The sequence below is a fragment of the Apodemus sylvaticus genome, chromosome 15 (assembly GCF_947179515.1).
Source record: "Apodemus sylvaticus chromosome 15, mApoSyl1.1, whole genome shotgun sequence".
Classification (NCBI taxonomy): domain Eukaryota; kingdom Metazoa; phylum Chordata; class Mammalia; order Rodentia; family Muridae; genus Apodemus; species Apodemus sylvaticus.
In genome coordinates, this window is record NC_067486.1 from 6,225,599 (window position 1) to 6,788,066 (window position 562,468).

Below are 562,468 nucleotides of genomic sequence, written 5' to 3' on the forward strand. Positions count from 1 at the left end.
ATATATATCTGAAAATATATTATAAAGCTGGGCAGTGGTGGCGCATGCCTGTAATCCCAGCACTCTGGGAGGCAGAGGTAGGCTGATTTCTGAGTTCGAGGCCAGCCTGGTCTACAGAGTGAGTTCCGGGACAGCCAGGGCTACACAGAGAAACCCTGTCTCGAAAAAAAACAAATCCAAAAAACCAAAAATATATATATTTTAAAATTTAAAAATGCAGTATATATATATATATATATATAAATATATATATATATAATAAAGTATATTTTTATATATATACTGCATTTTTAAATTCCTTATTGGTCACACCATTTTCTGCTGTGCATTAAGTTCGATCCCGTAGTAGGTTTGACCCAATATTTCTTGTATTCTAATGTTAATTTGGGTCTCCAAAACCCTGTCTCCAGTTGGTTCTGATTGGTGAATAAAGAGGCCTGCAGCCAGTGGCTGGGCAGGGCAGACAGAGGCGGAACTTTTGGGATGTCCCAGGCTTAGGACCGTGAAGGGGGAAGAAGAGAGACTCCGTGACTGAGAGGAGGGCAGGAGAGAGGCATGGCTACCACTCGAAGAACCGGAGAGCTAGGCCCAGTGGGACAGCCCCTGGGTCCAGAGCAGCCAACATAAAAAACAGAATTTAGTAAGTCATAACTCGGAATTATCAGAGGAGGTAGATTCTCTCAGCAGTGGAGGTTAGGCGGCAGCCCAGCTGTTGTACTGATTAAGGCACATCAAAATATAAAGGCTGTGTGTCTGTCTTTCTTTCGGGAACAGAAACCACTGAGGCGGGTAGCGAACCCGCTGCTGCCGGAATTTATTTGATAAATACTTAATCCAACACTAATCCTCTGGTTTGTCAGAAGAAAATGTTCATATTAACTCTTTGAACATGAAAAGGAAAGGGGTTTTGGAACACGGGGAGACGGCGAGGTTCTGCACAGAGCCCTGCGACAGGCCTCTGCACTAGCCTCGGCTCTCCTGTCCCTCCCTGTGCATCTCTCCGCAGGTGCCGCTGGAGAAGCACTTGTGCCTCCAAAGGCGTGTGACGTCACACAGAAACCTCTGGGTCTCAAACCTGTTCCACGGATTAACAGATGCCACAGGCTTAGAGGCTAATCTTTAGCTTTCATGTTCTGCCAACACAGGGGGATTGAGTTTGTGGATTTCCAGGCATGACTGAGGCCACATCTCAGTCCATGGGTGACATGCTTTCTCTCTGTCAACAACTGATTCAAACCATGCATTACCCAGTTCCAACGCTGCTTTTCCTTTTCCTACAGTCCAAACTGTTGATTTCTTTATTGTATTTTAATGAGCTAAAATATAGATAGATAGATACATAGATAGATAGATAGAAAGATAGATACATAGATACATAGGTAGATAGATAGATAGATAGATAGATAGATAGATAGACAGACAGAACCACTGAACAACCACTGTGCATTGGCACACAATATAATTCAAGTTGTCCCTTGTATTTCCTAAATCAAATTGTTATAAATAAAGCTACTCGACCATCATCTAGTTGACATAAATGAGTCCTTTGACTTATGGGACTTTCTAGATGATGAAAAATTTAAAACCCAGCTATAGATTTTCATCTTGAATCACTTAATATAATTTTTTAAAGATCTATTTATTTTATGTATATGAGCACACTATAGCTGTCCTCAAACACACCAGAAGAGGGCATCAGATCCCATTACAGATGGTTGTGAGCCACCATGTGGGTGCTGGGACTTGACTCAGGACCTCTGGAAGAGCAGTCAATGCTCTTAACCACTGAGCCATCTCTCCAGCCCAGTTAATATAATTTTTAAACTTTGATAGAACCAAAACAAGAGTAAATTCTGGGGTTTGTTTGCTTAGTGCTGAGCGTTGTAGCCAAGGCTTGACACATGCTTTCAAGTGCTCTGCCACGGAATTGCCCCACCCCTACCCTGCTACCCCCCACTCTACCCCCACTCTCTGATCCGAGAAGAAAGTCTTTTTTCTTTTTTCTTTTCTTCTTCTTTTTTTTTATTTGTCCTCCCCCCCCCCCAGACAGGGTTTCTCTGTGTAGCCCTGGCTGTCCTGGAACTCACTCTGTAGACCAGGCTGGCCTCGAACTCAGAAATCCGCCTGCCTCTGCCTCTGCCTCTGCCTCTGCCTCTGCCTCTGCCTCTGCCTCTGCCTCTGCCTCTGCCTCTGCCTCTGCCTCTGCCTCTGCCTCTGCCTCTGCCTCTGCCTCCCAGAGTGCTGGGATTATAGGTGTGCCACCACTGCCTGGCTGAGAAGAAAGTCTTAAGGCTGAGAGCTTTATCTCCAAGAAAAACAAATTTGTCTAAGTTCCTACTATGTGTCATAAAGAACCTACTCTGTGCCATGAAGAGCTCTATTGTCGTTCCCATTGTTACTGAAGAGAATATATCTCATCAATGGAGACCAGAGAGATAGCTCAGCAGTTAAGAGCTTGTCTTAGTGAATGTTCCATTTCTGTGAAGAGACATGACCATGGCAACTCTTATAAAGGGGAGTTGCTTGCTTACAGTCTCAGAGGATCAGTCTGGTATTAACATGATGGGAAACATGGGGGCATGCAGACAGACAAGGAACTAAAGAAGGAGCTGAGAATTCTACATCCAAATCAACAGGCAGCAGGAAGAGAGCACCACTGGGCCTGGCTTGGGTTTTGAAAGTCCACCCCCAGTAACACACTTCCTCCAGCTATGCCACACCTACTCCAACAAGGCCACACCTACTCCAACCAGGACACACCTACTCCAAGGACACACCTATTCCAACAAGGACACACCTACTCTAACAAGGCCATGCCTACTAGAGATCTAATACCTTGTTCTGGTTCCCTTAGGCACCAGCATTCATGTACACACCACACACACATACACATAATTAAATAAAAAACAAACCAGAATATAACAGGTTATTAGTGAGGCTCTCTGGAGGTGATATATAAATGTTCTGGAATTAGAGAATAGTAGATGTTACATAACCATAAACATCTATATTTTATGCCAACTGATCAGGCATAATAGCCCTGCCTTTAACCCAACCAGTGGGTAGGCAGAGGCAGGCAGCTCTCTGTTGAGTTTGAGGCCACCCGGGTCTATATACTGAGATTCTGTCTTAAACAAACAAACCAAAGCCAACTCAAAATTCACTTTCAGAGAGTATACAGGGGCGGGGTGGGGGGTGACTCAGTAGTAGAGCATTTAACCAGCATGCACTGCACAGAGTCTTGGCATTCCAATCCCAAGCTCTAAGCAAACAACGAAGCACATAAATCTTATGATGCATGAATCATATCTCACTAAAATAGACAAATTGAAATGATATTAACTTATCAGAACACAATTTAAAATGGCTGAACGTGTGTGTGGATGTGCAAAGGAAATATCTTTTTAAAGAAATATGTGCCACTGAGGAAAACCTGCAGCCTGCACTTCCAGCCAAGCCAGGGTTCCCCCTGACTGACCTCCACTGTCAGATTCAGGCCTCACAGCCCCTGGCTTCCCTGGTTCAACAGACACCCCAGGCCACAGACTTTGGCAGCAGCTCTAACTGCTTTGCCCCAAGGATATTTCTTGAAAACACTGCCTGGCTTTCCACAAATGTGCTCTGGAAATTCGCTCCTGGCTGTGTTTTATACATTCTGTGTGGTGTTTGCGACTTTGTGCGAGGCTGGGACCGTGAAGGGCATGGCTTCAGGAGGTTGGAGTTAAATAACAAGTTGACATCAAAAAAATGGGCTGTTGAGCAGCTGGGCCACCAGCTGCCTGGCGCTGGTCAATAGTCCACAGGCTGAGCAAACCACACAGCCAGCGCCTGCACAGCCCCTGGAGAGGCTGCGGCTGGCCTAGGACCTTGAGCATGAAAACTGTCTAAGCCTCTGTTTCCTTGTCTATACAATAGGGACGCTTGTCTTTGTAGCTAACCAAGGCATTGGGAGACTGAAATGAATAAACAGATCTGAAGTGCTGGTTCTTAGAAGGTGCTGGGAGCTTGGAGAAGGGCGGGTGCTCCCCATCCTTGGAGGTGGAGGGAGAGAGGAAGGAAGGAGGGAAGATGAGGAGGAGGAGTCCTGGAGGAAGGGGTTGCCACACTTAATTTCCATGGATACCGACTATATTTCTCTCTTCATCCTGCTCTCATGTCCCATTCTAAAACCCGGCACTGTGACTAAAGACCAGGGGTCTAGAGACATTCTGTGGAATCCTTGTTCCATCACGGAACTAGTAAGCCAAGCTGCCACAACCTGCCAGCTTTGGAAACTTCAAGCAAGGTAAACCCAAACACATGGTCCTCACTCGTTTTTCAAAGAACAGGCCAGGGGTATGCGGGAGCCCCCAGGGCACCTGTTTAAAGCAGTGAGGGGGGCGGGGATCCCAGGGATGAGGAGAGAGCACAGTGGTAATGCGCTTGCGTGGCATGGGGACCTGAGTTCAGATCCCCGGCCCTCGTGTAAAAAGCCAGGCTCAGCCCCACACACACCGTGGTCCTGATGTCACTGAAAGGCAGAGCCTAGAGGATCCCAGGGTCGCTGGCCAGCCAGTGTAGCCAACCAGACAGCTTGGGGGTCCTGTCTCAAAAGCTAATGTGGACAGTGACAGATGAAAATACCCAGCTTAACCTTTGGCCTCCACACACGTGCAGGTATAATTCTCAATGCACATGTACACATGTGTGCGTGCATACACACACACACACACACACACACACACACACACACATACACACACATACACACAATAAAACAAACCAGGGAAGCTGAGATCCCATTGGCTCCTTCCCCAGAGCCTCCAGGGCGAATCTGCATTCAGATACTTGGTGACATGCCTCTGTGAAGGCAAGAAACAAATCTCAGCTTCTGCCTCCTTTGGGGCTACTTCTGCTGTGACGAGACCCCATGACCAGAGCAACTTGCGGAGGGAAGGTTTTATTTGGCTTATGCTTCCAGATCTCCAGTCACCATTGATGGAAGTCAGGACAATCAAATGAGGCCGGAACCTAGAGATAGCAGCAGAGGCGGAGCCGTGGAGGGGCGCTGCTTACAGGCTCCTTCCTCGTGGCTTGCTCGGCCTGCGTTCTCACCACCCCCAAGGTCCTCTGTCCATCACTAATTAAGAGACCGCCCTACAGGCTTGCCTACAGCCCCACCTCATGGAGGCATTTTTTCATTGAAGTTCCCACGTCTCAGATGGCTTCAGCTCTTGTCCAGTTGACGCAAACCAGACAGTACAGCAATGAACTTGAGAAAACAGAGATTCAGAGCTCAGCTGCCTAGAACTGGCAGCTAAATAAGAGCCAGGGGTGGATGAAACAGCCACGCCCACGCACGCAGACACGCCCTCTCACGTTCCCTTTCTTGCTTGCTTCTCACAGTGTTCCTGAGGGGAACTGCTAACACCAACTGGAAAGATTCCAACACGTGAGATCCGAACTCAGGGGACACAGTGGAGCCAGGAGATATGAAACCCACGCTCCGAACTCGGGGGACACAGGGAGGCCAAGAGAAAGCTACTGTTTGAGGGCTGTCACCGTCAGCAGCTGGTGGCTTTATAAGATTTATTTAACTTTGGGGTGTGTGTGTGTGTATGTGTGTGTGTGTGTGAGAGAGAGAGGGGGGGAGAGAGAGAGAGAAAGAGAGAGAGAGTCCATCTGTCTGTCTGTCTGTCTGTCCATCCTTCTGTCTGTGGGCACTCTCCTACAGAAGTCAGAAGCGGATGCCAGATCCCCTGGAGCTAGGTGATAGCTGATCATGAGCTGCCCCGAGTGGGTGTCAGAACAAAAGAGTCTTTTTTTTTGTTTTATTTTTTTGTTTTTTTGTTTTTTCAAGACAGGGTTTCTCTGTATAGCCCTGGCTGTCCTGGAACTCACTCTGTAGACCAGGCTGGCCTCGAACTCAGAAATCCACCCTGCCTCTGCCTTCCAAGTGTTGGGATTACACGCGTGTGCTACCACCGCCCAGCAGAACAAATGATTCTTCAGCCAGAGTAGCAAATGCTCTTAACCACTTCTCCTGGCCTCTTCTGACCTACTGCGTGAGACAGATAAACACCTAATTACTTAACAGAAACATCATCGTATTACATGTTGAGTATTTTAATCCTGCTGTATTTTTGCTTAGCAATAGGTCACAGCTATTTTCTCAAAGCAAATCGGCAGGGCACTATTTCATCCTAACCCAAGATTTATCTCCTCCCTGTCCAGTTCTTAGGCCTTCAGATGAAATACTTAATTACAAATAAAGCCTATCAAGTTGGTCCTAATCTATCTGCTTGGGTGGACATCTGTAATTTTTCAGGTTCCACGGTGTATTTTCAATCAGAAGCTGGGACTGGCTGACGGCTACCATAACAGATTACTTTGAGAATATTCTTGACTAACCTTCAGGGTTAGAACATAAGTAAGAAAAACACACAGGCTTCAAGAACATCAGCAAATTGGTTCCAAGGTGAGTGTGGGTACCACAGATCATAAGAGGACGGAGGGAATGCTGGTCATCTTGTCATGGTAAGAAGTGGACACATCTGATCCAGTGCCAGTGAGACGGGACAGACTTTTCTTCTGATAAACAGCCACTTTGAGAACTCTGCAGTGATGGTCTACCAGCTGGGGTGATTTATTTTTATCTTTTTTTTCTTCCTTCATTGCTTCCTTTGGTTGCCAAGATGCTGTTGGCTTGGGACTCAGGTATTTGTAGGAAGAAGTCCTACAAATTTAAAGACATATTCAAGAAAGCTCAGAGCTTATAAAATTAGAGGATGGCTCATTTTGATGGTAGACTAGCATCTATACAGTATCTCTTCCACCACTGCCAATGTGGTATCTCTTAATGGTAGGAGGAAGGCAAGGAGTGTGTGTGTGTGTGTGTGTGTGTGTCTTGCACATGAGACATGTGTGTACACGCACATGTATATACATATAGCAGCCATGGGTCAATGTCTTTCTCTACCACTGTCTATATTTTGAGACAGGCTCTCTGACTGAATCTGGAGCTCACTCCATTTTTTCTAGTCAGTGAGCTCCAGAGGCCCACCTGTCTCTGCCGCCACAGTCCACAGACTGTATGATCGTGACAGCACGTCCTCACACGTGGGGATCGAGACTTCCGCCTTCACGCTCCCCAGTCTCCGCTTTACAAGCTCCTCCTTCATAAGAAAAGGTGATTTTCAAAACTGAAACTGGTTCAAAAGAATCTGCCGACGGTCGGTCGCTGGCCTGTTCCCTGGGAGATCTACTACGGTCTCCTAATGCACACTGAATGTTCTTCTGTGAATTCATACCAATACAAAGGAACAAAGCAATGGGCCGGGGGAGGTACCCTCTGTCCCCTTTCCAGCCATGTACAGAAGGTCTAAATTGCTGTTTCTTGTAGATCTTGGTCTCTGAAAGCTCCCCCACTAACAGACCTTTTGTTGCTTGAAATCTCAAACTAGATGATGCTTTCCCCCTGTCTGCCTTCAAATAAAAAGTCCACAAAAGCTGCTAACAGCCCTGTCTCTCCCTAGAAGATGCTGAGAGGGACGCCAAGCCAACGCTTAGTGCTTCCGGGTCACAGGGCCACAAGGTCACCCTAACTCATTCACTATAGAGACTGGGCAGGCTTTAAACCCTGGGGAAGTAAAAGGCTCCTTTAGCCCCCTTCCTCCTGCAGAGGCTGTTCCCCTGCGGTCAGCGGTGACCACTGTCTCTTCTCTGTCACTGCCCTGCATCGTGTTCCAGCCTCATTCCCCTGATGTCTCAAAAATGAGCTCTACTTTAAGGATTAAAAATGAAGAACAAAAGAATATTCTGCTGCCTGGTCTGACCAGCAATTGCTTATGTGGCACAGCCCCACCTCGGGGTCCAAAGGATCCTGTCTCTACACTGGGACTTCAGAATCAGACTTCCCTACATCGGGTCCCTCTGGGAGGCTGCCCCGTGAGTGTGAATGTGTGTGTTCCTCTTGACACCATTTTCTCTGTTTGCCACAACTAAAGGAAAACCTTGTTACTGTTTTTTTCACGCCTAACTCCTACAAGGCTCAGCAGTTCTCACGGTTGTTCCCCAGACAAACATGGTCCTTCCTCACCCCCCTTCCCTCCCCACCTCCCAATTCTTTTCCCTTGTAAATGACCTTTAAAAGTCTGTTTGTAGCTGGGTGATGGTAGTGCACACCTTTAATCCCAGCACTCCCGAGGCAGATCTCTGTGAGTTCGAGGTCAGCCTGGTCTACAGAGTGAGTTCCAGGATAGCCAGGGCCACACATAGAAACCTGTCTCCAAAACAAGGTTTGTTTGTTTGTTTGTTTATTGTGTGAGTGTATGCTTGAGTCAGTTCTCCTTCCACTGTAAGGAACCCGGGGATTGAACTCAGGCTGTCAGGGTTGGCAGCAAGCGCCTTCACCCACTGAGCGCTCATAGTGTTCTTTGACCCTTGCTTGTTTACCAACCTGTTCTGGCTGCAAGTTGGTTCAGAGCTTTACTTGGGAAGTTTCTGAAGAGGACACCTATTTCTGGCCCACGCCAGGCCTCCCACAGTCAGGCCCCTTCCCAAAGGGAAGCAGTGTTGACAGGAACTGTGCCCGGCTTTCAGAAGGTCTCACGACCAAGTTCTGAGCCACAGCCCAGAGAAGAGAGGAAAGGACACATTAATACTCGATTTAAAATGGCCCCTGTTTGTGTGCACTTCCCCTCCACACGAAAAACAACAGATAGAAAACTCCTGTGTGCAAGGAGAGAGTGACAGGCCACCCCGGGCCTTCCAGGCTGTGACATGCTACCTTCTGTTAAGAAATTTACACTCTCCACAGAAGGAACCTGAGACAGAAATCGTTTAAGACACAGAGGTGATGAGCTGGAGAGATGGCTCAGCTGGTAAGAGCACCAACTGTTCTTCTGAAGGTCCTGAGTTCAAATCCCAGCACCCACACGGTGGCTCAAAACCATCCATAAAGAGATCTGGCGCCTTCTTCTGGTGTCTGAAGACAGCTACATTGTACTTACATATAATAAATAAATAAATCTTTAAAAAAAAATAAAGACACAGAGGTGGTAAGGCAAAGGTCACGCCATCAAGAACAACCAGTAGTGACCAGACCCGGGAGCAGTTTCCTCAGGTCTCTCAAGCCATTAGAGAGGCACGGTGCAGACAAACTCACTACCCTGGCTTTCCTTTTAAGATCAATGTTGTGATTCAAACCCAGGGCCACAGAATGTTCTACTCTGTATCTTTCCTTTGCTTCTTCTGTTGCTACTGGCTTCGCTTCCAGAATAAGATTCTCCCAAAGGTATAGCGCTCCTCCTCCTGACCTAACCCCACCCCACCGCCCATCCCAACAAAGGACTATGACTTCTAAGTCAGAAACCTGCCCAGCAAAGCAAGACCTGGGTTGCTATGGGACGGCTGAGAGTCAAGTACCAGCTAAGATGGTTTCTAGGGGCGTCTACGACAGGCTTCAGCTGTGATGGCGGAGGTTGTGAGTGGAGCTATCAGAACTGTTTCTGTTTCACAATGATCTGTTTCTCACTGGCTAACGTGAACCAGACACTGCATTTTAGACCCAGAAAGCTCTAGAAAGATTGTGTGTTTGCAACATTAAGGCGATGGCACCCTCTAGTGTCAGTGTCGGCAACATCTTGCAGAAACCTGCTACAGGGCTCCTTGAGGTGACCTTGAACACTGAGTAGGCAGCAGCTTCAAGGTGAGCACAGCCTCACGCCTAGAAGTGAAAAGAACCAGCCTGAAGCACAGGGTGGTGAAACTCGAGACCTCTATTGGCCACTTCGCAGATCCCAGAGGTCTGAGTTTCAGGGAAAAAAACCCAAAAAACTCTAAACTTCTCTAATTAAAAAAGGAATTAATTAATTAAAAATTACGTGTATGCTGGTGAGGTGGGGTGTTTCGTGTCTTTAATCCCAGTATTCCGAGGCAGAAGTAGAGGCAGGTATATCTCTATGAGTCTGAGGTCAGCACCACGTGATCTGCGTAGAGAGTTCCAGCCAGACAGGGCTACACAGCTTAAAAAAAAAAAAAATCAGGCTGCGGGTGATGGCTCACGCCCCTGTGAGCATTCAGAATGCAGATCTACTTGAGATCGAGGAACCCTGTCTTGAAAACTAAAACCAGCAAAAACAAAAACCCACTTCTTTCTGTATGCAAGTATGCCTTTGTACGGATACGTCCAGGTAAGCACGCAAGTGCCAAAAGTGTCCAGAAGAGGGCGTCAGATCCCCCGGAGCTGGAGTTACAGGCTCGTAAATGCCGACCTGGTGTTGGGAACTGAATGCGGTGAGGGTGGGGCTGTCCTCTGCAAGGGCAGCACAAGGTCTTACCTGCTGAGCCGAGGCTCCACTCTCACCACCAACTCTTATTAAATGATTTACTACTGTCCCTTTCCTCTTCCAGATCTTAAGGTTAAAGAGTTTAAATTCATGTGGTGGGAATGCCTTCTCTCTCTTGTTCATTTCCCGGTCAGTTTCCAACATACAACCTCTGCGAACCGCAAGACTCGTGCAAAAGCTCCCGAGGTCATTTCTCTTTCTGAGGCTTTAGAGATAAAGAGACTATCGTGTGTGAAAGAACTGCTGTAACGCAGGCTGCCACCCTGCGGTAAGAGACTGCGGTAAGAGGCTTGTGCACAATACTTAAGCAAAACAAAGGAAACACCAGAAAGGAACGTACTCCGATGGGTATCCATAGATAATGTAAACACTCGGGAGTCTTTTCCGTGCACAAAGAGGATTTATGTAAGTGCTCTATCTGCATGTACACCTGCATGCCAGAAGAGGGCATCAGATCCCAGCATAGATGTTTTTGAGCCACCATGTGGTTGCTGGGAGTTGAACTCAGGACCTCTGGAAGAATAGACAGCGCTCTCAAATGCAGAGCCATCTTTCCGTGGAGGAAGGGGGGGAGGGGATGACGACTGCGCACACTCCTTACTCTTGTCCTAAAAGGGTAAATAGGTACCACGCTTGCAATGAAATCTACCGACAGACGCCCAGGCCAGGGGAATTTGTGTGAAAACTAGTATATAGAGGTGTAGAGGAATTATAGAAAGTGGTTCATGCACGTTTAATGTGTGTACTTAGATCTTTTTTGTGTGTCATGAGATAATGTGTGTAAACCTGATTTACTTATTTGGGATTTTTTGTTTGTTTGCTTGCTTGTTTGTTTGGCTTACCCTGTGTAGCCTGACTGGACTACAACCTTCCAGGTAGAAGAAGCTGAGCTTGACTTGCAGTCCTCTGCCTGCCTCTGTCCTCCGAGAGCTGGGGGCACAGGTGCACACGGCTGCGCCTAGTGCGAAAGCCTCATTTTAAGAGCCGTGTAATGTTCCATTCCAAATAAGCCGTTCCCGTGGGTTTGGCTATGATTTGTTTGTTTCTTTGTTTTTCTTTTTTTTTTTTTTTTTTTTTTTTTTTTTTTTTTTTTTGGTTTTTCCAAGACAGGGTTTCTCTGTGTAGCCCTTGCTGTCCTGGAACTCACTCTGTAGACCAGGCTGGCCTCGAACTCAGAAATCCGCCTGCCTCTGCCTCCCAGAGTGCTGGGATTACAGGCATGCGCCACCACCGCCCAGCTGTTTTTCTATTTCTAAGTGAGGGCACTGTGAATAGGGCATGAACCTTCCTCTGGGTCTCTGGTAATGAATGATGGGAATTGCTCCTGTAGGTCTGATCTTTTTATCTGGGCTTTCTAAATACTATAGTTTCTAAATGGTTCTTTCTGAATGAAAGAGGAAGTCACTTAATTTTAAGACATATAGCAGGGGCTGGGAGATGGCTTGGGAGGTAAAGGAGCGTGCCTTGAAAGCCTGACCACATGAGTTTGATCCCCGGGATCCACGGAAAGGCGTAGGGAGAGGACAAATACACAGCTGTCCTTTGATATTCACCATGTGGCAAGTACACCCCACGTACACACAATAATAATAAATAAGTCACATACATGTACCGCTGATGGTCTCCCGATGCCATGCTGCTGTTTCCTGTGACTGTCTCTGTGCAGAGGATAAAACAGTGATCAATAGTTGTCTTGAACAGGAAGCATAAAACGAAACAGGTAAATATCTGGGTTTCTCTCCCAGGGGAGCCCTTCCCTTGTGCAGGTCTGTCTCACTCTATTGGCCTTGACTACAACAATGTAACAAATTTTTAAACAATCTAAGTGTCTTAGTCAGGATTTCTATTCCTGCACAAACATCACAACCAAGAAGTAAGTTGGGGAGGAAAGGGTTTATTCAGCTTACACATCCACACTGCTGTTCATCACCAAAGAAAGTCAGGACTGGAACTCAAGCAGGTCAGGAAGCAGGAGCTGATGCAGAGGCCATGGAGGGATGTTTCTTACTGGCTTGCTTCCCCTGGCTTGCTCAGCTTGCTCTCTTATAGAACCCAAGAACACCAGCGCACGGATGGCACCACCCACAAGGGGCCCTCCCCCCTTGATCACCAACTGAGAAAATGCCCCACAGCTGGATCTCATGGAGGCATTTCCTCGACTGAAGCTCCTTTCTCTGTGATAACTCCAGCCCGTGTCAAGTCGACACACAAAACCAGCCAGTACACTAAGTCTGCTTCACCACCCAGAAAATACAGACGCAGTAGGCCACTTACACCTGAGGGTTGGCTGAAACTCAAACCTTAAAATCCAAGCAACCATCAAATGCCATTTAGAGCTGTGCGTGGGGCTAGAGTGGACTGAAGATACAAAGTCAGCAGAAGGCACCGAATCGCCATAGGGCAAACAATGGACTATTTTAAAATAGCAGATGGTCTAGAATCTCCCAAGTGTATTTGAGCCTGGAACTTTTAAATTTTATTACATTTATTAAAACCCAAACTGCTTGTAAGCTTCCATGTAGCTATACTTCAGGAAAATTCAATGTTATGATTTGATTTTACATAGAGTACAAGGTTTGTATTCTACTTTGGATTCTTTTGCTGTGCTAAGACGCAGACCAAGCCGGGCAGGGATGGCACACGCCTTTAACCCCACCACTTTGGAGGCAGAGGTGGGCGGATCTCTGAGTTCAATGTCAGCCTGGTCTACAGAGTGAGTTTCAGGTCAGCCAGAGCTACACACACACATACACACACCACACATCACACATGCTCGCACACATGCACACAGTGGGGGCAGTGAGAAATCAATTTGGGGGAAGGAAAGGTTTGTTTCAACTTTCATTTTCAAGTCACAGTTCATCAGTTCATCCCAGAGGGGTGTCAACAAAGAAGCGGGAGTCAGAACATGGCCGTAGGAACTGAGGCAAAGATACACTGCTTACTGGCTTGCTCAGCCTGCTTTCATATACAACCCAAGGACACCTGCCCTTGCCGCCTGCCATTGGGTGTACTGCCATCGGTGGGCTGGGGCTGAGCCCTCCTACATCAGTCATTAATCAAGAAAATGGTCCACAGACTTGCCTACAAGCTAGTCTGAGAGAGGCAGTTTCTCAGTTGAAGTTTCTGTCTAATTGACAGAGGTCTCTCTAGTTTGCATCAAGTTGACACAAACTAACCAGTACGGCCTGTGAAGGCGAGCAGGTTGATTTTTTTTTTGATACCCTGCTGAGTCTTGGGATATAAAACAGCTGTCTGCACACCAGCAGTTCCATAAGACATGCTCGGTGCCGTGTACGCTTTTTTCATTAGGTTTGTGTAAAAGCATTTTGTAGCAATGGAGCGAATCGGAAGTATCCGTACTTGACTGGCGAGAGTACAAGCTGGAGAGGAGGCCCGCTTCATGTGCCGTGTGTTCACGCTCATTTGCCAAGCTCAACTTTAAATCCTGCTTTCGAAATAATCCAAGATATGGGAAAAAATATACCCAGATACAGAGAACTGTTTAAATGAACAAAATAAGTTTAAACCTTGTAAACTGTGTTGAAAAGTCATAGAATGATTAAGTTACAGAATCAAAGTAGATTATTCTGCAACTATGGACATGTTTATAAAAGTGCCATAACTTAGAAATTTGCCTATACAAAATGTATTCCTGCGGCTGGAGAGACAGCTCAGCAGTTAAGGGCACTGGCTGCTCCCACAGAGGACCTGTGCTCAGTTTGAGCACCCCTGGCACCTCACAACTGCCTCTAGCCCAGCTCCAAGAGACTCGCCGTCCTTTTCTGAACTTTAAGGCAACAGGCACACATGGTACCCATAATTATATTCAGGAAAACACCTATACACATAAAATAATTTTTAAAAGAATTCATTTGCAACCCATATTATTCTGTATCCATCTTCCCTCATATTAAACTAAAAAGTAAGATACTAAATTATATATAGATTATGAATCTGTGTGCATAAAACCACAAACACAAAATAAAGAACTGTCCACTGTTCTATCTACTCAAAATATGTTAATGTTCCTAACACAGTATAAGGCATGTACTATAGTACTATAAATAATGATTTTATAGCTAAGAAAATTGAGGCACGGAAAAAATTGTGTGCTTAGAGGCCAAGGTCACAAAACTATTAAGATTCGAGCCTGGGCAGTCTGCAGCCTTCAAAATAGTTGGGTAAACAGTTCACCACAGTGTGTGTATATGTATATATTTAAAATGACAAATCAACTAAAAATGTATTTCTATACTAAATCTGAACCGTTTTTTCTTTTTTTCCTTTTAAATTTAGCACAGAACACCTCATTACAACAAGGAACCTTGTTGGATGTTGACTGTTTTTTGCTGTGGAAGAGAAAAGTAAGAGCATGTGTAGAAAATGGATATAGAAACACCAGCCATCAGCTGGGTGGTGGTGGTGCATGCCTTTAATCCCAGCACTTTGGAGGCAGAGGCAGGTGGATTTCTGAGTTCGAGCCCAGCCTGGTCTATAATGTGAGTTCCAGGACAGCCAGGGCTACACAGAGAAACCCTGTCTCGAAAACAAAAAACAAAAACCAACCCAAAAAAACAAAACACCGACCAGGGTTTGTGCTGGGTTTTTAACGTTCTACATCACCTTGGATTAAAACCTGATTTTAGTTCTGGCCTAGTTCTGGCCTAGCTCTGTCCTGCCCTGAAATGCGCACACAGTCAAAATCTAACAAGTCAGGGTTCTTGTAAGACTAGGAAACCTATCAGGCCAGAAAAGCCAAGTCGCGCGCCCCTGGGAGAGTCGCTTGTGGTTTTTAAGTAAAGCCTGAAGCACTGACACAGAAGCACACTTTGTCAGGTTCTAGACAGGGCAACGAAGTTGACGGTGCATGTGCAAAGAATCTAAATGTAAACCTACTTTCAGATTTAATTTTCAGATCTCGTTCAGGTTCAAGAGAACAGAGCGACCCCGGAACCTATGGACTACAACTCCCAGCATGCAAGAAGTTCTTACCCACATATCCGGGCTCCTGATGCGTACATTTCCCAGAAAGCTGAGCGATCACGCCGGCGCGCGCGTGCGCTCTGGCGCCACTAATCTCTTCCCAGTTGGGTTTGACCTACAGCCGCCCGGGAAAAGATGGCCGCCCCAGCAGCGTTCGGGCTGTCCCGACAGGTAGAAGCTAGCGGGAGGGTCCCTCGTGGGGTTGCCGGTTCCTGGCTCCCAGCGCCACGTGTGAGGACGTGGCTGAGGGGTCAGGCCGCCCTCCAGGGTCGTGGGGCCCGGCGACTGCAGGCAGCTTGGGGCGGATGCGCGTTTCGTCCCCGTGGGGAGTGGGCACGGATTGCTCTGTCTTGACCTTGACACCCAGGAGTCACGGCATAGCTGAGCAGCTGGCAAAGGCATGGGAGAGAGAACTGGGAAAAGCACACATCTAGCCTTGTTGGTGAACCTGTCAGCGCTGGCTACTGCTTAGGAGAATTGAGTGTTTGTAAAGCACATTCCAGGTGTTTATAAAGAAGGGAGAAAGGGTTATAAGCCTCTCCTTTGGTGATGCTGAGATTGCAACAGGCCAAGTCCACCAGAATCTGGAATTGGGTGGGGGAAAAACACCCGCCTGGATCATCTGCCGTGACGATTTTCATTTGCATTGTACATAATTTTTACCAAGGCTTTAGAAAGCTTTTAAACTTGTTATAGCCAGTTGTAATCGAGTACATTCTAGAGATGGAAGTATATGACAGCGAACTGTGCCCCCCCAGACCCCCGCGAAGTGCTTTTTAAACTGGATTCCAGACTTCTCCAGTGACAGACACAATGCCATCTCTTAAGACCTGAAGCCTGGTGCTATTTCAAGAGATCTTTGGTCTTAGATAGCATTTCAATTCCTAAGCAGGTAGGTTTGCTTGAATCAAGCCCGGACTCCTCTTATGTTCGTTAAAGTTTTTCTCAAAGGTGATAGAAATATAAATCCTCAACTTTCATAAAGCATTTTTCCTAAATGTGATAAAGCTCTTAAATTTTTTTTTGAAAAATTCATAATCCCAGCACCTGGGAAGCAGAGACAGGCGGATTTCTGAGTTCGAGGCCAGCCTGGTCTACAGAGTGAGTTCCAGGAGAGCCAGGGCTACACAGAGAAACCCTGTCTCCAAAAAACAACAACAACAACAAAAAAAAAAACAAAAAAAAAAAAAAAAAAAAGAAAAGAAAAAAAAGAAGAAGAAGAAAGAAAAATTCAATTTTGGGACATTAGTGTTTTCTCTCTCAACTACCCAGGGAGGAAGGTGGTGGAAAGGCAGTTTCTGAAGGGATTTGGGGTGATTCTCAACAGGGAGTGTATAGGTAATAAAAAGCAGTTCCTACCCCTATAACCTATGTGATGTATGAAGGAATTCTGCAATTAGATTATTTTAACATTGTTAAGCTAATGCAGAAACCCTGTCTGATCTGTTTTCTTTTCTAAAGGTTCGGAGCTTCAGTACGTCTGTGGTCAGACCCTTTGCCAAGCTTGTAAGGGTATGTTAGCTTTCTCTCTCTCTCTCTCTCTCTCTCTCTCTCTGTGTGTGTGTGTGTGTGTGTGTGTGTGTGTGTGTAGGGAAAGCAATGAGAGAGTGAGTTGAACAGACATACGGTGAGACATGTAATTACTAACCTTTGTCTGCAAGGGTAGCAGTCTGCAAAGGAGAGTGCCTGGTGTGCAGGGGATGCTGCTGGGCACCTGTCACAGATGGTGGTTTCCACCCTAGTCTTTAATGTTTTAAAAATTCTTTGTTTGGGCCCTGCTCAGCGGGTAAAGGCTGGTGGTGGCGAGCCTGAGAGAGTGAGTTCAATCCCTGGAACCCATAAGGGGAAGGAAAGAAAGACCTGAAAGTTGTCCTCTGTTCTCCACATGTGGTGTATACACACACACACACACAAAACACACACACCACAGAACACACACAATACACAGACACAACACACACAAATTGGAGTATGGCTGCATTTATCCTGTAGTTCTTCATAGTAATCGCTGTGCGGCGGAATCTAAAGATCTTCTGGGCTGCCGTTGCTCTCTGCACCCAGGCCAGAGATCCGCCCGCACTCACGTTCCCCTCGGGAATAGCAGCAGAACAGAATGCTCTAAGGGACATCAGGTGGAACTTACAGCCACACACGCTGCACTTATTAACAGCACCAGATTCCTTCAGCCTCTGAGTGGAGCCATTTTATTCCTCCCAAGAACATCATAAAACACCGTGCCCATGATGGGGACGCGTAAGTGTGTGCGCTTCCTACATGCTGTTCCGCTTAGCTTCACAACCGCCTGCTGTAGTACAAACCCCAGTGCTTAAGAGAGACGCCAGACGCTGTCCTGTGCCCTCCAAGGGAGACGGTCCTGGCCAGGGAGACGTCCCTCGTTCGAGAGCTCTCCTTGGTGAAGTACTGAAGTGGCTTGGCAGTGGGAGTGCGGTCTTGTGTTAGGAGTGCTCCCGACCCTCAGTCCTTCCTCGTGATCCCGTGCCTCAATCCTCCCTCCCTCTTGCTTCCAGCCCCCTGTCCAGGTCTACGGCATCGAGGGCCGCTACGCCACCGCGCTGTACTCCGCTGCGTCTAAGGAGAATAAGCTGGATCTGGTGGAGAATGAGCTCCTGCGAGTGGGGGTGAGGAGCCCCTTGTCGGGCGTGTCCCTGGTCCCGCCCCTACGTTTTGTCTTCAGTTATTATAGCTGTGTGTTCCTAATGGGGTATAACCTATAAAAAGAACCACTAGAAACTACAAAAAAAGTGTACCGCAGGTATGCTGTTAACAATAAGACAACTTTATTATTCTGAAACTTTTGTGTAATACGAGCTAGGAGATGCGTTAAGTATGTTAACGTGAACCCAAGCTTTCCAGCTAGAAAATAAAATTAACTCAAGAACACCTGCCATGTTAAAAAAGAATTTAAAGATCAAGTTTTATGTTTTTTGACTATATTTTCACTGTATTGAATTTATATTTTCTTCATGAAAGTTTCTTTAAAACTTATCCTGTTTTTTTTGTTTTGTTTTTTGTTTTTTTTTTTTTTTGAATCATTTCTTTCTTTCTTAGGAGTGGGGAGTGTCAGGCACTCACAGTGCAAGTGCAGAGGTCAGAGTCCTCCCCTTTTACACTGAGAGTCTAGGGGTCAGACTCAGGCCAGTGACCTTGGCAGCAAGGGCCTTTGAGCCCTGGCCCTCTCGCCTTTCCTGGGTTATTGTAATTACTTTGGTCCTAAGATGTGAAGGAAGAGTGGCTAGGTGCTGCAGATGCACAGGCTAACCCCTGTCCTCTGTTTATAGAGCACAGCTCAGGTGCTGCAGATGCACAGGCTAACCCCTGTCCTCTGTTTATAGAGCACAGCTCAGTGCTGCAGATGCACAGGCTAACCCCTGTCCTCTGTTTATAGAGCACAGCTCAGTGCTGCAGATGCACAGGCTAACCCCTGTCCTCTGTTTATAGAGCACAGCTCAGTGCTGCAGATGCACAGGCTAACCCCTGTCCTCTGTTTATAGAGCACAGCTCAGTGCTGCAGATGCACAGGCTAACCCCTGTCCTCTGTTTATAGACTGCAGCTTGGGTGCTGCACCTGTCAGCTTGAGCAGGTGCCCAGATTTGATAGCATAAGTTAACTCTCTCTTCCCATGTCTACAGATAATATTGAGGAGCTTGGCTGGGCCCGGCCTCCCCTGTGGGAGGCACTGATGGACAGACAGGCCCTGTGCTGGTGGGCACTGCATGTGGTGGGCAGTTCTGCTCTCTTTGAGCCAGGCTGTCCTGTTCAAAATCAAGATGGTGATTTTGGTGGTGGACATTAGACTGGGGTTAGGGGCAGGCAGGATGGCACATTGGGTAAGGATAGTTGCCACCAAGCATGACAACCTGAGTTCATTTTCTGGGACTCATGTGGTAGAAGAAGGAAGCCAACTCTAAGGCTGTAGGGCTCCCTTGTTCTTTGGCTGCACACATTCACTGTGACCCACGCAGGGGTACGCGAGCAAGCTCTCTCTCTCTCTCTCTCTCTCTCTCTCTTTCTCTCTTTTTCTCTCTCTCTCTCTCTCATTTTTAATTACTTAGACTTGGGTTTGATAAACTCCAGAAGTCAGTCATAGAGACCGTTAGCAAGGTTCCATAAGTCTGAGGGAGGGGTGGTTAATAAGAGAAGTCCCCCTGCCTGTCTCCAGCATGTTGCTAACAGGCACATGAAAGGCAGGCAGGCAGGCAGCATGGCATGTTTGCCCAGAAGGTGTCCTCAGGAAGAACCACCGTGGGTCCTGGCACTCTGGCCTGGTGCTGAGGTGGGCAGGGCTACTGAGCGTAGGGGATAAGATGGATTCCCCGCATGTTGTGGGCTTGCCCTCTCAGACCAGTCTCAGAGCTAGGTTAGTTCCAGGAGCTCTGTCGTGGGCAGGGCACAGCCAGGGTCTCCTGAGATGGAAGCTCGCCGTGTTTGGGGATGGCGTAGCGAGACAGTGGGCTGGCTGTGTCATACATGGTGAGACACGGAGACAGTGGGCTGGCCGTGTCATACATGGTGAGACACGAGACAGTGGGCTGGCCGTGTCATACATGGTGAGACATGAAGACAGTGGGCTGGCCGTGTCATACATGGTGAGACACGAGACAGTGGGCTGGCCATGTCATACATGGTGAGACATGGAGACAGTGGACTGGCCGTGTCATACATGGTGAGACACGGAGACAGTGGGCTGGCCGTGTCATACATGGTGAGACACGGAGACAGTGGGCTGGCCGTGTCATACATGTGAGACATGGAGACAGTGGGCTGGCCGTGTCATACATGGTGAGACACGAGACAGTGGGCTGGCTGTGTCATACATGGTGAGACATGGAGACAGTGGGCTGGCCGTGTCATACATGGTGAGACACGGAGACAGTGGGCTGGCTGTGTCATACATGGTGAGACACGGAGACAGTGGGCTGGCCGTGTCATACATGTGAGACATGGAGACAGTGGACTGGCCGTGTCATACATGGTGAGACATGGAGACAGTGGGCTGGCCGTGTCATACATGTGAGACACGGCTGCTGAGTTCTTAATGATCCTTCTGAAAAATGCATGTAAGGATCTTCAGAAGGTGATTTTGAAGTTCCTCAAAATGTGTTTTTAGTCGCACGTAAAGTCATGGACAGGGTAGCAGCTGGCATTGTGTGTGCTTTCAGCAACTCCTGAAGGACCCCAAGGTGTCTCTGGCTATTCTGAATCCCTACGTCAAGCGCTCCGTCAAAGTGAAGAGCCTGAGTGACATCACCAAGAAGGAAAAGTTCTCTCCGCTGACGGCCAACCTCATGAGTGCGTGCGTGCGTGCGTGATGAGCCCACTGGGCTGTCCTTAAATACCTGTTTGGGGAGTGTGGGGCACAAACCTGGTGCCCCAGGAAGTCAAAAGAGGACATCGGGTCCTCTGGAACTGAAGTTATGGGTGGTTGTGAGCCACCAGATGGGTGCTGGGACCTGAGCCTGGGTTCCCTGACGAGGCAGCAAGCAGTGCTCATGACCACTGAGCTGTCCCTCCGGACCCCATTCAGATTCTTACAGGACTCTAACCACTGGGCTGTCCCTCCGGACCCCATTCAGATTCTTACAGGACTCTGAATATGGCATTTTCAGTCTACGGGGTGACCTTGTTTTGGGTGACTCAGTTTCCTGTCACTTTCCCAGATTTACTTGCTGAAAATGGTCGCCTAGGCAACACGCAGGGCGTCATCTCTGCCTTTTCCACCATCATGAGTGTCCACCGTGGAGAAGTGCCGTGCACAGTGACCACAGCGTCTGTAAGTAGGAGGCTCTTGCTTCTGTACTGGGGACGTAGCTTGTCACTCGGGAGGGTTCTATCAGCTTCCACTCAGAAGGCCCGGTGTGCGTCCTATTAGTGATTAGTCGTGGGGATCTGAGTGTTCTACGAAGTAGTGATTTAGGTCCTGAAGTCTTAAATGCCATATTGAGTTCTAGTCTGGGTGTGTCTAACCTGTGGGTTGGGGCGCACAGGCCCTCTGACCCACTGGAATGAAGTGTTAACTAGCCACCATTTATCGGGGCTGCCGTCTGCTGGGGACCTTGTAATGTGCTACTGCTCTCAGAAGATAAATCGGATGGTGATTGTGCTTATGTTATGGTCAGGAATCTGGAGCCTAGCTCAACAGGATAGGCTCAGGGTCTGAGCACAGGCCTGTCTTCTCAGATCGGCACTCCTTACATATAGTATGCCCTGCGACAGGACAGTTCATCCTCCTCCCCGAGACATGGGCCAGCCAAACAGGAAAGTGTGATGTCGCAGTGTGCAGCCCCTGGCTGTGTCCAGATTGTGTTCAGTGTTTAGGGCACCTATGGAGCTTTGGGGGAGGGGAGTCTTGTGTGGCCAAGCCCTCTGCCTGGAACCAATGCTTAGAAGATACATGGTGGTGCAGTCACTCCTTAGCCCCACACCGCCTCAGCACACACACACATGCATGTACACACACACACATACACGCACACGCAGTCAGTGTCTTGGTTTCATGCCCACTGTGGTGTCTCCTGCTCCTTGACTGTGTGCACTGCCGTAGTGCTCTGTTTAAAGGATGCTTGCTTCTTTCCCAGCCTCTAGATGACGCTGTTCTCTCTGAGTTAAAGACGGTGCTGAAGAGCTTCCTGAGTCAAGGCCAAATACTGAAACTGGAGGTCAAGGTGGGCTTGCAGAACTGGAGGGTGAAGTGCCGAGCGAGCGGGGCTTGCACCTGGATGGGTCTGACTCCTCGCAGTCCATCTGCGGCGTGGGCTGCCTGCCTACCCCCCCCCCCCCCCAGTGTTTCCATCTGCCTGCCTGATAACACCGTGTTTAATGTGTGCCACCCCTTTCCTTTCCCAGGCTGACCCTTCCATCATGGGTGGGATGATGGTCCGGATCGGAGAGAAGTATGTTGACATGTCTACCAAGAGCAAGATCGTGAAACTCAGCAAGGCCATGCGGGAGCTGCTCTGAGAGCTGCCACCTGTGTGAGCGCTTGTCCTTGGAGCCACAATAAAGTGCTTCCTGAACAGAGGGCGTGAGGGTCCTTGTCCTTTAAGGGTTCCATGGAACCCTATGGTCCCCAAGGTTAGATGGTCCCTTGCCTAGAGGGTTCGGTCTGTATGTGGTGTTCTCAGGAGTTCATTGGTTCAATTAGCATCGTGCCTGCGTATACTGTCTAGCACTGCCTAGCAGAGTCTCGCGTCCTTGTGGGTAGCTGAGGACTGGTCCCTAACCAGTCATGAAAAAGGCCTCCCTACTGACAGGCCCTCTGTTCTGACAGAGCCCATAACTGTAGGGTGCTCTAACTTTCAAGACTCTGCACTTATGCTCCTAGCAATCTTGTGATTTGCTCAGAGTAACGTGGCTATGCAGCAGGAGGGGAGGCCTAGGGCCCGGGTTCGCCGTCTCCAGCCAGCCAGGCTACACACAAGTCCCATGTCCCTCCCTCCATGTCCCCACAGGCTCCCAGTCCGCCTAGAGCCAAGCAGCACCGACATACTCTTCCCAATGCTTGACTCAGGCTGCTTGAGAAGACAGAGCTCTCTGGCTTGTGAGGGGCCTCGTCTTTGGGACTAGGTGCAGTTAGCACACAATCAGTTCGCGCTTTGAGAGCCCAGGACGCATCCTGCAGTAAAGCCATGGGCACCTCTGCACTCAGGACATGTCTCTACTTCAGCCTCCAGCAGTGTGACGAAAGACTGTGCTAGCCCAGTGCTCACCGCAAGTCCTTTTAACCGTGCACCCTAGGCTCCAGGAGTGATCAGTATTCACCCAGCCACCAGAAGCCAGCCCCGAATTGAGAGGCATTTCTGGTGAGCTGGGTAAGATTGGACTCACAAGGTCTCCACTAACTAAAGTCATTTGTGATGCTCTTGGGGAGCAGGGTCAGAGGTGAGGTTGGAGCTGTTTCATGAGCCCTCCCCCCTGGTTCACTTGAAGCAACATCAGGGTGGTTGAGTATACAAGGACTTTGGTTATTTCCCTGGGAAGAGAGTGGAGCAGGGAAGGAGGGCCCCCTGCCTCAGCATGGCCCCCTGCCTCAGCATGCCCTCCTGCCTCAGCATGGCCCCCTGCCTCAGCATGCCCTCCTGCCTCAGCATGGCCCCCTGCCTCAGCATGCCCTCCTGCCTCAGCATGGCCCCCTGCCTCAGCATGGCCTCCAGGAAGCTCCAGGCTACCTCCTCCTCCTGCCTGAAAACCTAAGCTCGGCCTCCCTGTGCGAAATGGTGAGAGGCTGCTGCCAGCATGTGGCCTCCCTGAATGCCTCTGAATGCTCTGACCCTGCCACACACGTGACTAGAGCCCACTGTCCATGGCAACAGGTGTGATGGAAGCAGGCTGTTCGTCTCTTCAGACTGTGAGTTAACCTGTAGCGGAACATGGTCTCAGCCCAGGTCACAGCTACAGGATCTCCTCCGTTTTGTCGTGACTCCACCCATCTCATTGACCACACATCCCCCGAAAGGCAGAAAAAAAAATCCACACTTTTGAATTCCTAAGCATTCAACTTGGATTTGTTTTTTAATAAAATTTGGTTGGGTTGAACCCAAGTGATCTGATCACACATTTCTACTCCTGGGATATGTTTTTAAGTTTCTTCTATAGTTTATGCACTTACGTTAGATTCCTAAAATACTCTCATATACATACAGAAAAATAATCTCTCAATGAGAAATCACATTTTACAATAACAAGTTAAATATTCAGACTAGAGAATCTGTTAAGTTTACACAACATCGAACAGCATAGCCTCTTACATACTGTATATACATATATTCATCATTCCCAAAAACATACAGCAAAGAGTTCATGACAAACCACATACAGAACACAGTCTTTTCACATTATATAGTGGGTTTCTATCTTTTTCTTTGTTGGAAAATGCATAAAATACAGAAACCCGGGAGCCGTGGGCTGACTGTCAGACACAGGACGGTTTGCGGGGTTTTTCAGCCCTGTGTGGCTACGTACAGCTCTGTTCACCACCGGCATGCAGTGCTGCAGCGCCAAGGAGCTAAGACAGCACCACACAGGCAAGTGGTAGCCTGCACCCGTGTGTACCGAGCCGTATAGAGGGGCAAGGAGGCCGCAGGCCTCAGCTGTGGACTGCCGTGGACCAGATCTGAGGTTGACCTCTCAGCTCCAAGATATTTGGGGCCATTAAGAGCAAATGCTCAGTTAATGCATGTCTAACCATGGAGTGTTGAACTGTGATCTTCTGAGAACGTTCTGACAGCAATATTCAGCAAGTAACGCTTTAAGAAAGTTAATTGATGAAGTAAGTGATCCAAAATATCCATTCATTGAAATGGATGCTGACACAGTAGTGCTCAGATACCTCTAGGCATCAGGGCCCATGGAAACAATCTACTTTGTTTAAGGTGATTTAAAGCCATGGCAGGAGGGCCTTCTGTGGCTTTCCGTTCTTAGTTTCTGAGTTCCTAGTTTTGAAAGAGGGCCTCATGTAGTCCAGGCAGGCCTTAAACTCCTGATTCCGCTGCTTCCATCTCTGGAATCAGGAGACACGAGGAAGGTTATTGCTCTGCGTGTGAAGACATGGATCTGCATCTGCAAAAGGCAGGCTACTACTCAAAGGGCCTGGGGCATCCAGCAGAACACAGACAGCACAAGAAAGCAGCGCGCACACACACACACACACACACACACACACACACACACACACACAGCGGCCCCATAATTTCTGGCCTCCCTAGAGCTGTGGGCTTCCAGAACGCAGAGGTTACACACACAGCAGAGTCTTTCTTCTTTGCTAACACCCAAAGACACATGGGGGATCTAGCATGTGACAGCCCTGCCTCACAGGAGCAAACTCAAAGACACTTGGCCTCTAGGGCAGAGAGGCAGCTGGCTCCGCCCACTCCTCTCCAGAAAGCAGTATCAAGGAGAGACCAGTCATCAGCAGGCTCTTCTCCATTAAAGTACTTTAGAATCTCCTCTGTGACACCAGAAACAGGGAGACCAGCCCTTGAATAGGGGAAAGGTTTTATTTCAAAGCAGAAAATTCAATTTTGAAGGCCACTTGATATCCAGAGACACACCCTGGGCCGTGACCTGAGAAACCGTCAATCTAGGTTGACAATTCCCCCACCCTGCATCAGGGCGTTTTCAGTGGTGAGCCAGAGGTCAGGTGCTCTAATTATTCCAGACTGTTTGTACTTTTAAGAGATGAAAGAGTAGAGTTTTGAAGAAACACATCATCACTTTCTAAGAATGCATGAGGCCCTGGCTTTGATCCTTAGCACTGCAAGGAAAGGAAAAGAAAAAAGGGAGGAGGGAGAAGGGACGGTATGTTTCCATCCCCACTCCACACAGCCTGCCAGGGAGACCTTTCCAAAGATGGCAGACATACCCAGGCTCTGCTCCATTGACAGCCAGCTCTGGGGTGTCAGAGACCCCCAAGCAGCAGGGCCCAAACTCAGCTCAGTTCTCTGCTACCTCTGCTGAAATCCCTAGTCATTTGGAACAAGGAGGTCACCATTTTTATTTTTGCACTTGGCCCACACATTACCAGTTGGTCCTGAAAGCGGACGACTTGGGGGAAGGGTAGAGCAAAATGTTTCCTGTCTCCTTCAGTGGGACACGCAGCCAATTCCCCAGTGACCAGTACACACATAACCAGTGGCTGCATCAAACCACCAGTTGCCCCTTAAAATGTCCAAAGTTGAAGTCCTCAGGTAGACACTCTGCTGTCCTACCGAGTAAGACGACCCTCTCTCGCGGGGACAGAGGCTTCCTTCAGGCAGCCAGTCCTTTTCTGTGGAGAACTAAACTGCAAAGTTCCCCTCTGAAGTAGGCACAGAAAAGGCTGGGAAGCCGAGAAGGTTCTCCACCCAGCCCCTGCCACAGCAGGCAGGAACATCTCACTAGATGCCCAGCGCTGGGTTCACAACCTTCCTTCTTCACTCACTGCTCAGCTGAGAGAGTGCTGGAACACTACAGGCAGGTTCTAACCGCCCACTTCCCCCACCCAGGCCCCACTAGCAAGCTCACCCAAGTCACACAAGAGCAATGCTGCTGGAATACAGCAGGGGGCGCCAGCATCTTGACCCTGCCAATAGAACCATCTAGGTATGAACAGCCACGGTGGGGAAACAGAACAAACAGAAAGGCAGTTCCACCACACAAGTCACCACACTGCCTCTGACTCCTGTTTGTCTAAGGTCCCCACTCTGTTTTCACGAGAACAGGAGGAGCTAAGACAAGAGCGACAAAAGAGTATAGCCAGAGAGGCAGAACACCACAGGCGCAGCTCTGGCACATGGTACGTGTACGATGATTCTAAAAGAAGAAAGGAGGAATTTCCGCAGCATAAAAAGGAACCTTGGTCACTGGCCAGCTTTCCAGAAATCCCGGAGGGAAGCCGGGAAATTTGAAGTCTGACAGAAAAAGTCCACTTCTGAGTGCAACTCTCCTCAGTGGACTTTGAACACTAATACTCATCGCCGTGCTAATAGTGAAACTATAGGCAGATCTAGAAACCAGAACAGATCCTATTAAAATAGAGCATAGGCCCTGACACAGCGGATGAGCAATTAATTCACCCTGAAACAGGACAGCCACACACAGGGCTAGAAGAATCTTATGCCAAAACATAAATTATTGGCTCCTTTTACTAAAGGAGCTAGTTAGGTCTGTGTAGAACTGAGTTAGTTGCCAGGCAGCGATGAACACTAATGTTTCTCTGTGTGTGTGTGTGTGTGTGTGTGCTCCCACGCACACACTTGTGTAAGTTCAGGAACTCAGACTTTGTCAATACTGAGTTTTCTGTACCTTATCCTTCAAGACATCCCCAACCCCAGCCTGCATGAGTCACACCACCAAGGAACAAGCCCCAAAATCCCCCTGCTCCACGTCCCCAGCGCTGGGATTACAGGTACACATTGCTGCATCCGGTTTCTTTATAAGGATGCTGGGAATCAAACTCAGGCCCTCAGGCTTGCAGGCCAAGCACTTTGCCACTGGACAGGAATTTTATATTATTAAAATGACTTAAAATTAGAACTATAAGTTGGCTTAAAAGCCACAAAGGAGGTGACCTCTCTTCCTCCCAGCCCCCAACAGGTGGCCTGGACAGGATAGGTGCCCCTCAAGGAAAAGCACGCCATTAGCATCGCTCACCGAGTTGTCGTTCCTGACTGCAGTCTGGCCAGGGTGCTGACCCAGGAGTTTTAATGCTCTCAAGTTAGAGAACCTGAGATCATTGTCAACTTTCTCGTGAGTTGTGTTTTCCCATGCTTCTCAAGGACAGAATCTTTCCCGGCTCTTACAGAGATGAAACCATTATACACCTTGGGACCTATAAACAGGGACCTCATGCAATGGCTTGTGAGGAAATGGTCTCTGGAACTTTCTCTTCCTCTAGCTCAACTGCTTTCCAGGTATCAGGGAACAGGGAGCTGGAGAGAGGAGTCCCTGTGGCAACCAGGCTGTTTATTCCAAGTCTAACAAGCAGTCTTCGTTATTTCCTTGAGAAGCCCACCAAAGGGCAGCGTTCAGTAGTAGGGGTCATTCAGTAGAGAAGGCTGTCTATGCCCAAGGGCCTGTGGGAACTTGACGCTCAGAAAGCCATGATGGTTCTAGGAGCTGCTACACTAGAGGTCTGTCTCCGCGATAAGGCAGGCAGGGACAAGTCACATCTTCAGGATTATGAGTGCCTGGCATGTGTAGCAGGGATGGCAAGTCTCTTCTCCAAAGATGTGGTCCCCTAAACCCCTACAAGGAGCACGTGCCATGGCAGTGGGTGAGCCCGTACCCCCCAAGCGGCCCTCGCTTAACCTGCCAGGAAGCCTGTTTAAAGTTCTCTTTTGGACTGCCTACCCTGTCTCCCTCCCTCCCTCCCTCCCTCCCTGCCTCCCTCCCTCCTTCCCTCCCTGCCTCTCTCCCTTCCTTCCCTCCTTCCTTCTTTCTCTCTTCCTTTTTCCTTCCCTCCTTTTTTCTCGTGCATTGCCTTGGCCCGGTGACCCTCATATCCCTGTGTCCCGGCAGAACAGGGTTCCTCAGCAGGTAAGCAAGCAATGTAGTTAGAAAAATGTCAAGCACTGACCCCCACCTCCTTAAAGGGAGGTGCAGGGAGGAGCAGGGGAGGAGCAGGGAGGTACAGGGAAGGACCGCTTAGCATCTTGGTACCCATGTTGAGACTTCTTACTGTCAATTACTAGTCAGCAAGATCAGGCTCTTCTGAAGAAGTGCCCACCACTCATACAAGCCAGCCTCTGACCTAAGGTCTGTCCCAGCACATAGGCCTGCCCAATAAGGCAGTTCCTGAAATGTCATTTTTTTCTTTCTTTTTTTTTTCTTTTTGGTATTTTTTTTGGGGGGGGAGGTCTGAGACAGGGTTTGTCTGTATAGCCCTGGCTGTCCTGGAACTCACTCTGTAGACCAGGCTGGCCTCGAACTCAGAAATCCACCTGCCTCTACCTCCCAAGTGCTGTGATTACAGGCTTGCGCCACCACTGCCCGGCTGAAATGTCATCTTCAATGTGTCTTTGTCTTGTGCAAAGAAAAGCACAAGAATCTGAGCCCATGGAGCCGATCCAGGGAAGAGGAGGAGCTGGTGCTATCTCTAGTGGCCCTGGATTCCGACAGGGTCTGAAAGAATAAAAGAGTCCATCAGACGCTCAGCTTCTTCCTAGGAATCAAAACAGGCCCGAGGCGCTAGGACACAACCCCTCGGAGGACAGACCCTCACCGCGGTCTCAGCGGCTCAGGCCCTCCACCCGTCAAATGAAGCCAGAGAGGCCCGTCCATTTGCCCTTGATTAAGGAATGGATTCTAGGACACCCCAGACTGCATGTGGTCACCAACTCTGCTCCTGCCCAGCAGCTCCTGGGGAGGCAGCTGCTGCCCCGCCCTGGAAATCCAGCCTGCAATCACCCTTTCTAGATGCATGTGACCTCCTGACACAGATCCAGAACACGCAATGGCACCACGTCAAGGCAGCAGGCCATGATCGGCCCATTGGTCCACCTGTTATAAACATGAAGAGAGCTGAGCACAGTGGTGCACACTTGAAATTCCAGCACGCAGGAGGCCGAGGCAGGAGGATTATAAATTCAAGAACATCTTGGTCTATGGAGTCAGGTCCTGTCTGAAAACAAGGAAGACATGTTCTTTAGGGAGAGAGGTTTCTTGTTTGTTGTCCAATGATAGAGACATGTCATTACAAAATTAAACCCAGCACCCTTGCTGGGTTTCTCCAGCATTCCTGCTGACTCTTGTCTAGAAAGTTTTCTGTCCCATCGAGGGCAGATCTGGGCCTTAATGATTGACATGTGTCTCCAAACTCTTGTGGACACAGTAAATCTGGTCCCAAGAGATGAAGCTATCCATCCGCCTGCTAGGGGACAAGCATGGGCACTGCCCCAGAGACAAGGATTGACCCTTTGGGACAAGTGGCCCATGAAGGAAGCCCAGCTAGGAGCTTCTGTCCTCAGAGCTCTCGGGACAATTCTCAGGGATGTCCGAGGGTCAGAGTATAGCCACGCGGGAAAGCCCCTTCCTGAGTGCGAGGAGGTCAGAGTGTGGGAGGCAGTGTGGTCCACAGAAGAGGGATGCCTTCAGGGGGAGTTTCTGAAGGGCTAGCATCAGGATGCCAGGTGGCACAGCCTGGGCAAGCATTCACAAAGCAGACAACCGAGACTCAAAGTCCTTGTTGGCAAGGACCAGCCATTTGTAGGAAGTGTAGCCTGGTTGGTCAAAAAGGTGGACGTGGAGGAGAGGAGCAAGGTTTGAGACCGCATGTCACCCACGGATCACAGCAGGGCTCCATCTCAACAGAACTGGAAGTCACAGCTGGGTGTGAGGGTCAGCCCAGCTCATCTGGTAATACAATCAATCACAACGAATGACAGTCTTGGATGCAAGGGCGCCAATCCAGATCTGTCAACCCCTAAGACAACCTAGTCCCCTGGGGGAAAGACTCGCAGACAGCATTTCCATGCTACAGTCATGGGGTTCTATGAGTAGGTAACCCATAACCTGTGGGGTTATGTCCATGCCTCATCCTCCCTACAAGAACATCAATGTTCAACATCACGATCATGTTCAACTTGGAAGGGGCAGGGGGAACAGAAAACGGGGAAGGGGAGGGGGAGGGGGAGGGGAGGAGGTTGTGACTGTGACTCTACACTTGGCCATCTGCACATGGAATGTTTGTTTTACACAGCATAGGCACATGTCCCTCCTCGGCACACCGAACAAAGTCCCCCCACCCCACCCACCCCACCTCCGTTCTAGAACCAAGGAAGCATGGGTCACGGATCTATTTATAGGCTTCATTTAAAACAGTTTCTTAACAACAACAGAAACATGAACGTGTAGTGTTCTGATACTGTTTTCTGCTGGGAAAGTGGTAAGCCAATGCGTGCTTGAAGTTAAAGTCTACCTTATGTTCAGTTGAAAGTTGCTAACTGAAGAGTTTATTGGCTTGTTTCCAAAAAAAAAAAAAAGGTGCGTCTATTGTTTTTGATACAAAAGTCAACACTATCTTCAATAAATAAATACTAAGTGTTTCTTGGAAGTATGAAATGTAAACTATTGTCCTTTGCCACATACATATTTTGAGAAATCACTTGAAACACACACACACACACACACACACACACACACGGAGCATTCAGGTTTCTGCAGAGTGGCTATTCTGTCACCGAGTTGCTACCATTAACAAAGTACCTGTAGAAACCTAGTTCAAATCTGAGGACCAACCCTAGAAAGGAACACCACCTATGACTGGAAAGGCTGAGCCCAGGAGCCGGAGGTGTGCGGAGACCAGGTCACGGCCACAGACTGGAGATGTGAACAAAAGGAGACAAAGGACAGCCTTCACTTCTCATTAGTGAACTGAGTTCTATTACCTAGACAGCCAACCTATCGCTTATCATGTAAGGGAAAGAAAACCTGAAGAACTCAGACGAAAAGCTTGGCCTATGGTCATACACTCCTGACTCCGGCAAAAAGTGCACATGTTCCTATTATTAAGAGGTCCTTGTATATGCCCAGGAGCGACGGCCATCTGCCCACCCCGGGTGTGGGGCTCATGTGTTCCCAAGATCTTTCCTCCAACCTAGGAATGGATTTTCTTAGTGTCTCTCCACACAACCTATTCTATCTTGAATTCTTTTTTTTCTCCAAACTTCATCCATCTAAGGCGTAACTTCCTGGTGTGGTGGGGTTGGGGTGGGTGGCCACTAAGGATTGCTGTTGGTATTTTCCCACAACAGTCTTTTGAGCACAGAATGGGCTCAGTCAGGGCTGGTCTCCAGACAGAACTTCTCATGAAACATCCAGGCTCTCCAAGCCCAAAGTGGATGCTCTCACAATGACCGGCAAACAGGACCCAAGGTCATCAAGCCTTCCCAGTGACCTGCAGTGGAACCTAACTCATCAGGACAGACCCTTGCAGATAAGGAGCTTTTGGGGTACCTTTCAAGCACACCCAGAGTCAGAACGGGATCACCCTGGGGTCTAAGAGTGCATTTTCACTGATCGATGTTACTGAGGTCTAGAGGGGGATGGTACAACTCTAACCGTGCACATGAGAGTCTTCTAAGCCACAGCTCTCCAGAGAGTTAAGTAAGTCGGGGCCTGCTCCAAAGCCATCGTGCCAAGCATTCAATCTAGGGCCCCATCTCCCAAGGGAGAGCTGGGCTCTGAAGCAACAATTCCATCGTGATTGAACTAAACACACCACACACAGGATATTATAGGCCAAGTAGTCTACAAAGGGCTGGTAGTGGTGAGAAACAGGAGGCCTACACAATTCTCCAAAATACAGTCACTGCGTTTATAAATCTATTTTATAGGAACCAGACCCACACCTCCAGTCTAGGGAAGGAGCCAGGCTCCCAATGGAACCTAGTTGAAGGTTACGGATTTCAGAGACTCTAGAAGCCATGATGAGACCATGGGGCGGACAGAGGAAAAGAGAACTTGGATTCATAAAATGAGACGTGATTTGAAGGGCAGGAGTGTGGAGAACGACTCCCAGCAGCCTCGAGGGGCTTCGTCTTTGCTGTCCCCGCTGCTCCCTGGCTGACGGCCAGACAGCATGCCCACATGGGGCCTTGAGAAGGAAATCATCTATGATCCGCCCAGGGCTGCTACGACTCATCAAACAACTGCAGGTCAAGGCGGACCACGATCTCTCCCGTGGGAACCTCATGCAGCAGGAGACACTTCGTGACTGGCCCCTTGGAGCCCTGGTCTTTCTTGATGTCGGCCACTCGGATCTCTGTCCGACCCAAAAAATCTGAAAGGAGAAAAAGCAAAGGGATGCTCAGAAAGAGCTGCTGTCTCCAAGACGTGTGCTTGCTTCACTGGGCCTCTCCTGCAAACGGCGGTTCTCAAGAGCTCTCCTGAGACCGCTGACACCAAGACCAGCACCAGCGCATCCTGTTTACCTCCCCACGGGGCTGTCCGTGATATTTCGATGCTAAAACAAAACAATACAACAACAAAAACCCCAAGACCTTTTAATATTTCCCATTGATAGATATTTAATATGTTTAATATATATATTAAATATATATAGCCATGTGATGGGTATGTCAACTACCCTGATGGATTATTACACACTATATACACTTACTGAGATACCACATGGTACCCCACAAATAGAATATATTCTGTGTATATTTTAAAATATATTAATAGAGTCCTAGAGAAGGTCCAGTCAGTAAAAACGTGTGCAGTTTGATCCCCCGGGATCTACATTTAAGATAAAAACCAGGGGTGGGGCTGGAGAGATGGCTCAGTGTTTAAGACTTTGAGCTTCTCCTCTAGAGGACCTGAATTCCGTTCCCAGCATCCACGCGGTGGCTCGCAACCCACTGTAGCTCTGATTCCAGGGGATCCGACACTTTCTTCCGGTCCTGCAGGTTCCTATATGCACACGGTGCACATAAACTCACGTAGGCAAACACACACACACCTTTCTTAAGCCGGGCCAACAACATAACCCAGTTGTAGCTGCTTTGTCTACTGTGCTCAAGCCTGAGATTAGCTCCCTGCACTGTATAAACTGGCTACATGAAATCTATCTTTGAAAAGGGGGGGGGGGGCGAAGCCAAGTATAGTGTCACAGACTTGTAACCCCAACACTGAGGAGGTAGAGACAGGATGGACAGCAAGTAGAGCCAATCAGTGAACTCCAGGCCAGGGAGAGATTCTACCTCAAAACACAAGGTAGAAAATTCCTTAGTGGTGATACCTAAGATACACAAATACACACACACACACACACACACACACACTTACTGGAGAGACGGCTCAGTGGTGCCCACATGGTAGAATAGCTGACAAAAGCCTGAACCTCTGGCTCCAAGGACTCTGACGCCCTCTTCTGACTCCCCAGGTACCTACCTACACATGCATGGCATACACACACAAGACATACACATACACATGGCACACACACATGATATACACATACACATGGCATACACTCATAACATACACATGGCACACACACATGATATACACATACACATGGCACACACATGATATACACATACACATGGCATACACTCATAACATACACATACACATGGCACACATACATGATATACACATACACATGGCATACACTCATAACATACACATACACATGGCACACACACATGATATACACATACACATGGCATACACGCATGACATACACATACACATGGCATAAACACATGAAATACACATACATATGGCACACACACATGATATACACATACACATGGCACACACACATGATATACACATACACATGGCATACACACACGACATACACACATGACATACATACACATATGATATACACAAATATATGTGACATACATTCACACATACAAACCCATAATATATGTCTACTTAAATTTTAAAACATCTTATTCCAGGGCTAGAGAGATGTCTCAGTGGTTAAGAGCACTGGCTGCTCTTCCAGAGATCCTGAGTTCAATTCCCAGCACCCACATGGTGGCTCACGGATGTCTGTAACTCCAGTTACAGAGGACTGGACATACGTGCTGTGCACGGAGCATAGCAGCTGAGAACCAAGACCCTAGGGACCAAGTGTTCTGGTCACACTCTGATGTGTCAGCAGCTTCAAGGCCATCCCAGGACAAACCGACAGGGTGTAACTCATGCATATAATTTATATAGTAATCCAATTTATATGCTAAGATACAAAGGCCGCGTGGAGCTGTCTCAGCTCAGCCCAGCCCAGTACTCAGCCGTGCCTCAGCTTCTTCCTCCGATGACAACTGAGACTTGAGCATTAAACTCGCTCTCTGATGTTTACTGGCTTCCACTGGCCAAAGATCACTCAGAAGAGGGAAGAACGTGTCCAACCCAAATGAAGCTCTCTCTGCTTCCTGAGGGACAGGAAGCACCTGACTCTGAGGCACCTGTTGTGAGCCAATGTCCTTCTGGCGCCACTGGCCAGCGTTAACACGGTCGCCTTATATAGCCCTCTGGCTTCATAATTTCTGGAGCCGCCTCCTGGATGCTGGGATTACAGGTGGGAACCACCGGGTGTGGCTACCTCATTGCTTTTCAAAGCGCTTCTTTATTTTGTATATATTATGTATATGTGTGTATATGTACATATGTGCATGTGTCACGCCATGGCATGAGTGGAGGACAACTCACAGGAGTCTGTTTCCCCTTCCACCAGGTCAGTCCTAGGGGTCAAACTCAAATCATGAGGTTTGGCAGCAAGTGCCTTTACCTGCTGAGGCACCCTTGATGATAGCCAAGGACAGAAAAACCAACCGCACTGCATGGAGTTTCCCAGGCATACCCCCCTCACACGCCTGTGTGGGAAAGCAGACTGCCATGGTCTGTCTAGTTCAGAGAGCCTACGGGCCCAAGCACTTCCTGTCCACAGCCGCTCCGTTGCCTCCCGCAGCCCCTCGCACCATGCCAGCCTCTCAGGAGAGAAGCCCACGGACTGCCAGGCTCAGGTTCTCAGGTGGGGAAGCAAGCACCTTACAGGGTGACCCACGATGGGGTGGGACCAAGAGTGCCCCGGAGGGCGGCAGGGTTGGGGTGGGGTGGGGGCGGAGCTAAGGGTGCTCCGAGGGCAGAGCAGGCGGAGCCAGGGGTGCCCTGAGGGCAAAGAGTCAGGTGCCAAGATGGGTGGGGCCAAGGGTGCTCACGAGGGCAGAGCTCAGGGTTAAGGGCCCCCTGAGCCGTTTCCCACTCACCATCAGGCGAGAACTGGTCCCTCTCAAACACAGTGATGCAGAGAACCTCCTGCTCCAGGTCTCTGATGAAGAACTGGCAGTTAGAATTCCACTTGGGGTTCAGCGTGTCCTGGATTGTCTTGGTGATGTGGCACTGAGAGCCCATGGTCACCTCACAGTACGGGTTGCTCTTTCCTGGAGTGAACAAAAGCCCCTGCCAGGTGGGACGCGTTTCATTTCGATCCCCCTACACCTTCGAGACTCAGGGGAAGATCTGGTGGACCCTCCCATAGTTTGGTATCACATTCAGAAGAGGAACAAATCCTTTAGCAGGACTCAATTTCAGACCCCTTCGATCTGTGCACACATGTCATGTGCACTGTGCATATCACACGTGTTACGAATGAAGTCTCTCAGGAGACTCTCTTCATTCTTCTGAAAAGCAGGAAAATGAAAAGGATTCTACAAAAATTATATATATATATAGTTATATATACTATATATACTATTATATACTCATATGTGCATATGTGTATGTATGTGTGTATATATATATATACACATATATGATATATATATATATATATATATATATATATATATATATATATATATATCTTTGACAAGTGCTAGAAAAACCAATGCCAGCAGGAAATTTGCATAAGAAACTGCGCAACTGATGTCAAATTGGTAGAGTGGGGGGGAGGGCAGAGAACCCCGAATATTCTAGAGTGCTTGGATGGAATTCATGGGCCCTTACCATGTGACCGGCAGGGCTTCAGCTCAATGCCTTCTACCACGTTCACCATCAACCTTCCAATGCCGGTCGCCCGCTGGGAACGGACTAAACCACAAGAAAACAACATAAAAAAAGCTGCTTCCTTTCCCATTCACTTTGGTGCCCTTCTCTTCCCAGCATGCTCACAATCTGTGCAAGGCATCTGCCCGCACTGAAAGCGAGGCCCCCTCCTGTCTCTTGCCCTTGGAATCCGCCCTTCATCCATTACTCTGCGCCCCGACTTGCACCCGGCCCCATTTCTGGCACGAGTTCCAGCCGCAGAGACCCTGGGATAGACTTGATGGCTCTCCCGCCCCAGGGTCTTGGGCCCCGTGGCACATACCCAGGTATGCCTTCTCTCGCTTCTTTTTCTCCGTCTCTATGTAGAGCTCAGACGCCGCCTTGATTTTCTGCACCCAGGCAGTCCTTGGACGGGAAGAGACAGAACGTTGCCAAACAGAACGCACGGAACAGGCTCCGGGTCTGCTCAAATTCTGTTTCCAGGACTCTTTTTACTTGGTTTATTTGAATTTAACAGCAAAGCCCCCAAAAAGAAAGTCTGGTCTGTAATGCATGATGCTAAAAATTAATTATCCTTACCATCAGTAGGGAAGTTTTTGTTGGTGTTGTTGTTGGACTTTTCTTTTTTTTTTTTATTGATTTATTTATTCTATGTATGTGAGTACATTGTGGCTCTCCTCAGATACACCAGAGAAGGGCATCGGATCCTATTACCACATGGTTGCTGGGAATTGAACTCAGGACCTCTGGAAGAGCAGCCAGTGCTCTTAACCACCGAGCCATCTCTCTCTGTTAAAACAGGGGCCACTGTTGTTTTTTTGTTTATTTGTTTTGTTTTGTGTGTATGTTTTTGTTGTTGCTGTTTGCTAGTTTGTTTTTGAGACAGGGTCTCATATAGTTTAGTCCAGGCTCACTAAGTAATTGAGGATGACCTTGAATGTCTGTCCTCCCGGCCAGGCCCCACCCCCACCCCCACCTTCTGAGCACTGGGAAGACAGGCACTCACGTCTATAACTTGTTAGTGTGGTGCTGGGAATTGAACCCAGAATTCTGCGCATTTGAGGCAGGCACTCATTATCGGAGTAACAACCCTGCCTATAAGTAATGGACAGACTCAAGATCTCCTTCACGTTCCCCATGTCTGCGAAGAAAGTCTGATCCACGCCAGGCTGGAGGAGCGGCAAGCGCGTGGCTCCCTGACCTCCCTCACCGCAAAGCATCACAGACTTGGAGGACCCAGGAAGACGGAAGGGTCTTTTTTTCCAAAATCACCCAAGGGAAGAACTACTTCGCACTCCTTGGAGCACGCGCCAGGGGGTGCTTTGGCATGTGGGTTTTCTCGGGGTGCCATATGCACGGGAACTCTAGCCCGTCTTCTTGCCTGGCAGGAACGTTCTGGGGGCTGCTTGTCGGTCTCGTGCCAAGCCCACCCTTCAGAGAGCGAGCTGTTTCATTTGGCTCCACAACAGTCTAAAATAAAACTGAAGCAAAATGCCAGCAACCCAACGATTCAGACTGCTGTCCTGGGAGCGGGGTAGGAGTGGGGGAGGGGATTAGTCCCAAATCACCTTGCTGTTGGATTCTCCCACCTGGGACACTCAGGGGCAATCTGAGCAGCGCTCAATACCTCAAAGGCTGCTGAATATTCCTAAAAAAGAAAAAGCCTCGAGCAAAGCTGATTTCAGTCCATTTTTATTTTGGAAAACTCATGCCAGATGTCTAAGTTTTGAGAAGTTCTAAAAAAAAAAAAAAAGAATATATATTCTACTTCCTTCCACCCAGAGGTGATAGCACTGCAGCCGGGGAAGGCTGGGACATGCTGACCAGTGGCCCCGCCCAGTACGAGGGAGGGTCGGTGCTTACCTCTCATTTATGCTCTCTGCTCGGAGGGTGTAGACCCGGTCGATGTGGGAAATGTGGAAGATAGGTTCATCTCCAGAAGGGTCCGTGGGCAATTTTACTAGAACCTCATTTAAGAAAATAGGCTGCAAAGTCAGAATGCAAAGGCGTTACAGAACAAGGCAGGGGCTCTGTGTGTGTGTGTGTAAGGTGAGTGTTTGCCTGCCCATGAATGTCAGTAAACTACATTGAGTATGCGTGTGTGTGTGTGTGTGTGTGTGTGTGTGCAACCCAGTAATCTGGATGACAGGTGTGTGGTTGTAGCTTAGCACACATGACTATACCAGAATATAGATTTTATGTTAATACTTTTTTCTAATTGTGTAAGGGTGCTTTGCTAGCTTGTGTCCCTACAGTGTGTGCATTGTCCACAGAGGCCAGAGAAGGGGGTCAGAGAGGATAGACTTACAGATGGCGGTGGGCAGCCACGTGGGTTTGGGGAACTGAACCCAGGTTCTCTATAAGAGCAGCAAATACTCCTAACCTCTGAGCCATCTCTCCAGCCCCGTTAATACTGACTTTTATATCAAGCTATATTAGTTTTACAGGTATAATTCTTACAAGTAAGAAATAACTGTTCTGTTTCCCCGTATTACATCCTAAACAGGGAATAGGCTTCACAACCAAGAGAGTGTCTCCAGGACTTTCATACAACGGTTCTAGAAGCAATCCACATAATCAGTTGCTATCTCCAAAAATAAAGCGAGCGCCTGCTCCTACGAGAAGCCCTGCAGAAAGACACCCCTCCCCACCACGCATAGACAAAATTAGAAAATAAAATTTCCCATGGCATGGCAACCTATAAACACAAGCCTGCACACACGGGACTTAACATTCTGTTAAAAAAACAAAAACAAACTGTTGCATATTGGTGGCGGAAGGGAAGGGCATAGATGTTTCAGGCCACTGTGAGAGTTTGTCAAGGCATCTGGGGCATAGTGGAAGGAGCAGCGGTGCTTGGGTGCTTGGGTGCTTGGACTGGCCATGATACCTGAACACTTTTGTCATGTGAGAAGTGGGTGTCCCTGGAAACCAAGGTGGGACATGGACAGTCCTCTGCCTGTTTGGCTTACTCTATCTTAGCTCCTCCCCTTACTCTATCTTGGCTCCTCCTCTCGCCCTATCTTAGCTCCTCCCTTTACTCTAGTCTAGCTCCTCCCCTTAGTCTCTCAGCTCCTCCCCTTTGCTCTCTCCACCCTGTAGTACCAAACCCTTCTGAAACGGACTTCTTTTGGAGACTCCCTCTTTCCACGAGCTACAGAAACCTTACCGTTTTGTACATTTTATACTGCAGGTTAGATTTGGGGCTGAAGACTTTGTCTGAGCCGGAGGAGGAGCCTAAGGGCTTTGTGCTTTGGGTCAGCAGGAGGAAGTCGTTGAAGAGGAAGCCATACAGTTCTTTGTTGCTCTTGGCCTTGTAGAGCTTCCCGCTGTGCAGAAACTTGCGTGGTCCCAAGCAGTTGGTCACGGAATTGAACACCAGTTGCTAGAAAAGACAACCAGACAGGAAGAAGGCGAGATGTGTTTCTCTTTTGAGGCTCATCAGAGTCACAGGCTAGACCCTAGCAGGACCGAATCCCACATTCAGACCGAGAACGGCTCTAAGAATTCCCAGCAGCAGCTTCTGAAGCCAAGAAAGCAAAGGCAAGTTCTGGGGTTCCAGGTACCCAGATTAATCTTGACTAAACTCTCAAACCTTTCTTCTGGGACTTCGCTCTAATCTCAGGGCGTGGTGTGTCTCTCCCCGTCATTTATTAAGAAGTGGAGGACTGGAGAGATGGCTCAACCATTAAAGGCTAGGGCATTTACACTATACGAGAATATAAGAGAAGTGGGGCGTTAGGAAGGACAGGGCCACTAGCTCCACTCCTGGCTATCTGTTCTAATGTGGGGCGCTACACCGGAGTCGCAGTAGCAAAACCCAACTCCAACAGGAAGTCCCCACCAGACTCAAATAGTTGTCGGTGGAATGGAAATTGGCAGGACTCTTGTCCAAATGCTACTTTCCCCAGGACAAAGGGGCTGCAAAATTTGGTGACACCAAGTAAATCCTCAAAGCCCTACATCACAGTGCATGCTGAATTGCACCCCATTACTAGTTTAGAAACTGAAGGGCACGGCTTTTTCCCGCCACTCACCAACAGCAATGGCAACTGTGAATGCCGACATGTGGTTCCAATGTCTACCTGAGGGCTGTCATCTCAGGCCAACCCATCTGAGGCAGTAGACTTGGCAAAGGCCCCACTTTTAACCATAGACAGGAAGACATGGCCACAGATGTGCACAGGCACAAGAGATCAGGATCTGACCTTCATGGCCTCCAGCTGCCCACACAGCTGCCCTACCCACATTACCTTGTGTGATACTCTATCCAGCTGCCCCCAAGAGAAAATGTCTCTCCAGATCACAGTTACCCATACACTTCTCTGAGGAAAGCATTGGAAGGAGGCCATAGAACTCAATTCATGTCCTGTGGTGGTTTGAATAGGCTTGGCCCATGGGAAGTGACACTATTAGAAGGTGTCTGGAGAGATGGCTCAGCGGTTAAGAACACTGACTCCTCTTCCAAAGGTCCTGAGTTCAATTTCCAGCAACCACATTGTGGCTCACAACCATCCATAATGGGATCTGATGCCTTCTTCTAGTGTGTTTGAAGACAGCTACAGTGTACTCATATAAATAAAATAAAATAAATCTTTAAAAACAAACAAACAAACAAACAAAAAAACAAAAAAACCCAATAGCTAAAAAGACCAACTAACAAAGGACAGTAACCTGGTTACCAAGAGTTCACAAGCCACAAAAATCAAGAATTTGTTTTATTATTAGTATTTTACTGTTTGTTTTTAAAGACAAGGGTCTCACACTACAGCATAGGCTGTCCTCTGGCTCATGGCAATCCTCCTGCCTGTTGACAGGTGAAATGGGAATTTCTGGTTTCTTTGGAGACTAAGCTATGTCATGTGATGTTTTTCTGGACACTGTCTTATGAGAGGATGCTTTTCTGAGAACAGACACGTGGTGCTTTTCTGGAAGCTGCCTGGGAAAAGGGTGTGTGATGTTTTGCTAGAGCAGACCCTACCTGATGTTTAGAAAGGTAGGGAATATAAAGCAACAGACAACTGATGACACTGTGTGGTGTTGGTTCGCCTTGCCACTCTTTGCTGGTCTTCGTTGGTTCACCTTGCCTTCTTCCCTGATCATTTGTTCGTCGTGACAAACGAACGAACTTGGACCAGAATTAGGGAGAATGGACTTGAACCAGTTGGCAGAGCCTTGCATTTCTTCTGGATCAAATTGCCATTGCTGGTTTGTGAATGGTGTTTGCGAGTGGATGGAGCTACCACTGTTGAGTCATGTGAGCTGAACTGCTGATACCCTGACAACACAGACCGGATTCACTACAAAGAACTACTTCTAAATAGTCCCCATCTTCCTTTGCCCTATTAACCTTTCCTTCCCACTACCTCTGCTGAGTGGTGAATGAAAGGGAGGTTAAATCATTTAAATACTTATTTATGTAGATTTTGAAGAATAGAAGTCCACAGACAGACAGATGCAAGCTATGACACCAACTGTTCTTAACATCGTAAGATGGAGACCCAGGCCACCCCCAAGGCCTGCTGACCAAAGAGTCGGACTTTGGGGCGGCTTTCTATGGTGGGTACTATCACCCCAGCATTTCCGCTTTGCTAACTTGGAGGCTCTACAAGGCTACAGACCTTCAGAGCATGCATAGGCCTTGTCCAGTGTGGCCTCCCTCTACCCTCTGCCTTGTGGCCTATGGGCCATCCACACTCCTTACCAGAGTGCTAGTGTGGCTGGGCTCTGAGCTCATAAAACATCCCTGGTTCTGTTCTGGACACACAGAGAGATTGTCACCTTCCTGTGCCTCTCTGCACAGCCTAATTACTTCCTCCTCATGTACATGCGGGTCACCTCATGATTCTTCATGCTTAATTTCATATGTCTATTTTATCAACTTCCTCCACAATCATAATCTCTTCAAATGTAGGAGCCACATCATCCTATTATTTTATTTTGTTTTATGTGTATGACAGTTTTGCCTGTGTGTCTGTGTACCACATGCATACCCGGTATCAGTGGAAATCAAGAGAAGGTGTCGGGTCCTCTGGAACCGGAGTTACAGGTAATGGAGACCCACCATGTGGACATTCAAAACTGAACTCTGGGTCCTCTATAAGAGCAGCAAGCTGGGTGGTGGTGGCGCACGCCTGTAATCCCAGCACTTGGGAGGCAGAGGCAGGAGGATTTCTGCATTCGGGGCCAGCCTGGTCTACAGAGTGAGTTCCAGGACAGCCAGGGCTATACAGAGAAACCCTGTCTCAACAAAACCAAATCTAAAAAACAAAACAAAAACAAAAACAAGAGCAGCCAGTGCTCTCAACTGCTGAGCCATCTCTCTAGACGCTGAGGGGTGGGGGTGGGGTCACAAGCTTTCTCTGTAAAATGTACTTGGGGTTGGGAATTGAACATCAACATATGAGCAGATGATAAGTGATTCCTTGTGTGAATGAACAAATGAGCCAGTCAAGTAAAGGTTGTCCCTGGTTCTAAGTTGAGAAGCCATAGCTGTCACCATGTCTTCTGCAGGGGCTGCTCATAGCTTTGCTTGTGTACGATCCTCACTGAAGTGGGTAGGAGATGGGGCTGGGGCTGGGAGGGCACAGGTGGTCTCCATGCAGGAAGTGCCCTTGGAATTTAGAAGAGGGAGGAAGCACAGGGAAGAAAGACAAGAGAAAAACATTCTGCCTGGGCATTTTGGAAAACTCTAGCAATTGTATATAGACACACATACATGTGTGTTCACATGTGTGTCTGTACACCTGTGTACTCGGGTACAGAGAAAACACAGGCAGAAAGAATGAGAGTGGAGGTTGAGAGACAGGAAGAGTTAAAGACCAACAGAGACGCCTGTGTGGGAGAAGCCGGAGGACTCACCAACACAACGTTTAAAAAAGAGGGGCAAAATATAAAACACCTTTAAATGCAAGCTGGTATAAAAATAATAAACTAAGAAGATATGTGCAGATCCTTAAACCAGAATGAAAGTGAAGTTATTAGAAGATCAAACGCCAAAGGCGGTGTCAGCGGCAGCCCCGAGAGTGACCTTTGGACCTGGTGACACTGAGCACCCACTGTGTGGCAGAGTAAAGACAGATGAACCGCAGGCTGAGGTGCTGGTCTCAGCAGGGTGACTCTCCAGAAAGAAAAGCAAGGAGACTTTGTTGGTTTCGACTTCACCATGTGGAGGCGAATCCGCTGCCCCGACCCCGTGACCTACAGGCAGCTCTCACACGAGACCACAGCTGTAATTCACTCATGCCATGTGACCCTTAAACTTCCCCTAAATATAATTTGGGGTAGCCGGGGTAGCAATCTGCTCAGAGAAAATGCAAGTTCAAACAGCAAAGGCGCACACAGGGGGAAGCTTCAAAAAACACTCGGGGTGTAAAAAAAAAAATCATAATACAGGAGTTGAGAGTGTAGCTCAGTAAAATAGTACTTGACCAGCATGCAAGAGGTTTGGTGGCTACTGCAGCAAAAGAGCTCACTGGACATACAGAAAAATAAGGCGTGAGGGGTGTGAAAAGGCCAGCAGAGACAACAGAGAGAAGAATATGACCTGTGGCCTCAGGTACTGGGACTATCAGATGCTAAAGTACACATGAATATGTTTAAAGTGTGTTGTAGAAAAGGAGGAGGAGGAGAAGGAGGAGGAGGAGGAGGAGGAGGAGGAGGAGGAGGAGGAGGAGGAGGAGGAGGAGGAGGAGGAAAAGAGAAAGGGGAAGTATGGACATTTGAACAGACACACAAAAGAAACCAGGATATTTGAAAAAATAATTTTTTGTCACTGGAAAATAATGTAATTGAAATTAAAAAACAAAAAAACAAAAAAACGTTCATTGGTTGGATTAACGATCGGGAGAGACACCCCTGGGAGAATCCCTAGTAGCTGGAGAGGGAACTGGGAGACCCGCCTCATCCCTTCAGCACTGGCTGCCAGCACTCCCTCAGTGGTCCAGGCCCCGCCCAGTAGGTGGTACCTCAGACAGGCCTTCACATTGCACGTGGGCTTGGATCCACTCCAGCCGGTCTGAGTTCTCCTTCTCCCGAACACCTTCATTCACCTGAGAGCACAGCTCCTCTGCCTTCTCCAGGGCGTGCTTCAGGTGGCTGTGGTCCGGGTGGTTTTCAGGAGTGTTTTCCAGGATCTGTACAGAAGACAACGGCCTCGTCAGGACACTCACCTTAGCGTAGATGGACCTGGCCCCACTGGCATGGAAACCGCAGTGTTTTCCTGCATGGTGCCCACTGTAGCCATGCACAGGGTGTCATGACCACTGCTTGCTGGCATCAGTGAGCGGGCCTTGGCTTGGGTGAGGGCTACACTTGCTGCAGGAAGGCAGTGAGAGGCCCTGCCCTTGAACCTTCAGACCAACCCTGTTAGGATTCTATCTCAGCTCCACCCCACAGTTACCTGGCAAAAGCCAGGTAGGTCTGGCCCACTATAAAAGGGGCTGCTTGCCCCCACCTCTCTCTCTTACCTCTCTTACTCTGTTAGTCTCTCTCTTGCCCTCTTGGGCTCTTCCCTTCCCCTTCCCTTCTCCCCTCTCTACACGTGGTCACGGCCAGCCTCTACTTCTCCTCTCTCTCCTTCTCTCTGTCTTTCTCTGTCTCTACTACCCCTTTATTCCCCTCCCCATGCCCTGAATAAACTCCATTCTATACCCTACTGCCATCGTGCGTCTGGTCCCTCAGGGGGAAGGGGTGCCTCCGCATGGGCATCATCCCTGCTGTGGCACCCCTTCTCCCACACCGCCATAGAACTTATTCCACCCATTTCTCTGTTTATGATGACAACAAACCCCAAACCCTGAATGTCTCAGCGCAAACTCCGTAGCCTGTCCTGCAGAATGGTGGCTCCCAGCAGGGACGCTAAAGCGCACACCCAAGCGTCCCAGATCTTAGGTAGCATACAGAACAGTGCAGCAGAAGGACTCAGTTTGTTTTCAAAACCCTTCACCCTATTTCACAGAACAAGCAACTCCACCAGAGACCAGGGGCGGGGCTCTAGCCAGGCGTCCCTGCAGGCAGCCAACAGCTGCTCTTCCCTGGTTCACTTACCCGAGGGAGCCAAGGATGAAATCCTGGTGCTGGAACTGAACAGTACCCCATTAACTCAGGAGTGAAGGTTTAGAAGAAGGCCGGGCACCTTCAGGTGGAGTGGAACAGGTGCCCTTGGGAGCATGCACAGCCCCTGTGCATCCTGGACATCGATTAGGTTGGTTCCCTTAGGCAAATCTGTATGTTTTGTGTATGTGCAGGGATATTTGATGGTTTGTATATGCTTGGGCCAGGGAGTGGCACTATTCAGAGGTGTGGCTTTGTTGGAGTGGGTGTGGCCTTGAAGTAGGTGTGTCACTATGAGCTTGGGCTTTAAGACCCTCACCCTAGCTGTCTAGCAGCCTTCAGATGAAGATGTAGAACTCTCAGCTCCTCCTGCACCATGCCTGCCTGGATGCTGCCATGCTCCCATCTTGATGATACTGGACTGACCCTCTGAACCTGTGAGCCTGTCCCAGTTACTTGTTGTCCTTTATAAGACTTGCCTTGGCCATGGTGTCTGCTCACAGCAGTAAAACCTTAACTAAGGACACATGCGTATGCACACGTGTGTGTGTGTGCCCATGAGGGGAGGCCAGAGGGCACCTCAGATGTCATCTCTCAGGAGCCATCTTCTTTGTTTGAGAGACAGAATGTTTTGCTGGCACCCAGGGCTCACCAACTAGGTGAGGCTGGCTAGGTTTTCCTCCATCTCTGCCTCCCAGTGCTGGACTATACCGCCATGTCTGCTTATTACATTAATACCCACACCACATTCACTCCACCAGCCAAGACACCTCCCCAGCCCCCAAATATGTTTTTCTGTGTGTTCTGTTGTTCGTTTGTTTTTAACCCTGAGCAGACTTGTCCTATCTAGATGCCGCAGCACGGCCCTTAACAGTCTGTTTGCAGGGCTGGATATCCTTCCAGGATGGGACATGCAGCGAATTAAATCGTTCAAAATAGTTTTCGTAGTAGAAACCTACTGTGCTTATTTAATCATGTTCCTTACTGAACATGTGTCCTGGATTAAATTTTTCTTTTATATTGCTATGACTCTAGGGTTTGGGGCCAGGAAGATGGCTAGCTCACCGGGTGAACGCATGTGCCGTGCAACCATGAAAACTGAGTTCAGCCCATGGCGGAGTGAGAGAACTGACTCCTGAAGGTGAATTGTTTTCTGATTGTCACATGTGCATCATTGTTATGAGCCCTGGGTTCCCAGCACTCACATGCCGGCTCAACCATCTGGGACTCTAGTCTCAGGGCGTCCAATGCTCTCTTCTGGGCACCAGGTATGCAGGCATACAGGCAGGCAAAACTCCACCCAGCAAGTAAAAATAAATCCTTACAAAGCTTGGTTATTGTACTTTTCCCAGTCTGGTGTTCAGCTGTCAGCTCCTGGGCCTTTCCCTCAGATGCTCCGTGGAACAAGAACTGGGCTCTAATAATACTAGTTTGTGTTTTCCTTCTAAATACTTAAGCCTCTTGGCTTTTGATTTTTTTCATTTCCTTCCTGTTGGTTAAACTCACTACAAAGACTTGTTTCCAGAGTCGGCGCATAATTAAATATAGAAGTTAATAAGGGACGACACTTTGCAAATGAATGAACTCAGGGAACTGTATGGTGCTGGGTGGAGCTAGGTCGGGCTGAGGCTTATGTGGGAGGATTGGTTACACTCGCGGAGCCTGATCAAATTCGTACACTTTGTGTGCACATGTGTGCGTGCGCGTGCGTGCGTGCGTGCGTGAATGTGTGTGTGTGTGTGAGAGAGAGAGAGAGAGAGAGAGAGAGAGAGGAGGGAGAGGAAGAGAGGGAAGGAGAGAGGGAGAGAGAGGAGGGAGAGGGAGAGAGAGGAGGGAGAGGGAGAGGAGAGGGGGAGAGCAGGCACCCCCATCTCAGAGTAGCCATGTGCACATCTGCACCCATAGTTAGGTTTCTGAATACCATTCTCAGATAAAGGAGCTGATTTCTCCTTCCCAGGGCCCCCTTTTCTCCGGCTCTAAGGCTCAGAGGGCAGCTGAGCCCATTGCTCATTTCCAGGTGTGGACACTGGAAACGCTCATTCTATTTTCTCTGGAACTAGCTTTCTTGAAAGGACAGGATAAAAACAGGTATCTGGTACAGAGAGGGGCATCAGGGAGCAGTCTTCCCAAGAGTGATAGGAACCTTCTCTCTCTCTCTCTCTCTCTCTCTCTCTCTCTCTCTCTCTCTCTCTCTCTGTGTGTGTGTGTGTGTGTGTGTGTGTGTTACTCTAAATTCTGAGCACAGGCACCATGCCAGCTCTGGGAAACCACCAAGAACAAATCTCTCATTCCCTGGCTTTGAAGCCACCCGGCTGCCATCTGAAGGCTGTGTCTTATTAGTCTTTTTCACGCAAAACACTTTTTCCCCTCCCCGTTACCAAGCAGATGGCTTCAGCACCATATGTGCACACGACGTCCGCACGTCAGCCCCCAGGTGCACTGGCTGAGGTTCTGCCCCTGCCTCCCGCCTGCCTCTGCTCACGAAGGTGCAGGGAGCCATACTTACATTTTTAATGATCAGTGGGTATCTCGTGACACGCTGCATAGGTTTCAGTATGAAACTGGACAGTGGCATTCCTTTGCACCGAGGGTCCATCGCCAGTCTCTGAAAGAAGAGATTTTTTTTTTTTAATGTGCTTCAGAAATCTGCAAAATGCAAAGCCAGTGACATTATGTTTTCTCATTTAGGACTCGCTGCCTATTGCCCACCCAACTGGACAGTAGCTGAGGTGCCTACAGTTGGAAGGCCTTGTCTAGCTGTCATAATCCAGGCTGAGGTGGTATGCGGGGGAGGACGGGACCCTGGACACGACCTACCCACACCCTGCCTGCATACCTTCCGTGAGAGGACATTCTGGCTTCAAAATTTCTTCCAGATGTCTGAAAACCTTCATGATAAGCCAGGGATCCAGAAGAGTCAAAAGACTATTCAATCAATGAGAGTAAATTCCCACTGAGTGCCAGAGAAGCGGAAGGACTGATATTATATATTATATGTTATATCTCTCCTTCAGGTGTAGCCTGCACAGGCTGCAACGACTCCAGGCAGGGCTGCTGCTTCGTGGAGCTGAGCCCTGAGGGATAAAACTCCAGGCTCGGCCACTTTGTTTTTCCCAGTGGCTCTTGGGGTCTTTCCTCTTAGAATGTTTGAAGTAAGCATGTATTTGACATTTATGTGTGTGTATGAGTGTATACAAGTGTGTACGTGTAAGTGTGTTTATGTGTGGGGGTGGGTGCACATGGAGGTCAGAGGGTAACTCTGGAGAGTTTGTTCTCTCCAACTTTTCTGTTTAGGCACAGGTATCTGGAGTCCTGACACCCAAACCATCAGCCCCTGGTCCTGATGTCAACTTGTGGATGCAGCCATCCTGGAAACACAGGAGGCAAGTGAAGCAGAAGGAGGGGGAGGGACCACAAGCCCCTGTCCTGGGCTTCTGTCAGCCTGTGCGAAGTCGAAACAGGGAAGGACTCTTGCCCAAGGGGCTCTTGACTGAAGTTACAGCAGCCTGGGGTGCTGGCAGCCTGGCAGTGCCCTCCCTCTGTCTCAGCCGCGGTCACTTCTCAGCCTTCTTTCCCACCACAGATGTCTCAGCCACCTCATTCACTGGCTAGCATAGCAAAGCCCTCAACACAGCAGAGAAACACCAAAGCAGTGCAGAAAGCACCATGCTTTTGGGAGGCTCTGGCCAAGAAGATGCCACAGAGATACCTCCTCACCGTTATGATTCCCGAGATGAGGATGATCACCCCCAAGAGCCTGGGGCACAGAGGCACGCCGTTCATCCAGTGAAAGATACTTAATGGATGCGAGTTATTTTACTCTTCCCGTTTTCTCTTGTTTCTTCCGAGAGGGGTAAGTGCTGTTTTGTACCTGCTGTGACTAGCAGGGACTCACTCTGAGAACACCAAGTACCAGAGCTGCTAGCCCAGGGCAGAGAGGCCCCTCGCTGCCTTGTCACCACCTCCACAACTGTCCCCTGGTGAATGTAGCTCTCTCTACCATGGCCACCAGCCTACAGCAGGGCTGTGGCATCTCATACAGAGTCCCGTGGATTGCCCAGAGCTGGAGCCCGTGATTTTCCGTAGGGAAAGGAGTTATGATGTGTAAGCTTGGCACACCTGGGAAAAGGGAGCCTCGGCTGAGGGACTGTCTCTCAGACTGGTCTGTGGGGTGTGTTTACTTTACTAATTGAAGTAAAGGGCTGGGCACCCTCTGGGCAGCACGACCGCTGAGCCGGTCAGCCAGGACTGTGGAGGAAAGGTGGCTGAGTATGAGCCGGAGGGCCGAGCCCGTAAGGGGCATCTCCTCTAAGATCTCTGCTTCAGTCTCTCTGCCTCCAGATCCCGGCCTTGGGCTCCTGCCCCGTTCCCCACTACGGTAGACTATAACCTGTAAACCCAATAAACTCTCTCCTTCTCCAAGCTGCCTCTGGTCAGAGTGGCTTTTATCACAGTAACAAGAAGCAAGTCGAAACAGGGACCACATAGCTATAGAACCCTGGGTGTTGCCTCTGTGTAAAAGGCGGAGGCTGACAGCATTGGTGCTGCCTGAAGAGGTCGGCCCCTATGTGCGGGAGCCAAGAACAAAAAATCAGAGATTTATGCCGGGGCGGTGGTGGCACACGCCTGTAATCCCAGCACTCTGGGAGGCAGAGGCAGGAGGATTTCTGAGTTTGAGGCCAGCCTGGTCTACAGAGTGAGTTCCAGGACAGCCAGGGCTATACAGAGAAACCCTGTCTCGAAAAAAACAAATCCAAAAAAAACAAAAAAAAAAAACAAAAAAAAAAAAGAAAAGAAAAAAAAATCAGAGATTTAGACACGCCTCCCAGAAATACTGCAAACACATGGAGAGCGTATCTCTGGAGCTAATTCAAAGTTTTCAGATGGCTCTCCCGTCCAAGCACATCCCTCCAGTGAGACCCACACCTGCCAGCTCAGCACCACGGCAGACTCCATCCATCCCTGGAGGACACTAGTGGAAGGTGTTTGTGGACTTTGATGAGCCCCTCACGCCTCAGGACTACACTCTGGAGAGGGTCCCCAGGGCCACCCTGTAGCCCTGGCCTCCTTACTTTGACAAACTCCTTGAAGTCTGGAGCCTCGTCCGTCTTCTGCTGGATGAGGGCAGCCCCGTTGAGCTGGCAGCTGCAGAAGCGGATGTAAGGCTGCATGTGTGGCAGCTGGGCGCTCAGGATGTCCCCGATCATCTTCACTGGCATCTTCTCTCCAGACATCTTCTTGCGGACTCTCAGCGCTCTGCATGGAAACATGGGAGGTGAGTCGCCCACCGTCGCTGGGACACCCACTGACAATACCTCTCACACTTGCAGGTCGCAGAGAAACAGGACGGGCGTGAGAGGCACAGGTCGGAGAGCCACTAGAGCATCTACTTGGGAGACGGGACAGAGAAAAACACGAGTCTAACACTACACAAGGGGTGGCCTGGGCAGTTTTGTCCAGCATGGTGGCTGTTTGCCATGTGTGTCTCCTTTAATACCTCGGAGGGGATCCCTGTGTTGCTGTCCCACTGCATTATCTAGGGTGATAGTCCAGGTGGGTTCAATCTGAGCATTGAGCCCATTTCTGGAACCCTCATCCTCTGAGGGAAGTTATGTCAGCAATGGAAGGAGAGCCAAGCTTTCAGATCCATTGCCACAAACAATCTCATCATGTTTCCCAATATCAGACAAAAATGATCATCTGAAATATTTCTTCTGTTCACAGCATCACTGATGTGTCTAACTCAAAGCTGACTATGTAAGTGATTATGAAATAAAGCAATTCCCATTGTAGAGGCTGGAGAAAGCTGCTGAGCAGACAGGCCCTGTCTGATCCTGGGTCTACCTGCAGTGTGATCCTGGGTCTACCTGCTGTGTACAGTGTGATCCTGGGTCTACCTGCAGTGTGCAGTGTGCAGTGTGATCCTGGGTCTACCTGCAGTGTGCAGTGTGATCCTGGGTCTACCTGAAGTGTGCAGTGTGATCCTGGGTCTACCTGCAGTGTGCAGTGTGCAGTGTGATCCTGGGTCTACCTGCAGTGTGCAGTATGCAGTGTGATTCTGGGTCTACTTGCTGTGTGCAGTGTGATCCTGGGTCTACCTGCAGTGTGCAGTGTGCAGTGTGATCCTGGGTCTACCTGAAGTGTGCAGTGTGATCCTGGGTCTACCTGCTGTGTGCAGTGTGATCCTGGGTCTACCTGCTGTGTGCAGTGTGATCCTGGGTCTACCTGCTGTGTGCATTGTGATCCTGGGTCTATCTGCTGTGTGCAGTGTGATCCTGGGTCTACCAGCTGTGTGCAGTGTGCAGTGTGATCCTGGGTCTACCTGCTGTGTGCAGTGTGATCCTGGGTCTACCTGCAGTGTGCAGTATGCAGTGTGATCCTGGGTCTACCTGCTATGTGCAGTGTGATCCTGGGTCTACCTGCAGTGTGCAGTGTGATCCTGGGTCTACCTGCTGTGTGCAGTGTGATCCTGGGTCTACCTGCAGTGTGCAGTGTGCAGTGTGGTCCTGGGTCTACTGCTGTGTGCAGTGTGATCCTGGGTCTACCTGCTGTGTGCAGTGTGATCCTGGGTCTATCTGCAGTGTACAGTATGATCCTGGGTCTACCTGCAGTGTGCAGTGTAATCCTGGGTCTACCTGCTGTGTGCAGTGTGATCCTGGGTCTATCTGCAGTGTACAGTATGATCCTGGGTCTACCTGCAGTGTGCAGTGTGATCCTGGGTCTACCTGCTGTGTGCAGTGTGATCCTGGTCTACCTGCTATGTGCAGTGTGCAGTGTGATCCTGGGTCTACTTGCTGTGTGCGGTGTGCAGAGCCACGGAGGGCACCCATCCTTCCAAATCTAAGTTTACAGTCTTACCAGCACACAGCTCAGCATCTCCATGGCAAGGCTAGCAATGTCCTGCTGGTATGAGACTGCATGCAAGGCCAGGGGTTCAACTGCCCTGATCACAAGAAAGTGAATCAGTGGGCGGGCGTGTGAACGGATGGTGTATTACATGATCTCAGGACAAGGCTGGGAGGCGGCCCTATGGAGGAGTCCCTGTGGAGGAGTCCCTGTGGAGGAGTCCCTGTGGAGGAGTCCCTGTGGAGGAGTCCCTGTGGAGGAGTCCCTGTGGAGGAGTCCCTGTGGAGGAGTCCCTATGAAGGAGTTCCTGTGGAGGAGTCCCTGTGGAGGAGTCCCTGTGGAGGTGTCCCTGTGGAGGAGTCCCTGTGGAGGAGTCCCTGTGGAGGAGTCCCTGTGGAGGAGTCCCTGTGGAGGAGTCCCTATGAAGGAGTTCCTGTGCAGGAGTCCCTATGGAGGAGTCCCTGTGGAGGAGTCCCTATGGAGGAGTTCCTGTGGAGGAATCCCTGTGGAGGAGTCCCTGTGGAGGAGTCCCTGTGGAGGAGTCCCTATGGAGGAGTTCCTGTGGAGGAGTCCCTATGAAGGAGTCCCTGTGGAGGAGTCCCTATGGAGGAGTTCCTGTGGAGGAGTCCCTATGAAGGAGTCCCTGTGGAGGAGTCCCTATGGAGGAGTTCCTGTGGAGGAGTCCCTATGAAGGAGTCCCCGTGGAGGAGTCCCTGTGGAGGAGTCCCTATGAAGGAGTCCCTGTGGAGGAGTCCCTATGGAGGAGTCCCTGTGGAGGAGTCCCTATGGAGGAGTTCCTGTGGAGGAGTCCCTGTGGAGGAGTCCCTGTGGAGGAATCCCTGTGGAGGAGTCCCTGTGGAGGAGTCCCTGTGGAGGTGTCCCTGTGGAGGAGTCCCTGTGGAGGAGTCCCTGTGGAGGAGCCCCTGTGGAGGAGTCCCTGTGGAGGAGTCCCTGTGGAGGAGTCCCTGTAGAGGAGTCCCTGTGGAGGAGTCCCTGTGGAAGAGCCCCTGTGGAGGAGTCCCTGTGGAGGAGTCCCTGTGGAGGAGCCTCTGTGGAGGAGTCCCTGTGGAGGAGCCCCTGTGGAGGAGTCCCTGTGGAGGAGTCCCTGTGGAGGAGTCCCTGTAGAGGAGTCCCTGTGGAGGAGTCCCTGTGGAGGAGTCCCTGTGGAGGAATCCCTGTGGAGGAGTCCCTGTGGAGGAGCCTCTGTGGAGGAGTCCCTGTGGAGGAGCCCCTGTGGAGGAGTCCCTGTGGAGGAGCCCCTGTGGAGGAGTCCCTGTGGAGGAGCCCCTGTGGAGGAGTCCTGTGAGGAGCCCCTGTGGAGGAGTCCCTGTGGAGGAGTCCCTGTACAGGAGTCCCTGTGCAGGAGTCCCTGTGGAGGAGTCCCTGTGGAGGAGTCCCTGTGGAGGAGCCCCTGTGGAGGAGCCCCTGTGGAGGAGCCCCTGTGGAGGAGTCCCTGTGGAGGAGTCCCTGTGGAGGAGCCCCTGTGGAGGAGCCCCTGTGGAGGAGTCCCTGTGGAGGAGTCCCTGTGGAGGAGTCCCTGTGGAGGAGCCCCTGTGGAGGAGCCCCTGTGGAGGAGTCCCTGCAGTGTCCTGTGGCTACTTTCATGGTCACATTGGAGAAACCATGAGGTGCAGGTAAAGCTAAGCAATTTCGATGAGGTTCCACCGTGTAGGTCTCCAGCTTTAAAATCTTCAGGCCATTTGTTTCTCTTTCTCCCACGTTTTCTTTTCAGCTAATGAAGGGCTCCTCGTCCTGGGAAAGCTAAGGAAGAACCCTGGGAGACAGTAAGTCCCATAAACGGGCGCTGATTTCCCTTCTAGGGCAGACTCCTGAGGGGCAGGTTGGCAGTGGCTGTCTGGAACGTGAGAAAGCAGCAGCTGGTGTCCTCGGGATGGTCCGGGCGGGACCTCCCGTGGGGAGGGACGCCGTGGAACTCTGCTCCAGCATTAGCCTCTGGAAGTTTTCGAGGTTGAGAAATGATGGCCAGTGTTTCCCCCAAGGGAGCTTTTCTGGAAGGATTATACAAGGCCTTTTACTGGTTTTCTCCTCTTTAAATGGTGGGGAGCAGGGGAGAGGAGAAAAGGTGGGCCTGGGGCACAGAACTCATTATCTCGAGGGTGTTTAGTCAGTCCCTGGATTCTGATCATCTATTCTGTCACCACGATAGAATCAAGTTGTCTAACCAGGAAACCAGCTTGGAGTCATGGCCTGGCTTACCACCTCCTAGGTTCAATTGAGAATCTCTTTCTCGAACGTTCTACTGCCCAGTCAGACTCACGAAGTAGAAGGTGACCCTGTGGCAGCCACAGTGTGAGAGGACCGGGCCCTCTGATGAGCTGCCACCTCACAGAAAGATCCGCACGCACGTGAGAGGCCTTGATCACATGGAGAGCGGCCGGCTAAGAACAGTCGCAGATCGTTCACTAAGGGTTGATCTGTGGCTCCATCTGATGTCCACAGGCTGAGTGGACAATGACAGCCGGAGTCCTAGCGTCCATTGATATTCCCAGAGCACTGGGCACTTTCTCTCACAGGCCAGTCATTATTGTAGCTGGGTAAGGCTGGGTAAGGCTGTTGTAAGGGGGTTCAAGGCTGGGTAAGACTGTCAAGTACTCCTCTGCCCAACACCATCACACAGACTTTTTTAGCATGATAATATGCTAGTATCTGTGAAGCTTTTAGGTTGGTATCGCCTTGATTCCATGGTGATGTTATACGTTGTCTTCAGCAATAAGGCTCTTTCGCTGGAGAGATGGCTTAGCAGTTAAGAGCACTGACTGCTCTTCTGAAAGTCCCAAGTTCAAATTCCAGCGACTGCATGGTGGCTCACAACCATCCCTAATGAGATCTGACTCCCTCTCCTGGAGTGTCTGAAGACAGCTACAGTGCACTTACATATAATTACATACATCTATTTTTTTTTAAAGATCTTATCAAGTTCTGGACGATACCTGTGCTGGCTAGATCTATGTCTACTTGACACAGATGAAGGCCTCAGCGAGGCAGAACCTCGATTAAGAAAATGCCTCCATAAGACCAGGCGGTAGGCAAGAATGTAGGGTGTTTTCTTAATTAGTGATGCACAGTGGAGGGCCCAGCCCATGGTGGGCGGGGCCATCCCTGGGCTGTGGTCCTGGGTTCTATAAGAAAGCAGGTTGAGCAAGCCATGAGGAGCAAGCCAGTAAGCAGCATCCCTCCATGGCCTCTGCACCTGCTCCTGCCTCCAGGTTCCTGCCCTGCTTGAGTTCCTGTCCAGACGTTCTTCAGTGGTGAACAGCAACACGGAACCACAAGACAAACCCTTTCCTCCCCAAGTTGCTTTGGTCATGGCTGCTTTGGCTGCTACAACAAGACTAGGAAGGTCGGCAGCATGAGGGAGCTGCTGTGAAAAAGGTTAAAGGTGCTGGAAAACCAGGAATTGTGACTCCTCACACTTTCTGTGAGGGAAGATCTGAGTGGAAGTCCCTTCTGAGTCTGGGTGCCATGCCCAGCGGAGCCCATCATCTGTGTGACTTGAGGGAAGTCTCCCCTCCTCTCGTAGATGCTCCAGCCGTCAGTATTATCCACAGATCTCACCTCGGGGCAATGGAGCAGGTCAGAGCTAACAGGAGGAGGGCACACAGATTAACGTCCTGTTGGGTGATATCAGTCTTCTAAGGGACACTTAAGGATTACAGACACATCTCGCACCTTTCCACTCCCACTGCAACTGCCCAGTAACGTGTGTGGTTAATTCCATTTAGAGCACGCTGTTATAAAACAAGCCAGATGCTGGGTGCTATAGCATATGCCTTTACTCCCAGTACTCGGGAGGCACAATCAGAAGGATGTCTGTGAGTTCTAGGCCAACCTGACAGAGTGAGACCCTGCCTTGAGAAAACAAACCAAACCAAAAAACAAAAAACAAAAACAAAAAACCCAAGTCAGTCCCACAAATCTCTGGTTTCCTGGCTTGCCACGTGACCCCTTCCTTAATCCCTCCCCACCCGCTGTCATGGTATTATCTTCCATGAGGCCAAGGGCTAAAGAAACATTTTTTCTTTATTGATGGAAAAGGTAGCCTCAGGGGTTTTTGTTATAGCCACAGAAAAGAGTAACAGAACTGCCATTTTACAGATGAGGACACAGAGGCCCAGGGATTGGCTGTAAAGCCACCCAACCAAAAACAAAAACAAACTAACAAACCAGCCAGACAATAACAGTGAGAGGAGAGCCCAAGAGTCTGGTACCCCACCAAGGCACAGAAAGCTTCTAGAGCGTGGCCTGGGCACAGGGAGGAGAGGCCACGCCTGCTGCTGCCTGCTCTCTCCTCCTGGATCCACGCCCTTACCGATGTCTCTTACAGACCTAGGGATCCGGAGCCGCTTACAGCTGGACTTGGTTTAGAACATGGCAGCTTCCCAGTGACCCAAATACAGAGATTGGGGGTGAGTGGGAGCTTCTCGATCCTGTCCAGAATGCTGTCAGAGAAAGGGTGACTCTTACCCTCAGCTGCCGCGCTCTATGCCCTGGGGACCAGATCTTAGTCTGTTTTCTAGTGACATCACACTTCAGGCCTTGCAACAGATTTGGTGTTCTGATTGCTTTGCTTTTTAATGAATTGAGGAGATCTTTGCAGTTCATTTGTAGTCCAATTCAATCCTCTAAGGGTATACTTGGGGAAACTGAGGTTCAAAGAGGTAAGGTCTAACCTGGGTCCCTTAGCTCTGGTCCTGCACAGCCTCTGCAGACTAAACAGGTACGAGGCATAAGTGGCCTCAGGCAGCTGCAGGGACCCTCCTGAGCTAATCTGCTCATGTTGATGGAGAGCCATCCCACACTCTTACACTCTCAAGAGACAGACAGCCACTGCTGGGAACCAGGTCCCAGGCTAGGCCCTGGGGCTGGAACTGCCCGACCCTAAGGATGGAGCCAGAATCGATTCATCCCAGCTTTCCAGAAGGAAGGAGAGCACAGGAGGAGGGTGGGGATGGATGGCGGGTGGGGGTGGGGCAGAGAGAAAGAAACACAGGACAGGCGGCATGCGTGAGGGACACAGAGAGGCCACACAGAGGTGCTGGTGCACATGCCACAGAGGGGCGGCATGCGCGGTTAGAGGGGAAAAGCTTACTTTAGCAGTTTGATATTACACATAATCAGCTCCTTCCAGTTAACAAAAATCATAGCAACCTCTTTTTCTGTCAGCAGCTCAGACTCCGTCAGGGGTTTCTGAAAGATCTACAGGTGTAGAAAACGAGGCCATTCAGAAAGCAGACAGTTAGCTCAGCATAACACACACACACACACACACACACACACACACACACACACACACGGGTTTGCTTAGCACAAGGGAGAGAACTGGAGACAGCACCTTCTCCTGGAGGGACAAGTGCTTAACAAGGGGCCCCCAGGAGAATCTCGGAGGAGGGAGCTCGGGCCCAGAAGAAGCTAGGAAGCCAGTAGATCTTAGAGTGTGCGAGTGGGACCACCTCACCAGCCCACTCTGAGGAAGGGGCCCAAGAGGACATGAGAGCTAGAGAAAGCCTATGGAGACGTGTGACGCCTTCTTTACACCCAGGCGAGCCATGGGCCTGAGGGAGGAAGCCACGATGCTGGCACAGCTTGTGGCCGTGAGAGGATGATGCCTCCTTCTTCCCTCTCCCTGGGCTCTGTTGAATAAGCAGGCTTTTCCCAAGCTCTGGGTGGGTGAGCGGATAACTCAGCTAATCAGAGATCTCAGTGGGCCTCCATGGTTAGTCCCTTGCCCACAAGGTAGCCCTTGGCACTTGGAGCAAATGCTCCTCTGAAATCCTTTGGGCACAGGAACTTGGCCTGTTTTTAGGTGATCCCTGGGGCCCTTGTTCTGCCTGAGTTGACAGTCTGATGGTGAACTGGGTAATGTCTGCCCAGGATGCCCCACGGAAGCCGGTGACACTCATACCTTACACACTTTGACCATATATTTAATAGCAGGCAGATGTCTTGAGACAACACAATTGGGACACCCCTGTGGACTAGCAATTTCAGCCTGAAACTCCCATAATACCAAAGAGCCAAATGCCATCCCCCCTGGATGTACAGGTGACATCACAGTTTCATGACATTTGCTAGGGTACAAGTTCACAAAGTCCTGTCATGGACTTTTCATGTTGAAGGGGACCCTCAGGTCCAGCTCTGTAAACCCACCTCCTGACATGGTGACTCTCACTGTGTGTGGGTAAAAGGCTACCTCCCTTTTGCAGGGATCATAAACTCTGTTTCATCCTGTCCAAGACCTTCACTGGCTCCCCACGAGGGCAGCCCATCCCAGGCCAGAGACCTCATGGAGCCGTGGGGGAACATGTCCTCATGTCTAGCCCTAGTGGTGGATTTCTTTTCAGGAGCTTTTGGGAACACTAGAAGTAACTCAAGAAACTTGCAGCTTGCTACCATACTAAGGAGCCAATGCTCAGAGTCTAGAACGTCATGTGACAGGCTAGATGACACCAGTCAGTTGGTGGCTGAGCTAAAACGTCTCTGACTGGAGCCAAGAGTCCCCAGTCACAGCCGAAAGGCATCTCTCTGTTAGTCATTAGCTTGAGACACTTGTGCTCTTGGCCTTGGCTCCGTCAAGAACTGCCTCTCTGTCTCACAGGGTGGCCCTGTGGGAAAATGTGACATCTCCACTTGGGGTAAGACTCCCCTGTATTGTTTCCTATTTAGATATCCCCCATACACCAGAGACTGCCCAAGGCTCAAAGTCAGGGCATAGCCTCCTCAGCAGGGCCTCCACCTCTTCCCATCCCTGCAGGGCCACTCCCAGCCTCCCAGGTGTGCGGGTACCTCTGTGACCAGCTGCAGGTCGTTCACATAGTTCTCCTCTGTGACAATGAGTTCATGGATGTAGCCTTGTCTCTTCCTCTCAGTCGGGGTCAGCATATCTAAGAGATGTAAGTCCGAGCACCCTGGAAAACACAACCATTTAGAAGAACTTTTAGTCCAAGTCTGGGGAAGCCTACAGTTCCACAGTGAAGACACCCGAGGTCCTTGTGACTGTGGAGGTGGCATCACGGCCTCGTCAGCTTGGGATTGTGGGTTGAATTGTAGAGATTGGAGTGACATAGCCATGCACAGAGGTCACCACACATCACTGTTGACTCTAGAGTTGAAGAGAAAAGTAGCACAGACTATTCAGAAGGGGCAACGTTCTGCCCACACCTGACTTCAGACTTCCCACTCTGGAACTGTAAGGGGATAAATCCTGATTGTATTACAGCATGAAGTTTGTGGTCACGAATCCAGGTAGCACACTTATGTTCCACCAGAGCCACGAAAGGGTTAAACAACCCGCCAGCGCTTCCATGCCAGGCGTGGTGTGGGAGCTGAATGCTGACCACTGCCTTGAGTGTTTCTTAAAAGTTCCAGAATCAGCTTCATGATACAGACAAGGAAACCAGGGAGCAGAGCGGCCATCTCACCCCTGGTCCTCCTGTCCACAGTGGTAAGAAACAGAGAGTCCAGGCCTCTGTGCAGAGGCTGTGTGTGTTCTCTAAGAGCCTACTGTCCACAGCGAGCTGCAGGAGGGTGTGTGCTTAGCCTGAGACCAGCTTTGAGAGTCTGCAGCGACTGTGCTGAGGCTCTTGGTGGATATGAGGACCAGGCAGAAGCATCCGGACATGCCTGGGGAGACCCTCCAGGCAAGGACACTGTGGAGTATCTGTGGAGGCGGACTCAGGCAGATTGGGAAGCCATGTCTGCTGCGGACAGCTCCCCCAAGGGCTATGTAGAGGCCACGGCTGCGGGAAGGAAAGGCCCTTAGCTTCCCTGAGATAGGCCATCTCTCGACTCTGTTCACTTAGCTTGTTATTTGGATGGAGTTATGCTCACACAGTGGGTTATGTTCACCCTTTGTGGGTTTCTAGTGCAGCCCCCTGCCTTGGACACACAGATTCTCAGCAGTACTCCATGAGCAAGGCTGGGCGTACATTTTTTAAAAAAAAATATGAAAGTGTTCCCCCACATGCACTTCTTTTTATTAGATGGTCTTTATTTAATCACAGAACTTGAATTTGTAAAATACAAACTCAGAGGTGGGGGTGGGCGGTGCGATTCAGGCCCACACTTTCATTTCTCATCTTTCCTACTACTTCCCACAAGGGGGCGCAATATAACACAGTGACCTCTCCCCCTCCTCCACCCTCCCCCTTTTCCCCACTCCCCCACTCCAGTTGCCCTAGCAGCACCTGCAAATGCTCTGAGTCTGTAAAGGAATGACCAGAACTTTGCCAAGTAGACTCTCTGGGAGAGGGACCCAGTGCACTGCGATTTAACATGCCTTCCAGTGAGTCTTCAGTGAGAAAGCTGGGGGGACCACCAAGGTCTCCTCAGAGATGCCCCCTCCCACAAGGGGGTTGTCTGGGCTCGGAACTGAGAGAGTCGTGCACACAGATACTCAACAGGATTCGCCCGTCCAGGGAATAGTGGATCACGGACTTCTTGGTCATCTGTTCTCAGCTTCCAGACTCCTAGAGTTACAGTCATGGGTTTCACTCCCTCCCCTGGCCAGTTGCCCTTTCTGCATGCTGTGTTTTCTCTCACTGGGATGGAACAGCCCAGGGTAGCCAAGGCGGTGCCAGGAAACCAGCGGGAATAAGCTATCGTTATGGTAACACTCTCGGAGCTTTTCCATCCCCCCAAGGAGCCTGACCTCAAAGTCCATAGCCTGCACTTGTCTCTAAACTTGGGCCTCCTCCTCAGCCACCCTTGTGGCTCCCCCTGAAATGGCGCCTTCTCAAACATCTGTCTTAGCAATGCCTCCCAGAAGGAAGCCAGACCCAAAAGTCCCAGGCAGCCAGCCGGGTGAGCGGGTGAGCACAGGGTTCTGGGAAGCTGAGACTCCTCCCACTCAGTTTCCTTACCCTTTAACCTTTCTTGAGGAAGTCGCCTAGGAAACACTTGAGCTGTGGAAGGCATATCCAGTCCCTGCCCTAGTTTAATCCACTGTCCTAAGGGTGAATCCAAGAACCCAGGACTCGGGCCATTTCTTGTTCAATAGCTAAATGTGGCCCTTGCATTTGTGGCTGGGTCCCTCGTGGGCAGTCCCCAATGCTTCTAGTTCTCTTTTGCCAGCAGGGATAGGAGAATTCTTGCACAGTGGTTACATTTGCTCAGCACTGTACTGAAGTGTCTGCAGCACCAACATCAACAGTGGACCCGCAAGTCTCACAACTGTTCCTTTACATCACAGTTCCCTTGGGTCAGCTGTCGGGTCCTGTGGGCTCGTACCCAGCTATAATGCCCTGTATACCATATGAAATACCCACACACAATTTACATACAATTTTGTTGGTTTCAGAAGCTTGTTTGCAAGCTGGGAGTGGTGATGCAGCTCTTGGGAGGCAGAGGCAGAGAGACTCTCTCTGAGTCTGAGGCCAGCTTGGTTTACATAGCAAATTCCAGGACAGCCAGAGCCCCTGTAGAGAATCCCCATCTCCCACAACAATAACAACACACCAACCAACCGAACAACAACAACAAAAAATGCCTATATACTGCCTCATTTCTTCCTTTGGTGATTTTGTGATCTTCACCATGACTCCAGTGCGTGTTGTGCTGCATGCTGGAGATTTAGGATGAAAGGGAGATGATGCTGATCTTCCAGAGTCCATCTCAGACCTTGGAGATGCAATGGTTTGAAACAGGAGGTGGTGTCTCCTCTAGTGGAAGATTCCTCGGCGGAACATGCTGCCATCTCCTAGACTGAAGCCAAAGGTGACATTGCTATTTCTCTTCGCTCCCCACCCCAGATAGTGCTGGACCTTCAGGCTGAAGGTGGTGCTGCGTCCCCCCCCAAGGCTGAAGGTGGTACTTCACCCCCAGGTTGACGATGGTACTGCTCCCCTAAGCTGACGGTAGTGCGAGGTAGTGCGGTAGTGCGGCACCCCACATGTGGGCTGAAGATTCTACTGTTCCCACCCCCAAGGCTGAAGGTAGTACTGTCCCTGACAGGCTGAAAGTGGTATTGCCCCCTAAGGCTGGTGATGGTACTGTGTCCCCCCCTCCCAAGGCTGAAGGTGGAACTGTCCCCACCCCCTTCACTCCCCGCCCCAGGTGAAGGTAGTATTGTCCTTCTAGGCTGAAGGTGGTACTGTTCCCAGCCCAGGCTGAAGGTGGTTCTGTTCCCACCCCCAACCCCCAGGCTGAAGGTGGTATTACCCACCTCCCAAGGCCGAAGGTGGTACTGTCCCCTATAGGCTGAAGGTGGTACTGTCCCCTACAGGCTAAAGGTGGTACTGCCCCTCTCCAAGTTAATAGCACCCTTGTAGTACAGGTTGAGGTTACTGCATCCCACACCCACGGCTGAATGTATTCCTGTTCTAACAAGAAGGCAAAGGCTGGAATTGTCAGGCTGACCCAGGACTAACGGACTAAATACACAAGACAGAAAACCCTCACCACCTGCCAAGGGTCCCTGCTGAGAAATGCCAACTGCTTTCTACAACAAGGAAGTCATGACCAGAAGACACAAGAATGACTAAGAAACTGAACAAGGTCCTTTTGGGAGAGATGCTGGATCTCTGGCATTCTAGAAGCTCCTCTGGCTACAAGCTCTGGAGAACAGCAGAAGGCTCAGGAACACTTGGCTCAGGGCAGGCTCTGGATGCGCTCGAAGGCTGCGGCACACCTTGCCCTAGACAGAGCAGCTTTTGGATCTATACACCTACAACACCCAATCGAGAACTGAGACCTCAGGGATGCTTGTGGGTTTGAGCTGTTACCTGCAGAATCCTAACCTATGCAAGTCTGACTCAAGCCTTCCTGAAGACGTGAAATGGCCGTGCTGGCCTCTGGACCCAGAACGCAGCTAACGGCAAAGATTTTGTGTGTTTTGTCTCCATGTTACATATTGGCTTTAGATTTTGTTTTTTTAAGTCTCTAAACTGACCCTGGGATACCATGAAGGGGATTTGCAGACCCAGAGAACCATGAAAGACTTGGAAAGGACATTCTAACCCCCCAAAATATCCTTCCTTTGAAAAAAGTAGTATTTAGAAAAAACAAGAGGTTTAAAAAAATCCTCCATTATTCAAAGCAGGGTGAGTGGAAAAGCCATTTTGATTTAAACGTTTTCTTTAGGAGGGGGAAGGGTGTGACCTATCCCTTGGGTACCAGGATGAACGAAGCTTGCTGTGTCCTGGCTCAGGGAAAGTTGAGGGACAAAGTGTATCGAATGATTTTCTACAGCCACTGAGCAGGGGTGAGGGGTGTCTCAAAATTAAAATTGGCCTGCAGCTGAAATAATATTGCAAGGGCTCCAAAAAGTTTAAAAAAAAAAAAAACTCCCATTAAAAAGCCACAGGAAATTCCTGATATGGACTCCCAAGTTTATATAGTCTTCTTAAATATACTTAAGAGAGGGCTGTAATGTTCTTTTGGAAGGACCAGAGACTAAGAAAATAGCCCTAAAAGGTCATCGTATCTCCCTAAACTGTCATGCACATGACCAGCAGAACTGAAGTCCTCTCTATTACGAACAATACACGAGCCTACAGATATTATAGAATCTCAAAGAATACAGAAGTACTTAGCACACACACACACACACACACACACACACACACACACACACACAAATGGAAGACCCTTCTCTCTTAGTCTTGAAACCCAAATCAGCTCTCACGGCAGCTAAACACTGAACAAAGCAAACAAACAGGCCTGGCTCCTGTTGTGAAGGAGCCAAAAATTACAGTAAGTTGGTCAATAAATATTTATTAGGTTTCTAGGAAGTCGAAGGGACTCGGAAGTGAGCAGAGACTGTTCTTCTCCTAAGGGAAACTCACGAGTTTAGGGGACAGCTCTCAGGAAAAGCAAATTAAAAGTACGTGAACATGTGGCACGGAAGGGTGGGGCGGGGCCAGATGGTTCCCTGGGTGAAGGGTTCACCCTGCTTGAAGCTCTGTTTATTCCTTAGACCACACATTAAGATGCTAGCATGGTGTCGCGCTTGCAATCCCAGCACTGGGCGTGGGGCGCAAATGGGCAGGTTTATGTGGCTTGCTGGCTAAGCAGCCTGGCTTAGCATTTGGCAAGGACCTCCCGTGTCTCTGAGAAACAGGTCTCAAAGCTACAGTGGCTAGCTCCCAAGGAACAATACTTGAGGTTGACTCCTGAGCGTCACAAACTCTTGTCACACTCACAATCACACCTGCACACTCACACACACAAAGAATGGGCCAGCCAACCGTGCTGTAGAAACTGCTAGGTAAACACGGACACTCGTGGGAGTCACGGGGCACAGGAAAGGCTTGTTCTGGAAGTGGCAATGCCAAAACAAACGCAGACACAGTGAGGAGCACGCGGCAGAAGAGCCGTGTGGAAGCCTGGATGAAGGCTTTCCTCTCAAGGGAAGACAGCACAATGTTTCAAGGGACATTTAGCCCAGATCCCTTTGCTAAGTGACTGAGTAGACATTGACTGGATGCCTGGAGTTCCTGTCTGTGCAGGTTGTTAGAGTGGACCCACGTGTGGAAAGTAAGGGTTCTCCAGGATCTAGTCTCTCTAGCCACATGAGCTACGCCTTTCCCGCCCCAGTCAGGCTGGACTCCATCCTCCTAGGACACTGATTCTATTAGGAACCCACTCAGTGTCACAGGCAGAGTGGCATGTGTGGTGGTCTGTCCTGTGAGAAATGCAGACGATGCGGCTCATGCCATGCTCTCTGGCTTTACCTCTGAACCCCTGCTGCATGGTGAATGCTCTCTGCCTCCCAGCCAGGAAGGTATAGCTTCCTGTCAGAAGGCATCCTCTGTGCTCGGAACCACACACAGTGATGGATGAGACATCTGGGACCTTGTCTTTTGGAGACCCTGGCATCCTAGACTAGCTTCTTGACCCTTGTTGACTCACAGATGCCTCTTGAAGGGCATCAGTTCTCAGGACAGGAGAGTTTTAAATTCTCAGGATTTGATTTTGATAAGAAAGCAAGAGTCAGTGAGAGGCCCGGTGTAGGATGCTGGAGACACCACCAATGGCACCAAAGATGAGGCTGAGCCCAGGTTTCTCACTCTGGCCTGTCTTAAGGGATTCATTGTGAGCCATGTAGCTGGGTCTGTCTGGGAGTATGCATCCAACCTCTTCACTCAGTTGCAAATCCAAGAAGCTTAAAGGCAGCCATAATTCTTAATTAATATCTTTATCTTCCAAGAAGGGCCATCTGGTCTACCTGGCTTGCCATGGCAAAGTGTGAAAATGGACTTCCTCCAAAGACAGTCTACTGCTCTGCAGTGACAACGAATGCAGTGAGCGGCACATCACTCTGGATTTCTGATGGTGGACTCCTGGCACAGGTAGCACCACCCTGCCCTTTATAGTCTGAATTTTTCCTTCGTTCTTGGCTGCATTTGCGTCTCCACACATGCTTTCTTAGCCTTCTGAGCACCCACTTCTCATGTGTCCTGTCTCCCAGGATTTTAGGCTTCCTTAGTAATGGCTGTAAATAAACCCTTCAGATATGCAAGGCAGATGAAAGTGTTACAGCAGCATGGGGTGACATGTTTCTACAGAGATAGGAGGAAGGAGGCAGTGACTTTGACCAGAGAGGTCTGGGAAGATTTTGCAGAAGAGGAATTATAGACTACCTTTCCTGTTGACATGTTCCTCAGTGCTTGCATACTATCCTGCAGAGATGTGGGACTTCAGGGGGACTAGGGGTAATTATACTCATGACTAGAACAGTGCTGTTATCTGTAAGGAATGGGGTACAGATACCGACATATGACAGACACTCTGCTCTCTTGTGTGTGTTCTTTAATTTTTCCATCCATCTGAAATGGGGTGATGCATGGGGGAGCTATACCATACGCACACAGCCCCTGGATCTTGGACATCTCAGCCTCCAGAACTACCAGCAAATAAAAATTATTTATAACTTAGCTACCCATGGGGATTTTGTTACAGTCTCATGCACTAAGACATCATGGACAAAGAGGATGGTAGGAGTATGGGAAAATCAGAGTTTGGTGCTTAGAGCCAGAGGTGGTTAACAGCAAGACTGAACCAGACACTCCAGACAACTCTGTCCTCACTGACAATCCTGTGGAATAGCTACCATTACTCACAATAAGAAGGTGAGGAGTCAGAGACACGGAGAGGACAAACAACTCAACAAAGCCCTGGTTAAGAAACAACAAAGGAAGTAGGACCTTACTACCACATTCTTAGCTGTTATGTCTTTGCCTTGCTGGATGGGTGGTGTTTTTGTGTGTCCTGGTGGCTGGGACCAATCACAGACTAGGAAGCTTTAAAAGCACAAGTTTACTTTCTCACAGCTCGGGAGGGTTGCAGTCCAAGATCAAGTCAAGGTGTTCGCAGGGTCCATCTTCTTCATGTGTCCCACAAAACCTTGTACATAAACCTCTGGTGTCCATTCGCATAAGGTTTCTTCTTAAAAGGACATCTGGCACACTGCTTCATACACCTCAGAGTAGGATCCACTCTGAAGGTCCCAGGGTGACATTGAAATACATCTTTGAAGACGCTATCTCCAAGTTCAGTCACATCCTGTGGTCTTCAGGATTAGAGCTTTGACCTATAGACCCTAGGAGACCTGGTTCAGGCCACATCAGCAGGGAAGCTCCAGAGAGAGAGAAGAAGCTCAGATGCCCAGGATAGAGAGGAACAAGAGAGGACAGCTCTACAGCTGTCCAAGAGCATGGGGCATGAGGCTCTGTCTCCACGGCTGCTCAGCTGAACACAGCTCAGGGCTGGCCACTTGGGCACTCATCCAAAATGTCTTGACAGCTATGACAGCACTCTGTGCCTGAAAGGCTACCTGCACCTCAAAGCCCACGGAAGCTCTGCTGTTCTGTTCCTGGGGCCTCTGGAGGGTCACGTGAGGCCACACTTTCCCAACTGACCACACTACCCGCCACCTCATTTGATGGCTGGAGCAGCAGAGTCCAGAAAGCTTTGTTTACTTTCTCTAACAGAGATGCTTGCTGGAAACAGGACCATAAAAGAATCCTCCCATGTTCCCAGGAGGCCCGCCATCTTTTCTTCCATCACTCCCTGTAAGGTCTATTTGAGGACAATCTTGGTCTTGGAGTTCAGGCTTCCTGGAGCTGGCTGCAGTAAGTCTGAGTCAAGGCAATGAGTCTTCTCAAAATAAACTAACAAACAAACAAAAGCAACCCCCCTGGGGCTGGAGAGGTGGCTCGGCAGTTAAGTTTGGTCCCCAGCATCTCCATTTTGGTGGCTTATAACCACCTATAACTCAAGCTCCAGGGGATCCATCGCCTTCTTCTCTACAGGCACCATCTACATATACATGGCACACATACATACACACAAATAGAAATAAAATCTAAATAAGAGACTGTTGACTGACCAGTCCACAAGAGGCTGTGTGGTGGGGAAGTATACTTCTTAACTCTGAGGCAATGGCTTCAGAGGGGTCTGGCAACACCCTGGTTCTTGACATACTGACTCCAGCAGAACACAAAAGACACCTCCAACCCAAGACATCTCCTGTCCGTGTCAGCAGCTACAGGATCCACCCAGGGATGTGTCTGTGAGGCCACCACATTCATGGGGGAGACTAAATACCAAATATGCACAGGACCAAGTAGTATGAACATTAGTTAAGTGATCATAAGGATGGAGAACACTTCCTGGTTTAGGGCCTTTCCATAAAAAACGAACTTTTTTCAACTATGCCGCTGTCCCCAGTGCGGGCTTCTCTGCCACGCGCAGTGAAGAGAATGACAGGTGGTCGAAGTCACGGCCTGACTACACTGTAGAACAAGGGGAGAGAGTGAAGACAAAGGGCTGCCGCCAACACCTACGCCTCCTCTGCAGCCCCAAGAGCAAGGGCCCATGGGAAATATGCAAATGTGCTCATTGGACTGTGGCTTACAACCAATAAGAGATGGGGATCCTACCTTATGTCCTCCCTACCTATGATCCCCCCTAATACGGGGATCCTACAAGGAGGGCACCATTGCTATTGACCGTGGTTGTCCTGGTGACTCGCCCACTGTTGTGGTTCAGAGAGAGAAGCCAGCGTCTCACCTGTGTTAAGCACAAGCTCTCCCACTGAGCCACAACCCTAGCTCCTCTGCAGATACTAGTTTTATTTCATTTTCCTTTCTTCCTTCTTTCCTTCCTTCTTTCCTTTCTCCTTCCTTCCTTCCTTTCTCCCTCCCTCCCTCCCTCCTTCCTTCTCTCCCTCCCTCTTAAATAAAGCCTTATGTATCCCAGGCTGGCCTGGAATTATCTATTCTGAGGGTAAACTTGAACTTCTCATCCCTCTGCCTCTACATCCCAGATGCTGAAATTACAGATGTAGATCACCAAACCTGCTTATGTGGAGCTGAGGCTTGAACCCAGGACGCCTCCAGCTAAGCTATATTCCCAGACCAGTTTATTCACTTTTGACAGTATGTCATTATAAGCCCAGACTGACCCCAAAATCATAATCCTCCTGTCTTAGACTCCCCAGTGCCGGGACAACAGGCATATACCACACACCAGATTCTCTGTGGAGTACTTGATGGGCATGCTAGGCTATCCCTGCCTGCAAGGAACTCAGTCAGTTGGGGATGAGAATATCTTACAGTTTGCATGTCCCCTTCCATACACACACACACACACACACACACACACACACACACACACACACACCAAAGGCTCACGTGTGCTCAGTCCTGGATAGGTGGGTGGGTGAGGAGGGAACCAGATATCTCTCAACTCATGGTGGAGACACAATCTGCTAGCATTCCTCAGAGGCTCTGGAGACACAGCAGGTGGGCTTGGTTGGAGGAGGATGACTGGAGGTGTGCCTTGGCAGGTATCTGGTCCCTGACCTCTTCCCATCACTGTTTCTAAGCCTGCCTTACCACATGTCCCTGCTGCCACGGTGCTCTGTGTCACCAAAGGCCCAGAGCCACGGAGCAAGCTGAGCACACCCTATCTGAGAACGTATGGCCCAACAAGACTCTCTTCCTTGTGAGGTCCTCAGGGCCCTGTCAAGGCGACAACATGTCTGACTTACCCAGTGTCCACATGCGTACGTATTGACCTCCAGGTCTCCTTGTCATTTTGTGTGAAAGGACTTCATGACCAGGAAACATGGTAGGGAGGGTGGCAGGGAACAGGAGAGGGACCGGTTGGGGCAGGACATGTGTTCCTGGAGTGTGCCAATGGCTTAAACTTAAGGCAAAAATTCCAGGAAGTGTGTGTGGAAGAAGATATAGGGACAACGGAAGATTTGGGGCTGGGTAAGACCACACAGGCAAGGTAGAGCCAGCTGACTGAAGATTCTGTAGACACAAGTACCCACATACCACCTCCCGACTAGAAGATGGCACATGGGAGCCCAAGGAGGAAATGGTGATCAAGGTCTGAGTCTGGGATATCACCATGTCCCTCCCACCTGTCCCTTCCCCCTGATGCAGGCCCCAAACACTGCTACATGCAGCTCTGACCCTTGCCGTTGCAGGATGGAGAAGTCTACTATTAGATTAAATTGTATCAGAGTAGTGTTCCTGCATTCAGCACCTTGGGCTCATGGCTGCAGCCAGGGATGAAAATTTAGAAACCACAACTGTTTTGGAGAGGACTCCCAGGGCATCCCCTGCAAATGGCGCTGGATTTCAGTCCACCCTATCAGTTCAAAAGCAGGAATCGTACCAGCCTGTGTTCCAATGCTCACAGCCACCTGGTAGGGTCTATCATATCCTCTTCCCCCCTCTCTCTTTCTCTCTCTCTCTCTCTCTCTCTCTCTCTCTCTCTCTCTCTCTCTCTCTCTCTCTCTCTCTCTCTCTCTGTGTGTGTGTGTAAAAGGAGATGGGAAACTGGGGCAGGGCAGACTTCTGAAGCCTTTGCTGTAGCAAGAGCGACAAGGAGGGGGTATTGGCAGGTAGATTTTCTTCTGTCCTTTGAGGACAGGCTGGGGTGAAGGTTCCCATTAGACAGTGGGGCTTGGTTGGTTACTGAGGGAGAGAGAGTACAGCTATGCAGGGCTTCCCATGAGGCTATGGACTCCAAGGCAATGTCCTAGACAGTCAATATCCCTGCTTGCCTTTGTCTGCTCTGCTGGGGAAGGCAATGTCCTAGACAGCCAATATCCCTGCTTGCCTTTGTCTGCTCTGCTGGGGCCTGCCTGTGTCCCGCTCTGTTCAGCAAACAGATCAGAGGCAGCCAAGGCCTGTTCTGTGAGGGGTGTCTGGGTGCATGCAGCAGGGTGCTGGGGCAATGTGCTATTGGGAGCATAAGTGGTGTGGTGCAGCTGCTCTCGGGAGCACATGTCTCTGGTCAGGCCTGCATGCCTAGCGAGGGCAGGGAGCAAACATTCCATTCTTTGTTGGCAGGACAGGAGGCCACAGGAGGCTGTGATGAGAAACCCAGGGCCAGTGACTTAACACATCTGTGACAGGTTTATTGCCTGCAAGGGCCTGCCAACAGTCTGTCCGTGCTTGTGGTATTTAAAAGCCTTACACATTCCATTTCTCTGGTTGGGCGCCCCACTGTCAGTCAGCCCTGTGAAAGGCAGCTTGCATTGGTGGTGTGCTGGAGAGGCGCTGGGTTGAGACAGTGTCAGCACTGTCCAAGCCTGTGGGACAGATGCTCCAAAGGCTTCCATGCAGGTGAGCCCCCTGCTGCCAGAAAGGAGCAGCTAGGATTGGTTTGCAAAGTTGCAGACTCCTATGACTGCTTCAGGGAGCTCTCATCCTCTCTAAAATCTCTCCTCTGTAAAGCACCAGCTGATGAATCTTAAAATGCACCGCAAGACAGTAAGCTGGAAGGCCCAGGGTGGGCTTGCAGGATGCTTACTGAGCAGCCATAACTCATTTGTCCCCCAAGAACAGCTCATTACGTATGTACTGCCAGTGTTTGTAGCTCTCAAGTACATAGAGTTTAAATAATGTGCTCAAGACCACAAAGTAGGCAAAGGAGCAAAGCTGGGATTCGAACCCATGCTCTAAACAGTCATCCTAAAATAATACCAACGCTACCAAGGACCAAGGGTACAGCTATGCTGATTTCCCCAGAGCCCACTATTAAATCACATATAAGTAGTGTTCCTATATTTGGCACCATGGTCTTCTGGCTGCAGCTAGGAATGAAATTTTAGAAGCCATAGTTGGCCCAGAGTGAAGGTATCTGGGACACGCCTGTCTTTGGGAAACCGGGCTAAGGTTGGAGTAGGCTAGGGTGGATCCCCCCAACCCTGGTGACAGCCAGCAATAATTCTGTGCAGTCCCAGCTAGGGGTGTGGCTCTGGCAGACAGGAATGCTCTTTTCAAATGGAACTACTAGAAAGACAGTCGGCACAGCACCGGAAGGCCACCTTGAGCCTACCCTAGCTGCCCAGTGTCTTCCCTGCCAAGTGTGTCCAGGTTCTAAGAACTCAGTACTGTCAAATATTCTTCGGGGACATCTCTGTCCCTCTCCCCCACACCTGTCCTCTGCTTCCTTAGAATGTGGCCTGGCTCAGTGGGCAAGGATGGTGGAGATGAAGGGGCAGCATGGGGCATTGGGGGGGCGGTAAGGGAAGGAAGCAGGGGTCAGAAGCATACAGCTAGGATGTACACTGGTAGGTCACTAAGCCAAGTTCTTTCCCAGGAAGGGCTGGAGAACCAGGGAGAACGGAGTGTCTGGCCTTGACACACTGGGTTAGGTGAAGGGAGGGACCCAGATTTTTTTTGTGCCCTGCAGCATGATGGGTCAAGGAGATATGAAACCCGCAAAGGTCAGCTTACAGGGCAATCTTCTAGACAGTCCTATCTGCTTCCAACTGTACCGACCTCCCGGTCCACCCTAGGGTAAACACAAGCCACAGATAAATACACTCAGGTCATGTCCTCGACGCCTATGCGTGGCACACACACAGACCATGGACACCACAGAGCAGCAGGCAGCATATAGGAGGTAGTGTGCTGTGTAGACGCAACACATACTGGTTTTAAAGCCAATGGTCTTATCTAAGAAACACAGACGTTGTTTTAGTGAATTCAAACTTTAAAAAAAAAATGCCTGGCAGCTTTCAATATGAATAGAACCTTCAAGAAGCAACAGACTGGCTGAAACAAGCCATCCAGCTTTCCCAGGTTTTCATCTGAAACGGGTTCAAGGAAACAGAGGATAAGGAGAAATCTTCACACAATGGTATTGGAACCTTGGAATTTATCGCTAGTTTATAGTTTTTAATTTATTATTTCTTTTTTAAAAGTATTTTATGTGTGTGGGTGCTTTACCTGCATGTATGTCTGTTTGGGCACCACTACACTGGGACTGTGAGCTGCAGACAGCTGTGAGCTGCCATGTGGGTGCTGGGAATCGAACCTGGATCATTTGGAAGAACAGCCAGTGCTCTTAACTGCTGAGCCATCTCTCCAGCCCTACTATCCTGTCTCTTACCAGATCCAAAATTATCAGATACTTTTAATTTTCCTATGCATTTACTGTGTGTGTGTGTGACTGACTTTCAATGTAGCTTCTAGAACAGTTAGTTTCTCTTGGAATATTTGGGGTCCAAAAAGAATAAACAGATTAATTTATAATTTTCCATGTCGAGGAAGCAGGGCTGTTGGGATGTGAGTGTGAAGCACCCCAGGGACATAGCCTTAGCTTCAGCTGGGCTGACACGGGCTGGACACCAGGACTCCTGGGAAGCTTGCCCCTAAAGGGAGCGAAGTAGTGTGACTTCTTGGTTGTTCCGAAGGGTGATGTGCTGTGTCAAGAACCTGGAGTCAGGTGCACTCTGCAGTTGTTTGATCTGTTCATACCAAGGGCAGTTTGGAGTGCTTAAACCTGTCACATGTCGGGACAGGGGTAAACCATCTGAAATTGCCGTTTTGGCAGGGCATGGTGGCTACTCAGCAGAGGGATTTTTACACACACACACACACACACACACACACACACACACACACACCTCAGAGTAAATGTAAAAAACAAACAAACAAACAAACAAAATCTAAACACGCCTCTGCAAAAATCAATCCCAACTGTAGTATCTTTAAAGTCTGAGGGACACTTTCTGTTTATCCAAATTTGAAAGGAGAGAACTAGAGGATAACCAAGACAGTTTGAAAACCGAGCAGTTGCGGGAGACTCTGCACCAGACACAGGAGACAAGCTTACAGAATGAGCACATCTCCTTAGCAGTAGTTATCAGCAAGGCAGTCTCAGTAGCCGTATGTGAAGAGAGCACTTGGGCCAGGATAACTGTGTGAACTTTAGCTATAGTGGCCAGTAGGGTGAGGCCAGGCTTTCTCAGCTTAGCACTGGCTACACGGGAACGGACCACACTGTGATCTGTGCTGCGCCTTGTAGGACCCACGTGTCTACCTACAGGGTGCTGTGGACTTCTGCCTAAAAGGCACAGGGTCAGATGCATTCTCTGCAGGCCACACAAATGGAAGAGATGTGAGGGAAATCTGTGCCAGCTCCCAAACCCAGAGGGAAGACGGGAGGAACCATGAGAGGAGGCTGGAGAGTTGAAGGTGAGGCGCACCATCACCCACCTTGACAACTGCTTCCCACTGCCAACCTCAACCCAACAGAAAGAGCACTGCCTTGGGGAGTGAGGCAGTCCCAGGGAGATGAACTTGACCATTGTGCGGGATGGGAGACAGGAGGGGCCCTCCCCTCCCCCCCAGGGTCTTCACCGTTCTGACATCTAGGTCCACCTCACCTGGCTCCCTCTCGACCCCTTAGGGCTCCACTTCAGTATTTCCCCCTGCATCTCCTGTGGGGGTTTCTCTCTTCGCCCTGCAGCACCCCTCCCCCCCACTGTTGGATAGCCTGCTCAGGCTACCTACGATTCGCACCCTTCTGCTGTACAGAACCGATACACGTTCCATGTTCATATGGACGTTGTTGTCTTCCTGTCCACTCCTTAGACCCCAGCAGGTCTCTCAACACCTGGTGATTTATCACCCCCTCCCAAAAACTTTCTGCTGACTCGGTAAACTGGCAATGAAGGGTGGAAAGGCCTATCAAGTGAGGTTCTCAAGGGCGGTATCAGTCACGTGTCCTTCACGGATAACTGTGCCATCCACGCGTAGGCCAGTCTGCCTCTGTAAAGGTCACCGTGTGTGCCTAGCTGATGTGATCCCGCACAACAGGGAAATATGCAAGTCTGCCTTTATCCTTTGGTAGCTACTAGTTCCTTATTATGAAAGGATTTTTGGACAATGTTTTGTGCCCTAAGCTAAATCATACTCCTGTCGATGTGTCAACAGCGTAAACTCTAAGTCCAATAAGAGAGTTGACAGCTAGGCTGGCGGGCAGACCTCCACACACAGCATTACTAAGGACCTTCCCGCTGTTTACACGGGGGCAGGAGGTCCCACCCAGGGATTATGTCTGTATTCACACAGGCAGGCCAGTGGCTGACATCTGTCTGTGTGGTGCCCCTCAGCACTGCAGGATTCCAACAGCAAGAACACAGAGACACTTCCATCTAACTTTTATAGGAAGAATTTAATTATCTATACACATAACTAATCCAAAAGGTTGTATTACAATTGTTAAAGCTGCAAGTTTATATATTTATATATTTTACATTCATATCCATGAAAACACTGAAGCCCAAGTAGACAAGGAGGGGCTGCCCGCCCTCAGCACCACACCACGCGGCTGGCCAGCGCGGCCTCTCTGGGGAGGAGCCCCGAGGGGCGTCATGTCACACTCACTACTAGGACAGCCTGACGGTGCTTCAGGCTCCCACAGCCCATTTTCTGTGCTGTCAGCAGTGGGCACCTTTTCCTTTTCTTTTCTTTCTTTCCTTTTTTCCTTTTTATTGAGAGCTTCCAACTAATATCTAAGGACAAACACGGCTTCAGCTACAGCACAAGTTAACACGCACGCAGACCAGGAGCGCCATTTCATATTAATCTGTAGAAACTCCACAGTCTAGTTAAAAAATGTAAACACCAGAAATTAATTGCAGGGAGACTTCTATACATTCTTTCTTGTCAAGAAAATTACTTGTTCAAGATATTCCATAAAAAGCAACTGGAATAAAACTTCACGTAACAGAGGCTAGGCCGGTGGGTACTGATGACTGTAACCACCTGGGCAGTGGCATCTTACGGTTTATGGTATGAAGACACGCCAGGTTAAAAACTCAACAAAACACCGGCACAACTAGGTACATCCGAGACCAAAGGGAAGCACGGTGCTTCCTCAGGTGGCTACCGGGTCACTGTGCAAAACAAAATCAATGCAGTTGCTGAGAGCATTGCACACGGTGGAGGACTGCCATGGGACAGCTACTTCTTCAGCACAGATGTGACATGCGCGACAGGTACATGTGATGGGCACAAACAAGTGTGACACCTTCCATGTAGTCAGGCTTGGTCTACATACACATCTTCAAGACAGGTACACCCAGCTCCTCTGTGCTCTACGGCAGGGGAAGCCCCAAGCTACACAATGTGGTTGGTAACACTGGACAAACGGCAAAGATACATCAAGTCTCAGGTTTACGGACGCCCGGAACAGTGTTTAATTGTCCATGCAGCATTCCTTGATAGTGGGTCTTTTTGCAAAACCAAAATAGCAAAGAAGTAATTGATTGATTTTTATTAAAAGGCTAAAATACACATTTAAAAATAATCTTAAAACTATTGAAAGCGCCCGTGTGAAGGCGGGGCCGTCAGTCTGAGTGACCTGGAAAGCCACAAAAGGACCCACCACCCTGTGCAGTTCTGCAGTTTGCTTCTGCCTCTGCACGCAGTGACTCAGACATTTCGATCACATGCAACTAGGGTCAAATGAGGTAAACTGCTCTGCAGTGAGTTCTTCTACTCAGAAGGCATAGGTGATCATGCTGCAAGTCACATGATCAAGGCTGCATCTCCCATCATCCCTCTGGGCAGTGATATGGGATAGTGGGTCTCTTTGAGGACTTTCAAGCCTGAGGGGGGGATGGACAACATATGATTCCTAGAAAAAGGAGGAAAACAACACATAAGCAAAACAAAACAATGAGCAAAACCCAAGCTAGGAAAATGAGTCAGGCATGTACACAGCATGGTGCCAAAATGATTCAAAAAATAACAAAAACAGGAAAAGAAAAAGGAGGAGGAAGGGAGGGGAGGGGGAGGAGGGGGAGACATGCTACAGAAAGAATGAAAATTTAAAACAAAAACAAAAACCCCACGAGATAGTTTTGCATCACAGAAGGTCTTCAAAGAGACTGTTGCGAATGCAGCAGTGGTCTGCGTTAGGTTCTGCGAACCAAGCTTGGCAGAATCAGAGCAATGCTGCATGTCTCACGGAGGAAACCAGAGAGGAGAGGAGGCGGGCCGCCAGGGCACTTACATTGCTGGCTGGGGTCCGTGTCTGCGGTGAGCTTCACGTAATTGGATGGGAAGAGCCCGACCTGCCCGCTGACCTCTCCTTTCCACCAGTCCGGGTCCTCCTTGCTGAGGACGTTGATGACCTGGCCTTTGCTGAAGGCCAGCTCGTCGTCGTTCTGGGCCACGTAGTCGTACATCCCGATCACCTGGCACACTGCAAAGACATGGCTGGGTGAGCATGTGCCGACCGTGGGGCACTGCAGGAGCTGCACACTCCTGCATGGGTTTTCCCCTTCAGAACGGGGAAGAGTGAGATAGACAGGGGACCCAAAGGGGCTTCTTGTGGTGTGGGCGACAGAGGAAAAGGAAGGACTGAATTCTAAGACGACAGCAATGTTTTTACACCGTCTTACATGTTGTAACATCTCCCCATCATGGTACTTGCCAGAGGTTAGCGGGATCGGCACCCAGAGCACACCCGAAGGACAGAGTGCCGACTCTGAAGCTCTGGCCATACCACCCAGTCCCCACTGCATAGCGCAGACAGCCAGGGGCCACAACACTTGACTGTCTTTAGTTTCTTCTTGTGATGTTGAGGATTGAGCCCAGGGCCGCATGCACACGACACAAGTGCACTCTAGCGCTGAGCTTGCAGTCTGGGCCTGGCCTCTCTACGGATGGAATGAAGCTACCACCTGACCTTCTCATGCTTACGCCTCAGGGAGAAGTTAAGCCAGCGCTGAAAGAGGTGACTCTGCTGTCTTCCTGTCTCAGAGATGACTACACTCGATTTTCCTTGTCTCTTTTTCTTTCAACTGCACAACAGGTTGGCCTACCCTGACTGCCTGGCATCTTTATTAACCAACCATTCTCTAACTCTCCAGCTAGGGAATAGACTCACTTCTACAGATGGCGCGGGGCTTCCACCATCGGGAGGGGCTATGCACTGACAGGAGAGAGCTCTGCTACATCTCCCCAGGGGCAGCAGATGGACCCCACCCCACAGCCTACACAAGGCCTCAGCTCATGCAAAGAGGACCAGCTGGGGATCAGGGGTCAGACACATATATAGGTCCTGACGTTTCTTGTAGGGACAGCAAGTTTAAAGCTGGTTTCAGAAGGATGCACAACACACATCCAATCACACGGTGATGTTGGACCCAAAGTTTCATGCTCTTCGCAGGGGCCTAAAAAACTAAAACAGAAATCTGCTCCTATCCTGAACTCTGAGTAGGTCATTGACTCCCTGCTTTACATCAGAAAGCAGGCAAGCCAGGCAACTGAAGCCCTCTGCCTTTGTCCACCCTCGAGGAAAACACACAGAACATCCTGCCTGCTCAGTGAGCCCCTCTGTCCCCAGCAAATGACACAGAGAAGCTATTTCGGTCTCTTATAGTATGACCAGCAGACCCCACGGCTCCAGCTCTTGACCTACTGAGACCCCAGCAGTTTATTTTCAAGGCTCTTTCTGTTGCCTAGCCCAATGGCCCAGATCCCAGTGTAAATATCGAGAGGGAAATCAAGAGAAAAACTTGGCTTTCCTGCCATAGTGCTCCCACCTGCTCCAGCAGAGTCCAACAAGGCCTCTGTGGTGCTCAGCAAAGAAAGGCCACGGAAAGCAAGTCTGAGTGCTAATAAGCAAGCGTGAAAACAACAGGAGACTTTCCAGCACACGTCTTACCTGCTGGCTGCACTGTGGTCTTGGGTAGCTCAGTTGGGGTGATTTTGCTTGTTCCGGGGCTTAGAAGTTTGACATAATTTGCTGGGAACCACCCTATCTGGCGTTTTTTCCCTCGAGCCTAAGAAGAAAATAATAATGTTTTTATAAACATCAAAACCCATCTCTCTCTCTCTCTCTCTCTCTCTCTCTCTCTCTCTCTCTCTCTCTCTCTCTCTCTCTCTCTCTCTCTCTCTCAAGATTTATTTATTATATGTAAGGACACTGTAGCTGTCTTCAGACACTCCAGAAGAGGGAGTCAGATCCCATTACTGATGATTGTGAGCCACCATGTGGTTGCTGGGATTTGAACTCAGGACCTGCGGAAGAGCAGTCAGTGCTCTTAACCGCTGAGCCATCTCACCAGTCCCAAAGCCTATCTTTCTTAGAGTTTGCTTTATTGCAGGGCACTGTGCACTGCTTACACTGGGCTGAGAGACAAAGGATTTTAACTGTCACAGAAATCACACGCCCGGGTTCCATTCACAGTGCAGCAGCCATTGGTCCGCAGAGCCTGGGATGCTCCCCAGGGCTGGATTCTAGATCACACATTCAGAATACTCTATGGTGTGGCTGAAACAGAGAACGAAGGGCTGGAGGGGTGGCTCAGGTGCAGAGCACAGGCTCTTCCAGAGGACCTAATGTCAATCCTAGCCCCCAAAGGCAGCTTAAAACTGTCTGTAAATCCAGTTCTTCTGGCTTCCACAGCCACCAGGCCTGCAAACGTTGCATAGACATACATTCAGGCAATACCCATACAAATAAAATTAAAATTATTTTTTAAAAAAGCTAGAAAACAAAGCCGGGCGTGGTGATGCACACCTGTAACCCCAGCACTTGGGAGGCAGAGGCAGGCGGATTTCTGAGTTCGAGGCCAGCCTGGTCTACAGAGTGAGTTCTAGGACAGCCAGGACCACACAGAGAAACCCTGTCTCGAAAAACAAAACAAAACAAAACAAAACAAAACAAAAAACAAAACAAAACAAAACAAAACAAAAAAAGCTAGAAAATCAGTTAGCATTTTCCTGCTAGACTCAGGTGATGCAGACGTTCTGGTTAAATGTCTTGAGTTGGTTCAGGAAGAGCCAGGCACCTCGGGAGTCTCTGTCTTGGACAGCTCTAAAGGCAACAATCTTGCCACTCTGACTTTGAGATGGCTACACTGAACTTGAGCTCCATGTGACGCCAGACAATGCCCAGCATCTACAGAATGCAGACGCTCACCTCAATGCTGTTTCAGAGGCCACGGGGCTCACAGACGGCAGCAGGACCTTCAGTGTCTTAATGTCATAGCTCTGGCCACTTTCTACAGCCCTGTTCACTAGTTTATTTTAATCTTATTTGGCCCAAGATACTGAGCATTTGTATGATATCAGAAAAGTTATAAGACATGGGGCCTATGATGAACATAGACTATCCTTGTCTATTTATACCGCCAGGAGAAAGAACACCACGTGGATGCACACTTGCACGTGCGTGTGTGTATATGTACACACACACACACACACACACACACAAGCCTCGCTGGAAGAAAGCTCTGATAAAAGCATCCATCAAAGCCTAAGACTTAGCTTAGTGGTAAGCTTAGCTGAGCTTAGAGCCCTGGCTGCTCTTTGAGGACCTGAGTTCAGTTCCCAGCATCCCCAAGTCTAACCGTCAGCACTAACTACTGCCTACAACTCCTTGCATCACAGCTCTTTAAAAAATTTTGTTCTTATTATTTACATGTGTCATGTGTGTGTGGGTACACAAAGAGGTCAAGAGAGGTCACCGGATCCCCTGGACTGAAGTTACAGGCTGTTGTGAGCTGATGTGGGCAGTGAAGACCTATCACAGGGCTTAATTAATGAGCCATCTTTCCAGCCCCCAAATCATGGCTTTTTTTTTTTCTTTTGAGACAGGGTTTCTCTGGCTGCAAATCACGATTCTTTAACCCTACAGATTTCAATAGGACTGTATTGAACATGTGAGCCATGGTATTAAAGGTTGAACTATAGAATGACTATGTTTCAGTGCAGCTGACAATGCTTCAGTGACCTGTCACACATCCCCGCACAGAGTCAGGTGACACTCAGTGTCGTCACCATCTCTTTACCTCCTTCCTATAGATCTAACCGTGGATGCTTTGGAGGCGCCCAGTTACGCATTCCTCATTTTGCATTTACCTTATGTTTGCTCAGGATCAGACTCAGTTGGTAGGATTCTGTTGAGAGAGCGTGGATGCTGCTCTTACTAAGTAGCATGCTTGCATCTGTGTGAGCATCATCCATTTGTCTCCATGGTGACGGTCATTTTAATCACCCGAGGAGGAGGTCCCCTAGTTCTCAACCGTGTTATCTATCACTGTATCCTTGCAAGTAACAAGCATTTCTATGGAGCCACGAAATACCATACACATTTTCTTGTCCTTACATAAAGTTCCCCTTAGACATGTCCTATGACCAGTCTAACTTGCTACTACAATGATACACACTGACTCCCTTCTGCAGTATCTTTGTGTCTGGTAGTGAGAACTAAAGGAGGTGTCGGAAAGGTGAACGAGTGATGTGATTTCAGTACACACAGCAACTGAAAACAACATGACCAACACAGGCTGTATGAAAGGCACCTGCCAAGTTAGCATGCCCTAAACACCTCGGCCAAACACCACTTCTGTGTGCCAGGTCATGACGCACGAGGGTTGTCTCCGTGAAGCCCCCATTCAGAAAACTGTCTCCCAATCTGAACTTGTGGAACTACTGGATACACATTCAGCTGGTCCGCAGCGCTCAGAACTAAGCACATAAGACACAGGAGCCCCCATCGGGCTCAGAGTTCAGACAACGGGGGTTCTTTGTATTGTGCAGTGAAATGCTATTCCTTGAGACTTTGCATGTTCACACTGAGAGAATTTTAAATGAACGTAGATGCACTAACCTGCAGCTCTCCTTCCCACCATCCACCTGGGTTCTTTTTTCGGATCAGAATCAGCTGACCAGGAGCCAGGGTGAGTTGTTCGGGACCAGTAGCAGTGTAGGAAGCAATAACCTGGGCGATTTCTGAAAAACAAGATCAAATGTTGCAGTGTACTGTCAGAGTGGAGAGCTGCAATCCCTAGGACACACTATCTCTCAGGGTCAGTCACCAGTGCCGTGGAAATCAGCACACTGGCTGCCTCCCACCCTGAACTGGGGCTCTGAGCTCCCGACACCTGCTCTCGCACCGCCCTGGGAGCCACAGTGCAGATCCTCAGCTTGCCTGTCTGCCTAGCTCAGACTTGTGTGGGCTCCTCCCTGTCCTGTGACTCACCAGCACCCTGCCGAGGTCACAACCTGCCTGCCCCCATGCGTCCTGTCAAAGAACCTCCCACAGGTACGATGAACACAGAAGAAGGGCCAGGACCCTGCTCCCATCTCCATAGATCCAAGGGACGCTTCCCTCTGCCTGAACACTAACAGGAGAAGTGAGTCTCCTCAGAACCCATAGGAGCCTGGCTACAGCTCACTTACACACACAGCTTAGGACTGTCTGTCACTCCCACCAGCAGAGCCAAAGCAGCCATGCCTCCTACTCTGGGAGCGATCCATGAATTTCTGGTTTGAATCACAGAACCATGAGTTTAACTTATTTCAAGTTACAAGAGGAATGCAGAGTTTTGAGAACTTTATGCAAAAATAGTAATTCAGCATAGAAATAAAAAACGTAAATAGTTGTATGGTTTGCCTGAATCCGAAAGATCCTACGGGGAGACTCCCAGCAGGCCCACAGCCCAGAGTCTGGGGCAGCTCAGGCCACGGCTCCCTGAGCTCGTGGAAGCGATCCAGACTGCTCTCCACACTCGTCCCATCTCAGCGAACCAGAAAGGACAGAAGGAGGGAAGGAGGGCTAGAAAGAAGTAATGAAGTACAGAGAGATGGGAAGGGGGATGGGGGCCCCACACTCCAACACTGTTCGCAGTGAGAAGGGTGGAAATAAGATCCTGCCCCTTTAACCAGGCCCGTCACCCTGTCCTGAAATCTGAGGCTGGCCACCAAAGAGAAACAGCCTGCCTGGGCTTCAGAAAGGCAAACACTTAAGAGGCCAGTGCACAGCTAGTCTGTCTGTCTGAGAACCTGAGCAGGGAATCTCTCTCTCTCTCTCTCTCTCTCTCTCTCTCTCTGTGTGTGTGTGTGTGTGTGTGTGTGTGTGTTGGGGGGGGGCACTCCTCTGGTAGGCAAAGGACAAGTTCTAGATTCCAAGGTTTGGGTTGGAGGAAGTCCCGATTACTGTCCTATTTGGCATCAGCTGTCTCTGCTCCTCAAAGGACCTGGCATGCTGGCCAGCAATTTGTTCTGGGTTTTGAAAGAGCCCTGTGTCCCCAAGCTGCTTGCTAGTTTCAAGGTAAAGTGAGGCCCATCTGAGCACTGTAAGCGACTACCTGGACCCTCTGCAACGAGGCCTGTTGAAAGCACAGACAACTCCCAGCAAGAGCAGAGGCCCAGCCCTGTGCTCTGACTAAACCCCCTTTCCTGCTATGTGAGCCCACTGGAGCTGAGGACAGCCTCTCTCTCGGCAGAGCAGTGCCCATTCCAACCTATAATTTCCTAAGGACACAGGAGCCAAGCAGCACTGTCAACTTGGCTGAAGACAGGCCACACCTACGGTGGCATTCCACAGCTGCCTCCTTCCCTCTCTCCCGCCACTATTAATAGAACGTGTGATTTTGTTTAACTAAAGTTCTGGGTTCTAAAGCACGATTATCATTTGGTACCTTCACTGCTTGCCTGGGGAAGCCCCTGATTCTGAATTAATGAGACCGACCACCAGATGCCGTCACCTTACCTCTGACCTCCACTGCTAAGCCACTGGAGCTTTGTGTGCTAAGAGGAGCCACAAGGGCTTTCTAAATCCAAGGAGACGACCCTCAGTTTCCCAGCTGGCTCTGTATACATTCATTTCCCACCATCTTGCCTGGGAAAACCTATTCCCACAGCTGCAGCCACAGGCACCATTGAGAGCCCTGCACACTTAATTAGCAGGGGAGGATCTTGCCTGGCACTGTCAGGGAGATCAGGGAGATCCCTTTGCCTCTACTACAGAATTCTGGCTGTGCTAAAACAAAGACTGGGAACAACTATCAAGTCCATCCATTAACATCAAACCCAAGCATCAAGGTTTGTAACTTACCAGGCTTTTTTCCTAAACTCCCTGTTTTCCCAGCAGCTCCAGAGCCCTTAAAACAGAGCAAAAGTCTCATTGGCACGCTGAAGAGTTCATCATGTAACTTAAAACAATGATTAACAATACAAACCCACGGGAGCCCTAGAATCCCCCTTCCTTCTGGAGAGACATGGAAGCCTGTGACAAGAGGGAGCTGGTGGCTCTGTGCCAGTAGCCCTGTGCTCGCCCTGTCTGCTTGCTTCACATCCACACGGCTAGCCAGGGAATATTTCCTACACTACAGTATGGAGACACCACGCACATCCGAGTCTACCGCCCAGACATAAACATTAAATACATTGACATTTCACTATATTTGTACTAGAATTCTCTTTAAGAACTGCACCAGCATGGGGAGGCTAGGCTCCACCCCTCCCCCCACTTCTCTCTCCCCAGAGGGGGCCTGCTGTCTTGCATGGTGTTCCCTCCCTACTTCAGTCTGAGCACCACCTTTTTCCTCCACGCTGGAAGCACAAACATAGAAGCCATCCATATTTTTTCCCAACAACTAAGTGTCCCAGAAGCTCTCTGGGGCTGAATTCCTCCCAGATACCCGTGGAACTTTAATTGGGCTGAGTCAGCCAGCAGAGACCACGGGAGCCAGGACAGGGGCCAGAATGCAATCTGTGTGACAAAGTGGCTTATTGTCAATTAATGCCCCCCTTGAGTGTCTACCCTTGTAGTAAATTAAGCATTTCAATTGAAATAAGATAAAGGGTTTAATAAACCAAGCCAGAGTTACTGTAAAGATGAAACTGTGCAGTGTGTCCTCAAGGAATGCACATAGTATTACTGCTGCTATATCCTTTATATACTATACACTATATACTGTATACTCTATACTGTAAAGATGAAACTGTGCAGTGTGTCCTTGAGGAATGCACATAGTATTACTGCTGCTATATCCTATATATCCTATATACTATATACTGTAAAGATGAAACTGTGCAGTGTGTCCTCGAGGAATGCACATATTATTACTGCTGCTATATCCTATATATACTATATACTATATTCTGTAAAGATGAAAATGTGCAGTGTGTCCTCAAGGAATGCATATAGCATTACTGCTGCTATATTCTATATATACTATATACTATATACTGTATACTGTAAAGATGAAAATGTGCAGTGTGTCCTCAAGGAATGCACATATTATTATTGCTGCTATATCCTATATATCCTATATACTATATTCTGTAAAGATGAAAATGTGCAGTGTGTCCTCAAGGAATGCATATAGTATTACTGCTGCTATATTCTATATATACTATATACTCTTTACTGTATACTGTAAAAATGTGCAGTATGTCCTCAAGGAATGCACATATTATTACTGCTGCTATATCCTAGCACCGAAACCGAATGGCTATTAGAGAAGGTTTAAAGGAAGTTACTCTAATTATTTAATTTATTAAATTAATTATTAATAACTTAATCTATTAATATTCTTGCTATCTTTATAGTCTTCATATCAAATAAAGAACAGCAATGAAGGAGTGCTTGCCTCTGCTCCTGTGCATAAGCTTGTAACAATTCCCAACGCTCTGTGCACAGAAGAGACCCATGGGTGTTGTCTGGACGCAGAGGTCAAGGGGCTCCAGTGAGAGACCCCGGGCAGAGGGGACCGGGTTCTGTCCTGGCTGAGTCCCAGAGGACAGCAGGAAGGGCTGCCCTGCAGACCCATGGGTCCAGCCTGGTGTCTGGACCATGGTGCACACTGATCTCTTTTAAGTCTAGTAGGACTTTGCCCTCATATTTAACTTTGTATTTTTATTGTTATTTGAATGTATTTGATTTTAAAAAAATCTTAACGGATAGCTTATTCCACAGCCAAAAATTAAGTAACTGAAGGCCATGGTTAGCAACAGCTCACTGGTCAGTTGGCCTTTAAAGACACAATATTCCTTGTTTCTGTTTGCAGACATTGGATGCTTTTAGGCAGAAAGGTATAATTTATTAAAATGCAATGTAAGAAAAAGCTTTTGGTTTTCCGGAGTAACAGCTTATTTTTATTATGTTACTTAAATATGTATTAAGGCTACTTCTCTGTATCCATCCACCCACCCACCCATCCATCCATCCACACAGAAAACTTAGGCAAAATTTCAATGTATAAAACAAAAATAAGTTTCGATGCAAACCAGATGGCCTTGATTTGACCTGGTTCAAAGGGTTTCCGGTCTGATGGCTGGGAATGATGTTCCCTACCCCTGAGGTCAACAAGCCAGCTGCCCCATCTCCTCTCTGCCAGACCCTGCAAACACCCAGGATTCAGCAAACTGCTTCCAATACTGCAGCAAACAAAACCTTCCAAAACAAGAGTTTGGTGTTTTTGTTTTTTAATTGTTTTTAAAATCATTCCTGAAGTGAGAAGGTAAACGAAAAATGTACTAAAGTCACGGGGCTCATCCTCGCCAAAGCCACTCGGGCCACAAGGGCCTATGTGTGGCATTTAAATGACAGCGGTGCCTGGCCACTCAGGTCTACTCAATGGTGCGACCTCTGCTCTGTCAGATGTTCTCTCTCAGTGCTCAGGGGATGTGAGGGGGAAGAACAACTATGGATTTACTGCCCTTGAAAAGACTGAGGTCCACCCTGGGGGCTTGTCTCCATGTTTCTGTTGAATGGCTCTAATTATACCACAGAACTTCCCTACCTTGAACTTGGGACTATAAACCACTCTCTGACCTCAACCATTTTATTACGATTGTGCCACTTCAAGACCACATCCTATGCACTCAGAAGTCTAGGGAGCCATTTCCAACTTATAAGGATAGTGCGAATGTCCAAAGCATACCAACCTAAGGGAACTTGATATCTTTCTAAACACAGCTGAAAGTTTCTAGTGCCCACTAGGCGGGGTCAGTATCACCAGAACACCTTTATTTACATGGTCAAAGTGATGCTGTGAGCATGACCCAGAAGAACTGATTAAGCAAGTTTACTCAAAATCATAAACTGGTTACATGCAGGAATGGGATCAGCACTGAACATGGGAACAACGTGATGAGGAGCAGGCCCCCAAGTGCAGCCTCCACTTAGCCCTGGAGTTCTACACGGAGGAGGCCACAGCACTGATGTCAGGAGATGGTCAGACAGCTGCAGGTCACTTTAGTTACCACCACACTCCAGAACTAAGCAGAAGCCAACACAGGTTCCACTGTCAAAACACCGTGACTCCCCGCCAAGAGAACCACTACACAGACAGGGAGAGGAAACAGTTAATGTGGGTTTACCTCTGAGTCTTTAAGCCTCACATAGTTAGAAGGGAAGACTCCGGACTTGTCGCCCACCGTTCCTGTCCACCAGTCACCATCTTTCTTGGTAACCACAATCACATCCCCTTGCTGAAAGGTTAAATCTCCTTGCTCAGAACTCTCGTAAGTGTACATGGCAATAAACTCTGGAGAAATATTGAGATACGGAGAAAGCTTGATTGTTTAACACTCCCAGACAGCTTTGCAAAGGCAAGTTTATGATTCAGGAAGTCAGGCGGAGAGCCACTCAAGAAGTACTAGGCACGGATTAAAACCCAGGGCTGTCCCGTTCCCCTACTGCACACATAAATACAGTTCATGCTGAGAGGGCTGTTGTGAGGACCCAGCTACAGGAACTCACAGCAATGCACTGCGCATCTCCTGACAGCATCAAGAATGATCTGTGATTTAGTTACATACATCACCTCTTTAAATAAAAGACATTTCCACATTTAGCAATGAGTGTCTAGTCTGTGCTAGGATGTGTTCACATGAAGGCTTGGTGTGCACATATCTATATTTCGGCTTTGAGGAGAGCATGTTACAGTTTTAGAAGACTTTCAAATACAGTTCATCCTTTATATCAATCAAATGATATACCTCTCACCATTTAAGTGTCCCAGTGACACTGGAAACATGCAGTGCCATGAATACAAATGGGAGGGGACTACTTAAGAGCTAAACAAAACCACGGGCTTATGGTTAGACATCTGCTGCTAGCCACTCAGGCTTCCCCAGCAGGTACAGTAGATTAATGACAAGAGTAGTATCTCCCTAACCTATGCCAATCATTTTTCACAAGCTTATTGGAAAAGACTATGATTCAGTCTCCTGGGGTGGGGCTGGTGCGCCTAATGGTGTGAGCAGGATGTAACTGAAAGCAGAACTCCGCTTTGCTTTGAATGGACCCTGAGGCTCATAACAAAGTCAAGTCAAATCCTAGACACTAAGTACAAAAAGTTTACAGGAAGAGACACTGGTTCCATCCATTTTGTCAGGCCTCTGTATATTTTAAGCAACAAAATGAAGCATTTCAGAACAGACACTGTATTATTATTACATTACTAATTATAAAACACACATTACTAATGATAAAACCCTTCAATGCAGAAGGCGAGGCTGGCTAGCAGGTAGAACTTTGGTCTGCAGATCTCTGCTGGCCAATTTTACATTCACAGCATTTGCATGCGGCTCATGTGTGGAGGTCAGACGACCACTCCCAGGAGTTGGTCCTATCCCTCCACCTGCAGGTTTTGGGGACCACACTGAGGTGCCAGGCTTGACTACAAGCACTTTCCTGGCTGAGCCATCTTGCCAGCTCCTCCCCTGGCCAATGTGAAGAGCTTTGTCCTAATGAAAACAGGTACACAGAACAAAGCCCCTGAGGTCCCAGCTAAGTGGGCATCCCTAAGCACGCGGGTTTTCTTCAAAGCAGGAGACTAGCGAGGGTAGCTGGGCGGAGGCCACCCAGCACTGACTAGAGAAGAGTGCCGGCCCCACAGCTGTACGCGAAGCTCCACAGACAGAAGTGAGAGAGCGTGTCCCAAGCACCTCTGGGGAAGATCAAATCTCCAGAGGGGTCCTCTTTCCTCCGGTAACTCGAGTGCTTACTGATTTCCCAGTCCCTGAGACTTCCCACTCCCATCTAGCCATTTCTGACAGGGTGCTGGGCACTCTATACATTTCCTGGATGTAACTCTATACATTTCCAATGTGTCAATCACCTTCTTTGAATCCATTAAAAATTTTGGAGTATCCTTCAAAATAGGAATGGGACCTCTAGCTGCAAGCAGTAATGTAGTTCAAAATATAAGGAGCCTGCAGAAGGCAAGGCATGCCCTGCCCGCCCTGCGCAGGGCTGTGGAAAGCCAGACTCCGTGAGCCACTTCAGAAGGCCCCCAGCAGGCTTCCTTGCAGGAGACATTTAAGAGAGGGAGGGGCACAGGCCGGTTCCGAGCCACTACGTAGATCTATCTGAAGGGACAATCCGTTTAAATCCACTTTACAGTTTAAATTAGATGATGTTTAATGTACTATTAATAAGAGGCCCATTAATCTGTGAACAGCCTTTCTCAGAATTCCTGACGCCAGCATCCTCCCATCAGCGCCCCTCCCACGAGGCCCCAGTCTTTCCGGGTTTCCTTATGCCTAACTCATTTCAAAGCAGACAGCCACTAAGATGGGCCTCTGCCTCTGTTCTCTGCTTGACCAGGAGTAAGGGTGGTTGGCCATGGCCTATTCATGAAGCCCTCAAGGGCTGCAGTCTCTGCACATGGTTTTCTACAGGGCCGGCAGCCGAAAGCTCACTGCTCAGTGGTTCTGCCAGGAAACAAGGAGATAAGGAAAGCAGAGGAAGGCTGACAGTTCCTGGCTGCCATTCTAGAAGCTTCAAATGTTTTCTCATAATCCCACTTCACAGATGGGGAAGTTGAGGCAATTACTTTACTCTCATGTAGTTACTATGAGAGGGCCAGAATATGAATTCTCCCCCACTAATGAGACCTGATTACATATAATACGCCCACGTGTCTGCAATTGCTGTTTGGGGGAAGAGATAAAATTTGCTTTTAATTAGGCTGAAGTCATGTTATATTTAAAGAATTTTGACTTTTTTAATAGTGTGAAAATAATTAAGAAAATATGAATATGTAAAGGTGATTATCCTAAGAGTTCATATAATATATATATATTCATATAAAAATAGATAGTAATAGCTATGTGGAAAAGGTTGGAATTTTTTGTTGTTGTGATAACTATGCTTAAACAATAATTACTTTAGATCATCTTCTTGAGAATGGGACACTGTTCCTGGGAGTCCAAACTAGCTAAATCTTCATTTGTGTTGCCTCTATTGAAGTAATTGTTCCAAGAATTGTTTTCCATTGGCAGGGTCTCTAAGGAACACAACACTTCACCACAGTTGCACTGAACACACCCTGTTTGCACATGACGATTGCAGACACCCATGAGGAGGTGGCCACACACCTCCACTGACACATGGAATTAGAGCCTGCCACATGGCTGCATGGGTGCTTCACCCAGGTAGCACCTCCCACGTGACCATGCAGAAGACCAGTGAGGCCCCATCACGTCGGTTTGATTCATTTTAAAAACTCAACAATACCTCCCCTTATGGTATCTAGGATAATGAAGACCCAAGGAAAAAAGGAATTAACTATCTGTGTAATAAATACCGAAAATGAATGTTTCAGGCATAAACACTCTGGCTTGGTTAGTCACAGGGAGGATGGAGAAACAATCTGCCTCAGCTGAGGTGGACTATCACACTCATGGTCCCGAGAGTGAGCGTCACTGAACTGTGCGGTCAGTTTGAATGCAGCACAGTAATCAAGCCACGAGGGACACATGCTCAGAACCGATCCTTAGGGAATGCAGTGGGCTTCTCTCAATGCCAGATATAATCAGAGAACCCAGTTTTGGATGATCGATGATGCCTCTAGCACTATTTTGAAAGGACTTCATAAAGCAGTTTACATAACAGAGCTCAACTTCTGTTTCACCTCAGTGTTCAGGGGGCAGAAGGGAAATGAACAGTCCATTCACAGTGAAGGCCGTCATTATGAACATTTACAGTCTGCACCAAATGTCCCCCCACCTTCTAAGGACCCCTCACACCCAGCTCCTCACCTTCTCCAGGAATGGCTGGCTTGGCGGCCGGGGAAGCCACTCTCTTTAGACTAGCAGGACTTTCAGTAGGGCCGGTATCGATGCTATGAGAAGGGAGAAAGAGTATTTTAATTCTCATCTGGAAAGCCCATGGCGCTGCCTTCTCTTTGAAAGCGCTGAAGGCACAGCTGCAGCAGTCACCACAGCGGGGTTAGAGCACGTCAGGGCTGCGAGCGGCCACCAAACCCGGGCTGGGGCTTCTCCCACGAGCTCTGCTGGGCCCACGAGCTCAGTGCCAGGCTCTTCAGCACTGACTGGAAGCAGCCACGGGGCATGTCCACTGGCTGTGACCTCTTACAGCCACCAGCTGGTTCCGGACATCTTTAAATGCTAGACAACAACCTTGTGGGGTCTCTGCTACATGCAGACACTAAGGAAGAAAGCCATTCGTTCATGCTTCCAAATTCATCCCCTACTTTCCCACATGCTTTGATCTTTAGTTGTTGTGTATTTGGTACCGTACTGGGCATAAAGAATCAAAACTCCCAAACAATCAGAGACTCTTCTACAAGCCAATTGCAGAAGATGACGTGCAGCTTCCCTGTCAGGGGACCTCGGCTCACGAGAATAGGCTCCCTTTCTGCACTGCAGAAGTACACTCTAGTTTCCCAGAACACAGTCAGCCTGCAGCCCCCTCCATGAATCTTAACTAGCACAAGCAATAAGTTCTAACACTGGTTTCATCAAAGAGAAGCAGGTAAATAAAAATACCTTGTGGATTTCCTTACGGGCCCTGAAATGAGTTTCACGTAAGACTTGGGGAACCAACCCTTCTGACCTTGGACTTCGCCAAACCACCACATGTCTTGCTGTTCCAGAACGGTGATGATGTCACTTTTGTTAAAATTTAAGTGGTTGTCTTTTTTGGCTCTCCAGGGATACAGGGCCTGCGCTTGTAGCCCTTCCACCTTTTCACCCTTGTGTGGAACGACATAAAGGATCCGTGATTACACCTCGGCTTGTTACCAAGACAGCGAGCACCGGGTACACACACACACACACACACACAGACACACACACAGCCATGGAATGACATAAAGGATCCATGATTACACCTCGGCTTGTAACCAACCAAGACAGCGAGCACCGGGTACACACAGACACACACACAGCCATGGAATGACATAAAGGATCCATGATTACACCTCGGCTTATAACCAACCAAGACAGCGAGCACCGGGTACACACACACACACACACACAGCCACAGAGGACACTGCCCCAGCCTGACATGAGTGCGAGACACCCTGTGGCTTCTCAGCAATTGCTCATTTCAAAAGTGGAGACAACAACCCGTGGCCACTCCCAGAGCCCCAGCAGGCTGTACTGCCCCAGCCACACTTGCTCTAAGCCTTTTGATTTCAGTGTACTGACACAGACATTCTAGGAGCTGACTGCATCTCAGTTTGTGTGGACAAGTGCAAACAGGCCATGCGCTGGACTGCTTTTTTATTTCTCATGATTCTAGACACTGTGGGATTATAAGAATAAAGAAAACATGATTTCTGCTCTCTCCGCAGTTTGGATAAAGCATTTTATTAACCTTGAAGTGCTATAAAAATATTCTCTAGTAAGAAACTTAGTGTGCAAGGAACAGATAAAAACAGCCAAGCGTGTCATTGGGTGGAGTGAAATACACTAGACAAACGTTCTGCTTCCCTGTAGGATAGAGAGAATACAATGACTCCTGCCTCGGGGCACCGGGGACAGGGGACAGTTCCACAGTTCCGCAGGGGAAGAGGCATTTGAGCTGGGCAGAGAAGGGTTTGGAGAGCTAGGGCTGCGGAGGGCACTGCAGGCCAAAGCCACAGCACAGGCAGAGGCCTTGAGGTGGCAAGCTGAGTGCACTGCAAGTGGTCCAGGAGGAGGAGCAGGATCCGGGGCTGTGGGCAGCCTCGGCTCACGGAGGGGTGGAGCAGGAGACAAGGCTGCAAAGGCAGGCGAGGCACTCAGTATCTATTTCAGATCATTATGATGACTTAAAGAACTAACCAAAACAAGTCCCACTTCAATTACACATAAATGCATAAGGAACAAAAGTTAGTGCCCAAGGACAGTTGGTCCAGAGCTGCCTGCACTTGCCAGAGGTGATTTTTATTTGTGCATTATGATCTGAGTGGACAAACAAGAAACCATATAACTGGCCAGTAGCTCCCACGAGCGCCTTAACTCTTGCTCTGCATGGATTCTTACCCCTTAAGCCCACAGCACATTGACTCCCCACTGTAGCCCCCGCACCACTATTCTCTGTCCACCCCATCCCCACCCCCAGCGTTTATGCCTTGTCTAATCTTTTCAACTAATTCATGGACTTCCAGGCCAAATGAGAGGGAAGCAACTTGCTCAGTGCTTCTACAGACAGAGGGTGACTCCCAGCACCTGTCCCGTGTTGGGTTTTGGAAACAGTCGGAAGTCAGACAAGAACCCTGGGGTGTCCCAGGCTCTCCACTTGCTAACTCTATGACACTCAAGCAACTGAGATTTTTCCAAGCCTCATTTCCATGTCTACCAAAGAGATAACACTCTTCTGAAGACGCTGTAGTATTCAGAAAGACCTAGGCCCAGTCTTTGCTGTGACTGTACAGACAGTCAGGAGGTCACAGTCTCAGGATCCGTCGTCTCGAGTTGGGTAGTACTGCTAGAGATGCTGAGTTCAGCTTACTAGGGAATCCCTTCCAGCCCCTAAACCTCTCTACTACCAAGGCCCTGAGGGCTCACTCCTCACCTAGAGGGACTGATGGCCACTGGAGGCCGTCCTCTCTGCCTCACCCATCTGCCCTCACAGAGCAGCAGGCCTCAGAGCTCAGCTTTCTCTAACTCCACTGCAATCTGGACGACTTCACCCCTCCACCATCCCTTGAAGTCGCCAAGAGATGGTTCTTATCCATGGGGCCTCTTTGCCCTAAGCGGGTTTTGATGGCACGGCCACCTCACTGTCACCCAGGCTCTAGAACCCCCTCTCGTCCCCATGGTTCCTGTGCCTCAGGCACAGTGCCTCCTTGGTCACCGTGCTTATGTGTTCAGCGCGGGCAGAGGAGAGGCCCCGCTGCTGATTTGTCCTTCCCCACGTTCTTCCTGCACACTCTTGGGCTCCTGCTGTCTCCCGTGTGCCTCCAACCCGATGGCCAGGGCCTGCTCTGCGTCCTCCTTTCCGTGCGTGGCTTGGACACATAGGAACTCAGCAGGGTCTAGGATTCCACACTGAGCACCCCCAGGAGCACTGCTGCTCCGCAGCTCCGATCTTCCTGCCTACCACTTCCCCACGTGCCTGGGGGCTCCTCTAACCTAAGCATTTCAGAACTCCCCGTCATCCCCTGGGGCTTCCAGGACGGGCATTTGCTGTTTGTTTGACTGATCTATCAACAGTGAAGCTTTTTCTTTTTTTTTTTTTGGATTTGGTTTTTTTCGAGACAGAGTTTCTCTGTATAGCCCTGGCTGTCCTGGAACTCACTGGGTAGACCAGGCTAGCCTCGAACTCAGAAATCCGCCTGCCTCTGCCTCCCAGAATGCTGGGATTACAGGCATGCGCCATCACTGCCCGGCTTAACAGTGAAGCTTTGATGACACCTTTTCAATGAAGTTGTTCAGACACACACAGGCAGGAGAGTTTAAGCCCTCTGAACTCTGAGGTTTATAATAAGTCTCAACTTTCTGAACTAGGTTCAGCCAGCCAACCCAGCCTCATAGGAGACTGCTTGTAAATGACACTGTCAAGAAATGTCTGCTGGGACTGTTGGTGTGACATTAGGTGCAGATCACCCAGTCTTCACTAGCTGCCCCTACCTGGCCCAGGACGGGAGATGGGGAGGAGCCGGTGGCTGTGGCTGGTGTGAAGGCCGACCTCTGCCTTAGCTGGCCAGCACTGGGTACAGTCAGAGAAGGCTGAGCTGCCCACGTGTCCCAGTTGTCCGTTTCTGGTTTCTCATTTGTACTGCTGGGCCACCTAGAAGGAAGAGCACATACCTTAATCAGCAAGAACTTCCTAGTGCTCTAGCATTATAGGACACCCACACCCACACAAGGAAGGTGGTCTGGCTCACAGAAGAAACAGGACCAACCCTAATACGGTATTAGGCCTGGGGTTAACCCAGCCTATCTCCATGCACAGAGCCCCACTCTGTCCCCAGTGACGTGCATGGGAGGTGTGGCAGAGCACACCTGTAATTGTAGCTCAAGATCATGTGATGACTTCGAAGTTAGCCTGAGCTATAGAGACTTCATCTGAACAAACAAGCGCAGGACCAGCTCTGTAACCAAACTGGAGCATGTTCTGGAATGTCAAGAGCTTTTTAAGCAAAGATCAAGGCAAGTGTGGCTGGAGCTCAGGCCTGGCAGGCTGTCTCTTAGCAGGCTCCCTCCACAGGGAGGAGTCTCGGGCACCCTCAACCAGTCTGACAGAGCACGGAGGACACCTTGTGATTCCCCTCGCCCTCCTTTCCTGGCCATTTCCTCCTCCCTCCCTCCCTCCCTCCCTTCCTCCCTCCCTCCCTCCTTCTGTTTGCTCCAGCTAATCTTTCTCTGAAAATATGACTGAACTCCATGCCTTCCATGTTTGTTCAGAAAGATTATTTATTCAACTTGAAAAAAAAAATGAAATCCCTTCCCACCCAAACACCCACTGCCCACTAGTTGGACATATATTTGTTTGGACAGCTGCACATATATGTCCAGGACCTACCAGTGGAGGTCTAGGCCACTGGTGGTGAGAGACCAAATCTTCTGAAAGTTCAGACTCCATTTCAGAGAACTTGACCAAGTTTGAACTCGGATAAACTAACCTAACATTAGTTTCCAAGTTAGCCCCCAATTAAACCCGAGCTCCAGTTTCTAGACTAACCCCAACAAGACCTGCATCTCCAGGTTAATCACCCCCATCAAATCCAGTGTTTTCAGGTTATCCCCTCAACAAATCTTCACTCCTGGGTTGCAAGCCCGTCTCTGCCTTACAACCACCAATGCAGAGGGATGCAAAAGTTAAGTTTATGATTTGACTCCCAGCACCAGCAAATTATGCTAAAGGCTATAGTAGTTCTCTGACTGGGTGCTTACGAGGCTAGAAATACACACACACACACACACACACACACACACACCAGCTTCTGACTGGTCTTCACTAATACTTCCTTAGCACTACAGTGGCTTTGCCCATCAACTGAAACCTCTGCTTCCATGCTGTTTGCCGAATGCCATTTCCTGATGACCAAGGACAAACACTCAGGGCGGGGCAATGGTAGGCACACTTCTCTCCGCTACATGCCCGCTCAGCAGAAACCTCTGTAGAAGCAGCTCTCTGTCTTATTCCAAAACACATGACTGCTTGCAATTTTAGTTCCTGGCTAACAAAATAGCATCATTTCCCAGCCTGCAGGAAATTACTGAATTTTTTTGCTGACAGAAATGATTGTCAACATGGATTATTAGGAAGTGGTATTTCTCCATTTTTTCCCCTAAATGAAAAATACAGATAATGATGGAACAAACTGTAGCTGGCTTTATTTTGCACCCTGGTAAATCTCTGTTTGGCAGTGGTATTATTAAATCTAGTTGAGAGGCCAACAACCCGTTGTCAGTAGGCCAGGCAGAGGAACGATCATGGACACACACCATCTCCCTTTCAAAGACGAACAACTCAAGACTGGACAAAGTGCCAAAGACATATTAATTACCACGTACGTGGAACTGAAGTCTGCCCAGTTGTTGGGGGTTGAGGAGGGCTCAGAAGAGGCCACTGGTAAAGGAGCAGGGGTCTCACGCAGAGTCAGCTTGGGGGCAGGGGCGGATGTCAGATCGGTCACTGGTTTGGCTGGAGTGGGAACCTCATTTTCTGGAATCTTCTCTGCGTAGTTTGCAGGGAACCATCCCGTCTTCCCTTTCAGCTCTCCTCCAAGCCACCCTGGCTCTCCAGTCTGGCTTTCATCCACCTGTGGGAAGTGACAGTGTCTCATGTCAACCCTTGAAGACAGCCACAAGCCTCTGCCCCTGACTGACACACGGCTGGGACAGACAGGCCTCATCTAGTCTCAGTGCTCAGGAAGTGAAGCGGCAGCTCTGCAGTGCACACTCCTTCTCTGGCTCTCCTCTCCTGAGCTCCTCAGGTCCTCAGACACCTACCTCAAAGGCCTGCTATTCTGAACTGTGAATCCCTCTGACAGGCTTTATAGCTCAGAAAGTCATGCAATTAGGAAAGAGAATTTGACTTGGTTTTTCAAGCAAGGAGCGCAACCAACAAAAAGTTAACATTCTAAAACTTCCAGTAAGTAAGCCTTTTATTCAGCATAGAGAATAAAAACAAAACAGCAGCCATTTAAGAGCTCCACAGACATGAGGGATGAAAGCACAGCTCATTTAGAGCTCTCTCCGCTTTAATTCTCTTAGAGGCTGTAATTTTAAAATCCACGACATTCCACAAAGAATAGAGCCTTCTGATGAAAATGTTCAGAGGAGTCATCTACTATGCCAAGTGCATAGTACTTGTGTTTGATCTTAGTTCTGCCCCAAAGGATGCATTCAAAATGGCCTCAGTCATCCTTATATCCCGAGAGTTACCCCTGGCTTCTGAGCACTGGGAGATGGCTCTGGAGGACAGAGCACGCTCCATCGGAAAGCTGGCTCCAGTCCCAGGGTCCAGTGAGTCCTAGTCTTACATGTGACATGGAGCTGAGGCCATCTGACACTTCACCGACTTTTCAAACAACCATAGGAATGGAGTAGGTCTAAACACAAAACATGAAGCAGACCTGTGTCCACTGAAGGGCAGCAGGTGCTCCTACCTGCTGAGCCATCTCTCAACAAGTGACTTAAGACTGAGAACAGGAAAGGCAGGACCACAGGAAAGGGAGGCCCTCGGGCCGCATGCATGCGGTCTTTCCAAGGGGGCTGGCTTTGCTTTTCACTTGTCACCGTTACACTCACACACGGGTACAAGCACGCTCCGCAGTCAACCCCCCACTGCCTGGTTCTTCCCCTCTGCTGTTTCCAGGCAGCCCAGGAAACATGGCTGCTTCTATCTACCTAAGCACACCAGCACCCAGAGTAGGTTTGGTGGCCAGGCTCTCCGACCCCCACCTTAGGACTAAAGGAGTGTCGGGTGGGAGCAAGTTAGGAGTTTCTATCCGACACAAGGCGCTGCAGAGTATGAGGAAAAGCAAGGCTCTGCAAATAGACCGCCTCAAATTTAATGCAGGTTCCGTAGCTGTAACTGTACAAACTGGAAAGGTGGACCTTCAGGATTCTTTGTCTATAACATGCTTGTCTCAGTATGGATACATCTTTTTTGTTGTTTTGTTTTCCAGACAGGTTCTCTGTGTAGCCCTGGCTGTCCTGGAACTCTCTCTGTAGACCAGGCTAGCATGGAACTTTGAGGTCTGCCTGCCTCTGCCTCCCAAATGCTGGGATTAAAGATGTATGTTACCACTCTTGGTTTCTTTCTTTCTTTCTTTTTGGTTTTTTGAGACAGGGTTTCTCTGTGTAGCTCCGGCTGTCATGGAACTCACTCTGTAGACCAGGCTGGCCTCGAACTCAGAAATCCACCTACCTCTGCCTCCCAAGTTCTGGGATTAAAGGCATGTGCCACCACCACCCAGCTTTACTCTTGGTTTCTAATGGTAAGTTTTTGTAACTCTGCCTGGCACATGAAAAAGTTTAAAAACACAAATCTAAAAATTCTACTCTGACTAATACAGTGTTCTAATATCTTGGTTTGGTTCTTATTTTGTTTCAACCTAGTTCACTCTAAACAAGCTTTGGTTCTCTGCTCCGGAAGTCAGTCACTTGTAGTTAACCTTGCCAGGGTCATCTCCTGTAGGGACCCATTTAGTATCTGATTACTGCCTTTCTGGAAATGTTCACTGCTACAAATGCCAACTGCCTGATATCACCCTGACCTAGGATCTGTCATCCCTGGGCCTGGTTAATGAAACTTTGGGTAAACATAAAGAATCAGATCAGAAGTCCCGAGGCAACATCTGACTCCACATCTCAAGGAAAGGTCTAGCCCCAACCCTAACAGAAAAACCACACCCAGTCTGCCAGCAGCAAGGACAGAAGTCACAGTGCACTTTCGTATCCTCAAGAGCTGGAGGAGGGACCCTGAGTTCAGATCCAGCAATGGCCAGCAAGAGCTCCCATCTCCATGGCAATGGTGAGATCACCATGGGCCTCTCGGTTAGTGGAGGAAACTTACTGCCCTCAGCCACGGCCCAGACGTGGTCTTAGGAATGTGAACTTACTCTCGTGGGGTCAGCTCATTGTAACAACTATGATTAAGGTCCAGAGCAGGCAGCAGAAACTCATCCTTAACACTTAACCATTTGGAAAACAGAGGGTCGACATGAAAATGAGACATTTCTTCTTGAGTTTGGAAAACTTTGCCAAAAATGTCAATCTAATTTTGGGAAAATGTAAGGGTATGATAGACTGAGTAGGTTAAGCACATAAACTCTGTAACACGGCAAGCTACGACAGATTTCTACACAAAGCACATTCACCCGCTGTGGCTTTTAAGAGGGATTCTCATTCTTTTTAATGGAACAAGCTTAGTGTTAGTGTAATTATCTAACTAGGTCTGTCCCATCAACCCCAGTCTCTGAGAGTAATTCTGATAGAACGTCATGGAATTGAAGCTCAGACGCTAGACTCTGTTCACATCTCTCGGATTGGCTCAGGGCTAGTCTACACAACAGTACTACCCACACGCTGCTTGTCTACCTGCTGGGTCTGAAAGCCTATGTACACAGCGGTCAGTTCAGATTGGAATCAGTTTGGTTAAAGCCCGAGATCTAAGGGCTCTTACGTGCACTGACCACCACTTCACTAGGGAGCTCTGATTTTTCTTAAATTTCCACCTTGGCTTCTGGGGAGGTGCTATAACATTGGGATCTTTAATGACCTCGAGTGACATTCCTGGCCATGTGCTGCTGTCTTCTTCATCAGGGTGACATTACTGAGGGGTGAAAGAACCTTTAGGAGTTGGAGCCCAGTGAGAGAGCTTTAGGCTTGGGAGGTATGAATTGAAGGCAGACTGTGGGACTCTGGGTCCATTCCTCAACCTCACATGCCCTGGGATACATTATCCAACCATCCCTTCAAACTCTTTTTTTTTTTTTTTTAAACTTCAAACAATTTGTGTGTCTATGTGAGCACAGGCATGCATGCAGCATGTCCTTGGAGGCCAGGAGATAGAACCAGAGCAGTCACAGGTGGTAAAATCGCCTGTTACGGGTGCTTGGCGCAAAGCTAGTTTACAACTGAATTTGACTCGTCTGGAAGAATAGGGAGTGCTCTTAACTACTGAGCTATTTTTCCAAGCCCTTAACTTTCATTTCTTAAATTGGCTTATAATAACTGGTAGATTTCCATGCAACCTTCATTTGGGTAACTTCCATCATGCTGAGCCCCCTCAGAATCCCCCACTTTTCCCATCTAAAGAAAGTAGAAGGAAAAGGTTTTAGTTCTGTATGTATGTATGTATGTATGTATGTACGTACATTGGTGTTTTGCTGGCATGTATGTCTATAAGATAGTGTTAGAAGCCATGGAGCTGAAGTTACAGATAGGTGTGAGCTGCCATATGGGTGCTAGAAATTGAATCTGGGTTTTCTGGAGGAACAGCCAGTAGTCTTAACCACTGAGCCATCTCTCCAGTCCCCTTGAAAAGGGTTTTTGTGGTTGTTATTTTGTTTGTTTTCTAAGATAGGGTTTCTCTGCGTAGCCCTGGCTGTCCTGGATCTCACTTTGTAGTTTTTGTCTCCACAAATAGAAAAAGAAAGCAATCTATTGCCACAAAGGCATGAGGACCTGAGTGTGGGTCCCCAAAACCCACATAAAAGCCAGGCACACGCCTGTGACCCTGGTGCTGGGGAGGAGGAAGCAGGGTAAGGGTAGCGCTTACAGGACAGAGGGGTGCGGCTATCACCCGCTCCTGAAACTAATTCCCTAACGAAAGGGCTACAGAGAACTCTGAACTGTGTATCTGAATTGAAAATACCCTGAATGTCTATGGCCTAAGCAAGGCATAGATGAAAGAAAGGACAGACAGACAGAGCAAGTTTTATGTGTGTAAGTTTGTGGTATGTGGTGGTGGTTGGCGGTGGCGGTGGCAGGGAGCATGTACAACAGCTTTCTCCTTCCGGCTTTCTGTGGTTACAGGAATCAGACAGGGAGGGCCAGGCTTACGTGCCACGCTCCTTCCCTAAGCCATCCATCTGGCCACCAGCTCCTTTTTGAGACTCCTTAGTCATTCTCACACCTGACGCTGCTTGACACCAGCATCGGGTGTCCAGTCGCTGTGTGGTCCTCACATAAAGTTTAGCAAAAATGGCAGTGAGTGAAGTCTCTCGTTGCTCATCCAGTTGGTCAGTGCATGGCAGATGGGATGGCGACCTCTACACACGAAGAGAGGCCATTCATTGTTTATGCCCTAAGCCTCAGACATGGAGATGATCAGCCAGGCAGCCTCGGTCAGAGATACCACAACAGTTCACAAGTTTCTTTCCTTTTTAAGTTCCTAGGTTACTGGACAGTCATGAACAACTTCACCTCAGCCTGGGTTCATCCGTTTCTCGTGCCTTTCCCAAAAAGGATCTAAATATTTGAATGGCAGACACCATCTTCTATTTCTTTGTATAGTCAAACATTCAGAATATGACAACACATAAGACAGTAGATTAAATTGTTAACAATGAAAAAATAGTCTGGGAGTAAACTGGTCTAAAGGCAAAGAGACCTAAAGCAAAGTATTTGTAAGGCTCCCCACCCCTACCAAGTCCCCCAGGGGGAAGGAAGCGTGGTGACTGAAGGGCAAGCCTGAGGAGTCTCAGAAGCCGAGCCCCCTTCAGTGAGCCTGGGTTACAATGACAAGAGAGCCACGCTAAGCCTGCTGGGCTGGCGGGCTGGCAGGCAGGCGGGTGGGCGGGCTCCACTGTTCTCATGCTCACGTGTCTTAGGTGTGGAGGCTGGACAGCTAAGAGTTCAAGGCCAGCCTTGGCTACATAGTGAGCTTGAGGCTAGCCTGAGCTACATAAGTCCTGTGTCATTCAGTAAGTAGGTAGGTTTTGTAAGCCAGGAAATCATTCTAATCTCTTGTAAAAGTTTCAAATGTTTCATTTACAGTGTAACACAGCTGGAACTCCCGGGGTTAGGTGAAGCCCCGACAAACAGAGAACCTGCAGCCTGCTCTGCAGAACCAGCACACAGGAACGGCAACACAAACCCTCCCCATGTTTCCACAGCCACAACACCCAAAGACCTGCTCACTTACACAGTTAAAGTGATTCAAAGAACAAGACACAGAGTGGGAGGCAGACTTCCTGACAGGGGGCACTTACCCATTCCCCTTTAACCTCCACCAGGAAAGCAAAGGTTTGAAAGCAAGGCAAAAGATGTTTAATGAAATGTTGCACCTTAGAGGACATCTACACTCTACTCATCAAGTGAGACCAGGGGCTAGTTAGCCAGCCCCAGCGAGAGCAGCCAGTGCTACCTGGGGCTGCAGAGATGGTAGGTCCTGCACTAAAGCAATAGTTTCTCATTAAAACACAGACCACTCTTTACTACCCTAATATGAGAAACACATTGGTCTCTTAAGCCATCACTTTCAGTTACTCCAGAAACTTAAGTTGCCATTTAGTAAATAATTAGATCAACCACAGTGTTCTATTCTCTTCTTAAAATGAGTTCTTATATACTGTCACAATGTGAAGACTATATTAAATTGTTAATATACACAAAGAATATAAACTGCAACAAAGCAAGACTGAACATGTTTGTTACTTTTCTGAATAGAAATTCAGATTCCCCATGTTTTATCTATAACTTAAAAACCAAAACCAAACAGCTTCCAAACATTTTGGCTCAAAGTTATAAATGTTCTATGGGCAGCTGTGGTTGAAAGAATTCTGCATTTGTAACTATTTCTTGAAGACTCTTCATAGTATGTAGCTAGTGCTAGCCTTAGATACGATCAGTCAATTGTAAGATTAAAAATATGCTAAGGGAGCAATATGAACACTGTATTTAATAACTGTATTTAAAGCACTATTAAGATACGCCTTTGAGGGAGCTGGAGAGATTGTTCGGCGGTTAGGAGCACTGACTGCTCTTCTAGAGGTCCTGAGCTCAATTCCCAGAAACCACATGGTGGCTCACAACCATCTGTAATGGGATCCAACACCCTTCTCTGGTGTCTGTAGACAGCTACAATGTACTCATAAATAAAATAAATAAATCTTTAAAAAAAAAAGATACACCGTTGAAAGAGAACTTTCATTTTGATATGCATGCTTGTTGGAGGTTTCCTAATTGTGCCACAAAGTGCCAAGTGAGGTCAGATGGCCATCTCTGACACACACTGGCCGCCATCTTTCTTACCATGACTATATCTCCTGGCTGGATGGTGATCTCGTCATGACTTCTGGCTTCAAAGGGGTACAGCGCTCGGTAATACACCACTTTTACACTCTCCTGTGCAGAAATTGTAAGCGGGCCTTTCTCTGTTTGGGAAGAGGAGGGACACATTACAGGAAGCACTGACATATGCCAAAGCAGACAGCTGTTAGTGCTATGGTTTGCCTTATACTGGAAATATTTCCACCACTCAGGGAATTCTGAAATGGAATGCCAGACAGCCGACTCTGAGAAGCATCGAAGAGCATGTGGAGTTCATCAGTAGATCCACAAACAAGCTGCCAGGACGGAACGTGGTAGGCGAGACAGCCCAGAGAACCTTTCTCCACCTCTTGGCATGGGCTCTAGCAATGCACATCTGTAAATCATCAGCAGGCTCTGCACCCACCCAGGGCGTTGCTCATATATGACAGCAGATCTGGTCAGCCAGAAAGCATTCTTACAGGGGAAGAGGAAGAGAAACACAACCTTCCATATAAACAGGCAAATGTCGGTCTCTGGGGCACTTAACGGGATCACATAAACCTAAATGTTGACTTCAAGTAACGTCCTCATGACCCTGGTGAGCTGAGACTTCACCAGGGGAATGTAGAAGCCCAAGGGTAAAGCCTAATGAAAATAATTTAGGATTTAAATCAAAAGAAAAAATTTAAGATGCTTTCAGGCAGAGGACACTCTCAGACGCTGGCTAACAGGTAATTATAGCCCTCTGGATTGTTCTACATACAAGCTGCACGTAACTTGACACCCATCATATCTGAAGAGCAGTGAGGTAGACTGTTATCTCTGTGTAGCCTTGATCTGTGTGAGATGAAACATTTTCTACTGAGGATAAAAAGGAATCCTCAGTTCACACTGAGGGACTGAGATTAAAAGATTGATAATTCCTCTTCAGACCACAGTTGGACCTTTAGACAGTAAGCTCATCTCTATTCTGTCTAATGGAGTCCTCCCTCCTTCCGGCTACAGCACCTTAGGAAGGGATGGCCCCTGACCTACGCCTCACTCCCTCATCCCACTGTGCTCAGGGAGCAAACAAATCAGTTATGAGATGGTGTCAAGTTATTTGTTGCCTTCTGAATATCAAAGTGGTTAAAAATTTTTAAAATACATTTTAGCGTGCATCTGAGATTATCCAAGGACAGCTTTTATTAGTTATGGTCAGCCTTTTACTCACTTACTCTTTAAAAGGAGCAAGTTGTATTGAAAGTGTAAAACCCAGAATTACACTTTTCAAAAGGCACAAAGCCCAGTGCAGACAAAACCAGTTGACATGGCTCAGCAACTTCAGGGGAAAATATCAAACTAGAGAGTTAAGTAATTTTTTTCCTCCTAAAATGTCAAATTTGGCATTTGTAACATATATACAAATAGTGTTCATGTCACTTGGATCGGGCCTGCAGAGGCTCCTGGATATCAGAGGGGCTACCTGTGCACACCTGGGTAGTAAAGAGCTACAGTATCCAGACAGAGACAGATATCTCAGCCCTATTAATACAAGTAAGCTAGCTCAAGGCAGCACATGCCTTAATCCCAGCATTCAGGAGGCAGAGGCATGCCGATTTCTGAGTCTGAGGCCAGCCTGGTCTACTGAGTGAGACCCTTTCCCCAGAAACCAGGAGGCAGATGGTGATTAAGCAGACAGTGCTCAGAGACTCTGGGGGAGGTACACTGTCTGCTGTACACCCACATACATACGGAGGTGAGGGTGACAGAGCTGGCGCCTCGGCCCCTTCGGATACCTGTAGTAGACCAGGGTGCCTGGACAGCTGGCTTAGCTGGCTCTGGATGTGGATGGAAAAGCCGACTCTGCTTGTCGTGCCCTTCCGGCTTGGCTCTCTCTTCCACCTCCTTCCTCTTGACACTGTCTTCCCTTTTCAGTTTGTCCTCCTCGTGGGACTTCCGAGGGCGCGGCGGCTCCTCCTGCTGCACATGCCCCAGCCACTGCTTGTCCCGTTCCTGAACTCGTCTGCCAACAGAGATGCTTGATGCGGCGAGAAAGCAGCTCTGACCAGCAGTCTTCCCCATCACCCCTCACCAAAAAGGCCTCGCTCTAGGCAGGGCTGCTAGGGGAGTGTGGGTGGCGCTTCACAGAGAAGGAATCCACACAATGGGTTCTCCGAGCTCTGGCTGGGCAAAATGAAGCTGCATGATTTAACCCCCCCCCCAGACACACACAAAAGAAAACTGTGATATATTTCATAAAGTGGCTATAAGACTAAGATGAGGTACATCTCAGTTGATATTAATGATCGTAACTGATATAATCGATTGGGAGCCACAGAGAACAGATGAGCATACACTTTATGAATGTGAGACTAGCTGACATGCTGTGCCTGGACACTGCTCCTGTGAGGACGTGAATAGAGCATGAGTAGACATTCTCGCAGGTCCTCCCGGGCAGGACACACCACCACACCGAGACACACACAGGACGCACCACCACACCGAGACACACACAGGACGCACCAACCACACCGACACACACAGGACGCACCATACTCACATGCATACGTTTGGCTCCCAAACCTGACAGTGAAACAGATTAACTGATGTCTGGGGCTGGCGAGATGGCTCAGGGGCTAAGGGCACCTGCTGTTCTTGCAGAGCTCTTGGTTCCCAGCACCCACATGATAGCTTACAACCACCTGTGACCCCAGAGCCACAGGGTCCATTGCCCTCTCCTGGCATGAGAGCACAACATCTACAGTGCACAGAGGGGCATGCTGTCAAAAACTTGTGCACATGTCTTTTTTTTTTTTTAATTTTTATTTATTTTTATTTTATGAGCACTGACTGGTGTTTTAAAGCCTGCACGTATATCTACATGAGGGCATCAGATCCCCTGGAACTGGAGTTATAGACAGTATAGACAGTTCTGAGTTGCCAGGTGGGTGCTGGGAATAGCCCTCTGGGCTTGTCTTTAATCCCAGTACTCTGGAGGCAGAGGCAGGAGGATCTCTGCAATTTCAAGGCCTATCTGGTCTACACAGTGAGCTCCAGGTCAGTCAAGGCTATAGAGAAACTGTCTCAATACCGAATCCTAAAAAAAAAAAAAAAAAAAAAAAAAAAAGGCATCCAAGTATATTTATTAGAGGGTAAAAAATTAAGATTTCGTAAGTTTTAGGTACTATTTTCCTAAACACTTAGAATATGTATCACATATTCTATTTGTAGAGTAGTATGCTCCACATTACATTTTCAGTGTACTTACACTCTGCAGGAGTATAGTTTTATGTTGCAACATTAGTAATAAAAGCATTTCATAACCGATAATGACAACTGGGGACCAGGGAGAAGGCTCAGTTGATAAGGACACTTACATCCAAGTCTGAGAAGTTTGATCTGCAGAACCTACGTGGTAGAAGAGAACCCACTCTTGAAAGATGCTCTCCGACTTCCACAAATGCATAGTGACACAAGCCTGTGTGAACACACACACACACACACACACACCACACCCCCCTACAACAGTTAAAAAAAAAGGCTAGTTTGCTGCAGTCAACATACACAGTGTGCCCCCGTAAAGGGAAATAATAAAATAAGTACCCAGTCTAATAAACTTGTAAAAACACACAAACAAGAAACGATCTTAAAGAACCCTATGCGCCCAGCACCGAAGCAGGCTGACAGACCTGTGCAGGCCCATGACCCCCCAGTGTCCAGGATGCAGCTCTTTCAGTGTAATTTCAATACCTGTTTTTATAGTTTGTAGCACCTCCTGGGACACTGGTCATTCTAGTTCCCTGAACTCTAAATTAGTTGAATTTCAAATAGCACAAACCTATGAACTAAAAGGTAGCAAACAAACCTCTACAATGGAAAAGGTACAAAATGAGCACAAATATCCAAACAGAAACAAACAAAAGCGTGCTTGTGTTCCGGGCAGTGGCGGCCTGTCTCCACCTTTTGTACTCCAGTTTAATTTGCAGTAGCAGTAAACAGGAGGGAGGCAGGGAGGCGCATTCCTGGTGCTCTGGAGAAGCTTGTGGCAGGAGACGGCTTTGCTTTCAAACCTTGCTCTTGGACCATCTCTGTTGTTAGGAGGCTGTGAACTGGAAATCTCTTTTGGTCATTGGGATGCAAATGAACTAAGTGTCCCAATTTTCTTGTCTACTTCTATTGTCTACACAGGAGAGCACTGGGAACTAACCAAAACTTTAGGCCGTGGTGTACTTACATACGCAGAGATTTAATGTGTGGCCAGACACACATTAAGAAGGGGAGGCGACTTTCCTGGAACAGTAACCGTTTGAAGAGAGAATGGCACAGGCCCTGGGGTCACTCACCTCTGAGCTTCTTCCTTTTGCTTTTCTAACTCCAGGCTCTCCCTCTCCTGCTCTTTCTGTTTCAGCCGCTCTGCCTCGATGGACCGCTGCTTCTGGAGTTGCTGCTTACTATGTATTTCTCTTAGTTCCTAGAAGGAATCAGGACAGTTTATGGAGGATCAGAGAAGATGAGCATGAACCACTCACGAGCAGTGGCCAAGCCCTGAGTGTTTGGCAGGTGACTTTCAGTGTTCATTTAGAAATTGAATTCACTGCATCTTGACATGAGACGACCAATTACCAGTCATTGTCCCAGATTATATTCTAGCAGGTCACAACACAATATGTCATTTCCCAAGACATTTTCTTATTCCTGGGGCTGGGACCTTGCACACACTAGGCAAGTGTTCTAAGATTGAGTTATGCTCCCCGCCCCCACCCCCTTGCCTCCAGAATCTGTTTGAAAGGCCCTTGTTTGTGAGGGGTAGTGGGGGAACTATGCTGGGGAAAAACTCAACAGTACTGGAAGGCAACCAGTCTTATGGTGATTTATAAATAAAACTATAGCTACTATAATTAATCGACATCAAACCCCATAGCTTTGAAAACACACCACACCACACACACACACACACACACACACACACACACACACACACTCTACACAGCCACTGTTAAAAGCTCAGCTGTTTGAGACTTGAGTCCATAGATCTGATAGTCTCCGTGAGCTTCACCCTGCCAACACACACTGTGGGGTTATTTTTCTTCAAATCATAAGTATTGGAGAGCCTCTATTCTCAAAATCCCTGTATGAAGCTACAATCTCTCTGGATCTGATTTCCTTATTTTATAGCAAACCCAAGAAATAGCGGCGGTTTCCCTGCCAGCCTAGTGAAAACCAACAGAATTAAAATCAGGAATATAAGAACATAAAAATATGAAAAACCACGCTAGGCTGGGGTGTGGTTGGTGGCGCGGCTGTCTACCGTACATGAGACCCTTGACCGGTAACAAGAATATAAAAAGTTGAACTGGAAATTGGGTGGTGGTGAGCAGGAGGCACCAGAGGAGGAGGGAAGACATTTCAGAGGCCTGGACAGGACACGCCCAGAGAGCTGGGCTGGGTGCAGACTGGGCTATCTCCTGAAGCACAGCCCTGGGTCCGCAGCTGCTGCTGCTGGGTCGAGGAAGGATGCCTGGGTCAAGGGCTGAGCAAGGGAGGGGACAGAGGTGTCGAAGAGTGGCCACTGGGAAGTAGTGACGAGGCTCCGGGTCCCCGCTGACTGAAGAAGAGAACATCAGCTCTGGGTGGGGGAATGAATTTCATTCTTCATTGCTTTCCTAACTGGAATGCTGTGGGCTGTTACAACCAGAGCACTCCGTCGAGAGCCCAGCCATGCTGGCTTCCACGGTAATTTGCAATGAAAAATAATAATCCCTAATAACACGAATGGATAATCTGCTAACGGACTTAGAGCTGGTGTTTCACAAACAAGCAGAAGAGATCAATTAATTCACTCTTAAGTAAAGCAAAGTGTCACTGTGCAAAAGGAATAATTGTGGCAATGACACTAAATCAAGCTCTAGTGTCCCGAGGAAGGGGCCAGGATCCAGTCAGGACACAGCTAGAGGCGGGCTAATCTATCACTAGCTCAGTGAACAGACCTTATCAAAGGATGTAAGTCATGGAAAGTTTTATTCAATTAAAAAAAAATCAATTATCAACAGCACAAGCCTCCCTACTTTTGCCACGTCAACGAGGCAAGAGGAAAAACAATCAGATGTTCAGGAAACTGATTGTTTTATTTTATTTATTTGCAGTGTATGCTTGTACAGGCAGTAAGATGTATGGGTATGAACGTGTGTGAGTGTGTGTGTGAGAGAGGGTGGGGGAGAGGGTATGTGGAAGAGAGTGTCTGACCTTGGGTATTATAGAGCCTACCACATTGGTTTTTAAATAATTTTACTTTATTATGAGAGTTTTGCCTGCAAGCATGTTGGTAAACCGTGTGCACCCCTGGTACTTTTAGAGTCCAGGAGAGAGCAGTGGACACTCTGGGACTGGGGGTCTCAGAGGTCTTTGAGGTTCATGTGAGTGTCTGAATCAAACCCACATCCTTTGGAAGAGCAGTGAGTGGTCTTAACTACTGAGCCACCTCTCCAGCTCCATCTACCACCTGTGTGTATGTGTGAGTGTGTTTGTGTGTTTGTGTGCGTGTTTGTGTGTAGACTGTCTCTCACTGGAAGCTGGGCCTCACTTAGCCCCAGGAATGCGCACGTCCTTGATTACAAACATGAGCCAGACCTCACCAAGCTTTTCAGGCGTGCTGCGGTCAAACTCAGGTGCTCTGCTTTGTGTGTCTTTGTGCTTATGTGGCAAATACTTTCCTGGGTTATCTTTTCAGTCTCCCAGCTAGGAATTTAAAAAATAAAAGGCATTTTATCTAGGGGAAATTTAACATTAGGAGAACACTGGAAATGCTTAACAGCAGGTACAGTGAGAGCAGGATAGACACTGGCTATGGTGTCCCACCATACCCCCAAATTGAGACAGTTTCTCTACACTGAACTCAAGAAGTGAGGTTCTGATTGAAAGTGGTTAATGCGGAAACTGGTCCAGGCAGATGGAAACAACTAGAGATGTTCAGCAAGAGGCACAAAATGAGAAAGCAACACAAAGTGATAGAAAGAACCAACAGTCACACCAACGAAACAGCTTTAAAACAGCAGCCCAGTGCCATCACACCGTAAGCTCAGAACTGTCTTTTGAAGACAACAGCATCACGGCGAGACTGAATCTATCTTGAGCCTCAAGTGCCTCCAAGGAAACAGCTCATAGGAGCCGTAAGATAACAGATGCCACAGAACGTTAACAGGAGGCCGCGGCAGCTTCTCATCCAGATCGGAAAACAGCAGATTTTCTGTGCTTTATTTCATCAAAGTCAAACACTGCTGAGATACGCAAAAAACTTTAATGACAGAGGCAACCTGAGCAGGCGCGCTCAACTCCCCCCCCCTTGGATTTTGGAGTTTCAGAAGGTTTGAAACAATAAGAAATTAGGAATTAGAGTATTCCTAATTGTGAGACAGCAGTTCTCAACCTTCCTCATGCTGGGACCCTTTATACAGTTCTTCATCTTGTGGACCCCAGCCATGATGTTGCTACATCATAACTGTAATTTTACTACTTTTATGAATTGTAAATAACTGTGTTTTCCAATGTTCTTAGGCAAATGCTTGTGAAAGGGTCATGACCCATAGTTTTTTTTGGTGGGTGGGAAGGGGTTTGAAGCAAGGTCTTAGGTAGCCTCATATTCACTATGTCCTTAGAGGTGATCTTGAACTTCCAAATGGCTGGTTATACTGTCCAGGCTGGCCCTGAATTCCAGCCTCAAACTGATGAGTAGCTGCTAAAACAGAAATATGCAACACAAATGGCTTGAAATAACCTTTTAGTTATTGTTTGGTTTTGAAACAGGCTCTGTGTGGCCCTGGTTGGTACCAAACAAAAGAGAAAAAAAAATCAGCTTGCTTTTAATTTTCTTCCCTATGCCCAAATGAATAAGATTTTTTCTTACTTCTTTTCCCCAAATAATTAAGATTTTTGAGCCAGAAAACATCTTTGGACATCCTAGGACATGTGGTTTAAGTATTCAAAAGCACTATGTTTCTCCATTGACAGATATGGCTTGGTTTCAAGTTCACGGACGGCTGTTTCGTGGCTAGGCCAAGGGGCACTCAATCTTCTACTGTGCCGGCCTCTCCTTCACTTGGTCTTAAAGACTCAAATCGGTGTATCCCACGGAGTACTATTAATTGAAGTATGATATATTCACCTGAATAAGATGTAAAGGGTTATTTTTCCATAAAGATGGCATTGCATAAATGCCTGTAACAGAAAGTAGAGGAGGAGAAGGAGGAGGAGGGGGAAGAAGAAGAGGAGGAGGAGGAGGACAAGCCACAGAGGCTGAGACCAGCACCTTGGGAAAAGTACTCACAAATCTGAATATCTAAGTTTTATATTTATTTTACTTTTTGTTTGTGCCTTAGGCTGACCTTTGGAGATAAAGGGCAAAAACTTGGACCACTGACTGGGATTTCCAGAACTTGACACCACAAATCTAAAGAGCCTTATTACTATTTTTTTTTAAATAGTATTTGGTTTTCTTTCTTTTCTTTTTTCTTTTTTTGATTTTTCCGAGACAGGGTTTCTCTGTATAGCCCTGGCTGTCCTGGAACTCACTCTGTAGACCAGGCTGGCCTCGAACTCAGAAATCCGCCTGCCTCTGCCTCCCAAGTGCTGGGATTACAAGTGTGTGCCACCACTGCCCGGCACTTTATTACTATTAATCTCACAGGAAACCAATCTGGGCATCAAGGTAAGAAACTCCAGATGTTTGCTTTACTTGTATTTTTGTCCTTTAATTACCTGCTTGGGGGGGGGGGGCTGGGAGAGGGAGAGTGTGAATACGCGTGTGCTCTCGTGCACACACAGGCGTGCATGCATGTAGTATTTGGAGCTCAGAGGACAACTCTTGGGAGCTGGTTTCTGTTTCTGTCACTTGGGTTCCTAGGACTAAACTCTTTTATCACTGAGCCACCTTGCTGGCCCTTAATAAAACAAACAAAAGAGAAATGAGCAAGTTAATGAGCCCAGAAAACATATCTCATGGACATTTAAAAAGAATTATTTCAAGATATAAAAATGTACAAAGTCAAAGAAAATGGACATTTTCTTTAACTCCAATTATAAAGTTTATTCACGTGACATACTAAAAGTAGGAAGAGCATAAATCTGTTCAATTTGCTATCTAAATTCTAAGAAGGCTCACATTAATATTTGTAAAACATGTTCAAAACATTCTTTCAAAACAGACAGACGTCAACGTTCACTAGCGTTGCACCGCTAGTAGGAAGTAGCACCAACACTGCCTGCCTCTGGGCCGCGTCTCACCTCATCCTTTCTGTACCAGCAAGCTTAGAATACTCTGCTGTTTCCACAGAAAGAACATGGACTCTAGTGTCCCCTAAAAATCAGATTCCCCCAACTGATTCAGCATCATACACAAGGAAATATGCCAGCATACAGGAGCATGCCACCTACCACAGCGTGCCACCTACCACAGCGTGCCACCTACTACACCGTGCCACCTACCACAGCGTGCAACCTACCACAGCGTGCCACTGACTACAGCTTGCCAGCTACTTCACTGTGCCAGCTCTAAAACAGAAAGTTGTAGGGTAAATGATATAGAAGAGAAAAAACCTTCCAGGAGTCTGTCTTTGTCCTTTTCTCTGATAACCTTTTATTAAATGTTTTTCCAACCTTACACAGAAACGCCCACATTTTACCAAAACAAACAAACAAAAACCAAACAAACTCCAAACCAACCAAATGAGCCTCCTGGTGGGACATGGCATCTGGTACCACTTGCTGTCCTCTTTACACCTGGTTCATACTCAAGGATTCTAGATGAAGTTTCCACAATCACACGGAATCAGTTAAAGGATTTTATTATTCTAGGCAGAAATAAGAATAAAGTTCCAAGTTGAACAGAGCAAGGTGGCACACTTGAAGCAGACAGACAGATGTCTGTCCATCACAGAGGCACCGCTGCTGCATGTGCTTTCTCCTGCTGTCTCCGGCTCCTCTCTCTGGGTCCTGACTCCTCACTCTGCTCCGTGATCCTTCTCTGTCCTCCCCTCCTGCTAACACTCTGCCTCTCACTGCCTTGCCATGCAGGCCAGTGTCTGAAAGCAAGAGCATACACGCCTCAGTCAGGCAAGCAACCTTATCTACTGTGACCAACTGGCAGTGCCACTTCAGTGTCCACTCGGTTCCTGGCCATCACCACAGCCAGAATCTTTACTGGTCACTTAATGTAAGAAGCCAGATTTCACGATCACATTATGGACCATGATTCCTAATTCTGAATCTTCCCTAAATACTCAGATTTCACTAAGAAATAAAGTAACTGTCTACCTTTGGAATAACATACCAATCAACACTGCCCATGTGTGCTGGAAAATACAGACGTAACTAACATTTTTATACTGGCAAATTTCATGATCAATGACGGTGTTGGCTACAATGCCTTGTCCAGCTTCTGACTCAGTCATTACGCCTTCCCACACACAACTCGCTGAGAGGAAAAAGTAAGCGTCCCGATCACTAAAGAGCAATGTGTCTTGGTTCTTCTTGGTAATCTCAGGTTCATCTCAGGGCCTGGGCTCCCCTCTCAGGGAAGACTGAAACACGGAGCTGAAGACGTTCATTATTCTGAGCCCGAGAGAGACTTGAGTAGGGCATGGAGACCTTCTAGTGATGTCGCAGCCTAGGGGACTGTAAGGCACTGCCTCCTCCATTGCCACCGGAAGAAGAAATCCTCAAATCTTCCAATCTTAGGATGTGTCCAGCAGCACACAGCCAGGAAACAGGAACCGACACAGACTCAGCCTCTGAGTGAGAAGCGCAAACCTCACCCCTTTGAGTGCTGGGTTCTTTGCATTTAGCACACAGTGCAGTTTTTATAAACTATGCTTTATGTGACTATTTAACTTTTATGTTTATTTTTTTTAAAAAAAGATTTAGTTTATTTATATAAGTACATTGTAGCTCTCTTCAGACACACCAGAAGAGGGCATTGGATCCCTTTTATAGATGGTTTGTGAGCCACCATGTGGTTGCTAAGAACTGAACTCAGGACCTCTGGAGGAGTCAGTGTTCTTAACCGCTGAACCATCATCTCCACAGCCCCAACATTATTGTGAAAATATTGGAATAGTACACTGTCAGTGCCAAGAAGAACTATTTCAGAAGCTACCACCATTGCTAAGGACAAGAGAGGTCCCAGGAAGGCTTCCTCACGGTGTCATCTGACACTGCAGAACTTTTCTATCTGTCAGCACTGTAAGCTACAGAGCCCCAGGAGTTGCAGCATGCGCCATATGCCCTTTAGCCAACTCAGCTTGTCTAAAAAAGCTGAAACCTGACTTTCTATAAAATAAGATGTAACAAGAAAGCTATAGATTAAAAAGTTTAAACTGATTATTTCAAGAGCTTGAGATGTGTTGGTTGTATGTACGACATATAAACAAATTTATGATAAATATATTTGGTCACTGAATGAAGATGCTAACTAGTAGTAATTGGCTGGGCATGGTGGTGTGGGGCATGCCTTAAATCCCAGCGCTCCAAAGGCACAGGCAGGACATAGTGAGGTCTAGGACAACCAGGGCTACACAAAGAGACTTTGTCTCTAAAAACAAATAAACCAATATACAGATAAACAAGAGAGAGAGAAAGAGAGAAATGATAGTAATTTGGTAGCAATACTCACTATTAAAATTTGCTCTTGGCTAGTACAGTACTTAGCTGCTTCACCTGACCCCATCCAGAGGCTCTTTTTTTGTTTTGTTTTATTTTTTTGAGACAGGGTTTCTCTGTTTAGCCCTGGCTGTCCTGGAACTCACTATGTAGACCAGGCTGGCCTTGAACTCAGAAATCCGCCTGCCTCTGCCTCCCAGAGTGCTGGGATTACAGGCGAGCGCCACCACCACCACCCAGCCTGCCCATCAAATCTTCTGAGAATTGAATTTGAGGGCTGTCAAGTCAGGAATCTCTAGCACAGGAAGGAGCCCTGTACATCAGGGTACTGTATATCTGCCTCCCCAACTCTTCTTTATAAAATGGTAGCAAAGTCTAAGTGCTACAGTGAGATTCTTAGCTTGGGGGCAATGCATAATTAGGCACATCCTGAGACCCCTGAGGAGGCTGTGTGGGAAGGGGTGAGTCACAGCCTTGCTCACACTACACTGGCTATCGTCTCCATCTCTGGAGAGTCTTTGAATAACATACTGTAATAGCATACTGACAAGGTATGTGTGCATGGAACACAGCCTCTGTGGAATGGAACCAAGAGTCTCTCATTTCTAAGAGAGCAGAGTGAAGGGTAAAGGTTGTGTGCTAAACCCAAAGTTGCCAGCAGTGCTGTGATTCTAAGTATGCTAACTTATCATTTACTTTGCGGTGGGACTGAACCCATGGCCTTGTGCATGATAGGCAAAATGCTTTATCATTGAGCTATTGCTATGAGTTTTAATACTCCAATATGAAACCTACCATATGCCTGCCTATAGCAAGATTCTGTTCTCATTTTAGATAAAAACGTGACTTTCCATCACAGCTTATCAGATAGAGAAGATAAAAATGTAATTCTTCCTAAAATAAGAAAATGGGTAAAACCTTTAGAGGAAGAATGAATCTAGGGATAAGAATAAAATTAGATTCTGTGATTATGTGTGTATAAAAAGACAAAAAATCCTTAGTCGTTACTGTCTCAGTCAAAACAAAGTGCATTTATACCTACAAAACCAAGCCAGGTGTGAGTGCGTCGTGAGAGGCTGGGAGTGACAGAGCCTGAGCCGCGGTCCTCACCTGACCAGCCACCTCCCCCACCGTCAGTTATAACTGCTTCCCATGACTTGGGGTCCTAGGCAACTCACTTTAAAGCTTTTGTTAGTATCGAGGCACTCAACGGCTTTGCCTTCTTGCCTGTGAATGCATAACCTTTGTGAACATGAAATAAATCTACTAAACCCTAACTTACTGTCTGTGCTCCCTGTGAGAATTCAGCAGCTGCGCGCGCATGCTGCGCGCGCATGCAACAGGCTCTCCGTGTGGGTGACCAGGTGTCGGCATTGCACCTCTCTGGGAAAGGGAGAGTAAGTCTTACAGTTTTGTGCAGATGCCCCGGAAGCACTGCTGTCCGCAGAGGCACTCAAAGAAACACTAAGGGTCGGGGCGAGGCTCCTTCTGGTCTAATTCCTACAGCAAATTATGGTTGCTATTGAACATATGCTCTAAAGTCGGGGGAAAACGCCTTGTATTTTCAGTGTGGTGGACATAAAGAAAAACAGCAGGAGACCACAGAGAAACTAAGTGCTAAGTCAGCCTCTCAGTCGTCTCATTTCTGGTTTGGTTTCTACAGGTTTCTAAGGAATTCCAGAAACAACAACCTCAGACAACATAACACCTTCGCTGGACCCTGAAAGTGGACGTTAAGGGATGAACAACACAGCTCTGTTTTGCATTTGCCATATGAACTCTACCACTAGTAAGAAACCAAAATAAGAATGTAAAAGGCAGAAAGAAATGCTATAATTTCAAAAGCCTATTTGGGAAAGGGCCAGTGTGTGTGGGAAGCTAAAACTCGCCTTTGTATAAGAACCTCTGACACCACACGCAGAGCCAGTCAGTCACACACTTAGTCACAAGAGCGCCTCAACCCATCTGATGGCGTTCTCTGCAGCAATGGCAACAACCACGAGTGCCAGATCTGAGCATTAGTCAAAAGCCTTTGCCTGAGCATATTTTCCTAACATCTGAACTGAGTCTTAGGCCAAACGTGTAGAAAACTAATCATTAAGGCAAAAGCTGTACTCCTTCTGCGTTCAGAAGCTGAGGGCACTCAGTGGTTTACATTCCTAGGAACTACTTGAAAACACTGGGAAGTTGTTTTCATGTTAAATTCTTTTTGCTTAAAACAGCGATAAGTTACAATGAGAACAAATGTGAACATTTTTTATTGTACTTGGGGATAGAGAACTCACAGATGTACCTCCAATACTGATATGACACACATATGCTCACCTCCCCACCCCCCACGAACAGGAAAGTAATGTGACGAGAAACACACGTTGCCCAAATAGCATTCCCCTAAGGGCGAGCACATTCCTGGAACTGTACAATTGAGCAAGTTCATTCCCCAATGCTGAAAGAACTGCACAAATACTTTAACTTGGATGTCTAGACAATCTGGCATTGACTCTTAATCCAAAGGGGAGGGGGAGGAACCTCAAATATCCTTTCTAATTTAAAATTTTCTTTTAGTAGTAAAGGGATTTTATTTCTAAGTATCAGAAGCTAAATGGGCCACACATAGAAAATTATAAGGAATTTTAAGGTTAGAAAACTAAAGTGAATATTTTTGGAGTGCAATGTAATATCTAGTGTCTCATCTATCTATCTACCTACCTACCTATCTATCCATCCATCCACCCATCCACCTACCTATCTTTATTTATGAAAAAGGGTCTCATCATGCAGCCCTGGCTGTCCCGGAACTCATAATTTAGTCCAGGCTATCCCTGAGCTCAGAGAAAGATCCAATGGCCTCAGCCTCCCAAGTGCTGGGATTTAAGGCATGTACCACTATGCCAAGCTTCAGTTAACATTATTAAAACAATGAAGCACCACACCAGAAAGAGGCTTGTGTGAGTGTTTTAGTGTGTGTGTAAGTGTGTGTTTTTTCCCTGAAAAGTGTGTTTACTTTTTGTAGAGTGTGACAAAGCCATCCACAGCTGTGCCAGAGAGAAGAGCAATGAACCCCGTGAACTAATAAAGCGGACAGGCATTTTAAAATACATGGACATGAAACAGGTCTACACTTGAGTCTGATCTTTAAGGAGTGACAGGAAAATCTCAGTTTTAAAACAGAAATGCATCTGGGTAATTCTCAATGAACACACAAAAGAGAACACTTCAGGCCTTGCTTTTGGATGTGATGTGTTTATGAACAGGCAAAGAAAAAAGAAAAGTGTAAAACTATCCTGTGAGCAGGAGCAGGAGCAGCGCCCTAACACAGGCTAACTTACAGACCTCAGAGAAGTTAAGCGCATCATCGTTCATACAGGAGCCCTGAACCACTGCTCATAAGCTGGTGCAATGAATCACCCCGCCCAGGTAAAGGGCCACACTGCACCCAGAGTCACCTTCAGCTGGTTGTTGAAAACATCGATCTCCTGTAGCTTTGATCTGGTCTCTCTCTCCACCTCGTCCAGCTGCTCTCGAAGCTGCTGCCGGGCTAGCTCCTTTGCTTCCAAGGCTCTTTTGAGGGTAAGAAGAGAATCTCCTGTTTCAGAAGAGCACACAAGTCAGGAGAACTTTGGGTAACAGTGAGGAACATGTTCAACTTTCCTGTCACTGAAGAAATTCTTGCCGGTAAAGGGGAGGAGCACTACCCAGTCAGCCAGCACTTGAGGAAAAGTCACCTCTGCAAAGAAATCACCTTCCAGCACTTGGGAGCGTGTATCAACAGAACAAACAAAACATGCAAATAAATAAGACACCTACTATGCAAACTGTTCTGCTGGACCTGCTTTAACTGGTCACTGAGTATCTGTTTCTCTGGAATAAGTCTGCCAAGCATTTGCTGAGATTCCTGGGAAAGAAGGAGGAAAGGAAACAGCACGTGAGTGACTGCCCTGAGATCCCAGGGTCCCCGTCTCCACACTGACAAACACATCTCCCTCGGATGGGGCTAGGACAGTCTCAGAGCCACTGGCTCTGCTCATGTGGGTGTGACACACTGTATATTTGTAAGATTTAAGACATAAAAGAAACTCTCGCTCTCCTGATTGCAGAGATGCAGCACAAAGGCCATGACTTGGCTGCAGGGTTTGCACAGTTGGGCTCAGCCTCAGCTCTGCTCTGCACGGGCACTCACTAACTTGAACTGAGGCTGACTGCAGCCTGAAGTTAGACACAGAACTCAGAAGGACATTTGTTACAACCAGAGTCCTAAATGCTACCTATGTTTTTCCATCATGCAGGAATTTTAAATGTAAGAGTCCTGAACCAACCTCTTTTTCTGTCTGCCCCCCCCCCCTTTTTTAAGCTAGCATAAGAAAAAAGTTGAAACCACACTACATAAGGAAGGCTATTTGACTTTCAGTGGCTATCGTGCCAAGCACAGTCTTTGTTGAAGTTCAGTGGAAATGATCTGGTAGTCACTTTAGCAAACTGGCAGCCTTGCTGGCTTACTTGACATTTATTTTTACCTTAGTGAGGGAAAATGACTCGTGAGAAAATAAAATGCCGTACTTAGGAATCTCCTGTGGAGGCCCAGAGCCAGTCTCTCTGGCTCCCACTTGTAGACATGCATTGGCATTTGCAGAATGAACTGTGTGCTAGGCCTGCATGGTAGGAGGCTAACTCAATAGAGAGGAGTCAGAGACCCCTGGGCTAGGAGTGGCGCACAGCAGGCTTTCACAAAACCAAACACACAGCAGACCTTTGTCCTGGGAAGCAAAGCCCACTCAGTGGCTTCAAGGCCTCTTTCAAACCCCATCAGGAGGAACCTGCTCCATTTTCTACCCACTGAGATGTCCCCCATGTGATTGGCACTTTCAAGTGCATAGCCCAGGCTGGGCATGGCTCAGGGGTTAAGAGCAGGGCTATTTTCACAAAGGACCCAGGATTTAGCACTCCTCCACAGCCATGCATTCATGGACACATATCTACACCCAGACACAGACTTACAAACACATAGACACACCCAGACACAGATACAGACACACCCAGACACAGATACAGACACACACACACACACACACACACACACACACACACACACACACACACACACACGCCGAGACACACAGAGATACAGAGACACATAGACACATATCCATACACAACACATACCCAGAGACACAAATATACGCAGACACACAGAAGTAAAGTAAATCTTTAAAGAAAAACATATGCTCCAAGTCTCTCCAATACCAACAGTGCCAGGACTGACTGCAAAGCCAGAGTGCTAATGCACAGGAGGAGTGAGGGCAGCCAAAGATAAAGAGGGAAAATGTCCAGAACCAAACCAAACCAAACCAAGGGAGGAAGGGAGGGAAGGAAGGCAAGAAAGAAAACAATAAAACCAATAAGCTTTCTGATTGATCAATGCGTGGAGAAAGGCACAAACAGGGGAGCAGGAAGGAGAGCAGGGCGGCTGGGGGTGAGGCAGGAGGAGGGAGAGCAGGGAGGCTGGGGTGAGGCAGGAGGAGGGAGAGCAGGGAGGCTGGGGTGAGGCAGGAGGAGGGAGAGCAGGGAGGCTGGGGGGTGAGGCAGGAGGAGGAGCTGAACCAGTTGAAGAACGTGAGAGGCAGTGAAGACAGACACCACTACAGACATTACAGACTGACAACTCTATGAGTATATATTGATCATTTAAATTAATTGAACAAGCTAATTAAAATATACATTATTGAGAAGGCTCAAGAAGAAACTGAAAGTTTTAATAGCTTTATTATCTACTAATACAATTTTCTTACTTTTTTCTCCTTTTCTTGGTTTGCTGAGACAGGGTTTCTCTGTGTAGCCCTGGCTGCCCAGAAAGTTGCTTTGTAGAGCCAGGCTGGCCTCGAACCTGCCTCTGTCTCTCTAGCACTGGGATTAAAGGCCTGTACCACTGCCCAGCTTCAATACGGCTTTCAGTTCAAAAGTCGGCAACAAAGAAACCCCAAAGCCTTCACCACTAATTGTCACCAAAATGCTTCAACATCAACATTTCTAGAGTGTAGGAAGAAGAAAATTCAGTACCAATTTATGTTCTGACACCAGTATTAACCTGATACCAAAACTAACTAGATGAGGACATTCACAAGAAAACTACCAATCAATCAATATCCCCATGAACGTGCATGAGACCTGATCAAATAATAACAAAGAGAACCTAATAAAATGTTATAAATTATACGCTGTGACTACGTGTGCTTACTCAGGAAAGGACCCCTGTTCAAATGTTCAAAATTCAATCACTGAGTCACCCTAATGACAAAATAGAGGGAAGAACCTCGTTACCTCAATAGATGCCAAACAAAACATGGGTCCAACTAGCCACCATCTATGAAGCCCAAGATGAGTCTTCACTTCTTATATAAAAATATATACAGAAAGAACATATATACTGTATGTATGTATATAACAATATATATATACTAGAGGTCCTGTTCAATGTACTAAAATTGAAAACAAAAGAAAAAAGGAAAGCACAGAAGATACACAGGCTAGAAAGGGAAATCTTACAGATTAACACAGGCAAAACTAAAGGTCCTACTGCAATCTGCAATGACCCAAAGACAAGGCCATGGGCTTTGATATTGCTAAGATGACAAATCTTGTCAGATTAAGCTATAAATGCAATGAAATTTCAACCTAAGTGTGTGTTGTTGTTGTTTTTTTTTAATCTTAAAACAAAACCCAAGAAGCTATTCTTACATTTGGAAATGTAAAGGCTTATGAATAGACATAAGATAATATTCAATTAGCTGGGTGGTGCACGCCTATAATCCCAGCACTCTGGGAGGCAGAGGCAGGCGGATTTCTGAATTCGAGGCCAGCCTGATCTACAGAGTGAGTTGCAGGACAGCCAGGGCTACACAGAGAAACCCTGTCTTGAAAAAAGCAAAAATCCAAAAAACCAATAAATAAATAAATAAATAAATAAATTAATTAATTAATAATAAAAATAAATAAATAAATAAAAAGATAATATTCAATTAACTTTAGCAGCTATCAAGGAACTTCAAGGGGAGTTTTCAGCCAATGGTGCTGAGTATCTATCTATATGGAAAAAAAGACCAGTCTTAACCCTCGTCCTCACCTGCATGTAATATTAACTTGAAGTGGATTGAGACCTAACCACAAGAAACAGCTCAAGGACAGCACAGAGGATGTACTTATCTTATAATCTGCTAAAGGAAAAATTAGCAGACCAGGACCTTATCAAACTTAAAACATCAGCCCTTAGAAAAACATCACAAAGTGATTAAGCCAGAGGGCCTGTAGGCGCAGGCTTGTGAACCAGTACTTGGAGAGCAGGGGTCCCAGGCACTAAGCAGGCCTGGCCTACTGAGTTTCAGGGCAGTCAGGGATACAGGGCAAGATCCTGGCAAGATCCTATCTCAAACACCAACCAAACACAACACCACAAGCGAAGAGAGTAAGTGAAATCTGGGGTTGAAAATGTCATATATCAGCAAAACAAGTTATCTGAGATATGGCTTGCTGATAGGAAAAAATGTAAGGAACTAAACATTCTTCAAGCCAATAAAAATGGACCAAATATTTGTTCAAATGCTTCAACAAAACAGACATGCCAATGAGCACCCGAAACAGCGCACAACAGCTTTAGAATGCTTTACCCGCCTGAAGGGTAAAGCTCAGAGGGGAGCTGCTGGGGAGGGGGGAGGGGAGGAAGCACACTGCTCACCTAGAGAGTAAACGAACAAACACCACCCACGAACAAACACCACCCCGCAATTCACAGAGCAAAGTTTGCCCAAGGGCAACAAAACATTTCCATACAAGACCTGCACATAAGTTCTCCCAAACTGGAGTCAGCATGACAGCTCAGCTGGAAGACAGCAAGCTGACAACCTGAGCTCACATGGTAGGAGGAGGGAAAACAGCACCCTCAAGTTTACCTCCCTAATAAATAAAAATGTAGGAAAATGGTTTTAATTCTAAAACTGGGTAAATGCTGGAATGCTGCCTAGAGATAAAAAGGGAACAGACTTACTCAGCATGAATAAACCCTCTAACCAACATGCTGAAAGAGCCTGAGGCAGACAGACCACCTGGATACTGCCAGCCAGCATCCGACAGGAAGGCAGCAAGATGACGACAGAAAGAGAAGCCCAGCCCTCTGCTGTAGTACCCACCAGGTCAGCTACACCAGGACTCTCATATCCCTATGGAGACCCTTGATCCACGACTTACTGCACTTACCTAAGCAAGGCCAAGGTCCCACTGATGTTGTCACTGCATGTCCCTGGGGACCCGGCTCCAGCCTGCTTCAGCCAGTGGTCTTAGTTCTGTAACTTGCTGCCCATAGCCTGGGACACCCTCGGACAGTCATGATCGTCCCTTGCCTTGAGCTCACTCCCCAGATATCCCCAGAGCTCAGCCCATCATTACTTTCAGATCTCTGCTCAAACATCTCCTTCACAGACCTGAATTACGCTGAAACTCTTCCCATTCCACGATCCTCCTCTCCCCACACTCAGCCTCTCTGGCACTCTCCATATCCCAACCGTGCCAAGTGGAGCATTCCTGATCTGAAAACCTGCCATCTAACACTATATTCTGAAACGCTTTGAAGATTGACATGAAGCCTCAAGTGGGAAATTCAGCACCTGATCAGATAATTACTGTTATGGTTTGCGCGTGCTTGGCCCAGGGAGTGACACTATTAGAAAGTCTGTTCCTGTGGGAGTGGGCTTGGAGACCCTCCTCCTAACTGGCTAAGGATGCTTCCTTTGGATGAAGACAATAGAACTCTCAGCTCCTCCTGCACCATGCCTGCCTGGATGCTGCCATGCTCCCACCTTGATGATAATGGCCTGCCCAATCAGATGTTGTCCTTTATAAGACTTGCCTTGGTCATGGTGTCTGTTCACAACAGTAAAACCCTAACTACGACAATTACAGTGCAGATGCACTAAAAATATCACAAAATCATTTTCAGGTCATTCATGTAAGAAATAAATTTCATGTCTAGACTGGGCTCCTTCCCCTAGGACACTCATTATATGCTTATAAATATTCTAAGTAAAAAAACAAAACAAAACAACAAACACTAAACTTTGAACCATTCTGGCCCCACCCCTTCTGTACTTAGGTGGACAGCGACTGCCCCTGCAGAGAGCAGCTCCCAGAAGGCAGCCTCTAGTCTCAGCAGTTCTCCCTGCTGCCTTGGGCCCACAGGGACCTCGCCCAGAGCAGTGTTAGGAGACAGTTGTGGGTTTATTTGAAAGGCTACTTTCAGACAAGGACACAACCTAGGTACTTCCTGCTTACCCGCCCCTCCCCCTCCTCCATCCCCTCCCCCCCTCCCCCGCACCTAATGAATGCTAGATGGTGAACCTCTGTTGACTAAGCGAGCGGTTCCGCTCAGCCATGGACCCACCTGCAACTGTTGCTGTAAGTGGGTGATTTCAGCAATTCTCAGCTCTCTAGACTTGTTCGTGCTCTCGATTTCTTGCCTCTGGGTTGTCAGCCGACACCTGATATCCTGAAGTTTTCCTTCTAGCTGATGCTTTTTGTCATTCTTCAATAAAGGAGAATGACAGGTGAGTGTGAGGTCAACGCCCCAGTGCTGGACTGACCCAGAGCAAGCAGCACTCACCAGAGCTTCTAACTCAAATTCTAGCGTCTTCCTCCTCGCCTTCAGGACCACGATGCCCTCCTGCTCCTTGTTCCTCTGATTCAGGAGTTCCTGTCTCCGGTTCCTTTCCCATTCAAGTTGTCGCTGCCGTTCGAGTTCCCGTTTTGCCGCCTGTGATTACAGTTTATTAATTTCTTAATTCTGACACTGTGCAATGCTGCTTTTTAAAACATGCCTAGTAAGCCCTCTCATCTAGAGGTGAAAGGTCTTATACTGCAGGGCTCACCCCATACCAGCTCTTACACGAATGAGAACTGACAGAGCCCTTCCCACCCCAGCCCATTCCTCACACCTCCCAGGAAGCACAGGGGCTAAGGAAACGTGTCCTTGTTTGCAGACTCAGGAGGAAGGGGAATTTTTATATCTAATAAAATCAAACTAAAATCCTCAAGGACAAAACCAAGTAAACTTAATTTTCTTCTGTTGAAGGTTCCTTGTCCAGATGATGTCGGAGACCATCCCTGGGTGTGCCCATGGCCTACCTGGTTAACCACCCATATTTAACTATTTGAATGGAGTTTTGAATCTGGCACACTCTAAACATATCTGTACTGCCTGGTTTTGTGTCAACTTGACCCAAGCTAGAGTCATCTGAGAGGAAGGAGCCTCAGCTGAGAAAATGCCTAGCTGTAAGACATTTTCTCAATTCGTGATCAATAGGAGAGGGCCCAGCCCATGGTGAGTAGTGCTATCCCTGGACTGGTGGTCCTGGGTTCCATAAAAAGGTAGGCCGGGAAAGTCAGAGAGCAGCACACTTCCATGGCCTCTGATCAGCTCCTACCCTCAGGTTCCAGCCCTGACTTCCTTTGGAGTTGAACTGCGATGTGGGAATGAGGGCTGAGCAAACCCTTTTTCTCCCCAACTTGCTTTTTGGTCATGTTGTTCTGTCGCAGTGATAAAACCTTGACAGTATCTCCAGTTTTAAAAGCTTGGGATTCCCACCGTCCTAATCACGTGTTTTCTTCTTAAACTTAAGCTAGGGGTACAGTGACTGTTAGGCAGGGCACATGACACTTAGTGTGACTACCTCTCATGTAGCAAGCTCTCAGCTTTACTGAGACACCCTGGAGGAGACAGAGCCTTGGGCCATCTCTGTATCTTTAAGGACTAGTAATGTCCGCACGCACGTACTGAGTTCAATCCCCAGCACCAGATAAGTGAACATGAAACCCTGTTAGCATCTGCATATACTTGCTTGAACACAAAGCTGCTAACAGCTACATACTGTTTCTAAAGCATTAACTAGAAGGTGATTTATTTTTATTTTTATTTTATGTGCATTGGTGTTTTGCTTGCATGTATGTTTGAAGGTGCCAGATCCCCTAGAATGTGAGCTACTGACAGTTGGGAGCAGCCCATGTAGGTGCTGGGAACTGAACCCTAGTCCTCTGGAAGAGCAGCCAGAGCTCTTAACAAAACATTTTTAATAAGGAAAACCTTGTCTTTATATCTGGCTCACATGGGAGGACAGAGGTAGTACTCTTGTATCAATACACTCAGACAAGAAAGACAAGAGTCGGCTTCCACTATCCGGGTCTGGCCCCAAAGTCAGCCCTTCAGTTATCAGGTGAAGAAAGACAGTATGTAAGTTAGCACTCCCGGGCACTGGGAGGGAGAAGAGTGAATGGGGAACAGCTGGTCACTGGGTCCTGACACATCTGGAACAGATGCTGAAGGCTGAGCAACTCTGGACACACGAACCTCACAAGGCCAGGATGGTGCCTGAATCTCGGCCGCTGCAGCCGCCGCCGCCACCACTTCTACTATAACCACCACCACCACCACCACCACCACCACCACCACCACCACCACCTCTACTATAACCACCACCACCACCACCACCACAGAGCTGGCCCCGGCCGCTCACCTCGCGCCTCTCTATCTCCTTCCTTCTCTCCTCCTCCCTCTGCCTCTCCAGCTCCCGCTGCTTCTCCAGCTGCTTCTCCAGCTCCAGCTGCCTCTTGCGCTCCTGCTCCTGGCGCTCCCGCTCCTTCCTCTCTTGCTCTGCGCGCTCCAGCTGGGCAAGCCGCTCCTGCTCTTTGCGCTGCTGCTCCAGGAGTGCTTGCCTGCGTTTCTCCAGCTCCAGGTTGCCCCGCTCGAAGTTCTCTCGCTTCTTATCTTCAAATGTCACTTAAACAAAGGGGACACCAGGGGTGGAAAGTCATTGCCAAAGAAAAGCTCAGGTGCAGAATGCAGTTCAAACCCAAACCCAGAACTGCCCAGGTCCCTAGAATGCCCCTGATTGCAGGGGGGAAAAAAGCAAACCCAAACTATCCTGATCATCCCTTATCCTTCCCTGCTAAGTATCATAAATGGGTCTTTACTGCCAACAAGATGCTAAGCTTCTTGTGTTTGACAATGACACTTCATCTCCACCGTTACAAACGTGTGGCAGTCTCATGCACAGGGACGGATGCTTCTGTCCTCTCAGTGCCACTCCTCCGACTCATTCTTCCGAGACGCACATTTCCTACACTCTTTCTTCTCCAGGTTGGCCAACCAACCACAAGTAGGCTTAGCACGCACACACAAACTCTCCATGTTCTCAGGTCTCTGGAATGATTCGTTTTTCTGTGCCTTAAGTCTTAATAGAAACTACATGTGGTAACATGCACCTGCAATCGCAGCATGCACTCAGAGAGACTCAGGAAGATTGCTGTGAGATTGGCCAGTTTGAGTCACATACCAAGACCTTTATGTTGCAGAAAAGGACCAACCTAATATAATATTCTTGAAAGTATAATCATAGTAATATTTAAATTTCTCAGTATACTTAACATACAGCCAGCCTTGCTCATGGGTCATTTACAGTAAGTATCACTGAACCAAACTGAAAAACAATGTAATTATCTGGAAGAGTTGAATGTCTGAGCCAATCAATTATGTGGGGAACATGGGAAACGCAGCCAGGTGACATGGGCAAAGAAAGTAGTTTGGGCAGATAGCCTTACTAAATTTCAAGTGCTTCTGGGCAGCACTCATCTCATTAACAATTCAGAGCCTTGCCAGCACACACTAACTCAACAGCACAATGGATTTGCCATTAAAATGAGGCTGCTGCATTGGTGATACCAAGAAACCACCTTAACAGCAAAGTCTGGTGTTCTCTAATCCACAGTAAACACCTATAAAAGTTTTGTTTCACAGGAGGCAATCAGATCCCACCTCAAGGATGGAAAAAGGTGCATCACAGCATTCCCATCAGCAATTTCAAAAGCGACTGTGCCTGCATCTGGGCGGCTGCAGCAACGGCAGAAACTAAGTGCGCCCGCCTGTGCCCAGTGCCCGCCCGGCTCCAGTCCTGCCGGCCGCCCAGCATCTGTGGGCCACTCACCCGGCAGCTTCTTCTCTATGGGCTGCTCATCCTCGGACGACGGCTCCTCAGGTAGCCTCTGATCCACGGAAGAAGAGCTTATGACGGACATCCCGCTGCCAGAGCGAACTCTTCTGCAGGACGACAGGAAGAGCATCACATACAGCACACCACTGAGCAGGCTTCACAGATGCAGTGACAGAAAGCAGATTTGGTTTTTCTCTTCTTACAAGGTTTTTTAAATGGGCAAGCTTACTCAAACTGTCACCGTAGAGCTGCAGCTCAGCGGAGGCACATGCTAGGATCCTGGGTTTGATCTGATCCTCAAGCACTCTGCAAAGCATCATGCTCCCCGAAACCAATGAACAATTTAGAGCGGCCACATGAGTCAGAACAACCGTGAGGGCTATGTAACCAATCAGTGCTGAAGTAGTGCTCAGCTTCCCCAAGGAGGGCACCGGCGCAGCTAACTGGGGCCAGAGCCTTCCCTTCAGAAACACTATTTTAGTCCCTCATAAAGCACAACACATACTTATCATTCTGAAAACAAATCAACTCTTTTGTGAATAAGTGTCACACTTATCCCTTAGCCTTGTCAACCCTTAAAACCTTCCCTCAGCTGGGTGTGGTGGTTCAGACTTTAGTCCCAGCACTCAGGTCAAGGAAGGGAGAGTCCTAAGAATTCAAGGCCAGTTTGGTCCACACAGTGGGTTCTGGGAGAGCCAGGGCTACAGAGCCTGTCTCAGCGAATCTCTCATTCTTTTAAACGGCGTCCTATGTTCCCGAGGCTGGGAAGGTTTGCTGCCTGCCGCTCCCTGCCGGTGGAGGTCCACTTTCCTCCCGGTGCCACACGAGGCAAATATTGATGGTGCCATGGCTCTTCATTGAACAGAGGCTGTGCCCAAGCCTCATGTAAAATCTTGAGGACTCCTCATATAAACTCAGGTCTTAAGTTGTCTCTTACCAGGTAAATGGAACATTCTGGGATGGTGGGTTCATACACTACCATGTTGGTAGGGGTGACAGTCCTGCAGGCTTCTCCTGACTATATCGTGAGGGCGCTCTTGACATCTGATGAGTCTGTTTATTCCAGGATATTTTTAAGAATTATTTTCCTGATTATAATTTCTACACTACCAGCATTTTGTTACTTTTTGAAGGAGTGTGATTTGCAGGTGTGATGTCTGATTTCCTACATGTCTGCTCACTCAGGTTCTCCATCACTGTCGTGAGCTTTGGTAACAGGAGGGCACAAACATGAACAGCCTTGGTCTTGTCCTTGATTGCTATGCTGTAGGGAGTACTGTGGACCAGAGCTCAACAGGAAACTTAGATAAATCCTTCAATTCATGAAGAATTGATCTTCAGGCCAGCAAAGGAAACAGCCAAGTTTGTAATCCATGCAAAATTCTTTCAAGAATAAAATGTTACTTACCTAAAGGAAGGAGGGATGTATTCTGGAGGCAGGACAGGCGGCAGTGGTTGACCAGACATGGCAACATCAATTAGGTGCATAGCTAGGATAAATTCTTCTGCAGTGAGTTTTCCATCTTGATCAATGTCAGAAAGATTCCTAATTAAACAGAAAATCCATGCAATCCAGTTCACGAAAATGCACAGGTCTTACTATTCACCAGCGAGTTGCAAGTTCTATTTCCTTACTCTGATCCTGAGCCAAAAGAATCCTTCAGTGTGGCAGTTTATAGAACCAGTGTAGTTTCAGACTACTGGAAGGACAAAAAAGATCATCCATCCAGTTGGACCGTCTGCAGCATTCGACAAATGCTAACTGTAATTTTAACAATCCTCTTTCTAGATCCTTGCAAGCACATTTAAACCATATTATACTCAGGTTCTTGTAGTGTTAAAATCCTAATTGCTAGACAAAGGGCTGACAAAATAAAGGATAGCACAGCAAACTATTTCATGGTCTACAAGATACAGCAGCTCTATCATATCAAATTTAATTCGACGAGAAGCGATGGATATATAAATGAACAGGCATGTCTGTGCTTACAATAAAACATCTACAAAAATGGGAGCGGTCAGATTCCACCCAGGAGCCATTCACTTATCTAGGGGTTGATCTTTCTAGACTCCTGTCCCCTCTGGAGTTCTCCCCCCTCACTGTAGCAATCCAGTCACCATCAGGCTTAAAGATGAACTTGCCTAAGTAGCCAAGGCAGTAAACAGCTGATGTTTCAATCACAATCACGAGAAGGTCAACAACACAAGCTACACTAAGGTAAACCAGAGTAAATGGATTTAAACCCCTCATTCTTCCCTATAAATTGGCTAGGAGCCACCAGAAGTGAAGTCATTTTTTAGTGTGAAGAAGGAAAATAACATTCTAGTACTGATGACTCGAATGTCTTAAGAGGTAAATCATCAATGAAAAGTGGAACAAAGGACAGCTGCACCCTAAGGAACTTTCAATCAGCTGCACAAATGCTACATCTGAGACCTGTCTCAGGGGTCCTGGGTGCTGGTCAAACCAGACCTCAAGAGTCTGGATGTGCCACAGGTGGGGAACACTCACTCAGTAGTTGGTCTGTTCTAAGGAGAAGGCAGACTCTCTACCATACAGAAGGGAAGAGAGGGAAGCAATGAGCTCAGGGCCTTGTAGGGAGGCCCTATCTCCCTGCGCCTTGTGCCAAGGCCTGTCATGTGAGCAGTAGACACCAGGCCTATTTTCCAGGCAGCCAGCAACACACAACTAACAGAGGCATGCTTCACAAGAAATCGTTCTTATTCCTTAAAAAAAAAAGTATCTAATTTTGGTTAGCATTTCAATGTAAGGAAACTCACCTAGCTGGGCCACACTCCTCAAGGCCCACTAGAAGTTATTATGCACTTGCAGGGACTTTGTGTTCATTGCACAGGAAGTACATGTTCTACATCACTTATCCCACATAGCAAAAAGCAAAGTAAACGCTCATCAGTTCTGATCTGTGGTTTATGCCCAAGGTGATGCAGCGCCTCAAGAGGCGCTTCCTAATGTCTGGAGACATTTTGGGTTGGCTATCAGTACAGATGATCCAGCGAATGGAAGCCAGAGATTGTACAATGCACAGGGCAGCCCAAAATAAAGAATTATTGTCCCCAAGTGTCACAGTGCCAAAACTGCAAAGCCTCACTCAAGATCGAATTTTCATTTTACAGGAAACATAGAAACAACTTAAACACCACCAGAGGAATACAACAAAGTCAAGCCCTTAGGAAACTATTCAGTAAATTACCTCCTTTGTTTTGGGAAGATTGAGGGAACAAGTAGAGAACAAGAAAGGGTAATGCAGGGATTAAAGGGCATTTTTAAAATATATCAATTAATGAGCAGAAGAGGCGGCCCAGCGGTTATGAGCACTAACTGCTCTCTCAGAGGACCCAGGATTGGTTCCCAGCAGAACGGAGTGGGGCTCACAGTCACCTCTGACCGCAGATCCAGGGGATCTGCTACCCTCCTCTGTAGCTGTCTTTGCTACTTTGTGGGTTTGTATTTTTTCCAGCTTTTTCCACCTTTTTTCCTACGTTTTCAACCCCCTAACACTAGATAAGAGGGAAAAGAGAGGAAAGGGAAGAGATCCCTGAATTAAGCCAGGGGTCGGAGGATGCTGTCTTTAGACTATGTCCTGCTGATTAGGAGCAGCAAGTTTCTTGGGACAAGTTTGATCTTTGCCATCAGGATATCTAATTTCTTCTTGTTGTTTCTTCTTTCTGTATGACTACTTAACAACCTGCAAGCAATAACCCACCACCCCTTTCAGGGCCCTAGCATTTATAAACCCTCTGAAAAGTCCTCAGAATTCCAAATGTCACACAAGGGCAGAAAGTACCTGCAGCTGGCAAAACCACACCCCTGCCAGAGCATGAGGCAAATCATGGTCAGCTGCTGTGGACAATCTGAAGCAGCCCATGTCCCACACCTGGGATTAAAAGAAAAACATTGTGGTGGTTTAAATAGTGGCACTATTAGGAGATGTGGCCTTGTTGGAGAAAATGTGCCATTGTGGGTGGGGACTTTAAGACTCTCCTCATAACCACATGAGAACCAGTCTTCTAGTGGATAAAGATGTAGAACTCTTAGCTCTTCCTTTACTATGCCTGCCTGGACACTGCCATACTCATACCTTGATAATAATGGATTGGAACTTTGAAACTGTAAACCAGACCTAATTAAATGTTGTCCTTATAATAGTTGCCTTGGTCATGGTGTGTGTTCATAGCTGTAAAACCCTAACTAAGACAAACGTATTCCCATAATATTTTGGTTTTTTTAAAGGAGAAAAAATTCTCACCACACTCTTCTGATCTCCAAGGGCACTAGGTATGTACTAGGTACACAGACATATATGTAGACACACACACACACACAAACATAAAATAATCATGAAAAGAAATGTAAATATATCGATTAAATATTGTATTGGATTGTTTCACTCCTTTGAACAAATAAAACTATAAAAAGGATTTGAAGATTGGCTTACTAATTTTACATAAATGATTACTTAAATATTTAGGTGAACTCCTGACATAATGGTTATAGTTAAAGAAAAAAACTTAAGTATTTATAGGTAAAACAACATAGAAGTTTGGTCTCAAGTCATTAGGAAAAAGGAATCTGGCCTTGGGTTAAGAATTGCTAGCCAGGGGCTGGAAAGACCATCAGCAGTTACGAGCACTGACATGGCAACTCACACTGTCTGTAACTCCAAGGTCTGACATCCTCTCACAGACATACATGCAGGCAAAGCATATACAATGAAAATAAGTTAATAAAAGAAAAAACTGTCAGGCTATACTTAATTTCTTAGGGCTTGTTGTGTTATTATTCCTGTCACTGAAGAGAGATTATCACGGCTCACTAAAAACTAAGCATATTCCATCCTCTCTAAATAAGGATTTGAATTTCAAATCCCATGAGAAAATCCACCCTAAGTAAGTTCTGCTTTATACGAACCAAGGAACTTGGACTTCCTTACCATATTGAAGCCAGCTGGGCCTGGGGTAAACTTGATTGCATGAGGATAGTTCTTGCCTGGGGACCTAACCAGAAACAAGAAAGGACACAGAGGTGAGTCATCAAACATTCCCCAAGGGAGCCCAGAGGCTGCACACAGGTCCCCACAGTCTCAGCAGCCACAACACTGCATGCGCACTGTAAAAATTACCCGGGAGCTTCGGAAAGAAGCCAGCAGAAGGGAGGAAAGAAAGCATGGCACAGTCATTCAGCTGACCAGTGACCAGTGAGAAGTGAGTGCACGAGACCAGAGCTTCAGCTGGGGGTGCCGGTGCGCACCTTCAGTCCCAGCAGGTGGGATGCAGAGGCAGGAGGATCTCTGTGAGTTCCAGGACAGCCTGGTCTACAAAATGGGTTCTATGAAAACTGAGGCAGTTACAGAGAAACCCTGTCTCCAAAAACCTGACTAGAGCTTCAAACAGATTATTTCTTTTTCTGTGCCGGGCTTTTATTTATAAATGGAGACTTAATACCTATAGATTGACTATCTTCTGCCTCAGATACCACCAGTTGATTTCATCAAGGCTGTCATCACACAAATTAAGGGAAGAGTAAGAGACTCTTAGAGGAAGAGGCCTTATCAGGTCCTCCAAGGGCACCGCTATATAATACAGACCATATCATGCACATACATGTGCATTCAGATGTGAGTAGCTAAAGGTGATACAAAAGTTACTAAAATTTCAACTTTCCTTTCAGAATAATAGTTTTTTGTTGTTAAGATAATAAGCATCTTCATTCCTGGCACAGAACAGCTTTAGCTCTAAGATTAAAAACTGTAACAACAGATTCTGAGTGCTAGGCCAGTGTCAGGGAAAGGCGAACAGTCATAATGTAGCAGTGTCTCAAAGGTGTGGTCCCAGGAACACCCATGGGAAGATTCCTTTCCCACGGATACATTTCAGATGTCCATTAGTTTCCAAATGTCACCTTACTGTGAAACACAGGCAGATGTGTTCCTGCACAGCCAGGGGCAGAGGCTGCAAGGTCCCCAAGTGAAGAAAGCATACTAACCAGTGATACTAACCAGTGATGCTGCAGGCCAGGAGGCTGAGGGCCTGGGCTGGGGAGAGGGAGGACAGCGCCTCACTCACAGGCCTGCAGCAGGTGATGGCTACCATTTCTATTACTGGAAATATTTTTACCTGTTATATGCATATAACATATTGGCAGAAGTGCACATTAATGTACACATGCAACACACAATGTAAATATTTTCTTAGAACTCATTTTCTAAGTTGACCGTCAAAGAGAATTCACCTGGAATGTACCTCAGGCGTGCCCCTTCCCTTCCTAGGGAGAATCAGGCCAGGCTACCCCTGCGCAGTAAGGCACGAGGCTGTGAACAGAGCCCTCACTGCTGTACACTCATTGTGGGGCTGGACTTCAGTGACACTCAGGCAGCTTATAGATGGCCGTTCTTAGGAGTGGTAAGCAGTCTGCTATATTCGGGAGTGTTGGGGTATTTAAGCAGTAAATAATTTTTATGACTGATGCAGGGCATCTGAGGCTATTACAGATAGTGACATGAAGAAGGCTGCTGACCACCTCCTGCACGCCTCAGATCGCTTGCACCATGAAAACAACAAAGTCTGAGGGGCAGCCTTCACCTGCTACACTTCTCTCTCCACTCAGAGCTAGCGTGCACTAACTTCAGACACAGTGCACAGCCACTGTGGGGGAACTGACTCTCCCTACCCAGGTGCCAGGACACTTGCATTCCAGTCTTTGCCTGATATTAGTGAGACAAGTTAGCTTACCACTGAAATGAAAGACAATTTTAGCCGGGCGGTGGTGGCACATGCCTGTAATCCCAGCACTCAGGGAGGCAGAGGCAGGCGGATTTCTGAGTTCGAGGCCAGCCTGGTCTACAGAGTGAGTTCCAGGACAGCCAGGGCTACACAGAGAAACCCTGTCTCAAAAAAACCAAATCCAAAAAAAAAAAAAAAAAAAAAAAAGACATTTTAATCAACAACTGGCTGGCAGATGGTGGTGCACAGGTGTCAAGGTTGCTCATGCAGTTATAAAGACTGTACGGAAGCTCCTTTGTGCCCACTCATCTCAGGACGAGAACCCGCTGCATGGGTCGGGGATGCAGGGTCAGAGATGTGAGGATTGCAGTTACCGAGCAGCCAGCAATACACATCCATGCTCCTTATTTGAGGGCGTGTGACTGAGGAGCCTACAGCAAGGACCACCTTTCTCCTCAGGGAAAAGTTTGTTGCTCCCTGCCCTGGCAGATCACAACTATCTCTAAAACTGGAATCCTTGTTACAAGCATCAAAATAGATCCAACAGCTAAGATAGGATTTTAACAAACTGCAGAACTGAGCCTTGATCTGGGACAACTTCTCTGTAGCAGCACATGCGCATATGTGTGCTCTCTCTTTTGTGTGTTGCTTTTAATCAATTTATTCCTAAGTATTCTTTGTGCTATTCCAATATTGATACATCATTTGTCCTTTACTTTTCCTCCCTAATTGTTACATATGTGTGTGTGTATGTTTATCTTACGTATATATGTAATGGGCTCCTAGATAACTATAACCTGCTCAGTTCCTATAACATTGCATGTGTATGTGTTTGAGAGGCTCATCAACATGGCCGCCTAAACCTAGTCTGAACAAGAATGACACCAGTAGATGTCACATGGATGGAGAGAAGCTTGCATGACCTCAACACCAGACAAAGAGCTGCAGAGCTTGCTTTTTGAAAGCACGGGATAAACATATACATCAGATTATGTGAGAGGAAATGAGTGTGTGTCTACCCAGCTGTGTCAGCTAAGTCCCCAGGAAATGCTCGGGGAAGTGAGGGTCACTCTACAGATGGGCCAGCTGGCATCCCAACACACTCTACGAGCTGGAACTTGAAGACACCAAGACGTCTGTGAAGACAGAGCAGGACACTGATGGGATCCATTCAGAACACACGATGGGAAGCAAGCGCATTAGCCGTGGCTAATATATATATAGTCCTTTAAGTCACTGGCCTGGTGTTCAGAACACAAAACCATTACAACTGCAGGGGTAAAACTGCTGAACCAAATTAGAAGCTATAAGTATGTGTTTTCATTTTCAAACATACTAATGACTGACAGTATCTGACTTGTAGATAAAATTTATACATTAAATGCTTGCTAGAACAAATTAGAATACTTCAAATCTTATTTTTTGCCTTAGGTTTTTAAAGGATTTATATTCAAGTGTCTAGGCCATATCTACAGAATATTGGTAATACCTTTATCACTCATAAAAATACACCCCAACATGAAAGAATACTCAGCCAATTCACAATGGAACACTAATACCAACTAATTAATACCAATAATGGCTGGGCGGTGGTGGTGCACACCTGTAATCCCAGAACTCTGGGAGGCAGAGGCAGGCAGATTTCTGAGTTCAAGACCAGCCTGGTCTACAGAGTGAGTTCCAAGACAGCCAGTGCTATGCAGAGAAACCCTGTCTTGAAAAAAACAAAAAAACCAAAACCAAAACAAACAAACAAACAAACAAAAAAAAACAAAAAAAAACCGCAACAAAAACATTAAAAAAACCAAAAAAAACAAAAAACAAAAAACAAAAAAACCCAAAACCAAACAAACAAAAAACAAACAAACAAACAAACAACCCAAAGCAAAAAAATACCAATAATGTTCTCAAAAAATATTGAATGTGTATGGTGCATGGTGTCAAAATGGCATTAACAAATACTTTTTCAGTGCCTGCAAAGGCACACGCACATGCATGTGCATGTGTGTGCTTATGCTACCTAAAAACCCTGAGCGCTGCTACTTCTAGGAAAGTGTGGTATGTAGAGAACTGATTAGCACTGTCTATTTGGCCCTTTAGGTGAATGTGTTCATCTTAAGTACTCATCTCATGGAGACAGGTTTCCAGAGTAGAGCAGCCTGAAGGCTGCATCCAGTCATTTTTTAAAAACAAGTCATTTTCTCTCATCTGGAAGTAAAAATTATGTTCATAACCAATAGCAAAGCAATGTATAAAGAACCACAACTTAAAATGTTCTGTGTAACAGATGAACCCACACAGGCTACTCAAGCCATTTGTCCATGCGCTGCGCCCTCTGCCACTAGGTGCCTTTGCCACTGGGGAAAACTTAGCTGTGTAAAGATAGTAATTTCTCGCTCACACAAACCTAAACACCTTTCTGACTGGCATCATGCCAGAGTTGACCATGATCTGAATAAAATGCTAGCGGAGTAGACAGGACTCAAATCTTAGAAACTGTTCTGTGTTCTCTGCATCCTGGCTCGCCCAGTCAGATCACTTTCCTTCCCTGTCCACTTGTCGGGACTGGACGGCTCACAACAGGTCTCTATTCGCCTTCATTAAAGATTACACTTTTTTATATAACATTCAATTTGGTAGTTTTAAGTACTCACAATAAATACTCAGGAAGGTATCTTAAACACTTCTCTACTCTTTTGACAGACAAGAGTAATATGTTTTAGATATTATTAGGATATTATTTATCCTAAGAACTTTCTATCTAATTCTAAAATAATCTAATATTATTTTGATATTATAAGGTAACAGAATCAAAATGCTTTCGAAAACTGACCAGGATCCTGGAAATTAATTCTTAGGTTTTCATAGACAAATGATATCCAGAGAGATAAGCAGCACAGTCAGGACAGCAGCGTCCCTCCCTCCCACAGGTCCCTCCCTCCCACAGGTCCCTCCCTCCCACACGTCCCTCCCTCCCACACGTCCCTCCCTCCCACACCATCACCCTGCCTCTATCCAGCCTCCATGGCTGATGGAGAGAGGGAGCAGCCTCTTCAGCAGAGGCACACACAAGAGGCTCGGGATGCCCCACTCACAGCCCCTTCTCTGCTGCTGCCCCACCCGCCTGTGCAAGAGGGTTCCAGCCCTGTGTTCTAGTTTACCAACAGGTGCAAACCAGAAGCAGAGGGGATAAGGTAATATGGATAGAGTTACCAGTACTTGAAAACAAAACAGAGCAGAGACAACAAACCCTACCTAGAAATAAGGAAATAGACATCAGGAAAATACTCTTTCTTGACTCAGTATCTATTGAAGCAATGACTAACAGTATCTATTGAAGCAATGACTAAGTTTTTGTTTGTAAATACCTGTTAGGTGTCCACTCATGGTTTTGTCGTGGCTGTTGAACAACTGCCTGTATTTCAGTCTTGATGACTGAGGCACAGCCCATTCTGCTGCTGGAGGGGCGCTGTGGGGAGAGAGGAAGGAGAGGGTGGTGCACTGTGAGAAGGCTTGCTCGCCTGGGCTCAAGCCTGGCTGCTGAATCAGCAGGGTTTGCTTTTCCCTCCTGGTGGGCTTGGGGTCAACCCGGGGGCCCTGCCGAGGGCAGTCCTGCCATTCACAGTGCTTCTACAAATCAGTAAAGACTTCTTTCAAAAGAGCTAAGTTAGGGACTAGAGAGACGGTTTAGCAGTTAAGGGTGATTGCTTCCTGAGAACATAGGTTCAACTGTCAGCACCCGTGTCACACACACAGCCCACAGTTCCCTGTGACCCAGCACCTTCTCCTGACTTCTGAGAGCATCTGCACTCATAGGGCAAACACACACACACACACACACACACACACACACACACACACACACAGAGGACATCTTTAAAAAACTAGCTAAAGTTTTTTTACCCAGATATAAAGAAAAACAACAAATCAGGTGGCCATCTCCTATTCTACATATTATTATACTTCAAAGATTCCAGTTACATATGGATAATATTCCCAGAACTGAGGCATTATATACTGCCCAGGTTTTCCTAAGCATTCAAGAATTTCTCCTTTAGTTAAAAAGCAATGCTGCCAACTGTCTTTTAAAAAGTACACTTCAAAATACTTACCTTTCTCTACAATAAATTATCAAAATATACTCATTTCTTCTTTGTTTTTAGGGGAGACAGAGAGAGAGAGAGAGAGAGAGAGAGAGAGAGAGAGAGAATGTGCATATGACATGACCCATGTGTAGAGGCCAGAAGACAATCTGCAGGAGTTGGTTCTCTCTGTTTACCCCATGGGTCCTGGGAATTGAACCCAGGTCCTCAGATTTAGAGGCAAACACTTTTGCCCGCTATGCCGCCTTACTGTCCCTAATGTTTGCTGCTGGGAGGGTTAAATTCCCAGAAAACAGAAGGCTCCCAGGTAGTAGCCAGGCTGTGTCCAGGGTCCTGGCCAACCATCGGAGCAACCACGGAGCTCTGCTTTCCTGAGTGTAATCTGACGCTGATGTCCCCTTGCCAAGTGCCACAACACTGACCCGAGCGAACCCTGCTAGCAGTGAGCTCCTCTTGGCAGCCCCTTCTGCAGACGCCACAGACCACACAAGTATCAGACCGGCACAGGCAGTTTGTAAGGCTCTCATGTCTAGTCAAATAACTACAACAAAGTGGAGACAGGAAGGGGGCACTCCATGTGAAAGGCAGGTGATAAGGAAGGCTCCACATGTAATCTCCTTCCATGCTTAGAGAATCATGTCACACGCTGAATCAAGATTTAGTTATCACTGGTTAACACCTGTGGTGTCCGTGTAGTTACACGCACTATGTAAAGCCCCTGAGAGTCAACAGATTTGCCTTCCCAACTTCCTGTAAGTTCATAAGGAAAACACTTACCACGCTGGACGCGGCTGTACATACTTCTGCCACACTTCTCTCATTGTGCCTCACTGAGGCCTGGCTGATGCCAGGCCCTGCCTGTTTACTAACAGCTAACTATCTTGCCCCTGCACTGCAAAGATAAGGGCGCTGCACAGAGACCTCCTCCAGAGTGTTATCAGCAACAGCTTTCTACCTCACTTCTCAGAGCACAAGCAGACTGAAAGCTCCAGGAGCACATTACCTAAAGTCAGGCAGCTCCATCATGAAACCAGCACAACGTCATGACTGAAAGGATCAATACCCATGTAGAAAATTTGACTATCTAAAAGCCTTCACTTTCTTCACCAGGCCCTGGTGGCGCACGCTTTTAATCCCAGCACTTGGAAGGCAGAGGCAGGCCGGATTTCTGAGTTCAAGGCCAGCCTGGTCTACAGAGTGAGTTCCAGGACAGACAGCCAGGGCTACACAGAGAAACCCTGTCTTGGGAAAAAAAAAAAAAAAAAAGCCTTCACTTTCGCTAACCATCAATGTTAGTCATCCTAGCACTGTAAAACAATTTTAGGCAGAATTCAAAACATGTGAGAAAAGTTAAGAACACATGAAAGTCCAGTTTAAGATATGGATGAATTTTAACATGAATATAAGCTTAAATCCCAGCCCTGGAAAACAGTTAAGGAGTAAAAGAAACATACTTTAGGTAATATGAAACTGTGGTTAGTCGCATATGAGAAATGAGATTGTAGAGACTCTCAAACCTGAGCTACATATGTGATCAGGAACACGAATCTGAATAACCCATTTCATCAAAATCTGTTTACTACTATTTTACCCCTAGGGCAGACAGACTATGAGATTATGACAGTATTAAAAGCAAGACCAACTTTGGCTCAAATCTCATATAAAAAATTCATAAGCTTTTAAATGATTAATACAAGCTCATTAATTGGCTTTCCTAGCTCCCCAGAGGCTGTTGTAGCTAGCTACCCCGCCCACCCGCCCTCCCTTCTTCCCTCCCTTGTCTTTTTTGGTGTAGCTGCTGAACACGGCTCCTCACATGGGGCACGCTCGTTCTGCCTCAGCAGTACACCCAGCCAGGACTCAGGATTTCTGTTTGTAAAAGTATTGGGAAAATGGCATGGTCTTCATTTGTCATCTTCGCAGGATATAAATGATGAATTATAATAACTATGTAGAATTTTAAAAGGTATTATTAGCATTCTACAAAATTAAACGAGGTAAAAATAAAGGACGGGTGCTAGACAGATGGCGCAGTGGTTTAGAGCACTTGCTGCTCTTGCAGGACTCGGGTTTGATTTCCAGTGCCCACACGGTGGTTCATAACCATCTGTACATTCAGTTCCAGAGCATCCAACACCCTCTACTGACCTCCATGGGCATCAGGAAAGTGGCACGCATACATACATGTATACATGTAGGTACAAGCAGGTAAAACCTTAAAATAAATCTTTAAGAAATTAAGATAGACAAAATTCATTTAAAGGGAATCAAATAATGCTTTAAGTAACCTCATTAAAAACAAGCAGTCTTGCTGGAGAGATGGCTCAGCGGTTAAGAGCACTGACTGCTCTTACAGAGGTCCTGAGTTCAATTCCCAGCAACAACATGCTAGCTCACAACCATCTATAAAGGAATTTGATGTTATCTTCTGGTGTGTCTGAAGACAGCCACAGTGTACTCATATAAAAACATTAATACATTTAAAAACAAACAAAAAAAAACAAGCAGTCTTACCTGGCTACATCGAATGATTGTGCCTTCTGTAATTTAGTGTTTAATTGTGACCCTGGACCAGATCTGCTGAAGGAAGAACTCTTTGGCAATGTGGCTGCTATAAAAATAAAACATTGAATAATTTTAATTATAAAAGAAAATGTCCCTTATTTAAAACATCTAAACACCGAGTCATAACTCTGAAGCAGTGGCCACCTTCCTCTTAGCCCAGCAGAGTCACAGCAACTCCCCCACACTGTTTCTTGAATGGAGTCACGGTTGCTCCCCCACACTCTGTTTCTTGAATGGAGTCAAGGCTGCTCCCCCACACTCTGTTTCTTGCCAAAACACACTCCTAGGCTTATTTGCTCTGCTGAGAATTCCTGTCTGAGCATGAGGCTGACATCCGTAAATTCTTACTCTTTACCGAACATTTATCATCACATTTTGTAGGTACCGTTCCCAGTAAGATGGCATTTTCTTAGCATCACAGGAGCTAAAATATGAGTTCTAGATGTAGCAGCCAAGAAGTCACAAGTTCCCCAATCTTGGCCAGATAAGGCATGATGCTAGGGAGGGGCAGATCTGTTCTTGATTCCCATCTGACCTGAGGAGACCCTAGCCGTAGCCTCCACCCTCAACCTTGCCACAGCACAGAAGAAAACAAGACAGAGCGTGTGAGTTCGCTCACACCACTGGAACAGTTGTGAGAATTATGTTGGCTGCTATCACGTGGGGCCTTACATGAAGTCTTACACGAAGGACTTGCAACGGGCAGACAGAGGCTCCTTAGATGCCTCCTCTCACTGGACCACACTCATACCTAAGTGCAGGCTGCTCAGGTGCAGTAAGAGCACCACAAATGTAACGCTAAGACCTATGCTGCCGATACCACTGAGTTTACTCAGATATATCCTCATAGCTTTTTGAAAGGAATGCCATACTGCTATGAATTCCTTATGATTTGTTAGGCCAAGGCCATCTATATTTACAGTTGATGCTATAATTATAAGACTTTGAATAAAGTCTCAAAATGAATTAGCTAACCCAGGATCCAAAATAACTACGTCCTTTCCTTCAATTAAGCAAGCGTTTAACACTGTTTGGCCACTTGATTGCCTCTCTTTCCCACTCTGCCCTGCTCATTCTACACTGCTCGAGTTTCCTCACTGTGGGATTCTATTCACAGATGATGTGCTGGTGTATTAGCAATTCATGGACGTTAAAGATCAGAAGTAACTGATACACAGAAATACAGAGTGTTCAAACACTGCCCATCTCTGTCGAGCCTTTGGAAGGCGATTAAGCTCTTGGCTTTCACCTCTGGGTTTCTTTTTGTCCAGAGAGGAACTCAAGTTCCACAATGGCGTCTACTTTCCTTCCTTTCAGTCTTAGCATGTTCCATGTCATATGCTGAGAGGAAAGGAAAAATCAAATGGAGATTAACCACCCCTTCCTCTGTATGAATAGTAATAAATACCATCTTGCTGTAAGTAGACAGCGGCACACATCCAACACGCGCAAAGCAGGCACGCACCTGGATGAGCAAACGCAGGCAGAGGCTGGATGACGGGAGAAGCCCCATTAGCCAGGGGAGGCACTGCTGCTGGAGGGACCGAAGACACTAAGGGTGGAGACATTCCAACAACTGGGATGGAGCCCATGGGCACGGGCGCGACAGCTGTAAGCGGTGGCATGCTAGTGATCCCTCCTATACCTGGAAGACAGAAGCCCCAGCAGAACTCAGCCAGCCGCATGGTGGCATTCAGTGACATCTAACCTAGGACAGCTAGGGGAAGGAAACCTGTCTCTGATACACTATATCCCCACATAAAACGGTCAGAGGATTCAGAATACAGCTCATGTACGTGTCTGCTCGGCTATCACTCACGGATCTGGCTTTAGCACTCAACACTGAACCAAAAAAAAAAAAAAAATTTAAACACACACCCTCAGGCTAACCAGTAGGAATATAAAAAAGAATGACAGGGCCTTGAGTTCACTTACTCATGTGGCCCACTGTCAGTATGGACGTTTCCTGTATAATCCACACTATTCTTTTAGGGAACAATAACAAGAAGACTATATACTCAACTTGGAGAGAAATTAATCAGGAGGAGGATTAATAAGAAAAGCAGTGGGGTAAAAGATGTAGCTCTGTAAAGTGTTTTCCTTCTATGCAAGAAGTCCTGGGTTCAACTCCAGAAGGACACAAACCACATGTGGAGTTGCATGCTTGTAAACCCGGAAGTCCAGAGAACTATAATCCTTGATCCAGAGAATTCATGTGAAGTCAAGGTCACCCTCACTACATAGAGAGTTTGAGGCCAGCCTGGGCTACAGAAGATCGTGTTTACAATAAAACAAAACAGTAATGGCAGTAAATGCAAAGGCAACAAATATACTGTAGACTTTGGGTCTGGTTAATTTCTGCATGTTATTTTTATTTGCAAGTTCTTTTATCTTTTTCTTTTCTTTTCTTTTCTTTTTATTTTCTTTTGGTTTTTTGAGACAGGGTTTCTCTGTATAGCACTGACTGTCTTGGAACTCACTCTATAGGCCAGGCTGGCCTCAAACTCAGTAATCCACCTGCCTCTGCCTCCCAAGTGCTGGGATTAAAGGCATGCACCACCACTGCGCAGCCTATTTGCAAGTTCTTAAAACATAATAAATTTTACAAAAAAATTTTAAAAGGTTCTAAATATAAAGGGAAGTAACAAATCAGCCATTTTACCTGCCCCTTCAAAATATACTACACCAGATAGTAACCAAATACTTAATGAGAGAAATATATCTTTATGAATATGTTCTACCCAACAAATGAAGTTGGAGCTAAAACAAACGCTCTCATCTTTTTTATTTGTCTCTACTTTAAGAGCTTCATGGTTTTCCTAAGGCACAATGTTCTTGTAAAGTATAGCCAAGTGCGGTGGCGCGTGCCCATAATCCTAGCGCGTGGTTACAGAGGCAGGAGGACCAGGAGTTCAAGCCCAGCCTGAGCAGAAGAGACACTGCTTTAGAATAGCCTGACATCGTGCACATCACTGTTGACATGCCTCCTGGGGAGGACAGTTTCCCCAGGGTGGTCCGTTACTGTTCTACTGTCCCTTGACAGTTCTGAACTGTCCATTATCAAAGAACACACCTTCTAAGTCCATCACAGATGGTTCATATGTCAGAGGTCTAGAATCAGAATTTTTTTCCCCAAGAAATTCTGGTTTCCTATAGCAGGAAATGCTATTCCTAGTCCACAGTCTGAGGTGCCACTGTTGCTGGGATCAGCCACTATTTTGGATCTTTTCAGTGGACAGAGAAAAAAGATGGGCAGACAGAATAGACAGAATAGATGGGTAGGTGGACAGATAAATAGACAAGAGAAGTAACAGGTACCTCTTGGAACCTCACAAGCTGGTAAAGTTTGTGCTCCATTTGAAAATCAGTTTTTTTGGATATTAAAAATCCTTGCCTCAGTCCTTCCCTAAGAATCTTAAATATGTTACTCAATTTTCTTTTGCAACAAAACACTCTGGTCAACATCCTCTATTTTTGTTCATGAATCGCATGCTTTCCTCTTTGAGGTGCTCCGATACGGTTGGTCTTTTCAGGTTGGTCTTCTTGGGCACTCTTTCAAACCTTCCACTTCAAGACAATGGTCCTGCATTTGCTGCACAGTTGCTCTGTTCCCAGGTGGGAGATTCCTCATGAATCCCAATCCAACTCTTTTATCTCCGTATCTGCCACTTTCTCTGGCCTTTTTATACCTACTGTTCCATTTCTTCTAATTTTAAAAAAGGTTTTATTTCTCTTCAGAAAAGTATCTCTGACGTTGCTTCTAGTTTTGCCTTTGTTTTTAGAACAGCGGTTTGATGTTCATTCTTTGCTGAATCCTGCCTGCGATATTTAAGCCCCTCTGAGCCCTGGATCAGATCCACAGCATCCCACGGCTTGATTGAAATGGCATCGCGGTCCACTGGGGTGGAGTAGCCTCAGCTTACAGTGTTTTCTAATAATAACTTGGTGTGGGACGACCCTCTGTTGCTTATTTGTATTCTGGTCCTGCTCCCACTCCCCATCTCCCCCTGCCTCAGGGCCAATGCTCACTCCTACTGGCCTCTGCTCCTGCTTTCTGTACCTTGCTATGGGCTTGTGCACAGAAAGCATCTGGCTGAGCTGGGGTTTTGGTCTCTTTTCTTTCTTTTTCTTCTTTTTCTTTTCCCCTGTGGTGCTAGAGATCAAACCCAGGACCCCACACACGAGATAAGTCAGTGGGAATGGGGGGCTGTGGAAACCAGACTGCTCCAGATCTCTCAGGCCTTCTGCAGACCCATCTGCAGTACTCAGAGGCTTTCAGGCACACAGTGCCCAGACTGGCTGGATCTAGTTTCTTAGCAACACTACTTTGCTTCTCTCTTACTCAGTTACACCAGATAGACAGTGTTCTACCTTCTGCCTCCTGCACTGTGACAACACATTCACTATGTGGATTCCTGCCTACAGTTCTCCCCCATGTTCACAATGTGTGGAAGGGGTGTGTGTGTGTGTGTGTGTGTGTGTGTGTGTGTGAAGGCGACTCTGAGTGTCTTTGCAAATCACTGAGGCAGGGGGGCCTGCTGCTGCAGGAGCCTGCGAGCTTCACTCAGCTGGCCTGGGGCTCCGCCCAGCCCTCCCATGTGTGGAGCAATAGTTGCCAGGCACCTGCTCAGCTCTGAAAAGCTCCAGTGGTCCAGACTCCAGTTCTCACGGTGCTTCCCTGAACTCTGCCCCTCGCCTTGCATCTCCTTTTCCTTACAGTGACCGTGACCTCTGTACTTTTTAAATCAGGCTCTCTCCGTCCTCAAGAAGCTGAAGGCATCAGGAGTTCGATGCCATCCCACGTGGCATGGCGTGTCCCTGGACTGCCAACTAAGACCCTTTCTCAAAAAAGGCCCGATTCTTTTGGCATTTCCAATTGCTATCTGCCACCCCTGGGCTGTGGAATGAATGCAGGCCACGAGCACACTAACTGTGTTTTATTCCTGAGCTACACGCCAAGTGCAGCTCTCACTTGGACAAATGATGCTAACAATGTTTATAAGTACTCAGAGTACAACAAAGGGAAGAAATGCTCTCACTTGTTATAAGTTTATGACTTACAGACATCTAGAGGGTGGTTTACAGGTCACATCCACCATCAACACCTTACCATACATCCCACCTGAATCAGATTAATTTTATGTCGACTACTATCAATGCAAATCTGGTTAATTTGGTTCCAGATTACTTTGTGTGTGTGTGTGTGTGTGTGTGTGTGTGTGTGTGTGTGTGTGTGTGTGTTTTGGAGACAGGGTTTCTCTGTATAGCCCTGGCTGTCCTGGAACTCACTCTGTAGACCAGGCTGGCCTTGAACTCAGAAATCTGCCTGCCTCTGCCTCCCAGAGTGCTGGGATTACAGGTGTGGGCCTTCCCACCTTCCCCCGGCTACCTGTGTAGGTTTTATATTAGTAACTTACTTTCAGGCTTGTGAAAGCCAGAGTTAGTTCCTAGCTAAACCACCGCTCAGCTTGTTTCCAGATTTTTGATGGCTGTATTACACTCAATCTAAATCTTTTAAGACTTCCAAAACGTTGACAATGGCAAACTTCCAAGGCACCTCATCTCTACAAACTCTTCATCTTAATAAAGCAGCAAAGTAACCTTGAAAATGATGCTGAGAAAAACCTATAATATCTCAAAATGTTACCAAAAAAGACTACACAAAAGTAGGTTAACAGTTTTTAAAAAAAGATCACACCAACTGGCAAAAGCATCCTGTAAGTCTCCAAATGTTAAACTCTTATATTACAATTTTGCCATTTGGAAAAAAAAAAAAAAAAGCAGCTTTGAGACCGTGTCTGCAGCCCAGGTTGGACTTGAATTTGCAATCCTGTCTTCACCTCTAAACTGGCGTTATAAGCCTACGCGGCCACTCCCAGCTCATCTGTTTTAGCCTCACTGAGAGCTGAGGGAGAACACCTACCCAGGGCCACAGGGTGATCCAGGGGTTGGTCCCTCAGCACGACAAGCCAACAAAAGCAAAACATCCCAACTGCAAAGACGATGCTCCTCTCACCAAATGAGTATGTTGTTTGTCCACTGAGACTAGTTTCTCTGTGTATCTTTGAATGGCCTGGAACTCACTATATAGGCTGGGCTGACCTTGACCTTGCAGCAATCCTCCTGCCGCTGTTTCCCAAGTACTAGGACTGTTGACCACGGACTGATTTTCTGGTTAAGTATATTTACTGGAGGCTGGATCTGGATGCCATCCTATGATGCGCATCCTTAATTCTTGGAATCCTGTACCCACTGGGCTCTGCTGGAGTCTCTCAGCCTCCCGCTATGCGGCCCTGCTCTGTACAGTGCTGGAGTCTCTCAGCCCACCTTCCCATCTCGCACAGGCAAGCCCTCTTTAGCCCTCACTGATCTCAGCGACTCTCATGACCTCTCAGTCACTCACATGGACATCACTGAGATACCCACAGGTCAAGTTCAGTCACCATTTCCCTCTCCTGCTCTTGCCCGACCTCTCAGGAACAACTCAAGCAGTGGCTCGCTCACTTCTTGAAACACTTTCCTGGCGACAGGAACTCTGTTTCCATTGATAGTGCCTTCCCTGGTAGCACAGCTTCAATGTCACATGTCGTAGTCAGGGTTTCCATCTCTCTGAAGAGACACCATGACCATGCCAACTCTTTTTATTGGATTTTTGAGACAGGGTTTCTCTGTGTAGCCCTGGCTGTCCTGGAACTCACTCTGTAGACCAGGTTGGCTTCGAACTCAGAAATCTGCCTGCCTCTGCCTCCCTGTGCCCAGCTAATGCCAACTCTTATAAAGGAAAACATGTGACTGGGACTGGCTTGCAGGTTCAGAGATTTCATCCATTATCAACTAGTGTGAAGCATGTCGGACACCGTGCTAGAGAAGGAGCTAAGAGGTCTACATCTTGATCAGAAGGTAGCAGGAGACTAGATGTATTTTAGACCTTAATGCCTGCCTCATAATGACACACTTCCTCTAACAAGGCCACACCTCCTAATATGCCACTCCCTGTGCCCAAGCATTGAAACACACAAATCTATGGGGGCATTTCTACTGAAACCACCACAGCACAGCACACTGAGATGAGCCCACGTGCCTTCACCACACTACTCCCTTCCTAAAACACTGTATAGACCTCCCTGACACCAAACCCACCGCACTTATCCCGACCCAACAACAAGGCTGTTTACTCCTCTCCAAGACAAAGCATACAAGGCTAATGAGTTCACTGTAATCACCATCCAGCAGCCACTGAGAGGAGTGGACCTACAAACACCAGAAGACCTGGGTCCTCAAGTAACCTGACAGCCACCAGTACTTTCAACTTCTTTTAAGCCCCTGTGGTTTGTTTTCCCTCCTTAAATCAAGAATGTTGATCAATCAAGCTGAGAACAAGGGGAGAAGCCGCAGGAAGGAGCCTAAGGCAGAGTGATGCCGGCTGAGCGGCTCTGGCGGGCAGGGCCAGGGTTCCCTTGGTAGCAGCTCAAGAGATATAATCACCTGTAAAACACTAAGCTGTGGGTCTAGAAGTGCCTCAAAAGAACAGCAATGTCTGCAAAACTGAAAGTCACAGAGCACAAAAAGAGAAAGCAAATTCAGTGTCAAAGAAAAAAACTGCACCCATATTTAGGGGAAAAGAAATGGAACATTTTTTTTTTTAAAATGGATCATTTTTCCACTTTGCAGTTCCCTTTTGGAGGAGTCCAAAAGAAAACCAAACATGCTTTAACTCATAATTCTTGAACAATTAGCTGCAAGTACGTTCCAGGATTCAGTGCAAAGTCTACTTGCACAGGCTGGCGAGCTGCAGGCTAAGAACTGCAGCTGCAGAGGCGAGTGGCTCTGTCCTGTGCTGTCACTCTGCTTACTGTGCTCCTCCTAGACTGCGCTCATGCGAAGCTTTGTCTCTTCCCATCAACTCTTGTCCTACTCACCTAACAATCTCCACAAGCTCATGCCTTCCCCTTAGAAAACCAGCCTTGTGGCCAAAGGTCCCTAAAATAAAGACATATAGTACTATGATTTAAATTTATAATGTTCCTCACAGGCTGCTTTGAAACTTTATTAGCACTACGTTGAGGTTTTTGAACCTTCGGGTGCCAGAAGGTACCACGCAAGCTTCCAAAGGAGCAAAGTGGCCAACGGTCCTGCTTAACTATGATACTCACAAACCACAATGGTGACAGGAATTGACACAGTAACACTATATATGCACAAGTGGCACAGACCTGGGTGGGAACCGACAGCTCCCTAGCTGGATTTGAGACTCACGAAGTTGGAGGTAATCATGCCTGGTCCTGGAAACCTAGACAGTCACCCAAAGCTGACGAAGTCATGATCCCGGAGAAGAAGCGGGAGCTGCCTTGTTATTAAACTCTAAACATTCTAAACATCTGTCCTCAGCCCCTAGATTAGTAGTCCTCCCCCTCGTCAGGGCAACTCCTCTCTGCAACAGAGGGAAGACTGTTACTAACTCTGTGCACTCAGATGCAGAGTTGTGCAGCCTAGCCAAGAGACCCATCTCCTGGAGAGTTCTGTCCATTATGGAAGGCTGGCTCTGGTATCATTGTAGAGGGAGAGGTGGGAAGACTCAAGGGCCAAGGAGTTTCTATGAGACTGTTTGTCCCAGAAATGTCAGAGCTACACCTGGACAGTCCTACCAACATGACTGCCTAAACAGGAGCTGAGCAAGGACAATGACAATGACATGCTGAAGTGGGTTGGGGGCAGGAGCCCTCAATCCTAAATAACTACTAAGGCAACTACGGAATTCAGAGAGTGGGAGAAGTCATCTTCCCCAAGGAAGAGTTACCTGGTTACCCAGCGGTTAGCCCTGAAGAGTGTATGAAAATAGCATTATGCAGACTACGCAGGCTGTATTTACATACTTAGGAAGGAAGGAACTCACTCACACACACACACACACACACACACAATGAAAAAAGAGGATAGGATTTTGAAAGAGAGCAAGGAGAGGTATATGAGAGAGTTTGGAAGGAGAAGGGGGAAGGGGAAATGTTATAATCTCAAACAAAGAAAAAAAGGACTGAGTTATCACAATGCAAAGGAACTATTTATACACAAGGCAAAACAAAGACTCTGGAAAACTGGAGTACTGTGAAGAGTCAGGAGACAGAGCCGTGGTGCTGAGACACGCGTGTCCTTAAACACGGGTGGAAAGCTCTTCTTCCACCTGGTGACCTTTACTCTTGGGTTCACGGGAAACAGCGCTATCTTTCTGAAGGCTGTCAATATTTAGGTAACACTAGCTGAGAATGTCACTATTTCTGAGGACAGAAAAGGCAAAATATCCATTTTAAAACAACAAAAGAAATATAGGAACCAAGTAATTTCAGACGTACCGAATGCTGGTGCACTGGAAATAGCCACTGGCTGCTGTTTCATGACAGGGGGAAGTGCGGAGGGGAGCTGATACCCTTGTAGCTTCAGTTTGATAAGCTTCATGGCTATGGAAAACTCCACTTGATCCATCCTCCCATCGTTATTCATGTCCGCTAGCGCCCTGCAAACCAACAGCACAGACAGTCTCAAGACAACTCAGACCACAAAAGAACCTTCAGCACCACTTCACAGAACTTGAAATCACTGGCTCCTTTACCCAGTCGAGAACAAAGGAAACTGAAGCATCCTCACCTGCTTGGGGTGGGGGTGGGGGCACTAAAGCCCAGCAAGTCACGTGACCACGTGGTGTCTTGCACTCTGTTACCCATGGAGACACTGAGAAACTTTCAGTCGAATTTGAAGATTTCTTACTTTTTAAGAGATTTTATTTTAATTTAAAAGTTCTAAAATTGGATAGGAATAGTGGTGACTCAATTCCATGACAGTTCTACAAACCATTGAATTACATGTGGTAATTCCAAACAGTAAATTTGTTTCATGAATTACATTGTAATTAAATGTTATTAAACTGGGATCTGGAAACAGTGTGATTTCTAGGGATGTTCAACTAAACTCCACTTACTCCATGCTGTCCCTCATCCACGGGGGATGGCGGGGCATGATATCCTAGTCTGGACACTACTGTGCTGTGATTTTACAACCCTGCCCTGCACTTTCAACATGAAACTGTGCTTAGGAGAGTGCTTGCTGTTTTAAAATGACCTTCAAGCACCCATGGACAAGTGCCATCTGTTTTAAGTTTTCAGTGGAAAGGAGGCAGAAGGCAGAGAAACAGAGATTTGCACTGGAAACCGCTCCCCACCCAACCGTGCAAACTTACAACAACATAAAAAACATTTTACACCTCTCTTCTTTTATCCTCAAATGAAAACATGAAGCATATGTATGGCCTGCAATAAAAATTGAAGCTCTCTGAAAGTGATAAAGATTGTGGAAGTCAGTTATGTTGGAAAATAACACAGAGGAGTCATCATGACCCTCGCAGACCTGGAGCTGCCCTGTTCCTGCAGCTGAGCTGGGGCCCATTGTGACCCCCGAACACCGACACCCTCCCCCACTCACCGACACCCCCCCACTCACCGACACCCCCCCACTCACCGACACCCCCCCACTCACCGACACCCCCCCACTCACCGACACCCCCCCACTCACCGACACCCCCCCACTCACCGACACCCCCCCACTCACCGACACCCCCCCACTCACCGACACCCCCCCACTCACCGACACCCCCCCACTCACCGACACCCCCCCACTCACCGACACCCCCCACTCACCGACACCCCCCCACTCACCGACACCCCCCCACTCACCGACACCCCCCCACTCACCGACACCCCCCACTCACCGACACCCCCCCACTCACCGACACCCCCCCACTCACCGACACCCCCCACTCACCGACACCCCACACTCACCGACACCCCACACACACACAGACACCTCGGGCTTTGCTCCTGCAGCTGCACTTCACTTTCCTTACACTTCCTGCACACTTGGATTGATTGTTCTACAAACTGCTTGCTCTAAACTTTGCCAAATTTTCTGGTAGATTATATTTCTTTTTCTTGCCAGTTTAGAAGCATTCTCTATACACAGAAAAGTAACTATTTAATTGCTATTAAAAGTAACTATTTAATTAGTTGGGTTTTAAAAATTTAGTCTACTGTTTCTGTGTGGATCTTTGCTATGTAGAACGTATATACTGTATTCACAAAATATTTATTTTATCAATTTTTGGCCTTTTGTTACATTCTGATCTTTAACCTAATTTTAATTCACTGGTGTTGGGGGGGATGTCAGTCCATGATCAACCATGTTTCTTCCAGACACACAGCATTCTTTCAATCCATATTAATTATCTCATTCTCTCCATGTTGCTATGCACTAAAGTATTCTTACAACGTGAGACGTTGCCAGATTAACTTGCTGAAACAACCCCAGGTCAATGAGATTGCTCTGGTCTCAGTAGCTTAGTGGCATGTTCTGTTTTTCCTTTTTAAGGGAACTGGTTTTGGTCCTGGAGAGAGCTGAGATAGTCAAGCAAGAGCTTGCAGGATGAGCATAAGGACCTGAAACCCCAGCACCTATATAAAAAGCCAGGCAGGATGGTGGATGCTTGTGATTCTCTTCTTTCTGCAGGAAAGTGAGGCAGGCACATCTGCCCCGGGGGTGGTGGGGGGTGGCTATTTATCTTAGCCTCACTGATGGTCCCAGATCCCAGTAAAAGACCCTGTCTCAGGAGCAGAAACAATGCAGAGGCTAAAGCAGTGGCTCAGCTGCTAAGACTGTTGGCTGCTCCTGCAGAGGACCCACTTCCCAGCACCTGCTTGCAACTGTCTGTAATTCCAGTTCTTGGGGGAATCTGATACCCTCTTCTGGCCTGCTCAGGTACTGTACACATGTGATACATGATGCACTAATATACATACTAGGAAAACAGTCACACAGATAAAAATTCCAGTTCCAAGGAACCTGACACCCTATTCTGGATTCTCAAGACACAGACATACAAACACACACACAGGCCTATTCTTACACCAATGCACACATACATACACATAAAAAGAGCATAAAGAACCAAGGTAGACAGTTCCTAAGGAACAAAACCCAAAGTTTACCCTGACTCCCATACAGACACATGTCACACCCGTGCACCTATACATATACACAAATGCATGTGTGCTCATGAAATTTTATCATTTTTACCAGAATCATAAGTAGTATATTTACCTGCATATCTATTTTTAAATGTTCAAAAGACCCTGACTCAAACATATGCACAAATTTTGATTAGTCATTCATGCTACATTAAGTTGTACTACCAAACTTCTAAGCATACCACTAACTAACCACTAGGACCTAAGTAGAGAAGCAAAGGGCGCTCTCTTGCTTTTGCAATATTTTAACAATCTTCTCCAGTCTCTTCAGATATAAAGATACTACTGAGTGCACATAATTCTTAGTTTAGAGAAATGGATTGAGTACTTTACTGTTCAGAATGATTTTTAGTTGGGACATTTGCTTAGTAACATGTCTTACTCATTTCTTTACTTGCTTTTAAGACAGGGTTGCAGGTAGCCCAGGCTAGCCTGCAACTCACTATAGAGGGAATGATCATAAACTCCTGCTCCTCCTGACCTAAGTGTTAGGAGGACTACAGGCTCCAAAATGCCACACAGTGTGTTTCTTGGTTCACTGACTGGTTGTTAGCATTATTATTGCTTCTTCTATATTGTATGAGAACTCTGATGCTGAGCTAGCCATAGTCACTAGGAAGCTTAGCTGTTTTTCAAGTCTTAATCCACATCTTCTGGATTAATGACATTTTGCTTTGGCCTTTATCTACTGAAATAAATACCAATGCTGACAGAACCTCAGGATCCTGAATGAATACTGTGTCTCTGGCCTAAACTCCCACAGGTCACAGTGTTGTGAAACTCACACTGTGAAAGTCTACTTGCTAGGGTTCTGCATCTACACTCACGGCAGGACCTGGTGGCCAGAGTTGTTCTAGTTTGCAATAGCATTCAGATTTAAAAGACACAAGCGAGGTGACAATCTTTGCTTCTTCTGCAAAGTATTTCTAACACGCTCAGCTATTTCAAATGCTTTACAGGAGAGAAGAGTTCCCAGTAACAGTAACATGCATGTTTTATTTACATTTAAATACAGAAGCAGGCAGATGTCCACCCTCCACCCCCACACCTCTCCTCCTGAAAGGCATTCTGGGTAGAAACTAGAAAAATTCAATGGGTTAAGGAAGAAGAGGCCTTTAAATAAGAATTTAATTGGAATAGGTTAGCCCTGGGGATTCACACTCAGGCACCAAGCAGGTCTGATATATGGCTGAATCTCAAGTCTGCAGGTCTCAAAAAGACTTTTCCCCCCGACTTAACAAAGGAAGTTCTGGATACAGCTCCTCAAGGCTCAAGCCTCCCCTTCCCTCCCAGCACAGCAGACTCCAGCTGTTGCCCCAGAGCAGTGCCATTCCATTGCTCAAGGGTTCTGGCAAAGCAAACATGTTAGCTCTGTCAGCCTTTTCATATCCAGCTTGGGTTACTTCTCCAATGAACTTCTTCCCAAAGTAAGTCTGGATAATATTGACACCAAATTTATGTCACAAGGAAAAGTGTATGGTAAACCCGGCCAACAACTGCTGCACACGGCTCTGGAGACTGACGCTGGGATCAGGTTAGCCATGGATGAGCAGTGGTACCCAACCCGGGGCAGTTGAGACAGGAGCAAGATGCCGGACCCAGGCGGGTGCTGAAATGGGAAATGGCCCGCATGGTCTCTGGCACTGGAACACTTGGTCCAGTCGGCAGCCCTGCTTGAGGAGGCTTAGGTGTGGCCTTGCTGAAGGAAATGTGTCACTCTGGGTGGGCTTTGAGGTTTAAAAGACTCCTCTGTGTGCTCTCTGTTTCCTGCTTGTGGTTAAAGATATGAACCCTCAGCTGCTCCTGCTGCTGTGGCCCTCGCTGGCCGCCCTTTCTCCCCAGTGTGATGGTGACGGCTCTTATCCCTGTAAGACTACAAGCTCACAAAGCACCAGCCCTTCCAGAAGGACCAGAGTTTTATCACAGAAATAGAATAGTAAGTGTTACACCAATGGTATACTTGTTTGATTTAGACAAATAAAACAAATCACACACCACTCTCACATACTGTTGGTGGGAAAATGACAACTCCAAGAGGCAAGAGAGCCGTATAATCATTTACACAGAACCAGCAACTGCAGCTTATGGATTGACTCTGAAGGTACATTTAACAAAAGCACATGGCTAAGAGCTGTTCACAGCAGTGTTTTCTGTAATCACCATGTTATCAGAAATCACAGTACATGGAAACAAACTAATATGGAAACACGGGACAGTGGGCAGAAGCTTTACGGCACGTCCCATGACGGCACACCTGCCACTGTGACACCGTGACAGCACACCTGCCACCATGACGGGCTCTATGTGCTGAGAAGAAAATGAGGAACAAGTGATTAGTGGTTTCCAGGATATATTAAGTGAGAAAGGCAAAAAATTAAAGTAGTTTATAGATTACTGTTAATGTAAAGAAGAAGAAATAAGCTACACATAAACACAAAATATTATACATTCTGTGCCTGCATTTAACCACAATAATAAACAACAATAAAAATAACAAGGGGGCTGGAGAGATGACTCAGTGGTTAAGAGCACTGACTGCTCTTCTGTAGGTCCTGAGTTCAAATCCCAGCAATCACATGGTGGCTCACAACCATCTGTAATGAGATCTGATGCCCTCTTCTGGTGTGTCTGAAGACAGCTACAGTGTGCTTACATATAATACATAAATAAATATTTAATAAAAAGTAACAAGGCATGGTGATTTAGGTGAAAATAGTGAATGAAGAGCAGACTGGAGAATTCACAGTGCACCCTGAATACACTGCAGCTTTCAGAACCTTGTTTTTTTCTTTTGGATTTGGTTTTTTCAAGACAGGGTTTCTCTGTGTAGCCCTGGCTGTCCTGGAACTCACTCTGTAGACCAGGCTAGCCTCGAACTCAGAGATCCGCCTGCCTCTGCCTTCCAGAGTGCTGGGATTACAGGCGTGCACCCCCACCGCCTGGCTTTCAGAACCTTGTTAATGATGCTCCATGGACCCTCATCTGCCATGTGGTGCCCACTGACTAAAAGCAAGTCCACGCAATGAGGAAGATTAAACCGGTTTGGAAACTCATTAACAACACTCACTTACTCACTCTCTCTCTCTCTCTCTTTCTCTTACACACATTTACACACACACACACACACACACACACCCCATACCCTTTGGGTGCACCTGCTACAGTGTGAGCATTATCTAGAAATTAAGAATAGACTCGACTCTACCTTCTTGTTTAGAACAAATCAGATTAGTGTGGGTGGTGCTGGGTGACTCTGGCCAGAGTGAAGGGCAGGAGCTTTGTTTCAGTGGTCAAGCCCACTATCTGGCATTCTCTAGGCCCTGGGAGAGACCCCCTACTGAGAGGTGGGGATGACCGGGAGAGGAGCAGCTAGGTGAACTCAGGACCTATTTTGCAGGATGACAAACTGAAACCAGCAAGATAGTGAGCAGCTATGTGGGTTCTGCAACTGCAGGAAGGAGTCACCCCAAGACAGTGGTTCTGAGGCAAGGAGAGGCCTGCCCCAGAGAGCAGAGAGGCTAGCTTCTGGAGTAGATGCTGTAGACGAGAGGGCAGAGAGGAGAGCAAAGAGGAAATGAAACAGCAAAAGCAGGATCATCCTGGACTTGGGCATTTGGTGACCGCTTTGGATTTTGGTCTCAATGAGAGTCTTAATTACCTCACTATTAATGTTATGTGTATGAGTATCTGGCTGCAGGTATATATATATGTACCATGTGCATGGTTGCTGCTTTGGAGGCCAGAACAGGGCATTGCATCCTTTGCAACTGGAGTTACAGTGTGAGCCACCATTTTGGTGCTGGGAATTGAACCCAGGTCCTCTGAAAAAGCAGCAAGTGCTCTTAAACAGCAAGCCATCTCTCCATCTCCTTAATGGAGACTTTTAAATGTCTGTTTCCTGTGAGGCAGAGGTTCATTTTTGAAGCTGACCTCATGTAGTACAAGCTGGCCTTAAAACCCTGGATCTCCCTGTTTTTCTCCCTTCAAAGTGCTGTGAATATAAGCATGCACCGTCATGTCAAGTGTAGTTTAACTTTTTAAAAACAGATATATTTTATTTTCAATTGTGGGTGTGCATCTAAGCGTGCATGTAGACACCCGTGTCCTTGGAGACCAGGTGTCGGATCCCTTGGAGCTAGAATTTCAGGCAGTTGAGAACAGTTGAGACCGGTGCTAGGGACTGAAACTCAGGTCATCGTCAGTATCTCTGAAAAGCAATTTGAAATTTCACAAGCAGGCGACCTGGTGGTAAGCTCACCAGCTAGCCCTGTCACAGGTGACCATGGGGGGCAGGGACCTGAGGAGGAAGAATTCTGCGTCTGTGGCAGCCAAGTGTCCTTTCCCGCTCTCTCCAGTCTGCTCTTGGCTATAGAGCTAATTGTAACTGGGGGATGTAATATACACAGAGGAGCAGGAAACCGCATTCCAGGAAACCGACTTCTGGGCTCTTGAACTAGAACCTGTTCATGCTTAATGTCTCCCAATCAGATTTCCAGGGAAGAACATGAATGGGGAGAGCTCAGTTCCCTGAAGGAGTTGGGTCAGAGTGTGTAATGCCAGCCCATGACAAGGGCCAAGACACAGCTCCTAGAAACCCCTCTCAGTGAGGAGCGGGAAGGAAACTGGCAGGTAGCGTTTGGCAACTGAAATGCTTTCCTGGCGTGAGAGGAAGAGGACAGAGCGGACAGAGTCTGGTAATCACTGCTACCCTGGAGGCCGAGGAAGAAAGACCAAAATTCAAGGAAACTGGTAGGCAATGTAAACAGGGCTCTGCATCAAAATAAAACTTCACAAGGTGGGGGATGGGTGTGCAGGGGCACAGTGAGTGCTTGTTTGTGCAGCATGCCTCCAAGGGGCTGGGTCCAAACCCCAGTAACAGAGTTCTCTGGTATTTGTTTGTTTTCTTCCCTAAGATCAGGTCCCATGCTGTAGCTTAGACTGGCCTCTAACTCATGAGCCCTGATCTGTCTCCCACGTGCTAGCATGCTTCATAAATGAGACCTCAGTGGACCCTGAAAAGCAGGCTCTAGAAACAGCCTTACTGCAGAGAAAGAATACAACACACCAGGCGGTAGCCCAAGAGAAGCCTGCTACAGAACCATTAGGTGTCACACAAGGGCACCTCGATTTGGACACACAACTGACCTGACGCAGCCCCTGCATCTGCTTGTTGTGGATGTCCTGCTCATGGGCTTCTCCCCCACCTTCTCTCTCTCTCTCTCTCTCCCTCCCTCCCTCCCTCTCAGCAGTTAGAACTGGAATAGTGTCACAGAAGCAAGCTCACTTGAGGAAGGACTGGCTGGCAAAAGGCCTGACAGCAAGAAGGCTGGCAGACAGCCCAGTACAGCATGGGACTCTGACGTTCTTCTGAATATGTGACACAACGGGGTGTATGTGTGTTTGTGTGTGCAAGCCTGTTTGTCTATGTGTGTGCGCATGGGAGTTACATTTCCAGTGCAGGCTTTACTTTTCCAGACCATGGTTTTGAATAATGTTGGCACTTAATCTAGAATAGTGAATGCTGAGTTCTGGAGCCACAGGTGGTATGCCAGCCTTTCCCATGTCGTGGCGTGTTTATAAACACAAGCACGTTGGTCACTCAGGAGACAAATACGCAGCTGGAAAGCTTAGTTCTGTGGAAGGGCCATCTCTAATGCTAAGCCCTACCTTCCTGGGATTTGTCTGCTGCTCACTGAGTAAGTGCCAGCCCACACATTAAACCCTTCATGTATAATTTGTTTGCTAATACACTCAACTTTATTTAAAAATACACAAATGCCAATCATCAGGATTAAATACTGAGATCAAAAAGGGACAAATATATGTTCCCAGACACACAGACAGAAAGTGCTTTGGTTCCCAGTCACACACACAGGAAGTGCTTTGGCCAGGACTACACATTCCGTGCTTTTTTTTTTACAGCTAGTGATCTCCATAACACCCACTCACCCAGGAAATGGAGTTACAGTCGGGGTAGAAACCACACAGAGAAAAATGAGACTTTCTTTCAGGTCAGTAGAATTCAGCACTGCCTCCCAAAGATGGGAACCTAAAATCCAAAACTACATCTGACCGCCTGTCTTACTCACGCTCGTGGCCAAACTCCTGCTTGTGACAAGAGTTAGCACTTAGCACTGACGAAGCATCACACTGGACCGAATACATCTAGACTAATTCTCACACAGTGAAAGATAAGGAATAACCAATGAAGAGAAGAAATGGGGGACATTCAAATTAACTGTGAATGATATACACGAAGCCAAAACAAAATAGTGGGAAACTTATCAAATTCAGAAATTTCAGTTACGACTTAACTTTTGTGCAGAGCCATTCACATGCCAGCCTTTGCAAAAGTATTCTTTAGTAAGAAGTAACTGCATTCCAGGCCAGGCCTGCATGTTGTCTGTCTACATAAGAAAAGTAAGAAACTGAACTTCCAAATAAATAGAGCATAACAGTGTTTTGTTTTTACATTCTGCTTATATAAAATTCCAACTTACCATATTTGTGCTAAGACAGGCTGAGGTAACCCAGACTGGAAAAAAAAGTTCCTTGCTTGATCACCTGTAAAGTAAGTGGGAAAGGTTTTAGGAAAAACAAAACAGGAGCCAACAAAAATCCTAATACAGCAAAACCACATTTTTTAGGAGGTGATTATGCTATAAACACCAAAGACCCCGCCCCCAGGCAAGGTCAAAGGTCTGACTAAGCACTTGAAAGGGCTTGGGTCTTTGTGGGGATAACCGTTCACTTTAAGCTGTGGTTTAACAAGATGAGCTACCCATGCTAATGCAAGGGCTTGGGTGCCAAATATCCCCCTAAGGTACAGAGTTTAGAGCTCTACCCCAGGACTGGTGCTACTGAGAGGGTGGAGATTTTAAAAGGCACAGCCAAGTGTCCTGAGAGCCAAAACCCAAGCTTTCTGTTGTAATACTTGATTGTATAGGGTGGATCACTACAGTAAGAGCATAGCACAAGACACACACAGCAGATGACTCAGTTAATGACAAAGCTTTTACTCTGAATATCGATGCTGTTAGTAATGACACAGAATGGGTGAGAATGTGGAAAAGAATTCTGCCAGTCAGTCAACAGGAGATCTTTCAGGCGTGCACAAATTAAAAACACCTCCAAGGAAAGAAACCCAGATCCCCACTTTCTGCCCAGAACTGGTGAACTGTGACTAAGCAGCCAAGGTCACAGAAAAGGACACTAGGGACTTCCAGAGACAGCAATGAAATCCTTAGAAAGTGTTTGCTGTCAGCTGTTTCCTGATCCTGTTCAAGATTAGAACTCTGCTCCAAGGCACCCTTCCTACCCTAATGGAAGAGTGTGAGCCTCTGACTAAAGCCAATCCCCACCAGAAGGAAGGTCCAAACAACCGAGCCAGGAAAGGCCTGTGAAAGGTTTGAGAGGCTCTGGGTAAGGCCGGGAGCCTGATGAGCTGAGCTTCTGCTGAAAATCATGGGAGGACTGAAGGGGAGAACTGAGTGGAGAAAATCCCCCCCCCAACCCCTTCGGTTTTTTGAGACACGGTTTCTCTGTGTAGCCCCGGCTGTCCTGGAACTCACTCTGTAGACCAGGCTGGCCTCGAACTCAGAAATTCGCCTGCCTCTACCCCCCAAATGCTGGGATTACAGGCGTGCGCCACTTCTGCCCGGCACAAGAAAGTTTTAAAAAGAAGTAAACAACACAAACATACAGGTTCCCAATTGGGGCAAAATGGATTAAGTGCCCTGCTGCTCACTGTGTCCATTTCCACTCTGTATAACAGATTTCCTGCTGCTCAGTAAGAATGTATGGATGGTGATCACATACATACCAGTAATAAATCCAGATATCGGCTTCAAACTATGGAACTGCTGGTCATGCTTGGCTCTTTCCTCCACAGTTATGGCCCAGATATCCAGGCTACCTGCAGTCCAAGGACAAGACAGACAACTATTTACCAAGAAAAGTAAGGTGTTCAGGCACATGATGTCCACAGCACTTTAAAGTTCTGTTGGTGTGCTGTAAGCATGCCCTGTAACTCTACAGTTATATGAAAACATAGTAAGTCAGGAATTTATCTACACAAAGTTAAGAGACTACGGTTACTGATTCTTACTTCAGGAGCCTACAATGTCATGGGTAAAAATGACAAAAATCTAAGAGGAGCATAACAAAAAATTATGGTGGTGGTGTTGGTGCAGCACAATTAGAATCTTCTGAGATTCTATGAAAACATTCAACTATCTGGTGAGGGTTGTACAACTTTGCAAACGTACTGATCATCACCAAGTGGTGCAGTCAAAGTGTATCACCTGCATGATGTCGGAATTGTGCCTCACTAAAGTTGCATCTAAGAATGAAATTATGATAAAACTAATGACCAAAGTATGTATGTATTCATGTATGTATGTATTTATGTATGTATGTATGTATGTATGGATGGATGGATGGATGTAAGTAGTTAAACATTTTAGTCCCTGGTCTCCTAAAAAAATCCTCTAAAGCAAATAACACAAAACAACTGACGACCTGGAAAAGACTGCAGGTATGTCTGGAATCCCAGAGACTTCCATCAGTGTGCTCAGAGGATGGGACATGGGGCCTTCTCATTCTCTTTGCAACGGCTTTTCACATTTGTTTTGGGTTTAGCAATGCTGGAGACTGCCTCAGAGCCTAAATAGGGCAGTCAGGCACTCAAACCACGCCATTTGTCCACAGCTGGGCCAAGATCGCCTGTTAGCGTGGCGTACTTTGTTAAGAGTCTGGGCTGAAGGTGTAACCCAGGGCTTGCCTAGTATACATCAGCCCCTGGGCTCAGACACCAGCATTAACAAAGAAAACACAAGGCGTGCACGAAGAACATACCAGAAGAACATGTTACCAGGCTGATGTGTTTCAAACAGCAAAGATGGCATGCTTCAAATTCAGGCTTTGAAAGAGTACAACATAATCCCTTAAGACCGTGCAAGCAAGTGCAAGCAAGGAGCTGCGGCCCGCTGGCCCAGAGCAAGGGCCACCCACCTTATCTGGGTTTCAATTTGAACAAAGAATAAAAAGCTGCCTACAGCCTAAGTGGAGACAATGTAAATTTTATAGCTATAATGTATACCTAAATTTCAGAGGTTTGGTAATGGTACTACAGTTTTTATCATTTAGTAAATAAACACACTAAAATCTTCAGCAATGAGAGGTTAAGATGCCTTACAGTTACTTCAAAACAACCCAATGTGCCAAAATCGAGTCCCTAATCACCAAAGCATCTCCGGGTATAAGATGAGGGTTGACTGTAATTTTCTCTATTTAAATTGGTTTGGATTTGTGGTAATGAAGATTGAACACAGGATTTTACGCATGTTAGGCAAGTGCTCTACCCCTAAGCTACACCTTAGCCCAATTCAACTCTATTAATTTACCTAAAATTTCCATCATTGTAAAGTCTTAAAATAGGGCCACACCCTAAGAAAGAAACCTTGAAAACTTACCACCGAAAGGTGTGGGAAACTGAGCCATGGTTCTAGTACTTCACCTTGCTGAACGACGCCTGTAATTAAAATGAAACACATGAGTTTAAGAAAACTCCAGGTCTGTGTATACACACTAACACGCTGTCGTTAATCTTAACACTAACACCAGAGCTGGAGTACACACCTGCAAGTGAAATCACAATGAAAGGGCCCTTTTCTCATCCCCTGGATAGATTCTCAGGGCCAGAAACAATCTGGAAGCTGGTGGGCTGTGACAGGAAGCTTCTGCATGGCTAGCTATTTAATCTGGCGTTGACTTGGGACACATTTTAGCATATCTTAGTGACTCCATACACCACTACTTGAGGATTCTCATTCAGCACTTAATATAAGAGCCCACCAGCCAACAGTGTGAGTCTGACAACCTGAGCTCCATCCCTGCAATCTACAGAAAGAAGAAAGGAAGGAGAGAAATAACATCACCAAGCCCCTCTGACTCCCACACTCACAAACTCACGCACACTGCATGTGTGCACACAGTATTAGGGTGACTCTTCAACATACACATTGCTGGGATCCGCACCTCAGCATTTAGAGGGTGAAGGCAAGAGTTCAAGGCCGCCCCTCCCCCCCCCCCCCCCCCCCCCCCCCCCGCCAGGCACACAGTGTGTTCAAAGTCAGACTGAGCTTCGTGAAGCTCTTCTCAAAACAAAACCACAAGAGACATTTAAATACTATTCATTCAGTAATGCCTGCCCAAAATGTCAAACTCAGGTTCCAAACTTTCCCATCAGGCTTAAGTGCATCAGTTCATAAGCAGCGGACAAGAAACAAAGCCCCAAATAAAGACCTCGGACCTAACGGCTATTTTTCTTCTTGCCTGTGGTGGGTTTGAATTTGAGTGGATTTAGTCCCCAGTTGGTGATGACTGGGGAGTTAGATGTGCCCTTGCTGGCAGAAATATGTAACTTGGGACAGGACTTCAGAGTCTAAAGATTCCCCCAATTCCCACTCTGCTCCTTCTGCATGGTTTGCCAAGTGTGTCAAGATGTAAATGCTCCACTTCCTGTTCCAGCCATCATGCCTGCACTCTGCACTCATGATTCTCATCCCTCTGGAAACTTACGCCAAAATAAAGTTTTTCTTCTATAAGATGCTTTGGTGATAATGTTTATTCAAAACAATACAAAAGTAACTTATGCAGACCTAATGTAATTTTGCTACAGTACATTTCCAGTCAAAAGGGGTAAAAGGTATTCATTAATATTTTTGGATAAATTTGGTCAGATGTGGTGGCATGTGCCTCTAATTCCAGCAATGAGAAAGAGGAAGCAGATCAAGAGTTCAAGGCCAGAGAGTGGAACCAGGTAAAACGGAGACACCATCTCAATAGCTTAACAACAACAGCAAAAGAGTGTAGAGAAATTTAAAATATGATGTCCTCTTGACTTAGCACACCTAAACTCAGCGTGTGGAGTTTCTTCCAAGTATCCGTAGAAGCCGCACAAGCTCCTTCCTGTTCCCTGCTCCTACCTAGCACTCTGCCTCTTTATAGTAAATAACGGCTTCAGAAGTCTGGCTTCTTTGCATTTTACTTTTCTTGTCTTGCGCCATTGGTCCACCTGGTCCTCCCTCTATCACAGGCTGCCTGGCTGCTGTGAGTGCAACTCTTCGAGACCCCTGACTCTCCTCTACACTAACAGTGAGGCAGTAAGCTGACTGGGAGGCATGTATGTGGAGTGACAATCAGGGAGACTGACTTGTCCTTCCTCAGACACTTCCAAATGTCAGCATCCTCAACCCCACCCATCTTCAGCAGAGAAGCGGGGTAGGGCGAGAAGGATGTGACACCACCACCTTCATGCAGCCTTCCCTATACAGAACATGCAGCCACATGCAGAACATGCAATCAAAGGTGGCCCTTTGATTGTCAGATGCTGCTTCAGTCCTCTCCCCCCAGGGAAGAGACCAAAGTAGTCATCTATCTGTGGGGTGGTCGGAACGGGGAAATTGAAAGAATTCCCATTTTTGAACTGCCACCTGTGGGAACACCCGCAGTCTCCAAGCTTGTGGAAGCCTCTCACATCATTCAGACAAGACGGCTGGAGCTCCTCTTTGCTGTAAGGTCTAATCCTTACCTTCCTGCTCATTCCAGATATGGACCATGCATGCTTTATGGAATTCCTCAGACTCTTCTGTTGTTTTCTAGTGCTAGATACATTGTTTCCGATTAGGGCAGGGGGACAGAACACATCTGCCACCAAGGCACCAGATTTAAGCTGAGGTCTGCCAGTCCAGTGGAAGTGGACATGACAATTCCCTAGAGGCTGCGGCTGGCCCTCTATTCTCTCCATGTACCTACAAGAGTCATCCCAGAAGCTTTCAGCATGCGTTCTCCCACCCAACTCTCATACAAGGCTTGTGCAGGTGACAAGTGAAACAACTCTACACACACTAGAAAATATGCCAATCGTATGTGTAAGCTAGATCCTTCATCGTCCACTGCAAAGTAACAGACTATTAAGCCCTCTGTGCCCAGAGACTGCAGACTTCACCACTTTCTGGGCCATTTCATTTTGTTCGCAAACACACATCTTAGGTTTACTAGATGGGTTTCATCTGGAATAAAGATCCCTTCTCTATCCGTCACATAACCTAGGTGTACGGAGCCCCTGTGGCAGAGGTAACTGTGGCAGCACCTCTGACTGTGGGACTTTACACTTTAGCGGAGGCTTGTCATGCTTTGGACCCTATTATGTTTCTGTGGTTTCTCTTGACTACTAGTTTGCTTAAGGTTTTTATTAAGGAGTGGATGCTAGTTTTTCATAAGTTTTTTTTCTTAGCCACTAATGAAGTAATTACATGTTTTTTCCTTTTTGTTAATATTCTGGACTTTTCTTTCTCTTGGTGTTGGGAATTGAATCTGAGCCCCATATGCTAAGCAAGTAAGGATCCTACTCCACCTTTGCCAACACTGAATCACAGTGACTTGTTAGCTTCGATTAAGTTATTCTAAACTTTTTTTGTATAAACACAATCCAGACAAACATGCTAATTTTTTTCCAGCTAGGTTTGGTATAGAGTAAAGCAACAAATTTTGAGGAAAGGGATCTATCTACCTTCCTAGAAATTACAAAACTCTTAAAACAGCACAAAATAAAAATCATTGGAAATATACATATAAAAATGAAATATGATCAGGAAAATTTTAGAGATGAGTTTAAATAAATCTTCAAGAAACAAATGTTTGTTACCAAAACCACTTCAGAGAGGAAAACTGAGGTGCCCTCAATTAAGTTATAATCAGTATACTCTTAATATTAGCTATTACATGTGGGTATTAAAAAGCATACTATTCTTTTAAACAAACTTATATTTATTGTTCATATTTTCATGTACACCATTCTTACAAATATAATGTTATGCCTTACTTCAAATATTTCACAGCTCCTTGAGAGACTCAAAACTAGACAGAACTCTTATGGCCAAAGTATAATTAATATCAGTTCCTGTCTAATAACCTAAGAATAATTGCTGTTTACCACAGAAATGCATTTGCATCCTCTGGAGTTCTCTGTAAGGAGAAAGGGAAGTGGAGCGAGCTCACAGAAAGAAAGACTGAGCAATGCTAGGGGGCATCCTACCTTAGCCTTCAGAGAGCTGTTTCCACTTTCCCTGCACTGAACGTCTGTGCAGGGCAACTCAACAAGTGCTGACTTCACCCTGCATCCAACATCTGGGCTATAACGCTTTCTCTTCCACTTCTAACTACAGCTCGGAGCTCTTCGGGCCACTGATCATAAGTTGGCTATTATGGAATCTATCTAATAAAAATTAAACCACTGTTAGGAGTGAATGAAGGAGTTAAAAGCTGGTCTAAGGACGGGGCTGAACGCCTCCTGCACACCTTCGAATGCCTGGGCAATCTGTGGCTGTACTCCATGGTCCGTCTGCTGTACCACCACAGCCTCTAGCAGAGACCACAAGCAAGCACAGCACCAGGTACCATTTTATTATTAGGTCTGAAAAATAATCTAAAGCCTGCTACAGGGCCTCAGGCCCCTTACTAGGCCCGACACTGTTCGAAGCAGACAAGGCTAGCTACCCAGGGCAGGCTGTAAGGGAAATCAAGTTCCAACAATTCTGCTCGCTATGAGCCTTGCTCCAGGGTGAGCCCAGGACAGAGAGCTAGGAAGTGAGGTGAAGTGCAGAGAACAAAACTCCAACAGAAATCCAGTGTTTCTGGAGAAGAGGACAAACAGTAACGGCACCGTGGAGTGTGGGGAAGACAAGAAAGAAGAAACCAGACAAGAGCGCATGACACTGCTCTCAGGCTCATAAGACAATCGGGATGGCACACAGCCTTGAAAGCTGGAGGAAGAAGGAAGCTAAGTAACTCAGATAGGAGGAGAACACACAATCAGCACTCTCTGGAGAAGTGTGGAAACTGTGCAATCCCAGTCTAGGGTAGAATTAAAGTTATGACACATTGTGATGGATAATACTGACTGCAACGCGAAGGGATCTACAGTCAGTCGGACACAAAATTCCAGGCATGATCTGAGGAAATGTCTAGGCTAGATTAACCAAGACTTGCAGACACATCCTAGGTATGGCTCAGAGCAGCCCGTGGCTGGCACTAGGGTGAAAAGGAGGTGAGGTGAGCACAGGCGGTCTTCTCTTCACTTCCCCACTAAGGATGTCCAGTCGCTAGCTGCTCCATACTATGGTGACCACACCCAAATGTAAAAACTTTCTCTTATCAGGTATTTGGTCATAATGAGAAAAGTGTATTGTCAAATACAATAAACTCTCAAAAAAATAAAATTAGCAGGTGCCAAATCCCCCATAACAAGAGTCTTTAGAGTAAATGTCAGTCAGTCAGTCAGTCAGTCAGTGTCAGTCAGTGTCAGTCAGTGTCAGTCAGCCATTCTCCCCATGAGACAAAAGTAGACATAAGTGAAGTAAGTGGCATGGGAAGAAACATGTTCTCTAGAGAGAGAGAAACCTAACTTAAAAAGAATGGAAATTTCTGCATACCAGCAGAGCTAGAAATATGACCTAACACAACTGTAGATGACAGCATCATTAAATGAAGCAGAAAAAGAAAATAGAAAAAGAAAAGCAACATGAAACAGAAGTAGAACAAATCATAAAAATATAAACAGGAAAGACACTTTAAAAAGGAAATTTAAAATCTGGTTCCTTAAATAAAATTGCCCAGGCAATGTAAATTGTCTAGAAGTGAAGATGATGCCGACCAAGTCTACAACTGAGAGGAAAGCTAGAAATGCTGACAAGTGACAGGGAGACGACAGACTTCTTACAAGTTAATTACAGCCACTGCAGGTACACAGGAGAAACACACCATTTGAGCCCTGGTGTTTGTTACAGAAAACCTTATGAATAAGAAAAACCCAGAAAAGAGAGATGTGACCTCCACTGGTGTCACTGGTGAAGTCTATCAAACATCAAAGGAAGAAACAAGACAAAAGTCAGGCCAACTTTTTCAAATGGGAGACATTACTTGCTATTCATCCCTTGTCCCTACTACAAAATCCAGACAGCACAAAACAAATAAGAGTACAGCAGGATCCCTAGGGAGTACAGATGCAAAGCCACTTACAAAACCCAGCTTGAATCATGATAGTGTATGAAGAGGATAAAACACTTGAAAATGAATCAATATTTTATTGACAGTATAAAGCAGTAAGCCCACACCATGATTCCCATTGATTCAGAGAAAAGTTTTTCATAAACACTCAACATTTAATAATGATTTTTTAAAACCTCTCAGTGAAACAGAATTAGTAGAAAGCCCTTTCAAAAGGAGAGACGGGGTCTATGGAAAGTTCAGCAGGGCTTTGCAAGAGGCTCACTGGTAAAAGGACCTGTAACCAAACCTGAAGACCCAAGTGTGATACTCAGAACCCTACAGCATTAGCAAGTTGTTCTCTGACTTCGAGCACATGCGCGCGCGCGCACGCACACACACACACACACACACACACATGCATACACAGCAAACTCTAGAAAATCTAGAAGACAATAGTAAGCAAACTTAATAGAGTTGCAGGGTAAAAAGCAGATGTACTAAATAAAAATTAGCAGAATTCTTACATATTGGCATAGAAGTAAGTATAAAGTGGAATTAAGAGTAGCAACCCAAGGAGGAAGAGATGGATCAGCTGTTAAGAGCACGTGTTGTTCTTTCAGAGAAACCAGGTCCCAGACAAAAACTTAAACACAAAATGATTCTAAAAAGTTTTGTTTAAAGAAAAATAATTGTATTTTGAGTAGCACCACAAAATCTAACTTTACGCAGTACAAATTACATGAAAGAAATGACTCGTGGTGGACCACACCTGCACTCTTAGAACTAAGGAGGTGCAGGATGGTGTTGGATGTTACTCTAGTTTGCAATGCATAGGTGAGACCCTGAAGAAAACAAAACAAACATTAGTCCTCTACATTGAAATTAACAAAATACTGCTAAGAAAAACTGAAGAGCAAAACAATGGAAAGATACCACCATGAACTGTAAGGCTCAATTTGTTAGGACAGCAATCCTCTTCCAACATGCCTTAGTACTTCAAGAAATCTGAACCAAAATTCCAAGACTTTGAGTGGGAACTGGCAAGCTGGCATTAATAATCACACAGAAACAGAAGGACCACTGAGACTTTAAAAAGAGCACAATTGGGGTATCTGTACTGACCAATTCCAAGACTCACTGCAAGGAAACAGAGTCAAGAACCTTGGAACTGCTGCCCAGATCAGCCATACCTGTTTGCCAACTGATTTTTGGCAAAGTTGCACGGGCAACTTAAAGGGGAAACAAACCTTTTCAACACAGCAAGACCAGCCATGCAGGTACCTCTGAATAATAAACGAGACAATATTGACCCAAACCTAACAAACCCAAATCACCTAACACAAAAATTACTTTAAAATGTGCCACTGAAATAGACAGAAAATCACACAAGTTTTATACAAAAAAATGTTTTAAAAAATGTTCACACCTTGGGCTAGATAGTTTCTTATGACAGAAACAAGCATATTTAGAAAAAGAAAAAATGGTAAACTGGCCTTCATGAATGTTAAAAAAAAATATTTAAAAGACAGCAGTTTAAAACAATAAACCCTTTTGCATGTGTCCAGCATGCACAGAGGATTCTCGTAACTCAACACAACACATGAAAGGATGCTCGACAGGTCAGCCAAGTAGAAAATACACGTATGCGGCACGCTCTACTACAAGTCTAGCTGGAACACGTCTGACCATGCTGTGTTGGCAAGGATGTAGTAGAGCTAGACCCTCACAAGTGCTACTGGGAAAACAGCAAAATGTTGACAAACACGGCCATCTTAAGCTATGCAGCTGTCACCGGTCCCCAGTGTGGCAGTGTTGAGGTGGTGGGACCTTAGGGATGCATCTGGGGGAGAAAACAGTGCATTTGCACGGTGTAACATGAACAAAGTATGATGATACAAATGTATGAAATGTCTTAATAGGGCTGGAGATATGGCTCAGTGGCTAAGAGCACTGACTGCTCTTCCAAAGGTCCTGAGTTCAAATCCCAGCAACCACATGGTGGCTCACAACAATCTGTACAGCTACAGTGTACTCATATACATAAAGCAAATAAATAAATCTTTAAAAAAATGCCCAAGAACATGATGGCACACACCTATAAATCTCTGGACTCGGAAGGCAGAAGCGGGATTGCCTGCTCATTGCCAGCCTGGGCTGTGTAACGAGACCCACATCCAACAATAAAATTAAAGAACAGAATGTTTAAGAAAGAAAGATGGAAGGAAGGAAGGAAGGAAGGAAGGAAGGAAGGAAGGAAGGAAGGAAGGAAGGAAGGAAGGAAGGAAGGAAGGGTCTTAATAAAATCAGGTATCTCATAGGATAACTGAAGGATTTTCTAAGGACAACATACAAACTGGAGGTAGACAACATACAAATTGGGGGTTTTAATTGTGTGGTGTGTGTGTGTGTGTGTGTGTGTGTGTGTGTGTGTGTGTGCCTGCCTGTGTGGCAAACGTGCCTATGAAAACCTGAGCACAGCCTGCAGGGCTCTCTGCTGCTGCCTCCCTCAGCTGGGGTTGCACTGCCTGCTATGTCTGGCTTGTTCTCCTGGGCTGTGGGAGAGCAGACTCTGCCAGTCCTGCTTGCACAGCCTGGAGAAACTGTTTCAGCTTGGATTTTTATCTTTTTATTGAAACATTTTAAGATTGTTTTAAAAGCTGACTTGTAGGTCTGATCACATTCAAAGGACAACTCAAAAGTCCTCTCTGAATGGAGATAATGGTTAGTTTAGTTGAGGTTTTACTAGCATGTCCCTTCTTACTCAAGAGTTTAAATCAATAAGGGATAGTTAATAAGGAATAGTTAATAAAAAAATATGTGTGCGTGTGTAGGGACAGTTAAGCAACAACAACAACCACCACAAAAAACCTACTGAAAAATTAAAGACCATCTGATGTGTAATTAGCCAGTTCATTCTCCTACTGTGGGGCCTGTGAGTCCATCACAGTGCTATGAGGACACAGTACTGACTGATGTACAGCACAGCAAATGCCTGAAGAGGAACTCAGCGTGGTCTCCCAGCTGGTGATCTAAACCCTTCAGGAATAAGAACTTGATCAATCAGAAAGTATTGAATCTCGGAAACTAGTCAGGGTGGCTCCAGCTAAGTGTTGCCAGGGGTACTAATACAAATAATGAAGACCCCACAACAGAAGGGAGAAAAAGAGCCCCAAAGTCCGATCAAGTGTGTGTCATAGCACACCACAGAAGAGACTGAGGAAGAGGCAATGTTAGATCATTAGAATAACCAACTCAAGCCGGGCGGTGGTGGTGCACGCCTTTAATCCCAACACTTGGGAGGCAGAGGCAGATAGATTTCTGAGTTCAAGACCAGACTGGTCTACAGAGTGAGTTCTAGGACAGCCAGGGCTACACAGAGAAACCCTGTCTCGAAAAAACAAACAAACAAACAAAAGAGAATAACCGACTTATGAATCAAAAGTGCTTACTTCTTGGATGGGAGTGGGGTGTCTTGTTCAAAAACAGTTCTACTGGCCAGGTGGTGCTGGCACACACCTTGAAGTCCAGCACTTGGGAGTCGGAGGCAGGTGGATCTCTGAGTTCAAGGCCAGACTTATCTACAGAGTGAGTTCCAGGACAACCAGAGCAGAGAAAACATTTCTCAAAAAACATAAAATAAATAAACGAAAATTCTTCTGAAATATTTCTAGCTCACTAGCATGTCCACAGCATAACTGTCCATGAAGAGGGACAGGAGATACCAGCATTGAGCTCCAAGAACTGCGGAGAGGAAGGAGAGCCCCCCAATTTCACCAGCCATAGGCAAGCCCTATCAAAAGCCTGGCACACAGACCTCCTTCCTGCCTTTTCCCAAGAAAAACAAATTGTTCTCTTCTGAATGGGACACAAAATATATGCCTTGAGAAATTTCTAAAACCGTAACCATGCAGGCTTCAAACTTCTGGGCAGGGAGCATGGCTAGGGATGGAGCCCCAGGCCTTGACCATGCCAGGCCAGCAACACAGTAGTCTGCACTTAGAGATTTTGAGCGAGGCAAACACTCCTGTATCTGTGTAAACCAAAGAGAAAACAAACTAAATACTATAACTGGGTAAACAGTGCTTTTCAACATTTGGACGATGTTAAAAATTATTAAACCATTTCCAGAATATGCCTGAGAATTCTTTAATCTTCTCATTTTAGTTTGGGAAAGTAGGGCTAATTACTGAAAGTTAATCTATGAGTTCTGGTATTTACACTAAAGTCCCAAATGTTGGTAACACTACTTATAAAATAACATTTGTAATGATAAAAACATATTGAAATAAATTTTGTCACTTGATTTGCAATGTCTGGCTGTCAAAAATACAGATGAACATAAAATATTAAATAACTTTAAAATTTTAAATGTGCAATTGGGAATTTGGTTTCTAGCACATAAATTCTAAATTTGACAACTTAATGTAGGCAAATTTTAGTAATGAGGAATAAAATTTTTAGTGAAAATTACTGGCGTAATTACAATATTTTAAACTGTATTTATATCAAATAATTCTAAATAGCTTTTAAAACAAGTATGTTATTTTGATAATCTTACTGATTTGATAATCTTCCTGAAAGTTTGAAACTTTTAAGGTTTTTCTGAAAATTAGAAAAGACTTTAAAGATACAATAGAATCTGAACATACTTGAAAATCAATAATTATGTAGTTCACTTAATTGTTCACTTAAGTGTAATCACTACACTTCTAATATATTCAAAGAGGGCTAATTTTGGCTTAATGATTCAAAGACTAAAGTAGATTATGAATATATATTAAGCTTTCATTTAGTTATTGGCAGCAATTCCCTCAAAGAAATCTTATAATTACATATTCTTCATAAATATCTTTATAAAATAATCCCCTTACATGCACAGGGAAGCTGTCGTCACCACTAATGGCAGCAGAGGTCACAGATGGGGAGGTGGAGGGTGGCTGCTCAGTCTAAGGAGGTCCTGATCCACTGCTGGGCTCACACCAAGTCCACGCTCTCACTCTAAAGGACCAACCCATCCCTGGCAGAGTTCTGTGGCGCTGGGAATCCAAACCAAGGGCTTATAGGCCTTGAACAAGCTGGAAGTGCTCAACCACTAAGCTACATCTCTTGGTATTTTAAGACAGGGCTTCTCTATGTAGCTCAGGCTGTCCTCTAACCTGCAACCTTCCACCTCAGCTTCCCACAGGAACATGCCACAGGTCAGGAGTTAGGGGATCGTTTTAAACGGAATCAATTACAGGTGGACTATGTTTATATGCGTTCTCCTGATACCCGAGTTCACAGTAGCCCAGCAGCACAGACAACTAAAGGAGTGTCCCCTAAAAGAGGCTGGCTGGCTCGAAAATGAAGGGTCGGCAGGAAAAGTCAGTCATGGTATTAGGACAATGAAATTATTCATCTAATAAATAATAAGAGGCTGAGGTTATGGGTCAGTGATAAAGAGCACTTGCCTCACATGCAGGAGGTCCTGTGTAGGGATAGGCAGAGAAATGGACAGATAGAGTGACAAAGTTGTAAAAGTTACAAGTCAAAGGACCTACAAAACAGAATATAAATTTTGCATTAATGAAACATTGAGGGCAACCTGAAAAGGAACAATAATAACCTGGCAGGCAAGCTGTGCCCGATGGCGGCGTGACTATTATGGAGTAACCGTGCCCGATTGCGCCATGACTATTATGGAGTAACCAACTGTTCCCTACTAGGTTTCAAGATTGCTCTCCACACGAGTATCCACCCCTGGTACTGTTGAACCACTCCCATGACTGCAGGGGTCTTAGACCCTTGGATGGGACACACTGTCAGACATCATCGCTATCTAAGCCCACAGACAAAGGCTACTCCCAGCAGTCTTACACAGAAACGCCTCTCCCTGCCGTGAATAAGGGCAAACGCAGAGACAGAGCCCACACAAGATGCCGAGACTAAAGAATGGCTGAGGGCTCAGCCTAGATTCACACGACCCGAAAGGTTCTGAGAACACTGAGCAGAGGGAGAGAAGAGCGTAAGAGCCAGAGGGGCACCCACAGGGCAGAGGGAGCGGCTGAAGTACCGTCCTCTAGGCCGGGCATGGCCCTGGTAACCATGCAGTCACAGCAGCAGCAGCAGCAGCAGCAGCAGCAGCAGCAGCAGCAGCGCATACTGCATATCAGTCAGGCCTCCTAACAGTCAGCTGCAGAAGGGCAAGTCACTTGGGGCCCTACCACTTATTCCTGATGTATCAGCAAACAGCAGATTCTGAAACAGGGAGGCAGAGTGTCCAGGTGTATAGTGATGGTGAACTCGGGCTCCAATGGTGTTCCAAATTCAAGGTCACATAGACAGGCCTGGTTAAATTCTGTGGGTCAATAAACAAAACCTAAATAGCAAAAGGATATTTGTGGTGACAGTAGGGAAACAGAAAGGAAGGAGGGACCTGGAACACACAGTGTACCTGTATGAAACTGTAAAGAACAAATACACAAAACGTCTTGAACAAAAAGCCCTAATCTTTTGGATAAAATCTGCAATAATCAGGCACAAACAACAGAGGCAACTGTACCCTGTCCAGTAAGTGAAACATTTCACTCTGTGACAGCTATGTGAGCAGAGGGACAAAGAGCAGAAGGTCACCCATAAGATTGCACACACAGGCAGAAGGCATACAAAGCTCTTTAGAAACACAGAGAAAAGACAGACAATAGACAGACAAAGGAACTGACAACTCCAAACATATAGCATCCTGATCAATGCTGTATAGTCACATGGCTTCTACATGTGCTGCAAGGGAACACACAGAGATTACAAATTAGCTCTACAAACTGCAGAGTGGAGGCTTAATTAAATGGGGTAAGAATGAGGCGATTGGAGCCATTGTAGCTGGAGAACCAGTGAACACTCAGGTCTCCTTCTAAAGGAACAGTACCCCCACCCCCAGTGTGTGCACGTTAGGGGTGGGGAGGAGCCTGTGGGAAGGGGCGAAGAGACAGGAAGGCCCAGCGTCCAGCACCCACTGCCAGGCCCAGCTGTCGGCTGTCACTTGGCAACACCCACTGGCATCTTTCCTGCAGCTTACCTCCCACAAAGGAATGCTGGGTATCCTGCCTAGAGAACTCCAATAAGCAGATTTTAACTTCAGATCTTCTAAATTACCCTTATTCTAATATTTGAAGAAGAGACATCACCAGGGAACAGAACACAGCTGCAACAGACATATGAGAGATGAGGGAGAGGCAGGCCTGGAGTGCAGTTCGGCTGCAGAAACCGGGAGAGCAGTTACTGAACGGTTGAGTCCCAACTCAAGCTACAACACAGAAAGTGCCATGTGTGCAAGGTGATGCTATGACACTAACGCCAAGGAGGCGTTCTAGCAGATTCCTCCACTTATTTCATACAACAGTGTGCCAGCTGCACACAGACACGATGTAGATGGACAGGTTGTCAGAGCACAGCTTGAGGCATGGAAACATGAGGGCACGGCCTCTATAAACGAGCCGACTGGGTGGAGATGCCCCACAGGGAAGGGCGCACGGAGCTCTTACAGAGTACCTGAGTTCGGGTGCAGCATCTGCACCAGTGGCTCACAACTGCCTCTAAGTCCAGCTCCAAGGGATCTGGTGACCTGTGGCTTCCCTGAGCATGTGCACACAGACAAACATGAAAGACACATGCATAAAAATCTCCAGAAATGAGCCAATAAATATAAAATACTTGAGAACAGTCCCTTGAATCACACGAACCTTAGAAGTCAGTGTCACTGGGATTAGGGTGAGGACATGCAGTGAATATGTAATAGACACATAATGGAGAAGTTGCCAACGCCACACAGAGTTGACTCTTCATAGATGCGGTGCCTCCATGACAAGCAATGACAATTCAACTCCCCAGTCCAATACACCCAAGTCTTAATGCCAGTTAGACCCCATGGAAAACTCAGTGGAGATGCTTTGCAATCTGTGGTAAAAGCTTGTCTAAGCAGGGCAACGGCAAATGTGGGAGTCCACAAGGAGAGGGGGTATACTTCAGGTAACATCAGCAAAAGTCACTGTTTACCATGAATGACAGCAAAGGACAACAAAACAACTGTGCTCTGCTAACTGACATGAAGGACCCCATAAACTAGATTTACCACTTTTTAAAAAATATTTATTTTATGTATGTGATTGCACTGTTGCTCCCTTCAGACACACCAAAAGAGGGCGTCGGATCACATTACAGATGGTTGTGAGCCACCATGTGGGTGCTAGGGATTGAACTCAGGACCTCTGAAAGAACAGTCACTGCCCTTGACCAATGAGCCATCAGTCCAGCCTAATATTATCACTTCTTGAAAGGTTTAGTACTAAAAAAGGTCAAAGCATTCGCATCACCAAAATACAACAGAAAGCCAGATCGTCTTAGTGGGCAATGGATACAGATTCCAATAATTATTCTCACTTTACTTGATCAAAATGTACATCAATCAATTTGGGGTTGAGAAAACAAGAGCTGAAGCTATGCTGCCATCAATGCCACCAGGAGCTGCATTCTTTAAGAAAGCACAGAAGGAACAGCTAACCAATGATGCGAGACCCATCCCATGGGCAAGACCCAGTCCCTGGCACTATTAATGATACTCTGCAAACAAGAGCCTAACATAGCTGTCCTCTGAGAGGCTCCACCAAGCAGCTGACCAAACAGATGCAGAGGCCACAGCCAAACACTGGAGAAAGCTCAGGGAGACTTATGAGAGAGTTGGGGGTAGGCTTGAGATCTGGAAGAGACAGGAACTCTACAAGAAGGCCAACAGAGTAAACTAACCTGGACCCTTGGGGTCTTTCAGAGACGGAACCACCAAAGAGGCTGGTCCACGGGCTGGACCTAGTGCCCCGCTGGCCGCTCCCCCCATACGTGTAGCAGATGTGCAGCTTGATCTTTAGGCGGGTCCTCCAACACCTGCAGCGCGCCAACACCTGCAGCGCGCCAACACCTGCAGCGCAGTTATCCCTGACCATGTTGGCTATCTGTGGAACTTGCTCCGCTAACTGGGCTGTCTTGTCTGGCCTCAGTGGGAGAGAATGTGCCCAATCCTTCAGTGACTTGATGTACCAGGGTGGGGTGGTACCCAGGTGGGGCCTCTCTCTTCTTGAAGGAGGAGAGGGGTGAGGGAAGGTCTGTGTGTGGGGGGTGTGGGAGGAGAAAGGCAGCTGTGATCAGGATAAATACATGAATTGATGGAGAAAAGAAAGGAATTGAGAAGTTCTTTTTTTTTTAAAGCACAGAAAAGAAAATGAAAGTTTCTAATTTTTTGGTTAAAAAAACACAAAGACAATGTAACTAAAAAGAAAAAAAAAACTCGGATTTTTTTCAATTTCATACCTTTTAAGAAAAGTTCAAAATCTTCTAATAACAAACATTTTGTATGAGCTGATTTTATATTTATGTAAAACTGTTTAAATACAATATAATGTATCTGGAATTCTATTCTTAAGCAGGTTTGTTCTCCTCAGAGTTGGGTGCATAATTCCTTCTTACAAAGTTCATTCGAACTGCTAAGCTTCAAGATTCCCAGACTGAACAGATTTTGAAAAAGTAATTGTTGTTACTAAAGGGTAGAAAGACTCACTAAACATCATTCCTGTAAGTATGGACATTATAAAACTAACCCTTCCTCCCCTCTTCAGCCAAAGTTTTTCTTACAGACTGAGAGTTAAAATGATCTCAACAAGTTTTTGTCAGAGGGAAATTTTACTTAGGAATCTAACCTACTTACCTGAAGTCACTTTAACTTGAAAAACTTGCCACAAGCAACAAGTAAAGGCCAGGACATTCAGAAGGTCAATAAATAGAGATCACTGATATTAAGAAGAGCCCCCTCAATGCTGGGAGGAGGGCCAATTGGCCAGTTGCTAAGAAGAGCAATCTGACAGCTATGGAGCAGAAGTAGAAAATAATTGCCCCCAATGATTCAGCACCCATTAATCTGCCTGGAAAAAAATCCAAAGCTAAAATGATGTCAACTGACAGTCGCCATGGTGTCATTATAAACAAAAGCATTTCTTTATTATTTGTGCCTGTGCATGCACACGTGTGCACATGTGGCCTTCAGCACATGTGTGGAGGGCAGAGTGTGGCAGTCAGGTCTCTCCTTCGATCCGACAGGTCGCAAGGATTGAGTTCAGGCTATGGGGCATGGCAGCTGGCTCCTTTACCGCGGATCCACTGCCAGCACTGGAAGTCAGACACAGCGGCACACACCAGTAACTCAACACTTGGCAGATAAAGGCAGAACTGAGGGTTCAGGGGCTACTCGAGAAAACCCTGTCTCAAACACAGAAAGAGTGAAAGCAGGGGAGAATCTGGTTGTATGTTCAACATCATAGACTAGGTTATAACCGCCACATAATCAAAAAGTGCTCACCAAGAGCAAACTTGTACATGGTGCATAATTTTAGAAAACAGAAGAAACCAAAGCAAAACTAATAAAAGTTGGGTAGGCTGTAACTATCCATAAACAATCCAAAGCTTGAACAATGAGGTTCCTACCTCCTCGTGCATTACATAAACCAACAGAACCCACCCTGTGGACTCCTAAGCTGCTTAAGACTTCCCTAAGGCCTGCAGGGAAGACCATTCTCGCTAAAATAAGGAACAGCAGCAGCATGGGACTAACCTACAGCAGAGAAGGGGCTGGGAGCGCAACACTCCCAGTGACATGGGAGCTATCACTATTAGCCTGTGTGTACCCTGATTTCAATTCAGGGTATCAGTATCAATCAGGTATGGCAATCAAATCCAGATAGCCCCACGCCTTACATAAAGAACATAATAAGTGGAAGAGGGTTGAAAGAATGCAGGGTTCTTTTTATTTATTTTGGTTTTCAGAGATTAAAAGTCAGTGCCCAGCAGTAAGATTCTTCAGCAGTCAAAGGAGGCATGCAAAGGAAGCCCCACTATGGCCCCCAGCCCCGCCCCCGGCCCCTCAGCAGAGAGGGGAGATATGATCTCTCTGTGGGCTTATCCTTGAGATCCTAGCACAGCCTCCCAGGTGCAGCAAAGTAGGCACCTGCCAACAAGCCGGCTTCCAATACACTACAGAAACTCCGGAGAACCAAAGGTATAAAATCACTCCCTTTCATTACTCTCAGAAAATCGGGTGAAATCGCTTAAAAATAGTCACCAATCACCATTTAGCAAACAGCTGATTCATTGGGCTTACATGATAATTCACTCATAGTTAAACAATTTTTCATGAAAATAGACTGCTGATTAATGATTAAAATTAAGCTTTCTATTGAGAATATCTGAAATCCTATTTTTCATTTCCTTCCTATGACTACTATAAGAGGCAACACACAGAAATCTTGTGAAACAAAAGTTCTTCTGATGGCTATTTAAATAAAGGGGACAGAACTGGATGCGAACCAATGCAGATACACTTCAGTCGTGTGGCTAGCACTTAAGTTCATGCTGCAGGAGAATCCCACCGTGGGGATGGCCCTGGGGGTGGCACAGCAGGAGCTGTCCTCAGTGGCACATGCCGCTCCATTCCATGGCACGTAGGATGAACCTAGCGCACAGGCAGCAAGGGCGGGTGATGGTGGCAACTGTTTCACGTTATCAGTGACCAAGGGCTCCGGCTCCCATTCTCTAAGCTTCAGTTTTTGATCTATAAACTGCAGGTACTGAACACAAGTGGTTCTGAACCCAGGGGTTCCTAATCCAACTTTAGCCAGGCCTCTTTAAACAGTCCTTTCAACCACACCCACCACCCTCTGTGGCTTAGTAAGGTGTGCAGTCCATGCCAAAGCAGACTAGTACAGTAGATTTAGAAAGAATCCTCTTTCCTGCCCTCAGTGTCTTCTTTTAGTAATTTTCTCCCCCACTCTGCTGCACAGTTTCCACCTGTCCTTGCTGGATTTGGAGCGGAGGCCGCTTTCTCCCTCTCCTTCCAATAGTCTTTGAGAACAAAGCCTCTCCTTCCATTTTAACAAACATCTGAATAGTTCTTCTTTAGCAATGGTAATTGAGAGATTTTTGTTTGTTTGGGTCCAGGTCTCAGAAGCTCTGGAGCTCACTACATAAAGAAGCCTGGCTCCAGAAGTCACAGAGATCCACCTGCCTCTGACTCTGCCTCTCTTGCGTGCTGGGAGCAAAGGCGTGCACAAGCACACCTAGCTAATATGAGCTTTAACAGAAGGAAAGCACCCGGACCCCTACTTTACGCAGAGTAAAATACTCCAAATGTCAGCTTCTGTTGTTAAATCATCACCCTGCAACTGCAACAAAAAAACTCAAACTGACAAATCTCAGCTTTAAACGATTACTGTGTTCATCACATGAAGATTACATGATGAACATAAAGGGCCAAAGAAAGTCATGTTCAGGGCAAGAGATGGACGCTGGCCTCAGTGCTTCATGGAACAGCAAAAAGGTCAAAGCAGACAGGCATCAGGGAAGAAAGGGCACCAGCCAGGCTGCTTTCTACAGAGGGGGGGAGGAAGCACAAAGGTGCTACAGGTCATGGAGATAGGCCTCCCATGATTCTCTGGGGTGAGGAAGCCACTGGGACTGAAGAAGATCCTCAGGGGCAGATTTGCATTTACAATGCTCCTTTCAAGGGGCAGGGCCATGTGTGGCTAGCAGCGTAGTCACTGACAAGATGTCACTGGTCCACTAAGTAAGCTCCACCCACACCTGAGTGAGTGACTTACGAAACTCAGTGGCCACATACAAAAGAAGCCAGGCTCGGAGGAGAGGGACTGTTGAAGAGTTCCTCCTATAGGGTGGGAGGAGTGGGAGTCAAAATTACTAAAGTTCATTATAAATATATATGAAAGTGTCAAACAATTAAAAAGAAAATAGCTGGCTCTGGGAAGATGGCAGCTTCAAAGTTCTACAGACACACATGGTATAGTTACACAGACACAGCCCATGGGCAACGGCAGAAATTTATGGGAAAAGAAAAAAAATAAGCATAGATAGTTCATAGAAACACTCCTAAGAAAAATGTGCTCCTAATTTCTATGTCAACCTTTGACAGTCATAAACTGATGGACAAACACTGCCCGCCAGACTGCAGAGGTATCCCCAGAGGAGCTCTTCCCCCTGACGAGTCACGCCCAGGTTCGGGGCCTCCTCCGTCCTAGGTGGAGTCTAGAAGAAGCCTCTCTCCTGTGCTCTCTGTGTGGATTCCCTGTAGACTTTGCTCACTGGTTTGTTTCCTTGAGAGCAAGGATGTCTTGGGGCTCCCAGCATCTGTCAGGGGCTGGGCCACAGACGGTGGGAAGCTGTGTGGGGGATGAAGTCCTGAACAAGCCATGTGACCACCCCTTTGTCTCCAGTGGTCACTAAGTCTACACTGAGCACTAAGCAAGGGTTCTTTCCCAGTCTGATTCCTCCTATAGCAAATATCTATAAATGTTGCAGAATTAGTTTTTCCCCTTGAAGCAACGATTAAATGCTAAAGCAAAAAGAATTTTACAACATACTTTGATTATCAAATATGTTGCAAGGAACACAATAGAAATGACCTATTAGCTCCTAACTTTGTATATAAGATCATCCATGTAATTTTCACACTAAGTACCCAAGGTTCTGAGAAAAGCAAAATACAGCAGTTAGTATGATTAAAGTGATACCTTTCAAGAAAATAATAAAGTGATTGATCAAAATATTAAGCTTCACATTCTAACACACAGGAGGCAAGCCTTCTGTTTTTAAAGAAACTAGATAGCATATTCCAAAATCATACTGCTCTAGAGCCACAGTCACGAGGCATGAAAGGCTCCTTTCGATCTACATACATGATGCCACACACCTTTCTTAGGAACAGTCTTCATTTATTTGACCTGAAAAATCAAACAAATTCAGCTTAACATCAGAGGCTGCCTTGTTTGTTTTATGTTCCTAATATCAAAGGATACTATTACTGGCTTTTAAGGACCTTTGAAAAAACAAGGTATCTGCCAAAGGGTGCCTTTTTTTCAAGTTCTTTGATCAAATGAGAGCCATTTTCAAACATCCAGAAGACACTGGCAACTGTCTCAATTACAGATTCTAAAAGCTGCTTCTGTATGTCATCTCATTTGTTCTAAACGGTTACTCATTTCTAAACATCACAAACCTAAACATGAATGAGAAAAAAAAGACCTGTAAAGAGGAGTCCTTCTCCTGAAAAGCCACCAGCCCAAATGCTTACATCTTCAAACTCTACAAAACTAGAAGTGGAAAAGTCTACATATTGTCTTAGTGTGTGACAAGCTCACGGTCACATGCTTCCCAATAAAGCTGGAAAACGACTGGTATGCCTCAGCCAAACTGAGAGGCTCTGAACATCTGCAAAATCCACAAGAAGCACAGCAGGGTGTGTCAAATACGAAACCCGGTCGCCAACAGCCAGCAGAGGAGCCCAGATTAGATAAAGAGGCACCGCTATCAACATCAAACAAGAGAATCCAGGGCCAGTGGGGTCTCAGACCTGCATATATCAGTTCTGGTTCTCGACATGAACCATACAGTTCCGACTATTGGACAGCTAATCTTTCCTGGTTAAACCAACTCTCTTGAAATTTAAGATTAAAGGAATGAATAGTGGAGAGGTAGAACTAGACAAACACTGGGCACAAGATGGCCAGACAACAGGCAAACAGAATCAGACTGCCCAGTCACGGTGAAATGTGTCGCTGTAAACAGTAACTCAACCCTGAAAGTGGAGAGGCCAGAGATATTCAGGCGAGCACTTGGCACACACACTTCAATTACCTTGCTATTAACTTAGCTGTGTCCAGACTCATCTCGAGGGACTAAAAATAAGACAGAAGGGATTTTATGGGATCCCAACCAAGACTACAAATACAAAACATTTATTAGAACATACACCAAGAAACTACAGAATACAACATATATTTCTAGTTTCAAAAAGAGAAAACTGGGATGCTAACGCCTTACTTTTTATATAGCACTCGTGTGAAAAACTTAAATAGATTCTACAATTTTAAAAATCTATTTATAGTGATTCTAACAACACCCTGGGAAATAGGTAGAATGTAAACATCCTTACTTCTCTTAGCTACTGATTTATTTAATCACGTTGCTGTTCAGATTCTGGTTTAGCTCAGCCCAGTTTCCCAAGCTTCCACAGACACAAGTCTCCAGCTACCCTCAGACATGTAGTAAGTAAGACAGGGTGAGCCTCTAGGTTTCCATGCTCAAGAATGAGTAAGTAGAACAAGCTGGCTGCAGGGTTAGAAAGAAAACCATCTCAAACAGTCCCTCAAGAGGGATCTATTTTTCCTTAGGAGCAGATTGAGAAACAGTTATGATTGCCACTAAATCTGCTGACATGCAGAAATTTGTAGATTCCCACACTCAAAAACAGGAACTGACAGCTTTATCCTTCAATGGACAGAAGAATTGAGCTGAAAGTGCGAGGCTAGACTATACAGACACACTCGCTTGAGAAACCAATTGGTTTAGAAACAAAGGACCAATACTTGCAGATCTCAGATACTTTTTTTCCCCGAAAGTTTGACTCAAAAGAATTATTTTGTCACATGGATGGCTATGATAAATGATAAACTTTGAGTGTCTAATTTGTACCTTTCAAGAGTCATTGTTATGAACACCCTTTAAAAGCTGGTATACTATTACAGTGTTAAGAGGTACTTCCTAAACACACCCAATATATCTAACATGTGTGTAGTCTGTAAAGCAACTCTCAATTAAATAATTCTTTCTTCCAATACAATCAGATAAGGCACAGCCAAAGGAGTACAGGACTCCAAACCTCCCCGCCCAGGAATTTCCAAATAGGAAAGACCGTAGTAAATATAGTCCTGTTTAAGCAGCAGAAGAACCCTGACTGCACACAGTCATCTCATGAAAAGCAGAGCCCCCTGCTTCACAGGACCCCTTCCACTGTTACCCAGCATTCTGAGTTTGTAGCCACATCAGGAGGAAAGCAGCTCGCAGAGACCGCCTGCCTTTGCCTGCACACTGCCAGAATTAAAGACACACAGCCACTTACAGCTCATTTCTTAAAGTTTTCAAATCATAAGACACATGTGATGTACTGTGATTTTCCCATTGTTCACCGGTTCAGCAGGGAAGCTAATGTCTCTGTCCCGCCTCGAGTTACTACAATTAAGCTTAAAAGAAATGTTCATTTTACCCTCTTCAACCTCCAAACTAATACTCCTGAGATAATAAAAGAAATATTTTAAGATATTCTGGAGAAACCGTATCTCAACTTTGGCTTCAAATAAAGCTTAATCAATATTCAAATGTAACAGAACTACTGTGTCCCTAGATTTGAAACAATGTTAATGTAGTACCTTGGCCTCCATGTCCCCATAAATTATACCATTCCATATTTGAAAAATGTTATTCTTCATGTTTTGCTAAGACTGAAACATGAGGGAGCAATACCTTCCTTTTCAAATCTCTGATATATCAGTGGCATCAAATCAAGACCAACTGACTCCAGATAATGCAGATCCTAGAAGCAATGCGTGACTAAACAAAATCCCCAGGTTCAGTGTGGGGCATCTCCACAGGAGGCGTCAGTGGGGCCCCTTGCTCCCCAAACCATACAGGGTCTTCTTAGACAGTCTTCTTGCCTGTTCTGGCTTGAATGAGGAATGCCCGAGACTGGGCATCTGCACACTTGGTTCCGAGTGTGGCGCTGTTGGGGAGGCCTGGGTGGCACAGCCTTGATGGAGGACTTCCAACACTCAGGTTGTAAGCATGCACTCAAGTTCCTGCTTTTCCCGCCATATCTGCCCCTTGTTGACACGCCTCCTACCCAGGAAAGACTTTTTTTTTCCATGTTAGATTCCTAAGCTTCTAGAACCACAAACCAAAATAAACTTATCACAGTGATGTAGAGCTACCTAATTCTACTGTTCAGAGTTAGAGGATAAGACCCTGCTGCTTAAGAGAACACATACCTTGCTGCAAGACTTAAGAGAAAACATGCTGGAATAGAGATCTGGAAGCTTCCTCCCTGGTGCCTAGCTTTCAAAGTTCCAGAAAGCTGCTGCAGGAGAAAACACACCATTGGTCTGACCTATCTATGAACCCCACGAACCAAAAACAAACAAGCAAACCTCCTAGGCAAGACGTCCCCACCTATTACAATGGCACGAGTGAGGAGCCATTATACAAGTAGCCTCACATCTATCTGACCAGGTTCCAACGGAAAGCTCCAAACTCAGATCACACTGACAGTCCTGGTTAAACCCAGTAAATCACAAAACAAAACAGACAGACATGAACGTGGGAAAGGCATCTGGAGGGTAAGAGTGGTCCGTATACATTAGGTACCTGCGTTAAATAGCCAACTAACAAATTTAACTAATTTTTTTTTAAGGGACAATTTAGACTCCATAATGACGTGAGCCACTTAAGCAAGAATGTCTGTCCTGTGAGTTAACCTTACTAATGGACACTTTTCTCAAAGGATATTCCTGTCAGATTAGATAAGTAGTATAAAGATAACAAAGTTATTACTGAACTATATTTGTTTAAGCACCTTTAAGACAGTATCAGTTATCAGCACTAAATACCGATTCAGATGAAACACTGTAATACTGCAGAGGAAATGAAAGTAAAACCTAGAGAAAAAAACACAAATTCATGCAGTGGACTGGTCCCTAACATGCTGCAGGCGCTGCTAGCACCTCCTTCTCATCTCCCTCGCTTTGATGGGATTGATTTACTTCTTGGCATCTGCTCCACACAGCAAACACACAATAATCTGCCATCTGCACACATTCCTAACTGACCTGACAAAGTGGACATCTCTACAGCAGACAGACAATACAAAAGAAAAATACAGGAATTCTCAAAACTACAAAAACAAACAACAACAACAACAACAACAACAACAAACCTACTCATAAAGTAACCTGAGTCTATATAGGGTATTTCAAGGCATTTGGAAGGTGCACTTGAGCTATCAGGAGTTTAGTGGTTTAGTTAGCATGACATCTACAGGTTACCAGGTTTCTTTGTAAAACAGATACAGAAGGGACCTTTTAGTAACGGACTCATAAGGAATTCGCTTTATGCACTACTGGGGGTAACTGCATTTCAGATCTCAACTGAAAAAATTGTCCCATCCACCCCAGAAGAGGAATTCCCAGCACCGGAAAGGGCCATGTGACTCAAGCCACCTTTCTGAGCTTGGGGTCAAAGATGACAGATGACAAAAGACAACAAACCCAGAGGCCCTCTACAGACAAACCCAATTGGCCCGAGTGACTCACGTCAAGACTACCTACCACGCCAATCAAAAAGGATGGCCTCACGAGAAAAGAGAAGGGCTCTAATGGAGGCTGACCTGCTGACCCCTAAGCTAAGAATCGCACGGGGGCGCATTCTCCATCCCAGCTTCCACTTTGCAACACTCTGGATATTTCCATTCTAACCATGAAAAACTAACTGTATGACTTTTTAGTTAAGTGAATGGTCCATGAGGAGAAAAAGCCAAAGAAGGGGTAAATTAAAATGAATCTTATCAGCTCAGCGGTTAAGAGTACTGACTGCTCTTCCGGAGGTCCTGATTCAAATCCCAGCAACCACATGGTGGCTCACAACCATCTGTAATGAGATCAGATGCCCTCTTCTGGTGTGTCTGAAGACAGCTACAGTGTGCTTACATATAACAAATAAATCTTTTTAAAAAATTAATTTTTTTGTTTTTTTTTTTCAGAGACAAGGTTTCTCTGTATAACCCTGGCTGTCCTGGAACTCACTCTGTAGACCAGGCTGGCCTCGAACTCAGAAATCCGCCAGCCTCTGCCTCCCAAGTGCTGGGATTACAGGCGTGTGCCGCCACCACCGCCCAGCAAAAATTAATCTTATGATAGTTGTTGATAAAGGCCAGTATTGTGGGAGACAGAGATAGAACAATTTCTGTTGAGTCCTAGGTCTGGTCTACATACTAAGTCATTGCCTCAAAAAAAAAAAAAGTTAAAATAATTGACAAAAGTTCTAAATTAAATGATCACAATGACCATAAATGTGGCCAATGTTCAAACAGCATATGAAGAAAGGAACTAATGGGCAACAAATAATAAAGCCTATTATATAGATGCTCTAAGTAGCTAGAGAAAACACAGGCTTTACCATACTTATATTTCATGCATGTATATTTCCCCAATTACCTATAGTTGGTAAAATTTTAAAGAAAAAAGAAAGAGGCTAGAGACATGGCTCAGTGGTTAAGAGCACTGACTGCTCTTCCAGAGGTCCTGAGTTCAATTCCCAGCAACCACATGGTGGCTTACAGCCATCTATAATAGAATCCGCCTGTGCCTGGCAGTGGTGGCACATGCCTTTAATCCCAGCACTTGGGAGGCAGAGGCAGGCGGATTTCTGAGTTTGAGGCCAGCCTGGTCTACAGAGTGAGTTCCAGGACAGCCAGGGCTACACAGAAAAACCAAAAACAAAAAACAAAAACAAAAAAAAAAAAGAAATCCGCCTGTCTCTGCCTCCCAAGCACTGGGATTAAAGGCATGCACCACCACTGCCTGGCCATGATGAATATTTTATATATAAAACAGATACTTATCACAGGATCTATTCTATAAAACTGTCTCAAGATAAGTCACCTACTAAATATGAAAATACTCAGCTTCCTTCCTTGCTACTCTTAGTCAACAGTACTTGTTACCCAGCTACCATGCACTGAAGCCCATGTCTGCAGACACCCCGGAAGCAGTAATAAAGATGCAATTATTCAGCCGGAGAGGCGAGTACTGTTATTACCTAGGACCTGAGTTTGGTTTCTAGTCTACTCATGTTGGGTAGACTACAACCACCTGTGACCCCAGGACCAACAGACTTCAGACTGCTGTGACCTCTGGCATCTGTACTCATGTTATGCACACACAAAGGTACATGCATGCCGGGCGGTGGTGGAGCATGCCTGCAATCCCAGCACTCTGGGAGGCAGAGGCAGGCAGATTTCTGAGTTCGAGGCCAGCCTGGTCTACAGAGTGAGTTCCAGGACAGCCAGGGCTATACAGAGAAACCTTCTCTCGAAAAAAACCAAATCCAAAAAAACAACCAACCAAACAAACAAACAAAAAGAAAGTACATGCATATGCACATACACATACAAAATTTAAAAATAATAAGTAATTTTTAAAGGTATAACTAGTAAAGTTCTTCACAGTGTAGTCCAAGGGCCACAAAGCCACATCTCCTCGATTACCCCTCAGAAATCCTTCCAGCATGTCAGTGCCTCCAAACATACTAAAGCAGACAGTATTATGAAAAATATCTGCTATCAGCACATTCCTACAGACTGTCAATTCTTGTCTGTGGGCAACGTGTGCGATCATGTGACCTGCCTCTGGCTCAGGAAGTGTATGTAGAAAGGCACAGAACGCTCGGAGAGCCAACAAGAGGCCGTGGCATGGGCCTTCTCCCTTTACCCTGTGCCCCGGGGTGGTGTCCACACAAGGCCCTGGCACGAGAAATAAGCTCATTGAAAGCTGGGTGCTGCAGGACTGCTTAGCAACCGAATCCAAACAACGTACGAAAGGTAGATGCTCACACCAAAGTCCCCAAGTAATGGGTTCATACTCCAAAGCCTGTGAAGGTCTCTTTGCTGAACTCGGGGCATTTGGAACCTCAGTCAGGCCATTAGCATGAATGAAACTCAGAACAAACCCTGGAAACGCGGCACCAAGGGAAACACTGAGAACAGTGCAGAAAAGCGCTGCCCCAGAGCGCAGGTCTCATCCACCTTTCCATGGTGGTGACAAAATTCCACAAAAGCAACCCTAGGAAGGAAGGGTTTGTGCCAAATCAGGTTGGAGGTGCACAACTGAGATGACTTTCACATAAACAATAACCAAAAATTAAAATTGAAATTGACTTGGGAGTCATGCCAAGCAGCGATGGCGGCAGTCTTACAAACACTAAAGGAAGTAGCACTGACGCCAAGGTGCAAACAGCTTAATAAAGAACAAAGCAACACACACAATGTGAAAACATACACACATACAGTCAAGTGCAGCGTGTTTAGGCACACAAATAACAAACCAGTCATATATCTACATAATACAGGTACACAGATGACTTGGAATTCGGGAAGCACTTAAACATAGTAAAAATAACATGGTATAATCTCACAAGCTTCCTAATTATAGGATAAAACTCTAGACTGCAATTCAGAAGTAAAAAGCATAGTCTTGGTGTACTAGTCAGGGTTCTCTAGAGTCACAGAACTTATGGAATATCTCTATATTGGGGGAATTTATTGTGATGACTTACAGTCTGTAGTCCAATCACCCCAACAACGGTCAGCTGTGAATGGAAATCCAAGAATCTAAAAGTTGCTCAGTCCCCCAGGGCTGGTTGTTTCAGCTGATCCTCTGTAGAAGTAGATTCCAACAGATGTGCTGGCAAGTAAGTGTAAGCAAGTGAAGAGGAGTGAGCCTTCCTTCTTCCAAGGTCCTTATGTAGGCCTCCCACAGAAGGTGTGGCCCAGATTAAAGGTGGGACATGCTTTGTCCCAGGCTAGCCTTGAACTCAGAGGTCAGCCTGCGTCAGTCTCCTCGGGATTAAAGGTGTGTACTGCCTTGCCCAGGCCTCAGCTTTTCATGGTAACAAGCTTCAGTCTGGATCTTGAGACAAAAGCATGTGTCATCCCATGTCAAGATCCAGGTCATAAAACTGCGCCTGCAGCCTCAAGATCTGGATCACATGTGTGCCCTCCATTTCTGGACTATAGTTCACACCACATACAAGCAAGTTGACAACCAGTAATAGCTATCACACTTAGGCAGGAAATATTTAAAATTATTATACCATCTTCATGCTTGTCCGTTTGGGTTGAAAACTGCCACATTACCAATGGACTCATGAAACAAAGCATTGATAGCACTCAGATTAAAATGTTCTCTCTCATATCCTTTGATTAAGGCTTTGAGTGTAAGCAAATGAACTTATGAACTTCTGTCAACCAAGAAAACTTTCTGAAAGCAGACCCCACACTGATGCTCAGGATGGGGAAGCTGGGCCTGAAGATGGTCTGTAGTAGAACGCTTGCTTGGCATGGGCGATCCTGAACCTAGCATGGAGGGGCGTAAAGAAAACATTGAACTGCTGATTAAACTAAGAACAGGACCCAAAGGTAACCTGTGCTACTCTCACACAGTAAGAGAGAAGGCACTGGCGAGGTACCAGGCTGGCACCAGGCTTCACAGACTGGTGTTTACCTGAAGGAATGGTAAGCCACGTGATCATGTGAGATACAGAGAACCAATGCGAAGAACGGAACGTGAAGGACGTGGTAACAAGGTGGCTGACTAGTTATTTCCATGATCTGAAAGGCCAGGAAAAGCAAAGAAGACATTAGAAGTAGTTTCTGGGATGTTTCAGAGATGTTTCAGTCCAGGCAAAGACCCCAAGACAAAGACTCCAGGGACAAAGGCCATTAGGCTGATGCAAGCAAAGTAGACAAGGGAATGCAGAGGAGAAGCCAGACAAACACAGACTTCAGTCTTTGTCTGAAGTGTAAGGAAAACCGCTGAGATGTTTTAAGAAGGAATGCCACCCTCATCGACAGTGCAGAAGCTGCTCTATTGGCAAGAAGAGCTGGGGGAACCCCCGAGGAAACCCCGGCAGGCAGACACCACCAGGGTGCTTAGGACTTGTCTTAGAAAGACAAGCTTCAGTAGAAAGACTTAACTGCTCACAGGGTAGGGTTGACTCGGTGAGAGGCTGAGAGAAGGAGGGTCAGGGAAGACAAGAGACATACAGGGAGAAAGGACAGCCAGAGGCATGGATGGTAGCTAGCCCATGCCTGCAGTCATAGACTGCAAGAGACTGAGGCAGGAGGATCAGGAGGTCAAGACCCTCTTCAGCTGCACACTGAGCTAGAGGCCAGCCTGGCCTAGACAAGTGTCTCCAAAAAACAAAACAGACAAACAAAACAATGGCCATAATGGTGCCAGTGGGACAAGGCAGCCCACTTCCTAGGGTGAGAGGGGTATGGGGCGCGGCTTAGGAATTCACCGGTTCTGCCTGTCAATTAGCTCCTGTTAGGGCCCCAAGAGCTGCAGAGACACCTTGCTCTCTCTCCCTCCTGTTTCTCCCCCACAGCTTTCTCAGAATTCCCAGCACTCCTCAGAGCAGTGTGAGATAAACAGCATCTTTCTACCTTTACCTAAACCCGCTGCTTTACAGAACTTGATAAAAATATAAAAATAATGAAACACTTAGCCATGTAAGCTATATTTACTCCTAATAAACTTACTTGCTTATGCTAGCATAAATAGATGATTTGAAGATTTCATTAGGGAAAAAAATGAAGCTATTAGAGTGGAGTAAAAGAAAGTACAGGTTAATATCTATAAAATCTTGGACTGAGAATATTCTTGGTTTTTTTAGCACCAAGGCAAGAGTCTTAAAAATGGAAAATAATGGTGATTATTAGGTATGGGAATACAAATCCATTTACCATTGTATTTAAATAAGTAAGGGGTTTCTGTTGTTCTGGGATGGAGTCTCATTATGTGGTGTAAGCTAATCTTAAACTCTTAAAGCCCCCACATGAACTTCCTGCATTGGCCTCCCAAACAGCTCAGGAAAGAGGCACATGCCATCATGGTGATTCACAAGTTTTAAAAAATACAATTTTTAGAATAAATATTTGAAGCATGCAACATAATAATATTTTTTTAAGTGTAAGAAGCTTGTAAGTTTTTTTTATTTGTTTGTTTGGTTTTTGGTTTTTGGATTTGTTTTTTTCGAGACAGGGTTTCTCTGTATAACCCTGGCTGTCCTGGAACTCACTCTGTAGACCAGGCTGGCCTCGAACTCAGAAATCCGCCTGCCTCTGCCTCTGAGAGTGCTGGGATTACAGGCATGCACCACCACTGACTGCCCAGCACTTAGAAGTTTAAAAATAAAAAAGATTAACATGCGATAACAGTAGAAATTCCAAAAAATTATTAAAAAATGGGAGTTGGGGGCAAGTTTCAAAATTACATGATATGAAAATACATTGAACAAAAAAATGATGCTCTAATACTCAGTCAGGGCACTAGATATCAGTGGAGGTATGGGATGGCATGCTCCAGATCATGGACTTCGGGAGGGTAATGGCAAGTCCATGCGGACACCCTCACCACCTTCTTTCAAGAAGCATTGTTTGCTGAGATAGGAGCCACATCCTCTCATTTGGAACACACCCAGAGGTCCTTTCAACACTGCACATACAGTCCTTCCTTCTAATTTAAAAGAGGCACAGAACTGTGAGGTGAAACTTTCTAAACCTCTGACATCTCCACAGCCAGGACCATCACTGTCTGTTCGTGGGGTGTCACCATCAAGAGTGATTCCTTCTTTTTAGATTCCAAAGCCAATTCTTTACAGTTCTATCGCTATTGGGGGGAACAGAGACATTCTTCCCCTAAGCAATGTGGCCTCTTCATATTATTATGTCTAGTCTTCCACACTAGCCCAGGGGTTCTCAAAATCTGGGGCCCAGAGCAAAAGTAGTAATGTTAATAGAGAACTTTCCAGAAACGTAAACTCTTGGGTTCCATTATAGGTCCAGTGGATCCTGCTGACGTCTGAGAGCACCTGTTCAACTGCAGCCTTTGCTTAGGCCTTCCAAGTCCAGAAAATCCCCCAATAGGCAAATCACATTTTACAGTCTTCTCAAAATTCCAACAGTAACACATTAATTCATTCAAAGAGCCTGAGCCACAGAATGCTGAACAGCTGAAAAACTTCTGAAACAAGAATAGAAGCACAGTGAAGCAACATCATACCTTAGTGATGTCGGAGAACCAGGGTGTCCTAGAGCCATGGCTTCACGCCTTCAGCAGCTGTGGAGGCATTCAAACACAACTGGCTTCCTCAGACACTGGTTACAAACTCATGTAATTACATAGTCAAAGGCTACACAACCAAGCTTCCTGACTAATAACAAGGAAGCAGTGCAAGGCGCAGGACACTTGAGAGATATTTCGTCTTCCCTAAGGGCCCCACTAGAGGCAGGTCTGCTGAGGTTTAATGTGCTCATTCATGTACTTCTTCAGAGTAAGTTATCCTCGAACTAAAGTACAGCCATGATAAACATGACCATACCCTTGAAGGGACTATGAGACTTTGGTGTGTGTTGAGGGGATGGTCCCTCCACATCTCACACAAAACTCACTATCCTCCACCATGCTTCCCACTGTGGTGTGCTCTCTCATCAGCTACCCAAAATTCAGTCATGACCCTCCGAAACTCATTTCGCTACGCTAACATGAAGCTATTCACAAATATTGTAACTCCTTTCTGCTCATTTTTCTATTTTCTTTTGTCCATATGTTATGTGTGTGGTGTGTATGAATATTCATATATGTACATATGTACAGAGGCCAAAGAGGTTGATGTTGGATACCTTCCTCAATGACTCTCCCCTTTTTATTATCTACTGAGATGGGGTCTGTCCTTCAATTCAGAGATGGCAATTTCTGCTAGTCTAGGGAGGTTAAGAGTCTCACTTCTGCCTCCTGAACAGAAATGGGCTACAGTATGAGAAGTGGGGTACAGTCCTGGTTTGCTTTCTATTGCTATGATCAAACACTGACTAAATCAACTTGAAGGAAAGGGGTTGTTTGACAAGCACATTATAGACCATCACTGCGGGAAGCCAGAGGAAGACCATGGAGGCAGGAACTGAGGCAGACTATTCAGGAATGCTGCTTACTGTTTTGCTCCCCATCAGCCCTGGCTGATCTGCTTAGAGATATAGCAACACCCACAGTTGGCCAAGTCCTTCAATTAGCAATCAAGAAAATGCCCCACAAACACAGGCAAATTTGACCCAGGCAATTCCTCAGTTGGGATGCCCTCTTCCCAGATATGTCTAGGACAGTGTTAGGTTGATGAACACTACACAGTACAACTGGCATGCCTGCCGGAGTGCTAGAGAGCCAAACTCTTGCTGGTACACCAAAAGCCTTATCCACTGGGCTCTCGCCTGCCTGAGCCTGCCAATTTTCTTAAAAACTCACCTTTCTGAAGATTGCTTCTAGCTGGTAGGTAAAAAGATAAAACAGTGTTTTGAAACCCTCTTTTAAAAGTCTCTTTCTAGCCGGGCAGTGGTGGCGCACGCCTGTAATCCCAGCACTCTGGGAGGCAGAGGCAGGCGGATTTCTGAGTTCAAGGCCAGCCTGCTCTACAGAGTGAGTTCCAGGACAGCAAGGGCTGCTATACAGAAACCCTGTCTCAAAAACAAAAACAAACAAACAAAAAAAGTCTCTTTTTAATACTGCCTCCCCTACAATCTTTTTTTTCTGGTTGGTTGGTAGTAAAATCCTTAGAAAGGCTCAAATGGGATAAATGCCTGACTCGAATATGGATTTGGAAAAGCGCATCTCATTTCAAGGGGTCAGAAAAGGTAAGAGGTCCTCTCATAAGCCAAGCATGTAGCCACTCATCGGGGGAAAGTCCAACCAGCAAACAGGACCAGAAGCACCAGAACACGAGGTCTGATTGATGCTTAGAGCTAACTCCTCACCCTCATCTTTAACCTCACTTCTCAGCCAACCATCTCCGAGCTAGGGAACGCAAACCTTCCCCAACCTCTCAGTGCAGTACTACAATGAGGTAAGTGTAGGCTTTGCAAGTAGAAATGCCACACAGACATTGCCTGAGAGCTGCATTAGGCAATGTTTGTAAGAAAAAACACACACCCTAGTGCTATCAGGGCGGACAGACATTGTGGGTCCAAAGGCCATATGTGCCACCTACCAGCTGCAGCACTGGAGGTGAGCTACTCAACTATGTTGTGCTCTGGATATAAAATGAAAGGGACAGTATCTGTTCTGCCATGTAGGGGAGATTATCCACAGAATTACCTAGTGAAGGACTTTGAGCACCATTGGAGGACTTTCGGCAGCAGGATGAGGAAGGGGCTTAAGAAGGGGGGAGTATAGGGGGTTAGGTGAGTGTGGCTAGGCGGTGTGGGGGAAGGTGTCCAGGCGGGCCCTTGCCTGGGCACCTCTGCCCCTGAGGGCCACACACACACAGACATGGTATAGAATAGAGTTTATTCAGAATAGGGGATGGGAGTTAGTGGGAGAGAGAGAGAGAGAGAGAGAGAGAGAGAGAGAGAGAGAGAGAGAGAGAGAGAGAGAGAGGAGAGAGAGAGAGAGAGAGTGGAGGCCAGCCATGACCACGTGGAGGGGGGGGGAAGAGCCCCAGGGGCAGAGAGGTGAGAGAGTATGGGAGAGCAGAGAGCAAAAAAAAGAGAGGAGGAGCAAGTAGCCCCTTTTATAGTGGGCCAGATCTCTGGGGCGGGGCATACCTGGCTATTGCCAGGTAGGTGTGGGTGGAGCTTAGACAAAACCCCAACACCCAGGATACTGCCTAGGCATGAAAAATAGTAAGTATAAGTTGTCGTTATCATACTTAAAATATATCACGCGCTTTCAAAGTCTGGGGAGCTGACTAGTTAATGTTAACAAGTTAATGTAAAATGTGTTCAAGTTTGAAAGACATTTACCAACAACCAAGAGCCTTTGCCTAAACACGAACTATTATGTCCTGAAAAGAACAAAATTTCAAATTATAAATTTCAAATTACAAATCTAATAACTCCTGAGCAGGAACAAAGAGTCATCTGGCTTTCTGTTTTCATAGATTGGTGATCCCAAAGAGCTTACCTTAGAGAATTTGGTAAAACCAAACCAAAACACACACACACACATCAGCACTTAATCCATTAGCTACAAAGGGACAGCATTATTTTGTGGAGAGCCATGTATTTGGTGAACGAAAATGCAGCAGTAAGCACTGGTATAAAGCTAGGCCAGCATGCACCCAGGGACCAGTCTGCGTTGCTACAATGTCGCACTAAGAGCAGATGTCAAAACCTTCACAGCTTGCTTTCTGTGAACCTTGTAACCCTCCTTTTCTGGGGGTTACAAGACAAGAACTATGAAATATTTCACTGAACTGAAAATGATTTCGTAAAATGACCCAAAATAGGTTTAAGTGAGGTATTTTAGGAAAATCAGTACTACGGTAAGCTAGGAGTGAGCGTCATGTTACATTTCTGTCCTTTATTGAATCATGATGTAGTGTACATAAAACTCACCATTCTAGCTAACGTGCATAGCTCAGTGACATTTAATACGTGCACCGATGATGTGCAACAATCACTTCCAGAACCTGGAAAGGAGCCCCAACGCAGTGCTGCTGTGAACGCTCACTTTCCTGTGAACACCTGCTTTCTATTCTGCTCCCTATGTGCGTAGGAATGAATTTGCAGGGCCATATGAAAACTCCGGATTTAACTGCCAACAAGCAAGCGCTTGCTTTCCACAGCTTGCTTTCCGCAGCAGTCGAGGCTGACACTCCCACCGACAGCCCTGAGGACTCTGCTTGGCAAGCAGCCCTGCCAGCACTTGGCACCTTCCTTTTGTTATTTGAACAGTAGCCGTCCTAGTGTGTAGGGGAATCTTGTTTCCCTCATGTGGAGCAACAGTCACGTGGTTGTTGACCATTTGTTTATTTTCTGTGAAAAAATGCCTATTCGAACCTTTCCCCACTTTTTAATTGAGCTGTTTATTCTTTTAATGTTGACCTGCAGGCACTGTGGCCAGTTAGGTTCTGAGTTAATGGAACGCTTTAAGCCCCTCAAGCAGCCGGCCTTCTTCTTCTTCCAAGCTTAAAGGAAAAGGCGATTCTTCCAGATATGAACAACTGAGGAGGAATGTGAGGTCTGACAATCTATTTGCAAGTAAAAAAACCCACAATACCTTCCTTTTGTCTTAAGGCCCACACTCCAGGCATGTATTAAGGTGATGGTAAGTTTCTTATGTAGAGGCTCTGTGCTAATTGCTCAATCAGTTAGATCTCTCTCTCTCTCTCTCTCTCTCTCTCTCTCTCACACACACACACACACACACACACACACACACACACACATATGCAGGGCAGACCTCTTTTAGGTCCTACCGTGGCACACTATACCTACTGACGAATGGGTCACAACTGCACATAGTCTATATTCAGGAGCTAATGCCTTGCCCTAGCCTCTGTGGGCAATGCGTGCATCCTGCACACATATAGACAAGCAAGCACGCACACATATACATAAATAAAACCACATTTTAAAAAACTATAGAAGCTCACTACTTTGTAAAATAATTAAAAGTATAATTGGAAAAAAGATGAGTTTAGAAACAGATTTCCTACACTGGTGGACAAGAATTCCTTCAGAATATGCAGGTTATTATATGAAAATCTCAGTGCCAGTCACGGGATACCTCCCTAAGGCATACTGACCAGGAGGCCCCCACAGGCTGCTTGCCCTTGCTCTTGGCTGCCTCACAGAACTAGATGGTAACACTCTGCTGCAGACAACATAACACACTTTGGTAGAAAGACAAAGAGAAATCAAGCTGGAGCTGACTTGAAGACTTCCTCCCTGCTGACTAGCCTTTGTGGGATAGAAAAGTACTACATAGACCACTGGGGGTAGCCATCAGCATCATTCTTGCACGCTGCATACAGTATCAGCCTGCTGGGCAGGATGTGCCCTGATGCAACGGTGGCACAGCACAAGAGTTATGTATAACCTACTCCTTTTAGATCGGGCGTAAGGCCTCTCCACAGAGACGAATTCAGGCAGGGCTGGCACTGTAAGCCTAGTCCAAAGCAGCTCAGGTCATATGCCCGGAGGATGAACCTACTACTACTGCTTTGAAAAAGGACATGTTGTCAAACTTTTTATTCATCTGACAAATGGCTCAGCAGTTAAAAGCACTCACTGTTTTCCAGAGAATCTGAGTTCAATTCCCAGCACCTACACAGTGGCTCACAATTGTCTGTAATTCTAGTTCCAGAGGATCCAAACACTCTCTGCTAGCTTCCAAAGGTACCAGGCCTACATACAGTGCACAAACATTCATGCAAGCAAAACACCTATACACGTAAAGTAAACTAACTTAAAAATGTTTATGCTTTTACCCATAGATTAGTGCTGCCTTCCACACTAGCCAGAGAAGCTTCTCTCTGCAGTGACTCAGTGGACAGTCCTAAACCTAAGTGTCGGCCCTAAATGGGGCATCTAGATGAAGTCCCAGCCAGGGGGTCCAGGGAACATCACAGGAAAGGACAGAAGCATGTGAGGGCCGCAGGGTGGGGCCTTGCATACACATTCAGTACTCTCAAGGCTGAGCTTTTAGAATGCATTACACACAAGGCACACAGAACTGTGATGCTCTGAGCAAAAGCACACACCTATTTCACTTTAAACTAACTGCCTGGCTTGCCTTTTTCATTGAATATAATTTTTGTTAGTTTAAATGACAATAGAAAAGCCTGTTATTCCGGACTTATTTATTTGACTAATGGTTTCTAAAGAATAGAGTGGGCCTGACTCTTCAAGGAAAAAAAACAAAACAAAACAGGGGAGGGTGTGCTTATTTGGTAAATAACTACCGTGCCAGACCAAGCACTTGAGTTAAGTCCTTAAAATCCATTTACAATTAAAAAAAAAAAAGATACATTCTGGGGCTTCTGAGAAGGCTCAGCAATTAAGATCACTTGCTGTTCTTAGAGAGAATATAAGTTCAGCTCCCAGCACCATCACAGGAGGTTCACAACTGCTCGGAACTAGCTCCAAGGCCTCAGCAAGCAACCATACTCACACTCACACACACACACACACACACACACACACACACTCTCTCTCTCTCTCATACACTCACACACACACTCTCTCACACACACACAAACCAGAAAGATGTCTCAGACAGTAAAGCACTTGTCGCACAAGCTTGATAATCTGACCCCAGTGCTGACAACCCAAGGTGCAAGGAGAGAAATGACTCCTAAAAAGTCCTTTGGCTTCTATGCACTCTCTGTGACACATACAAAACCAAGTTCACATAAGCAAACAGAGGAATACTTTTTCTAACTTTTTTTGTTTAGACTTATTTATGTGTAGGAGGTTTTGCTCACATTCATATCTGTGCACATGCGTGCTGGTCCCCTTAAAGATCTAAAGGCACTAGATCACCTAGAATTGGAGTTACAGATAGCTGTGAACCACCCTTCAGAGAAGTGTGGCCTACAAGTTAAGGCCTCAGTCCCAAAAGACTGCTCCCACCTTATATAGCAGCGCCCCCCTCACCCCCATCACTTGTATGCCCAAGTTCCCATCCCTTCTACAACACAGAAGAGGTTCCTACTTGCCCATTGTGGGCACTAGACTAGACTCACTAGAAAGTCACAGAACTCAGACAACCACTCTATCTGCAAGCGCAGCCCACTGCAGCAGGTAAGGTATAGGTGAGGAAGAGCTCCAATCTGCCCTCTGAGAAGACAGGGAAGAGCTCCAATCCACCCTCTGAGAAGACAAGAAAGAGCTCCAATCCGCCCTCTGGGGACACAGGTGCAGCTCTCCACACAAGCAATCCTCAGAGTCCTCCAAGCCTCAGAGTGTCCACCTGGAACCTTACGATTTAACCATGACTGAGAGATCAACTTCCAACTTTCTTCTCTGAGATGCAGGTGGGGTGATGGCTTCAGCCCCACCGGCTCCTGGCTGAGAGGACAGCTCCTCTAGATAAGGCTTCAGTCTGAGGCACTAGGCAAATACTACACTACTCACTAAAGGAAGACCAGAGGTAAGAAACACAGGGAACAGGGTCAGGAAGGCACAGCGGAGCCCAGGACAAGGAAGGCGCACAAGACAGTAAGACAGGAGAAAAAAAAAAAAAAAACCCACAAGATGAGTATCACCACAGTTAAGTTTACAGAACCACAATGGAGGTGCAGACCTCCACAGTCAGGCCCTGTGCCTCCCATCAGTGATGGTGGCCTTCTTGTCAAAGATACTATGCTCCATTAAGCTGCAGAATCAACGCCTGTCAGGGGGGCTCTCCAATCTTAGGCTCTGGTGAGCATCTCTTCAGCCCCTGCAGCAGCTGGTAGTCATTTATTTCTGTGTTTGCTTGTTTATTTGCCCCACTGGAGTATAAATAGAGTAAGGACAGGGTCTCTGTCAGTACTGTCCCTAACTGCCACATCACGGCAGTCAAGCAGGGCACGGCCTGGCTATGCAGAGGGAATGGGCGTGAAGGAATGGGACAAAGCCTTGAGGAAACACGCCAGCGCAGCAGCAGCCTGAGCCCATGGGAGAGGACCAGTCGGTCGCCTCTTCTTCCCATCATCAGGCACAAGACCACTGGGGACAGAGATGCATTCTCAGAAGTTAACCGGGGAGCGAGTGGCTGATAGCCCAGCCAGCAGGCAGAGTTCCATCCTGAGGATGAAGGTGTATGGGACTTGAGAAAAAGTGCCTAGAGCTTCAGGAAGGCTTGCACACCTGACAGGCAGAGGCCTTAGGCTGTATGGCTTTCTCCAGCTGACTTTTAGAGAACAAATATAGGAAACAGAACTCAGACCATGGGATGGGTCTAGGGATGAACATTTGTTGGGCTGAAATAAAAAGCAGGGAACAGGGTGGAACTGAAAACCCAGTTTTGAGGTTCCAGATGCACATGGAAGGAAATGAAAGTATAGGAAGCTGACAGCCCACGCGGGCCTGGTGGTCGGAAACCACTACGACTGCGTGTGAGTGTGGAGTAAATGACCTTACAGACTTATAAAGTAAAAAACCAAATGCAATGTTTTCCAAGAAATCACACTCTCTTTGTGGATACTTTCATGGTCTTCTTGGAACAGGAAAAAAAATTCCAACAGGCTCATGCCCATCTGAAAAAGTGCCCCCCAGCCCACCCCCAACCCCTTAGACTGCAGGAGAGAAGCAGATCGCACTGGATGGAGTGTCTCCGCAGCCTTCTCCAGAGTGCACAAATAGTTTGCCAGCAGTTCCAGAAGGAGCTGTAAGTTTTAGGGAGCCTGTAAATAAAGGCCAAGATAATGCTCGCAATGTGCCTTTAACCTGAGGGATGGACAACACCACGGGACGGAGCTCGGGACCTCTTATGGAAGAGTTGGGGGAAGGACTGAGGGCCCTGAGGAGGATAGGAACTCCACACGAAGACCAGCAGAGTCAACTAATCAAGACCCCTGGGGGCTCTCAGAGACTGAACTACTGACCAAAGGGCACACATGGGCTGGACCTAGGCCCCCCTCCCCCACACATATGTAACAGATGTGCAGCTCGGTCTTCATGTGAGTCCCAAACAACTAGAGCAGTCGCTGTCCCTAAAGCTATTCCCTGTCTGTGGAATCCAGTCTCCTAATTGGGCTGCCTTGTCGTGCCTCAGTGGGCAAGGTTACACCTAGCCCTGCAGAGACTTGATATCCTAGGGTGGGGAGAGAGATACCCAAGGGGGGCCAGAGTCAACCCTCTCAGAGGGGATGGGGAGAGGAAATGTGTGAAGGGGGGGATGAGGAGCGGGCCAGCGATTAGGATGTAAAGTGAATGAATGATGAATGAATGAATGAATGAATGAATGGATGAATGAATAAATGAACAAAAGAAACAAACAAACAAAATTGAAGGCTGGGAGCAGCTAAGAAGACAATTATGGAAGCAGCTCTACTTGAGGCTTGGGCTATGGCTAAGGAGGTAAGAGCACTTACTCTGCAAACATAAAGACCTGAGTTCAAATCCACATAAGGAGCAGAATGGGGTGGGTGTCAGTGTGCCTGTGACCTCAGCACTGTTGGGGTCAGAACCAGGAGCTTCCCTGGGCTTGCTGGCCAGTAGTTCTAGGCTCAGCGAGACTCAGACTAAAGAGACTAATGTGGAAGAGTGATACAGAGTAGCACACACACACACATCCCACACACGCAATTTTAAATTTCTTTTAGAAAACAAAAAGGAAGAATAAAGAAAAAAGTAGTTAAAACTTGTGAACTGCAGTTCTAAATCTTTCTGTCCATGAATGTTCCTGGCCTTTATTAAAAAGGCCACCAGACCTAGACTTCTCCTCTCACATAAACTTTGACTTGCCAGTCTTACCAAAGATCAGGAGAGTTCATATTAATTCAGTGTCTCTGCGTTAATTCAGGACTGAGTGGCCCGAGGCTGCCCCACTGACAGAACAACCCTGGGCACCTACAGACAGCAGGTCTTCAGCAGCACACGGGGCACCTGCAGCAACCTTCACTGGGTTACCTACAGACAGCACAGGAAGGTGAGACTTTCTGGAGGGCTTTTTGGTTTTTTTGCCTTATTTATATTTTCAAGACATTTCTTAAATAAGCATTTATTGCTTCTGTAGTAAGAAAACCATGTTATTTTTTAAATTACCAAATCACAACTATAATATCATTTCAACTGATGGGATCAAAACAACTACAGATAATACACAATGACTGAGCTTTAAAATTAACTGAAGGAAAGGAAATGCAAGGCTACAGTTACTGCAGGGTTATCATTCCTGAGACACTTATTAACAACACTACACAATAGACAGGCAGCCACAGCGTATACAGAACAGATCATCTTCACAGACGACAGCTTCTATGAACACTCAACTCACAAAACATCTATTTTTAAGGGCCCATTTCTGTGCATTTAAAGGGTTTTTTTTTCACACAGCAAAATAAATAAAAATTTCCCTCTTAGAAACCTACATCTACAACCTCAATTAATATAATAATATTTATGGTATTAGATAATTAATGATTTTTATCTTACGATGCATTTTTGTTTAGGTTTGGTTTTCTAGGTAAATATTTGTTCATTTTAGATTTTTGTTTGTTTGTTTAACAGAGTCTCACTATATGGTCTTTACTAACCTAAAACTCACTATATAGCTTAGTCTTAGCCTCCAGAGTACTGGGATTATAGCTATATGCCACCTTTGACTGACACTTTATTTGACCAACAGTACATATGTTCCTGAAGTGAAAATGGGGTTATCTACCAATAGATTCATCATAAACTGAAAATATCCAAAGTGGTAAATGCATCCAATGCTCTGAATCGGTGCTTGGTGACACAGCACAAGGAGAGTGATTAGCTGTCCTGCCTGTGATCCAGGGCCTCAGTTAGGAGCATCTTAGACCAGACTGCCAATCACCAACCCAGGAAAAAGGCAGATCACAATTCCAAGTGCGGTTCCTACTGAACACACACTGCTCCTGCACCACACGGTCCAGGCATCCGACTGGGCTCTCCTCCTCCTCACAGAACTTCAAACAGCGTATACAACCCATTTATCTCACAACCTGAGATCCAAGAGTCAAGCTCATTATCCTCACCAGAAAGATAAAGTAAAAGGCCAAAGGTAACTAAAGCGGAGCTGATCCGGTATTTCTCTTGTTCCCCTTCAAACCACCCACCCTGCAGGATGAGCTCCAAAGAGCCTTTTACACAGAAGCAAAGCACAGGAACTGTTGGTTAGCTTCTGACCTCCTGGGGATCCAAACCTCTTGTCAGCAGCCCTCTGTCGTCCACCTCTCCCCAGCCTCAATGCTCTTGTGCAGCCATTTCATGCCACTCACTGCAAACAGCTGCCAGGAGCCTTGCGTGGTGGGTGGGCACTGGCCTAGGGCACAGAGCCAAGGGTAAGAACAGCACCCATGGTGCTCCACACCACCCATGGCATTCCTTGCTCTCCTGCAGGTGGCGTCCTAATAACACCCCCCCTCAGTATCTTCTTCCCAATTTCTCTATCACTAAATGAATAGTAAACGAACAATTACATTTGAACAGACATAAAAAATAAATACTGCTTCCCATTGGCCACTGCTAATTGCAATCTGTTCTCTTGAATTTAAAGCAAAAGTAAGTGGGTTTTTATAAAACACTGGAAGACCTTATGATAGATGATTTATAGGAATGCCTTGTAAACACATTCACTGCCCCTAACTTATCAAATGTCCCCTGGGTATAACTCAAGGCTTCATAACAGCAAACTCAAGAAATTTATGCTGTACCAAGCTTGTAGTTCTAGCACTTTTGAGGCCAGAGCAGATGATAATCACAGGCTCAAAGCAAGGATGGGCTAGCCTGTGCTACAGTAAAATCCTTTCTCAAAACAAAACAAACAAAAACAAAAAAGAATGTATAGACACAAAAAAATAGGCACATATACGTGGCTATTTCAATGGCTTTATTCTAAGTCAATGTCTTCCTTAGTATACAACATTAAAAGCCAATGACCCCATGCATAGCATCCAAGTCTTACCAATTCACACCATCAGAAAAAGAAAAAAACCTCAAGAGCAAGCAAGCCAAAAGCTCAGCAGAAGGAGATGGGAAGCGCTGTCCCGCTGGTGTAAGAAGAGGGCATTTAATTTTAGCCATGGAGGATAAAACTTGGCCGCTTGCTATGACCTTGTTACTTTCACATTCCAGTTCAGTTGAACGTAAAATCCAGCCACATCCTTGAGTTCAACACCTGATTCTACCACTCAGGGAAGGGTAAAGTGCACTCGGTACCACTTCCTCTTCCAGATAGTCTCCGGGAGCCCCGTGCTGTGCAGCTATGAGATAGGGTTTGATGGCCAGCTGAAAACTAAACCCTGGCTGTCCCACTTTGTCAGAAAGCATAGATAAACTCAGGTCAGGGGACAAAGGGCAGGATGGTTTCAGCAACATTCTGTCTGGACAATAGGTTAGTAAGACAAGTTACTTATCATTGATTCTACCGGGAAAGGGTTGAAAAAGGATGAATTCAAAAAGGTTAATTTGTTTCAAATTCAGCTTGTTAGGTGGCTACAAACTTTATTTCAGCCAACCCATCATCACATTTAGTAACACATGATTTGGGGTTCATTTTTAAAGGTTTTCTGAGTGGACCAGCAATATCTTGCACAGAGGCCTTGGTAGTGCTGAAGAGAACTTCTACAGCCGCTTCAAATTCCAGCTGCCCCCCCCTCACAGGTCGAGTCCACACAAGTAACAGTGCTGTGTTTTCAAGTCTTACCATCCTTCTCTGCTGCTTTAATTCTGTTTTTCATGCAGAGCACTTTCAGGAAACTCTCTGCAAACTAAAAGAGGGGGGATATGACTGCCAGACAGTTGCTCATCTAGAGCCAGCTTACCTGGACAGCTCAAGGGACGGCTCAAATAACGCCCAGGCCCACCTAATCCCCCCACATAAGAAATCTCTAACTGCCTAAACCACAGATATCAAGAAGGCAGGGTGGGGGGGGTGGGGGGGATGACAACTCATAAAAATGTGTCCCCGAAACAGGTCAAGAGTTCTGGGCCCTGGCTAAAAGTTTCCCGAGCTACCTATAAGCAAAACTGTGTTTCAGACTGGTTAAGTCACTCCAAAGGGAAGCATGGGGTGGGACTGCCACACTGTGATGAGTGGGACTGCCACACCGTGATGAGTGTAAACTACTCTAACCTTTCTAGCGCTTAGACCTGTACAGGACATCTGTTGCCCCCCCCCCCCTTGGAGCTCCGCAAACATTATAGGGCAGCGAGACTGTCAGAGCCAGAGGGTGGGAAGGAGCACTGGAAAAGGCTTCCTGTGGACAGGACGTGGTTGCTGCACCCATGAACTCCCAGCAATAGAAGTCGCTTGCCCAAGACTGATGCCGTCAACACCCCACAGTGGAGAGAGGAGGGGCTCCTAAGTCCCATTTCTCCCTGAGGAGCTGCAGACAAGTTAATGACTGACAGGGAGTGGGAACGCATATTCCTCTGTGGCAATGCCACAGGGTGCTCCCTGTACCCTCACCCTCACCCCCTTCCCCAACCCACCAAAAAAGGAAAGAAAAACATAAGTAAAATCTGGAAGGGGACTTGTTGGGAATAAGAGGATGAGAAGCAGGGAGACCAGGGAGGGCAATGAGGGATAATCAGACATACTACATATGTGGCTGAAACCCTGAAAGAATAGTTAAAAACAAAAAAAGAAAGAAAAATCTTTATCATAGCCTTTGACTCTGTAGTCCCACTTCGAGAAACCTAGGCTTTGTAACAAACTTGTTGTACGTACACGTGTGCACCTGTGTTGAAATACATGTGCTCGTGTGGTGTATGTGGTTGGCACTGGGAGGTCATTTCCTCAATTACTCTGTGAGGCAGGCCACTGCTGAAACTAGAGCTGTTCTAGCCAGCCGGTCCCAGGGATCTTCCAGCCTCCTGCTCCTGGGGCGAGGCTGGCCTCTAACTTGTTATGTTTCTTCCCCATGTCACCATCTCAGGTTTTATGTAGGCTCTGGGGATCCAAACTCAAGTTTCTTGTGCATGAACAAAAAACACTTTATCCACTAAGCCATCTCCCTAGAAACACATCTAAAAGGGGGGGGGGGGGGGCAGGGGAAATCTTAAGAAATGCATGGAGGGGACTAGAGAGCCCTGACCAGTCTTGCAGGCAACCAGGGGTCAATCTATGACCATGAGTAACTTCAGTTCCAGGGGTTCCAATGCCCTTTTCTGGCCTCCTTGGGCATCACCATGGTGATACACGTGGACAAAACACCTATTTACATAAAAATGTTTAAAAATTAGTAAAATTTCAAAAATAAGTTAAAAAGAAATGCTATTAGGGAGAGCCAGTCACTGCGGGGATATGTATAGCAAGGGTGGAAAATGGCATACTAAAGCCACATAAGTTGGCCAAATTCTCTTTTCTTTCTTTTTTGTTTTTTTGTTTTTGTTTTTTCAAGACAGGGTTTCTCTGTTTAACCCTGGCTGTCCTCGAACTCAGAAATCCGCCTGCCTCTGCCTCCCAAGTGCCGGGATTAAAGGTGTGTGCCACCACTGCCCGGCTGGTCAAATTCTCATAGATCCATAAAGTGATGTATTATTCAGCTACTGATATTATAGACATGGAAGGATTTTTTTTTTAGATGTTGAGAAAACAAGTTAAAAAATAAATCTGTGAGCTGGATATGGTGGTTGGAACATGCCTGAATTCCAATACCAGGTTAGCAGGGGCAAGAGGATCTCCGTGCGACTGACAATAGCCTGGTCAAAACACCTTCTCTCCCTCTCCCTGACAGAGACATAAAGAGAAGAAAAAGAAAAAAAAAGTAAACTGGAAAACTGGCTCAATGGTAGAGGCCCTATATGACCCTGATTCAAGTCCTCATGTGAGTATGTGGGGTTGGGGTCCATAATTTTTAAACTGTTCCTTTTAGGCAAAGGGTGGGAAAGAATCATTGCAAGTTAGAAGCCAGCCTGGTCAATCTAGAGTCTAGCCTTGGCTAGCCAGGATCTTGAAGAAGGAAAAAGAGGAAGATGAGGAAGAGGAGAAGGAGGGGGACAGCCATGCACAGTAAGACCCCATTTTTGTACCAAAAGCTGTACACAAACAGCCACATGTACACACAAAAAATGATCTGGTATGTATGACTCGGGTCATGGATTTATGGGTATTCCATGGTTTCCTTGTGTTTACTTTTCTGTATTTCAATTTTTGTGTGATTTTTTTTTAAATACAAAGGCGATTAGCTATTCACTCTAAAATGATTTGAGATTTATTCTAAAGTAATACAATTAAGATGAAAGTGATCATGAAATTTATTTTGTAATTATATATATGATTCTTAGTAGCTTATTAAGTAAAAGTATACATTATTTAATACCAATAAATTATCAAGAGACTTCCTTTACAAAACAATGAGTTTCTACTTGTGACCACAAAGTAAAGCAGTACAGAGATCACGAGAGTATTCGCTTTCAGCTTTTATATACTGTACACTCCAATTCTTCCCATCAGTGTGAGCCAGTACTTAATAACTGACAGTGTTTAAGTATAGGTCACGGTGGCACATGCTTGAAATCCCAGCACTTGAAGGCAGGCCTGGGCACACAGAGATATGCAAAGTCCACTACCATTCTTCCCATTTTTAGCAAAGAAAACTGAGGTATTGAGAGGTTTGGTGACTACATCTAAGCCATTTGCAATATGTGATGAAATCTCATATTCTCCAGAGTTTCACATGGCATCTAGCACTCTCCCACATAAAATCTGTAATGTATAGCGCCCTGTGGTAGACTCTGTAAAAGGTGAATAAAGGCCATATATCATGAAAGTCAAATTGGAAAGCAAACCTACTGTCCATGTTTTCTAGAAATGATTCTTACATTGGGATTATCATCATTTATAAAATGATATGTGAAATGATTAGACACTATATTAAATTTTTTGAGTCCTTAGGGCAACGTTTGCTAGATATCTTCCCAGCACACCACCCAACAAGACTGTACATTCAACACTGGTCAAGCTCAGGGGAACTGACTAGTCAGGATACAGCACTTGTGACTACTCTGTGATGTGACCAACTCAGCAGGTAAAGACAACACCAGGATCACCCATTCACTCCACAATTATCCAAAGGACACTAGTTTAGTTTCTAGGCACAAGACAGCCAACTCTGCTCTTCTGAAACATCTATCATAACATATAAAACCTCTGCCATTTGAAAAGCTTGCTAACCATTTCAGAGACAGTCTTAGGAGACACTCTGAAAGAAAAAAGCACACTACCAAGGTTCTCCAAATTTTCTGGCCTAGAGAAATTCCTGGAAACTGTACTGAAAATACTGACAACTTCCCATTGTCTGGCCGAGGTAGAGAGACAGAAACCTGTTAAGCTGAAGTAAAGATATCTGAATGCCAGACTTAGAAGGAGCCAGCAAGTGGAGCCATTCAGGAAGGAGTCACTAAGAAGAGAAGTCTGACAGAAACCAGCCCAATCTCTACATAATTAATTTTCTATAAGTCACAAGTTGAGCAAATTAATAGGATGAGAGACTAGAGACTGTGTAGCACTTGCCTAGCGCAAGGCCCCAGGTTCAAATGCCAGCATCACACACACAAAGACAATGTGAAGCTGGGGGTGTTGCTAGGTACTGGGCCACACACTTGGCATGCTCCAAGTCCGGGTTCAATCGCCAAGAGAGAAAAAGCAGGGCAGAGGAATTGACCAGGGCGTCCCTTTCAGTCTCTTTGAAGTGTTTTAAGGGTGTGGTGTCTCAATCTAGGTATTTGGGGAAAGGATAAAGAATGCCCAGAGGAAAAGGAAACGGCTAGTCAACAGCCAAATGAACGGGAGAAAAATGCTGAGCGACAAACATTTCAGGGAACTGACTTGCCACCGCTCAGTTTATGCCCTATTTCACAATGCTCAGCATCTGAGCAATCCACAGGGTTCCAAAGTACATTAAAAATGTGCTCAAGTTCCTCTCTTACTCAGGCAGAATAATAATAGTTTTGTGGCTGTACCATGATCTGCAGCAATTTCAATAACATTTTTTTTAGTAAATACCATATTTTAAACATGTACTCTAAGAGAGGTGCCTTACTGTGGCTACTTAAAAGTGTATAGAACTATCTATGCCCTGTCACCAAATCAGTGTCTTTCACTTCTTAATTTAAATCCTTTATAATCTCCTGAGTTCTTTACATATCTCCTACAGAAAGATGTTGCTTTTTAAAAAGTTCTTAAGTTATAAGGAAACACACACACACACATACAAGACATTTCAAGCAAACTACTTAAAAAAAAGGTAGCAACAATGGTAACCATAATTGGTGGTTGTTGATGCGTCTGCACTCTTCACCGTTAACAGCTCCTAAAAAATAAAAGTATCCCAACAAATAAATACAGCCCTCCAGCTACGAGCATTTAGAGAAGCACCCTGCCAGGCAGCTGGCCTGCAGGCTCCTTAGCTCCTGCCCTCACATCCTGTCCACGACATAATCCAGGAGCAAGCCTTTCTCTTCATCAATTCAGCGGGATTAGTAAAACGGCCTCCCTGGAAATAGAACTGGTATTTCCCACAGGCATTTGTTCCTATGCTTTCACTATCTGTACTATTTATCAGACTCTTTATTTTTTTCCAGGCCACCAAGTACCAAGAGAAAGATACCAACAGATAAGCACAAAAGAACCGCATCTGGCCAGAGTCTGCATTCATTTACATTTCCAGGTTGGTTCTGTTTTCCGAAAAGCAGTGATGAGGGCGACGTCGCAAACTTTCACCATGCTACCAAATACCTCTACACCCTCAAGCTGCAGCAAGAAGCCACTAATCTATTCCTTCAAAAGCAAAGCCTGTAGTCTGAATCACAACAATAGACTGCGCATAGGCAAGAGGATCAGCGAAGTTGTCCTCCGAAGCAAAGGCAAACAGAAGTGAAGGGATCCAGCCAGCTCCTCCTTGCTTTTTTTTCTTTCTTTTTTTTGTTTTTCTGGGAATCCGGATTGCATTTCCTGGTCCCCCCCCCCCCCAAGAAGGGACCGCAATTGTGCCCTGGGTCCACATCAGAAACCCGAGTCAGTGCGTGCGCCAAGGAGGGCGAAGCGGCCGACCAAGGGGACGCGCGCCCGCTGCAAGGGGAGCCGCTTTCTGTTAAATGCCATCCAGGGCCAGCCCCGGCCGCACCACTTCGGCGAGAAACGGCATTGACCGCCCTTCACTTGACAGGGTATTCCAAGCGGGCGCTAGAGAAAAAGGATGAGCCGCGGACTCGAGGCCGGGGGCACCCGCGGGCGGCGCGATGCGGCTCCCGCGAGCTCGGGATACCCGGGAGGCCGGGCCGGCCCGCCACCCTCCGGCGGCCGAGGGCAGAGGGGTCAGCGGTGGAAGGACCGCCCGCCGCGATGCCCCCTCGGGAGCGCCGGCCGGCCGTGGCTGCGGACGCCCATTCAGCCCGAGCCCGTCCCGCGGACGCCACTGCCGCGGCCCGCCCGCCCCACCGCCCCCGGGGAGGATGAGAAAGACCAGGCGGAGCGGCGACGGCGGCCGCGGGGACGCGCGCCCGGCCGCTGGACCCGACCCCGGGCGGCCATCGCCGACCCCCGCCCGCGCGCCAGGCCGCCCGCGTCAGCTCCTCAGCTCCTCACCTCATCTCCGGGCGGGTGCGCGCGGCCGCCCCTCACACAAATCAGTGCAGCCCGCACGCCGCGCGGAGGAACGCAGGGTCCGCAGCCGCGCACACCATCCCCGCCCGCCCGCCCGCCTGCCTCCCGGCCGTCCCGGAGCCCGCTCGGGATGCTCCCTTGCGAGCCGCCGTACTACGGAGCAACCAAGCTGTGCGCCCTCCCCGTGCCGCTCCACTCCTCTCGCCCTCCTTCGCTCCTTCGCTCCCTCGCTCCCGCCTATCTCCTCATCTCCCTCCGCCGCCGCCCCTCCGCCCACAGCCAGCCCTCCGTTCCACCCATAGATGGGCGGGGATAACTGCCTGCCAATCGGACGGTGGCGACCACGCCTTCTTGCTCTTTCCTGCGACTCCGCCCACTGGGTGGGAAAAAAAAAGCCAAAGGAAATAGAGGTGTACAGAATGACAACCAGATAAACCAATTAAGCGATTCAAAAAGCACTCCTTTTTTTTTCCTCCCATCCCTAGTCTCGTCCCATGAAGGCATAACTAGAGGTTTCTGGTCTATGCGTGCGGAGATCTTGTTTCGCGATTTGGCCCTTTGCCCTTTTCTATGCGCGACAATAGCTAGGATACATTCAACTAAATTGAAGGTTTTGCAGAAAGAACGTGGGGACGGAAGGCAAGAGAGACAAAGACTGAAGAAAGATGGTAGGGGGTGCGGTTGGAATGAGGAAGGGTGTGGCCTTTTACTCTAATTTGCATAAAACGGAACCCATCTTGGCAACGCCCAACTTCTCCCATTTATTGGTGGTCCCTGGGGCGGCAACTCGCCTCTCTACGGGGAGGAGCATGCTGGGAGTTGTAGTTCCGGGTTCGGTTGCTATGGCGTTCGTCACAGCCTCCCCTAGATCGGTCATCCTGCGGTAGTGACGGGCAGTCTGACCAATGGCAGTACTGTTTGGACCCAAGAAGGCGGGCTCTCTGCAGAAGGACTGGGAAGGTGGCGGCGGCGAAGGCGCTGGCGGTTGAGGTTACTCCGAGCCAGGTGAGCCAGGAAAGAACGATGTGTGTCTCGTGAAATGGGACTTTGGGCGAAAGATGGAGACACGCCTGAAGGAGCCTGGGGAGACTGGTGCTTCGCATCACACGCCGACCTCAGAGCTGCTCTGGCTCAGGCCTAGCTTGGCTGAGGCCGCTGAGGGGCGGGTAATACTAGATTTGACGGACAGTTCCTGACCCTGGATAGGTTTTGAATGTAGAATGATCTTTGCTTCATCCTCCGCGTTTGTGTAGGCAATGGTATAGAAATGCCTTTCTCCTGGGTTGAATCCTCCCCGCCCCCAGCTTCTCTCTGTCTGTTTCTGATGCTGTCTCCGTTACTACTTCCCTTGTCACCCTTCTTACCCTTCTCTTTGCATTTCCAGTAAGAGGTTTCCTAAAGCAAGCAAGGGTGGCTGTTCACAGTAATGGGGCCTGGGGTCTGGAATTGCCTGTTTCATTGAGCTGTCCATACTTGAGCCATACTAAAGAATATTTTCAGGGTCGTGAGGAAGCACAGATACTGATTTTGGATTTGGGCCTGATGGGTCTTCATTTGCTTTTTTAAAAAAGAGAATATTTTGAGTATGGGCATTTTAAAAAACTCCCAAGTATAGCCAGTCCACAGTAGCTGAGTTTTGCATTGTCTGTCCAGGACAGATGTTCAAGGCACCTAGGTGCTTTTAGATTTTTCTGGGAGCCACATTTGGAAAGTGAAGAGACCACATGAAATTAATTTTATATTTCTTTTAAACCAGTTTATCCAAATATTATTTCAACCTTTAAAAAATCAGATATTTGAGTGAGATAGTGTATTCTTTAAATACTAAACCTTACTGATCTGTTGTGCATTTTACCCTCACAGCATACCTCCATCCTAACTGCACACTGCTCCAGTGTTTAGTAGCCACCTGTGGCTATTGCTGCTATACAAATCCAGATGACATGAGGGACCATTGCAGAAACACAGCAGTGTTAGTCATGTGATCGCCAGAGACCATCCCTTTGCTGCTCTGTTACATGGGTTCAGAACTACTTTCAAGACAATGATGCTGAACTTACTAGGAAAAGTAATATTTAATTAAAAATCAACTTTCATAATGAGTGCATACCATACTCAGTCCTGGATGCATCCTGTATACTATTGCGGGATCCTGTCTCTCAGGCGTTCTAAATCTTAGGCATCAACCACGGCAATGTGTAATTATTACTGGCTTCTCTAACTAATTTCATCCACACTTCCATTTCAGCATGTAGAAGGAGTTGAGATGTTCATATTTGAGACAGTGTCCCCCATGTAAAATCAAGCTGCCCAAGACTGGGGAGCTGGCTCAGGATAGGAGCACTTGTTACTCTCTCAGAGGACCACGGCTCACAGCCACACAGACACCGTCTGCGTTACTCTGGTTCTGGGGGCTCTGAAGCCCTCTTCTGATCCAATGGCACAGGGCACACAGGTGGGATGCAGACACACCTGCAGGCTAAACACCTACACATGTACATTTTCGATAAGCTTTTGTAAATTAAGATGGGGGCATCTGGCCAGGCACGGTGGCTCACATGCCTTTGATCCTAGCTCTTGAGATGCAGGGGCAGTCAGATCTCTATGAGTTCAAGGCCACCACAGTCTACAGAGCAAGTTCCAGGACTTCATAGAGAGACTCTGTCTCAAACAAACAAAGATAAAGCTGCCTGGCATCCCTGGTAAAGTGTTTTGGTATTTTGAAATCCTCCATGCTACTCAGTTAAGAAGAGAGGTGAAAGCCGGAACGAGATTCTTGAGACTCTGGACCAGAAAGTCTTGATTCATTTGTGTGCCTGCCTCCCTCAAGGAGGAGGGCTGGCTTGAGAACTCATAAAATGAAACGGCTCACTCTGAGATCACAGTGTCTCCCCTTAGTGCTGCTGGCCTGGGATCCCACCCAGTGGATTGGCAGTTCAGGGCCAGCCTAGACAAGTTAGTGAGACTGCCTCAAAGTAGCAAGAAAGAGTGAAGGGCCACAGACACAGTGTCCCCTGTCTCAGTAGCTGGTCCAGGCCGGCTGGCCTCAGCCTCCCCAGCTCTGCTGGCTAACTGCGGAGCTTTGCAGACTAAGACAACACGGAGCTGAGAACTGTCAATAGACATGGCAGAGTATACTGCTTCCCAGAGGGATTGCCTTCCAGTTTATATACTAGACTTTACAAGGTTGTTTCCTCTTTCAATTCTCTGTCTGTCTTCCCATAAGGGAGCTCAAGGACATTTTAGTAGAGTTTTGAAGGGAAACATGGCATAGGTTAGGTAGACTCCTGGCAGCCACCAGGAGAGACACAGGAAAATTGATGCCTCCAGAGTTAGGCGTGGAATACAAACAGAGGCGGTGCTCCCAGGAAAGGAGGTGGGCTACTGAGCTGGGGGAGGAGCACCAGCTGCCACCTCTCTCACCTTCAGTGCATACTGACCCCAAAGCTGTAATGTGTGTTCCACAGCCATGTGTTTCTCCAAGACTCTGTCAAGAGCTGCCAAACATGTCGTCATCTACAGTTGCCATGACAGCAGCAGGTGGACAAGAGGGGGGAGGCCAAGAGACAGGGAGGACCTTCAGTTACCTGTCCCGGGGCTCACAGCTCTCCACGTGGAGTGCCCCGGGGCCGCGTGCCCAGGCCGCCTTGATGTAGATGACAGGTTAGGCCTCGGCTGCTCGGCCACACTGAGTAGCAGGAGTGGAGGTAATGGCCTGCCACCTTCCCAGCCAGCCACTCACACCCCCAAGACGGCGACAGGGAAACATCTGATGGAAGAAATCCCAGGCATTTTATTATTTTAGCTTGTTTAAGAGTGCACTGTCTTATTTAAATATCTGATACCTAAAATATACAAGCAAAACATTCTTACAGGGGGCCAGAGAGACAGCTCAGTGGCTGAATACACTGACTGTTCTTCTAGAACCCTGGGTTCAGTTCCTAGCGCCTGTATGACAGGTCACAGCTATATATAACTCCAGTCCTAGGGGATCCACATTTTGTGTATTTGATTTTATATTCTGGCTGTTTTGCCCTCATGTATCTAAATATTTAACATTTTTGTTGGGTGCCCTCAGATGCCAAAAGAAAGCACCAGGTTCCCTTAGAACCAGAATTATAGCCTGGGCACCATGTGGGTCCTGGGAATTGAACCTGAGTCCTCTAGAAGAGTAGTCAGTACCCTTAACCACTGAGCCACCTTTGCAGCCCTAAAGCCGTGTACACTCTAGGTGAAAACTCAACTTAATAGACTATAGTTCTCCTGAGGAGTGTGGGAGAAAGCATTACATTTTCTTTGTGATTTAAAGAACAGGTGTTTGATGGGTGCCTGCTCCCTGCTCAACAGGCACCTGTTGAAAACTTCTTGAATAGATAATGACATCTCTAAACACATACTATCTGCTTGCGTAACATACACCTTTTCTGCCTCTCTCCAGATCTTTAATTTTCAAGTTGCATACAATGAGGGAACTATGCCACAATGTATAAAATCAGTCAAGTATGACTTGATAATATTTGTAGAGCTGCGGCTTGTTAGCCTGTTGACAGCACATACCTGACCCAGCAGTTGGGAGACGGAGGCTTAAGGTACAGGAGTTCAAGGCCATTCTTGGCTGAGTAGCAAGTTTGGGACTAGCCTGGGCTACCCTTTCAAAAAAAAAAATTGTCATTGGAAGAGACTTTAAACGCCATCTGGTCCCCTGTCCCACTGACCTGGTGCTGGAATCCCTGTAATGGTATCCAGCCTATTTAAGTACTTCTAGGAATAAGGACCACATAACTTTCTAAGTTTCATATTACAGTCATAGGAAGCTCTTTGCAGATTCAAATCCAACCTGGTCAACATAGTGAATATCAGGTCATTTAGGGCTACACAGCTAGACTTTGTCTTGGAAATACTTAAATTACACAAGGGAAACATTCTTACAGGGGGCGGGTGAGACAGCTCAGTGGTTAAATGCACTGACCGCTCTTCTGAGAACCCTGGCTTTAGTTCCTAGCACCTGCAAGGCAGGTGACCACCATATGTAATTTAAGTCCTAGGGGATCCAGCGCCCTCTGTAGGCACTGTTTACACGTGGCATACTACCACACAGTCACTCATGAATGTTCATGAGTGTTCATGAATAAGAATTGCAAGAAGTAAGTCTTGCAAAATGTGGTGGTGCATGCCTATAATCCCAGCATTCTGGAAGCAGAGACAGGCAGATCTTTGTGAGTTCCAGGCCAGCCAATGCTACATAGAGAGACCCTGTCTGAAAAAAACTTTCTTTTGTTAAGTTTTATAGCAACACATTATGTGCCGGACTTTCTGTGATGTGTCCAGCATGACACCACTACCAGATCATCTCTGCCCGTCCTGTAGTGGATATCCACTATGGATCTGTCTACTTTGAAGGGTCCTTCCTCCTGAAAGTGTAGGTAAGGGCTAATGTGCAGAGGTTGGCTCACAGTCATTAGCAGATGAGCTCCGTGGGTAACCGAGTGTGGTAGGAGGTGAGCCAGGGCAGTTCTTGCTGTTACAACAGAGATGAAGCCATCTGAAATCTCTTCCCCTTGGCTCTGGAGAAGTCCCCTGGCACATCCCTCCTTTTATGACGTACTAGTACTTAGAGTTGGCTGCTTAGTGTGTGTCAAGTTGCCCCTCTGTTTGCACAGCCAAATCTTAAGTCAACATCCTTCCTAATTTTCTGCAGATTTAGAATGTTAATACATGACTTTATAAACACTTAAAATATGGCTAACACGACCCTCAGTTTTGTTTTCAGCTCTTACAGACTTGTAAAATGTCAAATCTGCATGTTTCTCAGCCTACCTACCTTTTAAATGTTTTGGGGTTTTTTTGTTTGTTTGTTTGGTTTGGTTTTGGTTTTTTGGTTTTTTGAGTCAGGGTTTCTCTGTGAATCCCTGGCTGTCCTGGAACTTACTCTGTAGACCAGGCTGGCCTCGAACTCAGAAATCCACCTGCCTCGGCCTTCCAAGTGCTGGGATTAAAGGAGTGTGCCAACATTGTCTTGTTAAATCATTATTATTATTTTATGTATCTGGGTGTTCTGCCCGAATGTAGGTTTGTGTCTTTGGAGAGCACTAGATCCCCTACGACTTGTGCCATAGACAATTGTGAGCCTCAGTGTGGATGCAGGGTCCTCTGCAAGAGCAGCCAGAGCGCTTAACCACTAAACCATCTCCAGCCCTACCCACCTGTCAAACACACTTGATGTCATTAAAAAGTTTGATAAGGATGTGGTAGGTCAGGAGTTTAAGGCTAGCTAAGGCTACAGTTCATGGATAGCCTGGGCTACATAGGGAGACTCTATTACAAAACCAAGAGCACATAAAAAGTTTTAGCTGTTGTATTAAGGTTGTTCTCAGTAGTGCCACACATACATAACTTCGATGAGGCCCTGGGTTCAATCCTCAGCACTGCAAATAAATAAAATTATGTAGCAGTTCTGTGATTTAGCAAAGTTTATATCAGGTCACATAATATTTCAAATAATATAACATTCTTAGAAATGAGAGGGCATAGTCTCATCTTTATGTCTAATTCTATCAGACTTTGGAGTTATTGTCTATGTGCAAGTATCTTTAAATAATTAAAAATTTTATTAGTGAATTCAAGTCTTTTGTTAACCCAGACCAGTGCCTAAGAAGCCACATGGGCCTTAACTACACCCATCTTATAATACTTTTAGTGCTAAAAGCTCAGAATTCCTATTTTTATGAAGGGGCAGAAAGGGTGGTAGAATTGTAAATCAAATACTATTTCCTGATCTTGATTTTTCTTATATCTGCTTTTGAAGTAAATAAATAGATAAGCGGCCCCTTTAAGGGCTGGAGAGAGAGGCCAGCACTGGAGAGGCTCCCAGAGCCTCTCCCCCAGCTCCGGAGGACCCAGCATCCTCTCTGTCCTGCGCAGCCATTCACTCACAGCATAATCTTTCAATCAGATATTTATGTGTTTCCCTACAGTGTGTAAACATGCACATGTGCTCGTGCAGGCCAGAGGCGAGGCCAGCGTCGGAGCGAGGCCAGCGTCGGAGCGTCAGGTCTCGCCTTCCACCTTGGGGATTGTAGGGCTGAACCTGGGTTGTCAGGCTCGACAGCAGATCCCTTGCCCGGTTGAGCCGTCCTTCAAGACACATAGACACACAGATTAAAATGGAAAGAAAGTATTTTTAAACACTCTTTTTTCTTTATGTTGTAGTGTGAATAGTTTTGAACCCACACATTTGTTAATTAGATTAACTAATCCTTACTCCACCCCCCCACCCCCCCCACCCCCCCCCACCCCATCCCCACCCCCAACCCCCGCCCTTTCAAGAAGATCCTAGGGAATGCAGAACTGTCTCCCAGGCCTTTGAAACAAGTACATTATTGACTCAGGCCACATGTCAAAGATTCAGTAGGCAGAGAAAACAGCGGCTTCTAGAACTACAGAGGGAACTGTCTGAACTCAGGGTGTTACTATAGAATTCTACTTGGAAAAAAGGCAACACGGGTAAGTCAAGACTAAATAGGAGCAGAGATTCGCTTATGTAATAATGGCTGTCACTCGGCATGTGCTGCACACCTGTGATCCCAGTGCATGGGAGGCAGCCAGGAGGATGAGACTTCAAGGCCAGGCAAGGCTACAAATCAAGTCCCTGCCTCAAAACCAATTAGCAGAGCACAGGGAACCGGGCGGTGGTGGCGCACGCCTGTAATCCCAGCACTCTGGGAGGCAGAGGCAGGCAGATTTCTGAGTTTGAGGCCAACCTGGTCCACAGAGTGAGTTCCAGGACAGCCAGGGCTACACAGAGAAACCCTGTCTCAAAAAAACCAAACACAAAAAAACAAAAAAAAAACAAAAACAAAAGCAAAGCACAGGGAAGGAGTTAATGTGCCTAAGCACTGGCCAGGGAAGCTTACTCCTTAGTAAGTAAACTGACCTGCGAGTGTGGGGTACACTCCTCCCACTGAGGGTGACCTGCAAGTGTGGGCAGTGGGTGTGCTCCTCCCATTGTGAGGCTGTACAGAGGATCTGGAATGTGCACACGCTGCATCAGTGGGTCCATGCAGTGCACTGTCCAGGACTGTTCTGGGCCTCTAAACACTGCGGTAGGAGTGGCGTGTGGGGCTAAATCACACTGACTTGATCAAACAGGTTTGTGCTGAGACACTGTGGGTGGAATAAGGTAGAACAGCAATCTGCAGTTAGCCTAGAAAGCTGGGCAGAACCTGAAATACGTAAGTGGGAGATGCAGGCTGAGTCTGTTTATGTTCTTCTCCCCTCGCATTCGCGCGCGCGCGCGCACACACACACACACACACACACACACACACACACACACACACACAGGCACTGTGCTGATGCTGATAAGACCTGCTGTTAGCCATGTTCCCACTGTCTTTGTGCCCTGTTGACAAGCTACCAAATCCCATGTCTTAAAGGCGTGTTTGTGGTTAGTCTCTACATTTGATTTTCTCATCCTAGAGAGCAGTAACTATTACTCAGCTACTCAATGCAACTCTTTTACAGAGGTCTTTAGGTCCACAGAGGCCCTGGCACCCGGAGCTGGTTTCCTGGGCATGAGAGCTATGCAGGCCACTGGGCCTCTTGTTCAGAGGACCTGCACACGGCTTAAGAGCTGCTATTGTGAACTCAGAAATTCTAATAATTTATAAAGAAGGTACCCCACTGATTTTGATGGGGGGCTTTGGAACCTGCAGGTCAAAACAGATCTATTGCAACTGAATAGTCAATCCCACAGGAGAAAGTATTGTAGTTCTAGGTGAGTGTATCATATCAGCAGCTCAGTAGAAACAATTAATATTGTGACAGAGGCTATAAATCAAGACCCTGACTCAAAACAAATAGGCCAAAGCACAGGGGAGGAGCTAGCGTGCCCGAGCACTGGCTCTCATTGGTAAGATGACTGTCCAGGCTCCGGCCCAGCTGGTCCGGAGCTTAGTGACTTAATCCCTATAAGATGCAGTCTCCTTGGTGTCCCGTCTCCCTGCTTGGTGGATAGAGGTGCAGGTAGCTTCCTCGTCCATTCAGTAATATAAAACAGTGTACTCAGAAATTCTCTGTGCATGACTGCTGTCAGCAGCAAACAGTAGCATTTCCCAACATGAATGCAGCAGCGAGAAAGCACAGACCCCCAGCTCTCAGCAGCATCTGGAGTGAGGCCCAAGAATGCCACATTGGAGGAAACTAAGTAAAGGTAGAGCCGTGCAATCTTATGTCTGTGTACTTCAAAGGGAGCTAGTCTGTTTGTTAAAATTCAGGCTGTTTCATGTCCTTAGGGGAAGGAAGGTCAGAGCCTGGCAGAGTTGCTTAGAGCTTCAGAAGCTGGGGAGTAGCTCCTGTTGGGACATGAGCACGTGCACTCCCCAGCAGACAAACTCCTCCCTAAGGGTCTGCATGCATCCGGCTATATTTCTGTAAAGTTTACAGTTTGGAAAATTAGACAGTCTAGGCACAGTGGGTCATACCTGTATCCTTCCACTCTGGAAGCTGAGGCAGGGGGACTCCTGGGAACTTAGGCTAGTCTGGGCTACAGTGAGTTCTGGGCCCACTAGGGATGCAGTTTAAATAACAACACAGAATTATGAGATCCTTAAAGATAATTTATGAACTTCCCAGGGTATCAACAGCTGGAAATACTTCCATTAAAAAGACTAGGGAGAGCGCTCCATGGGCAAAGACTCTGCCATCCAAGGGTGAGGACTGGAGTCCAGGGCCTAACACTCAGCTCGGTGTGTGCAGCTGTCAGCTGGAATCCAAAGCAAACTGGCTGTCCAGTCCAGACCAGTGGGAGTCAAGAGAGAGACTTGGTCTCAATATATGAGATGATAAGAGGCATTGAGGAAGATAGCCGATGCCATGCTCTGGGGGACACGCACGCGCACGTGCGCACACACACACGCGCACACACACTGCCATGCTCTGGATATACACACACATACATGCATGCGAGCACACATGCGAGCACTCATCAGTAAATCTAAAACACATTTCACTAAAACATAAAAACTAGAAAGACTTAGAGGATTTGGGCACAGCACACCCTATGAGTTTGAGGTCAGCATTCGTTCTGCAGTAGGACTTACAGACCAAGAATGCCCCAGAACACTCCCGAGCACACTCTATGGGGCGCGTCTTGGCTGCCCACTCTTACCTTACGTTCTTCTTCATCATGGGAGCATTTGGTTACATTTGAGCACCTTTGGCCTGCCTGTGTGGCTCTTCTAAGATATTTTTGTCAGCCTGGCAGTGGTGGTGCACGCCTTTAATCCCAGCACTTGGGAGGCAGAGGCAGGAGGATTTCTGAGTTTGAGGCCAGCCTGGTCTACAGAGTTCCAGGACAGCCAGGGTTACACAGAGAAACCCTGTCTTGGAAAAAAAAAATTGTCACTCTTTTTTAAATACATACAATATTTGTTACTGAATAGGAAACAGAAGTCCTCCCCTCCCCCATTTTTCTTTCATTTTTTAAGATTTATTTATTTTATGTATATGAGTGCACTGTCCCTGTCTTCAGACACACCAGAAGAGGGCATCCGATCTCATTACAGATGGTTGTGAGCCACCATGTGGGTGCTGGGAATTGAACTCAGGACCTCTGGAAGAACAGACGGTGCTCTTACCACCCTCCCCCCTTTCTTTTTAGACAAAGTCTAACTATCTAATCCAGGTTAGCTTCAAACTTGCAGTTCTCCCTCAGCTTACTGAGTGCAGAGTCTAGACTACCACCACGCCTGAAATCTGACCCTTCAGAAAGCTCCTGTGATAGCTTGGGTATTGATCCTAGTCTGTCTCGGTCTACCCTTATCTCCTCTGTCTGTCCCTTGTGAGCCCAGGTTAGCCTTCAGCTCTGGCTCACCAGCCGCTTGCTTCTCTGTGCTAGGATCCCAGGCAAGCACCAGTCCCTCTGCTGTGGACTCCTGTTTGAGTGCTATCTGAATGTGTTTGCCTGAGGGCTGCGTCTACAGTCACCTTTTCCTTCGTGTCTAGATGGAGTTTACTCCATGTCTAGTCTAGTTTACTTTCGTTTAATAAGTAGACTTCATTGTTATTATTTTTAGTTTTTAAATTTTGCTTAAAATTTTGCCTATGTGTAGGTGTGTTTTACCTGCATTTATGTCTGTGTACCGTGTGCATGCCTACTGCTCAAGTCAGAAGGAGGCCTCAGATGATCTGGAACTGGAGTTAGAGATGGTTGTAGACCACTCTGTGGGTACTAGGAATCAAACCTCGGTCCCCTGAAAGAGCAGAAAGTGCTTTTAACTAGCTATCTCCAGCCCTCAAGAAAACTTTTTTAAAAAACTTTTATCTTTTTTGGTTTGTATAGGTAACTATGAAAGGCTTGTATTTTCAACAGAGTTCTACAAATGAAGAAGTAACATTTGTATTTCAAGAAAAGGTAAGAATAATTATTAATTGAGATAAAATATTTTCTTTCCGTATGTAGTTGCCTTTGTTTGGTTTTAGTTGCCAAGAGAAAATGCTCAGGCAAAAGTAACTTGAGGGAGAAGGTTCTTTTCTCTCATTCCCAGGCTGAAATCCATGACAGGAAGTCACAGCCACTGCGGCGTGAGGCAGCGTGTCGCAGGGCAGCTTGCTTGTCACAAGGCACTCAGGGAACAAGAGATGGGTGCATGCTGCTGCCCAGCTCTCTGTCACACACAGGACCCAGCCAGGAGTGGTGCCACCTGTTGTGGGCCCGTCCTTCCATCTCACTAAACACTAGCCATTGAGACAATTCCTCACAGGCACACTCCTCTGAGTGTCCCTGTCTCCCAAGTGAATATGTTTTGTCAAGTTAACACTATTAGCTCTAACCATAACAGTAATGACCCACTAACAAAAACGTGTGTGTGTGTCTGTGTGTGTCTGTGTATATGTAAGTGTGTCTATAATTCCCCCTTTTTCATGAGATGTGGTATGTATACATGTATATGAAAGACAGAGGTGGGGGGAGAAGGAAGGAAGAAGGGAGCGGGAGGAGGAGGGAGGGAGGGAGGGAGAGAGAGAGAGAGACAGTGCACATTCCATGACACACATGTAGAGGTCAGAGGACAACTGCATGGAGTTGGCTCTCTTCTTTTGCCTTTACATTGGTGCCAGGAACCAAGCCCAGATTGCCAGGCTTGTGGGGCAAGCAAGCACCTTTACCTGCCCGGTAAAGCCAGCCACGGCCCCAGACTCACTTTTAAATGGTATTGGTTAGGAGGAACTAAATGAGCAAGAGCTGAAGCCCAGCTCCTGTATTATTCCCCTTGACTTTTTGTGACAGTGGTGGTTCATGTTGTAGTGTGACTGTGTGTGTGTGTGTGTGTGTGTGTGTGTGTGTGTGTGTGTGTGTGTGTGTGACAGGAGCTGCTGCAGGGCTGAGGGCCCAAGTTTGCATCCCAGCACCCATGTCAGGTGGCCCACAATCACCCAGAGGCTCTGGCGCCCTCTCTGGCATCCAGGGACACTGCACTCATGTGCACAAACCACAGTCACAGATACACATAATATGTGTAAATAAAGTGCTCTTTAAAAGGAGCTGCTGAATCGTGGTGCTGCGAAAGGTCCTGGGAAGGCAGAGCAGTGCTAAGCGTACGCATTACGAAAAGGCCAGGGAAACGGACGGAGCTCAGTAGCCCACTCTGCAGAGCACCCCAGCTCCCCAGCAGCAGGGAAGACTCACCGTGAGCACCATGCAGAAGCAAGTTTTCAGACTGTTGCCATGTGATAGGAAATGTCCATGGGTGGTGGTACACGCCTTTAATCCCAGCACTTGGGAGGCAGAGGCAGGCGAGAAACCAAAAAAAAAAAAAAAAAAAAAAAAAAAGGAAATGTCTGTATTATTAAACAGGAGAAAAAAAGACTTATTTTTTATACAAATTCAGGAGCTTCCTAAACTTACCTTACTTGTTAATCTTTTTTTTTTTTTGGCTTTTTTTTTTTTGAGACAGGGTTTCTCTGAATAGCCATAGCCGTCCTGGAACTCACTCTGTAGACCAGGCTGGCCTCGAACTCAGAAATCCACCTGCCTCTGCCTCCCAGAGTGCCGGGATTACAGGCGTGCGCCACCACGGCCCAACTACTCGTTAATCTTTTAATGACGTAGTGGTGACTACTAGAAAGGTTTGCATCAAGCCAGGTCATCCCCCTGTGGGATTCAAGATGAGAACAGGGGCTCTGCTTTGTCGGCTTCTCAGTGGTCACCATTTCTGTGTCAGAAACAGAGTGTTTTCTCTCTTGTCCTTCCCTGACCCTCGAGTGAGGAGATCAGGAGTCTAAGGTCTACGCTTCAGTCAGCTAACCTCCTACCACTGTCAGAAAAAGAAACTAAGGCTTGGCTGCATTCCAGTAAAACTCATCTAGGTATACTTAACAAATTCATCAATACTAATGCCTTCATCTGTATCACTAAACAGCAAATTCAAGATCTTGTACAAGGGCTCCCAGGATGCTGTGTGTGGCAGGTAAAGCCCAGTGGTTCCTACGAAGGGACAGCAGCCGTTTGCAGGGTCTGTCCTCATGTCACTTAGGGACATGCTTCAGTTCATGGTCTGGAATACAGACGCCAGGAGAAGGGCGTTATATTTAATCATTTAGTTGGATGTCTCTGAATGACTCAGTTTTGCCTTGGTTGCCTTACTGGAATTCCACATTTCAGTAAAAGCTGTTTGTTGTATGTATACTGTAAAGATCTGACAGCTTGAAGAATTTAAGTTAAAATACGGTGTCTGCTGTTCTGGTTTATGAAGCAGAGTCTATGAGTACAGCGTCTGTGCTGGTGTTTGAGTGCTTCTAAAATAAAGATCTGAATGCTTTTAAAAGTTACAACCCTCCGTTTTTCTTTTCCTTTTTGTATCATATACCATTAGATGTTTATTTGCACCTTTTAACCCTAGGATGCTCATGGGACTTGGCATCAGTCTCTGTCTTCAGTTCTATGTGGACATTTTCACAAGAGGAACAGATGTTCTCACGGGATGTGTAACACAGCCTTCTGTTATTTGGTTCTAGGAAAATGTCCCTGTTACAGAGGATAACTTTGTGAGGGTTCAAGTTAAAGCCTGTGCCCTGAGCCACATAAACACAAAGGTACCAGTGCCCAGGGGGTAAGGGTGTCACAGTGTGTGCAGTGCCCAGGGGGTAAGGGTGTCACAGTGTGTGCAGTGCCCAGGGGTAAGGGTGTCACAGTGTGTGCAGTGCCCAGGGGGTGATGATGTCACAGTGTGTGCAGTGCCCAGGGGATGAGGGTGTCACAGTGTGTGCATTGCCCAGGGGGTGATGATGTCACAGTGTGTGCAGTGCCCAGGGGGTGAGAGTGTCACAGTGTGTGCAGTGCCCAGGGGGTGATGATGTCACAGTGTGTGCAGTGCCCAGGGGGTGAGGGTGTCACAGTGTGTGCAGTGCCCAGGGGGTGATGATGTCACAGTGTGTGCAGTGCCCAGGGGGTGAGGGTGTCACAGTGTGTGCATTGCCCAGGAGGTGATGATGTCACAGTGTGTGCAGTGCCCAGGGGGTGAGGGTGTCACAGTGTGTGCATTGCCCAGGGGGTGATGATGTCACAGTGTGTGCAGTGCCCAGGGGGTGAGGGTGTCACAGTGTGTGCAGTGCCCAGGGGGTGATGGTGTCACAGTGTGTGCAGTGCCCAGGGGGTGAGGGTGTCACAGTGTGTGCATTGCCCAGGGGGTGATGATGTCACAGTGTGTGCAGTGCCCAGGGGGTGAGGGTGTCACAGTGTGTGCAGTGTCAGGGGGTGAGGATGTCACAGTGTGTGCAGTGCCCAGGGGGTGAGGGTATCACAGTGTGTGCAGTGACAGGGGGTGAGGATGTCACAGTGTGTGCAGTGCCCAGGGGGTGATGGTGTCACAGTGTGTGCAGTGCCCAGGGGATGATGGTGTCACAGTGTGTGCATTGCCCAGGGGGTGATGGTGTCACAGTATGTGCAATGCCTAAGGGGTGAGGGTGTCACAGTGTGTGCAGTGCCCAGGGGGTGAGGGTGTCACAGTGTGTGCAGTGTCCAGGCGGTGAGTATGTCACAGTGTGTGCAGTGTCCAGGGGGTGAGGGTGTCACAGTGTGGCAGTGTCAGGGGTGAGGGTGTCACAGTGTGTGCAGTGTCCAGGCGGTGAGTATGTCACAGTGTGTGCAGTGTCCAGGCGGTGAGTGTGTCACAGTGTGTACAGTGTCCAAGGGGGTGAAGGTGTCACAGTGTGTGCAGTGTCAGGGGGTGATGGTGTCACAGTGTGTGCAGTGTCCAGGGGATGATGGTGTCACAGTATGCGCAGTGTCCAGGGGGTGATGGTGTCACAGTGTGTGCAGTGTCCAGGGGGTGAAGGTGTCACAGTGTGTGCAGTATCAGGGGGTGAGGATGTCACAGTGTGTGCAGTGTCAGGAGGTGAGGTTGTCACACTGTGTGCAGTGTCAGGGGGTGAGGGGATCACAGTGTGTGCAGTGTCAGGGGTTGAGGGTATCACCGTGTGTGCAGTGTCCAGGGGGTGATGGTATCACAGTGTGTGCAGTGTCAGGGGGTGAGGGTGACACAGTGTGTGCAGTGTCAGGGGGTGAGGGTGTCACAGTGTGTGCAGTGTCAGGGGGTGAGGGGGTTACAGTGTGTGCAGTGTCAGGGGGTGATGGTGTCACAGTGTGTGCAGTGTCAGGGGGTGATGGTGTCACAGTGTGTACAGTGTCCAGGGGGTGATGGTGTCACAGTGTGTGCAGTGTCAGGGGGTGATGGTGTCACAGTGTGTGCAGTGTCAGGGGGTGATGGTGTCACCGTGTGTGCAGTGGCAGGGGGTGAGGGGGTCACAGTGTGTGCAGTGGCAGGGCGTGAGGATGTCACAGTGTGTGCAGTGTCAGGGGGTGATGGTGTCACCGTGTGTGCAGTGGCAGGGGGTGAGGGTGTCACAGTGTGTGCAGTGGCAGGGAGTGAGGATGTCACAGTGTGTGCAGTGTCAGGGGGTGATGGTGTCACAGTGTGTGCAGTGTCATGGGGTGATGGTGTCACAGTGTGTGCAGTGTCAGGGGGTGATGGTGTCACAGTGTATTCAGTGTCATGGGGTGATGGTGTCACAGTGTGTGCAGTGTCAGGGGGTGATGGTGTCACAGTGTGTGCAGTGTCAGGGGGTAAGGGTATCACCGTGTGTGCAGTGTCAGGGGTGATGGTGTCACCGTGTGTGCAGTGTCAGGGGGTGAGGGTGTCACAGTGTGTGCAGTGTCAGGGGATGAGGGAGTCACAGTGTGTGCAGTGTCAGGAGGTGAGGGTGACACAGTGTGTGCAGTGTCAGGGCGTGAGGGTGTCACAGTGTGTGCAGTGTCAGGGGGTGATGGTGTCACCGTGTGTGCAGTGGCAGGGGGTGAGGGGGTCACAGTGTGTGCAGTGTCAGGGGGTGATGGTGTCACCGTGTGTGCAGTGGCAGGGGGTGATGGTGTCAGAGTGTGTGCAGTGGCAGGGTGTGAGGGTGTCACAGTGTGTGCAGTGGCAGGGAGTGAGGATGTCACAGTGTGTGCAGTGGCAGGGGATGAGGGTGTCACAGTGTGTGCAGTGTCCAGGGGGTGAGGGGGTCACCGTGTGTGCAGTGTCCAGGGGGTGATGGTATCACAGTGTGTGCAGTGTCAGGCGGTGAGGGTGTCACAGTGTGTGCAGTGTCAGGGGGTGAGGGTGTCACCGTGTGTGCAGTGTCCAGGGGGTGATGGTGTCACAGTGTGTGCAGTGTCAGGAGGTGAGGGTGTCACAGTGTGTGCAGTGTCAGGGGGTCAGGGGGTCACAGTGTGTGCAGTGTCAGGGGGTGAGGGGGTCACAGTGTGTGCAGTGTCAGGGGGTGATGGTGTCACAGTGTGTGCAGTGTCAGGGGGTGAGGGGGTCACAGTGTGTGCAGTGTCAGGGTGTGAGGGTGTCACAGTGTGTACAGTGTCAGGAGATGAGGGTGTCACAGTGTGTGCAGTGTCAGGGAGTGAGGGGGTCACAGTGTGTGCAGTGTCAGGGAGTGAGGGTGTCACAGTGTGTGCAGTGTCAGGGGGTGATGGTGTCACAGTGTGTGCAGTGTCAGGAGGTGAGGGTGTCACAGTGTGTGCAGTGTCAGGGGGTGAGGGTGTCACAGTGTGTGCAGTGTCAGGAGGTGAGGGGATCACAGTGTGTGCAGTGTCAGGGGGTGATGGTGTCACAGTGTGTGCAGTGTCAGGGTGTGAGGGTGTCACAGTGTGTGCAGTGTCAGGGGTTCAGGGGTCACAGTATGTGCAGTGTCAGGGGGTGATGGTGTCACAGTGTGTGCAGTGTCAGGGGGTGAGGGGGTCACAGTGTGTGCAGTGTCAGGGGATGGTGGTGTCACAGTGTGTGCAGTGTCAGGGGGTGAGGGTGTCACAGTGTATGCAGTGTCAGGAGGTGACGGTGTCACAGTGTGTGCAGTGTCAGGGGGTAAGGGGGTCACAGTGTGTACAGTGTCAGGGGGTGAGGGTGTCACAGTGTGTGCAGTGTCAGGGGGTGAGGGTGTCACAGTGTGTGCAGTGTCAGGGGGTGAGGGTGTCACAGTGTATGCAGTGTCAGGGGGTGAGGGTGTCACAGTGTGTGCAGTGTCAGGGGGTGATGGTGTCACAGTGTGTGCAGTGTCAGGAGGTGAGGGTGTCACAGTGTGTGCAGTGTCAGGGGGTGAGGGGGTCACAGTGTATGCAGTGTCAGGGAGTGAGGGAGTCACAGTGTGTGCAGTGTCAGGAGGTGAGGGGGTCACAGTGTGTGCAGTGTCAGGGGGTGACGGTGTCACAGTGTGTGCAGTGTCAGGGGGTGAGGGTGTCACAGTGTGTGCAGTGTCAGGGGGTGAGGGTGTCACAGTGTGTGCAGTGTCAGGGGGTGAGGGTGTCACAGTGTGTGCAGTGTCAGGAGATGAGGGTGTCACAGTGTATGCAGTGTCAGGGGGTGAGGGTGTCACAGTGTGTGCAGTGTCAGGGGGTGATGGTGTCACAGTGTGTGCAGTGTCAGGGGGTGAGGGTGTCACAGTGTGTGCAGTGTCAGGGGGTGAGGGTGTCACAGTGTGTGCAGTGTCAGGGGGTGAGGGTGTCACAGTGTGTGCAGTGTCAGGGGATGAGGGTGTCACAGTGTGTGCAGTGTCATGGGGTGATGGTGTCACAGTGTGTGCAGTGTCAGGGGGTGATGGTGTCACAGTGTGTGCAGTGTCAGGGGGTGAGGGGTCACAGTGTGTGCAGTGTCAGGAGGTGAGGGGGTCACAGTGTGTGCAGTGTCTGATGGTAACTGATTGCTGAGTGCTGAGAAATAACTCCTTAGAGAAACTGAACTTGAAACTCCGAATATTTTTACATTGAGGTAAGTGGTATGATTTGTGTTTTATATCATTATGTGGAAATATTTTATAAAATTTATTTTGGAGGAGTCTGAAAACTTCTATTATTAAGTCCTATAGGTCAAGGAAGAGATTACTTCACAAATACAATAAAAATAGACAGTAGAAACAGTTTACTGACACTGAGTTATATGTATTTCTAGTTAACATTTGTTCACTATGATTTGTGTTCTTGTCATTTCTCTGTCCCGCACACACTTGTCTCCAGTCTCATGTCACCCACAGTCATCTTTATTATTGGCCATAAAACCTGTGTCTCTGGTACAGGCGTGGTGGCACACACCTTTAAACCCAGTACCCGGAGGCGCCAGCTTCTGAAGGTGGAGGCAGGTCTGCTCTACACAGCAAGTTCCAAGTAAAGAAGGGCCTCAGAGTGAGCTCTTGTCTTAAAAACCAAGCAAACAGCTAATGAACACAAGTAAATAAATGCTCCATAGTTAACAATGACAAACAGTTAACTGCAGTGTGATAGGTTTTCTCAGGGTTTGCTCTCAGACAAGAGCGCTGTGTAGCCCAGGATGACCCTAAACTCATGGTCGTCCTGCCTCGGCTTCCCAGGTCCTGGGATTATAGGTGTGTATAACCCCCACATCGAATTTTTCTCCTGTTTTTGTTTTGGGGGACTTGCTGTTGTTTCATTGATTGTGGGTCTTGTTTGGTCTTTTGCCTTGAACCACTGACATTCATTTTAACCCAGATTTGACGGGGAGAAGCGTGAGATCACTGTGCAGGCATGGTTGTCTCTAGTCCATCCTTCAGGGTCCTGGCTGTGTCCTTGCACCTCTCTTCTCTGTGTGATGTTCCTGGTGTCTTTCCTAGGTCCCCAGTCCTGACAGTTAGGACCCCACAGCTTCACTTATTACTTCACTAATTCGTTCAGTCCTTCTCTGTGCCAGTCACACTGGGCATGAGGGTCAGTCACTGTGGGAAGAGACAATTCAGGCTGCCGCAGCAAGGAATACAAACAAGAAAACTGACTAGACTTGCGTTTTACACGTCCATGACTACAGCTGGAGTAATATCTAATGTGTGTCTACTAAGGAGAGATGCTGTCCAGTTGCGGTTACTATTAAACTTTATAGGACCTGCACAGATTCTTGCTGTGTTGGCAACTGAACCTGGACTTTGTGAATGTTAGGCACACACTCTGCCACTAACAAAAAGCAATGACAAATAGCAGTTGAATGAACTATTACAGCCGGGCGGTGGTGGCGCACGCCTTAATCCCAGCACTTGGGAGACAAAGGCAGGTGGATTTCTGAGTTTGAGGCCAGCCTGGTCTACAGAGTGAGTTCTAGAACAGCCAGGGAAACATCTGGAAAGTCAGTATACATATGGAAGGCTTCTCTTTTGTTTGTTTGATTTTTTTAATTGAAAAATTATGGTAGGCTGGATGATGGCTTAGCAGTCAAGAATATTCACTGCCCTCGTAAAGCACCGAGGTTAGGTTCCCAGCACCCACAATGCAGCTTACAGCCATCTGTAACTTGAGTTCCAAGAGATCCAGCCTAGTCCCTGACCTCTGTAGGCACCAGGCACTCAGGCGGTGCTTTTACATACATACATACAGGCAAAACACTCATACACATAAAGTAAAAATAAATAAATCTTTAAAAAAACAATAAGCAAACAAAGCCAAAACTCTGGAATCATGTCACAACAGTTACCTCTGATCTGGAATCAATGTCACAACAGTTACCTCTGAGTGGCCAGCACCGCGCCCCCCCTTTCCCCCAGGCCTTCTAACCTCGGACTGAGGAAACCGATGGTGGCTTCTTATTTCTTAAGAATCTCATAAATCCCCAGACTGGCCTTAAGATCCTGACACCCCTGCCCCACCTCCGGGTACTAGGACTGCAGGCTTGTGCCACTCAGGCCTTGTGGGACTCAGGCAAGGCTGCCCAAGGAGACGATACTTAGAGGGTGTGAGGAGGTCAAGTCCCTGTCTAGTCTGCAGCGCTCTGTCTGCTCTCCCTTTCATGAATCCCACTCTGGAGGAGCGGATTTTGTGACTTTTTTTGTAATTTTCTATAGTTACTGTCATTCCGAAAGTGAATCATATTTGCCGCTCTGTGGCTTGAGTTTTTGTTTTCCCGCTGTCTCATGTGAGAGATGGGTTTTTATTATTTGGTTTTGTTGTTGTTGTTTTGGTTTTTGGTCCACTCTGTAGCCCATGCTGGCCATGAGAAGTCACTGTGTTGCTCATACTAGCCTCCTGCCCCTGTCCCCAGCATGCTGGTGTTAGAGCAAGTGGTGGGATTACAGTATTGTGTGATTATGTAAATCCAGACTCTATTCTTGACAACAATGTGCTAACACATGCTGTTATCGGTTAGCTTCTGGCAGAAATGAAGATGGAAAAGGATTTCTTCCCTGTTGGAAGAGAAGTTGCTGGAATTGTATTAGAGGGTAAGTATTATCTGTATTTTATATATAAAAGAAATTTAGGCCAGGCACTGGTGGCACATGCCTTTAATCCCAACATACTAGAGGTAGGAGCAGAGGCAGAGAGGCAGAGAGGCAGAGGCAGTTGGATCTCTATGAGTTCGAGGTCAGCTAAGTCTTCCAAGAGAGCTCCAGGATGGCCAAAACCATCTTAGAAAGAAAGGAAGAGGCCGGGCGGTGGTGGCTCATGCCTGTAATCCCAGCACTTGGGAAGCAGAGGCAGGTGGATTTCTGACTTCGAGGCCAGCCTGGTCTACAGAGTGAGTTCCAGGACAGCCAGGGCTACACAGAGAAACCCTGTCTCGGGAAAAAATAAATTGATTAATTAATTAAATAAAAATAAAAAGGAAGGAAGGAGTTTAATAACTGCTAATAAAGTTACCAACACATAAAATAATACATTTTATAATATAAATTTATTAAAAGGTCATTATTAAAAGTTGAATCTAGGATTGAGCTTATGATTGAAGAACTTTATGCTTCAGTAAAAAATCTAGGTTTTGGTTCATATGTAATTGTATTGAATTTTTGTGATGTGGCACTCAAATCCCAAGCCTGGCTTTCTTTTGAGTTTTTAATCATGATCTGCTTATTTGTGTGTGTGTGTGTGTGTTTATTATTGATAACTCTCAAGAGCAGGTGTTATTAAGTGGGGAATGGGTAAGCAAGTGCTTATTAAGCAACAAATGAACTTAATGATCAGCTAATTATAATTTTACCTACAATCTGACCAGATTAAAGGAAGATTTTTTTAGATAAGTAAAAATATCATCTGTATTTAACTAAGGTCACAATTACAATTCAAATACAGTCCACCGAGTAGAATTACTCAGAAGTTAACCTTGATTCGTGTGTGAACTGAGCGGATGAACACTGGATATGAATGCCTCCTAGTGAGTGATTTGGCTGTACTTAGAAACAAATTATTTCAGATACTTAGGCTTCTTGTTCTATATGTTAAAATCATTATTTACTTTAAAAATACTTTAGGGTGATTAAAACAACCTCACTGGTCATTTCTGTGAGAAACGACAATCATTCTGACTTTTGGACTCCAGGGTACACGGCTTTACTCCCGCATGCTTAATTTAAAGCAGACTGAAGACTTCACTTAATGTGGCTGCTGATGATTACATACATTTTTGTCTAAAGCTAACCATACAAGTAGCATGGACACGTTCATAAACATTATACAAAAGGATGATGTCGGGGACTGAGTGTGGCTGGGTGAAAGTGCTTGCCCAGCGGGCACAGGCCATGTGCTCAGTACTGAGAGGTGGCAGACAAAAAGGAAAAGTATTCCTCAAATATAGGCAAACAAAAGAATGTATGAACACAGACGTGTTTTCAGAAAGACACAAACAGGAGGGTAGACCAGAGCCAGCCAGAGACTAAAGTTGAAGGGCGTGGCAGGCCAGTCCCTAGGGTCAGAGACCAACACGAATCATGTCACAAAGTCCATAAGCTCAACAGTGCTGACAGAAGAGGGCCTGACAGAAGTAGTAGTAAGGAAAGGAAGTCAGAGGAGCTGCTAAGCGGTTGGCCTCGGAGGCGGGAAGAGGGATATGAGTGAGCATGTGACACAACCGGGTGAGCTCACACTTAGTGTGGCGCTCAAGGAGGGTCCTGATGATCTGTCCCGTGGAATGGCTAGTCAGCAGTTCCAAGCCGATTCTGGAGGATGAGAGCTCTCTTCCAGAGTTGTCCGCGTGTACTCTTAAAAACAAAACAAACAGTTGATGAGCTAGGGAGGCAGTAGAAACAGGGAGGATTTGGAACAGCAGCGATTGAGGGATGGTGGAATATAGAGAGTTGTGAAAGGAGCCAGGAGAAGCAAGCACGCCATCCCAGGAGACAGGAGGAGGTGTAGTGTGACGGGAGCCAGAGTGGAGGTGACAGCCCTGGACGGGTCCCCAGGGAAAGCGGGCAAGAGGGATGCCGGCTTAAACACTCACTAGCTGGTACCCATTGATGACAAATTCTGGGACCATTTTACTTCCGTTTCCTTGTCTGTAGACTAGAAGAATAATACCATATACTATAAGGCATATTGTAAAACATACTGTAAGGTGTACTATAAGGTATATTATAAGACACTATAAGGCATACTATATTATAAGGCTTATAGGAAGGTTCTAGGCCCAAAGTATTCAACAACACTGGAGTATTTTCTTCCCATTTCATCTCATAGCTCTTAGAACAAAAATATTCAAATGAGTTGACTGTTGGCAGAGGAGTGTGTGTGAGTATGTGTATGTGTGTACACTATATACATCCATGCACAGGTGCACGCACATGTGCACACACACACACATTTAGGGCTGGACAAAGAAACAGTATCATATTGCCAGAGTCCACCGTTGCAAGCACTGGGTCAGAGCCGGGAGAAGCACTGTGCTCCACACACCTGATAGCTTGGGTCCATTCCCTGGCTGTAAAGCGAGAACCATCTCACAGACGCTGTCCTCTGACCTCCTCACACTCACCACATATGATAATGAGAGCATAGTAATAACATTTTTTTTAAATCTTTATTTATAGATAAGTACACTGTAGCTGTTTTCAGACACACCAGAAGAGGGAGGGCATCAGATTTCATTATGGATGGATGTGAGCCACCATGTGGTTGCTGGGATTTGAACACAGGACCTCCAGAAGTACAGTTAGCACTCTTATCCGCTGAGCCATCTCACCAGCCCCAGTAATAACATTTAAACAGGAAAGTTCCAGAAACTTCTGGGTACCAATCAGAATTTACTTATCAAGTCAGAGTAATTTTTTTATGTTATTTTTTAGAACTTATAAAAATATGTTTTTAATATGTATATGAGTTTGTGCCTGCATGTGTGTACTGTGCACCTGTAGAGAACTGAAAAGACATCAGATTCCTGAAACTTAAGAAAAGACAGCATGACCTACCACATGGGTGCAGGGACAGCAAGTGCTCTACTGCTGAGCCATTAGATCTGCCTAACCCTGTCAAAGTCGTGTGAGTCATGGACTCACATGCCCGTGTGGCTGAAAGCCCTACCCAGACGAAGGCAGATGCGCCTGGCGCAGTGTGTGTATGTATGTGTGTGTGTGTGTGTGTGTGTGTGTGTGTGTGTGTGTGGTGGGGGGTGTTGAGAGCACTCATCAGAAGCTACACAGTGGCTTATTTCTCTCTACACCTGTCTCCTGAAAAGTTAGCCACATGGGTAATTCACAACCCTGTGAATTATTTCATTTAATTTTAGTTGGCTGTTTGTTTGGGGGACAGGATCTCATGTAGCCCAGGATGGCCTTTAATTTGATATGTAGCCAAGGATGACCCTGACCTCTTGAGCCTCATGACTCTACCTCCTAAGTGCTGGTATTCCAGATACTGCCCACTATATTTGGCTTTTTCATTTATTTAAATAGTCAAATAAAAATTAAATTTAGGGCGCTAGAGAGATGGCTCAGCAGTTGAGAGCACTGGGTGCTTTTCCAGAAGGCCAAGGTTTGACTCCTCCCTGCACCGACATGATGGCTCACAACTGTCTGTAACACCAGCATCAGGGAATCCAATGCTCTCTTTGGCTTCCATGGGAACTAAACACACACACATTATACACAGATATACCTGTGGCCAAAACAGCCATAACATAATAAAATAGATAAATAATAAATTTAGTCTCCTTGTGATGTTAATGCTTACCTGTTTTTGCTCTTTAGTTGGCAGGAAGGTCTCGTTCTTTCAGCCCAACGATGAGGTGGTGGGTAAGTGGCGGGTCCCAGGTCCTCCCCACTCTGTCCTCAGCCGTCTTTCTTCTGTATAAATAGGGACGCTCACTGTGGCCTCCCTTCAGATAAGAACACGGTCTTTGACTGGGGGTGGGGCACAGCTAGTTCGATCCCAGCATTCCAAAAATAACAATATTTTCCTGGCTTTTGAAATTTACCCTCAAATGTCGACTACTGAAAAAAACAGAGAGCTTGTCCTCAGCAGAGCACTGAGGCCATCGGCCAAGGTGTGGGCGGTCACTTGGGCGGCCACGCGTGCGGCCATGAAAGCCAGCCAGGCTGTGTCCTTTCCTCTGTGCGCTGCTTCCCCACCTGGTCCCGCCGCTTGGTCAGACTGAAATTTCTAGCAAGTGTCCCAGGCTGTGCTTGATGGATGATATTTGGTGGCACGAGCCATGTGAACCTCTGCTCTCCACCTCACAAAGCTCTCTGCTGTTCTTGTAAAACTAAAAATTGGCTTGAAGCAATTTGTTCTTCTTAAATCCATAATCACCGGAAGCTCATGCTTATGTCCCAGACAGTCATGCAGCTACATGTGAATGCCACCTTCATAACTGTCGCAGTGTTCCTCGGCCTTGTAGAAGGCGTGGTCTGAGCCTGGGAAAGGCTGCTGAAGAGCAGATGTGGTGGACAGTGTCCCCAGCTTTCACGGGGCCTCTGACCCGCATTTTCATGAAGAACTGAGGTTTATATCTGTATTTATCCAAGAAGTCAGTGAGACTCCATACTGCCCACTGTTCTTTTTGTAAGAGAGCAGACTTAACCTCCAGAAAAGTAGAGTTCTGTTCAGGGCACATCCTATGAAACCAAACTGGGGAAGGCGCCTCAGGGTCCCCGACACTCCAGGCCGGCTGCACAGCAGCGGCATCGCCACATCACCTCCACTGCACAGAGTTTATGTGAACATATCCTAGGGAGTGAGTTCATTCACACAACTTTGCCCTCAAGCTTCTTGTTTTAATTTTAGGGATTTTGCCTTTGGATTCCGAAGACCCTGGACTCTGTGAAGTTATCCGAGTGCACGAGCATTACCTGGGTATGTGGCCCCAATCGTTCAGAACTGAATAAGTCCTGTTCCACTGAGAGCTTCACTTTTCCTGAGCCACTCGAATGCTTCCGGCTTACGTTACTTATAAATTAATGCTTAGATTAAGCATTGTGTAGACCTGTGAGGCTTACGAACATTGCTCGTGGCTGTGAAATTATTCAGTTGGAATTTGTAAATGTCTTGCTCTTGGCTTATCTGTGTGTGTGTGTGTGTTGTTAGAAATAGAACTTAGGACTTCCAGCCTGCTAAGCAAGAACTATACCATTGAACTCATTGTTACTGACTCAAAAAAAAAAAAAAAGGTAGACAATTTAGACAGTATTTGTCAGGGTTAGCTGACAGGAAGCTGAGGCAGGAAAAGATTTAAAAGCTTATATTTGGTTTTTGTTGCTAACAGACTTTGATCAGTATTCAGCTTTATTTTTCATGAGAAATTACATTTTGAGCATTTTTTAAATGCATATACATGCGCCAAAAATAATGAAAAGGTCCTTCATCTCCTGTGCAACCGGAGGAGATGGGGCACATTTAGGACCCGGGGCTGACGGGCGGCCCCCACCTGCTGTAGAAACTGAAGCGTATGAGGAGAGCTGCAGCTGGAGAGGCAGCTCAGGCAGTCAAGAACTTGCTGCACAACCCTGAGGACCTGTTTTGGAACTCCAGAAGCCACAGAAAATCCAGGGGCAGTGGTGCACACCCATAGCCTCCGTGCTGAGGACAGCAGGGACAGGGGATCCCCAAGGCTTGTGGGCCAGGCACCCTAACCAACTGGGAGCTCCAAGTTTGATGAGAGATCTTATTTCAAAACGTAGGATTTTGAATGGTTGAGGCAGACACCCCACATGTAACTCTGGCTTCCACATGCGCACATGCATGGATATGTACATCCAAATACACACAGGCACATACATACAACCAAATGGCTTAAAAAACAAAAAAAGAAAGGAAACAAAACCAAGCCCCGAGAGGCAGGGGTGAGTGCTTTCAGGTGCTGGAGACGAGTCCCGAGGCCTTGTGCTTGCCAGGCTGTGTGCCATCCCCATCCCCAGTCCAGCCCTGACGAACTGCAGGTCAGAAGGAAGCGAGCACATTGGCGTCTGGAGCCTAGTTATAAAGTCTACGTTTATGATGTCTCTTTCCCGGTTTTATTGTAAGTCAGAAAGATGGATTATAGTCCAGAAGTGTCTGAAGTCAGTGGGGTAAACAATCGCCAAGAGTCTTTGAGGACGGAGCTGGGATTCGATATTTCCTTAGGGGTCCTCTAGTCCAGCTGTGGTAGAACATGGCTGTGTTCTTAGCACTTAGGCCGAAGGCAGAGGATATCAAGTTCAAGGCCTGGACTACAAAGCAAGGACCCATCTCAGAACAGTCTATGTCCTACAAGAGTGACCACCACTGGGTCTAGAAAGGTGGCTCAGTGGTGAAGAACACTTGCCTCTCGTCCTGAGTCCTGAGTTCAGTTCCCAGCACCCACACCTGGCAGCTCACAGCTCTCTGTGATGTGTGATGCAGCTTCAGGGGACCTGGCACCCTCTCTGGCTTCCATGGACAGCTAGAGACCCATTGTGTTTGCAGCTCCAGCGTCTCATGAGCAGAGGATGGTTTCAATACATTTCATGAAACTCTCTGCGCTGGGAAATCAGATTCAACTTGAGCTCTCCATACTTAGCCTGGTGACTATGCAATAAGACTCAGCATTCAGTCACTTTGAGTTCAAGTACGTTTTGTTCTGTAACCAAACCCAAGAATGAGGTTCCAAATGGCCACCCGGATGTGCGCAGTTTCACAATATCAGTAACACTCTCCAAAACTGTGGGATCCTTCCATCTAGCTCAGACTCCTTCTGAAACATTTGTCTGTCTGTCTGTCGTGTATTTGGGGTAGAGCACTGACCAGCATGCAGGTTCGTGTGTAGAGGTCAGAGGGCCACTTGTAGACGTCAGTTCTCTCCTCCGCATCTGGGTTCCAGGGATGGTGCTCAGTCATCAGGCTTGGGGACGAGTGTAAGTGATCAGTCATCAGGCTTGGGGACGAGTGTAAGTGAACACCGAGCTGCCTCCACAGCCTCGGCTGCGTTCAGTGCCGGAGGCATTCCGCCACTTCAGTCATTCAGAATTGGCCACCTATTTTCTTTCTTTCTTTTTTTTTTTTTTTTTTTTTTTTTGCATTTGGTTTTTTCGAGACAGGGTTTCTCTGTATAGCTCTGGCTGTCCTGGAACTCACTCTGTAGACCAGGCCTGCCTCTGCCTCCCAGAGTGCTGGGATTACAGGCGTGTGCCACCACTGCCCGGCATGTATTTTCATTTCTGTCCTTTTTGTTAATGACCAAAACTGAAAACAGAATAGTGCTTGATCCATATTTTATTTGCTTGTTTAGTGTTGACTATCACCAGTCGGTCAGCACCTTCGGAGTTCAGCCCTCGGGGGCACTGGCTGTTCTATCCTGAGGACTGGGCTTCAGATCCCATCCCCCACACAGCAGGCTTCAGATTCCTGTCACTCCAGCAACAAGGAACATCTTCTGGGCTCCTGTGGCACTTGAGTGCACACATATACATAAATTATAAAAATCTTAAAAAAAAAAACCTTTTAGATTCTTAAATATAGTTTTATTGCCCTTAATGTTTTTGAAGGACTACATGAATGGTGTGTATATGCACATGTGTGTGCACATGCATGTGTGATGATACATGTGCCCTATTTTTATCACTGTTCTCTCTCTTCCGAGACAAGGCTCACTGTATACCACAGCTGCTCTCAGACTTGTAATTCTTTCACAAGAGTTGGGGTTATGTCATATGAATAACATTTTGATTAAATATGGCAGCTGAAATCTTATAGTGGGAGATATTGCCTCCTGAAAAGCCACACAAGTAAAATGTTTATAGATGAACATGCGAACGGATAGGTATCCTTCAGGTCATATATTCACCTTATTACCTATGAGGCTTTAAGCAAATCAATTACTATTCTGTACATAATTAAATAATCAGCAAAATTAAAAGAATAGTATTAGATAAAAATGAAAAAAAGACAAAGTGCATTTCTTCTTTTGTGTACTCAGCATGGATCACTCCTAAGGTGACCTCAGAATGTACAGGGATTTCTCCCCACAGCAATCACTCACTTCTACACCGGACACACCAGGCATGCTCTATTCCTAAGTCTCTTTAAGTCTGCTCCTGTCTGCCTGGAGATAGCAGAGATGCTGCAGTCTGAGGGCTCGGTCCCACAAAGCTGCTTCATCTGTGGCATGGTCACTGGTGTGGGCCTTCAGGACTTTGGTAAGAGCTGAGGTTTCCACTCCAGGCTTATTTAGCTTGGGGGGGGGGGCTGCAGAGAGTTGCGCAGTGCTGAACGTGCTATGTTTTAAGAGCACTTGTCACTCTTGCAGAAGACCTAGGTCTGATTACCAGAACCCACGTGGTAGTTCACAGCTATCTGTAACTCTAGGTGCATCCAGGGAGGTCTGGTGCCCTCTTCTGACCTCCAAGAGTACCAGGCATGCATGTGGTGCATGTGCATAGATGCAGGCAAAACATTGCTACATAAAATACAAATTAATAAATGTAATTTAAATTTTCAGATAACACATTTACTGATTTATTATAAAGGAGATTAAAGGACACAAACACAGGACAATGTCAATCTGTCTCTGTCTGTCTGTCTGTCTGTCTGTCTCTCTCTCTCTCTCACTCACTCTCAATTTCTTCCTCTTGGATATAGGGCAGAACACCACCACCACCCCCCACCACCCCCACCACCCCCGCACTAAAATGGAAGTCGTTGGTACTTGCGCACACCTTTAATCCCAGTTCAGGAGGCAGAGGCAGAGGCAGGCAGATCTCTGAGTCCAAGGCTAGCCTGGTCTACAGAGCAAGTTCCAGGACAGCCAGAGGTACACAGAGAAACTCTGTCTCAGAGAGGTGGATAGATGGCTGATAGACAGACAGACAGATAGACAGACAGACAGACATAAAAATAAAAAAAAAATTAAGGTCTTCATATCCACCAGCAGGCAAAACATGTCAGAGTTTTATGGCTCCAAGACTGGAACAGCAAGATTAGAGTACAGAGCATCAAAGGGACTTTGCTCTCTGAAGCTTGCTTCTGAACTGACATACCCCAGCAATAGAAAAGACCATCTTCACTGAGCAAGCCACCAAGGACAAAAGGTCTAAATACTCTGATGAAAGATACACTTATAGTCATTTAGAAAATAAGACAGGCAGTGCAAGCCATGGCAAGGAACCAAGGATGAAAGCGTATCTATAAATCATGCTTGTCCCAGAGCGTGGTAAAGAAATAGTGTTTCATTCCCAGCGTTTTCACCAAGAACTGCTGGAATGAAAATGAAGGCTCCGCCTCCCCACTAGGTGGCGCTAGTCTGTTGTAATGTGAGCAGTTCATATGGAGTGATTCACAGAATGGCTTGCTTTCAAGTGGGAACAGCACCACAATTTATTTGAACAAGAATTGGTTTTAATGTGAAGAAACAGCTTAATGGGCAGATCATACAGAACTCTTTAAGTCTGTCATCTCATTTTGAGGGTTCTGGGGGTCAGGGATGTTCTTTGTTTAATTTTGAGACAGGGTCTCAACCATGTAGCCATGGATCACCTGGAACTCACTATGTAGACCAGGTTGGCCTCAGACTTACAGAGTCCTGCCTGCCTCCACCTTCCCCTGCACACTCCTCCCCACCAAGCGCTGGGATTAAATGTGTGTTGTGGTTTCCAGCTATATGCCGAACTTTTAAAGCTATATCGGGGGTTTGCGTTGTTTTCCCAAGTACAGTAGAACGGCACTGGTGAGATTTTAAGAAAAAAGAGATCCTAAGATGTTATTTATATGTTGTTTGGTTTTGTTTTTACGTGTAGTGCATAGGTATATACGTGCCTATGCATTCAAGCCATGACCCATGTGTGAAGACCAGAGGACAGTTCTCTTCTTCCAACATATGGCTTCTGGGGATTAAATTCAGGTCGTCAAGCTTGACAGCAAGCGCCTTTACCTGCTGAGCCATCTTGCCAGCCCCTGTTTTGTTTTTTGAACCAGGGTCCTTAACTCCCAAGTACTGTGATTCCAACAGCTCCCCACCGTGCCCAGCTAACTTTAAAATGGCACACAGCACTTCTCATCAACACCATTGAAACAGAGAGCTATCAAATTGAAATATGTTGAATAATTATAATATGAAATCCAAAAAAAACTCCAAACGCTGAAACGTGGGGCTACCAGCATTCATACCTAGCTTCACGTGACAGAGGGAGGCCAAATGAAGGCAGCATGCTAAAAATCCTGTATAAAGTCACTTCCACAGACATGGCTGCGCAGGTCCAACAGCATGGTCTGCTGCTCTGCAGGACCTGGGTTTAGTTCCCAGCACCCGTGCAGTGGTTTACAACTGGTTGTAGCTCCAGTCTCATATGTCCCAATGCCCTCTTCTAGCCCCTGTAGGCACCTCACACAGATGGGGTCCAGACATACATGAAGGGAAACTATCCGCACACACAAAGTTGAAATAAATTAGTCTTTAAGAATAAAACAGAGCCGGGCGGTGGTAGTGCACGCCTGTAATCCCAGCACTCTGGGAGGCAGAGGCAGATGAATTTCTGAGTTCAAGGTCAGCCAGCCTGGTCTACAAAGTGAGTTCCAGGACAGCCAGGGCTATACAGAGAAACCCTATCTCAAAAAAACCAAATCTAAAAAAAAAAAAAAAAAAAAAAAAAAAAAACCAAAAAAAAAAAGAATAAAACAAAATTATTTTCAAGCTATATACATATCATATATGGGAAAGAAATGAATTTTATATTTTGAATTGGGTCTTGTCTGCAAGACAGCTGACTATGTATGCAAATATTCTGAAATCCAACACGCTTCTGGTTTCAAACATTTTGTAGGATGCTCAGCTTGAAACATTTGTAACATATAAACAGAGACCTCATCTAAGATATATGAAAATTCCATAAAACAATAAACAAGAAAATGCCGAGAGTTCAACAGTCCCTTCATAGAAGCACTCCAGAGGCTGGCAACTTGAGAGGAGAGGATCCTTGATGTGTTTATTAGACAAGGAGGAGCAAATGACGGTCACCGTAAGACTGTCACATAGCCACACGATGGGCCAGGGTGGCCAGCGGCTGTTCTGGCGGCAGTGCTGTTGATCGGAGCTACTGCCTGTCTCTTAGTGTTACTTTAACGGCAAATACAGACACTTCCATGCAGCTGTGCCCTAAAATAATAAGAGTGAAAGCCCCACCGCCAAGGCCTCCTATGAGGACAGGAAAAGCTTAAAAACCCAGGTGAGGTGCTCACTTCAGCAGCACTCACACTCAGCTAACCTGGGCCGTGTGGCTTTCAGAGTCTGAACCACCAATCAATGAGCAAACGTGAGCTGGACCTCCCCACACATAGGTAGCACACAGGCTGGACCTAGTCCTCCCCGCACATATGTAGCACAAGGACTGGAACTAGGCCTCCCTGCACATATGTAGCACACGGGCTGGACCTAGCCTCCCCGCACATATGTAGCACATGTTGCTTGACCTTCATGCGGGTCCTGAACAACTGGAGCAGGGGCTGTCCAAACGCTGTTGCCTGTCTGTGGGCTATGTTCTGCTACCTGGGCTGCCTTGTCCGGCCTCAGTGGGAGAGGAAGGAAACGCCTAGCCTCACAGAGACCTGAAGTGCCAGGGTTGGGGGGATACAGAGTGGGGATCTCTGCCCACTCAGAGGAAAAGGGAAGGGGGGTGACGGGGAGGGGGGCAGTGAGTGAGAGGTAAGGTGAGTAAGTAAAAGGAAAAATTAAATTTTAAAAAACCTAAGGTGGGGCTCAGGGAGTATCCTCTGCTGTCTGTACATATGCTGTGTCTTAGGCATGTATTCACACACTTTAAATTTAAAAAACAATGTGCAATATAAAAAAGAACAAGTTCAGAATCAGGCAGAACTGGCAACTGTTGAGTGTCCGTGTGATGCACTGAAGGCAGAGGAGAAACGGGAGCAGAGAGAGCGGGATGTTCAGGAGGAAGGCCCTGTGAGCGTGTGTTCTACCTTCTACTGTCAGCCTCGCATCTGTGCTCCCTGCACGCATGCCAAAGGACCAGAGCAGGAAGAGGCAAAGGAAAGACTGCAGGCAGCAGGTGGGCGCGCGTGCGCGTGCTGCTGGGAAAGGTAAAGCACTAATGGAACTTACTAATGAGCTGTGTCTTCTTGTTCTCTGTGATAGTTCATAAACCAGAGAAGGTGTCATGGACGGAAGCCGCCGGCGTCATCCGGGATGGAGTCCGAGCCTGCACGGCTCTGTATTATCTCTCTCAGCTCTCTCCTGGGAAGTCTGTGCTGATCATGGACGGGGCAAGTGTGAGTCTCAGCTGATTTTGTTTAAAAAACAAATATAACATATGGTCCAATATACCGTAAACATTGGGCTGCAGAGAGGCTATGTGCAGATGTTCTCCTTTGTGGTTAAATCTCGAGATTTCTTTTCCACCCCCCCAGTCTGTCCTTGTAGGCAGCTCTTAGCAATAGCACGCGGAGGTCAGGCGTGGTGTGGCTGCTGTTGACTGTTTAGAACCCACCAGTAAGTCCAGAAGTGAGGCAAGTCTTTGGCGTCTCTCATTCTTTCAACAGTGGCGATCATCACCCCCAAGGCTTGCACACTAGGCAGGTGCTCGGCCTGAGGGCGTGTGCCAGCCACGCCGTTGTATTCATTACTGTTCCTCTGAGTGAGACAGTTCATGCTCCTGTAGAGTCACCCAGAAGCCTCAACAAGGTCTGAGCTGAGCCCCGCACTTGTGCTCACCTAGTGAGAGTTGTGCGTTCATCAGATGGGTCACAGCGAGGCTTGTGGGCTCCTGTGAAGTGCTTTTTATGTCACAGAAAAACCCTTAAGATGCTGCACGCATGATCCATTTTAAAACAAGGTGCAGCCAGGGGCTGGAGAGATGCATCAGCAGTTAAGAGCACTGACTGCTCTTCCAGAGGACCTGAGTTCAATTCCCAGCAACCACATAGTGGCTCACAACCATCTGTAAAGGGATCCAATGCCATCTTCTGGTGTGTTTGATGAGAGAGAGGGTGTACTCACATGCATAAAATATGTAAATCTTAAAAAAAAAAAATGATGCCACCAGGTGGTGGTCATGCACACCTCAGGAGAAAGAGGCAGGCAGGGCTCTTGAGTTTGAGGCCATCCTGGTCTACAGAGTGAGTTCCAGGACAACCAGAGACCCTGTCTTGGGAGGGGTGGGGGGAAGGTGCAAAACTTAAGGTAAAATCATGGTCTTTTTTTTTTTATTTGGATCTGTTTTTTTCGAGACAGGGTTTCTCTGTGTAGCCCTGGCTATCCTGGAACTCACTCTGTAGACCAGGCTGGCCTCGAACTCAGAAAGCCACCTGCCTCTGCCTCCTAAGTGCTGGGATTAAAGGCGTGCACCACCACCACCCAGTGGTCTTTTTTTTTTAAGGTTGATTTATTTATTTTATAAATGTGAGAACACTGTAGCTACCTTCAGACACACCAGAAAAGGGCACTGGATCCCATTACAGATAGTTGTGAGATACCAAATGGTTGCCGGAAATTGAACTCAGGACCTCTGGAAGAGCAGTCAGTGCTAAGCTGTCTCTCAAGGCCCCATAGATTTATTTTCTAACAGGTTGTTGATGAAAGCCACGTTCCATCTTTAGCATTAACTCTAGGCTGACATCTACCATCAGGAGAGTGTGTTCCTAGTTCTTGCATTCTTACCACGGCTTCAGAGAAGTGCTGTGATCACTGAAGCAGTAGATCTGGATTCCCATTCATGCTGTGTAGCTGGCTGTGACTACGGATGCTGTAATGGGCCACTGTTGTTCTCCATGGCCATGTTTCTGGGCTTGGCCTCTATCCTTGGACTGATTGTGTGTGCTTAGTCTGATCTTGCAGTTTAGGAGGGGGTCAGCCAGGTGCTTGCCCTGCGAAATTGGAGCAAATTATTTCTTTTTTACTATTATGTAGTGTTTTAAAATATGTTAAAATGTTAAATGCTAAAGAATTACATGTGTTAAATGCTCTATGAAGTAAATTAGGTGTGCCCTCTCACCTGTATCTGTTGCTACGTATTTCCACATAGGCATTTGGCACAATAGCCATCCAGTTAGCACATCACAGAGGAGCCAAGGTGATCTCAACAGCGCACAGCCTGGAGGACAAACAACATCTTGAAAGGCTGAGGCCTTCTATAGGTGAGCTACATGTTACAGTATTCAATACAGACCATTTAAAACATGAAATCTTACAGGGAAATCAAGACCTGTACTGATAGCCAGGCATGATATCTCTTGCCTGCAGTCCCAACACTCAGTAGGGAGAGGTGGGGGGGCATGGAAGGAAGGAGGGAGAGAGAGAATTTACATTGGTAAAACAAAGTGCAGAATCCCAAATAAAAATAAGCTTTAAAATGTTCTTAGCATGTGTACTAAAGTCAGAGTTACGTAGGCGGTACAGCTTGTTACTGAGGTTTCTTATTACTGGTATTTGTGCATTTGGTTTACCCAGGGCTTCGTGCATGCTAGGTTAGTGCACTATACTGAGCTACATCTTCAGCCCCTATTTAAGAGTCTAAGCCTGCCAGGCAGTGATGGCGCACGCCTGTAATCCCAGCACTCTGGGAGGCAGAGGCAGGCGGATTTCTGAGTTCGAGGCCAGCCTGGTCTACAGAGTGAGTTCCAGGACAGCCAGGGCTACACAGAGAAACCCTGTCTCGAAAAAACCAAATCCAAAAAAATCAAAAAACAAAAGAGTCTAAACCTACATTTTTTTTTTTTACGTCTTCTGTTTTTTCTTCCTTGTCCTGTTATTACCAACTTAACCAAGTTTGAACTTAGTCAACTTTGATACAGTTTAGAAACACGGGTTGTCTCTATTCAGCTGTCAATCAATACTGCTACATCACTTTGTATATTTCTCAGCCTGGAACACTGCCTGCCCTGTGCAGAATGCTGAGAGGCAGACGCACATGCGCATAAAGACAGGTCACAAACAGGTGAACTGTGCAGGCCATGGCGGAGGCTGGCAAGCTCTCGAGAAGACTGAACAGAAAAGAAGAGTATTGAGACTAGGGATAGTGAACTAAAGAACAAGGAAAGACTGGCGGAAGAAAGTAACAGAGAGAAAAACAAGCCGAGTGTGAGTGTGAGTGTGAGTGTGAGGGAAGGGCAGTCAGGTAAAGCCGTGTTAAATGTGACCTTAAGCCTGAGGCAACCAGTAGCTCTTTCAAAGAGTTGAACTAGCTTCTTCAAGAAAGAGCTGAGCAGTAGTGGTGCAGGCCTTCAGTCCCAGCACAGGGAGGCAGAGACAGGCGGATCTCTGAGTTCAAGGCCAGCTTGGTCTACAGAGTGAGTTCAAGGACAGCCAATATTGTTACACAGGGAAACCCTGTCTGGAAAAACCAAAAAGAAAAAAAGGACGGAAGGAAGAAAGGAAGAGAGAGAAAAGATTTAAATAAGACAAAGGACTAGACTAAGACTTTAATCTAGCTCAAAGTTATTTCTGTAGCTGCTTTGTGCATCTGACAAAGATAAACAGAAATAGAAGCAAAGTAATACAAGAGCTACGGGGGAGAAGCTATAGATCAAAGAAATTTGAGAATACAACTGGAGACGGAGATGGCACAGTGGCTAAAGCAGCCACCACTCAAACATGAAAACCAGAGTTCAGTCTCCAGAACCCTCCTCAGTGCCTGTCCCCAGCACTCAGGAGGTAGAAGCTGGCTAGATCAGTCAGCAGGAATGACACGTCACAGATTATTCTGTGGGATATCTGTATGTACCTCAATAAGTACAAAAGCAAATGGGCCAGCGAGATGGCCCAGTGGGTAGAGGTGCGTGCCCCAAATACCTTCCCTGGGACCCACCTGGTGGGAAGAGAAAAATGATCCCACAACTTGTGCTCTGTGCTCCTCATGTGCTGAGGTACATACATGTCGACTTGCACACATGCACACATGGACGTAGTACAAAACAGCTGGTACATACATGTCGACTTGCACACATGCACACATGGACATAGTACAAAACAGCTGGGGGGTTGTTTGTTTGTTACTGCAGAACAGTTGCGGGTCATTTCCACGGTAGACTTTGAGCCTCCATCCTCGAGTGCATACATGAGCATGCTCACCTCTAGACATTTGCAAACATTCATATACACACAAAGAGAGAGCAGAATGGAGGTATCAGTTGTGCTTCAGGAATAGACCCTACCTATCATGTATGAAGCCCCGTGTTTACTCTCCAGCATGGGAAGATGGGGGAGAGCTAAAGAGCAGAGGGCTACAATTGTATTCTTGAAAATGCTTGCCTGTTGGCTAGTGCTGCCCTTCTAGGATTGCCCAGCACCTTCATGTAAATTTTTTGTTTAAGATTTATTTTTATTTGTGTGCATGTGTGCCACATACATGCGGGTGCTGGCAGAGTCCAAAGCACGGAACCAGATCCCCTAGAGCTGGAGTTTCAGAGAATTGAGTGACAACGGTGCCAGGAACCTGGGAACTGGTCTCAGGTCCTCTAACAGCAGTATGTCCAGTGTGAGCCATCTCTGCACCTCTGCACTCTCACCCTGCAGCCCTGCAGCCCTGCTTCTGCACTCTCTCCTTGCAGCCCGCGGCCCTGCTTCTGCGCTCTCTCCCTGCAGCCCTGCGGCCCTGCTTCTGCACTCTCTCCCTGCAGCCCTGCGGCCCTGCTTCTGCACTCTCACCCTGCAGCCCTGCGGCCCTGCTTCTGCACTCTCACCCTGCACCCCTGCGGCCCTGCTTCTGCACTCTCACCCTGCACCCCTGCGGCCCTGTTTCTGCACTCTCACCCTGCACCCCTGCGGCCCTGCTTCTGCACAGTCACCCTGCACCCCTGCGGCCCTGCTTCTGCACAGTCACCCTGCACCCCTGTGGCCCTGTTTCTGCACTCTCACCCTCCAGCCCTGCGGCCCTGCTTCTGCACTCTCACCCTGCAGCCCTGCTTCTGCACTCTCACCCTGCAGCCCTGCAGCCCTGCTTCTGCACTCTCACCCTGCAGCCCTGCAGCCCTGCTTCTGCACTCTCACCCTGCACCCCTGCAGTCCTGCTTCTGCACTCTCACCCTGCACCCCTGCAGCCCTGCTTCTGCACTCTCACCCTGCACCCCATCCTTGCCCTGTCTCGAGTCACAGATTGCTGTTAGATTGTGCCTATAATCTGAACTGCTCTGACAAATATTGTCCTCACCAAGGTGCTAAAAACAAAATGAAATATAATTATATTCTCATTGGTTCCAATTTTGAGAATGTTTTTAAATTCTCAGTATAGTTCTATTGTACTATTAATATAATTCATTTTTCTATTGCTATAATTCTTTTAAGAGCAAACGACATAGCTCAGTAGTAGACTGCTTTTTTGCAACTGATAAGGTCCAGGGCTTATCCATGTCCTTCACCTAGCACCACAGACACACCAAAAACATGTGTGTGTGTGTGTGTGTGTGTACACATGCATGCGCATTTGTGAATATGTGTGTGCGCACATTTGTATGTGCATGTGCCCATATGCAATTAGTACAACCAATTCCAATTAGCTTGATTTTCCTCTCTCTCTACCAAAACCAATCCCATTCCTTTCCTGTCGTTCATTACGGGAGCTAGAGGAGTTCAAGGAGGTGAGTTCATGGCTGAGATGGGGTGAAAAGCCACAGCGTACAGACATGATGTACAGACACAGTGTACAGACACAGTGTACAGACAGACATGGTGTACAGGCACAGTGTACACACAGACATGGTGTACAAACAACACAGTGTACAGACAGACATGGTGTACAGGCACGGTGTACAGACAGACACGGTGTACAGACAGACTTGGTGTACATACAACACAGTGTACAGACACAGTGTACAGACAGACATGGTGTACAGACACGGTGTACAGACAGACTTGGTGTACATACGACACAGTGTACAGACACAGTATACAGACAGACATGGTGTACAGATGACACAGTGTACAGATTCAGTGTACAGGCAGGCATGGTGTACAGACAGACATGGTGTATCTCTCCTGCGCTCCCACACAGCTGACTGTCACAGGCCAGCCTCAGGTGAAATGTCTGTGTTTTCATCCTAGTGTATATGCCAACCCATTCCTTTAGATTGAATTCCTTAAAAAAGTTTAAGCAGAATTGACTTTTTCCTTTTAATAATTGTTGAAACTGACTAGCTTTTCTTTTCCTTTACCAGTGACTGTTTGTGTTGATCTCATAGAAAACAGTACAATTGCTTGATGTCCTGTCCTTTACAGCCCGTGTGATTGATGTGTCTAATGGGAAAGTCCACGTTGCTGAAAGCTGTTTGGAGGAAACAGGTGGCCTGGGAGTAGATATTGTCATAGATGCAGGAGGTGGGTACCTGAGAACTGAGCAGGGACAGGAGGTGGGTACCTGGGAACCGAGGAGGGGCAGGAGGTGGGTACCTGAGAACTGAGCAGGGGCAGGAGGTGGCCCTGAGAACTGAGCAGGGGCAGGAGGTGGGTAACTGGGAACTGAGCAGGGGCAGGAGGTGGGTACCTGGGAACTGAGCAGGGGCAGGAGGTGGCCCTGAGAACTGAGTAGCCTGTGTGATTTTTTTAGTTAGATAAATTGAAGAAAAGGTTCAACTAGGAACTAGTTACTGCATTCATAAAATTGGATGTTTAAGGATTTGTTTTTAATTAAAATATCGCCTATTTAAAGTCTAACTCCTCCCCTCCTTCCCATCCTCAACCCTGTCCCTCTGGAAAAGGGAGCACACCTATTAAGAGGGAGCACACCTATTAAGAGGGAGCACACCTATTAAGCCTTAGGCACTGAAGCTTAAACAGTACAGGGGAATCCCGGTGAGAAAACCTGTCATCAGGATGAGTCTCCACAGCGGGTTCCTTACACACCTGCCCAGCATTTCCAAGCCATGGGTACTGCTTGGCCGCCCTCTAGTGGCTGGCTGGCCTCTCCTTCCTGAGCTTTCACATCTGACTTGGACCTATCTCACACCTAGTTTGTGCGCGTGTGGGCAGCACCCCTACTCCTGAAGGACCAGCGTTGGGAGCCAGCACAACAAGTGTGTCTGTATTTAATTGTACTGGAGCCCTCCTGGGTGGTCCTTCCTCATCTTTGTTTTTCAGGATTTGAAACTGACATATAAGACCATCAGTGGGAGTGAATGCTGAGCTTTCCAAACGTGGGCTTCAATGCATCTGACTTGGTAGTCTAATGAGGCAGCGCTCTATCCTATTGTATTAAGCTTTGCTGGTTAGAATCATCATGAGACATCCCTCGCTTGCTTCCAAATAAAAATTTATTTTGCATTTAATTTTAATTAAGTCTAGAGTACATTTTGGTATAGCGTAAAGCCAACTAAGTTTGCCTTTTACAAAGAAAAGTGTTGCTTGCTATAAAACACACTGATAAAGTTAATTGTCAGATTTTTATAAAATATCTTTTTTTCTCTTTTTTAATTATTCCTTTGTAAGTGAGATTATATAGTAAAGATGATGAACCAGCTGTGAGATTACAGCTGCCACATAAGCATGACATCATCACACTTCTTGGTGTTGGCGGCCATTGGGTAACAACAGAAGAAAACCTTCAGGTATCGTCAGAAATAACAAAGCCTTGCTATTACACTAAGGGAAGGTCGCTAGCAAAGAACAGCACGAGTTCTAATTACACGTGTGCTTAAAAGGATGTAGCTTCTTTCCTATGTTAGGTATGCACTGGTCAAATTCTATCCGGCAGGGAAGTCATTCAGTTAGAATGAATAACAGTTGTATCTAGTTAATTGCACATAGTGACACCTGGATTTTATAAATTGTATTTCAAATTATACTTCTATCTTCGTGTACATGTATATGCAAGGGAGGCCGGAGGTAAACATCTGGTCTCTCACTCTATTCTCCACCCTATTTTTTGAGAGAGGATCTCTGACTGAGCCTGTAGCTTGCCAGTTTGGCTAGACTGGCTGGCACCAAGACCCAAGTATCCTCCTGTCTCTGTGTCTCTAGCACTGGGATGACAGCTGCGCAGTTGCTCCTAGCTTTTTCTGGGTGCTAGCATCTGACCTTGTGTCCTTGTGTCTGTGCAACAAGCACATTGATAGCTTGAGTCATCTCCCAGACCCTAAAAATTTTCTTTCCAGTAACCTCATAACTGTGATGACATATTTATAAGCAATATTATCATAATTTTATAACCCAAATTGATATTCCTATGTTTGTATAGAAGAATTACCTCTTAAGGTTATATTTTTCAACAGAATTCTAATTGAATGTTTATATCATAGCTAATATATAAGTACTATAATATACCGGTCCAGACAAAGGTACCTGATAGCAGCGGGCCTTTGGCCCACAGAGAAGCCCTCACACACATTACCCTCTACTGTGTGCCTCACCCCACCCCATCCATTCCCAGAGTCCATATTGGCCCTGCAACTACCCTGTCCTAGTATTCCATCATGGCATAGGGAAGAGAACCCAAGAGTTAGCTAAATAGCTGTGTAAGCTTGTAGCAAGTTTTTGTGCTTTCTACAATGTTTAATTTGTACTAATGGCTTTCTAGTCTCAGCATCTTTGTGCTGTTCAACTTAATAGCTATTATTGTTTCTGTCTCTTCTATCCAAGTTGGATCCTCCAGATAGCCACTGCCTTTTCCTCAAGGGCGCAGCGGTGGCTTTCCTTAATGATGAAGTTTGGAATCTGTCAAATGCACAACAGGGAAAATATCTTTATATCCTTTTTTTCTACTGACTTAAATTGCTAGCTTTGAATTGCCTTGTACTCATAAATTCTTTCAATGTAACAATAAGGAATTATAATTAGCTATGAACTTTCCTTGAGTATGTCTGACAGTGTGACATGTATCTTGCATTCATTTAAACATTAAGTCTATGAGGTCTGAGTAATGTAGTTACATTTCACAGGTTTGCAGAGCTACTACTGTGTGCCCAATGGTACAGGGAGCAAGAAAGAGACAGGATCATAATCACATCCCAGGGTCTAACTCCTTCTGAATGGGAGGTAAATAATGAGACAGGTGGAAATTTTTCTTTTGCTTTTAACCTGGCATTACATGATACCTTAATTGGTAGCATACCTAACTTTTATGATGGTGCCATTGCATAAAATATTCCAAAGTATTTACAGTTTAATTTTATAAGTCATAAATATCATAATAAATATCATAATGGGACACTTTTTTTAGAAATTTATTTATTAATTTATTTACTTATGTGTATGTGTCTGTGTATGGGTTTATGCCTACATGTTGTTTGTGAACTTAGTGTCCAAAAAGACCAAAAGAGGGCGTCAGGTCCCCCGAAACTAGAGTCCTAGACACTTATGGCTCCTGTGAGTTCTGGGAACCAAACCTCCATCCTCTTGCAAGCAGAGCAGCTCAACTTACCACTGAGCTGTCTCTCCAGACCTTCTTTAGTTCTATTTCTTCTTAATATGGATATAGTATTGATTGCTAGCAACATAGTATGTTAGTTACATTTTTGTTGCTACAACAAACATCATGACCAAAAGCATTTTTTGGCAGGGTTCAGTTTGGCCTACAATTCCAAGGCTGGGAAGCCTTGTCATCAGGATAGGAAGCTGGGATAACACACCCTATCCACACACCGGAAGGGGTGGGGAGAGACAGAGAAGGGGGGGGATCAGTAAGCAGGGATAAGGCCAGGCCATAAACCACCAAAGCCTGCCCCCCAGTGAAGCACTTCCTCCAACAGAGATGCACCTTTTGAAGTTTCCATGACTTCTCTCACACCAGCTGGGGACTAAGTCTTCAGACACAGGAACCAGCGGGGACATTTTTGCATTAAAGCTAACACAAACAGATGCATATAAACTAGGTTTTTCTCATTTTTGAAACAAAAGATTTTATGCAAACAAATTGAACCTGTTATTATCAGAATTAACTGTTGAATGTTTGCTTCCTGTGAGAACAGAAATGCTTAATACCCTGTGTGATGCTTAAATGAAAAAACCTGTGGCGCCCCACTGACCAGCCCTGGCTCTGGCTTGCTGTTCTCTCCACTGGTCTTGCAGGCCTTATGTCAAACCTCAGTTATTGCAAATCATCCCTTTGTTTTAGAAGAGACTGACAGTTCTAGTTGCTGTGGTACCACTGTGAATTTGAAAGTGCAAAGCTTTATAAGAAGGAAAAGGAGTCCTGCCCAGCATCTTGAAAGGCTTATTTAATTCCCTCTCTGCTAGCTTGAACCTTAACAATCCTCCCATTTACGCATCTTAAAAGACGTGATGGAGAAGTTATCAGCTGGTATTTTCAGGTACGCTAAAATAAACAAAAGACTAAATCACCATTTTTCAATTCTCAAAGAGATAAAGTGGGTGTTTGCATTTATTCCAGTTTTATGGCATATTTAGTACTTGTATTTTTTTATTGACTTTAGATAAATAGCTGTTCTTGTTTCTCAAAATGTATCTGGGTGTGCATCAGTAAGGATTCCCACGGATCAGGACCCTGTGACTTCTCTCCCCTCAGTTCTGATATGTGTCTCTCTCTCCTTTTTTCATCCCTCTTGCCAAAGAATTTGAAATAATTCATAGCTTGACAAGAGGGAAAAAAAGTACCCTGGTTGTTTAAATTGGGGTTTTATATCAATTATAAAGTATGGATTAGAACAAAGGTCAGAGTAGTATGTTACCCAGTGTAAACAATGTTACCCAGTGTGGTGGCACATGCCTGTATTCACAGCACTTGTAAGGCTAAGACAAAGGAGTCAGGAGTTCTAGGCCAGCCTGGACTAGCTAACAAGACAAACCCTGTTTTAAAAAAAGAAAGAAAAAGTGAAAATTACTACTTCTTTAAGCCACAGAAATATTAATGAGTGAGTTTGTAATTTTTGTTTGGATTTTTCTTTTACAATAACTATCTAATTCCAGCACTTGGGAGGCAGAGGCAGGTGGATTTCTTAATTCGAGGCCAGCCTGGTCTACAGAGTGAGTTCCAGGACAGCCAGGACTACACAGAGAAACCCTGTCTCAAAAAAACAAAACAAAACAACAACAACAACAAAAACAAAAGATAGCTATCTAGCTCAGGCTGGCTGACCAGGAACTGGCAGAGATCCCTCTGCCTCTGCCTCTCCAGTGCTGGGATTAAAGGCATGCGCCACCGCCACCAAGCTGTTGGCATTATTTAAAGAAAAATAGTCAGATGTATGGTGACTGCAGCCTGCATGCACCCCTCTGCTCCTGTGCCTGACATTTCTCACCATCTCTCTTCCTCAGACCTCTGCTTGATGAACCCATTCCACTATATGAGGCAAAAGTGTCCATGGAAGTTGTTCAGAAAAATCAAGAAAGAAAAAAGCAAGTTGTTCAATTTTAATTTTCTCTCCCAGACCTCAGTTGGATGCACCCACACCAGTATATGAAGCCAGTTTTCTTTGGAAATTGTTGAGAAAAATCAAGGAAGATAAAACAACATTTTCTATTTTTAAGCCTGTTTTCCTGCCACAATAAGTGTTTGGTTATTTGACATATTTGAAAAATACTTCCAAAATTAATGTGCAAACAATCCAAATAATTTTTTTAACATCCTAAGGGGACAATCCAAAAGCTTCTTTTTGTTATAGTATCTATACACTTTGCCTCTGTTATAAAATTCTTTCCATTAAGAAAACTGCTTTCAGCAAAAGCTACACTCGCTATTCTATCAATACATCTGTCACAAGCTTTTGCTCTTCCGTTAAAACGTAATTTGATTTTGTATCAACTTCATTCTCAACACCTTCCTTAACAAATCTTTGATGCCATTATTTTAGCATTTGTATTTTCCGATTTCAAAGTATCTAATCCATTGGCATTTAAATTTTGTTTTTAAATATTCATTCATTCTGGATTTCTCCGAGATCATACAGAATCATAGTACCTGGTCCTGTAGTGGTGGCATAGCCTTTGCATAGAGGGCTGGGGTGGTTGGGCACTGGGGACAAAGGTGGAAGAGCGGGCCTGAAGCTAGCCTGAAGCTGGTGGACGTTCCCCCTCGTGGGTACCCTGCTGAGCTCGGGTCCATCACCATCTCTCTCAGAATGATATTGCGGCTTCTTTCGAAGAGAAATAATTGCCCATCACCACAACTCAATGTGTTGTTTGCTGTGCATTCATGCTCCGTACCCGGGGCTGACACTATGCCCGCTGCCGTCTTAGTAGTGTCCATCCCTTTCCGGGCCCTACGGGGTGCTGCTCGCTGATGAAGTGTTCTCGGCGACGCCCGGCCTCGCAGCAGAAGGAGCGCCTCGGGCTGCACGCGCCTGGCCGGAAGTGGCCACCGGGAAATCTGTTGGGCGGGGCGGCACGGCCTGGCACGCATGCTCTGTCGGGGCGGGGCCGCGGCGGGGCGGGGCCTCGGGAGCCTCCAGTCCGTGAGCTGCGCGGGGTCTGGGCGGGGCCGGAGCGCGCGGGAAGCCCCGGCAGGGCTGTCCCCGTGCTGCGCAATGGCTGTCTCGGTGCCCGGCTACTCGCCTAGCTTCAAGAGGCCGCCTGAGATCGTGCGGCTCCGCCGGAAAAGGTCTCGGGACCACGGTGCCGCTATGCCCTCCGCACTGCCGGAGCCCGCGCCCCGCCGAGCCGCGCTGGCGGCTGGGCTGCCCTTGCGCCCCTTCCCGACCGCGGGCGGCAGAGGAGGCGCCGCCGCCACCACCGCACGCAGGAACCCTTTCGCCCGCCTGGACAACCGGCCGCGGGTCGCCGACGAGGCCGGCGAAGAGCCGCTCCGCGGTCCTCAGGTTGCGCCGGCCCCGGTGAGTCTCCGCTTCGGGCAGCTGGGCGTCAGGGGTGGGAATGGGCGCGAACCGCCGCCGCAGCCTGATGTCCTGAGCTGGGGCGGGGGAGGGGGTGGCTGCCCTCGAAGACCTGTAAGAAGGACAGGTAGCGCGAAAGGTCCTCAGAACTGGGATGGAAAGCCACAGAATCTGTCTTCTCACAATCCAAGACCTTTTTCTCGGGCACTTGAAATTACTGTGGACATGGAGGACTGTTGAAGATAAATTGGATCAGAATTTACAAGTGTTGGTTTTACCCATAAAGCTTTTTGGATCTTTTGGTCTAAGATTTATGTTATAAAATGCGTTATTAAAAGCGTCAAAGTCTGGCCTTTCCTCCCGTTTAGATTAAGTTCAGGCACAAATCTGAAGTGAAACAAATGTTGGTACTGTATGGATGTGAGTTCCCACTCACTCTCCTGAGAAACTGGTGTGCCAGGTGAGTCCTTACATATTTCAAATTCCCTCATCGCATAGGTTTTTAAAGTACAACTCTCTTTTAAACCTCAGCTTCTAGATTCTAATGGAGAAAATAACTTGCTGTGGGAGGAGGCATCATCTCATGAAAGAACAGTCACCGAACTGCCCCAGGTACTTCTTAAATTACATTTCCGGTTTGTGCCACTGTTGGGTATGTAGAAGTCAGTCCCTCCACAGTGTGAGTGGAAGGATTGAACTCCTGTTGTCAGTCAGGCTCAGAAGCAAGTGCCTGTACCTTCTGAGCTGTCTCAATGGCTTAGCCCAGGAAATGCCTTTCAAATGCTGAAAAGGATGTGTATTCTAATAAACATACTTCTCAAAAGCATTTCTCTGGAAAAAAATAGTTTCAGGAACGAGTTCAAAGCCTAGGACTGTACCTCAGCTGTGAAATGCTGGCCTGGTGTGCTGTACCTCACTCAGGCTGAACCTCAACTGTACCTAAGGCTGTACCTCAGCTGGTGAAATGCTGGCCTGGTGTGCTGTACCTCAGGCTGTACCTCAGCTGTACCTAAGGCTGTACCTCAACTGGTAAAATGCTGGCCTTGCGTGCTGAGACCTCAGGCTGTACCTCAGCTGTACCTAAGGCTGTACCACAGCTGGTAAAATGCTGGCCTTGTGTGCTGAGACCTCAGGCTGTACCTCAGCTGTACCTAAGGCTGTACCACAGCTGGTAAAATGCTGGCCTCGTGTGCTGAGACCTCAGGCTGTACCTCAGCTGTACCTAAGGCTGTACCTCAGCTGGTAAAATGCTGGCCTTGTGTACTGAGACCTCAGGCTGTACCTAAGGCTGTACCTCAGCTAGTGAAATGCTGGCCTTGTGTGCTGAGACCTCAGGCTGTACCTAAGGCTGTACCTCAGCTGGTAAAATGCTGGCCTCATGTGCTAAGACCTCGGGGCTGGGTCTCCAGGAATCACATGAGTCAGGACATGATGCTACACACTTAAAACTGACTCACTGGAGTGAAAGAGGGATGGTCAGACATTTGATAGCATCCTCAGACACACAGACAGTTGAGGCCATCCTGGGACATGAGAGCCTTCTCTAAGAAGAAAAGAGGAACTGGAGAGTGATTCTTTCTTTCTTTTTTTTTTTTTTTTTAAGATTTATTTATTATATGTAAGTACACTGTAGCTGTCTTCAGACACACCAGGAGAGGACACCAGATCTCATCACAGAGGGTTGTGAGCCACTATGTGGTTGCTGGGATTTGAACTCAGGTCCTTTGGAAGAACAGTCAGTGCTCTTAACCAATGAGTCATCTCTCCAGCCCCCAGACTGATTATTTCTATACAGGTGTCTCCATAATAGATGTGGGCTCTGGTGGCCAAAACCTGGTCTGTGCTCGGAATCAAACCCAGTGCTTCTCATGTGTGAAGAACCAGTGCGCCCTCCCACCCCCACAGTTAAGGTGGAACAGGCTGAGAGTTCCCAAGACCCATGCTAGTGTTTGCATAGTCTTGTGGAGGCAGCCGCCCTGAAAGGATATTTGCACCGTATTCCCTAAGGAGGTCCTTTTAGAATGGTCAATATGATATGGGCTTGAGCAGCAGGTTGACTATACTTTTTTTTCTTTCATTTTTTTTTTTTTAACTTCAGGTAATGTGTTTAAAACCCTTAAAAGTTCTACCAAGATTGCTAAACCTAAAGAAAGCTTACCCTGGTCTCAGTGGTTCTGAGCCTTACAAGATACTTTTAAAATTCTGATAACATAGCTGGGGGAGGCAGAGGCATCTTTGTGTTTGAGGCCAGCCTGGTCTACAAGAGTGAGTTCCCGGAGAGCTAGGGCCATGCAGAGAAACCCTCTCTTGGTGGTAGAGGATGGATGCTGGAAACATTTCCACTTGGTTGTCTGTAGTACTAGACAGAAATATGAAAACTCAGAAGCGAACCATGGTCTCCAGCCCCGCCCCACCCGGCTGTGCTCAGGTCCTGTGCTCAGCCCCGCCCCACCCGGCTGTGCTTACGTCCTCTCAGGTCAGTTCTCTCCCTCCGACTCAAACTATCAGGCCTAATGGCACATGCTCTTACCCAGTGAGACATCCCCAGGGTCTGAGGCCTCTCTGAATACCTTGGTTTACCTCCTTCCGGACTTTTCAAGTATAATACATTTTTAATATTAGACCATTAATAAGTTTTGACATTTAGTGATCAAGAGTAGAATAACTGAAATCTCTGTATTAAAAGAATTTCCTTAACATTCTAATTTTTGTGTTGTTTTCTAAGAGTCAACGTGTACCATTGTCTGAGTCAGACACTTGGTCTTCAGATGGCACTGGGTTACCTGTGGACTGGAGCATCAAAACCCGACTCCTTTTCACCTCTTCTCTACCCTTCTCCTGGGCAGACCATCTGAAAGCCCAGGAAGAAGCTCAAGGGCTTGTCCAGCACTGTAGGGCAACAGAAGTTACCTTACCCCAGGCTATACAGGTGAGGCTGAGTGAGGGAGCCTGAGAGGAAGGGGTGTGCGTTCCTGTGTGTGTGCCTGTGGGGTGTGGGTGTGGGTGTCTGTATGTGGTGGGTGTGGGTGGGTGTGACTGTGGGGGGGATGTATGTGTGTGCGCCTCTGTGTGTGTGTGTGTGTGTGTGTGTGTGTGTGTGTGTGTGTGTGTGTGTGTGTGTGCATATTGCAGGTATCAGGACATAGCCTGTGATCTAGTACTGTGTTCCGGTCTCTCTTCCTTGCTGCCTTGAAACAGGGATCCTATGAGCTTGAAGCTCACTTTGTTTTAAGCTAGCCTGGTGGCCAGCCCAGCAACTCTCTTGGCTCCACTCCTCAGTCTTGTGGTCACAGTCAGGCCACAGGACAATTTCAATTTGTTGTCTGGGTCCCAAGTTCCAAACTCAGGTTCCTGTAATGCCATTAATCTCCAGCCTCTGTCAACCTATGTTAGTGTTTCAAACTAAATGTAGAAGGCTCTCTTCTCATTGTAAGCTGTTCTTCTGACATGTATAGATTCTAAAAGTTGACATCATTTCTCCCAAAGGGTACTATCACTTCCTGTTTGTCAGGTTAAGAACTGCTCAATATAGGTAGAGACTGGAAATAAATCAGTAGTGTAAACAGGCAGTATCCTCTCTAAACCATCCTTTCCTTAGGCTTTTAAGAAAACATGAACAATTGAATTACAATTGCTGATGAATTTTTACTGATGCTCTTTATGTCGAACGTACTCTTTTATTTTTTGCTGCTGCTGCTGCTGCTGGTGGTGGTGGTGGTGGTGGTGGTGGTGGTGGTGGTGGTGGTGGTGGTAGTTTTGTTAAGTTTGTCTGTTTCTGAGACAGGATCTTACTGTGTTGGGTAGCCCTGGCTGTCTTGGAACTAACTCACTTTGTATACTAGACTAGCCTCGAACTCACAGAGATCTGCCTGCCTCTACCACCCCAGTGTTGGTATTAAAGGCATGCACGACTCTGCGAGGCCATATTGTGGCTCTCAATAATGTAAAGAGTAGCTGAGTTGTAGAGCGGCCTCAGTGTAGCTTAGAGCAGCTCACCGGTGCACACAGCTTGTAATGGTTTGCTTAAGACGGGACTTGAGGTACATGTCTGGATAAGTAGATCAGGACAGTGTGTATTTAGCGGGGGTTTACTACTTTTGAGGCCGTGCTCCCAGGGGGAGGGAATGCTCTTCCCAGGGAATTAGGTGCTGCCCAATGGGAAGAGCATATCCGTCCTCTTCCTACCATCCAGTAGCTCGCCATGGTTCTCAGAGAAGGCAGAGGCAGAATGTCCCATCTCCAGGGGTGTGCCCTCTCCAGTGGAGAGTCAACACACTATTTGCTGTCCAGAAAGCAAACGCAGACTACATTTTAACCTCTTAACAGTTGCTAAGGTCTCCCTATTATTACAGCATTAAAAATCCTTAGCCTGCCTGCAAAGATGGCTCAGTAACCAGTTAAGAACCCATGTTCACACTGCTCAGGACCACTGGCACCTATAATGTGCAGGCAAACAAAATATTGAAAATAAAAATCATTTTTGGGGAATGGTAGGGGTGTTTGAGGCAGAGTCTTTCCATATAACCTTGGCTTTCCTGGGACTCCTGATATAGACCAGGTTGGCCTCACAGAGATCAGCCTTCCTCCTAAGTGCTGGGATTAAAGGTGTGTACCATTCCCCCCAAGTCAAAATTACAAATCTTTGTAGAAAATTTATTAGATTAAGTGTGTGACATATTCAGTGTTTCTAGTGAAATTTTATCTTTGTGGTGAGTAAAAGTCACCCACTCTCCCCACTGAAATGCAGGACCCCAGACTGTCCACCACACTGCGCTGTGCCTTCCAGCAGACGCTGGTCTACTGGCTGCACCCCGCCTTCCCGTGGCTGCCGCTCTTCCCGCGAATTGGAGCCTATAGGAAAATGACTGCAAAGACGAGTCCATGGACAGCTGATGAGACCCTGCAGCATGATTTAATGAGTGACTGGTAAGATCGTACATTCCAGAGGTGACTGATGTTCGGACCTTACCAGAAGGGCTAATGGTGATAGCTCTGTTTCTGGACATTGTCAGAAACTTGATAACCATGAGTTACATTGCTTTTTTCCCCCAACTTGATCAGTATCAGCTGTATAGTGCACATGTGTAATGTATGTCCTGGACACACATAGCAAAGGGTCTGTCTCCATACTTCCTGTCAGCTGGTGGCTTCTTCATCACAAGTTGTTCATAGTTTGCGACCAGGTGAAAACTGTGCTTGGAAGAACATCTGCAGCCCTCAAATGCAAATCTACACAGCTGCAGAAACTCAATTGAGTGTTTGAAACATTTATGCTGGGTTTTTATCTACCTGTCCGAATAAATTAAGAAATTAATTATAAATTAAATTAATACAGAATTGAGTTTAAAATATTTTAACACCTGAAAAACCTTCCTTTCTTCCTAGGTCTGTGAGTTTCACATCTCTGTATAACCTGCTCAGGACAAAGCTTTGCCCATTTTTCTACGTGTGCTCCTATCAATTCACCGTCCTGTTTCGGGCTGCAGGACTGGCAGGAAACAGTGTTATCACCGCGCTCATCTCCCCTACAACTAGAGGCTTAAGAGAAGCTATGAGAAATGAAGGTACTAGCTGCGGTTTACAGTTGAATCCTCTTGCTTTAAGTGCTAACAAGCATGGGCTGCTCTTACAGAGAACCTGGGTTTGATTCCCAGCACCCACATGAGGGCTAAAAGCCATCTAACTACAACTCCAACGGTTTGAATGTGCCCTTTGTGAGCACCAGACACATAGGCGGTACCCTGACATAAACACCCATATGCATTAGAAAAAAAAGTGAATCTTTTACTAATTGGTCATCAATATTTTCTAATATGTAGTTCTTTTTCTTCTTCTTCTCCTGGTAAATCTTCTCTTAAATGTATCTGCAAGTTAATTATGTTCTCTTTTTTGAACTCTGAGGTAAAGCACATATTAGGTCCTATACATCACTCTTATTGAATATACTCTGCTTTTTAAAACAAGACTTTACATTTATTTTGTATGTATGTATGTGTTTCTGTGGGCACACACATACCATGGCACACATGTAGAGGTTAAAAGACAGCTTCAAAGAGTTCTTTTATTCCATAATGTGAATTCTAGGAAGTGAATTCAGATGTCATAAAACTTGAGATTCTGCCCACTAAACCCTTTCACCAATCCTAGGTTCTTTGATACTATAAGTCATCTAACCTCTCCTTTGATAATTTTCAAACCATGTTATCTGATCAATTAGTAGATCTAGAAAGGGCAGAAAGGATAGAGACAAGTCCCTTTCCATAGAAAGCCTAGTCTGTGTACCGGAATAGTAGGACACTCCTGGTTAATTGAAGAAAATTGGATTATATTTTCTGATGTAGGTATTGAATTTTCTCTACCTTTACTAGAAGAAAGTGGCCATAAGAAGAAAGTTCGAGAACCAAGCCTGGAATATGAGGAGTATGTAATTACAAAACTTTTTGCATATTCACTTTTATGAATTCACTAATCAAACTCAGGGCGGTGTGCTTGTAACAGCATCAACTCTGTGACTATGTGCTTCTAACTGTAGCAGTTTCCTAGGGAGCAGGCAGGCAGTGAGGAAGATGAAGAGGAAAGTTTATCTTGGCTGGAAGAGATAGGTGTGCAAGATCAAATTAAGAAGCCAGACGTGATCTCTATCAAGCTGTATCCTTTGTTAGGAAGTTCCACTGAGTTAGAGTTTCTAACACTGGTTTAAGACAGTCCTTGTTGCTCAGATATGAAGTCTTTGATGGTTTCTATCACAATCAGACAGTCACCATGTCATTCAAACCATGAATGAGCCTGAGCTGCCCAGGCCTCTGGAGCCCAGGCAGCTGGCTGCTCGGCTGTGGTTCCTTTTGCTCTTTCCTTGATTGTGGGTCTTCAGACGTAAAGAAAAACATGAAGTACAAATGGATCACCGACCTGAGTCTGTCGTACTGGTGAAAGGACTCGACACCTTCAAACTGCTCAATTTTTTGATCAATTGCAAGAGTTTAGTTGCTACCTCAGGTGCACAGGCGGGTCTTCCACCCACTCTCTTATCCCCAGTAGCCTTCCGAGGGGCCTCAATGCAGATGCTTAAGGTAAGTGTCTGCTTCATCTGCATACAGTCCAGTTCTTAGTGTTGATTGTGGCTTGTTTTTAAACCCAGGGTCTCTAATTCTGGCTGTCCTGGATATATAGACCACTCTGCTCCTAAGCTCACAGATGCTGTGTTAAAGGCATGTGCCATCATTCCTAGGTCAAATTCTCTATTTTTAAAAAATAATTCTAGGGACTGGGGAGATGGATCAGTATTTAAGAACACTTGCTACTCTTGCAGAATACCCAAACTCAGTTCCCAGCACCAACATGGTGACTTACAGCCATTAGTAACTTCAGTTACAAGGGTTCTGATGCCTTCTTACCCCTGCAGATAGCACGTACAACTGGATGTCCAGACGTTGGCCAGTCATTATGGCCTTACCTTTAATCCCAGCGCACGGGAGGCAGAGGCAGAGGCAGGCAGATCTCAGTGAGGAATAGCAAGGCCTTCATAGTGAGACCCTGTCTCAAAAACTGTATTTGTGTGTCTGGTGTGTATGTGTACATATATTGTATGTACATGTATTTGTGTGTGTGGTGTGTGTGTACATATATTGATAGCATATACACAATTTTTCATCTTTTTAAACTGTTCTTGCATACTTTGGGCTTTGTTGGCACTGAAATTGTATGGGGGTATGAGGCCTACTAGACCAGCAGCTTGACGCGAGTCACATTCCCAGTAGTTTTGTTTTTGCTTTCTCCATTAAAAATAAAAATGAATTGAGAGCTAGGTGAAATGAATTAAGTCAAATCCCTTTTACTCACTTCCTGTATCACATGACTTTACTTTTTTAAATTTCCTGAAGGCACGAAGCATTAATGTAAAGACTCAAGCTCTTTCTGGATACAGAGATAAGTTTAGTTTGGAGCTCACAGGCCCCATCATGCCGCACGCTTTGCATTCTATGACCATGCTACTGCGCTCTTCACAGAGAGGGTCATTCTCTGCTGGATTCTATGCACATGAGCCGACTGCTGTATTCAATGTTGGCCTGTCTCTGGATAAAGACCTGGATAGAGTAAGTAGACTCAGTCAGACCCGTGTCCTCTTGCTGGGGTAAATGTCACTTCTCATGCCAAATTTATATCAAGTTAGAAAAGTCACAAATATCCACATGTGCATAAATCTTGTGAATTCAGACAATATTAAGTATTTCCCAAACCTAAATAGTACTCACTGCACTCACAGCTGTAACTGAGTAATTACTGATTCCTTTGTATTTTATCGACACACAATCTACCCCAGCTATTTTTCCTGTTTCTCATGTATGTGTCCATAACTTGCACTTTTGCATGTCTTGAAGCACAGCAGTGAAGTAAGTTAGTTCACACTGTACCTTACGCTCTTCTATCTCAGTCATCAAGACCAGAATGCCCTAACAGTCTTGTAACTGGTCTCTGTGAGCAACCTTCAAAGACTGTAATTACAAGTGCAAACCATGTCTGCCCAACATTCATGTTCTAGATACCCCCAACTCTGGTTACAATTGTACAGCAAGTGCTTCAACACTAAACAGTCTTTTAAGCCTTATTCAGTTACTAATTTAGGACTGTCTTTTTAGACTTTTTAAAGATAATGGTTAACAGTCCTTTAACTGGCCTTGGTATCTATCAAGTCTAATAGACTGGCTAATTTAGGATTTTCATACCACAGATATTATTATTGGTGTTCCAAGCAGGAGATGGGCAGCAGTTAGGAGCACTGACTGCTCTTTCCAGAAGGCCTGAGTTCAATTCCCAGCAACCGTATGGTGGCTCACAACCATTTGTAATGGAATCTGATGCCCTCTTCTGGTGTGTGTCTAAAGACAGCTCTGGTGTACACATATCTTTTAAAAACAAAAACCAAAAACTTGGTGTTCAAGAACTAATGTATTTTATGGATGTGGACTTGTGTTTCTGCAGAAAGTTGCTGATAAGGACCTTGCTAACTGTGGGCTGCACCCTAAAACCCTGGAGCACCTCAGTCAAATGCCAGTGCTGGGGAAGTCATCCTTACGGAATGTGGAAATGAGTGACTACATTTTAAATTGGAGATCCTGAACACCAAAGTAAGCCTAAAAGGAATCTCTGAGGAAAAAGCTTCCTAGCGAGGAATTCAAGATTCGTAGGCCTCTGGCTTTTAAAGTTCATTTGGAAGAATATATTTAAAATACTGAAATGTTCATAAAATATTTTATATTAACTTATTACATGCAATAGTATTAGGTTTTAAATCAACATTTTGCTTTTATTATTTTCATACATTTTCAGAGATGAAGATGCAAGGTGCTTCTTTAATGCCTCAGATAATTCAAATAAGAATTCTATCCCTGCAACGTATTGTAACCCAAGTAGAAAAGTCAGTCTGATATTACAATTGAGATTACTTGTAGCAATTATTCCATTGAGACTAATATAGATGCTTCGAACAAAAGCATCTATATTGTATGTTAGACTAGCAGTGAGCTCTTTGAAGACGTAGGGAAATCAACATTTTTACTAATGATTTCTAGCTCCTCTGTTCTCAAATATGCTCAGTCACATGTGACAAGTCAGATGGTAGGCTATTTTGTACTTCATCTAAGTGTTGGGTGCTCAGTAATGTCAACGTACTATTTAGTGTGCTTATAGGTAATCTGTGTTTGCATGTGTGTATAAAATTCAGTATTTTTAAATAAACGTACATAGAAATCACAAGAGTCGGGTAAGAAAACCAGTGCTTAGTTATGTGTGCCATGAGAGCCAGAGTGAGACACCACACTTACTCAGAGAAGTTTGTATTTGGGCCAAGCTTTTGAAAATAAAGGCTGGAGACATAGCATATGAATACCACTGTAATACACATGAATATTCTATAAGACCCTAAAAATTAACATAAACTTAAACTTTCTCAGTCAACAAAATAGCGGCTGGTTGCCAATTTTTATTAGATAAGTTGGTTACAGCATTTTTATTATTTACGTCTATCTAGGTGTAGCTGAAATTCAAAATGCACATCAAAGTAAAACTATATCACAACTCAAGCCATACTAAATATGTACTTGGCCTCTGAAGTAAAATTCTAGTTGGACTTTCATTTGACTTCCTTCTTATGACCCAAGTGGCTTTAACAGGAATGCAGGACTTAGTACTGATCATGACACAATGTATCACTTTCTCTTCATAATCTCTACAAAAGGGGAGATGGTGGCATCAGCCCTGTGAACAGACCTTGCTTCATTAACTTAATAACACTGGCCCAGTATCTGTCCAGCAGAACCCATTGTGAGATAGTACAAGGTGCACAGCCCTTCACTGATTACAGGCAAGGGTTACAGCAGCCTAGCCGTAAGGAAGGGAGGTTACATCATAGTACAAAATACAGTATAAAAGCGTTATTTAACATTCCACACTGAATATTACTGATGCCCTCAAACAATTGTTTTGATGTTAGCCACTTAAACAAATACATCACTAAGGTAAACAATATAAACATACCAAAACCCTGTATGGTTAAATACAATTTCCATGGTACAAAAACCAAAGCCTGGAGATGTTTGTACAGATTGCTTTTTACACAATGTCTTAAATTGTGAAATATTTACAACATTAAGGGAGGAAATACATTGTGATGCAGAGTAAAATTATCTGAAATGATTAATATAAAACCTCAATCTATCTACGTGAGGCACTCCTGAAGCAAGTGGCATTAGCCATGAGGTCCTTTGGTACAAGGCCCATTGCTTGAAGAACCACAGTAGCTGCTGTGGCTTTAGCATGCTTCTTATTAGGGCTGGCAAAGCTGGGCTGGTAAGCGCTTCCATTTATCAATACCTATTCAAGAAAAACATACAATTGGGCTGGTAAGGGCTTCCATTTCTCAATACCTATTCAAGAAAAACATACAATAAGAACAGCATCAAACTTTAATATCTATTAGCTTTGTACTTTTTCACTAAATTCTAAAAATAACTTATAAATTACAAACCCCATATTATATAAATTAATCTCAGCCCAGAAGCAGTAAATGATTTAAAAGGGAAACTGCAAAATAAATGCAAGTCTCCGTTATTTTTTTTAAAAGCCCTAATAAAAGTACCCCATATTCCACTAGAAAATACATTTTGCCCATGCCCCTCCCCTTTAATTTTGTACCCTTTTTATAAAAACCCACTTTACCCCCATATTCACATCTGTGACCCACCCACAGAATATTAATACTAGTTGTATCACACTCATCCCTTAACCCTCTAACATCATGATGTAATTAGTATGTAAGTTCATATTTACCCTAAAGAGGAAATGTTTGCGATGGTCAGGGCCACTGTCATGGACCAAGAGAAATTCAGGTGGTTGCCACCTTCTCTTATTACAGATTTCCATCAAGGCAGACACGGGATGTTTGCCTGTAGAGAGAAAAAATAATTAGTTATAAAAGATTTCCACCAACTTTGCAAGGAATTATGAATTGAAGGTATGGGTAAAAGCAAAAGCAGTTCAGCAGGGCTGTTCTCACCTGATAAGTCCTTCATTGCAGCAGAGAAGTTTCCAGACCGCTTTTGTGCTCGCTCTCCTACTGCAACAAGACCTTAAAAGGAGGAGGAAAAAGGCAAATTTACTATTCAACCTAAAAATTTAATAGATGGAAAAAACATACCTCTCACTACTGAAACCTAAAAACCTATACTTATATTAAAACTGGCTTACTCTATTTTTCCTTTTAATAATCATATACCTATGAAGAGATAAAACTTAAGGGGCTTGGGAAATAGCTCAGTCAGCAACAAGGCACTTGCAGATCGAGTTCAGAAAAGCCAGCAGTGTTGACACAGACTAGTAATTCTAGCACTTGGGAGACAGGCAGGTGGGTCCCTGGGGAGCACTGGTCAGCCAGCTCTTGGTGGGCTCCAGGCCAGGAGGACCATTTCCAAAGTGAATGTGAATGATGCCTGAGGAACACCCTGACATAAGTTTGTGTGTACGGAGAAGTGTCAGGTAACCACCAGCATCTCAGAGCTAAAGCCTAAGAGGTGGTGACTACTAACTACAAGTAACTTTTTACTAATTTATCATCTTTTAAAATAGGGAGTAGTGGAGAGTGTGGTCCCCCAAAACACAAAGGAAGATAGACGAAGCCCTCTATCAGTCAGTACCTGCTGTCCTAACAAATTCCTAAGTTCTCAGATAACACCTTCCTGAAAAAGGTCACTACACAGGAATAATGTCATAAAGCCCCAACAGTGCTCTTCCCACTTTCCACAGCAAACGTTCAGCCAATCAATTGTTAAGAACATGCTAGAATATATATCTCTTTCAAACCTGTTCTAGGATACAGCCACTGTCTGAGAATCCATATCTACATTATGTTGAGGAATTTCGATGTGGATGTACCCTAGAATTAGAACACACTGACTAGATTCATGGCAAGTTTTTAAAAATCAGGCCTAAACTATATGGTGGCACATGTCTATAATCCAAAATTTGGGGAAGATTAAGGCCAACCTGGGCTATAAGATACTTTTAAAACAACAATAACAAAGATAAGATTTCTCTTTGTAGCCAAGGCTGTAGTAGAACTTCCAAAGTAGAACAAGCTCTCAACCATTAAGAGATCTTTCCTGCCTCTGCCCGGATCCAAGACATGTACTACCACTCCGGGCTCTAGTTTTAATACCTAAACCAGTGAAGTCAGCTAACAGCCTCTTGTGATTCCTCTTTGAATGTTACTAGCTGCCTGGTAACACCTTAGGAATAAAGATTAGCAAATAAAGCAACAGATGATACAGGGCCGAGACATGGCAGGAAGAGAACTGCAAGATCCAGGCCACCCAAGAAGACAACAAAAAAACGAGCTGGAGAGATGGCTCAACTGTTAGCAAACAGTGGCTGTTCTTGCAGAGGACACTAATTAGATAGATTCCATGCAACCATATGGCAGCTCACAACCATAGGGGATACAATCCCCTCTTCTGGGCTCCATGGGCACACACAGACAAAACACCTACATACACAAACCACTCTACAGACAGACAATGGATCAGGAGGATGGTTTAACTGGTGTCATGGGTGCAGGGCTTGCCATATCATTCATGCACCCATACACAATAGACAAATGGAGCGAGGGAAAACCAGCAAGTATGTGGTCTCAATGAAGAACAGAAACGAGAAAGGTTTGTTTTCTTAAAGTCATGCAGATTTTCATAGCAGTGACTAACACAAGGCAAGCTATCCTTTGAAAGCTCAAACTAGTATGTTTGTTAAACATCTGTAGAAATAAGCTGATGTGTGTGAGAAATGTGTTAAAAGGTTTCTCCAACAAAGAGCTGTTCATTATTGGTGTATCTAGTCCATGGTCGCAGGACCAAAATAAGGTTGGATTTTAAAAAAAAAAAACAAAAAATCAAAAGAGGTAATGAGACTCCAAAGTATGTAATAATTGAAAAGTAATAAACTTCAGGAAGAACTTACCTTTTCGGTCTGTTTTAAAATCAACAAGGATGGGTTCCTTATTTCCTTCTTTGTTCTTTCCTAATCCTTCTCCTTCTCTCCAGCCCATTTTCCTCATCAAAACAGCTCCCATTCCTCCAGTTACTGGGGCTGCTCTTAAGAACTGATCCTATCCAAAGAAAAACAAAAGGTAAAATGCCCCCATTTTACAGTTAGAACTGAAATATTGTATTAATGGTAACTTAAGAAAAAGAAATCTTACTTCTAGATCTGTAATAGCATTCAACTTAAGTTCTTCTATACTCAATACGTTCTGTAGCATATGTTCTAATTATAATTACCAACACTTTGAAAGTCAAATGGCAATTGTAACAGTAGCCCCTCGGTGCCCCCCTCCAAAAACAACAACAACAACAAGAGCACTCCTGTTTTCGTCCACTATTTAGGTTCACTGGTATCTCTTCTTAGCTTGCAAAATAAAAAGAAGGCAATGTTAAAACAGTCAATGTATTATCTCAGGTATACCTAGTTTATGAATAAAGCCTAGACATTGTTTTTAAGTAGTTTGGACGGTGAAGAAGCATACAGTTGTCACCCAGTTTTTTTCCCCATTCTATTATAAGGCAAGTATCAATAATTTTACTTAGAAAATCCCTATGAAACAAAATTAATTTACATGTAAATAAGTTGGTAGATAAGTACATAAAATACCCTGTAAGTATACCAAATTTGAATTCTTCTAAAACCTGGCTTGATGTTAAAAGGCTTTTAAGAAACTCCTTAAATGTTTACATACCTAGGCCTCGGTAGCAGCAGTGTTGTGAATAGTACGGCTGGCACTGACCGGGGCAAGAAGACAGCTACAAGGATTTGGCCCTGAAACAAGTTTCCATACAGAGGGGTGAAAGTTCACAGGTTATTCTGTGAACAATCATCTCTCTTGTATCCAACCCACTGAACCATAATTTCCATCAAAGCAGCAAACCACTTAATGTCCTAAGCTGCACAACTGTGTGCACTAGCACGGTAAGCAGTCAGTGGTCTCCAGTTAAGAAATGTCCAGTGCCTCTTTTTAAAGTATCAATGCACAATCTACCAATGATGAATTCTGCTGTTGAACGATGGTGTGTTTGGTTTTGTTTCTTTCTAATTGAAACATCTCTGAACCATGTTTTATTTCCAATCATTACAGCATTTCAGGTTAATGCTCTCTGCAAAATATATATCAAGTCATTACAAAAATCAGAGTCAAATGTTTTGGTAGCTCAGCAAGGAAATATGCACTATTTTTCCTTCTTTCAGTAAGTAATAGTTAACAATTATGTTTTTACAGTAGCAGTAAAATACATACTTTGTTTCCTAGCTTTATAATTAATCGTTGAGAAGAAAACATGCCAATGACATGTGACTAGACATTAAGTTCAACAAGGTGCTCTGATGGAAGGAGGCAGCTGTAGAGGTAAAAACACACCCCTGGTTCAGTTCCTTATTTGGTGCAGGCCATGCATTGTGGATGTAAAGAAAAAAGTTAGCTGATACTTGGATATCAACTGCCTTGATGCTAAACACCTAGAATTACTTTACTTACTTCCAGGTTCATCTCCCTCTTTTCCAGGAAACACTCCTAAAAAAAAGGGCAACTGTACAAACAGAGTACAATATAAATCCCCAATTAACCCCGTTTTCCAATTCTGCTTCTGTTTGCTATTATCTTCGCATCCCTCTATCCCCAGTATAAAAACCTGTCTTAATCTAATGAGATCACACAACCAACAATTATTATGAAATCAAGTCCTAAGTCATTCGAGAAAATAGAGGTCCTTTAAAACAAATTACCTTTTAAGTGATTTACAAATAAATGAGTATATTGATCAACTATTTGTCTTAATATACAGGTATTCTATAACAAACTAAACATGGAGGGTGTTAGTTGGCATTGCCTGGGATTTTAATACACAAGGACAGTGCTGGTCCAAGAAACAGCCAAATGACCTTTTCAGTATCTCCTGAACATGGTTAATGGGCATAAACAAAACTTATCAATGAAATTATTGCCTAATAACGTCTAAATGTACTGGCCTATTTTAATAACACCCCTCTGGTTTTCATTAAAGCAGATAGTCTTCAGTACATACAAATTGTTTTCCTTTTAGTGCTGATTTCTTCTGTAACGTAAAGCTTGGTTTGATGAACACATAATTTATCAAAATGATTTGCTTCTCAGATTATATTCTATGCAAAATGTAAAGCAAAATCATTTTAAAGGTTCTGGTAAACATTAACTACTTACATACTGAAAAACAGCAAAATATATTTGGGACAAAGTATTTAGGGAGCCACGTGTGAAGTAAAGACTCACCTTGGAAACTCACTCTCGCTTACCTGCTCTTTATATATAAACACATTGACAGCATACTTTACAATGAAAGCCCTTCCTGAAGCTTCTTTGTACCTAGTAATGTGCATCAAGTATTATGTGCATAAATACTGAAAAATACTTTGTGTCTAACTCCCTGTGATCCTTAACACTCAGCTTCAAGACCAGATGAAGGAAGATTGAATACTGGGCTCTGTGGTAGGAAACTTGCTCATTACTACCTAAATCGAGGTTCCAAGTTTTAAATCCAATGTCACAAAAAAAGTAAACACATAATACTTCCCTACTTTTCAACTATCACTTTCCTTTACAAAGTATTAGTATATAAAATAAATTCAATTATTATTATTCCTTTCTTTCCAAAACCAATCCCTAGGTACATATTCGTGCAACTATTTAAGGGGAAAACCAGGCAAGCACAATGAGGATATATGGTGCCTTATATTAATCTGTTAATAAAGAGAATCGCAGGTAATGCTTCTGCTGTGAAGCTGTTATGGTATTAATGTTCAAGGCAACCAAAACTTTTATCTTTGAGAAATTGAGCACACCCATGAATAGCACTTATTCCAGTTCTACAAACAGTAAGTACCCTTCACTTTGTCACTCTTTGAGGCTGTCACAAGAACCTGTCTCCGGCCCCTTGACACTTGGGAGACATAAATTCCGAGGAATTACTTGCCCATGATCATACAAGGAGTCAGGAGTACGGCAGGACAAAGAAACCTTCCCAATCCAAGAGACCACGCAGCCTCCCAGTTTCCTGAAACAAATTTCCCATCACCCGTCCAACCAAACCACAGCCCTTCAGCAGACCTTGTTTCTTCATAAAACCCTTTTATAACCACCTAAGACTCCCCCAACAATGAGGTAGCCGTAGGTGGAGTTGACAAATCTCACTGCAGGAATCTGAGACCAGGTGCACCTACATCTTCGCAGCATGAGATGTCCGTCCTCTCCCTTGATTTTAGGTCTTACATATCCTGTTTTTTCATGAAGTCAGTGGTTCTCAAATTGAGCCTGTGGATCACCAGAGGCCACCAGGACCTAAATGGTGGTCCACAGATAGTTATCTCCAGCCCAGCCCACCCTGCTACCCTCCCCTTCACAATTGCCCACCCCACATTCAAGGCACCCTCCCGCCCCAGCCTCTCAGTCCCATGACAAGGTTACCACATGCAGCACTAATTAGGGCCTCCCAACCACTTGCTGTATCTAATAGCTGACCACCATATAGGGACCTGGGGCTAGACGTCATAAGAGGCAGGAGCAAAGGCATTTATAAGCGGGTGCAGGCACTACAAGAGGACAAGGACAGAGGAATGGAATATTAGGGTGGCAAAGGGTTCTTGGGGATAGTGATCCACCAAAATTAAACCTGTAATAAAGTATCCCATGATGAAAAATGTTGAGAACCACTGCTCTGAAATGATTAGGTTAGTAGTCCAACAGGAACTGCGGAATATTCTGAACAGCACCTGCTAGTTAGCATCCAAAACAGTTAAAGAAAACCACCCCCACCAAAACCAATAGCAAAAAAATATGAAAAAGAACAACCTCCAGATATAAAGTGAGTGGCTCTTGAGCCATATTTATACATTTGGCATTGATTGTGTCAGCTCAGCCCGTCTTCAGTGTCCATCCTGGAGCACACACAGTAGATTTACTCAGGAACTTAGGTTAGTCACTTGCCCCTGCATTTCTAATGTATTATTATAAAACAAAAGCAAAAAACAACTTAGCTTTGTATTTTTTGACAGTCTGTGTACCTTTTTAATCCAGGCCTGGGCACCAGTATTAGCCAGCTGTTCCTGTGTCAGAACTTGCACTCCCGTACTTCCTGTGAACTGCCCAGGGATAGAGTTCAACTGAGCCCAGGCGTCGATCTGAGGAAAAAGAAGCCATCTTCAATGAGTAAAATTATTGATCTGATCAAATTGCCACACTGGTAACAGTTTAATTCACTGAAGAAAAAAGGATTTCGTGCCTAAAATGGCCAAATATTTAAAGTTTGAAGTTTTTCCAAGTCTTCTAAATAAATATTATAGAACTCCATGAAATTGACTAATGCAACCGAAGGTGTTCAGTGCATCTCCAACTAAAAATTATCACAAAGCACCTTCTTTAAAATATCAGATAAATGGAAAAATGCTCTTATGGCCAAAGCTATCTTTGCCATCTGACCTATCATACATAGGCATTCAAGACAGTCTGGATCTCTGATTACTCCTATAGGATAATGATCTATACCTATCTATTGGCATAATATAGACAGTCAACAGAAAACTATTTTATGAAAAGTAGACATCGCTCACCAACACCTAGTGTATAATACATCAAAGTGCCATTCAAATTGCATTTAATGCATACCAAGTATAGCAAGTTCACTTTGCTGAAATATGGAAAGTTAGTTATAGCTCATGGAGTTGTTGTGGGCACTCTATGTGCACGCACATAAGACTATAAATTCTAGCCACAATAAGTAATGAGCATTTTCTTAGTGATTAGATCAAGTCATTTTGTAAGTTACTATAACAAAGTGTGAAACAGCATATATAAACTGAGTCTCCAGTCCCAGCTATCACACCCCACAATGATTCAGCCATCTAGTTAAAAAAAAAACAACACATACCCGTTCTTGAGCTCGATTTAACATACTCATGGCTTCAAGGTCAAATGCATTTTCACTGAGTCTCTTCTGAGCAAGTGCCCGTTCACTCATTGCTGTTGAAATGTCCACAGGCTAAGAAAGAAAACAGAGATAATTATCCCAAATTACCACAGTCCCCTAATACTTTCAGGTACTTCTATATCTTTAGATGCTACATGTAAAAAAATAAACAATAGTCTATATATTAAGACTCTTGGAAAATGAGAAGACTCAAAAGGCAAAGAGGGCACTCCTGGAAAATAGAAGACATTTAAGGTAAGTTAGTTATCATGTATTCATTCAGAGGCAAAACTAAATTCTGACTGATTTCATCTGTGTATTTTCTACAATATCAAACTGTAGCTGTTGAGTTTCATTATAGACTTATAATTTGTAGTCTGTACTAACAAGCCACTTCACTTAAGATGGTAGTTTGTAACTTTACTAATTACTCATGCTCTACTTGATAATTACTGTGGTTTCCAGAGCAGTAAGCTCATTCTGTGGATAAGAAGCAGAACACAACAACCTGTTTGGTGCTTCACTTAGCAACACGCTTACACGAGCAAAGCTGGGCACGGGGCACGCTACGATCCTGAGAACCCAAGGCTTTGATATGCATCCAGTATAGAGCTATTTTGAATTTACAAGCACTTATTACGATAATATAGAAATAACGCTGGTTTTTAAGTGTTTAAGTTCTCCCCCAAAATATTATCAGTCTACCTCTTAAAACTAAGGGGAAGGCTGAGGTGTGGTTTAGTGATCTAGCATGTGTCAAGCAGGTCATCAGAATCACAATTTCTTTATAAAATGGAAACAAAGCCTTTGATCTAAGCAGATGCATTTTTAACTTTTTAAAGCCACCCTTAAAGGAAATTCTTAGTTGTCAGATTTGTTAAGGGCTGAATTAACCACAGAACAAAAGCCTTGTGAATTACTTGAGTTTTGTTTCCTTCCATTATCATTTAACATAATAGTATTTTCCAGTTATTTCACATAGTTTTTTATAAAGTACTATCTGATACAAGGATTTACTTTTCTCACATACAAAAAATCAGTAGTAGATACTGCATGCAAATTACAAATAAATCAGTAAGAAAGCTTTCTTTTTTTAAAGTAGAAGCTGATGTAATCTCACTGCATACTGTGTATAATTCCTAGAAAAATAAAATATACCAAAGGAAGCTTAGGACTAAGAATAGTATTTTATGTATAAATAAGGACTAAGTGTCCTTTTTCCAACTTCAAATTCCATTAAATATTTTTCTGTCATCTTAATTGAAATTATCCAAGACTCCATTCACTAAATCATTTTTCTACAAAGCATACTTTTCTGACAATCTGCATAAAAAACCCATAATTTGTGCTTATTAAACATTAAATTATCCGTGCTTAATATTTTTAAGGCCTACATAAAGACAGCCTATGTATAACCATACCAACACCTTGTATTGACCTTTTGCTTTTACTGTGAGTTGATTTAATTCCTGGGACTCAAATCTGCTCCATGTGATTCCTGGGTCTTTCAATGTGAATATAGTTATTTCGGATCAAAATTTGTTTCCTAGACCTACCTGAGATGTCACCTAAACTGTCAAGTGGAGTTATTCCACCAAACCACCAAATGAAACCATCTCATGGTCTTATTATTAGACTTGCTTTGGTTTAAGAGCAACTTGCAAATCTAAGTGATAGAAAAAGTAAAATCTAAGACACCGGGGAAAATGTGTCTGCTCACTCCAGGTATACCCTCCAATTTCCAACTATAAACCATAAAAAAACTTACTAAGCTCCAAAAATTAAATCTTCTCAAATTAAAAACAATAACAAAACTAAGAATCCATCCTTTATAACCATTTTTACCTATGATATTTTCCTTGTAAATGTTATTGAGAAATAACCTAAATACTCATTCTAGCCCAAAATAGACCTTATTAAGTTTCATATTAAATTTACATTTCACTTAAAAGGCATGTTTAATATAATAACCTTGATGTTTAAATTACAACTATTTCCTAATATAACTTTATTTATTCAACAGGCTTATTAGCAAATAAATCAAGGTCACATCAGAATTTTACTTAATTTCCTAATTTTGTGTAAAAATATCTTCAGAGTCGTCTTGGGTTACGAGTATGTATAGCTCAGCAATGGAGTGCATTCTCAGTATGTGCAAGTCTATGGCTACATCCCTAGCACCACAAATGATGGGAGAAAAGGTTTTAAAATCTACAAGAATTTTACCCAGCGTTTCAAGGAAATCCATATTATATGCTAAATCATAAAGAACTATGTTACATAGCCTAATGAAAACATAAAAATACAAGAGCTAGCTGGGCAGAGTGGAACACACCTTTATTCCCAGCACTTAGGGGACAGAGGCACATGGATCTGGTTTAAGGCCAGCCTGATCTACATGAAGAGTTCAGGCCAGCCAAAGCTATGTAGAGACCCTGTCTTAGAAAACAAACAAACACCAAAGCAAAAGAAAAAACAAAAAAAATCTACACAGATAACAACTTAGAATTTCAGGAAATTAATGACTGATGATTGCTACACTGAATAAAGTTTTAAAATCTTAACCAGTGTATAAAACAAATATGAAAAATGTCCAAAGATAAAAATCTGTGAGACATTTGTCAAATTATTACCACACTGATAGACGAGCAGGTCCCCTTGCTTCCCAATTTCTCAGATGTGCATCTATCATGTCACTATGTGGCAGCACTACTCTAGGTACCACAACAAAAACGCTTCCTTCCCCTCCCCTCATGTTAATAAACGAGCCCATTTTTTCCTCTAAAAACTGCCACTATTATCAAGTTAGCCAGTTTCATGTCACATAATCACACATCTGAGGCTCCCTTTTACATATTGTGTACATTAACACCTGCTCCATAACCCCAGTGATTTCTATAAACAACAACAAAAAGTGTATTGTAAGAATTTCACACACACTGGGAGGCAGAGGCAGGCAGATTTCTGAGTTCGAGGCCAGCCTGGTCTACAGAGTGAGTCCCAGGATAGCCAGGGCTACACAGAGAAACCCTCCCTGTCTCGAAAAAATCAAATCCAAAAAAAAAAAAAAAAAAAGAATTTCACGGAATGTCAAGTGATAGACAAAGGCTAAAGGTTAAGTGTAGCAGGCTAAACTAGATTATTTTCTACACAAGTGACTGCAGGTACCTCAAAGAATATAAAAGAAATCTGTAACAAACCTCTAGCATATAAAGCATTTACAATACTTTAACAAAATTTTTAAACTGAACCAGTTATACAATATGCTGTCAACTTCAAAATGAAAAGGCATGTCAAATAGAACATCCTAAGTCATTGTTTTTTTAATGAGTCATGAATATTATTATTCAAAATGTTTATTATTCAAAATTTTATAAAATAATTGAATTATTTTTCTCCTTAAGTGCTTCAGAGAAATTCAGAGCTAATAGCTTATAATAAAAATCTAGAGCAAACGCTACACATCATTCTGGAGTATCTAATTCAAGAGCCTGTACTTTAGCTGCAGTTACAGTTTTTGTCTTTGTCCAAGATGTTACCGCTGATAAACTTCATACATAAAGAGTTTCCAATTTCAAGAGAATTTTAGCTAATAGGATATAGATAGATAGATCCAGTAATACAAACCTGGCAAACTGCTCAAGACAGAAATGTTAACATCCAAGCAATAACTAGAACTGGGCAATGTATGTGTAAATTCCCAATTAGTGGTTATAAGCACAGTCAGATCACTCCACTTGCACATTTGTACTACTCTAATGTTCTAGCCAATAACCCTGTGCTAACCTTGTTAAAAAACTGCCCTTGAGGACTACTCTTAATATTTTCCAACTTTTTTGTTTATAACTCAGATTCACCCAAATCTGGTGAAAGTCCTGTAGTCACTTCCTTACTGAGGATGCTTCTGGCTGGCTTCTGGGAAGACGACGCTATGGCAGAAGGACCTGATGAGCTGTTTCCTGTAACATGGATTTATGCAGTTTCGTCCGTGTCTTATCTGCTCACAGCAGCACACTCAGGTGCAAGACAGTTGTGGGATTAGGAATTACAAGGACAACTTAGCCCTTGTGAAGATATAATTCTGTCATCTTTGCTGAAATGTCTTATGATCAAGACTGAAGAACCAAAAACTTCAATTATACTTATTAAAACAAAATAAGACTGATTTAAAAAAAAAAAAAAAACACTACCTTATCATTTAAAAAAAAAGTCAAAAAACAAAACAAACAGAAACAAAGCAATTCATTGGAAGCCCAACTAAAATCAGAAGGGTCATTGCTCTCAAAGTATGTCAACCTAAGTAGTCACTAGTTCTACAAAAATAGTACACTTAGGTGGTAACTAACAATTGAGTATTATCATCTGTCAGTTTTTCTTTGGCGCTTTTAACAGTGTTACAGAAATACAGATTTGAAAGCAAATCAATCTCATCCCTTTGTCCTTAAAAAGTTCAGGATTCTTTTTCTTAGGGCTGCAGTTAGTTTTTATACTCCAAGTCTAAATCTCTGCATGAGTAGCTCAGAGTTCGCCCTACATCCTCTTCCAAGGAAGACACCATGTTTTATTCCTGAGCAGGAGAGAGCTCTCCTTTCATTCAGTGTTGCCATCCTCTCTCAACACTGCCCCTTAATGAGAACCTAACTTCTGATGGGAAATAAAACTAAAACATCACTTAGTGTTGAGAATGAAGATGGCAGTCATAAATATAACTTTTTCTTGGTCAAAAAGTATAAGCAACACGTATTAATCATTTTCCCCATGATTCAACAGTTATAATTTTCTCAGAAAAGTCTGTAAGAATTCTACAATATTTCTAAGTCTTTGCTACATAGGAGATTGTTGCCTGGCTATCTTTTTTCCAACTGTTTAAATGCTTAATTTGTAATAAGTTACCCAAGCACATGTATCAGGACATCTAAATCTGTACAGCCCTCACCTGGTTTATATTCTGCTACTACAAGAAGATTAAGTTAGCTGTAAATGTCAGTTAGCTTTCCCTCCTGAGATGTGGCAGTAGCCTGATTTGGGTATTAGTAAATGAGCACTAAACTGGTAAAGTACTGTTCAAAGCAGCCTCTCCTCACCGGTGACGGTGGAATACGCTTCTGTTGCTGAACTCCATGTAAATAACGACCATCACCTTTAACTGTAAATAAGTCAGCTGCCCTGGCACTTAGTTGAGCATTACTACATAGAACTGTTCCCATTCAAAATGCCGCAGGTCAAAAAAACTCAGTGAAAATGTCGCCTTTGAATTTCTCTGGGGAAAAGTACTGCATGAAATAGTTTGATCTGAGCTCTGTTTACTTTGATTCATAAGGTTTATTTGTATAATTGCAAGTGTTTACACTGGAAAATGTTTATGGCCAAAGTGGGGAACCTCAAGTGAAGAGCAGAGGTCTGTGAGACCTACATATCCCAGAACTGCAGGAAAAAGGAGTCCAAAAGGACATCAGGTCTCTAAGTCCAATCCTTGGATGAACGTCAAGGCTTTGGAAACCAAGGGCAAGGTGACGGCTGCTAGTCTCTAACTCCCACCTCCCCTACTCAAGTCTCCACCCTCCCCGATCCCCAAGCGTGATTTTGCACAACAAGTTAAATAAAAGTAAACTGTTTATTAAAAGACACAGCAAAGATACAGATACAGAGATACATACAAAGATACAGATATATATATATTTACATATATATACAGTTTTGCTGTTCTCATGTGCACTGTATTTATTAGCAGCACAGTACTTAATCAGGCGGCATTTTAATGGGGTTGTTTTGACATTTGGCATTGTTACTGTGTCATTTTGACAAGATACAACTATTGCCTTGAGAAATTTCAATATATAAATTCCACTCCTCCAACTTTTAATAGTAGCAAAGAGGGGAAGGAGAAGGGAATGGAGAACCAAGGCTGAACACTAGGTTAAACACAAGAATTCAAAAGGGCTAAGGTAGCACAAGGAAGGGAACTTACTGAAAACCCAGAGAAATAGTAAGATACCATCACATAAGGGCAATGGGCTATGTACCCAAGATGTCCACATCAGCCTAAGGTAACTTTTTCAATGCAGTTCTTGTGTTGAACCTGAGGATCTGCCTTCTCTCCCCTCAATCCCTCCACCCAATAAACTTGCTACCACCAAAATCTAGAGCTATAGAGCCTTGAAGCGAAACGGGAAGCTAAATAGTTGTACCTTGGGCTACCTTCCCACAAGTGCATGGAGGGCCCAATGTTGGGTAGGGATGTGATAACACTTTTCTCTGCAATTCGATGCTTTTCACTTTGTGGCTTCGTCCCACAAAGTGAATTGCATCGAGTTACTGTCAACTGAGAAGCTGCGGGCTGTTTCATCTGTCGTTTAACCCGGCCCTGCCGTTTAACCCGGCCCTAAGAAGAGTGAAACAGAATCCAAATCAGATATAAAATAACAATAAAATGGAAGATTTAGATATTAAAACAAACATGTGGTGTTCCTCCTACTTACCTCTGAGGGCAAGCTGCTGCTGAAAACATTATCATCATCTTTGCTTTCTTCACCATTTTTCTCTACTGGAACCCACTCTCCATAAACACTATCTGCTTCCTTTTTCCGATGTTGCGAGCCAGATGACACTGGAAACTCCTTTGTTAATGTTACTTGGCTTTTTGGTGGAGTTGGCTTTGCTGCAGCAATCTGAAATATAGTATTTAATTAGAATCCATTGTTAACAGACAACATCTACAGTTTGTAAGGAATCGCAATGCAGTCTAAAAGAAAGGTTCCTTTTATTTTGTCAGTGCCAGGAGTTGAACCTACATCCTTACACATCCTAGGCACACACACTACCTGAGAACAACTCTCCCAGCCCTATGTTCAGGAGATGATGTCACTATTCACTACAATTTAACTCCACATGGGTTTTAAAACAGCCCCACGAGCCGTGCTCTTCATCAGTCCATAGCACTTACTAATACTCACATTCAAATTGAAAAAAATGGGCTTGGGTTCACTGAGTTTAAAGGGATGATGATAAAAAGGAGGTTCTTCTTCCTCTTCATCCGAAACATGAGGTTTATTCACTATTACATCATCATCTTCTTTACTCTGTGCAATCTGTTTGCATTTCTTTAAAGTAAAAACAAACAAAAGATGAATATGGTTTACAAAAACAGCATGTAATATTTTTCAAGATAATGTAAGATCAGTTTCAAGTAATCAACATTTATGATAGCTTAGAAAACCATCATTTAGATCATTAGCTATTTAAACACACACTGGCTGCTCAGTCAGTCAACAACATTTATTGAGCACCTACTATGTGCAGAGCACTGTACTGGGCACTGTCTTGGGAAAAAAATACAAAAAAAAAAAAAAAAAAAAAAAGAAAAGAAAAAAGAGAGAGAAAAGAAAAGGAAAAAAGATAAAAAAGGGAAAAGACATGGTCCCTGCTCCAAAGGAGCTTACAATCTAATACGAGACAAAAGTACATACACATGAAGTAAGAACCTTTTTACAGAGCAACACAATAACAAGTGCAAACTGATATAATACAAACGGTACATAAGTGCTAAAAGAACAAAGGTTTAAGAGAGTATTCAGGCAGGGTTTAAGGATCAAAGAATATTCCTTCAAGAGTTCTAAGCAAAATTCCCACAGTAAAGAACAAGAAATTGGAAGGAAAGGGAAGTCGTCTTGGTCAGGTGGTGGTGAGCATGTTGGGAGAGACTTGTCAGAGGGCAAGAGCGCTGAAGATGAGCAGACAACAGGGAACGCTAAGCGCTCAGTTTTAGATAAAGAGCTTGCATCTGGTAAGCAACAGAGGCTTTAGCTAGGTCTTTTTTATGTTATAATTCATACTATAATGAATCTAAGTGAAGAAACAAATTAAGAAACTTTATAATCCCAAATGTATGGTAAAAGATTTTAAACATTTGTGGCAGGGTAAATAGTAACATCTCTCTCCATTAATGTTTTTTAAAATTTATTTCAGGACTGTAACTTAAGAATGGAAAATAAGGCATGATGGAGAGGGCACAATTGATGCAGTCCAACATAGAAAGTCAATTCCTTCCTCAGAAGCAAAGGACAGATTCCATGTATAAAAAGGTTAAGAGTAAATTTTAGTACACCTGTCTATACAAGCAGAATTTATCACATCTATTATCAATTGAAAATATTACAATAGAATTAAAAAGCTCAATTAGCCAAAAACACAAGAGTGTATCAAGCATGTAACCAATGGGAACAGAATATGCTGACAGTGGCAGGCTGGCATAAGGCTAGCCAATAACAAGTTTCAGTATATGAAACAGTGTGTTATTTCTGGATCCTAGCAGCAGTATTTCAGCGTCTTCCCACACACACAAAAAAATATTAAAGTAAAACAAAGCTTCCCCCCAAAAGCCTCAATTTCAAAAGATCAAAATTTTAAAACAAAAATAAGTATATTTAAAATATGTTACTGCCAAAACCCGAACCGCAGGAAGAACTGATAATGGCCGGCCATTATCGCCAATGGCTGGTACCAAACAGCCAAAACCCGAAATGTTGATGCGAAAGAAGTTCCTTTCAGGCAATGGCCAGCTATTCTCATTAATTTCCAAGCTCCGGTGGCAAAAGATCATTTCTGAAGATTGTCTGTGTCTTTGCGTATATGCAGTACACTCTTGGCGATCAGTGAACACGTCGTGAATGGAAACGAAACTGTAGGCGAGCTTCTGCGTGTTGCTCACTCAACACCTCCTCCATTCAAACGAACCGTTCCACTCCTCAGTCAGTTTGGCTTCTAAAACTGGAAAGCAAAAGTAATGGGAAGTAACTTTTTAGCTAGCGGAGCTTAGCCATCCCGGATAATGGCCTGCTAAACAGAGCTTCTGCCGCTGCCACATCTGTATTTCGGGTTTTGGGCACTCGGTGCCAGCCATTATCAGTTCAGCCCACAATTCAGGTTTTGGCACGCTCCAGAGTCAACATCCATGGAAAAATCCATTTAAGAATGGAAACAAATTCTGTCTAGCTTACCTCAGTTAGTTCTTCTATGGTAGCTCCTCCAGACTTTTTAGCAACTTTCTCTTCTATTGTAGGTGGAGGTGCAGGCTTCAGGTTTGGTGGTAAAGGAACACCAGCCTTAGCACACATGGCAGCTGCATTAGCTTTGGCTATTTCAAGTAATTGAGCCTTATCTGAAAGAGGAAGAATACAGGAAGCAGTTTTCCTAAAAGCTGTATGTTTTTTGGCTCTGTCAAAAGCACAATGTACAGTAAATTAAAGGCATCAGTAAGTATTCTGCCCCAAGCTTGAGCCATGATTCAGGTGGATGGTCCTTGTCTACAATTAACATTGTTTCCAGTTCAAATACTACACACAATAGCTTACTGTGAATCTATAAAGTAAGGCACAAGTCTGCCAAAAACAATGTTACTTCCTAAAATTAGCATGACCTTAAACCATCCTCATTTTCATACTAGGAATGCAGTTCAATTGAAGAATGCATACCAAACATGTACAGACCCAGCCCTGGGCTCAAGCCTCAGCATTCTATAAAACTGCCTCCCTAGCACTTGGGAGGTGGAAGCAGAAGTATCAGAAGTTTAAGGTCAACCTCAACTACATAAGGGGCTATATAAGCTAGTCTCTGACTGTATAGGACAAACCTCATTATAATCTGAAAACAATTTAATCCCTTGTTAAGCCCCAAGTGTCATCTCTTTCAACAAGCCTTCACTGAGTAAGAATTAACATTCCTCTCCATTGTGCAAATGTGCCCCCTACACTATTACTAAGGCAATTACTACAGTCTACTCTTCTAAGTATTGTCCTTTGGTAAAAGGAAGGCATTCTACCAACTTCTTACACTAACTTAAAAGGCAATGAGAATTACCAACTGTTTCTCTATTCTTAGAAAAGAGACATCAGAAAACTCTTGCTAAACTAAATACAAATTCTACTATCTCCACTGTCTTTACAAACCAAGAATGTCCTACCTATTGGAAACAGGATAAATTACCCAGCAGTTTTACTAAGAAAAAACATTTATTTTTTTTTATAGACAACAGAGTATCACTTCACTGAAAAGGTTGCATCATTAATTCAGTTAACTAACTCCCCAAATACAAAATTTCTTAATCTCAATAACCTATCAAACCCATTTAATAATCCTAGATTGCCACCTTAAGATAAGTCAGGCATGGTGGCTCAGTTTGAAATCCCTGCCATCAGGAATCTGAGGAAAGAGAATAACCACTTTGGCCTGGCTACCCAGTTAAGTTCCAGGCCACCAAGAACTATAGACTAAAGGCCCTGTCTCAGGGAGGGAGGAAGGGAAAGAAGGAAGGAAGGGAGGGAGGGAGGGAGGGAGGGACAAGACAAAAGGAAAAAAAGAAAAAGAGCCTCCCCCATTAAAAATTACTAAGTGAGAATTCTGCTGATTTGCAAAGTCATGTGTTGAAATGAAACACACAATAATCTGACTTGTAACAAGGTATCCATCTATTTTTTTAATTAAGGCAAAATCCCAAGTACAGACACATCAAGGCTCTAATACATTCTCCACAGCAGGTCTTTTTAACTTTTAAGTACACGTCCCCTTTTTCTAAACATAATCTAATGATCTTCAAATCAATAACCCAAAATTATACTTTTGATTCAAGATCATCAGAAATTACATTTAAATCATACTCTATTACAACGTAAAGCATGACTCACCCAAATCTGTTAGACGTTTGGGTGATCTGCCTCTTTCAGAAGACCTGGATCTTTTCCGACGAATGGGAGATCTACTAAACCTTCTCCTCAAAGGTGTTCTTGATCGCCTTAATCTGACTGGTGATATACTGAAGCTTCGTCTTCTTACCACAGACCTTGATCTTCTCCTTCGGCTGGGGGTCCGGCTCCTTCGGCTGGGGGTCCGGCTCCTTCGGCTGGGGGTCCGGCTCCTGCGGCTGGGGGTCCGGCTCCTGCGGCTGGGGGTCCGGCTCCTGCGGCTGGGGGTTCGGCTCCTGCGGCTGGGGGAAATGCTGAAACTTCTCCTTCTACCAACAGATCTAGATCGTCTCCTCCGACTAGGAGTGTGGCTCCTACTCCGACGACTTGGAGTTCGACTCCGGGCTCGAACTGTTTTCCGGTTGTCTCGGGAGCTTGATCTTTTCCTTTTCCTTTCCCTGGACTTGGATCTGTGCTTTGGAGACCTTTTGCGTTTCTCTTTTGATACAGACCGTCTTCCTCTAGACTTAGATCTTGATCTGCTACTCCTCCTCCTGCGTCTTGACCGTGACCGTGACCGTGTTTGAGAACGGTGAGACTTGGACTTAGATGACCTCTTCCTTGCTCTAGAGCGAGACTCACTGGTACGCTTCCGTGACTTGTGCTCAGAGGACTTGGAACGCTTGCTCCGAGACCTTAATGAAGAGTCCCTTTTCTTCTCCTTCTCACCTTTGTCACGGTTTTTATTTTTCTTGCTTTTTTCATGTGTGTCCTTAACTTTTACAAAAATTTCATAATCATCCTTTTCCTCTGACGATGACTCTGAAGCTCTTTCTGGTATACTAATTACAACTGGACTGGCAGCTGACTTGTCACGTTCAACCTCACTAGCAAGTAAAGGTCCTTCAATGCCAGCTCTGAGGCTTGTAAGACGCTCCATGTCCTTAGGAAGCAATGGCCTCACTAAGTCAGCTTCATTAATGTCATCAATGCTGGCAGAGTATCCTGAATCAGGAACCACTTCTTTGTTGGGAAGAGGTACTTGTGTATCTTCGCTGCTTTCTTTAGGGCTAAGAGCCACTGCCACTGCCTGGTCACTCTCTTTTATAGGTAATGAGTCTTCCACATCCGTACAAACAACATTAGTTGATGATAAATCAAGATGAATGTCTTTAGCAGGCAAAGGTCCCTCTATGTCTGCTTCGCTGCCACCACTAGGGCTGGTGGAAATTACCATGTCATGATCAGTATCTTGAGTAGTTACAGATGCTTCAACATCATATTTACTCTCTGAAATGGGTGCAGATGCTGTGACAAATTCAAACCCCTTACTAGTTCCAACTGTATCCAGTTCCAGAGCAAGCTGTGAAGACAGACTTCTTCCTACATCAGCCTCACTAACAGCAGGACAGGTATCCAATTGTGTGATTTCCTTAGTCTCACTAATAGGCAAAATTTTCTCTTCACTTGTTTCACCAATAGGACCAATGGTAGTAGCACATACTGTATTATGCTCTGAATCTTTAGCAATTAAATGACTGTTTACAGTAAGGTCTGCATTTCTATCATACTCATTTTCATACAAGTCACTTTTCAAGTGTCCTCCATCATGTGGATCTTCACCTGGATGCAACCGAGTCTCCTGCATGCCAACCTCTGGACCAAGGCTTTCATCACCAGCAAGTAAAGTCATTCCTTTCATAATTTGTGATGACATAACACTAGAGTCCACTATTACTGGTGAAGACTCTACGGCCATCTCAGGTGATGCTATTTGAGTGTGCTCTGAGACTATGACAGCAGGTTCCGAAACTGCCACAGTGGGATCCTGGACAGGAACACATGTTTCGGAAACAATCCTAACAGGCTGAAGTACTGATACTGCTGGTTCCAAGACAGGCACAGAAGGCTCCAGGGAAGAAATACCCGACACTGCAGTGATAGCATGCTCTGGGTCAGCCAAAGCTGGAAGCTCTGAGACAGCCACAGGAGGTTCTGAGACAGACAAGGAGCAAAGTTCTGGAGTAGTCATGGCAGGAGGCTCTGGAGCAGCCACAAGAGGTTCTGGGACAGCCACAGCAGGGGGTTCTGGGACAGCCACAGTTGGGGGTTCTGGAACAGCCATAATGGGAGGTTCGAGGTCAGCCACAGCAGGAATTTCTGGGACAGCAACAGGAGATTCTGTGGTAGTCATAGTGGAAGGTGCTGGGACAGCCATGGATGGGAGCTCTAGACTGCTCTCTGCTGGCTGTGAAGCAGTTACTGCTGGCTCCAAGAGTGACATGGATACCTCTGAGATAGCATGTCCTGATGGTCTCATGGAATCATATGTTTCTGATGTCTCCGACACAACAGAAGCCTCTGATGTTAGCACTAGTGGTTCAGCTGACATGGTAGTCTCAGACACCATATAAGTCATTGGTCTCTCTGGAACAATTTCATGCTCTGCTACTACAGCAGACTCAACTGGTATTGATGTAACTGAAGACTCGGGCTCTCGTGCAGGTTCTGGAACAGTCATAACAGCCTCAGATGCTAACATTGAAGTCTCCGACTCTGACACTGAATAATTAGCAGGTACTGCCAAAGACTCTGAAATCTCACTTTGACTCACAGGAGGCTCAGACTGTGATACAGTTTCTCCAGTAGGTAATGTCACTTCTGTAGACCAAGTATTGTCAGCTGTTAGTGCTGATTGCTCTGTTGCTAACGTTGGACCCTCTGGTGGTTCCTCAGGAGGTAATGGGGGTGTCATTGGTGGTTCCTCAGGTGGCAATGGTGGCATTGTTGGGGGCTCTTCAGGAGGCAACGGTGGCACCATATATGCCTCCGTATAGGAATCAGTGTAAGAATCAGTATAAGAATCAGCTGCCATGGACATCATTGATCGATCAGTGTAAGATGACATCATTGATCGATCAGCTGCAGAGTACGATGACATCATAGACCGGTCAGCTGCAGAGTACGATGACATCATAGACCGGTCAGCACCCATGGACATCATAGATCGATCAGCCATAGGAGACATCATGGAGCGCTCATAAGCTGACATCATAGAGCGTTCATAAGCTGACATCATAGAACGCTCAGCCATTGGAGACATCATGGAGCGCTCATAAGCTGACATCATGGAGCGCTCATAGGCAGACATCATAGAGCGTTCAGCCATAGGGGACATCATAGAGCGTTCATAAGACATCATAGAGCGCTCATAAGATGACATCATGGAACGTTCTGCAGCATAGGACATCATCATAGAACGTCTAGATGCTAACATCAAGGGTCTAGGTGCTAACCTGTATGGCCTAGGTGCTATCCTATAGGACCTGGGTGCTATTCTATAGGGCCTGGGTGACACCCTATAGGGATCAGGAGTTAGTCTGTAGGGATCATGGCCTAATCGGTAGGGGTCTTGTCCTAACCTGTAAGCATCATGGCCTAACCTATAGGGGTCATGACCCAACCTATAGGGATCCTGAGCTAATCTGTAAGGATCCTGAGCTAACCTATAAGGATCAGGAGACTTTGAACCCATCATAGCAGAATCCTGGGTACTAGATGCTAACATTTGTGCATCCATGGTACCAGATGCTAACATCTGAGCATCCATAGTGCCAGAAGCTAACATTTGAGAATCCATAGCACCAGATGCTAACATCTGGGAGTCCATGGAACTGGTTGCCAACATCTGGGAGTCCATAGAGCTGGTTGCTAACATCTGGGAGTCCATACTGCTGGTTGCTAACATCTGGGAGTCCATGCTGCTGGTTGCTAACATCTGGGAGTCCATGCTGCTGGTTGCTAACATCTGGGAGTCCATGGAGCTAGTTGCTAACATCTGAGAGTCCATGGAGCTAGTTGCTAACATCTGGGAGTCCATAGAGCTAGTTGCTAACATCTGGGAGTCCATAGAGCTAGTTGCTAACATCTGGGAGTCCATAGTGCTAGAGGCTAACATCTGGGAGTCCATGGTGCTAGAGGCTAACATCTGGGAATCCATGGTATTGGATGCTAGCATCTGAGAATCCATAGTGTTGGATGCTAGCATTTGGGAGTCCATGGTGTTGGATGCTAACATATGGGTCTCCATGGTGTTAGAAGCTAACATATGGGATTCTTGGGCCATCAAGGGATCCACTCCTACTGTTACAGAAGTCTCCCCCACCAATGTAGTAGGCAGCTCCTGTGCTACCGTATTATAGGATTCCAGCGCTGTCGTCGAGGGCACCTCCAGGGACTGCGACACGGTCATCGTTGACAGCTCCGATGTTGTCACCACAGACTGAACAGAGATCTCCAGCGCCACAGTTGCCACAGGCTGCCCAGGCAACTCTGGCGCTCCAGGCTGCCCTGGTAACTCTAGCACCCCCGTTGCCAGGGGCTGCCCCAAAAGCTCCAGTGCTCCAGCTGCCCCAGACTGCCCCGAAAACTCCAGTGCCCCAGTTGCCATGAGCTGCCCAGGCAACTCTAATGCCCCAGTTGCCACAGACTGCCCTGACAACTCCAGTGCCCTAGTTGCCGAAGGCAGCCCTGACAACTCTGGCACCCCAGTCACCGAAGGCTGCCCAGACAACTCCAGCGCTGTGGTTGCCACTGGCTGTCCTGGCAACTCCAGCACCATTGCTGCCTCTGGCTGCCCCAGCAACCCTGTAGCAGTTGTCACCTCAGGATGCCCAGGATGTTCCACCGCTGTCATCGCCACAGGCTGCTCGAACTCTGTCGTCGTCACTGGTTGTTCGGTCAACTCCATTGCTACTGTTACTGCAGGTTGCCCTGTCAACTCTATTGCTGCTGACATTGCAGGCACCCCTGACAACTCCTGTGCCATCACAGGTGGCTCTGGTACCTCCTGTGGTGGCTCCAACCCAATGGATGGTGCTGGAGGCCCTGGCAATTCCTGCGACAACTGTGGCACTGGTGTCACAGAGGGCCCCGGCAACTCAGGGACCACTGTCGCAGGGGGCCCTGGCAACTCAGGCACTGGGGTAGAAAGGGGCCCTGACAACTCTGGCACCGGAGTGGCAGAGGGCCCAGGCAACTCTGGCACTGGAGTCACAAGGGGCCCCTGCAACTCCATCATGGAGGTTGCAGGTGGCCCCGGCAACTCCAGGGCTGAGGCCACCGACGACGACTCCTGTAGCTCCACCGCTGTGGTCTTAGGCAGCTCCAGTGACTCCTGAGGTCTTGTCATGGATGAATCTGCGATCTCCGATGGTGCTTCTACAGGCTGCTCTGGCAATCTTTGCAGGTCAGTTGTAGATGACTCTGGAAAATCCATTGTTGATGGGCTTGGTTCAGGGTGCACCTCAGTAGGTGTCTCTGATACTATCGTGAGGGTTTCTGATGGCTCAACCACTTTTGCTATGGGAAGCTCTACCAGCGTGGTCTTTGACATCTCTGGAGGCATAGTCTCCAAAGATTTCAGCACAGACTTCTGATACTCCACTGACATTGTTACGACGGGCTCAGGTGACTTCAGCGCTGCTGTTGACATAGGCACTGATGCTGCTGCAAAAGAATCCAGCATCTTTGTCATTGATGGTTCCAGCATAACTGGCACAGGCTGCTCAGACTGCTCTGAGATTACTGATGTAGATACAACTGACAGTTCTGCAGTTTCTGTAGCTGGCTTCAGAGTCTCTAAAGCGTGTGACTCCTGTACCTCCATTGCGACTACTGGAGGTTCCAGCAGTAAGGGGGCTCCGCTGGCCTCAGCTAAGCCAGACACTCTTACAGGACGCTCCAGTGCCACTGCTGAAGGTTCAGGATCAAACTTTAGGAAGGAATCAGATTCTAGGTCAACATTCCCATCACGATGAGACTTCAGTTTAGACTCAGATTCTTCTGGTGGTCTTTTATATTTTTTTTCTTTTTCTTTCTTCTTTTTCTTCTTTTTGTTTTTGTGCTTTTTATGCTTCTTTGACTTTTTGGTGGGAACTTCATCAGTAGGATCTGTTTGTACAGATACGCATCTACTTTTTCTGGAGGCCTCTTTCAAGTCTGAAAGTAAAAAAAAATTGTCAGTCATTCCCCAGAGTAGATTCATACAAATTGCCACTATTTCCATTCACATGTAGAAACCACAGTATAATTCACTTACTGTGAATAAAACCTTACAAAATAATGTATTGTCTATAAAGCAGTAAACCTGAAGACTTCCACTTTTCAGCTATTTATACAACTGTAGACTGCATCAAAGTAAATTCTTGGTATAACACAAAGACCCATTTAGAACTAACTTAATTATGTTTTAAGATCAGATACAGCTCAATGGCAGAGTGTTTGCTTAGCATGTGCAGAGTCCTGAGTTCAATTTTTACCCCTGGCAGATGGAAAAGAAAGTATGTTCCATTAAAATCTAACGTTATGCTTCTGTCTCTGTGAACTCATGTGTGCCTTGCTTAGCTGATTCAGAGGAGCATAGTTTCCTGGTGTCCTCCATACCGTCTATGTCTTATAATCTTTCCTCCTCTTCCACAGCATTCTTTGGCATCTGAGAAGATAGATTTGATGGAGACCTACCATTTAGGCTCTATCTCCCTATAATGTTTGACTATGGATTTCTGCATCTGCTTGCATCCACTGTCAGAGGAAACTGACAATGACTGGATGAGGCAATGCTCTATAAGTAGAGCATCACTGGGACACACTCTTCTGAATGTGCTCTTGAATTCAGCATACACGTATTTTCATAGGAAATTCTAGATCTATACTCATCAGGGATACCTGCTCATTGTTTTTGTGTCCTTATCTAATTTTGTTAGCAACTCTGGCTTCATGTAATAAACTTAATAATGTTCCTTCCCCTTCTATTTTATTGAGCATTAAAAGTGCAGCAAAATTTGGCTGTAGAAAACAAACAACCAACCTTTCCTCGGGAACAGTGAGATGCCTCAATGAATAAGTTGCTTACAGCAAAACCTGATGATCTGAGTCCAATTGTCAGGACCCATGAAGAAAACCAACTCCCATATATTACCTGACTTCCACAAATGTGGCAGTGTACGTACACACACACACACACACACACACACACACACACACACACACACGCTATCTACCCACCCACATGTGGGCACAAAAGCAATAATATTTTAAAAATTATTCTTTTCTTAGGCTGGGTATGATGGCACATGCCTTTTATCTCAGCATTCTGACGGCAGAAGCTGGCGGATCTGTTGAGTTTCAAGCCAGTCAGAAACTACAAAATGAGACCCTGTCTCAAAAAAACCATCCCCCATTCCCAAAACCTTATTCTCAAACTACAGCAAGTTATTTTTAAACTACATCAATAAATTTACTTCATATTTTGTTATTTCAATTCCTACTAAAAAAAAAAAAAAAAAAACACTCCACAGAGCTAGTAGGATTAATATCCAAAAATGCACAAAGACTATCAATAAACTCCTAGATGATAGAAAATGGTCTCCCTGAATATCTACTAATATTTTATTCATCCCGTTTATATAGGAAATGATATGGCACTCATCCTTCAACAGAATGCTTCTGTAAGCCTAAACTAATCCATCACATGCTAGATGAAGGGCCTTGTCCAAATTACTGTCCAGTCCCTGGGTTTGATCTCCAGAAGACAGAACCACAACAAAGTACACCAAGTACAAAAATGTTCTTATTACATGTACATTTTCAACAAAGTTCAAGTGAAGGCTTTTAAATAAGAATGCCTGAACAAATATGATGCATCTACAGAGTTCACTTTTTTTAACTGTCTTATTCTGATAAAACCATGTTTCCCTAAACACTGTTTTCTTGAAATACAGCCCAACCTAACATTTCATCTTGCCTATTTCAGATAAGACAGTTTACATTCTACCTTACAACCATATAGTAAAATGTACCCTATAGATTTTTAATATGATAAATCTTACGGAACTGGCTAGTCAAATATACCAGTGATTCCTACTACAGAAAAAACAATTCCAACATTAGATATCATATCAAAAGAAAATTAATCAATTTCTATTGCTTATTTCACAGCATGAAAAGGTAGTTTATACCTAACCAAACAAGATTGCCACAGACATGATCTAAGCAAGACTAGTTGTTAAACTATGTCTTTTTTTTAAACACTTTATTTTTTTTTAAGATTTATTTATTTATTTATTTATTTATTTATTATATAGAAGTATGCTGTAGTTGAAGTAGTAGTAGAAGATGGCGTCAGATCACACTAGGGACGGTTGTAAGCCACCATGTGGTTGCTGAGATTTGAACTCAGGTCCTTTGGAAGAAGTCAGTCTTCTTAACCGCTGAGCCATCTCTCCAGCTCCTTAAACTATGTCTTATGAACTATACTACACACCTAATTCCTACATTTAATAATTTATTCTTATAGTTAATCACAAATTCATTTTTAATCACCCATTATTTAATCAATTCCAAAAAAGGAAATACACAATGAATGCGCTTCAACCTGCTTTGTATAAACAAATCAACTTCTAAGCACAGGCTTTAAAGCAAAATGTAATATGGTTTAAAACCAGTAGAGATTTAGTTCACGGGGGCTGGAGAGATGGCTCAGCAGTTAAGAGCACTGACTGCTCTTCCGAAGGTCCTGAGTTCAAATCCCAGCAACCACATGGTTGCTCACATCAATCATCCTTAATGAGATCTGATGCCCTCTTCTGGAGTGTCAGAAGACAGCTACAGTATACTTACATATAATAAATAAATAAATCTTTTTTAAAAAATGAGATTTAGTTCACGATATTGCAGCTTACAAAATTGACACTTCAGAGCTACTCTTACGAAGGAGCACCCGCTTGGTGGCTCACAATCGTCCATACTCCAATTCTGGGGGATCTGATACTCTCCTCAGGCACCATCACACACATGAATACACTCAAAACATACTCAGAAATAAAAATTAAGTGGGGGGAAAAACACCAAGAACTACTTTTAAAAGAGCTGACATTTATACAATCCTTCAAAGAAAATACACAGAAAAATCCTGGCATTGAGTCACATCAAAACTGAGTTAAATAGAGAGATAAACCTTATTTTACCAGGAACACATGTAAGAAATCCAATGTTGATGTTTGAGTAGACTGTTTGCAAAGAAGTTCAACAAGACACTATGAAAAAAAAAAAACCTAAAATAGTGCAATTAGCATTCAAATTTTTCAAAAGATTTTTGAACCTGACAGTGAACTTCAACTTACCTGGCTTGTATCGCAGTTCTGTATCTAAGACCCCAGAAAGGACCTCCTCTATCTTCTGCACTATCTCTTCATTTGGGAGACTCCTTGCAGAGGCAGCTGTATCGCCTGCCTGGTTTCCTTCAATAGGTGTATTTGTTTCGCCATTCAGCTGGCCTTCACTCCTTCCACTTGACAAGGAAAAAATTTCAAAATTCATCAATACTTCCATCATTCCATAATAATTCAGTAATTCAACATTAATAATGTAATTAACATAAGCTTCATTATATTGTTACCCATAACCTCATGTTTTTCTATTTCAGATGTTTGCCATTAGTACACAAGTTTTCAGAACTGAGGCAGTTAAAAGAAATCTTAAAATCAGATGTCCAAGTGTGTTTTAAAAATAAAGCTAGAGGCGTGGTGGCGCACGCCTGTAATCCCAGCACTTGGGAGGCAGAGGCAGGTGGATTTCTGAGTTCGAGGCCAGCCTGATCTACAGAGTGAGTTCCAGGGCAGCCAGGGCTACACAGAGAAACCCTGTCTTGAAAAACCAAAAAATAAAGCTAGAAGCGGTGGCACACGCCTTTAATCCCAGCACTCAGAAGGCAGAGGCAGGAGGATCTCTGTGAAGGTGAAGACCAGTCTGGTCTAAATTGGGAGTTCCAGGACAACCAGGGCTACACAGAAAACTGACTCAAAAAAAAGAAAAGAAAATATAATTATTATGATTAAAACAACTTAAACCTTCCAGTTACCTAAGTAATAATGAGCCGATTCACAAAGAAAAACAGACAACTAAGCATTATGGTAGGAATCACTGTGCACTGATCACAAACCATCCAGGCAAACACTAAGTAAAGGGCTACCTGTAGCCTCTTCGTGTTCAGAATGTAAATGAAATGCTGTAAATTTTAAAAAGAAAACTATATCTAGTACTTTCTACCTATTTTTTATAGTCTGCTTACTAAACAATTTCTGAAATTCAAGAAATTTACACAGAACAAATGGCAATTCATTTATACTAATAGTAAAATGGCCAATAGCTTGTTTTCAGATCACAGGGCCAGAACATCACAGTAGATGATACAAGGTCATTCATGTAAACATTTTTTTTTTTTACTATTTTTGGGTAAACTTGCAAAAAGTTTAAAATGCATTCAGTTTGAATTAGAATTTTTTTTACTACCTGAATACACATAAAACTGCTAACAGTTTTATTAGAGAAACAAACACTTTAGTTAGGAATGATTGGTTTTCTAACACACAAGCCTTGTTAGGCTAATAGCATTTCTAAGTACTGACTAGTGCCACTTTCTATTGTTTTAAAGGCCTCACTACGTAGCCCTGGCTGTCTTAAACTCAAGAGATGTGCCCATCTACTGGGACTAAAGGCATGCACCACCATACCTGGCTTGCCACCTATTTTTAAAAATCATGAAATTTTAACAAGACTCTACAATCAGGACTATTATTGTTTCTATAAAATGAGGAAAAAACTATATGAAATATAGTATAAATATACAATTGTGTGTGTTAGTCTCATCACCTATACTGATGAATATATAAATAGGGAAAAAGTAGCTCACTCAAGTAGCAAATTAAAAAAAATGTTTTTAGATTGATTATGCCATAAAGCATGCTGTTTTGTTCTAATGCTCTCAAAAATTATTTTTACTTTTTTCTAAGCATTTATACTTTTTTTTTAAAGACACGATCTCTCTGCTTTGTCTGGCCTGGAACTCACTACCATAGACCAACTTAATGGGATTGATTTTCCTGCCTCTGCCTCCTGAGCACTAGGATTAAAGGTTTGTTCCAGTCATCTAGGGCTGGGCATGAGGGCAATTCAGGCAATGTGAAGCATAGGCAGAGAGGCAGAGTCAGGGAGAACTTTCTCAAAAGAGAGAGAAAGAGAGAGAGAGAGAGAAGGTCAACAATCTATAAAAAATTTTCATTAAAGCTACCAGAATGTTAATTACTATTACTAAAAAGCAGTTACAATTTTAAGTCATTTCTGCCCACCCATAAATATCCTAAAAAGTAATTCATGTAGTTATGAAAACTGCTCAAGTAAATGAGACTCTGAAGGACAAACCTGTTCCTAGTATGTTATGCAGAGGCAGGTGGATCTCTGCAAATTCAAGGCCAGCCTGGTCTACAAAGCCAGTTCCAGGACAATCAGAGCCACACAAAGAAACCCAGTCTCCAACCCCCCACCTCACAAAAAAGCAAATACAATCAGTATGAGAGGCTGCTTGTGTTTCAGAATGGTGGTAGCCTGGGCAGAGGCAGGAAAATCCCTACCAGTTCAAGGCCAGCCTAATCTACACAGTGAATTCTAGGTCAGCCAGAGACCCTGTCTCAAAAAACAAAGGTTTCCAGGAAAAATTATATTCCCTTAGTTTATGTTTCATCTCATTAAAAAAAAAAAAAAAAAAGGAGCTAATGTCCCAAAATGTTAAAGAGCAACACAGTGGGTAAATATTTACATTACTTAAAAAATTATGACGCCTCATCATTGATTGAGAGATGACAACACGTCAGTTTCAGCTACAAGGCTAGGTTCTAAGCTGTGACATTAGAGCCTGTCCACAAAAAAAAAAAAAAAAAAAAAAAAAAAAAGGAAAAAAAGAAAACAGAAAACAAATAGAACACCCTTTCTGGGAAAAAACGACAATTTCTGCAATAAAATATTATTAATAATATTAGTCTTTCCATAGTCTTAGGTAATTTGGGTATATAATTTACAACTGTTCATTAGCTGATTTTTCTAACTCACATATTGCTCTGTTCTCAACTCACACCATTTGTAAAAAAAAAAAAAAAAAACGTAAAAAATTTACCTCTGAATATTTACTTATCTTTCCTACCACGTTTTAAAGAAAGGGTCGTTTTATACAAAACAATCTATAAAAGAAATCAACACGACCCACACTATTTTCCTAAGTAAACAACTAGGGAGATCTCTTCAACATGAAATTTTGAGAAGCAAGGCTCGACTCTGAAGTCTACTGGCAGTGACAAAATCCCGTCCATTAGGTCGGAGTAGCAAGAAAAATAACACATACTCCACTTTCTACTCAGTAAAATTAAGCATCCAGTAGTGTCAAAGCCGCCTTCTTTAATCCTGTCGAATATTTTATCTAGTGGTAGTGTCTTATGTCGAACTGTGATGTTTTAGTTTACAACTGTGAAAAGAGTGCTATCCGGTCTAAAGCACAGAGCACTAACTGGGGCCCGGATCGTCTAATAGACTCCAGTGGCCAAACGATCCGAAGCGAACAATAATAAAGAAGTTTTAAGATTACCCAAGAAGCGGCCGTTAGAGACCCTTTCCGGCCATAGACACCGGCCGGCGAAATGCGCGGAGGCGGGGAGGGGGAGGGGAAAGGCGGCGGCGGAGGAGGAGCTGGGAAAGGAACTAGGCCCGTCTCTGGCGGACGCCGGGCCTCCGAGTAGCTGGAGGGTAGGGGGTGTCCAAACCAGAGAAAGGTGTTAACGTACTAACTCGAAGAAAGAAACCGCGTGTGCGACACCGCGGAAGAGGCAATCTTTCTCGAGAGGAACGAGCGGAGGACTGAGGGGGGGGGGGGGTGATGGCCCGGAAAATGGATCCCAGGCCCAGGCGGGGCCGTAGCGGGGCCTGAGCCGAGAAACGACGGCGTCTCCGTGAAAGATGCCACGGGAGGATAGACGAAGCCCTAACAGCCCGCGAGGAGCAGAAAAGTCTGGGAAGCGTTTACCTGGAAAGCTCCTGTTGTATTTCCCGGAATTTACTGACCACGAAAGACCTAAAAACCTGCTCGATGTCGGCCGCCATGGCGTCCGCTCCGTTCTCTCAACTCCTCCTCGCTAGTCCTCCAGGCTCCCAGCATGCCTCGGGAGGAGGCGCAGCGGCCAATTCCTTTTATCCCTTTCCTTATTGGCTCGTGAGGGAGCGACCGCACGGGCTCGCTCCACCCACGAGCCAATCAGCGAACACCGGCCCGCTCTCCTCCGCTGTTTCTGAGCCGCCGGGGTAGAGGTGCTGACGTTTGCGCCGCGCACGAACTAGTCCGCCATGTTAGTGTTTGACGCAGGCGCCATTACAGGAGAAGTCGCTCCCGAGACGACCGCGACACCTTCGTCTGTTGATCCCCTCAGCCCGCGGGGACTTCTAGGAGGCTTTCTGTAGCGAGTAAATGCCTGAGACTAGAGGCCATGAAAAAGGGGGACAAGGAAAGCCTCAGGTTGTGGTGGCGCGGAGCTTTAACGCTTTCGTTGCAAGCGCCAAGTTTACTTTGGTCAGGAAGACGTGCACGAGAAAGAAATCCCCATCCCGCGTCCCCCTGAGAAGTGGAAAGGCGCAATGCCCATTCTGTCTCGATATTCCCTATAGCCGGCCTCGCGTATTTTTTAGCAATGGCTGGAGGCTGCGCGAGCTGCGTTCTAAACGGGGTGCACTTGGACTCAACCGGAGTCCTGCCCTAGCCGGTCCGCTCTGGCGCTCGGTTAGCAGCCACAATTAGGCAGCCTTGGCTCTGCCCCCAGTGCAGGAAGCTCTGGGGGTAAACGGAGGAACCTTATGTGGCACCCCCCGACAAGCATCGGCTCTAATCGTGGTACCAGGGGTTCCGAGCCCGGCTAGGCGGCAGGTTCCGACCGCACCCTTGGGTGGGAGGAACCCCCACGGATCGCCTCGCGGGCGGGGGACCCTGGCGGGCCGGCCAATAAGCAGCAGAGCCCATCGGGGGCGGGGCAGAGGCCGGAGCGCGCTGGATTCCCCGGGCCAACTTCCGGCGAGTGCGAGTGGCGGGTGCGAGCGGGAGCAGCGTGGCGGGGCTTGCAGGTGCGTGAATCCCTTAGTTTTTAAGATGATGCGTAGACTGCGTGTACGCTTTGACCTGTGCGTTTAACCTCGGCGACCGGTGCTAGTATCGAAGCTGCGTGGCTGGCGCAAAGGCCATGTGCTTTGCTCGGCCTTGAGGGAGGTCGGCCAGGTAGATCTCAACCAGCTTTCTAATTCTGAGGCCGGCTCCAGGTTTCTGTGTATCTCTGCCTTTTAAAGACAGACCCCGTCACCGACGGCTCTTTATCGGCTCTGGTTTTATCACAGTAACTAACGGTTTACCTGGACCACTTTCGTATTTGGTTTCTACTTCTTAAAGACAAATATTTGGAAGTGGTTTTACCCTATCCTTTCATCCTCTCCTCACCTGGCTCTTATTCTTGATATAAATTGCCTAGTAGTTAACTGACACCCAGGAAGTTACAAAAGACTCTCCGGGTCTCCCGGGGCTAGTAAGCCCTGTAGACACCGGGGCCAGGCACCCAGCCTCTCCTGGTGAAGAGACTGGTCCTGCTGTTTCAGATTCTGAGTAGTAAATGAATATGTCTTCTTGCAGTGCCGTTCTTATTCATGTTAGATATAAAAGTCTAATGGCGTCAGCTATTTCCAAGAAAATGAAACAGAATTGAACTAAAGTCTACTTTGTGTGTAGGAGAGTTGTCTCTTACCTGTGGGTTTGTGCCCACGTGCATACAATGAACGCCCCAAAGAAGCCAGAAGAAGGCGTTCAGTCTCCGGACCCAGAGTTTGAATGTTTGTGAGCCACCTGTGGGTGCTGGGGAACTAAACCCCAGCCTTCTGCAAGACTACTAAGTGTTCTTAACTGACTGATTACTTTCCCAGTCCGCTTGGTTTTTCTTTAAATATGTAATCCCAAAATAAAGTATCAATTTAGGAGTTACAGATTGCAGTTTTCTTTTTTTTCTGTAACCATCTTCTGCATAAGTAACTACCTTGTTAATATCTTTGCTCCCCTCCTCTTTTTGGTGCAAGAATTTGAACACAAGGCTTCTATTCTAAGCAATAGGTATCAATTAGGTATATGAAGTAAAATAATATAACAATTAGCATTTCCTATTTCTGGGTCTTTTGTAGTATACAATATTTTAATGTCATCTCAGTTTTTTTAAGAATTGTTTATTTTATGTATAGGAGTACACTGTGTCTTCAGACACATCAAAAGAATGTATCAGATTCCATTACAGATGATTGTAAGCCACCATGTGGTTGCTGAGAATTGAACACAGGACCTCTGGAGGAGCAGTCAGTGCTCTTAACCACAGAGCCATCTTTCCAGCCTCCCCCCCCCCCCAAGCCTTTTTTAAAGAAGTATTTCAGTTAATTCTTAAGAACTAACCTTTTAACAAATGTTTGTATTCAAGTGAGATATGTTGGTATTTAATTTTGGTTTCTAATAGATTTCCAATCCAGAGCCTCCTATAAGATCTCAAATCATTAGCCTGTAAGCTATAGACAAAAAATAAATGATTTTGCCACTTGTTTTTGTACGGACACCAAACAAAATGGTGGGAGGAGCCAGATATGGTGACACATGCTTGTAATCTCAGCACCAGAGAGGCAGCTGCCAGAGGATCTCTCTGAAGGCCTGAGACCTGCCACAGTAAGTTCTCAGTCAACCAGAGCTACAGAGGGGAGCAAGAAGATCAGAGGAAGACTGGCTTTAGTGCATTCAGAGTTGAAGTTGCAGTGCCCAAAATATGCTTAGTTTGTTATGACCCTCCACTGTTTACTTAAATCGTTCCTCTGGGTGGTACACCAATGACCTGTCAACATTACCATACAAACTTCATAGTTTGGGCGAAGCACAGATGGCCCTCAAATATATTTATTTCCCGGCCCTTGACAGAGAAATTTCGTACCCTTAATGCCTGTTCTCTGTGCGGCCTCAAGATTTAAATTTGGGTATACTGACCCATGCCTGTTATCCCAGCTACCTGTAAGACTGAGGCAAGAATCGGCTGGCTGGCTGGCTGGCTGGCTTGCTTGGATTTTTTTTTTTTTTTTTTTTTTTTTTTTTGGCTTTGAGACAGGGTTTCTCTGCAGTTCTTGCTGTCATGGAGCTCACGCTGTAGTCACGACTGGCCCCAAACTCAGATCCTCCTGCCTGCAGGGATTAAAGGACTGTGCCGCCACACACTAGCACCAGAGACTCTCTTGAGCTCAGGAATTGAGGTCTAGGGTAAGCAAAGTCACAGGCCCCCATCTCCTGAATAAATAAGCAAATATCAAAATCCATTTTCTTGCTAAGGGTTAATGATTATCAGATCTTCCAAGAGAGAAGGAATATTGGTAGATTATTTCTCAGATAAAATGCTGTATTAGTGTACAGGTTGGTTTTTTTTTTTTTTTTTTTTTGAGACAGGGTTTCTCTGCGTAGCCCTGGCTGTCCTGGAACTCACTCTGTAGACCAGGCTGGCCTCAAACTCAGAAATCTGCCTGCCTCTGCCTCCCAGAGTGCTGGGATTACAGGCGTGCGCCACCACGCCCAGCTAGTGTACAGGTTTTTGATTGGTTGGTTGGGTGTACTGTTATAATATTACAGGCTGGGTAAGTTACAAGGAGAAGACATTTGTGTAGGCCCATGGCTGCAGAAGTGTCTGGTCTCTGTGAGTGGGCCTGCCTCCTTAGCATGTGCCCATTTTTCCTATGATGATGGCCATGTCTTGCCAATTCTAACCTCCAGGTTTTGGTGGGGAGGGTTCTGATATTATAATTTTTTGGTTTGGTTTTGGTTTTTTGATTTTTCAAGATAGGATTTCTCTTTGTACCCCTGGCTGTCCTGGAACTCTTTCTGTAGACCAGGCTGGCCTTGAACTCAGAAATCCGCCTGTCTCTGCCTCAACTGCTGGGATTAAAGGTGTGCACTAAGACGACCTGCCATAAATCCCAATTTCTTCTTCTTCTTCTTCTTCTTCTTCTTCTTCTTCTTCTTCTTCTTTTTTTTTTTTGGATTTGTTTTTTCTCGAGACACGGTTTCTCTGTGTAGCCCTGGCTGTCCTGGAACTCACTCTGTAGACCAGGCTGACCTCAAACTCAGAAATCCACCTACCTCTGCCTCCCAGAGTGCACGGATTACAGGTGTGCACCACCACTGCCCGGCTTAAATCCCAATTTCTAAATAATGAATCTCTGGATGAAAATGTCACTTGTATGAAAACAAGTGATTATATGAAAATCCTATTTGTAAGTTATGATTTGTACAGCCAGGCATGGTACTACCCGCATGTAATCCCAACACATGGATGATGGCTAAAACAGGGGTTTGCCATGAGTTCGAGACTAGCCTGAGCAACATAGCATGACTTTCTCACAACAAAAAGAATAGCCGGAGACACAGTTCAGCGGTTAAGAGCACTGACTGCTCTTCTAGGGGTCTGGCCCAGCAACCACATAGTGGCTAACAGCCATCTGTAATATGATACCAGTTCCAGGAGATCCAACAATCTCTTCAGGCCTCTATGAACACATAGCACAGCTATGATCCACAGGCATACATGCAGGCAAAACACCAACACACATAAAAATTAACAAAATAAAACACCACCAAAAAAGAGAGATTGTTTTTAAAATACATGTAATGTAAAATGTCTACTGCAGGTTTCATTTTGCTTCTGAATCCCCGCTTCAGAGACAGCAATGGCAGCCCGAGTTCTTGTGATTGGTAGTGGAGGAAGGGAACATGCCCTGGCCTGGAAACTCGCACAGTCTCCTCACGTCAAACAAGTGTTGGTCGCCCCCGGAAATGCAGGCACCGCCTGTGCTGAGAAGATCTCTAATGCTGGTAATTATGTTTCAAAATGCAGAGTGGTGGTTAATACTCATCAATAATACACCTATGCCCTTTAGTAGGGTGCATTTCTATTTGAATTTGAATGCATTCTCAGTTTACATTTTCAAGGTGGTGATGTGAATTATCTTTGTATGAGGCAAACAAAGCGTAGTGAGTATATCCTAGGCCTACTGAACCGCTGTGACTAAGGCAACAAGTGCACAATGTAGACCAAAAGTGTAGATTCATGCGTATGGAAACGTGAATGGGGCTGTCAGCTGTGGATTCTGGTCCCACTAATGACCAGTTCCTAAACGTCACTAAACAGTCTGCAGGACGCAGGCCTCACCTGCCCGGGCTCCTCACCTTCCTGTCCTGTTTCACCTCGTTTGCACAATAGCCAATGATAAGTATATTTATGCATTATATTTATGAAGGGAATTAGGGGAGAGATAGAAATAATAGGAAAATACCTCCTTCTCTTGAGGTGCTTTAACTAGAGACAAAGTATTGTGTGCTTATTGGAGAAGTGGCACATGTGCGTATGTGCAGTTAGGGTGGTAGGGACCCACCCATCAGAATCCCCCAGGACTGTCATAAATAACTGTCCTTGGCCGAGGCTAAGGGGAGGCGTGTCCTCCCCTGTTTCCTCCCCTGCTGGACTGATCTAGTTAATCCACTGGCCCAGCTATGCTGGATGGAGAGCCTGGCCTGCTCTGGACTGGGCATGGAGAAGCGTTTTCTCACATAGGATCGTTGCCTTCTTTGCTTAAACAGCTCAGAGACCCTCCCTGACTCGACCAGAGCTAACCCCCCAGTTTACCTTAGAGTAGAGTGGCTTAATTTGTCCATATTTGCTACTGCCTATGTATTTACTAATATTCATACAGTATATTGTTAATATCCCAAGATTAAGGATTCTAGTTTATTATAACATCTTAATTACAGGGCTTATCACAATACCTAATACATGGTAGATTTTCAATAAACTTCGAGCAACATTTAAAAGACAAGTTTCTGAGTGTATTGTCAGGGCTTGTCTGTTTACCCTATGACCAATATGGACAGGGACAGTGGCCTTATAATGTTGGGAGTCACTGACCTGGGGCTGAGCTTGATTGAACCTAATGCCTGATTTGGACTTTCTCATAGTAAAATTACTAACTGTTCCAACAGAAGCAAGCCAACAATTAACTTGGCTTTTAATTACCTTATTAAGGCTACTGCTTAGTTTATCTCATTAACTGGGGCTATTTTTGCACTTGTGAGTTTATATTTTCTGCTTACAGCTGTCTCCGTCAGTGATCACACCGCCCTTGCCCAGTTCTGCAAAGATGAAAAGATTGAACTCGTAGTTGTCGGACCAGAGGCACCTCTGGCTGCAGGTAAGCTTTATCTCATTGTTACAACATGCACAGTACCCACAGAAGTTTAGAGATCACTGTACCTGAATCACTTGTCCATGAGGATTTGTAATAAACTACTTTAGAAGAGGGGCTTACAACCCCTAAGGTTAATCTAATAATGATTCATATTCAGTCTAAGTTTATAGAGAGCCTGCATCACCTAGATTGCTATTTGCATCTGTAGGAATTGTTGGGGACCTGACCTCAGCAGGAGTGCGATGCTTCGGCCCCACGGCACAAGCAGCTCAATTAGAGTCCAGTAAAAAGTTTGCCAAGGAGTTTATGGACCGGCATGGAATCCCAACTGCACAGTGGAGAGCATTCACCAACCCTGAAGATGCCTGCAGCTTTATTATGAGGTGGGCAGACGTGACCTTTAAAGGGCAGGTGCTTTATAATAGAACTTACGTGTAAAGTCACTTCCGTGTTAAAAAACACAATGTTTAGGCAGTGGTGGCACACCTTTAATTCCAGCACTTGGGAGGCAGAGGCTAGTGAGTCTCTTGAATTTAAAGCTAACCTGGTCTACAGAGTGAGTTTCAGGACAGCCAGGGCTACACAGAAAAAAAATGTGTCTTGAAAAACAAACAGAATTAAAAATGTTTTACTTCTTAGGCTTTCACAGGTTTATATTGAATTAATTATGGAAATATACTCTCAATAACATACTCGTTTCCTTTTTCAACACTAAAATAAGATGGGATTCTCCAGTATTTGGGAGGTAGAAGCTGAAGGGTCAGTTCAGAGCCAGCCTGGGCTACACGGATCCAGTTTCAAACCAAAAGGAGAAGAAATAAAAGCAGCCTAGGATTCTGTGCGTACTTCTTGGGGATAATCTTGTAGACTGACCATATGCTGATGTCTTCACCACTGAGAAATCTCTAAGAGGAAATACATATTGTCCTGCAACCCAGAAACACATTGTTGGGTTACACCAACACTAATGGCAATCCTCCTGAATCAGCTTCCTAACTGCTGGGACAGTAGGTATAATCCACCATACCCATCAGAATTACTGAATTTGTAAGGTTTTTTTTTTTTGTTTTTGTATTTTTAAGATTTATTTCTTTTACGTGTATGGGTGTGCTGCCTGGGTGAATGGCCTTGTGCCCACCTAGGTGAGGTGTGGGCTTGGCTGCTCTGCATCTGGATTTCCGAGCCACACTGGGAATGGACCTGGGCTCCTTAAGGACCCTTCCCTCCCTCCTACTCGAGGACAGTGCCAAGTGTTCTCAAGGTCTGCCGCTCGCCCCCTCGCGCTTTCCCTCCAGCACGTGCGCATGCACCTGTGTGTATGACCCAACACTTTTATCAGACTATAGCTTGTAAGAGTCAGTTCTCTCTTTCTACCACAAGGGTTCCAGGAATGAGCCCAAGTTAGGCACCTCGCTGACCCTAGTTCATTCATTCTTCATCCTACAAGGCTCCTTTTTCCTGGGGTGGCAGGCAAGGGAGGACTAAGTGTGTAGTCCTAGCCGTCACTCTGTAGACCGGGCTGGCCTCGAACCCAGGGATCCACCTGCCCCTGCCTCCCAAGAGCTGGGATGAAAAGGCATGCACCACCACTGACCATTAATCTCTTAATTAGTGATCTCTTAAAACACTGACATGGTCACCTAGCACCCATTCGCCTTGGGTAAGTGACAGCTGTGTTGCTTACTTTGGCCAAGCCTCCGTCCAGATCTCCAGCCCACTCCACTGCTTTGTGTGTTCTAGAAATGGTCTGTGGGTGTCTGCCAATGTTAGCCTCCTACAGCAGTATCCCTTACGTAAGTGAGAGGCTTTGCTTTGTATCTTAAAGATCTTCTTATGTCTGTTCTACGGGTCTGCTTATTTTTCAAGTGATTCTTCCTTATGACTTCCCAATATGTGAAAAACGCAAAATTGTGCATGCTTTATGATCAGAATTACAAAGGAATGTATAAAAAAAAAATCTTGGCAAGAAGTACCTGAAATAATGATGGAGTCATATCTTTTTCTGTGTACCTTTCAATTCTGCTGAAACACACTGTTAAAAATCACAGAACACTAACTGCTCCTGTCTTCACAGTGCGAACTTTCCTGCTTTGGTCGTGAAGGCCAGTGGCCTCGCAGCAGGGAAGGGGGTGATTGTGGCAAAGAGCAAAGCAGAGGCCTGCAAAGCTGTCCAGGAGATCATGCAGGTAAGCGGATGCTTCCGGAAGGTTCTCTGTGTATGTGGATAGATGCTGCAGGTTTGCAGAGTGGGCCTCAGAATGTAACAACCACCAGAAAGTTAGGTCTCACTGCACTGTGTGTCATCCATGGTTACAAACTGGCGCGTCCTGAGCTACACCAACCTCTGCTACTCACAGGTAGAAGGTCTTTAGCCCATGGGACTTAGAGATCCTTCTCTAAGTGGTGAAGACAAAGGCATTTGTCTGGTGTTCCAAGTCTTAGAAGTGGAGCAGTGGTGGGGACAGTGTTCCTTTCATAATCTACATTGAAAAGAGATCCACCTTAGAGGAATCCATTTTCACATTCTCGGTTTGTCTAGTTTGTGTGGACAAAGCTACATGGTCATTCTCAGGAATAAGGATGAAGTGATGACCATGAAATTGCGCCAACAAACCTAGAAACGTGCCCGTCACATCTGTACAGCGTGAGCTCTGCCTGCTGTCACAGGAAAGACCAGAAGAATCCATGTTAAGTTTTGAAACAAGAAAGAATTCTTATGCTTATGTATTTCGTAACTCAAATAGACAGTTCTATGAGTCAACTTGGTAAATATTAAAAGCTTTCAAATTTACAAGGTCTTTTATTTTTACAATTAGGAAAAGTCTTTTGGAGCAGCTGGTGAAACAGTTGTTGTGGAAGAGTTTCTGGAAGGGGAAGAAGTGTCTGTGCGTATAGCCATCTCTTTGCCGTTAACACACCCCTATTCCCCCCCAAAAAATACCTTACTTACTTCTGGCAGCTTCCCGTGGGCCCAGCAGCTTCAGAGGTGGCGCCCACTTGGATCCAGATGAGACAGTGCATGCTCTGTGCTCTCTTTCAGTCGTCCCCCAGTGGTAGTTCTCAACTTCCATACACTGTGACCCTTTTATGTTGTGGTGATCCCCAAACATAAAAATTGTTCTTGCTACTTCATGACTGTGATTTTTGTTACTGTCATGAATCTCAGTGGAAATATCAGATATGCAGGATATGACAATGCGACCTCTTTCAAGGGGTCATGACCCACAGGTGAAGAACCACTGGTCTGTCCTTTGGTGGGGACACTTGGACTTAATCACATTATGGTTCTATATGTTTGTGATCTTCGTTTCACATCCACTTACTACACAGCACAGGCACCTTAAATACAGTCTGATGCTGATGGTCTCAACAGCAGGAAGGCTGACCTTTGTCTTGGGTGGAGCCTGCATTTGTCCCTGGTGTCACAAATGGCTGCTCTTTTACAAGCTGGATACCCAAGCCTTCCGGCTCTGACCGTCTGACCTAGGAATGGTGTTTTAAGCTTTCTTCAGAAATGAAACCTTGTCCTCTCAGAAGAGTCCTGTTTGACTTTCTGACATTTACTTTAACCTGGTTGGACTGACTTGTCTGCTCCCCAGTGCCTGTGCTTCAGTGATGGGAAGACAGTGGCCCCGATGCCCCCAGCACAAGACCATAAGCGACTGCTGGATGGAGATCAGGGCCCCAACACCGGGGGAATGGGAGCCTACTGCCCAGCACCTCAGGTACCGTGCACGGCGCTGACCCCACCACACTGACTTGTTCAACTGAAAAGTTCTGGTCTCTGACAACGCTTCTGAGAGCCTGAGAGGAGCTAACAGCCATCTAGTGTGGTAGCGCACACCTTAAATCCCAGCACTTGGGAGGCAGAGAGGGTGGGTCTCTGAGTACAAGGACACAGGAAGGCTCTGTCTCAAACCAGCAAAAGCAAGCAAGCATTGTTTGTGGGCTTTGGTGATGGTGATCTTGAGACAACTCTCTGTAACCCTGATTTCCTCAGTTAAGTCTACTAACTCACACCCATAGATATGCAGGCTCCAAACTTTGGGTAGAATATACTAGAGGGTTCCTCAGGAGCAGGAGAGGGGAGAAAACTTAATTTTAGCATTGTGTCTGAGGAAATTTTGAGCAAGCTACTTTTAGCCCATCTGAGGTTGAGACAGTAACTGCCGCTGGCCTCCGACTGGGCCCAGGTGGGTGGGGCCTACTTGCATTGTTATGGTTGATGGTTGGTGAAGTTTTGTGGAGAAGTGAAGGTAGACACTGACCTGCCATTGCTGAGGAAATCCTGGGTGCTTTTCTTGCCACCAGTGTAAGGATTTTGGTTGGTTGGTTGGTTGGTTGGTTGGTTGGTTGGTTGGTTGGTTGGTTGAAGATAGGTCTCTCTATAGGCCTTGCTGGCATGGAACTCTTTATGTAGACCAGGCTGGTCTCAAACTCACCATCTACCTGCCCTTGCCTACCAGCTATTAGGATTAGTGGAGTACACCGCCACACCCAACCTAAAAATAATTTTCAAAACAAAAGTTATATGTAAAGTTACATGTAAATGTTTCTGTGTGTTCCCAGGTTTCTAAGGATTTGTTAGTAAAAATTAAGAACACTATTCTTCAGAGAGCAGTGGACGGCATGCAGCAGGAGGGTACGCCGTACACAGGTGAGTGCATTGACAGACATCATCTTCCGTAACTTTCTGCTTTGGCTAGAACGTATTTCTCTTTTCTACTCTGATTACATTGAAATGGTTAGTATTAGAGTCTTGTATTCTAGGACTAGAGTTGTAGCTCAGCTGATAAAATACTTGACTGTCATGAATAAAAGCCCTGGTTCTGTCTACAACCATAAACTGAGTACGGTGGAACACTCCTGTGATCCCAACACCTGAGATGTGGAGGTAGAAGGGTCAGAAGATCAGGGCTAGCCTCAACTTCAGAATGAACCCAAGGACAACCTGAGATGCATGAGACTTTATCTTGAAATAATTCATGCCCTAGGTTTTAGAGTTATAATGCACCGTTGTTGTTACAGATTGATTTCCTTTCCTTTTTTCTTTTTTAATAAAGGAATTCTTTATGCTGGTATAATGCTGACCAAAGATGGCCCAAGAGTTTTGGAGTTTAATTGCCGTTTTGGTGATCCAGAATGCCAAGTGGGTAACAATACACAAAATATTGCCTGCTGTGGTGATGCATGTCTTTCATCCTAACACTTAGGGGGCAGAGGCAGTTGGGTCTCTGAGTTTGAGTTCAGCCTGGTCTACACAGTGAGTTCTAGAAGGCCAGGGGTACAGAGAGAGACTTGATAATGATGGTGGTAATAATAGTAATAACAACAGTAGCAGTGGTAACAGTAATAAACGACTGCTTTTTAGAAGACAGGCACTGTTTTGTCCTCACTGCTGTCCGGTCCTGAAACATTTGCTGTTGAGAAGTGTGACAGTCAGCATCCCCGTGAGTGAAATGGGAACAATGGAGATGGAGAGGCCATGGAAAACTCATGTTGTCTACTTCCTGACTGCTCATCCAGGTCATCCTCCCGCTTCTCAAAAGTGACCTCTATGAAGTGATTCAGTCCACCCTAGACGGCCTGCTGAGCACAGCTCTACCTGTTTGGCTAGAAAACCACAGCGCGGTAACTGTTGTCATGGCGAGTGAAGGGTACCCTGGAGCCTACACCAAGGGAGTGGAGATCACAGGTGAGGAGCAGTGAGCTGTCAGAGGTTAGCTACAGCGAGTGCCGATCACGTCCTTTCCCGCTCCGGGAGATGTGAGTGACCTGGCCAAGTTTACAATGCGATCCCGTTGCAGCCCAGCACCTCCACCTTCCCAGAGTGGCAGTGATGATGGACAGGGCGAGGTTCAGCACGCATGTTCTGCCTTATGCAGGTACAGTGTGCTGGGCAGTGATTTCTGTGGCAGGATCCAAAGTTTGAAAAGTCTTTCTTCCAGCCCACCCACTCCGTTTTTAACGGGCCGTGAAGTATCTGGTTAGATGGTGTTAAGTCTGTTTATAAATGAAAACAAAGTGCCAGGTAAGTTGTGCTATCCAGCTAAAACCCTCTGTGGTCCCTAACATGCTCTAGTGTAGCCTTGGTAGTACTCAAAAGGTGTGTTTGGTTCAAGAACTATATTTGTTCTCCTGCCCAGCAAAGTAAGCAAGAAGTCTGTCACCCCGTGGTCTCACACACTCAGGAATTGTGCGCATTTGGAAGGGAACGGAAAGATGAGGTTGACCCAAGAGCCTTTGTGTTGATGAAATTTCTCCTCAGGCCGGGGCTGAGAAGTGCGATAGTAAGGAAGTACTGGGTACCACCAGCAGCAGGAGTGGTCACTGCTGGGCGGCACTGCGAGCTCAGACCGCACAAAGGCCTTGGCTAGCACATTATCAGGGGGTGGGGACCACACTGGGCACTGGAGACTGAGATATGGAGATGAGGGAGGGTTATCTTTGTGACTGGCTGTTTCACAATTAAAGAAATAGTGTAGTTATCTTTGAAACCTCTTGTGAAGAAAAACTAACCATTCAGGCATTTTCCCTCCCTCACTGAAACTACTTGTGGGGTTTTTTTCACTCCCCAGAAACTAGAATTTTTAAAATTTTTAGTCAGGGTTTCTTTCTTTCACTGTTTTTTTCTTTTTTTCTTTCTTATCTTTATTCATATGAATACACTAGCCAGAAGAGGGCATCAGATCCCATTACAGATAGTTGTGAGCCACTAAGTAGTTGCTGGAAATTAAACTCAGGACCTCTGTAAGAGCAGCCAGTGCTCTTAACCGCTCTCCCTCCCTTAGTGAGGGTTTCTATTCCTGCACAAACATCATGACCAAGAAGCAAGTTGGGGAGGAAAAGGTTCATTCAGTTTACACTTCCACATTGCTGAACATCACCAAAGGAAGTCAGGACTGGAATTCAAGCAGATCAGGAAGCAGGAGCTGATGCAGAGGCCATGGAAGGATGTTACTTACTGGCTTGCTTCCTCTGGCTTGCTCAGCTTGCTTTCTTATAGAACCCAAGACTGTCAGCCCAGAGATGGCACCACCCACAGTGGGCCTCTCCCCCTTGATCACTAATTGAGAAAAAGCCCTACAGCTGGATCTCAATGGAAGCACTTCCTCAAAGGAGGCTCCTTTCTCTGTGATCACTCCAGCTTGTGTCAAGTTGACACCCAAGAGCAGCAGTACAAGGGTCACAGCACGGGATGAAATGGCATTTCAAAATCTCTGTTGTAGAGCGTGTCTTCAATCCTGGGACTTGGGGGGGCAGAGGCAGGAGGATCACTGAGTTTAGGCCAGCAGGGTCTACAGAGTGAAGACCCTACCTCAAAAAGAAGAAACAAACAAGCGTCTTTAACTCTGCTCTCTTCCAGGGTTTCCTGAGGCCCAGGCTTTAGGACTGCAGGTATTCCATGCAGGCACTGCTCTTAAAGATGGCAAGGTGGTGACCAGCGGGGGCAGAGTCCTCACAGTGACAGCCATCCAGCAAAATCTCATGTCAGCCCTTGACGAGGCCAGGAAAGGACTCCCTGCTCTGAAGTTTGAGGGAGCATTTTATAGGAAGGACATTGGCTTCCGTGCTCTGGCCTTCCTCCAGCGGCCCAGGTAAAGACTCCCTCTAAGACGTCAGGTGCAGGTTCAGAACTGGCCTCCGTGGCTGGGACAAAGCTGCGAGTTCTGTTGTAAGTCCTGTGTATTTCCTGCCTGTGGAACTGACTGGACCTTCGTTTATGTTTTGGTTGAAATCTAAACTATTTCTAGGCTAAGATAGGAAGGGCATCTCACATTTGAGGACAGTCTATAGTAAGACTTTATATATCACCCACCACATACACCCACACCCACACAAAACCTGATGAAAGCAATATTTGAATAAATAATGAAAGCTCTTCTTGGCAATTCCTTATCTTTGAAAAGTTTGTCAAGATAAAGACCGTTGCTTCTTGAGTTATTACATAGTTAGATGGTTTTGAGCTTGCATCCCAGCCCTACTCTCTCCCTTTATCTACTACCTGAGTGTTCTTAATCCCTTACTGATTCAATTATTAACATGAATAAACTGTTGGTTGCACATGAGTGTTTTGATTTTTTTTTTTTTTTTTGAGACTATCACATACCACATTGGGCAGTGGTGGCCCATGCCTTTAATCATAGTATTCGGGAGGCAGAGGCAGGGGGATCTGAGTTTCAGGCTAACCTGAGTGTTCCAGAACAGCCAAAGCTACACCCAGAGCAACTCTATCTCAAGAAAAAAGAATATCACATTGCCTTTCATTAAGTTCTTCCGTGGGTGTATGTGGGGTGTGTGGGTGTGGGTGTGTGAGCATCACGTGTGCCTCATGTCCTCAGGTCAGAAGAAGGCATTGGGTCCCATGGAGCTGTGTTTAGGGATGATTAGAAACCAACAGACAGGTGCTAGAACCAAACCCACATAGATCATCAGCAGGACTAACAAGTGCTCTGAATCACTGAACCATCTCTCAAAAACTATACCCTGAGCAAAAGATACATTTTAAAACCCTTTTACACTGAAATACTGTGCCAAAGTTTCCCCTTTTATAACTTTAAAATATTAAGAAATGGAAATTCTATGCCTTAATTAAGAGGCTGAAGTTTTTGATTTGGTGTTTTTCCTTTAGTTTGATTTGCTTTTTTCTTTTTAGACATAATGTCACTGAGACACCCTGGTTGGCCTGAAACTCACAGAGATCCAATGGCCTTTGCCCTAACAGGGGACTTAAATCCTAACTGCAGCAAATGAGACATTCCCCGAAAGGGCCACACATCCTGTGAGTGGCCCTGGACTGCAGGCAAGGAATAGTTGACTGACAGCCTTCCTAGGGCCCTTTTAATAAAACATTTCTTTGTCTTTGTCTCTGCGTCCCACAGGCCAGAGTCTCCTCTGCAAGGGAAGACGAATGAATTCAGTGCCATTCCCAAACTGGAGCTCTACATGAGTCTCAGTAGGCAATCTCTCGTGTTTCTAGTGCTCTCAGCTATGGGAAGGCTAGCAGGGCAGTACCCTGCGACAGTAAGAACACATTTTGCATTTTAAGGATATTTTTACAGAATTCTAAACAGTCCTAGTTACATTTGTTTTTAATTTTTTTTAATTTATTGTATGTATATGAGAGCTCTATCTGCATGTACACCTGTATGCCAGAAAAGGGCATCAGATCCCATTACAGATGGTTGTGAGCCACCATGTGGTTACTAGGAATTGAACTCATGACCTCTCGAAGAGCAATCAGTGTTCTTAGCCACTGCACCATCCCTCCAGTCCCCTACTTCCATTTTTTTTTCCTTTGTTTCTGGCACTTCATTTCTATTCACACTGAAATTGACCTGAGAGTAGCTGTGGTAAAATATTCTGTTTAAAAGCAGAAGGGTCAAGGTGAGGTTCTTATCTGTCATGTCAGCACTGGAGAGGCTGAGGTGGAGAACTGGGAGTGTGCTGCTGAAACTGAACAGTAGACTCGTGCCCGGCCAGCAAGCAAGGATGGATAGCAACCCTGGATGGATGGCAACCATGGGTGGATGGATGGATGGATGGATGGCAACCATGGGTGGGTGGATGGATGGATGGCAACCATGGGTGGATGGATGGATGGCAACTATAGATGGATGGATGGATGGATGGCAACCATGGGTGGATGGATGGATGGATGGCAACCATGGGTGGATGGATGGATGGATGGCAACCATGGGTGGATGGATGGATGGATGGCAACCATGGGTGGATGGATGGATGGATGGCAACCATGGGTGGATGGCAACCATGGGTGGATGGATGGATGGATGGCAACCATGGATGGATGGATGGCAACCATGGGTGGATGGATGGATGGATGGCAACCATGGGTGGATGGATGGCAACCATGGCGTGGGATTGTTCCACTCAGTTGAACAAGACTTTAAAATGGCTAGGATGCTACATTTTTATTTCCGTCATGTTTTTTTCCATGCATGCTTTATCACAATTTAGAAAAAAGTTTCATGCCAGGTATGATAATGCACACCTGTTAGCTCCAACACTTAGAAAGCGAGGGAGGGAGACTGAAAACCCAAGGTCGCCCTCAACTGCAGAGCAAATTTGAAGCCCGCCTGTCTCAAAAATCTGTTTGTTTTTAAAAATAGTATATTACCTCTGCAAGACACACGTGGTCAAATAAAAGCCATTGTCAATATAGGCAATGTAGTCAGATCAACTAAGCACATTTCATTGCCTGCTCCTGCTCTGAAGTCTGGTAGGTGCAGGCGCTGGCTTAAAACACTGTGAGCAGCCGGGTGGTGTTGGCGCATGCCTTTAATCCCGGCACTTGGGAGGCAGAGGCAGGTGGATTTCTGAGTTCGAGGCCAGCCTGGTCTACATAGTGAGTTCCAGAACAGCCAGGACAACACAGAGAAACCCTGTCTCGAAAAACAAAACAAAAAAAACCCACTGTGAGCACCTTAGTGGATGTGAAAACCAAATGTTTTCTGCTACTTTTTTCTTTATGAGTGTGTGTGTGTGTGTGTGTGTGATCTATTCTTTCACCTTATCGTTAGAGAGGGTCTCAACCTCAGTTAGCTGGTTCGGCTAGTCTGTAAGCTAGCTTGCTTTGGGAACCTCCTATCTCCACGTCACCAGGATGGAATTACAGGCAGACAGCCGTAACCATCCAGGATTCCTGGGACAAGTGCAGTGCTTTAACCACAGAGCCATTTCCCTTGCCCTTAAGGTTTTTTTTTAGATGAAAATAATTTTCCCTGGTGGTGGTGGTCCGTGCCTTTCATCCCAGCAGAGGCAAGCAGATCTCTGTGAGCTCCACCACAGCTGGTCTACATAAAGAGACCCTCTCAAATATTTTCCACTGTCATTAAGGTGATATCTTCATTTTCGTTTTCATTTCCCTAGGGGCCTGACTTACAAGGACTCTGGAGTAGACATCGCAGCTGGAAATAAGCTGGTTAAAAAAATTCAGCCTTTAGCAAAAGCCACCTCCAGACCTGGTAAATTTGACCCTATAGTCTGCTAATAGATCAATGGTATTGCAATTTGGTTTGGGCCTTACATTTAGCTGATGGAAGTTTCATCTAAGGTTTTTATTTTTTAAGATTAATTTATTTATTATATGTAAGTACATTGTCCCTGTCTTCAGACACCCCAGAAGAGGACATCAGATCTCATTACAGGGTTGTGAGCCACCATGTGGTTGCTGGGATTTGAACTCAGGACCTTCGGAAGAGCAGTCAGTGCTATTAACCACTGAGCCATCTCTCCAGCCCTCATCTAAGTTATTCTTAAGCCAAGGACGTGATCTCCTGGCTTGATTAGTTTTCCGTGTACATGAAGCTGTCTGGGAAAGGATAGTTCTTACGTTACCCGCTGTAGGGAAGAAATGGTGCCAGTATTCATGGACTTATCAGTTAAAATGCAACAAGTAATTTGTTCTCTCTCACACAGGCTGCAGTGTTGACCTTGGGGGCTTTGCTGGTCTTTTTGATTTGAAAGCAGCTGGTTTCAAAGATCCTCTCCTGGCCTCCGGAACAGATGGTGTTGGAACTAAACTGAAGGTAACCAGACACTAGTGATTAAAGGCTTTGTGAAAAAGAAATGGGAATTTGTCTTTCAAATGAATTTTATGTTTATCAAATAGACATCTTAACAGGCATGAGCCGAAAAGAGCCATGGCAACCAGCCATTACTGCAGCCCTGTCGCTCAGGCGCGCACTTTAAACACCAGTGTCCTGGGCCAGTGCTTGAAAGGATGTTTTAAAGAAGAAAGGGGCACAGTACAGCCTACAAGAATGGAGTGTTCTCTGGGCTGAGGTCTGAGCAGCCAGCCAAAGGTGGCGGCGTTGGCAAGGCTCTTAACCAACCCACAACATAAAAGGTAGAACTTATCATGTGGGTTGTTTATGTTCTGCAGATTGCCCAGCTCTGCAATAAGCACAGTTCCATCGGTCAGGACTTGGTGGCGATGTGTGTGAATGACATCCTCGCACAAGGAGCAGAGCCCCTCTTCTTCCTCGATTACTTTTCCTGCGGGAAGCTTGACCTCAGTACAACTGAAGCTGTTGTCGCTGGAATTGCTGCAGCCTGTCGACAGGCTGGCTGTGCTCTCCTGGGTATGACCGTGAGCCATGGGCCCTCTGTACGGCCTGTCAGTCATGTAGAGCTTAAATGGGCCTTATCATGACTAGAGCCTCCCTGGGCCTGCAGCAGGGGAGATGGGCTCCTGGGATTGCATATGTGTTAAACTATAGTTTCCTCAGAAGTGACATAAACAAAAAAGTATAACCATGTGGTGATGTCACTTCTTTGAATCCCAAAACTTGGGAGGCAGAGGCAGGAGGATCTCTGGGTTCAAGACCAGCCTGGTTGGTCTACAGAGCTAGCTAAAAGACAGCCAAGGTTACGCAAAGAAACCCTCTCTGGGGTTCTGGGGTGGGCATGGAGCATAACCTCGATTTTAAAGACATTGCGCTTAACCACAATATGAGGGAGTTTTGCTTTCTTTTTTTAGAAAAATTAATTTTTAGATAGATCAAAGAATGGAACTCTTTCATTTAAGAGTTGGTGTAGTGGTGTGTGCCTATAATCCTAGCAGTTGGAGGCTGAAGCAGAAAGATTGCTGAGAGTTTGAGACAGCCTTATCTACATAGTAAGACTCTTGTCTCAATGGGAAAAACATACGCAGTCAGATCTCAAGGTCCAAAGTGGCCTTTCAACTGCTTTTACACTACAGTTTCTACACTGGGGTCTGCTGTATATCTAGCACTGTAGCACTGTACTGTAGCTGAAGGCATTACATGGAAGATGGAGTGATCATAAAACCAACTAAGGGCTGGAGACCTGGCTCAGCAGTCATGAGCACCTGCTGCTCTTCCAGGGAACCTGGGTTTGGGTCCTAGAGCCCACACGCCAGCTCTCAGTACTGCAGTCCAGGGAGTCCGGTGCCTCTTCTGTTCTGTGTGGGTACTGGGCACTCAACACTTGCATAAAATGTTAAGTCTCTTAAAAAGTCAAACATGGTAGTACTTCTGGAATCACACTGCTGTGGAATGTTGTGATGTCTAACTAAGCATTCACAAGTCAAGGTAGAGATGTCTGATGGCTCCGTAGGCCTGCAACATCACCTCTTCAGTTTGTAGACATTAGCTCTCTCCCTAGAAACCAGGCAACAGACACAGCATGCGGGGATAGCAACGCACTGATAGTTTGTGTGTAATGTGGCTTCTGTCACTGCTTAGCATACTCAGAAGGCGTCGGGATGCCTTTGTCCTTGTCTTTGCAGGTGGGGAGACAGCAGAGATGCCCGACATGTACCCTCCTGGAGAGTACGATCTTGCCGGGTTTGCTGTTGGCGCTATGGAGAGACACCAGAAGCTCCCTCAGCTAGAAAGGATCGCCGAAGGGGATGCTGTGGTTGGAATAGCTTCGTCTGGTCTTCACAGCAATGGTTTTAGCCTCGTGAGGAAAATTGTGGAGAGGTCTTCACTCCAGTACTCCTCCCCAGCACCTGGTGGTTGTGGAGATCAGACCTTAGGTAAGCAGACTCTCGCTGTCCTACTTGGAGACGTCTGAGCAGCACTTGGGGGTAAACCCATATTCCCTAGAACTAGGATGGATGGGTTGCACTGACTGGATTTCCTGCCTGGACAGACATCATGACAGGACCCATCGCTCCTTTCAGAAGGGCTTCTACGTTTGGGTTTCAAGCGTGTGGGCTGAGTTTTGGGTTCTCTCTCTAATCCACAGGGGACTTACTTCTCACTCCGACCAGGATCTACAGCCATTCACTGCTGCCTGTCATACGCTCAGGACGTGTCAAAGCTTTTGCTCATATTACTGGAGGTGGATTGCTGGAAAACATCCCCAGAGTCCTCCCTCAGAAGCTGGGAGTAGACTTAGGTACGCTTATTTGCTGGGAAGCATCCCAGTCCTCCCTAGGAGTCAGAAGTGGATTTAGATAAGCTCACAGAGGAAATTTCTGATTTAAGAAAAAATAGGTTGAAAGGGAAAAACATGTACTGTGGGTGTGAGTGCATGCAGTCATACATGTACTATGAGTATATACATAGTCATAAATGTACTGTGGGTGTGAGTGCACTCACAGTCATACATGTACTGTGAGTATATACACAGTCATACATGTACTGTGGGTGTGAGTGCACGCACAGTCATTCATGGGAGATCGTTTTTTGGTTGGTTGGTTGGTTGGTTTTTTTTGAGATAGGGTTTCTCTTTGTAGCCCTGGTTGCTCTGGAATACACATTCTCTCTTTGTAGACCAGGCCGGACTTGAACTCATGGAGAAGACCGTCTTCCTCTGGAGTGTGTACACACCATATACAGCCTCATGCAATGCACCGTTTTTAGTGCGCTTTCCTGCATGTTGACTGTGAGCTATCCATGAGGTCAGGTGTGGCATCATCCACTCCAGCATCATGGTGGCATTCAAAAGGTTTCTTACTCTGAAAGCTGTTCAGCCATCTAGCCATAGTCCTGAGAGCCTTTTTCAGTTTTTCAATTATACATAGTCTCTCTCCATAGTCCAGGCTAGCCTTGAGCTGTCTGTCTCAGCTTCCTGGGTATTAGAGGCATGTCCCGCTGTGCTAAGCCTATGTCTTCCTTCTGTAAGTTCTTCAGAAAGCTTCAAAAGCTTTTTCTTTCTTTCTCTCTTTTTTTTTTTTTTTGACTGCTGATTACTGTAGTGACACTTCACAGTAGCACCACTTCTTGTAGAAGAGTGTTCTGTTTTGTACATGTGCTGCTTTCAACTTCTTGGCTTTTGACCACTGAGGTCATGGTAAGCATGTATGATGGCTGAATCTTCTGAACTCACTCAAGTTCCTAATGGAATTGGCCTAACAGGGAGCTGGAGAGACGACGGCTCAGCCGTCAAGAGCACTTGGTGATTTCCCAGCACCCACACAGCTGCTCACAACCATGCCTAACTCCAGTTCCATGGGATCTGACCCATTTTCTAAACACCAAGCCACAAGGCACATGTAGCGCACAGACACACATGCAAGTAAAATACTACTAAACCTGACTGGGGAAAAACCTGTACACAAGTTGCATTTTTTTTTAATTATTTTTAAAAAAGCAAAGACAAAAACCTTATTATCAGGCCAAGTTAGATAGCCCACACTTTTAATCCCCACACTTTTTAAACAGAATGGATCTCCATGAGTTCAAGACCAGTCTTATCTGCATAGAGAGTCCCAGTCAGCTAGGGCTATAGAATGAGACCCTGTTTCAAACAAACAAAAGCTAGTTATCATATAGATTCACTAAGTAAGTAGAAGAAACCAATAACCAACTCTGTCATTAATTAAGGCTCAGTTTTGGGCTGGAGACATGGCGAAATACGTTCTTGCAGAGGACCTAGATTCATTCCTCGCACCTCATGGCAGCTCACAACCATAACTCCAGCTCCAAGGACACCAAGCATACATGTGGTGCACATACACATGCAAAGCACTGTATACACAAAATATATACATATATACAGGCAAAGCACTCACACACACAAAATATATGTATTTAGAGAACATATCTAATACAGCATGGTCTGTATGGAATGTTGCAGATGCCTTCCTCCTCAAGAAATTTTAAATAGGGGCTGGAGAGATGGCTCAGTGGTTAAGACTGCTCTTCCAAAGGTCCTGAGTTCAATTCCCAGCAACCACATGGTGGCTCACAACCATCTGTAATGGGATCTGATGCTCTCTTCTTGTGTGTTTGAAGACAGGGACAGTGCACTCATATACATAAAATAAATCTTAAGACAGAAGGAAGAGAGAGAGAGAGAGAGAGAGAGAGAGAGAGAGAGAGAGAGAGAGAGAGAGAGAGAGAGAGAGAGAGAGAGAGAAAGAAAGAAAGAAAGAAAGAAAGAAAGAAAGAAAGAAAGAAAGAAAGAAAGAAAGAAAGAAAGAAAGAAATTTTAAATAAAAATCCACTTAGTTAGGGCTTTTCTTGCTGAGATAAAGACCATGACCAAAGACAATTTATGGAAAGGTTTATTTTATCTTACAACTCTCACATCACAGTCTTATCACTGAGGGACATCAGGGCAGGAACTCAAAGCAGAACCTGGAGGCTGTAACTGAGTCAGAGACCGTGGAGGTGCACTTCTTACTGGCTTGTGCCCTGTGGCTTGTTCAGGACCACTGGTGGTAGTGAGCTGGCTCTCCCCCATCAGTCACTAAAAAGTGCTTGCCCTTACAGTCGGTGTCCTGGAGACAGTTCCCCCTCTCAGATAACTCTAGCCTGTGTCAAGTTGACAAACTCCAACCAAGACTAAAGCTAAAAAATCAGAGTCATCCTAAATAGCTCAGTATAGAATGTGTAAATCAAATCCTATAAACCGTGTACTCCAAAAAAAAAGTCTCCATATTATTCCTTTGTTATTGAAGGACTTTGTGCCAGTGTCTGTAATAAGCCTGTACTTGGTGTGTCTGATGAGAGGGTCCAGGTACTGCTTGTGACAAAGGAGGAGCTGTAGGTCAGCTCAGAGCCTGGATTTTAAAAGTCATTCGCGGAACAAGGTATTCATCAGAAAACGTTCTGCAGCAGAACTGCCCTCTGAGAAGCTCTGCACAGTATTTAGGGCACATCTTATCACTCGGGTAAACATTCACACAAGGTGGCATGCCAGACTCTGCTGTAATCAGCTACTAACTCATCTAAGCCATTAGGGGTTTCTAAAGGTCCTGCAAGTTCACGAACATACCTCCTCCAAGTGTCAGTGCTGACAGAAATGGGGTCTGAGAGGACCATTAACAGTTCTATTCTGCACATGATAGTGGTCTGCCTGGGACTCTGTATGGTACAGTAGATTAACTGGGTGACTCTTGTTTTAAGATGCCTGCACCTGGAGGATCCCCAAGGTCTTCTCATGGCTACAGCAGGAAGGACAGCTCTCTGAAGAAGAAATGGCCAGGACATTCAACTGTGGGGTCGGAGCTGCCCTGGTGGTGTCAAAGGACCAGACAGAGCAGATCCTACATGACATTCGGCAGCAGCAGGAGGAAGCCTGGGTGATAGGCAGTGTGGTTGCCTGTCCTGAAGGTAAACCGCCCCTTCTTGGCTGAGGTTATAGTCTAGAATACAACTCAGCGGCCTGCCAGTCAAGCTCCATACCCTTTCTTCCAGCCACTGTGTGGCATCTGCCTAAACCCAGATGCATCGTGTGTTGTATACACTGGAGCCAGAACATGTTTCCACCGTGGAACTTTGGCAAATCTCTGGGTCGTATTCACATGCACAGCCACACTGCAGAGGATTATTTTCCTGGATAAAGTCACTACACAAAACACCTCATGGTTCTGCTTAGAGGTTTAGCTCAGCCCAAACATCAGTGAGTGGACAGCCTGACCAGTTCCCTGTGTTGGTCAGAACTCATCCAAATATGACAGGGTGACAGACGGAGCCATTTAGATAGCTAACAATGTCAGCACACCTTGTTTCTGTCTGTCTGTATACCCAATGCTGTGTAGGTTTTCTTTACAGGCAGGTTCTCCTAGAGCTGCATAGTAATGGCCTTCAGCTTACACTGTAGTGAGAAGCCCCCCTCTCTCAAAACAGCATCCTGTGTCAGTCTTGAACAGCCTTGTGGGGTCACATGCCTCCCACAGAGCCAGGATGTAGCACTGCAAATGGGCTCATTAGGAAGCTGACAGGTTGCGGAGAACACGGCAGGCATTGTTCTACGTAGCTGTACTTCTGTGTGCTGGTGTGTTCCACAGTAGCTCCTGGTTGAAGTAGTAATTAGTATGTTCATCCTCAGAATGTTATAAAAGTGAGAAATGGTAAATGTTATTAACCTGATATTTTAGTTCCTGTATATTTTACTTTTAGTGTAAAATACAATATTCTAAATTTTTCTTATGATGTTTTTCTATTATTCCTATTAATTCATAGTTGTTCTTATTTATCTATATAATTGAAATGAAGATTCCCCTCGTGTCAGAGTTAAGAATCTGATTGAAACCATACAAACAAATGGGACGGTAGTGGCAAATGGCTTCCTGAGAAATAATTTCCCTGTCCAACAAAAGAAGGCAAGAGTGGCTGTCTTAATATCTGGAACAGGTAACGCATGGCTTCTCCGCTCCACTGTCCACACAGGCGGGGTGGGGGACTACCCTAGCAGAACCTCGGATGGGGGATGTGGGAAAAATGGCTAAGAGAAAGTAAGATAGAAAGGACAGCCTCGTGGTGCAGCCTTCAATCCCAGCACTTGAGAGTCAGAGGCAGGCAGATTCCTGAGTTCAAGGCCAGCCTGGTCTGTTGTGAGTTCCAGGCCAAACAGGACTACACCGTGAGACCCTGTCTCCAAAAACAGCCAGGAGGTTTCTCAGCAATTGAGGACACTTGCTGCTCTTGCAGAGGACCTAGGTTTTATTTCCAGCACCCATCCCTAACTCCAGGGCATCTGACGCCCTCCTCTGAGGTCTGGGCAGCAGGCACATATGGTGCATATACGTCCATGCAGGCAAACTGCTCGCACACAGTAGAAAACGGAAGGATTCCACCTCTTTCATATCTCTATAGATGGAAAAGCTTAAAAATGTAAGTGATAATTACATGTGTTCACCTTCAGTATGTTCTCAAGTGTGAGAAATGATGAATGTTACTGACCTGCTATATGTCTTACTTTGAGAATACAATGTAATATTCTAAAATTGTCTTTTATTAAAAGTAAGACCTGGGTAGGAGAACATTTGATTCTATAAGTCACTACAGTGACTTTGCTGTTGGCTTTCAGAATCATAACCCAGGCTGGCCTGGCCACAGCCTTCCTAGAGCGGGGATTTAGTTGAGGAGCCACCACAGCCAGCTCTGTTCTTTCCTGAGTGGCTTTGCTCTGAATGGTGTGTTGTTGTCTTTAGAGGATGGCTCTGGGCTGGGGGCTGCCCTGCAGGGTGCTCTTAGGGTTTGAATAGCTTTTAGGCCGAGGAAGGAAGGAGCAAGGACGCCCTGAGGACTGAGCCCTCAGCTCACTTGCTTTCCTGCCTTTCCAGGGTCGAACCTCCAGGCGCTCATAGACAGCACCCGGGATCCCAAGAGCTCCTCACAAATTGTTCTTGTCATCTCCAACAAAGCTGCCGTGGCCGGCTTAGACCGAGCAGAGCGAGCTGGTATTCCCACCAGGGTGAGTGACTGCAGAAGAGGCCTTCCTGCAGGCATGGCCTGGTGGGCAAATGCTTGACTTGCTTAGTGCCAGATGCTCAGCCTGGAACCTCAGGTGCCCACACCTCCAGCCCCTGCGGGCTAGACTTAAACTCACTCTGCTCTCACAAGGCTACGGCTGGTTGTGTAATCGTGGAACTTCCCAATTTGGGGCGGGTGTTGGGCTTGCTTTTCTACTGCACCCTGCCCGTTCCTCAGCCACCTTCTAGTGGGTACATCTTTACTGTGAAGTGTAGTCTCTGCAAGGTTGTGTTTAAATTATTGTTACTCTTCTGAAACAGCTGTTTACCTTCTCCTGTTGCAGGTAATTAATCATAAATTATACAAAAGTCGAGTTGAGTTTGACAGCGCAGTTGACCAAGTCCTGGAAGAGTTCTCTGTCAACCTCGTCTGTCTTGCAGGGTTTATGAGGATCCTCTCCGGCCCCTTTGTCAGAAAATGGGATGGTGAGCAACAGTCCTCCCTCTCACAGGGTTTCGAGGAGCTTTGGTAGAAAGTGTCCAGACTGATTCACAGAGCAGATCACTCAGCTGCCCGACTGGCTGTCACTAGTCCCTGTGTCCGAAACTGCAAAGACACACTTGACTATCAGTAGAATCAGGAAGTCAACAAAAAGTGAGACTCAGTCCACACCCGTAACCCCAACGTCCTGAAGCTGAGGCCAGAGGCCAGTGTGGTCATATAAGACATACTCTCTCAAACTCAAGTGAAGGAACGGGAGAGAAACAAGGAGAAAGATCCCAACATGAAGGGAGAGCTGGGCAGAGATCAGCCTTGATCAGAGATCAGTTTAAAAAGGCCAAGACCCTGTCACAGAAACCAAGAGCTAGCAGCTGCAGAAACTTTGTGGTTGAGAGTTCTTGCTGCTCTTGCAGAGGACATGAGTTCAGTTCCCAGCACCACCCACATGACAGCTCACAACCATCTGTAACTCCATTTCCAGGGGACCCAACACCTTCTGGCCTCTTCAGGTACCAGGCACATTTCTGGTGCACAGGCGCACAGGTGCACATGCAAGCAAAACACTCGTAATAAAGTAACAGGGAACAGCAATAGCTGTTCTGTGGCAGAGCACTTGCTTACCTGGCATGTGTCAGGTCCTGGCACCACAGAAAGAAATGAGACCCATGCAGTCCACTATAACACTCAGAAGGTGACAAGCAAGGTGGTGTCGCTAAAATGGTGCAGTGTCTATATCTCTTGTTTCTTTTCCCTTGCACTGCATTTACTGAGTGAGCATGGGGCAGTGGGTCACCTCAGCATAGATAGGGGACACTGTAGGATTAGGTGCCTCCTTCCACTGTGTGTGTCCTGGGGATGGGACATAGATCATCAGGCATGGTGGTAGGCACCCTGTCTCCGGCAGCCATCTTGCCAGCCCTGTTCTCTTCCTTAAGCCCTCTGACTACAGCCTATTGTGGTCATTGGTCTGCACATAGTGGGCGCCTTCCCTCTGTTTATTTCTTAAGATGAATGTAGTTATCACTTGTTCCTTTAGCAGAGTAAACAGGATCTGAGATTTCTGACTACTGTTTTTTGCTTTCTAGGGAAAATGCTCAACATCCACCCATCCTTGCTCCCTTCTTTTAAGGGTTCAAATGCTCACGAGCAAGTCCTGGAAGCCGGGGTCACAATCACTGGGTGTACTGTACACTTTGTAGCTGTGAGTATGCCTATTCCTACCAAACTTTTGCCCCAGTGTCTAGATGCCGTCTACACTGGCTAGAAAGCAAGGTTGGAAACATTGACTTCCTTTTCCAGGAGGATGTAGATGCCGGACAAATCATCCTGCAGGAGGCTGTCCCTGTGCAGAGGGGTGACACTGTTGCAACGCTATCTGAACGAGTCAAACTGGCAGAACATGAGATCTTTCCTGCCGCCCTCCAGCTGGTAGCCAGCGGGGCTGTGCAGCTGGGGGAAGACGGCAAGATCCACTGGGCCAGAGAGCCGTGACCGTCCTGCTGCGGGCATCACAGCCCAAACTGAAATAAATACCTGCTAGCAGAAGGACTTTAATCCTTACCTACTGACATTTGTTAATAAATAGGTTCATTAAAAACAAAATTTACTTAGCATTTTTTTAAGACATCCAGAAGTCGCAAGGTCTAGGCCACCAACATACTGGGCGCATAGGAACCCAGATGAGATCTCCAAGCTTACTGCTTACCATGCTTTTCTGCTCCCAGAGACTCGTGAGCAAGTGATGGCCACATCCCGCCCAAAGCCAGGCAGCCTGGAACTGCTGCGCAGCCTGCACAGCTGGATTCCTCTCCTAAGGCAATCGAGAGACTGCCGAAACCTCTCTTAAGCCTTAACAGCAACAGATCCTTAAACTGTAGCCTTCAAAGAGGAGAATAAGAAGTCCAGGATGTGATAGGGCAGGCCTTTAATCCCAGCACACAGGAGGCAGGCAGATCTCTGTGAGTTTGAGGCTAGCCTGGTCTACAGATAAGAGTTCCAGGACAGCCAGGGCTACACAAAGAAACCCTATCTCAAGAAAAAAAAATAGTATAATGTCGCCAGGCAGTGGTGGCACAGTCCTGTAATCCCAGCACTCTGGGAGGCAGAGGCAGGCGGATTTCTGAGTTCGAGGCCAGCCTGGTCTACTGAGTGAGTTCCAGGACAGCCAGGGCAATACAGAGAAATCTTGTCTCAAAAAAAAAAAAAAAAAAAAATAGTATAATGTCAAGGGAAAGTAGCCCAACGCCAACAGCAGCAGAGACCTGTGTGATGTGTGTTCACCATCACAGTTTTGCCCTTTGACTGGCAGATGGATCTGCATGTCTAAAACAGTAGGCTAGCTCTGCAGAGTCATCAGCCGCTATGCTGCTGCCCTGCACGGTTGAAGGGACAGTTGGCAGATGGGAAGGATTGTCCATGGGTTAGTGAGACCCCATACATAGAAACTAGCTATTAGAAGTCAGTGTGAACCTGTAATCCAGAGGTTAGAACATCCCGTTTGGTGGGGCAGTAGTGGCACACGCCTTTAATCCCAGCACTCGGGAGGCAGGCAGAGTTCTGAGTTCGAGGCCAGCCTGGTCTACAGAGTTGAGTTCCAGGACAGCCAGGGCTGCACAGAGAAACCCTATCTCAAAAAAAAAAAAAAAAAACAACAAAAAAAAAAACCGTTCTGTTTGATCCTCAATACTTCAAGATTAACAATGGAGTACATTAACATCCTAGCTCTTTAAGCACTAGGGTTCCCATACCATAGTTGATACCATGTCTCCAGAGAAGAATCTGTGTGTCCAGAATGTCTGTCTGCCTACAGAGGTGATAATAGAAGGCAGGGGAGTCAGAAGAGCATGCTGTCCCACCCCTTCCCACTTCTCGGGGGAAGAACACAGTGTCTTCCTTCTCCTGGGACCCAAACCAGGCTGCATTCTGCCAAAGCTCACTCCTGGAAACGGTACGTGTGTCACTGGGCTTCCATACAGAGCACAGGTGAAGAGTCCCAGGGTATGGATGCTCCTCCAACCTACAGGCATCAAGGTTGTTTCTGTAACCACATAGACCGAGCCTACAGGATCGCCTTACTTGGCCTATATGCCCAAGCCCCTCCCCCAACCACTTGCAATTAAGGCAGATTTGCATACAACCCATGGGAGCAGTGGACACAGGTGAAGGTTGTGCAGTCAGCAAGCCCAAGTGATGGGCTAACCCTTTCCAGGTAACACAGCCAGACCCTCACAAAGGAGGGTACTTGGCTTCCCTAATGGTCACAACAACATACTGTTTAGACACACTGAATGTGAGCAGCTACTGGAAGATGCTACATTATGTTGGCCTTTAAACACTCCTCAAATGTGTAAGTAACTATCTTAGTCAGTATACAAACACTACTTATTCAAGATTGAGATGGCTCAACCTATAAAGACTCCTGCCTTCAAGCTTGGCACCTTGAGTTTGATGGCCGGGATGCACACGGCAGCTCCGCAAGTCTACCACTGCACACAAAACACAAAAGCACACCTCCAGGAAACAACCAGTGTAATAGGATTGCCAAAGCCAGATAGGGCACACAGCTTAATCTCAGCGCTTGCGAGGCAGAGGCAAGGGCAAGACCAGCCTGGTCTGCGGAGTTTCAGGGCAGCGAGGGCTACGGAGTAAGATCTGTCTGCCAAACTAAAGTAAGTTATTAAATACAGTGTTTCATAATGAGGCATGTGCCACCACTGCCGGGCTTTTTTCTTTTCTATTTTTCTCTTTTATTGGTCTTTCTGAGACAGCTTCACTATATACCTCTGGCTGTTGTGGAGCTCACTGTATAGATGAGACCAGACCAGAGCTCACAGAGACCCACCTACCTCTGCCTTCTACATGCTGGGATTAAAGGTGTGCTGCTAATTTTTTTAAAAACATGTATCTTTAAGATGGGGTGTGGTGGCACATGTCTTTAATCCCACCATTCAGGAGACAGAAGCAGGGCTGGAGAGATGGCTCAGCAGTTAAGAGCACTTGACTACTCTTCCAGGAGTCATCAGTTCAATTCCCAGCAACCGCATGGTGGCTTACTACCATCTATTATGAGATCTGGTGTATCTGAAGACAGCAACAGTGCACTCATATACATAAATAAATTTCAGGAGGAGGTGAAACCAGGAAAGGGGATAACATTTGAAATGTAAATAAAAAAACTATCTAATAAAAATTAAAAATAGGGCTGGTGAGATGGCTCAGGGGTTAAGAGCAATGACTGCTCTTCTGAAGGTTCTGAGTTCAAATCCCAACAACCACATGGTGGCTCACAACCATCTGTTATGGGATCTGATGGCCTCTTCTGGTGTGTCTGAAGACAGCTACAGTGTACTTACATATAATAAATAAAGGTCCTATTTATAAAAAATAAATTAAAAATAAAAATAAAAAAGAGACAGAGGCAGGGGAACCTCTTGAGTTCAAGGCCAGCCAAGTCTACATAGCAAGTTTCAGAATAGCCAGGGATACACACTGAGATCCTGTCTCCAAAAACAAGCAAACATAACTAAATAAAAATAAAAACAGGGGGCTGGAGAGATGGCTCAGCAGTTAAGAGCACTGACTGCTCTTCTGAAGGTCCTGAGTTCAAATTCCAGCAACCACATGATGGCTCACAACCATCTGTAACAAGATCTGATACCCTCTTCTGGAGTGTCTGAAGACAGCTACAGCGTACTTACATATAATAAATAAATAAATCTTTTTAAACAATAAAATAAACTTTAAGATCAGGCTACATGGTTTTCAGATGCCATGATTTTGATTTTGGTTTTGGTTTTCAGATTTGCTTGTGGGTTCATCTTACCCAACTTGACCTCAGTTCACCTGATTTTCGAAATTCAACTCCTGAGCTCCTGTCTACCTCCCAGGTGCCTGGAGTACGAGGCGAGGGCTGCTTACAAATGCATACACGTGTTAAGGTTTTCAACTGAGGCAGTATATGCACAAGGACACATTCCGCTTGTCACAAGCCAGAGCTCAGGTGACGTCACCAGTACTTTTCAAAGCCTCCCGACTCCATCCCCACCATGAGGAATCACTCCTCTGATTTTGTTCTGCCTACTTTTAATTAAAAATCTCTTAATAACTAAGGAATTGGTCCGGGGATGGGTGTACACACCTTCCATCTGAGGACTGAGACTGAAGCAGGGCTGCAGACTAAGAGCCTGTCTCAAACATATCTATGTTAATATATTTAAATATAAAAATAACCAGGTAAAAAAAAATAACCAGGTAATTTAGGGATGTCTCTTTGGAAATAAATATGAAAATAAACCATCTTCTAATTGGTTTTGCCTGATTGTAAGCTCTTAAGTGAACTGAGGTTCCCAGAAAGCCACAACTTTGTTACAGACAGATTCCTTCAACTGGGCCAAGGGACGGCTCTGAACTCCTGTGATTTTATGTGGAGATCTGGAATGGAGGTCCAGAGCCTACTTTGTTGGGCTAGCTTAGCCCCTTAAGAGCTATATGCTGCTGGGTGGTGGTGGTGCACGCCTGTAGTCCCAGCACTCTGGGAGGCAGAGACAGGCGGATTTCTGAGTTTGAGGCCAGCCTGGTCTACAGAGTGAGTTCCAAGACAGCCAGGGCTACACAGAGAAACCCTGTGGCTGGGGGGGGGGGGGGGGGGGAGGAAGAGCTATGTGCTGCTCACCTCTGGGAGTGAGTGACCTGACATCTTGGAGACGACTGGGTAAAATGCTTTTGGAATGAGCAGATTCCTAGCTTCTTTTTTTTTTTTTTTGAATTTGGTTTTTTTCGAGACAGGGTTGCTCTGTGTAGCCCTGGCTGTCCTAGAACTCACTCTGTAGACCAGGCTGGCCTCGAACTCAGAAATTCGCCTGCCTCTGCCTCCCAGAGTGCTGGGATTACAGGCATGCGCCACCACCGCCCAGCTCCTAGCTTCTAACACAGACACAATAGAGGTTTCCCAGCAGATGTTCCTGTAATGTATTTGAGAGACATCTTGACTTATAATTTTCTTTGTTCTGCTATTATAAAAACATAATGACACTTATATGACAGAACATTGAATTAGAGGTTACCTCAATCTGTTCTTGCATCATTTGCCTCTAGAATGAATATTCTCTTATTCCCATTGAAGAAGGAGGGGTGTGTGTGTGTGTATGAATAGATATGGGTGTATATTTTGTGTGTGTGTGTGTGTGTGTGTGTGTGTGTGCTTATGAATGGTTATAGATGTATATTTGCATGTGTGAGTATATGTGAGTGTGAATGTATGAGTGTGTATGTGAGTATGTATCTGTGTGCATGTGTATATGAGCACTTGAACATGCAAATTTGTTTGGGCATCAACATCTATATAAACGAAACACCACAAGATGTCTGTACTCTCTGTGTTTCGCTTTATTGGCTCACATTAATGTGAGATCCATATTGCATGTCTTTGTGAATCAATTCAATTCAGTGTGTGACCAAGCCACAGTTGTGTGACCAAGTCTGCCGAGGTCCCCTGAGCATGTCCTGTCCAGTGCTGTAACAATGACCACGGCTCACCTGACCCTTGCCTTTGCTTTTCTGCCATGCGCTGGCTTCTTTTGCCAGGATCCTGCCTTTAATCCCAGCACTCAGGAGGCAGAGGCAGGTGGATCTCTGTGAGTTTGAGGCCAGCCTGATCTACATATCCAGTCCCAGGACAGTCAGGGAAACTCCATCCCCCCCCCCCAAAAAAAAAATAAAACAAAGAACAAGGACTTACTATGTAGCCCCGACAGCCTTGGCATTTGCTGTATAGACCCGGCTGGCCTTGAACTCTGTGATGGTTTGTCTGTGCTTATACAGGGCCAGGGAGTGGCAGTATTAGGAGGTATGGCCTTGTTGGAGTAGGTGTATCACTATAAGTGTGGGCTATATACCCTCATCCTAGCTGCCTGGAAGTCAGTCTTCCACTAGCCAACTTAAGATGAAGATGTAGAACTCTCAGCTGCAGTCGGGCAGTGGTGGCGCATGCCTTTAACCCCAGCACTTGGGAGGCAGAGGCAGGAGGATTTCTTAAGCTTTAACAGCAGTGATCCTTAAACTGTAGCCTTCAAAGTCCAGGATGTGATGGGGCAGGCCTTTAATCCCAGCACACAGGAGGCAGGCAGATGTCTGTGAGTTTGAGGCCAGCCTGGTCTACAGAGTGAGTTCCAGGACAGCCAAGGCTACACAGAATAACCCTGTCTCACAAAACCAAACCAAAGAAGAAGAAAAGAAAAAGAAGAAGAAGAAGAAGAAGAAGAAGAAGAAGAAGAAGAAGAAGAAGAAGAAGAAGAAGAAGAAGAAGAAGAGGAGGAGGAGGAGGAGGAGGGGGGGGAGGAGGGAGGAGGAGGGGGAGGGAAGAGGGGGGAGGGGGAGGAGGGAGGATGAGGAGGGGGAAGGGAGAGGGGAGAGGGGGAGGAGAGGGGGAGGAGGGGGAAGGAGGAAGAGGGGGAAGGGAGAGGGGGAGGGGGAGGAGGAGGGGGGAAAAAAGGGGGAGGGGGGGAGGAGGGGGGGAGGAGGAGGAGGAGGAGGAGGAGGAGGAGGAGGAGGAGGAGGAGGAGGAGAAGAAGAAGAAGAAGAAGAAGAAGAAGAAGAAGAAGAAGAAGAAGAAGAAGAAGAAGAAGAAGAAGAAGAAGTCTCAGCTGTTCCTGCCATCATGATAATGGACTGAACCTCAGAACCTATAAGGCAGCCCCCAATTAAATGTTGTCCTTATGAGAGTTGCCTTGGTCATGGTGTCAGAACCTATAAGGCAGCCCCCAATTAAATGTTGTCCTTATGAGAGTTGCCTTGGTCATGATGTCTCTTCACAGCAATGGAAACCCTAACACAAACTCCTAGAGATCTACCCAGTGCCTCCCTCCAGAGGGTTGGGATTAAAGGAGTGCCCAGCTTTTACTAAACCCTTTTCAACTTCTGGTATGTCTAATTTGCAAGTGGAACTTGTCAGGTATGCATACATAGGGGAAATGACACAGTATATATAGGGTCTACACCATGCCTCGTTCCAGGTGTGAGCAGAAGTTCACAGAAAAAAAGCCACACCTACCTTAACAAATTCTACAAGGATGGACTGACTGGATAGAAGATGGAGGGCTGTGGAGAGTTGGAATGCTGTAGGTCCAGAGTCATTTTCCTTGGCAGTCTCAGTCCTTTAGTAGACGTCAATGGCCTCCCCATATGTTACCCAGCATCCGAGTGAAATACATGAACAGACCCTTAGCCTCCACAGACCCAAAAGCTTACAACAGAGATCTTCTTGCTTTGCTGTAAGTATCTAAGTGGTATTTTCACCAGAGTAATTGAAAGATATCTTGATTTAAGTTTCTTTGTTAAAAGGCATAGTGGCACACCCTTATAACTCCTACACTAGTGAGGCAGAGGCAGGAAGATTTCTGTGAGTTCAAGGCTAGCCTAGTCTATATAAATATCTCTGTGTATTCTGTTGTTAATTCTATACTGGCAGAGAGCTAAATGCTGGCAGGATCTTGGTATTGTATTTCTCTGGCCATTGCTGATCTCATATTTTGTAAATGTTTGTTCTTCCTTACCTGCCTAATGAAATCTAGAATTGTATCTGATTGGTTGTAATAAAGAGCTGGCAGCCAATAACTGGGCATGAAGTAGAATTTCCTACTTCTAGATTTTCTAGATAAAGAGTGGGACACTGGAAGAAGAGGAGTCACTAGCTGACTTGAAGACAGATGGATGGACCAGAGGTAGACCTGGCCACATCAGGATAGAGTAGTCAAAAGAGTGCCCAGGTAAATCCTAAGCTTTAAAACATTACTATGCCTCTGTGTCATTATTTATATCATTGTCAGGTCTGAGGAAGTCCCAATATACCCTGTCCCAAACAAAACAAAAACTTCAAGAAACTGTCACCGTGTTGGAATGTGGTGTTTGAGGCAACTAAACTGGGTTCCTGAGCCATGGTGCTCACACTTGACTCGGAACAGTCTCTTACTTCCTCTGAGGTGACAGCAGTGTTCTGTGCCCACACAGCAATCCATTCGGGGAGATGTATGTACCTCAGGGACAGAGAAAGACGCTTGTCCATTTAAGTCCAGCCTGCCGTCTACCCAGTCTCGGATGTGGGGATGTGCATGCTGTGGGGGGTTGCATATGCACTTGTGTGTGTACACATACAGAGGCAGGGCTCAGAGGACAATCTTGGGTGTCCCTCAGCTGCCACCCACCTTTGTTTATTTGGAGATAGTCACTGAACTAGAGATGGCTGGCCCCTTGACAGTGCTCTCCTGACTGTGCTGTGTCCCCACCTCTTTTTCACACCTTTCTCCCTTTTTCTCTCTCTCTTTCATTTAGTTCTTGCTATGTAGTCCTGGCTGGGCTGGCACTCACCACATAGACCAGGCTGTCCTCAAACTTATGGCAATACTTGTGTTTCCGATTCCAGAGTGCCACGGTTATAGGTGCACGCCACCTCACTTTAGAGACTGTCTCACCGTGTCACTCCTATGGAGTGGTCTGAAACTATGTGGACCAAGTTGGTGGCAAACTCTGCCTCTGCCCACCAAGTGCTCTGATCAAAGGCGCACACGTCCAGCCTGAAGCCCTGGAAGTCAATACTGCGTGTAGAACTCCCTCTCACTCAAGTGGTTTTAAAAAGGAATTGGGATGGCACCCAGAGATGAGAATACATTAACGGTGTTCCGGGCACCCTCCCTCCAGCCCATCTGACTTACAGTGATGACATCATCACTCACTGCCACACACAGTAAAGGGAATATGCAGCTGGGCACTAGAGCGCCCACATTTATTGACTGTGGCAGAGGTAGATGGATCTGTGTGAATTCAAGGCAGCTGGTCTTCATAGTGAGTGCCAGGCCAGTTAGGGGTCCACAGTGAGACCCCGTGTCAAAGATAAATAAATTCATGTCAGTGTTAACTACTTTACAATCTGCAGTTGAAAGCATTCCTTACACAGAAGGAAAACAATGATTGTTTATAACTTTATAAAGTTAAGGGCTCATTTGCCCTGTCTGCTCATTTTTGCCTCCAAAGGGAGAGATGGTGGTCTAAAAAAATCTCTTCATGTGCAAGGTTTCATACCAAACGGTGTACATGCATTGTGTAATTCTCACAAGATCGGTGTCTGAGGCAATGGGTACTTCCTCATATGTAAAGCAGAACAAAATAGCATTTATTTCATACAGATGTTATAAGGATTTAGAAACTGAAGCCCCCACCTCAGAAACATACCTATCTTGATCCTGAGATGAATGACTGACTCCAACCTCCTGATTGTGGAGTGTTAGAATGTCACAGAGCAGGCTGGAGAGATGGTTCAGCGGGTAGGAGCACTGACTGCTCTTCCAAAGGTCATGAGTTCAAATCCCAGCATCCACACAGTGGCTCACAACCATCCGTAAGGAGATCTGACTCCCTCTTCTGGCATCTAAAGATAGCTACAGTGTACTTACAGTGTACTAAATAAATATTAAAAAAAAAAAAAAAAAAAAAAAAAGAATGTCACAGAGCCAGAGCAATGCCAGATAGGGGGGTGCACACCTTTAACCCCAGCACTCAGGAAGCAGGGGCAGGCAGATCTGAGTTTGAGGCCAACTTGGTCTACAGAGTGAATTCCAGAATACCTAGGGCTACACGGAGAAACCCTATCTTGAAAAACAAAACAAGGAGAGATGGCTCAGTGGTTAAGAACACTAAATGCTCTTCCAAAGGTCCTGAGTTCAAATCCCAGCAACCACATGGTGGCTCACCATCTGTAAAGAGATCTGATGCTTCTTCTGGTATGTCTGAAGATAGCTACTGTGTATTTACATATAATGAACAAATAAATCTTAAAAGAAAAGAAAAGAAAAGCACTGGGTAGTGGTGGCACACACCTTTAATCCCAGCACTTGGGAGGCAGATGCAGGCGGATTTCTGAGTTCAAGACTAGCCTGGTCTACAGAGTGAGTTCCAGGACAGCCAGAGCTACACAGAGAAACCCTTTCTTGAAAACAAAACAAAACAAAACAAAACAAAAAAAACAAAAAACAAAAAACAAAACAACAACAACAAAAAAAAACCCCACAAAAACACAAAAAATGTCACAGAGCCAGAACAAATTTATCTTGGGCTACTTTTAGTTAGGTAGTTTTGTTTTAAAGACATTCATTTCTGACCAGTGTCTACCCTGACAAACATAAAAAGCCTTTAAGTTATATTCTGGGCAGACCACCAGCTTCCCCTCAAACCAGTTGGCATCTGAAACCTATGACCATTTTCTCAGCTTTTCCGAAACCCTCCAACCTATGGTCCCCACCCAGGTATTTGGTAAGTGCCTTGATTTGTGACATCCTGTGTTTCATAGCTAATGAAATCCCACAGACTTACTTCCACAGTGGAACATGTAATAACTGATTCAGATACTGAACAACCTGAATCAATCCGTGCTTCCCTGTCTCGCCCGTTCGTATCGCTCAGAATACACGATTTCTTTTTTCTTCTTTCCCCTACCTCTGAGACAGGGTTCTCTATAACAGCCCTGGCTGTCCTGGAACTCACTCTGAAGACCAGGCTGGCCTTGAACTCAGAGACCTGCCAGCCTCGGCCTCTCAAGTGCTGGGATTAAAAGTGTGTACCAGCGTGCCTGGCTAAACCATTCCCTATTTTTTGAGGTGAGAGCTGTTTTTTGTTGTTCTTGGCATGGCTTTTTAACATGGAGTATTTACAGTCCAGTGCTTGGCAAACAGCAAATGGTACATTTAAATAGTACATTTAAAATACACATTAACTGTTTACTTCTCAAGATTTATTTTGTTTTGCATCTCTGGGTGTTCCGCCTGCATATATTTATATGTACCAGATGTGTGCCTGGTGTCACAGAGGTCAAAGAGGGCACTGGATCCCTTGGATCAGATATGTGTTCACCACCGTGTGGGTGCTGGGAATTGAACCCAGGTCCTCTACAAGAGAAACAAGTGCTCTTAACCACTGAGCCAAGTTATAGCTCATTTGTAAAGTAAAAGCCCCACATTTACTACTTTACATTTTTTGATTTTTATCATTTCATGTGTATAGTTGTATTTTTGTGCATATATGTCTGTGCACCACATGTGTGCCCGGTGTCCACTGCGACCAGAAGAGGACATCAGGTGCTCTGGAACTGAGTTACAGACATCATGTGGGTTCTGGGAATGGAAGAGCAGCCAATGCTCTTCTGCCAAGCCACCGCTCCAGCCGCCACATCTACTATTGACCGGTATCTGACTTTACAGAGGAGTAACTCATCTAAGGCACATGGAAGGGGAGATCAATAGGGTTCACAACCCAAGTCAGAAAAGTCCCAAGTCATCGCTTTTGTCTTCAAAACAATCAAGAGGGAACTTAAGCGATAAATAAGCCAATAGAACACTGACTTCCTTCTAAGGAACCCAGGTTCAGTCCTCCGGACTCATGGCTCACAACTGCCTCTAACCCTACCTGATACAAAGGCATGCATGCAGGCAAAACACCCATACACATAAAGTACAAATAAATACAAAGGGCGGGAGAGTTGGCTCGGTGGTTAAGAACACTTGTAGAGCATTGGGTTCGATTCCCGGCACCCGCATGGCAGCTCACAACGGTCTATAACTCCAGAACAATGTCCTCTAATCCTCATGAGAACTGCACGTACCTGGTGCAAAGACATACATGCAGGCAAATCACACACACATAACATATACACAAATAAATAAAAAAAATGCTCTACAAGGTGTAGGGGGAACCATGTTTAATTCTATCAGTGATTAGACTTAAAACCAAAGACTTCAGGCTGGAGAGATGGCTCAGCAGTTAGGAGCGCTAACTGCTCTTCCAGAGGTCCTGAGTTCAATTCCCAGCAACCACATGGTGGCTTGCAACCATCTGTAATGGGATCGATGCCCTCTTCTGGTGTGTCTGAAGAGTAACAGTGTACTCATATACATAAAATAAATAAATCTTTTTATAAAATAAAACAAAACCAAAGACGTCTCATTTTTCCCCTCCCCTTCCAACGCCTGGCCTGTGCGGTGCTCAGTGGGGTGAGGTATAGTACAAATGGCAGAACCCTGAGAGAACTTGCCTTGCAAGCTTAAGCCCTTGGGTTTTATGTCCCTAACATTCCATAAACAAGTAGCAATTTTACTGTATAATCCCAGAACCTGTAAAATGAAAGCATGGAGGACGTGCAAACAGAAGTTCTCCTTCACTATATAGCGAGTGTGAGGCCAGCCTGAACTAAGGGAGACAGCATGTCAAAAAACAATAGCCGTCCAACCAACCAAAGCTTGGCTGAAAGAAAGACCATCTTTCTAGGCTTAACCAAATCTCTCTCTCTCTCTCTCTCTCTCTCTCTCTCTCTCTCTCTCTCTCTCTCTCTCTCTCTCTCTCTCTCTCTCTCTCTCTCTCACACACACACACACACACACACACACACACACACACACACACACACACACACACACACACGTTGGAATCACAAACCTATCACAAGCCGTAACTCCTCTCCAGGCCCTAATGCCTCTACTCCGCACCTGCTGAAGAACTACATGTCCCACAATCCAAATCGGCCGAACCCTGCCCTCGAAAGCGGGTAGAGGCGGGGCCTGTCGCCCCCAGCACAACAACGGTGTCCAGCGGTGTCCTCTGTTCCATGGGGGATGGTTCTATAAGAAAGAGACCACCGGTGTCCCTGGTGAGGGAGGCTGCCTGTTGTAGTAAGGTATGGTGAAGGGCTCCGCAGTGTAGCGCGGCAGAGGGTCCAGTAGCTGAGGCCGGGACGGAGCGGACCGAGCGTGCTGCGCAGAGCAGCAGCTTGGGTTTCCAGCCGCTGAGCCCCCATCAGGTCTGTGAAGGTGAGTAAGGGGTACAGCGGACTGACACTCTTCCGAGACACCCCTCACCACGGTGAGCATAACCACCGGCATCCAGACAACTCTAAAATCCATTGACCCCTATATTGTGACATCCGGGCTACTATGACTTCTAAAACGCACCTTACGTTCAAACGACTAGTAATTCTCCAGTACTTCCTTGCCTTTTGTCAGTGTTCAGTATCTTTCTCCAGAGCGCCGTGCGTTTTTAAATACAGCAAAAGCTCTCTCACCTTTTATCGCCCTTCCCTGCTCCAGCTCTTAGCAAATAGTGAGGTGCAGAGCGTAAAGTGGCTTACGTTCTTGATTCGCTATCCCATCTAGTATCACACTGAGTACCCGTCTGGAGTTCCCTGTTTGATAACCAGCAAGTAGATACTTGGAAATGGTGACAAACATTCTACACTATATGCAAAACAAATGAGCATGCTACACTTCATGCAAAACAACAACACAAATTGTTTTCAGGGAAATATGTAATTTGCTGAGTATAGCTAAGCCAAGTGTGGGTTTGGACGCCCGCCTTTAGTCCCAGCACTCAGGAGACAGAGGCAGGCTGGTCTCTGTGAGTTCAAGTCCAGCCTGGTCTACATAATGAGTTCCAGGACAGCCAGGGCTATGTTAGAGAGACCCTATCTCAAAAACAAACAAAAAGCAGTTAAACCTTACTGGACCCCAAATCGAATTATTTGTCGTACCTTGTAATTTGGTTAACCTTTAGAGTTGCTTAACCTCCTGTTTTCTTATAAAATAAGAAAATTAGATGAGTTCAAACAACATTCTAGGTCTAAAATTCTGTGCATTGGACCCAGGCAGTGGTGTGCATGCCTTTAATCCCAGAACATGGGAGGCAGGGGCAGGTGGATCTCTCTGAGTTCAAAGCCAGCCTGGTCTCCAAAGTGAGAATTCGGGTCATGTCACATTATGTAATAGCCAAACACCACTGTCCATCTTCTAGTTGCACCAGGAAAAGCCATAGATAAATATTTAGCAACATTGTTACAAAGAACTGACTTTCTTTTTTATATGCATATGGTGTTTTGCCTGTATAGCGGCTGTGCGCCATGTGTATCCAATGCCTGAGTAGACCTGAAGAAGACATCAGACCCCCTGGAACTGGAATGAGGGGCCTTTGTTAGCTGCCATGTGGGTGCTGGGAACCAAACCTCAGTCGATTGACTCTCTTGCCCCCAAGAACCAATGCTTACTAAGGACTTGTAGCCTACACCCTTACTTGGTTATTGACAAAAAGAAAAATACTGATAGTACAGTGTGTCCAACTGCTCCTTGCTGTTTTGTAGACCACGGTTAAGAAGAATTCCAGATACAATGATAAACACAGTGTGCATGAAGATGGCTCGGATCCTGAGACTACATCTAACAAACGCTTCCTTGATTCCTCCTGGGGTAAAAATGCTCTCAGTTCCTGGATCTAGGATGATATCGACCCATAAATCCAAGAAGCTCAGAGAATATTACAGGCTGCTGAATCTAGATGAAGGATGCTCTGTAGATGACGTCAGGGAGTCTTTTCATAAGCTTGCCAAGCAGTACCACCCAGACAGCGGTTCTACCGATGCTGATTCTGCAGCGTTTATAAAGATTGAAGAGGCATATAGGAATGTGCTGTCCCATGTGATAAAACAGACACATGCCAGACGGAATAAAGCAGAAGATGCAGAAGAAGAAGAAAAAGAAGAAGAAAAATTCAAATATAACACACCTCAGCACCGACATTACTTAAGCTTCGAAGGCGTTGGTTTTGGGACTCCAAGTCAGCGAGAGAAACAATACAGACAGTTTAGGGCAGACCGTGCGACGGAGCAGGTGATGGAATACCAAAGGCAGAAGCTTCAAAAGGAGTACTTTGCCAACAGCATAACTGTCAAAGACGTACGGCAGAGCAAAGAACAGAAGATAACTCAAGCCATAGAGCGCCTGGTGGAGGACCTCATTCAAGAATCCATGGCAAAAGGAGACTTTGACAATCTCAGTGGGAAAGGAAAACCTCTGAAGAAGTTTTCTGGCTGCTCATATATTGATCCCATGACACACAACCTGAACCGAATATTGATAGATAATGGATACCAACCAGAGTGGATTCTGATGCAGAAGGAAATTAAGGATACCATTGAGCAACTTCGAGAAGCACTTTTAGTGTCTAGGAAGAAGCTTGGGACCCATCTGTCACCAGGAGAGCAGAAACAATGGGCCCAGGTGTGTGAGCAGTTTCAAGAAAACATACGAAAGCTAAACAAGCGAATTAGTGATTTCAACTTGATTGTTCCCATTCTGACCAGGCAGAAAGTCCATTTTGACGCACAGAAAGAAATTATCAGAGTCCAAGAAATGTATGGGGCCTTCGTAGAAGCAAAAGAAGTCACAGAAGACAAACAAACTGATGTTAGCCAGGGAGAAGAAGAGAAAACACCCAGAGTCAAGTCAGGCTTTCTAAACTGGCTGAACCTGTCAAAATTTATTAAAACATGATTACTCTGACTTTCATGATCATTTCCTGCTCTGGTCAGTTTTGAGTTGCTCTGACATCAGACATAGAACCCAAGCTTGATTGTCGTGTCCCAGGGACTTGGGAAGTATGTGCCTTTGTAGCTTTCATAGAACTAATCACACCCTGGTGTTAGCTCGCTTGGGCGAGCTCTGCTGCAATGCTGGCGTAAGAGGCAGACCCTGCCCCTGAAGGAGCAGGCTCCGGTGCCAGGCTTCAGGTGTCAGCCTCTAGAACTGAAGCACAGGCCTGAGGGCCACATAGGGCCTTCCAGAACCTCAGAGCTCTCTGATACACTAGGAACTTATAGTCATTGTTTGACATTTCTAAGCATAAGTATTTAAGCAGCAATGAAACCAAACGGTGTAGAACTGAAGAAGTTGTAGTGAGATTTAACCAACTACATTCTCCAAATGAAATTTTAAAATCTCAAAAGAACAAAGGAAGGAAGAAAGAAAGGAGATATGAAAGGAAATGAAAAAGGAAGGGGGCTGGAGAAACTGCCCAGAGGTTAAGAGCCCTTGCTCCTCATGCTCCTGCAGAGGACCAGATTCCCAGCATCCATGTCAGGTGGCTCACAACTGCCTGTAACTCCAGCTCCAAGGATCTTGCACACACATGTAATAAATTAAAAATCTCCAGACAACAGGTTTTTTTTTTTTTTTTTGCAGGTTTCCTCTGGTATATTCCAGAGTTTATTAAAGCTCTAAACTGGGGAAAGGCTTTTAGAATACCTACTAGGTGGTGGAAAACTGAAGGTCAGGAAATAATAGCCTTCTGGGACTCCTGTATTTGCAAAGGACTTCCCTGTGGGCAGTGTACAAAGAAAAGGCCAAGCAGGTAGGCTAACTGTGACCCACGGAAGTCAGTTAAGCGAATTGATTTAAAAGTTCTAAAAATGTTAGAGTTAATTATATTTTTGTAACTTTTCGAGGGGGCAAAAATCCTTAAGAACAATACAAGGTAAAAGTTCACTTCTAGTTTCTTCTCTGGTCACAGGCTGATATGCTAGGTTTCCATAAACTCTGCTTAAGTGCCATAATGTCCTAGATCAGACTCCCCAGAGACAACTCAGCAACATTAACACCCACCTTAACCTGCTGGGGAGCCAACTTCCTGTCTTAGAGACCCTTTGACAGTTTGTCTAAGATGACATATCTGAAATATGTTCCTTGGCATCTTCAGCAAGTGACAAGAGACAGAAATTGATGAGATGGTTGTCCTGTCTCCTTTCAGAAAACCCGGGTCTCTTGGGCTTGGCTAACTGCTCAGGGCACAGAATTGGGAACCCAGAAGAAATCCAAAGTGCACAGAATGGAAGTGACTCATTTCCAGAGAGCAGTGTGGAGATGGGGCTCAGGAGAACCGCTCCTGACACAGATTTGGGGCCGAGTCATTTTGTAAAGTCTGTGGTGGTTAAAACATCAAAGAAACCTACATCCTCAAAAGGAAGTTGGGGCTTTTCTGCTTTGATGATCGAGCAATTGGTTGACATAAGTAAATTTTTTTTTAGTTGGAATGAGTTCCCTGGCTTTGAGTGACAGTGCTCTGTATATTACTAAATGAAATTGTGAACAGTATGAAATATAGCTTTGTGATAAAAGCTATGGCTCAGATCATTTTAAGAGCCTGTTCTGTGATGCTTACTTTTAAAAAAAAATGGAAGTTTGGAATAAACATGAATGAAATAATTTTTAGTATTGTACATGAGAAGGTGAGGTTATCAAAACTATTAATTATAGTACCATTCACTCTATGTTTGCAAATGTCTATATTAATAAAATTCACTTTATGTTTGCAAATATCTATATTAATAAAATTACCTCAATGATTATGCAGTGGTCCATTGATCTATAACCAAGTAATAGTAAATAACCACCACATTTTGGTCTAGTAATCAAAGTGGATTTTTACGTCTTTTTTATTCTTGTGTTATTTTTTCTTTTCATTTTAATTTTTCTATATTATGTGTGTGGGTGTTTTCCTTGTATGTATGTGCATAGCACCCATGCTTGATGCCCATGAAGCCCAGAAGTGGGAGGATCTCTTCTTGGGCCTGCAGTTATAAACATGCGAGCTGCCATGCGAATGCTGGGAATCGAGCCCAAGCCCCCCAGAAGAGCAGCAGGTACTCTTTTTTTTTTTTAATTTTTTTTATTCGATATAATTTATTTACATTTCAAATGATTTCCCCTTTTCTAGCCCCCCCACTCCTGAAAGTCCCGTAAGCCCCCTTCTCTTCCCCTGTCCTCCCTTCCACCCCTTCCCACTTCCCCGTTCTGGTTTTGCCGAATACTGTTTCACTGAGTCTTTCCAGAACCAGGGGCCACTCCTCCTTTCTTCTTGTATCTCATTTGATGTGTGGATTATGTTTTGGGTATTCCAGTTTTCTAGGTTAATATCCACTTATTAGTGAGTGCATACCATGATTCACCTTTTGAGTCTGGGTTACCTCACTTAGTATGATGTTCTCTAGCTCCATCCATTTGCCTAAGAATTTCATGAATTCATTGTTTCTAATGGCTGAATAGTACTCCATTGTGTAGATATACCACATTTTTTGCATCCACTCTTCTGTTGAGGGATACCTGGGTTCTTTCCAGCATCTGGCAATTATAAATAGGGCTGCTATGAACATAGTAGAGCATGTATCCTTATTACATGGTGGGGAATCCTCTGGGTATATGCCCAGGAGTGGTATAGCAGGATCTTCTGGAAGTGAGGTGCCCAGTTTTCGGAGGAACCGCCAGACTGCTTTCCAGAGTGGTTGTACCAATTTGCAACCCCACCAGCAGTGGAGGAGTGTTCCTCTTTCTCCGCACCCTGTCCTACAGATTCTTACAGAAGGAGTAATGAGAAGTCTTGTGGGGAATGAAAAGATGCTGCCAGTGACTAACCCAACGCAAGAGCCAGGCAGTGGTGGCGCGCGCCTGTGATGCCAGCACAGGGAGGCAGAGGCAGGTGGGTCGCTGAGTGTTGCAAGGCCAGCCTGGTCTACAGAGAGTTCCAGGACAGGCAAGGCTACACACATAGCAAGACCCTGGCTCAAGCAAACAAAGAAGCCACAGTCTGGCCAGCACTCATTTGCCCTCTGTACTGGCTGGTTTTCTGTCAACTTGACACAGGCTGGAGTTACCACAGAGAAAGGAGCTTCAGTTGGGGAAGTGCCTCCATGAGATCCAGCTGTGGGGCATTTTGTCAATTAGTGATCAAGGTTGGAGGGCCCCTTGTGAGTGGTACCACCTTTGGGCTGGTAATCTTGCGTTCTATAAGAGAGCAGGCTGAGCAGGCCAAGGAAGCAAGCCAGTAAGAAACATCCCTCCATGGCCTCTGCATCAGCTCCTGCTTCCTGACCTGCTTGAGTTCCAGTCCTGATTTCCTTTAGTGATGAACTGCAACGTGGAAGTGTAAGCTCAATAAACCCTTTCCTCCCCAACTTGCTTCTTGGTCATGATGTTGTGCAGGAATAGAAACCCTGACTAAGACACCCTCCTAAACTGATGGGAACTGCTCTGTCACACTTTCAGCTTAAAAGAAGATTTTTTGTTTGGTTGGGCTTGTTTGAAGTCATGGTTTCTCTGTGTAACATCCCTAGCTGTCCTGGGACTCCATCTGTAGACCAGGCTGGCCTGGAACTCGTAGTGATCTGCCTCCTGTGTGCTGGGATTAAAGGTGTGTGCCCAGAAAAGACGGTTTTAAAGCTTTAATAGAAAATGTTATATAATTATTCCATTCAGTCAGGTAAAGTGGCACACCAGTCAACGCAGAGCTGGGAAGCTGAGACAAAAATGGTGAGTTCGAAGCCAGCCTGGGACACTGGGTAGCATTGTGAGACTCAGTCTCAAACACATGGCTGGGAAGGAGCTTGTGGGTACAGTGCTTACTTAGCATCCGCAGAATCCTGGGCTGGACCTTCAGTACCACATGAACCAAGCAGACCTGTAATCTCCACATTGTAGAGACAGAGGCAGGCCAAGATCAGGAGTCCAAGGTCTTCCATGTAAAATAGCAGCTTTGAGGATTTATCTAGGCTTCATGACACCCTGCCTTGAAAGAAAGGGAAGAAGGGAGAGAGAAGGGGAGAGGGAGGAAGAAAGGGAGAGACAGAAGCATAGAGAAAGGAAGGAACTGCCCATTTATATGTGAAGTCCAGGGTGGGCAATCCACCGGTAGAATGTTGATTAATGAATATACGTGAGGCTGCAGGTCCTGGAAGGAAAAGAGTGATGAAACGGCTGTAAAGTGGGATGTGGTGATGTCACACAGCCATGAGAGCACAGTAACAGCTGCGGAATTATGTAATCAAATTACGGTACACAGAAAACTTAAAAGTCATATACCTGTATTCCCAGCCTTCTGGAGTCAGAAGCAGGAGGATATAGTTCAAGGCCAGCCTGGGCTACCTAGTAAAAGTCTCTCTCAAAATAAAAACAAAAGTAGCTGGAACTGGAGTTGCAAGTGTGTAACCCCATCACCCAGGGTGTGGAAACCAGAATCAGGGACTCACGGCCATCCTGTGTCGGACTGAGAAGCCACGCTGCTCCCTTCTCCTTCAACTTTGGAAGAAGGGGTCTGAGAAGTTGTGAATGGAGGCTGGTGAGATGCCCTGGAGGTTAAAGGTGCTTTTTGCTGGGCCCCAGCACGCGCATGGTAGCTTACAATTGTCTGCAACTCTGCTTCCAGGGCCTCTGATTCCCTTTTCTGACTTCTGTGAGCATTGAATACAAGTGCTGCACAGATAGATGCGCAGGCAAAACATTCCTACACATTAAAAAAAAATTCTTAAAAGTGTGACGCTGCGGTCTTCTGAAATTGTTTTTGAGTGTCAGTGACCTAGCAGAGGGGAGTGTGTCTGCTTGCACCTGGGCACCAGACTCTCACATCTGACTTCGTGGAGGAGTTTGAGGATTTTCTGCCTTATGCATCCGCCTGATCATGGCTGCACGACAGGTAAAAACTTAGACAAAGGACAGTGGACGCGTTGACTGGTCAGTGAAATATACTACACAACTCGAGGTAAGCTGATAAATCTGAGGACTTCAGAAAGGGACTTACAAATGTACTTGTATCCCTCGTCTGATGGCGGAAGCTAAGCAGGGTTGGGCTTGGTTAGTACTTGGATGGGAGACTGCCTGGGAATACCGGGTGCTGTAGGCGTTTAAAAAATAAATGAATGAACAAATAAAGTTTTCATCCATGCAGAAGAACAAATTTGAACAAACGAGGCACTCTGTCCTCCAGAGTGCCGCCATCCAGCCCTCCAGCTCCACTTCCTGGGTCTGATCACCATGTCCAGACCCTTCTGTGTCTGCGACGATTTTCCAGTGCCACTACAGTTTCTACAATGTATGCAACTTCACACACAATCGCTGTGTTACAGTCTGCAAGGCACAGACCTTAAGTCATCTTTCTGGGCTAAAATCAGGATTTTAGGGATGCCTTAGAGAAGAATTCATTCCCTTGCCTCTTCCATCTAGTAGATGCTGCCTAAACTTGATTTACAACCACCAAGTCCGCATGGGCAGGCAACCCCGCCCCTTTTCACATTACCCTGCCTTCTTTCTGCCTCTCTCTTCCGGCCTGATCACCCTTTGTAATTACACTGGATCCCACCGCGTAATAACACAGTCCACCATAATTAGCTATTTGCAGGTCAGCTGACCGGCAACCTCCACCCCATCTGAAACTTTCCCTCTTTCTCTTTGTAATTTGGTGTTGGGATGAGAACTGTCCCCAGTCGGCTCAGGTATTTGAGCACCTGGACCCCATTTGCGGAGGTGACAAAGCCCCACTGGGGGAACTTGGTCACTAGGGGTGGGCTCAGAGCATGGCCCGTCCCCACTTTCAGATTACCATCTCTGGTTTGCGTTTGCCCTCAAGGAGTCTCCAGCTTTCTGCCCGGGACACAGTGCCAGCCACTAGCTACCACCACGCCTTTCAGCCATAAGGGACTCATCCCTTTGAAAACATAAGCCCAAAGAAAACTCTCTCTTCCTTAAGTTGGTTTTGTGATGGTGTTTTATCTCAGCAACAGAAGAATAATTAATCTAGTAATATATTTACATATTTGGGGGACTAAGAAATGAGGGCGATATTATCCTGATATCACAATATCCTTTCAAAAATTTACTAATTGTGTGCAAAGTTTATGTATACCTAGTCTCTTTCTTGTCTATAAACGTGACATTCTTGTATATCTTCTTCACCTGTTTATTTATTTTATGTACGAGAGCTCTATCTGCATGTACACCAGCATGCCAGAAGAGGGCATCAGATCCCATTACAGATGGTTGTCATGCGGTTGCTGGGAAGTGAACCTCTGGAAGAACAGCCAGTGCTCTTAACGGCTGAGCCCTCTCTCAAGCACCCTTCTCTGCCTGTTTATTACTAGATCTAGTACAACATACCTCCAAATCCTTGTAATTGGCTCTATGTCATTATTGATTGCACCTGTGTAATACTGTGTGCGCACTTATGGGAATTAGAACTCATTACTAAGCAAAGAGCCAGCAGTGCAAGATTCCACAGAGAGAAGGCCTGAGGCACAGGAACACGAACGGAAGCTGAACCTTACCGTCAACCAGGAAGAGGAGGTGGCAGAATGAGGAGGCTGGGGGCAGAAGGGGAGGGACGTCGATGGGAATCAGACGTCCTTCTGGCTGTAAGAAGAGAGGCGATCCCTGGCACAGATCAGTCGTGGGCGGTGTTACCACACAGCTGTGGGCTGTTTCCCTTGCAGGCATTAATTCAACCCTTGCAACAACCATGAACCAAAGATGCTCTCCTATGGACTCTTTTTTTTTTTTTAAATCTTTTTTTAAAATTATGTATTTATTCTATGTAAGTACCTAGCTGTCTTCAGACCCACCGGAAGAGGGCATCAGATCTCGTCACAGGTGGTTGTGAGCCACCATGTGGTTGCTGGGATTTGAACTCAGGAGCCTCAGAAGAGCAGTTAGTGCCCTTACCCGCTGAGCCATCTCTCCAGCCCCTCCTATGAACTCTTTTAAAAGGTGATAATGGATCCTCTAATCCCAGCACTCAAGAGGCAGAGGCAGGAGAACAGCTACAAGTTCAAAGCCAGCCTGGTGAAGTGGTAAGTTCCAGGCCCAACAGGGCTAAAGAGTGAGATTCTGTGTCTTAGGATTTCATTGATGTAAAGAGATGCCATGACCAACTCTTTTTTTTTTTTTTTTTTTTTTTTTTTTTTTTTTTTTGGTCTTTTCGAGACAGGGTTTCTCTGTATAGCCCTGGCTGTCCTGGAACTCACTCTGTAGACCAGGCTGGCCTCGCACTCAGAAATCCGCCTGCCTCTGCCTCCCAGAGTGCTGGGATTACAGTCGTGCGCCACCACCGCCATGACCAACTCTTATAAAGGAAACATTTAATTGGGGCTGTCTTACAGTTTCAGAGATTCAGTCTATTATTATCATGGTGGGAAGCACGGCATCATGCAGGCAGACTCGCTACTGAAAATGCCAAGAGGTCTACATTTTGACCCAGAAGCAGCCAGGAAGAGACTAGACTGTCTCTCCCAGGCAGCCAGGAAGAGGGTTTCTTCCACACTGGGCGGAGCTTGAGCATAGAACCTCAAAGTCCACCCCCACAGTGATGCACTTCCTCCAACTAGGCCACACCCCCAAATAGTTCCACTTCCATTGGGCCAAACATATTTAAACCACCATAGGGAGAGAGGAGGAGAAAGAGGAGAAAATGAAGGCACAGAGAGATTTAATGACATATTGGATCACAGATGGGAAGTGGTGGAGGAAGAATTTGATCCCAGGAGCCTGAAACTGCTCTGATTCCAGAACTCTGTTCTCACACAACTCTATGGTGCTGTGGAGAATCAGGAACTCCATTCCCTAGTGTGTGACAAGCTTGACCTGGATTTCCAGGAGACCTTGACTCCCTGAGAGTCCATACATAACACCCTTGAGCACCTTAATGTGGCAGAGAACGAACTTCATAACTGGACAGGTTTCAATTCAAGCCCCGGATTTTTCATTCACTAAAGTGTATGGCTTTGGGCTTCAATCGAACCCCTCTGTCAAAGGAGGAAAATTAGAAGCTGGAGAAATAACATTCAGCAAAGTTCTGGCTGCGGAGGTACCGCGACCTGCTTCGAACGCCCAAGCCCATGTAGAAAAGCCAGGCACCATCACAGTTGTAATGTCAGTGCGGCGAGGAGGAAGCAAGAGATCTCCAGGGCTTACTAATGGCCCTTCTGCCGGCCTCAGAGTTGCCAAGCTCCAATCCCCCAGGAGAGACCAGCTCTCAAGCAAAACAGAATCCCCCAAATCAAAACAGAATAAAAACAAGTGGAGGATGTCTGAGGATAAATCCCTGGCTTTCGCACACACCAGAAAAGATAAAACTTAGGTCGCAGGATTGAGGTTTTGTTGGGACACAGGATGCAGGCTTCCAGGGAGTGTCTTGGTTAGCTAGCTAGTCAGTGGTCCTCAGCTGAAGCTGCCATTCTGCAGGGGCCTTTTGAAGAGGAATCCTCAGTTGTTACAAAGATAGGGCATTGCTACCAGCAGACCTTCTGGTTATCGGCGTTGCACCAGTATGGTCTGTTGGCTGGCAGTCCTTCTTACTGGTTTCTACGTCCATGCCATTCTGTTTGTTAGGTATTTCAGACACCATGCCGGAGCGCAGGCAGACTGCCAGATGTTTTCCAAAGCTCAGGTCGGTGAAGCACAGCCAGGAAGTTTTCCTTGCCTAGCCTGACTTGCAAATGTCCCAGTAAACAGTCACATGAATAAAAAGCGTGCTCATTATCCCAGCCTAGCATGGCATTGCATGTAAATGCGGCATATTATTTGCTTGCTGTTAATTATGCTAACATGCTCACAGTGCAACCCCTGTGGACATGGTAAGAAAACTGTGCTTCGTTTTCTTGGGAATTTTACTACGAGATATACACAAAAAGACCTTTCGAAATAAATGTGTGTTTGTGTGTGTGCGTGTACATGTGTGTATGCAGACATGTGTGTTGATGTATGTGGAGGTCAAATGTCAGTTTCTGGTGTGTTCTGCAATCAGTTTTTCCTTATTTTTCTGAGACATTGTTCCTCACTGACCCTGGAGCTTCGTGACTTGCTACTCTGGTTGGATAGTGAACCCCAAAGATCCTCCTTCTTCCCTCCCTTCATCCATGCTGGGAGAACAGGGGCACACTGCTGTGCACAGCTTTCCTTATGTGGATGCTGGGGATTTGAACTCAGGTCTCATGCTCCTGAATGAGCACTTTACCAACTGAGACATCCGCTGGGACTCTGGCATTTGAGTTTCCTATACTACACAGCTACTGGAGTTTGCATGTAAGGTGCTCTGTAAAAACACATACCAGAAGATATTGGAGATCCTTTATAATTTAGAGTAAAATATTACTAAATGAGTAAGTGTAGTAGCCAGCCTTCAAGATAATCCTCAGTGAGCCCCACCTTCTGATATTCATGGTTTTGAGCAAGACCCTTGAACATTGTATCAGACTTGATCTATGTGGCCAGTAGAATGCACTACGACATATCACTTCTGAAATTTTCTCTCTCCCTCCCTCCTTCCTTCAGAGAGAGAGTTGAGTCAGTTTGCAGGTGCGTGTGGTCCCGAGTATGGCTATGTGGAGGCCAGAGGAAGACATCAGGTGTCTTCATCGCTCTCTGATGCTTGTGGCCTTGAGACAGAGTCCACCGCTTCTGGAAGCTCACTCTCACCTCGGCTGACCAGGAAGCTCTCAGGCTCCTTCAGTCTTCACCCAGCAATGCTGGGATCACAGCATTGTGATCAGCTGGGTTTAGTTTTTATGTTTGTGCTGGGCTTGGAACTTGGGTCTTCAAGCTTACAGTATTCCTACCTACTGCGGCATCTCTTTTAAACTTAGAAAAAAAAAACTTTTAAAAACGCCCCAGTGCTTAGGCTATGTAAATGAGCCTAGACCACTACTCACTTAGTATTTCGATGTGTACAGGGACTGGCCTATGGGTAGTCTAATCGGGGTGGGGGAGGACTGTTCTCCAGGCTCCGGAGGAAGCAGTTATGTGGAGATGAGAGATGGAATGACAGCGGGACTGAGCTGAGCTGCAGCTGTAACAAAATGCCATGTGCTGAGGGTTTCAGGACAGAAATTCATTCTTCACAGACTTGGGGCCCGGAATTCTAGGATCAAGTCTGCCTGCAGACTCAATTTCTGGTGTGGGGTCCACCACCACCTCATAGGTGGAGGGAGTGAAACTAGTTTTTAAAACAATTACATTTATCTATCATCCATCTATCTATCTATCATCTATCCATTTATTTTATTGTGTACACACATACTTGCATGCAGATTATTTTACTGTGTGTGTAGAAGCCAGAGGACAATTTGAAGGCCTTGGTTCTCTCCTTCTACCTCATGAGTTCCAGTGATCACCCTAGTTCTCCGACCCTGTCAGAAAGCCCCTCTCCCCTGAGCCAGCTCCCGGGCACTGAGAGCTCAGTTTACAAGCCCTCTTTAACCCTGCTCACGAGAATGCCATCCTTGAGATCAGCCACAGGATTTCGATATATGAATTTTTTTTTATATTTATTTATTTATTATATGTAAGTACACTGTAGCTGTCTTTAGACACCCCAGAAGAGGGCATCAGATCCCATTACAGATGGTTGTGAGCCACCATGTGGTTGCTGGGAACTGAACTCAGGACCTTCGGAAGAGCAGTCAGTGCTCTTACCTGCTGAGCCATCTCTCCAGCCCCCTCGATATATGAATTTTGAGGAGACATAACTTTCAGATCATACCCTTTACCACACTTTCCCCCCCTGCCCCCGCCAGCTTTACGAGTCCCATTGATTTTATTATTTAAGCCAATGTGAGGTGATGTTTTTTGTTCCTTGTCACTAAAAGAAACAAACTAAACAACTCTGTCCACAGTCTTAGAATCCACCACAGAAAGACATGTTTCCTCTTCTGCCAGAAACAAATTCTCTCTCAGACACCAGAGGTTGGAGGGGTTCAGGTGCCATGTGTGTTGCTGTAGTAAAATACCCAGACAGAAGAGAACCTGGAGCTGGGCTGTGGTGGTGCACGCCATTAATCCCAGTGCTTAGGTGGCAGAGGCAGGTGGACTTCTGAGTTCGAGGCCAGCCTGGTCTACAGAGTGAGTTCCAGGACAGCCAGGGCTACACAGAGAAACCCTGTCTCAAAAAAAAAAAAAAAAAAAAAAAAAAAAAAAAAAACCAACCAACCAAACAAACAAACAAACAAACAAAACAAAAAAAGCAACCTGGAGAGAGGGTTCCTTTTGGCTTATAATACCAGGTTACCGTCCATCAGGGAAGTCAGGGCTGCAGGAACTTAAAGCATCCAGTCGCATCAGACCTACAGCCAAGAGCAGACAATGCACACTTGCCCCTGCTCTGCACGCATTCTCTTACACCGTCCAGGGCCCTGTCTCAGGCCCAGTCTTCCTACATCAATGAAAGCATTCACGGCAATCTCCCACGTCTCTCCCCCAGCCATGTCTGCATGTGTGCAATAAACCTTCATGACTCTTCATGAAACACACGTTAAGGAAATGGTAGCGTTGGTGTGATCGGAGGGTAAAGCTTTTCATACAACTGCTGTAAAGTGTCACCTCGTGTGCACGCCTGAGTGAAGGGGTAGGTGGTTTCGACTTCTGAAGAGTAACCTCAGCAGTTGTCACGGTGACTCACTTGCCAGAGGTGTTTCTGAAGTAAAGCTAGTGGGTGACTAATACTGCGTTGTGTCAGCAACACAGCCTCCAAAAATGAGTTCAAGCCAACTAAAAACTGGAAACTCAAAGCTGTAGAGTGTGCTTAGATTGGCTCTTGGCTTTGGTATGTTCACCAAATGGTTGGCAAGGCAGAGACATTTCAGAAGACAGCCGACATGGTAGCTGGGAGCCTGGCATTCCTTTCAATGGCAGCCTTCTGAGAAGATGACATAACAGTGGCACGAAGCTGTTCTGTTACTCGACACAGTAAAGCTACTGAGGAGGAGCTTTACCGTATTCGAGGGTGTTTACACACCACGTTGACACAGCTCGCGTCAATCTTTTAGTTCTTGTGGAGCAGTGTTTGCTTCAGACTCTCAGAAGATGGGCTGTGAATTGCCCGGTTTGTAGTACATTGCTTGGCTGGCAGTTAAGGACGAATCAGAACAACCCACCCGTCCTGAATTGCCCTCCATTCTTGGTAGGCTTCTGTCTGGACTGGAGTTCATTTGCTGTTTTGGGTGACATGGGTCTTCCTTCGGCCCTGATCCAAGGTAGAAAAGGATCCTAAAGTTACAAAATCTCCCCAGTCAGGGGAACCTGGACAGACAGGTGCACAGCAACCAGAATCTAACAACGTGGATAAGCAGCAGGGTGCGTTGGCTCGCGCCTCTAGTCCCAGTACTAGGAGGCAGAGCCAGGTGGATCTCTATGAGTTCGAGGTCAGTCTGGTCTACAGAGTGAGTTCCATTACAACCACGGCTGTGTTACACAGGAAAACCCTGTCTTGGAAACAAACAAACAATCAAAAAACCAACAAAAACCAAAACCAAACCAAACCATGTAAGTATATGATTACATGGCATGGTGGTGGAGCTCCAATTCAAGTAGTGCATGTTCAGTGGCTTGGTCTTTTTCCCTATTTCTTTTCTTATTTTAAAGATTTATTTATTTTACGAATGTGAGTACACTGTCTTCAGAACCAGAAGAGGGCATCAGATCCCATTACAGATGGTCGTGAGCCATCATGTGGTTGCTGGGAATTGAACTCAGGACCTCCGGAAGAACAGTCAGTGCTCTTAACCGCTGAGCCATCTCTCCAGCCCCTGTTTTTCTTTTTTCCAATGTTTAAAATTATGTGTATGAGTGTTTTGCCTGCATGAATGCATGTGCACCATTTACATACTTGTTGTCCAGGGAAGCCAGAAGAGGAAAGTGGATCCCCTGGACCTGGAGTTACAGGTGGCTGTGAGCCCTGCTGTGGGTCCTCTGGAAGTGCAGCTTGAGCCGTCTTCCCAGTCCCATTTTTATTTTAACTGGTGGAGAAGTGAAAGCAGGCAGCACACCCTGAACAGGCAATGCGCTCCTGAATTACATCCTAGACCCTCCGGTATTTTTGAGATAGGATCTCACCTCAGCCTGGTCTTGAATTTGCTGTGTAATCCAGTCTGACTGGAAAATAGGAATACTACTTGGGACTATGGTCATACCCTAAGCAAAACTGAGACATCTTGCATTGCGGGCATTACAGGTATGTGTCACCACACCTGTTTATATGATGCTGGGGATACAACTCAGAGCCTTATGTATTTAAGGCTAAATACTGTCCCAAATGAACTACATTCCCTAGTTCTGGAACAGATGCCTAAAAATGTTCCTTTCTGCCGCCCCTCTTGCTTGTTAGAGTGCATGCATAATCCCATACTCCAAAAAGAAACCTATTCAGTGAATAGTTACTGAGCACCTAAACCCTACACAAGAACTACAGGAGTTGCAGGATTCAGGATGTCATTTGTGACAGTTGCATGACACAAAAAGCTTTTGCTTTACTCTATCCAGGTAAAGTGTGTTTTTGCCTTCAATGTAGTAATATCTTGGACTTTACATCTTTCTTCAACTGCATTTATATTCTATAGGAAATGTGGTTTTTGAAGTTATGCTGAAAAATCCAAAGGTAGTACCTCTAAAGGAGATAAGTAAAGATTTACTCCCAAAACAAGCCTAAAATCTATTTGGATAGATGGAAAAATAATCATCAGGCTAAAATAGCTTTGCTTTGCGGGTACCCTACGGTAACAAGTACTGACTGGGCTCCTTGGACCTGTAACTTCTTAGGTCTTGGTTTCTAAACGTCTTGGAGTGCGTTCTCGACTCTGGGCAGCTGGCGAACAATGCTCAACTGCTGATATGCAAGAGGACCTTGCAGAATAGGCTGGGGGTTCCTATACCGGTGCTTTCACTGATGGCGAGGCGCTTGGGTTTTCGCTACCACAAACCGCAGCTAGGGAGGTCCGGACCTCAGCTCCAGGACGCCGGCAGAGTACCGCGTCAGCCCCGCCCTCTAGAATAAAGCCCTGCCCTCTGCCTCATCGGCCGCACTTTGATTGGTCCCTGCGGTGTCACGGTCTAGCCCTGTCCCGCCTCTGAGGTCCCCGTCCCGCCTACAGGGGTTATGCTCCACCCACGCAGGCCACTTGCTGTACTCCCATTGGCCCCTGCGGTGCGCACGGCGCCTCGGCCCCGCCCCACCGGCGCCCTGGCCTCGCGCCCGCCGCCGGCCCCCTGCTCCCGGCTGAGGTTGAGCGGGCCACAGCTTCCCGGGCCGACGCGCGCCCTCGACGTCCCTGCTCCCGTCTGGGCTCCGTGTGGACGTCGCAGGTAGCCGGGTGAGTGCGGTTGGCAAGCCTCGGGCTTCTGTGATCTGCCGATCGAGCGCGGGGCGCTGGCTCCGCAGGCCTGAGGTATGGTGGCGCCGCCCGTGTCGGTGCCAAGGAGCGCGCGGGCGATCGGCGGGCCCGGCCTGCGCCCGCGTCCTCTCGGCGACCCGTGGCCCTGACGCCGCCGTGACCCGCGCTCAGCTGAGGCAGGCCCCTCCGCCGCTCATCTCTTACTGGAGGCTGAGGAGGTCCCCAAGGCGACCGGTAGGGGGGATGAAGGTCCTGTGGGGGCGCTGCCGCAGCCGCCACCGAGGCCCCACGAGCGTCTGGGGACGAGCGACCCTCCCGTTTGCTCGGAGCCGTTGCCAGGAACTGTCCGTGTTGCCTTGACTTTCCCTTCCATCCTGCGAGCGCCGGGAGGAGAGGGACGGAAGTCTTTGGGAATTCATCCTAAGTGGCGAGTGGCCTTTTCAGAGAAGTAGCGCGGAGCGTGGTCGTTGTAGGCTAGGCCATTTTGGTTTTCAGCCAGTAAGTTGCTTTTCGAGTTCTCCACTGGAAGGTACTTGAGCCTGAGAGGTGGATAGATACTTGACCTTTCCGACCGTAGAGGCGGAGGGCTGGGCTCGCTCTTGCACCTCGCTGCTGCGGTGGGAGGAGGGGCGTGGGAATTCAAACCTCTCGCCCGAGTAGCTGTGCTCACTCTCAACAACTCCCCGCCCCGGACCCCCTGTGCATCCTTCGCTCTCCAACTCTTCACCCTGTTTGTACCACAAATCCCATTTCTAGATAATTCCAGGGGCGCTCGTTCCCACTTCTCATCCTTTCTCGCTTGTGTTTTCTGTGTACGGCTTCCAAAGAGGAGGGCCAAGCCATTTAACCCTTAACCCGAGCATAGCGTTCAAGGACTTCCTGATCCTAAAAATGAAACCCACAGGTTAATTTGCATAGCGATGCTGCAAGAAAAGCTGGTTTAGTTGGAGCATTGTGAGGATGTAGTTTTTCCTCTTCAGGAGACACACCCTTTGACCTCCCCTTTCTTCCTGTATCAGCTAGACTGCAGCCTTCGTGGCTTTGTTTGGTTTTTGTTTTCTAAATTCATTTCTGGTCCTTATTTGTCTTTTAATGTAATAAAACTAACATGATGTGTAAAACAATGTAAACATTGAAGAAGGGTATCAGGTAGAGCATTCAGACAATACAGAAACATCAAATAAAAAGTGAAATCCTGCCTGTAACCCCAGCACTTGGGAGGCAGAGGCAGGCGGATTTCTGAGTTCAAGGCCAGCCTTGTCTACAGAGTGAGTTCCAGGACAGCCAGGGCTTCACAGAGAAACCCTGTCTGGGGGGAGGGGGAGTGAAATCCTCCAACACACTGACACACCTTTAATCCCAGCACTCAGGCAGGTGAGGGCAGCCCCAGTCTACAGATCGTGTTCCAGGACAGCCAGGACTACACAGAGAAACCCTGCCTTGGAAAAAAGTGGGGGAGGGGGCTCCTCAAAATTCTCTCCTTTACTCTCCACTCTTTGTCCCCAGTTCTACTCCTAAGGAGGCCATCATCATAACATAATGTTATTTGGCAACAGATAATGAATACACATTTCCACATTGGTATATGTAGACTAATTTTTTTTTAATTAAAAAAAAAGTTGCTAAGAGGGCTGGAGAGATGGCTCAGAGGTTGAGTGCTCCCTGCTCTGACAGAGGACCCAAGTTCAGTTTCCTGAGTGAACTCACATTAGCCTCATAGCTCACCTGAACCTCACACTCCAGGGAACTCCATGACTTCAGCCTCTGTGGGCACCTGCACTCAGATGCACTCCACACAGGAACACATGCATACTGTCAATATACTGACAAGAATGTCAAAAGCCGTGTTTGTCGTTATTTGGATGTACTATAATGCCCTTTTGCTCTCTTGCTGATAGGCATTTTGTTTGTTTTGTTGGTACTTAACTCACAATAAAAAATTACATATTCTTTACTTATAGAGCAAGAAAAAAATTACAGTATCTGGAATGAATTTTCTCTAAGCTATACAAATCCTAATCATACCTTACTAATTTCTGCAGTTCAGCCTAAACCTTTGGAGGTTATACACTATATCTTCATCTTTATCAATAGGGAAGTGTTTGTTAAGTCCACTGTTAGTGCAAGGTCAAGTTTCCCAGAACCCACGTGACTATCTAAATAGCCTTACTACTGGAGAAGATAGAACTTCCTAGCTTGCGGTTGGTTTCCCTGTTTTATATCTTAAGTTCAAACTTGACTGGAAAGACAGAACAGTATGGTCACTATAGCTTCCAGGAAAAGGTGAAATGAACAGAATGGCTTGGGCTTGCCAGGCTTCTGAAGGGCCCTTTGTGAGGAAGTCAGGGGGTCGCACCATGTAGGACAGAGCCCTAAAACCCAAAGCTGGCCTTAGTCAGGGCATCTGGAGGGCTGCATACCAAGGCTGGAAGGACAGCAGCAGATACCATCATTTCTGTAGTTTTGTGTGTGTGTGTGTGTGGGGGGGGTTGTTTGTTTGTTTGGTTAGCTGGTTTTTCGAGACAGGGTTTCTCTGTGTAGCCCTGGCTGTCCTGGAACTCACCTGCCTCTGCCACCCAAGTGCTGGGATTAAAGGCATGTGCCACCACCGCCCGGCCATTTCTGCGTTTTTGTTCACGCAAAGCTGCTCTGCCTTCTCCAGGGTCCATCAAAGTCAGACCTGTCTGTGAGGCTAGGGTCCAGTGGGCCTCAGGGTTTGCAGGAGAAAGGCAGCAGCAGGCACTCAAGACAAGCCAGCCTGCCAATTGGAGAGAGGAATCTGGGCCGGGTTCCAGGGCCTTCAGCACAGGTTGAAGGCTGCCAGAGCAGCTGGGACCGAGTTCTGCTTCCATTTGGCCTGCTGTCCTCTGCCTCAGGGCACAGCTGGCTTCCTTAGCCTTCCTGCGTGGGCACTCTCCTGTAGCATGCATTAGGTTGAGAGCTTTACCCGCTCTAGTGGTGCTCAAAGGCTGTTGTTGGGTTTTGCTGAGAGGCGACCCGTTGGGAGCCCGTGGGCCCCGCTTCTGTTGAGTTCCTCAGGCTGACTGATATTTTTGGCTAATAGATTTTCTTCAGGTTCTGCAGCTTCGCAGCCCCCTGACCTGCTCCTGGGCTGCTGCTGAACGCTCCTCAGGCCTTGCCGCTCCCCAGCCGTCACAGAGAAGCCCCGCTTCTCTGTGAATTTAATGTGGCATGTGGCTCTGTTTTCATCCCCGAGGTTGGGTATTTGAATCCCTTGAACATAAACAATATGGAAGTATCGTCACTAGGAACCCTGGAAATATTTTGTTGTTATTTTCTCTGTAATCTCTCTTGTCATTTTTATGTGAACTTTTACTTCTGGTTTTCTGATTTCCTTTGTTTCCTGACATCCACCCTCCACACACATACACACATACACACAACTATAGTTTGCATGAGATGGTTTCTTATATTGTAGCCCAGGCTTGCCTCAAAGCGCTGTCTTTCTGCCTGATTCTCCCAAGTGCTGACTTTACAAGCAGGAGTACCATGCCTGACTGGTTTTTTATTTTGTTTTGTTTTGTTTTGTCTCTGTAATCCAGGTTAGCCTAAAACTTGCCCTAAAGTCCAGGCTGTACTTGGAATTACAGCTCTCCTGCTGTAGTCTTCACAATGCTAAGGATTACAGACGGGCACCTTAGTTGTCTGCTCTTACATGTATGTTATATGTTTGTGTGGTGCCTGGGAGGAGCAGAAAAGGAGTTTAGATCTCCTGGAATCGCAGTTTCAGATGGTTGTTAGTGGCACTGTGGGTGCTGGGAATCAAACCCTGGTCCTCTTAACCCCTGAGTGGTCTCCCCAGCCTCTGTCTTGCTTTCTTAACTCTTAGTTCTCAGTTTTTCTATTTGGATACTATGTAGTCTAGGCTGTCCTCAAACCTTTGCTTCTCCTGCCTTGGCCTCTGGAAGGCTGAGATTAGATCTGCCATTTGTTTGTTTGTTTGTTTCTCTAGACGGGGGTTTCTCTGTGTAGCCCTGGCTGTCCTGGAACTAGCTCTGTAGACCAGGCTGCCCTTGAACTCAGTGTTCTGCCTGCCTCAGCTTCCCGAGTGTTGGGATTAAAGGCCTGAATACTTTTGTTTTTCTTAACCACTCTGTATATCTTTCACAGTCAAAAGTTCTTGATACAAATAGTAATCTTTGATTGTGCTTAGAATAAAGCTAGGGGCTAAAAAAATGATTGCTGCCTCTGAGATGCGGTCAACACCTTTGGACTGTTTTATTGCCCCAGGCCATTATGTCAGTGGACCCCCCCATACCTATGATTTTGTACGGGCAGGTTCCCCAGGGAAGAGTTGTCTCCTTGGGAAGCACACCTGGTCACCAGTGTCCCAAGCCACACAAGGCCGAGACTTTGCACCCGCATGAAGTTTCTTATGTAGTTTTCCTTGGGATGCCTATCCCATCTATCCCGTAGGTACCATTAGTCCAGGCACAAGAGGTCAGAAACAAAGCCAGCCACCCACAGACTTCCCCGCACAGAAGTCACGGCTGCTGGCCGCATGGAGCAGAGGGGCCACATGCCTCCGTGCTTCTAATGTGCCCTGTTCTTTACCGCTGGGCCTCAGCTCTCACACCGGCTTGGCCTTGGCTTTGGCCATTCTTAAGTTTGCAAGTGGCTCCAGCTCCTGTCCTTTTGTTGTGTCTTCTCTTCTGTCCTTCCTGTTGGTGAGAGTGATTGTTAATTCACTGGTTTGTTTTTCTGAGCCAATTCTGGCCCACCTGCATCTGCCTCCCGAGTGCTCTGATTAAAGGTGTGCACCATCATGTTTAGGGGTTTGTTTGCTTGTTTGTTTGTTTATTTATGTATTTATTTACTGTGAAGCCGCAGAAGCAAGTGCAGGCCGCAGGAACGAGTGCAGTGAGGTGCTTATGTTCAGTCTTTTTTTTTTTTTTTAAGATTTATTTATTTTATGTATATGAGTATACTGTAGCTGTCTTCAGACACACCAGAAGAGGGCATCAGATCCTATTGCAGATGGTTGTGAGCCACCATGTGGTTGCTGGGATTTGAACTCAGAACCTCTGGAAGAGCAGTCAGTGCTCTTAACCGCTGAGCCATCTCTCAAGCCCAGCTTATGTTCAGTCTTACATCTTCCGTTTTTACCCAGAAACAGTCATAGTTTTTCTCAGCCTGAGAGTCCTGATGCTGAGTCAGGAGCAGCATACCTCAAAGCAGTTGTGTGTGCGCATGCATATGTGCGTGTGTTGTATGTTTGTGTTTATATGGAGGCTAGAGGGCGACACTAGGTATTCCTCTGAATTGTTCTCCACTTTATCTTTTTGCGACATGGTCTCTCATTGGATCAGAGCTTGCGGACTGGCTAGTCTGACTGTTGAGTGAGCTCAGGGACCACTTGTGTGGCGCTCTGAATGAGAATGGCCTCTGTAGACTCATGTATTCAAATGCTTTGATCTGCAGTTGGTGGAACAGTTTGGGAAGGATTAGGAGGTGTGGCCTTGTTGGAGGAGGTCTATCACTGCGGGGTGGGGGTGGGGTAGGGGTGGGCTTTGAGGTAGGTTCAGAAGCCCACACCACTCCCAGTTAGCTCTCACTGCCTCATGCTTTTGGATCAGATGTAAGCTGTCGGCTACTGCTCCATCGCCACGCCTGCCTGCCTGCTCGCTGTCATTGGAGACAGGGTTTCTCTGTGTAGTCCTGGCTGTCCTGGAACTCACTCTGTAGACCAGGCTGGCCTCAAACTCAGAAATCCGCCTGCCTCTGCCTCCCAGAGTGCTGGGATTACAGGTGTGCGCCCCCACCGCCCGGCCGATTGAACGCCTTTTGAAACAACTTGCCTTGGCCATGGTGTCTCATCACAACAATAGAAAGTAAATGAGAGAGCCTGTTCTGCTCTTCTACGAGTTACAGGCCACCACACCCGCATTTTATGTGGTCTCTGGGGATCCAAACTCCGGTCCCCATCAGGCACTTTCCCCACTGAGTCACCGGTCCAGTGTTCATTCTCACTTTCTGAGGGAAGTGTTGCCATTACCCAGTTCCTGTACAGGAAGACGGTAGCTTATGGAGCTTACAGCTGAAGCTGCTGTGGCACAGCTAGTCCCGGAACCCAGGAGCCTGTCCATGTGGCAGCTGTAGTGAGCCCAGGTCAGTGGACATGCCAGGCTCCTGCTGTCAGCCACCTGCAGCAGATACTGCTGTCTTCTTGCTTCCATGGGCACCAGCTGTACACACAGTTTACAGAGACATGCAGACAGAACACCCATACACATAAAATGCATTTTGTTACATAGACATTGAAAGAACAGTAAAATAAACACTGTTAACATTTGCCACTTCTATGTTATTATTACTTTTTTCTGAAATTAAGAGTATCATTCAGCCAGGCTGTGGTGGCGCACGCCTTTAATCCCAGCACTTGGGAGGCAGAGACAGACGGATTTCTTAGTTCAAGGCCAGCCTGGTCTACAGAATGAGTTCCAGGACAGCCAGGGCTACACAGAGAAACCCTGTCTCAAAAAACAAAAAACAAAACAAAACAAAAAGAATATTATTCTGTAGCCCAGGCTTTCCTTGAACTCTATATATGTCAGGTTGGCCACAAACTTGAAGTAATCCTTCCTCACCCTTCCAAGTGCTAGGCTTCCAGACATGAGCCACCACACCCAACTATTTTGCTCTTGGTATTACTAATAATTTTTAAAGATTTATGTTAATTTTAAATATGTGTACATGTACGTGTATGTATGGGTGTGTGAGTGTTCACTAGTGTCGCTGTGGAGTCTAGAAGAGGGAATTGGCTCTCCTGGAGCTGTTGTGAACCACAGGGTGCTGGGGACTCTCTGCAAGAGCAATACATGCTCATGTCCACTGAGCCATCTCTCCAGCCCCTGTTATTATTTTGCTTAACTCAAGTATGCTGCTAACATTGATATTTAACCTGTAAATATGTCAGTTTGTGTGTTTTAGGGCTGCTGTACCCAGGCCTGTGATGGGGTAGTAGTAGTCCTGGTAACTCTGATTTTTTTTCTTCTGTTATTGTCTTTTTTTTTTTTTTTTCCAGACAGGGTTTCTCTGAGTAGCCCTAACTATCCTGGAACTCACTCTGTAGACCAGGCTGGCCTTGAACTCACAGAGATCCAGCTGCCTTAGCCTCCCAAGTGCTGGGATTGAAGGCGTGCATCACCACTGGGCCTGTTGTCTTAAAGGCTCCATAGTCTGCACTAACCTCCTTTGTCTGCAGGCCGTGTACTCACTCAGGCCTGGGTTCTGTCCTGAACAAGCATTCTTCCCTTTCACCGTATCCTTTGGGTAATGGTTCCATGTCTTCTTGTTTGTACTAGACGCACTCAAGAGAGGCACTTGTCCAATTCCCCTAGCTCTGGGTACTTGTATCCCCGCTATTGGGGACTCCAGCAGCAGGACGGCGTGAGCCCAGGGATTCCTGGGAAGCCTGGGTAATACAGCAGACTCGGCGGGCAGGGTGGTGGGTCTACCAGACTGCTTTTATAAGGTTGCTGATGTCATTTATGAGGGCCATAGTCATGGCCTAATCTAACCATAGGCATCCATCTCTTAATCCTGTCAGGTTGGCTGAGAATTGAGGTTTTTAACGTTTGAATTTGGGGTACACAAATGTTAGCAATTTTCTCTACCGTCTCCCGTTCTCACATCAAAGGGGATGGGTGTGTGATGTCCTTTAATGCTGGACCCAGGATGCCTTAAAGCCCTGCTTTAAACTGCGCAGTAAAGCTTTCAGTAGTTAGATTGGCCTGTTAGTAATGTTAACATAGATGAGATGAAGGATGGGGTCCTGTTAGTAATGCTAACGTAGATGAGATGAAGGATGGGGTCCTGTTAGTAATGCTAACGTAGATGAGATGAAGGGTGGGGTCCTGTTAGTAATGCTATCGTAGATGAGATGAAGGATGGGGTCCTGTTAGTAATGCTAACGTAGATGAGATGAAGGATGGGGTCCTGTTAGTAATGCTATCGTAGATGAGATGAAGGATGGGGTCCTGTTAGTAATGCTAACGTAGATGAGATGAAGGATGGGGTCCTGTTAGTAATGCTAACGTAGATGAGATGAAGGATGGGGTCCTGTTAGTAATGCTATCGTAGATGAGATGAAGGATGGGGTCCTGTTAGTAATGCTAACGTAGATGAGATGAAGGATGGGGTCCTGTTAGTAATGCTAACGTAGATGAGATGAAGGATGGGGTCCTGTTAGTAATGCTAACGTAGATGAGATGAAGGATGGGGTCCTGTTAGTAATGCTAACGTAGATGAGATGAAGGATGGGGTCCTGTTAGTAATGCTAACATAGATGAGATGAAGGATGGGGTCCTGTTAGTAATGCTATCGTAGATGAGATGAAGGATGGGGTCCTGTTAGTAATGCTAACATAGATGAGATGAAGGATGGGGTCCTGTTAGTAATGCTAACGTAGATGAGATGAAGGATGGGGTCCTGTTAGTAATGCTAACGTAGATGAGATGAAGGATGGGGTCCTGTTAGTAATGCTAACGTAGATGAGATGAAGGATGGGGTCCTGTTAGTAATGCTATCGTAGATGAGATGAAGGATGGGGTCCTGTTAGTAATGCTAACGTAGATGAGATGAAGGATGGGGTCCTGTTAGTAATGCTAACGTAGATGAGATGAAGGATGGGGTCCTGTTAGTAATGCTAACGTAGATGAGATGAAGGATGGGGTCCTGTTAGTAATGCTAACGTAGATGAGATGAAGGATGGGGTCCTGTTAGTAATGCTAACGTAGATGAGATGAAGGATGGGGTCCTGTTAGTAATGCTATCGTAGATGAGATGAAGGATGGGGTCCTGTTAGTAATGCTAACGTAGATGAGATGAAGGATGGGGTCCTGTTAGTAATGCTATCGTAGATGAGATGAAGGATGGGGTCCTGTTAGTAATGCTATCGTAGATGAGATGAAGGATGGGGTCCTGTTAGTAATGCTAACGTAGATGAGATGAAGGATGGGGTCCTGTTAGTAATGCTAACGTAGATGAGATGAAGGATGGGGTCCTGTTAGTAATGCTAACGTAGATGAAATGAAGGATGGGGGTCCGTTTTTTTTTTTTTTTAAGATTTATTTATTATATGTAAGTACACTGTAGCTGTCTTCAGATACCCCAGAAGACAGTGTCAGATCTCATTAGGGATGGTTGTGAGCCACCATGTGGTTGCTGGGATTTGAACTCAGGACCTTTGGAAGAGCTCGTAACGACTGAGCCATCTCTCCTGCCTCGATGGGTCCTTTGAAGCACCTATATTACATTGCTCTTGAAGACTGTCAGCTTACTGCGGGATGTCTAGACTTGGAACCCTAGGGTGGCCTGTAGGTAATGCAGTGCGTGGAGACAAAATTTGCTCATCACGAGTTAGAGAAACTTTCTAAATTGGAGAGTTTAAAAAATAGGTTCCCCAGCACGTCTCCTCCTACGCTTCTGTGTTTAAAGGATGGGTTCCAGTGACTTCTCCTGCCAGCCTTAAATTACTCACAGTGAATTTAGACAATTACTGTTGGTTTTCTATCAGTCCACGAGGTTCTGGAGGACAACAGCTTTGGGAAGAAGGCTTACCACCTGCTGCAGTTGGGCGGTCACCTACAGGGACAAGGGGAAAATGACATGAGTGCATAAAAGCTGCTTACATCATAGCAGTGGGGACGCAGACAGCAGAGACAGGCCAGTTCCTACCCCTCCCAATAATGACCCAAACTGTCAGGGTTTCAGGGAGGGATGAGTTAGCTAATTATAATTTGTAAACTAAAAAATGGGCTGCCTTGTCTGGCCTCAGTGGGAGAGGATGCCCCAGCCGTGCCTTGTAGAGACTTGAAGTGCCAGGGCGGGGTGGGGGATATGCATAGGGGGTACTGCTCAGAGAATGGGAGGGTGGAAGGATTTGGGGAGGGGGTGACCAGGATGGGGGCAGTGCGTGGGATGTAAAATGAGTAAGTTAAAAAAAATGTGGGGCTGGAGAGGGTGCAGTCAGTGAAGTATCTGTCACAGAAGTGTTAACTCCTGCAGTCAGATGCCCAGCACTCAGGGTGACAGCCAGGGTGACAGTCTGAGTCTGTAACCCTAACACAGAGAGGAGGCAGTGGGTCCCAAGCTCCCAGTCCAGTGACAGAGCATCTCAAAACACAAGGGTGGGAAGTGATAAAGAGACACATACCACACACACACACACACACACACACACACACCACACACACACACCACATACACGCACACCACACACACACACACCACATACACGCACACCACACACACACACACACACCACATACACACACACCACACACACACACACACACACCACATACACACCAGACACACACACACACACACACCACACCATACACCACATACACACACACACACCACACACACACACACCACACACACACCACATACACACACAACATACACACCACACACACACCACATACACACACACACATATACCACATACACCACACACACACACACACACACACACACACACACACACACACACGCCACATGCACACACACACACGCCACATACACATATAACACACACACATTCTCACACACACCACATATACACACCCCACACACACACATACACACCACACACACAACACATACATATACCACACACACACAAACCACACATACATACCACACACACCACATACACATACCACACACACACACCACACCATCCACCACACACACCACACACCACACATACACACACACACATACCACATACCACATACACACAACACACATACACACCACATACGCATACCACACACACAGCACACTCTCACACACACACACACACACACACGTACATATACTACACATACACAAACCACACATACATACCACACACACCACATACACACACTCCATACACATACCACATACACACACTCCACGCACACATGCCACACATACACGTCACATACACACTACATGGAAGACCCTAGTGACAAAGACTAAGAGTTCCTGATCCTTGCCCCTCCCATACCCCATGCTCCTCCCCACAGGAGGCGTTTATTTGTCCTTACCTAATGGTTCTCAACCTGTCTGTGCCTCAGCCCTTCAATATTCCTGTTGTGCTGACCCCAACCATAAAAGGACATTTACTGTTACTTCATAGTTGTATGTTTGCTACTGTTGTGAATTATAGTATAAATATCTGTGTTTCCGATGGTCATAGTGAGCCCTGTGAGAGGGTTGTTTGACACCCATGGGGTGGAGACCTACAGCTTTAGAGGTGGGAGTTTTTGTGCTATTTAATACCATTGCATAAACACACCCACTCTGGGCTGCAGTAACCCAGGGAAGACAGGAAATAGAGGAGAACTCCAATCTGTCGTGTGACCACAATTTCTCCCAAGATGTGGCTGCATCTCCACGGAGGCTCTGCAAGGTCCATGTCTGACTCCTCTCTAGCCAGCTGGCTTCGGGTGTGTTCTGTGTGTTTCCCCTGCATGTCCTGAGGTTGTGTCACATTGACACTAACTCTGTGAGCACTCCAGTTTTGACCAGTGGTCTCTCACTGGGCGCTCAGCCAGGAAGCCTGTCGGCATTCCTACTTGTCGATGATATTTTAGACACATACATTATAAATCTGTTCCTTGGGTTGTCCAGTGCAACCTCAGAATCCGTCTCCTTCTCTTCCTGTTTAACGTGCAGATGCCTGAGTTCCTCCTCCCACCCCATGCAGCCGCTACCAGAAGTACTTCCAGGTTACAGACCCGACCCTGGCACTTGCGCACCTCTTTCGGTTTCCTGTTGCGTAGAGCAAGGATCTGTAAGCTGTAACTGTGGGCGCTGCCGCCTGTTCACCTGGGTTTCTGTTTTAAGGTTTATTTGGGGCCAGGGAAGATGGCTTAGAGGTTAAGAACACTTACTGCTCTTTCTGTCAGACCTGGGTTCAGTTCCCAGCACCCACATAGTGGCTCACAGCTACCTGTAGCCCCACATCCAGGGCAGCTGATGGTCTCTTTGTACCTCTGCGGGATCCTTCATACATGTGCACCATGCATGCACTCAGGCACATACATGTACACGTGACATAACGTTTCAACAATTGTAAAGGTTTATTTATTTTTATTTTATATATGAGTACTTTTGGGCATACTTGTACCACGTGTGTTCATGGATGGGGTCTGGGGGCAGAGCGAGTGTCAGACCCACTCTTCTAGAACGGAGTCACAGGCGGTAAATGTTGATGAAGTAGAGCTTCCTTCAGGTGAGGGTGCGGGTTCCCTACTCAGATGCTTGCTGATCTCCCGGGGCCTCGTGTCCCAGGACCTTTCTCCTGAGAGGGCTTCAGCTGGCTTCCCCGTCGCGGCCAGTGAAGCCCAGAATCTTTAGTGAGGTCCGTGCTAATCCGGGGAGCTGCCTTTCCCATCACCTGTCAGCGTCTTTGGTACCAGTGACTCTTCCTCGTTTGGATCCAGCTTCCTTTGTCTTTGCTGCACCTCTCTGCATCTTTGATGTCATCATTGCCACGTCCCTCTGTCCTCCCCCCACGCCTGGCCCATGTGATTTAAGACCAGGAGGGTCACAGATCAGCGTGTGGAAATAACTACAGTTTCTGCTTCTGGAACGACTTCCAACAGCACTATGGGAAATGCGTTTGAGGATGAGCTTTGTGGAGAAGGAAGTTCACCTTGTGTAGCCTTCAGGTCTTGTTTCACATTGCAGTGACCTTGCTGATGTGTGGCTTCTCTCTAGTTTATATTGAATCTTCCACTAACACCTGCAGGATATCTTGCTCAAAGTGCTCAAAAGCCCTCTGTTGTACCAGGTACAAGACTTTGGCTGCTTGGTCACCTTGGTTTTGAGAGACTAGGCTTGTACTTTGTTAGGTGTGCCTGGAAGCCCCGTGGGTTTACACCTCCTTTGTCTTGGTGGAACCAAGCCCCAGTATTTCCCGTGCAGTGAGCAACAGCCAGTCTCCTCTGCATTCGTTCAGCCAGCAACTGTTCTTCCTGATGGTGTTCGTGGGGCGTCAGGGGTTAGTCAGGGTATTGGAGGCAGTTTACACTGAGTTGTTTGGGATTATCCCCATGACTTACTCTTTCCCAAGATTTCCCACCTCAGTGTCCAGTGTCCTGGAATCTCATACTAGTAAACTCCATGGTTTTCTTGTGTTTCCTAAACTGGGAGTGGAGACTTTGGGGTTGGGGTGGAACTGTATTAAAAATGAATCCAGTTCACTGAGTTTTCTTGCTCGTAAGGTTGAGTCTCCTTCAGGTTCTTTGGAACCTGCTGCTTCCAAGCACTTTGGAAGTGTCTGGAGACTTTGGAGAACTGCTTTGGAGAAGCACTACCCAGTGTTTGGGGTTTTGTTTGTTTTTGAAACAGGGTTTCTCAGTAGGTTTAGCTGTCCTGGAATTCAAGGTTACAGTTGGCTGGCTAGCCTCAGATTCAGAGATCCACATTTCTTTGCCTTCTGACTGCTAGGATTTAAGGCACACACCACTTCTACCCAGCTTCAGTGTTGGTTTGTTTGTTTTTTACTTTTTATTGATTCTCTGTAAATTTCACACTGTGCACCCCAATCCTACTCATCTCCCGTCCGTTTGTACTCTCCACCCTTGCAAGCTCGCCCCCGAAGGAAAACAAGTCTCACTGTGGAGGCTGTAACATGTGACAGTGTGTCCCACAGTACACTCTTCGGTCCACACTGCTTTACTTTCAAATGTTCATTTACTTGCAATGAGTCATTGGTCTGGTTCGAGGCTCTGGCTTCTGTTACTCATCATTACTAGATCCTCATGGGATCTATTTCTCTCCTATATATATCTGGATTATCTCCTATATGGAGGTCCCGAAGCTTTGGCTCTGCAGGGCTGGCCCCTTCACATGCTCCAGCAGATCATAGATGGGTAGATGCTGGGGCGGGCCAACTCAAACCCCCATCTAGGCCTTAGTGGTAGCTGAGCTGGTCAGCCCAGCAGCTCTCCTGCACCAGGCTACCAGGGCGAGCTCTCTAGCACTGCCCCAGCTGGCTCGCCCAGTGCCGAAGCTAGCAAGGGGCACAAATCAGGGCCCGCTCACCGTGCCCACAGCAGCAGGGCGCAGGGTAGGGGCAGGGTCCACTCTCCCAAATGCTGCGGCTACTGAGGGGCAGGGCCAGCTCTCTTGTCTGTTGTAGTAGTGAGGGGGATGAGGAAGGGAGGTATCTCTCCCTCATCCACACCACCACACAGTAGACAAACGGTGGGCCAGCTCCTCACATGCACTCCCTCGGAGCTGGCTGGCTGACCCTGGCCTCCACCCTCAGGGTCGGCTCTGCTGTGCTGCCCAGGCAAGGTGCAGGCAGGGCTGGCTCTCACAAGGGTTACAGCTGGCAGTGGGTAGTGTGGACAAGTCTACACAGCCCTCAGATATCAGCGTGGCTCCAAGTGGCAGTCTAGACCAGGGATGTCCATCCGGCCTTTGTTGGTAACAGATACCCGCTGCTGCAGCGCCACAGACTCAGATGTGACTTTCCCTGGCAGCAAGGGCCAGGGCCACCGTAACCCTAGGTGGCATCGCCGGCTCCTCACATCAGGCTATTCCTCACTACCCAAGAGTCTCCAGTTTCTCCTCTCTTGATTGTTCATGCATCCTTCTATTTCTCTTTCTGTTCCATCTGTCCTCCACTTACTTGCTTATCTTGGTGTCTGGGGTTGTCTCGGGTGTGATCTGCCCGTCCAGGGCCGTGTAGAGCAGGACTGGGGGTTGTCTTAGACTCACAACTCTTATTTTATCCTGTTGGTACAGAGATCTTTCTTTTCTTGAAGTCTTGTTTAAACACAAAACAGAGGAGGTGGCCATAGTCCACCCAGCTTCCATGTTTTAAAGTAAGGGTTTTGTTTTGTTTTGTTGGTTCTCTTAGAAGTGATATGGTTCTGAATCTCCTGTTGGGGTATAGTCTTTTTGTTTTTATTTTAGCATTTATGCTGTTCTCTTTCATCTATCTATCTATTTATTTTTGTTGTTGTTTTGAAATGGTCTTACTATAGACCTCTGGCTGAACTCAGCAATCTGGCTGTTTCTGTCTCCTGAGCTCTGGGACCAAAGGCCTGTGCCCTTGTGGACAAGTATATGCACCCCCGTGGGCGAGTACGGGTGTCCCCCCACCCCGTGGGCTAGTGTATGCCTCTGTGGGCGTGTATGCTACATTTTTAACAGTTCTTCGTTCCCACTGTTTCTCTCCTTCATTTGCTATTGCTGTAGATTAACCTCAGAACCTAGAGGCTTCAAGTGCCTTTTGTTTTACTTAGTAGGTTCTGTGGGTAAAGACTTTGGCAAGGCCCAGCCAAGGCAGTGTGTCTCTGCGCCCTCCATCTGGCACCTCACTTGGGAAGGCGACGCCCGCCCATCTACAAGCATCTTTACTCTGAACCTTGAGGCTGTTGGCAGGAACTCGGCTACAACTGTGGTTTCCTCACAGCATGGTGCCTTTGGAGCTTTTCCGGCCGCTCACCCAGGACGCAGGCGCCAGTGGCTACAGAACAGGTGGAAGCTGCAGTGCTTGCTGAGACCTAATCTTAGGAGTCACACAGTGGGCCTTCCTCCATTTTGGCTGACCAATCTTTTATTTTATCAAATTCCAGAAGTGGGAAAAATTATAGTATAGGCCTGACTAGACCACTCAAATTCAAGGTTTCCTCTGGATGAAAGGCATGTCAAAGAACTTATAGATAGATAGCCTTTTTAGTTTTGTTTTCGTTTTGTGGTGCGGATGATTAAAGCAATTTCTCCTCCCTTCTTGCCTGTTTTCTACCTCTTGCCTACCACCTGCAAAGGCTAAAACCAAAATGACCGTTTAAAAAGTAGCAGCTCCCCCTGGTGTCCAAGCACAGTCCTACATACCAATAGGTGTTAGTTTGCCTTTGTGTGTGTATGTGTGTGGGGAGGGTATTTGTTTTGTGTTTCAGACAGGGTCTCAGTATGCTGTCCTGGCTGTCTTGTCAATAGGCACTTTTTGAAATGTAGTTTTTCTTAACTATAGTAGGTAAGAACTTAAGTCAATTCAGGATTAAAAGTCTTAAAGGAATAAAGTGTTTTATTACTTATTTTATTTTGAGACAGGGTCTCACTGGAGCCCTGGCTGGTCTACACCTTGCAATGTAGACCAAGCTGGCCTGGAACTCAGAGATCTGCCTGCTTCTACTTCCCAAGTGTTGGAATTAAAAGCATTTCCTAGGGCTGGGGAGGTGGCTCAGTGGTCACGAAATTATACTGCTTTTCCAAAGGACCCAAGTTTAGTTCCCAGCACCTGTGTCAGGTGGCAGACCACTCTAATTCCAGCTCTAGGGGATCATGCCTGTTCTCCTAGCATCTGTGGGCACCCCCCCACACACCCCACACATACACATACATACACATAAATAAAAGTAAATCGCTTTTAGAAAGCATTTGCTTAGGCTGATTGTTTTTTGTCTTTTGGTTTCTAGGAACCATTGTTTAATGAGAACTCCATGCGTCCAGAGTAAAGATGGCGGGCTTCCTGGATAACTTCCGCTGGCCGGAGTGTGAGTGTGTAGACTGGAGTGAGCGCAGGAACACTGTGGCCTCCGTGGTCGCAGGGATATTGGTAAGGAGATGGACATTCTGGTGGCGTCTCGACTCTGCACTCAGTGTCCATAAATGGTGAACAGCCTTCCAGAACTGTTCCACCGCGGTCAAGGATAGGTGATGTTGTACACAGCCTAGCGGGGCTCAGTCTGTTTGGGGGAGTAGGTGTGGTATGGTCCAGGTTGGCTTGTACTTGCTGACCTTCAACCTCTGCCTCTCAAGTGCTGGGATTACAGGCATTTGATGTTACATTTGGTTTTGTGCGGTGCTGGGGATTAATGTTCTCTAAGCAAGCACTTCACCAGTTGAGCTGCGATTCTAGCCCCACGGGCTGGATTTACTTGATTTTGAGAATGACTTAGATTTGAGTTCTTTGCTTCAGTTTCAGCATTTATCACAGCCTTTTCAATTTAGTGAAACAATATTTGTAAGTACTTCATGGTCCTCCCACCTCAGAATTTGATGTCGCTCAGAGGCACTGTGACTCACTGAGGACAAGGTTATGTAGACAGTGGTTGTGTAGACACCTCAGGCTTTGTTAGCACTGAAACCACAGCACTGGAGACACAGTAAAGAAGTTTGTGGAGGAAACTTTTCTGTTTCATTTTAAGACAGGGTCTTATGTAGCCCAGGCTGGCCCCAAGCTCACTGTCCTCAGTCGGCCTTGAGGACCAGGATTGCAGATGTGAACCACAGGGTGGGTTTGTTTACCCTTCTTCCTGTTTGATTTACTTAAAGTATTTTTTATTATGATAAATATTAAGACTATAAAAGAAACTAGTGCCAGGTGGTGGTGGCGCACACCTGTAATCCCAGCACTTGGGAGGCAGAGGCAGGTGGATTTCTGAGTTTGAGGCCAACCTGGTCTACAGAGTGAGTTCCAGGACAGCCAGGGCTACACAGAGAAGCCCTGTCTTGAAAAAACCAAATCCAAAAAACCAAAAAAAAAAAAAAAAAAAAAAAAAAAGAAAAGAAAAAAAGAAAAAGAAAAAAAAGAAAAAGAAAAGAAAGAAACTAATTGTACCAGCACCTCTCACTTGCAAACTGGTCATCTAGCTTCACAAATGTTTCGTTTCATTTAATTATTTTGGGCCAAGGTCTTCTGTAGCTGAGGGACCCACTTAGCTCCCAGTCCTGCCTCTGCTTCCTGTGCACTGGCTCGCAGATGGGACCCACCATAACTGACTTACGTCAGTTGGCTGCTAGTGTTGTTTTGTAAATCATGACCTGACCCGGCTTATATTCTGTGGCCATTTTGTTCTGCCTCTAAGGCAGAAAAGACCAGTTACTAGATAGCGATTTGTTGATTTATTCAGTGATCTACTCAAAGCTAGCTCGTGTTGTCCGTTTGTCAAGCATGACTTCACTGGCTACCGGGAACAGAGTGACCTGGAGCAATAGCTGAAAAATCCGATCGTTGCCCCTAACAACCTGCTGGCTGCCACATGTGCTCTGCAAAATCTCTGCTTGCTGGCCTACCTGCCCAGCTGTGGCTTTAGAGTATGAAGTGAGAACAGACTGGACCCGGGATTGTGGGCTTTCTGCAGTTGTTTTGGCTTCTGTACACCCACGACATCTCTCTTCCATCCCGATGGTGTCAGAGTGCTCATTCTAGAAAGACTCCGGCAGCACCTTTACCATAAGTTGAAAATACCTTTCATCTTTTCTATTTTCCTAATATGTAACCCCTGCCCTTGCTTTGGGAAAGGATCTTGTTGTATAGCCTAGAAGAAGGCTGCGGGGAGCCAGGGAGCGGGTTGGGGTAGGGTGGGGGCAAGGAGGCTGCTGCGCAGGTCACCGGTCATGATGGCAGAGGAAGGAACTGAGCCAGCGCAGTACTTGAGTCTTTCTCAGGTCGACAGGGCGTTCCACATCCTGACTTACACAGAAAGGGGAAACCAAGGATGCGAGGTTTCACAGGCCAGCCTGCAAACACAGGGCAGGAGCCCTCATCTTGTTTGTGTAGGGGTGGCAGGCCATTGGGGAGCGGGTACTGGGACTTTCATCCTGCCATCTTGGCTCTGCAGTTTTTTACAGGCTGGTGGATAATGATTGACGCAGCGGTGGTGTATCCTAAGCCTGAGCAGCTGAACCACGCGTTCCACACGTGTGGAGTGTTTTCCACGCTGGCCTTCTTCATGTGAGTGTGATGGGATTCTCAATTCAGCATTCCTTTTCGAAAAATAGTCCTCTTTGACCTTTAGTGGTTTTTAAACAACTTCTAAACTTTATTGATAGACTCGCCTTTACTATGATGAATTTATTTCCCTTTTTTTTGTTTGTTTGTTTGTTTGTTTGTTTTTTGGATTTGGTTTTTTCGAGACAGGGTTTCTCTGTATAGCCTTGGCTGTCCTGGAACTCACTCTGTAGACCAGGCTGGCCTCAAACTCAGAAATCTGCCTGCCTCTGCCTCCCAGAGTTCTGGGATTACAGGCGTGCACCACCACCACCCAGCTATTTTCCTTTTCTTAAAAGTCTTTTTTATAAATTTTATGTGTACAAATTTTTTTTTTCTTTTTTGGTTTTTTCAAGACAGGGTTTCTCTGTGTAGCCCTGACTGTCCTGGAACTCACTCTGTAGACCTGGCTGACCTTAAACTCAGAAATCTGCCTACCTCTGCCTCCCAAGTGCTGGGATTACAGGCGTGCGCTGCCACCACCACCCGGCGTTGTGTACAAATGTTTAAGAAGAAAAAAGAAAAAAGTTAAAAGACACCCATAAGACCTTAAAGGGATGTAATCAAGAGAAATGGAACTTCAGACTGACTTCCTCTGTGACAGTCTCACCTTCTGCGCAGCACGAGAGAAAGAGTGTTCTAGGGAAAGCCGAGCACCTGGACCTAGGTCCAGGGACCCGGGTCCTAGAGAGCAGCTGTGCCCCACGGGATTGGGTCCTAGAGAGCAGCTGTGCCCCATGGGATTGGGTCCTAGAGAGCAGCTATGCCCCACGGGATTGGGTCCTAGAGAGCAGCTGTGCCCCACGGGATTGGGTCCTAGAGAGCAGCTGTGCCCCACGGGATTGGGTCCTAGAGAGCAGCTGTGCCCCACGGGATTGGGTCCTAGAGAGCAGCTGTGCCCCACGGGATTGGGTCCTAGAGAGCAGCTATGCCCCACGGGATTGGGTCCTAGAGAGCAGCTGTGCCCCACGGGATTGGGTCCTAGAGAGCAGCTATGCCCCACGGGATTGGGTCCTAGAGAGCAGCTATGCCCCACGGGATTGGGTCCTAGAGAGCAGCTATGCCCCACGGGATTGGGTCCTAGAGAGCAGCTATGCCCCACGGGATTGTGTCCTAGAGAGCAGCTGTGCCCCACGGGATTGGGTCCTAGAGAGCAGCTGTGCCCCACGGGATTGGGTCCTAGAGAGCAGCTGTGCCCCACGGGATTGGGTCCTAGAGAGCAGCTGTGCCCCACGGGATTGGGTCCTAGAGAGCAGCTATGCCCCATGGGATTGTGTCCTAGAGAGCAGCTGTGCCCCACGGGATTGGGTCCTAGAGAGCAGCTGTACCCCTCAGGACCTGAGTCCTGCTGACTTTTGCTGTTGTCAATGCTTCCAAGAAAGAAAAAGTGTCATGGGGTGGAAGAGAGGGCACAGTGCCTCGGGACACTGACTGCTCAGGAGAATCGTACAGATTCAATTCCTAAGCACTCAAGAAGCAACTCATAACTGAAAACTCCAGTTATAGGGAATCTGATGCTCCCTTCTGCCTCCACAGGCATCAGGCACACATGCAGTGCACATATTCAGACAAAACACTCTCCCACAATAAACAAACAAACAAACAAACAAACAGGAAAGTCTACTTTTGGAACTGAAAAATATAATTCTGAAATACAAGGACAAATGGTACATGATTCTGTGACTAAAATCTATACTCATTCTTTTTTTTTTTTTTAACTTTGTTGTTGTTGTTTGTTTGTTTTTCTGAGACAGGGTTTCTCTGTGTAGCCGTGGCTGTCCTGGAACTCACTCTGTAGACCAGGCTGGCCTGGAACTCAGAAATCAGCCTGCCTCTGCCTCCCAAGTGCTGGGATTACAGGCGTGCGCCACCACTGTCGGGCACTCATTTTTAATTATATAAAAGAAAGAATGTCGAGATGGCAAGACGGTTCAGCAGGTGAAGGGGCTGCACGAGCCTGTAGCTCTGAGTCTGATCCTCAGAACCTACTTAAAGGTGGAAGAAGAGAGCCCACTCCACAAAGTTGTTTTCTTATTGCCCCATTATATACACACGTGCACACTCAGTGGTACATGTCAAAGACACAGATACATATCCACACACACACACACAAACACACACAGACATGCACGCATGCTCATGCTCACACACACAAAATTTAAAGCCCCAAACAACTTTTCATTTTTTGAGACAGTGTCTCATTATGTAGCCCTGGCTGTCCTGGAACTTGCTCTGCAGATCCAGCGTTCCTCGAACTCAGAGATCCACCTTCTCTGCCCCTCAAGGGCTGGGATTAAAGGTGTGTCCCACCACACCTGGCCTAACAGTTTTGTTTTATTTATGTGTTTATTTATTGATTCATTTATTTTGAGATGTGGTCTCTCTCTGTTGCCCTACTAGAACTTGCAATGTAAACCAGAAAGTTTATATTATGAAAGATAAGACTACTCACTATCCATTCAAACTACAAGTGAGCAAGCACCCCTTCTGTTGGCACGCCTTGCTCCCTCCCTCTTCCTCCCCTCTGCCCTCCCCTCTCCCTCCTTCTCCCTCCCTCCCCATTTCTCTCTCAGTTTAACCCACAGCCTTATGCATACTAAGAATGTGCTTTGACACTAAGCTATACCCCAATGATCATTTATTATTTTAAACAATTTTTTGAATAATTTTTATTTTCATTTAATGTGTACTTGTGTTTTGTCTACATGTATGTATTCCAAATGTGCACAGTGCCTGTAGAGGCCAGAAGAGGGCATTGAATCCTCTGGAACTGGAGTTACAGATGGTTGTGAGCTACCATGTGGGTTCTGGGATCTTTAGAAGATCAGCCAGTGCTCTTAATCATTGAGCTGTCTCCAGACCCACCTGTTTAATTATTATAATAAAAACCTTAAAATGGGATAAATAACACAGACTCATCTGTATATACACGTATAAAATATGTAAAGAAATGAGAAACTAGGTGTGGTGGCTCACTCCTCTAATCCCAGCATTTGGGAGGGAGGCAGAGCAGGTGGGTAGGTCTCTGAATTGGGAGTCTGCTTGGTCTATATAACAGGGCTGGATAGTAGTAGTAGGACCCTGTCTCAAAGAAAAAAGGGGGGATGGGAAAAAGATTAGCGCCTGTCTCGATCTCTGGTGTGTTTCTGGGTGTGCTTCAGTGGAAAACTAAAGGAATAATATTTCTGTGCACTAGACTTTTCTGTTAACTCTATTTATGAAATAGCCTATTTTTCTTTGAAATGATATGCAAACACCTGTGTATGTTGTGCTGCCATGAAGGCTCACGGGCTGACTTTGTGTCTGTAGGATAAACGCTGTGTCCAATGCCCAGGTGCGAGGTGACAGCTATGAGAGCGGCTGCCTAGGAAGAACTGGTAAGAGCAAACGTGGAGGCGATGCAGGGACCCTCAGGGAATAGGGACACGTCCCCAGGAAGGCAGAGCCTCCTCGGGAGTCTCTAGTTTATTTTATGTGTGTGAGTGTTTTGCTCGCATGTATGCAAGTTCACTTGTGTGGTGTGTGGTACCAAGGAGGCCAGGAAGATGTCGGATCTCCTGGAACTGAGGTAGGGACAGCTGTGAGCTGCCACAGGGGTGCTGGGAACTGAACCTGGGTCCTCTGAAAGAGCAGCAAGTGTTCTTAACAGAGGATCTCCAGCCCTACACCTTAATTTTTTAAAACAGAGTCTCTCGTTGTTCTGGAGTTCATTGACTTGGCTGGCAGTAGGCTCTGGGGGTCTGCCCGTTTCCACACAGCAGTGCTGGGCTCTGGGGCTCTGCCCGTTTCCACACAGCAGTGCTGGGCTCTGGGGGTCTGCCCGTTTCCACACAGCAGTGCTGGGCTCTGGGGGTCTGCCCATTTCCACACAGCAGTGCTAGGTGCAGGTGTGAACTGCTGTCCTGCTGTTCATAAATATGCGGGTGTTGGAGATCTGGCCCTGGTCCTCAGGCTTGGGCAGCCAGCTCTTTGCCAACAGCAGCGTCACCTGGACCGATTTCTCCACTTTATTTGGAACAACTCCAAGCCCATGGGGTGGTGCCATCCTGACTCAGGGTGAGGCTCCTGTCTCAGTAACCAGTCTAGAAACATCCTTACAGACATGCCCACATGCTGTTCCAGGAAGATTTTCAATCTCATCAAACTGACAGTCAAGATTATCCATCATTCCTGCTTTCTAAGAATATGTTGGTCTCCTAGGCTGGAGAGATGGCTCAGTGGTTAAGAGCACTGACTGCTCTTCTGAAGGTCCTGAGTTCAAATCCCAGCAACCACATGGTGGCTCACAACCACCCGAAAAGAGATCTGACTCCCTCCCTCTTCTGGGGTGTCTGAAGACAGCTACAGTGTACTTAGATATAATAATAAATAAATCTTTTTTATTTATTTATTTATTTATTTATTTATTTTTTAAAGATGTATTTATTTATTACATGTAAGTATACTGTAGCTGTCTTCAGACACACCAGAAGAGGGCGTCAGATCTCATTATGGATGGCTGCGAGTCACCATGTGGTTGCTGGGATTTGAACTCAGGACCTTTGGAAGAGCAGTCAGTGCTCTTAACCACTGAGCCATCTCTCCAGCCCATAATAAATAAATCTTAAAACAAAGATGTTGGCTCTCCCTGAGCATCCATATAACTGTCACTGGTTCTAGAAGGCCATGGCTCCGGCTGGAGACACTGCCCCGAACCTGGCGACAGTGTGCTCCTGTGGCCACAGAGCAGTCTGACTGCAGAGAAGCTGTGGTGTGATGCCTGGGATGTTCTCTAAGAGCTGGCCACGTAGTCCGAGGGGTGGCCATGGCCATCTGACACATCGGTTATCCGATCCTTTCAGTTACGGTGTAGGAAGCCGCTTTAGTGAGGCAGTTGTCAACGTCATTTCCTTAACTTGCTCAGGAATTAGTTTTTCTAGCAGTAAATAGCTAACTATTCTCCTTTCCAAGTTGTCTACCCATTTTTACTGTTTTTGTTTTGGTGTATGTGTGTGTGTGTGTGTGTGTGTGTGTGTGTGTGTGTGTGCATGAGTGCATGTGAGTGTGCACTTTAAATGCGTGCTTGTATTTTAAATCTTAATGCAGTTAAGTGTTATAGCAGGACTATGCAGGATCTACAATAAGTCAGTCACTTCTAATGCTGCATGATTGTAAGACATTCAGTATACTGCTGTGTGACTGTAAGACATTGTAGCTCCTTATACTGCTGTATGACTGTAAGACATTGTAGCTCCTTATACTGCTGTGTGACTGTAAGACATTGTAGCTCCTTATACTGCTGTGTGACTGTAAGACATTGTAGCTCCATATACTGCTTTGTGACTGTAAGACATTGTAGCTCTGTATACTGCTGCATGACTGTAAGACATTGTAGCGCTATATACTGTGACTGTAAGACATTGTAGCTCCGTATACTGCTGTGTGACTGTAAGACGTTGTAGCTCTGTATACTGCTGTGTGACTGTAAGACATTGTAGCTCTGTATACTGCTCTGTGACTGCAAGACATTGTAGCTCTGTTTACTGCTGTGTGACTGTAAGACTTTGTAGCTCCTTATACTGCTGTATGACTGTAAGACATTGTAGCTCCTTATACTGCTGTGTGACTGTAAGACATTGTAGCTCCTTATACTGCTGTGTGACTGTAAGACATTGTAGCTCCATATACTGCTTTGTGACTGTAAGACATTGTAGCTCTGTATACTGCTGCATGACTGTAAGACATTGTAGCGCTATATACTGTGACTGTAAGACATTGTAGCTCCGTATACTGCTGTGTGACTGTAAGACATTGTAGCTCTGTATACTGCTGTGTGACTGTAAGACATTGTAGCTCTGTATACTGCTCTGTGACTGCAAGACATTGTAGCTCTGTTTACTGCTGTGTGACTGTAAGACTTTGTAGCTCTGTATACTGCTATGTGACTATAAGACATTGTAGCGCTGTATGCTGTGTATACTGCTGTGTGACTGTAAGACATTGTAGCTCTGTATACTGTGTATACTGCTGTGTGACTGCAAGACATTGTAGCTCTGTGTACTGCTGTGTGACTGTAAGACTTTGTAGCTCTGTATACTGCTGTGTGACTGTAAGACATTGTAGCTCTGTATACTGCTCTGTGACTGTAAGACATTGTAGCTCTATATACTGTGACTGTAAGACACTGTAGCTCCATATACTGTTGTGTGACTGTAAGACACTGTAGCTCTGTATACTGCTGTGTGACTGTAAGACTTTGTAGCTCTGTATACTGCTGTGTGACTGTAAGACATTGTAGCTCTGTATACTGTGTATACTGCTGTGTGACTGCAAGACATTGTAGCTCTGTGTACTGCTGTGTGACTGTAAGACATTGTAGCTCTGTGTACTGCTGTGTGACTATAAGACATTGTAGCTCTGTATACTGCTGTGTGACTATAAGACATTGTAGCTCTGTATACTGTGTATACTGCTGTGTGACTGCAAGACATTGTAGCTCTGTGTACTGCTGTGTGACTGTAAGACATTATAGCTCCTTATACTGCTGTGTGACTGTAAGACACTGTAGCTCCATATACTGCTTTGTGACTAAGACACTGTAGCTCTGTATACTGCTGTGTGACTGTAAGACATTGTAGCTCTGTATACTGCTGTAAGACACTGTAGCTCTGTATACTGCTGTGTGACTGTAAGACATTGTAGCTCTATATACTGTGACTGTAAGACACTGTAGCTCCATATACTGTTGTGTGACTGTAAGACACTGTAGCTCTGTATACTGCTGTGTGACTGTAAGACTTTGTAGCTCTGTATACTGCTGTGTGACTGTAAGACATTGTAGCTCTGTATACTGTGTATACTGCTGTGTGACTGCAAGACATTGTAGCTCTGTGTACTGCTGTGTGACTGTAAGACATTGTAGCTCTGTGTACTGCTGTGTGACTGTAAGACATTGTAGCTCTGTATACTGCTGTGTGACTATAAGACATTGTAGCTCTGTATACTGTGTATACTGCTGTGTGACTGCAAGACATTGTAGCTCTGTGTACTGCTGTGTGACTGTAAGACATTATAGCTCCTTATACTGCTGTGTGACTGTAAGACATTGTAGCTCCATATACTGCTTTGTGACTAAGACATTGTAGCTCTGTATACTGCTGCATGACTGTAAGACATTGTAGCTCTATATACTGTGACTGTAAGACACTGTAGCTCTGTATACTGTTGTGACTGTAAGACACTGTAGCTCTGTATACTGCTATGTGACTGTAAGACACTGTAGCTCTGTATACTGCTGTGTGACTGTAAGAAGCCACTGTCCTCACAGGTGCTCGGGTCTGGCTCTTCATTGGTTTCATGCTGATGTTCGGGTCGCTCATCGCCTCCATGTGGATTCTTTTTGGTGCATATGTTACTCAAAGTAAGTGCGCACTCCCCTCTATGTTATGGGGGTGTGGCGTTTGGAGTTACTGTTAGTGTGATTACTGAATTAGGTTAAATTCTTCCTCTGGGTAAAGACACTAATTCATAGAACCTATCTTTGTGAGTGTGTTGGCTCATAGAAAATCATAGCTCCTAACCAATCCAGACCTCCAGCCATCTCTAGAGTTCCTGAATGCCTTCCCATGGGCAGCTGAGTTCTTAAACTAGAGGGCCGCCCACTGGGCGCCACCGGGAGAAAGTGAGGCACAGATAGGTCTACTGTGTTCATCCCTTGTACACAGCTCCAAGTTCTTAGACCCAGAACATGGAACAGTTAAGCTTTTTGTTCCTTGTGTACAGTGAAGCCAGATCTAAATGGACATGTGGTTCATTGTCTCTTTATTGAATTTATTCTAAATATTCAAAGTGTTTCATTGCAGGAGTGGATTTGAATTAAGTGTGTTTGGCTGTGGGCTGCTGGGCCAGAGGAAGCTAGGGTGCAGTAAAACACCAGTTAGGTTTTAGCTTGTTTCCAGACTAAGAACCAGAAAGGCAGCCTGGGTGGTGGCTCTGCTCACTTCACCCGAGAAACAGACAAACGGTTGGCATTTGCTGAGACGAGGCCAGCATTTCTGTGCAGCGTCGGGGACCTTTGTCACGGCTCTGCTTAGGCCCTGTCTTAAAAGCCAGTGCACAGCGAGAGGCTTCTCTGCTACGGCCTCACTGGATCCCAGCCGCGGTGCTCGGTCTGTGTGCTACTTAGAAAGTGGGCTTTCTTTTGTTTCAGGGCCATTTCTGACATATTTCAGATTTTATCACATAGCTTCTTAAACTATTAATACTTATAACAGCAGCTACCATTTACATATACACTGAACATCTCTAATGTGATTTGAACTCCAAATTGCTCCAAAATTGGAAATATTCTGAGTTTTGGTCTTAAAGTCAACCCCTGACCCCCTGACCTCGTGTGATGGATGTAGTCAAACAGGTGTACTAAAACCTCCTATAAAATCACTTTCAAACTGTGTGTTAAGGTACATATGCAACATAACTGAACTTCATGGGGCTGGAGAGATGACTCAGTGGTTAAGAGCACTGACTGCTCTTCCAGAGGTCCTGAGTTCAATTCCCAGTGACCACATAGTGGCTCATAACCATCCATCCATAATGAGATCCAACGCCCTCTTCTGGCGTGTCTGATGTAGTCATAAAATAAATATTAAGCTGGGCAGTAGTGTCGCACGCCTTTAATCACTTGGGAGGCAGAGGCAGGTGGATTTCAGAGTTCAAGGCTAGCCTGGCTACAGAGTGAGTTTCAGGACACCCAGGGCTACACAGAGAAAACCTGTCTCAGAAAAACAAAAAACAAAAAACAAAAAAAAACCCTGAACTTCATGGTCACACTTGGGTTCCAACCCCAGTATTGGCATATATAGATATCTCCAAATCTGAGAACTGAACTCTGCACTTGATCTTGGCCAAAAGGCCGAGAAGCGATGAGAACTGAACTCTGATCCCAAGTATTTTAGATAAGGAGTATGTGTCTGGTATCAAGTAATGGTACAGGTACAGTTGCAGCCGTTAGACAGAGTCACCCACTTAATTCCCACTCCTGTGGGGTGTCCCCTGATATAAGGCCCATTCTACAGATGAGAAAGTTAAGACCCTGAGCTTCAGTTACCTGCTCAAGGTTATGCAGTTAGTAACAGAGTTAGGATTCAACACCAAGAACTTGGCTCGGACTTGAGCTCTCCAGCCCACCTGCTGCTTGGTTTTTATGCTCTCAAAAGACTGAAATATAAACCAGTTTCTTTATGGTAGCCAGTGGTTTTACACCAGTAGTTGCAGTTTAACAAAAGTCCCAAGTTCCATCAGATAGTTAGCTGATTGCTTCGTCAGGAAGAGAGCTGGGCAGCCCCTTTGTGACTGTCACTCAGGGTTTGCATGATGTCACAGAGTCAACAGACTTAAATAATCAACAATGCAACCAACCTCCTTTTTATTTCTTTGCTGGCCTTACCAGGGAAAGGTGTTGTGCTTTCTTGGCACTGTTTGTGAGACCGTGGCCCACTGTTTCCCAGAGTGGCCTCAGTTTCCACTCTTTCCTGGGCTGAAGTGTTCCTGCTGCTGCGCGGCCTCCACATCACTGGAACTGTAGTGTCCAGTCCTGGCACCTTTGAGTTACATGAGTTAGACAGAGGTCTTTGACATTTATTTAGAGTAAAAGTAATCTTTTAGGGAATGAAATTATTGTTTCATTGTAGACATCTTAAAGATTACAGTAACTGTCCTGTGTTCTAACATACAGAGAGTGTGCAGGCTCTTGTTCTGAACAGCACCAGCTGGGCCACTCCCCTCCTCCACTGTTCCCCTCCTCTCTCACCCCCTCCCCTCCTCTCCTCTGCCCTCCTCCGTTGCTCCCTCCTCTCCTCTCCTTCCCTCCTCTGCCACCCCCTCCTCTAATTCATTTCTCTCTTTGTGCACAGATATTGATGTTTACCCTGGACTAGCTGTGTTCTTTCAAAATGCTCTTATATTTTTTAGGTAAGTTGTCTTATTTCCTTTCTTTTTAGATTTTTAAAAAGATTAAATTCATGTGTCTGCATGAGTGACTGCATGTATCCATGTGTACTGTGTGCACGCTGCTGTGGTGGCCGAGGAGGCCTGAAAAGTAGACCAGCTCCTGGAACTGCAGTTGCAGAGCTCTGAGCCACCTTGTGGTGTTGGGTTATCTACAAGAACAGCAAGTGCGCTCTACTGCTGAGCCATCTTTCCAGCTCCAAGGCACCTCATTTCTCATACCTAAAATGTTTACAGACATGTCAACAGCATCCTAAGAGTGTCATGGCCGTGGAACATTAGTGGGAACCTGTAGCCAGGGCCCTGCTATGTGCCAAGACCTCATTCATCTGGGCAGGCCCTCTCTCCCCTTTCAGTCCGTTACTACTTTAAAAGGTACCACGTGCTCGTCTGTTTGTGGGCGAGCCGCTCAGAGCTCCTGGAAAGACAAGACAGAGCACGTGAGTGCAGCAAAGCTTAGGCCCAGACCGTTGAGCCATAGCCTGTGCTTTGCTTAGCAAACCCGTGCACACTTGTAAGAAACAGAAGGGAACAGGTGACTCAGAGTTGGAGGTCAGCCTGCTCTTCATAGCTAGTTCCAAGACACCCAGGGCTACACAGTGGGACCTGCCTCCAAAAAAGAAAAGGTAATGTACACAGAACCCGCTGGAACTTGAGTTTTCTAGACAACTTAAAGGAAGTATAAAGTAACATCTCGCTAAAAGTATTTCTTAGAAGAAACTTCTTAGAGCCTCACGGGGAAAGCTGCCTGCTGTACTTGTCCAGTGACATCTGTCCGTGCAGCGTGAGAGGGTTAGCTGTGCACGCACGGGGTTATCTTTCTGTCACATCAGAGAAGCTCAACACCGAGCACTCTTGCTACTGGCCACCATCATGGCAATGTGGCAGTGCGTGGGGCTGTTTTCCTCATGTTTCTTACGCTAGGGGTTTATTGCTCTAAAAATTAGGATTTATGGATTTCATAAATTAAGGTTTTTAAGCTAATATTTTATAGTCCATTTTCTCTTTCTTAGGTTCCAGGTACATTTGTAGTAATCTTAGGTGGTGACAATGACTGCTGCTGCTTCCTCCTTCTCCCTTCCTCCCCCTCCTCCTTTTTCCTCCCCTCCTCTGCCTCTCCTCTTTTTGTGCTCCATCTTCCCTTTTCTCCCCTCCCCCCCAGCCTTCCTCTCCCCTCCTGCCTTCTACTTCCCTCACCTCCTCCTCCCTCCCTCCCTCTGTCCCTCAAGTAATGCAGGGTCTTTCTGTGTTGCCTAGCTGGCCTTAAACTCCAGTAATCCTTCCCATGATCCTCCTGCCTCAGTCTAAGCATCTGGGAGCAGAGGAGGAGCCACTGTGCCCAGCTCTTCCATGTGCTTGTCACAGTTGCCCCTGCTCTGAGGCCCCTGCCCTGTGTTTTGCTTTACCATTGTCTTCTCCTTCCCTGTGTGTGGTTCCCAGTGTTTGTCCTGCGTACCCCTGAGCTGAGCTCCCTCAGAGTCCAGCTGGATCACTCACTCCACACATTGGAATTTCAGCCCTAGAAGCTCAGCTCAGGTCTTTGGTGTTTTCTGTCTCTCCTTGGCATCTCTGACTGTTTATAGCCTTTTTGATACCTGTATCTAAGGCCTGGGCTGTATTACTTTATTGACTATTTCTATTTACTTCTCAGTTTGGGGTTATTTTTTCCATTTGCAGCTTTCTGTGCAGTTTGTTGGGGTTGTAGTTTTTGGTATTGTTTTGATAGTGTTTTTGAGCCCAAGTTTCATGTGTCCTAGGCTGGCCTCAAGCTCACTATAGCTGAGGATGACCGTGAACTGATGCTCCTTCCTTTACCTCCCAAGTGCTGGGAAGATGGGCATCAGCTCTGACAGCGCCCGCACTGCCACAGTACTAAGTATCGGGCGTAGGCCTGGAGGATTGACAGAAAACACAGACTCAGGTCATTCAGTAAGAGAATGCCAAAGCTTTACTGAGGGACCAGCGATATATACTAGAGACCAGGGAAAACAACAGGACAAAACAATCATAGCCATAGATCAGGCACCAGGGAGGTCCCTACCACACTGGGCAGGTAAACAGGAATCAAATTAAGCTACAGGATGTTCCACAGGATGTTTCCTGGGCAAACAGCTCAGCTGGGGGAGTTGAGCTAAGCTCACCAATGCCCAACAGGTCCCCTTTTTTATTTTATAAAAGGAATAGCATCTGTCTTAGGTCACCTTCTATCCAACTCCCATTACCCGTCTCTGGGAATCCCTGCCGGTCCCAGAGCCCCTGTCCTAGGTTGGTGTGGACTAGAAAGGAGTTGCCCGTCATAGACTAACTATTCTCGATACAGGCTGAGCCAAATTTGAGCAGATGCATTATCCTGTGCTAAAGACATAAGCACTTGTCTAGTTACTGCTCTGGACTAGTTTTGTTGTTTGCACATACGGTTTAGAAGGAACAATCCCAATGCAGCAGCTCCACAAGCCAAAAGCCCTAGTGCCATTGACCCAGACTTTTTTAATCAGGGGCAGTAGTAATATCAAAGTCTCTCTTATGGCGATACAAGGTAACAGGGAGTCTTCCTTCATCATTTAGAGGGATAGGCACAATTCCAGGAATTCTTACAACCACAGCTGCATCTTCATACTCTCAGCAGTTTGTCAATACACACAACCTGCTTAAAAAAAAAATTCAATTTCTTCTTGTCTTCTTCCTGTTCATTAGAGACTTTTCAAACTACAGAAAAGAATGGGGCCAAAACACATGGTTTAGTATTCAAGGAAACATTGCAAAGCACGAGACAGGAAGCAAGAAATGAAGCTCTATCTAACTAACTCCTATTACTATTTTTAATAAAACAAACTATTCTCTAATATAAAATGCATTACTCTGTTCTTCTAATTTAGCTGCAGCCTTCCCCGTAGTCCTATTACTAGAGAGCACAACTGGCCACACAGTACTACTTATCCACACTGGCATCAGGACTGGTGGATAACTCTTTTCATTTTACTAAACCCTCTGACTTCTTCGCACCTTTCCAATGTCTGTCTGCAGCAGAAAACTTATCTCTATCTATTAATAAAAAATTTAAAGAACAAAGGACAATCTAGCATGCAGAGAGGTAAACTCTCCCTTTTTTGTTTTTTCAAGATAATTTTTTTTACAGTAAGATTAGCTTTCTCCACTATAGCTTGCCCTTGAGGATTATATGGAATTACTGTTGTATGAATAATATGAAAGTCCGCACAAAATTTTTCAAAGTATCTGCTAGTATATGCTGGACCATTATCGGTTTTTAACTGATTTGGGACTCCCATGCAAGCAAAAGCTTGTAAACAATGATTTTTTTACATCTTTTACCTTTTCACCACTATGTGCAGATGCAAAAATCATACAAGAAAAGGTATCTGTAGATACATGAACAAATTGTAGTTTCCCAAATGACGGACGTGAGTCACATCCATTTGCTAAATATCATTTGCTTTAAGACCTCGGGGATTCACTCCCAAATGGGGGATGAAATGAACTGAGCACACTGAGGGCATTGAGTAACAATTTGCACAGCTTGTTCTCTGGTAATATCGCAGTGAAACTTCAACGAATTTGCCTTAAGATTAAATTTATTATGATTAAAATTATTATGCATATTCAAGGCTTTATCATAATTTGTGGCCAAATTCAATGCAACCAATGGAGATTGAGTATATAAATCTGCTTTATGATTGCCCTGCATCCTGGGTCCAGGTACTAATGAATGTCCTCGTTTATGGCCCACAAATACTGGTTGTTTGCGCTGCCACAGAAGAGCTTGTCCATAATATGGGTCCCTCCTGCCAAAAAACACCTGTGGGAGAATGTTTAGAGGCAAAACCCCAAAACAATAATTCTTTAGAATAATCTATATAATTTAGATGAGCGTCCTCAAGGGCTCTTAGTACTATTTCTAAGCATTCCCTAGCTTCCTTTGTTAATTTCCTAGGAGAGTAGGGTAAAGCATCCCCCTTTAGTATATCAAAAAGGGGCTTTAACTGCCCTGTACTAAGTCTCAATGATGGCCGTAACCAATTTATATTTCTCCTAATAACTTCTGGAAATCATTCAATGTTTTTAAGGTATCCATTCTAATTTGCAATTTTTGTGGATGAATTCCTTTTTGTAAGAGTTCATGGATATGGATATTCTTTTTGCACCTTTTCAGGTGCAATGATCAATCCAGCTTGCCTTAAATCATATTGACGATCAGCATAAGCTGCAAGAAGTACCTTCTCCTCTCTAGCTGTCAAAAGAATATCACCCATGTAATGAATTATGTACATCTCAGAATACTTTGTCCTTAAGGGTTGTAGAGCTGTTGCCACATACACTTGACACATAATGGGGCTATTAGCCATGCCTGGAGGCAACACTACCCAATGGCTCTCTAAAATTAATAGAGGGAATACTAAAAGCAAACCGCTCATAATCTTGGGATGCATGTATAAATCTATAGGAAATATAAAAGCATTCATGGAACCAAATTTTAACAACTTATCTTTTGGATAACAATTATCGATTTTGCCTAAAAGGCTTTCCAGGTAATAGGCCAAGTATCAATACTCTATCATGACCAATTTGATTGTTGATTGAAACAAGGAACAAACGTTTTATCAGGTTCTTAAGACATTCTTTTCAAAATACTTTCATGATTCTACCAACAATGCTTTATCAACACACCAACAGCTTTTGAGTAGGATGTTAAAACTTTACTTGGAAATGAAAAAGGCTGACTCTACATTAATGCTCCCTTTGCCAAGGAATGGCTGTGAACACATAACGTAAACAACTGATCACAGTAGCTGTCTCTACTATCTGTAAAGTTATTTGTCTTTTGCCAGTTAATTTGCATTTACCTTGAGAACAGAGGTTTAAGTCCTCCTGTGGTAAGCTTAGAGCAATGTCTTAGCCAATAAATGTTTTACAATTATCAGGATGCAAAGCAAAAAACAACATTCTGACTCCATAATAATTTTGTATGGAGTAGCCAGGCCAGATTTTAATGCCTTCATAACTTGTCCATAGCCTTGTTAACCCTTCATAGATCTTAAGTTTGAACTGTATTTTGAACCACACCTGGACAGATCTGTCAGTAATGCTGTTTTGGCCTGAAACTTCCTAGGTGGTGATTGCAAGACAAAAGCAGTGCCTCACAAGCCTCCACTGAGGCAGCTCTGAGCTTTGCATTTACTCAAATGTAAATTATTTTCTAATATGAGCCTATTGCCCATTGTATGAGGGTCAAGTAACAAAAGGAACCTGAAATTTGAGGGTTCCCAGAAAAATTCTACTAGCTATTTTTAGTAGTCTTATCTACAAATTTTTGAAACAATTCAGAAAGAGCCTGTTTAATACCAAGTAAATTCCCACTAAGATCTCCTTTTCAATCTTGGGCGGTTAAATTTTGCTTCTCCCACTGTATCCAATAAATCTTGTGAAAAAGTGGCAGCAGGCCTATACTGGCCACTGCTGTTTTTTTTTTTTTTTTTTTTAATTTTTATCATTCTTGAAATCATCTTAAATACAAAATATGAGTAAGTTAAGAATCATAAGCCTTTGATCAGACTGCAAACTGCAGTCAATGGTACACTGGCAGTTGTTAAGCATACTTCCTAATTTTCTCTTGCAATATTAGAGCATAGCAAAACCCAATTTTAAATGATCTATTCTCTTTAAAATCAATGGCAAATGCATTACTTTCACACTACCAGGTTTGTCTGCAAGTTCTTACGTTTGAATACATGACAGTACAACTTATAATACCTCATTAAAGACACATTGTTTTAAGCCATGCCCTTATAAGTCTAATTTCTAGGATAAGAATCACACAAAACATTATGCCTGTTTTTCCTGGGTTGAGTCATGCCATGTGTTGTTGTTTAAGATAACTCCAACCCTGAGTTACCAGTTTTAAACTAACTTTTTGTTACCAATGTAATAATTTTTAATCATGCCCAATAACTTATAAACCAATACTCTATAGTCAAGACATGCAAAACATATTTATACCTTTAAGACCAATCAGAAACAAAAATGAAGTGACTACACATATCTTATAAATTTAAACCAAACAACATTTTTTTTTCCTAGCTGTAATTTTAAGAGAAAAAGCACTTTGTACAATTGCAGAGATTTCTCTAGGAGAAACATCCATTAGCCTACTTGCTCTAGAACTCGAGAAGTTGCTGGCCCTTAAAAGCAGCTTTTCCCCAGCTGTGCTTGACTCCTAGCTAAATGCAGGGCAGCTTAAGTCAGCCTCTGCTGTGTAAACTAAGATTGGCTCAAGAGAGGGACCACCAGCAGATAAAATTTTTACCAATTTTTCTTTTCAACATGAAACAGAACAACAAACAACAAAACAAGGACAGACATAAATTGACACGTGGACAAATTGGTGCACCAAAGTCAAACAGTACATAGAGAGGGAAGAGCACTTGTAACTAGTACTAAGAGCATCTCCAGTAGGGTCCATAGAGGAAAGAGGATGTCTCCATGTTTCCCCTTGTCCGTAGGAGAGTTTTGAAATCCATTTTCCTTCTCTCTTCCTCTTTCTCTCTCATGTTTCTAAAATTCATGTTTGTTGTTGTTGTTGTTTGTTTTTTTACTTTGTTTCTTTATTTTATTTTATTCTATTCCCTATTCTTCTTGCTTGATGCAGTTCTAGACTGCTGACAGTTTGCCTAATAAAATTCCCCATCCCAATTCGCTGCCACACCCTAGCTTGTCTCAGCATCAGGCCTACACTGATTCAGTCTAGCCGGTATCCCTTTTGCACCCCTGCAACAACAGCCTTCAAAAGATGACATTTATAGCGCTAACATTAATGCTGCCTGTTGCTTACCGTGCAGGATACATAACTTTTCTCATTCCTGTGGATCTCCACCCAAGACAGCATACCTCAGTTGGTCTCTCTGTTTCCAAGCCCCAATTTCAGGCACCAACCTGTAGCTGCCGTTTTACTTTTTCCGGTATCTTATTTTCCCCAATGTGTTCCTCTCTCTTTGCCAGCCGGCCTTTCTTGGACCAATCCCGTCAGGTGCTCCTCTCTTTCCCGATCTCGGTGGGACCTCCACTTGACAGCTCCTGCGCTGCCACAGTACCAAGTATTGGGCGTAGGCCTGGGGAATTGACAGAAAACACAGACTCCGGGTCATTCTGTAAGGAGAGTGCCAAAACTTTGCTGAGAGACCAGCAACATATATATACTAGAGGCCAGGGAAGGGAACAGGAAAAAACAATTATAGCCATAGGTCAGGCACCTAGGAAGTCCCTACCTCACCAGGTGGGAAGGCAGGAATCAAACTAAGCCTGGGATGTTTTGCAGGATGTTCTGCAGGATGTTTCCTATGCAAAACAGCTCAGCTGGGGGAGGTGAGCTAAGCTCACCAATGCCCAACAAGCTCCTTCTGCTCTGTTAGGACGGACACCTCCTGCCACTCCTTCACAGCAGTGTCTATGGTTGGACTTTGACAGCCTCAGTGACCCTCGCTGACTCTGTCCCACAAGGAACTTATGTGTTCATTTAGAATCAGCCTTATCCCATCACTTAGCCGGAGGCCTGGTGCATTCCAGGATTGAGCCTACTGTCACTGCTGAAGAATAGAGAATTACATCTGGTCTGTGCTGGGATGTGTCTGTGACTATAGCACAGACAGAGGTGCTCTGAGAGCTGTAAAGTGGCCTGTGCGCGCCAACCACGCAAGGCAGCCTCTGGCTCCCACACTTTCCTAGGTGTTACGTGGGAGTCCTTCCCTTCGCCCAGCGTCTGTTACAGAGGAGCGCATTCCTCTGCAGCACCTCTGAGTTTGCGCTTGGCTTGCGTAGGAGGTGAGCTCTGTGTAGCTTGCGCGTGTCTCATGGCTTTACCATCCCTTCCAGCACTCTGATCTACAAATTTGGAAGAACAGAAGAGCTCTGGGCCTGAGATCACTGCGCACACACCGCACCTCCCTCTTGTTGTCTTCCGCCCAGCTCCTTCATCTCTAGTCTAATTTACATATCACCAAATGGAGCACCTGTGTGCTTGGGCTATGTCTTCAAAGTTTAGTGCCCTGAGTTGTGAATTGTTTTTGCAAAATGTCTGTCTTGGTTTCTCATCAACTAGATGAGTTAATGTATACATAATACATCATACATGTACACATACATAATACATGTACACATACATAATATATCATACATGTACACATACATGATGCTGAGTGCCAGGTCGTTACTCCCAAGACTAAGATGGGTGTGGATCCTGAGCCAGGGATATTGTCTTGGTGTTTAGAGGTGAATATTCTGTCCTGGTATCTCTGTTTGAAAATGTGCAGAATAGACAGCTTCGTGTCTCTAGAGGCCCTGGGCTGTTAACAAAGGCAGTTCTGCCAGGTGTAATTTATTTTGGCTTAGAAATGAGATTTTTTTTTAAAGGAAAAAATGTTTGTGTGTATTAAAGAGCTGGACTTTTTATATGAAGATTTTTTTTAAATGCCCAAAGGACTAGTTTGAAAGCCCCCCTTTTACAAAGAATTCCTCTAACTTGACTTTTGTCTGAGAAGGGATAACACAGAGATAAACTCCATTTTGTAAAAAAGACGGTAGGCAGCTGAGGCATGTGCTTCCCGTCTTACCGAGCCCTCTGTGCCTGGGTTGTCGTGGGTAGCTTGCCTCCGTCACACACAGCAAGGGGCCTGCAGCAGGCGCAGTTTAGATGCATGGTGCAAGCAGAATAACTAGCTAAAGACCTCTTCCCAACGGCGCTGTGACCTAGAGGTCAGCGGCTTTATTCACTTTGTTCCTGACCCCTTCTGTGTTGCTCTCGCGCTGCAAAGGAGAAGGATCCTGTGCAGAAAGTCCACACTCCTCGCCGGGCTCCTTCCCGGCTTTGACTCATGTATATTTCTGTGGGCCTTTCCCTTAGGTCAAGATTTTGAGTTGCACTTTTCGCCCTAGAGGATCTTTATAAGACCTTTTGCTGTAAAACAGTAGTAAGGATGGGTCGTAGTGCTGCACCTTCTGATGCGGGCCTTACTTAGCCGGCCTCTCTGAGAGGCCCCACCACGCACAGCGTGTGACTGGCTGCTGATCCTGCGCTTCATTCTGATGCTCTTGCTCCATTACTGTCCCATCGGTCCCTCCAAATGCCAGCTTGGTCTGGCTTCCAGCGAACTATAAATCTAACCACACATTTCCATTCTTAGAACTAATGCAATAAATACTCCATTACATACGCTGCACAGTTAGGTGTGCTGGGAAAGTGACCCGTACAACCCAGCTCTGCATCCTCCACTGTCCGAGAAGCTCTCACAAGCAAGGAGAAGCCACACTCCACACAGCGTGGAAACGCGGAGGTCTATGAAGGGCTGCCCTGACGACCGACTGAAGATGGCGGTGGCTTCTCTGTTCATAAATTTTGTTTTAATTGTGACCAAGTCTGTTGATTTCCTCCATTTGTTGTTTCATTAAACAAGAGAGATGAAGTTAGTATCCTCTCATGGATATAAGTTAATAGAATTCTTGGTAATCATATACATTGCACACAGTTCTCTTAATAAAGGTCTCACTGTTGCTCAAGACGTGGAATCTGAGTCTTTTGTATGTGGGCCATTGTCAGAGTGTGCTGGAGTCTGTTCTATGTGGGCCGTTGTCAGAGTGTGCTGGAGTCTGTTCTATGTGGGCTGTTGTCAGAGTGTGCTGGAGTCTGTTCTATGTGGGCCGTTGTCAGAGTGTGCTGGAGTCTGTTCTATGTGGGCTGTTGTCAGACTGTGCTGGAGTCTGTTCTATGTGAGGCATGTTGTCAGAGTGTTCTGGAGTCCATTGTATGTGGGACATGTTGTCGGAGTGTGCTGGAGCAGATCCTTACGGTTACTTTTTTTTTGGTTGTTTTGAGACGGGCTCTCACTGTGTAGCCCTGGCTACTCTGAGGCTTGAAATGTAGACCAGGCTGACTTTGAACACACAGAGATCTGTCTGCCTCTGGTTCCCAAGTGCAGGGATTAAAGACATGGGCACCACATATAACCCGTGTTACTGTGTGTGTGAGATGTGTGGGTGCACATATGTGTACAGGTGTGTGTGCGTATTTGTGGAGGCCAAAAGTTAGCCTCAGACAGTCCTCAGAACTGACTATCTTGCCTTTTGAGGCAGTTCCCCACTGGGCCCTGAGGGTTCACAAGTTAGACAGGCTGACTGTTCATCTGCAGGGACCCAGCGGTCTCTGCCTCCCTAGTGCTTCGACTGCAGGCACGTGCCATCGTGCCTGGCTTACTTGGGTTCTATAGATGAGACAGCCACAAACACTTGCCTGTCAAGCCCTGCACCAACCGAGCTGTCTCCCCGGGCCCCTCGCTCATTGACTTTCTCTCGTCGCTGATGAAGACAGGCGAAGATTTTTCCATTGTGAGATTTGTTTTTCCTTTCTCAGGAACTGGTAGGCACGAACTGAACTTTCAAGGCTGAAAGGCTGATGATAGCTAACCATGGAGCCTGGCCTCTTACGTAGGAAACTCAAGAGTGTTTGCCACGGACAGGTTGAATGTGCGCTCTGCATTCCGGTCAATTCTGGATCATGGAACATATATTTGTTATGTGTATAAATGCTTTTCTCTGCATGTATGTATATGGACCACATGTGTACCCAGTACAAGGGGAGGATAGAAGGTACTGAGATTCTCAGCAGCGGGAGTTACAGATGGTTGTGAGCTGCTGTGTGCTCTGTGAACCAAGTTCGAGTCCTCAGCAAGGGCAGCAGCGCCCTTGACTGCTGGGCCAGCTCTCCAGCACGGCAGTCTTTTTAATGAATCATTTTAGATTTTAACATTTCATAGAAAACAGTTTCTGCCAGTCTCACAGGTTTGTCCCCATTCTTCTATGTACTATGCTGATTGCTCTTGGGTACTTTTCTGATTAAAACTGTGAAGGTGTGTTGGGTGGTGGTGGTGGACACCTTTAATCCTATTACTTTCGAGGCAGGGGCAGGTGGTTCTCTATGAGTTCAAGGCTAGCCTGGTCTACAGAGCCAGTTCCAGGACAACCAGAGCTACACAGAGAAACTGTCTTGAACCCCCCTACCCCACCCCCCAAAAAGTGAAGGTTTGGGCTTCTTTTAGTATTATTTATATGTTTTGACTCTCTGAGTAGGTCAGTTCTGTCCACCGTATCTGGCCTAGGGCTCAAACACAGGACTTCAGGCCTGGGGACAAGGGCCCTTACCCACTAAACCATCTCACTGCCTCGATTTTGGACATTTTAATCTCCAATGACAGCCTGTTAAACTCTGAAGGGCATCTCTGAAGCAGACTCTAAGCAGTGAGCTATATTCCATTGCAGGGCAACGTTGAGGATAGTGTGCTCTTTCAGTGAGTGCCGGCCCTGCATCGAACGTCGGCAAAGGTTAGACACTGTCTTAATCAGGTTTCTACTGCTGCGAGGAACCACCATGACCAAAAGCAAGTTGGAGAGGGAGGGCTTTTCAGCTCACACTTCTACATTGCTGTTCATCACAGGAGGAAGTCAGGACAGGAGCTCAAAATGGGGCAGGAATCTGGAGGCAGGAGCTGACACAGAGGCCATGGAGGGCTGCTTACTGACTTGCTCAGCCTTTTTTTTTTTTTTTTTGGTTTTTTGAGACAGGGTTTCTCTGTGTAGCCCTGGCCTGGAACTAACTCTGTAGACCAGGCTGGCCTCGAATTCAGAAGTCCTCCTGCCTCTGCCTCCCAAGTGCTGGGATTACAGGCATGCTCCACCACGCCTGGCTCAGCCTACCTTTTTATAGAACCCGGAACCACCAGCCCAGGATGGTACAATCCACAACAGACTGGGCCCTTCTCCATTGATCACTAATTGAGAAAATGCCTTACAGCTGGATCTTACGGAGGCATTTCCTCAACTGAGGCTCCTTTCTCTCTGATGACTCTAGCTTGTGTCAGCTTGACATGAACATCACTGTGAAGCCACAGCCTCACCTAAAAACATAACTAATTTTAAAAGTCCCACAGTCTTTACAAATTCAAGCACATCAAATTTTCAGTCTCTTTAAAATATCCAATTTCTCTCAAAAAAAAAAAAAATCCAGTCTTTTAAATTCAAAGCTTCGCTGAGTAGTGGTGGTGCACGCCTGTAATCCCAGTACTTGGGAGGCAGAGGCAGGGGGATTTCTGAGTTTGAGGCCAGCCTGGTCTACAGAGTGAGTTTCAGGACAGCCAGGGCTATACAGAGAAACCCTGTCTCAAACAAACAAACAAAATCCAAAGCTTCTCATCTGTGGGCCCCAGTAAAATAGTTTCTTGCTTCAAGAGGGAAAAATCAGGGCCCAGTCAAAGGAAAAAAGCAAATTCCAGCCCCCCAAGACTGGATCTACTCATGACCTGGACTCCAAGGGCTCGGGCCCCTTTCCCAGCTCCCCCTTCTGTAGCACACAGACTGGCCTCTCCTCTCGGCCCTGCTGGCTCCACTCCACTGCCACTGCGGCTGCCGCTGCCGCTGCCGCTGCCGCTGCTGCTCTCTCAGCCCATAACGCGCCATTTCCAAACCCCGGGGTCTTCGCTGCAACTGCTCTCTCCATGGTGCCAAGCCTCAAATTCTTCTGCAGGGACCCCTTCAGTCTGTGAGGCTTCAGCTGTCACTGAGGCTGCACCTTCATCGGTGGCCGTCCCTGGCCTCACACAGTGCCCAGCCTCAGCTGCTCTGCATGACCCCTTCCTACCTTCAAAACCAATACCACCGGGGAGGCTCTTACACATGACCTAGTCCAGTTGCAGCAGGAGCTACAACCTTGGCTACCTCTGGAACACAGCTTCTGTGCTCTCAGAAAACACTTCCCAGAAGATTTCACCTCAGTGACGTTGGTCTCTTCTTAATCACCGCTAATTTCTTAGCTCCAGCTGACCAGGATCAATTGTTCCGGTAACACAAAGGTTTCACTTTTGCAGTTCTGGTATCTTGTTAATCACAGCTGATTCTTCAGCCCCAGCTAACCACAACTACAGAATCTTAAACCAAAATAGCAAACGTTCCTGATAGAATCTTTCATCTTCCCTCTGAAGTGTCACAAGCCAGGTCTCCGTCCTCTGCACTGCTCTCAACATTTTTATTTCCTAAGCTCCCTTAGAACATCCCACAGCGCTATAGCACCCAGAGGCTCCTCGGGCCTGACGCTCCCGAGTCCTTCCACAGTCCTCCTAAAAACGCGGTCAGGGCTGTCACAGCCATACCCTACTAACTGGGACCAGTTTGTCTTAGAGTTTTTATGTTGTAGACAAAACACCATGACCAAAAAGCAAGTTGGGGAGGGAAGGTTTTAGTCAGCTTGCAGTTCTGCATTGCTGTTCATCAGTAAAGGAAGTTAGGACAGAACTCAAGCAAGGCAGGAACCTGGAGGCAGGCGCTGATGCAGAGGTCAGGGAGGGGTGCTGCTTACTGGCTTGCTTCCCATGGCTTGCTCAGCCTGCTTATAGAACCCACGACTACCAGCCCAGGGATGGCTCCACCCACAATGGGTTGGGCCCTCCTCCATCGATCACTAATTGAGAAATGCCTTACAGCTAGACCTCATGGACGCATTTCCATACCTGAGGCTCCTTCCTTTGGTGACTGTAGCTTGCATCACACTGACATACAAAACCAACCAGGACAGTCACTAAAGCAGAAGCTCATGGAAATAGAAATTCCTATCTTGGGGTGCCCGTGCCCGAGTTGAACCTGCTCAGTACATCCTGGGTCAATGAGCTACGGCTGTGGCCGATGAATCATCCGCGCCACTCCCTGAACTGCTGTCCCTGTGAGGAGATAGCAGAGGGGTTGACTCGCAAGGCTGACAGGCCCAGCTCCTTTCCTCTGAGAGTTGCTGAGGGGAGTGGAGCAGGCTTATTCCATTGTAGAGTCACCCTCTACCGTGAGGAAATCAGGACACCATTTCTCTTACAGCCCTCTTCCCGTTTTCTTAGAAATAGCTTCCTATGACGCTTTTGTTTAAAAATGAGCTAATTTATTTGCACGGACTGTGTAATGTTTAGAGTTCACATTTCCCATTCTCATTCCCTGAATTTCACAGATGCTCACGCTTGCTTACTAGGTATGAACAAGTGATGTTATCCAGAGGGTACGAAGACAGGGTTTCTCTACGTAACCTTGGCTGTTCTAGAATTCACTATATAGACCAGGCTGTCCTGGATCTCACAGAGATCTATTTCCCTGCCTCTGCCTCCAGAGTGCTGAGATTAAAGGCTTGGGTCACCATGCCAGGCTGTAGTTTTTTAAAAAACACATTGTGAAATGATGAAATCAGGCTAAACGACATGTCGCCGTAACCATCCCCAGATATCCTCCACTTCCTTTTTTCCCCTTAGGAAACCTGGGACTCCAGACACACTTGCTTCTAGATTTTCTCCCATGGTTGGTTCTTAGTCTCAGTGGACCCTGGTTTAGAGAACACCAAACCTTTGTCCCTAGAGCAAGGCCAGGATGAGGCTCCCCGGAGCCACTCGTCACAGTGTGGTCCCATCGACCAGGACTGCTTTGTAGCCCACCTCGCTCAATAAACACTGTTGACTTCCTGCATTGGACCCGAGCCTCTCGCCGCTGAACACTAGACAGAACTTGAACTCCGCCCTCGGAGGCCACGCGAAACACCGGAAAGAGCAAGAGTGAAGTCATGTTACCACACAGGCTAGACTTTTGTTTGCGTCAGCCCCGACAGACAACTTAGAACGCCTGCAAGTATCCTTGAAGGATCGGGAAATTGCCCTAGATATTGCTTCTGGGGTCGCAAACACTTTAGCTAGTAGCCCGGTGGGGGTGCGGTGGGGGTCAGAGTGACGAGGGCGTGAAGTGGCTGAGGAGCCCCTCAGCCTTAGCCTCCCTCAGCATTCTTGTGACGACCGGTCATCGTCCTCCCTTTTATGACTGCCAGGTTAGGCACCCAGCTTCTGGGTGGCCTGAGTCATTTTTCTGCTCCACATAGATAGCTACAGCCCTGGGAACACGAGTCCTGGCCTGTCTCCTCCGAAGTTCCCTATTGGGTCCAGAGCGGTCAGGTGACTCAGACTGTCTCCAGGACCTGAAGCCCAGCGGTCCACACAGCCTGCTCTTGCAAACTGCTCCCGGAACACTCAAGACCCTTCAGAGTCCCAGGAAAAGCACACCGTCAACGATGCATGGGAAACCCCGGACTGGATTAGGGTAAACATATTTTTAGCTCTGCCCTGTGGGATTTTTCTTTTTTTAATTAGAGCTCTATAAAATGTGCATTGTGGGATAGGGTAGCTCCGTTGGCACTGTGCTTGCCGTGGAAGTACAAAGACCTGACTTCAACCTCCCATAATACTATTTAAAAAAAAAAAAAGTTTTTTGCTGTGAAATTTACATTGGGGCTATGGATACGGTAGATTCCTAGAGCTCTCTGGCTGGCTGGCCAGCATAGCCTAATTGGTGAGTTGTGGGTCAGTGAGGGACCCTCTCCTGAAAACCATGGCGAATGGTGTCTGAGGACTGACTCCTGAGGTGGGCCTCTGGGCCTATGCACACACATGCGCAAGTACTCGAACACCACCCACACGGACTCACAGTTCACATGGCACACTTTAAGGAGGGGATAGTTATATAGTGGTTTCCACGTTTTTTTTCCAATGAATATTTTAAAAAATATTTTAAAATTGTGTTTCGGGGCGCTGGAAAGATGGCTGCTCCTCCAGAAGTCCTGGGTTCACGTCCCAGCACCCACATGGTGGCTCACAATCTTCTACAACTCCTGTGCTAGGGACTCCGATCCCTTTTCTGACCTCCAGGGATACTACATGCACACGGTAAGCAGTTGAATATTCAGGCTGAACAGTCATACGCATGAAACACATAAAATAACAATAAATCTTTTAAAATTACGTTCTTGGTTAGCTTACAAAAATGTGTTTCATTGTGACTTTTTTTGTGCTTAAATATACCTGTACTCTTTAAAGTTTGTTTTATTTGTGTATGGATGTCTGTGTGTGCGTGCCTGTGTGCATGCAGGTACATCTGTACACAAGTGCATGTGTGTGGAGGCTAGATGTTGGGTGTCTGCCTCCCTGTGTGGCTCAGGCTGACCTTGAACTGGAGACCCTCCTTCCTTCCTCAGCCTCCTGCCCCTCCACACTGGGCTGTGCCCTCTGTTCTGTTCCGAGCCTGCCAGCCTCCCTCCCCCCCCCCCCCCCTTTGTAGCAGTGACAGAGGTTGAAATGTTCTCCCTGGGGCTTTCAGATGGAAGCACACAGCTCTTGAGTTGCTCTGGTGACACACAGGGGTTTTACATCTCCACAGTGAGTGTGCAGACAGGCGGTTGGTCGCTCCACTGTGGGGTGTCATGCTGGGGTAGAGATGCTATGCTGGGGCAGAGATCGTGGGAGGGGAGTGTTGATTCTTGGGTCATCAGAAACTCGAAAGCCCTTTGATGTAGGTTTACTGCCCTCCCTCCACCCCCAGCTCACAGAGGCTGTAAAGTTCCCCATGACATTTCCATGTTCCTTGAGCGGAGTTTACCTCTGGCCAGGAACACTGTGAATGTGCAGATTAACATTTTATTTCGAGTAACCAAAGTCTCACCGAGAAGTAACAACGACAACAATAAAACCCTAGTGACCTGGTTTGTGTGTGTGTGAAGCTGCTGATACCGTGTTGCAGACTGATGCCTGGAACACTCTGTTTTGTCCCTGACAATTCCAGGCACAGGAATTGTGGAATGTGTTTGCTTATTCAGGAAGAAAATCTGTTGTGCTTGGAAGTAAGGTGATTTAAAGAGAGAGGCTCCTTACAGGTTAGTGCTTGGCCCAGCTCGTCCTATCGGCTTGGGATGAGCAACCCTGCGCTCTCCACCTCTGTGCGCGCACAGCCTTCCCTTCTCTTACCGTGCTTTATGGCAGTGCACACAAGAATGCGCGTCCCGACCCTGCTTATAATTTATGACCCCAACCCCTACATCATAAACCTTGATGATAAGAGTGAATCTGTCATTAACTAGACCAGCAAGCTTGCCACAGAGGGCCAGGTGGTATAAACATCTGCCTGCAGTGCAAAGGGGACCACAGACCTCATGTGAACGGCAGAGCCACATTGGGTGTCCATAGAACTTCATGGACATTGGGATTCCAAATCATTTTCATGTGGTTTGAAGTGTTGTCTTTAAATTTTTTATTTTCATTTATTTGTGCAACGTTTGTGTCCATTTGTATGTTCGCCGTGTGTGTGTGTGTGTGTGTGTGTGTGTGTGTGTGTGTGTGTATGTGTGTGTGTGTGTGTGTGCACGCGCGCGTGTGTGTGTGTGCAGGTACCTACAAAGGTTAGAAGAGGGTGCCAGATCCCCTAGAACCGGGGTTGTAGGTGTTTGTGTGGGTACTGGAAACCAAACCCCAGGTCCTCTGGAAGAACAGCGGGCCCTCAACTGCTGAGCCATATCTTCTGCCCATTCTTTCGTTTGTTCCTCCTGCTATTTAAAGATGTAAAAATGGCTGTGGACCCACAAGCTGGAGAAGAAAAGGGGCTGAGCTTGGCTAGGATGGAGACTTAGGTTACAGCTGCTCTGTGGTAAGAGCATGCCCAGCAGGATGGCTCACAGGTGATGGGCTTCTGACTAGAAATCAAAGTCTCAAGTTAGCACAAGAATCAATCCTATTAACTAGTTGTTTATTTTACAAGGCTGACCGAGGCATTTCTTTGGGAGAAAAATATATACAGGTATTTTTCTTATTCAGAATATTCTGTTCCTTTCAATAGGCAGGTCTCTTGCCTGTTCTGCACGTACTGAGTTGGGATGGCGAAGGACCACCATCCGCCATCCCAGTTCTGATGTCGTTTATCTCCTGTTTCCTTACCCAGTCCTCAGCCCTTACCAGCCCTCCCACACACACAGTGGCACATCTGCCTTGGAGACACACTGGAGGTTTCCATGGCCTCTACCATGGTCCAGATGTATTAACCAAAATAAACTAAAATAACCAGAAAAGATATAATTCAAAAATAATTGCCAAGTTATGTCTAAAAATAATTACTATGTTCTGCAAGAAATGGCCATTTCAAGGTTATTCTGGCTGTCATATTAGGTGTACAGTCTTTGTGCTTTTTGCCTTTAAAAATTCTGTATCCTCTGCACTTGGGCTCCGAGAGACTTTTTATGGACACAGGGCCACTCAGGCCACAGTACAAAGGACTTCAGATTTTTAATTGACTTAACGTCGTTGTCAGTAATGACCCTGAGCAGGTCATTACGATGGTGAAGAGGGCTGTAAAACTGCTTTTCTGTTTCTTCTGGGCATGGTGGCACATGCCCTGTGAGGCTGAAGCCAGCCTCATCCGCACAGCAGGTCTGTTCCATACAGCTGGTTCCTGTAGCCAGGGCTACAGGGTAAGACTGTCTCAAAAACTAACTACAACAATCATGCTCATTTGTAGCAGTTTGAATTCTCAGTGGATGAGTGCGTCTAGGCTAGCCCCACACTCAGAGAATAAGCTTGGATAGCCTGCCCCACCCTGCCCCACCCCACCCCGCCCCATACTTCCAGAACGTGTTTGTTCTGAGCTTGGGCTCCATGCTCCCTCCTGAGGACTCATCAGCTTTACTAAATGTAACGTAACAAAACACAAGTTTAGATATAAATATTTTTAAGTTTGGTATTTATTATTTATCTAGAGAGACAGAATCTCTCTACATAGCCCTGGCTGTCCTAGAACTCACTATGTAGACCAGGCTGGCCTCAAATTCACAGAACTCTACTGGCCTCTGCTTTTCAAGTGCTGGGATAAAGACTTGTGTCACCGTGCCTGGATAAGACTTTTCACAAGTCAATACTTTATAGAAAACAAGCCAAAGCAAAGAAGGCAAAGTGGTAGAGGGACAGATAAAGAAGAAACACAAAGATCTTTTCTTCTTTTCTTTTTTTTTTTGAGACAGGGTTTCCCTGTGTTGTCTTGGCTGACCTGGAACTCACACTGTTGACCAGGCTGGCCTTGAACTCAGAGAACCTCCTGCCTCTGCCTCCCACATGCTGAGATTAAAGGTGTGTGCCACCACTGCCCGGCAGATAGGCTTTGAGAAAAAGTTTAATATATAATCTTTTATTTCTAGATTTTTAAAAAAAAGACTTAAATTATCAGGACATTATTTACAAGATTAATCACCTGTCTGTGTGAGGTGCTGAGGTGGGGCGTGGACATGCCAGGCAAGCACAGAGCCCATGACTGTCACATTTACGCCATCACACTGGACATGAAGGGGACACTGAAGGCCCCTCTTTGTGACAGGCAGTGATGGCTGGGACAACTCATTTTCCAGAATGAAGGCAAGGACACAGTCTTCGGGTAGACGAGGCAGCTCACTCTGAAGAAAGCATCACAGGTTTGCAGCCACGTTGCCAGGAATGAGTAATTGTCTTTTTAGTGTTTAAGAGAAACCGCTTTTGGTTTTGGTTTTTTTTCTGAGACATCTTTCTGTGGAATTGTCTTAGATACTTATAGGATCCAGAAAAACTCATAAAGAATAAACGATACACCATCTCTCCCTGCCCCGGAGGCCTCCTGGAGGCAGATGTCCCTGGGGAACGGGGGTGGAAGGGATCTCTCGCAGCTGTCCTGATCACTGTCCTGGGCAAGCAGAGATGGTGGCCTGGTTCACGGTATTTGGAGCACATCATCTCGCTCCTTTTCTGGAGAAGAAATGATTGACACAGAGTCCCAGGAATCATCCTTCGGTGAACTGTCCTTGTCCAAGGCTTCCAAGATGAATTGATCTGGGTCCTTCAAATACTAGAAAAGGGTAGAAAGCCAGTCAGTTACAGTCAGATACAAGTCTCTACTTGTACTTGGTGTAGTCATAATCAGGTACAACTTCACTTTGTCCATCAATGAAGTAATACCACCACCGCCGCCACCGCCGCTGCTACCACCATCACCGCCACCATCACCTCCACCGCCACCACCACCACTGCCACCATCACCACCACGGCCACCACCACCAATCATTATTGCTACCGTGTGATCTTGGGGGCCAAGCCCAGACCCGGCACACGATAAGGGCACACTCTTCTGCTAATACATGCTCAGTCCCGATTTCCAGCACATGCCTGCCTCTTCACCCCTTATCTCTGTGATGGCGCAGGCCTAGGTGTAGCTCAGAGCAAGAATGCTTGTCTAGAAAATACAAGGGCCCAGACTCCACCCTCTGTTCATCTGATGGAAGCTGTGAGGGGCAGAACTCAGAAAAAGTAGGAACCCCCACTGTCCTCAGTGTATATATACTTAGTGGTTTAGGAACCTTAAAATACTTAAGAAATGTAACATTGCAGCGACGGCACTTGCTGCCAAGCTTGACCACCTGAGCTTGGTTCCCTGTATGACTCACAAGAGTTGTATGACTCACAAGAGTTGTCTTCTAACCTGCACACACAACACACACACACACACACACACACACACACACACACGCACACATGCATACACACATGTACCCACACACACCCTGCCCAATAAAATAAAATAAGTCTTCAGTTTTCACTCAGCTAAGGCGGGATAAAGCAGGGAGCGTCCCTAAGTGCTTACCCCTCCTTCTACCCGCACACAACCCTGGACACATCTGGGCAGGGCTGGCATCCTCACAGTGAAGAGGGGTCTCATAGCCCCCAACTTACTTTCCCTTTTGCCCTTGGCTATAAACTCCTCAGGATTCCAAGGTTCTGTCTGCAGCTCTTAGAAATGCAATCGGCCAACGAAAGAGGAACAGAAGTCACGTGAGTGCCGTGTGAAACCCCAGACACAGAAGCGAAACCCCACTCTACTCTCATGTAATATCAGCAGCCTCCGGCAGGTCTTCACACTTTCCCAAGAAAGTACACCAAAGCCTTAGATGTCTGCCCCAGAGCAGCAACTGTGGTAACCCAGCCTCAGTTCCTCTGAGGGCTGTACCCAAGAGGCTGGATGAGCCCAGGAAAACCTCAAGAGCCCACCATGTTACTCTCTGCCAGTGTCAACCAGGGAAACCTTTAAGCCATCACCACGGGGGCCACGTGTTATACAGACTCTGACCTAACCCAACATCCATATTGCTGCTTATTTTGTGTGAATGTACATGTGTGAACAGGTGCCCACGCACGGAGGGCAGAGGACAGCACGGGGGTCCGTTCTCTCCTACCGAGTGGGTGTTGGGGGCACAGCAGGTCACTCACGTGTCTATACACTGACCTCTTTTATTTGTTCCGGGATGTTCGGCGGAGCTTGGAACCAGTATTTGACGCGGCTCTGGTATCTGAGGAACAGGATGAAGCAGGCTCCCACCAGCACCAGCAGCAATGCGAAGATGCCCACGGGGATCAGGATGGCTTGCTGCAGCCCGGTGGTGGCTAAAGAAGATGACACAGAAGTGAGCGAGCCGGGGCAGCAGTCCACGCCTCACCACCCTCTGCTGGGCCGTTTTCTTGTCCCAGGAAAACCCACAGGCCTGCCCTTGCCTTAATAGGCGCTCAAACGAATCATTTTGACCTGAAAATGTTAAAACCTGAAAATTCTACTCCAAAATCAAAAACTGCCCTGTCATAATACCACAAGTGGAAAATTCCACATCCAAATTCATTGGATGGGCCCCAGTGTACTGGGAGTGGTGAGATAGCTCAGCAGGTGAAGGTGCCTGCCTCTAAGCCTGACAGGCCTGCGTTTCAGTCCTGGAGACCCCGGTGTGACAGCAGAGGGCAGTGTGAATGTCCTCTCCCGTCACAGTACCACAGAGTGTCCTCTGACCGCCACTCAAGTGTACTCGTATGTACATGCATGCGTGACACACACACACACACACACACACACACAAAGCAAAGAAATGCAATAAAAATTTCTATACCAGTGTACTAAAAATGTTATATGAGACCTCCTTCAGGCTATGCATGTAAGGTATTTATGAAACAAGGGAATTCTGTGTTCAGATGCAGGACTTGTCCCTAAGACACCTCATATATATGCAAATACCTTAAAGTCTGAAAGAAGACGGCCACAAATCTAATATTTGTCCCAGGCGTTGTGGAGGCTGCTCAGCCTTGTCACACAGCCCTGGCTGCTGCAGACCTCAACATAATTCTCCTGTCAGGTAAGTACTTCTGTCTCTGCTGCAACCACCGGCCACGCCTCAGCATGCCCTCCTCACCTTTTTAGGGGAAGCCTTTTTGCAGCAGGTAACAGATAAATGAAGGTATGCCTTACCATATGCTGTTGTTTCGTGACAAGATACATTGCTCAAAATCCCGCTGGGTCGGATATTTTTGTTTTTCAAAATCAGCTGTGCCTCAGTTTGTAAACAATACACTCTGAATGGCTTCAAATTACCCAGCACAATGGAGTTGCTCTTGAAAGGGCCTTCAACCTGCACAGACAGCACCAGATCCACACAGGTCAGAGAGACAGACAGGGCCACGCAGCTCCTAGCTTTTCTAGTGATCCCTCAAATCCACAGTGAACACAACCAAACAGTAACAAGACCTCAGAGCTGTGAGGACCCATTGAGCCTCATGAGCTTGATTTCTAGTATAGAAATTTCTCCTGTAACACTAGTGCCCTGGGCTGGGGAGATGGTTCAGCGGACACGGCGTTTGCTGTGTGATCACGAGAAGCTGAGTTCATCCCCTCAGCACCTATATAAAGTACGACATGCTAATGTTCCATCTCTTATCTCCTTTACTGGGGATGGAGTCAGGCTTGGGAGGTGGAGTCAGGCAGATCCTGGGCGCTTACCCGCCAGCCAGTTGGGATGAATGCTGAACTCTAGGTTCAGGAGAGAGACCCTGCCTCAAAACACTAAGGTGGAGAGCGACAGAGGAGGCTACATGATGTTGCCCTCTGGCCCCCTACACACAAGCGTGGACCCGTGGCTGAGTGTGTGAGCCTACGTGCACACACGCCCCCCCCCAATAAAATAACCGTCTGTGTCTTGGGTTAGACAACAGAGAAACCGTATCCCTCAATGTCCCTTTAGTTCGCAAACAGCTTCCGATCTGAAGGGGAATGTGCTAATCCCTTTATTGTTAAAAGGACACAGGTAGTTGGGTCCTCAGGAGGTGGCTGGACTCAACTGTCTCAGCCTTATGTCGGGTCTCTGTCTAGTCGCCCACGGTTCTGAAAGCCAGTCAACCCCTTTGCATAACATTTCAGACCACTGTCACACAGTCCACAGCAGACGTGGCCCCAGGGGGCTGACATCAAAGAGGAGAGGGAGGACACCTGGGCCTTGTCCTGGCATTGCTCCAGTGGTGACAGTAAATAAAATGCCACCACAAATCTACTGCTATCTGCCAGGCCTAACTATCTAAATTGTTTGAAAAGAAACAGGTCCCTAGACCTCCCCAAGGTCCAGATACAGCCGTCGTAGGCACTGAACCAGCAAAGCCCATGAATGGAACCAGACAGCAGGAATGGACGCCACCAAAGGGGTCAGATCCTTCGGGCAGAGGAGGGCTCAGTATAGCAAGGAGGACTAAAACTATCTCAGGGTCCAAGCTCCAGGAGATGCTGGCCACCCTGGTCTCCCATCTCAGGTGTGAAATCTTTCTTCTGAGTAAGAAACTCTAGGGAAGGGAGAGATACCTAGCTCAGCGGGTAAGAGCATTGACTGCTCTTCCAGAGGTCCTGAGTTCAATTCCCAGCAACCACATGGTGGCTCACAACCATCTGTAATGGGATCCTCTTTCGGTGAGTCTGAAGATAACTATAGTGTACTCATACACATAAATCTTTAAAAAAAAAAAACTCTAAAGAGAAAAAAAATATAAACAAAGAAGAAAAGGGTCCTTGCCTGCTGGGTTCCTGTCTTTTCCCAGTAGTGAACAAGATACTGAAAAGTTGCCTCCTGAACATCAAAGGGAGGGGAGAAGTGTACGACCAGGGAGCCTTTTCCTGGGGTCACCGAGATGTTTTTTGGAGGTCCAACAGTAACTGAAATAGAATCACAAACAAAGACCTCACGTGAGTGACACACAGACACCCATATACACTGTGTATGTCTATTAAACCCGATACACATCTACATTGTGTGTACACACACGTTCATACTTACACAAGCAACGGGCAGCACTCAGATGCCCGTCTGAACATGAGGCTTACCAGGGAGCCAGCATCCAAGCGGAAGGAAAGGCCCTCGCAGAACCCACTGGGCTCTGCAGGCGCAGGATCGGCCCTGCTGAGAGGACCTCTGAGCCGGAATCTACCTGAGCTACATGGAAGTTGTTTCCCAGTCCCCATCAGGGAGGGGCGTGAAGCCCTCGAGGGTATGGCCTCATTCCAGACTGTTCTAGCTAGGATGCTGGGACCCGTTTGGCTGTGAGCAAAGCTTCCAGAATCACAGCAGGCATCAGAATCCCAGGGAAACAGGGCAGGAACGTAAGCTGGAGGTGGAGTTCTCAGTCAGGGTGGAGAAGATGTGCAAGGTCTGGAATTTGCAGGGAAGTAGGTGGATCCGGGGAGCATCAGGTTAAGTGAGGGACTGAACTCAGAAAAAGACACTGCGTGTTCCACCTCACACGAGGACAGTAGCCACCCAGGCTACTGTCTTCAAGTGTAACACTAGATATGTTACGTGTTAACAGGACTAAGCGTCGGTGAGATATAACATCTACCCTATCATTGGGTCTTCTTTCACTGTTGAGTTTTGAGACAGGGTCTCTCAATGTGTGGCTCTGTCTAGCTTGGAACTCACTCCGTAGACCAGGCTGGCTTTGAACTCACGGACATCTGCCTGCCTCTACCTCCCAAGTACTGCAACTAAAGGTGTGTGCCACCCTTAACCCTCAGCTTTAAATTGGCATTTTAATTGTTCTGGGTTATTTAGGGGATTATTTATTTATTTATTTATTTTGGCTTTTTGAGACAGGGTTTCTCTGTGTAGCCCTGGCTGTCCTGGAACTCACTCTGTAGACCAGGTGGGTCTTGAACTCAGAAATCCACCTGCCTCTGCCTCCCAAGTGCTGGGATTACAGGCGTGCGCCACCACGCCCGGCTCTTATTTATTTATTAACTTATTTAGCTTTATTTTAAATTTTCTATTACATTTTGCTGTTGTAGTAGTGGTAACAATAAAATCTGCCATGCTACCCAGGATTATACTTCTTAAAAAACAAAACAAACAAACAAACAACAAAAAACCCTAGCCAAAATAGTTACTGCTTATTACTAAAGCATGATCTACAGTGCTCACACCTGTTGTCTTATACGTGAATTTCGAGCATGTGTTTGTGTGTGTATATGGATGTGTGTATATGTGTGTGTGTCTGTATGTCTATATGTGTGTGTGTGTCTGGGTATGTATATGTGTGTATGTGTCTGTTTGTGTATGTGTGTATATATGTGTGTGTATATGTTTGTGTATGTGTGCGTATATGTGTGTATGTGTGTGTATGTGTTTGTATAGGTGTGTGTGTTTGTGTATGTGTGTGTGTATATTGTGTATGTGTGTATGTATATTTGTATATGTGTGCATGTGTATATATGTATATGTGTGTATATGTGTGTATATATATGTGTGTGTATGTGAATGTGTATTTGTGTATGTGTGCATGTATATATATGTGTGTGCATGTGTGTGTGTGTGTGTGTGTGTGTGTGTATGTGTGTGTGTGTGTGTGTATGGGGGCTCAGCAGTTTAGCACCTGCCTAGGAGGTATCAGGCCCTTGTTCCCCAGTACCACAGCAAAGAAAACAAAACAATGGCTGTTACCATCTTCCCATAAAACACTGTTTACAATAACAGGCGTGGGGTCAGATTTAGAGCCCTAGAGTCCAGCGCATCAGCCTGAGGGTCAGTAGTCTCTGACAACCCTACTGTTTGTCTCTGGCATTGTAGGATAAGGGCCAGGACCAAGGCCTAGGGTGAGTTCAGTACTGATCACTGAAGGATCACTCAAAGTCTCAGAAAGTTGTGAACTTCCCAGTATGGGTGCTGGGAACTGAACTCTGGTCCTCTGCAAGATCCAGAAGTGCTCTTAAGGGCTGAGCCTCGGCTCTAGCCCCTGTAAACCTTCTTCCCAAGTCCTCTTACCATTCTCATAGTGTTGAAACGGATCCAGCGTCACCCAGTCGGAAGTGCGGTTTCCTCCCTTGGCTCGCACCCGCAGGAAGACAGTCAGGGAGCGCGAGTTCGGTAAACCTTTCGAGTCTCCTCCGGTGAAGTCACACTTTGTCTCTGTGATGTCCGTACAGTTCGGCTCCTGCAACCTATGCCAAGTGCCGTCGACGCTGGGGAAAAAAGCAAGATCTCAACTCACGGAATTCTCTCTTCACGACCAACACTGTTCCCTAGAGACACTAACTTCTCCAAAGGAGCTGCTTCCTCACGCATCCTCTCGGCAAAGGTCAAGTACAGAAACTCTTGACTAGATTAACTCATACTCAAAGCTCTCAGGATGTGCACAAGGTTAGAAGACCACCAGTTATGACCACTTTTTAAAACACATTGTTACTTACCCCTCCCCCCCAGCCCCAGCCTGGTACCCATTGACAGTGATTCTCCATCTCTCTTCAACCTGAAGCCCCAGTCAGCCGCAGTGACTGGGTTACTGACTGTCTCAACAGGCTCCCTCAGCCTGAGCGGAACCATACCATGGACACCCATGAACCCATGGGTACACATGGGTTCACATGGTCTCTTGTGGCTGCAGTCTATGGCAGGTCCATTCAAGATATAGAATGTATTGCTTTAAGATGTTGTGTTTTATTTTTATGTGCCTGCATGTACTGGAATTAAAGGTGTGGGCCACCACCATCCGTCTCAGAACAATCTTTAAGAAAGTTTCTCGGAAGACAGACTTCTGGGGGAGCAGGGGTTTTGAGGGAAGGAATCCCTTTGTGTACAGAGGGTAAAAATAAAGTGATTTTGGCTGCATTTACATGAATGACGAAATGAACACGGCTCAAGCATACGGTTCACCGAGCTCTGCCAATCCAGTCTGTGTAAGCTTCACTAGTCAGGAGGGTCACCCTGGCTTCCAGGCTGTAGCCACAAGCTTTCCCACCTGGCCTCTTTGTTCCCAGAATAAAGACTCAAGACTTACTTATGCATTGTTCCTGGGCCACAAGCCTTCGCTCACTCCCTGTCTAGCTCGGAACTTGTTATAACCCGTTTATTCTATTCTATGAGTGCCACGTGGGTGGCTACCTTTCCTATCTCCAGCGCCTCTGACGAACTCCCAGAGTTCCACCCTTTTCTACCAGAAGTCCCACTTATTTCTTCCTGCCTTTTGCTAAAAGGCCGAGGCCGTCGGCTTTTTCTTGACAGGTGCTGCTTCCACACAGTGCAAGAGATAAGAGATTCTCTCTACACTGTGCACAGGGTCATTTTGGTTTCAGAAATTACCCAACTTTTTGTGCGAGAGCGTAGTGGGCATCCGCAATGGTGAATTTTAATGCTAACTTGACACAACCTAGACTCTGTAGATTTGGCTTTGCTGCCGTGACCTTCATTAAGGGTGAAGGGGGCTTCTTTTCCAATGGCTGTTCTGCTTGACCACAGACTAACACAGTTTTTAAGTCTTAGTCTCAAAATCAGGAAAAAAAAACAAAAACAAACAAACAAACAAACAAAAAACCCAACTCAAACAAGAAAACTGATTTTGAAGCCAAACAAAAACAGAGACCTCTTCTTCTCAAGAGAGCAGCAGAGGGGGTGGGGGACCAGCCTGCTTTAGTGTTTACCAATGCATCTTTTACTAAAACCAACCTCAACCCCCCTGATAAAAAGATACAAAATGTTTACCAAAAAGAAAAAAAGGAAGGGGGCTGGGGATGGCTGTTGTTAAACTAACAGCCTGGGTTCAGGCCCTCAGCATCCAAGCCAACCTGTAAAACCAGTGTCAAGGGCATGGGCAGGCGTGCAGGAGAGAAACAGGAAGACCCCTGGTCTGCCAATCTAGCTGAACTGGAGAGCTCTGGGTTCAGTGAGGGACTGTCTCCAAAAATAAGGCGAGTGGAACTAAGGAAGGCACTCTGCCATGCCCCCTGGCTTCCACATGCCTGTGTGCGTATGTGTGTGAGAGGCTTGCACACACATGTGTGCACCCACCCCACAAACCAACAACCCTAGAGTCAAACAAGTTAGTCTGTAACACAAAGCTCTGTGGAAGTCTTTTAAACAAAGCTCAGAGTGCAGTGACACAGACCTGGAGTCTCAGCCACTCCTGGAGGCTGAGGCAGGAGGATCTCTAGCTTCCAAGGCCATCTGAGCAAGACAGGAATGTGTGTCTCAAAAAAACAGGCTTCATTTACCATGTGCCCAGCGATTTTGATCTTCAACTAACTTACCCGACCAAAAACAAAACCGCTGAACTGAGCGGTTTCTTAGTGACTACCTCTTTGCGAGGGAGGCGGGAGGCAGCACAAAGGATACAAACACTATACTATTCAGAACAGAAAACCAGGTGAGAAACCGAGAGTTCATTGTAGTCTGCCCAATAAATTCCTCAGTAGGCTCAATTTGGACTTTGAGGTTTTAAATCCGAAAGCTACCTCTTGCCTTTCTAGGGCCAAAGTGAACCCTTGCTCTACGCAGAGCAAAGGGATCAACTTTCACCACTGAAGGAGGCCCCAGAGGCCAGCCAGCGTTGACAGCCAGGCTTAAACCCGCCTCTGATGAACAAGAGGGCATGAGATCTGTCCTTGAAGCTTTTCAGTGCCCAGGAGGTCTCACTGCAGTTGTGCCCAAAGCCCCGGTGAGGCTCTGACTCCAAGCTCCCATCCAACCTCCCCACCAGGTCCCAGCAAGGCTACCCGCAGAGCATCCACTTACTAGCTATACTCCACCTGGTAGACCACTGGTTCTATGTCGTTGTTGGCAGGCGACGGCTCCCAAGTTAGAACCTGCTCCTCATTGTACAGGTGAAGCTTTGGGTTCACAGGAGCAGCAAGCTGGGGAAAAGAGTCTTGAGAGGAACTGGAAGGGAGGAGTGGACCTGGGCGGAAGAGAAGGAGGAAATTCAGGAAACACTGAATTACAAAAATGTTTCGGTGCATGTTATCACAGCCATTTATCCAACACAGCTCCGGTAGCAGTTTGGGTCTGGGACGGGAGCAGCTGTTCTCCCTGATTCACCCCCTGGCCTGATTGTGAGGAAGGCGCTGTGGGAGACGTGGTTTAGGTCATCCTCTAGTTCGTGGTAACCACAGCCTGATTACACTGGGTTTCCACACATACCATAAGTGGCACTTGACTGTGGGCTGCCCAAGACTCCATCTTTCTACAGGAATAACCCTAACCCTAACCAATAATAGAACACCCCATAGAAAGAGCATCTACTCGGCCAAGGCAGAGCACCAAGGTGACTCTGCATATACGTGTTGGTGCAGATGCTCCAACGAGAAAGGCAACTCCCAAAGGCGCTTGGCATGTGGGCAAGAGCGGACATCATTTGCTGCTCAAAAACTCTCAGCATCCCATCGCTGAGATCTGGGTAACGTTCTGCATCCCAGGTTCGAAGCCACAGAGGAAATGTGTACCTTTGACTTGCCTCCCAGTCCCAAGAGCCACAAATCACAAAAGATTGCATTCCCAGAAGGTAGCAGATTCCGCAGTGAGACCAGTTCCGACCATTCTGTCAGGCAGATACTCTGCGTGCTGGGCTAGAGACTGAAAACACTGAAACCTTCCCTCAAAAGAGAGATCGTCCTAACACTTTTCTCTGATCGATAATGAGAAATATTCAGAAGGTGGAAAGAAAAGCAGGCTGCTCCAGAATTCAAAGCAGGAAACCCAAACCACGTGTTTTCAGAAAGCCCCGCCCCCCCCCAAGCCAGAAGAAGGGTGCGAGGAGCCTCCAGCCTCCTGCAGCAGGGCGCACGGCCACCAGGCTGCAGCCACCCGTCCATCCACAGACTGCCCAGCGCCTCCTCTGGGAGCTCAGGCCGCTCAACACTTCTGGCCATTCACACAGGCCTTGGGAACGGGGCAAAGCAGCAGGGGATGGGCGGGGGGGGGGGGGGGGGGGGCAGGCGGTGGCGCTGTCAGCTTGCTGAGGGCTTGGCGGAAGCCAGGCACCGATCAACAAATCTCAGAGGCGGCTTTTCCTACCTGGATCGGATTTCTGCCCCTGCTGTAATACATCTCCCAAACGCAAGAGCTTTTACCAGCCAAGGTGTGTCATCTCAATCATCACTACATTTATCATTTAGCATCACTCTGAGGTCAGATGTGTGAAACCAGCCTAGGATGGAGATGGCAGGGGGCCCTTGTTCCTTCTGAAGTCACCAAGAGAAAACTCCAGGGCTCCTCCCTTTTCTGTGTTCTGGAAGCTATCTGGCTTGGGCCCCCTTTTCTGTCAATGCTGGCCCAGCCAGCCAGTCTTGTGCTGCCCTCTCTCTGGTTCTCCTTCGCTGCTCCTTACTCTACCCTTCAAGGACCCTGGCAGTGACTGTGAGTCTATGTAGGTCAGAACCCAGGGTCATCTCCCCAGTCAGGATCTTCAACTCAGTCACGCCCGCAAAGACCTTTTTGTCGGGTCACACATCCCCAAAGTCCGGGGATCGGTGCCTGGACATCTTTTAAAGAACGTTATCCTGACTGACACACCTCCCCCTCCCCATCTCTCACACCTCCCGAGGAAGCAGAAGGAGTATTTTCTTCCTCTGCTGGATCCCTATCCTAACAATGGAAGAATCCATCTAAGAGAGGGACACCAAGGGACCAGGTTAGAAAGAACCTTACTCTAACCACATGTGGAAGAGGAGAGCTATCCAGTTCTCAGATACAAATGGTGGTCTGCGGCCTCCATGTCCACTCCGGACCTGTGGCTTCCCTCAGCTCCTCTCACCCGACCCCTATCCAACTCCAGCTCACTGGCTTCCGGCTTCCGGCTCCCAGCTTCTCAGTCCTAAGTAGTCCCGACATTTGGGCTCTGAGCTTTCTTGGGCTTCTGCCTTCCTCACTCTCTGTCTCCTCTCTTCATGGCCTGGTCCAGTCTGATGGCCATGTGCAGCTTCTTCATGGCCTGGTCCAGTCTGATGGCCATGTGCAGCTTCTTCATGGCCTAGTCCAGTCTGATGGCCATGTGCATCTTCTACTTTCCCTGCTCTGGGCTCCTCCGGCTGTTCTCTCCTTCAGATCTCCTTCTCTTCAACCATGGCCAGATGTCTGGGCTGGGAGCTGGGGGGCGAGGCTGGGGCGGGGGCGGGGTGTGTGTGTGAGGGTGGGGGCAGGGTGGGGCCTGAAAGTGGCATGCACTTGCCTAGTGGCTCAAAGCCCTGGGTTGAATGCCCAACACTTAAAAACAAACAACAGAAAGCTGACTTGGCAAGACAGAGTTCTCAAACTGGCTATAAGGAAAAGCTCCCACAGCACGGCTTTGTCTCCAGCGGGAGTTTCTTGGGAACCTTATCTAATCTTCTTCACTTGAAGAAAGCAAGTCTCAGAACTGTGGACTCCACAGGGAAGTGCCAGAGACCATCTGCACACCATAAAGCACTTTACCAGAGAGCCCTCTTCACATTCTGGATGGCCGTCCTGGGACCTCACCCTCTCCACTCCAGCCCCTCTCTGCCCTGGGAAACAGCACACACCGTTCCTGAGACCTTGCTCTGCTGCTCCCCCTCCTGAGAGCCTCCCCGCTATCTGTTCAGACGGAGCCTTAGCCCTGCTCTCTGATTTGACTCCAGAGTGAGGGTGGTGAGAAGCGCAGACTTTAGAGGTAGATGGTGGCTCCTCCGCTACTGTCTTTTGTGTTTGCCTCTCCATAAGGCATTTGGGTCTTGAGAGAGGGACTGGGCACAGTGCGCTCTCAATGGTCTTTCTGAGGAAGGAGTGAGGTCCTGTGCTGTGTGGGTGTGTCCCACCACTCCAGGCTCTGCTCACATTTGTTGTTGTTGTTGTTGACAGCTGCCCATCAGCTCCTCAGCGCCACAGGGACACTTTGAAAAGCTGAGGTGCTGTGGAATTCAGGGGTGCGTTCTCTCTGGGTCTGGAAAGGCTGGCTCAGAAGACGTGGAAAGCAGGCGTTGCACTGACAGACAGCTGTCAACCATGAAAAACACGGAACAGAACCCAGGCAAGGCCCAGGCGCTCTGTTTCTTGCTTGCTTTATGTATGTCCTGTGGTTTTGTCTCGTGTCACAGGCCAGGGCAGGGGTGCTGACCTTCTCTGAATGGTTCTAATGACTTTTGATGCTTTTGTGTCACTGGGACCAAACCACCTGCCAGTAGTTTGGCTCCTGCTTGCAGCGGAGCCCCGTCCTTCCTAACAGGGAGAAGCATGTGAGAAGCTGTCGTTGGCAGTTAGAGCGTACGGCTGCACACCTAACCCATTCTTAAGAATCTATCAAGTCTCAGGTGTCTAGATCGCAGGCACATCACGAGTGAAGCAGGAAGGGCAGGATGGCAGGACTGTGGCTGAGGTGCAGGGATCATGTTCATGCCAACTACACCCAGCTCATATCATTCCTGACTCAGGCCTCAGGCATGTGGAGAAAGGAGGAACTCTGCTCACTCCTCTCTGGTCTGGGAGCTTTTGCACTGTAGGAGATACAATGTCTTTAAAGCCCTGGTGTCTGGGGGGGGGGGGGAGAGGAGAGACACATGCTACTTTCCTATTGTCACTGCAGCAATGACCAAAAACTTAGTGGCTGAAAATAAACATTATCTTACAGTGCTCGGGCCAGAGAGCAGCAGGTGTTTCAAGGGCAAAGGTCGTGGTCCTAGGAGCTGCAGGTGGAAGAACCCTACCCTGGCTAGATTCTACTGGAACAATCTCCCTCGTGATTATACTGGATGTAACCCAGATATGCCAAAATAGACTGCCTGTTTTAAGATCATCTGACTAGGAACCTGCCACTTCTTATGTAACCTAACAGTCACAGGTCACAGGCATCTGGAGGAAGCAGGCATGCTAATCTGTGACAGGACAGAGCCACTGAATACTGTGCCTGCCTGCAAGCTGTCTCTGAAACCCACTCTCGTTACCTGCAAGGCAGACATGGGAACCAGGAACTAAGAAACAACCACATCTTAAATGTGACATCTTTACTTAATGTGTGTGTGTGCGCATGTGTGTGTGTGTGTGTGTGTGTGTGTGTGAGAGAGAGAGAGAGAGAGAGAGAGAGAGAACAACTTGTGCAAGTCACTTCTCTCTGGTTACCTTGCAGATCCTAGATTTTTTAAAAAGATTTATTTATTTTATTTATATGAGTACACTTTATCTGTCTTCAGACAGATCAGAAGAGGACATCAGATTCTATTACAGATGGTTTTGAGCTACGAGGCACCATGTGTTTGCTGGAAATTGAACTCAGGACCTCTGGAAGAGCAGTCAGTGCTCTTAACCACTGAGCCATCTTACCAGTCCCAGATCCTAGATTTCAGAGTTAAAGTCACTAGCCTCGGCAACAAGCATCTATTTCACCATCCAAAAATAAAAAATTAAAAAATAAAAGAGATACCTTAAACCTCCAATTAATCATATCCTTTAAAACAAAAGACAGATTATGCTGTCTGTTTTTGCCTTTTGTTTAAAAAATATTTACCCATTATTTATGTGTATGTGGGTGTGCCTGCATGTGGCTATGAGTACCACGTGCTTGCAGGTGGCACGGAGGGCAGACCCCTGAGCTGGTAGCTGTGAACGCCTGACATGGGTGCTAGGAACGGAACCCCAGACCTCTGCAGGACAGGGAGCTCTTAGCTGCTGGGTCACCTCCTCAGCTCTGCCTTGCACTTATGATCTTGGGTTTGCCTCTCACAACTCTATGGAAGGAGTTTCATTGTTTATGAGGAAACCGAGGCCCAGGTGGGGGCTTGCAGGATCCTGGGGCTCTAAGCAGGATCCCAGACGAGACCCTCTATCCATAAACATTATTCTGCTCCCATGAAGCTTTTGTCCGCACCAGCAAGAGCAAATGCTGCAGCCCTGTGTGAGTCTCGTTATGGTCAGGGCTGACATGTGCCCCGCCGGCTTACACGTTGAATACTGGGTCTCCTGCTTGCAGGGCTAGTTTAAGTTTAAGGGCTATGGAGCCTGCAAGTGCAGGGCTGCGTGGAAGACAGAGCGCAGCAGAGACGGGCTCTGAAGGTCATACCCACTCCCCAGTTTTAGCCTCTCTCTCGGCCTCTTGATCAGCCTCACATGAGTCATGCCTGATGCCAATGACCTCACCTCCAGCAATGTAAATGTGACAGGGAAATAAACAGTCTGACCCCTCTGTCAGAGCCAGGAAATTATTCTTTTTAGTAAATCCCCAACAGCAAGTGATTTTGTTTTGTTTTGTTTTTCCCCTCTAGATCATTTGTCTCTTCCTGGGAGTAAAACATGAAGATTAAAAGAGAGAAAATACATACACAGTCCTAGCATCTTGTCTCAATAGATGGGAGCTAGGATCACCTATCCAACTACACGATAGTTTCACCTGAAGAGACAACACCCAAACAGGAAACTCCCTAACACTCCCGGGTATGGACATTCCTTCAAGCACACAAACACACACACACAGGCACACATTGCACACACACAGAGACAGAGAACAGAGACACACACACAGACACACACAGAGATACATACACAGAGGCACACACATACTACATACACACAGAGACAGAAACAGAGATACATACACAGACACACACACAGACACAGAGTTACACACAGAGAGACACCACAGACACACACAGAGACACACACACACAGATTCACGACATACACAGACACACACACACATACACGCACATACATGCAAGCACATGGCTACTCCACAGTACAATGAGCAGCTACGACAATAAGCAGAAGCCTTGATCCTTCTGTGTAGGTGACTGAATAACGGAAGAATTTTTCATTTTTTGTTTTTTGTTTTGCTTTGTTTTTCTGATCTACAGCAATTGGCTGCCATGTAACAAAGTAACAAAGAACATCTACAGACTGTACAAAGTAACAAAGAGCATCTACAGACTGTACAAAGTAAGTAACAAAGAGTATCTACAGACTGTACAAAGTAATAATAGTATCTACAGACTGTTTAGGGTACAGTATTGTTATGCTATCCTTGACTCCCTGGAGGGGTTTGATATTATAAACATTCCTTTCAAAGCCTTGTTCCCAGGGGGCTGTAGAGATGGCCCAGTGGTTAAGAGCACTTGATCATCTATCAGAGTTCTAGCACCCACATGGCAGCTTACAACTATTTATAGCTCCAGTTCTGGGAGATCTAATGGCCTCTTTTGGCCTCCGAAGGCAAGTGGTACACAGACATTCATGCAGGCGAAACACCCATTACGTTGTTAAAAGCAATTTTATGATTCCTGAGGTCTGTTCATAACCTATAGAACAGAATGGGAATCTTCTCATTACTTATTGGCTGCAAGAACACTGTCGATATTTTCACTTTGCATTGTGACTAAAAAGGATTTCTCTCTCTCTCTCTCTCTCTCTCTCTCCCTCTTTCTTTCTTTTTTTCCCCAAGACAGGTTTCTCTGTATAGCCCTGGCTGTCCTGGAACTCACTCTGTAGACCAGGCTGGCCATGAACTCAGAAACCTGCCTGCCTCTGCCTCCCAAGTGCTGGGATTAAAAGCGTGCACCACCACTGCCCCTAAGGATTTCTTTGTGTGTGTGGGTGTGTGTGTGTGGGGGGGGGGGTTGGTATTTTTCGAGACAGGGTTTCTCTGTGTAGCCCTGGCTGTCCTGGAACTCACTCTGGAGACCAGGCTGGCCTCAAACTCAGAAATCCACCTGCCTCCCAGAGTGCTGGGATTACTGGCGTGCGCCACCACCGCCTGGCAAGGATTTCTTTTAAACATATCCTAGTAAGATTTTTCTTTTCATAAAAGTGTGAAAATTTCTCATTATTATTTAAGAGTGGTATGAGAAGCTGGGCGGTGGTGGCGCACGCCTTTAATCCCAGCACTTGGGAGGCAGAGGCAGGAGGATTTCTGAGTTCAAGGCCAGCCTGGTCTACAGAGTGAGTTCCAGAACAGCCAGGGCTACACAGAGAAACCCTGTCTTGAAAAAACCAAAATCAAATCAAACCAAACCAAAACAAAACAAAAAAGAGTGGTATGAGAGTCTAAGAGATTTGCAAAAAGCTACCATTTTCAAAATATCTAAGGATCTAGATCTAATTTGTTGTTAATGAGCCACAGGCCACGACTTTTGTGGAGCATAATAAAAGTTAATCATTAGAAAAATGTCTGTTGTAAAGTTTCTAAATATGTCTATCAATTTCTGAACGCACAGTTCCCAGATATCTCAATCACAGGCTCTCCTCCAAAGGAGACCTAACTCTGTGTGTGGGTGTGTCAGGCACAGATTGCTCAAGGCAAAATGGAGAACAGCAGAGTCAAGGGTTAAAGCATTTGTCTGATTGCAAGAGAAAAAGTTAACTGCGTAACTGTACATCCTCCTGTGCACCTCTGCCCATAAAGAGACAGGGAACTTAAGGGCCTTTGCCGGGATGCTGACAGAGGACCAACCCCTCAACACCACTTCCAATAGGAGGGAACTTCCCAATTCGAAGGCTTATTTAACTAATGGCTAAACTTTTAAAAAACAAAATAAACAACAACAGCAAAAACAAGACCCATTGTGAGTAGCCCAAGGAGGCCCAGCCGGAAATTTCAGGACCCTTCTTTCTCATCCTGAGTTCTATGTTTGCACAAGTGTGTACCCCGCACCTACTGTAGACTCCACAGACCCAAGCTTTGATATGATCTCTGCATGGGAAAGAACCCAGCAAAACATAATCACGTAGGAAGAATGTTCTCTGCCAGTGATGTCTTTCTGATGACTGGCTCATAAATACAGTCAGGTTGGGAAGTTGAACCCGGGTAAAGGACTGTGTGGGCGGTGTAGGGTAGAGCTGGGATTACAAGTGTGGCTCAGCTGACCTTCTGTCCCATACACTGAAGGGGACACAGGCATTTCTGCTCCCCATCTATAAGGTCCTGAGGAACTGAGTACCAGGATTTTATAGGCCGCCCAGACAAATACGGATTCTACCCTTCAACTAATCAGCATAAAGCAGCCAACGACGAACTGGGCTCTCCAGCTCCAGGCCTGGAATTCCCCGTGGTCCACGCCACACTCCCCGCAGATTCCTCAGGGTCTGTTCCCCGCCCGATCGCGGTCACCCACAGATCGGGAACGGCTGCAGACTCCCACCCTGAGCCGGGTGCAAGCTCCCGGCGGCACCCACGCGCGGACGCGACACCCGCGGAAGCCTGGGGAGTGTGTGTGTGTGGGGTCTCCTGGGCCGCGCTTACCTGGCGAGGACGTCGCGGCGCCGAGCCCACAGAGCAGCAGCGACGGCAGCCACAGTGGCGGAGGCCGCATGGCCCGCGGGGTGGACGCGGCTTAGAGTAGCACCGCAGCGGCCATGGCGAGCTAAGCTAGGCCGCCTCCCCGCCTGGCCGCAGGGCCGGGCCGCCCCGCCCCCACTGAGCCTGGCCGCGCCCACCGAGCTGGGCCACGCCCCCACCCGACCCGCGGGACTTTCCCGGGTGTTCCCGGGAACCGCGGCCCCCGCAGCCCAGCACTCTGCCGCGGTGACCCTGGCCACACCCGACCGAGTCGACCTCCAAGGCGTGGCCAGGGACCTCTCCTTCTGGAGAGATCCTCGGACACCCATTCCCACCCTATCCCACCCCACCTCCAACTCCTGCCACACACGGTTTATTTTGAATTCTGTTTTCTTTAATGGTCCGAAAGATCATGCTAAGCATTGACCGGTTTTAAGCAGAGGGTTACTTAAGGCTGTAGCAGAGAGGACCCTCTAGGCTGTGGTGTCACAGAGAACGAATAAGAAAAGCTAGAGGAACTTCTCTGGTTGCTTAATAGTCTGTGGGTTTGGCCCTCTGCGGCTATGAAGCTACAAGAAAGTGACCCCAGGGCCGGGCAGGGACAGGCTCCCAGCTTGAGCCTTCCCCAGTGGCCAGCCTGTTGGCGAGACGTTCATACCTCAGCCACAAAAAAGAGGCAACGAAAGGAATGGTTAGGGGGAGACCCAGAGTCAAAGAAAGGGGTCATCGGAACCGCAGCTCTTGCTCCTAACCGCTGAGGCCTCCTTCTCAGAGGAAGCCAGAGTTGACTTAAACTGTAGTTGAAGCTGGCCTTGAACTTCAGGTCCTCACGCCTCTACCTCTCAGGGGTTAGTCGTGTGTCCCCCCCCCCCCCGGCCCCCGATTCCTTCTCTTGTGCCTATGGTTCCAGAAGGTGGCCTATTTTAAAAATATGTGATGAAATATCTGGCAAGAATTAGAACTTTGCCTTGAGAATTTCAAGACACAAAAATATACTTACATGCCAAGTGAGAGGAGGAGCACTTGTGGGGAAACCGCAGAGGAGAGAAAAGCTAACCCCACCAGCAGTAGATTATGAACAAGCAGAGTTCCTCTCAGTGCCCCGTGCCCCGCCCCCAGCATGTTTTATTTTTATGAGGCGGGTTAAGGAAAAGGGCTCAGCTAAAGTCATGACGGGCTTGTGACCACTGAGCTTTTCAGCCTGTGGTCTTAAGTGCTACTACCCCACCCAACTCCCTACCACACCCCTCTCTAGAATCTCCCTCCCTCAGCATGGTGCTAAAGGGCATTCCTTGGACCTGCACCCACACCTTAAGCAGATGGCACCCCAACTACAAGTGTTTCTCTCCTTGACCCAAGGCAATTTTTTCAGGGCAAGGTCTGCCAAGCGCTGGCATCCACTCTGTTGCCCTTCCTGCCTAGAAGAGCCCTGATGTCACTGATAGCTGTCTCTTCTGATGAGATCTGGCAGCGGAAGATAACAGAAACTCAGTTCTGGCATTTCCTGTGAAAGGTGTACAGCACGCTTGGCTCTGCCTTTTCCTCTGAGCCCTTGTATTGACGGTGCCATGCGCCTCCATTTCTGTGTTTTCTCCCTTACTTCCACGTTGGAGGTAGGTTTTTTATGGACACAGTAATAGATTAAGCCTTAGAGCGTTTTACTTGCATCTTCCAAGACCATGAAAGCAAAAGCTGTTCCCAGCACTGCATGCACACAGTCACAATGCTTTCAAAAATATTTATTTTATGTGTATGTGTGTGTGGATTTGCACTGTGTATGTGAGAGAGCACGCGTGCGCGCATGTGTGTGTGTGTGTGTGTGTGTGTGTGCAGGACCCTATGGAGGTTATCACCTCCCCTGGAAGTAAAGTTACATGTGGCTGCGAGCTGCTATGTGGGTGCTGGAACCCTAGTCCTCTGCAAGAGCATCAAGTGCTCTTGACTGCTGAGCTGGTCTCCAGCCCCTGGCCACATGCTTTTTTTGAGATCTGCAGAGTAGGAGATTTTAGGTATTTTGATAAGACTTCCTTATCTTTCCTCTTCAAGTTTCTATCTGACACACTTCTCACATAGGGAAATGCCGGGTAGCTATGAGAGTCTTGAGAAATGCCATGTTTTAGAGCATATGTAGATCAATAGTAGTTGTGAGGTGAAAACAAACAAACTTTCTAAGCCAACAATTAATAATAATAACTAAATTTTAGAGGCCGGAGAGTTGGCTCGCTGATAAGCACACAAGCTGTTCTTGCAACAGACCCAAGCCGTTCTCGGTATCCAAATCAGGTGGCCGCACCCTCCTGCAACCTCAGCACCAGGGGTCCAGCACCCTCTTTTGGGCTCTGGGTAGCTGCACTTACATTGCACATACTCACAGACAGATACATACACTGTAAAATTATCACACACAATACACACATACATACACATACAGATACACACATGCACACATATATATGTACACACATGTAACTGCATTCACACATACAGAGGTCAGCACTTAGCACTTTACATCACGTACACATAGCTTAACTAATTGTGAAGTCAAAAGCAACTTTTCTATTTCATAATTTAGAGAGCAAATTTTGATAAATTATGTGGCTGAAGGGCCGGAAGCACCTTCCCGTTTCTAAATGATTCTACACAAGGTTGCCACAGAGGCAAGGATAACAGCGTGAAGAAGTGAGTAGCAGGACTTGCAAAGCATGGTGGGCAGTCGGGATGGTTCCTTACTTTTCTAGATTTTGCTTCCTTATTTTTTAAGCTTTCCTTATTTTTCTAGATTTTTGTGACACTAGTATATTTGGCAGACTTAAAATGGTAACTTGTTCTCATTCTAAATTAATGCTTACTGTTGTGCCTAACATATAATATTATCATCTTGTATATTATATTTTATAGTAATATTCTTTATTATGTGTTTTTTACATAAAGAGAGCTCATATACATTATATGGACGTTGGCTTTACAAAACCTGTGTCCACCCACCCCCCTTCCAGAAGTCATTGCCTTCCAGATTGTTGATCTGAAAAATTTCCCTCCTGCTAATAGCCTGCGTTTGGAAGAATGCTGGTCCCTCCCCCAAAGCAGGTGGATGAAAATGTCAGAAAGAAGCTAGTGGTGAGTCTGGGTGTGCTGGGTCCCTCAGTGCTCAAGGTCCTAAAGGTTCTGACTCCATTGCTCAGATCTGGGAGCCATCAGAGCTGGGAACTCTGCCCAGGAGTGGATTTGTATTGCATCATCTTTGCTGAGCTGCCACTCACTTCCTAGAGTTCCTGAGTCAACGGGCAGGCGGGAATGGTGTCCACACACAGGGTTCATCGGGTTGGAGGGAGTGCGGCGCAGCTGTAATGTTCATACCTGGAAATTGGGTTATAAGCAAAACCTTGTCACTGCTCACAGAGTATGGCTTACTTGTTGGCTGACATCCTGGATGGCAGGAATGAGCCCCGACCAGATCTTCCACTATAGCTGCCTCATTTCCTGGGCCAGGTGTGTTTAGTTTTGCTGTGTGGCAAATGGTGCCAGTTTTCCCTGCCGGACACCTGCATGAATATTCCATTTGGAGGCCCAGTAATGGAGAGATTATGAGGTCCGGATTCTAGCTAGTTTTGGGTGCTAGCTGGTCCCCGATTCCTTACTTCCGGTTCACCTTCTCCCCTTTTCCTGCCTGAACTCTTCATCCTCAGACAATGGAAAGACGATGCTACATAGACTGTGGTGATCAAGCCCGCTCAGTCAGTCAACAGGTTCTCCAGCGCAGGAGAGAGGATTGAAAAGAAAGAGACAATTAGATAAAACTGCAGCATGACCCCAGTCAATTCTGAGTCTGAAGGGCGGGTTTAATAATTCTCAATCCATTCTTATACCGATTTAATTACATGCAGGAATTAAGATCAATAGTAGTACAATGAGGAATAAGCAAGAAAGTAAACACAAAATTGTCAAGGCAGTAGGCAAAGTCCCACATCACATCAGTGACAGTTGTTTCCAAGGGTATGTAAGGATGGCCAAAATACCTGAGCCTGCTTCCTTGTCCAAGCCCAGAATTTTGCCTGAAGCTTGCTTCTGCTGTAACCTACTTCCTTATTATGCCCTAATGTCAGATTCCTTCTGGAGCCCTTGTCCTTGGTCAATGTCAGGCTACTGCAAGGCAGCACGGCACTGCCTTATTAGTGTTTATTAATAAACACGGCCTTTTGGCGCATGTCTCTGTCTTAGGTCGGAAAGGATTTGTGTAGAATCTTACCCGTCCTTAGCTTGCCAGCCTGTTATATAAGTGACTCTGTTTGGGGGTTCGGTCTCAGTTTCAAGCCATGTACCTTGGCTGCCAACAGATTAATATTGTTAAAGACAAGCTTTAACACAACGGGCAGGAATAGAAGTATTCCCAGGACAAGAAGGGCCAGCATGATCAAGCATAAATGACATTCTTAAAGCTTGACCAGGATGGAAATACTGACTTCAGGCTATGGATAATTTTGCCAGCAATATCGGCAGCATCAAAGCTCAGTGGGGCAGCATTCTAAATTCGCAATCTCAGCATGCAAAGCTAAAACATCTAGAGAGGGGTTGGAATTATGCCAAATATCCTGCAAGTGTTTGTGAACCCTTTCCCAATTATAGTGGCTATCATTGTAAACTTTAGAAGTAACGCAAATCCATTGGTATTTAGCATGGCACTCGAGACGACTTCTTACTTTTAAACTCTGGACCTGCTCTCCAATAATTTGAATGGTATCATAAAGAGCGTCAGTCTGTTACTCCAAACACTTAAGTCTTCTTGAATACTCAGAACATTAGTAACATTTTTTGCTAAATGATTAATAAAATTAGCCATCTTAACTTCTTGTGTTAAGGCAATTGCAGAGGCAGTGGTGCTAGCTATTAATGCAATTAAAGCTGCTATACCAGCAATAATCAAGCCCACTGCTCTCTTGCTTCTGCTTAAAGCCCGACTCACTTCCTCCAGTACCTGCAAGCTTTTATTCAGAATACCAGGGTCCTGTAATATTTACAGGTAATAAAACAAAAGCTGGTTGATAGACCACCATAACAGACATGCCAGTTTTCAACACACTAACACAATTAGAAAGTGTACAATCGATACAACTTACATTAAATACTATAGAAGAAACAAAAGTAATTTTAACATAGCCAATTAATAAAAGATTGGGAGCTTTAACACATGCGCTAACACTTGTTTGAAATCATATCCTGTCCCAATTTTATCTATTGCTAACATAACCTCATAGAGAACTGCAGCTCACTTCCAAATGTGTCTCTGAAAATGTCCAGAACCAGCCTTCCAAATGAAGACTGTCATTTCCAATATTGTATTTATTTCTATACCAGTCCATGAGTGAGTCAGACTAACTGGCCACACTAAAGGATAGAGAAGAGTCACTATAACAACTCCTCTATTTGATTAATTTTTCTAAGTCAGTCTCCAGTCTCCATGTCCTCTGTCCTACAAGGTCTAAAAGCTTGAAGCAAAGCAGCTTGTCCAGTCTGGGATACAGGCAAGCAAAGGTGGTCCAGGAACAAATGTCCAGAACAGCTTTTCTGTCACCATTGTCAGGGCACTCAGTAAGCTTACAGGTCAGCATCGTTCTTTGTCCCAGCATCAGCATGTCACACCAATCACTCTGGCAGCTAGCACGCTCCTTCAGCATCCTGAGGAAAAAACACAAACACGCCCTCTTCCCCACATTAGATACCTGATTGGGATCATGACAGACGCCAGGATGTGGATCCTTCCATTTCACCTAGGCATGAGCATGCCTAGATGTAGGGTGCCACAGACACTCAGCAGAGAGTTCCTTGGCATCCAAATTTTTAAAAAAGTTTAAAATAAAAAAGAAAATGATTTAAATAATTCTGTGATGTATATATGGAGGGTATAACTCCCCCTTTTATATTTTATGAAGATATTGTTTTAAAGTTCCATGGGCCCATTCTACAATGCCTTGTTCTTGAGGATTATAAAGAATCCCAGTAATATGGGTGATATTAAACTGTCTGCAGAAAGTCTCAAATGCTTGACTGCAATAACCAGTTCCATTATCTGTTTTAATCTGATTGGGAATACCCAATATAGAAAAACAGCATAGGCAATGATTGATTACATTTTTAGTTGCTTCTCCTGTTAAAGCAGTGGCAACTAGAAAGCCTGAAAAGGTATTAATAATCACATGTACATATTTTAATTTTCCAAAATCAGAAATGTGAGTAATGCTGGGAAGTGCTGGCGCACGCCTGTAATCCCAGCACTCTGGGAGGCAGAAGCAGGCAGATTTCTGAGTTCGAGGTCAGCCTGGTCTACAGAGTGAGTTCCAGGACAGCCAGGGCTATACAGAGAAACCCTGTCTCAATAAATCCAAATCCAAAAAACAAAACAAAGAAAAACAAAACAAAACAAAAAGAAATGTGAGTAACATCCATTTGCCATAATTGATTAGGTATAAGTCCTCTAGGATTAACACCGTTATGTGATACAGGTAGAAACTGAGGACATTCAGGGTAAGTCTTTACAATTTGACGTGCACATTCTCTAGAAATACCAAATTGCTGTCTCAAGCTATTACTATTTTTAATGATGTAAAGAATTAGATTGGGTAATTGTTCCTGTGTAAGACCCATAAACTTCCTGGTATATAAATCAGCTGTGGCATTGCCCTCACTAAGAGGTCCTGGCAATCCAGTATGAGCTCTTAAGTGACCTACAAAACAGGGAACTGTATGTTCTCTTAAATTGAGTTGTATTTGCATGAATAGTTGCAAAATTTGAGAATTAGCAATATCTAAAAAAGGAACAGTTTCGAGTAATTGCAAGTCATGAGCTATATATTGGAAATCAGTATACAAATTAAAAGCTTGGTTTTTCAGTATTACAAAAACAGCAGCTACAGCACATAGTTCGATTATTTGTGCTGAAGCAGGAGGAAACTCGAGAGAATGAACCTGTGATCCAATCACATATACAGCCTTCCCATTAGATGAGCCGTCTGTAAGTACAGTGAGTGCATTCTCTATGGGCTGCATGCATACATTCACAGGGAATACAAAATTATGCATAGAGGCAAATTGTAACAATTTGTCTTTTGGATAATGATTATCAATTTTGCCTAGAAAATTTGCACATGCAACAGGCCAAATATCAGTATTTTGCAATAACCAATTTAGTTGTTGTTTGGAATAAGGAATAAATATTTCATCAGATTCTTTCTCAAAATATTTTCTCGGTTCTATCCTACATCTCTGTATTAACACAGCAACAGCTTCGTAATAAGGTGTTAAAACTTTCTTTGGAGATGAAAAAGGATGAATCCACATTAGTGGTCCCTTCTGCCAAAGGACTGCTGTTGGCGTGTGACTTGTAGCAAGGATGCAAGCAGCCAATAATTGATCATAGTCTATATAATGTATCTGTTGTTGGTTAATAGCTTCTTCTACTTTCTACAAAGCTATTCGTCCGTCCCTCATCAGTTAATTGTCAAGGGGAATTAGGATTTGCATCTCCCTTGAGGGTATCAAACAGAGGTATAAGTTCTCCTGTAGTAAGTTTAAGATGAGGTTTTAGGCAATTAACATCTCTGAACTTCTGAAAATCACTTAAGGTAAATAAATTATCTTTTTTTATTTGAATTTTCTGTGCTACAATTTGTTTAGGATATAACTGATATCCCAAATATTGAAAAAGATATTGACCCCGATTGTATAAGGGTCCAATGTAAATCTGTCTCTGCTTTGGATAGCTGGATGGCTGTGTGGCAGACTACATTAGCATTCTCATAAGCCAACAGTGTAACAAGAGAAACCCCTGCTTGAGGGTCTCCAAAAATTCTACTCACTTTTTATTTTTGGCTATCCACACATTCCTGAAACAGTTCATCAGGAGCCTCTTTGGTATCAAAAAATTCCTATTGAGATCTCCTTTTCAATCTTGGGTTAAATTTTGCTAGATTCCCAACTACAGGTGCCGGTCTCCAAAGGTCAATTGAGACTTTTTATTTATTTTTTCTCTTTTCTCTTTTTATGAAATTAAAACTAAATCAAAGGGTGAACAACCAGCACATAAAGTTTTAACCAAGACTGGAGAGATGGCTCAGCGGTTAAGAGCACTGACTGCTCTTCCAGAGGTCCTAAGTTCAATTCCCAGCAACCATATGGTAGCTCACAACCATCTGTAATGGGATCTGATGCCCTCTTCTGGTAAAGAGAGTGATAGTGTGCTCATATGCATAACATAAATAAATAAATCTAAAAAAAGTTTAAACATTTTTTTCTTTTGAACATGAAACATGGAACAACCAATCAAACCACAAAACAAAAACACAGACTTAACATAAAACAGTCAGTTTTGACAGACATGGACATATTGGTGCCCCAAGGACATACAATAAACAGAGAGGGAAGAGAATTAGAAGTTCTGAAGGGACCCAGCTATCCTACTTAAGGCGCCCAGAATCAAACATTCCTCCAATAGGAACCAGAGGAGGCAGGATGTCTCCCGAACTTCTCCTGTCCCTAGGAGAGCTCTAAGACATCTTGTGTTCATTTTCCTTTCTCTTTTGTCAAAGCTTCTGAGACAGTTGGGAAGACTGATTTTCTCTAGCTCATTCTCTCACATCTAGGGTGTAAACTGTCTCTAGTCAGGGTCCAAAGACTAAAGGCACCTATGAGAATTACCTTTGCTTCTCTAACCTTTAGCATAACTCTAAACACATACACAAAACACACTTTACCTTCACCTTGTCCTTCTACAAGGTTTATCACCACTGGCCCACTTTTCCTCTGTGTGCTTCCTTTTCCCACGGTGTCATCACTGTACCTGCTTTCTGGAGCTCAGACGTTGAGGCGCCACCTGACCAAGCCCGCTCAGTCAGTCAACAGGTTCTCCAGCGCAGGAGTGAGGATTGAAAAGAAAGAGACAATTAGACAAAACTGCAGCATGACCCCAGTCAATTCTGAGACTGAAGGGCGGGTTTAATAATTCTCAAACCATTTTTATACCAATTTAATTACATGCAGGAATTAAGGTCAAAAGCAGTACAACGAGGAATAAGCAAGACAGTAAACACAAAATTGTCAAGGCAGTAAGCAAAGTGACATCACTTGGAAACAGTTGTTTCCAAGGGTGTGTAAGGATGACCAAAATACCTGAGCCTGCTTCCTTGTCCAAGGCCAGAATCTTGCCTGAAGCTTGCTTCTGCTGTAACCTACTTCCTTATTATTCCCTAATGTCAGATTCCTGCTTGAGCCCTTGTCCTTGGTCAATGTCAGGCTATTGCCAGGCAGCATGGCACCCCAATAAGGCTCTCTACATTGTGGTCAACTCCTGTATCAGATCAAATACTTATAATATCCTATTACATACACGCATGTGCACACTGCATGATGCTTCTGCTCCTTTGATCAAATTCTGGCTGAGCTTGTCTCAGACCACGTGATCGGTAGCTGATGCTGGGCGCTCCCCTAGTCTTGCTTGATTTCAAAGCCTACTTCAGTTCGTATCTAACTAGCTTCGGCTGGGCTGCTGCCCATTCTCCTGTAACCAGCCCTGTTCCCAGCCCAGTCGCTCTCTCCTTGTTGTTACTACCCATGAGTCACTGTATCTGCATTTCTCAGACACCATCTGTGGCCACGCCTCTGCTTCTTTTGTTGCTGTGGAATTAACACCTTGCCCCTCTTCTCCTGGACCCTTGTTCCCATGCCCATAGTCTAAATTCTAAACTCAATCTCTCCTCTGGTCTTCTGCCTCCAGAGAACTGGGGCCCTCCCTTCTTTGTGCTTAGGGTCACTTCTCAAATTACTGCTCTTTATAGGGGTAGCACCTCTATTGGGGGGGGGGAGCTCACTGACTTCTCTGTGTATCCAATTGAGAGCCCTCTGTGGGCATAAGCTGAGCCTCCTATTTGGGATAAACCCTAAGTGGGAGCCTGGCAATGCCTGAGTGAAGTTTTGGGTCGTTGCTGGGCTCTTTCAGGCGCAGGCTCAGAAGCCTTTCCATAAATGGTAGTGACTTTGGCAGTTCTCGCTTCCTTAAGGGAGCATTGATTTTGGCTCATGGTCTCAGAGAGTTTCACTCTATCCCAGCAGGGACAGTGGAACAGCAGGCGTGTCATGGAGGCTGTTCACACTGCAGAGCCCCAGAGAACAGGAACCCAGGGCACGGGTAACCTTCAAAGGCCTGCCCCTGGTGACCTAGTGACCTGCTTCTGCCAGGCTGGCCCCATCTCCTAGAAGGTTCCTCAGCCTGCTGAATTAGCACCATTAGCTGGTAACCAACATTCAAAAGTTCATGGTGAGGCAGTTTAGATTCAAGTGAAATCTGCAGGGAAGAGCGCCTTCTCTCAGGTCTGGAGGGCAGGCGGCGTCCATCCCTGGTCGCAGCTCCCCCTTCTCTGAGTCCTGCAAATGCAGCAGTGTTGATTGTCAAGGAGTTGCAGGTGGAAAGCCTTGGTGTCTCCTCCAGCACCTTCTGCTATCAGAGACCCTCTGAGGGAATACATTCCTGAGCAGGACATGCTACAGACCGAGCCTTCCTCAAACAAGGCGTGAAAGTATCCAGCCGAGAAGAGAGCATCTTCCAGCTTCCTGCTCTCTTGATGAGGGGGACTCCTGCCCCTCAGCTTGACTCCCCTTGTGTGTGATAAGTACCATCAACCCCAAGAAGACACCGCAGGCATCTGGAAGTTCCTAGTGGGAACTGGAAAGGGAAGGCCTGGGGCTTTATTTGCTTGGGCTCAGGGCAGGATGTGTGTCATGAAATCTCCTGTGTTTTGTTAATTCTGAGAATCTTTGATAAATCTTTTTTTTTTCTAGAAAGATTAAGATCAGTGTGTGTGTGTGTGTGTGTGTGTGTGTGTAAAATGTAACTTTTATTCTCTGGGATCCTGTACATTTCCAGGAAAAGCTTGGTTATTGGGCAGATCAGAGCTGTTCCAGAGGCAGGACTGAGTGCTGTGGTGGCGGCTGTAAGTCTCAGACCTGAGCTACGAGGCACCAGAGGGACATGTATAACTGGTGCTATCAGCAGACTGGGAGTTACGCCCACACCCTCCACTGACAAGTCATCCCCTTTTCTGTCTTATGATGTGTAATTACTCCACTGGGCCTCACACACACCCACGAGGGAAGGCAGTGGCCATGGGTCCTGCTTTTGGACTTCCCAGAACCTTGCTGTCTGTGGGGCCATTTTTAGCCTTATGAATACCTTGTGCCCCCTTGCATCCAGCTTGCATCTGTCTGTTTTAGTTTGTGCCAGCTTCACCCTCCACAAGAGCAGCTTTATACAGCAAGGCTCCACTGTCCCCAAAACACACCAAACCCACTCCCGGTCCCCACCTGGCATGCCCCCTAGATGTCTGATTCTTCAACATTTTAAAGAATTATTTCACTTTATGTGTACAAGTGTTTTGTCTGTATGTATTGTCTGTGTGCATGCCTGGTGCCCGCTGAGGTCAGAGAGGGCATCAGATTCATGGCCCCGAGCTGCCGTGGGTGGTAAAATCCAACCGGGTGCTTTGCAAGAGCAGCCAGCGGGTGCTGAGCCATCTCTTCAGCCTTCTCTAGCAATTCTTTCTGAACTCCAATAAACTGAAAGAATTTTACGTCATCTACTCTATTGGCTAAAACAACAACAACAACAACAACAACAACAACAAAAACGATAATCCCAGCTCTCTTTCTTTGCAAACATCCACACAGACACCCTTTCCCATGTTTCCTCACCTTGCTCTTGTGACTCCCTTTGTTTTAAGACTATATGTTTGATACTAACCTGGCCAGGGAGAGACCGTGGCCACGCTGGTTGCTTTCCAAGGCAAGCCTTATCCACTTTGTTCAAGATATATTGATCTCTGTGATTTCCCCAAGTGAGGGGAGCCTGGCTGATATTTTTATGGTAGTGGGAGATTACACTCACACTCTTCCCTAAAAAGCATGAAGAAACATAATAAGTGCCAGTGGGTGGTGGTGCGGGCCTTTACTCCGGTGTTCTCTGAGTTCAAGGCCAGTCTGGACTACAGAGGGAGTTCCAGGTCAGCCAAGGCTACACAGAAAAACCCTGCCTCAAAAACAAACAAATAGACAAACAAACAAAATCCTTTCCCTCAAAATGTATTTTTTATTTGATTACTGTCACTCTCTGTGTTTGGAAAGGATTTACCTGAAGCTCCAATAAATCTTGTTTACTGTGCTTTTGTGGGAGGAGAGTCCTTCCCCAGCGTGCATCCATGTGCACTTGTATGTGAGTGCATGTTGTGTGTGCTTATACACGTGTGTATCTGTGGTATGTGTACATGAGTATGTTTTGAACAAGACTTGAGCTTTGACCTGTGAAAGCCCACAGAGCAGGCTTATTTTTGCTGAGAAAGGACAGTGGTTTTTTTGTTTTGTTTTTTTCAGTCTCAGCCTCTGTCTCACTGCATGTAGCTTGTGTAGGAACGGGGCAGTAGCTGCTCGTGTAGCTGCAACTGAAATGCACTGGGTGAGTTGAGTCTAACTCACTTCCTGCTACAATCCCTTGGGAGCTGCCAGGTGGTGTTTCTCCGGGCAGAGTGGGTTGCCACGTCGAGGAGGTCACTTTCTGTTTAATATGCCCCAGAGGCTTTCCTAGAAAAGTCGAGCATTTTCCACAGGGCTTTTAGAACTTTTGAACCCCTATGTGGGCTTCCTTCCTCCCACCCGGGAGCCCCCAGCATGGCAGGGACCCATCCTGGGAGCCCCCAGTTCAGAAATGGATGAGCCATGTCCCTCAGCAGTGCCTTCTGTGAGGCCTGCCTGGGCTTTTGTCCTGAGGTCACCGTGGCTTCCATATTGCTGCTCTGACATGCTACCACAAACTTGGGGTTTTAAGATAAAACTAGCAGGAATCCCAAAAGGGTTGACACACCTGTGGCTTTGGGGGAGGCTCCGGGGGAAGAGAGATACATTTCTCTGCTCTTTCTAGCTTCAAGAGGTTGGTTCCTTATTCCGGTCATAGGCTCTTCTTCCTTCAGTCAGCAGCACAGGTTAGCTAACTCGGTGTCGCTTGCTTGCTTGACCTAGCTTGATCTAGCTCTCTCGCCATCTCATTCTCTGATCCCCTCCCCCTTCCACATGCAGGGAAAGTTATGCCCTACCACCACCAAGGTCCATCTGCCAAAGGTTGGTCCCAGCCTGTGGTCCTGCCGGCAGGTGGTGGGACCTTCATTTAAGATATATGGCCTGATGGGAGAAAGTGAGGTCACTGGGAACTCACTGTCAAAGGCCCAGTGAATTCCACCATTCCTCTCTGTTTTAGCCAGGAACTTCGATCATAAGTTCTGTGTCACCACAGGTCTAAAGAAACAAGGCTAAGTAAGCTACTGCGGATTGAGGTCTTGGAAACTGTGACTCAACACGAGTTTTCTCTCCTTGAAGTTGAAGAAGGCAGTGGGGAGCCTGACACCTGGGAAGAGCTGGCCTGTCTTTAGGTCTGGGTAGGGAGAAGGCTCACTGGAATAGCAGCTTTATCGAATCCTTTTAACCTCTCTAGAGATAAGGCCTGGGGACATACTCCTCAGACAAGGTGGCAAGATTGAGGCTTCCGGGGAAGTTGAAGAGAGCAACCCTAAGAACCTCCTGGATTAGCTTGGTCAACACCTCTGGGAATCAGCTGAACACTGCTTCCCAATAATAATGATAATAAAAAGGCCAACGCTGTATCCCATCCATTCCCTTATTTAGAGTTAATTGGAAAGCAGTTTAGACCAGTGGATGCAGCATAGGGCCGTTTGTGCTGTGCACATGAACAGGAGCCACGCCCTTTACTCATGATTTAATTTCTGTGTTTTCGGTTGGAAATAACAATTCCCATGTTTCCATTTGCACGATGTTCTGACTACTGGGATAAACACTGTGAGATCCATCACTGTTTTGGCCCTTTGTCTCACAGGTCCACGCTGCGTACTCTGCACATTTGTTGGTCACTTAGTTGGTAACTATTTGGGTTACCACATTGGTTGTCGCAGTATGGGTCATACAGCATTGTCAGGGAACCCCGAGGTAGTCACTGGGTTGGTTTATATATGCTTGGCCCAGAGAGTGGCACTGTTAGGGTATAGCCTTGCTGGAGTAGGTGTGTCACTGAGGGTGTTGGCCTTAATACCTTTGTCCTAGCTCCCTGGAAGTCAGTCTTCTGCTAGTTGAGGTGGAACTCTCAGCTCCTCCTGCACCATGCCTGCCTGGATGCTGCCATGCTCCCGCCTCGATATAATGGACTGAACCTCTGAACCTGTAAGCCAGCCCCAATTAAATGTTGTCCTTATAACAGTTGACTTGGTCATGGTGTCTGTTCACAACAAGCAGTAAAACCCTAGCTACAACAGTGACCTAACACACATAATCATGTGACCTAAGACACATCATCCACCTCACCTTATCTTCCCTCTTAGACACTGAGTCACGTTACGTCACCAGGAGAGTGGGCACAATTCGATAGGATATTTAGAGAGCAAAAGATGACTCTAAAAGAACAGTCTAGTATATTGTTATAATTGTAGTTTTACCAGAGTTATTGTTCTTAATCCCTCACTGTGCCTAATACTATATAAGTATGTTAAATATGTATTTTTAATCTGTGTTGTATATAAGTATTTACGTATAGGTTATGACAGTATATTACATAGCCTGTTGCTATCCAAAGCTTTAGGTATCCAACCTGGGTTTGGAAGCTGCCCTCCATAGACAAGGAAGAATGTCACTTATTTATTTTGTGAGTGTGTGCCGTTCCATGTCTGCTTTCCCCCTTCATAGTATCCAGTCCATCATGCGCAGGGCTGTTCTGCAGGAAGGGAAGCTGCATTAGCTGGGCTGGTGGGCACAGTGCAGGGCCTTGCTTGGCAGCGAGTACTCAGGTAAAGAACACACAAACCGGGAAACAGCTTTGGAGATGTTCAGTTGATTGGGGGTCGGGAAGGGGTTATTTATGCCCCTGGGGAGGTGGCTGGGGTCTCTGGGGCAAGGTTTGTGTGACCATATACAATTAACCAGAACAGGGGTGTTGGAAGACACTTCATCTGGATACTCAAAGGTTAGGGGTTTGACCCTATAAGGTCAGACAAGGAGTGAAACTAGTAAATTCTTATTAGAGTTGATGGTGGGGGGTCAATGCCTGCCGTACTCAAATGAGGTATCTAGGGTTGAAGCTCTCCTCAACCCCTCCCTCATTTATTCTGGACCTTTACAGTCCCATCTCAAGCATGTGTGCTCGTGTGGGTGCATGTTTCCGTGGGTGCACACGCATGTGATTGTATGTGCATGTGGAGGTCAGAGGTCAATTTGGGTGTTGAATTCCAGGAAGGCTGTCCACTTTGTTTTTTGAGATACTCATAAGAATTTATTTGGTTTTACATATGTGTATGAATGCCCACCCACACAGATGCATGGATACCTTATGGGCTAGGTTGGAATTGAGTGGATGGATGCGGCTTAACCAGGCTCTAGAGCAGGTGGCTTCACTGCCAGTTAGTGGCACTGGCTAGTTTCCTTTGGCCTTGTAGTGGCACTGCAGAGGTATGTGGCGTGTGAGCCACAGGACCCAGAAGAGTCCTGTCTCCTGAAAGGGAGGGGCCTCTAGAAGGGATGACGCGTGGCCCTAGAGGAGGTACTTGTCTGAGGAACATCTCAGAGCCAAGAAGGGCTTTCAGGAGGAACTTGGTCTGGTTTGTAGTGTCATTTGGAAATGATATACTCTCAAGACTGGGCAGATCTGGAATCCATTTTTGGAGAGGAGAGGTGAGCTTCCTTATAATCTAGAGGACTAGATTCTAGAACAATCCACCTCCCCCCAAAGTAGCCTGCTTCCTGGACAATCGATGAAGGTGACTAGACTGTACCCCAGGCACCCCTCTGGGGAGGGTCTGCCCTCTAGAAGCAGATCCATTAAGCTAGGGGAAAACCAGATGCAAAGGGAGGTGGAGGTTAGCTTGTGGTGGCCCGGTGTATTCCCCGGAACACAGTGTGGACCTCTGGCTCTGCCACGAGAGGTTCTGGTCAGGTTTACTTAGATTAATGGGTTCCTAGTAGGAATGAGTGTCCTATCTGTGGGCTAACGCACTCACACTCCACTCAGTTCAGGGTAAGCCTGCAGTCAGCGTGTAACAAGTACAACCCCCTTGGGAAGAAGACCCACCTGGGTCATAGCACAGTGCTGCTGTGTGGTTGATGTGAGAAGACACTTGTATCAGTGGTGAAAGTCGTGTAGACAAGGCGACCTGTGGTTAGCACGCTATAACCACACAGTATCAAAGGTTACTTAGTTAAACGTGAAAGCAACAGTGACTTCTACGAACATCAAGGAAGCTTGGTAACCCTCCCACGAAACTTTCTGATGGCGTTCCGAGCCATGTCAGAATCACACCAGGTCTAAAGTTGAAACCTTATTCTTTCTCCTGTGCCCAAAGGCTCTCTAGGCGCCAAAACCAGAGTATGTTCCAGGGTCACACAGAAAAGCAAAGAGAAGCTCTCGATTCCTTATCGAAAGGAAAAAGTCTGGGTGCTCTGTGTCGATGTCTTGTTTCGGAACAAATGCACCCACACAATTCTCTGCCGCCGGTGCTGGCTGGCAGACAGTAAGGCAGGGGTTCTTGTAACCACCCTGCCTCCAACACCTTCTAACCAAGTAAGAAACGAAGACCAGTGATGCCAGGCTGAGGCAGAGAGGATGGGGAAGGAGGGGCTGGTCAACACCTCGAAGGCAGACAAGGGGGAGGGTAGAGGAGGTTGGACCAACGTGTAGGTGGACCCTGCACACATCAGTGACTTTAAAGAAAGTGTTATTAAAGCAGCTGACAGGGGAGTCAAATTAAGGATGATCAACCACTGAGTGGGTGTGCGGAAAAGATGTGGTAATAAAGTGTGCTGAGCCAAGGAAATAGTAGAGGGATGAGAGAGACAGAGAGAGACACAGAGAGACACAGAGAGAGAGACAGAGACAGAGAGAGTATGTATGTATACACGTGTATATAAAGTTGGGGAGAGTCGAGATTCCTTGCAGCAGGAGGAAGCTGTCGTTGAAGGAGGGAAGACAGATTTTGAGCCTCTCTCCATATGTCACGCTGTGGTTGAGGTGTTAACTTAGAAGTCTCCACAAAACCCCACCACGTGTTTAGGCCTTGGCTCTGAGGCTGGCACCGTTGGGAGGTGGTTTTGTTTGGGAGACAGGTTTGGGGAGGCCTTTCGGTCTTTGGGAGTGTACTGCAATAAGAACTGTATTCTTTCCCTGGGAGTGTACTTGCAATAAGAACTGTATTCTTCCCCACCCTCCCCTCTCATCCTTTTCTTCCCCCTTTCTTCCAGGATTGAATTTTCTTTACTAGGTTTTTTTTTTTTTTTTTTTTTTTTTTTTTTTTAAAAGGTTTAATTGCTTTTTAAAGGTTACTCCAGTCTGGGCTCTGCCAAAAAAGTGGGAGGAGCCTATCCCCCCCTCCCTGCCTCTCCTCCCCTCCCTGCCTCTCCTCCTTCTCCCTGACTCTCCTCCCCTCCCTGACTCTCCTCCCTCTCCCTGACTCTCATCCTCCTCCCTGACTCTCCTCCTCCTCCTCCCTGACTCTCATCCTCCTCCCTGACTCTCCTCCTCCTCCTCCCTGACTCTCCTCCCCTCCCTGCCTCTCCTCCCCCTCCCTGCCTCTCCTCCCCCTCCCTGCCTCTCCTCCCCCCTCCCTGACTCTCATCCCCCTCCCTGACTCTCCTCCCCTCCCTGACTCTCCTCCCCTCCCTGACTCTCCTCCCCCTCCCTGCCTCTCCTCCCCCTCCCTGCCTCTCCTCCCCCCTCCCTGCCTCTCCTCCCCCTCCCTGACTCTCCTCCCCCTCCCTGCCTCTCTTCCCCCTCCCTGCCTCTCCTCCCCCTCCCTGCCTCTCCTCCCCCTCCCTGCCTCTCCTCCCCCTCCCTGCCTCTCCTCCCCCTCCCTGCCTCTCCTCCCCCCCTCCCTGACTCTCCTCCCCTCCCTGACTCTCATCCCCCTCCCTGACTCTCCTTTCCACCCTTGCCTCTCTTCTGCCCCCCCCCCCCACATCTCCTCTTCACCTGCAGTCTCTCTTCTGCCTTCTCTCCCTTCTCTTCTTCCTCTACTCCATTTCCCTGCTTTAGGCTTCACCATTGGCCCCTGGTATACTCTTGGCTGAAGAGTTGCTTTGGAGGGATGACCGAGCTAGGTCAGTCAGTCAACAGGATCTCGAGGGAGGGAGTAAAGATTGAAAAGAAAAAGCCAATTAGACAACATTATAACAGGACTCCAGCCAGTGCTGAGGCTGAAGGGGGTTTTTCTCCAGCTTGCTTTTATACCATTCTAGGTGCTTGCAGAGATTAGGGCCAGTTTTTAGATCAAAGACAAAGTAGTCACACAAGGCAATAAACAAAGAGATCAAGCAAGGCGGTAATCAAACAAGGCATTAAAGTCCCTTAGTCACTGGGTCTGGGGGCCTGTCACAATGACCAAGATAAAAGGAATGCATGTCACACATTCCTGGGCTGTGTTTACCTTGAGCTTTGTATTAGCTCAAATATAAAGGCTCTTTTTTTTTTAAAAAAGATTTATTTATTCTTATATGTAAGTACACTGTAGCTGTCTTCAGACACACGAGAAGAGGGCATCCTATTTCATTACAGATGGTTGCGAGCCACCATGTGGTTGCTGGGATTTGAACTCAGGACCTTCATAAGAGCAGTCAGTGCTCTTAACCGCTGAGCCATCTCAACAGCCCCAAATGTAAATGTTCTGAAACTACTAATTTGTCCAAACCAGATGTCAAATTCTTGCCAAATTTCCAGAAGTGGCCCCAAGAGATTTCCAGATCTCCCCCTTTTTATTTCATGATGAGACTGCATCTGTCTTAGGCAGTTCTGACAAGAATGCCTTCCTTACCCATCTTGGAATATGCATTTTCAAAAGCAATGCATTTCTGTCTTAGGTTGGTAAGGCTCTGTGCTGAATCAGTCTTTGACTGGGAGGGAGGGGGAGGAGAGGCAGGGAGGGGAGGAGAGTCTGTGACTGCCAGCCTGCTAAGTTAATGATTCTGTCTGGGGATCCATTTTTAGTTTCAAGACATGTATTTTGGCCACCAACATGTTGATGTTGTTAAAGGCAAGTCTTATCACAGTGAGCAGGAATAAAAGTATTCCCGGGACAAGGAGGGTCAATGGGGTCAGGCTATACAAGCCATTCTTGAAGCGTGACCTTAGGCCATGAATAATTATATCAACAGTATCTGAAGCATCAAAACTCAGTGAAGCAGCATTCTTTTTTGTTTGTTTGTTTGTTTGTTTGCTTGTTTGTGTTTTGGTTTTTTGGTTTTTTGGAGACAGGGTTTCTCTGTATAGCCCTGGCTGTCCTGGAATTCACTCTGTAGACCAGGCTGGCCTCGAACTCAGAAATCCACCTGCCTTGCCTACTAGAGTGCTGGAATTACAGGTGTGTGCCACCACTGCCCGGCTGAGCAGCATTCTTTAAATTCATAATCTCATTATGCAAAGTTAAAATATCCAGAGAGGTGTTAGAATTATACCAAATACCCTGTGTTAGGATTCTGTCTAAGCTCCTCCCCACAGTTACCTGGCAACAGCCTGGCCCACTATAAAAGGGGATGATCGCCCCCTTTGCATCTCTTATTCTCTCACTCTCAGCTTCTCTCTTGCCCTTTTGGGCTCTCCTCCCCTCCCCCCTCTCCATGTGGTCATGGCCGGCCTCTACTTCTCTACTCCCTCCGTCTCTCTGCCTCTACTATCCTCTTAACTCCCATCCCCAATCCCTGAATAAACTCTATTCTATGCTATACTGTTGTGTGTCTGGTCCCTCAGGGGGAAGGGACGCCTCAGCATGGCCCACTGAGGCTCCCCCTCCCCCACATCGCTGTAGAACATATTCTCACACCTCTTTCTCTCTCTCTCTTTTTTTTCTTAAAGATTTATTTATTATTATATGTAAATACACTGTAGCTGTCTTCAGACACACCAGAAGAGGGCTTCAGCTCTCATTACAGATGGTTGTGAGCCACCATGTGGTTGCTGGGATTTGAACTCAGGACCTTCGGGAGAGCAGTCAGTATTCTTAACCACTGAGCCATCTCACCAGCCCCCCTCTTTCTCTTTTTATGATCACAACATCCTGTACTCTCTGAACCTTCTCTCCAATAATTTGAATAGTGACATAAAGATCAATCCATTGTTCCAAATGCCTATCTAAATCTTCTAGAATACTCAGAGCATTAGTAAAAATTTTTGCAAAATGGTTAACAAGAGTAATTGTCTTAACTTCTGTGTCAAAGCAATTTCAGAAGCAGTGGTGCTAGCTATCAATGTAATTAAAGCTGGTATATCAGCAATAATCAAGCCCACTACCCTTTTGCTTCTGTTTAAAGCCTGGCCCACTTCTTTCAATCCCTGCAAACTTTTTTTTTTTTTCAGGATACCAAGGTCCTGTAATACAAGCAATAGAGCAAAAGCTGGTTGATAGACCACCATAACAGACATGCCAGGTTTCAACATTAACACAATTGGAAAGAGTACAATCAATACAACTTACATTAAATACTGTAGAAGAAACAAAAGTAATTTTAATATGACCTGTTAATAAATAATTGGGAGCCTTAACACACGCACTAACACTTGTTTGAAATCCAGATCCTATGCCAATTTAATCTACTGCAAACATAGCTTCATACAAGGCAGTTGTCAGTTTTCAAGTGTGTCTCTGAAAATGCCCAGAACCAGCCTTCCAAACGCCCACCATCATTTCCTTTCTTCCAGTATTGGATTGATTTCCAAACCAGTCCATGATTGAGTCACAATAACTGGTTACATTAAAGGAAAGAGAAGAGTCATTATAACGACATCTTGTTTTGATTAATTTTTTTAAAGCAGTTTCCACAGTCTCCATGTTCTCTGTCCCACAAGGTCTAAAAGCTTGAGGCAAGGCAGGAACATACGCCCAGCACAGCATCCTAGTCGTCATTGTCAGGGCACTCAGCAAGCTCAGAGAGGAGCAGCATTCATTGTCCCAGCATCAGCAGGTCTCACCAATCACTCCACAGCCTCAGAGCTCCTTCAGCATCCTGCAGAAAAACCACAAACGTGCCCTCTTCCCCATATTAAATACCTGATCACGATCATGCCATATGCCAGTAAGTGGATCCTTCCATCTCACGTGGGCATGTGTATGCCTAGTTGTAGGGTGCCATGGACACTCAGAGATTTCCTTGGCATCCCAATTAAAAAAAATTAAAAACATTTGAGATAAAAAAGCCTGATTTGAATAATTTTGTGGTGTATGGGGATGTAATTTTCCCTTTTTATCTTATAAAAATATTGTTGTAAAGTTCCATGGGCCTGTTCCACAACACCTTATCCTTGAGGATTATGAGGAATCCCAGTAATATGAGTAACATTAAATTGTGAACAAAGCATCTCACATGCTTGACTGCAATAGCCAGTTCCATTATCTGTCTTAATCTAATTTGGAACACCCAGCATAGAGAAACAATGTAGTCAATGAGTAATTACATTTTTTTTTTTTGTTGCCTTTCCTGCTAAAGCATTTGCAACAAGAAAGCCTGAGAAAATGTCAATAGTCACATGTGTATATTTTACTTTTCCAAAGTCATAAATATGAGTAACCTCCATTTGCCTTTATTGATTAGGTATGAGTCCTCAAGGATTAACACCGTTATGTGGTACAGGATGAAATTGAGGACATTGAGGACAGGTCTCTACAATTTGACTTGCACATTCTCTAGAAATACCTAATTGTCTCAAGCTATTACTATTTTGATGATGTAAAGAATGACATTGTTTGGCCAATTTCTCCTGTGTCAGCCCTATAATCTGCCTGGTATGCAAATCTGCTGTGACATTACGTCTTCTCCAACCAGTGCTGTTGTTGGTGCCACAGTGACTAGAGGCTCTGCTTTGCCAGAGAGCAAGGAGTTTCCCCAATTGAGAGAATTTCATTGCTGGTTCTGGGGAGACCTGAGTCAATCAGGATCAGCAGTTATGTGGCGGTGAGCAGAGGTCAAGGCCATGGCCTCTGATCCAGCGGCCAGTCACAGGCTATCTCCCTCTGAGGTGTCCTTCCTTTCCTGCCTGCAGAGCCAGGAATGTGCTGGATTTCCGAGTACTAGAGAAGGACACTGGATCTAAGGTCAGGGATGTTGAGATCATTCTAAAGCAATGGTTGCCAGTTCATCCTTGTGGAATAGAAACTGGATTTTCCTTATACTTCATCTTGAGGTCAAGGGTTGGCAAAATGAGAGACCCTTCAAACTACTTAGATGCGGGCAGCCACTCAAGGATCATATTGATGGCGGTGGGTATTGGGATTCTGTCTAAGCTCCACCCCATGGTTACCTGGCAACAGCCAGGTATGCCCCTCCCCACAGTTACCTGGCAACAGCCAGGTATGTCCCTCCCCACAGTTACCTGGCAACAGCCAGGTAGGTCTGGCTCACACTAAAAGGGGCTGCTTGCCCCTCTTCTCTCTCTTATCTTGTTCCTTCTTGCCCTCTTGGGCTCTTCCCTTCCCCCTTCCTGTCCCCCCTCTCTTCACGTGGTCATGGCCAGCCTCTACTTCTCTACTTTCTCCCTCTCTCTGCCTTTCTATGCCTCTACTAATATCTTAACTTTCTTTCCCATGCACTGAATAAACTATTCTACGCCATACCGTCGTGTGTGAGGTCCCTCAGAGGGAAGGGCCCTCCATGGGCCCACTGAGGCACCCCCTTCTCCCCACACACCTGTAGAACATATTCTCACTCCTATTTCTCTTTTTATGATCAAACAGTGGGTGCAGTTGGTATGTGTAATGAGGTGGCATCTGGACAGGGAGGTGGGGCTGCCAACAGTCTGGCTAATTTATAAAGATGCCAGGGTACTGAGGAAGACTGGCAGTTGCTCTAGCGTTCTGCTTTGAACTTCAAGTGACTGCAGCACATCTGATGATGTAGGACAGGGAAAGCTTAGCTAAGGCCAGTACAGAAAGGAGCAGCAGAGGCTCTAACTCCCCCTGGGGCCGGGTGTCTCCCTGCCATGACACAGAAGGAACCTGCAGAAAGGAGAGTTGATTTGGTCACAGTTTGAGGGGACAGCAGTCATTGTAGCAGGGAAAACGTGGAATGTGAAGAGGCCAGCCATACTTCTGTAGCTGGGGGGCAGACAGACGATACTGGGGCCCAGCTGGCTTCCCCCTTTGCCCCTTTCCTTCTTTCTGGTTGGCCAGCCTGTGGGGTGTGGTGGTGTCTACGTTGAGCAGGTCTCCTTTCTCAAAGCTCTCTGAGAAGGCGTCCGCACACATGCCCAGGAGTGTGTCTCCTAGGGGACTCTAAATCTGATGGAGCCGATAGTGAGGCGAGGGAGCTGTCTTGGAGTACGATTTGCTCGTGAAAGGGTCAGTCTGGTAGACTGCCAGAGGCATGGCTGACAGCATTTTATGGTGTGTATTTGGGGAAATGGCTGTCCATGATTCAAAAGTGGGCAGCTAACTACTTATGTGTATTAGTTGCAAATGGATAGCCTACGTGTTTATCCAATTATGACTGGGTAAATCAAATGTGGTATATTGTGGAAATTATTTGGCAATTTTTAAAAAGTCATCTTCATTCAGCAAGATTTTTCAGCGGGCAAAGGTGCTTCCTGCCTAGCCTGCAGGCCTGGACTTGATCCCTGGGACCCACAAGGTGACAAGAGATGACTGGCTCCCGTAAGTTGTCCTCTGACCTTCATGAAGTGCCATGTCCACACACACACACACACTCACACACACACACACACACACTCATACACTCAATAAATAAATGTAAAAAATAGAATCTTGAATAGCATTGGGGGAGGGGATTCTGGCACCTCGAGGCTATATGTTGTTCCCAGGTTTTGGCACCAAATGTTGGATTCAGCCGGGCAGTGGTGGCACACACCTGTAATCCCAGCACTCTGGGAGGCAGAGGCAGGCAGATTTCTGAGTTCAAGGCCAGCCTGGTCTACAGAGTGAATTCCAGGACAGCCAGGGCTATACAGAGAAACCAAGGCTCGGGAAAAAAAACCAAACCAAAACAAAACAAAAAACCCATAAAATGTTGGGTTTATAAAAAAAAGAAAAGTTTAGAGAATGGTGCGTGGGAAGGGGGTGCCTAGGCGGGCCTATGCCTAGCCATCCCTTCCCCTGAGGGACCAGACACACACAGACATGGTATGGAATAGAGTTTATCCAGGGCAGAGGATGGGAGTTAATGGGGTAGTGGAGGCAGAGAGAGAGAGAGAGAGAGAGAGAGAGAGAGAGAGAGAGAGAGGAGAGGGAGGGAGGGAGGAGGGGCAAACAGCCCCTTTTATAATGGGCCAGGTCTACCTGGCTGTTGCCAGGCAACTATGGGGCGGGGCATACCTGGCTGTTGCCAGGTAATTGTGTGGTGGAGCTTAGACAGAATCCTAACACTATGAGCCTCAACAAGGCCACAGGGAAGCCAGGAATGTGGCAGCCGTGGCACAGCTCCCTGACTGGAGCACACTGTGTCCAAGTGGCCGTGGTCTGAGAGCAATGTAGCTTGGCCCCTCTGTTCATTCTCTTATCGCTGTGGCCGAATACCTCCCATAAAGAGTTTAAAGGATCTGCAAACAGGGTCAGGCCTGTAATCCCAGCCGCGTGGAAAGTAAAAGCAAGACCAGGAGTTCAAGGGCAGCCTGGGTTCCGTGAGACCCTGGTTCAGGAATTTATAACGGCCCACTATGGTGAAGAGTGCTTGGCACAGTGCCACTTCACAGCATGGCGGCCAGGAAGCAGAGAATAGACAAGGAGGCATTAGGGTCGAGAATCTCCCAAGGACATAGCCCCAGTGACCTACTTCCTCTAGCTAGGTCTTGCTTCTAAGTTTTCCAGAACCTTCCAAACTAGCACCACTAGGTGGAGATGAAGCCCTCAGCAAAGGAGCCTTTTGGGAAGCCCTTCCTTGTGAAAGCAGAACAACCCTTAAGAGCAAGTGGCTACGCCACAGTTGCCCAGGGACTCTAAGGACAAAGAGGAGTTAGGAGGAATTCAAAAGAAGTTGAGACATTACCTACACCAGGAGAAAAAGATAGTTGCCCAGAAGGACTGATCCCAGTGTGAGCAATAAAACTTCCAGACAAAAGAGAAAAACAAAACAAAACAAAAAATACTGTTGCTGCTGCTGTGTAGATGGACCTGGAAAAATGGGCTGCTAAGCTAAGCAAAGAATCCAGGCACAAAAGGCCACAAACTGTGTGACTCTCTTCATGTGGCACATGTGAAAGAGGCACTTTTACAAATGTGTGGACACCAAACAGGCCCATGGGCCTTCTGCTCACCTGGAGCTGGTTTGGTGCCATGCACAGCTAGCAGAATAAAAGGAGCATTTCTTCTATGGCCACAAGTTCTTAGCCATAAAATCATTCCGGGTGTGGGTTTCATCTTGTGGAATGGGCCTTAAGCCCAATCAGAAAGTAGCTGGTAACTCCCACGTTGTTTGTGTGACTGACTATTGCGCCAGTGGGCGTGTATTTCCGGGTAGACTGTTTTATGATTGTAGCTTGCAGGGGTCATATGCCCATGTAAGGATCATGATGATTTTTCTCCTCCTGCAGTATACACAGTAACTTCCAGCACTTTGGAAGCTACATAGTAGGTGTGCTGGCAGGGTTTGTGTCAACTTGACGTCGGAGAGGAAGCAGCTTCAGTTGAGGAAATGCCTCCATGAGCTCCAGTTGTAAGGCATTTTCTAAATTAGTGTTCAGTGGAGAGGGACTCAATCCATGGTGTGCGGTGCCATCCCTGGGCTGTGGTCCTGGTTCTATAAGAAAGCAGGCTGAGTAAGGCAGGGGGAGCAAGCCAGTAGGCAGCACCCTCCACTGTCTCTGCACCAGCTCCCGCCTCCTTGTTCCCGCCCTGTGTGAGTTCCTGTCCTGTCTTCCTCCAAAGATGGACTATGATCTGGCAGTGAACATCCAATACATCCTTTCCTCCTGAACATGTTTTTCGGTCATACAAACCCTAAGACACTAGGGACGGGGAACTTCAGGCCTACACCAGCTAGATTTCTCCGTGTTCTACAAATCAAGCATGTGATGTCTCCAGCAACAGGGTTCTATCAAGTTCTGCAGAGTAGCTAATAGCAATGACAATATTCTGTAGTGTTTGGAGGTCTATGGGACTTCACTGGCTAACAACTCCAAAGGGGCGGCTTACTCCAGGCTCAGGGGCTTTCATTTCTTAGCCTGGGGTATCTATCAGCATGGGCACTATTGTTCTGTTATCTGATAATTTAACTCTTTCTTTATGCATTTTTTTTGCAGGGCAGTAGTGGTGCACGCCAGCACTTGGGAGGCAGAGGCAGGCAGATTTCTGAGTTCGAGGCCAGCCTGGTCTACAGAGTGAGTTCCAGGACAGTCAGGGCTACACAGAGAAACCCTGTCTCAAAAAAAAAAAATGTATATTTTAAGAAGCTTCCATGATAGTGGGTTTTCATATGCCTTTTTCTAAAGTGTGTGTGTGTGTGTGTGTGTGTGTGTGTGTGTGTAGAAGAGGCCAAAAGAAGTCACTGGATTCCCTGGATCTAGAGTTGCAGGAGGTTATGAGCTGCCTTGGTACTGGGAACCAAACTCAGGACTTCTGAAGACTGTTACGTGCTTTTAACTGCTGAGCCATCTCTCCAGCTCCCATGAAAATATCTTTAAATCATTGCATTTTTTTCTCCCATTAGCAATGACTTAAGTGAAATCATTTCAGCTGAGCCCGTTAACTGTGCATCTTTAGTTAAGTGTCATGTGATGGTTAATTGGATGTGCTCGTGGAGCTGCCCAGATACCTGTCAAACACTATGCTAGGTGTTTCTGTGCTGGGATTTTAAAGACCAGTCCCACTTTTCTACGGATGGCTTGAATCATTGTAGCGGCCATGGATGTGGTGATGGTGGTTGGAGCCGAGACTTTTCTGAAATGGCCCTGGCGGGATTTCCTGACAGAATGTGGAGTGTGAAAGAAAGGGGAAGTCGCAGCTAGCACATGTTCCTAAGTAAAAGAAAGGGACTGACCTGTTGTGATGGGGAGCTACTGAGAGATGAGACAGCTTGAGGCGGCTTCAGATCCAAATCCACATCCCTTTGTTGTGTTTGAGACGGAATCATCCTGCCTTAGTAGGTCTAGAGTGCTGAGATTACAGCATTATATATACTACTATGTCTGGCTAGTGTTCTTTCTTTCTTTCTTTCTTTCTTTCTTTCTTTCTTTCTTTCTTTCTTTCTTTCTTTCTTTCTTTCTTTCTTTCTTTCTTTCTTTCTTTCTTTCTTTTGAGAGAGGGTTTCTCTGTGTAGCCCTGGCTGTCCTGGAACTCACTCTGTAACCCAGCTGGCCTCCAACTCAGAAATCCATCTGCCTCTGCCTCCCAAGGGCTGGGATTAAAGGCATGCACCACCACTGGCCTGACTGTGTTCTTTATTTTGTAAAGGCTTTTTTTTTTATCCTGGGAAACTTGCTTTTAAAAGAAATCTGAAGTCTGTGCTTGTAGAATCTTCCAGACAATACAACAACCTTGAACTGTGTATTTTTATCACTGCCAATCCGTTCCTCTGCCATCACTATTGTGTGACCTCATTGGTTAACAACTCCAAAAGGCGGCTTCCTCCCGGTAAGGACTTTTCACTGGTTAGCCTGTGGTGTCTGGGAGGACTTGTCAGGTTTCAGGTGTAGAGAGGTGAAGCTTTTTTGACAAGATTACACCAGTCAGAGAAGGCAGGGCTTGAGTTGAACTAGGTTAGATCTTAGGATCCTTATTCCTTCAAGAAATCTGGGCCTAATTGCAATACTGTACACTCTGCTGCCTCAGAGAGAAAAATGCTTGGCAAGAACTTTGAGCTGTCTATTTACACACTCCAGAGTGGTTAAGGCAGTATATGTATCCTTTGGCTCATTTTTCAAGGTTTGTTCTTTAAATTTTATACATGGGGGTAAAAATAGACTTCCCTGCATTGATGAGGAAGTGCAACCAGACACTGTATGCTTAGTCAAGAGCAAACATTTCAACATGAAAAATCCCCCATGCATTTGAGGAAGTGGGTCTACAGGCCAGCAGGCCACCAAAGAATCAGAGAGCTATACACACACGCGCGCAGAATAGACTGCTTATGGCGGCAGGACTAACACTGGCACTGCACCAATATTGTAAGTGGCCTGGGTTAATGCAGGATGTGTGCAGGTGTTCAGTGTAGGCTACTCCGCCCACGACCAGGCCTGGGAGGTAAATGGAGGCTTAGTCTTTTTGTCACCTTGTGCTCCTGAGATGACTGGAGACTTTGGTTAGTATATTTATTCCTGGTGATGGTCAGCGTAGAGATGTGAAGGGCCGGGCTGCAGCTCCAGGGTACAGAGCTTGCCTAGGGTGTGGACTTCGCGGCTCCATCTGCAGCACAGCAAACCAAACCAAACAGAAGAGTACAGGACACAGGAAGCAGGTACTGCCCACAGCCTTGATGGGCAGATGCAGGGGAAGATTTGGGTAGAACCAGTTGAATTTTAGAGAAAGGCAAGGCAAAGGCTTCATTTTGTCTCCTCTGGTTTTGAAAAAGCAAGCAACAAACACAAACAAACAAACCCCACCCAAACTTAACATAACTCCTACCCCAATCTTGGCACCACCCTCCCACCAACCTGCTGGGGGGCTGTGCTCACTACCTTGGCCTACTGGGTCCATCTGGCATGGACACAGAGGCCCCCTCCCAAGGTTTCCCACTGATACACGAAGGACAGGGCTGCAGATATATTGAGTTTCCAGGGTGACAGGGACTCTAGATCCTGTGCTCATTCTCTGCCTCTCTGTCTCTATATCTCTCTGTCTCTCTATCTCTCTGTCTCTTTCCTGTAGGACAGAGATCAAGGTATTGAAGTTCTGTCTGCTCCTTGCCCCCAGAGGTCTCTAAAGTGCTGCTTGCCTCCTGGCATCACAGAGTCTTAGGCCAATCTCACTTTGATGGCAGGTGCCTATATACCCCGAAGTCGTCAGGAGGAAGATGAACTTTCTCTGGATTCCCTGGAGGGCTGGGGACTGTTCTTATTCGGTTCAGTGAAGCTTCATTTCCTCAGGGTGGGCTTCACCCCGTACACCTACCTGCTTGATGCCAACGGGACCTATCCCAAGCGTGTCAGACAAGTCTCTGGTCTTTGGGATGAAGGGCAGGCCTGCTGGCTTCTGTCTGTAGGGACCTCCGGTCTGAAGGTCAGCAGTGCTGTATAACCTCATCATAGGGCTTGAAATCCATCCTAGTCACAGTCCTGGGATTATTAAGGGCCTCTCTATGTGGAAATCTCAGGGAGCATCCTAGAATTGTCTATTGTGCTCTGCTCGAAGAATGATCCACCATGGCCAGTCTTGTCACGGGTGGGCTTCCTGGGCAAATCCCAATACTGAGCTTAGCTTGCAGGAAGTGGAGTAGGGAGTGTACTTCCTGAGGTGAATCCAGGGAGAGGCAGGGTGTCAAGACCAGAGAGAGAAAGCTTCAGGATGGCCCTTAGGGCTGTCCCTGTAGAGGCTAAGTCAGAGCTCCTCAGTGAGACACTCCAGGGGATGCTGAGGGCATCTGGGCTGTCTCCTGGCAATACCCAGTCGGGTGGGGATCAAACCCTTCACTCCCGAGCCCTGCATGGCATTACCCTTACCTGTCTGAATCCATATCCAAGCAAGTTGACAACCAAGTTTAACTGTAGCTCAAGTTTTGGTTACCCTCATAACTAACTTGCCACTCAGTAGGGCGCTGGCTGGTCAGGAGAGCTTCACAATGGGTCCACAGCTGAATAAGACCATTAATGGCAGTTGTCCCCAGGGCAGCCTGGGTAGCAGCTGATGCCTCAGAGGGACAATTCCTGGTGTGGGGAGGGGCTTCCAGCCCAGTCCCAGCTTGATTTCTTTGTAATCTGTGGCCAGGGCCTGTGGTGTTCTACCATCGAGTTCTGGTGGCAACCCAGAGCAGTGGCTGATTGGTGGTATTGTTTTGGGGTTCTCAGGACCTCCTTGACCAGAAACTCGTAGGAAGGTGGCTCCCTGGCAGTGAGATCTTCATTTAGTGACTCATGGCTCTGAGATGCCCACTCACAGGTCACCTCTGCCCAAACTCACTGGCTTTTGCTTTTGCTTTTGAGTTAGCCTGGCAAGAAGCAGGTCTGCCTACGGCTTTTCATACATCCTAGGTTTGGCTGGCCCGTCCCCATCCTCTCTTCTCGTCCATGTTCCAAAGTTAAGTTTATTTTAAAATGTTAATATTGCAACCTACTGGAAAGGACAGCCTTTCTAGCTACCTGAGGCTTTTCAGGAAATGCTTTAGATAAAGATAATTAAAATGTATTATGTAAGAATATAAGAACGCAAGAATATAAATACAAAATTCTTTTATAGGCACAATAAGCACAGTGTTTGAAGATGTAACCCTACCTGTCTTAGTCAGGTTCCTATTCCTGCACAAACATCATGACCAAGAAGCAAGTTGGGGAGGAAAGGGTTTATTCAGCTTACACTTCCACATTGGCCTCTTTCATCACCAAAGGAAGTCAGGACTGGAACTCAAGCAGGTCAGGAAGCAGGAGCTGATGCAGAGGCCATGGAGGGATGTTTCTTACTGGCTTGCTTCCCCTGGCTTGTTCAGCTTGCTCTCTTATAGAACCCAGGACTTCCAGCCCAGGGATGGCACCTCCCACAAGGGGCTGTGCCCTCCCCCTTGATCACTAATTGAGAAAATGCCCCACAGCTGGATCCCATGGAGGCACTTCCCCAACTGAAGCTCCTTTCTCTGTGATAACTCCAGCCTGTGTCAAGTTGACACACAAAACCATCCAGTCACTCCCCCTCCCTCCTTTTGAGACAGGGTCTCTGTGTCCCAGGCCACTAACTCCTGTGCTGTAGGATGACCTTGAACTGAACCTTCTCCCTGCACCTCCTGAGTTCTGGAATCACAGACACACCATGCCGCCCGGCTTCTGTGGTGCTGCAGAGTGAACCCCGGGCTTCGCATGCTCAGCAAGTACTGTGTTAGCTGAGCTCTGTCTCTGCCTCCTTTTAAAATGAGCTTAATCAACTAATTTATTATCTTGCCTTGGTTTTTAAGGCAGGTTACTGATATAGCGGACACAGGCCTTGAACTCCTGATCCTCCTGTTTCTGTCTCCCAGGTACTGGGATTAGAAGCTTTCACCGCCACTACCAGCATCAACGTACAAAACGTATGAAGCCATCCTGTACCCAATTTCCCCATCCCACCTCTCAGTGTAAATATTCATTTCCTCCACTGGCCAAGTGCAACATCTGCTTCATCTTAGCACCGAAAAAGGTCTGAGGCGCTGTTGTCTGCTCACTTCAAAAACCAATGCATGACTGGTGACCCCCCCCCCCCAAAAAAATTATCCTTGCCTGTACTCAGGGCAGATAAGAGAATAGATGGTGTAGAGACAAGAGGAAAATAATGTATGAGAACCAAAGACGACGTGACTACGGGCTGCCTACGTTTTCTTCTGTTAAAAACATGCATTTCCCTGAGCACAGAGCTGTCCTACAAGCAGGAGGAGCTGACTTCAACTCCTGAACCCACATAAAAAAGCCTTGTGTGGTGTGCACTTGTGATCCCAATACCACAGAGATGGAAACAGGCAGGTCTGGGGCTTACTGGTCAACCAGCCTGGCCTGCTTGGGGAGTGCCTGGCCAATGAGGGGCCCTATCTCAAGAACAATAAGAGAGGCTGGAGAGACAAGATGTCTCAGTGGTTAACAATGCTCCTTGCTCTCCCAGAGGGTCCAGGTTTGATTCCTAGCACCCACGTGGTGGTTTGCAACAATCATAACTCCTGACCCAGGGGATCTGATGCCCTTTTCTGACTTCCTGGGGTACCAGGAGACATGTGGTACACATACACATGTGGAGGCAAAGTGTTCACACGTATAAGAAAAAGACAACTAGAAGATGGGTGGTGCCTAAGGAATGACACACCTGAGGTGTCCTATGGCTTCCACATGTACACACAGACACATATATGTTCATACATGCACACATGCATAATACACATCTACACACAAGCACATGTATGCACATGTGCACATGCATACACACATATGCACATGTAAGCACACTGACAACTTTCTTTTCATTCACGAGACATATCTAGGTTTGTTTCCTTTGATTTTTTTTTCCTTACTCAATGTATTACTCAGATGATTTGCTAACATTCAACTTTAACCAAAATAAGAAAAACAATGACAATCTGTGACGAGGCTTGGGGAGAATCATTCAAGAGCCAGGTTAGCTGCCTGAAAAGCTTGGGTCAGCAGTGCTAGCCTGGCACGGCACGGCCCTGCCTCTGACCCAGCTCTTGTGTGTGTGCCTGGGGCGACGGCTCAGTGCTAGAGTGCTAGTAGCAGGCCTGATAATAAATAATAGTATTTATGGTTAGAGTGTGACTTTTCAGTATGTGTATACAAAGCACAAGGATCCAGGCAGGACTAGTGGCAAATCCGTGGCTAGGAACATTATTGCCTTGTGTTGGTATTGGACAGTGTACCAAATCCCAGCTATTTGAAATTCTCACTGTTATTTTCCAACCACAGTTACTACCCTACTGTACAAGACAGCACATCAGACACAGCTTGTTGCCTCTCCTGTGCATCTGCACCCACACCCTCCTCCTTCCAACCCTCCTCCGTGGTCTTCTCGGACCTGTACCCTTCCCACTGCACGCAGACCCGCAGACGAGGCCGGTCCTTTGAGGGCTGCACTGGGCCGTGTGGGGCTGAAGCACACATGGAGGAGGGCGAGGAGGGCTGGGTCACGGCCCTCGGCTTTGCCTTATTTGAGAGACGCTCTTCTCGAGGCTGTAAGTCCCTTTTCCCGTTGGCAGCAGTGTTTACAGATGATAACCTGTCTGCTGGGTCTGCGATGTCCTGGGGGCTGAGCAGCACTGTTTGAGCTGCTGGTCATGGGATTCAGTGATGCTGATTTAATGGAGTTGTCTCTAGTTACAGGCTGCTGAATTATGTCGACTACTGTACAGTCAGACATTTGCCATGGTTTGATTTTGGGGGTGGGGAGTGGGGGTGAGACAGGGTTTCTCTGTGCAGCCCTGACTGTTCTGGAACTCACTCTGTAGACCAGGCTGGCCTCGAATTCAGAAATCTGCCTGCCTCTGCCTCCCAAGTGCTGGGATTAAAAGCGTGCGCCACCACTGCCTGGCTTTTTTGTTGTTGTTGTTGTTAGTGATTACAAACTTTATTTTTGTTCTCAGTACTTGTATGACTCTCAGAGCATGTGTTCACATGGTAAAAACCTCATTTTGAGGGGTGGAGAGATGGCTCAGTGGTTAAGAGCACTGACTATTCTTCTGAAGGTCATGAGTTCAAATCCCAGCAATCACATGGTGACTCACAACCATCCGTAATGAGATCTGATGCCCTCTTCTGGAGTGTCTGAAGACAGCTACAGGGAGCGAGCAGGGCTGGAGTGAGAAGAAAAAGTCTCTGAACACAACTACAATGTACTTACATATAATACATAAATAAATCTTTTAAAAAACACCTCACTTGAGTTTTTGCATAAATTCAATCATAAATTGAATAAGAGGTTGTAACAGAGAATGCACATGTGCATATACACTAGGATTGATTATCTGGCTTGACTTTGGCCATTTGTTACTAGCTTGGAGGGTCATGGAAAGCTTAAGACTATATAACTAAGCCCCCTTGAAGTTTTGACAAACTTAGTCAGTATTTTATCCCCTCCTTTTGTAGCTGGCGTATACACCTGTGGTGTGTATCTCCTTCCGTTAATGATTTCTGTAACCCCTTGGAATGTGCCCGAAGTTTTAGAAGTCTGCTGTTATCTCAGAAGTAAGTCCTGTTAGAAAAGGGACTCAACATCTCTGGGGTTGTTACCATTTGGAAAGGATGGTAACCTTTGCATGCTGGCTGTTTCTGCAGAATAAACACTCTTTGTCTTTGCATACTATCCGAGTCTGGGTCTTCCTTCAGCAACTTTCAGACCCTTACAGTACATCATAAGCCATTTGCCAACACTGGGAGATACCAGAGAGGCTTTAGCTCTTAAAGGGGCCCAAGCATTTTCCAAGTCTAAGGAGCTCAGTCAAACACTTGTGTCAACAGGAAATGGTCTTTTATGTTTCCCAGCTAGAGGGCTTGTTCTGTGGGGTTTCTTAACCCCAACTCCACTTCAGAATCAACCAAGAAACTTTGTAAATACCCCCACACTAGCTGGAGAGATGGCTCAGAGGTTAAGATGGCTCTTCCAGAGGATCCAGGTTCAATTCCCAGCACCTCCACGGGGCCTCAAAAACCACCTGAATTTCTAGTTTGAAAGGGCCCACTCTCATCAAAGACTTCTGCTTGAAATGTGGTGCACCTAAATTCACGTAGATACATTCAGATACACATAAAAATAGTAAGTTAAAAAAAACCTTAAGTCAGTATCATCAAGATATGCTATATACATGCATGAAAATATCACAAGGGCCTGGGGATGCTGCCTAATGGTTGGCCAAGTGCTTGCCTGGACTCCCAGGTCTCAACTGGGTGTGGCAGCATGTGCTTGTAATCCAGACATTTGAGGGTATAGGCAGGAAGACCAGAAGTTTAAGGTCATTCTCAGTTACAGAAGCCCTGGTCTAAGCAAGCAAACAACAACAACAAAGAAAACCTGTCATAACGAACCTGCTATTTTATATTATTGATATGTGCTTAAATACACTGGGCCTCAGGTGGGCGAACGGAAAATGTGAGCACTGAGCAAAGGTAGCTGTAGCAGCCTCACGGACACCGGACCAGGTACAGGTCAGGGATTGTGCCTAGGGGTTGAGACATGTCTCAAACAGTACATAGGGCAAGTTATATTAAAAGGCGATTTATGCCGGGCAATGGTGACACACGCCTGTAATCCCAGCACTCTGGGAGGCAGAGGCAGGCGGATTTCTGAGTTCGAGGCCAGCCTGGTCTACAGAGTGAGTTCCAGGACAGCCAAGGCTACACAGAGAAACCCTGTCTCGAAAAAACCAAATCCAAAAATCCCCCCCCCCGCCCCCCAAAAAAGATGATTTTATTTGAAGCTGCAGATGTAACTCGGGAATTTATGCTTGTTTTTCTGTGGCAGAGTTCCATTTTCACAGAGGGAATGACACTTTTATAGAAACGCCGTTGTCTGAGGAGCTCGGGCTGAGCACAGCTCACCAGCATCCAGGCTGAACTTCTGTGAAATTCAACTGTGATGCAACTGGATGGGTGTTCACTATTTTTTATTTAGGACACCTGGCAACTTTGAACAGAACATACTGCCTCATGACACCCATCTAAGAATCGTTTCCTTAAGCAAGGCCTGGTGTTGCACGCCTTTAATCCCAGAACTCAGCCCTCTATGTAGACCACCAGTATGGTCTACATAGTCATTTCATGGCCTGCTGGGGTTTCACAGTAAGACCTTATCTCACTATAATAACAAACACAGCCAACAAGAATAACCCCTCCCACTTTAAATACAGCAGCTGAGTTGCTAAGTCCAAACAGGGTGACTTGTCTCCCTCTAGTGGTGAATCCTGTCAATGCACGGCCCTTCAGTGACCAGGTCCAGTCAGCCTTCACCACAAGTCAGCTTCTAAGTTCCCAACCACAGCAGCGAAACAAAGGGGACAAAAAGGATCTTTATACCTCCAGGGTCCACCTTAGAAGGAGATGTTCTGTCAGACGCCATGGATGGGAACCCATACATCAGATGGAAAGCTGCCGTCAGCGTGAATGTGGTATGCTTCTCAGGAAGACTCCACAGTGGATGAAGCACCTGTACACTCGGTTTCTGTGTCAGTCAGATCCCAGAATGCTAAAAAGTGCTAGCAAACTCGGGAGGCAGTAAGGAAACAAAACATTTCCTTAAGCAACTAAGGATGCATCTTGTAAAAACAAGCAAACAAAAGAACAACTGATCTCTTTCCTCAGCTTCTTCTATGGTGTACCCAGAAAACTTAGGTGGGAAGTGTTAGTTCATCCTAAGTAATTTTACCTATGTGCAAATATGGGGGTGGTATTTTCAGTTTCCTTCCTCTTTCAGGACACGCCCCTGCCCCCCATCCCCACTCCGCTATAGCCAGAATATCTACTCTGCTAACTTCCTCTCTTCATCTTTGTCATTAGTCCCTTTGCAAAATGTCTTCTGCTGACACAGGCTAAGGAGTGAGGGGTGTGGGATGCAGACGACTTGCAGATCTCTAGAAGAAAGACTGAGTTCCTTCTTGCCTTTGTTCCCCCAGGGGAGTAAAAGACTTCTCCCAGTAAGAAACCATTCCATCACCTAAATCCACATGCATTGCTGATGCCCTCAACACCAGCAATTCTGTGATCACTGTGGGCCGGAGAAGAGCTGTAAGAAGAGGCTGAATGTGGTCTGGGACACAGCCCATTGGACAAGGGCTTGGTGTGCAAGCATGAAGTCCTGAGTGCAAACCTCCAATACCTAGCCAACGAGCCAGGCTTCACCGTGCATAGCCAGGCCTAGCGTTGGGCACAGGTGGGAAGATCCCTACAGCTCACTGGTCATCCGGCACAGGCGGGATGATGAGCTTTCTCTTCCGTGAGAGCTCTCGTCTCAAGGTGAAAGATGGAGAACAGAGATGCCTGACATCTTATGGAGACCTCCACATGTGGGCACGCGTAGGGACACATGATACCTGTGTGCTCACATTCATGCTCAGGTGTGTGCACATTCATGCTCAGGTGTGTTCACACTCATGCATGCAGCACAGCGGACACACAGGAGTGTGTCTTCCTGTGGGGAAGAGGGACAGAGAGAAGGGGGAGGCTGGAAGGGGGATATTAAAAGCTTTATGTGCATATTTTTTGAGATCAGGTTCCTCTGCGTAGACCTGGCTATCCTGGAATGCACTATGTAGATCAGGCTAGCCTCCAATTCACAGAGATCCACCTACCTCTGTCTCCCAATTACTGGAATTAAAGGCTTGTGCCACCACCGCCTGGCATGAGTTTCAAATGTAGTGAATTGAAATATCCCCTCCTGGAATGAGAAGGGAAGCTCCCAAAATTTAGGAAGCCAAGAAAACTCAAAAGCTCCAGAATTTATAGGATCCCCAGAACCCTCCCCTGCCTGGGTTGCAGGAGCAGCGAAGGATGGCTGAGGAAGAGGAGACTCCGTGGTAGAACTGCCTGCACGTTGCTCTCGGGGCTCTGAAGTACACTTCTGGGAGTCTTTGAGCTCCTGTGAGGAACCTGAATGAACTCGCTGTCTCAGCAAGCTGGACTCTGGCAGAGGTGCTCACCCTCCTGGATGCTGTGAACCTTTAACACAGTTCCCATTGTTTCCACTGCCACTTAACTGTAATTCTGCTTGTTATGAATCAATGTAAACATCTGACACGTAGCATGTCTGCTATCGATCTCCGTGAAGGGTCGTTTGACTCCCCTCAGGTTGAGAACGCTGACTTAGGCGGCACCTTCTCTTTGGTCCATTGCTAGTGCCTGACCTTGGACAGTGATGTTTCTTCACCTTGGAAGAGTGAAGCCAGAGCCAGTGATCTGAGCACTTGGAGCTGAGGCAGGAGCATCTAAAAAAGAATCAAACTTTGGATGCAACTGGAATTTGTCACTATCATTAATCAACAGGGTACTTCTTGGGAACAAATATGGCTTTATTACTTCCTTCTCTGTAAGGAAACTGAAACATACAAACTGTGTTCACCTTCTGAGTCTGAGTTAGAGCAGAAGGGATCTCAGACTGAGGAATGAGAGACAGTAACACCTGGAAGGGACAGCAGCGGCTCCAGAAGGTCAGATGCAAGCCCTGTCAGGAGCGGGCTGTGGGCAGCACCTCTGGCACATGGATTCCGGATTCAAGGAGCAGCACCTGAGATTCAGAGTCTTGGTTCCGGTGTTTGTTATTTTACAACAATGGGGCTCCAGACAAAAATATAAAAGGATCCAGATACAAATGTGATAAACATGGTTATTTCATTCCACAAACAACCAGAGCGTTCATCTGCTTCAACCTCAGATCTCATTCATTTGGGACTGGGGACACAGGGAGGAACTTAGCCCCTGCTCAAAGAGCTTCTGCAATAGAGGGAGACAAACACCAAAGGACCAATGCAGGTAGGTGCTTCAGAGGGGGTGGGGAAGGCGTCTCTAAAACATTGCCCCCACCCCCAGGTCTCAGGAGAAGCATGAGGCGGTCTGGGGCATCACTGCCTACAGGGCTCTGTATTTTCCCTAGTGCCTACCCACCCACCCACCCACACACACACACACACACACACACACAGCTCTGCCTGTACATATGGAGAAGACAGCTCTTGCTATGTTGCTCCAGTGGGCCCCACATTCCTAGGCGGCTGGGAAGGGAACAAGCCAGGCACAGCTGTGACTGACCTAGTTTTAAGTGAAAACGTTCCTAGGCTCGAGATTTCTGCCCAGGTTTCAAATGATTCTCATGTAGAACAGCATTTCCAACTGCAGACTTTACTGTAAGAGGTGCCTCGTGGCAATCCCAGTGGGTGCAGCCAGCTCCCCTGGGTCGGTGTGCTCGTGGGCCCTTACCATTGCCATGTGTTTGTCAAAGGTTAGATGGCACTCAGCCTCTCCAAGAACTATCACTGTAAACAAGGAGCAGGCAGGAGGCTGTGCCCTCGAGTGCATGCTATTTCTTCGTTTATACTGTGCAAGCGCCTTGCTTACAGGTATGCATGTGCACCTGTGCACCCTGGCTGTCTGAGGCAACCTGAAGCCAGGGCTGTATCCTCTGGAGCTAAAGGTACAGGCAGGCGTGAAGCACTGCGTAGGACTGAACTCAGACCCTACACAAGTGCGCTTACCCACTGAGCCGGCTCGGCAGCTCATCAGGCCTATGTGCGCCGTATTCCTTAAGAACACGTGTCTGTCCGGGAAATCCTGTCACATCACAAGCAGGCGCTGCGCCCGCTGTGGGAAGCTTCCCGCAGGTCTTTGTCATCAGGTTCACCTGCTCCTCTTACTGAATGATTCACACCTGTTTTTTGTCCCTGGCATTTTCTAGTTCCACAAGTACTAGAGTGCAGCATGCACACCCAGGCCACACTGAGATCTTGCACAACTCGGCTCCTCCAGTCAGCGTCCTTTCTCCATGGTTTCAGTGGCTTCTGGTCGGAAGCCATGGCTGTGGTAAGTTATGGGTCAGGAAGCACTGTAGACAACCGTACCTTTGAAATACTGAGGGGCGACGGCAGGATTAAGACGCTGAATGTCCTAAATGTCCTCTAGGATGAACACCTAGAGAGCCAGCAGACGGCTGCGTGGCAGTGAGCCTCATCTGTGGCACTGAACAGCCCCTGGGGGCTAAGCCGCCATTGGAAAGTGGCAGCCACCTTCGCTAAGTCTGCCTCATCCACACAGACTCCACACTGTGGCAAGCCGTGTCAGCAGTGGACAGCTGGCTGTGTCCTCAGGGCTGGGGTATGATGATGCTTTTCATTTCCCAGGAAGCAGGTCCCATCTTCCAAGGTCCCAGGAGGGCAAGGCGTGCCCCGCGGACTCCCGCAGGGAGCTGTGGAGAGCACAGCTTGGCCGCTCTCCGTCCCCACACTCTCCTCCTCTTCATTAGAATAGTTCCCCGAGTCCTGGCTGGTCTGGGAACTGTACTTCCTGAGATCTTCCTCAGCTGCACGGTTTTCTTCTGCAGCAACCATATCTGTGTTCTCAATGACAAAGCATCTTTCCGTATGCTCCTCAGCAGTCAAAAGCAGAAGGGTTTTTGAAGGCGGCTCAGAGAAAAACTGAAGGGAAGGAAGACAGGTTGTTTAAAATAAACCAAGATTCTCTCGCTCTAGCTTCTAGAGTGGGCATTGCAGCACGTGGGCATCACTGAACGCACTGTAAGGTCAGAAGGCACAGCATGGCCTCCAGGCTGAAGGCCGCCTTTGGGTAAGTCTGTGAAGAATGCTTACACAGACACTGGGCTGTCGAGGCTGGGGTGGGGTGCTGGGGTCACAGAAATTCTGAAGTGGCAACTCAGTTCTCTTGCACTCAAAAGCACAAGTGAGAGACAGCCTTCGCTTACAGAGCTTGCCCAGTGCTATGCCCTGGCTCCCAGGTTCTAGGTTAGACCTTCCCACTCAGTGCCATCATGTCAGGTGCTAACATCACAGGAGTCCTGAGCAAAACACGCACGCACCACGAAAGGAACCCACGGCTTCTGTGACACCAGGTGAAGACAGATGGATAACAGGATTTCTGATGTGGTATGAAAAACCACACAAATGTGAAAAACCACGCAGATGGGACACAGCAAGACGAAATGCCACAATAGGCAGGGACAAGACATTATTCAGACTGTAATATACACTTCACTAGCCAACGACCATGTGCTGCAGAGAGCAGACTCTGGGAATGAGGTGGCCCCTGGTCTTGTGGGGATGTCCTAAGTGCCAAAGTGATGCTGTGTTACCTGCTGTCCACCTTGCCTTCTGTTGCTGCACACTCACTTACACACCCAAGGCTGACTAGAGCTCCTGTAGACCACTGCTGAACACAACAGCCACTCTACAGTAAGTCACTGGTTAACACTGTTATCTGGGTTTCTGAGGCAGGGATTCCCCAGCAGCCTTCTGAGCACCTGTTCACCACCATGTCTGGTCTGGGCCAGGGCCTCTCTGTAGCCCTGCCAACCTAAACCGCTTTTGTTTTTTGGAGATGGAATCTGCTACTCAGCTCATACTGGCCTCAAACTCACTGCAAATCTCATGCCTTAGCTTCCTGAGTTTTCTAGGCATGCACTACCACACCAGGTTTCTCATGTCACCGGAATTCTGCAGAAACAATCACAGCAGTCTGATAACGTTCTGGATGTCAAGAAAGTAGATCTCATCTGTGGAATGCAAACATTGGCTCCCCATTTCCTAGTGGGTGACAGGGACAGAAACGCACCTCGTCAATGCTCGGGGGAGGCTTGAGTGGTGGGAGGAACTTATAACGCAGGCACTTCAGGAGGCTCCGCCCAGCATAGAGCACCAAGGCACAGATGAACACAGCACCAAATCCAGTTAGAATCCGGATCATGGAAGAATCTCCTAAAACACAAACAGCATGAGTGTCAGCACATTGCTTATGAAACCAGCCACACAAGAGGAAATGCACAGTGGCCTGAAAACCATTTTTGGGCACTTGGTGTACTGTGGTGGTCAGTGACAGTAACAGGTGAAAATGACCGGAGAACTGATCCTGGAAATCAAGACAAGAACTGTAAGAACAGAGAGGTCCCAACAGCTGGTGTCCCCAGCTCTGCACAGCGCGGAACTGGCAAGACAGTCGGTGTCTCAGCCTCTTCCTGTCGCCTCCAGGAACTAAAATACTAACAGGACTAAGCACAGGTATATCCAAGCCTTCCCAACAGACAATGCCACTTCACAGGGTCATTAAAGACACTCCGAATGCCCACCAGCGAGCAGTCACTAAAGTGCTGAATGATTTAACACTGGTGGACAGCTAAGCAACAGTAAGCACAAGCCACCCCGAGCAGGAGCGTGCCCCCGAGCCTGCAGGCCTTGGCCGGGCTCACTTCTGGTTCCCTGTAATTCAGAAAGGACACTTTCTGCTATCTGAAGCAAAGAAGAAATTCTTCATGAATCCCAGTGCAGTGTTTTTATCTCCTCCATCTGCATTAAAAACATGTGGAAGATCTCACCTGGACGTGTTTTCTTACACAGCTTCTCACTGAATTTGCTGGTCTTATTCTGCATGGCCGTGGAGAGCACTCTGGCCTGGACACAGTACACAGTCAGCGGCTGCAGCTTCTTAATGATGAACTTTGGGTATTTATTCTTCATCACTTTTTTCTACAGACACAATCAGAGTGATCAAATTCTGTCTTCATAAAGTCAGATACAGAATCTGGATTTTCTAGATTCTATTGATATTCACAATAGGTCTCTTCCAAACACCTACTTGGTTGTCTAAGCAATATAAGTATCCCATTATAACCAAATCAGAGAGTTACAGATCTGCTGTTAAAGAGGCGTAAACGCATCCCGGCGAGTCTCATTCTACAGGCACTAGCGTGCTGGTTGTGTTACTGCCACCGAGTTAGAGCAGGAGAACAGTTAAGAGTAAGGCCCCCTCTGGCCCTGTACTGCTCACAGTAGCTCCCGAAAGCCATGCTGCTTTGTGGGAGGCATTTCATTGGTACCTATTTCTCCATCTCTAAAGGGAGGAGTGTCATCGTTCCTGCCTGCAGTGGTCAGCTATGGTTACGAAGTGCTGTGTAACAAAGCCACTCCAACATCAGTAGCCACAGCACCATTTTTTCCCTGAAGCCACAGACTGGCTGGGGTAGTTCTAAGAGCTGGCCACCAGCATCATCCTTTTTGTCCCTGAGACTCTGTAGCACACACGCATCCCTCCTGCACACAGCTGAAGCAAGGCCAAACCACAGCCTCAGGCACACTCGGGGCTGCCGGGCAAGCATGTGTGCCCAGGGGTTAGTGCTACAGCCCCGGGAACACTCTGGGCTGCCGGGCACAGCATATGCACTCAGGCATTAGTGCAGAGGTCAGCAACACTCACCCTGTATTTGCTGAGCAAATTAATTACAAACACTTCCTCCCAGGGTTGGTTTGAAGAAAGACAGGGCAACTCATGTAAAAATCTTGGCACAAGTCTAGATATAATGAAATAGTCAATAAAGCAGTTGCTACTGAGATGCCACAGCTATCCAGCCAGCAGGGCACAGCACAGCCACAGCCCTGCACCTCTAGTCTCTCACCTGGCAAAGCATGGTGTTCTGGATTCTAGGTGCACCTCATTCCAAATCTGGCAAACATCCTGCACACCTGAGTTGCTAGGGTGACCACTGTTTTGGAGTCTAGTCTTTCAGCATGGGACACAGAGCTGGTGTCTGAACTCAGGACAAGGAAGCACTGATGCTAATTCTCTCTGATTCGAATGACACTACAGCTGGCAAGGGCACACAGCTAAAGAGAAAGCAGCAGGGCTTTGGAATTTGTTTACATTTCCAAACAAAAATGAAGAACGCCATTCACTACGTCAACTGCACAAGGTTTCTATGCTTGATTCCTTGATTGAAATTCCCCAGTGAGCTAAGGACAGGATGAGTTCCACCAGCATCTGCGCTCAGTGCTATACCTTTAGCTAGCTCCTCTCCCAGCACTGATACACGGGAGGCTCCTTTCCTTCTGGAGTCCACACAGCAGCAATGGACTCAAGATATAGTTCAAAAGCAAGATGTCCTAGTGGGTAAGGATGCTTGCTGCAAAGCCTGGCGACCTAATTCAACCCCTGTGAGTTATAAGGCTCGCTTCCACAGCTTGTTGTGTGGCTTCCATGTGTGTCCTGTGCTGCACACACGATAAATAAGCAATTGTCAACATGTGCATTCACACACACACACACACACACATATTCACATCTTCACACTCACACACACGTCTTCACACACACACATTCACTCACATACTCACGCACAGTCACACACACATTCATGTCTTCACAGTCACACATACAATCACATACTCATGCAGTCATACATACACACATGGACATTCACACATACACACACATTCATGTCTTCACACTCACACACACATTCACACATACGTATTCACACACACACACACACACACACACACACACACACACACACACAGAGCAAAGTGAGGCCCAGATGCAGGCGACCTGTACTGCCATGCAGACCGTGGAAAAGGCTGACATACCCTCTGTAGCAGATGGCCACCATCATGATTAAAAGGCCTCCCAAACCTCAAAGCCGTGACTGCTTGTCCCCCCCCCCCCCCCCCCCCCCGACTAACTTTCTTTCCTGTTATCACCGTTATAAGGCTAAGTCACAAAGTTACTGTGCAGCTTTTTACCTCAGTACTGGAAGTGTTTTCCCAATAGTTGATTTCGTACATGAGTCTATCACATTTGCTGATACCCTGACAGTTGACATAAACAAGCAAGGTGTCCTTCATGGGGTTGACAGTGATGACTGGAGGAGAAAGGATTGCTGGGGAAGAATGCAAACACGAACTGTGAATTGAGACACCTTCAAACAATCTTCCAGGACTTGCACTACATGAGAAAATTACACTTTCAAGTAATTGCTTGGTATACAGCAGGCATGGACCACACCCACAACCTTGGCTCTCAGGCGCTCAGGCAGGAGGACTGCCATATGTTTGAAGCTACCCTGGGCTACCCAGTGAGTTCCAGGTCAGCCTGGGCTACAAGTGTCAGACTGTTTCAAAGAAAAGTTAGCTTACTGTATATTTGAGAATCAATAAATTTCTCTTCAGACCAATAGGACGTGTTATTTCCATCTGAGGCTTGCACACGGAGAAAGAATGTTCCTGTGTGGATAGTATCTTGAGGAAAGACACAGTGCGTAGTCTGGACACTTGCACAGGCAGGTATTGGTTTCCATTTATCTGAATGGCTCTCAGAACTACTTTTTGAATGGCCACTTTGAAAAAAACAAAAGCAAAATTCAATCATCAATTCATTCAATATGTACTGAGGGTTTATAATACATGAGACACTATGTTTATAATACATGAGATACTGTGGGGGCAGTTTCCCCACTTAGGGAATTCCTGGTGCAATGGAGGAGACACAGATCTCCAATAAAGGAAAGCCGCAGGTGCCCAGAGTGTATGAGGAATTGCCAGTGAAGTAGGGAGCTGTTCCTCACTGTGTGCGCGCGCACGCGCGTCTGCAGGCGCACACGAGTGGGTGAGAAGGCCTGAAACTGAAGACAGGTGTCTTCCTTGATTGCTCTCCTGTCCTGAGGCGCAGACTCTTAAAACTTACAGTTTGCTGATTTGACTAGTCTAGCTAGCCAGCTTGCCCAAACACCCATCTCTGCCTTTCACATGTTGGGGCTAAGGATGGTTGCCACACCAAGGGTTGTACCTAGGTTCTAGGGATAACTTTGGTAAGTGCTTTTGCTGCTAAGTCATCTCTTCAAAGAAAAACAGACTTTTTAAGTGGGTTATTGTTAAAAGGCTGATATACAAATTCAGAAATAACTAAAAATATTCAAAACTCACCTTGTCCTATGCCATAGCTAGTTTTATGTGAACTTGATACAAGCTACAGTTATTTGAGAGGGGAGAACCTCATTTGAGAACGTGCCTCCAGATTATCCAGGCTCTAAGTAAACAAGCCTTTAGGTCATCTTGTTAATTAGTGACCTGGGTATGGAGACAGCTGGGCTGGTGGTCTGGGACAGGCTGAGCAAGCCCTCAGGAGCAAGCCAGTAAGCAGCACCCCTCCATGGCCTCTGTGTCAGCTCCAGCCTCCAGGCCTGCTTGATTTGAGTTCTTGTCCTGACTTCCCTCAGTGACAGACTACAATAAGGATGTATAAGTGAAATAAATCCTTTCCTCCCAAATTGGCTTTGGTCACAGTGATCCATCACAGCAACTGTAACTATAGCTGAGAAATCCTAGTTATATCTTCTCTGCCCTTGAAGCGCCTTTCAGCTATCATATGCTACAATACACTGTCTAACTGCGTAACGTGCACACATTCACCCAGGTCCACATTCAAAGACTTCCAGCTGCTAGCTTCAAAGTGACCACAATAGGGACATTTCTGTCACAAAAGTTGTTCAGCACTACAAATGGGGCTTCTCCCTTCTGGAAAGACGCTTGCCGTTCTGACACAGCCCTGCAGGGGCCCGTACCACAGATCTGTGCCACCCATTAGAGAGAACATCCCACCAAGGGTGAGCCCCTGGCCAGAGACCCAGCTCACAGCAAGTGTACAGTCCCTGAGCACAGGCCCCACGGAGAAACTGGCCATACACAGCTTCCCAGACAGACTCCACCCCACCAGGCCCCACGGAGAAACTGGCCATACACAGCTTCCCAGACAGACTCCACCCCACCAGGCCCCACGGAGAAACTGGCCATACACAGCTTCCCACAGACTCCACCCCACCTTGCCTGCCTCCTAGCACGAAATTCCCAATGGTTCTCTTTTAGTTTTGTTTACTTAAATGGCTTCTCCATGTCCAAATATCCTGTTCTTCTAGAAGGACACCCTCCCACCATGGCATTCCCCTCCACAGAGTGTGGGCAAGACAGTTGCTGCCCTCAGGGTAAATTATCTGCCAAACAGGAGGGGAGTTTGAAGCTGTAGCTAAGGGGCCAATCCGCCATTCTGAATTAATGGAATTTAACATCTCTGTAGGGGACATGACCTCTGAGATAAACCCTTAACACAGGTGTAAAGGCCGTATGTTGAGATAATCTCTTGTGTACTGTGTGAATGTTGTCTTTGTATTATTCAAATATTGACTTGTCTACCAGAGACCTGAGGACAGAGATCTGAGACTTTTGTATTGTTACTTTTATGAAGCATCACTGTCTCAGGGTTTTGTAAACATCTTCCCTCTCACCTTCTAACTGGTTTAATAGGTGGAGAGGATAGGCGGGTCTTCCGGGCAGAGAGGACTCTGTGACATTCGCCAGCCAGGCTCTGGGGAAGAATCAGGTACCAGGACTAAAGGAGGGGTAAAGGACTAATGGGCTCAAGCAGAACTTAGATTAGAACAAACGGGTTAAAGAAGTTCTACGATGGGACATAGCCCAAGCTAAGGCCTGAGACAGTCCGGCAGTAGTCACAGCCTCATCCAATGGCCTCTGAGATGCTGCCTCAGTTCTACAGCTTCAAGACATGGCTTCTGTCCACAACCTCAGGACCATGCAGTAGATGGGCACATTTGTAAGAAACCACCCTCCTCAGTTACACATTATTTTTCTTTTCTTTGCACCTGAGCTGGTGTGTGTGTGTGTGCGAGTGCGCGCACAGGGTCCAGCTACATGTGATGTATATGCTGGTGCATGTGCAGGGATGTGCAGAGGCCAGGGGCGGCCATCGGGTGTTCTCTGTTCTGTCAGTTGCTACCTCACCCCTGGAGCAGGGAATACAATGATCATCCCTGCTTCCCAATGCCGCACACCCACCTATCAGCCAGCTACTCTGTGCAAGCATACTGGGTAGAGGGACACTTAAGAAAGGAACTTACGGGAGCCACTGTGCTCGAAAGCTCACGTTTGGAGATGCGTGGTCCCATCTCAGAACATAGCTCTTGCCTTGGGCGTCCATTTCTAGATTTTCTGGCACAGGTATTTTATTTGCCACTGGAAATCAAAGAAACCACACATTCTAGGCTAGTGACACAGAACCGCAGTCATCTGATTTGACCGTAAGAATCACATACTAAATGTATAACTAAAACCATGAACAGGGCCGCCCCCTCCCCACCTGAAACGCTGTCCAGGCTGCAGTGCTGTAGGCTGTGTCCTTGTTGACAGTTCATGTGCACAGGTGCACTGTTCCCTCTGCTAACAACTACACCGGGGATTACAGATGCATAAGAAGCATTTATCATACTATAAAAATCAACTTTTGCATAGTATTTTCATAGTATTGAGTCAAAAACTGCAAGAAAATGACTTTTGGTTTGTGTAAGAGCTGTTTCCTTCCCTGCCGTGCCCCCGTCCTCCCTTCTTTCCATGTGTGGTCTGGGGGTTGAACTAGGACCTCTGTGTGCTAGACAAGTGTCCAACCCCAAGCCCAACTCAGTGGTTTGCTTTAGTGATTATTAAGCCACTGTAAAACCTAATCATATAAAAATGGTTCAGGAATTAAGATGAGAAAATGCCCCAATTAAAGTGCTGTGCTGATTCAGTCACTGAATCTGGCGTCAGGTCCTCCTTACCTGTGGTGCTCACACACTGCACAGCGCTATAATTGCTGTGTTTCTTAAGCGACGGATGCATTACTTTCACTTGTAAACAGTAAGTAGTCTCTGGCAATAGGTCTAATATTTTTTCAGAATAATAAGTAGGTATAATAATTTTCTGTAAAAAAATTTAAAAACAGTCAAATTTTAGAATTCATTCACCTTTTCTCTCACATCAATCAGGTAAAAACAGAAACTTACTTTGTCACCGGAAGACTTCTGCCAGATTAGTATTGTGTAATTGAAGTCAGATCTCTCCTGTGCCCACATGTTCCCGTTCTGTCCAGGAGGAGAGATGTAGACTACTATGGCTTTATCTTCGGCTTCTAATCGCACTCCTGGGGGGCTGATGTGAGCTGTGACATCAAAGAACAATTACATAATTTCAGTAGTATCATTCCAAATGTTAATAATAAACCGGATTTCCCTGGTGTAGTGAGACAGAGAAAAGTCCCACATGTGTTTTACACTCTTGGAAGACGTGGCAAGAGCGACCTCCAGAGATATGTGTCTATGCACTAAAGAAAACCAGGTAACCCTGGGGACGGCAGCAAATGCTGTTCCTGGTTAGTTAGCAGGAGAGCTGTTCTGAAACCTCCCAGAAGCAGCAAATGCACAGCAGGAAAGCAGACCAGGTCCTATGGACAGCACAGGAAGTCTCTTCAGACAGCAAAGGGTACAGGGTGTGTGGGAGGGGCAGAGGTTGGCAAAGAGCCAAAATCCCATTCATATTTAGAATGATCAGTCTGGCCAAGGGCTGAGGAAGCAGGGAGATCAGCAAGGCCTCAGTAAAGAGACGTGCCTTGGTAAAAAGGTAGGTGCCACGTCTGCTATCCTCCTGTGGTCAGGCAGAATGTGTTAAGGCATTGTCTGAGGTACCTTTCAATGTGTGCCAAAGCTCCATGACCAGGGCAACTGATCGAATGAAACTGGGGCTCATGGTGGTAGAATCTGTGATCATCACAGACAGAGGAGAGAGACAGAGAGAGATAGAGGGGGAGGGAGGGAGGGAGGGAGAGAAAGGCAGACAGACAGAGGCCCGAGACTGAATGGCATGGCTTTTGAAACATCAAAGCCAACTCCCAAGACACAGTTCTAACAAGGCCACACCTCCTAGTTCTTCCCAAATAGCTCCACCAAGTAATTCAAATATATGCCAAGCACTAATCCAGATCATCACAGGCATACAATGTAGAAAAGGCCAAAGATGAATCCAGGGTCTGAGCTTGAGCAAATAACCAGCTGATGCCATTCCCAAAGCTGGGAAGGCTGCAGGAAGGGCGTGAGGGAGAGACTGAGGGCTTCACTGTTTTTATTGTGGAATGGCTTTTAACATGTAGACAGACACTGAATGGATACGGTGATACCAGTCTTATAGTCAGAGTGAGGACGGGCAGGAGAGGTAATTCTGAGTCAAAAACAGTTTCGTGGCCACCCCTTTCCTACCCATCCTTAATCTCTTGGAGAAGAGAATAAAGAAAAAAAAAAAGAACGAAAGAAAGAAACTGGGGCCGGGCGGAGCACTTGGGAGGCAGAGGCAGGTGGATTTCTGAGTTCAAGGCCAGCTTGGTTTACAGAGTGAGTTCTAGGACAGCCAGGGCTACACAGAGAAACCCTGTCTCAAACAAAACAAACAAAAAACAAACAAAACAAACAAAAAACCAAACAACAACAACAACAACAAAAACTGGGCGCAATGAGGAGACCGAGGAATGAGCAGTACCCTGCAAGCCAGGACAGGAAGCGCTGCAAGGGAAAGGCGCTGTGCCCGAGCTGTGCTCAGGGGCGCCAAGCCCGAAGTCTGGGCACAAACCTGTGAGGAAGCATGGCTGCTGACTTCTGTAACTGAGGGGGAGGGACGTGACAGTGAGGAGCGAATGGGGGTGACAAAGTGGACGCAGGCCACTGCATTGTAAGACAGGACAGGGCAGCGTTTCCCTTTACAGAAATGCTGAGGGCCAGAGCGACAGCTCAGCAGCTGAGACGTCTGCTGACCCTCCAGCAGAGCCACATTCAGTCCCTAGCTCCTACGTCACGCTGCGTATAACTCCACTTCCAGCAAACTTTATAGCTTCTTCTGGCCTCTACCAGCCCTGCATGCATGTAGCATACACACCTCACATATACATAAATAAAAATAAAGCTTAAAAGAGATTATGAGGCTGTCAAAGGGCTTCTGGCTACATGGGATATATCTTTTGACATTTAGCATGGTGACCATGAAAATGAGTAAAATGAAAAAACTATTGGGCACACTGTTAAAACAATACACTGTTTTGCCTGTTTGTTTCCGAGACAGGGTTCTCCATGTAGTTCTTGCTGTCCTGGAACTCAGAGACCCACCTAACTGTTTCCCCAAGGCTCGGGTTAAAGGTTTATACCACACAGCCTGGCAAAAGTAATTTTTAAGAAAAGAAAAACAAACAAACAAATGAATAAACCCAAGAAACTTGAAGGTGTGACATTGCTCTACATTACAAAAACCTCATTAACAAGTAGACTAATCAACGTCTGCAGGAAGCTCACACACGCCCATTGTGTCATAAGAGATAATCCACATGAACAAACCAATCACAGCTCTGGATACCAGGAAACGAGCCCTGGCTTTATGGACCTGCTAAAAGACTCTTGGTGACTACACTGGGAAAGCCACTAACACAGAAGGCCAGAAAAGGGGCCTCTGCAGAGGAGCTGCACCACGGGCTCGGTAGAGCTGTTCTGCTAACGTTCATCAGAGCAACATGCGGCCAGGCGGTGGCCACGTCTTACCTTTGAAGAAAGGAATAAATGGATCAGTCTCATTCCACAAAGACGTGCTGGTCCCTTCTTCTGCTCTTACACGAAACCGTGTTTCCATAAAAACACTTGAGTCCGGTAAAGAGAATTCACATCTGGTCCTTGTAACATGTTGACATTTAGGGACTTTTGACCAGTTCATCTCCTCTTCTTCTCTTTTAATAATAATAATAATAAAAATAAAATCTGAATGAGCTAATGTATACGTGGGCTTTTAAAATGCATTTTCTATTCAGTATCACAGGTAGCTTAACAATTGTTTTCCTGTGGTGTCCCTGTGCACTGAGCCTGAGTGAGAGGCCAAAATCCCCCAAATCAACAACGGCTGCATCTAAAGGCTGTCAATAATGCCCAGCCAATTTACCGCTTGGCCTGTGTCCAGCACGTGTCCAGGGACAAGGACACTCAGGGGCCTGTAATGGGGAGTACTGCGGAGGCTGCAGCCACTGAGACATTTCTAAAGCAAGTGCCTTTCAAGGTCTATGTCAAGCTGCAGCCTATGCCACTCATCACAGGGTGGCAAGGTATCTATCTCACGAGGCCTGGAAGGTCACACTTCAGATCTGCAGATGCTACCCTGTGACGTCCACTAAAGCCCATATAAGGAGGCGGCTTCGTAATGACAGAAGAAAAACATCTGAGAAAAATAAAATGGAAACGGTACTAAAAAGAATAGGTTTTATTTGAGATACTGTCATGTTAACATTTCCTTATATAGCCTCCGATTCTTTTTGATGCATGTGAGCCAAGTTACTACTTGCAATGACTATACATTACTTAATTTTTTCTTTTTTTTTTGGACAAGTTTCCCTGTGTAGCCCTGGCTATCCTGCAACTCGCTCTGTTCACCTGGCTGGTCTTGAACTCAGAAATCCATCAGCCTCTGCCTCCTGAGTGCTGGAATTAAAGGCCTGCACTTCCTTCTGCCCAGTCATTTATTTAGTTAATTTTTAATGTTTTTTACTTCAATCTTACCAGTGGTTACATTAGCATTTCAAGGAAACAAATCAGCTGGCTAGATCCATGATAACTGGGTGACTTCTGGGAAATGAACCTGTATTTCTGGACTTTAATTTCCTTATTGATGATCCCTTTTGAGACCCCAGGAGTAGACTCTCTTGCCTACGACAGACCCCAGTGCTTTGTGGTTCACTTTTCCTGTCTTTCCAAAGCCAACTACTGTCTGTTTCTTGGACTCTTTCATCCTTCAAAGATTTCTTTGGGAGTCCTATGTGAATGTGTTTGTGCATGGCTGTGTGTACATCAGTCACAGTGGGTACACGTGGGGTCAGAAGACTGGGGAGCAGCTGGGGTTGATGTTACAGGTGGCTGAGACTCTGGCTGTCTGCTCGTATTACAGGGTAGCTTTACCGGTTCCCTCAATATCCTCACTCTACCTAAGCCAGCTGGCGGGTGAAAGAATTCCAACCTATGGCAAAAACTAAGTGGTGTCAAGACTGAAACTTGCACATACAGAAAACTCGCAAGAGGTAAAACAGGCCTGTGTGTGTAGACACGCTCAGGAAGCTGTAAGATCACTGGCAACTGCTCAGTAACCAGCGGGCAACCTGGCAGGTGAAGTTCTGGGGTCCTGACTTGGAAAATGCTCACAGCTCCTTCCTTCTCTGTTAACTCCACCCTACATGGGGGACAGAGGGGTGCAGTTTGGGGCCCCAACACCAAGCAGGAGATGCAGGGCTGGCCCTCCTGTGAGCCTGCCTTCTGAGACTCTCTGCCTATCGTCTTGGCAAATAGGAAGTAGGGGGTCAGTACTGAGAAAGAGTCACTGACAAAACCCCCAAGTCTGTAGAAATGTAGGGGTGACAATACAGTGTGGACAAATGGTATCTGAAATAATGACAAAACTGGGGGTGGAGGGATGGTTCAGTGGCACTTACTGCTCTTGCCCAGCACACACATGGTTTACAGCCTTCCCTATCTATAGTTCCTGGGAATTCGATGCCCTGCTCTGGCCTCCATGGGCAACGGGTATGCAGATGGTACACATCCATACATATAGGCAAAGCACATACATAATAACCCTAGAAACTTTTCTTTTTTATGTCCTTGAGTTCTTCTCTTATGTCCTTGAGTGCTTTGTCTGCATGTACCAGAAGAAGGCATCAGATCACATTACGAATAGTTGTGAGCCACCATGTGGTGACTGGGAACTGAACTCAGGACCTCTGGAAGAGCAGCCAGTGTTCTTAACTGCTGTGCCATCTCTCCAGTCTGGAAGTTAAACCTGAAATTTTGAAAAGTAAAAGAAAGCACTGGGCCGTTTCCAGGCCTAGCCCAGCCTCCCGGCGCTCTCCACGCAGTCCACGCAGTCGAGATGCTGTTACACTGTTAGAGAGTACATGGCATCCACGAAGGGAAGGAATCCTCAAACTTCCTCAAGACACACACACTCCGCCCCCCACCCCGACCCCATTCACCACAGCATGAGTGGGGTCAGAGGACAGCTTGCAGGAGCTGGCTCCTCCTTTCCATGCGGGTTCTGGACACGCACTCAGTCTGCCAGGCTTGGGCCAGTACTCTGACTTGCTCAGCCATCCACCTGCCCTTCATCTCAGCTTGGTCTCCAGTGAGAAAAAGTTACAAATATTATGTGAAGTAGACAGAACATTTCCTAGAGTGGGAACAACCAAATGCTTCCCACACTAAAAGGGAATTATGGTGTTCCAATTACAAAAATGACCCCTATCATTCCAGCAAGCCAATCAGTCACCTACATTTTATATTCTGCTGAGAAAGTCACATTGCCCTCTGACTCTCTGTGGCTGCTCCACTTTAGGGTGTAGTTGTCATCTATAATGTAGACGTCTATATTCTCAGGAGGTTTCAGATTTTCTCCACCTATAAAACCAACAAGCAACAAAATGATTGCTTATATGCTGTGAAAATATACTTTGTGATTAAACACATCAACAACATGACTGAATGCACTCATTTCATTTTTTTTTTCTATGATGCCTACAAACTACAATGGCCAGCATGGCCCAGCAACCTGAAGGTGCAGTAGTGGCACACGCACCTTGGTGGTAATTCACAGTTCTCCAATTAGATTTAAGATCTGCCCAGTAAGACAGACGCAGTGCTGGGTACCGGAAACCTTGACAAATGCCTAGGGCTGGCGAAGTCAAGAGTCTTAGAAGAGAACCTACAACCTTCACTTTACTAAAACCAGCACAATCACTAACTACATTCTAATTTCTTCTCATGCCCACAGGTAGATATAGTTCACACACATCATCCAAAAGACTTCTCTTTGCCACAGGTGGAGACCAGAACAGGAAGTACGAGCCTCATCCCAACGCTGCGCCCCGTCAGTACAGCTCCCGCACCTACCCTAGTCCCAACTGCTACACTTTCAGCACAGCTTCTGCACCTACGGTGCCCGCATCACTGTGGAGGAGGAGGCTGAGAGAGTCTAAGACCAGAAGAACAAGGATTTTGCTGTATCTCCTGAAATGTCAGTGGCTACGGAGTCTCACCGACGTGACTGCCTATCCATGACCTAACAAGCACCCTGTCAGCCAACATGTTAGCGTGGAAGTGGAAAAGCTCTGGAGAACTCAATCCTTGGTGGGTGGGTAGGACTAGAGGTGGACTACAGGCAACTGAGAGCAGGAGAGAGAGTCTTCTCAAGGGAAGAACACGCCTCTCAGTTATCCAGTGTCAAATGGACAGCCCTGAACATGCACAATAACATACAGACTGAGGTTGTTAATTGTGTATCTAGGAATACAGACGAACACACACACACACACACAGAGAGAGAGAGAGAGAGAGAGAGGTGGGGGGAGAGACAGAGACAGAAAGAGCAAGAGTTTGATAAGAGAGTGGGTCAGTGGTGGTAGTGGTGGTACATGGGAGGCTATGGAATGAATATTATCTATTTTATCTATTTATATCTTATCTATTTATCTATTTTAATCTCAGGAAATAACAATTTACATTTTCAAAATTTTAAGTTAGATTTATGTGTTATGTTTTACGTGAGAATGTTTTGCTTGCATGTGTAGATAAATGTACTCCACAGAGGTCAGAGGAGTGTCAGATCTCCTACAACTGCAATTACAGATGCTCGTGAACCACCAAGTGGATGCTGGGAATTGAACCCAGGTCCTTTGCAAGTACAATTATTCAATCACTAAGCCATCTCTAGCCCCAGCGTAGAATTCATTTAAATATAACAAAGTACACTGCAGTCTCCTCTGATGTGGGAATTGTAGCCCAAGATCTCTGGTGGATGCCTCCCTCAGACTGCAGTTTAGAGTCCAGCTCGATCCGGATTCATATGAACACAGTTACAAAGTTTAACAAAATAACCCCAATAAGATGATAAAAATAAATATGATACACTGTGATTACAGTGGGGTTGGGGTAAGAGGACATTATTAGATAAATAAGAGGATATCCAGAACATAATCTCTACTATTACACTGGTTATTTGGATATCCTGGACAAAGGGAAGATCCCCATCCTAGGAAGGTCAGAGAGATTTCATCACAATAATTCAAATGGTATATGATTTAAACATGAGGCACACAGACCTCTGTAATTGTTGTTATATAGCTGTTATTATGTTATATATGTTATTAACATATAATGCCTTGTCTCTTAGTTGTGTGAGTTAGCCACTTCCAAAGACGCTATATCATGGTAGGAAACTTCAAGTGAGGACCATAATTAGACAGCTTCTTCCTCCAAAAGGAGTGAAAGCTCAGGCCCATCAGCACCTCAGGAACTGGGAGGCTTGGGACAAAGGCCACTCCAGAGCCTTCAGAAACAAGTGCCACTGCTGTTCTTTTGAACCTGACCTAACACATCCAGGACAAGTAGGGAGAGAGCAGAGCTCTGAACAGACAGTCTTCTGAGAACGAGCCCCTTACTCTTTTAACATGTATGTCTATGTAAATAACCCTCACCACTCCCTGTATTTACAGTACGTTCTCTTCTGTGCTTACGGAAATCCCTGTAACCTCCCTGAACATATATTCTTGGTCATTCATGTTTCAGATGAAGTTTTTAACTTCCCTTCAAAGCAGAGACACTCCTTTGTGTTAAGGATTTGAAGACCTTCCTGTCCGATACTGACACAACCACGCCTGTTCATCAAGTCTTCCCTTGAAGACCCATGCCTGTGGCAGGCTCCAGAGAATTCCAAAATTGTTTTGAAGGCAGTGCAGTTGTTAACTTCTCTACACTCCTCAGCAAGGTGCTGCCTACTTTAATTATATTCTTAGAATACTTAAAAAAAAAAAAGCAGCACGTTTTAAACACTTTTTTAAGGTATGTTTATGTATCTGTGTGTGGGCAATGTGTACAACGACTGTAGGTGCCCTCTTCGGCCAGAATGTCATGTTGGGATTTCCTAGGGCTGAAGGTGCTTGTGAGGTGCTTGTAAGGTATCCAACAATGGGTGCTTGGACTCAGGTCCTCTTCAAGAGCAGTGCACCCGCTAAGCCATCTCTACAGCCCTAAAACCTGTTTTTTTAACTGGGCATGGTGCTCAATTCCTGTGATCAGAGCACTTGGGAAGCTGAGGCAGGAAGATCATTTAAGGCCAGCTTGGCCACACAGCAAGACTGTGTCTCAAAACAACAAACTACAACACAAAATACACCAACAGGAATAAACTCTATTTCCTTGTGAAGCACCGATCTTGAATCAGATTATACGATCTTTAAGAACACAGTCATGTATGTCTTGTGGGTATTTTTTTTTCCCCACAAAATGGTTGGCTCATGGGGACTTCTAAAAGATCACTAGTGGCTGGCTATTCACTTGACAGGCTGAAATTTTGCTTTTTTTTTTTTGGTTGTTGTTTTACTGTGATTAATCGTAGGGCCTTGTATGCTGTAGGCAAGAACTCTACCATTCTGTGTCCTCTCCAGTCCTAATAGGCTACATTTTTACCCCCTGGGGCTGGAGAGATGGCTCAGTGCTTAAGAGCACTGACTGCTCTTCTAAAGGTCCTGAGTTCAAATCCTAGTAGCCACATACAACCATCCATAATGAGGCTTCAAACCCTAGTAGCCACATGGTGGCTTACAACCATCCTCCTCTGGAGTATCTGAAGACAGCTACAGTGTACTTACATATAATAAATAAATCTTAAAAAAATCTATACACTGTATGTGTATAAGTGTTTTATCTGCACATTTCTGTGTGCACCACATGTGCCCTGTGGCCAAGGTAGTCAGAAGAGTGTATTTAACTCCCCTGGAACAGAGCAGGATTTAGGGAAGGTTGCAAATCAGCAGGTATGTGCTGGGAATCAAACCAGGTCCCTCTACAAGAGCAGCAAGTGCTCTTACCTGTTGAGCCATCTCTCTAGTTCTTAAGCTATAATTTTAAAAAGTGTCTTTTAACTCTATGTCTGGCTCCACTATTATCTCTTGTTTTGAAAACTTAAAACAAACAAACAAAAAAGATGGGCAGTGGTGGCATAAGCCTTTAATCCCAGAATTTGGGAGGCAGAGGCAGGAGGATTTCTGAGTTCAAGGCCAGCCAGGGTTATATAGAGTAACCCCTGTTTGGAAAAACCAAACCAAAAAAGAAAGAGAGAGAGAGAGAGAGAGAGAGAGAGAGAGAGAGAGAAAGAAAGAAAGAAAGAAAGAAAGAAAGAAAGAAAGAAAGAAAGAAAGAAAACTTCTGTATCAGGCTATCATGTCATATCGCCTGGCAAGAGTCTATTCCAGAGGCTTATAGACTGCCTCTAGTTAGATCTTATAAGGAGACAGCGGAGATTTCTGCACTTTTTTCAGCCACAAGTCTTCCCACTGAGTTTTCAGTTTCTCAGTGCTGGCTATGCCAAGTGCGCACTCCCACTGAGCCCCACTTCCAGGACCCCGAACAGAGACTTTGATTTCATCCCTAAACGGAACCTATCCTATTACCTTTATCCTCTTAGCTTGATCCCTAGCCCAACAGTTGGAGTTTACAGATCCTGTGCAGAAAGGGCAGCATTTGTGCTTATAAGGTTAACAAAAGATCCCAGAGCATTTGTAGCAGCTATAGTATACTGTTCATAATATTCTTTTTCAGCTTTATATGTGTGACCACTTTGCCTGCGTGTAGGTCATGTGCAGGTCTGGCCAGAATGGGCCATCTTCTGGATCTGACTTGGGATCAAGTCCTTCCAGATGTACTGATTTCTAAAAGGAATCAGAAGTGAGGCTAGCTCGTCTTTTTAGGTTCCTCACATCACTATGAAAATATCTCTCTTGTCTATCACCCTTAGTCGCCATTCTCCTAATGTAACTAGCTCAGTGGTTTCCTGGCTTGTTATTCTTTTGTTAGCCTGCTGCGACTTCGGGCCCGTTAGGGGGACTCTCAAACTCCGTCGTCAGTCCGGGACAAATGGCGCTAGGCTGGGAGCACATTTCTGCTGCTGTCTGATCTCCCAGTCACCAGCCGTCCAGAGGCTCAGGCCCAGGTCAGCGTCCCCAGACAGGAGAGCGGCGCAGGCTCTGGCTCCCGCCGGGCGGGCGTCGGGGTGAGCGCGCGGGGACTCTGGACACTCCGCTCAGTTCTCCCTCCCCGCTGCCCAACCCTCGCCCAGGCCCCTCGGCTCACCTGCGGCTGAGGGCAGCACCCAAGGCGTCCCGGCCACCAGCACCAGGGCCGCGGCGCCCACGACAGCGAGCATCCTCTTGGGAGGTCAGGCCCGAGGCTCACATCCTCCTCAGCAGCACGGCGGAGCTGGAGAAAAGCAGAGGGAAGCTAGGCCCACTTCGTGACGCCCCGCCTCCGCCAACGCCCCTCCCCTTCCGCGAACGCCCCGCCCCCACCAACGCCCCGCCCTCTCCGCGAGCAAGAGGCTCGGAAAGTACCGGGCACGGTCTAGTTCTGGCCTAGTGACCCGGGAGGTCCCCGCCACGCCCCCCCAACTTCCGGAAAGACCGCCCAGGATTGAAGTTAGACTCCTTAGAGGAAAGCAGGGTGCGTCAGTGCGCCTGCGCAGTCCCTCTCCCCCGCTCAGCTTCCTGTTTTCGTGGAGGGGCAGAAGGGGGTTGTGAGGCGTTGCCCCAGGGGTTGATTGCCCACGGGCTTAAATCCTGGTGTGGGCATCCCTGGAGGTCGTGGATCAAAGGACCCTAGGACCCGGAAGGTGTCGGCGATACTTTATCTCAATTGCACAAGATCTTTATATTTGATTCCATTATTTCATGTGGTGGTTTGGTGTTGTAGATTTGCTCTATCTTTGGGTTTTGAATTATGCAGCATTTGAATCTCCTAAAAAGTGTGTTTTTAGGTTGGTCTTATGTTTATGAGTGTTTTGTATGTATGTATGTGTGTGCACCGTACATATATGCGTGCCTGGTACCCATGGAGGCCAGTAGAGCGCAGATACTCTGGCACTAGAGTTACAGATCTTACGAGCTTCCAGGTTTGAACTCCAGTTCAAACCTGTTTGAACTCTTTAAACCTCTGTGACTTCTCTCTAGCCCCTTAACTCTGTCTCGGTAATATCCTCTAAAGAAACTTATTTGTTTTTTAATTCATTTTTTAAAAAAGCATGATTACCCAACAACAACGATGCAATATAGAATTATTACAGTGGGAAAAAAATACAGTGCCCAGACACTAAAAGATTTCAGTGTTTTCAAATTTCTGGCATGGCACTCTTTGAAATTCAGGAACCAATCAGTATTCCCAGGTAATCTCAGGGCTTTGAAAATTACGATTTTTAAACATAATTCTTACAAACTTTACAATCTGAATAGCTAAGATTCCTATTGAAAGAATAAAATATACTACATTTAGTCATATTAGGACTACATTCTATAAGAACATTCATTGAAAACATAATTTCAAATTTGTAGGATAGAGCCTCTCATGGAATGATATGTGGCCAATACTCATTTAAGGACTTCACACTGGAAATATGTTATACCCTGAGTACACTCCCAGGACTTAGAGTATTCTGGATGTGTGAACTCCTTAGTAAGTAAGCACACTGTTGTAAATGATTCATTTTCGTTCTACTACATGTTACACCCTCATGAGTATGCTTAATTACACTCATGTAGACCTTACAGGCTAGGACCCGTATATGAAGAACATTTTCTTCCCCCTGAGATGCTTAATATTACACATTCTAAGCTCATTCATTTTTTGGCAAGTTTTTCTTTAGAGCTGAATAATGTTCCATTTTTTTATATGTACCGGATTTTCTGCAGATAGATAACTAGGTTGGATCCATTTCGTTCCTACAGTGAACAAAGCAGCAGTAAACATGGGCGGAGTGCAGCTATTTCTGTGACAGGATGTAGAATTCTCTGGGTGAGTGCACATGTGTGGAATAGCTGGGTTATACGGTAGCTCTGTTTTTTGAGGAACCTCCAGAATGAATTCCACAATGACTATTGATGATCTGCATCTCAGTCAGCAGTAAGAGTTCCTTTTTCTGCATCCTCACCAACATTCGTCAGATTTCTTGTCAGCCAAGAAATCTTGTCTAGTCTTGTCTGACTAGGGTGAGGTAGGATGTCAAAGCTGTGTCAATGTGCATTTTGCTGATAGCTCAGGACGTTGACTGCTTTAGAGATAGTTATTGGGCGTGTATTTCAGTGTTTGAAAACTATGTTCAATTTATTGGTCCATTGGTTTCTGGTAGACTCATTCCCTTAATTTCTGAAGTTCTTTATGAATTCGTGCTATGAGTCTTATCTGAGGTATAGCTGGACAGGCTTTTCCCCCACCCTGCAGCCTGTGTGCGGCACAGATAGTCTCGCTTGATGTTCAGAAGCTTCGTGATTTCAAGCATCTGCCTGCCTCATCTGTTGAGACTTGGGATTAGTTCCCATTCAGAACGTTCTTGCCTCCCTAGTGTCATTAACAAAGGTCCCTATGTTTTTGTCTACAAGTTTCAGGTTTTATTTTGTTTTTTGTTTGTTTTTGTCTCCTCCCCCCGCCCCCCCCCCCCCCTAGACAGGGTTTCTCTGTATAGCCTTGGCTGTCCTGGAACTCACTCTGTAGACCAGGCTGGCCTCAAACTCAGAAATCCGCCTGCCTCTGCCTCCCAGAGGCAGTGCACCACCACCGCCCGGCAAGTTTCAGGTTTTAAATTAAGGTCTTTGATCCATTGACTTTTGTATAAAGTGAAAAGCTAGAACTAATTTCATTCTTGTGCAGGTGGATGTCCAGTTTTTTCAGCACCTTTGTTGAATCCCCACTCCCAACCCCATGGTTTTGCCTCTTGTCTAGAGTTGAGTGGACAGTTTGCCAGTTTCTTTCCAAGTCCTCTGACCTATTCCATTGGCCTTCCTGTCTGTTTTTATGTCAGTATTAGACTTTTTATCTCTATACCTCTACAATATAATTTGAAGGTATGTGTTATGTGAGGACTGCTTTATTAGTGAATTGTTTGTGGTCCCCTATGAAACCCTGAGTTATTTCTGTTGCATTTGTGAAATAAGATATTGGAATTTGATTCATATCCATTAAATCTATAGACAATTTTGGTAATACAGACATGTTCACATATTCTCCCAATCTGAGAGCATGACAGATCTTTTCATTGTTTAATATCTTCTTTGATTTCCTTTTTCTGTCTTGAAATTTCCATTGTAACGATGTTTCTCTTTTAGGTGTCCTCCTAGGAACTTTTCTGGGGGAATTGGGGAAACTATTTGAATGGAATAGGTTCCCTAATTTCTTTCTTGGTAAATATATTGGTATATATGAAAACTACTGTCTTTTAAAATATTGATTGTATCCTCCAACTCTACTGTTTATTATCTATAGTTTTCTGGTTGCTTCTATAGGGGTTTAAAATGTATAGACTCATCTCATGTGCAAATGTAGTCTTTGTATTCTGTTTTTATTCTCCTTATGGTCTCAAATATTTAATTTCTATAGCTAAGACCTCAGACAATATATCAAATAAGAGAGGAAAGAACAAGTATTGTGGTCTCATTCCTGACTCTAGAATAAATGCTTACAGTTTGTCTCCATCTAATATTGGTTATAGGTTTTATATCCTTTATTATTTTGAGGTATGTTCCATATGTTCCCAACAGGTCAGGACTTTTATCATGAAGGCATGTTCAACACTGTCAAATGCCTATTTGACATCAACTGAGATGGTTGTGTGGTTTCTTTGTTTGTTTATATGATGTATTACATTTATTGATTTACACACCGAGCAAAGCTTGCCTTTCTGAGATGAAGCCCACTTGATTATGATGTATGTTCTTCTTAAGATGCTCCTGAAGTTGGTTTGCAAGTATTTTGTCAAGAATTTTTTGCATTTATATTCATCCACACAATTTTTGGTCTGTAGATTTCTTTCTCTGTTGTGTCATTATTTGTCTGTTATTAGGGTAATACTGACTTCCTGGAATGAGTTTGGAAGTGTTATTTCACTTTGTAGTTTGTGGAACAAGCTAAAAATTACTTTCTTAGATGTTTGATAGAGTTCTAGTGTCAGTCTGGTCCTGGACTTTTGAGTAAAGACTTGACTTGACTTTTCCTTTCTTTTTCTTCTTTCCCTCTCTCTTTTCTTTGGAAAAGGGTTTTTCTGTGTAGCCCAGGCTGATCTGTAACCTGATTTGTAGACCAGGGTGGCCTTGTACTCACAGAGATCCTCCTGCCTGGGAGCAAAGTGCTGGGATCAAAGGCATGTGCCACCACCGCCCCATGAGAGTTTTTATTTTTATTTTATTTTATTTTATTTTATTTTGGAGGCCAGGATTCACTATGCAGCCCTGGCCATCCTGGATCTTGCTGAGTAGTCAAGGCTGGACTCAGACTCACAGAGATCTGCCTGCCCTGGATTAAAGGTGTGGGTCTGCCAGAGGTTTCGAGGAGGCTTTTGACATTCTGTCTCATGGTTTGTGATGCATCTGTTTAAGTTATTTAGAGCCGCTGGCTGTAATTTTGGTAGATGTTATGCATTTACAGGTTCTTCTATTTTTGTCTTCCAGAACTTTATAAGTTTATAGAGTATTCCCTAGTAAGGTTCTGTAATTTGTCGGACTCTGTGTAATTGAGTAATTGTAATTGTGTAAATCTTCTCATTTATCTCTCATTTTAATTCTTTTCTTCTCCTTTTGTCAGACTGGGTAGAGGTTTGTCAGCCTTACCAAAAAAACATTGTAATACCCAAGGATCATTGTCTCTTAAAAACTAATTCTCCCTAGAGTTGCTATAACAGGCCCTGAGATCTTTGTACAATAGATGCTAGATCCACCATTCTAACCTTAGAACCCAGCTTGTGGTCCCTAACACCTGCCAAAAACAGGAACCAAGACAATCAATCAAAGGCCTAGTCTGTAGTTGCAGCATCTGGGGAGCCCCTGTGGTGGTTCGAGCGAGAATGGCCCTCATAGGCTCATATAGTGAATGCTTGACCCCCAGAGAGTAGCACTAGAAAGGATTAGGAGGTGTAGCCTTTTTGGAGGAAGTGTGTCACTGGGGGTGGGCTTTGGGGTCTCTCTGTCTCTGACTGTGTCCCTCCCTCCCTCCCTCCCTCCCTCCCTTGACTGGATTCACATTTAGAGCGCTCATGGTGCTTATGCCTGCTGCCGTGCTTGCCACAGTCATGGACTGAACCTCTGAAACTGTCAGCAAGCTCCAATTAAATGCCTTCTTTTATAAGAGTTGCCATGGTTATGGTGTCTCTTCACAGCAACAGAACACTAAGATAGTCCCTAAATGTGTGAGCCTTGCTTTTTGGCTTCTGTAGTTCTGCCTCTCACTGACTGTTCTGGCTAAATGGAGGCATGCAACCAGGATGAGTTTTATGTGCATGAAAGGCATAGATAGTGAGACTCAGGGCTGCATGATGTGGGCACATTTCCCATGTAGCTGATGGCCAGTAACTCAGACTTTTAATTTGGCTTTAAGAGTTTCCAAGTATTCCCTGGTGGAATTACCTCACAACACTGCCACCTGAGGACACTGGACAGCGTCTGGAGACTTGGTTATTACTACGACAAGGGATCACCATAGACACCTGATAAACCCGGTTGCAGTAAACTTCCAGCCCCAATAAGCTTTACCACAGGCACTACCTGGTCCAAATGTCACCAAATGCACCTCGCTTACATGACTGTTTGGAAATCCTGTTTATAAGGGTTCTAATTCCAGTTCCATGCTCTTGCTGCGATAAAATACTCTGAACAAAAGTGACTTAGGACAGGAAAGGGTTTATTTGGCTCACACTCCAGGTCACAGTCCTACAGGGAAGTCAGTGCAGAACTTGAAGCAGGAACTGGACGGACGCTGCTTGCTGGCCTGCTCTCGGGCTGTTCTAAACTCGCTTTCTTATACAGCCAGGGCCACCTGTCCACGAAATGGTATCTTTATAGAGGATTTCGTCCTCCCACATGAATTAACTTTAAGAGTCTCCAAGTATTCTCTGGCGGAATTACCTCACAACACTGCCACCTGAGGACAGTTCCCCATAGATGTGCCCACAGCCAAGCTGATCTACTCAATTCCTCAAGCCAGGCTTTCTTTTAGATGACTCTAGGTTGTGTCAAGTTGGTGAGTCAAGCTAACTAGGTCAGGAATCTATTTCAGGGAGTGGGGGGCGGTGAGGAGGACGGGGGCTGGGGGCTGGCAAGACAGCTCAGAGGAGAGCACCTCATCAAGGGCAAATGACCTGAGTTAAACCTCTGGGATGCACATGGTGGAAAGGCAGAACGGATCTCCACAACCTGCCCTCTGGTCTCCGTGCACACGCAGCACACACTTATTATTTTATAAGTAACAATATTTTTTTTTTCGTTTTTTTGAGACAGGGTTTCTCTGTGTAGTCATGGCTGTCCTGGAATTCACTCTGTAGACCAGGCTGGCCTCGAACTCAGAAATCCACCTGCCTCTGCCTCCCAAGTGTTGGGATTACAGGTGTGCGCCACCACACCCAGCTAACAATATTTTTTAAAAATATAAAAAACACATAAGCAAACGGGGAGGGGGCAGAGGCAAGTGCCACATAACTCTAACATGTGAAACACAAAACTGCAGAAACTCTTCATACAACACACAACCGTCAAACTTCAAAAGCTTCAAGCTCAACGCCGACCGAGCTTTCTTTCCCCATCACAGTTTTAAGTCTGAGGCACAAACTTACACCTTGTAGGGTTTTTCTAGCCTCAGTATTTGAAGTGTTTTCCCAAAGAATAACCTGATAAATTAGTCAACAACACTTGGTCATGGAATCATCTAGACCACTGATATAGACACACACTGACTCCCTAGTTGGGGTTGTGACAATAACCGGAGGAGAATTGGTATTTGAAAAACATTTACACAGACAAAAATGTGGAAATAGACATCTGCATCTGTCAGGGTTCTCTGATGAATAGAACTGATAGAATGGCCACCTGTATGAAGTATATAGGTATGTGCCGGGCGATGGTGGCGCACGCCTGTAATCCCAGCACTCTGGGAGGCAGAGGCAGGCGGATTTCTGAGTTCGAGGCCAGCCTGGTCTACAGAGTGAGTTCCAGGACAGCCAGGGCTACACAGAGAAACCCTGTCTCGAAAAAACCAAATCAAAAAAAAAGTATATAGGTATGTATGTATGTATGTATGTATGTATGTATGTATGTATGTATATCTGTATGTATGCATGTGATTTATTAGAGTGGTCTAGAGGCTGTGTTCCAGCTCGGCCAACAATGCCTGTCTCCCAGCAGCTAGTCCAAGAATCCTCAGCTGGTCTTCAGTATACCTGAGATCCTGAAGAATTAGCTCTAACATCAGTGAAGGAATGGACTTGTCAGCAAAAGCAAGGCAACAAGCAAGCTTCCTTCTTCCATGTCCTTAAGTAGGCTGTGACCAGAAGGGGTGGCCCAGATGTAAGGTGGATTTTCCCACTTCAACATATTGGGATTTACAGTAGGTCTTCCCACTTCAAATAATTCGATCAAGGAAAATTCCTCATAGGCATACCCGGACCCTTCGGTTTTAGTTAATTCCAGATGTAGTCAAGTTGACAACCAAGAACAGCTATCACAACGTATTAAAATATGTTGCATGTAGGTTTTGCTACCCTGCTTTAAGCTCTGGGTGGAGCACACTACTAGCCCTGCCCAGGTTCCCTCTGATCTGCGGGTGAAAGACACAGACACACATTAGCTCATTGTCAGCCTGCTGTACTGGCTCAGTTGCTGGGCTCTTGTTGGGCAGGTACTGTGCCCCCCCCAATGCCGTTAGCTCAGCTCCCTAACCCTGCCCTCATCTTCAGGTGCTCAGTCACCTTCTCCTCGTTCAGCCACTCAAGCCCTCCGCTTAGTAGTTTCTAGTCTCCCACACGGGGAAGCAGCCTATGGCCTCTCTGCCTGAGGTCTCTCATGGCTTCTCTCCCTCTGAAGCATTGCAAAAACTTCCTTTCTGTTCCTGCATATCTTAGCCTCCTGAGGGGACCCAGAAGTCCTACCTCTTTCTGTCTGCCCAGCAATTGACCCCTGGCATCTTTATTGATCCATCAAGAACCAACTTGGGAACAGGCCCCTACAAAACTATCTTAAAGTAAGTTTATTATTATTGTCTGTGTGCATATTTTTAAAAATGTGTACCAAATTGAGGAATTACAGTCTCAAGTAAAAAAAAAAATTGGCTTAAAGCATGCATAAACCACACTCGGAATCTCATCTTTCAGGAGCTCAGGCAGGAGGACTGCCATGAGTTTGAAGCTAGCCTGGGCTACACAGTGAGTTTCAGGCCAACCTGGAACATGTGTCTGACTGTCTCAAATAAAACTTGGCTTACTGTATTTTTGAGTTAATAATTTTCCCTTTAGACCAAAAGGACGTGTTATTTCCATCTGAGGCTTGCACACGGAGAAAGAATGTTCCTGTGTGGATAGTATCTTGAGGAAAGACACAGTGCGTAGTCTGGACACTTGCACAGGCAGGTACTGGTTTCCATTTATCTGAATGGCTCTCAGAACTACTTTTTGAATGGCCACTTTGAAAAAAACAAAAGCAAAATTCAATCATCAATTCATTCAATATGTACTGAGGGTTTATAATACATGAGACACTGTGTTTATAATACATGAGATACTGTGGACCCGGGGGCAGTTTCCCCACTTAGGGAATTCCTGGTGCAATGGAGGAGACACAGGTCTCCAATAAAGGAAAGCCGCAGGTGCCCAGAGTGTATGAGGAATTGCCAGTGAAGTGGGGAGCTGTTCTTCACTGTGTGTGCGCACGCGAGTCTGCAGGCGCACACGAGTGGGTGAGAAGGCCTGAAACTGAAGACAGGTGTCTTCCTTGATTGCTCTCCTGTCATGAGGCGCAGACTCTTAAAACTTACAGTTTGCTGATTTGACTAGTCTAGCTAGCCAGCTTGCCCAAACACCCATCTCTGCCTTTCACATGTTGGGGTTAAGGATGGTTGCCACACCAAGGGTTGTACCTAGGTTCTAGTGATCTCAGCCCTCGCCTTCATTATAAAAGCAGGGTTTCCCCATGCTCCTGGAATAACAACTGAGGCTTGTATATCAATCATCCCCTTATTCTAAGCTCTACCGTGGACTGGTTATCTCTGTTCAGTTCCCATGCTTCTGTTCTCCATGATCCCCTGCGAATCCTGCTTCCTACGAGATCTCCCACCTTCTATTTCCCACCTCAGCTGCAGGTCAATCAGCCTATTTGACAGGTAAAACTTCCTTCTACACCTCAAACTTGTGTAGAAAGTGCTTTATCTGGTGAGGTCTCTCTCCAAACCACAGGATGATTTTTAAGCAAACCATCATCAAAAGATTGATTATAAAAATTCATAAAGAGCCAGGCAGTGGTGGCATACACTTCTAATCCTAGCACTTAGGAGGCAGAGGCAAGAGGATCTCTGTGAGTTCAAGGCTAGCTTGGTCAACAGAGTGAGTTCTGGGATAGCTAGGGTTATAGGGGTATACAGAGAAACTTTGTCTCAACAAACAAACAAACAAAAACAAAAAACCCAAGCAAATAAACACAACTCCCAAATAAAATAAAAATTATATTAAAGATCTGGGTAATAGGACTGAAGAGAAGGCTCCATGGTTAAGAGCACTTGCTTCTCTTGCAGAGGACCTGGGCTCAGTTCCCCTCACAACTGCTGATACCTCTAGTCGCAGGAAGCTGGTGCTCTCTTTTGGCTTCTGGGCACACTAGTCATGCATGTTGTGCACACACATATGTGTAAGCAAAACAGGCACATGCATTTTTTTAAAAGTACAAGTGTAATAAATTTGCAAAACACATCTTGTTCCAATTATAGTTTATTTGTTCTTTTAAAAATTTATATCTATTTTTCTTATATGAATGTTTTGCCTGCATGTATGTCTGTACAGCACATATATGCCTGGTCTCTGGAGGTCAGAAGAGGGCATCAGATCCCTTGGAACAGGAGTTACTGTGAGCTGTGACCCACCATGTTGGTCCTTGAACTTCTGCAAAAGCCCCCAGGGCTCTTACCTATGCAGCCACCTCTCCAGCCCCATCTTCTCTGCCCTTGAAGCTCCTTTCAGCTATCATATGCTACAATACTAACTGCATAACGTACACACATTCACCCCAGGTCCACATTCAAAGACTTTAAGCTGCTAGCTTCAAAGTGGTCACAATGGGGACATTACTATCACAAAAGTTGGCTAACACTAGTGTAGTGGTTTGAATATGTTTGGCCCAAAGAGTAGCATTATTTGGAGGTGTGGTGTGCCTTGGAGTGGATGTGTCACTGTGGGTGTGATCTTAAGATCCTCATCCTAGCTGCCTGAGAGTCAGTATTCTGCTAGCAGCCTTCAGATGAAGATGTAGAACTCTCAGCTCCTCCTGCACCATGCCTGCCTGTATGCTGCCATGTTCCTTCCTTGATGATACTGGACTGAACATCTGAACCTGTAAGCCAGCCCCAGTTAAATGTTGTCCTTTTAAGACTTGCCTTGGTCACGGTGTCTGCTCACAGCAGTCAAACCCTAACCGAGACAACTGCACATGGGACTTTTCCCTTCTGGAAAGACAGTTGCCGTGCTGACACCATGAGTAAGCCCCGCTGCATGCCGGCTTTAGTTACTGGCTAGGCTGGCAATGATGAGTGCTTCAGGCTGTTTTCACTGGCATGACATCTGCAGAGACATGCTCGCTCTGCATGCCAGCCATTCTGCTAATAACTACATTCGGTATTACAGACAAATAAAAAGCACTTATGATAATATAAAAAATTAACTTCTATATAACTTGGGCTGTCCTGGAACTCACTCTGTAAACCTCAGATTCAAGAGATTAGCCTGCCAGATCCACCTGCCTCTGCTTCCTGAATGCTGGGATTAAGGGTGTGTGCCATCAACCCCCAGTTTGCTAATTAATTTTAATAGAGTTTTTGCTTTAATATTACAAATGGTTACATTAGCATTTCAAGGAAACAGAAATAAGTGATCCAACAGAAGCAGATTGGGCTGGCTTGCCCCACCATGACCATGTAACTTCTGAACTTTAATTTCCTTATTGAACAATTGGGAATTGGACGACAATCCCCTTCTGACCACTATGGACAGACTGCCCATCCTAAGGCAGACCTTGGCACTATAGTTTGGGCGTCCTCTGCCCTTCCAAGGCTGCTTACCCCTCCTGTCTCCTAAGTTCTGTTCCATCACTAGAAACAAAGTTATGATATGTCAGCATAATCAAATATATTCCAGTGACATTGATCCATGGGAAAAAAAACTTATGTGATTGACATTATTAGTCTTTAACAAGGGAGCATCTTGGAATGGAGGCTGCTGGGTAATCCCATCACTGGGAAGAGAACCCTGGAGGATGAAGCCTGTGAGGTCACTGTGTGCTACCCAATGAGATAGAGATCACCTTCGCTACACAGTAAGACATAGGGAAAGAAATGTGGACCAGATAGGAGGGTGTTGCCAGTGACCTGTGCTGGCCCAGGAGGAGCAGTACCCTACGTTCAGTACCACAAATGGCAGACTGCATGAATGAGTAACACAGGCTCAGCCCATCCTCGTTTATCATGTTTCCTTTCATGTTCCTTCAGGTGTACTTCATCTGTCAGTAAATGGATATCACACTCAAGAGAGCTTCTTCCAGTGGGAGCTAGTTTTATATTATCTTTAAGAATACTTTACCAAGCCTAACATGGTTGTGCACATCTTTAGTCCCAGCACTCAGGAGACAGATGAAGGTGGATCTACATGGGTATGAGGCCAGCCTGGACTGCAGAGTGAGTTCCAGACAGCCAGGACTACACAGAGGAAAACCTATCTTGAAAAACCAAAACCAAAAAACAAACAAACAAACAAAAACCCAAATCCAAAACTACTTTATAGAATTTGAACTCTGGCTATTTAATGGCTCTATGTGGCCTGGCTAGGTAATTTACTGTTCCTACCCACTGAGGCATTTGGATACTCAGGAGTATGTGATATAATAAAAAGCTTTCAATACCTGTTAAATAGAGTGATTATCTCACACTATATCACATAGCACAGTCTTTCTGTTTGTTTATCTCGAGATAGTGCCTGTCGCTGTCTTCCAGAGTGGACTGGGATGCACCAGATAGTCTAGGTGGCTGCAGAAGTTGTTATTCTCCAGGCTTAGCCTCCCGAGTGCTGGGACTTAGGGGTATGAGCCATTCTGACCAGCAAATAATTAATTTTAGAAACTAATGATACTGATACTTTAGGGCATGTTCTAGATGCATTGTGATTTTAATAGCTTATTTATTTTATTTATCCCTAGTGAAAACTGTCTGTGAGAGAAATTCTGTAAGCAGCACGCCCGCATGCTCTAACACCACTGCATTGAAGCTGATCATCACATCGCTTTCTTGAGCACTTTAGTTTTTAAAAATATTTATTTTTATCGGTATGTATGTGTGAGGGGATGCGGGGATGAGTACAGATGTCAGTAGAAGCCAAAGGCCTTGGTCCTTCTGGAGCTGGAGTTACAGATGGTTGTGAGCCATTCCAGTCTTGGTGCTGGGAACTCAACTCGGGTTCCCTGCTCAGTGAGTGCTGCTAACTGCAGAGCTGTCTCTCCTGCAGTTTGTAAACAATCGCTTACAACCTCTGAGTCAAATTCTGCATCATGGGGCCCAATGTACCTGGACAAGTCCCAGCTGAAACTTGTCCGGCTCATTTAAAATTAAGTTTCCATTCACTTTCAGAACTATCTTGATTTAGATGCTAAGTTACTTTTTTTCTGTTGCCTCCATTAACACATGAGGAAACAAACAGAAAGCAGCAGAGGATCAGCTCAAGGCAAGCAGATCTGCTCACGTCTACTCAGCATGACATCAATCATGGTCTGTCAGTCACGGGTGTCTCTGCAAAGGGGACTGCTTCCAAAACCAGCAGAGCAGCAGGGCACATGGGATGCTCAGCCTGTGCTGAGTATCAACAGAATCCAGGATAAGTATAGTATTTGTGTGGCTGTCTGCTCGTTATTACAGGGTAGCTTTACTGGTTTCCTCAATATCCTCACTCTACCTAAGCCAGCTGGCGGGTGAAAGAATTCCATTCTATGGCAAAAACTAAGTGGTGTCAAGACTGAAACTTGCACATACAGAAAACTCACAAGAGGTAAAACAGGCCTGTGTGCGCAGACACACTCAGGAAGCTGTAAGATCACTGGCAATTGCTCAGTAACCAGCGGGCAACCTGGCAGGTGAAGCTCTGGGGTCCTGACTTGGGGTGACAATATGATGTGGACGAATGGTGTCTGAAATGACAACACTTACGTAGTGGAAATAATAGGATAACTTAGTAAGGAAGGCTTGGGGCCTAGGATGGACCTTCCTGGGTTCTTTCCACAGGCTACAGGCTTGGGTTCAGATGCCACTGTACATCTATGAGTATGGACCCTTCAGGCAGAGAGGGCTGGGAGCGGCTGCCATCTTTAAAGCATGCTTTATTGTACAGAGCCTTATTGGGGCAGTCATGCACGTGGTTTGAGTTTGACTTTGGTCAAGGACAATCCCTGGCTTCGGGCAGGAATCTGCCATTAGGACATAATAGGGAAGTAGGTTAAAGCAGGAATTTTTATCCTTGGGTGGAGTGCTAAGCGTGTACTTGGCTACGGTCAAGGTTACTTCTCCCAGATAGCCAGGATCCTGCTCCACCTAGGGTGGAGTGCTCCAAGTAAAGGTTAAGTTCATTGTTCCTCCTGGTCTAGGAATTCCTGAATTAAGCAGGTGACCCACCCATCTGCTGGAGCAGTTAAGACGAGGACCTCTAAGAGAAGCTAGACAACTTCCACTGGAACTCAGCCCGGAGCCTCGGGGGGGAAAGGTTTGCCCAAACTGTTAAAAGGTCTGGCGCCATTAAAGTTTCCGGCCTTGATCAGTGAAACGTTGTCTTGGCCCTTCTTCTTTTCGCCCCTTCCCCATCCATCCCTCAGCTTCTGTTCCAGCAATCCAGTTCGTAATAGCTGCAGGCAGCTAAGGAATACAACACTTTATTACAATTATTTCGTGTCCGTGTGTGCACAAGTATGTCAAGGTTCATGGGCAGAGAGGTCAGGGAACAACTTGCTGGAGCTGGTTCTTTTTTCCATGTGGTTTCCAGAGATCTCTGTTGTCTGTCAGGCTTGGTGGTGAGAGTTTGTGGGGCCATAGCACAAGTCAGCTCAGTCTCTTATTGGGACGAAGTTACAAGAATTATGTGAAGTAGACATAAGGTTTCCTATTATGGACACAACCAAATGCTTCCCATATTTAGAAAGAGGTTCTGAGGATGGAACAAGCCCATCGGTCTCCTCTGTTTGATATTCTGCTGAAAAGTCCCACTGCCCACTAAACAGGAGCAACCTGGTGCTGCTCCACTTTAGGGTAAACTCATCTGTGACGCAGGTGTCTCCATTTTTGGGAGGTTTCAGGTTTTCTTTACCTATGAAGCCAATGAGCAACAAGATGGTTATGTGATGTACAGATATTTTATGAAATACTAATATTTCAGGGCTGAAGACAATTCAGTTGGAACAGCATCTGTGGCAGTCTGATGGGTGGGAGTTGTAATCTAAGACCCTAGTGGATGCCTGGAACTGAAGACAGAACACTGCGTTAGCCAAAATACTTTTTTTGCTACATAAATATGTATATGGTTATTATAAGTTTTAATGGGCAAAACAGATACAATAACATATAATCCAAATGGCATGGTCTTTGATTTTAAACACGAGGTTTATAATTGTTGTATCTAGCTGTATTAAACCTTTATTAATATATAATGCCTTGTTTCTCGTAGCCTTAATTGTGTGGGTTAGACACTTCCAAAGAAGCTATATCACGGTAGGACACTTCAAGCAAGGGTTAATTAGACAGCTTCTTCCTCCAATGAAAGCTCAGGCCCATCGGCATCTCGGGCACTGGGAGGCTTGGGACAAAGGCCACTCCAGAGCCTTCAGAAACAAGTGCCACTGCTGCTCTTTTGAATCTGACCTAACACATCCAGGATAAGTACGTAGAGCGTAGAGCTCCGAACAGACAGTCTTCCAACAACAAAGTGAGGTACCATTTCATTTGGTGGCTGGGTCCCCTTCTTTAACGTGTCTATGTAAGCCCCTCCTCCATTCCCCATATTTACAGGATACACTATAACTTATTTGTTCTGTGGTTACAAAAATTCATATAACTGTAGAATTTCTTGTGTATGGTACGGAAGCATTGCCTCTCGGTCTCTCTTGTACTGAGCCAGCAGGCACAGTAGCTGTGCCTTCTCCCAAGCATGGCGCGGGTCCAGAGGAAGGTCAAAAGTGCACTAGAGAGAGGTAGACAGCCAAATTTGGTCCATGTGGGAAAGGCCTACAACTGCTCACAGAAAGGGACAGACCCAAAGGGGGGTGGAGCCAGTAGCCAGCAGCCTGTTAGACAGGATGGCACTAAGTTAGCCACCATAGACCCATGCTGGCTTGAGGAGCCTGCAAATTTCCCCAGAACTGCAGCGGGACTGAAAAATCTAACACTTCTGAACTGGTAAAAATATTAAATTTAAAAACAGTATAAGTGAAGGGAACCTGGGTGTAAATAATCATAGAAAAATAAATAGTTTAAATTGGTAAAATAAAGTCCTTAGAGAGAGAACTAAATAAATTTAAGGAAATAATCCATGTAAAGGTGAGAGGCATGTGACACAGAGCTTTAGGGTTCTGTATAACACCTGGGTTTAAGGAAACAAACAGAGGGGAGAGTTAAAGACCTAATTGGAGCTGACACATTACCAACTGTGATTACTGTCACATTGGCAATGCTTATTTTAATCCTGATAGCCAAGATGGCTTCTAACGCCTTCTCAAAGAAAATGGCTTTAGAGAGACAAGAAAAAGAAAAAAATTAAAACTGGAGATAAACTTTAAAAGAAAGTTAGAGAATTTTCTAAATCAAAATGAGGAAGATACTAAGATGCTAGAAAGGGAGCAAAATGAAACGTGGAGACAAACTGGTGAAGAAAAATTAGAAAAGGTTTACAAATAAAAATGAAGACGATACTAAGATGATAGAGATTTTTAAAAAAGGAAAAAGACGAAAATTGGAGACAAATGTTAGAAGAAAATTAGAAAAAAATATATGTAATTGAGGAAGATACTAAGATAGAGACACAGGAGTTTAGTCCAGAACCTATAGCACCACCCTTGGGAAAGGGCAGTCTGTATCTGTTAAAAAAAAACAAACAACAAAACCAAACCAAACCCTAAAATGATTTTCCCAGCCTTGTTAAGGGAATTAAGACGAGACGAAAGAAATGCAGAGTTATCAAGAGGTTGGGTGGCAACCAATAGTGACACAACCTAGAGTGACACAGGATTTTAAAAATCATCACAGGCGAGTCTGGGAAAATGGCTCAGTCAATGAAGTGCTTGCTACAGAAGTGTGAGGAGTGTCTTCAGCCAGGTGTCATCATGCACCTACAAGGCCATGGCTGAGGAGATGGACAGGAGGACCCCTGGGGTTCACTGGACAACCAGTTTAGGTGAATTAGTGAGCTCCAGGTTCAGTGAGGGACTCTGTTTCAAAATAAATAAGGTGCAGAACAATGGAGGAAGACCTCTGAGCTCCATGCCCCTGTGCAAAGCATACACAATGTATGTCAATGTATATATACAGGAAAACACTAGGGCACACAACAAATCCAGCAGTCCAGGTGTTGCTAAGCAACAATGCTCTCCTCTCTGGACTGAGTCCTGAGGAAGGGCATTCTGCTAAGCCAGAAACCGGCTGTACCGTGTGAGAAAGCCACTTCATTCTTCAGGACTTCAGCTTCCGCTCCTGGAGCGGCCTGTTCCCCCTTGGGTCTCTGACTCGCGGGCTTGGAACCTAGTGAGGGGACCCACGGGTGCTGGGAGCTGTAACATACTTGAGAGGCAGATGGTTTCCAGTGTGCAGAGGCGACATTCTCTGTAGCGGACCTCCTAGGGGCTGGGGTGCTCTCAGATTGTGGTTCCCTGACACCTATCCAGGAAGAGTTCGAGCCTGCGTTTGAGGTTATTTACTTACATACTTTAAGACGCTATGGCAATATGCAAAATTTAAAGAAGACGGATGTCAGCTGTTGAACAAGCATGCATGGGGTTCTAGGTTCAATACCCCATGTTGGGATTATAAAAAGATAAAGCGGTATAAGAATATATTCTATGAGGGTGTGTTGAGCTATGGGGGAAGGGGTGCCTTAGCGAGCCCATGCTGAGGCATCCCTTCCCCCTGAGGGACCTGCCACACAGTAGTATAGAATAGAGTTTATATGGGCGTGGGGAAGGGAGTTAAGAGGGTAGTAGAGGCAGAGAAAGACAGAGGGAGACAGTAGATAAGTAGAGGCCGGCCATAACCATGTGGAGAGAGGGGGGAGGAAAGAGAAGTGACCAAGAAACAGGAGTAAGAGCAGGGAGGAAGGGAAAAGCAGCCCCTTTTATAGCAGGCCAGGCCTACCTGGCTGTTGCTAGGTAACTGTGGGGCGGAGCTTACTTGGCTGTTGCCAGGTAACCGTGGGGTGGAGTTTAGACAGAATGCTAACACCCTGTGGTGGCAAAAATACATCTGCTATGGTAACAGGTGCGTAAGCTCAGCAGGTAGTTAGCAGAGGGCCCCCTTTATATTGGGAGTGGAGAGCCAGCCTGGGCTGCCAGAGACCCTCTCTCTCTTGTTTTAATTGTAAGGTGGTCATACCTATTTCATTATCATGCTCTTGGGGTATAAGCTGACTACCATAAAATCATGCATTTTTAAGTGAACAATGATTTTAGTAAGTCTGGCTGTTAGGACTTGTTTTTAAGCACTTTAGAGTCACTTCATGAGTCAAACGATCTTGGGGGTTGATTCATTTTGTCATCCAAGGATCTTAGGTTTGAGTGTCTTTGTCTTGTTTTAACAACAGATGTTGTAGCTTATAATAATAACCCTAAGAAGATTTGTGGATCCAAAAACTTTTGGTAGTGGCTACTAAGTCATTTTGAAGAACCTTCTCATTCTTAAGGTTGTTAAAATTTCTATTTCTCACTGACAAAGAGTTCTTATAAACTCGTTGGAACAGTGGTTCTCAGCCTTTGGCTAGTAATCTTTTTCTGAAGGCTGCCTAAGAGATATTTACATTACAATTTGTAAGCGTAGTAAAATTGCAGTTACGAAGTAGCAAACTTTTATGGTTGGGGGTCACCACAACATGAAGAGCTGTATTTAAGAGTCCTAGCATCAGGAAAGTGGAGACCCTCTGAGTCAGAACAACTGACACAGGGACACAGCTAGACAACATTCAGAGAGTGAGATTTTTAGAGCTCAAATCCTAAATGTGATATCTTCACCAAACCCCTCCCCTCAAGGCTCAAGAGTCTAGGCCAAAAAGGAGGCAGAAAAATGCAAGAATCAGAGGCGACAGAGGACTGCAAGGAAGCAGTGTCTACCAGACAGAGCAGGACTGTTAAACACATGAACTCAGAGACTGTGGCAGCACACACAAGGACCTGCACACCACGCAGGATCTTGACGCTGACAGCAGGAGGTGGACAATAAGAAAAGACTTATAGGACAGGACTGCTCCTGAAGGGCCGAGGTTCTTATTTTAGATACAAGGGAGAGCATATCCAGAGGCAGACAGCTGGAAAGGTCCAGAGTGGACACAGGGGCACCCGAAGCAGCCGTGTGAAGAGAGCCAGAAAGGGAGAAACACAGGGGACACAGGGGCGGCAGCCAAGAGGGCAAGAGGCCAGTGTAGCCAAAGTGGCTGCGTTACTTAAGGAGGAACAGCCTGGGGGGGGGGGGACAGGAGAGTCAGTCATGAGGACCCAGTAACATGTAGGGATTGAGGGATGCTGGGAGAACCTGGTGGCCTGAGTCCGCTTTGATCTATTCATAGGCATGTCAGCCATTTGTTATCGGTTTGACGCCTAACAGACAATATAACCCCTAACTGGAAAAGCTACCTGCAATAGATACCTGTTGGTAAAGGGAAAATTATTGTTTTCTCCAATGAAGTCTCACTTCATTGTAGGCCTCACTTCAGAGTAGGCCTCAAGCCCAGAAGTATTTTTGTGACTTTTTGTGTCCTTTTGTTTGGGTATTTTTAAAATCTTGCTGTTTTTTTTTTCTTTTGTTTATTTCGATTTCTGGTTTTGGGTGTTTTGTTAAGGAGAAAAAAAGGACAGAGTTAGGGAGGTAGGGAGGATCTGGGAGGAACTGTTGTGGGGACATAACAAAAAAATATTGGGTAAAAGATTTTCAATTAAAAGAAAGAGTAGTTGAAAAAGGTTACATTTTTATTTTGAGAAAAATGAGCTCAAACTGTCTGAAACAATCTGGAGAATTTATGGGCATGTGGGCTGTCTCCACTTTCTTCAGGGGCAGGACTCTTATGTCTACAAGTGTTCAAGCCTTGTACCTGTTCTGACTGCCACAGGTTATATCTTGTGTGTTTATGCTGTCCCTGCCCAGTCTGGAGATTAGTCACTTTTACAGAGCACCTGCTTTTTTGTTTTGTTTTTTTGTTAGAATTATTTAGAAACCAAAATCTGGGTACCACAGTCTTAGTTTATTAGTGAGTTATTACTGAGTGCATGGCTTTGTGACTCCTGAATTTTACTTTTGAAAAGGACACACTGGAGACAGCTGCCCGTCACAGCACATGGGCATAGAACAGGAAGGTGATTACCGTGAAGTGTGACCCTTCTTAGTCTTCAGCCATATTTTTTAATACCTTCTAATAATTATTCTAATAACTGCTGACCAAGGAATATGTTTTAATTCACTAACAGGGCAGTGAGGAAAACCATGTTTTGTTTTGTTTTGTTTTTTTATCCTTTTAAGAATTTACAAAGTGGCTTAGGGTTTTACTGCTGTCAACAGACACCATGACCAATGCAAATTTTATAAAAGACAACATTTAATTGGGGTTGGCTTACAGGCTCAGAGGTTCAGTCCATTGTCACTAAGGCAGAAACATAGCAGCATCCAGGCAGATATGGTGCAGGAGGAGCTGAGAGTTCTACATCTTTATCTGAAGACTGCTGGTGGAAGACTGACTTCCAGGCAGCTAGGGTGAGGGTCTTAAGCCCACACCCACAGTGACACACCTACTCCACCAAGGCCTCACCTTGTAATAGGGTCACTCCCTGGGCCAATCATATAGGAACCATCACACAAAGCAACTTCTATATGTTGTCAACAGTTGTGAAACTTTGTAAAGAACCATATGAATGAATAGTGACAACATCTGAAACAGTTGTAGATGTTTCTTCTCAAGGAAGATGCCATCCTGCTACAATGATCTCTTACAATGTTGTTGTAAATAGGAGGACAATGAGAAAAAGGTCAGGCCAATGAAAAAAAGGTTGTCCTTATGGCGACTCTTTTTTAAACAATTTGATGGTCTGATCAGATTCTTACTGTTTTTACATTTCCTGGGTTCATATAAAGAGAAGTGTCAGATCTGCTGTTAACAATATCATCTTTAAGTTTCAGTTCATTTGTAGAAATGTTGTCTATTGTGTGAGCATTAGATTAGCTACAAATAACAAACTTATAAAAAGCAGTCTGCCTAAGACTGCCTAGACACTGCAACAGACTCAAAAGAGGAACAGCAGAGAGCTGGTGGCACAGTTGTTCCAGGAGGACCTTCCTTCCTGTGGGCGTGCTCCACAGGATGGCTGGAAAGCGGCCGGCCCTTGAGACTGAGTGGAAGTGGAGGTGCCTGGCCGCATGTTAGATATTGATAGATCTCTTACCTATCGATGCAAATCAGATTTCATTGCACCCAACTGGACCCTTATTTCAACAGAAATTACAGCCTGTGTGTACCCAGGCTCAAAGCAAGATGAGAGTCACCTGAGCAGGGCTCTCTCCTCATCCCAGCAGGCGGTCTGTGTGACAGCTAAGGGACTACAAGTGGGGAAGCAGAAACATTCAGTTACTTTGACAAAGGGGATATGTGCAGTGACAATTTTGGAATTTTGGTTTCTTTGAAAAACAGAAAAATTATAAAAATGTTTTCCTTTTAAATTTTGGGTGCAGAATATGGGGCTGCTTCAGACTGTCCACACAGCATGTAAGCACTGTTGTGATCATAAAAAGAAAGACGTTAAGAGAATATGGTATACAGCGGTGTAGGGGGAGGGGGTGCCCCAGCTGGCCCATGCTGAGGCACCCCTTCCCCCGAGGGACCAGACTCTATAATATAGAGTAGAGTTTATTCAGAGCATGGGAGGGGAGTTAAGGGGGTAGTGGAGGCAGAGAGAGGCAGAGAGAGGGAGAGAGTAGAGAAGCAGAGGCCGGCCATGACCACATGGAGAGAGGGGAGAGGGGAGGAGAGCCCAAGAGGGGGCAAGAGAGAAGCTGAGAGTGAGAGAGGTGAGAGAGAGAGGGAGAGAGAGAGAGAGAGGAGAGAGGGGACGAGAAAAGAGAGAGGAGGGGGTGAGCAGCTCCCTTTATAGTGGGCCAGGCCTACCTGGCTATTGCCAGGTAACTGTGGGGTGGAGCTTAGACAGAATCCTACCAAGGATGGTTCGCCTCATGCTCTAGCAGGAGCATGATTTTGCCAGCTGCAGATAATTTCTGTGATTGTCTGATCTTTGGGATTCTGGGGACTCTTCAGAGGGTATATGAATGCTGGGTCCCCGAGAGGGTTGTTGGTGGGTGGGTGGATGGTGGTTGAGGTTTGATAAGTAATTGGGTGCAAAGAAGAGACCATGGCTATCATTTGTCTGCTTAGAAGGACCCAGGTGAGACCTGGTTCTGCTCTACAAAACCTGAAGGATAGCAAATGCCTGTGAAAAAAACTCAGTCCCCAGCCTCAGGTGGGCCTCAGTTCAGGGTCTGCACTCACATCTCACCTCTGCCCAGCACCTCTCTCATCTCCTTTTCTCTTTTATTAAGATTAATTAATTTATTTATCTACTGTATGCGAGTACATTGTAGCTGTCTTCAGGCACACACCAGAAGAGAGCATCAGATCCCATTACAGATGGTTGTGAGCCAACATGTGGTTGCTGGGAATTGAACCCAGGACCTCTGGAAGAGTAGCCAGTGTTCTTAACCACTGAGCCATCTCTCCAGCCCCCGCCCCCTCTTTTTTTTTTTTTTTTTCATTTTCAACAGGTGTTACCCCACCCAGCTTCTACTTTCTTGAAAAATGTAAGAAACACACTGATCAGGTCTCAGCTCCTTATCTCCAAACCACAGGGTTCACGGGTATCCATCCTTCCATCTTCTAGTGGGAAGACTCCTGCCTCTAAAGGATGGTTTCCCAGTGCTGAGTGCGCCTCCTCTCCTCTCCAGTAACATCCTGTTGAAGCAGGGACTCCAGGAGGCCACCATACTGCCTGGCATTTACATAGGTCCTGGGGATTTGAATCCAGGCCTTCACATTTGCATAGCAAGTGGTCTGCACGCTAAGCCGGCTCAGGCTTTTGTAATATCTCAGTGTCCAAGTCTACTGGCTTTTCTCATCACATGCTGCATTTCCTGACTCTTGGAATGCCTGGTGATTACGGACTGAATCCTAAGCACTGTAAAATTGGTCGATGCTGGGAGTTTTGTATCCCTCTAAACAGGCTTGGGGTTTGTCTTAGGGTGAAGTGAAGTTACATGACAATGCCTCAGTCACTTCCAGATTCACATTCATTTAGTAGAACTACAGAAGAGTTCAATGTAACACTAGCTGCTGTGCTAGTGGGCCAACTCCAGCTAGGTCTAAGTCCTGTGCACAGGCTCAGCCTGGATGGACCCTAGGGATGGACCCCTCCGTCATTGATTTGTATGAATTATTTTCAAAGGCTCCTTACAGCTCTGCAGAGCTGTGTCTTAGTGTAGCTCTTCCCTCTTCTGTGTTGTGCCCTGTTTGTCTAGCCCCATAACCCCAACCCAACCTTGGGTTTTTCTTCTTCCCCAGGCCAAGGCTAGACCCTCTCTGGAGCCAGTGTGAGTGGCTGTGGAGTCTGATACATTATCCCCTTCTCGCTGGATCACTGTCCCACTTGTCTGTATCTGAAATCCACCTCCCTCCTTCTTTGTCATTTTAAAAGCATATTAACAGGAGAATGAGCCAGGTCTGATTCGTCCTGTCATGGCCACAAGCAGAAGTCTATACTGTCGTTCTTACTACTCACAAATCTCACTTCTCAGATTGGCCACGGGCTCTCACATCCTTGTTCTCTTTAGTCTTGAGGTTTGTTTTAGGGTGTAGTTAAGTTACATAAACCTGTCTGTGTAGCTCTGCCTGTCCTGGAACTCTCTGTAGCCTGGGGTGACTTTGAAGCCACAGATCCACCTGCCTTTGCCTACCAGATGCTGAGATTAAGGGCATGTACCACCACTGCCCAGATGGAATTAGTTCAATTTTTAAGAAGAATAAATGATTTAATAAAGAATGATTTATTTGCCGGGCGGTGGTGGCACACGCCTGTAATCCCAGTACTCTGGGAGGCAGAGGCAGGCAGATTTCTGAGTTCGAGGCCAGCCTGGTCTACAGAGTGAGTTCCAGGACAGCCAGGGCTATACAGAGAAACCCTGTCTTGAAAAAAAAAAAAAAGAATGATTTATTTATTTTATGTATATGAGTACACTGTAGCTGTCTCACCGCCAGAAGAGGGCATCAGATCCCATTACAGATGGTTGTGAGCCACCATGTGGTTGCTGGGAATTGAACTCAGGACCTCTGGAAGAGCAGTCAGTGCTCTTAACTGCTGAGCCATCTCTCCAGCCCAAGAGGAATAAATATTATATAGACTTATTTTTTGGCCTAAGAGTACAAACATGATTTCTTATAGCAGAGGGCAGAGGGCAGAGGGCACAGAGAGAAGGAGGAGAGCAGTAGCTTTCAGGCACTGCTGTTCTTTCGACAGATTTTTTTTTTTTTTTAAATAATCCTTTAGCTTTTCAGCCTCCTTATCTTATTCTCCCCTTCTCACCACCTTCAGAGCTAAGAGAGATGACTTTTAAATGTTTTTAATTACATAGATCCAACAAGGAAGAAGCTTTGGCAATGTATTTGAAAATGTATTTCCAATATGTGCATTTTGATAATTTAAATATGCACACTAGTCCATTATCTTTAACAAAAGCTCATGCAAAAATGATAATTGAAATGGATTCTTTAAATAGACATTTTACAGCATTTTTCAAAAGGCATTAACAAATAAAATTCCTATTATTTGTTCCCAATACATGCTGGTGATCACTGGTTTGCACTCCCTGGGGGAACACACAGGTCCCCTGTGCTCCCCAAAGCACAGCTTGCTACACTGCTGTGTCATTTCCAGGCTCAGGGGAGGAACTGCTGTCCTTGTCCTTGCGCCACAGCAGACAGAGGAAGCACCCTTCTGCCCATGTTCAGGAGGGAGTTGAGGCTTGAACCCGTACGTGAGTCAGTGCTGATCTTTTCTGAGCTACTCTACCTGGCAAGTGGCCACCTTAAAAATTGCTAAATGATCTGTCTTCATAGAGTGAACCAAATATTAAAATACCCTGGAGATTATAAATCAAGCAACTTAACCCTCAAACCAAAGTTCCCTAACTAGACTGCATCTTGCAAGATCTACTTGAGAGACTTTGAAATGCTAGGCCAAGTAGGCATGGCTTCTGTACTCACAGGTTGTTGCAATGGCAAAACAGCAGGAATTTATTTTTTATAATTTTTGTTCCAAGATCAAGGCAATAGATTACACAGTCCCCTGTGAGGCTTTCCTTCCTGGCTCTCAGGTGGCTGCCCGCCTGCTGAATTTGTTTCTGCTGAACTCCCTCACATGGTGGGGAGAATATTCTCTCTGGTGTCTCTGCTTCCAAGGGTTCCGCCTTGACCACCCTATGTAAGCTCAATCATCTTTTACTAGCTCTGTCTCCAAGTTTGGTTATGTTGAGGATTAGGGTTCAGTATACAAATCTGGGATGAATTCAGTTTGGTCAACGGCAATATTCCCTCATGTTTTGTATGGTCCCAAGAATGATATATGATAGCCATACCTTTGGTTTTCAGTCAATGAATTTGTTAGAAAAGCCCAGGAAAAAGAATGGATAGTGAAAGGGAGGGAGAGGAAGATAGATAGATAGATAGATAGATAGATAGATAGATAGATTATACATACATATATACATAGCAGGACATTATTTACCCAGGCATTGAAAACATCTGTTAGAAATCATCTTGGGAAAGCTCTTGAAAGCCAGAGTTCTAGATGGAGTCCCCTTGGGTAAGGCTTCCAGGTCAAAGAACAAATAGACGCAGGTAGAAATGACATCATCAAATCAGGCTCCCACAATTTCTGCAGATGTTTTTACGTCAAAGAATAACCAATGGTGACCTCTATTGGAAACGGTTTACCCTCTAGCTGCTCTCAGGCTTTAATGACAGAGCTTTAATGACATTTGCAGAACTTCTTTGCTGCTTCAGGAAGAAACCAAAGTAAACTCTTTGCCAAGCAGGGCCTGAGTCATCATTTGGCAAGCTGACATCCTGGGCTAGACACTGCTATTCGTCCTTGAACATACCAACGTGACTGGAGAGCTCTCCGTGACTCCTGTGATACCATTGTGTCCGTTTGCATCTGGTGTTAGCTTATAATAACTTTTGCTAGGCGCCGCACAGACGTTCTTGGAACTTGTGTCACCCTAGGCCGGCTTGTAAGCAGTGGCTAATGAATTCGAGGGAGAAGCACTCTGCCTCCCATCCTGGGCCAGAGTGACTGAGTCACATGCTATGCACTATCTTCTCAATTGTTCCCACAGGATTCCGAGTTACCAAGATTAAGAGCAGGCTTGCTGGAGGACTTCCTTCCTGTCCACTCTGTTACCATTCTTTCTGTTACCATTCTTTCTGTTGTTTTTTTCCACGCAGGTCGTCTGCCTATGCCGCAGGACAGGTCACCTGTCTCCCCGTCGCATGGGTGGTGGGGATGCGGTGGAGATGTGGGCCGCAATGAGATACACCAGGCCAAACAGTTCCACGTGGGGCTTTATTTAAGATGGGGAAAGGGGTAGCGGGCAGGAAGAAGGAAGGAAAAGAAAGGGGGGGGGGGGAGAAACGCTACCCAATTATATACAGGTGATGATGTAAATTACAGGTAAAGGTGGGCCATTGAATTCTGGGTATGTGGCGGCTGTTGCCTTGGCAACAGGCCTATAGTTATACTGTCCTAATTGTCGCCTATATGACATCACAGGCCTTGCAGGTCTTGGTACCAACATCCCTGCATTTCTTTCATTAAAAAGAAAAGGAAAAGAAGGTGGGGGGAACTCCATGGTGAAAAGGAGTGAGGGCACCGTGTCTCTTAAACTACTTCCTGCTGTCTAGGGGAGTTGTCATTTTCAGGGTGTAGCTGACTTTTACCATTGAGGTCCACTTGGTACATGTTGGCATCAGGTACCTCTGTGGACAGCGGCTCTGCCGTGGGCAGAGACTGGTAATTCCGTAACAGGAGCTGATTAATAGTTTGGTTAGAAATTTTTTGCATTTGCCGTTGGAGGAATGTAGAAACACGATTAACTAGGCAGGGAGCAAACAATAACACCAGGAAGATGACTAGAAAAGGCGTTACAAAAGGGAGTATCCATTTCCATATAGGGTTTTCGAAAATGCTAGAACTGGAGGTCTCACGATCTCTGAAGTTCTTTATGTCTGACTGAAGCTCCTGGATTTTGTTTCTCACTATCCCAGATTGGTTGACATAGAAACAGCATTCTTCTTGGAGGAACAGGCAAAGACCACCTTTTTCAGCTGTCAGGACATCTAGGCCCCGTCGGTTCTGAAGCACCACAGCTGCCAAAGAATCAATCTGCTTCTGGATAGTAAGCACAGTTTCAGTCATTCCCTGGAGATTGCTTTTAAACTGGGAAGTGAATGTATTGTATTGGGCCAGAGAAGTCGTTATTCCTGCCACACCAGTACCAACACCTATGGCTATTCCTGTAGCGACCAAGAGTGGCACGATCTGAACTGCCCTCTCGTGTGGAGCAGCTGTCATATCTACAACTGGGATTGGCAGGGGCTCATTTCCCTGGATTACTCCCAGCTCAGGGAAAAGGAGTACCAATGTGCAAACTGACCAGCTAGCAGGTAGGTGATGATATACCTGAATGCTACAAAGAATTGATGTGTTCTGGATTGCAGGGCATTGTGGCAGAGATGATATATCAAGGCTTACGGGGCTGGAGAGATGGCTCAGCGGTAAGAGCACCGACTGCACTTCCAAAGGTCCTCCCAGCAATCACATGGTGGCTCACAACAATCCGTAAGGAGATCTGACAGCCTCTTCTGGAGTGTCTGAAAAGAGTTACAATGTACTTACATAAAATAAATAAACAAATCTTAGAAAAGAAAAGAAAAGAAAGTCTTTTTTTAAAAAAAAAAAAGGCTTACGGTTTTATTACAGTCTAGGGAACTTAATGTTCCTACACTTTCTCCTGGGGAAAAGCATGCATCCAGCCCTCACCTCAGGAGCTCTTCTGGAAGGGGGAGGGGCAGATTAAAGTCAATGGGAGTATCATCCTCAAGTGTCAGTCTTGTCCCTACCACCTCACTAAAAGCCCCACTGTGCCCTTTTAAAAGGTCAAGAACAGAATCTGGTGAGGAGGCACACACTTCCTCTCCTGCTCATAATTTGGGTAACACCAAAAGACTCAGGCTGTGGCAGGTCTGTCTCTAAGACTGTCGGGCCACAACCTCGAAAGGGCAGGTGGAAGGCACGCACATTCCAGCTGTCCTTACGCAGCTTCTGCCAAGGGTTTCATATCTGCGTATCTCCTCCACAACAGGGACTTTTATACTACAAAAAGACGGTCACAGTAGCTCGAAAGAGTCAAACGTATGCTTGTGCTTGGTGGCTTCTACATTCATCAAGGCAGTGGTTCTCCAAATTCAATGTGCCCCAGAATCATTTATATCTGTTAAAACACAGACCCAGGGTATTTAAGCCAGTAGGTTTGAGATGGAGTCAAACAGAGCGTTTCTAATACATTACCATACTGCCCTTGAGAAACATTGGTTTAAAGAATTTTGATCTGTTTATCACCAGCTTAAGTCATTGTAATGTAAGTGTGTGTACATGCATGTACGCACTCACATGGGTGCACATGTGTGGGTGAATACACTTGCACACCTGCATGTGTGTTGGGAGGCCAGAAAACAACCTTAGGTAAAACAACCATTGCTCAAGCGGCAATGTCTACCTCATTTTCTGAGACAGAGTCTCTCAATGGCCTAGGGCTTGTGACCATCTAACAAGCCAGAGAAATCTGCCTGTGTCTACTTCCCCAGAGCTGAGATGTCCAATGTGCTGCCTCTCCTGGCTCTTTTTTTTTTAAACCCATGAACTGTAGAGATTGATCTGAGACCCTCATGCTTGTAGAGCAAGCCCTTCACACACTGAGCTATCTTCCTAGCCTGGGGAATTGTAACTCTTTTTTTTTTTTTTTTTTGGTTTTTTTTGGATTTGGTTTTTTCAAGACAGGGTTTCTCTGTATATCCCTGGTTGTCCTGGAACTCACTCTGTAGATCAGGCTGGCCTCGAACTCAGAAATCCATCTGCCTCTGCCTCCCAGAGTGCTGGGATTACAGGCGCGCGCCACCACAGTCTGGCATAACTCTTTTTTTTTTTTTTTTCCGAGACAGGGTTTCTCTGTATAGCCCTGGCTGTCCTGGAACTCACTCTGTAGACCAGGCTGGCCTTGAACTCAGAAATCCTCCTGCCTCTGCCTCCCAGAGTGCTGGGATTACAGGCGTGCGCCACCACCGCCCGGCTATAACTCTTTTTTTTTTAATTTGCTTTTATTTTAACTTTTTTTCTCTTTTTTCCAGTTTTTAATTATATTTAAATATTCAAATATTTTCTTTATTTACATTTCAAATATTATCTCCTTTCCTCATTTCCCCTCTGAAAAGCCCCTATACCATGTCCTCCCCACCACTCACTAACCTACCCACTCCTGTTTCCCTGTCCTGGCATTCCCCTTCACTGGGACATCAAGCCTTCACAGGACCAAGGGCCTCTCCTCTCATTGATGTACACCAAGACCATCTTCTGCTGCATGTGTAGCTGGAACCATGGGTCCCTCCATGTGTACTCTTTGGTTGGTGGTTAAGTCCCTGGGAGCTCTGGGGGTATTGGGTGGTTCATATTGTTGTTCCTCCTATGGGGCTGTGAACTCCTTCAGCTCCTTAGGTCCTTTTTCTAGCTCCTCCATTGGGGACCCTATGCTCAGTGGCTGTGAGCATCCACCTCTGTATTTGTCAGGCACTGGCAGAGCCTCTCAGGATACAGCTATATCATGCTCCTGTCAGCAAGCACTTGTTGGCATCCACAATAGTGTCTGGGTTTGGTAACTGTATATGGGAATCCATCCCATACACAGTTGCAATTGTAACTCTTAAAGTCACTGCTCATTTCTGATGTTCTGATGTGACACATACAGTTGTATGTCATTACATCTTAACTTGTAGCGTATCAAAGGTTTTCATTAGCTGGGGCTGGAGTTCAGGTCCCAGAACCAACATGGTAGCTCACAACACCATCTGTAACTCTAGCTCCAGAGTCTCCAGTGCCCTTTTCTGACCTCTAAGGGCACCAGGCACACACGTGGTACATATGCACACATGGAGGCAAACCACTTCTATACAGAAAATAAATATAGTTCTCATTAGTGACAGTAGGATATTTAGAATTTTCTTCTTAATTAGGTGACCTAACCAATTTGTCACAAGAACAACTTCTTTACCTAGTGATAAATATTAACTCATTTCAAGCAGAAACAGCTGTCTCATTCTTCTTTGAAAAAAGAAAACTACCCAATGTGTCAAAGCATATAGCAAATACAGTGCAGGTTTTTGTCAAGAGCTGCAAGGCCGGGATTCCTGTAGGATTCTAGAGCTCGGCTCTTATGGCTTGGGTGTGGTTTGGTATGGAACCTTCAAGAAGTGGGGCGTGCTGAGATATACAAGTCACTGAGGGGGCTTTCCTGAAGAGATTAGGCTAGTTCTTAAGTGACCGTGAGTGGCCAGTGGCTCTCCCCAGCATAAGAACCTGAGTTTGAATCAGAACTCATACAGAAGTCTAGGCATAACTGTGTATGCCCACAGCACCAGCCTTGGGGAGCAGATATCAGGTCCCAAGAGTTCACCGACCCAGCCAGCTCTGTTGTTACAGCTGTCACAGCCAGCTTCAGGAAAAGACCTTGACCCAAGACAGTAAGGTGAAAGAGAAGGACACTCTTTATCTTAGTCAGGGTTTCCATTCCTGCAAGGAAACACCATGACCCAAAGCAAACTAGGGAAGAAGGAGTTTATTCAGTGTACACTTCCACATTGCTGTTCATTACTGAAAGAAACCAGAAGAGGAACTCGCATAGGGCAGGACCTTGGAGACAGAAGCAGATGCAGAGACCACGGAGGGGTGCTATTTTTGCTCAGCATGCTTTGTTATAGAACCCTGGACCACCAGCCCACAATAGGCTGGGCACTCCCCATCAATTATTAATTAAGAAAATGTGTACCAGCTAGATCTTATGAAGGAGTTTTCTCAACTGAGGCTCCTTTCTCCCTAATGACTTAGCTTGTGTCAAGTTGACATAAAAGCAGCCTGTTGTGGCCTCCTCCTGTGGGTGAATGGGCGCATATACCCACATAGTCATATGAATGCAACATACACAGACACAGACAGACACACAGACACACACAGACACAGACACACAGACACAGACACACACACACAGACACACACACACACACACACACACACACACACACACCAAATTTGGGTATATGGCTCCCAGGGCACTAGTGTAATTAATGTTACATCATTAAATTGCCATGTGCTATGTGAACTTGCTGAGAAGTTAGCTTTAGCAGTGAGCTGCCCCCCATTTCAGAGCAAAGCAGGTTTGTCCCAAAGTGTCTTTCAAGTCCCCGTGCATTTGAGAACAGCTAGAAGGCAAATGATTTCCAGTAGAGGTTACTGTTACTAATACAAACTGCCTACAGTGAATGAGAGCAAGACAGGTGATCTGATCAAGCTTCAAAGAAACTTTATTTTTTACTGGCTTATAAGCAGTAAGCGAGGAGGAAACTCATAACTGTCCAGGGTGGGAAGTTCCCATGGTGGAGCAGGGGGTTCTGCCAAGCAGGATGTATTGTTGGGCAGCCATCTATTTTCAAGCTAACTGCCTAACTAAAAAAGGGTCAGCTGACTACTAAAACACAATTCAATCCATGAGAAATAGAAGCTTGGCCCTGGGAGTGAGTCAAACATGGAGTCAAATATGCTAAGATATACCCCTTGGCTCCTGGCACAGTTATGCTAAAAGGCACAGGCCTCAACACTAGCTGTTCTTTTACTCAGAAGCCTCACCCAAGGAGACAGACTCCTTGCCCTGCCTGAGACGCTCTCTCCCAGGCACTGCAGCTGGCTTTGTGTGGAGCTTCTTTGTGTCTGACAGACATCTTGTAAACCCCATGTATGATACACTGCTGACCTGCTTGCTGTCTGGTTTTCTTGAGACAGGGTTTCTCTGTGCATCCCCGCTGTCCTAGAATTCATTCTGTAGACCAGGCTGGCCTAAACTCAGAGCTCCTCCTGCCTCAGCCTCCTGAGTCCTGGGACTAGATTCCTGCACCACTACCTGTCTCTTGCAGTTATTTGTGCTTCTGCCTGGGAGCCCATGCAGATGGGAGTCTGTGCTACCCAGGACTCTCCTTATATTTTAAAGATTTATTTATTTATTTATGTATTATATGTAAGTACACTGTAGCTGTCTTCAGTCACTCCAGGAGAGGGCGCCAGATCTCATTATGGATGATTGTGGAGCCACCATGTGGTTGCTGGGATTTGAACTCAGGACCTTCGGAAGAGCAGTCCGTGCTCTTACCTGCTGAGCCATCTCTCCAGCCCTTCTGCTGTGTATTTTGAATACCAGATTTGATGATGCTTTGCTTTCTCTAGCTCCCTGTTTACTTATTTATCTTTAGTTTAATTTTTTCCTTGTGGCAGGGTCTCACCATGAAGCCCTGGCTTGCCTGCACCTCTTTGTGTAGACCAGGCTGGCCTTGAACTCATAGAGATCCACCCTCCTCTGCCTCCCAAAAACTGGGATTAAGGGAGTGAGCTGTCACACCTGGCTCTGGTTATTTACTGTTTCACTTTGATTCGTTGTCAAAACACAGCTGCCAGATTATTCTCTGGTCCATACAGAACATGGATGGCCTCAGCTTCAGCTGAGTGGTCTCTGACGTGTCATTGGTCGGGGCTGACTCTATTTATAATTGTGGTGGCGTAGTATGGCTTTGCTGGGGATTGGGCCACTGTGTGTTTGGCAGATGGTTCAGTACAGGTGCTGTGGGTAACCTCAGCTACTGGCTGTACAGCAGGCTCTAAGGCGGGTGGGGCTGTCATCTGCTTCACTGTTGGTCTGGCATGCTGGGGATGGCATGGCTACACAGCAGGCTCACTAAGGGCGCTGAGCTGGGACCTGGCTGACTGTTGGACAAGGTAAAGGTTCAGCGAGCTCTCCGAAGAGGAGGTAAGGGTGCCCACTCTGCAGGCTGTTAGGCCTCCTTTGAGTGTGTGGGCATTGTGGTCTGGTCAGGTGTGTTCCTTTGGGTGGGAGGCAGTGACTTGTGTCTTGTGGGCCTGGCCACAAATACACATGGGCATGCCAGGCATGTTAGTGTCAGCTTCCCCTCTGTGCTCATCTGCTGAAGGTTAGGAGGCCATACTGGCAGAGTCCGAGGTTTTCTTCTTCCTGACAGACTTGAACTTTGAGCAGCTAGCATTTGTGGTACTCTGGTGGTCATGTATACAACATAGCAGAATACCTGTGCAGTCTCCAGAACAGAGATCCACTATGGATACCTGCCTCCTAGGGCAGGACACATTCTAGCAATGGGTCTGGTTTTAAGATGGCACCGGACCACAGTAGATAAAGTATACAATGTGGGTGTCAACTCTGTGGCTCCCTCCACCAGTGTCTGTGTGGTCCCCTAAACGACTTTGAAATGAAGTTTGCTCGTATGTGGCAAGGTGGGGGAATCCCAGGGAGGGAAGTCAGCGAGGTATCTTGAGTTTGGACTCTGGGCAGCTCTCCTGAGGGCGAGGCCTGTGAGGATGATGGGGATTCCTTTGTAACTGCCTCATGTCCTCGTAGGGAACATTCAGGATTGGCAATGTCTTCAGCCTGCCTTTTCCTTGGGAGAAGTGGGCTTGATGCTGAGTGATGCAGGCAGGAGACCACAGGGGTGAGCCTAGGTGGCCTGCCTTCTTACCGGTGCTGCCGTGGGGTTTTGTGTCTCGCAGGGACCCCACCACCTCCCTGTCACTCTCCAACTTAGTAACTCTGTCAGTGGAGCTGCAATGGAGCTCTGTGTGGGATGTCGCACCCCCTTTTCCGCTGGGGAAGGCAAGTGAGTGACTCTGTTCAGATACCTTGCTGACCTCACTCCCTGGGATAACCCCACCTTGCCATGGAAGAGTTAACTTTATTTCAAAGCCATTTAGGGGACCACACAGACTGACACAGGTCCATTAGGGAGCATACAGGCACAGGCACAGGCACAGGCACGGACACAGACACAGAGACACGGGCACGGGCACAGACACAGACACAGAGACACAGAGACACAGACACGGGCACGGACACCACACAGACATAGGCACAGGCACAGACACAGAAATGCGGACACAGAGACACAGACACAGGCACAGACACAGAGACATGGGCACAGACACAAACACAGAGACATGGGCACAGACACAGAGACACAGACACAGGCACAGGCACAGACACAGATACAGGCACAGAGGCACGGGCACAGATACAGACACACAGACACACAGACACACAGACACAGACACAGAGACACAGACACGGACACAGACACAGGCACAGAGGCACGGACACAGACACACAGACACACAGACACAGACATAGACACAGGCACAGAGGCACGGGCACAGACACAGACACAGAGACACGGACACAGACTCAGACATAGGCACAGGCACAGACACAGAGACAGACACAGATACAGGCACAGGCAGAGACACGGACACAGACACAGAGACACGAACACAGAGACACGGACACAGAGACACGGACACAGATACAGACACAGGCACAGGCACAGACACAGGCACAGACACAGACACAGACACAGACACAGAGACACGGACATGGGCACAGAGTCACAGACACAGACACAGACAGGCCCATTCAGCAGGTACTAGTAAAGTCTCACAATCCCTGCCCAGTGCCCAGCACCAGTCAGGGGTTCTTCAGGCTGAAAAACGAGAGGAAGTCTTGAAGATGCCTTCTAGCAAACACGCACCCATTCTTGACATGGGTCCCCTGGAGTCAGCTTCCTGAGGAAACTGCTCAATAGTCAGTATTTACATGGTGAATACCTAGCTTTCATGTTTTCAAAAGAACCACAGAAGTTTCATTCATGCTCTGAGTAAGGTTAAAAAAGTAAAAAACCTTTTCGCTGTTCCACAGGCGATGGGTTCCCTTCATTTACTCCTCACAAGAAGCACCTGGGAGACTCCTCCGTTGCTTCTGAAGTAACGGTTTGGGCCAGCATCTATGATGGTAGCTAAATGAATCAGATTTCTGTGTGCTGCATGCTGGTGCTGGGGGAACGCTATGGTCGGATCTCTGTTCTCTAGGAGGCGCTAGGCCATCTCTTGGCTGACTTCTGCCTGCCCCACGGAGAGGCCAGTGCTAATGGTACTGACATCTGGAGATGTTGTTTGGAAACTTACAGACAGACTCATGGACCAGTGTGCATCTAGACTGCTCCCTCCATTTTTCTTTTAGTGACTAAAGTAGAACTCTGTCTGAAGGGTAGTGTGTGTTGCAGCGGGGTGGGTGGGGCTGATGAGTTTGTATATAGACTGCCACGCAGTTCCCCCAACTCCAGCTTTGCTCTGTGGACCTGCTTTAGGTATGAGGCTCTTCCCTACCTGGAGGCTTTCTGGGGGTCCCAGGTATCAGTCAGCTGCTTCCTCACAGGTGGCCCTTCCTTCAGCCGGGTTCCCGGCTTCTCCACTCCAGGACCTGATCTTTGAAGGTGACATTTCAGAACTCACATTACGCGTTACGCCTCTTATCTGCTGCTCTCCCCTTGTCCCTGTGTGTGAGGTTTGCATTTCTAATGCCACTGTGATGTGAGCTGGGCGCTTTTCAACAGGACCAGAAGTCTCTTGAAACATTAAGGTTTTTATTTCCTCAAGACAGCCAGCTGGAAGAGGAGTCAGCTTAAATTCGATTTGAGGAAAAAACAGATGAGGAATAAAAGGGTGGGGGAGGGTGGGAAATGAAGGAAACACAGGCAGAAGAAAGGAGCCGTCAGGGTGGAAACCTTGGGAAAGGCGGCCGCACAGAGACTTTCTGGGATATGATTTGAACAGGAGCATTAAGGCAGCTAGGAAGCTGCTGGCACCACAGATGCCCCCCGGCCTTTCAGTTCGGCCTTATGGGTGTTTCTCAGCCCTGAAATGGAGCAACACGCATGCCATCAACCGTTTCACAGTTTCTTTTAAACAAAGAAAGTATTTCTGATGAGACTATACCAGTGTGCTAGGCCACTGCTTGGCTTAGCCCCTCGTCTCCGCCTCAGCCTCCGCATGAACCCGCTTGTAAATTACATCCTTTGAACAATGGAACTTCAACCACAAGCTAATGTTAAGGTATTTAGTGTTCTCTCTCTCTCTCTCTCTCTCTCTCTCTTCTCTCTCTCTCTTTCTCTCTTTCCCTCTTCTTCTCTTCCCCCAGCCCCTTCCCCAGCCACATATAGATCTACCCATACACTTTCTTTTATCTTTCTTAATAACTCTCAGCTGTAACTCCTACCAACTTGTCCTAAAATTTCTTTCTGTGTCTAAAGTTCAGATCATAGCCACGCTTTGGATGAAGTCCCTAAGGCCACACATGTCCACTTGCTATGGCTGCCGACAGAGCTAGACAGGTACATCTGTGGCCTGTATGTCACGTGGGACTTTGTATTGTCCTTCTTGCACAGAGCACACCACAAAAGGTCCCTGCTTATTTCCAGAGTGTTTCCCCTTCTTGGGTTGAGGCGGGATCTCACGCAGCCTAGGCTAGCCTCAGACTCGTTAAGTAGCCAAGACTGGGCTTCAAACACCTGATGTTTCTGCCTCTATACCTCAAATGCCGGGGATTACAGGTATATGCCACCTTGCCTGGCCTTAGTTTAAAACAAAAACCATGACATCAAGATGCACAAGAGATAATCTGGTCATGAAACAGTGGCTCTTATCAGGGTACAAAGTGGGCCCTGGGTTCTGGCCTCACAGTACCCATCAGAAGCCAGTTTTACATTAAACCAGGGGATGTCAGTTACACCAGGTTTATACTGATGCTGGAGTGGAGAGCTGCCTATATATACAGGGTGGAGTCTCTCTTCCAGCCCTCCCTCATGGACCGTCATCGCACCCCTACTATTTGTAAGGCCGTGTCCTGAGCAGTCCTCAGGAGCCTTGGGTCATGGGAAGGCCCAGACTCTCCGTTCACATTTGCTTGGGGGTTGCCCCACTTCTTGTTGACTGCAGACCTAGAACACTTTCTATGTCTCCCTCTCCCCTTGAGTGTCTCTACCATAGCCACACTGGACCTTTGCCAAGGGTGTTCCCACAGCGTGCTTTTGAACCTGCTGCTCCCTCTGAGATGGAGTTCTTTGGATTTGCAAACTGTTACAAACAGTTGCAAACCTTTCACCCCTTCTGACCTCTGCTCAAATGTGCCATTCTTTCCAAGCGTGAGAGCTCCTAGAAGGAAGCCGTGTCTGTCAAGACCGGTGAGGGCACGAGGACTCCTGTGCCGGAGACCGGAATGTTACAGGTCTGAAGGCTAATCTCCTTTGGGCAGGTTTTAGGCAGCTGTCTCCCAATAGCTATTCCTAGCTCAGCTCTGAGCTGGAGCTAACATCCTGTGGCCGATCGATTTTGGGATCTGTTAACTTATATAGCATCTGATGACGTACAGAAACATGTCCCTACTCCCCCATGTGACTGCCTCTCTGATGTATCCCCCACGAATTTTAAACTGGCCTTGATTTATGACTTTGTTTTGTATTCTAGAAAACTTCATGTGACTGCTTCCACATTGGAACACAAAATTTGGGGTAATGTAAATCTGGACCATGGTCACTCAAAAATGACTCCAGAATAAATGATTTCTTATTCCCTTTAAGATGACAGCTGTGGGTTTTGAGTCAATATTACCAAGTCTGACATTGATGCTTTCGGCCTTCAGGATATTAAATTTTTTTCTTTTCCATCTTTTGTGGCATGCGTGTGTGTGTGTGTGTGTGTGTGTGTGTGTGTATGTGAAGGTTTCATCAACTTGACACAAGCTAGAGTCACTTGAGAGGAGGGCACTTAACTGAGGAATTGAGGCAACGCCTCCATCAGATTGGCCCATGGGTGTATTTCTGTGTCTTTCTTGGTGGTTGGTTGATGTGGGAGGACCCAGTCTATAGTGGGTGGTGTGCAGGATATGGAGGGTATAAAAAGGTAGCTGAACAGGAGCCTGGAGACCAAGCCTGCCAACAGCATTTCCCCCTGGTTCTTGCCTCTGCTCCTACTTGATTTCTTGCCCTGATCTTTCTCAATGCTCAACAGTGGTTGAGACTTGTAAACCAAACAGACCCTTTCCTTCCCAGGTTGGTTTTGGTCCGTGTTTAAGATAACCAGTGTTTTCCGGTATCTTAACTTCAGGTATGGCACTGTCTCTGTTGAAGAAAGAACTCAGGGAGGAGACAACGTGGGGAAGGAGGTTTGGTTGGTGTAGAAACACACAAGGGGGAGTGCACACTTCTGCAGAGGGTCACACTTTACAGACCTGTTCTGGTGGCTTTTTACTAAAGCTGGGAGACATGATATGTTACATAGACCTTTTTTTAAAATTTAATTTTTCCTTACATTTGTTTATTGAGCCACTCACCCCCTGAGACATCTTTCCTCACTGGCACTGGTTATTTTCCATTAGACCATCTTTCTGAGTAACGCTTCATGTCTTTGTCATATCACATAGAGGATAGAAGGACTGACATGGTGTCTGAGGTTCCAACTGTTCTTCTTTAACACAAAGTCCACTTGGATCCCCAGTCTAGACAGGGTACAATACAGGCTTTGTGCCTGTTCGTCCACAGTCACTCCTGTTTTCCCTTCAGTCCTTCCCCTTGACTTCCTTTTGACCTTGTCAGTCTCTCTTGCAGCAATTACAGTCTGACCTATGATGCACTTACTTGCTGGCCTGCTTCTGCCTTCGTTAAAATAAAGACCATTTCATTTCAATCTCTGTTATATCTAGGGAAAGAGAAAGAATGAAGAGAAAAAATTAGAGGTAAAGAAAAGAGAGTCTCCAGAGCTTTACCTCAATGTTAGTAGTTGGGTGTTGAGCAGTTGCACGGAACAGGTCCATCTGTCACGTAAAGATCCATCTCTCACGTAACCACCGCTCTCAGGGATGGTTCACAATCAGCAAGTCAGTGACCCAATGGGATTCCATGCCAGTAGAGATGCATTAGCTAGCTATTGCTGTGTAAGGAGTAGCCCCAAACTTCTCTCAAACAACATATATTTATTCCCTTACAGCTTAGGGCAGGGACCAGAATCCAGAGATAGTTAACTGGTTCCTCAGTTAGGAGTCTGACCCCAGGCTATGATCAAGGTGCTGGCCCAGGTAAAGCTGACTCTAGGGAAGTGACTACCTCTAAGCTCCCATGATTGTTGGTAGCAGTCAGTTTCTTGGGAGCTGTGAGACTGAGGCCCTGGGCTCTTTGCTTGCTGTTATCTGGAGGCATCTTCAAGTTCTTGCCCTGTGGGCCTCTTCAACATGGTATCTTGCTTTGCCAGGGTATCATCTGTGGAGGGAATAGAGTTATCTAGTAAGGCAAAATTCATAATCATGCGCAGCCTAAGCACATGTCGTGCCCTATCACGTCTGTTTTATTTTACAGGTTGGGAGCAAGGGAAAGGGAAGGGTTACTTGAACATTCTGGCTATCAGGCAGCAGGGGTCATGGACAGCCTTCTTTGAGTCTTCTCATTGAGTATTCTGGAGCCTTGGCTCTATCCTTCCTGCCTGTCTGGTCCTAGGGAACCTCCTTAACCTTTCTGTGCCTTTATTTCCTTCTGTAAAAAATGATGAAAGTAGTAGGTCTGTGCCTCACTTGAGTTGATGAGAAAAATACATGAAAACATAAAATGCTTAGAATAATAAAGGTTGACCATTGTCATGCCCAGGGACAGGCATGCAACACAAGCTCCATCAGCTACACAGGAGCAGGCATGCAAGCATGCACCAAGGACAGGCATCCCCAGTTCAAGGGTTCTTCTTGGTCAGAACAGAAGACTCTTGTGTTTTCTTGAGTAATCTACCAGAAGCATCAGGGGAGCTTCAGCCTTTATGCTGGAGACTAAACCCGCCCATCCCAGCCCTTCCTAGCATGTGTCGCCTGCCATGGAGGCTCTAGGAGCTTCTGCTCATCTTCAGCGTCAGCTTTTTTTATCTTGAAATAATTTGAATCTGATGCAGAGAATCCCTTGATTCCTTTCACACCTGGATGTGCCTGCTGCACGTGGAGTCTTAGGAAACGGACAGACACTAGCCCTGAGGAGCCCGGGAGAGCCCAGAGATGCTCCTCACACCTGCAGACAGCTGTTCTGACAATGCAGGCTTAGGTCCTAGAGGACTTCAGAAACGCTGCCCTCGCTGTTACCACGAGCTGCCCTCAAAATGGATTAGGTCTCTTCGTTTGCATCCCCTCCACCCCACCCCCAGACATGAGCTTGGCCCACCACACATTTCCACCATGATGGGCTGCTTATAATCAGGCCCAAATCATCGCAACCAATTGATCATGCCTGGAAGGACTAAAGTCTCCAGAACTGCAAGCCAAACCAGTTTTCTCTTTCCTGTCAATAGTCTCAGGCATTTGTGACAATGTCTGAACAGTGACTGGAATATAAACTCCCATGTCCTCTGACACAGCAAGCAGGTGGTGATGCATACCCAGGCAGGAAACTCCTGACAGCCGGAGGTCTGTCAGAAGAGATGGCTCACCAAAAATGACAACCCAGCTTGCAGGGGGCAGGATTATCAGTTTCTCAAACTTTAACAAGAAATAGCCCTCTACAGGGAGCGTCAAGGTCACTCGCTGACCGAGGAAGCATGGTGACCTTGAAACTGGAAGAAGTCTCAGCGCACATATTCACACCTTTGCTGTTTCAAGTGCTGAGGAGACCAGGGCACGTCTGACATGTGATCTGACTGCTCTAATAAATAGCCGTGGGGTGAGATGCTTCCAGAAGATATAGTGTCTGAAGGTCACTGCTGCTACTGAAATTTCTTAAACAGCTAAGCAGATAATTATCACATGAGCCACAGGTTGAACTCCTGGATACATACATACTCAAGATAAGTGAAAAGCATGTCTCTGCACACAGACTTATTCACGCTGGGGGTGTTGTTCAGTGGTACGGCATTCGCCTAACACGGACTGAGACCGCAGGGTTCCCCGACAGTTCAGCAAAGTCACAGCGATGCCACTCATTATGACCTTAACACCCATAAATAAAGACACCTACTAGTCAGTCAATTAACCAGGGGAGGGCTGTCTGCTAACTGGAAAAATGCACAGTGATAAAGCTGTGCGAATCATTTGAGACACATAAAGGTACAGAGTCAAATACACACTATCTGAAGGGATATGTCCTCCTTCACGCTAGGGACATGAACTTTCCACAGAGAGCAGCTAGGGGTTGCTGGAGTTGAGAAGGGCCAGCCGGGATGTATAAAATGGTTGCTGATGGCTAGGGCCTTCTTCTGTGGTGGGAATGCTCTGCAGTGGGCTGGTGGGAGTGGATTAAAAATGGACTAGCTAGATTAAGAACTTCACACAGCTGAGTCATATGGCTTTTGAACAATTCCCCAACAAAATGGTGATTTTTTTTTTCTTTCAAGCAGTGAGACTGTGTTTGTCACAGGATGCCCGGTCAGGTGTGAAGATGGTAAACCATGTAGCTTCAGGCTTTGCAGCTTCCTGTGTTCATGGTTTTGCCACCTAGGTTCTTTGAGCAACTTCCTGGAGGTGGTGATTTCTGTCTTGTGCGAGGCCAGGAGGCTGTGGCATTGTGATCTGTTACACAATCGACTTCTGTGCTGAATCTAGTTTAAGGCAGGGACCATGCAGCAAGTGTTTCAGCAATGGTTGGTTCATTTGGTTTAGCAAAAGCAGTTTGTCCTTTTAAATGATGTTTTCTAGCCAGGAGTTCTTAGATCTAGAAGAAGAAAGGGGTAGGTGGTTAATTTTTAAAAACATGATATTCTGTGAACGTTCATCTACCCTTATTGTAGCTTTCCTTCTTTCTCACCATTGGGGGAATGAAGTGGCACCAAATGTCTCTGCTGGGTCTCCGAGTCTCACACACTAGCTCCTGGTGAAGACCTCAGCCTCAGCATACCACACTGTCTTTGCAAGAACTCCAAAAACTGAGCATACCTGGGTACACAGTAACTCCTCAAGTTTGGAAGAAGCTTAACTCCCTAAGTTTATAAGTGACTCCTTAAGTTTGGTCTCAAGAAGCTTAGACCTATGCAGTTGAGGAGAGCCCTGAACCTCTGATCTCCCTATCTCACCTCCAGGGCCTGGGATGACAGGCCCGGACACCAAACCATGCCCAGTGTACGGGTTGCTAAAGCTCTAAGCCAGGGCCTCAGGTACAGTTGGCAAGCACTCAGACAACTGAGCTACACCCGCCTTCATTCCGACATCTGCCTCCTGCAGGCATCTGATCAAACGTTGAATCTTGAATGAGGCTGGAGTTATCTAAATGCCCATGTGCTAAGGGTTTAAAGTTCACTTGGTAAGGCATTTTATTATTTGTCATTGAGCTCCAAGATGGCCTTTAAGGATAAAGCATAGGTAGCTCCTAAGGGTGTAATTTGAAAACTATTCCTCTGCTAACTAAAGCACAGACTGTATTTTAGCAATCTGAAGAGTATTAAGATGTTTTTACATGTTGTATTTTACATAGATGATGTAAAATTCTGGGTGACTTGAAATTGAGACCCAGCTTTGACTCAGCTTTAGGAAGTCAAGGAGCAGCCTGTGGTGGCGGTGTAGAGCTCGAGAGCAGCCTGCTCTACAGAGCAAGTTCCAGGACAGCCTGGGCTACACAGAGAAACCTGTCTCAAGAAGAAGGAGAAAGAGGAGGAGGAAGGAGGGGAGAAGGGGTAAGAGGAGGAAAAGGGGGAGGAGAGGAAAGAAAAAGAAGAGGAGGAGAAGGGGAGGAAGAGAAGGAAGAGGAGGAAGAGGAAGAGAAGGAGGAGGAGGAAGAAGGAGGAGGAGGAAGAGGAGAAGAAGAAGAAGAAGAAGAAGAAGAAGAAGAAGAAGAAGAAGAAGAAGAAGAAGAAGAAGAAGAAGAAGAAGAAGAAGAAGAAATGATGTAGTAGTAGTAGTTGTCATCGTTGTAGTAGTCCATCATTTATTAATCTCAGTTCAGGATGAGGGTGTCCAAGATTGAGGTGCAAACAGGTTGGATGTCAGATGAGGACCTGTCCTCATAGACGTTGCCTTCTGTTTGTCTTTGGATGGTTAGAAGAAATAATACCCCCTGTTATAGAGAGACTTGTCCCAGCCATAGGACTCCATCCTTGTGGTTTCGTCACAGGTATCCACCTCTCACTACACCAGGATTGGATTTCAACACAGGTACCCTGTTGCCACAGCAACCCTTCACATCAAGATAACCTGCATGGCTACATTTGTTTTATCTGGAATAGTTTTCATTAGTTTTGTGTTTCTCTTGCATGTGTGTTTTGCTTGACTATAGTTTTTTAAATGTTATCTGCATGTATCAAAGGCTCTACTTGGCCTTTGTAACTGTAACTTGCTTCAGTTACAGTTGTAAACAGATACATTAATTCAGTCCTCACTCTGAACACTAACTATACAGAATGAGTCATGCCAGGTGCTACCACACAGGGAGGAGTGGGGGCATGGAGAGCTGCTCCAGGAACACTGGGGTGGCAAAAAGACACCACTCAGAGGGGATCAGAGGCCGCTGAAAAGAAACGGAGTTCATTTCCTGAATAAGTCTGAGTACCGAGTGACTCCAGCTAGCTGACAATTAAAAGCAGAAGTAACCATTTCCCAGAAAACCCTTGTCCAGGCCTACTGGGTCCAGCCAGAGGAGCCGTGGAATGGAAGGAAGAACCAGCTAGCTAAGGTTGTTTCTAGTGCAACACATTGGGGGTGGGTGGGGTGGGGTGAGAGTATGGTCCTGGGTGACAGCAGGACCAGTGGATTCTCAATTTTGAGCTGCAATGGGGGAGCATTATGTAAAAGTGGCTAAGACAGACTTCATTCAAATGAGATTGCTCCTGGTTTATCTTCAAGCCAATATCAAAGGTGACAGGCACGTCCCTGGGACTGACAGTGCCAGCATCACTCTCCATAAACTCTGCCTATGCTCCCATGGTTTTATTTGTGGCTTGTTGGGGAACTGTGTAGGGAAGACTGACTAGGGCATTTGCACACCCACCCACCTGCATGGCTGCAAGGCTGACACCCACAGTTGCAGAAGAACAGGCTGCTTTGAAGTGAGTCCAGCCACAGGAGCAAGGGCCCTGTGAGAAGCACAGTGAGCCTGTCAGCAAGCCTGGGTTGCCAGCTAGAGACAGCAAAGGAGGGGTGGTGGGGAGGAGAGCGGGAGAGTTTGGCTCTCTGGCCTTCTGTAAACAGGACACATTCTGCTGGGACACCTTGGCATCCCAGAAGACAGCCTGCTGGTGTTGACCTTGACCTCTGACACCTTGAATGCTCAGAATTTCTTTTGCCTTGCCCTTGGGGGTTCTTCCTTCCTCCACAACCTGGCTGTGAAGCTCACAGCTTTGCCCACATCCTCTCAGCACAGCCCGTGCCTCAGAACAGCCAGCACCACACCATCCACACCGTAACTCTCAGGGCTTCCTCTGCTGACTGTTATTCTCTGTGGGAGATTCCTGTAGAAGGATAAAGGACATAATATCTGGAGCATATTCACCTCAAGGCTGGAAATGACAGGCTTTTAAGAGATAGCGCTTTTTACTGATATTTTAAAAAACATGTTCAGTCAGGGTGTGGCGATGCATGCTGTTTTATCTAGCTCTTGGGAGTCTGAGGCAGGAAGACCATGACTTCAAGCCAACCTGTGCTACATGTCGAGACTCTACCTTAAAAGGAAAGAGAAAGAAGACAAAATTTCAAACACATCTATGAGGAAGACAACTGTTATCTTAATCCCCCAGACCTTAGAAAGCCCCTTTGAACCTTCTTAGGAGAGGAGAGACAGATAGCCTGAGCCCAGTCAACAAAAGTCAAGCAAAGGGGTCGCCACGCAGTGAGCCAGCAGCACTGTGAATCCTCTCTATCTTCCTGGTTCCCTGTGACCCCCATTACTCATGTGAGGCCCCTGCAGGATCCTCAGGGGAGATGCTCAGGCTGCCTTATCAGGCGAATGCAGATAGCTTCTCAGCTGTTTGGGAGCTGCCTCTCAGGGTAGGCAGTGTCCCCACTTTGGCACCAAGAATGTGACACCGACTCCCTGTCAGCCTGGACAGGAAATGTTACCCATGAGAAAAATGCCGAGACAGATTACTGAGACCAAATAGCAGCACCAGTTTGCAAGACCTGAGCAAGCTTTTAAAAGTTCTACTTATTCTTATTTTATGAACATTTGCCTGGATGTATGCCTGAGTGTGTACCGCATGCACGCCTGGTGTCCAAGGAGGTCAGAAGAGGGCCTCAGATCCCTGGAGCTGCAGTTGGCAGTTGTGAGCTGCCGTGTGGTTGCTGGGAAGTGAGCCCAAGTCCGCTGTGATAGCCACGGTGCTCTTGACGGTTGAACCACCGTTCCAGCCCAGAAGTCACTCTTTGATTTGATTAAACAAGCAAACATGACCACTGGGACGCTTGCTGGCTCATGTAGTCTTTTTGCTTTGGGATTTATTTACATTATTTGTGTTTTTCTTTGCCCCGCCTTTTTAAAGAAAAAGTCTTTTCCTCTCTCATTGGAGTGGTCTGGCCACCGGATAACTGTTTTTAGCTCACTTTCCTCTCTCCAGCAGGGTTTTAACCTATCCACTGTGGCTGTCTCAAACCTGATAATTTGCGTGTGTCGGGGCTGCCTTGTATAAGTTGGTAACTTGTGAGTGTGTGGGCTGCTTGCATAATTTTGGGGACTTGAAGCGTGGCCAGCCCCACTCACTAGGTCTGAGTAATAACCTATTCAGCTGAGACAGTCAAATGTGTTTCCAGCGTTTGCCCCATGTCCCCTGGGGGCTGGGGGAGGGGGACAAAACCATCTCCAAAGGAGAAACGCTTCTCTGATAATAAGACTGCTCTAGAAATTTTAACACATTCAACTCATGTGTGTTTCAGAGAGATCACGCGTACTTGCTCTTTTTCTCCCAAGCCACAAGAAGTCAGAATTCCTGGGATTTCAAATTTTCCCCTTCTGAAAGCTCATGAGGCCTCAACTCCAGACAAAGAAGTTCAGACAACTAAGGGATGCTGACAGTGTGAGTCCTCCCCAGAAGGAGCACAGTTATCCAGGACCAAGTGGTCAGCCCCAAAAACATACATACAAATACAGCCATACAGACCGAGCAGGTCATAGTTAGGAATATATGCCTCTCTCTCTCTCTCTCTCTCTCTCTCTCTCTCTATATATATATATATATATATATATATATATATATATATATATATATATATATATATATTAACAGAAAGACCATGAATTTGAAAGATGAAGAATATAGGAAAGTCTAAAGAGATGAAAGGGAAGGGGGAAATGATGTAATTATATTACAATTTCAAAAATAAAAGAAAAAAACAAAATGATATACTAAGCAAAAGTTACTGCCTTTTATTTTAGTCACTTTAGAAAGCAACAATTGTTCAAAGTTAAAAAAAAATAAGGAAAAGAACTTTCTTTTAGACAAGTGTCATTATGTAGCCCAGGCTGGCCTCACACTATGTAGCTCAGGTTGACTTTAGCTCCTTTCATCTTCTTGAGTGTCTCCTAGGTGGCGTATAGCATGGGCTACCATGCCTGGATTTTATCTTTAGTTGCAAAGCTTGTCTCTATTTATTGTGTAAACCATACCATTTTGAAATGTGCATGCATTATGAAATGACTAATAACATAAATAACTTAATTAACATAAGTATTACCCCACAGATAAGATTCAATGTTGAGATAACACAAAATTTACCTTCTTAGTGGTTTGCAAACAGTTTCATATTCTTATTCTTGTTCCACAGGAATCAAGAGGTTCCCACACCAATGCCATACCACAGAGGGCTTGTTAGAACTGTTGCTGTGTGATAGATTAAACCAATATTTGTTTCGATTGACCACTGTACTTCCCAGGCTTTTCCCGCATTCTAAAATAGCACCCCTTCCATCTGAGGTCAGTTTCCTTCTTCCTAAAATAATCCCTAAGATCTTTACTAAAGGTCCTTTGAAATCAAAGCCTCTCACTTTTGTTTGTCTGAGTCTTCATTGTATTTCTTTTCCTGGCATTTTCGCAGAAATTTTCCTGAAAAACAAATACATTCAGAGTAGTGTAAACAAGACCAGGTGCACAGGGCTTGGAACATTCAGAAGGAATCCCCCTGTCTCCTCGCCTCTGTGAAGTTGTGTTTCCCTCCAAGAAAGTCTGCCATCTCTGTTCTCCCAGTCTGCAGGTTCACTCTCATGTGATTTATCCATTTTGGCATCTGGAACAGACTGGAGTTTGAGGTTTCTACCTTGTATCTTATTAGCCATTTAGATATTCCACATGACCTTTGCTGGCTACTTTGTCTCCTCTTCTCCGACTCTGGTTAGCCTCATGACAGAGCCCCTCTCTCCATCGCTGTCTTACATTGCAAGTGTCTTTCTATTCTTCTCCGTGCTCTGGAAAATCATTAGTCTTAATAGCAAGCTGCTCTGCATACAGACAATATACTTCTGCTTAGAACATTCATTCTGAACATCCTGCTATAAAGCTATTTAGTTAAACAACATTCTTAAGATACAATTTTAGGATAACTGTATTTCTGTAAACATACAGCATATGAAACACTGGTCTCAGATACTGTGAAAGTATTTTTTAGATGAGATTAGCATCAGGAGAGCTGGAGTAGAGTAGTTTGCTCTCTGGAACATGGCGGGCTTCTGCCAATCCATTGGAGGTGATATGAGAAGAAAACAAACAAACAAACAAACAAACAAACAAACAGAGGTCTTCCTGCCTTGAACTGGAATGGAGATGAAGTCTTCCCTGGTTTGTCAGCCTGGTGCTTTGTAGTGAGAATTTTGGTTTCTTTAAAATAAAAGAAATGTTATGGAAATACATTTTTGTGACAGGTACGGGATATGGGGTTGTTTCAGGTTGTTCACAGCAGCAGACTATGATTTGCCTCGTGCTCTGGCAGTTGCAGATAGGTTTTTGCAAGTGTATGACATCTGGAATTCTGGGGACTCTTGAGAGAATATATAAATGCAAGAGCCCTGAGAGGGGTATGGCTGCTGCTGCTGCTCTTCCTGCTGCTATCTGACTTGCTGTCTGCTGTCTATTGTCTACTGTCTGCTGTCTCTTGTCTGCTGTCTGCTGTCTCTTGTCTGCTGTCTGCTGTCTCTTGTCTGCTGTCTGCTGTTGCTGTCTGCTGTCTGCTGTCTGCTGTCTGCTGTCTAATGTCTGCAGTCTGCTGTCTATTGTCTGCTGTCTGCTGATTTCTGGATTCTGGATTCTGGTTGCTGGTTGCTGTTTGCTGGTTGTTGGTTGTTGGTTGCTGGTTGGTTGCTGGTTGCTGGTTGGAGATATGCTGACTAAAAGATTAAAATTTCCCCAAGGAACCTGATGCCCCTAATCAAGAGGAAGTAGCCTAATGAAATTGATGTCCCTTTTCTCTTCTAGCTTTCTTTCTTTCCTCCCTAGTGTTGAGAGGCTGGAAAGGATGATCATGGAGAAGGGTAGAGGAAATAGGAATCTATAAAGTCACAGAAGTTTGGCTACAGTGGTTTGCCCTGTAGATTTGGGTCTTGCTGACTCCCACAAATGCATGAGCCAATTCCCAGAAACAAATGTCTGTGTTTCTTTGGGAAACTTTGACTTTCTTCTCTTTCTGCTGGGTTCCCGATTCTCTTTGTTTCTGGTAATGAAGTTGATGTCTTTATGTCATTAAAGTCAATCGCCTGACTGTCTGAACTTCAACTTTTAGACTTTTCATTTCTGGATGTATTCTTATCACCTGCGGATCCAGTCAGCCATTTCTTAGCCTACTGTAGGTGATAGGGATTGCTCTCAATCTCTTTTCCATACAGAAAATTTACACTCCTGTGCTGGGAGTGTGGCTCAGTGGGTAATACACTTGATATCCAATATGAAGACTTGATTTCAAAACTCCCAGAGCCCTGGCAAAGAATGGTATAGTAGAGCACAGCTATAATTCCCGTGGTCCCGGACGAATTGGGAGGCAGAGGTAGCTAACCCCAGAAGCTCATGGGTCAGCTAGCCTGGAGCATGCTTGGTGAAAGGAGAGACTTTGGACCGGGGTGATGATGGCTCAGTGGATAAATATGACATTCCACAAGCCTCACTACTTCAGGTCAGTGCCCAGATCCCCTGGCAGAAGCAGACAACAAACTTTGTCAAGTTATCATCTGGCCCTCACACACGTGCTCTGGCGCAATCAGCAAAAGCATTGCTGATCACAATCATATGTTCCACAATATGATAATAAATAATAAGAATTATATGTATGATTCTGAAAACCAACCCACCATCTTAACCAAGGTGGCAGGCGAGGACAGACACCTGAGATTACCTCTGACTTTTGCACTCACACCATGACACCTCTGTGCTCTCATATGTCAGGTGCACATACACATGTGCACATGCACACATTGCAATAAAAATAATCACCTATTCCCAACTGCTGCTGGACCACTCATAGCTCTTGCCTGGGAAGGAATGTACTTCCACATTTCCTTCACACTGGACTTGGCCGTTTCCTGCCAGGACTGGATATGGACACACAGGATGTGCTATGAGCAGAAATAGCCAACTTCTGTGGGAACTGACACCTCTTCCCTGTTGGCCTATTGTTCGACTTGTATCTTGTTTTTTTGTTTGTTTGCTTGTTTTTTTTTTTTTTTTTTGTTTGGTTGGTTTTTTCGAGACAGGGTTTCTCTGTATAGCCCTGGCTGTCCTGGAACTCACTCTGTAGACCAGGCTGGCCTCGAACTCAGAAATACGCCCCGCTCTGCCTCCCAAGCACTGGGATTAAAGGCATGTACCACCACTGCCCGGCCGACTTGTATCTTGGAATGAGGTTGCACAGCCTGACAGATATCCTCCAGCCACAACGTGGAACAAGAGTGAGAAACAAGTCCTTGCTGTAAAACTCTGGAAAATAAGAGTCCATGAGTGATTCATCTCCTGGTCCCCCTCTCTCTGCTGGAGCTTCTTCTGTGGGAATGAACCAAGCACCCTTATCACCCATTCTTGGAGAATTTATGCTCACCTCCAGTACTTTGCTGGATCTGGTTTAGTAACTGGCCATTGCTCCTGCTGGCTCTTGTTAGCAATAGACCCCTTTTGGGTTTTGTGACTCACAAGGGTTGTCCTGAGGTTTTTGAATGACAACCTAGATGGGGTTGGTTTGGAATTGGAACTACCACAAGGACCACTGTGATGTTAGAACTCAGGGAAGATAGTTCATCACTCAGAAAACAAGCCAAACCCCAAAGCCAACCAAAATGGTTTCCTTGTGGTTTAGGCAGGTGTGCGATGATCTTGAGTAATGACCCCAAAGACTATCAGATTCTTGGACTTGGTACCTATGACTTTTGGGCGGGATGCTCTTTGCAAATGTGACTGAGAATATTTGGGATAGGGATATTGGATTATGAAGGGAGATTTCAGCAGTCATGGAAACCTTAGAAGAAAAGCAGTGGGGTGATATGGAGGGAGGGAGAGGAGGGGTAGACGTGGAGGCTGAGGGAGGACTGCCATGGCCACAAGACAAGGAATAAAAAGGTTTGGAGGAGGCAAGGAGCAGCTTCTCCTCAGAGCCGCCATCGGCTCCTTGGACACTTGAGATTTCATCCCAGTGATGCTGGAGCTCAAACTCTGGAAATTAATTCTTCCATTTTAAATCACTGAGAGTAGGGAAGTGTATTCTGCTTGGACTCATTCATTCCCAGTTTTCAGGGGTCTCAATCTTTGCGACTGAGATCGAGAGCTTTTCCTAGAGGTTAAAACTGGAAATGCCTTTGAGGTGGTTTGTCATCAACAACCTCTGGGATTTGTTGGCTCCTGGGGGCTTATGTGTTTTTGTTTGTTTTTTCTATCCTTGATAGGAAACATTTTAAAGATTGTTTGATAGGCTGGGGTTCTAGCTCAGTTGGTAAAGTGATTGATAGCATCAAGGACCTGAGTCCCCAGAACCCATATAAACATGCTGGGTGTGGCTGGTGCATGCTTCCAATTCCATTTACTCAGGAGGTAGTGATTGGAGGAGCTCTGGGGCTCAATGCATACCTAGCCCTGCCTATTTGCCAGCTCCAGGCCAGTGAGACTCTCTCTCTCTCTTTCACACACACACACACACACACACACACACACACACACACACAGAGAGAGAGAGAGAGAGAGAGAGAGAGAGAGAGAGAGAGAGGAGCCTGAAGAATGATACCTCAGGTTAACATTTGACTTTCATGCATGTGTACACACACCCACACATGCATCCCCCTCACACCCACACAAGTAAACCTGTGTGCATACAAATACACATGTGGTCTCCTTTTAACATTATGTCATCATGTTTGTGTTTCTTATGTTCCAGTCAGGGGAATAGAAGTCTGCATTTCTGTTGCTTGCATTACTGGAATCTTGGAGGCCAGATGATCACAGTATTATTATCCTCTTATCCCTTTCGAACTGAAGCAATGAGCAGATGCTTCACTGAAGAGTTGGTGCCAAAGCTGAATTCTCAGGAGGTTGCTGTGGCTTGCCTGTGCTGGAAGTTTGGTCCCCACTATGGCAGCAAAATGGGGACCTTAGAGAAATGGGAATGAATTAGGTCACTGGGACTTGCTTGACCCAGGGAGTGGCACTATTTATTAGAAGGTGTGGCCTTGTTGGAATAGGTGTGTCACTGTGGGCGTGGGCTTTAAGACCCTCATCCTAGCTGCCTGAAGCCAGTATTCTGCTAGCAGCCTTCAGATGAAGATGTAGAACTCTCAGCTCCTCCTGCACCATGCCTGCCTGGATGCTGTCGTGTTCCCACCTTGATGATACTGGACTGAACCTCCAGACCTGTAAGCCAGCCCAACTAAATGTTGTTCTTTATAAGAGCTGCCTTGGTCATGGTGTCTGTTCACAGCACTAAAACCCTAACTAAGACAGGGCTCTACTCTGCTAACAGATTGATTAATGTTTTGTGGAAATGGGTCAAGCTTTAGGAGATTAGATTACACTAAGTGTTGTTTTAAATCAGGCCAGGACCTTCTCTAAATCGCTCTTCTGCCTGTCCACCAGACATTTTGATTCCACCTCCTAGTCTTATCAGAGCCACGATGAAGGGATCATGACTTTGAACTACCAGAATGTGACACTAAATAAACTTCATTCCCTTGTGAAGTGCCCAGCTTTGAGCATTTTTGTTATAGTGACATAGAACGTATTGAGCTGGATGGTGCTTACATGTTTTCAGCCTGTGCCTATCAGTCATGGGAGACAAGCAGATGGGCAGAGCAGAGGTGAGCCTAATATCCTTCCAGCTAACAGCTAAACTCTTATGAGCTGAGCCCTAGCTTCCACAGATCCCAAGTAAGGTTAAGAAGGCCACCAGATAGCATCTGAGGCGCAGCAACACTTTCCTGCTTTGTAGCTCTCCACCCAGCTGGGGCTTCCGAGGACAGTGTGTTTAAAAGCATGACGTCATTCTCTGCCTTCTGTTTGTTGATAAGGAGGTGAGATGACTAATCTTCATTGTCAACTCGACTCCATCCGAAATCAACTAAAACCCAAGCAGCTGGGATACCCATGAGGCATTTTCTTGGTTAGAATGGCTAAGGTGAGATGATTCACGGTAACCCTGGATCAGTTGAGGTTAGGAGACCCATCCTAAATGCGGACCACACCTTTTAGAAGACATCTGATCCTGTTCTGTTCTGCAGAAGGCCATCACAGGCTTTCTTATTGGAGACATTAGGGGTTTAGGGCCACTGGGGACTTTCTCTGGAAGACCAACATTGGAGTACCTCTCAAAGAGGTTAGAGAATGGGAGGGACATAGGACAACCTCGAAATAAATGTGTGGATAAAAGTCCAGAATGACATCGTATGTGGACGCCCAGGTGTGTAGCTCTTGGGCCGCAGTGCCCTTGGTGACTTCCAGTGACCTCCAGTGACTACAGAGTTCTTCAGGACTTGTCCCAGGCAGAACATTCATAGTTTGAGGGCAGGACCAGATTAGAATCTGGTTCCAAGTCACAATTTGGATCCTGCTATGAGTCAGCATGGCCAAAGCTTCTGCAGGGGCCTGAGTGTTTTCTTCCTCCCAGGAGGCACCCCTCCCTCCCTGCCTCCCTTCTGTGTCTTTGTGTGCTGGGGCACTTAAGGTGGGTGTGTCTCAGCTCTCAGCACTTAGGGAAAGTGTTTCCTGAGGAGGTTCAGGCCCACTCTCGGCTGACTCTCTCACTGGAGGCTCTGTCATCTCTGAAGCCTGCAGGGCTAGGCTGCTTTGTTTTATGAATATGACAGTTTTGCCTACATGTATGTGTACTATGTGTGTGCCTAGAGCCCTCTGAGGTCAGATCCACAGATCCCCAGAACCGGCAGTTGTCGATTGTTGTGGGTGCTGGGAACTGAATTCCCTGTCCTTTGTAAGAGCTCCAAGGGCTCAACCACGGAGCTCCCTCTCCAGCCCCTTAAAATACATTTTATATATATTGGATATTAGCCCTCTATCGGATGTAGGGTTGGTGAAGATCTTTTCCCAGTTTGTTGGTTGCCGTTTTGTCCTTTTGACAGTGTCCTTTGCCTTACTTTATAATTTTATGAGGTCCCATTTGTCAATTCTTGATCTTAGAGCATAAGGTATTGGTGTTCTGTTCAGGAACTTTCCCCCCCGTGCCCATGTCCTCAAGGGCTTTCCCCAGTTTCTTTTCTATTAGTTTTAGTGTATCTGGTTTTACATGGAGGTCCTTAATCCACTTGGAGTGGAGTTTAGTACATGGAGATAAGAATGGATCAATTCGCATTCTTCTGCATGCTGACTTCCAGTTGAACGAGCACCATTTGTTGAAAAGGCTATCTTTTTTCCCACTGGATGTTTTCCCGCTCCTTTGTCGAAGATCAAGTGACCATAGATGTGTGGATTCATTTCTGGGTCTTCAATTCTATTCCATTGGTCCACTTGTCAGTTGCAGTGCCAATACCATGCAGTTTTTAACACTATTGCTCTGTAGTATTGCTTGAGGTCTGGGATATTGATTCCCCCAGAAGCTCTTTTACTGTTGAGAATAGTTTTAGCTATCCTGGGTTTTTTGTTATTCCAGATGAATTTGAGAATTGCTTTTTCTAACTCTAAGAAGAACTGAGTTGGGATTTTGATGGGGATTGTGTTGAATCTGTATATTGCTTTTGGCAAGATGGCCATTTTAACTATATTAATCCTGCCAATCCAAGAGCATGGCAGATTTTTGCATTTTCTGAGATCTTCTTTGATTTCCTTCTTCAGAGACCTAAAGTTTTTCTCATACAGATCTTTTATATGTTTGGTTAGAGTCACACCAAGATACTTCATATTGTTTGTAGCTATTGTGAAGGGTGTCATTTCCCTAACTTCTTTCTCAGCCTGTTTATCCTTTGAGTATAGGAAGGCTACTGATTTGCTTGAGAACTCAAGAAATTAGACCCCAGGGAACCAAATAACCCTATTAAAAATGGGGTGCGGATCTACACAAAGAATTTTCACCTGAAGAAATTCGGATGGCTGAGAAGCACCTTAAGAAATGCTCAACTTATTAGTCATTAGGGAAATGCAAATCAAAACAACCCTGAGATTTCCCCTCACACAAGTCAGAATGGCTAAGGTTAAAAACTCAGGAGACAGCAGGTGTTGGCAAGGATGTGGAGAAAGAGGAACACTCCTCCACTGCTGGTGGGATTGCAAGATGGTACAACCACTCTGGAAATCAGTCTGGCGGTTCCTCAGAAAACTGAATGTGACACTACCAGAGGACCCTGCTATACCACTACAGGGCATATACCCTGAGGATTCCCCGGCATGCAGTAAGGACACATGCTCCACTATGTTCATAGCAGCCTTATTTATAATAGCCAGAAGCTGGAAAGAACCCAGATGTCCCTCAATGGAGGAATGGATACAGAAAATGTGGTATATTTACACAATGGAATCCTACTCAGCAATTAAAAACAATGAATTCATGAAATTTCTAGGCAAATGGTTGGAACTGGAAAATATTATCCTAAGTGAGGTAACCCAATCACAAAAGAATATACATGAAACGCAATCACTGATAAGTGGATATTAACTAGCCCAGAAGCTATGAATAACCAAGACACAAGTAGCATATCAAATGACTCCCATGAAGAAGTAAGGAGAGGGCCCTGATCCTGGAAAGGCCTGATCCAGCATTGTAGGGGAGTACCAGGACAGAGAAAAAAAAGGGAGGTGATTGGAGAATGGGTGTAGAGAAGGCTTATGGGACATATGGGGTGGGGGGAACTGGGAAAGGGGAAAGCATTTGGAATGTAAACAAAGAATTTAGAAAATAAAAAAATACATTTTAAAATTAAAATAGAATTACTTTCTTTCCTGTCTCCAACCCCTCCCACTCCATTCTCAAGCTAAGGGCAGGGCAGGGTGAGAAGAGTTGAGGGAAGCCACAGGTGGGGGTCGGCGGGGTGTCCGGAGGTCCGCAATCGCTAATATATGCTAATTGGCATGCTAATATATGCTAATAGCACTGGTAGCCTTTTGTTCTGAGTGGCTTACAGACCTAACTGCTTTTACTGCTGCTGAAAATGTAAATTTACTACACAGGAGCTTGTAAGCAACACAGCCAGAGAAGTAAGGCCAGGATTGCCAGAGTCTCCCCCCCCAAAAACCTATCTCTCCTCCGGGTCACACTCCAGGGACAACAAGGAATGGTCCACAGTCCTTGCCCTAGCCACACCTGGTCATACAAGCAGAAGCTTGAAGAGTTCTTCAGTCCCACACCCGAGGGCTAGCCTGAGGAATTAATTCAACGGGAGGGGGGGGAGGAGGGGAAGGTGAGGGGGAGGCAGGGGGAGGGAACTCTTGAAAATGAGGGTCACCAAGTCCCCTTGATCCACTGAGAATTATGCTAATATCAGCCTTGTTGCTATCTGTAGGTCTGTCCACCACTCTCCCAGAATTAGAAGCCTGGCACAGAGAATTCTCATGGGCACGCTCTGGTTTGCCAGGAGAAATCATCTGCTTACCCTTGCTGCATACGCCTTGTTATGCATCTAGATGCTGGGCTTTCTGATCCCCTTGTAACTGTCATTCTTACACCTCTAACCAAATAGACTGCCAAACATCTTGTGTTGATCAGAGTCCTAGACTGCAGGGCATATGGTGGGTCATAATCTAATCGATACATTTGTTACCTAGCTGATTCCTGCAGAAAATATACCTGCTTCATAAAAAACCCAGGTGACTCCTTAGTGGGCCCCAAATGGGGAAATCTGTGCATTTAATGCAATTAGTAAAATTGTACTGATTGGTGTGTGTCCACGGCAAGGTAGCTCCTCAAGTTATTCTTTTTTTTTTTTAAGATTTATTTATTTTATTTATATGAGTACATTGTAGCTGTCTTCACATACACCAGAAGAGGGTATCAGAGGGTATCAGATCCTATTATAGAGGGTTGTGAGCCACTATGTGGTTGCTGGGAATTGAACTTAGGACCTCTGGAAGAACAGTCAGTGCTCTTAACCGCTGAGCTATTTCTCCAGCCCTCCTCAAGCTATTCTTTGGTCTGTTATTTGGATCCTGGATCCTGTAATGTGCGGCTGGACTCCTCACCTCAGGCATCGAGGCTGGGAAGCTCCAGGAGGCCTAACTTCTGAACGTCAGACAACTGCGCAGAAAGATCCCATGCGCTCAGTTCAGCTGCCGCCTTTGATTTGATGAACAGACCTAATTAACAAGCTATGGCGATAAGGAGCTAATACAAAGGAGTATTTTACTCTTATGTCCCCAAAGGAACTAATACTTGTCGAAGAGAGGTCCTGAACCACAGTGGAGAGGTGCCCTTTCTGTGTACAGTACATAGGGAACTTCTTGGTACACTGGTGTGACTTGCATTGAACAGGCTTCAGCGAACTAGAAGGACAGAATGGACAGGTCCAAGAGGACACTTACCCAAATAGACATGGAAAAATGATGATCAGTACAGACATACATACCAGCAGGCAGAGGAGAAAAACAGCCAAAGAGGTGGACTCCAAATTTGGAGTAAAACATGGCTGGTATCGGAAGGCAGTGTAGGCACATGATCCATTCCCAGGAGGGTCCAATTGGCAGATTGGTTCAGTTAGGAGGGACAGGGCTCTTTGGGTGAGGGCAGTGCTCCTATTGGGTTTCAGACCAAACGTAAGTGAGAGCACATTGAAAAGACTAAACTGGACCACTAGAAAGGTTTAATGGGAATCAAATTCCCAAGGCTTTCTCTCTGGAGGGGGAGCAAAGTGTTGGAAAATATACAAAAGTCAGCAGAGTCTAGACTTTTATGTCCTTGCTGGAGATAGTTTGACCTTTGGGGAAGGAGTAAGATAATTAGTGGGTTTTTTTTTTTTTCTTTTTCTGGTCAACAGAAGTCCATTTTGCAAGGTCCCTGAGGAATGCTGAATTTAGGCTTCTATTTGCTCTGTCACAATCCTTCCGGTTACCGGGTCTTGTGTTTCTGTTTGGGACAGTGTCACCAGTGCTGCCATTTTGGGGATTTACTTTGAATCTAACACATTCCTCCCTCCCTCCTTTGCTCCTTATTTCCTTCTTCCTGCCTCCTTTCCTCCCTTCTTTCTTCCTCTTTCTTAACATCTCATGTAGCCCAGGCTGGCCTTGAATACCTGCTGTGTAGTCCAGGCTGGCCTTGAACCTCAGCTCCTTTTGGTTTTTCCTTCTGAATGCTGAGATTACAGATGTATCCTACTGTGCTCACTGGACATTTCTGGGGATTTCATTTTATATATTTATGTGAGACAAAGTCTTGCTTTGTAGTTCAGGCTGGTCTTGAACTTGCCACGTTTCCTGGCTCTGAGTCCTGGAGTTACAGGCATGACACTGCTCCCAGCTCTTCAATGGACCTTTCTGAAGATGAAAGTGTCTGCCTGGCAGTCAGGAGCTAGACCAAGGGTTGTCTTCACAGCCTTTAGGGCTGTAGGTCAGCTTGGACAGGGGTTGTGAATTCCACCCCCAACTCTAGTGGGTGGGCATTCCTGAAGGGAAGCCCCCTACAAAGGCTGATTGAAGCTTCAACTGACTGTGGAAAGTTCCAGGTCGGGAGTCTAATTATAATCTCTCTCTGGCTAGTTTAGCCCCCGGCAGCCATTCCTTATCCATAGGTGTGTCAGACCTAACATCCTGATGGGTAGATAAAATCTTAGGACTGCATTGTCTTCACAAAATCATAGTCGCCGCCAATGGCAGGGCTACGAACGCTGTCAGATAGCATCTGTGGCCCGAAGTTGAGGTTCCCATGTGCATTTCCAAATGCCTTGATTTATAACTTTTTTTTTGTCCTGTTACATCAAAATCTTCACGAAACCACTCCCACATTGGAAGGTTGTCTTTGAGGGGAACTCTATGTTCTGAGTCCTGGCAACTAACATTTTTAGCTCCGGAATAAACTATCTTTTATTCACTTTGAGATGAATATGGTGGGTTTTTTGTTTGTGTTTGTTTGTCTTAAGACGAATAGCTTTGGCTTCTTAGAAGAGAGAGCAAGAGGCAGACTAGTCCCTGGCAGATTAGCAGAGACAACTGGAACTCAGTGGGTTGGTCTGAGAGTGTTTGGCTCTTAAAACATGTTCTCTTTTCTGTTTTTGTTTTTAAAATGTAGTGTGTGTGTGTGTGTGTGTGTGTGTGTGTGTGTGTGTTGGTTAGATTTTTTGTCAACTTGATGCAAGTCAGAGTCATCTGAGAGAACAGATTTTCAGTTGAGAAAATGTCCCCATCACATTGGCCTGTGGACAAGCCTAGGGACCCTTTCTCCATTGATGGCTGATGAAGAAAGGCTCAGCTGCCCAGGGGAGCATGGCACTGGCGTCTATGCAAAAGCAAACTGAGCAAGCCAGCAAGCAGCATTCCTCTACAGTCTCCAATTCTGTTCTCGCCTTCCTCCTGTTCCTGCTCTGAGTTCCTGCCCCCGGCTTCCCCCAACAATGTTAAGCTGTGAGCCCAGAATGCTCCTCCTTCCCAAGCTGCTTTTGGTCACAACACAACAGTAGGCACCTAACTAATCTTAAGGTGGCAGTGTGGTCAGGGCTTTGCTCATCCCACAGAAGTGTCCCACCTCTGAGCGACATCCCCAGCCCAGGCTCAAACAAATTCACAGTGTTTTTCCTGTTTAGTGGCCTGTGACAGATCTACTCTATTAGTCTCTCTGTCACAGCTTGGGGGACATTTTTGCTTGGTGTGTATTTATGGAGGTTGTCACACCTATTGGATGATATAGTTGGCTATGAACTGTGGCCACCCGTTGAGTGACTAGTGTGTGCTGGCCCTGGGGTGGTCCCTTTTTAAATCTTTTTTCTAATCCTTACATCTTTTTAAGATGGATCAAACCGAGAGGCCACGGCTAGCAAATGTCTGAGCTGGACAAAGCCCAGGGCCTCTCTGTCCTTGGAGGTATCCCAGATACAGTTACCACAGAAGAGTAGGAGCTTGGCGTCAGTAGGTGCTAACAGGGACAAGGTGGAGACTCATTCGTGCATATTTTAACGATGACACTAACGTGGTACTGTTAGTTCTGGTGTGGCTTAGATCTTCAGTGGATAATGGTGGCTAGCTGTCGCTGTGTGCTTTTGGGAGGCAGTGCAGCCTAGAAAGTAGAGCCTAGCAGGGTGTACTGGCTGGTTTCATGTGTCAACTTGACACAGGCTGGAGTCATCACAGAGACAGGAGCTTCAGTTGGGGAAGTGCCTCCATGAGATCTAGCTGTGCGGCATTTTCTCAATTAGTGATCAAGTGGTGAGGGCCCCTCGTGGGTGGTACCATCTCTGGGCTGGTGCTCTTGGGTTCTATAAGAGAGCAGGCTGAGCAAGCCAGGGGAAGCAAGCCAGTAAGAAACATCCCTCCATGGCCTCTGCATCAGCTCCTGCTTCCTGACCTGCTTGAGTTCCAGTCCTGACTTCCTTTAGTGATGAACTGCAACGTGGAAGTGTAAGCTCAATAAACCCTTTCCTCCCCAACTTGCTCCTTGGTCATGATGTTTGTGCAGGAATAGAAACCCTGACTGAGACACAGGGGTAAGCTGGGACATAAGTCACTGGAAGAGTGACTGTAAAGATGGCTCTGGGGACCACAACCCTCCCCACCTTCCTTTGCCTGAGGTGAAGAGTGTGTAGCACACACTCCATCATGACGTAATGTGCTGGCACAGAGCCAAACAAGGGGCGAAGAAACTGTGAATGGAAACCTCTCAAGGGCGATGCTACATTAGAAAATAAAACACAAAACGAAACCCCCCTAAAACTCTTTTCTCCCTTTTAAATTGTTTATGCCAGGAATTTTGTTACAACAGCAGGAAGTTGGTTAACATAAGTATATAAATATAGAATATTTACAGAACACTAATATTATACAAAACACACAGGTAAGGAAGGACATTTCTTTGCTCCTTGGGAATCCAAAATGTCCATGTCTGTCCAGCAACTGGTCGAGTACTTTTGAGATGCAGGTGGTCTATAGGCATTCTTACAATTTTATAGGGTTTCCACTCCCGCACCCCTGCCATTTAAAATATTTTTGTTTGTCACAATTTAAATGTGGTCCTTGTTTTAGTGAGCACAAATAACTCAAATTACATTCAGTGGTCATAAAAAATAAACATTAAAGTCTCTGTCTTCCTCTTAGACAGGGTCTCTAGTCCAGCTTGGCCGTGAGCTCCCTGTAGAGTTGAAATAACCTTGTTTCTCCTGCCTCTACCTCCTAGGTGTTGGGCTTATGGGCCAGCACCCCCATCCCTGGTTTATCTGGTGTTGGGGATCGACGCTAGGACTTCATGCATGCTAAGAGCTCCTCTATTCCTTGATCTGCACCCTCAGCCCCCAAATTATTAGTCTTTATAAAACAGCAAATTCCCAAGTGGCATCTTTAACACCTGGCCCTTTGGTTGTGTGAACCAGCTCAGCATCAGAAAGTTCTAGATTTGGAGTTTTCTCAAGTGGCCCTCTGGTCACACTTCTGAGGTAGATGTGAGCAGTACAGGGTCATCGTGTGGAGGTGAGGGGGCTACATCCTTGGACTCCAGCTCCCGAGGCCCTGACTCAGACGGGGGTTCTGAGGCACAGTTGTCTTCAGGATTCTGCTTGCTGCCTTTAGACTCTTCGGTGATGATACTTAGCTTGTCAAACACTTCAGCCTCATCATGGGGAGGGAAGGAGAACAGCAGAAATGTGCTGTGATGGGGGTGGCCCAGAAACTGCAGGAAAACGAAAAGACCATTACTTAAGTGCCAACCTCCCCCTGCCCTCCCATTCTCCTTCTGGGTTGACAAGGATTTTATGCAAAACCTTAGGGATAGAAAACTGCAACTGTGAAATGCAACAGTAACATTATGGTGGCTCTTTGAAAAAAGTTATCACATGGCCTAGCAAGTCCTGGCAAGACTACGCTCACAGGTAGGTACGTTCTCAAGGGAGATGAAAGCAGGCTGTGGAAGAGGCTCACAGTCGTGTCTACTAGAGCCAATGACAGCCAGACAGTAGAACAAACAGTCAGGGCCACCCAGGGATGGACACACAAATGTGCAGACACTTCAGTAGAATATTATTCTGTTTTTTAAATAGAAGACTTTGTTTTTAAAAATAAATGGCTCAGCAGGGAATGATGCTTCCCACACACACATCTAATCATCCAAGTGACCCCTGACTCCACAGTAGAGGACTAACTCCTGAAATGGTGTCCTCTAGCCCCTCCCCCAATGCACACACAGTAGCAGTGGGCACACTATCACACACACATCATATGCCCATGGGCACGGACACACACACACTAATTACACATTCTACAACATACAAGAGTGTTGAAGACATTATGTAAAGTGAAACATGCTAATCACCAAACAGAAAAAGGGACCTGGAGACATTGCACCAGCTAGCGCAGTGACTGCATAGCACACACTACCCCAGCGCAGCAGAAAACTGGGCGTGTTGATGTACAACCATGATCCCATAATGTTGGTGCAAAAGCAGGAGGGTCAGAAGATCAAAGTCATCCCTGGTTATATTGTGAGTTTGAAGCTAGCCTGGGCTATTTGAAACCCTATCTTAAAAAAATAAAATAAAATAAAATAAAATAAAATAAAATAAAATAAAATAAAAAGAAAGGCAGATAGCAGGTGTGTGTGTGTGTGTGTGTGTGTGTGTGTGTGTGATTGGACTATTACGAGGGATCTAGGATAATCAGCTTAAAGGCTGCCAGGACGCAGCATCAGGGAGTGTTTAGCAGGGTGAGTCTCTGATATGAGTGGAATGGATTTGGGGGATCCTTGGTGCCAGTAAGCTGCGTTCTGAAATGTGACTAAGGTGTGGACGATGTGCTGCCTGAATTTTTACCACAACTAAAAGGCGCAGGCAGACTTCTCTTCAGAACGCTCGCCTGTCACTCTCTAATACTCTAAAACCAAGATGGCCTCCTGGCCTGATCCCGAGGCTGAGACACACTCCAGCTGCCATTTTCTCTAGGAAGCGGGTGTGCAGGGATGTGAGGGAGTGAGGGGGTGTGGGGGAAGGGAGTGCACATGTCATGGATAAATGTGCCACGGCATCCCTAGGGCACTCCATTTTGACCTTTAACGAGGGAATGTCTGGTACAGCAGCCAGGAGCCACATGTGGCTACTAGCCACTTAACATGTGGCTGGTGTGAACGGAGTGTCTTGAGAGTGTGAAATGGACATGAAGATTCTGTATGAGAAAATGTAAAATATCTTAATAACTCAAAAACATATTGGTCTAATACTGAAATGATGTTATTTTGGATGTCCCGTGTTTCATAAAATCCTGTAGTACTGAGGCAGGTACTGGCTCAGCAGCGCCATGTGGGACAGCTCTATGCAGCTTCCACAGTTCCGTCCGTCTCCCAGACGCCACCCCCCCCCCCCATAGCAGGCCTGCTGGCTCCGAGGTGGGGGCTCAGGCCAGTGGGTCCCTTGCCTGCACCTGCCTGGCTTTCACAGTCTCTTCTTTCCTGTCTGACCAGTTTCTTTGATGGGGATGCCAAGCAGCAGAAATCCCAGGGGAAGATTTCCTTTCTGGTTCTTGGGAAACAAAGGAGCCTAGGGCCTGCATCTCGTTGTTCTTGTTCCAGCTAGCTTCACACCAGCTCATCCCCAGAGAGGCTCCACTCCCTGGTGCTGCCGAGCTTGTGCTGCTGTCTGGAACTTCTCTCTCTGCTCTGAAACTTTGCGGTCCTGTGTCCCACTTGCTAGTTGTGGGGGTGCTGTCTTGTATTACCTACGGTCCCTTCATAGTGTCCCCAGCTTCTAGGAATTCTGGCAGCTGAAATTGCTCATAGTGAGGTCCTCTCTGGGATCAGCACTCATAGCCTCAGACCTGTGTCCTTCTCACGGGCATTGAATCGTTAGTGTGTGAACGGAGGCTGGCACAGTACACGAAGGGACCAGTACTGCGCATGGCATCATTAAAACTGCAGAGGCAGATGTTCACAGCCAGCCATTGGACTGAGCACGGGGACCCCAATGGAAGAGTTAGAGAAAGGACCGAAGGAGCTGAAAGGGTTTGCAACCCCATAGGAAGAACAACCAGACCCCCGCCCCCCAGAGCTCCCAGGGACTAAACGACCAACCAAAGAGTACACATGGAGGGACCCATGGCTCCAGCTGCATATGTAGCAGAGGATGGCATTGTCTGGCATCAACGGGAGGGGAGGCCCTTGGTCCTGTTAAAGCTCGATGCCCTAGTGTAGGGGAATGCTAGGGTGGTGAGGCTGGAGTGAGTGGGTGGGTGGGGAGCACCCTAACAGAAGCAGGAGGGATGGGGCGAGGGGATGGGGGGTTCTGGAGGGGAAACTGGGAAAGGGGATAACATTTGAAATGCAAATACATGAAATATCCAATAAAAATACAATCAATCAATAAATAAAACTGCACTGTGTTGGGGCATCTTCTCTAGGAAGAACTGGAGACCTAGTACATCAGACAAATTTGAGGAGTCTCATGGAGAAGGTGCACAGAGAATGTGAATGGTGGATCGTCCGTCCCACACTGAGAAGGAAGTGCTCTGCTTGCAGATCTTCCTGGGTGCTCAGACATCAGACTCCATTTGTGGGAATACGGTGCATTGTGGGAGGGGCGAAGGGTGCCGACCCAGGAGGAACGCAGAGCAGCATGGGCCCTGCAGCCTGTGTATGGCACAGCCAGACCTACAGGCTGGCGGATGGCTCAGTGACTGCATGCTAACTAAGCTGGATGCATGTGTGAAAACGTGTGCCAGGAAAAACAGTGGGCGAACTTCACAGTCAATCGCAGGAGGACACTCGCAAAGCAGAGAGTAGAGCTGTGAGCTCAGGCTGGACCACCTGCTGCAGCTCAGCGCAGCCTACGTGGACCTGGCAAAGACTGAGTCTGAGCGAGGGAGATTAGGTGAACACGGAGCCCCAAGGTGGTCACCATGGAGAGCACCAGCGCCAACTGGAGTCACTTATGTCAAAACGGAACAGCAGAGCCGAGAGGCCACGAAGGGAGGTCTTCAGGCCCTATCTGCCCTGTGATGGGAGCTGTGGCCAGACATCCTCGAAACCACAACCACACACGAGGTACCTCAGCAGGGACATCTACCCAAGCCGCTGGGATTACTCTTCCCAATAGCATCAAGGTTGCTACTTACCTTTCAGTCAAGGATTAGTGCATCAAAGCATCTACTGTCCTTTCCCTTGGTTTACCCTTGAATATCTCTTTCCCCTTACTTTCCTGAGTATACTTAAAACCACCACTCCCCCACCCCCACTCACTCTGACATATACCCTGAAGGTGCAAATTTCCTTGCTCAATCTTGAATAAAACAGTTTTTTCTTTAGCGAGTTTGTGTTATTACACAGCGTGACATGACTGTGGCTGCCAGGCCTGACCTGTCCTTACATGAGGTCAGAGGATGCTAGTCAGCCGCACACAGGGATGGTACTGTCTCCTCCACAGATACAGAACTGTATCCGCTGTCTCTGTTTATACTGTGCCTACATCGGGAGACACATCCTCAAGACCAGATGTAGGCGGGCAAGGGGGCAAGGTCAACATTGCTTTACAGGGAGGAGGGCACGGTATGTGGGTGATCCTATCGCGTGAGCAAGCCCTCCACAGGCTGGGCTTCACCTGTGCATGTGGTCAGGCTCTTAGTGTGTAAATAAATTAGTCTTCAGCTGTCCATGTTCCCTCTTCCCTTAAAACTTTCAGAAAACAGCCCCTCCATCCCTGACATCCATGATACACACCCCGGAATGTCAATCACCTCTTCCTCCCTTGATTCTCCCCGCCCCCGCCCCCCAGTGCATGCTCTGTGTGGAGTGTTCTCTCCCATCTCCACACCGAATCTGCTCCCTCTCTTCCCGCCAGAACCATTACCTATGAACCCAAGGACTGGATGCTCTGGGCAATGAAGAAGGTACTACCCAGGTCTGGGGTGGAGGGTTCTAGAACAAACCTTTGCTTCTTTGGCATTTGGGAATGGGCATGTTTCCTGGCACTGGACAGAAATCTTGATCTTAGAGAAGTCTCTCCTCCTTCTAACCTGCCTACCTCCTTCAGGTGCTGTGGAAGAGACGTCCCAGAACAGAAGGTGTACTTGGTCTTCTTATAAATGAACCACAGCACGGCAAAGCAGCCCAGGAGGAAGAGGAAGACCACCAGGACGGAGACTATGAGGATGATGGCCACGATCCAGGAAGGGGTTGTTTCTGTTGGGGACAACGAGGCAGGTTAGACTCTTGGTGCATACACGGGTTGAGTCACAGGGATCATACACCCACTGTGATCCAACACAATACCTCAAACCAGGCTCATCTGGCCACACTGACCAGAGGCATGGGCGTTGGCTGGAGGGTCTTTTGGATGAGTTTCAATCTTTCCTGGATCCTCTTTACAGTCTTGTTTCTGCTATGAAGGAAATGATAAGCAAGGTCCTGGTCTGCTTTACCTGTTTATAGAGTGGCCAGACACCCGCCTGCTCTGGGCATTGTGCTCTGACACCGTAGACAGGGCCTAAGGGAGGCGCAGGCACTGTTGGTATTGAGAAGCAAAAGCAGCTTTACCCCAAGGAACACACACAAATCCTCGGCTGAGCTGCCCAAGTGAGCACCACTGGTTCCTTGTCCCCAGGACACTCATTCTTCCTGGAGTTCCTGACCAGAGCCTGCAGAGCGCATGTGTGGCTGCCAATGCTTGATCATACGCCTCTGATCACCTGCAGGGAACGTTTCCAGAAAGGTCTTCCCATCTGAGTCCTTCTCTTCCCATCTGGAACATACTCATGGCACTGTGACACAGCAGTGTCTTCCTTAATGACTGACAGCCATGTTTGTGAAGCCAACAGGAAGGGTGTCTACAGGGGATCAGCAGGTTCTGATAAATGCCCTCGGCAGAGCCAGGTGGTGAAGAGTAGCTCTGCCGCCACCTCTGCTTGCTCTGGCTTCCCCCCTTTCCACTTTCTCCCTCTCAGACATTCCTCTGTACAAGTGGAGTTCAGCTCCTTCCATCCGTGGCCAGTAGGCACTGGATAAAATTTCAGCTTTAACCAATCCTGCGTGCTTCATGTGGGAACATCCAGGAGGTCAACCTTGTCAGCCATGGTCCCAGCTTCCCTCACTCGGGCTAGTCCCTTCTCTAGTAGACCTGGCCACTCCCTCCACCCAAGCGACAACCAGCACCACCTTCTTGAGCAAGGACAGATGGTACCTAGTGGGGCCGAGAGAAGAAACTCTGCCGGGTAAGACAGTCATCTGAAAGGGACTGTTTGTGCCAAGAATACCAGCTGTCATTTAGACACAGCAGAACAGAGAACCCTGGTCAGTGTGTTGTTCCTGGCATTCTATTGACAATAGGCTCTGCTGCTATTTGAGTAAATGTCTCACAGTGCCTGGTCACAGGGTCATGGATAAATAAATGGGTGGAAAGATAGATAAATGGATGGATAGACTGATGGATGGAAGGATAAACTGATGGATGGATGAATGAATGGATAGACTAGTGGATAGATGGATAGACTGATGGATAGATAGATGGATAGATGGATGGATGGATAGACTAATGGATGGATTGATAGACTGAAGGATGGATGAATAGATAGACTAGCAGATGGATGGATAGGATGAATGGATGGATAGATGGATGGATGGATAGACAGATAGATGGATGGATAGATGGATAGATGGGTGAATGAATAGACTGATGTATGTATGTATGTATGTATGTATGTATGTATGTAATGATGGATGGATAGACAGATGGATGGATAGATGGATGGATGGGTGGATGGATAGACAGATGGATGGATAGACGGATGGATGGAGCATTTGTATGGGTAAGAGGCTGGGAAGAAACTGTCTCATCTTCTACCTCCCTCCTTCCCTCTCATGTTCCCCTGTGGCATTTACACACACACCAATCTCCTGACTAACCCACCTCATCCTCTGCAGATTGGAAGAACTATACCCAGTCCCTGGGATCTTGTTTCACACTGCACGTCCCCTTGCCTCTTTCTAGCAGAGGCTACTTGTAGTTTTCCTGACAAACGGAGGGTCCAGAGAGCTGGCTGGTGTGGCTGCTAGGAAGAATCTGACACTATGAGATCATCTCAGTTCCTGAGAGAGCTTCAGGCTCTTATCCATCCACCAGTGTGGCAGGGTAAGCCTGCGTGGCTGGGATCTCTCAGGTCTGGGTGGTGGGACAGAAACAGCTGTTTTCCTGGTATTGTGGGTAATGACACACCTGGCTAATGGGGACAATTTTGTTACTGCTCAGGATGAGTACAGAGGCTTCTCAGGTGAGGGCAGAGCCTGCTTTCTAAAGAGTGTAAACTACACAGCAATTTACCATGCTTGAAGTTCTTCCCCTGGCTGTAGATCTGTTTGATTCTACTAGTGGTAGACCATGTTTTATTTTTTTTAGTTTTATTTTAAGGATTGGAGTTAGTCTGTAGGAATGGAGTTAAAGATGTGACCTGGAGTTACATTAGCTTGTACTCAGCTCTGTTTCTGTCCTTCACAAGCTAAGCGACTTTGGGCAGTCGAAGGGACCTTGAGGCCTTCCTTTTCTGCATCCCTAGGATGTTCACGCTCAAAACCTTCTATAGTATTTAATTTAAAAAAAAAAAACCTGAAAAATGGGAGTTTGCCAAAGAGGTTTTCTCTTTCTTTCTTTCTTTCTTTCTTTCTTTCTTTCTTTCTTTCTTTCTTTCTTTCTTTCTTTCTTTCTTTCTTTTTTTGAAATAAAAATGTTTGGATCTTGTCAGGAGATAAGAGTGTCGTTCTGTGGCCTACACAGTACAACCTGGGCTCATAGTGATTCTGCCTCAGCTTTGTAAGTATTGGAATTACAGGCTTGAACTACCACACCAGGCCAGAGCCACCACACAAGGCCTGAGGCACCACACCAGGCCTGAGCCACCACACCAGGCCTGAGGCACCACACCAGGCCTGAGCCACCACACCAGGCCTGAAGTAGTTTTCCTTTAGATCAAATTGTGTTCCTCACATCAGATTTCACTGGTGAGTGGCTCTGCGGGTGTCCCACCTTGTGCACTCTCAGATTACTGAGATTCTTGTAGATAATTTGGCTGCAACAGGTGTTGGGTCATATATCCTCACCTGGTGGGAGTCACAGTGTATGTGTGCAGAGGCAGTGCTCAGGCTAAGGCATGTCTTTTCTCTTCCCCACCTTCCTCTCTCTGTTTTGTTTTAATCCTCTCCTCTCCTCTCCTTCCCCTCCCCTCCCCTTTCCTTTCCTCTTCTTTCGTCTTGTATCCTCTTCTCTCTTCCTCCCTCCTCCTCTCCCCTCCTCCTCTTCCCTCCTCTCCTTTTCTTCTTCCTTGCCTGTGTGTGTGTGTGTGTGTGTGTGTGTGTGTGTAGTGACAATTTGGGGATTTTGGTTTTTTAAAAGACACAGAACTATTATATGAATGTGTTTTGTTTTCAATCCCAGGTGTAGGGATGTGGGGCAGCTTCGGACTGTCTGCAGCAGCTGACTATGATTTATCTCCTGCTCTAGCAGAGGCGTGGCTTTGCCAGGGGCACTAAGTTCTGCAATTGTGTGACATTTGGAACTACGGGAACTTTTCAGAGAATACATAAATGCTAGTGCCCCCAATAGGCAGTGGGTGCTCATTCAGGAGGTTTGGGTGTGGTTTGTTAGTAGTCACGGTCAAAGAATAAACAAAAGAAATAAGAGCCAGGGATCCCCCTCCATCCTTCTTTCTCTCCCTTCTAGTGTTAGGGGTGAAACTGGGGGAGGAAGGGTGGGAAAGAGAAGCACCCACAAAGTAGCATAGACCAGCTGTGTGTGTATGTGTATGTATGTATGTATGTATGTGTGTGTGTGTATGTGTGTGTGTGTGCACGCGCATGTTGGGGTAGAATCCAGGGCCGGACATGATAGATATGACCTTTATCACTGAGCCATAACCTGAACTACTGTTATGCTAACATACAGTGTGGAGAACACCCTGGTAGATGCCACTGTGCCTTGGACCCATGTTTTACAAGGGTTCTCAGTACGTAATGGTACTAGCTGAGGTCACTGATGTTTTCCAAGCTCCCCTCCCCAGTCATTATGTGTCCCCAAAATTAGAGATGCAGGGAAGGAAAAACAAGATGTCACAGGGCTCAGTCTCCACAGGCCGTCTGTGTGAGAACCAGTTAACCTACTTCAGAAAGCCAGAAGGGCAACAGAACATAGCAAAGGTGGGTTGGCAGAGGCATCCCGCAGCCCGCTGGACTGGCACGAGAGAGCCAGCGTCCTTGGCATGGGCACCTCGTTTGGAGCATGAAGCAGACTATCACTCAGGCTCTGGCGACCATGCAGATGATGGGGAGGCCGACCTCTGGCCTGTGGTGCAGTCTGAGCTGACAGCCATGGTGTCTAGGACCCATGGGTGAGGTCCGTGGAGCTCTGAGGAGGAGTGACAGGCTGTCCCTGGCTCTACTCACCGTCCTTGCTTGTCTGTTCACAGATGGGCTCGCTCCACTCTCCTGATCTATTCCGATCGAGAAGAAACCCTTGAACTTGAACGCAGTAAGTTGTCCATGGCGCCAGGTCTCTGAGGACCTCAGAGTCATACTGAGATGTGACTTGAAACTGTAAGGGAGACAGACATAACAGTGAAAGAAACGGTCTCTCTTTATTTTTCCTTTCCCATGTGCTATAAGCCGTGCTTCAGACGTATCAGAAAGAGCCACTCACTGGCTGGAACTCCTCCCAGCTGCTGACACATGTTCTATCCCAAGGAGTGGGACAAGACCGACCACGAGGCAGGCAAACCCTCTTATGACCTCAGTTGTGTGGCATCGGAACCATCACACTTCCCTTAAAACAAAATATTGTACCCAGTTAAGGCAGCTGGGTTCTTTCCCTCGTGGGTCCCCGGGGTGCCATGCCTACAAACAGCTTCTCCTTGGGGATAGGTGAAACCTACTGCCTGAACAGAGGAGCCGTGGAGCAGACTTCCCTAGTAGATATTCATATCCTTGCCGTCAGACAGGCATGTGAGGCCCCTTTGGGATGCGGCAGGGCACACACTGCCCAGGATTCACACTACTTAGGTCACCACTGATGCTACAGAAGGCACAAGGAGCCGAGACTCTCAGAAGGAACGAGTTCAAGAGGAGGGGCTTTGCCAAGTTGGATGCAGAAATTGTGGTCCCCTGGACAAGTAGTGGGCCACGCCCTCATAGGAGTTTCCACAGGGTTTTTCACTAGCTAATACATTCAGTTAAAACAACAACAACAACAACAACAAAAACACTTTAACAGGTTGAACTGCATTCCACAAAACTGCAGTATGTTTGTACCTGGAAACGTGACCTTATTTGGAGGTAGGCTCCTTTAAAATTTAAATTTATCACTGAGCATGGTGCTGTATACCTTTAATTCCAACACACACACACACATACACACACAGAGAGACAGACAGAGAGAGAGAGAGAGAGAGAGAGAGAGAGAGAGAGAGAGAGAGAGGAACCTTTAAAGATAATATTTTTTAAAAAGAATAAAAATTTGGACATATAGGTTATCACGACCCAGGGAGAAAGTTGTATAAAGAAAATGGCCCTGCCGGGCGGTGGTGGCGCACACCTGTAATCCCAGCACTCTGGGAGGCAGAGGCAGGCGGATCTCTGAGTTCGAGGCCAGCCTGGTCTACAGAGTGAGTTCCAGGACAGCCAGGGCTACACAGAGAAACCCTGTCTCGAAAAAACCAAATCCAAAAAAAAAAAAAAAAAAAAGAAAAAAGAAAAAGAAAAAGAAAATGGCCATTATCTGAAGGCACTCTTTGAAGCCGAATGGTTGCCAGCAAAATTCCAAGAGTTGGGGAAAGGTATGGAGTGAATCCCACATCTTCAGGAGAGCAGCCCCGAAGACATGTTGATCTTGAACTCCCAGGCTCCTGAAATGTTCGACCATACATTTCCGTGTTGAAGGGAACCTACCTATTTGTGATTCTTGTTATAAGAGTGTCAGTAAGTTAACAGGGCTCAGCGTGCTCCCTACCCCGCCCCCCCAGGTTTGTACCATGTTTGTGACCCTTGCTGTTTGGGGTTCCCGTGTATGTGTCTGGGTGGGCTCTGACTCCCAGGGTTTTGCTCTCTTCAGGATACCCCTGCATCCCTCCCTGGTGGCTGGAGTCCTTGACTAATGCTTTGACTAATTCAAACGCAGGGATATTGTAGCTAACAATATGCTTCTGAGTTTGAGGAACCAAAACAGTTCCTCAGCAAAATAAAGGGGGAATAGAAGAGCGCACTGAGGGAACCTGGGCTCTCTTTACTTTTTCATAATTGGTCCCTTGTGGGGGCCAGTTGGTCCCTGTTGACAGCCTGTCAGTATCGATGGCAAGAACTGCATTATTTCTATTGAACCCTGGGAAGAGACAGGTGTAACTCCCCCTGATAAACAAAGCACAGCCAATGAAAGACAAAAGAATCAAACAAACCAACCAATACACACCAAGTTCTAGATTTTACTTCTATTAGTCAATGCCTCTAAAAACCTTGTAGTGTGATTTTGAAGCACAACATAGGTAGGCGAGGTGAAGGTCCTTCTCAAATCTCCTGGGGGCTTTCTCTCTCTTGTCCCACAGGCTGATCTGTTTCCAAGCTCTCTGTCCCACTAAGACAATGGAATGCCCCAAAGACCTGCACTCTTTTAGTTTAGGGAACTGACCTGGCAGCCTTTGAGGGATGTTGGCACTTTAGGAGGTAGCATTATCCAGCTGTGGGGGGCATGAAGGAGGGAGCCAGTGGACTTTCTAGCATTCACACAGCACATGAAGCCCGAGTACTGACATGTAGCCAAATGCCAGGGCTGTGGGTGTATTCTAGATAAGGAGCTAAATATAACAGGGGTTTTGCATGTTCCGCCTGGTGAGCGTGGCACTCAGCCACAGTGACTATAAAATTGGATTCTTAATTAGGAGATGCTGATGATCCCTGGGGTGAAGTGGGTATGTCTTGTCCTTGGGTCCCAGGGCAGGGATGTTGCACTGATGATGATTCTGAAACTGGATATTTGGTTTTGTCTCTCAGGTATGTTCTTCCTGGAGTCTTGACTGTGAGCGAAGCCACCTTTGGCCAAGACAGATGTCCTACATGCCCTGGTCTAACTATGAGTGTCTCATGATGAAACGTATACACCAATGTGGTAATAGGAAAAGGGAAGACCAGGCTGTTGTAAGGAGAACACACTCCTACCAACTGTCCTCTGATTTCTACATGTGTGCACAAGCATGTGCACACACTCACATACATATGTACATACATTAGTGAAAAAATTAAATCTTTAAGAAATGATTTGAGTTGGGGTCCTCAGGAGGCGATTGGCAAGATGATCATGAATGTCATTAATGATCTTCCCGAAGATGCACCAAGGCACCATCTTTATTTTTCACGCTGGCCATCAAAGGATACAGCATCAGCCATCACCCTCGAAGGGAAGTGGGCCAGCCCTCGTGGGACACCTGACCTGCTACTGTGCCTTGACCTCGATTCCTCTGCCTCTAGGACTACCATTCATAAATTACCCATTCTATTACAGCAGCGGGTATAGACTACAGCACTGCTCCATTCAGTGGAAGGTTTTTTGGGTGAAAAAATTAACTTGGTGTTTGTGTTTCTCTCTCTCTCTCTCTCTCTCTCTCTCTCTCTCTCTCTCTCTCGTGTGTGTGTCTGTGTGTGTGTGTGTGTGCATGCATGCGTGTAGGTGAATGCATATAATTATATCATCCTAAGACAATAAACACAAGTGACCTTCCCCTTAGACTTGTGGGAAGGAACTGATAAACATTAAAAGTAAATAATTTATCAGCATATATGCCAGTTTAGATATTCAGCTCAGAAGCACTACGTTTGACCAAAAATAAATAAATCAATAAATCTATCTTCATAAAGAGAAGAGAGCCTTGTATTTCTCCCTAGAAAACAGGAAAAGTTTGGCTTTTGTCAGCAAATGACACAGCAGTTCAGCGAACTGGGTTGTAATTCCTGTTTCTTGAATGAAGTAGGTTCTTGGGCCCATTCTGTGGGCCTAAAGGAGCTGAGGTCATCGATGTGATCAGAGCAATGTGGTGACAGAGGCAATACTCCAGCCAGACTTTTTGGCATTAAGCTTTGATTTCAAAAGAATTGTCTTGTGAGCTGGCGAAATGACTTAGGTTTGTAAAGGCCGGGTGACTTGATCTCAAGGAGTGTGGCATGCCCCTCAGTGTGAAGAAATAAATGTAATAAAATTTCTTTTAAAGTAATTTCTCCCTAAAGAAGAGAGCAATGGGAAAAATTGAATATGTAGGGTAACATATAGTAGCACCGTCCTTAAATATCTTGGGAGTTGGGAGGGGCTATAGCCGTGAAGCAACTGGTTTGTACTCTGTGGGCTATGGGATGGGAAACCCGTCATTCAGTTGGTCATTGGCAGCTGACTCCGACTTCCCCCTAGTCAAGTGCTGACAATGCCCTGTTTCTTCTGCAACTTCCTTTCAAGGAGAGGGAAGTCTGTTGTGTGGACTTCCTCCTAAGAGTCTGCTCCATGTCTTTTCCAGGGTTTTTAGCTTGTAGAGGAGCAGGCTTTAGACCCTGTGAGCAAGAAGTGCTGCCACTGTGAAAGACTGCCTAGTCATATCTGTGTGCATGCATAGATGTGTGCACACACCAATATATGTATGTATGCATGCATGGATGTGTGCACACACCAATATGTGTATGTATGCATGCATGGATATGTACACACACCAATATGTGTTTGTATGCATGCATGGATATGTGCACACACCATTATGTGTATGTATGCATGCATGGATATGTGCACACACCAATATGTGTTTGTATGCATGCATGGATGTGTGCACACACCAATATGTGTTTGTATGCATGCATGGATATGTGCACACACCATTATGTGTATGTATGCATGCATGGATATGTGCACACACCATTATGTGTATGTATGCATGCATGAATATGTGCACACACCAATATGTGTTTGTATGCATGCATGGATGTGTGCACACACCAATATGTGTATGTATGCATGCATAGATGTGAGCACACATCAGTATGTCTATGTGTGCAGCCAGAAGTTGGCATGAGTGTCTTCCTCTGCCACTGCCCATCTTGTTTTTGAAACAGAGTCTCTCTCTGAATCTAAATCTCCCCAATGGACTAAACCTGCAGAGCAGTGAATTCCCAGGATTCTCCTGTCCCCATCTCCCAGCACGGTGACTACAGCTGCACATCTTTGGCTTTTAACTTGGGTGCCGGGGAATCCAAATTCTGTCCCTCATGTTTGCACAGCAAAGACTTTACCCACAGAGCTCTTCCTCCCAGCCTCTGGGTACCTGTTCCTCTCTCTTATCATGGCCTACCAAACCGAGCGAAGAACACGGTACCCGCATCTGAAACACACATGAGAGGTGCCCTTACCTTCTCATTAGTTCCGTTTTTCCAGTATTGTACCTTGTAAGCCCATGAGTCATAAATGTTCTTCATGGTCCATGTCTCAGGCTCATTCTCAATTTGTGGGGCTGAGAAACGCATGTGTAAAGAATCAGCAAGGGATTCTATGTGCATCTCAGGAGGTCCAATAATGGCTGAGTATAAGAACACACCAAAATGACAATCAATAAGTCACATTTTAAACATTTCACTTGAACATGAATTCTTCATATATATGGACAACAATCTACTAAAGGGTAATTAACATTCGTTCTTGATACACCATCTATAACATTGCCCTCAGGAAGATGGATGGATTTTTTGCTTGTTTCAAAAGATCCAAATCCTTTGTCTTTATTAATCAAATTAAATCCATTTATGTTCACAGTGATATCTAACATTTAGGATTATTTCAATTATATTGTTTTATATTGTTTGTAAAAATGGCTTTTTTTCCGGGAGGGGGGTCACCCCAGTACATAACCCAGGTTAGCCTCAAACTTGTGATCTACCTGCCTAAGTCTTGACAGTACTGTTGTTATAGGCATGACATCATGCTTGACACACACACACACACAAATCTGTTTTTAATTTTTTTAGTTTTATTAGATTCCTCTCTTTCTCTTTGTTTTCTGCCTTCTACTGGCTTGGATTCTCTTTTGTTTTCTAACCTTCAATCTACAAATGATATTTCTGTTTCTGTAGGGATTACTCATAAATATTTATCATCTAGAACTATATATATTTTACAACTTTTACTTATGTAGCTAGGCCCTTCACCCCACCCAGATCTCCACTCGTTCAAACATCACTCCGGAGAGCCTCTGTACTGTGGCCTCTGGACAAGGGTGTGTCCCTCTCTTTGGTTGACTTTCCACTTTGAGAGCTACAGTCACTCTGTACCACAAACATCTGGGTAACCATCAGTCTCCCTATGAGTCGAGAACACTCAATGAGGGAAAGGCTTTGTTCTTGTTTGTTGTTGTAGCTTCAGTGCTATGAACATGCCTAGCACACAGTAGGTGCTCAAAAAATAACCACAGAAGGAATAACAAAAGACTTGGGAAAGTTTGGCCTATGTCCCCCTCTCTGACCTCTGTCACCCCCCACCCCCAGGGGCCTCTTGTGAAGCCACAGGGGTCTGTGTCAGCGTCTCTGCTCTCTCGCTTTTACACATGTGACCTTGAGTCATGCTCCTGGATCTGAGTCTGCAGAGAGTTGACCTCTGTGGGACATAACTTAAGACTTATGAGTAGCCAGGCCCAGCAAGAAACTACTGGAGTGGAAGCCTGTAGATCAAATGGCCCCCAACTTACAATGGCTGTGTGAAAGAGACTGGTATGAAACAGAGACTCAACTTTGACCTTTGAATTGTGATATTCCCTCAAGGACATGTGGTTTGATTTCTTTTTCAGTTCAGGGAGATGACTGTGAACTGTCACCTCCCTGTCAGTCATGGGATCAGGAGGGTGTGGCAGGGCAGGCGGGGTGTGCCAAATGCACGCTTGATTTATGATATCTTCTGAACAGGGTTTACAGGAGCCCTCCTAATCACTGAAGGCTGGTTTAGTTTTGGAGCCCGATTACCTGACCAATGAACTGTCTTTTTTCAATGGTCATTCCCTTCCCTTGTTTTTAGAAAGGAACATTTAGTAAATAACTGACCATGTCCAGGTGCAGAACTGTAAGTTTTGTGCTTGTCCTAAGACAGACCTGGAAAGGGAACAAGGGACTTCAGCCTCCTTCTGTCTAGCAAGCATCCACCTGTGCAGGCCACAGAGCCCGCCTGTAAGGACCTGCATGAGCCCTGGCCCCCGGACCAGGTCTTCCCTCTAATGGCCCTGGGAGGGCCTTATGTGAGCTTTGTCCCTGACATTTTTGTAACCTCTAATTCTCCCAGTTGCTGTACGGTGGGTTAACTAGTTTTCACTTCCTGACACTTTACACATGTTCATCTTAGGGCCTCTGGGTCCCGCTAGGTCTCCGCTTCTAACCTGAGCATCTTCTTTCCAAAGCTTACCAGCCAGCCTCAGCAGACTCTACCCTTGGTGAACACGTTTCTTCCACCCTTCTCTGGGACAGTGGTCTCTCTACACTGGGCCTTTCTCTCTCCACATCCACCTCTCTCTTCTTCTATCACACTTTAAAACTTATTTTGCATTTTATTTTTGGTTTATGTGTATGGTGCTTTGCCTGGATGTAGGCTCTGTGTACCAGGTACCCAAAGAGGCCAGAACCAGTGCCAAATCACATGGGCCTGGAATTATACACTGTTGTGAGCAGACTCATGGTTGTGGGGAGTTGAACCCAAGTCCTCTGGAAGAGCATCCAGTTCTCTTAACCACTGAGCTATTTTCCAGGCCCCTATCTCTTGGTTTAATTCATAATCTCACACTGACTTCCTTCTGGAGAACTGTCAGAGCTTCCCCATCTCCTCATTAATAGCACTGGCCCTAACTCATCGTATTTGTGAGTAGTGAAGTTGCCAAATTTATATTCGTTTATTGTATTTATGGCATGTATATTTTCCTCTCCTTCATCCATGATCCATGAATTTACAGACACAGCATCTCTGCTATATCCTAAGCTTCATGGCATAGAGCATTCAACTTGTAGGCAAGATAAGATGACAAGATATAACAAAAATGGAAAATAAATGGCTTACTGTCATCCACAGGGCAGAAGGTGACGTTTACCCACTCTGAATGTTCATCTGCAAACTCAGCCCTGACTCTCACGGTGTGGTCTCCATATTTAGAAAGAACCGAGAAGTCACACTGAGTAGAGGCAGTGTTCTTGCATTGATCTTGGAAATGCCAGTAACTACACAATCAGAAAGACAAAGGCAGTGAGGTTTCTGTCTCTGGGAAGACGGCTGCTTTATTCCCTGTGATGGCGAAGGCAAAAGAAAGACTTCTCATCTTTCTCCTTCTTTGTTTTTATTTTGTGTTTTTAGAGAATCTCCCTCTGTTGCCCAGGTTGGTCTCTGATTTAAAAATCCTTTTGCTAATTTAAAATCCCCAATGTTGGGGTTTCAGGTGTGGACCACTGTGCCCAGTAATCACTAATTTGGATAAATAGTATGCACAAGGAAATTAATATTTTCCAAACTATGTGTTTCCTGTGATCTTAATGATCCCTGTGGAATCAATCACAAGGGATCTAAAATACAATCCATCCTATAGCCAAGTAATTTGTGGAGAAATTGAGTTAAACAAAAATTGGTATCTTAGCCGCAGAGACTCTAATATCCCAATATGCCTTCATTGCTCCAAATCCCAGGTTGCGTATTCAACACAACTGACTGAGAAGCTCCTGTCCTGGACTGCTCATTTTGAAAGCATTGGGCCGTGACTGGCCTATGGTTGACACACACAGATTAACTAGGAAATAATAAGATGATTTTGAGTCATGTCCCAAGAGTGATTCACATTGCAAAGATTCTGGAAAAATTATAAAACTATTATAATATTAACTATTATCAACTCTCAGAATTGACAGCAGGGTCAGGAAGCTTGGCGGGAGTCTTGGCAAATGGAATTCCTAACTCCCACAGCAGCCTGAGGAGTTGTAATTAGCTGGCCCCAGCCTAAGAAAAAGTGAGCTCCCTTCCTGTAAGTAAGGAGCTGTCTGACTGGTTCCCACTGCACCTTCCTGTCTAGGTGTGAAAGCCACTGGGGCCGCCCTTGTTGTCTGTCTTAGATTCCCAACCCCCTCCTCCCCTCTTGTTGCTATGATAAAATATTCTGGCAAAGCCAATTCGAGGCAGAAAGTTTATTCTAGTTCACAGGTCCAGATTGCAGTGCATCATGGAAGGGAGGAGAGTCTGAGCAAATAGTTATATTATGTCTAAGGTTAAAAGAGAGCAACAAACCATGTGTGTGAGTGTCCGGGTCACCTTTTCCCTCTTAAGGAAAGTTTATTTTATTTTTATTTGTGTGTGTGTATGTGTGTGTGTGTGTGTGTGTGTGTGTGGTGTTGGGGTGTGTGTATGTGTGTGTGTGTGTGCATGTGCCATTGGAGGCAGAAAAGGACATGGAATCCCCTGGAGCTGGAGTTACTGGTGCCTGGGAACTACCCAACACAGGTACTGGGAACTAAACTTGAGTCCTCTGCAAAAGCAGCAAGTGTCCTCAATACACTCAGTTCTGTTGACTTTAGGGCTCCACAGACCTCAATACATTCAGTTTTGTTGACTTTAGAGCTCCACAGACCACAATGTGGCTCACTCCATTGTTACTGATAACCAGAGCTTTGCAAAAAGTAGGTAAGGACTACTGAGACACAGTCTTCTACAACCTGCCTTTCCCACTTAACATGAGAACATTTTGCTATAGAGAGTACCTCTTACAAGCATTGCCTGTCAATAAAAAAGCTTATGGCCAATGAGCTGAGGCAGGAAGTAGGAGGCAGGATATCCGGCAGGGACAGAGTGAATTCTGGGAATAGTGAGGACTGCAGAAGGTTTACCCCAGAAGGCTGAAGAGAAGAAACCAGCCACATAGCTGAACTTGGAATAAAAGGGGTAATAAGTTAACAGCTGGTTGGAGAACAGGCAGAAGCTCATGGCCTAGGTATTTACTGATCAATAATTAGTCTCTGAGTTGTAATTGCTGGTAATAAAGTGGCTGGGAGGAAAAACTCATTTTACATTTTGCCAACCAAATAGCTCTTCTGGCTGGCTACCTAGCATTCGACTATTGTAGAGTTGACTTCATTAAGGGGTTCTTCTCTTAAGCAACCAATGTATTCAGTTACCACACCCGGTGACCAACACACACTGCATGTCAAAGGTCATCTTGTAGTACTCCTCTTTTCCTATTTTCATTGATAAGTATTTTTTCTGATATGAGCATCGCTCATACTTACATTTTGGATGTTTCTGTGTGAATGTCACCAACACACCCTTTGAAGTGCCTTATTTTAGACAACCTGACCCCTGGATGAGAGCCTCCCTCTGTTGCCCAAGCGGCAGGGGACAAAGGTAAACTTCTCATATAGCAGGGGGTTTATTGCACCATATAAGTGGCATTCACCTGCCCAGGCCGAATTCAAAGCAAACTTTATGGAGTCATATAAGTCATATAATAACCTGATCATTCAGGCTCAGTGTCTTTCCTAAGGACATGGCTGCTTATTCTTTAGGTACCGTGTACCCATCTGTGTTCCATGGAGAGGAACCCTGGGGGCAAGTTACTAACCCCTTAGCTAATAACCACGTCCAGTTCTCTGCCTCCGTGAAGCCACCTGGCCTCTCCCTCTCAAGGACAAACAGCTGGAATCACCCACCGCTATGGTGATGGCAGGAAAGCCAGCCAGAGACAGAGCAGAGAGAGTGTCCTGTGGTTCGTCCCCTCCTAAACTCCTGCTGGAGTGTCCTGTCACTCACCCATGATACCCTCCCTGCACCGTTTTGTGATTCTGCCATCTAGAGCTAGATACCTGCGACCAGCCTCAGGTATTTCATAACAGCAACAGCGACTGATAGAAGGGAGTTAATTCCCACAGTGAAACTGATATGTCTTCCCAGACCGGAGCAGAGAAGACAAGGAGATGACGTGATCAAACCACCACACTAGGGATGCTGTAGAACGGTCTTTTATCAATTGCTGGTCTCTGGACTGTAGGTAACTATACCGAGGTTTAACAGGACACGCTAATTTTACAAAACACACACCGGAATGTATGTGTGCATGATGCTGAATTTTCATTGTCAACCTGATGGAATTTAAAATCAGCACGGAAACGACCTGAGTAGGTCTATGAGAGTTTCCAGGAAGGTTTAACGGAGCAGGAAGGTTTATCATATCCTGGATGCCTGGATATGAGTAGCAGTTTCTGATGAACTGGGGTCTCAGACTCAATAAAAAGGAGGAGCGAGCTGAGTGCCCCCTTTCTGTCTCCTTCCTGACTGGATGCCCTGTGTGTGACAAGCTGCCTGGTGCTTCTGCCACTGAGCCAGCCTGTAGCCTCTCACCAAGCCACTCCCCAAAAACCAGCCAACCAAACATACAAACAAACAAGTTCCCGCTCCTTTCTTTTTTTTTTTTAAATTTTTAAAAATTTTTTTTATTTTTTTATCCCCCCTCCCCATATGTCCCATAAACCTTCTTCTCTCCATCCCTTCTCCAATCACCTCCCTCCTTTTTCTCTGTCCTTATATTCCCTTCCAATGCTAGATCAATCCTTTCCAGGATCAGGACCTTCTCCATACTTCTTCATACCTCTCCTTTCTTACATCCCTTTTGTCAGATATTTTGTCATGGCAATGAGAAAAGACAGTGATACAATTTCTAAGTCAGAGCATTCAGGGAGGAAAAACTATAGTAAATGCTAAAAATTGGTAAATCTCAATGTAGGTGCTTGAGTCTATACATGTATGTGTATATGTAAATATATATATATACAAATACTTATATTATTATATACTATAACATTTATTATAGTATATAATATGGTATGTATAGTATATACGATATAATATAGTATATATTATGTACATAATATACACTTGAAATCTTGAAATGTTTGGTTTGTATGAAATTATTTCAAACTAAGAAAAAATGAAAAACCCAGCATGTGGGCAAGGGCAACTTTACTTCTTGAACTCTGTAGCCCTTCAGCATCCATGTAAAATGACAGCTGCTGCAAGTAGGGCGGGGCTATCGAGGTCTGGAAGGGCGTGTTCTCTATGGCCTGCTGGTCTGAGAGGCCAGGTGTGCTGGCTCATGGGCCTTGGGCCTCCTGCTGCTACTGGTGTGTTTCCTGGCATCCAGCCCATGGGCAATGTGGACAGGCTGTGAAGGGAAGGCTGGACTGCACCCTTCACCGGATATGGGGACTTGCAGACAGGCAGGACAGTAGAGGCCCTGCAGTGGTGGCGGCGGATCCCAGAATGTTCTAGAAGGCCTACAGTGGAGGGTAGGTGGTACAAAGCAAGTGCCCTCGTGACTGTTGTGCACTGTGTTGGCATTTCCAGGTGCCCCTCCCCCCATTTGCACACTGCTGATTTTAACCAGCTGTGTAACTGGGAATGGAAGCAACACCTGTTTTCTTCTTCAAATACTTCAAATATATCAGGTTGTGGTTAGCCTGGGCTACATAGTGACTTCTATGCTACTACAATGGATAACACAGTAGCAGATCAACACAGGAGTTAGGAGGGGCCTAGACTTGTTTAGGCAGATCAGGACCTGGAGTTAGAAGGAGGGGCCTAGACTTGTTTACTAGAATAACTCCCTTTAGAGACAAAAAGGGGCTAACAGGAAGGAAGGCTCCCCCAGACTGTCACAGCCATACAGGTGGGAGTAGTCAGACTCCCTCCCTCCTGAGAGCCAGGCCAGGCCCACCATTCTCTTACCAGGCCTACCATCTTGCCAACAGCCACCAGACTTACCTTTCATATTGAGCTGTGAAAGTCAGGTTCTCTTTGGGGAAAGCAGGTACCTCCCACCGTAGAATGTTCTTGAAATTAACTGAATTCATTCTGACATTCTCAGGAGGCGGAATCATTCCTAGAGCTGAGAAAGATGAGGAGGAGGGGAGAAGTAGCAATGTTTTTCAAAAACAAAACAAGAACAAAACAAAACAAAAACAAAATGAAACCCAAACCAAATAAAAACCAACCAACCAACCAAAAACCACCCCCCAAAACAAAACAACAACAAACCAAGAAGATGACCATGTCCAATATTTGGGTCTCCATGTCTTCAAATTGTGTGTGTGTGTGTGTGTGTGTGTGTTTGCTATGCTGTGGAGGCTATTTGAAGCAATTATTTGAAGCAATAATGAGAATTTCTAACTGGAGACCCTGGTTGGAGGTGGGGCAGGGAACCTGGGACTCTTGAGTCAGCAGCAGCAGACTGGATCCTCCTTGGAGACCCAGGAAGGCTTGTCAGGGAGAGGTTTGGGTGAGTGAGCCTGAGGCCGCATCTCTATGCTTTGTGCTAAGGGCAGAAATTACTTATTAAGTTTTGAAGTAGTTAACTCTAAACCACTTATTGCCAACAGAGGCGAAGTGTGGCGGTAATTATTCAACACCAGGCTGTCTGGAAGTTTGGGCGCTGGAAGAGGATATCAACCAGTCGGGAAATCCCGAGAACGCAGCCAACAGAAAGCCCGGCGGGTCACATGCTACGGAGAAGAGTCCCCAGAAGCTCTCTGGGGAGCTGAGGGGCAGAATTCAGATTTCAGGGTGTGGACAGGTGAAGAGGAAGGTGTGGTGAAGGGGAGCTGGCACTGCAGAGGACAGGGGAGAGGAAGGAGGGCTGCGGCTGGGGAGTCTCTAACGTCCGGACAGCCACCCCGGGGTGCTCAGAAAATCTGGTTTCAGTTAGAACTTCGGATGGGGGCGGGGGGCGCTGTTAACATCTGTTCCAGAACCCCGCTTTAGTTTATGGTCAGACAGCCTGGAGCCCGCTGCGGGCTGGGGGGGGGGGGAGGGTGGTCCACTCAGGATCTACCCAGAGGCAGCATCGCCGGGAGGGGTTCCCTTCCCGGTGCTGGGCGCCGCGCACGGTCCCTTTCGGGTCGCCCAAGGACCGAGACTTGGGGACGCCCCGCCTCTGAGTTCCCAAGCCTGCCAGCCTGCCCGCCCTGGGCCCCTGCCCGCAGACCTCACCTGGCACCAGGAGGAAGCCGCCCAGCCAGCCCGCCACGCTCGGCGTCCAGGCCATAGCCCCGACACGCAGCCCCGCGGCCGCCGAAGCCCTTCCCGGAACCTCCGCCGGGCGGCCAGGCCACTCCCCTCGGGCTCCCTCCGCCCGCAGCCCCACCGGGCGCAAGCCAAGCACCAAGCAGCCATCCTGGGTTACAGTATCGTTCCTCCCCCAATACCCTTCTTGTGTCTCTCCCCTCCAATGTTTCCTTCTGCCTCTCTTCCTTGGTGGGAGGGTGCTGAGACACGGTCTTTCTGCTACGCAGCAGAGACTAACCCTAACCTGGAATCCAAAGTGATCCTCCTGCCTCAGCTTCCCTGCTGCTGGGCAGTAGCTTTTCTTTGGATCACTCAGAGTTCCCCGTTTTTCCCTACGGAAGTGTAGTTTCTTCAAAGTCTTGTCTCCCAAACACAAGCTGATTCAAGCTCAGCTTGGGAAGTTTTAGTGCCCCTCCCCACCCGAAGGACATGGCACAAGGCCAGTTTGTTCATTTCTTGGTAGCTTTCTTGCTTCTTGCATAAGACTACTGAGAAAGGT

General features: G+C 46.3%; 13 protein-coding genes and 3 long non-coding RNA genes across 52 annotated transcripts; 10 read left to right on the forward strand and 6 right to left on the reverse strand.

The window, feature by feature from the left end:
* The first annotated feature begins 15,368 nt into the window (after window positions 1-15,368).
* On the forward strand, window positions 15,369-22,353 carry Atp5po (ATP synthase peripheral stalk subunit OSCP). Its single transcript, XM_052158595.1, has 7 exons — window positions 15,369-15,485; window positions 16,776-16,826; window positions 17,843-17,953; window positions 20,496-20,625; window positions 20,994-21,106; window positions 21,912-21,998; window positions 22,180-22,353. Exons 1-7 carry the CDS (start codon window positions 15,450-15,452, stop codon window positions 22,291-22,293), a joined length of 642 nt encoding a protein of 213 aa, XP_052014555.1. The 5' UTR covers window positions 15,369-15,449; the 3' UTR covers window positions 22,294-22,353.
* A 9,810-nt stretch (window positions 22,354-32,163) lies between these two features.
* On the reverse strand, window positions 32,164-210,844 carry Itsn1 (intersectin 1). Of its 12 annotated transcripts, XM_052158676.1 has the most exons (39): window positions 210,608-210,844; window positions 162,299-162,357; window positions 160,648-160,740; window positions 159,326-159,389; window positions 150,105-150,265; window positions 142,223-142,402; window positions 140,707-140,803; window positions 137,458-137,558; window positions 132,301-132,364; window positions 128,757-128,894; window positions 127,343-127,455; window positions 125,876-126,138; window positions 123,970-124,119; window positions 123,751-123,891; window positions 118,134-118,221; window positions 117,773-117,912; window positions 107,021-107,148; window positions 104,474-104,700; window positions 102,696-102,817; window positions 96,003-96,250; window positions 94,113-94,272; window positions 91,041-91,246; window positions 90,291-90,373; window positions 86,622-86,788; window positions 83,350-83,395; window positions 81,121-81,242; window positions 78,169-78,286; window positions 76,510-76,701; window positions 59,020-59,141; window positions 57,326-57,432; window positions 50,442-50,625; window positions 47,876-47,974; window positions 44,283-44,450; window positions 39,485-39,700; window positions 38,179-38,300; window positions 36,638-36,720; window positions 36,277-36,360; window positions 35,538-35,711; window positions 32,176-32,590 (listed from the first exon to the last, which is right to left on the reverse strand). In XM_052158676.1, the coding sequence occupies exons 2-39, from the start codon at window positions 162,324-162,326 to the stop codon at window positions 32,442-32,444; spliced, it is 5,148 nt and encodes a 1,715-aa protein (XP_052014636.1). In that variant the 5' UTR covers window positions 162,327-162,357; window positions 210,608-210,844; the 3' UTR covers window positions 32,176-32,441. The 12 variants fall into 12 exon arrangements, with proteins under 12 accessions (XP_052014637.1, XP_052014636.1, XP_052014641.1 ...); XM_052158677.1 differs by lacking the exons at window positions 83,350-83,395; window positions 86,622-86,788 and having other exon boundaries at window positions 32,164-32,590; XM_052158679.1 differs by lacking the exons at window positions 140,707-140,803; window positions 142,223-142,402; window positions 150,105-150,265; ... (2 more) ...; window positions 162,299-162,357; window positions 210,608-210,844 and adding an exon at window positions 138,970-139,074 and having other exon boundaries at window positions 32,187-32,590.
* On the forward strand, window positions 43,824-50,095 carry LOC127666007 (uncharacterized). 2 transcript variants are annotated; one of them, XR_007973529.1, is made up of 3 exons: window positions 43,824-43,873; window positions 46,405-46,510; window positions 48,664-50,095. It is a non-coding gene; the product is annotated as an uncharacterized LOC127666007 (long non-coding RNA). The 2 variants fall into 2 exon arrangements; XR_007973530.1 differs by lacking the exon at window positions 48,664-50,095 and adding an exon at window positions 48,058-48,119.
* Window positions 210,219-210,941, forward strand: LOC127666290 (translation initiation factor IF-2-like). The gene has a single exon (XM_052159095.1). The coding sequence runs from the start codon at window positions 210,219-210,221 to the stop codon at window positions 210,939-210,941; it is 723 nt and encodes a 240-aa protein (XP_052015055.1).
* A 591-nt stretch (window positions 210,942-211,532) lies between these two features.
* On the forward strand, window positions 211,533-254,732 carry Cryzl1 (crystallin zeta like 1). Of its 2 annotated transcripts, XM_052159145.1 has the most exons (13): window positions 211,533-211,630; window positions 221,967-222,038; window positions 224,639-224,716; window positions 231,307-231,379; window positions 235,112-235,156; window positions 236,148-236,216; window positions 243,460-243,593; window positions 245,345-245,456; window positions 249,532-249,630; window positions 250,738-250,856; window positions 251,887-251,992; window positions 253,511-253,556; window positions 254,521-254,732. In XM_052159145.1, exons 2-13 carry the CDS (start codon window positions 221,973-221,975, stop codon window positions 254,618-254,620), a joined length of 1,047 nt encoding a protein of 348 aa, XP_052015105.1. In that variant the 5' UTR covers window positions 211,533-211,630; window positions 221,967-221,972; the 3' UTR covers window positions 254,621-254,732. The 2 variants fall into 2 exon arrangements, with proteins under 2 accessions (XP_052015105.1, XP_052015107.1); XM_052159147.1 differs by lacking the exon at window positions 224,639-224,716.
* LOC127666336 (loricrin-like) lies at window positions 224,726-231,012 on the forward strand. Of its 12 annotated transcripts, XR_007973588.1 has the most exons (4): window positions 224,726-225,072; window positions 225,107-226,216; window positions 227,672-227,737; window positions 228,331-231,012. XR_007973588.1 is itself a non-coding variant. In XM_052159151.1 (3 exons), the coding sequence occupies exon 1, from the start codon at window positions 226,253-226,255 to the stop codon at window positions 227,210-227,212; it is 960 nt and encodes a 319-aa protein (XP_052015111.1). In that variant the 5' UTR covers window positions 226,227-226,252; the 3' UTR covers window positions 227,213-227,506; window positions 227,672-227,737; window positions 228,331-231,012. The 12 variants fall into 12 exon arrangements, 5 of the variants coding, with proteins under 5 accessions (XP_052015111.1, XP_052015108.1, XP_052015112.1 ...); XR_007973586.1 differs by lacking the exon at window positions 228,331-231,012 and having other exon boundaries at window positions 227,672-227,902; XR_007973587.1 differs by lacking the exon at window positions 228,331-231,012 and having other exon boundaries at window positions 224,726-225,038; window positions 227,672-227,902.
* Window positions 254,733-255,643: 911 nt separating the features above from the next.
* On the forward strand, window positions 255,644-280,147 carry Donson (DNA replication fork stabilization factor DONSON). Of its 5 annotated transcripts, none has more exons than XM_052159141.1 (11): window positions 255,646-256,034; window positions 256,566-256,646; window positions 258,760-258,963; window positions 260,782-260,960; window positions 261,420-261,598; window positions 262,376-262,454; window positions 262,578-262,682; window positions 262,906-263,104; window positions 263,915-264,127; window positions 265,014-265,159; window positions 278,416-280,147. In XM_052159141.1, exons 1-10 carry the CDS (start codon window positions 255,729-255,731, stop codon window positions 265,149-265,151), a joined length of 1,683 nt encoding a protein of 560 aa, XP_052015101.1. In that variant the 5' UTR covers window positions 255,646-255,728; the 3' UTR covers window positions 265,152-265,159; window positions 278,416-280,147. The 5 variants fall into 5 exon arrangements, with proteins under 5 accessions (XP_052015104.1, XP_052015103.1, XP_052015101.1 ...); XM_052159142.1 differs by lacking the exon at window positions 278,416-280,147 and adding an exon at window positions 270,880-272,241; XM_052159143.1 differs by lacking the exon at window positions 278,416-280,147 and having other exon boundaries at window positions 255,645-256,034; window positions 262,403-262,454; window positions 265,014-265,787.
* Son (SON DNA and RNA binding protein) lies at window positions 265,977-298,286 on the reverse strand. 6 transcript variants are annotated; one of them, XM_052159132.1, is made up of 12 exons: window positions 298,148-298,285; window positions 294,423-294,589; window positions 285,244-291,240; window positions 283,561-283,721; window positions 281,518-281,664; window positions 281,044-281,232; window positions 274,526-274,636; window positions 273,663-273,779; window positions 269,538-269,685; window positions 267,586-267,657; window positions 267,360-267,475; window positions 265,977-266,903 (listed from the first exon to the last, which is right to left on the reverse strand). In XM_052159132.1, the coding sequence occupies exons 1-12, from the start codon at window positions 298,222-298,224 to the stop codon at window positions 266,745-266,747; spliced, it is 7,461 nt and encodes a 2,486-aa protein (XP_052015092.1). In that variant the 5' UTR covers window positions 298,225-298,285; the 3' UTR covers window positions 265,977-266,744. The 6 variants fall into 6 exon arrangements, with proteins under 6 accessions (XP_052015092.1, XP_052015093.1, XP_052015094.1 ...); XM_052159133.1 differs by having other exon boundaries at window positions 266,811-266,956; XM_052159134.1 differs by lacking the exons at window positions 265,977-266,903; window positions 267,360-267,475; window positions 267,586-267,657 and adding an exon at window positions 270,313-270,392 and having other exon boundaries at window positions 269,584-269,685.
* Window positions 298,287-299,136: 850 nt separating this feature from the next.
* Gart (phosphoribosylglycinamide formyltransferase, phosphoribosylglycinamide synthetase, phosphoribosylaminoimidazole synthetase) lies at window positions 299,137-325,646 on the forward strand. The gene is made up of 22 exons (XM_052159139.1): window positions 299,137-299,232; window positions 302,851-303,034; window positions 304,312-304,407; window positions 304,613-304,787; window positions 306,479-306,590; window positions 307,221-307,289; window positions 308,004-308,129; window positions 308,974-309,061; window positions 309,468-309,553; window positions 309,931-310,099; window positions 311,771-312,002; window positions 315,295-315,389; window positions 315,844-315,953; window positions 316,310-316,508; window positions 317,678-317,929; window positions 318,142-318,294; window positions 321,252-321,458; window positions 322,344-322,481; window positions 323,414-323,544; window positions 323,887-324,028; window positions 325,130-325,245; window positions 325,344-325,646. Exons 2-22 carry the CDS (start codon window positions 302,890-302,892, stop codon window positions 325,533-325,535), a joined length of 3,033 nt encoding a protein of 1,010 aa, XP_052015099.1. The 5' UTR covers window positions 299,137-299,232; window positions 302,851-302,889; the 3' UTR covers window positions 325,536-325,646.
* Window positions 325,647-337,638: 11,992 nt separating this feature from the next.
* Window positions 337,639-340,411, forward strand: Dnajc28 (DnaJ heat shock protein family (Hsp40) member C28). Its single transcript, XM_052158993.1, has 2 exons — window positions 337,639-337,888; window positions 339,208-340,411. Exon 2 carries the CDS (start codon window positions 339,236-339,238, stop codon window positions 340,394-340,396), a length of 1,161 nt encoding a protein of 386 aa, XP_052014953.1. The 5' UTR covers window positions 337,639-337,888; window positions 339,208-339,235; the 3' UTR covers window positions 340,397-340,411.
* A 14,285-nt stretch (window positions 340,412-354,696) lies between these two features.
* Tmem50b (transmembrane protein 50B) lies at window positions 354,697-393,118 on the forward strand. Of its 2 annotated transcripts, none has more exons than XM_052158997.1 (7): window positions 354,697-354,795; window positions 371,277-371,416; window positions 373,425-373,537; window positions 376,883-376,950; window positions 380,880-380,972; window positions 383,464-383,521; window positions 391,439-393,118. In XM_052158997.1, exons 2-7 carry the CDS (start codon window positions 371,318-371,320, stop codon window positions 391,482-391,484), a joined length of 477 nt encoding a protein of 158 aa, XP_052014957.1. In that variant the 5' UTR covers window positions 354,697-354,795; window positions 371,277-371,317; the 3' UTR covers window positions 391,485-393,118. The 2 variants fall into 2 exon arrangements, with proteins under 2 accessions (XP_052014957.1, XP_052014958.1); XM_052158998.1 differs by lacking the exon at window positions 354,697-354,795 and adding an exon at window positions 355,210-355,314.
* A 9,488-nt stretch (window positions 393,119-402,606) lies between these two features.
* Ifngr2 (interferon gamma receptor 2) lies at window positions 402,607-420,900 on the reverse strand. Its single transcript, XM_052158996.1, has 7 exons — window positions 420,751-420,900; window positions 412,311-412,473; window positions 409,569-409,765; window positions 407,331-407,470; window positions 405,746-405,905; window positions 404,741-404,898; window positions 402,607-403,309 (listed from the first exon to the last, which is right to left on the reverse strand). The coding sequence occupies exons 1-7, from the start codon at window positions 420,818-420,820 to the stop codon at window positions 403,175-403,177; spliced, it is 1,023 nt and encodes a 340-aa protein (XP_052014956.1). The 5' UTR covers window positions 420,821-420,900; the 3' UTR covers window positions 402,607-403,174.
* A 37,545-nt stretch (window positions 420,901-458,445) lies between these two features.
* On the reverse strand, window positions 458,446-479,131 carry Ifnar1 (interferon alpha and beta receptor subunit 1). 2 transcript variants are annotated; one of them, XM_052158988.1, is made up of 11 exons: window positions 478,956-479,131; window positions 474,104-474,227; window positions 471,342-471,523; window positions 468,774-468,928; window positions 468,549-468,690; window positions 467,853-467,967; window positions 465,082-465,281; window positions 464,689-464,825; window positions 462,489-462,639; window positions 461,732-461,874; window positions 458,446-460,581 (listed from the first exon to the last, which is right to left on the reverse strand). In XM_052158988.1, the coding sequence occupies exons 1-11, from the start codon at window positions 479,026-479,028 to the stop codon at window positions 460,225-460,227; spliced, it is 1,779 nt and encodes a 592-aa protein (XP_052014948.1). In that variant the 5' UTR covers window positions 479,029-479,131; the 3' UTR covers window positions 458,446-460,224. The 2 variants fall into 2 exon arrangements, with proteins under 2 accessions (XP_052014948.1, XP_052014949.1); XM_052158989.1 differs by lacking the exon at window positions 474,104-474,227 and having other exon boundaries at window positions 478,956-479,127.
* Window positions 479,132-492,774: 13,643 nt separating this feature from the next.
* On the reverse strand, window positions 492,775-517,695 carry LOC127666215 (uncharacterized). 2 transcript variants are annotated; one of them, XR_007973570.1, is made up of 3 exons: window positions 517,182-517,686; window positions 503,918-506,064; window positions 492,775-493,221 (listed from the first exon to the last, which is right to left on the reverse strand). It is a non-coding gene; the product is annotated as an uncharacterized LOC127666215 (long non-coding RNA). The 2 variants fall into 2 exon arrangements; XR_007973569.1 differs by lacking the exon at window positions 492,775-493,221 and having other exon boundaries at window positions 502,326-506,064; window positions 517,182-517,695.
* LOC127666216 (uncharacterized) lies at window positions 511,110-543,163 on the forward strand. Its single transcript, XR_007973571.1, has 2 exons — window positions 511,110-511,310; window positions 542,261-543,163. It is a non-coding gene; the product is annotated as an uncharacterized LOC127666216 (long non-coding RNA).
* Window positions 538,596-562,012, reverse strand: Il10rb (interleukin 10 receptor subunit beta). Its single transcript, XM_052158995.1, has 7 exons — window positions 561,895-562,012; window positions 560,671-560,794; window positions 555,940-556,097; window positions 553,263-553,429; window positions 548,283-548,430; window positions 543,880-544,037; window positions 538,596-539,549 (listed from the first exon to the last, which is right to left on the reverse strand). The coding sequence occupies exons 1-7, from the start codon at window positions 561,947-561,949 to the stop codon at window positions 539,304-539,306; spliced, it is 1,056 nt and encodes a 351-aa protein (XP_052014955.1). The 5' UTR covers window positions 561,950-562,012; the 3' UTR covers window positions 538,596-539,303.
* Window positions 562,013-562,468: the final 456 nt, after the last annotated feature.

Coding starts and splice junctions, on each gene's coding strand:
- Atp5po (XM_052158595.1), top strand. CDS start 15,450: ATGGCCGCCCCAGCAGCGTTCGGGCTGTCCCGACAG. Junction 20,626..20,993: donor GCTGACGGCCAACCTCATGA/GTGCGTGCGTGC, acceptor TCACTTTCCCAG/ATTTACTTGCTGAAAATGGT. Junction 21,107..21,911: donor GCACAGTGACCACAGCGTCT/GTAAGTAGGAGG, acceptor CTTCTTTCCCAG/CCTCTAGATGACGCTGTTCT.
- Itsn1 (XM_052158676.1), bottom strand. CDS start 162,326: ATGGCTCAGTTTCCCACACCTTTCGGTG. Junction 124,120..125,875: donor AGGAGATAGAGAGGCGCGAG/GTGAGCGGCCGG, acceptor CTGTAATCACAG/GCGGCAAAACGGGAACTCGA. Junction 38,301..39,484: donor AGTATAAAATGTACAAAACG/GTAAGGTTTCTG, acceptor CTGACTTTGCAG/CCTATTTTCTTAAATGAGGT.
- LOC127666290 (XM_052159095.1), top strand. CDS start 210,219: ATGAGCCGCGGACTCGAGGCCGGGGGCACCCGCGGGCGGCGCGATGCG.
- Cryzl1 (XM_052159145.1), top strand. CDS start 221,973: ATGAAAGGCTTGTATTTTCAACAGAGTTCTACAAATGAAGAAGTAACA. Junction 224,717..231,306: donor TGAGCCACATAAACACAAAG/GTACCAGTGCCC, acceptor GTTATCGGTTAG/CTTCTGGCAGAAATGAAGAT. Junction 236,217..243,459: donor AGTGCACGAGCATTACCTGG/GTATGTGGCCCC, acceptor TCTCTGTGATAG/TTCATAAACCAGAGAAGGTG.
- LOC127666336 (XM_052159148.1), top strand. CDS start 227,212: ATGGTATCACAGTGTGTGCAGTGTCAGGCGGTGAGGGTGTCACAGTGT. Junction 227,507..227,671: donor AGTGTGTGCAGTGTCAGGGT/GTGAGGGTGTCA, acceptor CAGTGTCAGGAG/GTGAGGGTGTCACAGTGTGT. Junction 227,705..228,231: donor AGTGTGTGCAGTGTCAGGGG/GTGAGGGTGTCA, acceptor CAGTGTCAGGAG/GTGAGGGTGTCACAGTGTGT.
- Donson (XM_052159141.1), top strand. CDS start 255,729: ATGGCTGTCTCGGTGCCCGGCTACTCGCCTAGCTTCAAGAGGCCGCCT. Junction 261,599..262,375: donor AGAAGCTATGAGAAATGAAG/GTACTAGCTGCG, acceptor TTTCTGATGTAG/GTATTGAATTTTCTCTACCT. Junction 262,455..262,577: donor CCAAGCCTGGAATATGAGGA/GTATGTAATTAC, acceptor GCAGTTTCCTAG/GGAGCAGGCAGGCAGTGAGG.
- Son (XM_052159132.1), bottom strand. CDS start 298,224: ATGGCGGCCGACATCGAGCAGGTTTTTAGGTCTTTCGTGGTCAGTAAA. Junction 274,637..281,043: donor GCAGCAGCTTGCCCTCAGAG/GTAAGTAGGAGG, acceptor TTTCTTTCTTAG/CCTGTGGACATTTCAACAGC. Junction 266,904..267,359: donor GCAAACATTTCCTCTTTAGG/GTAAATATGAAC, acceptor TTTCTTGAATAG/GTATTGATAAATGGAAGCGC.
- Gart (XM_052159139.1), top strand. CDS start 302,890: ATGGCAGCCCGAGTTCTTGTGATTGGTAGTGGAGGAAGGGAACATGCC. Junction 309,554..309,930: donor TTGGTGATCCAGAATGCCAA/GTGGGTAACAAT, acceptor CTGCTCATCCAG/GTCATCCTCCCGCTTCTCAA. Junction 316,509..317,677: donor GGCTGGCTGTGCTCTCCTGG/GTATGACCGTGA, acceptor TTGTCTTTGCAG/GTGGGGAGACAGCAGAGATG.
- Dnajc28 (XM_052158993.1), top strand. CDS start 339,236: ATGATAAACACAGTGTGCATGAAGATGGCTCGGATCCTGAGACTACAT.
- Tmem50b (XM_052158997.1), top strand. CDS start 371,318: ATGGCGGGCTTCCTGGATAACTTCCGCTGGCCGGAGTGTGAGTGTGTA. Junction 376,951..380,879: donor CGGCTGCCTAGGAAGAACTG/GTAAGAGCAAAC, acceptor CTGTCCTCACAG/GTGCTCGGGTCTGGCTCTTC. Junction 383,522..391,438: donor AATGCTCTTATATTTTTTAG/GTAAGTTGTCTT, acceptor CATCCCTTCCAG/CACTCTGATCTACAAATTTG.
- Ifngr2 (XM_052158996.1), bottom strand. CDS start 420,820: ATGCGGCCTCCGCCACTGTGGCTGCCGTCGCTGCTGCTCTGTGGGCTC. Junction 405,906..407,330: donor AAAAGACAGGAACCCAGCAG/GCAAGGACCCTT, acceptor CTGTCTGTGCAG/GTTGAAGGCCCTTTCAAGAG. Junction 404,899..405,745: donor TCACGAAACAACAGCATATG/GTAAGGCATACC, acceptor CATCTTCTTTAG/CCACCACCGGGCTGCAGCAA.
- Ifnar1 (XM_052158988.1), bottom strand. CDS start 479,028: ATGCTCGCTGTCGTGGGCGCCGCGGCCCTGGTGCTGGTGGCCGGGACG. Junction 468,691..468,773: donor AGAAGTCTTCCGGTGACAAA/GTAAGTTTCTGT, acceptor ATTTTTTTACAG/AAAATTATTATACCTACTTA. Junction 464,826..465,081: donor TATTGATTCTCAAATATACA/GTAAGCTAACTT, acceptor ATTCTTCCCCAG/CAATCCTTTCTCCTCCAGTC.
- Il10rb (XM_052158995.1), bottom strand. CDS start 561,949: ATGGCCTGGACGCCGAGCGTGGCGGGCTGGCTGGGCGGCTTCCTCCTG. Junction 548,431..553,262: donor AAAACGGAACTAATGAGAAG/GTAAGGGCACCT, acceptor TCTCCCTTACAG/TTTCAAGTCACATCTCAGTA. Junction 544,038..548,282: donor TGAACAGACAAGCAAGGACG/GTGAGTAGAGCC, acceptor TGTCCCCAACAG/AAACAACCCCTTCCTGGATC.